The 576,716-nt window shown below is 40.4% G+C and overlaps 4 protein-coding genes across 8 annotated transcripts; 2 read left to right on the top strand and 2 right to left on the bottom strand.

The window, feature by feature from the left end:
- The first annotated feature begins 157,785 nt into the window (after nucleotides 1-157,785).
- Nucleotides 157,786-471,110, top strand: ADARB2 (adenosine deaminase RNA specific B2 (inactive)). Of its 2 annotated transcripts, XM_013185763.3 has the most exons (10): nucleotides 157,787-158,149; nucleotides 360,211-360,297; nucleotides 368,755-369,662; nucleotides 409,339-409,453; nucleotides 425,306-425,474; nucleotides 432,317-432,468; nucleotides 448,165-448,333; nucleotides 459,260-459,441; nucleotides 464,653-464,831; nucleotides 467,789-471,110. In XM_013185763.3, the coding sequence occupies exons 1-10, from the start codon at nucleotides 158,050-158,052 to the stop codon at nucleotides 467,963-467,965; spliced, it is 2,238 nt and encodes a 745-aa protein (XP_013041217.2). In that variant the 5' UTR covers nucleotides 157,787-158,049; the 3' UTR covers nucleotides 467,966-471,110. The 2 variants fall into 2 exon arrangements, with proteins under 2 accessions (XP_047903536.1, XP_013041217.2); XM_048047579.2 differs by lacking the exon at nucleotides 360,211-360,297 and having other exon boundaries at nucleotides 157,786-158,149.
- Nucleotides 471,111-496,696: 25,586 nt separating this feature from the next.
- On the bottom strand, nucleotides 496,697-540,367 carry WDR37 (WD repeat domain 37). Of its 3 annotated transcripts, XM_048047589.2 has the most exons (15): nucleotides 537,249-537,375; nucleotides 532,068-532,099; nucleotides 528,861-529,038; nucleotides 524,890-524,986; nucleotides 522,424-522,519; nucleotides 522,198-522,262; nucleotides 517,901-518,036; nucleotides 517,245-517,316; nucleotides 514,834-514,878; nucleotides 513,063-513,139; nucleotides 511,468-511,705; nucleotides 510,783-510,924; nucleotides 501,797-501,931; nucleotides 501,301-501,415; nucleotides 496,697-499,825 (listed from the first exon to the last, which is right to left on the bottom strand). In XM_048047589.2, exons 3-15 carry the CDS (start codon nucleotides 528,996-528,998, stop codon nucleotides 499,694-499,696), a joined length of 1,488 nt encoding a protein of 495 aa, XP_047903546.1. In that variant the 5' UTR covers nucleotides 528,999-529,038; nucleotides 532,068-532,099; nucleotides 537,249-537,375; the 3' UTR covers nucleotides 496,697-499,693. The 3 variants fall into 3 exon arrangements, with proteins under 3 accessions (XP_047903546.1, XP_013041209.1, XP_047903545.1); XM_013185755.3 differs by lacking the exons at nucleotides 532,068-532,099; nucleotides 537,249-537,375 and adding an exon at nucleotides 540,203-540,367; XM_048047588.2 differs by lacking the exon at nucleotides 532,068-532,099 and having other exon boundaries at nucleotides 537,249-537,385.
- Nucleotides 540,368-542,149: 1,782 nt separating this feature from the next.
- Nucleotides 542,150-547,965, top strand: IDI1 (isopentenyl-diphosphate delta isomerase 1). 2 transcript variants are annotated; one of them, XM_048047590.2, is made up of 5 exons: nucleotides 542,150-542,325; nucleotides 542,606-542,760; nucleotides 543,776-543,868; nucleotides 544,899-545,029; nucleotides 545,970-547,965. In XM_048047590.2, the coding sequence occupies exons 1-5, from the start codon at nucleotides 542,195-542,197 to the stop codon at nucleotides 546,285-546,287; spliced, it is 828 nt and encodes a 275-aa protein (XP_047903547.2). In that variant the 5' UTR covers nucleotides 542,150-542,194; the 3' UTR covers nucleotides 546,288-547,965. The 2 variants fall into 2 exon arrangements, with proteins under 2 accessions (XP_047903547.2, XP_047903548.1); XM_048047591.2 differs by having other exon boundaries at nucleotides 542,186-542,325; nucleotides 542,533-542,760.
- A 1,630-nt stretch (nucleotides 547,966-549,595) lies between these two features.
- Nucleotides 549,596-560,127, bottom strand: GTPBP4 (GTP binding protein 4). The gene is made up of 17 exons (XM_013185772.3): nucleotides 559,995-560,127; nucleotides 559,122-559,292; nucleotides 557,991-558,094; nucleotides 557,776-557,912; nucleotides 557,063-557,163; nucleotides 556,576-556,668; nucleotides 555,863-556,054; nucleotides 555,698-555,763; nucleotides 554,884-554,973; nucleotides 554,321-554,431; nucleotides 553,961-554,038; nucleotides 553,801-553,852; nucleotides 553,146-553,246; nucleotides 552,111-552,308; nucleotides 551,671-551,736; nucleotides 550,346-550,480; nucleotides 549,596-549,800 (listed from the first exon to the last, which is right to left on the bottom strand). The coding sequence occupies exons 1-17, from the start codon at nucleotides 560,040-560,042 to the stop codon at nucleotides 549,648-549,650; spliced, it is 1,896 nt and encodes a 631-aa protein (XP_013041226.1). The 5' UTR covers nucleotides 560,043-560,127; the 3' UTR covers nucleotides 549,596-549,647.
- Nucleotides 560,128-576,716: the final 16,589 nt, after the last annotated feature.

The raw sequence follows: 576,716 nt of genomic DNA, 5'->3' as shown, positions 1-576,716 counted from the left end.
AGTTTCCCTTATCTATTTTAGACATGTACTTCAGAATGGGATGAACTGAGCCCTAATTGGCCTGTTTCTCTCCATCAATAGTGAAGGGTATGCGGATGATTTACTCAGATGTCATCTAATAACATACCACCGTCCATTGTACTTAGTACTTCTATGGGTATAAGGTTATGTCTTTCTCAATACAGACAATACTATAGTTTCCGCAACTCTGTGGCAAAGAATTTCACAGTTTAATGAAAGACTATAATAAGTGACTTAATTTATCTTGTTTATCAGTTTACCTCAGGCAGAGGAACACAGGATGAAAATAAGATAATATTAACATGATAATGATTTCAGCATAATAATAATCAGTTCATCAAGGGTTGTAGTCATCCTAGAAAAAAAAAAAAAAAAAAACGAAAAAAAAAAAAAGAAATTTCTTGGAACAAGTCAATACCATACCAGCTGAAGAGCCATAAGAGAGATGAAAATGAAAGATAGATGTTAAATGGATGTCAATATCAATGCTAATATCACTAGTTATTATCATATGATTTTTTTTTCATTCCCATCTCAGCAGCAACATTACTTCATAAGGTTTGTCCTTAAATAGAAAATAATAATTTTAAAATAATTTTGTTAATTTCCTTCAATGGCTTTCTTGTTTCTTGTTCCTAGCCTATTTGTTTGGGGCACAAAAATAAATATTTTCTAATATCTTTACAGACTCATTATATATATATATACACACAGTGGACAAAACTTTAAAAAAAAAAAAAAAAAAGAGTAGCAGGGAAATAGGAAAAGTATTTTCGGTATGCTTCCAGGTCATCTTTATTACTGCAGGTAACCTGGTTGACTGGCTATAAAAAGAAGAAAAAGAAATGAGAAGAGTTTAATTATCGTGAATGAGTATGGGCAGCTTGTACTGTGGTGAGGGATTTGTTTAAAAGTTAGCATGTAAGGAGCTGAAATCATGATATAGAAGAATTAAAACCTTTGTGATTTTTTTTGTGTTTTTGTTGTTGTTGCTGTTGTTGTTGTCTTCCCACCTCTGGTTAGAAAAGGGTACTGTTGTTGTGCTGTTTTATTTATTTTCACATATCCTATTCCACATGATTTATTTAGTTCAAATGTTGTAGTTGTCATATTGACCTATACGGTTTCACAGTTGATTCAAACATGGCTGCTGTTTTTTGTGTTCATACTGATATAAATTTTGGTTTGTGACACGGCCAATTTGACAAAATAAATAAATAAATAAAATAATTTAGAATTCAACAAAGATTTGTTTTGTTCTATTTTGCACTGAAAACATTAATCAGTTTTCAGTATAGCTACATAGTTTTACCAATTTGGGTCATAATAAACTAATTTGTTTACTAGATAAACAAAATGTAGAGTGATAATAACACCCTTGCTTTGCAACACACCACCAAACCGGTCATATACGTTAAACACTACTTGCAAAAAGCCTATTTTCCTTGGCTGTTCAGAGTAGCTTTCACATCTCTTGTTTTAATGTGTATTTTTAACTAGCTTTCTGACCTATCACAAGTGTTCACCCACTTCATCATAGCACTAGACTCAGCAGGGATAAATAACAATTATTTGGGAACAATGGGAAATTTTGTATGGTTTGTGTATTGGTTTACTCTTTAATGTCTCTGTATCTGATAGTAAGCTCCTGGATCTGTTGCTAGTAAACCTGTAAGGAAATGCCTGCAAGCAAAGCCTGTCGTTGGAGGTGGTTGGTGTGACTCTGGATTACTGATTTCTGATTTTCTGTCTTAAATATGTGAAACCTCACCTTAAATCTGACTTTTGTTCCCAACATTCCAATGAGTTTTTTCCAAGCCCTCATTACTCAACAACAACAAAGCTTCTCATTTTCAGACTAAGAAAAACAGTTAATTAACACCCTTTTTTATTTTGGCTACATTCTCCGTTACTTTAAGTCTTCATATTTCCTTCTGGGAGAATTCTGATTGGTTTTGCTTTTTGTTCTCTTTTGCTGTGACATTAATGCCTTCTAATCAAGGGAAAGACTGTCCCTTATAATTACACAGAAAGCATTTCTGTGATCAAAAAACATATCTGAAAATCACTGAATGTACTGGACAGATGCTCCTGCAGTGGTGATGCACTGATAAACTGTGATGGGTCCCATTACTGACTAAAAGTGCAGACTCAGGTTGCAATTAAGACACAGATTTAACTGTGCAATGTCTCGATTCCTTGATTCGGTTGCTGACTAGACATAGATATTTACTGGCATCAGAGATGCCCTAGGGAGATGGGAGGTGCCATTACAAATCTCTCCAGTGTGACAGCTGATGAAATAGAGGATGGCGTCTCACATGGGACCAGGCAGTTCCAAGGTTCTAGTCAGTACAGAGCCTAGAGAGCTATCCATTAGAGCAGATAAAAACACATATACATATTAGGATGAGCTAATTGCTTTCTAAGCTCTAGGGTTTGATCCCCATATACAATTTACAGCCAGATGCTTAATCTTAAGCTTAGTCATATTTTCTTAAGAGCTCATCTATGCTGAATTTCAAAGAATCATAGAATGGTTTGGGTTGGAATGGACCTGCTTTGGGTTGGAAGGAATCATCCAGTTCCAACCCCCCTGCCATGGGCCACCTGGGACACCTCCCACCAGACCAGGTTCCTCAAAGCCACATCCAACCTGGCCTCAAACACTCCCAGGGATGGGGCATCCACAGCTTCTCTGGGCAACCTATTCCAGTGCCTCACCACCCTCACAGGAAAGAATTACCTCCTTATATCTAATCTGACCTTACCCTCTTTTAGTTTAAAGCCATCGCTCTGTTCCCTGTCACTACTCTCCCTGACAAAGAGTCCCTCCCCAGCTTTCCTGTAGGCCCCCTTTAGGTATTGGAAGGCCTCCATAAGATCTTCCTGGAGCCTTCTCTTCTCCAGGTTGAACAACCCCAACTCCCTCAGCCTGTCTTCATAGGAGAGGTACTGCAGTCCTCTGATCATCCTCGTGGCCCTTCTCTGAGCTCATTCTAATATGTCCATGTCCTTCTTGTGCTGGGGGCCCCAGAGCTGAATGCAGCACTCCAGGTGGGGTCTCATGAGGGCAGAGCAGAGGGGGAGAATCCCCTCCCTCACCCTGCTGGCCATGGTGCTTTTGGTACAGCCCAGGATCCAGCTGGCTATCTGGTCTGCAGTTGCACATTGCCAGCTCGTGTTGAGCTTCTCATCCACCAACACCCCTAGGTCCTTCTCCTCAGGGCTGCTCCCAATCCGTTCTCTACCCCAGCTTGTATTTGTTCTTGGGATTGTTCCAACCCAGATGCAGGACTTTGCAATTGGCCTTGTTGAACCTCATGAGGTTCACACAGGCCCATCTCTCAAGCCTGTCGAGGTCCCTCTGGATGGCATTCTTCCCCTCCAGATTGTCGACTGCACCACACAGCTTGGTGTCACCAGCAAACTTACTGAGGGTGCATTTGATGTCACTGTCCATGTCACTGTCAAAGATGTTAAACAGTGCTGGTCTCAATACTGACTCCTGAAGAGCACCACTCATTACTGATAGCCACCTGGATATTGAGCCATTGAGTGCAACTATTTGAGTGCAACCATCCAGCCAGTTCCATACCCACTGAGTGGTCCATCCAGTAAATCCATGTCGCTCCAATTTATAGACAAGAATGTCACTAGTTACGGATCAGTTTTATGATCATAAGCTTAATTGCACTGTCTTTTCAAGAGAGTACTTTCCCTGCTTGCAGGGCTTACCAAGGCAACAGTGGTATAAGTAAGCATCCTAAGGGAAGAAGACAAGGCAGGAAGTTTCACCCTTTCTACGGTATATTAACTCCAATCCAAGAATCCACGCACTTGTTTTCCTCTGCAGGTCCCAATTTCTGAACTTCTGGCATAGCATGAAAGGAAATAGATCAAGTGGTTCTGGAACCAAATAGGTTTAAATCATGCTTGTTGCCATGTGGGATGCAGAGCAAAAGCTGGGCAAGTAGGAGGAATACATCTGGGAAATACAGGGTAGGGGTTGAAAAGGATTCACTAAAAAGAGCTGGGGCAAGAAAGGTATCAACATACCATGGATAAATTGGGCATGTCATTTCAAAGATAACACTGTTTCAGCCTTTTTCCTATTCCATTTTCAGTAGCAACTTCAAGTCAAAATTAACCACCATCATCTGAGTTGCATAACTCAAGGTAAAACTCTAGAACAGAAATAGCACTTTTACGTTTTCACATGGCTTCACTGGCATGGTTAAGTTTATAAAGGTTTTAGCTAAACAACATTAAGAATATAGATTTATTTTGTTTGTTTCCTTAGTGGTTAAAGACTGAAAACTTCGTGCTTGTCTCCAAGTTATTGTAATGAACCAATATTGCTCCTTTATTTGGGGTACTACTGAGTGCTTCCTCATATTCTGCTACTCCCTCCTGCTCTGTGAAATGTTCTCTAACCAGCAGGAACATCTCTGTTCACACATGACCTTCCTGAACAGATAAATGTAATATCCAGAACTCATTTAGGTTTTGGTTAGTACCACGTAGAAGTTACTTAGACATCTAGCTTATGTCTAAATCAGCAGGCTATTCCAGATCTGATTACCAGACTCCACATTCTTCTCTCAACAGCTATTCATACTACATTTTCTAATGCATATAGTCATGTGACTCTGTAATAAACCCCAAGATGCTGCATATTTATTTCTATTTTTCATGGTTTATTATCCTGACATTTCAAATTGCTCTGCTTAAATGTTGATAAGTGTTGTATGATAGAGAAATCAAACTTTTATGCAAGAAATTGTTTCAATTAAATGTCAAAATAGGCATAAAAGTAATTTTAAAGCTGCATATGTTTCTTTCTAAATACTCTGTGCAAGGGCTGACTTAAGAAGGAAAACCTTGCTCAGCATTCCCTCTTTATGTTTGAACCTTAGTTTCTAACACTGGTCTTCAATTCAGTATTTAAGCATTTACTGTTTATTGAATGTGATTCCTAACACCCACAAATTATTATTACCTCTTTTGTCCAGTGTCAAAGTCTATTTAAATACATGATAAAGTGTGTAAAATCAAGTCTTGCAGAGTGCCATCTGTAAACATACACTCTTTACCTTTTATTTTTATAACTCCATTCTTTTTCCCTCACATTCACTGAGTTGTGCCCACATATTAACTGCCTGCCCCCCAGTAGAGCTATCCTGAATACTTATTACCTGTGATCCTTTTCAACTCTGCCTTTGTTTTAAACTGTGTATTTGAACTATTCATATAATGATTATTGCTATTACTATAAGTCTTCTTTGAACATATTTTTCTTTCCTATCAAGATCCTTTGATCTTCCTTCTTTTTTTACATCTTTTTTTCCAGAGCTTTCCTCCTTGGGCTAAAGGCATCTTCCCTTACAAGCAGTACTCTTTTGGATGATTTTTTCCCCTGCAGCTCGTTCCTAGGATTTTCCTCCCTTTCAAGCTTCTTTGTTCCTATTCCCCACTAATCCCCTGATCCCCTGCTTGCACTCAACACCACATATTCTTCAGTCCCTTGCTGTTTTACCATATCGCCTTCAGTAGACTGATAATGCAATTTTAAGTGAAACTAAGAAACTTTAATATTGCTCTGATCTTTCTTAGATTTAGGCTTGTGGATAGAGCTAGGAGCAGGATGGGAAGGGGAGGGAAGGGAGGGAACATAAAGGAAAGAAGGATGGGAGGGGGAACAGATGAGAAGAGACAGATATGCCAACTTGATAGCACTTTACAGTCTGTTTATTTCCCAAAGAGTGTCCGCTCAGCTGGGTAGCAGAGCAATGTGAGCCACCAGATGTGCGTCTGTAACACTGGTGTCAGCAAGAGCTGCTCATGCAGGTTTTGGCCAGCACACAATGTGGGATGTCGTTGCCTTTCTCTGCAGCCAGTATGCACCCCAGCACTTTAACAATGCAAGGACTTGGAAGACAGAGAAGGATAAGTAAAGAAATAGTAGAACTATCTTTTTATGAGGACAAAAGCATTGAGGAAAGCCCCATCAAAGTCAGTGTAAAAGTGACAGAAAGATTGTTGACTAGCTTGCTTAAGGGAAATCATGGATTTATTGATGAGTAAAGACAGGTCCATACCACAAAGAGCTGAGCTCTGCTTTCAGAGAGACCTTAACCAGAAAGCTCAGGTCTGCATGGCCCTAATTCTGCAGTGCCCTTACTGCACTCACAGCACTAAAGGAAAAAATAAATAAATAAATAAAATTAAAAAAAAAAAAACCAACTTTCTAGTCTTGGTTTTATCCTGAATGGAGTATCCCCTTAGGTAACCCTTAATCATGTTCTAAAACAAGCATGGCAGTGATTTGCAGATAGTACTTCTGTGTTTCTAGGTCTATGGGCATGTTCAAAAATCCATAAAATAAAAATTAGGTTTGTTGTTGTATAAAGTGTTATTCTGTACTGGTGGGAAAATCAGTCTTCGTGAAGATAAAATGCCTCATAAGAAAGGAAGGGTATGTCTCTCTTTCATTTATGCTAGTGAGCAACACAGATGAGAATATAGCCCAGAAAGTGGTTTAACCTAGTGGAAGCACTACGAAGATAAGGTATTGTATTTATTTAGCAACAGGAAAGTTATTCACCTGTTATCCTTTTCAAAAATTTGGCCTGCTGTGTTATATGTGACATAATTAACAAAACATTACAGTGTGTTTCAGTGGAGTCAGCTATGTGCGATTTTCTCCAAAGTGTGATTAAAGAAATGATCGGAGGGCAAATGGAACAGCTTTTACTGAGACAGCTAACAATGAGACACATTGGATTCTTATTATCTGCTATTAACTTTGGCTTTTAGGTAGGAGAAAAATACATTTTAGAAATCTTTCATTGTCCTATTTGAATAACTCCCAAAACATGCCAGTTACTGAGAAAGTTGATTGTTTTATTTTACGTAATATTTTCACCAAAAAAAAAAATAATATGGAACTCATGGAAAGCTACTCTAAAATATTTGTTTAAAAGGTCATCTGAGAAGAAACCTATGTGCATTGCATAAAGGAGAAGAGACATTAGCAATCCATGGAGATAGAACTAATGCTCCAAATTAGGACTGGTTTCTCTTTTTGACTTTAGACTGGGACACTTGTAAAACTTTTGGTGAGTCTCATACAGCTTTCAAAATCACTTACAGGTAAGTAACTGAATACTTAGTAGTTTGGGGCTTTTGTCTCCCTTTTTCCATCTTCCATTTTGAATGAAGTGTGAGTTTATCACTCTACTCAGACTGCTGGTGCCCCAACTAATATTGCCCAGTGTAGAATAGGTACCCTGGGGCTGGGATCCAGCCCAGCCTTCCCTATGGCAGTGTTTGCATTGTATTTTAAGATGACCAGCAAATAATTAGAATTTCTAAGTGGCATGTGAGGTTATCTTTTTCTCTCTTGAATAAGAATTTAACCTTGTTAGGATAAGCTTGTCAGGAGATGCTGCCTATCAAAGAGGCAATCCCTAACTTCTGCCAAGTTCAGACCTTTCGGGGGGGAACATCTGTCACCCTGGTCTTTCACAAGGACTTAGAACTGCCAGCTCCCATTTGGTCATCAAATACCAGAGATTTCCTGTTCCTGCTCTAGGTACTATCATAACACAAATAACGATAAATGCACCATGCAAACTGTGGTGTGATCCCTCCCTGGAGTGCTAAAAGCTTTTTGCTTCTCTCCATTATACTTGAAGGTGAGGATGCCCAAAGTACTCTTCTAGACAATTGACTCTCTATTGCACTCTTCTTTTGTGAGGACACTTACTTATTCCTTTCTGCTTTCAAATTTCAGCTTTCTATTTTTCCTTCCATTTACTGTCTGTACAGTACTTTCTGCTTAACTGAAAGCTTTTGTAGCTACCTGAGTAAAACTCTGTATCGATGATACGCCTGGAGGGTTAAGATCATTTTCCTTAGAGAAGAACTGAATATTATTTCCTACCACAAGAGCACTTGAAATTGCCTTTGGGAAATTAAAACAATTTAATATATGGCACTGCAAAATGTGTCATGTGAGGACAGACAAGAGCTACATGAAAGATCCACTTGCCTCTATCTAACATCTCAGCCCTTCTATTGAAAATGGACTTGATCCCCTCATTCTCCTGACCTGTTAAAGAGCCTAGCCTAATTCAGAACACTATATGCAGGATTAGGCCAAACATTGAGTTTTGGTCTCTGCTTCTGCTGAGCTCCTTCTTAGAAGATTTTTCAGCCACTGTTTGGTTTTCCAATATAGATTTAAGTATAATAAATTGTGCAAAGATTCTCCAAAGAAATCAGGAGTATTTTAATAAAGTATTGCTGTGAAAATGAGACGGGTATACGTGTGTTTACTTCTGTAGAGTGGTGTCAGCTTTCATTTGCTGAGTCCAACATCTACTGGTGATCACTAAGAACTTTCTTAGAAAGAAAGATGTGCAGCAGGTCACATGCAACCTCTGGGTGATAATAAGGAAGGAAGACTACTGGTGCATGAGCTTATGGGGAAGACAGGTGTTTTGGTTCACAGCAGCTAATTTCACCACTTCTAATTTTGGGCCAAGTTCACACCAATGTGCATCTTAGATTTTAATTTGATTCACATTATCCTCAGTATTTTCCCACAGTTGGAGGTCCCTAAGGAAAAAAGAAGAAAAAAAAAAAAAAGTAGGAAAAATGAAGCTTAAAAAACAACAATAACAACAAAAACAATGCTTCCATACAGGTCAAACTCATTACCCAGCTCCTGGGTTAGAAATCACATTTTCTGCATAGATGGTTCACTATGACTTATCCTGCCATTTTGAAGCCTACCAAACGTTTTTAAAACTGCCTAGTTTTTGTTGAAATAGCCAGCAATGGTAGAGCCACTGGGCTTTGATTCCCTCTTGCAGGGAAGGCTCAGGTCTCAGTTGCTACCTTTGATGTTTCCTGTACTACTAATGACTACCATGGAGCTCCTCTCTGTGGGAGCTATGACACAGAGAACCATTTCACTACTGCTGTGAGACACATTTAGTTGAGTTCCTTGAGTATATATATCACTAAAAGAGTAGGCTCAGCTAAAGCAAGACACGTAATTTTATCCAGATTTCAGAAAACATCTTCTACTGACCTGCATTAAAAATACATCTGAAAAAACAAACAAACAAACAACAACAACAAAAAAACAGGTTTAAGGAAGGAAAGCCAGAGGAACCACTTAATGTGGCAGCTTGTTACCAAAAGAGCTAGTAGGTGCTGCAGAACTATTCTCTTAGACTTAAACATAAATTAAAGCAAAGGAAGACATATTTCCAGATATTACTGCATCTGATCCAGAGTCACTTGCTAAACAATTTGTTGTCAAAACATTTCTGAAATGTTTCTTTTTTATGTTGGTAATCTCAATAGTTATCAGTCTTTTGCAATCTCCCATTGTTGAGAAAAGTTTACAAAAGTACTGTGAAAAACAGCCAGTGACTCCAGGCAACATTTTCTTATGAGTGACACAACCTTCACTATCACTTAAACTCTTTTGCAGTATCAAAATGGCACCAGAAGTGCTAAGTAGTCACGAATAAGCAAGAACAAGACATTTTTTCACAACCTCTTGGAACTGGATTTAGGTGCCCAACTGCAGGCACATGTGAAAACTTTAACCACCACTTGTTCACAGCAGTTATTATAGACCTATCATCTCTCTTGGATACTGTAGACCATGTGGTTCTGCTGACACATCTTGAGAATGTTCTTGCAATGGATAGATACACTCTTAAATCATTATTTTCCTTTCATTCCATATGGTCTAGGTGCCCTTGACATAATTTAAAAATACAGTGCAGCAGCACAGTTTAAGATAAACCACTACCAATAAGCCAAGCAATTTAAAATCTCATATCCCCTTCACCTTCGAACAAATCCCCCCAACTTGCAATTCTTGTCAACCTTCCTAGAGGAAAAAAATATATATATGAACTGAGCAATGTATGAACTGAGCAATGTGCCTTAAAAATAATTTGAATTTATACTGCCATTCAATAGCAAAATAGTTGGTTGAGCTATTTGATCTATAATATCACTGTACCATAGAAAACAAGTTGCATTGACCACAATCTTTCAACTGTAGACAATGAATTAAAGATATGATTTTGGATAAATATATGGTGATGCCTGTTGTTGTCTGTTCCATCTGCTTCTTTGTTAGCCCTTTAATATTTTTAATATTTTCTCTGCAGTCAACCTGTATATAGCACCTGTTATTTCCCAGAATCATCCCAATATGAGCGTCTCCAAAAGACTACCTTTTTCTTTTTTTTTTTTTTATCTACATTAATTGTGTCCTTATCAAAAGTCACTGGAGCAGTTAAAAGTCCGTTTACACATCAGGCTCAAATCAAGCCCTTCATGGAGAGTTACACTGCAGTGGCTCTGTATCCTTCCAAAAACAGCGTTACATCACTGTTTCAAATGATCCAGCCATAGCAGTCAATGTTTGCATTTTTCACTTAATTCTCCTAGGAATAAACGTTGAAGAACTGGGCTTTCCATCACTTTCAGTTTTTATAAGGTTTCAACAGACTGGGCAACATTTTGCCCCTTGTCTCACCCCTGAAACTACATCCCTGCCACAGGTTTGCAGCAGCCAAACTGAGCACAGCATCTGGCAGAAAGCCCAGACTTTGACCCAGCAGGTTTATGGCGTATGGAGATGATATTAACACACATCATGAGCCAAATCTGCACTCTGTCTGCTTAATAAAAATGCTGCCACCTCCATCGTTACATTTGACCTTTATATTAACAGTAAAGCAGGCCAAAACATTCACGAAGAACAATTTAGCCTGCAAAATTTACTATTTATTAGTTACAAATAATTTGCAATTTGTAACCTTTTTTTGACTACCATCTAATATTTGAGTAATGGGAACTGAACAGTAACAGGTGGATGGGCAGCATTTCAGTACATATTTATAGCAGTTTTTAAGGTTACCATGTCCTTTTAGATTTATTTGAAAAAAAATAATTTGTCCACAGAGTGAAAATTTCATTTTAAATTATTTCAACATATACTAAAGTATAGACATAATAGTAAACAACTGTTTTTCAGTGTCATGACTAACCCAAATTTTTTCCAGAGAAAACTTTGTGAACTGATCTTTTTTCTTCACTGACAGAATAAAATATAATAAAACAAAATAAAATAAAAATCAACTACGACATTCCATTTAGATTGAAAGAAAAAATTTTGCTTGAGACTTCTTAGCTTTTTCTGTCATTAAGTCTAAACATTTTAATAGCAAATGTCAAGATATTTTGGGATATGGAATGATTTCAGGCAATATGAAAGATGAAAAATATCACTCACTCAATGCATGTGGTCACCATGCAGTGGCAGAATGGTCACAATTCACTTTCTTGTCTGTGTTCAGCTAATTCTAACTACCCAGAAGTAAAATAACATGTTGAACTGAAACAAACAAGTCCAGTACATTAAATTGCTCCCTTGCTTTCAATATATTACCCTCCCAAGCCCCTTACCACTTTTGCTTCAGTCAGGTTATGGTTTTTGCCTAGCAGTTGAACATAACAGCACTAGTACTGGGCTGAATTAACATCAATTAGCATTTAAATTGCATGTTTAAATGAGTGCATTAATAGTTGCATGCAATTTATATCTCTCTCTCCTCCACTTTCAGCTTTATCTAGTGCTAAAGATTTGTCAGACAGACGGTATCAATCTGCCTAATCTCAGACTTAGGATGACTACTCGCCTGCATACATTTAGCTGGCACACACTGATTAAAGGAAAATTTTTATAGGTTGGCTTTAGATTTACAATGCAGTTTGACATACATTTTATCAAGTGCATCTGATTTTACAGCTATCTTTCAAGGGCCAAATATTACCTGATTTACAACCACTTCCTAGTGCCTTCAGATGTGTTGCACTTCACGCTAGGCTGGAGCAAATTTGGCCCCGTGTTTCAGTATCTATCTGTATGGACTGCAATAAATTATGGTCTGTGCCATGACATCCTCTGAGGTGAAGCTCTGAATATCAAACCATGGTTCTTGAAGGGTAGTAAGAGTAAAGCAAAAGTGAAAATTGTCTGTCACTAATTGCTGGTGCCGTGACTGAGTTCATTCTAATTCACATCCCAAAATTTTTACTGAGGGAGATTCCGGAGGTTTAACATATGCAGATTTGATATTCCCTGAAATGAATTTGTAATATCACTGTATTATATGAAATAGATAGCCCCATTCATGACATTTAATATTATCATCATCATCGTTGTTGTTGTTGTTGTTGTTATTCACAGAATCACAGAATCATCCAGGTTGGAAGAGACCTCCAAGATCACCGAGTCCAACCTCTGACCTAACACTAACAAGTCCTACACTAAACCATATCACTAAGCTCTACATCTAAACTTATCTTAAAGACATCCAGGGATGGTGACTCAACCACTTCCCTGGGCAGCCTATTCCAACGCGTAACAACCCTTTCAGTAAAGAAGTTCTTCCTAATATCCAACCTAAACCTCCCCTGGCATAACTTTAGCCTATTCTCCCTCATCCTGTCACCAGGCACGTGGGAGAATAGATCAACCCACACCAGGCACGTGGGAGAATAGATCAACCCCCACCTTGCTACAGCCTCCTTTAAGGTACCTGTGGAGTGCAATAAGGTTGCCCCTGAGCCTTCTCTTTTCCAGGCTGAACAATGCCAGCTCCCTCAGCCGCTCCTCGTAAGATTTGTTCTCCAGACCCCTCACCAGCCTCATTGCCCTTCTCTGGACTCACTTGAGCACCTCGATGTCCTTCTTGTAGCGAGGGGCCCAAAACTGAACACAGTACTCGAGGTGCGGCCTCACCAGAGCCAAGTTATTATTACTATTTATTGTATGGAAATAAGGCATCTGTACAACCTCAGTCTAATGAGGGAAAAAAGGTCCTGAACGTTACATAAAAATTATTTTAATAGCTTTTTCTGTCTGTTTTGCCAGTTCTAGTTTCAAAGAGAGATCAGTCTCATCACAAAGACACTGTGTTTGGAAGCCCATCTCGAGACCCACCCTCAGTATTCATGTGGCCCATAATCCCATGCATTGCTTAAGTAGCATGCTAAGCCCACTGTCCATGTGTTCAAGATTCCCATGGACAGATGAGAAGGTGTCTGTGGGATTGCTGCAAGGCAGTTTTGGGAACAGAAAGCTACATAGACATAAACAGGGCTACTTCCAAATTATGCCACTAATAGCAGACAGAAGGGTCAATTGCATAAAGACACAGATTCAACTCTGGACCATGCTGACACTAAAAATGACACCTATACAAATAACATATCAGAATAAAATTTCAAAAGCAACTTTAAATATCCACATAGAAATATAAAACACCAGAGACAGTAAAAGCCATTTCATGCAGCTTTGACAGGAATCATCTAAATTACAATTAGCTGAGAAGCAACACTCGTTAAAACAAAATTGCAATAGGCAGAGACTTGTGGTTGAAGTGCAGCTGCAGTTGTAATTTTGTGATAATTTCATTTTATTCTGATATCTGGCCTCAAAGATGTAATGCAGTTCTTTATATGTTCCATGTCCATGCACTGTCCTGAGATTTATTATTTATACACTAGATGAAAGTTCCTAAGCTTTTTCTTGAACAGCATACTACTATGGCAAACCGACTCATCAAGGTTAACCATTCCTCTTGCCTACTACTTTCAAAAATTACATCCTCAAGAGGAATTGCACAACTAAGTCAGATAGTGTGGGCAAATTTAATTAACTAAATGTCAGAGTCCACAGTTGTTACAGATGACATAACGAGAAAAAGAGATAGGGCATAACCTTGAGGTACTTGTTATTGCTGCCAAATGCTTTAAAGGATTGTTTACATGGATATGAAGCTTTCAGTCTGTATCACAATTAATATATTTGTGTACCATTACAAGTCCCTCAAAACAGTTTTGTTGTGATGTTTCTTATACTCATTGAAGAAAACCTGGTGTGCAGGGAAATAAACATATAGGGTTCCGCCAGCTCAGCTCTGGCATCTGTGTTATCATCCAACAGCAGAGATCTGGACCCAGTGCTGCTCTTTAATTGCAACCACGGCAGGGAAGCCCAAGCTTTGACCATCTCAGGTTCACAATGGCAAACTGCCAGTGACCTTGGGCAGCTACATGTTTGCATCAAATGGTGAATCTGCAGTTATCTTACTGCCTTACTGTAAGCAAGGCATCTAGGAGCACAGCACTGGGTAACTAGGACCTTCCTGCCACAGCTGAGAGGAGTTGCACAACAGGTCCTGGGTGTTGCCCTTCAGCTCTTATTTTTTCTATCACAGCAATATATTATCTTTCCAAAAAACAACAACGTGCTCTAAATGCTAAACAAGTCTGTCATTTCCTGTATACTATATTTTCCATGTATACTGGTTTTGGGGTAGAGAATACAGGTTTAGTCCAGATTTTTAACATAAATTTACAACAAATATTATAAATAAATAAAAAATATAAATTTAAATAATTAAATATATATATTACAATCAGACCCAACAGACTGATTAAAAACCTGCTACCAGCTGAGCTGTAATATTGTACTGTTCTTCTGGGCCAATGAAAGCCCAAGGCTTGAACATCAAGGCTGGCCCCTTGGTTTTCATTGTGATTTACTAATCTTAGGCTTTCCTAAATTCAGTGACAGGCGCCCATCCAAGTCGCCCCTCAAAGCCTTTGGTGCCCCTCCACTGCCATTCCAGGGAAAGGGATGGCATAAGTCACCCACTTTCCCTCAGCAATGCACACCCAGGGGATGTAAAGCCCACACAGGACCACCCTAGAAAAGAGTGAGGACCTACTGTCCATATGAGACCATAAAAAGGTATTTAGTTGGGGGAATAAATAAATAAATAAATTGGCATCATGAAGAGGAGTTTAAAAGAAACATTTATAAATTTCCTAATAAACATGTCACAGAGTACCTATGGTTATTTAAAACTAGCCTGGGAGTGATAGAAGGAAGTAGCAGTAGGATTAAAGAGTTAATTAAGTTGCAGAAGCAGAATGGGAAATAAATGAGAAGTGATGGAGAGAAATAAACCTTAAGCAGGACTTCTGAAAAGATCTGCAATAAACTAACCTGCTTACCATAAGCCCAAAAATTATATGAAGGGAGGAAGAGTGGAACTGAACATAGCAGCTTGTAGAACTAATTCCACCCTTGTAGAATTCTTTTTAATACTTATAAATGACACAAACACATCAATTCTCTAGTTTGAACTATCATAAATAAATAGAAAAACATCCTTCGGACTTAATTTTTCAATCTGCAACATAATTTTTTTAAGGGAATGCTGATAGCAGAAAATAATGATTGGTAGCAACAAGATAAAAATAATGAAGGTTTAGCACACAGTACTCTCTATCTGATGTTTCAGTAAGATGCAGTGAGGTGGGTTTTTATTTTTCATAATTTACTAAGAACATAGAGCTATCTCTAAGGATTTATGGGGTATATAGTTGTTATTCCTAAGCAGAAACAATCTTCAGAATTTTCCAGGAAGCCTCACAATGAGAGAAATTTTCCTATAATGTAAACACTGTTGGGAAATTGCCCTTTCTAGACATCCTTTCTTAGGATCTGGTCTGACAGCAATGAGCTAAAATAAAACCATAAGAAACAAATATGCACAAAGAGCATTTGCTGTTTGATTCACATTCCCTACAGAGTATTAATGGCACCACAGATGTGGATATACTGCACATGAACACCATGTAAAAGAAGAGATGAACTTTATTACAATTCAGAAATTATGAAATAACGTTTGACATGCAAGTGACACTGATTTACACCAGCTAAGGGTCTCTCTTTGCTGATGCTTTTGACACATATCTTGAAATACACACCTGTTACGCAATCTTTTATAATGATTGCTATGTACACATAAGGTGCTAAAAGTACTGAGTTTTCATTTTTTGACCCTTGGGTTATCTGAAAAACTTTTGCTTAAGGGCCATGTGGGCTATATATTAATGAGGGGGAATCAAGGAGAGAGGTTTGCTGCAGAGCTTGCTCTCCACTAATAGGCCCTGCTTCTGCTCCCTCCTCTTCCCAGCAGCCTCAGCTGTTTCCCTGGTCTCTGCTATTCTCTTCCCCTCTATTTCCTAAAGCTAGTTATAAAGAATTAGGAGACTGTGCCTTTTCCTGCTCAGAAATCCCATTGTGTGCTATCAAACTGAGGTCCCAATCACCATACAATGGTGTTGCAGTGATTATGAGCAGTACTCACAGACCAGCCCAAGCACACATCATGGGGGCTGAGCACTTGGAAGGGCACAGAGAAGCCCCATTTGTGTCAGGAGTGTCCCCAGCAACCCAAACAGCTCCCACAGAGTGTCCTGGTCCTTAATACTAAATACGGAGACCACACCCAGACTGCCCAGTACACATGGTCACCAGCCCACACCAGCTCCCAAAACTGACACAGAATTTGTTTGGGAGAGGTATTGTTAGCCTATACAAAAACCATTCCAGCACCATGCTAAAATTTTGTACAGACAATCAACTCCAGGTACACAGGAACAAAACCTGGCACATTTTCATCTACTACATCTCCAAGCCCTCTCTCCTGCTACCTGTTGTAATCATGTGTGGTACTGCAACATATATATAATACCATCATTTCACCTACATTTCATTCACATACTGCATCCAAGCATGCACATTTTGAAGAGTTTTACCTCATCAGTGTCCATCCAGAACTGCTCATGCATAGCGTGGGAAGGTTACCCTGTTCTCAGCTTGCCAGGAGCACAGGTGGGGAGATGGCACACTGGCGTGCAGGACACCCCCTCAGCCCAGGGTAAGCAAAGAGAAAAGTTAAGTCTGGCTGCGGACCTCACTCTGTAAATCCAGGCACAGCTGATGCTTAATAAATACTCCCAGTGAGGTACACAACAGTCCTCTCCACAAGTATAACAGAGGTGAAGAAGAATGAAGAAAATATGTATTCCCAACAGCCAGAAATCTTGATATTTACACTACCTGTAACTGTCCTACCCATCCTGGGTTAAGGGGTAAGCCAAGTGAATAATAGCATTGTAGATGGATTACATGTCTAATGCAGAAATACATATATATATATATAATAACATATCAAATCTGAAAGGGCTGAGCACTGAGGACCTTTATTACCTACAAGTTCATATAAAGCAGAACTGTTAACAAACCTGCAGTCATGGATAGGCTATGACATAGGCACTCTCACAAACACTGTTCATTCACTCTGAGGCAAAAATGCATAGTAAATCACTAAAACAAGATGTACATGTTGTATTCAACTTGGATATGGCAATCCCTTTTCCTACAATGGTCCTCTATATAAAGGAACAAAGGTAGGATCATTCATTACAGTATCATGTATCCCAGAAGTATAATATTCATAAGAAATACTCCTTACTACTGTATATTGGAAAATAGCAAATTCCTGATAGCTATCAACCAAATAAAGAAAAAGGAAAAAAAAAAAAAGTCTGAGAAAGGAAGATTATTTACTTATTTATTTATTTATTGGCAGCTAAAACACAATAAACTCTAATTAGAATTACTTTATTAATTCAGACAGACTTTCATTCCATTCATATTTTTCTACAAATTCAAGTACCTGAAAAAAAAAAAAATGATCTATTTATTTTTTGTTCATTTCTGCATCCAGAATTAACCCTTCAGGGAACAAAAAATCTGATGGAGATTCCTGCATGCACTCCAAATCAATTGTGCCACCTACTCCTTTAGATCAGCTTCAAATCAAATTGCAACAGGCAAGCAATTGCTCACTCTTAAGTGCTTATGTGGTTCTGTACTTGTTTAGATCTTGTGAGACTGCTAAAGCCGTCACTTCAGGATTGCTCATAAGAGCTATGTCAAATTATTTTGTAACATTTTTATTTCTTGTATATCTATTATTTACCACTTCAGTGATTTAAACACAGCAGATATTTCAGTGTTTTTGCTGCTGAACTAAGCAAGATTGGCTGGAGAAGGGGGGAGAAGGAACATTGTGAGCAAACAGTGCCATAATACTAGTTAAATGAGGCTGCTTGGTGTGTGCCATTTCAATTATTTTTGTCCTATTGACCTGTTTTCCATAACTACTTTTTTTTTTTTTTTTTAGTGCTCGCCTGTCCTGTAACGCTTTCCAAGGACAAGTAATGCTTTTACTAGTATGAAAACTTGAGCCATTTTCTGGTTTCCGTTTTTTTGAAAGGAAAGATCAAGAGATCTATAGATGTGCAAATCAGAGATGGAGTTAGACAATGGAGTTGTCTCAGCCCCTGCCCCATATAAGACTAGCCCAGTACATTTTTAGGAATTTCAAGAGACAGATCTTCCCTGCTTCAATTCTGCTATACTGTTATCCTATGTACGGAACAGATGTTGCCTAGAAAATATGATCAGACTGTTAACCTTTTATTGAAAATATCCACCTTTCCATTACAACTGTGCATAGCCTCAGGGTAGTGTTAGAGCAATCATTGACTATTACACATAGATGCTACTTTGTTAGGAGTGGTACATGTGCTGTTAAAGTACATAATTAGTGCCCTGCAATGTCTTTGCCTTGCACAGGGGTATATTCCTGGATATGCTCTAATAAGGCATTTCAGGATGCATTCATGCATTCATTCATCTAACTTCAGATGGCCTATTCACTCTATGGCAAAAGGTAGGCATATAACTCAGGTTCTTCCGATTGCTCTCTGGAAAAGCCTGCTTTGTTTTCATTAACTAGATAGGGTGTTTAGGGTCCTCAGTTTGGTACTTCAGTTAGATGCCTGAAGTTCAAAGATGTGAATACCCTACTTTGTAACTTTACTGTCTTAGATCTCCCCGGGCTGTGCTACCTATCATACTACCTGACAAATTTAGGCTTACAGGATGGTAATTATCAGTCTCTCTTCCTTTCTTTTCAGACTTGCTCACCTAAATTTTACTTTTATAGAGAAGATCTGGTTTATTTCTTGAGCCTATAGTAATTGTTTCTATTTTCACTCAGCCTGATGTTTGTACAATTTGCATAATAACTTTTCATCATTCCCAACCTGAAACCAACACAGTTATGAACAATGAGATTCAAGGAAAGTCAAAAAGACAAATATTTCTTCACCTGCCAAAATATCATTAGTTTGACTCGAAAAGAAAGTCACATATCATAAAATGTTTTTTCTTGGTTTTTTTTTTTTTTTCCTCTAGATCATGTAGTTGTCATAAGTAGGCAATATTCTATGCTTAAGTACATTTATCGCCTCTGTTACTTTTCCTTCACTATTAAATATTTTTATTACATTGGCTAACTAAAAACTTATGATTTGTTACAGATCTTCCAGAGCTGCTGACAGAGCTAATTGCTAAATTGCCACTGATCTGCACTCTGGGTAACTTTATTATCTGCCTTCATGTCACCTCCAATCCTTTTGCACAGAAGCTTTATAAGGCGTTAACATTCATTGAATTTGACCAAACAAATTGACCATCCTGTTACATGTGAGAACAAGATTTAGTAATTTGACTGTCTCTTTTACCTGAGAAATTCCAAGCCAGCACATCAATTTTCAAAGGTCACTCACTTGCTCTATTTCATTTCACTTTCCTTTCCCCAATCTGTTTGCTTTTCACTAAGTCATTCTTGTTGCTTTTTGGTCCATTCTGGGGTGACAGAGCTCATTACTTTTGCAGGACTCAGGAGAAGAATAAACTGTGCATGACTGATGTCATGTAGTGAGCCAGAATCACTGATGAAACTTACCTGCATTCGCACGTGGAAAAGGGGATCTGGACAAAACAGTCTGCACAAAACAAAGCTTTCCTGAAGGCTACCTACATTCTTTGCTGTTCCAATCATGTGGCCAGAAATAACACTTGGGATGCAGACAGATAGAAACCTGACAGAACAAAAGATGGGGGTCTAAACAACTAACCCAAGCCTCTCTCCATCATATTTGAAAAGTCCTGGCCATCAGATGAGGTCCCTGGTGAGTGGAAAAAGGGAAACAACACTCCCATTTTTAAAAAGGGTAGAAAGGAGGACCCAGGGAACTACAGACTGCTGAGCCTCACCTCTGTGCCTGGAAAGATTAAGGAACAAGTCCTCCTGGAAGCAATGTCGAGGCAAATGCAAGACCAGGAGGTGATCCAAGACAGCCAACATGGCTTCACCAAGGGCAAATTGTGCCTGACCAATCTGGTGGCCTTCTATGATGGAGTGGCAGCATCAATTGACAAAGGAAGACCAACCAATGTCATCTACCTGGACTTCTGTAAGGCCTTTGACACGGTCCCACATGACATCATGATATCTAAATTAGAAAGATACAGATTTGAATGGTGGATCATCTGGTGGATAAGGAATTGTCTCAGTGGCTGCATCCAGAGAGTGGTGGTCAATGGATCTATGTCCAGGTGGAGATCGGTGACAAGTGGTGTCCCTCAGGGGTCTGTTCTGGAACCAGCACTGTTTAATATCTTTATCGATGACAGTCAGCGGGATGAAGTGCACGCTCAGCAAGTTTCAGATGACACCAAACTGAGTGGTGTGGTTGATACAACAGAAGAAAGGGATGCCATCCAAAGAGGCCTGGAAAAGCTTGAGAAGTGGGCTCACATGAACCTAATGAGGTTCAATAAATCCAAGTGCAAGTTGCTGCACCTGGGTCGGGAAAATCCCAGACATGAGTACAGACTGGGTGAAGAACTCATTGTGAGCAGCTCTGCAGAGAAGGAGTTGGGGGTTCTGGTGGACAAGAGGTTCAACATGAACCAATAGTGTGTGCTTGCAGCCCAGAAGGCCAACTGCGTCCTGGGCTGCATCAAAAGAGGTGTGATCAGCAGGTTTGAGGGAGGTGATTGTCTCCCTCTGCTCTGCCCTCATGAGGCCCCACTTGCAGTCCTGCATCCAGGTTTGGGACCCCCAGCACAAGAAGGATGTGAACCTGTTAGAGCCAGTCCAGAGGAGGGCTACAAAGATGATCAGAGGGCTGGAGCACCTCTCCTATAAAGAAAGGCTGAGAAATCTGGGGATGTTCAGCCTGGAGAAGAGAAGGCTCCAGGGTGACCTCATTTTAGCTTTTCAGTATTTAAAGGGGACTTGTAAAAAAGATGGAGAGTGACTTTTTGCTCTGGCTGATAATGACTGGACAAGGGGGGATGGTTTTATACTAAAAGAGTGTAGATTTAGATTAGATGTTAGGAGGAAATTCTTCACTCAGAGGGAGGTGAGGCACTGGCACAGATTGCCCAGAGAAGCTGCGGATGCCCCATCCTTGGAGGTGTTCAAGGCCAGTTGGACAAGTCTCTGGGCAACCTACTCTAGTGGGTGGCATCACTGCCCATGGCAGGGATGTTGGGACTAAATAGTCTTTAATGTCCCTTCCAACACAAGCCATTCTATGATGATTCAATGAATTATCTACCTCCAGCTGAGAGAATAATATGAGAAATTATAAAGCAGCATATCTTAAAACAGTATATATTTTTTTAAGAGTAAGATACACAGTGGCTTCTCTTCTCAGTAAATTTACATTTGTCTGGCTTCTTCCCCCACCTTCTGTTTGTTTGTTGTTTTTTTTTTTTTTTCCTAAGCTCTTCAACTGATATTAAGTTTGTTATGTCAGCATGTTAGTCAATCCTATTGCAGCTTTTATCAAGCTGGCAGACTCTAGCTCTGTATTTTGTTTGTTTGTTTGTTTGTTTGTTTGTTTTATGACGTGGTTGCTCTGACAGATTGCTCCCACGTGACACTGGAAAATACAATGACTCAGAGAAGCAGATAGGAGAATACACTTTCAACCTACTGATTTGATGGATGAAGAAATCTCACAGAAACCTATTGCAGTGAGAGTTATAATGCTGTTTTCTAAACCTTGTCTTCCATCACACCTGTACTGAAACACTGTGCAAATTGTTGAAATACTAATTTCAGCATTCCTTTCTCTTTCTCTGTCTCATACATGCACATATAGAAAGCTTCTTGATCAGACCAGTAGTTCTTACAGTCCATTACCCTGTGTTCTTCTGATAGGAGCCACTGTTAGATGTTTCAGAAGACATGCACAAAACAGTCAGAAAATAATGGGTCTTTAAAGCCAACAGAGCAAGTTTGTTGCAGACCTCACTGTAAAAAAGTAGGTTTATGTCTTGAAGTATGTGGTATTGGAACTACTTCAAAAGTTTATTTAAGTTTACCATTCTTGTCATTATAGTCTTGGTCATTTTGCTGGCTATCAGTAAGTTATTTTTAAGAGTCCTTCTAAAATCTGAAGTGTCAGTAGTAGTGTATAGAAATCAGATCAATAGACATAGCTCCTTCTGTGGGAAAAAGAAAAAAGAAAAAAAAGGTTTTCAGGCAACCACTTTGAGTTTGCCAGTTTCTAATATCATAGTTGGCTTTTCTGTCCTTGGATTACTAGCTTGGATGAAAACAAACTCACAGTTTAACTCCTCTAAACTTCTTTTTATCATTATATACTTTTATTATGAAGTTTCTTATTTCCTTACCTCTAAATTAAATGTTCCCATTTTTTTCACTCTGTCTACATTGTTTCTTCTCTTGTTTCAACATTCCTTGCCAAAGATTGTTCAGCCTTTAGCTACAAATCATACTCGTATGCTCTGGTCATGATTATACATATATACATAACATTCATGACATATGTATAGTGTCCATCCTCATATAAGAACTATTTTCATAGATTTTTTTTTTAGAAAAGAATGTGGCTGTATATGCAGATACAGATAAGAGGCAGGGAATAAAGGCAAGTGAACTTCTGCAGTGATCAGAGAAAAAATGAGAAGTAGAGATGTTTTCAGATTTCTTATAGCCTGCAAGAAGCCAAGGTAGCTCTTTACAGGTTACAATTATCTTATTACCTATGCATTATTACCAGTCTCCAAAGGCCGTAACTGGTTTGCATTTCCTAAGTTCCATATCAATTCAATTTTGGTCTTAAATATGAAGGTAATTCTCAAAAATTAAAAGGCCCTACTGGGAATCCTGCATCCAGGTCTGGGGCCCCCAGCACAAGAAGGATGTGGATCAATTAGAGCGGGTCCTGAGGAGAGCCACAAGGATGATCAGAGGGCTGGAGCACCTCTCCTATGAAGAAAGGCTGAGAGAGCTGGGGCTGTTCAGCCTGGAGAAGAGAAGGCTCCAGGGAGACCTCATTGTAGCTTTTCAGTACTTAAAGTGGGCTTATAAAATAGATGGAGAGCGACTCTTTGCTCAACCAGATAATGACTGGACAAGGGGGAATGGTTTTGAACTAAATGAGGAGAGATTTAGATTAGATGTTAGGAGGAAATTCTTCACTCAGAGGGTCGTGAGACACTGGCACAGGTTGCCCAGAGAAGCTGTGGATGCCCCATCCCTGAAGATGTTCAAGACCAGGTTAGATGAAGTCCTGGGCAACCTGATCTAGTGGGTGGCATCCCTGTCCATGGCAGGGGCGTTGGAACTAGATGATCTTTGAGGTCTCTTCCAACAAGCTATTCTATGATTCTGTGATTCTATGATTGATTCTATGATTTCCAGACATTTGCACAAAGCACTGCATTGTACCTTCAAAAATAGAATGATGGTGACCACTCCAAAATATATAGACTTCTCTAATTTTAACCTGAAAATATGGTTTGGATTTGTTTGTTTGTATTGTTTTGTTTTGTTTTACTTCTCCTCCCTCCGTCTTTAATGTCTATCATGGCAAATGCTAGGGGAAAAAAAAAAAAAGAGAGAGAGAGAGAGAGAGAGAGAGAGAGAGAGAGATAAAAAGCAGGTTTCCCATTACAGGACTTATGGCTTTGGGACTGCAAGGTGCACCAAGAGATAAGAATTCAGAATTTAAAAAGAGCATGATAAGACTCTCTAAGACCATTTCACTCTCTGAAACTACCTGTTCTAGGAGGCCTTTTCTGGGTCTGTATTTCATTTATCAGAGAGCTGTGGTCAGTGAGACAGCAGCAATTGGCTAGTGCAGCTGGACTGGAACCAGCAAATAATACATCTGTGAAGAACTGGTCACCAGTCAGTCAAACTCTGGTGAAAAAACTGTTATAAGTACTCCTAAAATATGTCAGCTGTGAGAGGAAGGACAGAAGCAGAGTTTTTTAAATAGCAATGCTTTTTCAGATTTATAAATATGTTGTGAAAGTTTGTCTGTACACAAAATTACACATATGTTAAGTGCAAAGTAGTGTTACTACTATGCACCATTTTGTAAAATGTTTAAATATGGATCAGAATATGAATGTAAAAACCTTGCACAGTCTAGTCTGTTTCCCACACATATGCCAGAACAAATAATGATGTGATTTGAGAGGCATAATGACAATACTGTGCCTATAATGCATTTGCCCAAAGGTGCATTTGTACATATGTTTTCTATTCATTTTTGTTCTCTATTGCACATTTCTCTCAACTTAATTATTCCATTGATTGTAATTAAGTTCCCTCTAAGCCTGTGAGTGTGGAGTGCATTTTCAAAATAAATATGAGCAAGCTGACTTGTTTCTGAAGCTTTCCTAAACTCTCACAGCTCTATAAAATGCCTAACAGGCACTTTATTTGAGAACATAAATGCGCTTTATTTTAGAGACTTTATATGCCTACTCATTTTGAAAAGTGAGTTAAAATCTACTGAATTTCAAACTATGGAAATCAAACCTATGATATATATATATATTAATCCTTTATCCTTATTATTTGTATTACAATAGCACCTATTATGATGTGGGCAGCTCTACAAACATGAATATCACTTTATGGTAGGTGCTGAACAAACACATGCTAAAGAACAGGCCCTGCCCATAAACAAGGCTTATCCAAGTTCTTTGGATGGGGTAAAGAGAAGATCAGAAAACATGACAGTAACTACATAGTAACAGAACTAAGTGTATAACCACATATATTTTTTGCATAAAACTGTAGTCTCAGTTTGCCACCTGTCTAACCATCTCAACATTGCAACCTATTTTCATAACTTAAAGAAATTCTTTGGATATTCAAATGCTTATATTATATAGCATTGATCTGTCTCAGCTGCAATGTAACACCCCAAGGTTGGCTTTTTTTTTTTTTTCCTCTCTCTCTCCCTCTCGCACTTCCCCAAAACCACATGCTGTCCCATAAAAACGTATGGTGGTGCAGTAGCTTTGTAATATAAACAATAAGTGGTACTAGAATAAGTCATATGCCTATGCTTCTGAGGCGAAGGTGCTGTGAGAAACTTGCAAGCAGTCTATTTAAATCAGGTTTAATTAAAGACTGATGAGATTGCTTAATACCTCAGCATTACCATGTCTACCAACAGTGCACTAATATTATATGACTGTACTGTGTTTTAAACAGGATAATTTGAAATCTGTAGGTATCTAAAGATTTCTAGTGACTGTCTGATGACAGATTTGAAAGAAAACAAGCTGAACAATATTAATAAGGAATAGCTAGCAAAATCTCGCATATACTATAGGGTATAGGTTTATATCCAAGATATTGTCATATTAAACATAGCATACTAAGTATCAGATTGAAGCAAGATGAGCCCACTTCCCTACATTAAGCCCTATTATATCTTCTTAATACACCCAAAATAGAATAGTTACTTTAAAAACATTTTTTCAAATACCTGATATATGAAAACTCTTAATAGATACTCATTGAAACTGGTAAACACATTTTGACAATACAGCGTAGAATATTTTGACTATAACATACCAGATAAGATTGGTATGACTATGTCTGACCTAGTCACTCCAAGCTCCCTATGTAATGGGAAATATAGATTTTTTGATGGAAATGTAGACATCATGATCACTGAAGTTTGATAACTTCAGTGCTTAATTTCATAAAAAAAAATGTCTAGAATACATCAGATGAATTGCAGTTTCAGTGCCCATATTTTCCTCTCTTGACTATAAAGGGGGGTAGATCAACTGTAATACCCACAGGGTAGATGCCTAAATTAAGATAGTTCCCATCTTTTATGTCATTTGTCTTGATCTTTCCTGGCCAGTCAAGAAGATGACTATAAAGACTTAACACTGCACTTAGCAGATGGAGTAGTGAATGCTTAAAGAGGGAGTTGAAGTAAAACAGTAAGAAACAGAGACATAATCTTTCGCATTTTACTTATCTGCAGAAGTGTATGGAAGAATCAGAACATGCATTTCTGATATGCCACTGCATATCTCAGGTAAACCACATAAATTATTAGCTGCTTGTGGACCCCTTCATTGCTCTCAGCTGTTTCTAGTTTTGTCTTGTCTGAGTGGAGGATGACACAATTCAGTACCACAGTCCCTTTCACTACTTGCCTTACACATTGAAGTTAAAGTTTGCTCTTGAAGTGGTGAAATCTTTGCTGACTCTTGAGCTTTAATATTCCCATAAAAATATTCAACAGTTTCTCTTCCTACCATAACCAGCACGAGTAAAGTTTCACTGTTATCTGAAATGCCACCTTGCGCAAGTGGGGCCCTGTAGGAGGAAATCTAAAAGTAGCAGAAGGTCATGGACCTGTCGTGGGGAAGACATTTTGTCAAGATGGACCAATAACCAAATTGCCAACACTAAATGTTTATTATTTCTGTGGTTGCACAGGGAGCGAAACCAAATTTCTAATTGCTGATTTAGCACAGATGAATCTCTGTTTTAGTATAAACATATTTAGTATTTTGCAGAACATATAGTAAGTAATGTAACAGCTTATATGAGCTGATATTGATATATTGGGTCCACCATGTCTGTCTTACAGGTTTTAGTGCATTGGAAGAACTAGAAGACTTATTCATAACAATTGTATGTCACTGCACTTCAATGAACTAGTGAATAGCTATAGGGAATAAGGTGCTTAAGAGGTGCTTCTCTATACAGTGTTGTGTTTTGGATTTGCAGCTGAAGGAGTGTTGATGACACACCAATGTTTGGGCAATTGCTGAGCAATGCTTTCACAGTGCCAACACTTTTCCACTCTACCCCCCAGTGAGGAGGCCAGAAGGGGGAAAGGAGCTGACAGGGGCACAGCTGGGACAGCTGACCAGAACTGGACAGAGGAATATAATATAATGTCATGCTTAGCAATAAAAAACAAAGTACAGGAAAAAGAAAGAGGGTACTTTGGCTTCCAAGGTGGCCATTGCTTGGAGATTGGCTGGACATCTGTATGCTCCTAGGAGGGGTTGAAGAACTTCCTTTGTGATGCCTGCATTTTTCTTTCCTTCACCTATTGAACTGTCTTTATTTTGACCCATGAGTTTTATTACTTTTGTTCTTCCTGTTCTCTCCCACAGCTTCTTGCACTTGCTGTAGCATGTGACCATGTTTTCTAATTTTTATTTGGACAATTACTCCAAGAGTCTGAAGTGTCCCACCTTGGTAACTATCACATGGTATCCTGGTAGCCGGGAACAATTAGAATCTCTTTTGGGGCATTCACAGAAGTAGGGCTGGATACTGCTCTAAATGGCCTCAGTGGTGAAATTCCCATTTGTTTTAGTTCTCAGTGGGTTTCAGTTACAAAATAAAAGAGAATCTCATTCTGAACTCTGAGACTGAACAGAACCTGAAGTGAATAACAAAAAGGTATGTTAGCAAATCTGTGTATTTATACAAACTGTACTTGCAATCATTTTATAGTTTTACCTAGATAACCAATGAAATATTTAATATGATTCAACTGCAAACAAGATCCCTGAAGGCTTTTTACCAGAAACGATCACCTGACAGTGTTACAGTTACTCTGTCAGATCTATCAGTTTAACAGTTTTTAATCTATTCAGTGTGGGCTACACTGATTTTGTAGAGTACTCATTTTGTCCAATACTAATTTTCATCATGTTTAATTAAATCAAATGCTCTACAACATTATTATTTTTTTTAATGTTAATACAGCTACTTTCATAAACTGTACATATAATCTCATCAAAAGCAACATCAAATTTACTCAAAAAGACCTAATTTCATTAAAACAAGCTTCCCTAGTGTTAAATATATTAGCCTCCTTCAATTCTTTATTGATCATATCAATAAAAGCTCTTCTATGATTTTTCCAACAATAAATTAATTCTGACCATTTTAACATGTCCCAGGTAATCCCATTTTCTATATTTTTTTAAATTATTGTTGGGTAATTATTTGTGCCCTGGAATATTCTGTCTTCTAAGACTTGTCACAAGTCAATGTTAAGACTTAGAGAACTCCACTGAGTTTTAAAATTAAATTCATATGCAAGTGGTCTGGTCCTGAGAATATAATTTTAAATATGATAGTTGTGGCTTGATATTATTCTTAGGTATTAGCAGAATTAAAAAATGAAAGATTTCATTACTACCATTTTCAGATATAAACATGAGATAGATATGTCTGTTAAATATAAGACATATACAGACTATCAGAGTATTTCTGAGTTTTTCCAGTAGGTATGACACCCTGCTTCCTCAAAAAAAAAAGACTTTCAGACTTTCTTCTATCATGACACATAACTTAACACATATTTTATCCATAATTTTAACATCCGCGCAACCATATAAGAGGTTTCATGATGTCCTAATATATTTCAAAATTTCTTCTCACTGTATTTGTGAAGAAACCAGCGGGAAGGGTGCAAGGACAGGAAGTCCTCAGATATTTAAATGTAAAGGCCTTGAGACCAGCTGATGACATCTCTTAGTATGAGCCCTGTACATGCCACTGCCTCAGCTTCTTCATCAGATCAGACCCTTAGCCATTTGAAACATCATAAGGTTTTCATGTTGACCTTTTCTTATTCTCATCCATCTATTCCTACCTACAGATTTATTTCCATTGTCTTCATAGATTCTTGTTTTTAAAAATAATTCAATTATTTCTTTCACCTTTTTTCTTAAGCTTGATTATTTTTAGCCAAAGATAGCAGTTATGATTGCTGAATTGTGTTCTGAGGCAAACATTCATTATCTACTACTTCTGTATGCAATGCTCAGTTAACATTCACAAGTGCTTTTTAATATTTTTTTTCTTTCCCGATTTTGCTTATTCTTTTCCATTGGTAAAACTTATGATTCTACAGAAAAAAATACGAGTACTGCTGGCCAGAACTGATATTCTGTAAAATAGAATAGAATGTTCTATAACTATAACTATAACTATATATATATATAAAAGCCAGATCTCCAGATCTTGATTGTTCATATCTACTTCCTTATTTTAGTACAGGATCCTCTTCATAAATCTACTACAGAACTGTAAAATTACTCTGAGTTGGTTTCAACATTTTGTGTATCAAAAACTTATTGATTTTATTGCTTAGAAATTCTAATTGCTTTTAACAGCAAAATGAAACCTACAATAAAATTGTTCTGGATCAAATTCTGCTCTGCAATGATCAAGTAGCCTTTTCCTCACAGGTGTGATAGATAAATTATTTAAAATGTGTTTATTAATTATTAATATTAATTTATTCTCTAAAGCTAATTTTAATCAATATGCCCCTCTGTGATTTATCAGTCTGAGCACTAATCCATATGATTACTGTATCCTGTCCTTTTAAATTCTCAGTAGCTTAGATGTAGATAATATCTTTAATGTAGAGTTCTTCTGCTCACATTATCATTCTTTTCCAAGGTGTCACCAGAAATGCTAACATTCAAGCCACGTGAAACATCCTTCCACATTTCAATAATACACATATGACTGAATATAATTTCATAAATGAGTACTTCTAATTCCTCTTGTTTATCACTAGGGCATCTAACTAGCAGTAGACCACTAAAGAATATCTTCTTTATCCATCTTCAGACACCTAGGTTCTTTCTATCAACTTATTTTATAGACCTACAAGAAGAAATTTGTGTATTATTTCACAGTTCTTTGAATGTCACTGCAAGCTCACTTAAAATTACTTTCTACGTGATAGGAATTGTACTACATTAAATCCCTCAATATTGCCATATATTTAAAAAAAAAAAAAAAAAAAGAATTGAAAGCGACCAAATTAACTCATTTAACTCATAACAAAAGATGGTCATAATATTAATAATTTAAATGTCTATAGCGCATTACAGTTATAGCAATCAAATTGTCAGTCTGAAATAGCTATAACATTATTTTCAACATTCATGAACAATGATGTAGATGTTGGTTCCCTAATTATTAATTCTGAAGAAAGACTAACCCCTCTCGGGAATTTGAGATATTTCTTTCAGCTACAAACTAAGAGAGAAAATTATAGCAACAGTTGTTGCAACAACAGTTATTACAATACAGAATTTAAACACTTAAATACTCTAGCAAGAAGTTATCAAATCAAAATTTAAGTGATCACATTTCTGTGACAAATCTGCTATATCAGTACACATATTCCAGTGAATCACTTTTTCATCCTTTTCAACTGCATTGCTACGTTAAAAATAAATAAATAAATAAATAAAATATATAATTAAAAAAAAGGGGCTTTGAAGGTTTTCCATGGTAGACCTTCATATGATTGAAACTCTGAACAGGTCCAAGTACAGTTAATCTGTCTGAACAAAGGTCAATGGATTATTTAAAGTAATAGCTTTGATAGTATGTGTTCAAGTTGTGTACCTCCTCCTGAACTATAGGAATAAATTCTACAGTCTGACAGTGTCTTATTTTTAGAATTATTTTGTTTGTTTCAATCTTTTTACCTGTCAGTTTTCCCTGTTTATATACTGAGGCACATGGAAAACATTGACCTAAATGCTAAAATATATATATGTGGTGAATACATAGGGTAAGCCTTCCTTCCTTTACTTGAACCCTTGTTGTCTGTTAAATGTCATCATAAAAGACAGCCTAAAGTGTTTGTCAATGATGTATATTTCATAACAAAATAAAATTAAGAAGGAATTTAAAAGAACATACCCCATCCACCTGTATGATCAAATAAAATAAAAAGGAGATTCACCTGTACAACACTATGATCTGAAAATTAAATTCAGAATATTCAATTTGCTTCAAAAATCAATTATCTCTGACAGTGTCTAGATGATTATTAATAAGTACAGTTTTCTGAAAAGCAGAATGCTATGGCCTGCACTTTGCATTAAATTTCCAGAATATATTTGACTTATACTCACCCAGCTTGCAGCATAGCCAGAGAAGTTCATGTCTGTCTACATCTATTTGCACACACCTTTAGAGATGATAAGACAAATAGAACTCTCAGAGGCTATAAAGACTCAGAAACTGTAAACAGACAACAGCCCTGCTGTGGGAACACAGTCTTTGTCATTTCTCCTACATATCATCCTAAATAAATATTTTACTATGTTAACCAGGTATGAATGAACTCCAGTACGTCAAATTCAAAGGCTCTTTACAAAGGGAGCGTTACAAAAGAAGAAGGAGGTGGAGAGGAGAACCAGAAAAGAAAGAGCAGAGGTTCCTACTCCCTCTCCTTTTTTTCCTTTTACTGTTCACTCTTTAGTTCATGTCATTATTAATAATGAAGTTAAAAGCTATCCATGACCATATGCAGACATATTTATTTTCATCCTCCACGATATTAAACCTCCACAAACATTCATATATCCCTGAAGATGGATTTTCCTGTCATACAGATATTTTTATATGTGTGTAACCCAGCTGACTTCAGGGAAGTTATGACACCTTTATATATGTATAAATGAGATATAAATCAGGGCCATATTTTCCTAAAATGATGTGCAATACTCTATGTTTTTGAATGGGAGACTAAAAAAATCAGAGCAAACATTTTTCTTTTTAAAGTAAGCTGAATCATATGCCTCTTAGATGCTAAAGCATATTTACATGGGTAAATGTACATTCAGGTAACACACTGTACCAGTCAGAGTGTATCTGTAATAAATACAATCTTGTATTGAATTCTTTCTAATATATATATGCACAGGTCCTTTTAGTCATACTGGAAGAATTCTTGTTTTCTTTGTTTTTGGTTTTTGTTTTTTTGTTTGTTTGTTTGTTTTTTGCATAACCTTGCAAAAGTAGGGTTATATTTCTCTTATATCAGATGTGAGTTAAGATGAACATGAAACACACAGTTTTACAGGAAAAAAAAAAAAAAACCTATCGATATTCAATAGTTATAATTTCAAATTATTGACTCTAATGAGCTGGTTAATATCCAGGTCTGGGACCAGAGCAGGTTACATAAAAGTTTTCTTTTCTGTGCTTCTTTCTTAAATACAGATGACAAATAAATAAATAAATAAATAAATAAAATAAAAATAAACTTCAGCTTTCTGGAGAAGTTTTGTGGTTTAACAGATTTGGAGAAAAGAAGTGGGGACTTCACTCTTAGCACAGCTGCGATCCTCCCCTGTGAAAATGGGCATGTCAACTGCCTGCGTATTTTTCCAACTAAAAACCTTCACTGCCTTATCTTTATAGATTTTAAATTTTACATAGTAGGTCCTGTCCTTTGCTGGCCTGTCACTGACCTCAGCTCAACTGATGTAGTAACAGTAGTAACTGTAATAGCAACAGCAATCTTGTTACTCAGATATAATTCCCGTGTTGCAATCTACTTCAGTGCCGTCAACAAACATCATTTGTCCAAATAAATGAATCTTCAGGTTTGAAGCATTTCTCATTATTCATGCACTCTGCCATTAATTTGTTATGCGGGAGATTCAGAATGAGGGAATGAGCCGTGTTGCTGGCTTTTATATGATTTGTCTTTTATTACAGCAACAGTGACTGATAGAATTATTCCCTTATCTACAAAAACACAAGCAGACTTATGTAATTTTAATATCTACAGATAAATCCAGGCACATAGTTTGACAGAAGAGTTTGAACTTCTCATGCAGTTCTAGTTAAGCAGAGGTTTGGTACATCTCTTCACTGTCAATAACAACCATGATATTTAAGTACAAGCATTTACAGACAGGAAGCATTTACAGACATAAAGTATTCCATAAGATTTCCTAAGTTTTCTTTTTGACTTCTCATCTCTTCTTTGTTAGTGGTAGGCTAGTCTACAAATACATGTAGGGAAGGTGCAAAGATGACAGAGGCAGGCCAGTTTTTCAGTGGTGTCCAGTGATAGGACAGAGGCAATGGGCACAAACTGGAACACAAAAGGTTGCATCTGAACATCAGAAAACACTTCTTTACTGTGTGGGTGATGGAGTACTGGCACACGTTGCCCAGAGAGGTCATGGTTCTCCTTCCTTGGAGATCTTCAGAAGCCACCTGGACACGATTCTGGGAAACCTGCTCTGGGTGGCCCTGCTTGAGCAGTGGGTTGGACCAGATGTACCCAGAGGTCCCTTCCAACCTCAGACATTCTGTGACTCTGTAAATTTGTCTTTCTTTGACTCCTTCCTCTTGACATCCCATTGCTTCCCATTGTATACAGTTTTCTAACTGCTTGCATCATCTCTGCACTAGCTCCATTTATCCTTACTCACAGCTCCAGATAATACAAAGCACTTAGCAAAATTTATAGAATTGTAGCTTATGTACTAAGGAAACAAATGTTAAATGAAGTATGCTTTAAATGATTCTAGGGAAGGTTAATTGGATTAGGAAAAAAAAGTCAAAATTCACATTAGAAACTTGGATCACATGGAAAAGAGTATTTTATTATTAGTAGTAGTAGTTTTGGATGCAATGCTCAAGAATTCTATAAGTAATATAATATAACCTGTTTATCTACATGGCACCCTGCATATTCCCAATGTCCTCAGACAGTTTTTCCATCTGCAGCCTTCAGACTTTCCCTGTACTTCAGAAACAATTTTGCAGTATGATATCTAACTATGCACTATTGGACAGAATTTTTAAAAGGGTATTTTATCATATTTTTCCCATTTTTCAAAGCATAACTAAATATTTCTGGTATTATCTTAATAATTCATAACATATACTGTTGTTCTTTTGAACACTGATGTTGTCTTAAGCCTTTGTTGTGTTATATGTATGCAAATACATACGCAGATGTACAGTTCAGTCCATTAATATTTTTTTTCCCCCTAAGAACCCCATCAACTAAAAGCATTAGTTTCCACTTTGTATACCAAAGGGTGTGAGCTATCTTATCTCATTATAGATATCCACTGGGTAAATATCCAGTAGATATCCAGTAGCTGTCTAGAACAAACCTTGTTGTTTACTTCCCTCTGAAATCAATGGAGAGAGGTAGATACATTCACAATATTTTATTTTTTTAAGAAATTTGTACCATTATCAGTGCCTATTGTCAGTGTGACAGATAACTTTGGTGGAATATGCTCATATATGTCCTACCAACTGAAGTTTTTTCTTCTCCACCCTTTCACAGATGTATAAAGAGCTCTTTTTGTATTAAACTGAGTAATTAATATTTCATAATAAATTAGTATTTTCTTTCAGAGATCACTTCTTGGTGAATCTATACCTCTCTTTTCTTGATTTTTCTAGACAACAAGTCCTTTAATCTAGGTATAGTTGTTAAACATCAGTGCTTTCAATAATTTCACACATTTTGATAACCCACAAAGAATTACATACATTTTGATAACCAAATATTCTTTCAAGTCTTCTTTATTGCTCTTTATTGCTATTATCTCCATATATTCATAAATCATACATAGCCGTATATTAGTCAAAATTCAAATAAATAAATAGATAGATGGATAGATAATTACATTGTCAAATCATAAGTAATATAGTTTTCAATTCACTACCTTTCACACAATAGTGATCATTTTACAGAGTTTTATATCTTAAAATCATCTGTTACTTGAAATTGTCCAGAAGAGGGCAACAAAGCTGGTAAAAGGGCTGGAAGGCATGTCCTATGGTCAGAGGTTGAGGACACTTGTATTTTCTAGTCTAGAAACAAGAAGGCTAAGAGGTGACCTCATTGCTGTCTACAACTTTCTGAGGAGAGGAAGCAGAGAGATGCCAGTCTCTTCTCCCTGGTAACCAATGATAGGACCTGAGGGAATGGCACAAGGTGCATTAGGAAAATTTTTCTTTACCTCAAGGATGATCAAATGCTGGAACAGGTTTCCTAGCAAGGTGGTTTATGCCCCAAGCCTGTCTGTTTTCAAGAGGTACTTGGATAATGCCTTTCAAAACATGCTTTAACTTTTGGTTATCCTGAAGCGGTCAGACAATTGGACTGGAATATCTTTGAAGGTCTCTCTCAGTTGAACTATTCTATTCTATAAGATCATTAGCTAGCATATTCTTCAAGTATTCTTTAGCCTTTTCCTCAATGACTTTTATCTAGTCCTTTGCCAAAAAAAAAAAAAAAAAAAAAAAAAAAAGAGGCAGGCAGCTTTTTTAAAACTAGAGAAAAGGAAAATATTCCTTCAAAGTCATTGTGTCTTACTAGAGATATGTTGTATCATAAAGTAGATCTATGTTCTAAATTAAGGGAAAGTAATTTCTGACATAAAAAGTCACTGTTTAAAGACACATTTTTGTGTGACACAGTAAGTTATTTGAAGTTGAGAGAAATAACTTTCATTAGTCGTAGCAGCTTTAACTATTGTTCAGCGTTGACTTTGTCACTGAAAGATGTTTATTAAAAAAATAAATAAATAAATGTGAAGAGTATTTTGCATAATAGCTGCACCCACTAATGCAACTTCTGCTGTGACAGAGAGCATCTAGCCACTCTGCGCTCATAGGCTGTCAAAATGCACAGTAATGGCCTAGGTTTTCTCTCTTCATTTAGTAATTGACAACAATTACAATCTGCATTGTTGGGAACTTGAGGTGTTTTATTAAAGCTGAGTAAATCAATGCTCCCATTATCTTGGCATTCAACATCAAGACACTTCTATTTTAAAACAAAAAGTAGAAAAAGATTATACAACATTTTGGAAATAGAAAAAATATAAATTAAAATAAATTAAACTAACTTTCATTCTGTCTGTAGACAAGGAAGGTATCAGAAGGAATCTGAAAAGCAAGGAGAAGTTTAAAAAATACTGAAAGAAAACACATGAGATTCAGTGATATTCACACTTGCTCTTACATTTTATTATTTGGTCTTCCTAATATAGTGACACACTGGTAAATTGCACTCTTGGATGTCTCAGAGCATTGTGTCTATCAGCAGATACTGTCTTATGCAGAAAGGACAAAGCAGAGATACTTCTAGTCCAGAGAAGGGCAACGAAGCTGGTGAGGGGTCTGGAGAACAAGTCTTACGAGGAGCGGCTGAGGGAGCTGGGGTTGTTTAGCCTGGAGAAGAGGAGGCTCAGGGGAGACCTCATCGCTCTCTATAGGTACCTTAAAGTAGGCTGTAGAGAGGTGGGGGTTGGTCTATTCTCCCACGTGCCTGGTGACAGGACGAGGGGGAATGGGCTAAAGTTGCTCCAGGGGAGTTTTAGGTTGGATGTTAGGAAGAATTTCTTTACTGAAAGGGTTGTTAGGCACTGGAATGGACTGCCCAGGGAGGTGGTTGAGTCACCATCCCTGGAGGTCTTTAAAAGACGTTTAGATGTAGCCCTTAGTGATATGGTTTAGTGGAGGACTTGTTAGTGTTAGGGCAGAGGTTGGACTAGATGATCTTGGAGGTCTCTTCCAACCTAGACGATTCTGTGATTCTGTGATTCTGTGATTCTGTGATTCTGTGATTCTGTGTTGCCCCTGATGCAGATAGGAAAGCGGTCGTCTTTTTTTTTTTTCTTTTTTTTTTTTACAAAAAAAAAAAAGGCATGCTAATATCTGATATCATAACAAAATCCTACAAAATCCTGTCAACTGGAACAGGAACTTGTGAAGTATAATCTGCACATCCACTAACATCTTGTAAAATAAATGTTGGCTTCTGTTAGCAAGAAAAAGAAAGTGCTCAAATAAAAGGAAAAGAGTGAGGGACGGGGATCAGTGAAAATCAACTTCTCAGTTTTCTGACTGCTGTTGCTAATATTTATTCTTCTTCTAGGGGTAGAATCTAGGAACACTAATAAGAATTAGATCCTAATAAGGGCAAGTCACTGTCTAAATACTGAAATACAGCCCTGAGGTAAAGTCCTCATGTTATAAGTAGGAGAGAACAAAAAGGAGGGAGTCAGACAAATAATACAAGAAATAATGATATAAAAATGACCCTTGTGATATGCAATGAAGACTTCTTCTAGGTCATAATTGATGGCAATTGTGTTCTTACTGTGATCTAATTAAAGCAAGTGGAATTTTAGTCAGGAATGATTTTATCATCATGATTTATTCCTACATGTCCACTGTCCACTGTCTAGTCAGGAAAAAAAAAAAAAAGGGCTCATACTGCTAATTTTAAAAACAGTCATTCTAAAAACCTTCAAAGAATCTGGAGAAGTTCACAGAAGATACACCATCTTTTGGGGCTGAAATGACGTAAATATAACTTGTGGGAGGGTTGCTCCAGAAATGCAAAAGACTGCTCTATACATATCCAGTTTTTACACATTCTTTCCTGCACAAAGTCAATGCTGGTACACACACAGCAAACCACTGCTGGAGAAAGGATACTGACATTCAGTCTGACCTAAACTAGCTGTTCTCATCTTGTCACGTGATGTTCTTTACTAGAAAATGTGAATTATAATGCCTTCTCCAAAGAGCTCAGTGTTAAGGGACAGATAAATTTTCTAAAAGTGTATAAGTACACTTCAGTGGGTTCAAATATAAATGTATAGATCTGTTCACTTCCAGGGTATAATGTGCACAAAAAAATGATTCACCAGTATATTAATGGATCTTTCATCTGAATTAATCCTCACAGCTAGCCTGTCTGATTCTTAGATTTTGTCGCTCACATGAAAGCTTGAAACAGAAAATGTCTCATGAAGAGTTCTTGTTCAAAAAACATTTCCACCAAAATAGTTTGAATGTTGTTCTACACAGATTAAGCACAAACAGCTGTATTAAACTTATTCAAAATAAACTGTGAATACAAATGGTTTAGTAAGATCCTATATTCCTTATTTTAGTAACAAAATGTAAGGGGAAAATTGCAATGAAATTCTGGAGCTTGATTATGTGCAGTCGGTAGAAGTCTCAGTTTCACCCTTTGAAGTCATAGGGAATGTGACTTTGAAATAACCTAAGAAAGCATTCACAGAAATATGACTAAGAAGGATCTTCTCAAACATATTCTGAATGTGTGATGAAAGAGACACAACCGAAAAATGAAGTCACAGGAAACAAAGGAGAACATAATTTTAGACTAAGATCACAGTCAACTTTGTTGAACATAATTGATTTTTAAGGAACATGAGATTGGAGTAACAAAACTTTAAAAAGGTCTTCATTGCACAGAATGAAGCAGATCAAAACAGACTAACTCCTGAGAGAAATTCAATACAGCTAGTTGAACTACTTTCAGCAGTATAAAGTAAAAAGTGTGGATGAGACATCATCTGTTGCAGTGCACTGTAAACCATATAAACCAGTTCACTAAACTTAGCTATTTCAAAATTAATTACCAAGTCTAAGTTCAGCAGGCCAGTTCCAATGATGCCAAAAGATAAAAACTTTCAATCTTAGTTCAGTTTTATAATGAATTATTTGCCTTTCAGTTATCACCAATCCAATGAGCATTTTAATTATCCATATAGTAAAAAAGTTTGAATCAAATCATTGCTATATATCAGTTCACATAAAAGGCATTTCTTAATATGCACATTTACATCATAAAGTGACAGCACTCTAGCTGCAAGCTTTCATTAACTTCATGGTGTATTGCAGACATACTGCTTGTCAGGTCGGTATCCAGCTGCTTAGCAGTCACACCTTGAGCAATCCAGCACTCCATACTCCATTCACATACCGGAGGTAAGACAGTTTTCAGGTAAATGCAGTGCTGTTTCAGTAAATATTTAAAGCAAAGACATCAGAATGTATTATAGTATATGGTAAAAGAAAGAAGAAAAAGAAAAAAGATTTCACTATTCTTTCAGAGAATGGTAAAGATAAATCAATAAATCAAGTCAAAAGAATTCGAAATACAAAATATGAGATTTTGAGTCTGTACAGGTCATCACATGACTGTGAAGTCAATACATAGGAAAGGAAACTGTGAAACACAAGTGTCAAAATCACAGAAGGGGTAGACACAAAGAAAAGACTGCTGGAAAATTGGAACCATGACAGAAGGGAAGAGATGGGTCAAAGGCAGCATGTACAAATAAAAAGAAAGAAACAGAAAGAAGATAAAAGACAGTCTGATACAGATTAGGAAGACTTGATCCTGATATTCAATGTCAGTATATGATTGTATGTCTAAAAATTATTTTGAAGACCAATGAAAATACATACTTTTATGTTTGCTTCCAGGGCATTAAATTTAGCAGATAATTTACTAGAAGTTTGGAGAAGGACTATATTTGTTCTTTGATCTTTTTGTCATAAGTAGGTTATGTCATAACTATTAATATAGTTTTTCCTTTAAGTGGATCTCATATGGAAGTAATTTTAGTGGTGATACCTGTGCAGTTTGAGTACTTAAGTCAAAATAAAGCTTGTTCTAGCAAACAGATGAGTTAATTGTTTTTGCAGTATTGACAACTGACAAGGTCTCTGGGATTTCCTTCTCTAAATTAGAGAGAATCAATATAGTCTATTGGAAAATTTTCAGTGTAGAAAACATCTTTTCAGCAAAAGCTGAAGGATGGCAGTTGGTCTAACAATGTCAAGCAAAATAAATAAATAAATAAATAAAAATAGAGTGTATCATAAAGCTACCTGCTTTGTTCGTTCTTTGCACACCAAGTTACAACATTTCTAATTTCCAATATTACTAATATAAAAGAAGAACATTCTCTTGAAACACTTTACTACATTTTGATCAGCTCTACTGCAGCTAAAACAGCATTGGTGGGAGCAGCTGTGTCTGTCAAAGCTTATTTTAAACAAGGGACAAAGAAGTAATTGTTTGTTTTGGTCTGCTCACCTGGGTCTTTTCAACTGGAAAAGACTGAGGAAATTTTACAAGAAAGAAAGAAGAACTAGTATGTCTAATGCATGAAAAAAAAAAAAAAAGGAAATTTGTTATTGAGCTGCTATCATTTTCACCTCAATATGGTAGAGAAAAGAGAATTCAGGCTCGTTACGGAAGGATAGTAAAATGGTAAGATGGAGAAAAAGACTGCCCTTTTATGCAAAAAGATTTTTTTTTGACATCAGAAATAGTTTGCAAATTAGCTGCTCTCATTGTGTGTTTATATCATGATTTATTCTTTCAATGGAGTAGGATAACAGCTTCTACCTAGAAAGAACTAGGCCTATTTGCTTCAAAATATTAATGAAGGTGAGTGCTTTTTTTTTCAGAAATTTATGTTTCTATAATCATTTGGCAGGGTCTTAAGATGACTTATTTCTGAAAGTTATCAGAGATAAAAAGTGAAAAAATGCCCGTTATTTGAGAATCTAGGCAATAATTTTCTGAAGGGGCAATTTTAAATTATTGGTTCAGTGGAACCTAAACAATCCAAAGGAATGCTATTATTCTAGCAAAAAATCACACAGGAAAATGCAAACTATTTAAAACAACTGAGGCTGAATCATTAAATTTGAAGGATTTCATTTAAACTCTTATTTATTTATTTTTCCCTTTCTATCTTAGAAAAGAACTATAATAAAAGTATAAATCAAACCACTTCTATTTTATTAAAATAATTCTCTTATACTGACCCAGGATGAATTATCAGGTTTGTTTTTTTGTTTGTTTGTTTGTTTGTTTTTTCATGAGAAACTTCAAATATATTTTCTTTTTATAATGTAATGGTAAAAAATATCAAAATGAAGTAATTAGACATGGGATGCCAATTCAGTTACAGTTAGTTCTATTGCTTACCTTTCTCTTCTCTACCTAGCCATATCCTTGATTAGCCCCAAATGACAAGTATTTCCTAACTGCACTTTACTAGACTATCCTTATGATATTCCTGCTCTGGATGAAGGAATAATATTTTCTGGAAGCAGGTTATCAAGGTTGTCTTTTACAGTCCATGAACTACAATTTTTTTTTTTTCTGCCATGAGAGAGAAATATTTAGGGTTTACTTCACTTCTCTGAGAAAACAGTAATGGCAAGTAGTCCTTTCTGAATAAAATACTGATATCCAGGTGTGATATCCACCATTTGATACTGATATCCACCATTTCCTTTGTGGAAATTTGATTTCAGTCAGGATCCAGCCCCAAAGCACTTCCTGTGAAATGTCTGGTTCCATTAAATGAAATAGGAAATGAGTGATGTTCCCTCATATGTTTGAACTGGTGAGTGTCTGCATAAAGACTTAAAAGCAGAAAATAAATTTCTTGTTTTGGTCACCCTTTGTCCCTAAAGGTATTCATGACATGGATGCATTCAAAATTCCTTGAGGCCTAATGGTGGTAGATGGATGAAAGTTCGTGGCAGTTACCCTCTGGCACATTTGCAATGCATCATTGTTTTAGCAAACCTGTGTTGGTTCTATTTCGTAGATAATGTCTGAATAACCTGGATACCATAGTAAATAATGTAAGGTGATGCCCCCATTGTTTTGTATGTGTTGGGTTTGTTTGGGCACATGTTCTTAACTGAACTATTGTGCAGCTATCTGTTGTTTGGTTGATTAACCATGCTTATTATGCAAATGAGAAGCAAGGTTGAGAGAAGTCTGGAAAAACAGAACACAGCAATATATAAAATACCATTGAAAAAAACAACCACAACAACATAATAGCAAAGTGAGGCTTCAGAATCTGCCAATGTCAAACCAAGAGGCTGATTGTAAATGGGAGCTTAAGTACCAGGACCTGGCGGTCCTGGGAGTCCCAAAGTTGAACACGATCCAGCAACGTGCCCTCACTGCAAAGAAAGCTAAAGCTATCCTGGGCGGCATCTCCTCCTTTGACCTGAAAATTCCTTCTGCACCAATCATTTCACTTCTGAGCATGTCCTAGCCTGGGCTTCTCACAAAATACAATTATGGGGAGAAGAAGTAGAACATAACTTCTGTATAATTTCCCTTGCGCCTTATGTTATAAGTGAGAAGCTTGGGTTTCCACTCTGTATGCATTTTATGATAAAAACACTTTGGTCAAACTGAAAAAAAATGGCATTTAAAGTTCAAACTAGGGTGTCCGTAGCCAAGGATGTTGAAATTACATCTCACCCCATTTCTTTAGCCATGTATTCCTTCAACAGAGGGCTGAAGATCAATGATCTAAGTAAATCACTGAACCCAAGTCTCTGTCTTTTAACTAGTCTCTAAGCACTAAACCAATGTATAAACTGTGAGCACTGTCAGCTTTTTTCAAAACTAGTCCCTTGCTCAGTATTTCCTACTGACTCTCTTCTTGGTTGATATATCTATCATCAGAAACAAAATATCCATACATATTTCAAAGTGTTCTTTAATAACTTCTAGGTATTTTCATTAGAAGAAGTTATTTTAAAAAATGTTAAAAATACCCCTAACAAAGTTTTTCTGATTCTAATGTTTATTTTAATTATAGGACCTTCCAATCATTTGCAAGTGCAAGTTAATTCTGATGAATATTGTTTTTATTTTAATATAGGTTTATTGCTAAAAAGGGGCATGGAAACATTAGGGTTAATTTCCTAACATTTTGCTCTAAGGTAAATTTTAATATAGTGCCAGCACAACGATTCAACTAGTCATAAATATGAGCAATGCTGAATTTCTACAACCATGAGTCAGCAACTGAGTGGAGGCAGAACTGAGAACTTCTTTGTCCAAGACCCATGCTTTAATCATGGAACCAGATTCTTTCAAGAATGATCTGAAGAAAGAAAAAAGTCTCAGAAACTACTTGAACAGGACAAAAGTATTTAGGCAGATATTTATATTATAATTTACCATACATTTGATTATAAACTCAATTTACTCAGTGATGGAAAGTGAATCATTTCAAGGCTGCTGAAGGGAACCTCAAAACTCAAAAATTAGGAAAAGAATCAGTCAGAAGAAAGGCATGCCAAAATCTTTCTAGTGAAAAATATAATATTTGATCACAAAGCAACATTTTGCAAATCACCACAGATTAAAATTGGTTGCCTTCAAAGGAAATGTCAGGAAAAATAGCATTAAAATATCATCTTGTAACTTCAATTTTTATTTTTAAAATCTGAGCATTTTTATTTCATTTTTCATCTTTTAGTCATGGAATATGTAAAATAAATCACTCATCTATTTCCTCCCTATTCTTTTTCTATACTGTCTTCTACAGTAACTTCTCAACATTCTTCTACATTTTCTATAATTTGCCAAAATGAAAGGGGTAAAAATGAGCACAAAAAAAAAGCTCTACGTGTAAGAGATTCTATTAGATCTACTGATGATAAGGGGGGGGGGGGGGGGGGGAAAGCACTTTTGAAAGTGATCAAAATTAAGATTTTTATTGAAATCATAAAAATGTATTAGAAAATTATAAAAGAAAAAAAATAACCATTTTCAAAAAGAAATACTTTCCTTCCCTGCTTTTTCAGCCAACTGTTAATTATTCTTTGCAGCCTGGAAGTCACATATTTTTATGTGTTTAAGTGTGAAATGGTACAGATAAATCACTAGGTGCCTCTTTACATTTCTAATACTATAAATAGCTTTGGAAATCCAGCCATGTGTCTTAAGAACCTTCTCAATTTTGAACATTCAGAACAAATCAGTTTTGACATATGTTTGAAGGATGGGCAAATGTTAGGGCTTGTTCCTACTTCATGAGTTAGTTTGGCCATGATGGGTTGGAAGGAACTCATTCGTTCCCACGGCAATGCAGTGAATTCTGAAAAACTTTGTTTCTGTCATTGCAAATGAAGAAATTTTTTTTTGTGAAATATACCAGTTGAAGGAAAATATCAGGTAACAGACAAACCTAAGGTCCTTGAAGTTAATTAATTTCAAGGGGATTTGCAAGTAATTTATAAGCTCAAAATAGGTCAATAGAAATTTGAGAGCACTCAAATACAATAAAATGCAGAGGAACTCAAGGTAGGAATTCTTAATGAAATAAGAATTAGAAAAGTTCTCTTTTGGGGCATCTTCTACTGGGTATCATAATGGGTGCTTGATGCCAGTCTCGAATACCTAGTGAGGAAATACCCAACTTCTCTGCACCTCGTACTGCACAAGGGATGTGAAAATATTCCAGGAAGACTATGCCACTGTCAGTAGAGAGAGGACTGTGCATCCCTTTGGGAGGTGACATGTCTGGATCTGTCAGCAGGGAGCAAGGATCTTCTCAAGGAAAACAGGAATTGAAATTTTGGTAGGAGGCTCAGCCTCCTGTTCTGGCAGCACCAGAGTGCTTTGCTCAGGACTGTATGCCAGGAATAGGAATTAATGCAACACTAATCAAACCCAAAACAAAGCTGTTTTCAGAAGAGCACAGGCCATTCCTTACACTACTCCTTTTCATTTTAACTAGTTACTATAAACCTTCAAACCATTAGAAAGCTCATGAATCAAGTTCTCTGTTGTGACCTTACTCTTCTCCCACAGAAAGATAAATAAATAAAAGAAACAGAAAGAAAGAACAACAAAAAGACAAATTCTAAATTGTCAATAATTACATGAAACAAAAATGTCCAAAACTTAATGTGAAGATTATCAAATCTACTGGTTGTCACTACCATATAAGATATCAATTCACAGGAATAAACTTCATTTCCATGGTATAAATTTGTGGATTTGCTAGCATATTTTTTTCTTATTCTAAAAGAAGTAGAAATAATTGTATTAATTATAATAGAAGTCATCAAATATTTTTTCTTCCATTAAGATAACAGCATATTAACAGAAAAGGAAAACATGTAGAATTGTGTTTATATTGGAAATCTTTTGCCTAGCCCAATCATGAAATGAGCTTAATTTATTGCACTGAAAGGGATCTTGAGATGGAAGTCAATCCACTGCCTGCTTTGGTTGTTCCCTCAGTAAGTGAGTCACTATGGCTTCATCAGTGTCCTAAGAGCTAAACAGTGGTGTAATCAAAACAGTTATCATTTCTCTCCAATCATTCATTCTATCTGAATACATATATTTCAGTTGCTATTGCTTGATTTCTTTTTACTGCTTCAAGCATATGTGCAGTAATTACATTCAAGTTAGCCTCTCCAAAGTGAGCAGTCTATTTTTTTTTTTGATCTCTTTGTCTTTAATGGTCATGCTTAAAAGAAAACTTCTGCAATTTTCAATCCAAATTCATTGCTTTGAATTGTCCTGTGAAAATCTGGAAACAGCACCACTAAATATAAATTGCGATTGCTGTTGCCATTTTTTTGTTGTTCTATTTTGGATCTTAATTGAATCATCCATCTATTTTCAACTGTCATTAGTACTATTTATATGTTTTCTAGTCAGCCCTCAGGATCACCATTAGACAATCAAGATTTCGGTATGCTGAACAGATAGGCACATGATGGGAAGACAACCCTCAAGTCAAATAAATTACAGTCTGAATAATTCCTGCTATCAAAATCACACTCTGCTTTTAACTTAATGTTGAAAATGAAGAAAAAGTGGACAAACTTACTGATTTTACTTTGGGGTTGGGGTGTGAGACATAGGTGAGTTCTCTGCTGTTCAAATCAGAAGTGAGATAATCTAGTTGCCCTCTTGTATATTCTACAGTATACCTTCATCTGTATACCTGTTCATTCACAATATGCACAGATGTGATTAGGAAAAAATGATCCTTAACCACATGGGTAAGTTCCTTCTCCATCTATATAGCCAGTGGATCAATATGATGGGGAGGCTACTTAATATTAAAATACATTTTCTGTTTAAAATAACACAGGGAAAATCCACTTGCCGGTACTGTCCACTTAACTGTACTGTCATCATAGCCTTGGAGCTCTGCAAGAATATTTTTTTAAACTCTGTAAGGATTTTTTTATTTTATTTTATTTTATTTTTTAACACCGTAGGTGGAGATATATATATATTTATATAACAAACAGCTTTGAGGTTGCTGTGACTCAATTTCTAGATAACCATGCTGTCGTGATGGCCTTTCCAGCCCCAGGTCTCTCCTGCTGTCAAAGGTTGCTACACCTTTTGGAAGGCAGACAAAGGATTTTTTTTTTTCCTGTAGCTCATCTGCCTCAGCTCATTTTCTAGTGTATTAGATTCTACTAGTGAAGAAAATGGATTTGTCCTGCTGCCACAGACTGTGATCTCCGGTCAGTGCAGAGTCACAAATTTTCTTTGCTTCCCCTGTTTTGGGGGGTGTTGCTTTCAGCACAGCAGCAGTCACCTGTGAAACAGCAACAGTAGATGAGTTCTCCAAAACTGAGTTCTTTAATTTTTGAACAACTCTAACAAGTAACAGTCCCTTATGCCTGAAGTCTGAGAGTAAAACTGCCTCTGAGGAACCACAGCACAAAACCACAGACAAGCTCCAATTGATGGAAGCTTTGCTTACCAGTGTGTTGAGGTGGCATATCTCTGCAAGTACACTGTGATGCTGAATTGCAGTTTATTTCAATCTCAAATGAAAAGGTTCTAGATGGACCCTAGAAGCCATGGCCAAAAGATAACATTCCTTAGCAATGACAGAGGACAATCAACATTTATTTTCAGTAGGAAACAAGTGGCAACAAATTCTATATATGCTGTGTGTGCAGCTGGCATATTTCTAATTTTTTAAAAAATCTATTTTAACAATGTGTACATCCCACTATAACCCAGAGAAACCAAAAGCACTGGATATGTTAGGCATGCAGACATGGAGCAAAGGTGTGTAAGACATGCAGGAACTCCAGATTCTATGATTCATCAGAGAGACCCAGAGTCCTTTTATTTTTACTTTTAACCATGACCTCTGACACTGGCATTGACTCCAGAGGTAAAGGATATAAACCACAAAGACTGTATGTAACACTTGTTCAGAAGAAAAGAAAAAGTCATGTAAATTAGTGATTTATAAAACTTATATCTTTCTATCAATGGTTCATAGATATTGCCAGAAACAGCAATTCAGCTAACAACAGCCACTCAACCAGCAGGTTTTTTGGGATCTTTCCTGTGAAATTTAGAAGTGTAACCCCAAATATATACCCCAAAATGGATTCTCTTGTTTAACTCATTAATGACCACACACATCAGTCTTGTGACGGCTAACACCAGCACTAGAAACAGAGTGCTCAGATACACCATTATCATGAGTCCCCTGCAGCACCCTGTAGTGACACTGCAGCATGGCATTACTATAGGAGAGTGGGGGAACTGAGCTGGAAGTTGGACGAAGTCTTTATAACTGTAGGTAGAACAAGCACCTTTCATCACACTGTCCCATTTTTATCACTGCTCTGTTTCATTGCCTTTAACAGCTTTTCCTGTAAAGAACATGCATGTACTTATATGCTATGGCAAGTAGAGTAAATCAGCATTGTACCATCCAACTGTTAGGAGCTGGTTTAGTTATAGGAATGAAACAAGTCTTAACAAATAGCAATATCTGTTTGGGAGCAATGATATAGCTAAATACTTGTAAAAGTGAGCTTGGAAAGCTTTCTGGAAAAGAATTTTAAACAGTTATGCCAGTATAGCTTCTACCATGAGAAACTGCTTCATGCTTATTTTATATATGGCTCAAATTGTGGACTTTTGACATGACGGTAAGGTTTGTAGTATTTCTTTAAGCCATAGGTATGAAGAAAGAGTCAACACATTTCACAATGATTTTGTGAAGTTGATATTTAGTTTTAATTCAATTTGAAGCAAAAAATCTGCCAAAATTTATAATGAAAAGGAAAATCTGGCAGACCACAGATCTTGGCTGTCCCAGACCTTCAGGTTCAGAGAAAGCAACGCTTCTTCTGAACACCAAGCATGGAAATATGGAAGTGACTATGCCCATGATTTCTGACACAACATGCCCTGGCATTTTTTGTCAGGAACCGCAGAGGACATGATCCTGATGACTTGAGAACCATATCCTTGCTGTCCAACAGGAAGATTGCTAAGAATGAGTTATACGATTTTGCAGAAAAGAAACATTCTAAATGAATATCCATAACAGAAGTAGAGTTCAGCCAGAATGCTGACTATTGATGGGCAGAGCTTCAAATATATCAGAACATTGACATGTAATGTTTCATATGTCATGAATTAACATTCTTCAATGAAGACATTATGTCAGTGAATTCCTCAGTTGCTCTATTTCCAAGTCATTGATGCATTTGAAAATATATATATATAATAATAATAATAAAGGGAAAAAAAAAAGAAAAAAAAAAAGAAATAAAGAGAGTTTAGGAGCACTTATTGATTTCAAAGCAGATCTGCAGCAGAAGTAAAAACCTTCCAAAGTCATGTTGCTGGTTGGAAGGTAATGATTTATACTGCTGCTGTTATAGCCAGGGAAAAAGGAACCTATCTGGATATGAAACAGAAATAAAACCCATCAAGAGATACAGGCTGTACCAGTGATCTATTCAACTAGACTGAAGTTAAAAAGTTAGCAACATGGGAAATGAAAATCTGAGATTGTTAGATCTGTAGACTGATTTTGAAATCAAAGCATTTTGGCTTAAAGAAAAAAAAAAGGGGGGGGGGGGGGAAGAGTGAGACATTCTAGCTGAACATTCACATCCATCTGCATTTATCCAGATGGAACCTTAGCACCTTTTGAGGTCCATTAATTGTTACCCTAGCTGCTAAAGTTTCCCTGTGTCATCCAGTAGAGATTTTTAACCTTTAAAAGTATAGGATAATGAGTGCTTATATGACACAAAGGAACTACAGTGCACACAAAAAATAATGATTCTGTCAGTTACAAAAGAGGTATTTAGTACCATAGAGTGATTTTTCCAGTGTTGCAGTCGACTGCCTTCAATGTCTTGTCTCCAAGGCTGAGTGAATCACCTTTTAAATATATATAAAGATCTCCTGTGAAATCACTTTGTCAGTAGCTCAGCTGCACAAGGTAGAGATAATCTACATCAAAAATTCCTGACAGGGACTGTGCTTCCTTAGCAGATCTTTGAAACCTTCCTACTCAGTGACCTCAGGCTTCAATGAGTCACCATAAAAAAAAAAAAAAAAAGTCAAGCTGCTATATGTAGGTAATGAATGCACAGATTCATAGTGCCACTATTGCAGCTATGAAAAAAAAAAAATCAACACTTTCTGCAAAGGAAAATCTGTGCAGTTTATATTTGGGAAAAAAAAAAAAGGTAACAATCTTACTGATTTCATAGTGCACATCTATACTGTCAGAAGGGTTCGGTGCCTCTTTCACTCCATGACACATATCTCCAAGTCATTTGCACTGCATATATGTTGCAAACCAAGTTATATCTTTAGCAAAAAGAACCAGAATATAGGTTTGCTTAGGAGGTTGCACCATACAAGCAGTATAAATATGGCCAGTCTACTTCATAAAGCTCTAGACTTGAGATTAGAACTTGCTTGTTTGGAGCAACAAAGACATAGCAAATGTATTCATGCCAGAATGCAGTATTAAGGTGATTTTTTTTCTAAATTCTAATCATTTTTTATGGAATCCTTCTGTCAGGTCATATGTATAATGGCTCCTTCTACCAAGGCCTCTTATGCAGCTTTGCCAAGACACGGGGCAACCTGCTCTAGGTGACCTTGCTTGAGCAAGAGGGTTGGACCAGATGACTTCCAGAGGTCAATACTTCTGTGATTCTGTCACACGGTGAGACCTGCTAGAGGAAGGGAGAAAATGAGGTAGACCACTACTGCCTTCCTTTTTTCTTTTTCCAGTACAAAACACGATCAACTTAGACCATATTCTAAGTGTAGTCTTAGGTGCCAAAACACATCTAGCATATAATGCATATAAGAATATACAAAATCAGCTTGCTATAGCTGTTCTTTGTAAAAATCACCAGAACCAATAGAAAATTATGTTATAAATGAAGTCTTCACTCCATTGTTTTTCATAGACTTATATAAGGAGAAAAAATGGCAGAAGTATTTCTGAAAATTCACCCAGTGGGCAAATTCAGGACTGAATAAGGGAGATATGGACGAGTTCTCCTTTGACTAAACTCATTTAAGCCCATATTCATCTCACACGATATTATCTATCAAAAGGCTCTAAATCAGGAGCATGGTGTCCCTACATTTTCCCTGTAGCCAGTTTAGAAAAATTGACAGCTCTAGGGAGTGATTCATCCCCAAACTTGCATTTAACTGACCAGTTTGGGGTACCGGTGTCAGAATTCAGCAGCTGTGTACAAAGGACAAGGCCCATGAAGCAGCAACTTGGCAGCCTGAAGGTGGTGTCTCTAACTCACAAGTATTTTAGTCTGCTTCTTGTCCTCAGACCAGAGATGAGGACACATGTCTACCTGGCTCCCTCACGCTACTTCTGAGCAGATGCCCTCTTCCAGGCCTAGCTGTGTTGAAAGCCATTGCTGTTCCCCTTGTTTATCAGTGACTCCTGCAAATACACATCTCTCAGTGAGCTGTGCAAATTCACTCCAGAAGCAGGTGAAACAAAGGCAATGTTCCTTGTGTACCACTTGTTTTGTCTAATTAATACTCCACATGGTCTCCCAAGCAGGGAACAAGAATTATATTATGAAAGAGGTGTGGTTTTGTTTGTTTGTTTGTTTGTTTTAAATGCTTCATGAAACTTTGGAAATTACCCCATCTTTTAATATAAATATATGTATTTTAAAACAGTGTACATTTTAATAGGTACATACACACATATATAAATACATATCAGCAATCACACCTTGAAAATGCATGAATACATAACATTTCCAATTAATTACAGGTCCATCTGGTCTCTGTGGGTTGTTAGCAGGGTAGTTAGTTTTATAGTTGCAAACTCAGGAGCTCAAATTTAAATCCAGCTTGTAATCTGTGAATTGCACTCCAGTCTGCAGTCATTAACTGCTCTCAGCCTGAGGGCCATACTCTACCTCCAGGACTATTTTTGAAGCATAACACTCCAGTCTTGGGGTGCAAAGTTTTTATACATTTTATTTTCTCTGACGTGTGTAGGATTTATCATCTTTTCACATCTGTTTAATAGAAAAACACATACAACACATGAAGACATAGTTTATGTATTACAATATTTTATGACAGAATTTGTATTCAGTCAGCTGAAGTGAAGGATATGAAGAAGTTTATATTCTAAAGTACTGAATATATATAGGGCATATATGACACACATCATTATCAGAAGAACTAGTCAAGTAGGATATAAACTGTTTTTTCCATCTATAACTTTGACAGCCCAGGAATTTTTACTTAAAATGGATACTAACTATATGGATAACTTAAGACTTTTCCTAATAAAATGGACTGTGAATGTTTTGATATATGTTACCTTCTAACATAGTAGGACATGACTTGACAATAGTTGACAATCTTTGTGGTAAAATTCAGTGAAAACTGTTGTATGTTCCATCAGAAGACAAGGAAATTACTTTCTGTTGTCTGTGCTCCCTTAGCAATTGGTCTTCTGTGCAGTCTGGATGACATGGGCTCTAAAACATGAAAATTGTTTCAGAATAATTTCTAAAAGAGGCTTTACTGGTATTCCAAACATTACAAAACACAAGCATACACAAACAAACTAATCAACTTGCATGAAAGCATTCCTTTAAGATTCACTATTTCCTGGGAGTTTTAGGAGCTGGGAAGATGCTTGAGGGAAGAGGGATCCCTGGGAAGCTCCAGGGCAGGACACCTGGGCTGAAGCAAAAGGAAATACTCATTCTTTCTTTTCATTTATTCAATTTCTGATTTTTGTCCTTCCTCTTATTATGACAAACCCATTTACTCCACTGATTTCTATCATTACTTGTAATACTGTAGGCTTTTGCTGTTTTGCTGATATGCAGAAAACTCAGCAGGGAACAACCCATACTTCCCTCCTGCTGGTTTGTAAATCAACAGATCAGTGTGTGACCTAACTGCCTTTTAACAAAAAGTTGAAGTTATTTCAACGCTGTTCTGTACCATTCTCAAGGGTTCTGGATAGCAAAGACAAACGGTGAACTGTCTAAACCATAATTTCTTTGCATAGACTCATGTTCTTCATCCCCCTGACAGATACTACTAGGCCAGATTATCATGTCTGTTGAAGAACATCGATATGCGTAAATATGGCGGCTTAATTTCCAGGAAAACAGTCTTAGAAAAGTGAGAGTAATAGGCTACAGCTTGTTTGTTTGTTTATCTCTTGTGCAATGTAAACAATTCTGCTTGCTTTATTCTGGCCAGATAATTTCTTTCTTTCTTTTTTTTTTTTTTTTCTACCACTGTTTTATTGTTTGTTTGTTTGTTTCATTTGACCTATTGGTTGAGCCCTGTGTATTTCTCACCTGCACTGGATTTTCTTTTCCTAGAAGCATTATAAACACATTTTACAGTCTTTTATTTGCATAATTGTTTGGAATTAAATCTATTCCATGTAATTCCACTTCCAAAACTTAAAAGAAAGACTATGTCAAGTGCTCAGTCACCAGAGGTTCTCTTCAAAGTCAGAGAGGAGTGAGAAAGACAGACAAAGAAGAACCTCGTGGACTGATCTTACATGATTCTCTGCAGGCAATCCTCTTCCTCCACTGACTACAGAGGAAAACCCTTGGCAGAGATAAGGCATGTGGACTCCCCATATAGATGCTCTGATTATGTGTCTAAAATTGGATGAAGTAACCAAAGTCTGAATCACTACTAAACACTAAACTGCATTCATTTACCTTCATGTGTTCATGATTCCTTTTGGCACTGATTATTACTTTGTTTCCCTCATCACATTGTCTTGTACATCTGTGAATTTAAATATATACATTTTCCATATGATTTCAGATTTGCAGTTCATGTATCTCAATTTGTGGCACTGTTCATTTTTCATAGAAAGAGTTCCTCTGGACTGAAAATGATACCATTATCGTCCTTGTCTGAGCCATACTTCCTCAGTTGACATTGCAAACTGGAACATTCTGACATAATTCACCAAAGTATTTTTTGCAGTTTTCCATCTGTGAACCACCATTGTGCTTTTAATTGTGAACTGCTCCACATGTCTTTATGCCTTAGGTATCCATCCTTGCAGCATTTCAGATCTTTCATCAAATCCAACATGTGCAAACACTCACCAGGGCTCAAGGCTTTAGATGATGATTTTCTTGGACTGAAAAAAAATACTTTGTCACTGAAGAGTTCTAAATTTTTAGTAGTCTTTTTCAGAGTGTTTTACCCTAGATGCTCTCATTTAGACAGATGTTAAGAACTGACTTAACTCCAGAACTGAAAGATAGATTTGTGCAACTTAAAATTGTACAAATTCCTCCACAAATTCTCGCAAACCTTTGTTCTGAGTCTTTCTAAAAATCTTCCACGTTTCATTTTTATGTGAAGTATGAAGTACTTCTTGAATTTTGTACTGCACTTTCACAGTTAGTCTCCTCTGCTTGAGCTATTGAAAACCATTAAAACATCAAGTAGTTCAAAACCACCTACTGTCAGAAATAAGGCTGCCTTCTGTCTACCCTTTTTCTGGTGCCCATTGCTTGTAGTTCCTTTTAAACCTCCTTCAGTTGTCCTCCACATTTCCCAAGGGTTTAACTCTGCTGGGGCCTTGAACTACTCCTTTCTTCTGTGCAGGGTGAAGCTCAGTTGATTTTATTCCTAATCCAGAGTTTCACTCAGCAGCTGTACAAAGAACAGGGAAATGGCAGACATTGGCAGACTTGGTGAACGCATTCTTGAAGCACAGAAATACTGAAGTCATTCTTCCTTCACAATGTGTCACCTGCTTCCAATTATCCCAGGCAAAACCATCCCGAATGAGGAGTTTCCCATAAAGTGAGTGGTAGCAAGGGAGAAGACATAGAGAAGATGAGATAAGAATGTCCATGGAGAAACCAGAACTGTTTGTGGTCTACCTGGAAATGTAAGATATTGGCAAGAGAATCAGAAGTAGCAGCTAATGGGCCTCAATAACTAGCACAGTCTTTTTCCTTCTTGCAATCTTCCTCTTCATGCCTTCCTGGCTGCCTGTGCAATGAACAGCCATTGTGGCAGAAGAAAACAATTGCATCTCAAGGGAAACAACAATCTGAGCTGAAGCTGTTACTCTATTGCGGTTTGTTTGGCCATCCTATGAGACCAGCAGCAGAAGAAACAGGCATATCTCAGAAAGAAGAAATTGTAACACTTTTAGCAAAAGCACTCAAAAATCTTTGATGTTTTTCTCAGCATCACCTATTCAATCTTCTGAGTTTAGAAATGGCTCCATTATTTGTAGAAAAACAATTCCACTCAACTGAAACATTTTCTGTTGTTGACATTTGGTTTTGTAGAATATTGGTGTAGAATCAAAATATTTTGAATTTTTTTGGTGAGAAGAAAAGCAAGTCATAAAGAATTGGAAACAGAGTCAATGGTCTAGCTAACTAGGTCACTTAGAATATACATGAACCCTTCTCACAACTGTTTCTGCTTTTATAATCAATTAAAAATTCACTGCATTAGAAAGGTGGAGATGGGCTGTCTATGGGCTGATGATAAAGAGCCTTGCCTAGGCTGCAAGGCATGTATAGTGAAGTCCCTTTCCCTAATTAGTTTAGGCAGAGACTTGACCTGTCCAAAAGGCCCAAATGAATCTAAGTGAATCATGTAGATACCAGCATATGGTTGTCATATAATGAAGGTCTTCCTTTTTTGTTTTCCCAAATATCCTTTCCTGATGAAAAAAAAAAAAATATATATATATGCATCCTAGAAGATGCTACATTTTGAAAACACGTTTTTTTTTCCCCATAAAGTTTTAATGGCAGAAGTCTTTATTGAAAATTTTCTAAACTGTTATGGAAAAAGCTGGATTCTGTGTAAAGTTAACAGATGAAAATGGATGTTTCATAAGAGGAAAATGGATGTTTCATGAGAGAAACTTTTTTGCAATAAGTTTATTCTCTTCAAATATAAGAAAATTATTTACTTTTAACAACAGTAGCAACAACAGAACAAAGATATTCTAGTAAAATTGATTGCTTTTTTTTGGCATTGAGATTCTTGTCATGAAAAAAAAGTTTAATTTTTCTTTCAGAAATATTTATTTTATTTCCTTAATGAGTTTTAAGTCTAATATTTTATTTAGCATGTAACTAGTACAATTCTTCATTCAGGATTAAAAGGTTATTAGTTTTCCTCAGTGACAGGAGCAGTGTTTTTTCACCCCTACAGTATCTTAGTTCCGTGCTGTTGTGATAGGATGGAAATAACTCTTTTTATACGATGGTTAAAATGGCATTACACAGGGGTAATCAACTTTTCGTCTATGTAGAAAACTTGGTTTGCATACAAGACAGTTTTTAAAAGGCCTCACAAAAAAAAGGTTAGATTTGCTTGCAAGGAATTCATACATGAAATCACCACCAAGGATCTAGTGCTCTTCGTTACAACACAGGACTGAGCTCCTATGCAAACAACTGACACTTTGGATTCCAGGACATCAGGATACCCTGCTGTTGTTTTGATGGGAAAGAAGAAGTGATGAAACAAACTGGGCATTTCAGCTCTGCTCTACCTCAACTTAAAACACAAGATGCTGTGAGTGTTGTTCTGTTGTACACTGATCAATGTGATTGTAGCTTTGAAGCTGGCTGTACATCATGCAGCAAAGATATCTTTGATTAATCCCCTCCTGGTTAGTTTAAGTGATAGAAAGCCCCCTGAGGACTCAGGCTTGCTCTCCTTCTTTGCAGAGATCAGAGACAAATAGTTTCTTCCTGTGTTATTCTTGTCTTGTGTAAAGAGGATTTGTACAAGGAAGTCCCTGGTGTAAACAGTATTGAAAAATTGTTCTAAAGGATTAAAGCTTCTCTAATGATCTGACCCAGGGAGTGTGTCTTCTAGCAGCCCGCACTGATGTACTGAGGCTTTGGCTTCAAGTAAGGCAATGCACTAGACATAAAATTTTGAAGGGATGTGAAAAACAAAAGCAGAATACATGAGAATATTTATGAGAATAAATATGAGTGACAGTTCTTCCTGCTCAATGGGAGGTAATTTTGCCCAATAAATTATGCACACAAGAACACACTAGTGTAAGATCTACTTTTCCTTTTTTTTTTTTTTTTTTTTTTTTTGAGTGAGAGTGAGTGAGAATAAAAGGCAGTACTTGGAAAGCAGAATTAGGATGAAATGTTGGAGCCCCATTGAATTCTCAGACTGTTCCTGTACTGTTCCTTTAAGCCTGAAAGGAACAGGCTTTTTTCCTACATCAGAATGTTGTCCAATGTCACTTCTAATTCAATAAACAGAAATGCTCGTACGACTGTCAAAAAAAAATCTCTACAGCTCACTGACCTTTCAACAGCTTTATCCAATATGAATTTGTCTTCTTTTCAGACACTGCCAAAAAGTCTAACTTTGCACCTTAAGTGAAACTTCGGTGAGGAGTTCATGCTTACAGCATCTTTCAAATTCATTGCCTGTCTCTCACCAAATGTGCATTTATTAGGCTTTCTGTTAGCTGAGAGCCTAAGGAAAAGGTAGAACAATTCCATTTAATGGGCAGGATATCTGTACAAGAATTCTGCTTATTTATTTTTGGTAATGTAGAAGCCAATGGAGCCATTGAACTCTAAGGTCGCATTTGCTTAGAGCAAAATCTCTGTCAAGATTTCTTTCTGCATATAGTTCTTTTCTTGCAGCAGGAAAAGTGCACAGGAAAGAGAGAAGCAGACTGAACACCAAAAGATCTTGAAAGAATTCTTGTTCTTCCACAGAAGAATTCAGAAAGGAAACATAAAAGCAGAAGTAAAACAGTTGATGCTTTTCTGTAGAAATTGTGACTCTGTTTGGAAAAAAATACTTTTTGCATGCATATATACACTGAGAACAAATTAAAATGGCCTGGATGAATTCAATTCTTTTTTTTCTTTTTTTTTTTTTTCAGAGCTTCCCACATCTTTACTGATTAATTTGGATGTTATTTATTAGTGCTTATTTGTTGTGTGAATGGGAAGATACTTCTTACTTTCTGTGAAGTGACACAGAAAAAAATCTGTATGTGAAATATTGATAATGATATGGATCAAAAGTGATTTAGTTTTTTAAATTTACCACCCAACATATGCTATATAAGTCAGTGGAGGAACAGATAACATCAGTTATCATACTGGACTACCTGTTCGGTTTGGATTAGTCTGAGAGTTACAGCAAGAAATAGAGACTTGGGTACACATCTGCCCCAAATCCTGGGAGCGTGGCTGATGTGTCACAGACCACCTGCACCTCTCCTGGCATCAGCCCCTTCTCATCTCCACAACACTGGACCTGTGCTACCTGGCCCACTCCAACTTCCCTCTGCTCTTGCTTTGTTTCATTTCTTTGCTGGCCTCGTCCCAGTTTCATTGCTCAGTTCCACCAGCTCTCACCTGGACATCCAACCTGAACCCATGTCTGTAAACTGATGAACACTTAAAGCTGGCACTGACAGAAGTAATTCCACCTTTCTGCCCAGCCCACTTAGTTTATTCCAGTTTAATCTCTTGTCAGATAGCCTGAATCTGCCACAAAGCAGACTGCCCATGGATCCCTTGAGAGTCTCTAGCACTCTCACTCCTTGCCAGCAGTTGTGTACTGCTGCCTCACCAGTGTCCTTCCCACGGACCATCTGTTATTTCCAGACTCTTTTCCCCACCCATTCCCATCTCCTGTTGCCCCTGCTGACCATGTTGTCTCCATTTGCTTCCTCCGCCCTGCTTTCACTCTTGGCTATGTACAGAAGTAAAGGACTTGCTGCTGGCCTGCAGCTGAGGGGCTTTCACAGCAGTGTCTGCCGGGTTCCCACCCAGACACGAGCAGCAAGGTTAGCTCACCACACTGAATCAGATGTGACTGCAGCATAGTTACATTATTTTATATTTCCAAACTTCCCATTATTTTATATGAAATAAGAACAATGCCAACACAGTCCCATTTCATCAGGGCACTTAGCATATATTAATCATCTATATTTATTCAGCAAAGTACTCAGCAGATGTTTTACTTTAATTCTCACAGAGGTCAGCATATAAGAGAATATTTAAATGCTTACCATAATAGAATTAGGATGAAGCATCTGGGCCTAAGAAGAAAACCAGTCTGCTGTGCAAAAAGTAAAAGAAATATGAAGGGATAAAAATAACAAATTCATTCTTTTACACAACACCTCGTCACAGCTGAATACCAGAATACCAGAAGAAGAAGAAAAAAAAAATAATAATTTCAGTGTACTTTTGTAAATTTAGTGTATTCTGTAAATTTGTTTTATTAGATACATTTCTTGGTCAGCTGAAATGGTCCCTATAAAGATTTCAATTACCCTTCCCCATTTGTACTTTCCTTTTTTTTTTTCTTTTTTTTTTCCATATTTAATATATGATCAAGGAAGAAAAAAACAAGAATGCAGAAGCACTCAGGAAGACAATCACAGATTGTCCAGTTACTGCTGAAATAGCTCCCTGAAGATGAGGCATTATGTTTCCTTTCCATTTTTACTTGGCAATCCTCAAAAGCACGTCAGATGTGTGACCTCCCTTGTCCTATCCTTGTCCTCGAACATTAATTAGTTTATGCTTTGTGACTGACTCCTGCTGACTAGTATCTCTGAAGTTAATCATGTCACTTGGGACATATGTATAAGCTTAGGTTCTATGTAATAGCACTAATTATAAAATGAGATGTAAGGTTATTTGGCTACAGAAGTGTATTAGTTCACGAGGGTACAGAAAACTGAGGTAAGTCTTCAGATGTTTCTTGTGAGAAGGAAAAGTAAAGTATGAACGGGCCTCGTGCTGCTCACCTGTTCATTAACACCTTCATCTATCTTTCTTCACTCTTCCTTTCCCTCATCTATGGCACTGTCCCATGGCAATGGTATTTTACCATCTCAGTAGGGCAGCGAGGAATATAGGGTTTTAGTGTAAACTTCTGCACAAAAACTTAGTGTCAAAAAGAAGGAATGCAGGATACCCCGTTACTTGAGATTATTTTTACAGGAAGAGAGAATTATATATCCCTTTTCTGCATTTACCTTTTTGTAGTGTTGTCCTGAAAAGTCCTGAAGACAAATATTTGTATTTTTCTGTAGAACAGAAAAACTTGTCATTTAATACATACAAAGTGTCATAGTATCCATTGGTTTCCATTGTTCTGATCCTAAAAGGTAGTGCAAGGTGAACTTTTGGTTAAAAGCTACAGTTTTGGCCAATGAAACCAATGGGAGTTGCTATAAAGTTAGCACTGATCATTCCAGCAATAAACCATGCTGTTTGTTCCTGCTATGTGGCTCTGAAGTGATCTTCAGACAGGACAGTGATACAGATACAGAAGAACTAAGAAGCAGTTTGAAAATTTACGTGCAGCACTCATTTCATTCTTCTCATTTTGTATTTATACCAGGAATCTGAGAAACAAGATCACTCTAAAGCAGAAGTATTCACCACTAGTTCAAAAAAAAAGAGATGGCAGAAAATTTTACCAAGTGCCTAGTATTAGAACAGATGATCTTTCTGGTTAAGAAAAGAAGTAGGACTAACTAATTTAGAAGTTGAAATTATGTCTAAAATTAAACTATGGTTATCTTATATTTTGGATCGGATCGGATCGGATAGAATAGAATAGGATAGAATAGGATAGGATAGGATATCTATATCTTTTAAGTTATATGATATGCCACTAGAAGCACAAAAGTGCCAGAAAATATGCTTTGTCCATGAAAACGATTGCCAAGGACGATAAAAGTACATGCTGAAAACAGAATAATCCTGTCTCTCGTAGCACACCTGGTGTGGAACTTGTGGTTAACAGAACAGCTGTTTCAATAGCTAACATTCTCAGCACATGACAGCATAAAGACTGATGCCAATGTCAGTCATTTCTCCTGATGCTAAATCATTTCTCCTGAGGCTAGATCTTAAGCACACAAGTGATAAAACCAAACTGTCTTCATCTGCAAAATGCTGGTGGCTCAATCCGAGCCTGGCAGAGACCTGCTTGCAGTCCTGCAACCAGTGGCAGGCTGCAAGACTGAAATGTTCTCCAAAGTTTCAGTCACCTAAAGGGAGAAATGACAAGATTTCATCAGCATGGTCTCATTTCCCACATTTTAGAGACAGTTAAGGAGTTTAAATCGAGGACAGTACTGATCATGTAATTATACCTAAATATTTTTTCTGAATATATTCAGCGAAAATGTGATTTTAGTCTAGGAGACTGGTTGGCTTAGCACTTCCTCCTGCAAGGTTGTTTGAATTCAGAGCAGACTGAATTTCTTGGAAACTGTTGCGCTTCAATATGCTGTTATTTGTCAAAGTAAAATACATCATTACAGTGTGGTCTGAAGCTACCGCCATAATCAGTTGTGTATGCACTTTTTGGCAGTGTTACGGAGGAGAGAAACTCTCTCCCATCCCTCCTGTGCTAAAAAGGTCATGGAGACTATGTTCCTCAAGGAAGGGAAGTGCTTTGAGAAACCCATCACTGCCACTATTCTGCCATATGAATTTGATAGACAGATAGAAGATCCATCATATGACGGGAGCCGATCTGTTAGCTGCCATTAAAGAAATTATTTGGTTTTCTATTTTTAAAGTAACTTCTTTTAAATTAGCAATTTTGTCACTTTCTCTATAGAATCAAGCAAAATGATGATTTTGAGTCAACAGCTGAACTGTTACTACATGAGGACATTTTTCTTTGAATTATTTAAAAGTGCTATATACTCCATTCCAAGACCTAGATAAGTAGATAGCAAAATAAATTGTTCTAGTAGTAGTTGTAATATTTCATGCATCTGTTCCTAAATTTGATTTATAATGTTGTTGTTTTTGTTTGTTTGTTTTAGAAAATTGTTATTTTCTGGATTTGGCTTTCTCCTTGCTTTGCTTTGCTTGTTTATTTTTATTTTTATTTTTATTTCTGTTGTGGTTTTACGCAGCTGGGCAGCTGAACTCCATCACAGCTGCTCTGTCAATCTCTCTCATCAAAGGAAAGGGGGGTGAAAATAAGATGGAAAGGGCTCAATGGTTGAGATAAGGACAGGGAGAACACCCCCGTTATTGTCATGGGTAAAACAGACTCAGCATAGGGAGATTAGAGAAATTTATTACTTGTTACCAACAAGCTAGAGAAGTGAGAAAAAAAAAAAGAAAACAAACTAAAAACACCTTCCCCCCATCCACCTTCTTCCACCTCCTCCCCGAGTGGCACGAGGGAAGAGGGAATGGAGTCTGCCATCAGTCCTTGATGTTGTGTGTCTGTCGCTCCCTCACAGTCCCTCTCTGCCCCTGCTCCACGAGGGGTCCCTCCCACGGGATGCCGTCCTTCCCGAACTGAGCCTGCGGGGGCTGCCCACAGGCAGCAGCTCTTCAAGCACTGCTCCCACACGGCTCCGTACCACGGGGTCCATCCCCCAGGAGCAAACTGCTCCAGCACGGGTCCCCCACGGGCGGCAGCTCCCCCCAGACCCCCTGCTCCTGCGGGGGCTCCTCTCCACGGGCTGCAGCTCCGGCCCGGGGCCTGCTCCTGCGGGGGCTCTCCGTGGGCCGCAGCCTCCTCCAGGCCACATCCACCTGCTCCACCGGGGGCTCCTCCACGGGCTGCAGCGTGGAGATCTGCTCCGTGTGGGACCCATGGGCTGCAGGGGGACAGCCTGCTCCACCAGGGGCCTCTCCACAGGCCGCAGGGGAACTTGTGCTGCATGCCTGGAGCACCTCCTGCCCTCCTGCTGCACTGACCTGGGGGTCTGCAGGGCTGGGTCTCACTCCTCTCTCCCAGCTGCCATTGCGCAGCAGTACGTTTGTGTGTTTGTTTGTTTGTTTTGTTTTCCTCTTTCTTAAATCTGATCTCCCAGAGGCACAAGCAACACTGCTTATTGGCTCGGCTCTGGCCAGCAGCAGGTCCCTTGGGAGCCGTCTGAAACTGGCCCTTATCTAACATGGGGCGGCTGGTGGATTCTTCTCACAGAGGACACCGCTGCAGCCATTTGCTACCAAAACCTTACCACGTAAACCCAATACAATTTTGCTGTCAGTGGTGAAAGCCTATGCCTCCCACTTCTATTCTCTTTAGAGTGTATAATATCTAACATGCAGGCAACTGTAGAAGCCATCTGTTTGAAGGGAAATGGATGATGGTCAGAGATTAACAGGACAATACACTCCTTACTATACAGGTATATTTCTTTCACTGCAAAACGCTAGCTCTAAAAAGGTATGGAACAATATAGACTGCCTGGAACAATCAAGGATGATCTGGAACAGTAAGTAATGTACTTTAGATTTAAGAAATTAAACCAATAGAATACCTTGCTGAAATCCTGAAATTTCCTGAGGAAAACAACAAAAAAATCTAAGTTTCCTTCCCCCTGCCCTCCACCTTAATCTTAATTCTAGGTATTTTACTCATCTGGACAATTAAGCAATGTATCAGAAGAGATCTGTTTCATACAGCCATTTCTACATGAAGTATAATACCATGAGAATTGGTACAATAGTGAATTCAAAGCTCCATGTAGTCCTTTACACTACATTTACACTACAACATGTTGTTTCTACCATAAATAGCCAAGAATTCAGTTCCCAGGGTGTTTTTATATAGAAACAGATAGTCCTGGATCTTTCTAAAAGCACCTAAAACTAACTAACTAACTAACTAACTAACTAAATAAATAAATAAATAAATAAATAAATAAAAAGGTTTAGAAGAAATATACTCTGGGTTTGTGGCTTTGTGGTGGAATGATTGTTTTGTTGTTTTCCTTGGCGATTTTACATTTTAAAGTCCTATCTAGTAATCCATGCTAACTTCTATATCTTCCTGTTGTGTTATGTAGTCAATAAAACCCATACAAAGGAAATGTGAAGAATAACCTTGAAGTCTTGCATTCCACAGGGAAGGCAGCAAGGAATGAGGCCCAGAGCAATGGATGTTGTGTTAGTGAGAATAGCCTCATGAAACATAAAAATCAAACCTGTTCATATATCTTGTTTGATTTGGTCTTTGTTAATGCCAGTTGTGTATTCCTGGATATTTAATAATCACTCATTCAATTCAAGAGTGATAGCTGAAATTCTTATCCTAAGACATAGTCCTTGAACTAGATCTGCCAACAACCATTTTTTTTTCCAGCCCCAGGCAATGATGTTTAGTCAGTTAGATCAGGTATACTGGTAATAAGGATACATAAAGTGTTGCACAGGGTTGCAGAGTGCATATATAGATAAACAGGTCAGGTCTGCCTGGGCTTGTTAGACCACCCACAACAGTGTAAGAGGCTCTACTTGTTCCTCCCCAGGACAGCTGACTCAGGAAAAAAAGTGTAACATGGCTAGCCCTGGCCAAGCATTGGAAGTTGGGGCTTTTAATTCCTACTTTGTCGTTCTTCTTCTGTTTTCTATTAAAATTATATTCTGTTAAAAGTATACAGGGACTGCAAAACAATTGCATTATTCCCACTGTGGGTAATAACATATAGAAATGGTGCAAGGTCAAAACAAACTTTTAGCTAATTTTAAATATTTTTTTTAATGATCATTTGAAACTGAACAGGAACATAAGGTTTATGGTTGTGAACCCACCAACAGTTAAAGGAAATAAACATCAGATAGCTGAAATTATTTGACAAAATAAGTAGGAAACAAGTAGGAAATGCTTGGATTTTTTGTTTGTTTCAGCAGCACTATCCTGACATCGTCTTGCTACCTGTATCAAATGCTGTCACATCCTCACTTGACCTGGCCAAACCCATGTGCATACAACAGAATGAAGACGAGCTGTCGTAAATAACACCATATTTGATTGTCATACTTGATCCTTATGCTTGATTCTCAGAATCAATGTTCATGCTCCCAAGTTATGTCAGCTTCCTTCTATATGACAGAATACATGTTTCTAGTAATCGGTATGGTATTAGAAGGAGCACTGCACTTAAACCTAAGAGCTACACAAACTGCAGGAATATAAAAGACGAGACGTACAGGTGGAGCCTTCATACTGCAGTCCAGACAGGTTTTGCATATAGGTGTAAAATTTCAATGACTGAATCTATGTACATATCTATTAACATCATTGGTATCTATGGTAATATAAAACTTCCTAAGTCTACTCTGCTAAAGCTCACTGAAGGAATGGACTCAATTTTCTTATGAATCCACAAACTTGTTTTTGACATAGTTCATGGGATGTTGTTACATCCTCCACACAAATACTCTACCTGAGCAGTGTATTTATTTCTACCCCGTTTTTTTTTTTTCTCTCATTTCTCCACACTTGATCCTCTAAAACCCAACCTCAGTAACCTTCACCAAAACACGTGTGGGAAGAAAAAGTTAATGGTGGGAGGAAGAGGGAGGGGGGGGAGGTCTCTAATGTCTTGGAAATGGAAGGCAGTCAGTCAAATATAGGGTTTTGATGTGAGATTTATCATATTCATCTTTAGCTCAGTGAAGGCTAAACTTCTCCATTACCTGTGATGAAAATCGGCAATAGAGAACCATCTATAACAAATACCTCTGAAGCTTTCTGCTTCTCTCTATTGGCTATTGAGGAAGCCTGTTGACAGCCTTGGCCCAGGAACCTAACTTTCTGATGTCTGAAGTTTGGAGAAATTAATTCTATCCATGGTCATCATAATAAATATCACAATAATCGTTATTTATTACAATAAGTCCTTTGGCACAGGGAAGTTCATAGTGGATCAGTTTTTCCACATTTGGTTAATAGTTGTTCAGTGTTGTATCTAGACATATCTAGAGCACTAAGTAGTCTCTACAAGCACAAATCAATGAAAAACTATAAATGTATCTCCTTTTTAAAAGAAACTGTAGTATTTAAAATTCCTTATGCTTTACACAAGATAACTTACTCATCCCTTTGAAAATCAAATTGCTTCTGCAAGAGCATTATACTGATTCTAATAGAAATATGCAAGGAAAATAAAAAATGGCAGTAGGTAACTAAAAGGGTTAAGGAGAAAATGAGACTTAAAAAGTTCCTAGAGAGGACTAGAAACTAATAACAATTAATAACATGAATTCTCTATTTGCAAGCAAGCCTTACCTACAAACATATTTCATAGAACATTCATAATATTGTGATAGCAAATTAATTCCCACCTTAACTTGGGAGAGTAATACTCCCTAGGGGCATTAGGGATGTGTTTGCCTGCATTTTTTCTGGGTTCTGATTCTGAATGAAAAATTGCATTTATCCTTCCTTTCAGAATAAGGAAGGCAGGAAGAGTTTGACTCTTCTTGGATAAATACTTGCTCTTGATTAAAAAAATATATATATTTTTTTTAAATAAAATGCGTTCTAGGTCAAGAAACTTGAAGAATAACAATGTTGGCTACTCTAAATATTTGTTTTAGACCCATGAAATCCTGTAGAATAATTATTGTATAGAAGCCTATGGATTTGCCATAGAACTGTTTAGTTACCAGCAGCAACCTTTTTACAGCTCCCCCTGCATTTATTGCTATGTCAGAAAGGCAGAGGTCAGGAAAGACAATATGAATTATATTGCTAACAGCCTATTCTCTTAAGAAAACACTGATTCTTTGGAGGCCGTATCTTATTTCCCCCACAAATTGGTCCTGAATCAACAATGTATTTTAGCAAACTCCTAGTTTTAAGCACTGAATACGCCCTAGGATATATGCATCCCCAGACTGAGTCCTGAGATGAATGTCCTGTCATGACTGTATTGATGTACACAGTCTGACTATGTCCTCTAGTTTCCTTAAAAGACAGGGAGCCACAACACACAAACTCTGTAATTTAGATGATCAGAGGACCAGCACAGGGGAAAATATTGACCATACCTGTCACATGAGACACCCCGTTTGGGCTGGAAGACTACAAATGGCATTGCAGTTAGACATACACTAGAAAAACTTGCAAATTTGTGGCCACTCGATCCTGTCCCCCACAAAAAGCATCAGCTTCTGAGGGATTATACTTATGAACAAGCTGATGACACTCATGTTTTTTACATATAATATTGCTTAAACTAAATCAAAGAGATTCTAATGCATTTATTCTGTTTCCTACTGACTGTAGAATAATCTGCACATGTGTTATGACAGCACAAAAATTCTTTAAAAAGACAAGCACCTTGAGACAAATGCTGCTACTAAGCCTTCATATCCATTTACATTCTTTTTTTTTAAATAATGTAACAAGGAAATAATAGGAACCATCATTTTAGCAAGGTGACCTTCAGAAAGGATATTTCAAAAAAGAAACTGCAATTTTTTACACATAACACATAATCTGTACAGACCACAGCTATGTAGCTCTGAACAGACTGCACTTAGTGCTTTTAGAGTGTTGGTGAAAAGAGTGGGTTTGTTAATTGCATAATTGTAGCCTTATATAATGGTATTTGTGATAGGTGAATTTATAATTTACTATTACAGCACGTTGCAACGAATTACTATCCACTTATCAGTCTATGAACAGCCCTGTATCCATTACACTGAAACTCACTTAAAGGTAGAATAATCACACTAATAGAATAAATCTACTGGTCACAGGGTAGTCTTCTATTGAAAAGAACATGTGAGGGCTCAGCAAGGACAGAAAGACCTTGAAAGGGGCACCTGCTCAATATTAGGCTACAAGATGAAGGTTCTAGGCTTCTACTGAAAGTCAAATTTAGCATAACCTTCATAAATAAGGGGAAAAACAAACAGACAAACTAACAAAAAATGATAACCTGGGGTTATAACACCCCAGCTTAGTCCTTTGCATTGCTGACCATTGGGGTAACTCCTTGCAGTTTCACCATCCATCTGAATTGTAAATATAATGAATAGTCAATTGTTGATAAGGATACAGGGCACAATGTCTTTATACCGAGCCAATATATAAACCACTCTCTAGTGAATGCCTGAGAGGAATGCACTGAACTTAGTTAGCTTTTATATGGCTATGTTCAAAATGGAAGTTTTTAGAACCCTTCATCTAGATTATCTTTATTGGTGGCAAATTGTTATCAACACTTAACTCTCCTTCTAAAAGAGCTCAAAATGCAAACAATGCAGGAAGACTACTTAAGCAGGATACTAGGATGAAGTAGCCAAAATTTATTATCAAAAAGAGTAATAACCAGTGTATAGCCCTATTGGATTATTAATGGCTGCACCTCAAATTAGATTGCAGCTCTAGTAGAATTTTTCAACCAAAGAACTACTCACCATGTCACCCCAGAAAACATAGTGTCACGCCATAGATTGAGCCACCACTCTGTGCCAGTGGCACGGTGGTATGGGCACACAACCATGTTGGTATTGTGTAACGGAGGGATATATACACTTCAAAGATTTTTTCTGGTTAGGTTAGGAGAGACGAGTTCAGTACTTTATCCCAGCTGATAAAGCCACAACTTTGCCTCAGTCTGGCCTCTCCATATAGGCTCACAGCATTATGCAGACACCATGTGGGACTAAAGGTGAAGGTCTGTATCTGAGATAGTTGTCTTTTTCTGACATAGTGAATTGGCAGAAGTAATTACTGCTAGGGTGCAATTCATCTTATCCAAAAATAAATGTCTAAATTAGGTCACACTTACAACACCCCAGAAGTGCCTATTTATCTCCATTGACAATAAAGACAACATAAAGTTACATCTAGAATATACGTTACAGGCATATTTATTGAAATTAACTGGAACGTCATGGGGAGAAAGATTTCCAAACAGTGCTGATGTTTCATGTCCTGCTCTCTTGGGCTACATCTGCCTTTTTTTTTTTTTCCAGTCAAGACAGCAAAGAAATAGAACTCCACAGCCCAAGTGCTGTGAAACAGCTCACAGCTGTACTGTTGAAGTTCTAGGGGTCTAAGAAGCACAGATGGATCCCATAATGTGGATCAGGAAAGCATCAACTTTCTATCTAGGATCTAGAGGAAAGCATCAACTTTCTATCTAGGATCTAGCTCTCAGTCCAGCCCAGACTATTCTTTGGTCTATGTATGGGATTTAATACTGTGATGACTACTTGGTTTGCATCAGAGCAGAGCCCAGATGAGAACAACCATCTATGCAGGGCAGTGTATCTGTCTGTCTGTCTGTCTATCTATCTATCTATTTGCATATGTATATTGATTAATATGTGAATTAATTGCCCATTGATTCCATTGTATTATATTAATACATACATCATATATATATTAGAAAACAAGGCTTTGATCATACCTCAGTGAATATTAACAGCAAATATTAAGCAGTCTAAACAATAACACTGCCACTATCCAAAGGTTCCCTAAGCAAGTTTAATACTTGTCACTTACCAGTGGTGCTGCCTACTGACGTGACTTTTGCTTGCTGCAAGAGGTAAAATCTTATGTATCCAGCTGTGTAGAGATAGGGGTTTATTGATCGGTATATGTCTTTCTGTTTTATGAATATGTATTGCCCGAGATTGTGTGTGACAATCAGTTTTTCCTTATATATATATGTGAGACAAGTACCATCTATTGATTTTGATTACACAGGTAGGGTTTTATGAACATCCTTTCTTAGCAACAGCAGTAAGATAGAGACCAAAACTCCTATAAATCTGTACACATTAACTGAAACATTTCTTAATTTACTTTAGATTGTATTACTGTTCTAATGTGTATAAGCAGCACCAGATAAATATATCCCTATTCATATAAAACATCATATTCTGATATCTATAAGATCATGAATTTAAAACATGCCTGTTGTCCTCATGGTGCATCAAAACATCTTCACAGAACACATAAGTTTTTCAGCATAACTTGAATAGATCAGAAACTACACTTAGTCACACAAAGTTATTTGCACAACTAATTTCTGTTATTATGTAAAATTGCCAAAGCAGTTCAAAGTTCAGGTATATCTAGGTAGGAAAAAAATACTAATGAAAGGCAATACACTTTCAAAGTGCAGAAGACACAAAACATCGATCAAGAAAAGTGTGACTGAATGAGAGTTGTGCTAGCTGAAAGCCCTCTGTCAGAGTGCCTAACAGTAATTCATACAGGCAAATAAAATTCCTGTATATACATGAAAATGTCAAATGCAAATATAAATGTGAAGAAATTATTCAAACAGTGTAATGTGACCACAAGCAAAACAGTTCTGTATTTGGTCACTGTACTTTAAAAGTAAAATGACATAAATGAGGACTGAGAACAAAACAAACAGAACAAACACAGAGAATCAAAAATTCCCTTGACAACTCAAAAAAGGTTAGATAAATTACTAGATAGGCTCTTAAGAGAGGAAAAACTGCACTGACAGTAGAGTTAAAAAAAAAAAAAAAGCCTGCAAGAAATTAGAGTGTCTGCAGTCATGCCACCAAGAAATACAAAATCTACAGAACTAAGGTCTTTCCACAGCTGTCTCTTACTCCAGCTCCCGCACACAGAATTCTTCTTTTTAGCAAAAAAAAAAATATCCGGAGATTCAAGAAAAAATCAAAGTTTTTGTCCGTATTATTTAAAGTTGGGTTCATCTACAGAAGCTAAGCCTTTCCAATTTGCACGACCAGCAGGTCCAAAGAGAACACTAAACAGTATTTGAGTGCCCCAGGGTAGCATGGTCACAGTACATGTCCATAGCAGATGTGCTAATCATGAGACCTGCACCTTGGGTTGACAACAAAGTACTCTAAATACTCCACCAATGTATCCCTGAAGTGGGATATACCTGTACCAAAAGAACAAAGTGCATGAATACACATCTGTGACAGGTAGGCAATGCTTGGATGTGTGTCAAGGTCACTCAAGAAGCCAAGGCAGGAGTCTAAGTGAAGTTTGCTCATGAACTGAGATCAAATGACTTTTTATAGTGGTATTTAATATATATATTGTGTTTAAAAATGAGTTATTTTGTGGTCTTTCTCTCATTTTAGTCCTATGTCAGATGCATTTATTCTTTCTAAACCATCACATATCTGAACTAGGGGATGAGACATTAAATGGTAAGTGCTGCCTGCAAGCTATTACCAAGGAAAGTTAGGATTTACAATGTAGAAGTTACTTTGGTGGTGATGATAGGTTGATAACAGAAGACAATTTCAAGTTTTTTCTTTCAGTTCAAGGACTGAAAGATTAGGTAATTGCCTTTGGATAACTGGTGTTTAATTTGGATAATTTTGTAATTGCCTTGAAACTATAGAGTTTCTGAAGGCCCAAAGACTAGAAAGAACTAGAAATAAAAATAAAAATTAAAAATAAAAAGCTGTATTAAACACTGCTAACAGTTATTTCTTCAATGTCAAAGCATTGCAGTGTTTTCCTACATTAAGAATTGTTTGAAAAAAGTTATGTCCCTGTCCTGCATTTAAAGGCAAGTTTCAGAAGCTCATCTCACTGTGACATTATTGTATGGTCAAAATGAAATTTTCAAACATTCTCTGGAAAGCATAAATAGCCATTAATGATCAAGTATTCTAGAAAATTCATTCATTCACCTATATCCCAGGTGCATTTCTTTAATAGATGTAAAGAGAAGGCTGCATGCTAGTGTAGACCAGAATGTAGCTTGCCTTTGCTACTACTATGGCTGGCTTGTCTGAATTATTCTAGACAGGCAGATATCTCCAAAAGACTTCAGATAACCCAGCTGAAAATAGGAATGTAAGATTTGGGTGCTAAATTACTCTTACGGGCTAACTGGTAAATACTAAGTAAACACTAAACAGTGTTTGTGAAATAATAAAATGAACATCTGGGCAAGTAGCTTAGAAAAGTGTTTTTGTGCATTCTTTAGACTGCAATCCATACAGACATAACTGAACCAACTTTAGAAGAGATAATGTGGGACCCAGAGGGATTGTAGGAGAGGCAATATTATACCTAAACCTTCACATCGTACTGAAATCTGTAGTGTGTGCTGACACTCACCTTGCAGATCAGAAATCCAGCCAAATGAAGAGCAACTATTTTAATGTATTCCTTAAACTTGGGGTTATAATGCAAGAACACCCAGAACATATAAACAAATAAACTCAAAAATGAGGACACATTTCCTCTGGGTTTACCCGGCATTTAGTTATGTAGATCAGGAGGAAAAAATATAAGTGGAAGTGATGCAAGGAACATATTGTTTCTTTCAGATAAGAAATGTTTTATGAATTCCTATGAAGTGTAGGGAAATGCATAATGAAAAATTATGCCATCAATAATGCAAAATGGAAGGGGAGAACTGGAACAAGTTAGGCCTGCAGCATTTTATTTATGTAAAAGAGCTCTTCTATAACCTTGTCCTGATAAACAAGGAAAAAAATGTTTAAAACATTTTTTTAAATAAATCTTCATGGTTTCACTCTACTGGTGAAATAAGATAGCCTGTAATTAGTAAAATATACTGAGTATACCATTGTGTCTTTAAAAGCTGCATATATGAAAAGTTTACTTTGACAGTGTTTAAATCCAGGATCCAGAAAGGAAAAAAGAAAAAAATATATATATATATATAGTTTATTCCATTATAATGTTTTGTATCAGTAAAAACACAGTGGGAGACACCCTTACTTATTTCTGGAAATAACACTGCACTGGTGACATAATTATTTTTGTACTTAAAGTACGCTCGTCAGAAGTACAATTGTCTTAATAACATGTATGAACCTGCCTGTAAAAACTGGGCTTGGTAAATGTGCAGGAGAAAAGAAAGGGCTAGAGTAAAAATACTACACAGTCAAATTTTCCAGAAAGAATGTATTCTGTTGTAGTTATTAGGAAATTCACTTGCCCTGACAGTGTACGCCACATTCACCTATCAGACAGAAGGAAGTCCCCGTATGGTAAAGCTTTGTTCCCAAAGTGGGATCAGTTGAAAGGAAGGACATAACCTAATTCAATGTCATCAGCACAGAAAGGATGAGCACAGCTTTGACAGCTTTCATTAGCAGAGGATCAAATTAGAGGGAATCCCAATTATCTGCTGTGGCTCTATTTGTGCAATGGCAAGCTAGAATAAAATTTATACGAAGAAACAGAGGTAGCAGTGTTCAGAGGAGACAAGGGCTTTTACAAGGTAAAAAAAAAAAAAAGTGCTGATCTTTACCATTTTTAGGACTCCCCAGATTTAAGAAGTCTGTATGCTAAAGGACGCAATGGAGTTATTCATAATATAGTAAAACTAATGGTAAGTGTAGGATCTGGCAGCAAAGTCTGGATCTTTCTTGACTTTCCTTGAATTTAAGAGTCAAAAGAATATCAACACTACAGATCTCTGTAGTTATTTATATATTGCACTTTGAAAGTTACTTTCTGTCTGAAAGAGTAAGGAATGAGGCAGCCTGTGCTCTCGGCGGACCTCCAGAGATCAGTGGAAATGGCTGGAAGCTGTAGAAGTGTGTAAAATGCTTTTTTTTGTGTGTGTGCCTGTTTTTCTGCTTCCTGTATAACATGGGAGTGATCTCTGTGTGCTTAGGAAGATGTTTTGTGTACTTCAGCATCGCTAGGCAGAGGTTGGGGGCTGTGTCTAACGCTGCTAATGAGCTCTCTGCATTGAAGCCCGTTGTGGGGGATGAAAGCCATTTTTAAGTTCAGTGGAGCACCATTCTCTGAATGTAGACTCTGTAGAAATAAATAGACCAGATTTAAGGTATTGCCTAAAAAAAAAAAAATAATAAGATAGATGAATGGGAAAGTGCCTCTGTATTAACTGAATTGCTACGAGGTTAGATAAAGGAAGAAAACAGTATTGCTTGGAACTGCTATGGTGTTATTAAAAATGGTCAGTCTGGGTGCAATCTCCAGCTAAGTGCCTGAGGACAAAAAACTGTATCACGGTTCTGATTCTAGTGTTTAATGTGAAATTATATCTTTGGCTGGAAAAGAGCTCTTTGTCTGAGAGCAGGGAGCTTTTGTTTATGATGTTTATTAGGGCTTACCAGGAAAGGTGGCTAATGTAGGGTGATAAGAGCATTACTAATTTTCTTTGACAAATGGCTCTCAGATATTTTCCATTGTGAATTGTACATTAAACTGCAATTTCTTTCATGAATTTCCTTTTCTTACAGCTATGTGATACTGATTCCACACCCGTCATATGGCAATTCTAATGCTTACACACAATGAAGCAGTATAAAGGGTGCTAAGAAAACAAGATTATAATAAATAAACATCAGGCTAAATATTTTTGCAGTCATGCTTCTTCAAACAAGCCATAACAATACGCAGCCCAGAGTAATTCAAAAACACATACCTAATCCAGATACGCTAAAAGAAATTATTGACTTCTCCTACTATAATTTTTGGTTTGCCTTGATTCTAATTTCCATCAGTATTACAGATACTACTTTCAGCTAAGCTCTGAAAAAAAGCTGAAAGATCTTCTTTTTTGCAAAAGAATGAGTTGAGGGCATTATAGTCTTCTGTCCTGTTACTACTGTGAGCAATTTGCTGAGTAGTCTGAAGGAGGGACAAGCAAATATTGAGAGGAGACTTTGGCTGGAGAAATTATTCCCTGTCATTCTCATCAAGAATATCAGAAAGTGTTTAGTTTAAAATAACTATAGTAAAAGAACGATTTCATGAGCACTTTTTGCTGAGATAATTAGTTTAACAGGAAACCTCTAAAACCTGAAAAACCCTCCAGTTCTCAGCAATTAAAATGAAAACATTTCAGCTGAACACCGCTAAATCCTGGAACTCTTATAAACAAAATAAATGAGAATGAAAAGCCTTGGGGTAAAAGAGTGACAATTCTTTTCAATTTTCATCAGAAAAAATAAATGTTGAAATCAATATTTTTTTTTTCCACTGGGATGGATGAAAGGTGTGTGAACTTGGTCTGAGGGCTGGGGGAATTTTCACAATGATCACTTTCATCCAGTCAACCTCTTTCCAGTTTATACAATCTTGAGATCATATAACTTAATATGAAGTTCAATGTCTTTACCACATCTTCCTGAAGACCAACAGCTTTCCAAGGAAACTCCCATTTTTAGCTGCTGTTTTCATAACCTTGAGCAGGAAGGCCAGGTATAATGCAGTAGCACCATGTACCCTTAAGCACCCAGTCCTTATCACCAGACGATGCTCTCCATGACTAGGTTTTGAGCAATGGTACAAGTTCCTGGAGAAAAAGAAAGGTCTTTATCTTCATGTTCAGCGCTGCAGGATATTTTAAGACAAGCAAATCCGTTCAGCTCCTTATAAACCTGAATTAGGTAAGTAATGCTTAGTAGTAACTGCTGTAACTTTGTCCTGTAGCAGGAAGTATATTGTAAGACAAAAAAGAGTAGTCATTAAGACAGAAAATGTGCAGTGGACTCTGTATTCATTCCTGCCTAAGCATTTGTAATCTCTCACTGTCTGTGAGTCTGCTTTATTTTCCAGTGAACTAAGACATTTTTGTACAATTTGAGTGGATTTTTCACTTAAGGATTCAGTACCTTTTAGCAATCAATAGAGTTGCCCATATACTCTTGAGTGCTTAATTCCTGCATAGTCTTCATGCTCCCCATAACTTCTTTTTTGATTTTTCAGCACTACTTTCAGTACTTTTTTTCATTTCTACTGCAAGAGAGATGATTGTTTGCAGCTGAAACAGAATGTTTCAGTAGATGTCCATTCTGCTTTTCTAATATAAATGTGAAGGTTATCTTCACTCATGGCAGCTCATAATATTGCTCTCCTGTTTTTTGTTACCTAAATATGTTAACTGTATTGGGAGTATCAAAATATTGAGTGCAGAACAGTGAAGAATCATCCAATAAACAATTTTCAGGAATTTCCAAAGTTGGAGAGATTTGAATAAGCAGATGGTGGACAGCTCCACACATTATTATAGTCACCCTACCAGTCACTGATCCCACTGTATAAATAATTATAATGTAAAGCTGAAGGAGGGATGAGTGGAAACCAGGTTGCAATGGAAGAGCCAAAATGCAAAGAAAACAAAACTGGGAACATAAGATGATAAATAGAAAAGGAAGAAAAAAATAATATTTACTGAAAAGGAGTTAAAGGAAGGTCAGATTAACTTGGGGATTTATGAACACTAATATGAAAGAAGAAAAGATCATACACACATAGAGAAAAAAGAGGGTTATTAAAGTGCTTATGTACAAATGGAAAGAGCTTAGCAGCAGAGATAAGAGACCTGACAGCATACACACATTTGGAACTTGTGGTATTGTGGAAATAGTCCGATTGGGCTAGAAAACAAGAAGAATGAGGAGATTACTGTGAAAGGAGATTTGAGTTTTGAGGAGACAGGGAGGGAGGAAAAGAAAGGGGGATGTATGCAGACTGTTGAAATGGGAGAGTTTAACAGTATTGCAAAGGGTATTTCAGGTATGATATAGAGATGTTCGAAAGAAGACTGTTATTGTGGGCTTTTTTTCCACTATTCCTGAGCTCAGCAGATGAATGAACTTCAAAATCAGTGTGCAAACTGTACACAATCATAGAATCATAGAATCGTTTGGGTTGGAAGGGACCTTAAAGCCCATCCAGTTCCAACCCCCCTGCCATGGGCAGGGACACCTCCCACCAGACCAGGTTGCTGCAAGCCCCATCCAGCCTGGCCTTGAACACCTCCAGGGATGGGGCGTCCACAGATTCTCTGGGCAACCTGTGCCAGGGCCTCACCAACCTCTTAGTGAAGAATTTCTTCCATATATGTAATCTAAGCCTACCGTCTTTTAGTTTAAAGCTATTACTCCTTGTCCTACCACTATACTCCCTGATTAAGAGTCCCTCCCCAAAAAAGTGAGGTATAAACTTGGAAAGAGTAGTATATGTACAACCTAACTCTGTACATAAAATAAGGAGATGCCAAAAGACAATTTATGCATTTCTACTTGTTCTGAGAAGTATTATATGCAGAGTGATGGGCACAGTCAGATGTATGTCTGCAAGTGTTTTACTCCTTAAGGGTCTGAAATTGACATAATGCCTCAATTGCCATAGACCTCCATAGGAATGGAGGGCACTTAACACTTCAAAGGTCCTTCATTTGAAAATCAGTCAGTCACGTGGAAAAAAAAAAAAAGAAATATATATATATATATATAAGTGTGCACAGACAGGCAGCACAAGATTCCTTAACTTCAGGGAGAGGAGTCACTGTAAGAAAAGAAAGTTAAACTTCTTTGGAGGGTTTGGAGAGTTATACACGAGGAAAAATGATGTACAACAATGTGTAAAAGGATGTACTACTCAGAAGGAAAAAAATAAGCTTTCTTCAACTTGATTTACTTTTATGAAATATGAATATGCATTGCAGACATCTTTTAAAAAGGGCATGATGGAGAAAATGAGGGAGAAGAGCAGGAACAGAATTCAGGTGCTGCTGGCTAATCAAACACAGCACTGTGGGGCTCCTTTGCATGCCAGCCTACTCTTTCACATGCAAGAGTCATGCTTTGGAAGGATAATGTCATCTCTTGTCAAGCTTCATGGGGTAAGCAGCACATCACTTGTTCAAGCGCTTAAAATCAAGATTATATTGCTCCAATATGCAGCCTGAAGGAGATAACACTTTTTCACATGGCTATTGCACAGTTGATTTTTTATTTATGAGCTGCTATAGATCTGGGAAGGAGAACCTATAGAAAAGAGACAATGCCCTGACTTTAAATGTAAATATCTGCTGCAAATTACTTTACAAACTATACTATGATGACTGCTACTATAGAATTTTGACCACAATTGCACCAAAGCCCAGCTAGCCTTGAGTCGTGCTTCTAACAGCAGCTTGTTAGGGAAAGCAGAAAGAACTGGCAAGCGTGCAATGGATTTCCTGTAAGAAGACTTCGCAGTTCTAGAAAAGACCAGCTCACAAAGCCTTAATGAAAGCATTGGATTGTTGTTTAAAGTTTTTTTGTTTGTTTGTTTGTTTTTTCTTTCTTGATTTTGTCTCACTATTTCTTGAACCCAATTTTGTTTTTGGTGTTAAACATGTCCTATGGCAATGATTCCATGGTTTGATTATGTGCTTTGAGAAAGTACTTTGTCTGCTTTAAACTTGCTACCTGATCATTTCATTTGGAGGCCCTGTAAATCTTACACTGTGAGAAACAATGAATAAATGTTTCCTGTTCACCTACCATATGAATAATTTATGATTTTATAGATCTCTGTCTTAATCATCTTTTTTTTTTTCTTTAAAAAGAGCTCTAATCTATCAACAGAAGCTATTTCTTAGTTTTGATCTCACTAGTTGTCTTTTTTTTCTACTTTTTATAGTTTCCTACATGTTTTTAGTGATAAGAGACACCAGAACTGTACTCAGATGCTCAAAGAGTGGGCAAACTATTGAGCTGCAGTGTTGCATAACAGTGTTTTCTGCTTCATGTGGTGTTTATTTCTTAACGATTCCTAACATTTCATTTGCTCTTTTGACTGTTGTTGAATATGGAGCTGTTATTTTCATAAAACTGTCAGCTATAACTCTGACATCGTTTTTTTTTTTTCTGAGTGGCAATCTGTAGTACAGAGACTACTTGTGTTTATTTATGCTCTTTTCTCCCAAATGTACTACTTTGCACTAATGAACACAGAATTTCATCTGCCATTTTGTTACATTTTATGTATTTACTCAATAACACAAATTCCTTTCAACCAATCTGTTCTCATGAAAACACATTTTGATAACTTAAAAAATATATATGTATTATGATTACTGAATCTGTTTATGTTTATCTCTATACCCTCTATATGCTGTGAGTGAGATAATGTTTGAGAAGAATGTAGGAAAAAATATTGAGAGAAAAATATATATGCATAGGTTTGTTTCTCTTCATAGAAAATCTATTTGTACTTTCCAATTTGGTATAAAGATAGTCTGTCAGTCTCCCTAGTGACCATAATGCTGGAACTATTGAAAAGGACAGATTCCTTCTATTAGGACCACTCAATGTGATGTCTAACAGGTGTTGTTTTTTTTGTTTCTTTTTTTTTTTTGGGGGGGGGGGGGCGGTGATAGAATTTGATCTATGCTCCAAGTATGAGAAACCATATATATGTGTGTGTGTGTGTGTATATATATATATATTCTTAAGATTTTGGATGGCCTAATTTTGCAACAGATGTTATGTCATTAGCTTGAAGTCCTCTGAAACACAGATTTAATAGTCATATCATATATCTGTCACAAAATTACCCTAATGCTTATCAGCATAAGGAAATTCCTAGATAAAATAACATTTTGCATTTTGAGCAAAATTCCTCTTCTATTTTGAAATTTGTAACTCATGCTAAAAACTACATGATCTGGTTTAAAGCACTGTTGAAATGGATTAACCTAGTCCACCCAAAGGCATTCTCAGAGTGGGCTAAAACTGTAGAATTCCTCGTGTTTATTTTTGGAGATTTGCATTGGAAATTCTTACAAGCATATCACTCTCAAATGCTACAGTCAAAGATATACACATCTTTAAGGTGTGAATTATCTGACCCACTTTAGCAAAGAATGAATCTCACTTACCTTCCTTTAACTATATAGGCCGGAATTTCAGTGACCATAAGGGAATCTAGGGTGACTGGCTCTGCTGGAGCCCATCCCAGATTGAAAAGAAGCTAATACAGCAGCTGTTCTAGTCTGCAAGGCATGCTAAAGTGTATTCAAAAAGATCATGTTTTCCAATCAAATTAAATAAAAGACTGAAGAAAAAAGGTGATCATCACTGATGTAAGAGGTAAAGATGACAAAAAGTACTCTAAGAATAACACTCCTTTCTTTTTGCATATAACACTCGTTTCTTTTTGCATTCAGGCAGAAATCTGAAATACTGGTGATTATGGACTGCAGTTTAAGACATACTTGTTTCTTCATAGTTTTAACGTGCTTGTCTTCCTGCTCAGCAGGAAGCACATTAGTGAAAAAATATCAGACGTGGTCTTACTGGAGAATTAGTCAAATTAATTTATACAAAGATCCAGTAATTGTAAAGGAGTAACAGTATCAAAACCACTATTGGAATAAAATTCTCTTTGCTGGGTTAGGTAGATTAAAAGAGTGATCTTTGTTTCTGGTTCATAGATTCTAAATTTGATTTTGCCTTACAATTTTGTTTTTGCTTGGATTATATGTTAGCCTTCAAACTTAAAGAAAAGCTAGGTAGCAAACAGTCTATAAACCTGTTGATATCACTAAAATTTGGAATAATATTTTAGACTCAAGTCTATATTAATAAGAAAATAGTAGCTTTTCTTATTCCTTTCATTGATTTCCACTTTTCCAAAATATATACTCTGCCTCAGTACACAGACTTTAGTATGTAGTATGGTCAGTTCATCTGAAATAAGATCCGAACAGAATATTCATATCTAACACAAATTAAATGATCTCTGAAGTTAAAACAATTTTTCATAGTTGTAACATGTCAGCTTTCATTCTGTCTGTTTCTACTTGCACTTCTGGTTTGGAAGGAAAATGGAAAGAATTCAGGACGATATGCTTTCCCTTTCTGACATTTTAGTTCCCCCCCCCCCTTTTTTTTTCCACTTCCATTGACTTCCTTCACACCAAACAAAGCTCGTAAGCACGAGGATCCATTTCCATCCTGCCTTTGCAGATCAGAGATATAAGTAAAGATCTTATACAGTTCTAAGAAATATCCAATTGAACTACAATTTTATTACAGAAACAGGTCATTATTCTCTGTCTGCAGAGTGCTTTTGAATGTCAGCGAGCAGTTGTGCACCTGCACTGGAAAAAAAACTTTTTTAAGTGAAGGAAAAGTCAGTTACCTTAGTCAATAATATCTGCCAGAGAGGCCTTCTGGCATCTAGAAATTTTCTATAAAAATGTTCTCTCTGCAGCAATGGAATATCTTAAACTGGTACTTTCTTTAATTTAGAGTTACAGTGACTTTAAAATTTTTAAAATATTTTAAGAATTAATTCAGACATTCATGTTAACACTTTTTAATTTTCATTAAAACAAAGCTTCCACTCTCATTTCTAGATCAAGACAAATATATATATATATATATATTACTGGAAAGATCTTTTATAAATTTATTTCAAAATTATAAATTTCTTTCAAAACTTCGGGAAGAAGAAGACATCAGTGGATAGCTGAGAAAAAAATAGATATTCAAAACACTAAAGAGAACAGGCTGTTAAAATTCACGTACATTAAACAAACATAACATAGTGAATGAGAACAAATAAATTAAAGTTAAATAATAAGTTTCATAGTTACATGTAAAATGAATCACCGGAGTTAGGGGAGCTATTAAATGCTGTTATTGATGGGAGATGATGTAGTAATCTTGAAATGTAGTATGAATTTTTCTTTTTGCTATTTAAGAGAACTTGAGGGAAACCCTCTAGAAAATGAATTCTATTATTCTAGAGAAAATAACATTTTTGCTTTCACTAGTGAAAATGGAAAACAGATCATACTTATCCAGGATAACAGCAATTGATAGAAGAATCAACCTCAAATTCTGAACTTCTGACATCTAGAAAGATAACAATGAAGTGTTTCATTTTTTTTTGTTTGCAAATTTAGGGGAAATCAAGAAGCAATAAAAGTTAGAGGTGGCTGGTGGTACTCTTAACGGTGATGATAGACAGGGAACTGGACACTTGGCTAAAATTTCACAGTGCAAAATACTTTTACAGAGAAAACATTGCTGCCAGTATCTAAATCCTTTTGGAACTATCAAATGATGTGTAAGGTCCAGGCAGCACTTAGAAATGTGAAACTGGGCAATAATTGCCATGAATTCATGGAAAACAGATCACAGACAGCCAAGATTTTCAGATTATTAAGCAGTTTGACCCCTGGAAGGAGTGTTTGAGATATTTTGTCAAAATAAATTTTAAACATCAGAAAATATATCTAGGGAACTGTATCTGTCCTCTTGCTTAGCAGTATAACCCCCAAGAAGCATAATCTGGCTGTTCCCAGAGGCCTGTGTCTCTTTTCTCAGCTGATTCTTGGTGCAGAACTTGTTGACTCAAAATGATTGTATGGCATAGAATTGCCTCCTGATTTATTTCTTGGTTATGTGCCTCTACTCTGATGGAAGTATTTTTACTGGGAGCCTTTCAGTTTATGCATTTGATAGCTGGAGTAGATATGGAGAATTTTCTGTTTAGGTGGTTTGGGTTTTAGTCTGGTTTCTGGAGGAATCAAAGAGTGTATGATTATGCTGACAATTTGTCTGCTCTTTTCTCACATATCTTTAATATAACAATTGTGATTAATTAGAACAAAAATCACAGAGCAACTAAGATCTTAAAATCTGCCTGAAGACAAAGAAGAGAAGAAAGAGAGACCTTCAACACTTGAAAGCCTGCAGTGAAAATTTACCTCTTGTTAGATACCAGAGAATGAATGTGAAAAAGCAAGTCAGACAAAGTTTCATAAATCTTTTCATGTAACCACTCATATATTTTATTGAGTATATTGACTATATTTTTATATTAAAAAAATATAAAATGTATGTGGATCTTTTGTATCAAAAGTAGAAAAAATATATATATATATTTATGTATCGTGGGTGTTTTTTTATGTTATAACAAAATACCTGGTTTCTGCTTGGAACATTTTAGCAGAAAATAAATTGATGCAAATCCAGTCACAATGAAGGGAAAATGACACCGTATCTCCCACTTTACTGGGAAATAAATTATGCTCAAATGTGCATACAGCAAACAAACCTTCTGCCCATTCTAAATAGAGCAATACATACAGTATTTTTAATCTCCAAAAGTTGAAAATAATATGCTAGGAAAAAAAAAAAGAGCAATGAGAATTCCACAAATTCCTCCACAGTAAATTTGCTGGTTGTTTTAATTGTTTTGTTTTGCATATGCTGCTGATTAGTTGCCAAAAAGCAAAGTGACAGATTAAATTTCTCTGGAATTGCAAAAATCTTTTCTAACTCTTTGGATATGCTTCAGAGTCTCTTGTCAGATTAAAAATCTTATGTTCTTAAAGCATGAAAACCATGAAATAAAACTGAGTGATTCTGTCACCCTGAGGACTTACTACAGTCAGTAACAGCAGTCTTGATCTGACAGAAACTCAGACAAGCAAGGCCACTGAAATATTCCCAGATGTTAATTTTTAGTCATTAATAAAAAAAGGTTTAAATTTTTAATTTTCCTTTTTTGAGTATTACACAGCAAAGCTGATCCAGAAATATTAAGTCTCTTGAGTTCTAATATATATTTTGAGCAGTGAGACAGGCTACTCAAACTAGCATAAGACTTTCCCATAACAAAGAACATCCAGTCACATCCCCCAGTGCTTTGGGAAACGTGCAGGACTACTATATCAGTGAGTATGGTTATCACTGTGACTCAGAAGATCTGAACCTATCTTAACTACAGCACCATCCTCTAAAGAAAAGAGATTTGGGTGGATTAAGAAGTGAAAACAGAACTGAACTTTTATGAGAATGACTTCTTAATTGCAATTTTCCACTGCAGGTGTGTTCACAATATACCTGCAGGATAGTAAATCTGGTGGTAAGGGGCATAGAAATTAGAGTGTGACTTACTTACTTCTTTGTTAGTTATTGGAAATGAAAACTGAAGAGTGGTGAACCCTTCAGGTACCACCACATGGTCTCTGTATGATTTTGTTCCACTGAAATCTTCAGTGAAAGAATTTGAAAAATTGAAATGGTTTATGTACTTGTGTTTCTTCTTCTCTGCAGCTGAGTATAGCAACAAGAATTATAATCTGCAGTTCAATAGAGGTCAATGAAGTTGTTCTATTTACTTCATGGGGGATGGAGCACCTTTTACTGAATGAAGATCTAACCTTATGTTTAAACTGAAAAGAAATAGAGAATTCGAAGGCAATTGGGTCTGACACAAGCTCTGCAACTGCAGAAGATCTGTGCATCATGTATGCTTTATTATTCTATGAAGCTGACCCCACCAAGTGCTTCAGCACTAAGCAAGGCTTATATGCTTGCTTAGCTTTAAACTTGCTTTGCCCTTTAGCGTTTTACAAAATTTGGACCAGTGTTGATCCAAGGATCAATCGCAGGATCGATCCCTTTTTCTATTGAAAATGCAAAATTCATGTTAAGAACAAAATCAAACAGGTCATGGCAGCTGACAGAAAGGCAAAACCACAAGCTGTATAAAAATGACTGGCAGGATATTTCTGATGTTGTCACATCACCAAAAGCCGTATAAAGCTTTCAGGCTTTCATAGTGAGCAGCACCATCTGACGCCAGCTAGATCTCTGGGACTGCTCTTCCCCTTTTTTAGTGTAATTCAGAGGAAAGGTAGGCATTGTTCAAAAGACTCCAGTTTGCTCTTTTATTAATTGCCTTTTTCCAGACAACTTCAATTCACAGAAGACAAGGGCCTCTTTCTTAACAATGTTGCATATTTTATCCTCTCAAATTGTTTAGCAAATCCCTTATTCTGTCATAAGTTTTTCATTTCCCCCCTGACATTTCACCCACTATATTATGGGCATCATCTGAGGATTTAAATCCAAAAGCTGTTACTGTGTCTCCAAAGCCTCAAATCAAAATTGAAGGATGTAGTTCAGCTGTTCTTCTGTAAATATGCAGCAATTTTAAAGAAATAAGGGTCAAAACAGAATCCCAGAGAGCATTGCAATAACCTGCACTCACTATATTTAACTAGAAACATGAAAGCTACTTAGTTTCAAGGAAGCATTTAAGTATTACAAATGATGAATTTACAAATTCATGAATTATTGATGAAATAGAAACCTCTCTGGAATTTGAGTAACTTTTATTTGAACATAATTCCCCATATTTGTGTACAGGAATCTTAACAGCGTTTTTCAATTTCAGTTTGGGATTTTGGATACAGCAAGAATCTCGTTTTGCAAGCGTCTGGTGAATTTGCATTGCAAGTATGTTTGCGCAAGGGGTTGAGAGTTTATTGTCACCACTGTCAAAAATCTTCCAGCTCACAACCACATCCACTTTCCCTCTATTCATCCTGCTCTGCTCAAGGAGGTGGCATTTGGTGTACAGATGTGTCAAGGGGTGTGTTGGAATGTGGATCAAGCAGGTGGGACAAGCACTATTTGGCAAGAACTATGAGGCTTCCATGAAGCCTAGATTAATACAAAGGACCCACAGGAAGTTTGTAGTTCCCAGAAACTAGTCATGTTCAGGACCAACGCCTACTGATTGTGCTGGTCCCCAGTCATCCTTCCTTGCTGGGTATCTGTGAAAGATCTGTTTAGGGAAAACATTTGAATCCTTCTCCTAATGGGCAAAGTGACTAGTGAAAGAAAACTTGTACAACTAACCCTTGTTTGGACAAAAGAAAATGGAGCCATGATGGGAAAATAATTAATAGTAATCAAACGTTATGCAAGCAGGAAAGCCTTTCACTTTCTTCACTCATTTCAGAATTGTTTCTGAAAATGACAGACACCTATGACCTACACATTAGCTTCATTACTGTTACTATCAAAAGAAGCCCATCAGGATAACTCACACACAAACACAATATTGAGCCTTGCTTCATCCTCAACATGACAATTACTCTCCCAGTGACCTCAGATTTCATTCTCATAAAATATAATTTGTGGTTAAGTCAAAACTGTCTAGAGAAATCAGAAAAGTTGGAGATTGTTACCCTTATGGTATGTAAAGTAGTCATTGTTGCAACTACTTGAACTCAGAAGAACTACTCCAGTCTGATTTTCTACCCTCCCTCTTCATTCCAGATCATGTAGTAATGCTTATTTTTCCAAATTTCATTTGGAGCTTTAGCCTTTAAAGTGCAAGTCTTCATTGTCCAGTAACAGTTCGCACATCAGATAGATAGACCAGAGCTTCTCAGTTGTACTGTCAGGCCAAAGACAGACTGCTCTGCTAATCAGGAAGAACTTGACTGCCCAAAGTCACAAGGACATCTAAGACTACAGATGAGTTGTGCACACCACAGGATGAAACCATCCCATTCCCACTAGCAGAGACATTTTTACAAAAGAGGTACTTTGTTAGGTTGTAAATCCTAACTGTAACATGACTACCCAGCACAAAATGAAGGCTGCTTGCAACCTGCCTGCTCTTTGCAATCCTTTCCACCCTTCATAACAAAGCTCTCCTGAACTGGTAGCTATGGAGAACATCCTTTGCATCCAGAGAAAATCTGTACGGATGCAATCACAGTGACTTGTAACATAAAGACAAAAGAGAAGAAGCTGGTTTTTATTTTGTTTGTTTATTTGTTTGTTTTGTGGAGGGTTTCACATTATAGTTTTATCTTGAGACTTAGTAGGACTTTCAGTGAATGCTTATTGTAAAATATGAACAACTTCTATATTAAATCTGAAAGAACTCCCACCCTTGGGTCTTTTCATCCTCACTGGTGAATGGCCTGGTAAAATTTCCCAATTTTCTCTTGCATTACATGTTTCAGCTAGCATGTCATATATTTCTGTCCCAGTGGGGTAGCCTGGGAATTTGATGGCTTCCTAGGACGTGAAGGAAGACCAAAGTTTTCACCATTCCTTTTGCGGTCCCTCAGACCACCTTTGCCAGCCACTGAGAGGAAAAATGATACTGTCCTTTGGTGAATGGATAGATAAATAGAGTAATAAGGAATACGAAATAAAGAGAATAATGGGGAAACACCCATCAGAAGTCCTCTCAGAGCATAACAGCAGAACTAGTTTCCTTCACACAGCAAAATAAAGGAAAAAGGAGATAAGAGAGGAAGTCCTTGTAAGGACAAAAGCAAAACATTAATTTAAAGTCTCGTATCTGTGGTACAAGAACTAGAACAGATGTTTGCCATTTATATCCCATGGCTACCCAACCATCTACAGACCCTGGTGACCTCAAGACTGGCTCAAACCACTTGCAGAACCATGCCAGCCACTCTGTAACAATGACTGCAAGATGCAAAGCATACATAGGACAGCAGTGGCAGGCACAGTTACCAGCAGAAAACATTGCTTAAAAAACAAATCCCTTCAAATTTTTGGATTTCTTTTTACTGTTTTGAACAGCATAAGAACTAAATCGTACGGGATAATGACCTAGTTTCAAGTAGGTATGAATTAATGGAGGAAGGAAACAGGTAAAAACTGATTAGGTGGGGGTGTCTTTGGCACTGTCTGATATAATTAGCAGGTCCAGTATCCTATGAAGCAGTACAGAGATGCAACTTCCCAGGCCTTCCCTGTCCACAAATGCCAAGTCAGTAACACTGTTAGGGTGGGGGAGTGCAAGTAAGAGACATGTCATGTCTGAAGGTTTCTCAGAAGAGAATGTTTAAAGTTTGAGGTAGATCAGTAAGATAACCTTCAGCAACAGAATTTTTGAAATTTAAGATGTGTATATCTCTAGGGGTATACAAGATTTCTGAAAGCAGCATACAGACAAATATAATGCTGTTTTTATAGTCTACATGTTAGATTTTTATAGTTAATATATCCACATCTGTGCAAAACTTAGCAAAAATCAAAATCAGATATTGTTATGATTGCTGCCATACAACGTGACTCTCTATAGTGTGATGGTACATGAAAAATCTGTTTGCCATTATTAATCCTGCAGTTTTCATCCTAAAGAAAGAAAGGAAAGCCTAAGAATTTAGCAACAGTCAACAACTCCTCCACTTTTTCTGGGACCTCTCAGTTACAAATGAAAAACTCTGAGAAAAAAAAAATATATATATATATATAAAATATATATATATACATGATTAGCTACATACTATTTATTTAGAAAGCCTTCTGAACATTCCCACTCTTGAAAGCAAAAGAAAAAAGTTCTAAGCCATTAACATTATATTCACAGAATTACTATGCATGACTTTTCGAAAACATTTTCAATAGATATTTTATTTGTAACATTAAAAAAATAAAAAATAAATAATAAAGGAAAAGCTCCTCACATAGTAGTATGACATCCAAGCCCCTGAATAGATTTATTTGATTTTCTTTGTCTTTTTCAAGGTGGCATAGTGACTTGCTGGTTAAAGGCATTCCGCCATTTTACAGCAAAATAAAACTTAACAGGTCAGCTGTTGTCCAAGGTGGTTTTAGGCACTAACCTTTTGACTGATATACAAAGAAACAGCTCTGAATTACTGTAAAAAAATAAAAGTAAAAATGTTGGAGGGAGGAACATATTAACGAGTCAATTACGCTGTCAGAGACAAAGATGGAAAAACTGCAGATTGTGGCAATGTATTTTAAGGTTACCTCATCCATGTAAAGGCATTTTATAGAATATAATGTAGATCTTTCTGTAGCTTGAATATTAAATTTGACAGTAGTTTTCCATTAACTGCATATGATTCAATGGAGAAGCATAACTTCTTTGTTTCCATACAGTAGTTTTACAAACTACTAGTTTAAGACCAAGCCAAGCTACAGAGCAGACCAAAGGCACACTGGTCCAAGTTTAAGCTCATGACAGCTAACCTTTTTTTCCTTTTTTTTTTTTTTTCTTTTCAGATGATGCATAGATCAGGAATTAGCATGGGTTAGAAACCATTTCCCAGGGGAGTTTAGATGTTGCTACCTTGTTTTGGGGGTAGAGAGGATTTAATCAGTTGAATACAAAGCATACCATGGAGTGAATTGACACTGAGGTCAGAAAATGCTCCCATTTTATTTGGTAGAAGGGATATTGTATAATAGAACTACTCATTTGTAAATGTATGCAGATAATCAGAATAACTTTTACAGTGTGTTAGGGGTTAAGTCAGTATTGTGCATAATAATTTTGCTTGAGATTACTTCCCAAGCATAAATGTTTTGGCTGGTGGCTCCATTCATTCTTTGGCTGAACATTGTATAATTTATCCTTTTGTTCTTCACCTATTTGCAAGATTATTCCCATGCCATGTTTCTAGAGAGAAACAAAATTACACTGCGTCACTCAATCTAGAATGACAAATTTCCAGGCATTCAACTTTACAACCCTTCTTATTAAATGAGATTTTTTCACTGAGAAACTACTATTTATTCCATAATGTTTGCTTAATTTCGGTTTTTATCATATGAAGAGTAATTCTGTAGCTCTGTTTATGATATCAAATGCTCTGATTTTTCATAATTAAGAGCTTTGTTTGTCAAATTGTTGATGTTTGCACATCACAGCAATGGAGAGAACAGTGCTGTGTGTATGCATGGAAGACACAGAGAACACAACTGCAGGCTGTTGATGTTTGCACAAGCTGTAGCTCTCACAGCAGAATCTGGGGTTATATACTGGTACATCACTGTATAACTAATACTCATTCCAAACTTTATTTTCCTCTTGCATTAGGGAAACCTTTCATTTGAATAATGACCTCACAACTATAAATGCATTTTCTGCTTGATTTAATACTATGGTTTTGTTAATCTGGCACCTAGGATTATCCAATTAGCATGTGAAGCAGGAGTATTTTCATTCTGGGACCTGGATGAAAAGTTTGGCCCATTAAGTTAAAATGACCTTTCCACAAAAAGAAACAAATAAGAGAAGAAAATATTTTCAATGTGTTACATGTGTACAATCAGGAGTAGTACCTTCTACAATTCTTAGTTCTTTAAAAGAAAAGTAAAGCATAGCTGGTGCCTTTCTGCTCTCTGCTCTTAGAGGGAGAAGATGATCACACTGAAACTTTTGTTTTTGCTTGTTCAAGCAGCTCCTGAATTAACTTCATTCACCTACTGCCTTCCTACTGCAAATCTCTTGTTTGAACTATAATAACGCTGTGCACTTTCATTGGGATTTCATAAATTTATGTGTCAGACAGGGAAACTGATATAGTTTTAATTCCGAACGTTCACACTGATGATGCTGTGATAAGAGCCCTGAAGAGGTAATTAATAGCATGATGTGGTTTTATGACTTCCTGGTATGCATTTGAATAGGGTGCATTCACAAAACACATTGAAATGTTATTGTTTACAGACACTCTCCTCTCTTGCTACATACAGAAGTCTATATATAAAGATAGGTTGGTTGAAGTCAATGAACAGCATAGGACCTACCTGTCAATTTTCCTGAGATGTGGAAAAAGTCTGCCTAAAACTGTGTGTATTTAATTAATGGAAATTAATGTTCCCTCAAGCCCTTTCAGAAGAGACGTGCTGAAAAGTACAGTGGGTGACAGTCTCCCACGCACATGTAGCTGTCTTCAGAACTGTCCATAACAGAATTCTGACTTTTTGTAAAAGTTTCAAAGAATGTCTCAGTTCTTCTAGATTCTGCTCTGGCAACCACCCTTTCACTAAATTAATCAGCTTTGATCACTTCCTTTATTCTCTGACGTCTCTTCGTGATTCTTGTCAGTGCTTATTGTGAAGACTGAATTCTGAAATCCAAAGTCAATGCTGAACAATCTCATCTACCCCATATTTTTCATGCTTATATATATATATATATATATATATATTATCCTGCATATTCTTTCATATGGTTTTGAAATGTATTCACACACAGAGCTTTCATTTCTTATAGGAGATACCTCAATGGTCTAATAGACCTTAGTATTAAGCAATTTCTTAATGGCCAAAAATTTCCTTAATTTCTGTTTTTTGTAGTTAAGACAGAGTGAACAAGCATTAAACAATCATTCACTGGAGTATTAGAATTCTGAATATGTGCTTTGTCTGATGACAACGTAACATGGAATAAATTGAATTTGCTCTCATAAAAATAACTATAATAAGAATATAGTAGAATGAGTTAAGCCTATGCTTCCTATGTTTTTTCTAAAGTGGTCATGTGAGTGAAATGTCCTTCTTCTTTTGTGTTGTGTTTAATTTCTTACACTGTAAAATTTACATGTTTCAGAGTACTGATAAATACTGCTATTCAATTTTACACCTGAGGACTGAGAAGTCTGCAGCAGGGAGGGACATTACCTGTCCTTGAGAAGATAGATAAAGAGTTTTTGCAGAAGAGGAAATCAAAACTGTCTTTACGGAATCAAAATTAATATATAAATATAGAAGTATTTCTATTTGTAAATTCATTAAATATGATTATGTGAAACCATGGGTAGTACCTTGTTAGTGATTTTCATGGCAATGGTTATCTCTGTCCATGTGGTTATACATGGAAAATTGTGGAAGACATTCTGACAGTAGTATAGTTTGAGTAATTGGACAGAATATATGGTGGAAATATTGCCATGTCTGCTCAGGTCTCAGTCTTCAAAGAAAAGCTGGTGTATCTTTGATTGACTATGTCAAATGTTCATCCACATGAGTTCATTTGAGATACAATCATTCTATTCAAGCTTTAACTGATATACTGTAGCATTAAAGTAAATAATTTAATAGCAAAGTTCTAAAGAGAAGGTTGTACGGGAAAATTACAACAACATAGAACAAATTATATTTTTTCAAAAATAAATGTCATGTAGTTTTAGATCAGTGTAGGTCTCCAATTTTGAAGTAACAACTAGTATACACAGCATTTAAAATTTTCTTTTCTTAAAAAACATGTTTGAAATTCAGTTAACTGGAGCTTTATATTTCCAGCATCAACTTTTTAAAAATCATCAATAAACATTAGAGGTTGCTAGACTTTCTGTATAGATTCCTCAGTTTTACAAAATACTGCAAATCTCTTTTTGGAACTGTGTGCAATGTTAAAACCTGTGCACTTGCACTGAGATTTCATATATTTATGTGTCAGCCAGGGTAACTGATATACTTTAAATTCCAAACACTCATGCTAATGACTCTGTGATAGGAACACTGAAGAGTTAATTAATAGCATGTTGTGGTCTTATGAATTCTGATATGCATTTAAATAGACTGAAATGCACTCTAAATGTTGCAATAGGGAATTGCATTTTTTTTACCAATAAGACGTCAACACTAGTAGCTAATCTGTAGATTATGCTGACCTTTGTGGTCAAATTGAGTCAAAGTCACCTGCATTTTCATGATCAATATATGTCCCAATTCATCAAAAAAATTCAATTCCACTTCCTGAAACTTCCTGATATTTCCTGAAAGCATATGTACGTTGTCATATTTTTAAATTAAATGTACCTCAGCTAGAGTTAGACCATAGCACTAAAGATGGCAATGGAGATCTGATTCATTCTCACATTCTTCTATTTTCTCTTTTATTATCAGTATAAGCTGCAATTATTCTTCAATAATTGAAATTCTAGGTTTGGTTTGTTATCTTGACCTTTGGAGAGGATGATAGGTAGCCTAATAACTACTTTTTTGGCATTTTGGTGAATGTTTAATATTTCTTAAGATCTTGCAAGCAAAACGCTGTAGATACAGTAAATATTTTTTATTATGCTAAACTACTACAGAAGTTTTGTTTCTTGGAGACGTCATTCTGAACTGAAAGTGTGAGTAGGTGGTACAGAAGATATGTTTAATTTGCATTAAAGATTTTCTGGTACAATTATTCTGCTATATTGTTCATACCGTCATTTTTTGATAAAATACATTTTCATAGATAAATCTCAAAAAGTACCCTTCTTTCATTCTTTTTTCCTCATTTAACATTCTCCATTCTGCGTTAAACCTTGTGAGATAGTAGGATAATTTATATACTATAAATGTGAATCAGTTCTATAACGATAATATTAATATATATTTATTTTGCACAATTTTGCAACTATGTATTACATATTGATGTATTAAAAAAGTAAGTAAAGCAGTCCTGGAAAAGACTTTGACTTTTTCTTCTTCACTGGAGCTTCTATCTCTTTGTCTTCAGTTTCTGTAATCAGCTGTTAGAACAATACTTTAAAGAGCTGTTTTTTATCTTTGATGATCCATAAAGCATCACACTTCAGCAAATTATTGTTTAATAAGCTTGTCACAAGGACCTAAGTGCCAGGAAGTTTCATTAGTTGTTATATAACGGATTGATATTCACTGGTGCAGAAATCACAGTTCAAAATTTTACCTTCATATACCAGAATTTAAGGTTGATGGTTTTGAAAAATATGATACAGTGCTGTTCTGCTTTAAGTAGGAAATATAATTTTTATATGAAACTTTTTCATTAAATTTCTTTTTTGATAAAACAATACTTTACTTCACTCTTTTTTTTTTTTTTCGTTCTTTGTTACACAATTGAGTACTTGACTGAAACCTGAGTTATCTGAGCTACTTCTGAAGTGGTTGGCACAGTTGTCCTAATTTATACATCATGAATGATCAGCAACATTAACGGAGACTGGTTTATTCTGTCTCAGGGGAGGATTTTGCTTAGTAAATGCTGCTCCTCTGGGTGTATTACATGAAAGGCTGGCTTTCATGTTCCCATGTAAAGTGAAACCCAATAAATACAGCAATGAAAGACATGCTTCATCTTCTGAAACTAGCTTATTATGAAAAATGTAAATAAATCTTTGTCCAAGAAATATGTGCGTATGCTGCTTTGGTAGCACTTACTGCCTGATTGAATTGGCTTTATTTTATTTTTTACTATAAATACATAACATTTAATTTTTGTGCCTCTTCATTTTCACCATTCATATTGGTGTTTCATAGAAACCTGCCTTAAAATTAAACCTCAATTTTAGTACTTTTAATCATTTGGCATCTGTGTAGTACTTTCCAAAATAACTTCTTTCTTACTGGCCTGGAGTGGTCCTGCCATGAGCATGCAGCATCAGCATGGTGAGGAGCTGAGAGTTCTGAATTGATAGCCTCAGGTTAGACTGAAAGAGCAATTTATTCCTTCATTATTATACATAGATTAAGGCAGGTTTCTAATAGAAATCAAGTCTAGGAAGAAACATCAATACAAATCCTAACTTGTCCTTGGTGCCTCCAAACTCCCTGAGGATTTAGAATTCATGCCATAAGGAGATTGTGTGGTGATTTTGTTGTTTGTTTTTGTTGGTGGTGGTTTTTTTTGTTTGTTTGTTTTCCTGTAAAAGTCTGAGAACACATGTTATTTATCAGTGCAAGTCAGCGTAAATCATCCTTTGATCTTGCTGGACCCCCTTTCCACCCTTTGAAAGAAGTCCATCCTATTGCACAGCCATGTGGAAAACAAGTCATTAATGGAAGGCATGGGAACAGGTACATCTCTTCTTAAGAGAAGGGAAACAGGCGATGGAGAAAAAAAAATAAATGCAGGTGGGAGAAGTGAAGAGGAAGCACAAGAGAAAGCAGCCCCCAGTTCTATCATGAGCACTCGCCAAGGCTTTCCTCTCAAGCCCAGCCACTTCTCCTTTCCCCCCTCAAGGGTGGGAGCAGCTTTCATCTTTCTTTTTCCTTTTCCACCTGTTAGAGCTTGCTTGTCCCCAGAATATGAAGGAGTTCAATTCAGAGTGTTGCCAGTTAGATGCTGTATTATAGATCACTTTGATCTCCATTTAGCTGTACCTCATTAGAGGAACATGTTTTGTTTAAGTAGAGATGAGGTTATTCATAAGTAATTCAGTGCCACTGAGAGAAAAATCAATTGTAGGAACATTAAATTTTCATTAAACATGTTAAATGTAACCTGACAGTCAAATGGTCTCCAGTCACATGGGCTTTACTGCAATATTACTTTAAGTAACAGATGAAAGAAGGGTTAGGTGGTGAAGAATACTTTGCATGGCTTACAAGAAAGGATTAAAGTGGAGTATTTGTCCATTAGCATTCACTCAGCAGGAATCTTCAGTTACTTGTGGGGCCATCTGCACTTCTGTATATACTGTGCGTTCAGAGTGAGTAGTACATGCAAGACGAGAGCAGATTGGAGCTGTCTCAGCTAAGAAAAATCAGACTTTCATGTTTCTGTAGGATATGACACATTTTAAAGCTCTTGTAGGCCTGAGAAAATCATACACCACAACGCCTTGCACTCCATTCTTTCTAACCTGATTTTTCCACCTTTCTTTTAATCATTTTGACATGATTTCCATGTCTTCCTGTCCCATAACATTGCTCCCATCCCACTCAACACAAAAATTTCTAGATGTTGTCTTCCCCAGCTTTATTCTTATCTTTGCTCACCCAGCCACCTAGTTCATGGTCCATACTGCCTTCACAGCAGTTACGCAGTCCTCAGTCCCCTGAGAGTGCCGACATCATCCCCAATTAGTTGTACCCCGACCCTGCTCCTACAAGTCAGCAGTACCTCAGCTTGCCCACCTCCCAGCTGGTTCCTCCCTCCAATGCAGCTGCCTCTTCCTCCTCCCTCCTGCTGCTGCTCCTGACTCACATTAGCGCCCGTGCCTTAGGCAACTGCTCCTCTACTCCAGGAGGAACTGCTCCTGTTCTTATCTAAGGCTTTTATTTCTCCCACAGAGCAAGCTGCAGGTAATTTCTTTCTGTAGGAAGTTATGCTGCTGTCATGAGCTGTACATCCCTCGGCTGTAGCATGGCGTGGTAGAGCCTCTCCCCAGCCTGTGGCACCGGGTAGTATGGAAGGCTGTGACTGCCTTCCAAATTGAGCTTTTCCAACAGAGCACCACCATCATTAAGCTTGTCCTGACTGTGGTTTATGACATGCCCAGAATCTCCCAGCTGTCCTTCCCAAGTTTATCATGTACCAGTGGCATGGTGTGATCCTCTTAATTTGAGTGTTAGATTTCTTTCAGTCAGCTATTGCCTGTGATCTTTCATTTCTATTTATCTATCAGAACTAACTGGCTGCTTTTCAGAATGGGATGTATGTATGTGACACATCTTTCCTCAGTTCTTCTGATAAGTCAGTGTGTAGCAGTCAATCAGGCACAAGTATGAGAAGAATCTGAGCTTTATTTTACAGTTGCTGCCAGTCTCTTTTGTTCTGATACATCTGCTTAAGCATGGAAAATGATGTTGTAGAAGTACAGGAAATCTGATTAGATATATTACTGCTTTTCCTGCCTTCCCAGATAACTGCAGTCATGCAACTATATCATATGAGAGTAGTGTTATTTACCTGTTCTTGCTTTAGAAAGACATCAGCAACTGCTTTTCAGAACATGTTCATGCTGCAGTTTGCTCTTGAGTTCTGCAGGAGAGAAAAAAATGCACGTCCTGTCATTTTTACTCTCTTCTGCCTAGATAGTTTCTGGTAAAAATATTTGATTTTGATCTTGATTCACCAAAATTAAACAGAAAATGCAAGTGTATTACAAAAGACACCCATTTGCTTGTATAGAATGGGGCAGTGGTAAATGCACCTCTTTGCACCAGAAGTCTGTCTTTTTAATGCTACTACTCTCTCTTTAAAATAAAGATAGCAAAACAGGTTAGATTCACATGCAGACTATCTTGAGTGATAACTTGAAAATTTAAAAAGGTTCATTTCAAATACAACAACAGTGTTGTATAAAAGATGCCGGGCAGTTTCTATGTATTATCCAATGTTTCACCTCTAAAAATGCTGGAAGCAACTTTAAAAAAAAAAAAAAAAAAAAGATCTCTTCCACTCACAGAAAGCTTTTATGGAACCGAAATCTTTTATTTGCATGTATAAATCAGGCTTTGAGATAAACTGTCAGTTGACATCAAGTCAGGTGGCATAAAGAATTCAAACCAGACTGTTGTCCTTATCATTTACATGTATCTATCCAACTGCTCCTTTTTGAGAAATTCAGTGGCAAATGCTGTATATTTTCCCATGTGTTCCTAAGTATTAAGTGTTTCCAGTGAGCAGCAAACCCTTGAGTTTCACATGATCAGTAAGAGCTAACAGGCAGCTGAACCCCAAGTGTCACATATGGCACTCTTTGCGCCCTGACTGCCTGGTGAAGCAGTCTGAGGAAGACTGACAACTCATATCTTTTGCCCGCTAAACGCTTTCAAATGACCAACTGAATGACACTATTAATACACTGTTCCTACAAATAATTGCTTTTACACACTGAAAATAAGGATGTTATGCATACACTAGCTTGAACAGGTTTTTCAATTTAAGAATGTGCTACTTTTGCTCCTTCCAGCCTGTTTTAATGCTGACCTCCCCAGAGAGTTTCTAAATAGTTATATGATTGTCAGTTTGGGAAAGCAGCAGAATTTCTGGCACCCCAGAGGCAATGAAGATGTCACAGCAGGTTCGATCATTACTGCTTCAAAAAATGTTACAAACTTTTGATGGATGACATTTCAGAGACTGAAGTTATGTCACTTACTTAATTTGCTTTTAAGGACAAAAGAAGGTGGGTTTGTTTTTTTGTCCTTGTTTATTTTTTATTGTTATTTAACAAATAAGTTTCTTGACACATTCCAGTATATTTATCATTGCATTGTTTAAGTGATGAAGAGGTAAGAGAGAATCCCTTACAGGCTAATAGGAGTTTCTTTCTGTTTTGTATCCAGAAAAATGAATTAGTACATGCAGTCCTCAGCAGAGAAGAGTATCTCACAAGAGAGGAGAGGACTATCCAGCAGTGCTCTTCAGTGGCCTCCAATCAGCAGAGAATTTGTGAGGGGATCACTTTATATGCCACAGTTTATATTCATAAATTAGTTTTACATAAGCTAAAACTACTTGTTTCTATGTGAATGGAGGATAAGAACAGAAAGAAAGGTACATTGCATCCATCTTCTATAAGCATCATAGCACTGCTACTAGTCATCTTCCAAATATTTACTTTTTCATTGTGCTTGACAAATTCCTAGGTCACTGATTTTTTCAAAATTCTTATCTGAGAAATTCTTTTTTTTTTTTTTTTTTCCATTTCTATGGATAGTGAGTGAAAGCTGAATGAAATTTACCACGATCTGGACTACTGTGAACAACTCGCTATTCAACGTTCAAAGAAACGTTTAAACTTTGTGTTGGAATGATAGAGGTCATTTTGATAATGAGAATGTTGGTATTTTTATGTTAATCCTGGACAGACATGAAAGTATTTAAGCAGTTTGCCACATCAGTTGAAATATCTGCATTAGAGTCGAATGAGGTAAACAACAGAACAGCTGAATATAGGACATGACTTCAGAATATACATAATATGTTGGAGTAAATATGTTCTTTGTATGACAGAAATTTAAAAGAAAATAATGTTACTTTTGGTTTATTTATAAATTGAGTATATCTCAATCTATGAAATCACACATGACCGTACCTAGATCTTTTGAACTAAGGCTGTTGACAATAGCTCTTACTTAATTACAATTGGAATGTGATCTAATTCTTCTTGCTAAATGCTGAACCATTTCAATCGTTAAAGTGAGAAATACTTTCAAAGGAATATCTAGGATATAATCTGTATTATTACCTTTAGTTAGTATTTACTACATAATGCTTATGACAAACTCACAAATCCTTGGAAATGCACAGCAGTAGGAGCATGAGGTCAATCCTTCATGTTACAGAACGCTCTTACAGCAAGGAAGTTATTACCACCAGCCTCATATTTATACAGTGAAGCTGAGGATGCTCAGCAGCTTGTGAGCTGTGAAGCTGTTTGTAGGATACTGCTCCGAACTTAAACTGTGCAGGCACAATGGAGCCCCGTGTGAACATTATCACTAAGCAGCTCATGCTAGCAGAGGATTTGGATTTAGTCTATGACTTTGTATTTCCCTGCCTTATGGATTTGTGTTGCATTCTTACCATATGTTTCAGCCAAATTCATTGCAAACACTTAGCTTTAATTATTTATACTAAATTCTTATCAATTCCTATGGAACAAGAATAAACTAATCTTCAGAGAGGTGATTTGTATTTGAAATGTTCAAAAGTTCTTACAATAGCCATTTTAAAAAGCTGATATCCAAAGCTAAAAAATTTAATGCAGAGGTTAAAGTTAAGACTTGCTCTAATATGGGAAGTGGTATGCATGCCCTGTCCTGTCCCTTGTTATTCTATTTAGTTAGGAATAAATTTAGCATTTCAAATCTCACACTAGCACCACTTTGAATTTTGTAATACAGGTTTATAGTATTTTATATATATGATTGCTGTTATTCCAAACAAGGAAGGTTGAGGGCTGGGATCTGGACCCTAAGGGCTTTCTAATACTTGGCATTCACTGCCCAAGAAACTGCCTTAACCACTTTATCTGATCTGTCCTAGTGAAACCATGGTGCTGTGGGAAATTCAGGAAGGATCCTTAGGATGAAGAGAAATCTGTAACCCAGCAGATAATACAGCGTTGAGGGAGTTCTGAGCTCAATTTTCTGCTTCTGGCACTATTTGCATATTTTAAGTTCACACACTTGGTAAAAACCTCAGTGCATGAAGGAGATTGTGTACCTCAGTCTTTGGAGGCCTGCATATCTCCAGTCCTGCAGTGGAGACTATCTAGTAGGTCATTATTTGTGTCTTCTAGCTGTCTTTTCAAGAACAGTTATGAGGAGGTCTGACTTGACTAGTGTGTGCCAGACTGAGCCTGAAAGCATGCAATCCCCTTTACACTTACTTTCTGTGTCCCTTTTAGGGACATTGTTTAGCAGGTAATGTTGGTGGTAGGGGGACGGTTGGACCAGATGATCTTGGAGGTCTTTTCCAACCTTAATGATTCTATGACTCTAATGAAGTATTGAGGTACCCATAGTTTCTTGAGCTAGAATTTGTAGATCCCAAAGAAAAGATTCAGGCATTGAGATCAAGAGGGAAAACACCTACTGAATGCCATCTGGTCAGCCTTTTTATGTCACACTGCTCCTGAATCTTTTGGACATTTTAGAGATTAGTGTTTAGTTTTGGTGTTTAGTGACTGTTGTTTAGTTTTTTCCTGTGTGTCAGTTCCTGCTTAGTAGCTCAGACCAAAGCCAAAACTGATAATTGAGAAAAGAATATTTCTGAGAACTGAAATATTGTTAAAATAATCTTTTTTAACTCTATTAGAAGATTAAAAAGTTTTAATCTGGCAATTAATCTGGAATTGCTGGCAAATCCTCAGCTCACCTTGGTTCTCCATTCTTTTTCTTTGCCCTGAACAGAGCTGTTGTGTCATTACAGACTGGCTTCAATACACAAAATCTTTCTAATAAATTTCAGTCTTGTTTCAGATATTGCCACTGTGCTGGAACTGCTCTTGTGAGAATTTGTAATGAGGATCTGTTGCTCCAAGCTAACTGAGAAGTTCCTTCTTTCATTGTCTTGATTTATCAGCAGCCTTTGATACTGTTGACCATGGGGTCCTATTATATTGCCTTCAGCACCTCCTGGGTTTTTCAGGCTCCATGCTGGCCTGTTTCACATCTTATTTAATGGAGCACTGTCTCTACAGTTATATACTACAGTCCTCTCGTCATACTGATGCCTAAAGCTGTATTGTGCAATTGGATTTTGATGGTGCAATTTGCCATGACAACACTGCAGTATAGTAAAATTCTCACTTTTGTTTGTTAATTTTTTATATATAACATACACACTGGGTGTACAGAGGTGATAATCATCTGAGAAATTATGCAGCTGTTTGTTTATGGATCTGTATGATAATGTGGTTTCTAATAATACTTGGCACTTGCACGTAACTGACAGGTTCTAAGACCATATGGTGTTAAATTTGCAGGTTTTTTGTTAAGAAAAAGCTATTTTAGAACAATTGAAAAAGGTGAATTATATCTCTAAATGTATTCTTTCCTTTTCATTAGTACCTGTTAAAAGAAAGATGTTCTTCCTGGTAACAAGCAGTGTCTGTTACAGTGTCTGTTCTGGGCATCAGAAAGGTAAAAATGGAAAAATCCCAGGGTAAAAGGTTGTTCTCCATCTCTGCTTCTTATATCCACAAGTCAGAGACACTTTCTTTTTATTCTGGATGTTCTGCTGTTCATCCATCTCAGGACATCCTGTGTCATACAGATGTGCCTGTCCAGCTTTTACAGGTGTAGGGTCAGCATCCATCCAAACCTGACTGAAACTGGTCACCTGTGTGTGTGTATGGGAACTCCTTTAAAGTTATTTGAAAGTTATGGATCAGGTTTGATATTTTGCTGGGAAATTGCCTGAGCATCACTACCAAGAGAGAATTTTGACAGCTTTAATTATTTTACATCTCATGAGTTTCTGACGTATGCATTCCTATCTAGTAATTCTAGAGCTTAATAGAGGTGGGGATGTGAATCTGAGGTTTATGTCTACTGATTCAGAATGAAGTTAGTCCTCACCAGCTTAACTAGTACTTAAAGTAGAAATGAAATTTAACAGCTTTGTGTGTTTTTTATTTTGTTTTGGTTTGGTTTGGTTTTTGATCTGAACAAGGCCAATTAAAAGATTTCTGATGAAAAATCTACAGTCCATTTCTCGCTTGCAACTTAAGTCTTATGATACACAGAATGCTCTGGGGTTGTATTGAATTTACGTGGCAAGGTTTTGGTAGCATGGGGGCTGCAGGGGTGGCCTTTGTGAGCAGAGCCCAGCAGCTGCCCCATGTCAGATCAGAGCCAGCCACAGCTGGCTCCAAAAGGGACCCTCTGCTGACCAGAGTTGAGCCATGAGCAAGGCTGGTTGTGCCTCTGGGAGAGCAGAGTTAAGAACAGGGGAAAAAAACTGCTGTGCTACAGCAGCTGGGAGAGAGGAGTGAGAATCAACCCTGCAGTCCCCAAGGTCAGTGCAGCAGGAGGGCAGGAGGTGCTCCAGGCACGCAGCAGCAGTTCCCCTGCGGCCTGTGGAGAGGCCCCTGGTGGAGCAGGCTGTCCCCCTGCAGCCCATGGGTCCCACACGGAGCAGATCTCCACGCTGCAGCCCGTGGAGGAGCCCCCGGTGGAGCAGGTGGACGTGGCCTGGAGGAGGCTGCGGCCCATGGAGAGCCCCCGCAGGAGCAGGCCCCGGGCCGGAGCTGCAGCCCGTGGAGAGGAGCCCCCGCAGGAGCAGGGGGTCTGGGGGGAGCTGCCGCCCGTGGGGGACCCGTGCTGGAGCAGTTTGCTCCTGGGGGATGGACCCCGTGGTACGGAGCCGTGTGGGAGCAGTTCTTGAAGGATGGCGTCCCGTGGGAGGGACCCCCATGTGAACCAGGGGCAGAGTGACCGTGGAGGAGTGACAAGGACAAAGTGTCAGGGATTTACCACAGCCCCCATTCCCAGTTCCCTTGCACTGCTTGGGGGGAGGAGGGAGAAGAGGTTAGATGGGAGAGGAAAGGTATTTTTAGTTTGCTTTTATTTTCTCACTGTTCTAGTCTGTTAGTGACAGGCAATAAATTACATTAATCTCCCTATGCTGAGCCTGTTTTGCCCGTGATGATAATTGTTGAGTGATCTCCCTGTCCTTATCTCAACCCTTGAGCCCTTTCCATCTTATTTTCTCCCCCTTTTCCTTTGATGAGAGTGACAGAGTGGCTGTGATGGAGTTCAGCTGCCCAGATGTGTAAAACACTACACTAGTATAACAGAAGTTAAGAACTAATTATATGACTCCTTGCCTTGATTTTTTTTTCCTTGTTTGCTTGTTTGTTGGTTGATTTGCTGTCTTCATTTTCCTTTTCAGTTTATCATTTCTCTTGACAACCATGAAAATGCAATGATGCGAGTAAGAGAAATGGTGAGGTTGCCAGTCCTCCCTTTTGCAGTCACATCCACAAGACCTCCAGAGTGCTTTGACTCGCTGGCCCACAGTTGTTCTTACAATCAGCATTGTGGTAAGAACTGCAGTGTTGCATCGATTTATGCTATGTCCAGGTTCATGCAGATGATGTCTTGGGACTAAAATGCCACTTCCCTACTTCATGCTGAATATCTGGGATAAGTCTCACTTTCTTCCTCCTTATCTGTGTTCATGACCATGGAATATATGTGGTATCCTCCTCATGCTTGATATAGAAGTTTCTCCAGTGCACGAAGATTAGCCTTCATTTATAATGCCAGCTTCAGACCTTCTTTGTACACTCTACCTTCTTTTTTTCATGTAAACTCTGCTCTCTAACCTAATAGGGTATTATGTCCAGTACACAAGGAGTCTGTTTGTAATGGTAAGATAAAATTTTCTCCGGCATTTTTTCTGATGGATTCCTGCAACTTTTCTTTTGTAGTTTAAAACCCAATGTTTGTGATTGTGGAGGGCTGCCTTCTAAGTACCAATGACTATGCACTGCTAAATAAAAAGTGTCATGGTATAATCTTGAGCTCTGGAGCCCAGATCACTTACTGCTTGTGCTAGCACTTCTGAGTCAGAGATTGTTGGCCCTCACCTCTTCTTGGCAGTCAGGAGAATAGCATGCAGACAACACCAAGGGCTAGCCATTGCAGCACGCAGACCCATCCAGAGAATGGTTATCACTTATGTTTCATTCCTTTTAGACAAAGCTAGTGAATCTGCATCTTACAGGAAGAAAAGCCTGAGACAAGAGCTGGTAGCTATTAATAGAGGAAACCTTAGATAGTTTGGGGTTAAAAATGTGAAATTTGCTGGTACAGAGACATGTATGTCCCTGTATAAATATGTAAATAAATAAATAACAGATTAGAGAGTCATTCACAAAAGTACATCACAGCATGGAGAAAGGATTGTTGTTGCAATGTGTCTCTGTAGCAGTGGCCACTTGGTTTGGTTTTCTTTGAGATGACATTAAAAGCAAAAAAGGTGTAGAATAAATGACTTAGCAGCTTTCCCTGTAATGATTCCTGCATTACTGCAGGCAGAGCTTCCACCCCGGAGCAAAGCAAGTGGGGCCTCATCTTCAGCTGGGCTAATAGAGCAACTGCCATGTTAGCTCACTGCAGATTAGATGAGATATCTGATTTTCTAGAATCCTTCTGATTGCAGCCTGACCTTCAGCAAACTAGGACATTATCTGCACATTTTTATTCCATATTAGAGATAGGTTTACAGGATGAAATTCAGTGAGATTTGTTAAGGTATTTAGCTCCAGTGTTTTGGTTCAGCCTCATTTCTGCTGTATTATACTTTGCACTTTCCATTAGGTGAAGAGCAATTTGAAAATGTGGGAAGAAACCCCCTTTTGAAACCATTCGCTATCATCTTTGCATGGCCCTCACTTCCAAATGTAGCAAAGTAAAGCAATGTGGAATCCATTCATTAAATGACACATTAAGCAGCCAGTGCCTTTTTTCTATATTGCCTGCAATAAAATATATTCAAAGCACTTCATATTTCATTAAAATTATCAGTGAAATGATTTTCATCTAATGTTATTTCTGCTTTTAATAAAAAGGCCCTGCAAAATGAATAACTGAACATTTTTCCTTCCTTTCTTTCTTTTTTTACAATTATGATATTGAAAATATCCCACAAGTGAGGGAATGACTCATAAATTGAGTTATGAAGGTCATATTCTATGAAGAGCGGATATTTTCCATATATCTTTAAAGGCTTGATCAGTCCTACTGGGTATAAGTTATTTTACTTCATGGTGAATTTTAAAACTATGCTCTGAGCTTGATATAAGACTGTTTACAGTATCACAGTATCACAGATTTCTAGGTTGGAAGAGACCTCAAGATCATCGAGTCCAACCTCCAACCTAACACTAAGTACTCCACTAAACCATATCGCTAAGCTCTACATCTAAACGTCTTTTAAAGACCTCCAGGGATGGTGACTCCACCACCTCCCTGGGCAGCCCGTTCCAATGCTTAATAACCCTTTCGGTAAAGAAGTACTTCCTAACATCCAACCTAAAACTCCCCTGTCGCAACTTTCGCCCATTCCCCCTCGTCCTGTCACCAGGCACGTGGGAGAATAGACCAACCCCCACCTCTCTACAGCCTCCTTTAAGGTAACTGTAGAGAGCGATAAGGTCGCCCCTGAGCCTCCTCTTCTCCAGGCTGAACGGCTCCTCAGCCGCTCCTCGTAAGACTTGTTCTCCAGACCCCTCACCAGCTTGGTCGCCCTTCTCTGGAATCCCTCGAGCACGTCCATGTCCTTCCTGTAGCGAGGGGCCCAAAACTGAACACAGTACTCGAGGTGCGGCCTCACCAGAGCCGAGTACAGGGGCACAATCACTTCCCTAGACCTGCTGGCCACACTGCTTCTTATACAAGCCAGGATGCTGTTGGCCTTCTTGGCCACCTGGGCACACTGCTGGCTCATATTCAGCTGCCTATCAACCAATACTCCCAGGTCCCTCTCGGCCAGGCAGCTTTCCAGCCACTCATCTCCCAGCCTGTAGCTCTGCTTGGGGTTGTTGCGCCCCAGGTGCAGGACCCGGCACTTGGCCTTGTTGAACTTCATACAGTTGACCTCAGCCCATCGCTCCAGCCTATCCAGATCAATAGTAGTCCATATCGACTTTGAATCACATTTTAAATACCTACATGTATTTGATTGGTGTTCTTTTTGTAGGTACTGTGGCCATGTTAAACATGTAATAAAAGGTTTTGCATAAACTGTCAAGTTTAAAGTAGTTTTAACAGCTTTTTTTCAGATGTCAGAGCTGTAACAATTAGATTATTTCACTGTGATGTTGTTCATTGTTTGCTGATTACAGAAAGACTTTGAAACCGGGAAAAAAAATTACATTGGAAATGGTCATTTAGAAAAAAAAAAAAAAGAAGAAAAAAAAAAGACAGATTAATTTTGTTTCTTTTGATCTTAAGCTCGTTATAAACCTAGATAAATGTAAGCTTTGCTGCAGGTATCTCAGATAGGTGCCAGATACCCTGGAAAGCAGGAAAGCAGGAGTGCAGCTCACCCAGAATTTACAAAGATTAAATCCATGGGGTATGTGGAAATAATCTGTATTTGTAGAAATAAAGATATTCCATAGAACTGTGTTTAAAATAATTAGACGTTTATAAAAATAATGGTTTCAATCTGAACAGTTAAAAGATGTTTGTAAGGTGACAAAAGAGGTATACTAGAAGTTCTTCAGCTTTGATAAGGTAGTTGGTCAGGATTCACTATTAATTTTGAATGTTAATATAGTAGGAACAAGTCATATCATGGAAAGAAGTTATGAGAAACTGTTTGCCCTGAAGCAGAGCAATGGGGATTAATATAAAGTACGTAGGGTTTATCATATAATAATATGCTATTTCTTAACAGCTTTAATATGAGCTGTAATTATAAGTATCCCATTTGCAGAATTAGGAAAGAATACTGAGATAAAGTGAGAAAAAATATTTAATTTGGGTCAAGAAATTAAAAAAGAAGAAGTAGTGAACAGGCAATTATTTTCTGGCATTATGATTTGGAAAGTCGCATACTCCAATTCAGCATCCTGTGAAGACATAGAGAAAACAAAGTAAAAAAAAAATGAAGTAGCACAGAGCAATTCATGCACTGGAGGAAATCAGATAATCAGATAAATTATTTTGGTGGCTTTTAATGACCAGAAACTAAATGTTATGTCTTGGATGGTCTTTCTGAGCTAAAAGATGATTCTGTCTATGTGTTAGGATTTAGAGTAGAATGGCATTTCAGGGACTCTCAGAATGTTGAGCCCTACACTTTAGCTACCTAGTTTGTTCTGTTTGAATGTTGTTTATCAGATTTTTTACAGACCACCTTAATTCCTTTCTCTTAGATCAGCCTGCTTAGCTTCTGCACCTCACATGCTGCAGGTGTCCCCTTAGAGATACCAAGGCTCTGGCCTCATCAGTACCCTGCCGAGACCTTTATCAGTTGCAGACAGAGAGTTTTCTGATTGGATTAAAGATTGATTATACACTAATCACACCATCTAGACAGGCAGACAGGCAGCTTGTGGTCAATGGGATCTTGTAATCAGCACTGGGATAATAAGATGCATGCAGCTGGGATTGTTGAACAGCAGGTTTCGACGCACAACCTCCGTACTCTGAAAAAGACCATTTACATCTTAGACATCTTTGAGAAGAAATGGATAGTCAATTTGCCAGCGGGAACATTAGTTGAAAGTATTTCCCAAAGCATTAAGACTGCTATTCTAATGGTGGTAAGTGCCTTCATTTCTAAACGCTATCTGCAAAGGTCTTTAGAAAAGGTCCGCAAAAATAGCCACAGCCTACTGACTACACATTTGTAAAAGCCTTAGAGATATTCAAAATTTGCCAGTTTCCAACTATATCAGCCTACAACTACAGCAAATTCTTTCTTACCTTGTATCAAATCAATCTTCACTTTTGAAAACAACAAATCACCTTGAGGTGAATTTGTCCCTGAAGTTTCAGCTGGTTGAGGAATGTAGTCTTTATATAAAGTGTACAGGTAAAATAAACAGAACCATACGTTAACAACAATATGTTGTTGAACAATATGTTGTCTCTGCAGTTGATTTAAGTACACTTATGTTCATAGGCCTCCAATCAAGAAATCCACACACACACAAACATACCCAGCCAGAAAATACAGTTCTGTAGCTAAGAAAGTGTGTTAGCAGCTTACTGTTTGTGTATGTTTCTGTGGGGAACAATGATGGATGCGCAGCCTTTAGTTGTTACAACAATAAAATTAGAAATCTAAATGGGCTTTGATGTTACTGATAGCTGCTTTTTACATTATTCTGTTTTGGAGGATGAAGACTTCCATACTTTTTGAGAGGCAGGGAAGGAAGGAAACACCTCGTTTTCTCCCTGCTCCTGTCTTGATTTCTCACAGAACAGCTATTCAACACGTGTGAGAATCAGGTGCCACTTTTGGAGAACACTGCTTGGCTCATATATTGTTTTGCAAATACTCTGGTAAAAAATACATAGGGAAAACCTTCTTTTTTCTTATTTTGCTTTTCAAATGCTAGAAAAAATGTAGCTTCTTGTAGGATTCTGGCATCTCTAATCAATGTATAGTCTCAAGCACATAAGGGTTAAGATTTTTCAGTCAAGTAAACAGTTACAGCAGACATGCAGCTGGATGACATTTCTAGAGATTATTTTTTCTTTCAATTACTGTGTGTTAAACAGAACCGTGCTTCAGATTACATGTATTTGAAACCACCAACTAGAACTGTTAGGACTTTTCTCTGTTTCAAAGCTAAACACAACAGTGTGTAGAGCAAGCTATAACAATCTCTGGAACATTTTTTGTTATGTCTATGCTCAGAATTATCATCTGATTTTGAAGAAATTACACAAGAATAATTTTGGATAGGAATCCGTGCACCAACACCAAATAGCACTGCAGTACAGCGGGGTAAGAAATGTGTGAGAACATTCACCCTTTCAGTTTGGAACAATAAAATATATTTCAGCATTGCTTTTAACTTGTAAACATGTGCAGATAATGATTATCTTCTGCTTTCAGTTTGCAAGCTATAATTACAATACCTGCAGAAAGGCAACAGTGAATAGAATCCTAATCACGGAGGGTGGCAGCTACCTAGAAGAAATTTAAGCAATATTTATTTCATTTTTAAAACTGAGATTTTTTTAAAAACTTAAATTAAAGGTAAAATTCAAAGTTAAGTTATACTCTATTTTCAGTTTCTTAGTATGGAATAGAAAGCTTTTTTAATTTTGCCATAAAACTTTAACATTTTCAGACAATTTCAAAAACGCATTTAATTTTCTTGATTTTGTTCTTTCTAGCCTGTAAATCATGAAGATTTTACTAAAGTAGAAAAACAAACAAAAAAGAAAAATTGCTGGCTTAGGTGATTCTTCTGAGTAAAACCTGTAGACCTCAGGCTCTGACGATGGGTTTTGTCAGTCAGGTTTTATTTACCTCAGGAAGATTGTATACAGTTCTACCATAAGTGTTGTTTCATTTAAAGACTCAGAATTGAACATTTTTGAGGTAATAATGGGCTAATTACCCAAGGTTTGGAAATCTTAAAAAAAAAAAAAAAAAAAAAACTGCCTAAACTTTTAATACATACGTGTGAACAGGCTACAAATTTCCCATCTTCTCTACATTTTAAGCATCAATGCAATAGCATGTTTTAAATCACTGGGAGGGAACAATGTCCCTGTGAAACACAAAATTATTTTTGTTCAGCTGCTTGCAAGGGATGGACGAGGGCTCTGTAAGGGACAACCTAACTTCTGTTGGGAGCAAAGGCAGAGACACGTGAATGATATCTCCGCCTCCCAGATGGTCTCCCAAGTATACCTGTGAGGAGCATCCCCTCAACCAGGGCCATGGAGGTAGACAAAAGGAAATAAAATGAGGCAAGACCAGAGTGCCAAGAAGTTTCCTGAAGGGTGTAGCAGCAAAAAAATGGGAATTCAGCACATGGTTCTCCTTGAAAAATGATGGCATAATGGGAATAATGAGAATTGAGAATTATCAGTGACATTAAATTTGTGCTGAATTACCAGTGACATTAACTCTATGTTGAAGTACCTAATGGTTACACCCAGTTTCTACACAGAAGGGAATGCATCTAATAAGGACATCTGGAAAGACAAAAGCCTGTAATTTCATTTATTACTTTTATTTTTGCTTTTGGAAAGAAAGAGTTTCTTGGCAGTGCTTTTGATTCTTGAAGTAATCTCCAAAAAGAAAGGAGGTATGGGTTCTAAAAATGAAATCGTAAGATTTTATTTTTCATTTGGTACCTTGAAAAGTCTGCATAGGTTTTTACGTGTTCTGATTACCCTGTTTTACCACCTTCTGTCTCTTTTAAATGATCTTTTCCCTTTTTATATATTTCCAGTCTCTTAAAACCAAAACCCAGTCTTGAAACGAACTCAAAAATACCAATTCTCCCCATGATTCAAATAACATAAGTATAATTATTACAGAGTTTATTAAATGTAAGTGAAAATCAAACATGCTGTCCACCTCACCTTCTACCTGAAGGCGACAAATACAGATCTCCTTCCAAACTTTTCTAAATGGGGACAGCTTCACTTTAAATTATAGGGATAATAGGGAAATCAGGCTTGAGTCCTAGAGCCCCACTCTAAGTACATACGTGCTCTTACACACCAGTCCGAGCAAGTTTCTTATTTCTGTGCTGAGCAGTAGTGTTTGTGATTGGAACAGAATTTTCTTTCTTTAAAAAGAAAGCATACTTAAATTACGTGTATAACTGAAGAATCTGAAGGTGGAAACAATTCAGTCAGTGCAACAGGTTTAGAAACAACTGAGGCAGAGGAAAAGAAAAAAAAACACATTTGGATAGCTATCATAGGTCAATGTAGTTTTCAGTAAGTAAAACTGAAAAGGGAAAACTGTGAGACTTTCTGTTAAAATACAAGGTGCTCGTGTTTTCTTTTTTTTTTTCCTTCATTTTATTAATATTTCCATACGGAAAAGATATCAGGGATGCAAACATACATGCCCATGTTTGTCCATGTTTGCTCACATTGCACGTACCAATATTAAGTTCTAATACATCCCATTGGGCAATTTCAAAATGTATAATGAAAGCATATATAGAACATTTCCATTAAAATCTCATCTCCTGGAACAGAAAAATCTCTGATGGAAATCTATGAAATTCCTTTGCAGAGGCAAGGTACTGATTTAAAACATGAACTGTCTATTTACCCTCATTTAGTTACAGTGCACCATGAAGTAATTCATATTTAGCACTTTAACTCAAGCTAAGGGGAAAAGGGAAAGTTGAAAGTCAGCATAAGATATGAATATATGTGATAAAATTCTGTAGCGATGATCATTGCCTCCTAATAGAGTAGTTGAAGGTTAAGGTAAAGGTTGTCAAAAAAAGAAAAGTTCCCCATCATTTAATGTTCTGCTGATGAAATGACAAAGTAATAATTTCACTTGGGGTTGTGAAATTGGTACAAAGTTGGAGTATGACATGATATGAAAGAAGTTGTTGAAGAGAATAAAATACCTGAGACTTTTAGCTCAGTGGATGTGGGACTGAAGTAGGCTATAAGCATGAACCCAGCAAGGAATAAAAGATGAATCTAACGACCCTATATGCCAACAAATACTGAGAAATGATGTGAAATGCTTGAACTGAGCTCGGACAGGACAAGTGAATGAGTTTAACTGAATGTAAGTGTGAGAGGACTGGGTATGGAAAGGCAGTATTTACAAAAGGAAAATATGTAAGTTTCCAGGGTGAAGTAAATTTTGCTTCTACGGTGATAACCTGCAAAGCAAAGTCATATTATCTGCAGATTTGAATTTGAAGTGGACCAAGTAAATAAAACTGTGAGAGCAATTCTGTTAAAAATGTAGGCTGTACTTTGTGCTTAGGTTAATATCTCTATATAGCAGAGTATGCTTAGCAATATTAAAGCTCCTAAGTAAATACATGGGTAAATAATTTATAGTTCCATTTGCTTCTTTTATATCTTAACACAGTTTCCCTCAGCAAATCATCAATGGACATAGCTTGTTTAATCAAAGAAGGTTGTACATCTTGTGAGGAGTTTATAAACACTTTGTTTCCTCAGGGGAAAAAATGGCAAGTTACTGGGCTGTTGTACATCTTGTTTCAGACAGCAAATGTTGCTTAATTCCTCCCCACAGGCTTTACACCAGAAGAGAGTTTGCTCTGAGGGAGGCTAAGCCCAGCTGGGACAGGGTTCTTCTCTCACGCCCTCACTGCTGGAGAGAACTCTCATTGGAAACATTGCTTGTGGTAGCCAGTATAGAAGACAATTAACATGATGTTTTTTAAAAAACAAAATCAAAGCATATTCTAAAGCAGAGAAATTGTAATGCCATAGAGATTGTTTGCTTTGTAGAGCTGCTGGGGTTGTTGCAGCCAAGAGGATCTACGATATGAATTTGATGTTTTTATGGGTTTGGATGTTTGTTTGTTTGTTTTAAGCTGAAAAATCTATTTACATCCCTAAGTCCTCAAAGTAAACCTTTCTTCCTGGATTGTTTTGCAGAACACCAGACATTCAGTGCTATAGCATAGTATGGGGATTACAGAAGTCAAATAAATTTCTTTTCAGTCTCCAAACATAAATTACATTAACTTTCTGTGCATCCATTTTACTTCTCTTTTTTATTAAATATAGTGCTGTGATTCATTTAGCAATCCCAGCTGTTGTGTAAGGAAAGCATATGAGGTACTAGCTCTCTAGTGAGAGCGGTCTCAGTGGTGCTGAGCTGCTAGAATATGAAAGATTTTGCTTGGTTACAACACCAGACTGAACAGGTACTTGTTGGATAAAGTCCATTCCAACTCTAGATAAATGATTGTGAGGAAAAGGTAATTTATAGTTTAAAGATAAAAAGGAAACACAAATGCAACCAAAAGACTGTGTTTACTTCAGAAATGTTCAATACTATCACTTCCAATATTGTCATATTGTATCTGGAAATGGGAATAGGAGTTAAGCTAGATAATGAGGTTTTGTTTAAAAAGTAAGGTAGTTTCCTAATGCAGTCTGATGTGATTACAACAGGAGAATCGATAATGGCCACCAATAAAGATGTGGGATGACTATACGCAAGAGAAAAATTTCATTATAGAGACCCAGAACATGACATATATAGTGCTAGTGCTTATTGGTTTGGGACCATTATGCTCATACAGAAAATACAGCAGAGAAATTAATATAGGCTTTCCCTTTTTTCTATTCTTTTTCTTTTTATTTATTTATTTTTTAAAGCAGTTATGACACTTAATTATGCACTGTTTTCTCTCTTCACCACCATCATAAATATTGCTACTTGTCCTGCAGGATGACATGGTTGTGCGTTGCTAAGCAATTTCTTGACATTTATGGAAGGAAGCTAAATAAATACATAGGTTGCATGGAAGAACATGCATATGTAATCATGCAACCAATGACAATCCTTCTTAACAAAAATATCTTGAGACCATTGTTCTACACTTCAGTGCAGCAGTCATCGTCGGCTAATTTGGAGTCCCATTCTCCAGTTACTTATGTTTACTAGTGTGTTTTTGTACATAGGAAGCCCACTGAATTCAGAAGGGTATCCCTGAGTAAATGTTAAAGCACTGGGATCTTGCAGAACTATATCTGCTTCTGTGGAAAATTATACTTCAGTGCATGGAATCTAAGACCAAGACTTTCTGCAGAAGTGTCTGCTTGTGGACAAATGCCGAGGATGCTATTCATGTCTGTTGCTGTCTAACAGCTCAGATGGTGATATTCCTCTGTAATGCACAACAAGTTTTTCTCTGTTCAATCCGTGTTAAATTAAGGTGAGAGTTCAGTCCTCATCAGTTTCTGATGCACAAATCCTTTCCCTTCACGTGTCTTTTGAGTGCTCAGCAGCTAGGATGAGATGAAAACCTGACTCTTCTTCTGTGCGCAGGGCACATATAGGAGAGCCACAAGGCTCAAAGTAAGTAGCTGTATAAATTCCTGGGTCTCCTACTGGAATTCACCTTTCTGTTTCCATTAAGATATGGGCAACAGCCCAGCAGTAAATACTGCTGCACACACGACCTTAATCTAATCAAATGCTTGGAGAAGTAAGTGGCTTTCTGTGGACTTTGACTCAGGATAGTGCTTTTATTGCATATGAGCCATCTTGGGCACTGGAACTGGTTTTGCTTTAAAATCTTAATATAGCCTCTCAGCTAGCTCCTTCATCTCTGAGACAGGTTTGTAATGCTGAGGTATTAACTTGTAGAAAAGATGCAGTGACTGCTCTTCTCTCAGCCTGTTCCTTCAATGAAAGCTTTGCCTGTTGAAATGTAACTGGATATAACATGAGCTCATAAGTTATATCACATCACGGGATCTGGACCTGATGTCAGATGCTTTGTAGTTCCTCCTCTGTATTGAACCACTGCTGATACATTCTTTATATATCAGAAAACATACACTTTTGGAAATCGAAATACCTGACATGATAATCCTATCTCTAAATAGTGAGATGGCTACAGAATTCTTAAAACCACTCATTAAGAAGTCTTTAGAGTTGTGCAACCTTGAAAAAGACAGAAAACTCGTAAGAGGGGAAAAATAACAAAGAAAATTATTCCCTAACTTACAATATTTTTTGACCCACTGGTATTCATTCATCCTTTTCAACTGGGTGAATTTCTTCTCTAGTGGAAAATTCCATGGCCTGTGGGAACAAGAATGATTTCTACTCAAAATCTGGACATCTGTATGTCAGAACAAACACAAACCAGTCTGTAATCTTGAAGACTGGCAAGGTCAGTTAAATGCATTTAACTTGATTCCAGCTGTCTCAGAGTTTGATGAACTGTCCCCTAATAAGAATGGATTTTGTAAACAACCAAATGCATAGGGTGCATAACATTATCTTGAAAAGCAAGACAGTCTGCACCAACCCTGTATTAGACAAACTTTAATGTGTTTCTTTAAAATGAGAATCTGGCCTTTATCTTTCCTACCATAGCATATATTGTCCCTATTTATGGGACAACGTGTTGGAAAGACACATACATATATAAGTCTGTAAGCAACAGAGAAATTGAATTGGATTGGTTGCATTAACAAAAAATAGTTAAAAAAAAAAAACCTGTTCAATGTTATCATTATCAATTGAATATATGAATAGACATGTAACAAGATAGTCAGGTTTTATTAAAGAAAAAAACAATTTTGTAATACAGCTATCTAAATTCTGTTTCTGTGTGATGACTAGAAGTGAAGAATATATAATAATCATCAATAAAGATCCAGAAAAGTTGAAATGTAATGGTGGGTTTTCAGTGTAGGAGCACACTGTGTGACACCTGTAATCCTTACTGGTTTTGGACCATTGTGCAACACATCAAACAGTAAAAATTTGATTTCCTATGGATCTGTGAATTATGGTCACAAATATACTGTGCCATGTAATAAAGGGCTTATATTACTGCCTGTCTCTTGTAAGCCCATTAATAAGATCTTTGATCTGTAGTGGTCACCTTTTTCCATAAAGTATGTACATATACAATATCTAAAATTTCTGCCTATTAGCTTTGGCTGAAATTGGCCAAAGAATCCCAGAAGCTGTAAAGGTGACTGTTAGAGGAGTAAATATGTACATAATTCTTAGGAAACTGGATGGAAGAAATAGACTGCCCAAAATAGACTGGGTCATACAAGAATGAGATGAAGCTTGCGCCAGTGTCAATTACTACATAAATTTGCTGATATGATTCACACTGACACATTTTATATTTGTACTGGTGATTTTCACTGACATTTAACTTAAATGTGTAGCTCCGTAGAGGCAAAGAAAGCTTGTGTGTGAAGAATAGCAAAATCCTGATTATTTTTTAAATACTGGGTGATAAGTCTGAACTACTTATTTTACTGTAAAGGATTTGGCATAATCAAATTGTATGTGATAAATCTATCTCCCAGACAAAATCCATCACTGGGCCAAATTCCTCTTTACTTTGAACACATAGTTTTATTTATGACTATAATTTGATCAATGATTTGAATAGGAGGCTTTATACTTCTGTTATGCCAAAAAATAGAACACGATTTTCAGTGTGACGCATGTGAGGAACTAACATCAAATTCTGTCATTTACTACACAAATACAACCCTGCTCACTGAAATGGGTAAGTGTAAATTTAGTGTGCAGTTTCATTTTACATCTGGTGTACTGCTGCCAAAAGGGGCTGCTCTACTCTCTGCTAGGCATGCAGTCTTGCTTTGCATTCAGTAATTAGAAGACTGCAGGGTAGGACTGAAACATATTCTAGTTTTTTGGTCATGGATTACTTTGTCACATAAGCCAATCAACCTGTCCTACATAGTACTAAATGTTGCTTTCTGGCTGTCTGTCAATACTCCTGAATACTTAGATGAAAGCAACATGCAATTATCAGACAGAAATTAAGAAGTAATTCTTTCTGTTCCTGTTTTGGAAAGATAAAGAAAAGGGGATGATTGAATAGGACACCCATCTTTTTAAACTGCCCAAACCTAAGAAAATTACCTGCCAGAACTCAAAGGTATTTTCAGCTTGTCCTATCAGACATCTACGTCTTTGTGGAATATATTTTCCTGGTGGGGCTCTGTTGGTCTCTGCATCTGGAGATGTGGCTGGCTCTATATATAAGCAAAATGAGTCTGAGGCTGCAGACTGTTTGCTCAAAATGATAAACTGTAGCTTCAAAGAAGTTTCTAGAGACCTTTTTAATGAATTTTGATCTCCAGAAGTTTTAATGAGGTCATCAAACATAATCCAGAAAAATCACGTGTTGTTGAGTTTTAAAGAAATGTACCTGCATGGTGATACCTTGGAGAACATGAAATTCTCTACACAGGCTTGTTAACTCCTGGATTCAAAAGCAGTTTGTAGATTATTCACCTTTGTAACTGAGATGGAAGTGGAATGATGACATGCAATATTGGCTCAGAATCCATCTAAGATTCAGGGTTATAGGAGCAGGGCCAAGAAGGTGCTGCCATGTGTCTGTCCAGTTCTGATATTCTTCTTCTGAGCATCTTTATTGGAGAATATATAGAAAGAGTTGGAGGTAACCTATGCTGAATAACAAAGAGCCCTTGGAAAGGGGCTGGGGCTTGGAACTAAAGGTTGAGATGAATATGCACGCCAACAAATGAAGAAAGAGACAGAAGGGATGTTCAGAAGGAGGAAACAGCTGGGATATTGAGCAGAAAATCTCCAACTAGCACTCCCTGAGAGCATCAGAGGACCTGGGGGGGCACCCAACAGGGCTGTGCATAGATGTGCATAGCTGTTACTAATTAAACTGAAGCTTCTCCTTTAAGTTATAGCTACAGCCAGAAGGAGATAAAAGAGATAAGCCTTTTGGTTTTCTGGGGGAGTCTGTAAGCAGAAAGATGCAGGAAGAAGTTCAGCCAGAATATCAGGAGGAAGATCCAGAGGAGCTGCAGGCTGGCGCAGACATTACATAAATAAGAGGATTTTCCTCTTGCTATAATGGATCCAAAAAGTGTAATGAATTTTCACTGCTCCACGGGAAATATTTTCAGTGGAAGAATGTAGAAATGAAGTGGGATAAAGTCCACATAAGGAGGATTTTTTGAGCTTTCTTTGGTGATAAGATGCCTTGTTGTTTGGTGTTTATGTTGTTCACAAAGCTGTGGAAATCGGGAGTGTAGATGATGTATTCAAAATGCAGTCTGGAGGTATCTGGCTGGAAAATGTTTCTCTTTTTCCACTGGTATGCTGATGTGACCTTACAACATCACCTAAGTGAGCTCCATCAGACTAGGAACCAGGAGCAAGTGAGGGCTTGTCTTCCCCAGAAGGGAATCATCTGCCAGTCAGAAACAGGACATGGAAATGCACTTTGCAGGTGACATGCTATGACAGATCGTCTGTTAAGCAAGAGAAAAACTCAGAGTGTATGACCATTTGCCTGCTGGGCTATTCATATCACAGTACAAATCATGGAAGCATCCAAGAATGCATTACAGCTTTCTAAATACAGGTTAAATGAAACCGTCACAGCGGTGCTACATCTCCTGTTAAAAGCAAGCCTTGGGTTGAAACTATTGTTCCTGGCAAGTTCTCATTTTCTGACATTTGACAGAAAGTTCAGTATGTGATGATGCTTTTTTTTTTCTTTTTTCTTTTTTTTTTCTTGTTTTAAAACAACTCTCTTACAGAGAGTTGGGTGGTTGAAGCTGCAGATCCCTAAGGGAATAAGTCAGGAGAACGTCAAGTCAGCAGAGGCAAAGCCACATTTGAAGGATGCCATCGCTCAGGCTTCACTCACCAGTGAAACTTATCAGAAGTCAAAGTAACCTCTTTACAGTTATGCAGGTATTTAAGTCTCCCATAAAGCTCACGTACACTAGCTAGTAAAAGCATAGTTTTTCACTCTTTGAGACATTATATGAATGTACTAAATAACATTTTTTTATCTACAAATGAAACTATTTTATTAATAGACTGATGATTAAAAAAAATAACAACACTCTAATTGCTTTATGGTTAAAAAATTCATCATTGGTTTACTTCTTATTAATTTCCATAGATGTTTCTACGAGGGACTTGCTTGTTGAACCCTAGAGTAGATGATCTTGAAGTGCAAACTGTCCATAATGTCTCGTACCACTTTTTCTTTTTGCAATTCCAAACAGGGATCATAGAATCATAGAGTCATAGAATGGTTTGGGTTGGAAGGGACCTTAAAGATCATCTAATTCCAACCCCCTGCCATGGGCAGGGAAACTTCCCACCATCCAACCTGTCCTTGAACACTTCCAGGGAATAGGCATCCACAGCTTCTCTGTACAACATATTCCTGTGCCTCATCACCCTCATAGTAAAGAATTTCTTCTTTATATCTGATCTAAATCTCCCCTCGTTCAGTTTAAAGCCATTACTCCTTGTCCCATCACTACACTCCCTGACAAAGAGTCCCTCCCCAGCTTTCCTGTAGGCCCCCTTTAGGTACTAGATGGCTGCTATAAGGTCTCCCTGGAGCCTTCTCTTCTCCAGGCTGAACATCTCCAGCTCTCTCAGACTTTTTTCATAGGAGAGGTGCTCCAGCCCTTTTATCATCCTCATGGCCTTCCTCTGGTCTCATTCTAATAGGTTATGGTTTGAGAATGAAAACAAACTTATTTGAAATTCACTGATAATGCAACAATGAGGATCTGCATTCTTCATGATGCATGTAAAACGAAAAATGCTATTCAAGTTTTTGACCTCAGATTAAAAACAACTTTCTGTGTAAAGGTGCTTTCAGCAGCCTTTTTCATTTCTTTTCCTTTCCAAGATTTTACCTGTAATTTATAAAGAAGATGACTTGTAAAATGAATTTCTCTTAAATAAAGTAGTAATGCCTTCTGTTTGTGATGCAGTGCATTCTAAACACATGCACACTGCTAAGCATGCATTGTGACAAGAGCACTCTGCAGCGTACCCATTTCCTAGGTCTTGTGTCAGCCGTGCGATACGCTGTCACACTTTGGGAAAAACAGTTGTATAATTTTGTTCAGAAAAAGTCTTCAGGGATATTTCACATAAAGAGATTGTATTCACTGACTATGATATGAGTCAAAATCTCTTAGACTTGTTACCATAGCTATTCTTGACTGCTACTGCTGATATTTTCTATACATATAAAATGTGCTTTCCGTCAGAATTCAGGGATGAATTCCTGTAAAAAGCTTCAATAAATGATAGAAATACATTTCCTGCCTTTACATATAATTATGTAAAATAAGGATCTTCAATTTTAAACTAATCATGCTCTTCATTCTAGCAGAGAAAATATGCTCTAAGAAAGGGTAGATGATACCATCAGTTGGAGTACTGCTATATAACTAAGGATAAAAATTGGGGTTTCAGAAGATATCTATCACTTACTGAAAAAGCAGGGATGTACAGAGACTCAGTCTATTAAAAACTTCTGTAGATAGCATTATTCTACACTTGTAGCAAACTCAAGTTTTTGCTGCCACTCCCACACGCACAAACCACAAGCGGGCAGAGATATGGAGGGATTTCACTGATGGGCCGGCAAGAGGAGGAAGCACTGCCCAGAATTTGCAGCTTCCAAAGCGGTTTGCAGTGGAAGCTGCTCCATAAAGTCTTTGCATATCAAGAGCTTAAAATGAGTAGATATCAGGATAAAATATCTGCAATACGAAAGAGAAAAGTTGAGTATTGAAAAGGGAGCTTGAGTTTAATTTGTGCAAGAGTGAAAGTGGGTTAGAAAAGCATATACGTTAGAGCAAATGCAACAATCCGTTAAGTCAGTTAATATTGTCCCTAAGGTTCCCACTGCAGAGATTCAGTCTGAAAGGTTACTGTTCTTATTGTTCAACAAATCTCTGAACACGCTTCCCCAGGTACTTAGTATAAGCAAACATTGGTGCAAACGTATGTTTTAGAATGAGTGCTAATGTCTCTCTCCTGATCGCTGCCAATATCTTCACCGAAACGCAAGATGCAGCCATTATGTAAATGAGATACCCGAGAGTTACCTAAAGAGTTAGACAAGGAGCTTTGCTTTTCATTGAACATTATAGAAATGTTTCTGGTTGTTTAAATAATAGCAGTTCTCTCTATTTAAATAAAAGTGTGGAGAGGACAAAAGAAAACATCTGTGATGGAAAAAGTGCTGAAAAATGAAAGCAGGGCCAATTGTTTCAGGAAGCTTCAGGAAAAGCTGGTCCTGCAAAAGTAAAGGGGAAATTTTGTCTTTGGTGCAGCTTCTTTTCCTTTTCTGCCCGTTTAACAGAAAACTGTATGTGGTGTGAGCCTCTGGCTGCTGAGACTGTTGTAACTCACCCAGGTATGCCCCTTTCTGCATTGTTTTAAGCACTAAAGGGAGCCCTCCACCACTAAACCCTTTCCTCTACCCACTTACCTCTGTATTCTGACCCCATCCAATAATTTTTTAGCCCTCTGGCGAATTTTGACCAACTTGGAGATAGAGGTTGGAGAAAATTAAGCTCCCGAATGTACTGTGAAAAGCAATGACAATACGAGACTTTTGAAACTGCTGCCACACAGTTCTGAGAATATCCTGCTTTCTAGGAATCTTTATCTGATTTTTTACTAGACAAAATAAAATTAAAATTAAAATTAAAATTAAAATTAAAATTAAAATTAAAATTAAAATTAAAATTAAATTAAAAAAAAAAAAAGCTTGTTTCAGACTCTGATGTGTAATTTGCTGAAGAAGATATCGGTACACATCTCTGTACTGCTCTGCTGTCTGCTCCTCCTCATATTCTCATGTTAGAGATTGTAATCTCCTTGGCGGGAGAATTGCTGTTAACATAAACAGAACCAGGGCCTCAATTTGCTTTAATACAGAATGAAAAACTCCCTTACATGAAGGCAAGAAACAACTCCGAGCAAGCAGCATGGAGACAACGGGTCTCATGCCCAGCTTAAATAGCTCTTTAAAACAAAATATGATGAGCATCCAGCAGTCTGCTTGGTAATGCGACCATTTATTTCCAACTTCATAAAGCAAAAGAAAGGCTGTTAATATCAGCAGCTAATTACAGGGCCTCCTTCTCTCTCCAGGCACATAAAAGAAGCTGTGAAGTGCAGAAGGGAGAGACTGCAGCAGTGGCAGATTGAGGCTCTTCTTGTTAAATTAAATCTGGCTGAAGATTTAATGTGTTAGAGTGGACAGCAGTGATAATGGGTACTGTTTCTTTAGTGTGCCTTTGTATAAATTAACTACCTTTAAGTGCTATTTGGACAATAAAGCTTCAGCAGTTTTGCTTCTAGTTCCACATATGCTGCAGTAATTACAAGCGTAACTTTATTTACTTCTGGCAGTAAAAGTATGAATAAATGATGTCTCATTGCTTTGGTCATGTTCTCTCTTTGGTCTCCTCTCTCATTCTGCTGTATCTTGAGTCATGTCCTTTGCTCTGGTAGTGCTATGAAACACCAAGCTGGCAGATGTCTTGCTGCGTGACATATTTCCCTTTCACTCAGGTCTTTAAACATTCACTCTCCCTGGTTTCTGAAAGAAATGTGAAGATCTGATAGAAAAACAGAATGCCTGTAGGGCTTATGCAATGCAGGGGTGCTGTGTTATGTACTAAGTTATTTCTAGAAAATTTAAAACATTGATGACTATTACCTCTTTCTTACTTTATCAGGTCCTTTCAAATCACAGTACCTTGCCATCAGTATTGAAACTAATTCAGCTGTGGCCCTTAAGCTCAGTGACTACATTGATTTTTCTTTTCTTAATTCTTGTTTTCTCTTCCATTACAAAGTACCACCAGGATTCCCACATGGGTAATGCATCAGATTTTTTTAGACAACTGGGTTAAAAAAAAAATAATCCTGTATTCTCATGACTTGAAAAAAAAAAAAAAAAAGAAGTCTGAAAATAACAATATCAAACAGAAGAAAAAGTAACCTAGTCATAAAATAAGTATAAACTGTCTTAATTTTGCACAAAAATTTCAGAAAGCTGGTTGCATTTTTGTTTTATTCTTGGAATGCCTGGAATTATGTTTTCAGTTTGCTTGTAAGATTCTCATTTAAAAAGTACATTAGGCCAGTATTTGCAAATAAATGAATTTTGACTTGAATAGACACAATACGAGAAAAAAAGATACTGTAATGTCAGCAAAGTTGTAAAGCCATCTTTATCTGGAATATTCAGGTGATATAAAAATTAGATAAAGTCATTCCAATTACAGGCAGGGCTTGTGTTTATGTGTATGTTGCATTTGCTGCTTTTAATTCAGATTTCCTAAGCTCGGCATTTAAAGATAGATACTGAAATATTTTGGCAGCAGCAAAGGCTTGATTTTCAGACATCCTCCATATTCACAGCTTGCAGTAAATTTATTTTTCTCTAAAATCAAATTAAGGTTCCTAACTACGTGGTTTTTGCTCCTAATTGTATATGTCAAAGCAGTAGCTGATTGGAGCTTACTGTTGAATTTAAATTAAATTTAACAATATAGACTTGTTTGTGTGTTTTCCCCCTAGTGCACAAATACTCAAAAACTGATGAAAGTTTATGTTAAGATGCAAGAATGCTAGCATTTCAAGGAACAAATTCATGAACAACTCCCCACATCTTGTATTAAAACAATCTTTGGACACAATGGTACACTTTTATGAGAAGACTGTATTTTATAATGTTTTTCAAACATCTTCAGCTAGAGAAGCATGGCACATGAGCAGTGCTGTGGCCACAGCAGAGAGCTCTGGGAACCACACAGACCGTACAGAGAGGGAGGCCACGTGCTTTGCCACATGTCCTGCTCTCCAGTCAGGCATGCCGTGATAGTGTGGCATGTTATGTGTAGAAGATGTGCCCATTTCAGACTTAGCCAGTGAAAAATAGGCCTCTAAATGCAGAACTTCATTTTAGGCTGAGAGGCTGGGCTCTTTCCTTAACCCTGCTGCTGACCCATATGATTCTATAGCAGCCATTTCCCGTCTCTGTTGTTGCTTCCCTCCTGCCTTCTTAGCTGCCCTTATTTTGTTTTCTAGTTTGTTTGAATACACAACCACCTTTTCCTCTTTCTACAAAGTACCTCAACCAAACACCTCCCTTTCATTGATCTCCATGCTTCTCCAAAGACAAATAGGCAGTACTTTGTTGGTGTTGGCAGACAGGCTTCAAGAGGACTTGACTTTGGCTGGTAGGAGCTATGCAGATGTAGGAAGAAAACAGTCCTGCAGTGGGTTTTAGTTTCCAAGATTGAGATTCCCAAGATTTCCAAGATGAGAGAAGTGGAATATGCCAGAGCTTTCGTTTGGCACTATTAGTTCACTGCCAATGTGAGCTTCAGAGCTCCGACAAGCAACAGTTTAATGGGCACTTATTCTTATGAAGACAGTTTTTGCATTGTGCTACTTGAGAAAGCTGGTGCTTGAAAACAAATTAGTATATGATGCACTGTATTATTTGCAAAATGAACTTGCAGTGAATAGAGGTAATTAGCACAAGTACTAATGATCAGTGGACCTGGTAATCTTGCAGCACCCAATGTTAAATTACTTTCTTTTAGCTTGTTCCACCAAATGTTCAAAACTTCATAATTAGAGATGATGACACTTGAATCTGCACACCAAAGGTTGTCCAGGTCCAGGGTTTTGCTCAGATTTGTCAGGACAGAGCTGCCAATTGCATCCCTCTGCTGTGAGGCCAAACCCGAACCCCACAAGGAAAGAAATTTGATTCATATTTGCTTCAAATTTGTGATATCTAAGATTTCTAATACTTCATGTTTTTTATAGGTAAGTGCATTCGGGAATGTTTCCAAAAGAAAGACAGGTTTGGGATTTGTTCCAGGCAAAGTTTTATCAGAAGAAACCTATTTTTGAAATAAATGCAAAAGTCTTCATTTTTACTCTCCACTGGACATCTTGGTGGGGGATATGTTTTATCTTGCTTGACAGCAGCTCAGTCCATAAAGCCTCACATGATACCTCACTGCTTCTGATTGCAGGACCTCGTGACAGAAAGTGGCCTTGGATCCCATCCCGCACTGCCTCAGCTGTGTAGGAACCGTTTCCCACACAGATGAGCTCTGCTAAGTGATCAGGAGATGAATGTGAGACTCTTGATTTTTAACTCCCATCTTGAGGTCCCCTCAAGCAGCACTGTGCATCTCTCATGTGAGCAACAGAGTGATTTTGCCTCTTCTTCCCTGGTACGCTGGGGCAGCTAGCTGGCAGGTTCCTGACTAATGCTGGGACATGGGAGAGAAGAAAGTAACACTGCTGACCAGAGGCACTTGGACCTGCTGGAGGAATAGGCCAACAGGAGCCACACGAAATGCAGTCCTGCACTGGGGAAGGAGGAGCCCCCTAGCAATGACACAGGCTGGGGCCAGAGCAGCCCAGGTGCTGGGGATAGCACGTGGACACAAACATCACCTCCTGGGCAGATAACTGCCAATTTTCTACCCAGCACCCACCTGCCTCACCCTCTTTGGTCTATAAACGTTATGTTTCAGGTGCGTATGGACTTGGTTCAAGAAAGACTTGCTGTTGTGACTGCAGTCTAGAGACCTTCCTCCTTTCCAGGGAGGCTGAAGAAGCTGCTGAGCAAAGGACTTCATTTTTCCCTTGCCCTCTGTCCAGGAGGGATTATGAGCATAGGTACGCTCAAGCATTTTTATTTCAGTAGGAAGAATAGATTGAAGATACACTGGGACTTTGGGAAATATTTTTTGCTTTGAAAGAGGTGACACTGACTAAAGGTCATCTAGACCAAGAGGAGAACATCTTGTCAACCAACACAAAGCCAGAAAGAAAGGGTAGCCTGTCATTTCTTGGAGGTGTAAAAAGGGTCTACTTCTTCCATCCTGGCACAGCATAACATCATATCAGTGACAGTGACAGATATTTGGGCCTAAACCTCTTTGTATCTTAATTTCTTCCCAGTCAAAATAAGTTTCCTGCTAGTTTTATAGCACATTCTGTGGTTCTTTGATGAAAGAGATTTCACTAGTGCAAATTATTATTTTATTACTTTTGGCAGACAGAATGTTTAACAAGTCATTTGAAATGTATGCTTTTTCAAAACCCGCTAACTGTATTGGGAATCTTTACACAGAATCTTAATTTATCCCTTTATACTTCAGTTGTTTTTTGAATTCTTCTTTTGAACCACTGAGCGATTTTCAATCTGAAAGGAGAATCTGAGGAGCAATATGCAATTGTCACACACATCAGGCTCCAAAAAAATTGGTTTTATGCCTTTGATGTAGTCTAGACAAATGAACATATTTCAGAAACATCGCACATCTTAAGCTACTGTCTGACTGATGAAAGTACTGCCTAATTTTTAAATAATTAGCTCTTCTAGTTTTTGAGATATGAGCATCTGCAAGTGAGGACTTTACCCAGCAAGTAAAGTCAGCATCCATGTGCACCTTCAAAGCACACGAGCAGATGTTGCTCACCATCCCCTCCCCGCTCTGCAGTTGGCAACAGCTCAGCTAAGTGCTCAGCTCCGGCTCCATTCAATGATACAGGTGGGCAAAACAGGAGGAATGACAGAGTGAAATGAAATTCTGTATGAACAGGGCTCTCCATGCAAAAATCTCTCCTTAACAGCACAAATATACTCGTGTGTTTATAATATATATATTTGTACGAGTGCAAGTGCATTTTCTACTGCAATGATCTTTTGGCAGCTAGGGATTACTTTTTATCCTTTTCTGTATCATAAGGCTAATGAAACAGTCAATTAAATTAATCCTCTGCAAATTTAAAGTGGATGAGAAATGAGCACAGCTATAAGCTGTAGAATTCACAGCCAGCAGATATTGACAGGGAAACAGGTTAGTGCAGTCTGATAAAGAATGAAATCCTTAGCCCAAACTGTAGACACTCTGTGCATGGAGTTCCTCTTGATGCCAATGAGGACAGTAATGCTAATGGCTGCAATTCTTTACAAATCTTAATTTACTTGGCAAAATCTGCTGTTTATCTTTCTATTGATACTTCTTCTGCAGGAATGACTTTTTGCTTAAATCAAAGAAATTTATTTCTAGACTGGAAAAAAAATAAATGTAAGATTGTCCTTTCAATGTGCACACCTTTATGTTCCCAGCTTTTCTGAGTCTAATGTTATCCTTACCTCTAAGAGGTGTCTCCTTTTGGGAAGAAACCATTGAGCTGGAGCACAAATAAGCATAAGGAATTGCCAAAACAAATCTCATTAATCCTTTAACAGAACAACCTTCATGACTGGATTTTGAAATAGGAAATGCAATGTTGCTTCCGTTATTAATTAGTTGGTGGAATCAATTGACTGCTAACTACTAACTAAATAGCCAATCCTGCAAATCCGTAAGCATCTGTGCATCTTTAGACACAAGAGTAATCCTGATTACATTGATGGGAGAACTGTATGATTAAAATTAAAACAGACTGTAAGTGTTAGCGAAACAGAGGTCTTAATTACAATATTTCTCTATAGAAAGCCTGTGCTGCTTTCTAACTGGTAAAGCAGTCGTGTTTGTATTTACATGTGATTGTAGTGACCTGTCTTTAACTGAAGAAAGTCCTATTCAAAATAAGAAAGTACATGAGTCAAGACTGAAAAGTACAAGCATCTTCTATACTGGGTTTTCTCAGCAATTCAAAAATAATGGCCGGGGGGGGCAAAGTATGTATAGTTTTTTCATATGTTACTGTTCCACTCACGTTTCAAGCTCTTTGCTTTTTCCTAAGCTCTCCCTCCAGTTTCAGTTCTTAAAGCTGTCTATAGATGCAGGTAAGTGTCTACAACGGTCACTGCTCAGCCTCAGGACAGATGACTATCTTTATCATAACAGATCCAAAAATCTGGGCACTCTGTAGCTTTTCAGTGTGCTGACCATTGCCAGCAAGATGGTTAATATCACCTTACTGAGTATATTTACCTTTCAAATTATAGAAAGATTCCTGGTGCAGCTCCAGGTATGTCATGGTGAGTATTTGAGGCTTTGTACAACGAATCAACAGCAAACAATGACCCGCACCTACCTTGCTCAGATTATTTTATGCAAGTGGAGCAAATACAGAAGTGGCAACTGTACTCTGACACCACTCTATGGGAAAGAACTATGAGGATTTAATTCAGAAAAAAAGAAAGTAAATTACAGAAAGCCGCCTTTTTCTTACTGTTGGAATGTATTTGTAAAGGAGCAACCACCATGCTCCAGACTGTGGGGTAAATGGGAGAGATTTAAAGAGCACTTTCTGAGTTACACGTGGATATGAAGAATGGATTGCCGAAGTTTTTCGGTTTTGTGGTGTTTAGTGCGTTTTGCTTCTTTTTTTGTTGTTGTTTTGGTTTGTGTTTTTTGTTTGATTTGTTTTGTTTTGTTTGATTGATTGATTTCATTGTCTTTTCACATAACTGCCACAAGTTTTCACAAGTTTCTCACAGATTTAAGGTACTTTGATACTTCCACAACTCTTAGAAGGATATTCCTTAGAAGGAACTGCATGAAGCTGCATCAGGGGAGGGTCAGGCTGGTGTTAGGAAAAGGTTCTTCACCGAGAGGGCAGTCAGGCACTGAGACAGGCTTCCCAGGGCAGTTGTCACAGCGCTGAGCCTACATGAGTTCAAGAAGCATTTGGACAATGCTCTCAGACATAGGGGCTGACTTTTGGGTGGTCTTGTGCAGAGCCAGCAGTTGGACTCTATGATACTTGTGGGTCCCTTCCAACTCAGGATATCTGTGATTCTGTGATTCCTCAGCTTACTCTAAACTCAGTATACTTTAAGCCACAAAGTCATGGCTACTGTATGTAATGTATAACATGCCAAGACTGCTAGATGTTCCTGAGATGGGCTTGATTTTTTTTCATAGTATTCCAAGATTTTCTTTTAAAGAACTTGAAATGTTACAAGTTTTCTTATTTAATCAACTGAGATGTATCATTTTTCACTAGCACAAAATGTACAAGTCATGTCAATGTAGTAAGTTTGCTCTGTGCTTAATGAGAAGAGATAGTCTTGTGTAAGATGTCAGTTGGATGAAGAACATTTGGCATGAAAAGGCAAATGAGCAGACACTGCCAAAGTATCACTGCTGTGAACCAGTTGTTCAATGTTTGATGACAAACTTACTGAAGACACTTAATGTACATCAATTTTCTCTGAAAATGTGTCCATGATGCTGTAGAGTCAAAGACAGCAGTTGTGGTGACATAACACATTTCTTATATGCTGTACTAAGTTGCAAAAATATTTCATAGCCTAGAAAATTGTGCTTCAACAGTGTCCCCCGGATTTTTTGTGGAATCTATGATTTCCTTGTATAAGTCTGGGTACCCGTGGCCTGTCTTTCTTCATGCTCAGCCTTAACCTTGGAAAAATTTACTCCCTGTAACAGAAGTAGACGTGGTAGCTTAATGTGAAGAAGAATAAACTGTGCTGTTATTGGGATTTTGTTCGTTCTTTTTTTCAAATCTATCACAATGGACTGTAAGCCAGAATATGTAGAACATAATAAACAACACTGAAAGAGGCTACAAACTACATTTTGCAACTTTGAACTTAATATTCTTCTAATGCCCAAACAATGGTACATCTTAGGAACAAGATAAAAGCAGCAAAATTGTATCAAATTCCTGTGAGATGATTCCCCTACTTTGCATGGTATAACATCACCTATTGAGGAATGCATTTGTTTAAGATGCTTCTACATCTGATTATAAGATTAAATTTAAGAAGATAATATATACTTTACCACTTATTTAGTGCTGAAGTATAATCCTGCTCTATGTAAATGGCTAGAATACAAAATAGATCTGCCTTGACTTAATGAAGGGAACTTTCTCCTTTCAGTTTATATGCTTCTACAGATGTGTGCTTTTTTGAGTTATAAATGCCTCCTTTTAGAGTTCTTCCTCTTTGCACCCTGAAGGGGCAAAAAGTAGATAAGGATTTTTGGGTTTTGTTTGTTGTTTGAAAAAAAAGTTTTTCATGAATACCAAAGTAAGTACTGTAGCATGAAGAATAACTTAAATGGCTTTGTAGCATTGTACAAACAAACCATGAAAACTTGAGATAAATGAAAAATATTGAACTACGGAATTGAGACTCTGGATGAAATTAGTCACAGTATGAATTTAATATCCAGGACACATCATCTGTGTGGAATTACAAAGGTCTCCTATTAAAAAGTCAACATTTACCAATAGTTATATCCTGCTCTGTGTGCACATTTACGTGCATAGTTCACATATTAAGGAATTGTAACTGATAGAGAGATTATTATTTTTTTCTATGGTAAATAATTTGTATTTTGTGTTTTGTTTACAGATTTATAATATCATTGGATTTGGGAGGGAGCTGGCTACCTATTTAAGCACTGAAAACTCAGACTTCAAGGTTTAAAACGTATACTTTAATGAGGGAGCTGCTGGAGTTAGCAGTGCGGGATGGAAATACACATTGTGCTGATTCAGAACTTATTTCTGTTTTGTCTTGTTTTTTATTCTATCCGTATTTGAGTTCCCACAGACTGACTCTCCTTCAACCCTAATTTTCTCCTTTCCTTTCAGCTTGTTGTGCCCTCTCAAGGAAATAATATTCTTACAGGTACAGTATCCTAAAGCTGTGTAGCTATCCCCTGACAGGCACTTTACTTACGTCAAAAACTACTTACATCTCGAAGGTATAGAATAATAAAGAGTACTTTGTGAAGATGCTATATATATACACCCTGCTTTGCTCCTCTGGGCCAGCTCCCTCAGCCAAGATTTCCAAAAGCTCTGCTTTCTCCCGGGGAAGATGTCTGCTGGTTGTGGCAAAGCGTCTGACAGCTGGGAAACACAGAAGTATTTTTCCAGGCTGAAGCAATGGTAGGACGTTTTCCACCTGGGTCTGAAGGAGCATTATGGATGGATCTGTGTGAGAAATGATGCAGGCAGATCATATCCTCCTCCTCCTTGGCAAAAGGCTCCTCTTGAAGCTCTGTGCCATACAACAGCTCTGAATCTGCCCTGAGCTCTCTGCTGTCACATGTGCAAATTCAGTACTTGAACTACATTTCTAGGTAGGCTAGGTATGCTCTAAGATGATCTGCAGCAGTCAAATGCTGACTGTGTTGTAATTCCAAGTCCTGTAGCTGTGAACTTCTGTAATATGGCCTCCCTTCCTCTCATTTCCATGTGCTCAACCCGCAATTTGAAATCGTTCTCATAGGCTCACCCAACTTCAAGGAGAGCTAAGTTATGTCTTTCCTTAAGCGTCTTTATTAAAAGCAAGCGCTCCCATTTCTTTTGGTTGGCGTGTTTATGCCTGTTTATGCCTGTCTCAACTACAAAAGGACACTCAGCACTATTGCTGCCTTCAGCTGGCAGAGGGGAATCAAAGCCAGTGAGGTGATTTACCTGTGCAAGAGGATGCTTGATCCGTCTTTGCCATTTTTCCAGGGGGCTCGCCTTTCCAAGCAAGGTATATTTGACAAGGCGTATTGCAAAGTGAGTACCAGCTGCTAACAGACACAGACCAGTTTACCCTTGTTATGAGGTTGCATCCCAGAGTGATGTAATAGTGCCTTGGTTTGCCATTTGTACTGTTCAGGATCAACTGAAAAAACAAGTTTAACTGTGTGGATTGGTTGACTTGTTCGTGCTTCACATTTTGATAAGAAGCAAAGCTTTATGTATCATAATAGAAGTTCTTCATGTGACAGACTTTCTCCAAAATGCTATGCATAGGTAATCCATAATTTATTTTATTTTATTTTTCCCACAGAATGAGAAAATGCTAGAAACATATACATGGCAAGTACATTTACTGACCTTGCCTCATTTACTGACCTTGCTAGCACTCTGTTATCAACCACTTCTTTGAGCACAGCAGTGCTGAGTGGGGCATGTACTCCTGGCAGGAGAGGAAGAAGTTTTTGTTTCTTTAGTATAAGAATGTCAGCTTTAGTTTGTCCCTGTGTATGATAGTTTTATACTTCTGAGTAGTGAGTGATAATTGTAATACCAAGGAGCTGAACTTGTGCAAATCCTCGTGTTTCTGAAGTTAGGATCTGTGGTGAAATAAGAGTGGGTACAGAACAAGGAGAAAAGCTTGGCTGACTTACTAGTGTTTAGGACTTCTTTTCGTAAGACATTGTTAAAGGACTAACAAGTAGCTCTGGTCCTGCTGCTGATGTAACTGTATTCCAAATTAGATTTGTTAATAATTCTATCTTTGTTTTATTACTTCAATTCCTTTTCTGAAGAATGGTGAATTTTTCTCTTCCTGACTTTTCATGATAAGTTTATGTGCTAAAAAATACAATGAGACTATTGGTGCAATTTGCTGAGCAGATAATGTATGACATTGAGGTCAGTCTTTGCAATGAGGAAGGTAACCACCTTCCACATTTAAGCAGAAGATTACTCAAGTATTCTTGGTCAGTCATGAAATATAAAATTACGAATATAATGATAAATCCTATTTCATAATATATTTACTTTGCTGTTAATGAATTATAACCAAAAGTAAAGGTGTCTGGCAGATTTAAAATTATTGTTAGATATTTTTTTTCTTATTGATCATATGACCTTGCATGCTGGGGAAAAATATACACAAGATATCCATTTTTCTTGTTAGATTCTTGTTATATATAATGTCCATTTTTCTATGTTATATTCCCTTTTCTCCCCTAAGAACTTTGAGAAAATTTTTGGAAGTGCTTTATTTTGAGTGTACAGGAACTGTTTGGACATAGACCGTTTTACCTTTAAACATTTTTTCACTTCTGTTTCCATGTACATACAGCACACAAAAGGATGAAGGTCTTATATCGTTTGGCTTTTTCATAGCTAGCATGAAAGAAAACTATTTTGTTGAAAGCTTATGTCTAAAATTACCTTAACCTATCTGCAGTGGTTGTACCACTGCTTTAGAGGTTTTAGAAGGCTATTGCAGAAGCATCACTGCTTTCTTCCCCTCCAAGATAGAAAATAGCCACATACAATTGCAATGTGATTTTTCACCAAGATGACGAATTAGACCTGGACAAATCCTGTTTAAATTAAAATATTGGTATGAATGACACCCACTGTGGTTCAGTGATTTTTTGTGAAATATAAGAGACTAAAATGTTAAATCTGAGGTCCTGTTCCTCTAGAATATGCATCTCTGTCTCACTGGGCCATATTTCTTACAAGAAATTCCCTACAAGTTCATGTATATGATTTTAGGAAGCTCATTTCCAGGCCTTCAGGTTTCCTATGTATAGACTTAAAAAAGAGTCTGTGTCTGTGAAGTATGTTCTAAAATCTTAACTCTGAGAAGTGTTAAGCCTTATTAGAGTATAGAGCTGTTAGTGACAGGGATTGTCCAAAGTCAATGGGTCTTTCTTATAGTGACAAATTATAAAGAGGGGTGAGAAATTGATGTAGATTCTCCAAATTTTCAGCTTTTTAAATTATATCAGTAAGTAAGACTGAGAGTTAGTAATTTCTTTCCCAATAGTCAACTGTCCTTTCCTGTTCCCCAACTCTGGCCCTAAGGGTTGGCGCAGATTGATTAATGAGCTCTACATTCTCATAGTTGCAGTTTTATTATATTAGTGCTGTAGGGTTTGCGCACACACACCCCACAACAGGAGCATTATATATGACTGGTTATAGATTTTGCAAACAATCTTTTCCTGTTGCCAGAGTCCCCTCCATCATTTGTAGATTTCATTTTAACTAATTGTTCTTCAGCAAATTTACATGTAGAAAGAATTAATTTACCCACAGATGCTATTCTATACTGTGCCAATTCTTTCCTTAAAGAGTGAGATCTCAGTGTGTGAGATCTGAACTGTCTGAGTTCTGAAATGATAGCATGATAGCTCTCTCTGTATAAACATGGTATATGAATAAATTTCTGAGGGAAAAAAAAAAAAAAAGGAAAGAGAGAAATGAGGGAGAATTAACTAGTTCATTTATCCAAGCTTTGCTTCATCCTGAAAGTTGCTTTCAGGGATTCTCTTACCAAGGTCATTGATTTTGCAAACCTGGATGCCATTTCTCTATATTTTTAAAGGAACCTATTAAGACTTTCTTGAAAGACAGCATCTTACTTTTATATAATGCATTATTTTTTCATAAATACTATTGACTACTTAGGAAATATAGAGTTCTCTCTGGCCTCAGTTGCCTGCGTTGCAGTTCCATGTTTCAAGTTTTGTCGTGCCACTGAAGCAAGAGGAAAGAAATGAACTCTGCTAACCTATTCTCTTTCCCTGCAAGAATACTAAAACTGAGTTACACAGGATTATGTATTCCTAGCTGGGTTGTAATCACTTGCAGCATATTCTTTATATTTATGGCACACATCTAGGAAAAATAAGTAAAAAGAACACATAAGCTTTCAATGGTCTCAGAACAGTTTCCTTCTATTATTACAATAATATGGTAGACGCCTGTTGTTAAATGCTGTATAGATCCAAGGTATTTCTAAATTTAATTAATATTTAAGTTTAGTAATATAATGCACAAAATCACTTTTTTTTTTTTTTTACTTTAATGAAGCCTATTTTCTAGCACAATTTGAATAGGCAGCACTAAAATAGCACTAAAATACATTAACATTAGGTCATCTGCTTTGCATTTACAACAATAAGCTCACATTTTCAGAACGGATAATCTTAAACAACATTTTTGCAGTACCAACTGTATAGTTTTATCTTAAAATTCCAAATGTTTCAACAATAGAAAACGATTAAGAACTAGACAATTATTCTTCATCTCTCAATGATTTATGACACAGAGGGAGACCTTTTCTTGAGAGTTTGAGGTGCTAGGGAGGAGAGTATATTTAAGTTGGCAGCTTCCTGCCCTCTCTCTTGTTTACTAGGCACAGAAATTACTTCATTGTAGCCACCTTACTAGAAAATAAGGCTATTGACTTGATTACATGTTTGGCCCTAGGTATGGACATGTATAGAGAGATGGGTTCTTCAGTATTTATATAAGCACATGTAGAAAATGAAAATAAAGCACACACATTCCTCGAGCAGGTGAAATAGACAAAAAAAAAAAAAAGGACTCATCTTCCTATAATGGTCTTTAGTATTTTTTTGCAATAACCTACAGAATGTGTTACATGCTTTCCAGTTACTGAAAGAAGTATTTTGCTCGTTTCAAGGGTTCACTATTTAATCATGGAAAAATAATAGCCAGTATGGAAAAAGAAAAAAAAAAAAAAAGAAAAAAAAATATTTGAGAATGTTTACAAAAACATCTGCTCTTTTGTATGTGTGCATGTAATTTATAGTTCATTGTTCTTTAAATTTTGAGCATAGTTACAATAATCTGTACAGCCACTGGTTTTAGGGCTTTACTAAATCTGTGATCAGTATTAATAAAATAAGCGGTACATTTGTGTGCTACTGTTCTGTTCCTATTGAAATCAGTGAAAGTTCATCAGTTAAACAAAAAGGGGTAATACTTCACCTCAAAACTGTAATCGGGGAAAAAAAATCAAACAAAAAATTCACAGGAGTAAATAATCAACCCACTCTTAAATGACTACCAGCAAACTGAGAATATTTTAAAAATAGAATTAATATTCTGTGTCTTCCTCCACCTACTTTGTTTCCTCTTGTTTCTTTTCACATGTCATTACTAACTCAATAATTTCCCACAGTGATTGTCATACTGTGGAAAGTAGTTAACAATGACTGAAATCATGCCTGTAGCTCTTAAGTTACCTATTAATAAGATGATATATGAGCTGGGTACAATGCATGAGGCCAAAACATAACACCTGCATTGCTTTGAGTGATGCAAGACATCTCCATAGCACTCGTATGTGTACTGGCTGCTAAACAGGGGCACAAGACTGTTGCACTCAGGTTTATTCCAACTCAGTGCTACGTTATCACCTTGTTGTGTTGGAGTAGAACGCGCACACACTGGACTTTAAAATTCTTATTTATTCAACCCAGATGTTAAGGATAAAACTTAACATATCATTGCTGAGTTTGCAGTGGTGAGTGGCAAATTAAAAAGCAGTGAAAGAAATACTGTTGTGTATACTTTGTGGGGTTAGTTAGGAGAGAGTATTAGAGTAACTCCTCCCATTTTTCCTCTGTTATTTCCATCTGTAAGGAGACTGTGACTCTTTTATACATTTCTGTTAGTTCCTTTGCCTTCTTGCCATGAACGCAATGTTTTATTTACACATTCTTTGTTCTCTCTGTTCTGTCCTAAACCCACATCTACCCAGCTCCTAGGACTACATTACTGTAGTGATCAATAAATGATCATTCGTGTTTATACCATGAAGATCCGAGTTATCGTTCTGGCTTGTACACTCAAGCCCTCTATTTTCATCATATATTTTCCTTTTGGGGGCTGCACCTTTGCTACACACTTAGCTAACGTTTTTTTTTTTTCGATTTACCTGTATCTTATGATATTGAATACATAAGGACTACCACCTCGCACAAAGCTCCTGTGAATAGTTGTAGATGATACTGAAGAAGTAATCTCAGGGTGAAAGAGGCATGATCCATGATCATCAATTTATTGAGAATCTTTCCACTGACTGAGTTAGGTGGAAGAGCTTCGTGGTCCAGATTCTCTTGCTGCTAATATTCTCTGACAGATATAGCAAGTATTTCCATGTGTTTCATCTGGCAGTTTTGGTACATTGTTGTTTTTTGGGTGTTTTCTTTTTGGTTGGTTGGTTGGTTGGTTGGTTGGTTGGGTTGGGTTGGGTTGGGTGGGTTGGGTTATGTTTGTTTGTTTGGTTTTGTTTTATTTCTTCACATCTCATAAATGTGACTCACATTTGTTTGTCCAGTTCCAGCATCCTGAAAAGCTATAATGGTAGTTGATCTTTCTGAGAAAAGCTGTGATAAAAGAGCTGTTATTGCTTTTGTTTGGATTCTAGTTAAGAAAGCTTGAAGAGTACTAGAGGACATTTAGATGTGGTGCTTTTCCTGGCAACTCTGGTGACCTTCACAACTAAACCATCGTGCCGGTAAAGCTGAAACAGAGGCAGAAGCTGGCTGATTTCTGGTTCTCTAGTGTTCCTCTCACAAGAAAAAAAATATATATATATATATGTATATATGTATATATATATGTGTGTGTATATATTTTATGCTGTTTGGGAATCTGTAGCTTTATAAGATTTTCCACAGAATTTCCCCAGTCTATAGGAAGATTGTCAGACATACCTCCTTAGTGAGATACTAAAGTGGATTGTTATGGACATGTATTCCTAGGTGATTTGTAATCAGTATGTGTCTTGTATTTATAGCTGGCATCAAGGATAGAAGTACAAAAAGAATATAATTCTTAAATTGTATTAAATGGACTAAGAGTTATCGTTATTATTATTGCGAAAAAGATTTTGTACTTCTATTTTTAAACCCTGTGTAATTCTATGATGCTTCTCCATTTAATTAATGTGCCAGTACAATAAAATAACACACAAAATCATTATTTTGTGACATTAATGAAGTCTACTTTTCGAGCACAATTTGAATAGGCAATTGAACAACAGTGCACTAAAACACATTAAAACCAGGTCATCTGCTTTGCATTTCTAACAATAAGCCCACATTTCCATGAAGGGTAATCTTAAACCACATTTTTTTTCAGAGCAGCCAGTACATCTTTATCTTAAAATTCCAAATGTTTCAACAATAGAAGATTGTTAAGAAGTAGACAATTATTTTTCAGCACCCATTGATTAATGACTTAGTCTATGACACACAGAGAAAGTGTAGAACAAAGGAGTGCATTATAATAATGCACAGGCATTAAACCATCTTCATTAATAGGGTCTTTTTGGATTCCGCTTAGCATAAAACAAAATATGCCATAAAGAAAGTGAAGTATTAGCTTTAAATATCTCTTTAAACTCACCTGATAAAAAGAAAGCCTACTTTGTGCCCCTAGTCTTAAAAAATATTTTGTTTTCTGAGATTCACACATTCTCCAAACCAGAAGAAAGCTGCAGGCAGCTTTCTGAGCTATGATTTCAGCTCACATTCTTCATATTTAATTTTTTACATTAGGGCTTTGCATTGAAATGTGACTGTGTCATCCTTATTCCAATTCCCTGCAATAGCAGTGTTTAAGGTATTGCTCAGCACTACTAGCACTATCAAAATCTGAATATTTTAAAGTAGTTAACCTGTTGAGATTTAGTTATGCAAAAATATTAAATGAACTTGAAGAACATAAGAAAGAAGAAAGAACACAGTGAAAGTATGAACAGCTTTAATTATAAAAGATTCAACTGTGTTAATTTTTCAACCGTCACAACCCCACAAGTGCTTTCATGTTTCAATCCCTGAGAGATTTTTGGCTCCTCCTTTTATAAATATATTTTTAATTCTGGCACCATGCCTCTTTCCATTGATCTTACCAGGTTTGCTACTGATTAAGTACATGCCCACGTGTGCAAGACAGGACCTTAGATGTGTTGATTGTGTTTTCTACTTCATTACAGATATTTGTACTTTCTTTTTTTATAGCTATTATGTTAAGTTTAGATACAATAATTTATATTTTTTTTGCCCAATGTTGTCATGATTCTTTGCTCCATGTTTTATTCTGCTTCACACACACAAGTCAAAGAACTGCAATAAAAAGATTAAGTTCGAAGCTGCAATATGAACTAGGTATAGACCATGTTCATAGCACTTGGGATGGACAGAAGAAGATGGATTATAGAGAGGTTGTTGGAGTTAAGTGAATAATTCACAGTGAATAATTCATTTGACAAACTTAGCCTCTTTGTACGTACAGACCAGATAACAGTCTCTTCTAGTTCATCCATTATTCAGATTTATTCTGTAAGTATGTCTTGAAGAGGGCACAGCACAGAGTAGCTAAGGCATCGCATCACGGGTCCTAAAGCATGAACTAAAATATCTCCCTGGATTCATATTTCATTTAATTCCTCTGCAAATCAGGACCTCCTCATTTGGGTCAAGGAGACAGTGTCAGAGGTATTGCTGTGGTGTGGGCCAAAAGCCCATCTAGCCCAGTATGACACCTAGAAAGCTACATTTGTCTCCAAGCAGTAGTGGAACAGAAAAGACTTACATTTTCCACTTCCGTGAGAGAATTGTTGCGTAGGATGGGGCTGGCCTCTGTGGAGGATCGCCGTTCCCCCTGTCTGCCTGTTTTAAAGAGTGGCAGGCTGACAGGAGAAGGAAATGGATTGCTTCCAGTACTTCATTGGAGTAAGGTAAAAGTGACATTTTCCTTTTAAATTTGTAATGGATTGACAGGACAGGAGAATGAAGCCCATTCATGTGTGCAGCGTGCACTATCCTGGCTGTATTTTGCTGCACGTTTTCCCCAAACACCTAGAGCATAGTTAATTGGGTTGCTGGTTGACAGGAAAATCTGATCTTGGCTTAAGACTCCTGACATTTAATGGTAAGCAAAAGATACTAGGAATCACCAGCTGAGGTACCCAGATGTTTGGTGGTTGACAATAAACACCATAATTGTTACTGAATATATGGTTTTCAGTTTCATTCAGGAGCACACAATAAAGGGTTTCTACCCCAAAAGTTTATAGACAGACAAGATAAGAGATGTATAGGTAAAAAAAGTGAATGATGTAGCAGAAATTGTGCCAGACAGACTGGCTTTAATTTTATTCACTTGTATAAGAACCCTCCACACAGAATTTTATTGCTGATTTGAATTCCATTTGGTGTAATGTCATATACTGTATGCTATATCTAACAATGGTAATTACTGTTAGTGTTTTTTCTAGCCAGATGTAACAATGCTTTGATGAACTGTTCTTTACTTTAATTGCATTAATTTACATATGTGTATCTGATAATATATTTACTGACAGCTTATCTGGCAAGGACATCCATGGTTCAATAAACACGAATCACACTGTTGTTTGTACATATTTTATAACATTAATTTGTTGGTCAATGTTTAACAGCTTAATGCTAGAGCCACTTCATCAAGCATTCTATTAGTTTATCAATAAACACTCGTGTTATATCTTTTAAATGGTAAGCCATAAAAAGAAAAAAAGAATAATCCTCCCCATCTCTATTAGCATGTGACAGGTAAAGAATAAAATTAATGTTAATTAAAATGTATGATATCACAAAGCAATCACGATTTTCAACTTGTATATTAAAGAAAAAGTATTTATGTAAGTAATGTAAAAGTATTTATGGAAAAAAATATATACTATTAATTCAATCCATTTAGGGAGAAGTCCATTGTCATGGGTACTGCTTTTTCATCAACTATTTTGATGAAAAAGAAAGCTAGAAGCAATAATTTAGTTTTTTGGACTTCTGGGCTTCACTTTGACTTTTTTATTTTATATTATGTCAATGACAAACTCTTAAGCACTGCCACAACTTTGCTTTTCTGTGAGTCCCCTTCATGTCCCACATGATGTCTTACAGAAGCAAAATTACTGATAGCCTCTGGTCATCGAGGGCAGAACCTTACTGTGATCAGATAACAGAAGAAAGCTTTGGATATTTCTTTCAGGTCTCAAAACTGCTCAAAGCAAAATGGAGCTGGATGATTTTCAGGATTTTAAGTAGTCACTTTAAGTCATCACTAGAATTAGGGTTTTTCTCATCTGAATACTGTCTTTCAAACCTTGTCTTACCAGGTCCAGTGCATGCTAGAATCACACCCAAACTGGATCTTTAGAATCAAGGATTTGAAGGACATTTAGCTGGATGCTTTGTCAAGGCTGGTGTTTCTGTTTCTCTGCAGGATATCCCGAGTCTCATGGCAAGCAGGAGTTTGCCTGCACTGCAACACAGTGCTGTGACTATTTCAACAACCAGAGAATTATGCAATGTTACAAACTCCAGGCTCTCAAGTAACTTTGATGCTTGGTTTCTGGCATGCGTATGATTTCCATTGCTCTCACCACACACATTAGTTCTGTTGCTTAAGCTTTTTCTCATATATTTCTTCCTGGATCATCATCTAACTTGTGTTTATTTCTCCAGTGACTGTTGCTGGGAGCTTAGAGAGAATATTTTCCATAAGAGAAGATGGCTTTAGGAGTTGACCAAAGCTATTTAGCTTCCACACCACTAGTACCATAGTTTGCCCAGAAAGAGACCATTAGCAACCAGCCAAAACGTATGAATAGTCATGCCTTATCTAAATGTTCCTCAAGTTAGGCTTATTGTTTTTTTGGTGTTTTTTTTTTTTTGCTTCAGAAGAAAGTTGAAGCTTTGGTATATATGATAGACCAGGCTGATGGTTGGACTTGATGATCCTAACTGTCTTTTCCAACCTAAATGGTTCTATGATTTTACATTTTTTACAGTAGTTGAACTGTTTCGCTGTAATATTTCGATACCGTACGCACATTTCAGTGATCCGTTGGGACAGAAAATAAATGAGTGTGGTTTCTCACATAATCCTTGGGCAGGAGAAGTTTAGGTAGAAATGGCTTTGAAAGTGAGGCCAAAATTCCTGCATCTGTTTAGAGGATATTACCTGCAGCTTCAAATATAGAGCAGACTCTTGCCCATTGGTATCTTGGCTGTCCTACACTTTATTTTTTGTTTTATTTTAAAGGCATTTTTAAAAAGTTTGCATGAGCATAATATCCATGAAAAGTGACTGTGTGGCTGCTTTTAAGACTGAAACCCATTCTCACACTCTCCACAGGTTGAGTGCCTCCTGCACATAAGCAGCAGATGCTTTCAGGCAGCATTTTACTTTAACTTTGGGAGGATAGAGACAATCAGAATGATCCATAATCAGCATGCTCAACTTTTGCCATGCCTTCTTTCCATACTGTTCCCTGTTGGAGGAAAACAACACCTTTATCCTACACCATAACATTTGGTCGCTCTTTGTAACATTACCGTTTATACAAGATGGGTGATCAAATAATAAAAGAGATACCAAAACCTCATGCTGCAATTTTAAGTCCTGGGAATTTCATGAAAATTCATCCTGTTTTAATATTGGAGTTTGGGGTATATTTTTTCTTTCATTAAGCTATAAGGGTTGCTTCTCTTTTAAGCATTTGCAATCAAAATTCCTTTTAATCGATATGGCCTGTTCCTGAACAGACCCTTTCCATCCTTGGTCCATATATTTTCTGAATGTACTGTGCACAAAAACACATATGCTACCTGAGGAATTAACAGTGCTAAGCAGGTCAGAAAGATTGCTGTCTGAGCCCAGTAGATGGTAGTCCTGTTTAGATAGTTCAGTACAATATTTGCTGGTTTTGCAGCAGGGTGATATTGCTAACAAACACAGGCTGACTGAGGCAAAATACAGGAAATATACCCCAGGAAACAATCCTACAGTGGGTGAAAGAGATGACCTAGACAAACTCATTGATATTCTCCATATTTTGCTTCTGTATTATGTATTATTCTATATTCTGTATTGTTTCTAATCCTATTCACACTGAGGTTTTGCAATAAACCCCTATTGACTTTAACATAATGGGAATGGGTTTGTCATTTCTGTTGATTATGTACAAGCGTGTAGTTATACTTTTCTTTTTTATAGTGTATTTGAAATGAACCATAGATGCATCCATATAAGATGATAACAAGGTATCAAACTCGGTACTTCCAATGCCAAAAATATAAGTTTATGCTCTCTCAACTAAGCAGAATATTCTTAGTAGAAATTAGCAGTCTAAAGATGGCCATGCACCACAGGGAAGTGCAACCCACATCTTTGCAGACAGCGTATCTTGGGATACTTATTTTTTATAATGACCTTAAAAAGTAAGTACAAGAAGTCAGAATGTATTTTATGAATTTTTAAATCTTATTTCACTATTGTATATATGCTCTAATGGAATGAGAAAGGCTTTTGCTTTCTAATTTGACCTTCACCCCACCTTTCCACAAGGCTAGATAAAGCTTCAATGCAATCTGATTCTTTGAGATTAAAAGGATGATTTATCATTTTCTAACAAGAAGAATCTTGCTGTCATAGGAGGGTAGTGGGCTGATTTGGAATACCTGTCAACCAGAAAGGAAACCCCAGAAAACAAATAAAACAACCAAGAAAACTGCAAGCTTACTTACAAATTCCTTATCATTTTGCCCATATTCTAATGCAGTAAATATTTTTGACCCCAGTAGCTTTAACCAGCACAGGCAAACAAGCTTTGAATTATTGCTTTGCTGCAACGTAACAATTCCATTGCTCTGACCCTTGGTGTCTTGCAAAATACAGTAGAACAATAATTGTCAATCCTTCCTATACAATGTGTTATATTTGACAGAGGTCAGCATTAGCTACAAGACCTTTGGCTGGTGCTCAAAGAGGTAATATCTCTTCTCTACTTCAGTTGATAAAATGTTAAATACAATCAGTGTTGGCCATGCTTTTGCACAGACAGAGATAAAAACAGTTTTTACACTGTAACATGTTATTAATAGACAGAAAATAGATGACAGTATTTCGTGAAGTGCTTTGGTAAATATACTATTTAAATGTCAAAAGTTTTAATTTTTCTGAAGAGAAATGACATGATTCTTCTTTCCAATTTGCAGTATGATTAATTTAACAAGGCTTCACAGTGGGCAGAAAATAGAGGACTTTGTTATGGATCTTACGTGAGTAACGCATGAAGGAAAAAGACTGACTCATAGACATTTTGTGTCAGCGTGTGATTTGTATAAAGCAAGCACGTAATCAGACATGGAAATAAAATGCACAAGCATGGGGAAATGCTCCTCTTTGGCACTCTGCAGGAGCTAGTGGCAAGGTCAGCAGTTGCAGCTTCTGCGTTCCTCGTGTTGTAAGCAATTGGTAGTTAACATTTAGCTTCGGTCGTAGAGCACACATCTTCTGTCTGTTATCCCCGAACATTTTGATTGAAAAAAAAGACAGATATGGCATGAGTCATATCTAAGAAGAAATCAGACTTTTAGACCAGAAAGAAGAACTGACATGTGAGAGAAAAGCATTTATTTTTGTAACTCAGTTTAATAAAATTATTCCTACTGGTTTATTTATAGGCTGTGCACATAAAAATGTACAATGTTGAAATCAACATCAACAACAAAAGGCTCCTCACAATTGATTTAAGTGTATTCCCTGGTCTCTATCCATACAAACAAATTACATACCATACAAACCTTTGCTTCCCACCTCTGCTGAATGCTGCTGAATATGCTATTTTGAATATGTTGTCAGCTCAGGTTCCTGAAGACTGGGGTAAAGAGAAGCCATAATGTTGGTCAAGAAGCTGCCTGTAAAAACACTCATTTCAAAAGACAGTAATTCAGCATTGAGCTTGAGTGTCTGCTGTGATCTTCATGATAGATAAAATGAGGATATGTTTGAATCCCAGAAATCCAAACCTTTGAAAGATTTTCCTGCAGAGCATTTTGGAATTTTCTATATGCTGTGACACTGAAGGTCGCTCGAGCAGTTTGTCATTACACAGAGAAGGCTTGCACATCTTCAGGGCACTGAGTACAAGAACAAGGGGAACATGGTGGAAAACAATGGTCTTTGATGACCATTTGTGTTATGCTTACACGTACAGAAAAAATACCTCAGTTGGCAAGCTGTGCTACTGGTTGCATTGGGGATGTTGGTGGAGTAAAGCATTGTTTGTGCTGAGGCCATGTAGCAGGATTTAGGCATCTTTGCTCCTCCCATCTTACCCCATGCCTATCCCTGTCCCTGCTACCTTCATCTTCACTTTCAGTAAATCTGCCAGTGGCTGAGGCTCTGTCTCTGCTCATACAAAAGTCTGGTTCTACAGCAAGATAACAAAGGAGATAGTTACCTAAATGCAAAATGTGATGGAGACAAAAGAACCTGCCAGTGTTTACTGGAAAATAATTGTTGGAGTCAGCTGTCTGCATCCTTCACTCCTCCATCTCCTCCTCTTGCCCAAAGGTAGAGTTCACCTGGTTTACCTTGCAGTAAACCCCTAGTGCCTTCAGTATGTTGTTGGTGGTGTTTAATTATTTTTTTTAATGGGGGATAACTAAAACACTTTAATTATGAATTTCCCAGAAATTAAATGCTGACTTGTGGCTCATGGGCTGGAAGAGCAGTATTATATTACCCAGCCTCCATGTCCAAAGGGAAGGATCCGTGTTTCAGAGGTTCATGCTTCAAACAGCAACAATAGCCAGTGGATTTCTCACAAACAAGATGGGGTGCCAATAATGTAGTTGCTCCTCAGAAATTCAATCTCATTTGATAAAGGGGAGGACCAGGAACGTCTCCTTCAGCAGAGGCACATTATAAGCAGCCAGGAACAGTAAGTATGGGACAAAGCATCCAGAAAGGCAAGCAAAGGGAAAACTGAATGAACATTTTCCCTGAAAAAAAAAAAAAAGAAAGAAAGAAAGAAAGAAAAGAAAAAAGAAAAAAAGGAACAACAACAACAAAAAAAAGCCAGCCCCATGAATGTTTCTAAATACGTTGTGTGGAAAGAGGTAACTGTAAGCATGAACATTTCTTTTCAGACTGTAGAGGAGAGAGGTTTATGGAGCAGAGAAATCTGTTACGAGTCCTTTTTTTCTCCCTTCCAAATTTGAAAAGATCAGCCCAGTGCCAAAACAGCCATCCATCCTCCTCCCTCTCAAACAAGCACCTGGCAATTAGGGCTCTGCAAAGATGCTGCACTCCCTTTGCAGCTATATGAGAAAAAAAAAAAAAAAAGGAAAAAAAAGGAAAAAAAACCACACAAATACCCACTTTCATCTTTGCATCTAAGTGCATTTATACTACAGGCATATAGGGGATTTTTCTGCAAAGACAAGGAGGCAAGGACTGTTTTTTCATCGTGTGTTTAAAAGTGAATTCTCACAATGGGCTCAGAGCTTTGTGAGCATGTGAGCAGCTGCACCCCTGCTCTTGACTTCACAGTTTTGTTTCTGAAGAAGCCTAGCACACTGAGCAAAGATGCACAGTTTGGTACTAAGGCGACCAGAGTGTGTACACTGATGGTTGTATGCATATATTTGTGCATTTACCAACAATGTGGCTGGGAGGGAGGGCAAAGAAACACTGAAGAAAAAAAAAAAAAAGTCTATTACCAGGAAGGATAAAAATTTAGTGACACAATTTAGTAAACTGTATGAAGCGTAGCGTTCTGTGCTCAGGAAAACGCCCAGATATTCAGCTTCTTATCTAAAGCATGTCCAAACTATCTGCACTTCTCGAGTCTGCAAAGCTAAACTGGAAATTGGACAAGACAGGCTTTTCTGGTATTGCCTGTTTCTGGCTTAGACAGATAGAGGCTGATACCATCTTTCTTCACACACTTTCGCAACGCAGTTAGCCGGCCCAGGCCAGCCACAAAGTGCAGTGATGTGCAGGAGTGATAACGAAGCCCAAGATTAATTGCAGCAGACCTTCATTTTGTTCCCAGTGGAGGTCTGGTCCCATGTGCCCAGGGCAGGATCCTGCCCCTTGCTGTGAGGAGCGCAGCCAGCCCCAGCTCCTGAGATGTCAGTGAGATGCTGGGAGGCTGAAGGCTCCATGGATGGCTGCGTGGTCTTCATCAGTGTCTGCATCTGCAGAAGGTAGACAGCCCACCAAGTTGTTTCCCTGGGGACTTCTACATAACCAGGACAAAAAAAAAAAAAAAAAAAAGCAATGGATTTTACAGATACCAAATGTATCGTTACTTGTCCTCTTAATTCCTGGGGCACCATCTTGTGTCAGCAAATGCGGGCATCTGCCAAACACTGTTTTTGTGGTATACTGGAAGATACAAATCCTGCTGTGGACTCCTTTGAGCCTGGGAATTACACCCACCCTGATTCAGCTGTCCAACCTCAAGAAACCAGAAGAAAAAGAGGGAAGGATTTGCTCACTGTATTGAATAAATAAATAAATTAATTAATTAATTAAAATAGGACAAAACATAATAAAATAAAGAGTCTGAATTTGTTTGCCTTTAATTCATTTTCATTTGTAGGTAGACACATTTGTAAGAAATTAATTGTTTCTCATAACAGCAAAAGCAAGCAGCCACATTTAAATAACAGGAAACAAGGTTACAGAATAAATACCGATCTATGTTTACAGTGCATTAGTAAAGAAATAGAACAAGTGTTTTGTTTAACGTAGGTCTTACTTTAACCAGAAGACTGGATATTCTCATGGCTAAAGTGAAGAAAAACATAAATAAAATTGCCTGGCATCATGAAGAGGAGGAAAGGGATGTACGGAGTGATCATAAATAGCAGAAAGTATTGATCAGTGACGGTGAAATATCAGGGAACTCTGCAGAGCACTTTCAGTTACCTCCTTGTCTTTGATTAGGTTCAAATGTTAAATTTAATCTGTAAACCTTTAAATGGGAATCAGACCAAAGAGTCTGAGTCTTGAAGACCCGAGGTTCCAGAAAACAACCACTACATTTGATCCGAATGTCAGAACAAAATTGCAGAGAAGTACTTCATATCGCTGGACTTGGAAATTAAATTAAAAATCAATGAATAGTTTTTATCCATTCTTTCTCTCCTTGAATATTAAAGAGTGGGTAAGAGGCATTGTAGCAGCTGGAGAATTTGCTGTATTTAAACTGTGTGTAGTCAAAAGCTTCTGTTCTGAGTTTAAAACAAAAATATTTTAAACATCATAGATATTTCTTTAAACCTATCAAAAACAAATGCGTGTTTTTTTGACTTTCTTACACATGATCCTTTGCTTTCTGTAGGAAAAGCCGTGTTTCTTTGTGGGGAAAGCAGTTTTTATTAAAACAAAGCACAGAGGTTTCATCCTGTCCCCTACAGGACCAGCCCCGATGTTAACAGCCCTATTTTAATGACAGCCTTCCTAATTCCTCAGTGAATGGAGTTTTCACCGGTGTCTTGGTCCACTTGGGAGGTGGGCACTGACACTCCGGATCAGCTGCTGGCGGCGAGGGCTGCATTGTAATGCAGAACAAATGAGGGTTGGATACATGCCCTCATCGCATTCAGCCGCCACTGCTGCCACTTACAATTACAAAGGACAAGAGCAGGAGACACTTCAGCAGCGGGGAAGCATGACCCGCGAGCCGCAGCTCATTTTGCACTGCACTTATTCAATACAGCACTGCCCTATAATTTCCTATAGCATTGTTATCTGTTAGCCGTTTACACAGTCACACCTTCATTATGTCCCCGGTTGCCAGCGCTGGCTGCTTGTCACATCTATTGATTGCACTCAAGCTGCAATTTGCATGGATCACTCATGGCAGTCCTCAGACAGGCTGATGTCCCTTACAGGGGCTGAGAGACCTTGTAGGGGCTGATCCCCCTTGCAGGGGCTGATCTCTTTTGCAAGAACTGATACACCTGCTGGGGACTGAAACCCCTTACAGGGACTGATGTGCCTTATAGAGACAGATGCCCCTTCTGGGGACTGAAACCCCTTTTAGGAACTGACACCCCTACCAGGGACCAATACCCCTGCCAGGTACTCACATGTCTTGCAGGGACTGATAGCCCTGATGTGAACTGATGCCCCTTAGAGGGATTGATACCCTTATAGGGACAGATACTTCTTGTACGGTACTTCTTGTAGTCCCCCTTCTGGGGACTGAAACCTCTTCCAGGGAACAATGTCCCTTTGGAGAGTGCAGCAGCCAGCAGAATACAGAATACAGGCCAGGGAAAATCATGCCCCCAAGCACCCCATCGGCCCTGAACCATTGGAGAGACAAACAAAAAAACCTATTGCTCTCCTTCACTAAGTGGAGACTTTAATCACAGAATTAATGAAGGACAGAGCAGGTCACCAGAGCTAGGGGGGTTTTGGGGTCCGTCATCCCCTGACCTGCTGTAGCACCTCACTGTGATCAGGAAGAGAAGATGCTGGGGGCTCTGGGCTGCTCCCCTCAACAGCTGGCAGCCTGTGCAAGGATCCCAACACCCCCATCCATGAGGATCACAGATATTGCCCTTGCCCTGCAGCATACACAGTAATGGGTACATGCAAATCACTGTGATAGCCGCTAGGAGCTCAATGCTCAAATGCCTCTGTTGGTTATTTGGCATTACCTGCTACAGTTATTGGGTGAGTGTTTTAGTGCAGAGGCTTGAGGAAAGACTGAGACACAGGGAACAGGAAAGGAAAATTGGACGAGACATCTCAGCATTGTCTGTGCTGCAGTAGGCTTTCTCTTTTCCTGCCATAATGAAAGACAAACTAAGTTGGCCTGTGAGCCTGAGGGTGTCTCCCACAAATGCAAGCTGGTATCAGCAAACACCACTGCACATGCCAGGACAAGAATGTCCCACGGCTGGGGTGCAGTACGTCCTGAACCTGGGATACTGTGCTCTGAACATGAGTGTATGTGTGAACCCGGCTCTTGCGGGACTTTTGCTGGATCCAAAGAGATGTGATTCTCAATTCTGTCTGTGCTGAATTCAGTAGTAACCGGTCTGCTGCCTCTGGTTAAAGCAGGACTGGATGTGATAACAGAAGCAACTCAAGATCTCTGCCCAAAAATTGTTTAAGTGGGTACACAGGCAGAGGACAACAAGGTGATCAGGCGGGGCTGAGAGAAGCATTAATTGCTATGTTCCAGGAGGAATATCAATAGTCTCTTGAAAGGTTTGGTGATTCATTTGCCCTTTCCCTCCTATGCCTTTGTGTTTCAGCAAGAGGTTTTGTGAGATTTTGGCTGCAGAAGGAAAGAATCCAAGCTATCTGGACCAACTATGGTAGCTCAGCTGGATAACAAAACCCTCGCATTACTGCAGAGCAGTCAACTACGCAAACCTTTTCAAATCCTCTCCACAAGTAGAGTGCAGATAAAAGCAGGCAGCAAAATGTTTCTGAAATTATCTGTGATGGAGTAAAATCATGCATCATTTCATGAGGGATGCTGAATCAATGCTTATTACTAACAAGTAAGGTGTTTAAATCTTTCAACGGGTATGGGAAGAATAGAAAGAGAAGGAAGCAACTGAGATGAGCACAGTAAATTGTAACATGAAGTTAAAATAAATCTATCCTAATTATTAGTATTTTAAATTGTAACATATATATTCCTGATCACTCTCTAGCTCTTCCTTTTAGTTTATGACATTGGTTAACTTACTGATCTATTCACTTCATTTGTGTTTTGTCTTCCCCCTTTATCTCGTTGTCATACACAGTGTTTTAAAGAAATGACACTAGTGCATCTGGAAGCCAGAGCTTGTAGAAAAAAAAATAATAAAATCTAATCCTGTTAAAATGGTGGTAATTGAGAATTTTGTCACTGTCCTAAGGGGATGAAAGTCAGATAGCTAAACCTAAAAACAAGAAGTAGCATTTGAAAATTAATTCTGAAAAAAAGCCAAGTATGCCTCATTTTGGTGTTAATTATTTCATAATTTCAACATTAAATAATATGTAACGATTCTCATTTCAGAAATTTTCAGTATCTGCACTAATTTTCAGTATCTCCACTATTTCAGTACCTGCTCTAATCTGTGTTAGTGTAAAATATTATCATTTTATTTTTTATTGTATCGAAGTAGATGATATTAAACTACTGGCTTCCTACATACAGCTGAGCCTGCAGTTGTTTTGGTTGGTTTTCTTCTGTAAAGCACTACTACACCTCTATTCCCAGCCAGAAGGTCATGAAAGTTATAACACAACCCGGCCACTTACCCTTCACTCTTCCTGCAATACAGAGCAACATGGTGTTGCTTTAAAAATTTACACTAAGGTCACGGTCAGGGAACCAAATAATCCCTTGCAAGCAGTGGAGTGCAGGGGTCTGTGGTGACAGGTTATCCATACAGCAGTGGTACTGTGCAGTGCTGCCAACGGAGACAGGGCGGGCCATTTTGAGACCCCATAGCTAACGTACCACGTGGCTTCCGACCTCGGATAGTCACAGGTAATTAAATTTTTGAAAGGACTTTGAAACTAGCTAACTCAAAAGTAAGACACGATTGACAGGTGTGCTGGACTTGAGGAGAGGGGTGCTTCTCAGGCAAAGCTCATCCTGGTAGAAATCAGGCCGCAACATCGGTCTTTTTGGGTGAGCTGAGGCACCGAGGCAGATGAGGGGACAGAGAGGAAGAATCCTGCTAAAACTTCTTAAAGTCCTGACGGGCTCTAGGTCAGGCTATCAGCATGAAACATGTTTTCTATCCACATTGTCCTCTGAGCTCAAGGAAACTATATTCTCAGCCTTCTATCTCAGTATGATTAAGGAGGCATCCTGTACAATAAATGCCGCTCTAAATTATGATTTTTCAATATTTGTAGTTTTACCCGAAAGTTTTTATGTGAGTTGTTTAAATCCGAGAACAATGGTGAAGATAAAAGAGCAAGAAAGCTTTCTTGTGCTATTTCAGTATTTGCTGAAACTAATAATTCAGTGTCGTATGTGATGATGTAGTGAGTCAGCAAACGTGAAATATCTCAAGGGAGCTCTTTGTTCTGCTATTTTTTTTCCAGCCAGTGCTTCTGGTTGTCAACAGAAAAACATAAAATAAATTTTCAGATTCTAAATAAAGCATCTTATGTATGATCCTAATACTTCTTGCTGAAAAAGAAAAAAAAAAAAAAAGAAAAAAAAAGAAAATGAAGAAAACTAAGTCAAGCACTGATGTAGAATTTTCTTTAACTGCTTTCCCCTTTGTAAAAGATTTAATAGGAATCTTGAGCATTTGAAAAGAAGGATATTTATGAAACTGATTTTAAAAATGGGGGAAAAAAACCAACGAAGATAATATTTTATAACCCAGGATACTATTTTCTATTTTACATTGATGACACTTCAACTTTTCTCTCTTTTCTTTCTCTTTTATTTTCACACTGGATTTAGTTTCTAATAAATTCTAGGGAGAAATGAGCCACAGCCATCCAGTTTTTCCCATTTTTAAGACAAAGTCTACTATTACCAATTTTGACTACCTTTAGGGTTAAAAGTAACTCTGTTTATGTTGCCCACAATTCACTCAATATTCAACTTACCTGTGGAAAAAAAAAGAAAGGTATTTCTGAAATGCACTCATTTCTACCATCTGGAGGCCTGTCTTTTTCCAGCATGTGCAAAGAAGCACAGGGTGACAAGATTCTTCACTTAGGTCTCTTAAGAGTTCGCATCTGCCAATTTTATTCAGCAACTGCCCAGTAGTAAAGAGAAGTTCATTATTTTAAAATAAATCATGTCAGTTTGGCTAAGCTTTTATTTGATACAGCACTTGTGTTTTAAGGCTTCAGTGGCTGACTGTCATTGTCATCCTGATGTAAAGCTGATCTTTACTGGTATGACACATAGAAAGTAATGCCTGAATGCAGATTCAGTGAGAAAAACTCAGAGAAGGTCTTCAGTGGAGGGCATAGGCAAAAACTTCAGGCTGAAGGACTCCATAGCTACTATTAATTAGCACAGTAATTGGCAGAACCACTGTGTCCCTAGGGAACCATGTACGAAGTACAATGAGTTTACCTACTTCTTATATGAATGAAGGGTTCATCACTGAGATGGACATGTTGTGCTTCAATAGTTTTACCCGGTGTCTTAAAATAACTTCTCCCGCCTCCATCTGTTTGTTGAATTTGGACTGAGATTTGGGTCTGCTGAATCATCTAGAGAGATCAGGTTGTTTGCTGGGGCTTCTGGAGCAAGGGACACACACACACTAATTACTGTTATTGCTGCCTCTCTTGATGCCTCTGCTTCTCTTGATGCATATTTTGTATCTGTTGTTCATTTTTGCAACTGCTTGAGTTTCTGTGGCTTGTCTGTGGATCCTGGGTGGGGTAAACATCATTATCCTTCAGTGGTACAGTTTTTGAAAAGGCCTCCTTGCCAGCACTCTTAGGTATCTCTTTTTTTCTTCAGACATGCTTCAGCACCTCTACTTTCCAGGTGCCTACCTGAGATCAGGTTTGGATGAAGGAAAATCAGTTGTCGTGCAGGGAAATTAAGGGGAAGTTGATGTTAGAGGTATAGGATAAACCTGTAACATTATTGACTGCACTGGATTATACCTTCTCCTTACTGAAGATAATACGATGAGTTTATTTTTTGACTCAGAAGCTGCTACTGTTTTCTCAGTGGTGCTGGTGGATATTAGTTTAGGGCTGTGATTACAGTTATATCTCCTTGATATTTCTTTATTCACATTATAATATCATCTAGACATTTCAAGCAAGATTTGAGGTCCATACTTGTAAGAGCTGCACCTAGCCACAAGCAAAAGACAGCATTTATCTCAATAGTTTATAGACAAAACAACGGAACAAAAATTACAGGGAGCAATGTGGCTCGTTGTCATTTTGTAGAGCATAAATGACTTACCTCATCTGCAATGTCTTCTAGAGCTGAGACCTGACTTCAGACTGGGGATGTTTCGATCTTGCACCAGTTCCACAATGATACTGTAATACAGGATGGATATCTATGAGAGGAGCCTTCAGCGAAGTGATACCCACCTACATTTAGCAACATGTCATCATTTACAACAGTCATAGTGAAGAAAGGGACCCACAAGCTGATGAGGGTGCCAATAAAGAGAAATGTAACCAGAATTTCAAGCTGAATTTAAACTATTCTATCTATCATATTGAAAATAAAATGCACAATATTGTTTGGTAGTACTAGGAAGCCATTATGCTCTTCTTTTTTTTTTTTTTTTTTTTCTGTTGGCATTATGTATCCTCTTGGCTTCTGACTTCTGAATCACCATACTATGCAATACAGACAACCTTCCCCAGGCAAACCACTGCATCAGAAGGTTTATTAGGCAGATGTGCAGAGACAACGAATTCTTTTTAAGCTCTTCACTAGAGAGTTTCTAAGCTAACTCATTCAGAAAAACATAGATTTTTTTTTTTTCTGAATGGCCTCATTCTGTCTGTCTGCTGTAGGATGCTCAGTATAAGCTGTAGGGCTTTACAAATCTTAGAAAGTTGTGGTTGACTGGTACTGCTGACCAAGTATTAGAAAGCACGTGTAAATACAGAGGTGCTCTTTTATTTTCATGCATTTTTCTGCATTTACATCCTGAACCATTGCTTTTGGCTGTGCCATGATTATATGTCATCTTAATCAGAATGCCTTTTCAAAAAAATATGTTTAAAAGTAAAGTGACAAAACTGCAGTGAAATACCTTTTGTAAAGCAATAGGATATCACTGAAGCCTGATGAATCTGCTAGGGAATCTAACCAGAGGTTAATGCAATTTACCACACTACTCTTATACTAACTGTTATTGCACCTTAGCTTCAGCCGCTGTCGTTAACAAGGTCAATGACTGGTGCTGGAGGTCTAAAGGAACAGGCTACAAGACTAAACAAATGCATGCCTGAAAATGCAAACTTTAGTCAAATTATACTTCTGTAATAACTTCTTTAAACTCTAGCGCATTGAATTACAGAAATAATGCTGTACAATAACTGTGCTATAGTATTTTTCAGTACTGCCTTATTTCTCTACAATGCAGTTACTGCATGATTGCTCTATAAAGCATTTTTAGAGTCCCAGAGAAGTTGGTTATGGTTTCTCATGACATAAGCAAGCAGCATTCATTTTGGAAGATGGTTGAGTCTTTCATCAAAAACTTTGCAAGTCTTTGCAAGCCACCCGGCTGCTAGGAGGAGAATTTATTCATAACGTAATTTCTGCAAGATTTCCAAACTGGAAAGATTAGGGTGAAAAGTATATTGTATGCAAACAGCCCCTGGTCATTTCAGATTTCCTTAATCCCCTGCAGAAAGCATTTGCTTCCATACTTTACTGATGAAAAAGCTGCCAGCACAGAGGAATGAAGGTCTTCATTTTTAAGTCTGGCCACTGTTTTAGATGCTTCTTGAGAGCCACATTTCTCAGGCTGAGGCAACTGCACCAGGAGGCCGATGCCACAGTTCGATCCCTTGGGAATTCCTTGTAGCCAGCCACCCACAGAGGAGGTCTGGGGACCCACCAGTGACACTGGCACTGGACCCACTGGTCCTGTTCAAGGCTAATCCCGTGCCCCTCCGCTCTGCCCTCAGCCAGTGCTGGGATATGCACAGGGCAAACAAACAGGGCTGCAGTTCCTTGCTCTGGGCAGGCATGCTGCAGCACAGGGAGCATCCCCCTGGCAGATTCTGTGTTTCAGGTGGGTTATTCAAATGATGTAGAGAGACAAAAATGATTTTTTCAGGATTTCAATATCAGAGAACAAATACTGCATAATTAAAATATAATAATGCTTAGCTGTTGTAGCATTGATCCATTTGCAAGTGCTTAAAGAAAGAGTGTACCTACTTACCTTTCCGCATATTGGGAAAGTGGCATGGAAAGAAACCCGATCGATAGAGTCTTACAGAAATCCTGTGACCAAGTTAATGCCACACGAGCAAACCAACAATAATCAGGCTGAGCCAGGACTGCAACACCTGAAGACAAAATAAGGATTCAGACATCCCTGCTTTGGAAACACCTTCATTCCATGTTTTGGTTTAGTTTATTACAAACACAGAAAACATGATTAAAATCAAAAGCATTTCTGGTGATGAGGTGTATCTCTACTCCCCTCCAGAGTCAGAGCTGCTGAGTTATGTTTTAATATGCCAACACAAACATCTTTCAGAAAGTTTTGTTTCATCTCCAGAGACTGCTGCTGTTTTGCATGGCATATACAGACTTACTAATTACAATGATTTGCAGTCTTTGACATCCAGGTATTTTTCCCATTAAAGAGAGCATTGTCTGAGCAGCTTTGAAATGTTTACCTTATGCTTATCGGGGAGTTTGACACAGCTTGCTGCTGGCATGCTGCACAGCGTGGCGAACCCCTGTCAGGCTGGATGTGGGACCCACCAGAAACAAGGGGAAGAGGGGGACCTTCTCCTGTGGGAGCTGAGTCCCAGCTCCTGTGGCTTTTCCACAGCAGTGCATTGCAACCTGAATGCCTTGGTTCTTCTGCACTTTAATGAAGGGTCAAAAATCCTTTTACCGTTGTCTTAACCTCCTGATATCCAACACCACAGCATCAGCCAGTGTGGGCTATTTAACATACAGGAAGGTGCAATGCTGGCAGACAGGACCAGCCTGCAGTAAGGCGTTTGACTGGTAAACTTGATGCACTGAATATGGATCCATATCCTCATTGCTTCATCACCACCCTGCGATGTTTGGCCCCAAAGCGAAAGTGGCTTTTGCTGCAAATAGCCACTCCTCGTAAGTAGGGCAAGAGTGGATTAGTGCAGGCATTTTGCGGCAGAAGGCTCTGGAGTCTCACCTGCGCAGCCACACGACTGCGTTCACGTCCTGCTTTAATGCCCTTGAGCATGTTTTATCTTCCAAATTCTAAGGGACCTCACTTTTTTTCTCCACCTACACAGGCAGGAGGGAGCAAAAGCAAGCAGAAATGGGGTGGGGAGGACGGGAGAAAACTGGAGCATTGCTGCTACATCCCCTTCCCCCCCAAGGAGCCTGCAGGGCCTGTGTGCTCGCAGGCAGCATGTTACAAAGGTCTTCGTGATGGCCTGCTGTGCTCAGTGTCCCCAGATCCTCATGGAAGGGGTGGTGCAGCTGGAAACTGGGGAATACTGCAGCCAGGAGGCCTCTCCCGCAAGGATTTGTGCACATCCCTGGATGTGAACAGGCTGGAGCTTGCTTCTGCTGCTGGCTGTGCTGCTCTGGGAGGAGCACCCACTGCAAATACTGCAACCCTCCTGTGGAGCATCCCTGATGTGTCTTAGATGAACAACCCCATTTTTAAACATTTTCATTTCTGTAAGTTCAGTGCAGCTTTTTTCTTCTTCAAAAAAGTTTGTTTCACACACAGTTTTTGTAATATGTCTTTGAAAATTAAGTTACTCCAAATTTTAGAAAAAAAAAAAACACAGAAGGATAAAGAAATAATGGATTTCATATTTATTTTATCTGAATATTTTTATATAAAAAAGTTCTGCCCACCCATAATACTGATGAATTTAGTATTCAGATTTGGATAACTTTCCCAAAGCTGTGTTCTTGGAGTTGCTTATCTGAGCTATAAGTTGCTGAAATGGGGATGGGCTGTTTTTTATCTTCATACATTTTCTTTTTTCTCCATTTCTGTTATTTATTAACTCTACCGTGCATTTTTAGGTATGGCAATTTATGTGTCAACGTATAATTAAGGTGCGCATTCTGGCATCTGGTTTCATACTCTCTCCCCAACATATTCTCACAGTCCCAGTCAGTCTTCCAGTTAATAAACTTTTTGGCCTGTCCTTCAGCTCTTTAATTTTGAGAGAAGTTGAGTGAAGAAGTGAATTGTCACAAGGCTGGCAAAACCTGGACTCCTTGCTTGGGTATTTCCAGTGCTGAGAGACCTATGTTACAGAAACAGGAATATTGGTTTTGACATACGGGCTGGGGTGGGTTGCGGCGGGTCACAAGAGAAGTCACCACTCCTCAGACCAGACAGAAAACAGTCTTTTATGTCAGAAGTCATGTTGTTAGTCCCCCTGCCTCTCTGATTCACCTAAGTCCGCGCAGGTGGCTAAGCACTGGTGTAGTGTGACTCTGCAGGCTGTAATGCAAGGTGTGTAAAGTTACTACCTTTAGTAGCCTGAAACACTTCAGCTGGAAGTGATAAACATAATGACCTTCGCAGCCCGAGGAGATGGGTGAAGTTCTGCGCTGCTTTATTCTACAACAAGGAGCGTGTAATACCGCTGATGATCGTTACCAGGGCACGCAGGAATAGCCGTAATTTCTGTGGGGCACTGAGGCTATCGAGTGCATTGGCCACTAGTGGGCATGAGCACATAATGGAAAGAGAGGTGGTATTATTTTAGAACTCAGTTTTTTTTTTTCTGATTCACTGATACTGCTTTTGTATTTCTTGGGTTGGGCTTATGTCACTGCCTTTACCATAGTGCTTGAAATCATATACATGCTTGCCTGGGAGGAGAGACAGACCCAGCTGCACAGGACTGGTAACCTTGCACTGAAGATAAAAAAGGGTGTTGAAACAAGGGGTGTCGCTGAGTGGAGAAGGTGACTCCTTCCACTGTGGAGAACAAGAGGAATAAACAGCACATTTAAGGAATCCTGTTGACTTTGTTGTTGGATAGTACTGAAAGTGACTGCTCTTCACCTCAGCTCACGTCCGAGGGGAGACCTTCCCCCAGCATGACTTCAGCTGTCTTCATGCCTTCACCAGAATAGTGCCTAGAACTGAAAGTATTTCATGAAATTGTTAGCGCTGAGGGAGAGCTGCTGAGAACTGGTAAACTGTCACATTTTTCAGGTTGGCTTGGTAGCACGCCTTATCTAGGGACTGGCAACACTACCTAGACAGTCTATCTTCTTACACTTCGGATTTCCTGTTAGAGTCTTTTTGAGAGAATAATTAAATGGTATCAGAAAGAAAATCTTCAGAAACTTTAAAGAATGTGTTGAGCTTGAAGCAAGTCCTAAGAACGGGTAAATGTTCTAAGACGCTCATTTTGTTTCTAACTGGGCCTTCCTTCTCATTTAGATCCCTAATGGATAAAGCACAGATTGGTACTGAAGCACAGAAAGCACTGTTTTCTAAATTTGGCTTCTAAATCGAGTGAGTTAAGTTCCAGACTGAATGCGAGTTTGATATGCAGTTCAATGTGTGGCTGAGTTTTGCAGTAGCATTATTACTGCACATGCAATACAAGTTTTCATTATATTAATAGACAAGTCAGCTGTGGTGAGAACAACAAAAAACAGAAGGAAAAGGGGAGAAAGGCTAAAGGCTCAAGGCTCAAGCAAAAAAAAAAAAAAGGAAAAAATAGTGATTGTCTCTCTTGCTTCCCACAGACTTTTTTTTTGTTTTTTTGTTTTGTTGTTTTTTATTTTCTGAAATAAACAGAAGATTTTAAAGAGACATTTACTTAAGCTGTGGTTCAAAGATTTGACTCTTTTGGGTGATGCGTATGATGTTTTGGGTACGATGTTGCAAAAAAACAGCAGCCATTAACCCGTAAAAGCTGTGCATCTAAAAACCTGCTTCCATACAGGGCATCCCAAATTATATCTGATGCCCAAGCAACGCCGGTCAAAGTTCTCAGGCTCTTACCTTAGCTAGTAAGGTACAGGGGCCAGTTCTCTTCTGTGCTTTGTGCTGTGCCGCATAGCTAAAACTGGGGGTACACAGGGCATGCTTGCCACAAGCGGCAACGGTAGACCTGCTCCTCAGAGGATGGGGTCCAAGAGGTGACATCGTCTCGGTTCAAGACTGTCATCCGAATCCTGGCTTAACTGAGCACTTTTTGAGATTTTCATGGAAATGCTGTTAACCTGAAAAACCTGTGTTTCGCGTAGCTCTGCTTAATGCAAAACTGACAGAGGCCTAAAGCAGCCAAACGCAGAGGGTTTCTAATAGCTGGGAGAGTCGCAGTGGAAGTGCTGAGCAGCAGGCGCTGGGTAACCTACATTCCGACAGAGGAAGTTTTAGATTAAAGGAGTTCTGATAAACAGGGTTTTGCTGTGCTCCTCCAGCCGACTACAAATAGAGTCGGCACTAATGATGACATTAATTATTTAGCATATTTTTTTCTTGACATTCTTCTGTTTTCCATTCACTGCCTATGATTCCGAATGCATATTTTTAACTTAGATAATAACTAAGGAGGGAAGAGTATAGAAGCAGCAAGTCCCTTGTAACTTAAAGCAGTATCTTATCTGTGGCATACGCTGGCTTTTTGTAATGAACACGTAACGCTCTGTAGTCAAGCTTTTCAGAGGAATGCTGGTGTCATCTTCCTCTCGGTAAAAGCCCCTCTGCTCCCGACACGTTAATTGCACAGTTGCCTAAATGAGGCACTGCAGAGTGTTAATGTATCAGCCTGAGCGACAACACACTCCTCTTTTCACAGGGCTTTTGCCCTTGATCGTGAATTTAGCAAAGCGAGTACCTTAAAAATAAGCGGAGATTCAAGGGGAATCATTACACTTAGCCTCTTGCGTAAGGCTTGTGGGTACAGGGATCCTTCGATAGTAACTCATGCTCTTTCCCTGGAAACAATAAGCAATTGGTGAAGTAGTTGGCAAGTGCTGGGTTAGGGAAGGATGCAGCGGCTGTTCGTGTGTGTCTGGAAGCAGAGTATTCAGCGTCCACATGGTTTAAAGAGAAAGATAAATAGGAAAAAGAAAAAAACAAATAGAAAAATTAAAAAATAAATAAATAAAAGAAAAAAATAAATGAAAGAAAAAAGGGGAGGAAAGGGAAAAAAAGGAAAAAAGGAAAAAAAAAGGGGGAAAAAAGGAAAAAAATAAGAAAAAAAAAGGGGGGGGGTGGAGAAAAGGGCTCGGGATGCTGCCTGCAGGAGCCCCCTGGCCAGCCGCCCCGGGCAGGGTGCTTCTCCTGGCTTCGGGGCTTGCTCGGGCTCCGGCCCGGGGGGAGCGGGTTTCGGGGCGGCGGGCCGGCGGCGCTGATGTCAGCGCAGGGCGGCGGGAGCGATTGGGCTGCGGGAGACTTTGCAGCAGCAAATCCGCCCCCCTTCCCCCCCCCCACGCCTCCCCCAGACTCCTCACAGTCGGTTCCAAAGCTCGGCCGGCTGCGGGCAACTCGCAGAGGTGCCAAAAAAAAATTAGAAGAAAAAAAAAAAAAAAGTGGGCGAGGGGCCGGCCCGCTTGCCCCCCGCCCCCGGGCATCGCCCCGGCCCGTCGGGGCGGAGGAGCGACCCCTCGCCGCCACGCCGGGCAGCGCCGCCCTACACGGCGCCCTATAAAAGCCGCCTCCAGCGAGGGGGGAAGCTCGGCGTGAGGAGAAGGGAGCGGAGCGGGGCCGCTCCGGCCGGCTTCGGGCCATGACATCCGTCCTGGGCAGCGGCAGGGCGTCGGGGGGGCCGAGCGGCCAGCTGAAATGCAAGCCCAAGAGGAGGCGGAGGAGGAGATCCAAGAGGAAAGGTAAGGGAGATTTGTGGGTTTTTGCCTTGTTTGTTTGTTTGTTTGGGTGCTTGTTCTTGCCGCCCGCGCCCCGCGGACACGCTGGTCATTGTCTGGGGATGGAGCCCACCGGCCCCGACGGGGCTCTCCCCGGGGGGACCCGGCCAAAGGGGGGGGTCTCCGCATCCCCCTCGCTCCCCACTCTTTATTTGGGGCCGTGGGGGGCTCCCTCCGGTGCGTCAGCCCCGGTGTCCCGCTGTGGAGGGGCAGAAAGCGGCGCCGAGCCCCCCGGCTGCAGGCAGGTGATGAGCCCCACACCGCCCCTTTTTGGCTTTTTCCCCTTTTTTTTGTTATTAAGGTTCGCCAAGTTTTGCTATTCTGGGGGCCGTTCCGCTTCCCCAAGCAAACCTTTGTTAGGAAAGCACTAATTGTCATGAGCATGAAAAGTAAAGCTACAGGGTGTCACTGCAAACAGGGAATGTGCCCTAGATAAAAGCTCTTCTGAAGTCCTGTTTTCTCCTGTAGAGAGGATGACACACTACTGCCTGATTTCTGATGTTTTTTTGCCTGAAAAAGCCGAAGTTAACAGACTGAGCGCTTTAAAGTGAAACGATAGGGGAAGCGGGTCCGGAGATGGGCAGGTGCAGCGCATCCGCTTGCAGTGATACGAGCTCCAAGGGTGCCACTAACCAGAAAATGTCACCCAGCCCATCGCTGTCACCAGTACCTGGGACTAGCACAAGTTCCACCCAGCTGGCTTCTCAAGGCCAGCCGGCACTTGGATACATTAGGTCTGCTGATTTCAGGAGCCCTCCTTTGGAGACATTAGCTAGGAGTCTTTTAGTTATTGATTATGTCGAAGCCAATAAGCGTGTTTTTGGGGAACTTTTTAGAAGGGTGTCAAAGCAGGTTTTGTGTAGTAACAAGTGAAAACGGGTCAAATGCCGGATGCTGAAGTGTATCATACAATTGTCACTGTTTCAACTTTCATGCCTGAACTCTCAATATCCATAACTGTAGTAACAAACAGTGACCTGAGCACAAGAGGGAACAGCAGGCATGCAAATGTGCTCGTGCTTCCAGTAGGTGTGTATTCTTGTTTCGCTACTCGGCATCTTTAGCGTGCTGTAACAGCTGGTGATAAAGGCTGTGTTTTACACTATTGCCAAACAAATTTTGAAATATTAAGCGAAGGGAGAGCTGCCATTAAATCTGCTTCTATTTAAGTTGTGCTCTGCAGACTTATGTTGTATTTGGTCAAGCAAAACAACTTTTCCAGAGGTTTGCAAACTTCACCTAGCCTTAGCTACCCTGCGCTTGGCCAAGAGAAGAGTGGTCACTAATCCATGCAGTGGGGAAAAGGTGCTTTGTTATAAAGGTAAACTATAAGTGTTGTTTTTCTTTCTAAGAAACAGACAAAAGTGAGGGGCTTTCAGTAAGGCTTTTTTGCTGCTTTCTTTGTTGCCAAATGTTTTGCTAAAATAAGGTGGAAGTTGAATGCCTTAACAAAACACAAAAACTTGCTAAATAATAACTTGGTAAATGCAGTTATTAGCAGAATGCACAGCTGGAGGTTGATGGCATTCGAGAAAGTACTTGTCTGACCAGTATCAATGAGAGTGCATTTGAAGCATTCATTTTTTTTATTCCTTCAAACATGCTATCCTAACCACTTTCCAACCAGTTGGTTAGTATGCTAATTATAGGGAGCAATGCTTGTGTTTGTATGATTTTTGTTATCTTTTGTATATAACCACCCTATATATTCATTAACAATACACATTCCTGTGAATTTATGTTGGCAAAAATGGCTTTAACTTATGGTAAGCCAAGTATAAAACCTGTTAGATATGACTATTACTATAGTTTATTTATATATATAATTTGGTGGTAACTAATACAAAGGTGTTGCTTAACAAACTGGCTCTCTTGGAGACTTGTCAAGCCAGTGTTGATTAGGCTCACAAATTACTACATCTTCATGAGAATTAATGTGGGCTCCATTGTTTTGCAGATTTGATCTATTTAATAGCTTGTGTAAAATCTTTTTATGTAGTTACACCTAAGGCATCTCCTTTAAACAGCTCTCCAGCATGTATTTTGTTACTTATAGTAAAAACACTTTTAGAAGATGCTTTAAAGTATGTAACTACGTGCATATATTTACACATAGACACACAGAGATACCTATGGACACATGTACACAAAGAAATTCATTGTAGTCTTAAATTTAAATGGAATAGTAATCAGAGTAAGGAAATAATATTGCCTTTTGCATCCCCACTCTTCAGGGAGGTGGGCTCAACAGATTAATACGCTAATATATTAGAAGTGTTAAATGTGAACAGTGCTTAAAAACAGTTTGAAACGTTGCCTCATAGCACATCTAGGAATGCATAGCAGTAGAAGCAAATACTATTCTCTATTTAATAACATTATTTTTACCTCTTTGGATTTAAACTCTGTGGTTTTAGTCATGTCTTTGTCCTAGGTAGTGTGAATTACAAATTAATGTATCTGGGTATAGCATTTTACTCCATTCTTTCTAAACCAGAGCATCCAGTTATAGGAGTTTTGGGACAGTAAGCAAGTTCAAGCAAGGAGAGCAAACGTTTTTTAAATAGCTAAATTTCCATGTGTGTTTATGACAAAAACAACAAAAAAGCCACGTGCCGTGCTGCAAAAGACAGAATTTCCCTATATGCAAATAGAGCACTGAAGACCTCGAGCGTGATTCCAGTGTGCAAAGACATAGTCCTGTAATTAATTTGTGTGCACCTTATTTTAAGCATACGAAATCCAGAAAACTACTCAGTATAAATATTCTACCTTGATGAGTTAACATTAAATGTCTGTGCGCAGAATATCACATTGCAGGTGTATATTTGCCCAGTGATTTCATTCAGTTTTACACTACTTGCAGAAAGCGTGTTAAAAAAACTAAATTGGCTGGATATTTATAGCTTTTTGTTAAATTAGTATAGGTAGGAATCTTTTCATTGTCACTTAGAAAATCAGTATGTTAACTCCCAGGGGAGGTAATTTCTTAATTTCTCAGACCTAATGCGAAATAAATACAGATGGTTGCTAGAATACCTGAATACTAATTCCATGTGAAAGCAGAAATATATATTTTTTTTATTTGTGGTTATAAAATGACCAGAAGTTAGAAAACTCTGCCTAATGATTTAAAGAAATCATTTCTAAATTTTTAAATCCTTAAAGGAAATTGCTGGATTTCTGGGTTCTTGTTGTGTTTTCCCCAAGGCTTTGGAACATGGCAGAGTATTGGCAGAATTGAGCACAGTGGCTTCAGCATGTTTTATACAGACTTGCTAGCCTGCAGTACAGATTTCAGAAAGAAAGCTTGTGTTCTGAGATGAAGGATTAAGAGTAGACTGAACAAAAGCAGAGTTGCATTTACTGATAATACTAAAAAGGCCACACATGAGCAGCCTCCTGCAACTTCTTAGAAATCATCATAGAGAAACTGAACATGAAATGGGTGATGGGGGATATGCCACTTAGTTATTTTGCAGTGTAAGACTACAAGTAAGCCACCTTAGTTGCAATGCCTTTTTATAGAGCTGGCAATTAAAGTTAATCACAGGGAATGGGAGGGAATCAGGTATCCCTGATGTGGTGGAAGGCTGTGGCTGGGGTTGCTGCTGATACAATGGGACATGAAATAAAAGTGGACAGAATAAAGTAAATAAGGATGGCGAGAGGCAAAAATGATTGTGGAATGAAATTTCATGAAAAATTAATGGAATAGAGTGTGCTGAGGATGGAGGGAGGAAACCAGCTTGGTCCTTCATCATCCTGCAATGCCAAAGTAATAAATGAGCGCATTTCATCTTGGTGAGGTTCAGGGACGCAACTCCTTCCCCACAACAGCATTGTGCCGTGCTTCAAGATGTGTTCCGCTTATCTCGTCCCCTGGCAGCTCGAGGGGAAGGGACTGGATTTGGTGATAAAATTAAATTGATTAAACCTTTATCCATCATCTAATTTGGTACCTTGCTTTTTCTTTTCTTTTTTACTATTACCTCCAATTTCTAGTGATCCGTGTAATGACAGCAATTTGAGATAGCATCAAGGACATTAGCTACAATGACTGAACTTAAATTTAGAATAAAAATATGGGATTCATGAGTCCATAGCTAAATAGCAGACAATTAGGTTATAGCAGTTGTGTCTTCCTAGCAACAGCACATAAGTGTGAGAACAATAAAATGGTGCATTTCTCTTTGAGAGAGAATAAAATATTTCAACTTTACCTCAAAGTGTTAATCATTTAAGCAGAAAAAGCAGTAATGTAAATGTTGACCATATCTTAAATGAACAATTACAGATATAGCCTTTTTGAACACAGATGGTCAGATGTTTTGCTTTCTTCAGTAGTGATGCAAAGGCATTTAAAAGCAGTGACAAAATATCATAGTGTTGGAAATAGCTTCACACTGCTTAAAATTTTGCAGCTTCTCCTTTGTGATTTGGGTAGGGGAAATTCTCCCATAAGGTGATGTGTTACAGCTTTGCTTACAAATTCCAATTTAAGTGATATTAATGGAGTTTTTAAAATACTTAGTGGCAGCCCTTTCTGAAGTGATACCCTACAAATGGAAAACCCCGCACTAAAAATTAAAGGTCACATGAAATTGCCTTGTGAAATATCAAAGGTACTAAAGGTCTGTGCAAACGTTTTCTTAGGTTCTTTCAATGCCCTTTAGGTTAGCAAGTTGCATTAAAAGGCGAGAGTTAGAATATCTGTCTGATCTCCATTAATTGTACGACTTTTGAATTACCACTGTCCAATATTGCCTAGGTTTTGCAAGTAGTAATGAACCTAAATTGATCCCTGTGTTCACAGCTAACTATCTCTACAACCTTTCAGGCAGTTTACCGCTCTTTCCCATGTAAACTATTAGTTATCCAGACAAAAAAGCTGATACGCATCAGTAGATAGATCATTCTCGAGGCATCTGTGATGAACTTGACATTTTTTGTGTAAAACAGCTTGGTTTGCCTGCAGATCATGTAAGTTCCAATAGGAAAAGAAAGTGCTTACATTTCTTCTCTAGCTGACCTTTGTTTCCCGTTGTATGAATTTTAAACGAAGCAGCCAACCCAGAGGTGTTTTAACAGCATGTTGTGATATGTAATATATTACAAAGACTACTTTGTTAACTCATGGAAGCAGCTTGTCAGCCCATACTAATAGGCAGCCCTCCCTGAGTCATAAAATAACCAAATTTAATGCTTTAACAGAGAGCATTTAAATGGATGGTGTTATCATCATTGTTCAGTCGGTCTCAAATTTCTTGCTTCTTACGATGGGTTTGAAATATGAAGGCGTATTTTTGGGCCCTGAGTTAATAATGTCTGCTCTGGACTAAGGGCTGGGCATTGCTGTGGGTGGCTTAATGAAAATCCCCGCTAACCAAAGCGTGATAACAAGGGAAGCAGAGAGCAGGGCAGGGTGTGTAAAGAGCAGGATGCCCGATATTGAAGATATTATGGTGTCGTAGTGAACGAAAGGTATATTTTTGCGGGATGCTTTCTACTTCATTTTGGTTGTTCTGGCTCAAAAATGTATACTAGAAATAGTGAGGATTCAGAGACATATGGCAAAGGGATTAGAGATGTAAAATTTTAGTGGAAGAAAATTGATGAGATTTATATTGTTTACTTTGGAGATAAACATAAGAAGGAATAGAGGAAAACCATATTAATGAAGGAAAGATTACAAAGGAAGTAAATAGGCTACTCTGATTCATTCCTGATTTATTTACTTACAAAGACAGAGGCCTTTGAGGAAACTGGATTTCTTCACATTTTGAAGGAGTGAGAGGACTTTCTTTAGAGACAGTATGTAGCTGTCCTGTGGGATGCATTGCTTCCAGATATGGAAAATCAAAACTTAGATATGTGTAGGGAGAGGAGGTGCTTCATTAGCTCACCAGAGACTAAAGCTAAAAAGTTTGCTGCTTGCTTTGTTAGGATGTGTTCGGAAGGATTTTTATTTTTTTAATGAGATATGAGCCTTCTTTTTCAGGAAAGTGCCTGACTTGGATTTAGAGGAAAGGTGATTTGTAGACACTTTATTTGATCATGGTCACTGAGGCTGGCACTGCTTGGCTGCCCGTGTGCTTCCCAGTTTCAGGAGGCACAGCTGGAGGAAAGCAGGTGTATTTCCTTGGTTTTCTTGATGACTTTGTTTAGTCCTTATCCTCTGTTTCCACTCATCTCCCCATATGTAAAGTCAGGCTGAAATTGAGACTGATTCCCAATCTCCATGATGCTGTGGTGAGTTTAGAAGGATAACAAAAATGTGTTGTCCCCCCACTTTTCTTTTGGCAAAAGGAACAAAGTGGTGGGATATCATGGGGTGAAAATGAGCCATGTAAACATGATTTGTTAAGCAGAAGAAAGCCAGTTACTGACGTGACTGCTAACGCATACCATGAGATGAGTGGTGTGTAGTAGATGACTCCCACAGACCGTGGTCGCCTTGGTGCAGGTGATGGGAATTATTGCTAAAGCTGTACCAACCCTTGCACTGATTCTGGAGTCATACCACACAGGAGTGCTGTTTCGAAACCTGCTGTATGTGGCGATGGTGCTTCATGTGCAGTTCAGGAAGGAGGAGTGAGCGACTGTAGATCTCAGCAAAGTACTTCAGGAGAAAGTGTTTTTTCTCCATTCTTACATCATCTTTCTACGTTATGAGGTGCTCAAAATTATTAGCAGTCACCTCTCTGTCCCTGCTAATGAAACATCACCATGAGAAGTCAAGGCTGCTGGGAAGTGTGGGAAAGAAATAAGTAGGTTTTGACAGACGTTTTATCTCCCTCTCCATAGAAAGATTTATACACAACTAATTTTATGCAATTGCCTGCTTCTTACCAAGTGAAATGGCTACTTATTCCTTAAATAGAGGGGTTTAACAAATGTAAAATGATGGCTATCTAGCCAACTCTAATAATGTGTTACCTTTGTGTGAGACCTTATGCTGCTGCCCTTACTCACAGTAAAATTACAATTGAAAATTCTACTCAGCATGAGTCAGGGTGGCAGAGCTGTGCTGCTATGTACACGTGTATCTGTGCTTAAACATTTTTGTATGAAATAGGGATGTTTGATTTCTGTCTAGCTGTGTAAAAACGAAAAGGTAACTGAACAAACACCAAGTCCTATTAGACAGTAGGTCTTAATTTTTTTGAACTCTACAGGCTTTATTTTCATTAGTGATTCATCTTTGTACTAAGTTGAATAATTTTTTTTAGAGGCATAAAGATAAAATACATTTCCAGCATGTGTGTTTATACATGTGCATGCTGTGTGAATTTGTAATCTAAAATATGTAGGCATATATGTAAACATCCTTTATAAGATTTCTGTATGATCTCCCTCTATCTAATACGGTCTTACAGACAAATCACAAAGACATAACTACACAACAATTGTAAGATTATTATGTTTTAATTGAGAGATAAATTAAGGAAACTTACTATAATCCAGGTTTTGGGTATATTTCTGTTCTAATTTTGTACATATGTTTTCTGAGGAGCTAAGTAATTCAGAATGGCAAAGACAGATGCTTGTGCAGGAGCCTGTAATATTCCTGTCAGGGAACCCCAAACCTTCATCAAAAAGGCGGATTTGGTCTGAAGTTTGCGTTCTGATCTTTCTCCAGCAGAATCCTATGGAAAAACTGACATAACTGTGAAGAGGAGCAACCCTGAGCTTGTGGTCTGTTTCACATCCATGCCAGCAGACCTGCCAGACAATGCCAGGCAAAAATGCCTATGGATCCTTGAACAATATTTAATGAAAATTAACTTTCATTAGCTGATGTCCAGGTTGTAATTTCACCTCCCTCATGCCAATCACGAATTGCTATTTGTGTTCGCATGAACGGCAGTTTGGGGAGGCAAGGGGCAAAGCCGCAGTGGTCTGTGTTGGCTCCATTGTTGAGCAGTGCAGACAGTAATTAAATTGGAGCTCAGCTCTTGCTGCTTGTGGATTTAGGAGTTTAAAAGAAGCAGTACAAAAAGACTATTCTCTTAATATCACTGATAGCAGGTCTCCAGCTACAACTGCTGCAAAGATTATTGATCGATCAATGTTTACCATTTATTTATGCTAAAGCATCTGATGTGCGTTTGAAATCTGTTTCTAAAATCGAGACACTTGACTCATTTTCAGTTCACATTCATAATGACCAGTTTTTACAGATGTATGACAGAGGTTTGCTTTACCTTATGCTGTGCTCACATGGAGTACTTTTTGTGCTTTCAGCTAAAATTCATGAGCACAAGTCATTTGATTTTAAAAAAAAAAGTTTCACTGTGCAAAGCCTTCAGATTTTATACATGGGCAAGAAAAGGTATACAGTATTCAAGCATAAATGTGAAGCGTTTCCATTCTGCAGAATAAGTCAAAAGCAAGTCTTTCTAGGTTAACTTTTACTCTACCAATAATTCTTTTTAAATAAGATCTTAGCTCTGCATTTCTTCTTTTTTAAAGAGATGAAGCATTTCGGAGTCTCTGCATGTTACAGCACGAAGTGTAAATTGTAAGGTAAAAAACAGGCAGTGTGATGCTAAGTCTCAGTTCCCAGAAGATGCTTATTAGGTGTCAAAAACAAATGGGGGGGATCTTTAAAAATGTACACTGGTTTTGATTAATTAGAAATGAAACAGCCTTTTGCCGTTTAGCAGTGTGGCTTGTAGTACATGCAGTTTAACAGGACACTGCTTTCTAGATTAGTTACCGAGGAGGACTTGTAAGCATTTCAGCATTCTGAAATGGTACCAGGCTGGAAACCATTGGCAAAGAAGTTCTGGCAGGCTTTCCTGAAGGTTACCAGTGAACCCCTTATTAAATTTACACTTAGGATGCAAGACACATTGGACTGTTTTTTTGTCCTTCCCTTCAGATAATTCCAACTCATCCTAGCTAGCAAGGACTCTCGTTGCCCAAAAACATACCAGTATAATCGTGCTAGGTATGTGCCCAAAGTACTTATGAAAAGTTGCTGTTAAATCTCAGAGAGGCCACATTTTTCCCAGTTTAGAGAGGGAAACTGAGTCAGAGTAAAAGTCTGTTGAAGCACTCATTAGCAAGAGACGGGCATTCAGGAGTCCACAGGTGTAGCTTCAAGCAGCAGATGAATGCCTGTTTGTAGTTCATACATATTTTTCTTCTGTAGGTGCCTCACACCCGCAGTGGCAGTGCATTGCTTGGCTAGGCCGGAGCGAGACCGTGGTGTGCCATGGCCCAGCATGGCCACAGCTCCTGGCCCGGCTGCAGGCCGGAGCTCCGCGCTGGCAGCAGCAGGCCCTGCATGCTTGATTTATTTTATTTTTAAACAGATGCGTGGGAGTGGGTTCTTTGCAAATGTTACTTAAATTTTGTAACTTCTCCACTAAAAATCTTAGTAGTGGTGCTTACAGTGCTTTGGCCGTAGTTCATCAATTTTGTGTATGTGCGTGCTTCTTGGAAGACCAGGAGATTATTTCACTTTAGGTGAGACCAGTGTAAATTGATGGTACTATTTAACCATAAGATAATTCCTTGACTAAAATGTGGCAGACAATTCTAAGATGGGAAAAACAAATAAAGATAAAAAGCCCTGGTTTCCAAGTCTGGGAAGGAAATTCTGGAAGTTGAAAACTATTAACAAAAATCTGCTCCCTATATTAGTTTAATTTTGCCTCAAAAAACAAACAAAAAAAAACCCTCATCAAGAGTCTCTAAAATGAAATGAAAGCAAGAAGCAACAAATTACAAATTATTTTGGGTCTTCTAGAGTGCTTTTTCAAGGGTCTGTGGATTAAACACTGTAGAGGCCATGTCAGTCTATTACATTAATGACTAATAATTAATGACTAAACTACAAAGGCTGCAAAAAGCCACTCTTAGAGCAAAGCATAGTGTATGTAAACTCAAATCTGTGTGTTTATCACATATTTACACTTCTTAAATTTCATTATCTTTTTTACCCAAACACCTCCTGTTCTTGTCATTATCTCAGTCTCTTTGTGTCTATCCTCCCTAGCTGTTGTTTCTACAAATTATAACAGTGAAAGTATGTGAGATTGGTGACTGGATTAGACCGATATCTCATAAAAGGTCTTCAGGATAGTGTGGCCTTGATTCAGCCAACTCACTTCAGTCATTCCACCACTGCTCAGAAAAGCAGTATATGAGTAGCAAGATCTGCATACATATATGCAGGTGCTTAAATTGTCTGTGTAATCAGGAACTGTATAGGAAGCTATTATTCTTTTACTTTTTTTCTATATGTAAAGAAATTTCTAATGCAGTTAGGGCTCCAGTCTCATTCTGTTTTACCTAATCTAAACTGATCCTTAACACTTCCTCGTCTGAAGAAATGTTTCTGTGACACTGCTGTGTAAAGTTGTTTTCAATGCTGTTTAGACAGAAATGGGAGATGGCAAAAAAATCAAGGTAAGGGGCTAAGATTATCCTTCCAATAGCAATTAGAGCAGAAGCAGTGTGTGCATCGTATGTAGGCTGTAGGGTGGAAGCAGTACTTTGTTAATCTTGGTTCCAAATCATTTGATTTCTGTTGCTTTGTGCTGTTGTATATTGCTGCAAACCCTGGCATGGGGCACATACCTGCCTGTGGGTGCAGCCTGCATGGATGTCTCTGCAGCCAGTACATAGCACATTAAATTTCCATCTGGCATTTCCCTGTGCTCCGGCAGGTATCCGTGAGTTTGTGCATTGGAGAACAGATGAGGATGATTCACTGAAACCTGCATGGCAAAAAAAGACTTTTCAGTAATCACCATCACAGTCAGGGCATAGACATGATGCACAGGCAGCCAGCACAGTGAGATGGGTTGCTGTCAGCACATCTGTGACCAAAGGCATGGCATGAGGGTAACAATAATATGGCTCCTGATCGAATATAGGAACCTGGTGTCCGGCAGCCCCAACAGACAGCTTGTCTCTGCTGAATGGTGACAACGTATTACATAAATTTCCATGCAACAGCTTGTTTCACAAACTTTTCCCAGTAATGTAGATTAAGTCTGAATTTCGTGTTGACTGCTTTCATGCATATTCATTAGATAAAAGCCCAGACAATTACTGTGATAGTTTCACTAGCAGGTGGAGCATGTTTTAGGATTTGATAGGCATGGGATTTGTTGGAATAATCTCAGAGAAATTTGGGGAATTATTTTTATGATGGAGGTTTGTATGGAAAGTGAGAACATAAGCAGATTGAAAGGTGATTTCATTATGTTTTTACATTAGTTTGCTTTTACCATTTTAAATTTAGAATAAGTTCATACTTTGAACAAATGAATGTCTCTTAGGGCAAGCAGTGAACCACACAAATAAATGCTATCTAAATAATATAGTTTAAAACTGCATAAAGAGTATGCAGCGGTATTACTAAAGGGATATGATTTTGTGTTCATTTTCCAAAACAGTGAAAAGATCTAGGAAACGTTTTCTCTCTTCACTTGTGTAATGATCACTGTCATCCATTATGTACATTAAGGCTATAGCTTAATTTTTGTTGAGTAGGTAATATGCATGCATCAACATTGCTTGTTGTGAATTTGTGAACAAAAGCACTATTTCCTTTTTTGTTTCCACTAGAAAAGAAAGATTGAAAGCAGAGTCAAGATGAAGAGAATAGGAGCCTGATCCTGCACTGTCACGTGGGAATCTCTTTTTCAGAAGCACCGGGCACTACCGCTTATGGGGACCTTCATCCCATGGGTCATTCTCCCATGGGTGGTCATGTTGTCTGCTGTGCAGATTGACCTCAGTGGTAATCTCTATGCAGGTTACGGTCATGCTAACTGGCACTGTCAGTAATGCATCACTGCCAAATTAGAATTTCAAAAAGAAAGCAAGGAAGTTAAAACTGCACGCTCAGGAAAGCACTTTATTTCATTCCTACAGTACAGCATCAGAATTTTATGTTATAGGAGGTTTAAAAATACACTTGCATACCACAGAAGATATCAGTCTAGACTCCCCATCTGTTGAATGCCTTGTTAGTAAGTAGCAGTTCAGTATTTGACTTAAACAGAAATCATCATGTAAAAATGCTAATAATTTCTCTACGCTGTTTTGTTACTAATGAAACTTCAAAGCTATGAATGCATATGTTTATATTCAATTTCTATTTATATACTTAAACACAGACACTCTAGTACTATGAATATTAATGTGCCAATATGTGCTTCAGCAACGCGTACATTAACGTACATGCATATTCATATAAAGGGCTGAACTCATAGAAGTTTTGTCCCAGGTTTCATAAAGACTTTGAATCAAATCCTTATTTTTTAATAAACATTGGGCCATATTTCCAGGAATTGGTTTGGTTCATAACGTTGTCTTTTTGTTGTTCTAGTAGTATCTCTTTTGTTCCTAAGTGTGTTTTGCACGTGCTGCATCACTTGTACAAGCCTGTGTAGAGGTGACAGTGCTGCTTCCACACTCTTGTCCATCCTCCTTTGTCTCTGTTTTCAGTGCATTTTGACCACACACTGTAATCCCCTATGCCATAATTGATTAATTATCAGCCCCTCAGTTTCAAGTTCTGAATCTTTCTCTTAGGCTCAGACCATTTATAGGCTCAGCTGAAAGGAGAGCATTGAACGTCTGCCTCATAACTCATTCCTTTGCATCTTGTACCTATCCTAATTATTGTTTATTCTTTATTATGAGTGGTTCTTTAAGCGTGAAATGTTAACTGTGTTATCTGGGCTCTTAGCTGACAGAAATCCATGCAGGTGGGAAATAATGAAAAGTCAGGAAATCCACCACTCATATGCCTTTGTAGACTGTAGACTTTGGGACCTAAAAAATCCATTTATTTTTTTCAAAAATCAACTTAAAGAAACTGACTGGGAGAGGGTAATGACAAATTGTTTCTTTGCAGAGCTTTCATCAGATTATATTTTCAAACGTTCTTCACAAATATGTGGGATAGAAATACTCATATTTGTATATGCATGAAAAGTAAATACATCTAACACTTTCATCCAGCCATCCAACTTCTGAATGCCAAAATCTGTGGTTTTCAGAAAAATCACATGGCAGGGCCTGCAGCTGCACCAGCAATTTTGGCTGTAGCAGTTGCAGCCAAAAGCCCAGGTGAGGTGTTCCTGCCCCAGGAGGACAGGCTGGGCAGGGGCTGGCGACTCCTTGATACCCAAGGGGACGCTGGCTCTCAACTTCAAGGGGAGCACAGGCACCCTTTGGCCTCAGTTCTGCCACTCTGTGTCCCGTTGGGTGGTTGGTCCCAGCCTGGGTCAGGACAAATGCTGGATGTAAGTGCACGGCGTGGGTTTACCCTGGGCAATCTCAGGTCAGAGGGCAGTGGCAGTGAGGCCGAAACTTGGGTCCTGGGTGAAGGGATTGCAGGCTACAGAACTGCTGGTGGCAGTGAAAGGTTTGTTCCCTGTCAGAAGTTCACATCTAAGCTTCTCTCAACTGCTTGTCCAGATTTCTATGTGAAGACAGTTTGCTCAGAGCTTGCTTGGGAAGCATTTTCTCCACTACACCTGCCGTGCATATTTTTAGAAGCAGTTGGGATCAAGATTTCAAGGGATTGAAAGGGGATAAAGTACCCATTTGCCATTACCTGTTTCCAGTAGGAAACCATGGGATTCACAGCATGAAGGGATAGTAGAGGACAAATTTTACCAAGACACTGTGTTTGTCAGGACAGATAAAATCGTGACAAAATATTTCTTTACTCATCCCACCTACTGTCCTAGTTACCCTCTCAAGCACCAGCTAGCAGCACAAAGATTTATTTCTCCAAATGGAACTCGCTTATCTCAGAATGTCACACAATTTATACGGTGATTGCTTGTTTACTTTCTACTGCACTTAATGCCCACGTGGGGTTCTTTGTCCAAAGGACTCTGTTCTCTTCAGTCCGAACTGGGCCAAAGAGGGAATGTCACTGCTTACTGCTAGCTGCTGGGTCCCTGGCAGCTCTGTTACTTGCACAGTCTGAACCTCCCAGAATCTATTGCAGTGTTCTCCTTAGTGAGAGCTCCAAATGCTTCTCAATAGGGTTACTGCAGGTTTTGGATTAATACTGTAAAATACTATCATTATGGGTATTTTTATTATGTAAATTTAAGAGGAATGAAAAGAGCATCTGATTTTCTAAAATTTATTTTTTCTTTCACAACTCTTATGTGGTTACCCATAAGCTTTTTAGATACTATATTAAAAATTAATTTCAAATATGAATAAGAAATAGCAGGTGCAGAAAGCTTTGTCTCAGAATTGGAAATGTGAGGTGCCTTCCTGGAGCTTTGATTCCAGTTTGCTGGTTTCCCAAAGTGCACAGAACAAGTGTGTCTGTGACCAATGGAGCCCATGAAGCATTTTGAAATTGTCTCTAGTGCTCATTTCTTTCTCCAGGAAGAACTAATTTTAAATATTCCAGCAGGCCTTTCCAGAGATACGGTACCTTTTTCCCCTGACTGCATCTTTTTGCTGTTTGTTTTTTAAGAGATCTCGTCTCACAGATGTTTACTTACAGCCTCATATTGCCCAGATGCATCACTCTCTTCTCAGGCTCTCTTCTCTGTTGGTTGGTCCCCTCAGCTGCTGTCTTTGGACAACAGTGTATCAGGAAGGAGCCACTGATTAATGAAGCTTGGTTAGACTAAATTTGGGGGCAACAAAACATTTCTGTATAAGACAGTGTTGGTGGTGCTTGGGAGAAATGCAAGACTGTGCAAACAAATCTATACTCGAGAGGGAGAGCTGATGGTGAGACACACACGAGACACTCAGTAACCTTGTCTTCTGCACTTGCTTTTTACCATGCATGGCCAGAAAGTTTGTTTTATGAAGAAGTCCACGAACCCTGTTTGTCTATCCAGGTACAGGTCAATGACTTCAGTTCAGCGTGTGCTGCTGAAGTGCTGGGGTGGTCATGAGATGGTTCAAATAGCAGCGGGTCTCCTGGAGGTACTTGCGCATGAACTGCTGATGGATGTACTGCTGGGTCGGGAGTCCTGCAGCCACATTTGCCACATGTTTTTTGGTGATATGATGTGAGCACCGTGGCCTGGTGGTGCTCCCAGCCCCATCAGCAGGGAGGATGTGTCTGTTACTTGGTGTTCACCTGGGGCTCGGGGACAGTTCGCACACTTGCAAAATGGATTTCAAATAAAGGAAGCTCTATTTTAAAATTAGCAATGCTGAAACTTAAAATTATCTCTTCCTTTATTACTAGGACATATTTTTAGGACCTAATTCATGTCTCGTGTGAATGCAGTCCACCCACTGCTACGTTGGGAGTACTGAGCTGGAGTCTGAGGGCTGGGTGTTACATTTTCCAGAAATAGGTGCTACCCAAGAATTTGAATATTTACATTCTTTGCCTTTTAAAAAATGTATCCACTGACTTTAGGCAGTTTATAGTTTAAAAATTGTGAAAAATTAAAGTATTAACTGCTAGCCTTTGTTTTCCTATCACTTGATCCTCATTTTTATTTTGGTTGCTTAAGGGGGATCTTTGCTTAGTTAGTTTGCAACTAGGTGCTGCAAACTGGAAAAAAAAAATCTCAAACATAGCCACAGTTTCTGGAGGGAAAACAAAACAAAAAAGTATGTTTCCTGTTTTCTGCAGTCTTGTCTTGAGCTGCAGTACCACAGTGGTTGGCACCCATCAGTACCTGTTTATGCCCCACTGTCTTCAGCGGTCAGTGTGAGGCCAAAACTAATGACATACCTACATTACTTGCTTGCTGGAGCACCTGCAGCTGGTGTTCATGGTGGTAAGCTCAGCCAAAAATCTCCTCCTGGGAGCCAAGGGCAGTGTCTGGCCTTCGGGGGAGTCTCCAGTACCTGGATCAGTGGCGGTGGCTTTGAAGCATGGAGTTCAGTATGTCTCTACTAATTAAAGAGCCCTGCTGGTGCAACATTTAGCAAGCTTTCAAGCTAGATGATGAACTTCAAGAAGACAGGAGTTTACTTATGCCAGAAACAAGGCACCGTTCTCATTAGCGCTGTTGCTGCAGGCAGAAGCGGCCTGTGGATGCGTGCTGGACCTTGCCCTTCCTGACTTCAGCCATACCACTTGCAACTGTTTTCATCATCCCGTTTCAGATGTCACTGCCCCACACTGAATATTAATGGTGTTAATGATGTTACGAACAGAGAGTGTGACCCTGCAGCCCTTATTCCCAGGAGCTGTTCTGACACAGCAAGGTAGGATAACGACACAAGCCGGTGTGGCAGGAGCAGGCCTTTGCCTTCTTGTCATGGTGGCCAAAATTTCCTCACGCTCTGCTCCTGGACCCCATCTGAGACTATCACAGTCTCACCTGGAAAGACCCATTCTGAGGAGCAGGGCAACAAGATTTTGGCAACAAGTAGTGCAGCAGGAGGATTGTCTCAGTGCCTCTGTGTTTGAAAGGTAAGCCAGCCCAAGGAGGCTCTCAGTACTGCCACATCACAAATAAATCAGAAATGTAAAGGATGTAAAATGTGTATGTTTTGCCATAGAACAGGGATGGAATTATATATTAGAAAATAAATAAATAAATAAATGAAAACCACCTGCACCTCAAGTTGTTATTTTATTTAAAATAATAATAAAGCCTCTTATTTGGGCACTGTACTCAGCAGATTAATGTGATCAACCTAATAACCATGTTCTCGAAAATGTAAAAAAGCCACATATAGAACTTGGGAAAGCTGTTTCATACCTTTACATAAATAAGGCAAAAATAAATGAGAAATGTAGAAAATGCAAATCATATCTGTTCTCTGGTTTAATCTATCATTATGGGAGCTTGCAATAGGTAGGATTAGAAAATGATTACTGAGAAATATTATCGGTATACAGAACACTTCAAATCACTGAGGACTTTCATTTAAAATAAAACCATCAGCAAAAGGCTGTATCAATACATGAATGGAGAGGAATCAGATATTTCTGCCACTGCAAAAAAATTAATAACGCAAGTCATTAGCATTAGTGCAACTTGCTTCTCTTTCCAATTTACAGCCACATATCTAGATTAACTGTAAAATATTCCTAGGTTTAGGACACACTGTCCTCCATTGAATGCTTAGCAGGGAAAGGTTATTAACGTTGAATGGGGACTGTTCTCTCAGGAGAGCTGCAGATAAAATGACCAGGGAAAGAAATAGCACAACTTCTCAAATTAGCATAATTAGTAATTATCTCTTAATAGCCCCACTTGGCTTTGGAGACTTGGCACTTGAAATTCTGCTTAAAGTTCAGTGAGGAAAAACAAATTTCACGCTGAAATGTCTCAATAACACAGCTGAGCTGCTGAGGTAATCGTCTGGTTTAGGTAAAGGGAAGGAGATGAACATATGGATAGCAAAGATCTTTCCTGTAAGCACTGTGTTTGTGTTTGCATATGCAAAGCACACGAGGCTTAATGGTACAATTGCGACTTTCTCTGGGGGTGAGGGGAGGGCAGGAGGATGAGAGAGACTTTTCTCCTTTAATGGAGAGAAATAGATGAAGATAATAAACTAAAACGAGGAAATCCCATCCATTTTGCACTAGAATGGCGTGCTTTCTTTTGCAAGTCTAGCTGAAATAAAAACCCCTGAGACAAACAAGCCTCAGGGTGGATAGAAACAGCAGCTTTTGTTGTAGCCAGTGGCAGAACTGAAACCTTTGCCCAAATGGGTACTGTTCTCCAACATTTCACTCAAGGCAAAATCAGATGAATGAGCAAAGCGCCTGGTAACCCTAATTTTTTTTCTTTATGTGGCAAGAAAACAGATGGTTCTCTTTAAATGCTTTTGGCTGGGAAAGAACAAAAGAGGGAGAGATATATTTACATTTTTTACATACCTAAACCCCAGTTCTCTTTATCCTTAAGCAGAAAGCAATTTTATGAGCCCATCCTGATTGGAACAAGCCTTTTGTTATTGAGAAGGCACTTTTTGATTTACATGGTGCACAGCTGGTTGGAAGCTTTCCACTAGGAAACACATACGCAATTGATAAACCTTCCTGAATTAGTTTGAAAGAGCAAAAAAGGTTTTTTCACCCTATCCCCTTTAACAGGCAGGTAATTCATGCTGGGGGCCAACACAACCAAAATGGATTTATTGAAGTGACTCTGTAGAGGGCTTTTTGTTGTGGGTGGGGTTTTTTGTTTGTTTGTTTTTGTGTGTGTGTGTTTTGTTTTGTTTTGATAGGATTGTGGGTTTTCTTTTAATTGCTGAATCTGAAGGTGTAGGGAGTCAGGCATGCAGTGGATGATGCCACTGATGGCTTCTCTTGGGGTAGGATCAGGTCCCATAGAGAAGAGGCACTTTCTGCTCTGCCTGCAGAGCGGAGAGCCCCTTTGCTGCTGGGAAGTAACTCTCCTTTGGTGCCTTGTCAACACACAAAATAGGAAAGATGAAGATAAACTAGTCCAAGGAGGTTGGCAGCTGTTATAAAACTGATAGGCTGACACCCTCATGGCCAGAGGAGCGAAAGGTTTGGCTTAGAAATTCTAATTAAGGCTGGCCAAGGTCCATTAGCTCGTCTTCACGAGTAGCTTTGCAGCCTCACACCCTATGTATCACCCTTATTATACAGGTTCTAGGTGAGAAATGTGATTAAGCAATCTGCTATCCTGTGTTTCCAAGGCCCAGCCTCTGAAAGCATTTCAAATGCCTCTATCAACCAATAAAATCCATTTCAAAACTCAAAAAGAGCATGAAGGCAAAGAGGGAAAAGGGAGAAAAGAAATGGAAGCAGATCAAAAGAGGTGAAATGACATTTGAAAAGTATGGAAATGAGGAGAATATTGAGACGGAATTAATTACAAAAAATCCTAAAAGATGAAAAAATCCAGCAGGTCTGATGTAAATATTTGCAAGCTGACAGAAAGCAGGGAGATGGGGTAGTATCACGACGAAATGCACACGTTTCTCCCTGTTCTCCCCCACTGCCCTACTCCCGAATGAGCACTTGACAAATAAATTAAGCTCAAGCACTAACAGTGAAGAGAACACAGAAAAATACTCTGACGGACACCTGAGATATCTCCCGATAGGCTGTACGTGGGCAGCTGCTGAGAAGAAAATGCTACAAAAGAAAAATGCCCACTCCTTGACAAGCCTCTTTGTTGAGTGATTGATATGTTTCTGCCTTCCTCCTTCCCTATAATATTGGGAATGGAACTGCTGCTTCAAGGCCAGAACTATTAAAAAATAATAATCTGTGAATACTAGCTTGATTCTTTATTATTTTTTTAGAGCATATAGCTGGAAGTGGTGAGCGTTGATTTTCTTTGGTACCCCAAACTATTTTTTAAGGCAGATTTTTCAGAACAGGTCTTTGTCATTTTGCTGTAAAATTTCATATGGGGAAATATAGGAGTTCCAGTTGAGTAGTTGCGTGTTTGTTTTAACTTGCTTGTACAATTCATTAGAAAGATGATCTTGTTAAATTCAAGAACCCTGAATTTGATTTTTTGGCTCTGCTGCTGTCGTCTTTGCGACTCTGACAATCTGCTTGCCTCCTCTCTGCATGGAGTCCATGGGGACAGAACGAATACCTTCATCATTACTATTTATAATCTCTGCACGCTGTGAGCCCTTTAGAGACCACTAAATTATGTCTGAAATGACATGGTCCTGATCTGATTTTGGACCTCCTGGTTACTATTGTAAAAGTAATAGCAACTTTACTAAATGGCATTAAGTTTCATTTCTAGGCATTGAGGGAGCTGAGTGTGTAACCTGCAGGTGAACTTTCAAAGGCTACTTCTTTGACTTTTGATCTTGTCTGACAGTGACTAATTACTTGACCTAATTCTGCAATGCTTGACAAACCTTAGTGAGGTGTAAAGAGCATTTCTGTTCTGCTAAAACCAATGATAGAGTGCTCAGCAGTTCCGTCAGGATTGGACCTTTAAAATTGGACCAAGCAAGGAAGAGGAAAAACGTCCAAAATAGCCTGAGCAGAAAAATGCCTGAGGATAATTCTTTCTCTTTAAAAATGCCATTGGGTCATACTGGCTTCATAGGTAGCAGTTAATTGTGTTAAGATGATAATCTGTCACCTTGTTCCATTTTTTCATTCCTTTTTCCAATCTTTGGAACCATCAATTTTAGCTATTCTTGAATTGCTAGTAATTCAGAACAGGGGGTGAATAAGAACATACTGTGTATTACATTTGTGTTGCTTTCAAACAGAGTTAAACATAGCCTGTATATACAGATCATGGTAAGGAAATATCAGTAATTTTAAGTGAAAGAGTAAATTGGTCAACCTAGCAGACCAATAGGGCCTGGCCTATTCCTTCATTTAATAAACTATGTCAATATTTTATGCTGTTCACATTAATGTCATTCATTTTAGCTTTACTAATAAAAGATAATGGCTGGTTAAGCAATAGTGGAACAGGATATCAGGAAAGATATTAGAAAAAGAGAAGTGGGTAAAAAATAAAATTAAGCCCTATGTCACTAGAACGTACCCATAAAATTTGGCAAGTAACATCAACTGACACCCTAGTTTTGATTTCTTTTGTTCATCAAGACTAAAGTACAAATGAAATGGCACATGAAAAAAAAAAAATATATATATATATAGTGTACTTCTTTAGCTTCAGATCAACTATTAAACACTCAGGAGGTGCTAATGATGGGCTTTATACAATCCTGTCATAATTTCCACTTAACTCTCCCAGTGGTTATTAACTACTAGAGACTACTGTGATCTGGCTCCATCCTGGGTGGTTCTGCTGTTTAGCTCCTTTTTGTTTTACTAGCTAGGTGCCTACCTCAGGGGATGTTTAGAGGCACAAGGGATGCTAGGTGATCATTATAAAATAAAGTTCAGGAGAATGTTAGTCTATGTGGTATTATTAGCATGAGGCCATTTATTGACACAAATCAGAGTATATAAACTTATATACATGAAATCCCACTGGATTTTTTTATTTACATTCTAAGTTTTTTATTCACAGTGAAATTACTGTCACAGTTAAGAAACTCTTAGTGTAGTATTTCTCATGCAGAAACTTGGAAAGCCATGAATGAGAGAAGAAGGAACTGGGATTCTTTTTGTTTGCTTTTTAGCTTTTGGTTGAGACATAGGCTATGCACTCATACCTTTTCTGAAAGAGTAAAAAGCTTTCAAAAATCTTTGGAAAGAGTGAAAAACTTGTTCAGTTTCACACAAAAAAAGTAGACAGATTTCTTTCATATCCTGCACTTTAAACCACTGTCTTTTTCTCAGGCTCTTCTTAATACATGTAAGAGACCAATTTAACATATGTACCTCAAACCAGTTCATGTTAAAATGCATTTCATGCACTGGATTCATTGCTACAGCATTTTGGAACCATTTGTATTTAGAGTCTTGGACTCTTCCCATGGTCTTGGGTGCAGCCCTCCTGTCACACCACACTCTCTGTACAGGCTGTGCCTTGTCCCGTCTCGTAGCCTGGAATGCCTGTGGAAATGGGAATCCTTTCTGCTCTTGGTGTCTCCTTCATCCCTTTCTTCCCTCCCCTTTCATAAGCCACCCCAACCTCAACAATAATAACAACAACCATGTACATCTGCAGTAATAAAATCCACTAACAGGTAAAGGGCAAGAAGAGCTTTTAGCTGTTTTACATTCTCAACCTCTAAAAACTGTGTCAGGGCATGCCTTAGATTCTGAACCCATATGAACATGGAATACTTTCAGTACAGCATACCTAAGGCTTTGCTAAATTGTTTCCTAAACCAGGAAAAAATATTCCCATTCTTTTACATTTGCCAAAGTCAAACAAATTCGCCATTGCATGCTGAGCTAAGGATATCTCTTTGTCCCCGAGCAAAATACTGTAGTAGCCACTGGAAGCCTTATAATTAACAGAAACTAGGAGAGATGAGTTATTTCAGTAGGTCATAATTTAATAAGTGGAACATACCCAAGAACTGTGCCACTGACGAACATTGAAACAATGAGCAGGTAGAACATGCTGTAAAAATTGAAGTGGCTCTGGTGAACTTGGAGAGAAAATGTAAAGGTGACCTATTTGTAGCGCGCGCACACTATTTTCTATTTTGTTTTACTTACTTTCTTCTCAGAGAATTCAGTTGAACCCCAAACGCTTTTTCTTAATCTGGTCTCAGCATGGTGAGTAAGCCATTCCCCCCTAGAAAACAAGATATGGATGTCATTTCGTTCCACAGAAGTGCCAGTCAGGGTACAACTTACATCTTCTGGTCTTGGAGGATACACAAAGTTGTATAGTAACATTGCAATTTACTCCAGGAAAGCAGATCACAGATGAATTCCCAGTAGTCTGATGTGCCATGTACAGCTTCATTTTCAGCACCACTCTCTGAACCATCTGTGGCATGTACACGTGCCTTTGCAGCATAAATACTAGGCTGCAAATACCAGAGTTTATCCAAAGCGTGTATCGGTAATGTTGGTAAAGGATCTGTTCATTTACCAGTCAGTCCTTTGCTTCTCTGTTTCCTTCTCCCAGATATCCATGGTTCCACAAAGAATCTGGTGTCATGATAGAGATGAATTGTCATTGCATATTTAATTTTTAAATATAGTGTTTATCTTTACCTCCCAGTGACCTTGGATGGGTTCAAAAGAGACCGTATGCATTCACAGCTTCTAGACTTTCCACCTACTCAGAAGTGGTGAGGCTATACCTGGAATACTCTGTCCAGTTGTGGGCTCACCAGTACAAGAGAGACACAGACATACTGGAAAGAGTCCAACAAAGGGCCATCAGGGTGACTGAAGGACTGGAGCACCTCTCCTGCGAGAAGAGGCTGAGAGAGCTGGGACTGTTCAGCCTGGAGAAGAGGATGCTCAGGGGGATCTTATCAATGTCTATAAATACCTGAAGGGAGGGTGCAAAGAGGATGGAGCCAGGCTCTCCTTAGTGGTGCCCAGTGCCAGGACAAGAGGCAGTGGGCACAAACTGGATCACAGGAGGTTCCATCCGAGCATCAGGCAGCACTTCTTTACTGTACGGGTGACTGAGCACTGGCACAGGTTGCCCAGAGAGGTGGTGGAGTCTCCTCCTTGGAGATCTTCAAAAGTTGCCTGGACGGGGTCCTGGGCAACCTGCTCTGGTGGCCCTGCATGAGCAGGGGGCTGGACTAGATGACCTCCAGAGGTCCCTTCCAACCTCAGACATTCTGTGATTCTGTATAATTGTATATTCTCCCTTAAAGAGCAGGCAACCATAAAGCCTCTATTTTGGAAATAATAATAAAAAATGGGAGAGAAAATCAAAACCGAAAAGATCTCAGTCCAGATAATTATATTGAGGTTTAATAACCAACAAGTTGCTGCAGCCACAATGAAATGAATCAGAAAAAAACAGTAGTTCAGCTTGCAGCGGCATGAGCTGCCAGTTTTCCGTCTGTCTTCCGATGCAGAAAGAGCTGAGATCTGCTTTAAATTCTGACATCTGGTAAAGCGTAGTGATGTATTTTTCGGCACACAGGCTAGTACATCGCACAACAAAGTATGCCATTTATGAGGCTCTCTAAATATAGGAAAGCAGTTTTTTTAAGTAATGCAGTAAATAACAGAGTGGATATTTTAGTTCAAGGGAATGCATAAACCTTGAGGCTGAATTCAAGGAAGAACGTTTTTATGTGGATACAGATCTTGGATTATCAGAACCATATGCCTACCTGTCTCTAGTTTCTGTATTACCCAGTGATCATTACTGCTTGACATCTTGCAATAAATATTCATAATTGACTAGAGGTGGTGATATGAGAAACAAATTGATCTCATAGAACATGGCCAAGAAAATCTGAGCTGTCAATTTCAAAACTTCCTTACATGTAATTATGGGTCTGCATTGTTCAGATTGGCATGGACTGGAAATTAGAAGTCTCAGCATCGCCAAATGCCTTTAACTGTGGAATCTCAAAGAAAATGATTTCTTTGCACATTTCTTGGCTGAAAGGAAAATTTTGCCGTTGATTTCCAGTGGAGCTGGAGTGGAGCTTCAGATCCTGCAGCCTGCAGGACTAGCTCAGAGCTGGCCAGCCTTCTGCCTCTGGCAGTAATCAACCGCGGATGCTTAGGAAGGGGACTAAGCACAGGACAAGCTACGTAGGAAATCTTCCTATATTTAAAGCAAGGAAGTTGTGGGAGTACCAGGGCCAGAACTTAAACCTGAACGGGTAATGAAGATGGCTGCCGCTGCCATGTTGTTCTTTGGAGCTGCGAAGTTTTAAGTGCGGGACAGATGGGACAGAGGAAAGTCAGCGATGTCCTCCTTTGCTGAAACTCCAGTGGAGTCAGTGGATTGCATTGACTTACATCAGTGCTGCACTTATCTGTAATTTTCAAAATGATGCTCTGACTCTCTGACTCTGGTTTTGCTATTAAGAGATTTAAACTTTAAAAAACAAACAAACCTGTTTTATCATATTTTATGACTAATTACTATTATTTTACCGTGTACTAGGTTTGTGTATACTCACATGTAAAATCCTATTTATTTCCAAATTTTCTGCTCTAATGATTCCTGTTATTTGTTTAGTAGCACAACATAGTGTGAGAAGAAAAATAATACATCTGTTTTCCTTCTATATCAACTCCAGAGCTTTACAATCCATCCAGCCCACAGAAGTCACTTTCCCATGGAGCAAGAGCAGCTCTGAATCCTCAGCTTGCAGTGCCAGGGGACTGGTTCCTTTGTACATGGCCCTGTTATGCTTGCAACCTGGCTGCACTGCATGTTTCCATTGGCGATTACAGGTCCCCCTTACCTTGACAGTATTTTCAAAAATCTGTTGGACTCAAAAAGCTTAGATCAGGCACAGACAGTTGACTATGAACAACAGATAGCCAGCATACAAGCATAGGTAGGTGTCATAATATGCTTTATTCTCATCTAACCACATGCACGTCCCATTAAAATAAATGTGGCTTTATTGATTTAAAATATATACATTTCTAACAAGCTGTGCTGGAGGTTATGGACACAGCAATTTTTCGCTCAAGTGCATAGAGCCCATGTGCATCTAATTAAATATTTCCTAAATTTTTCTATTGACTACTATTTTCCATGCTGATCAGTCATAGACAGTGATTATTTTTAGGCCATTTATGGTTTCAAATTTTGGGGGATATGTGTTTTCTTGACAAAGAACACATGACATTTATGTTCAACGGGAGATCCAGAAAAAATGTGTTTCTCAAGAAATAGAAGTATTGTTACTGGCTGAAACAAAGCATGACATGGAGAATAAAATATTTAGTTGCCATTTGTAAAACTGGTGCATAATTTAAAAAGTTTTAAACTGAACACCTACTGATACTGCCATGTTGGTAAAAGGAGTGGCTGTTGTTAAATCTGTATGTTTTCAGCTGAGAAAACATGCTCTTTATTGTACTCCTCCAAGATGAGGTTATGTCTGCCTCTTTGTTTCCCACGGCACCTGCAGATTATACAGATATATCGAAGAGAAGTTGTTTGGGTTTTTTTGAGTATTCCTTGCTCCGTTAATACATTGTTCTGACACAGGTGTGTTGCCAAGGATGGAAAGCGAGTAGGACTGGGCGGATTTGACATAATGTTTTAGTCCCACCTTCTCTTGCTCTTTTCAAATAAAAAATAGCATTGGAAGCCATAGGAAGGGCACAAGGTTAGGGAAAGAAAATGTGGTTATTGAGTTTTCCATTACTCTGCCGGTGGCTTTTCCTGGCCACATACTGATATGCCAAACCCATCACTAATAGCTTTGAGAAATTCCTGCATGTAGTGCTCATGCACACTTCTGTTATAATCCAAACAACATTAAACTTGCTTCCAGTTTCATACAAATTAGCTGCTCATCAACTCTGTTATTACACAAACGCGTAGCAGCTGCACTGCAGAAACTCATTACTGTGAAACTCCTTCAGTTCCAGCTCTCTTCTGCAACCTTCCTGTCATTTTACTCAATTGATTAACTCAATCCAATTTTACTATTAATTTAATTTCACTGTTGTCAAAGGCCTCATATAATTTTTCATATGTTTGTATCTTTTGGGCCCATCTGTGTCTAATACACCCTTAAATCAATTATTTAACAAACACTGTTAGGCCTTAATAATTTAAAGTATCATCACCAGGAAACAAGTATCCATTAAAAAGAAATATTTTAATAGGTATATAAACTGCAAAATCTAATGGTGTTGAAACAACATGGGTTATTTCGCTGATTCAAAGTTATATTGTTTATTGCATCTTGCCATATTCGATAAAAACTTAAGCTAGCTTCTGTGAAAAAATCAGCAGTTAAAGAAAAAAAAATAAGGCTTAAAGATCTTAGAGCTGATATCTGTGACTACAAAAATTGTTAATTATTGTCTGGCTTTTGTCTTAGATCTGATGCATTCTGGATGTGTGCACTCAGCTGATGATAAAACTGCTGTAGGTTTCATTTGGAAATGAAATGAAATGTAAGTTCTCTGCACAGTTCACTTTGTATTTTCTCCTGCAAAAAGAAAAAAAATATAAAGCAAAACAAAACCAAGAACACCTTACTATGAATAATCAACAAGCCTATTTTTGTTCCTTGAGTTTAAAATGATCCTCCTCTCAGCTGTACTAAGCTTACTTCCATTAAGTTTGCATTAGTATTACAGTGTAAAACATCACTGAGTCCAGATATGAACATGAGTGAAATAATGATCTGAACCCAATAGCTTTGCAGGCTTCATGTGGTTGAGATTACTATTTTTAAAATTGCAGTGTCAAAATATATTTTTTCTTGTTGCAGATGGCAGTCAGGCTTTTGTATGCCTATTGGTGTTTCTCTGCCAGAGTTTGGATCCCCTGGTGATTAAAGTTACCATCACCTCTTCTGAATTTCAGCATTGATCTCTGACACGTGGCTTACAAAGCCCATCTAGGTGGTCAAGACCAACAAGCTGATGAATTTTCTTCTTTCCTGCTTGCTTTTTCTGCTCCTGTAGCCCATCAGCCACCCAACCAGTATAACGTATCACCATGTCATCTGCAACAGGCCTTGGCCAGATTAACCAGGTTGTGTGTTACAGCTCCGTCATCCATGAACCTCCTGGTAGCAGGTTACTGGCTCATGAGCAAATGATTTTTTTTTTTCTATATATCTAATCCAACCACCAAAAATGGGGCTCGGAGCAAATTTGCCACCAACAATATCTATTACTGTTATTAAGTAGTGATACAGTAAGGGAAGGTCACAGGAGGCCCTTCAAAGCAGTGGAGATGCTGAATGATGGAGGATAACTGTTGGTGGAAAGGGTATGGAAGTAAGGGCAGCAGCTGTACACAGGTGAATGTAGTTGTACTGATTTCTGTGGGTGATTGTTGGGAAAGGACAAACGAAGGAAGAGCTGGGCAGATGTGGCTAGTGGGCTTCTATGGGGAGCTGTGGAGAGCATTAAGGTGCTCATGTGAGACACCGAGAAGGAGTCACTGCCAGTCGGCAGAGCCCTCTGCACACTGAAGGGGTTGGGTTGCACGTGGTGGACAATGGGAATGGGAGAGATATTCGGGGGTGTTGAGCAGTCCGAAACTGATTTGTTCCTAAGTGAGTTAGAGCTCCACTTACAGAATTACACAGAGCCCTGTATGCCTAAAGCAAACACTCGGTCTCTTCTCTGAGCCCACTGGAATTCATAACTGGACAGTAGTGGTGTAACAGCCCATGCTGAGTGATTGTGCCAACACCCATTTGATGTCTCCATCTATAATAGTCATATAGTATAGGGCTAATGAAAAGAACACGCAGCTAAATGTTCAGTGTCTTCACCTTTGAAGTCAATGTCTTTGTTTCACCTTTGCCTTTTCTGTTACAGCAGGAGATCTGTACTTGGTTGCAACAGTTCATTACTTTGATCTTATCCCATTAAGTGGCCCGTCATTAAACAATGTGAAGAAAGTTTTCCAATAAAATCTATCTCAGCAGTGGTGACCAGATAAGTTATAAAGTGGGAGATTTTTCCTGGTCTATTTTTTTCTGGCAAGATATACAGCAAAATTGTCCAGCATTTAAAAATTAAGCTTGTTCCCCTACCCCTCTCCACTTCTGCAGTGAAATGAAAGCTTCTTGAGGTGTGAGTGTCCAACTTCTCTAACAAATCTGTGAGCACAATAGCCATGGTCTGACTGCACAAGACCTCACAGGCATGGTATGTTTTTCCTCTTGTGTTATTTAATACCTAGCATTACAGGGTTTCTGCATTATGCTGCAATATAAATAATAATAATAATGTAAGAAGATCATTTCCTAAGTAAATCACCAAGCAGTCAGTTCTAATACTGTACTGCTATTTGTTTTACTTGGTCTGTGTAGATAAAACCACAGGTGTTCTTTTTCCATATGAAAGGTGACTTGTCTGTAAAGCAAATAAGATGGGCGCCAGCTGCCCAAATTGCTCTGTAATGCTGTTTAAACAGTGTGCTTTGTTATTTCCAGGAGAAAATCTCTTCTTTTTTAAGTCTGTATATGGCAGTGTAAGTTCACTTACACGTACAACAAATGTTCTGCTTAAAGAAATGTCATCGTTCAAGTGACTGAATGGAATAAACCAAATCTTCTTCAGCAAGCACCAGCAACATAGGTGTTGCCTGTAGGAAGGTGCTCGTTTGGGGTTTTATGTCACGAATTTGTAGGTAAAACAGGAGACACTGCAGGAGCCCAAATTGTATTTGAGTATCACTTAAAACATTCTGTATGAGACATAAGCCCCTGTTGTCCTCAGTTCTTATTTTGTGGCCAGTATAACAATTTTGGAAAGCCCTTACCCAATAGCTAACAAAATGTTGAGACCCTTTTTACATATGCAGGGCTATCTTAGGGAGTTAACCCTCAGTCTTTCTATTGTGCTGCTTTAACCTACAGGCTATACAGATAGATAAAAAAAAAAAAAAGGTTTTAGTTTTCGTACTTCAAAAAAAACCTTCTTTTTCTTTCCAGACTACTGAATCAGGTCCCTGCTTGTTCTTTTTTGCTCTTCCTTGCCCCCTTCCCAAGCCACGCAATAGCAGCAAATGAAATGCTGACAGCATGTCCACTGCTGAGGGCAATTTCCACTGATGGATGACATGTCCATAACAGGTGAATCATCATTCTCATTTCTGTCTTTGAAATACATTAGTAACTATTAGTCGGTGTTATCACTGGACTTGCCTTCGCAGCAGCTGCACTGCTCTGACTGCTCTACTTTGTCACTGTCTGTGCCCCTTTGCTTGCCCAGCATTTGACATTATGGACATTGACCTGCCGTGGCCTCCCTCTTATTGATATAAATTTCACTATTCTAATCCTTTGGCTTGTTTTCTCACTTTTACCACTTTAGTGCTTATTTATTTTAACAGGTCCCTGTTACCCAGGCATGAGTGAGATCTTACCCTCTTTGGGTAGCCCAAATCCACTATACATGTGTTAGATGCATCCAGGCCTTGGAGGAGTTGTAACCCAAATTCTGAATCTTCTGATGACTATTCAGGAACTTGCTTTGTCTTCTGATGGCTTTGTGTGAGGTGCTGAGTATCTTTTTATAGCCCTTGATGTTGTTGTCTGTTTATTCTTAGAAGGACATTCTGTATGAAATCGTAATCAGTAAGGAAGGGAATGAAAGACTTAAACAAAAGTGGCAGTAAAAATGGTCACTCAAATAGCTGAAATGAAAACATTCAATATCATCAGTTTTTTGTTTTTTTTTTTTAATCAGGGTTTTGATAAAGTGTAAAATGGGAATGACTGGCATCAGGTCTTTAGTAATCCCAGGTTTACTGTGTTTTAGTACTTAGAATAAACCTGAAAAGCTTTTTTCCACCTCAGCCAATAAGGAGGATATGATTAGCATACAAAGAAAATTGGAAATAGAATTAAATCACGTTTCAAACAGACTTGAGGGGTGAAGATTTAAAAAAAAAAAAATGCCTCTTAGTAGGCTCAGGAAATAAAATACAAGAGGAATCGCGATTTTCTTCTTCACTCCCTGTCCTTGAGGGTTTTGTGTTCCAGGCACTGTGGAATATAAGGTGACAGAAGCCTTACCAAAAGGATGCAACACACTTGAAGCTCTTTCTCTCCCCGATGGGCTCATCTGTCACCTGCATTTCTACGTAAATAGCCAGGTCACAAAGAATTAATCTTGCAGAGGTCAAAAGTGCCATAGCATTTGCCAAGCAACCTTTCAGTTCAGAGCACAGATTAAGCAACCACAATAGAGAGGGAGCCTGATGAATCGATCATTCAGCTTGGGAGAAATCATAATCAGCTTCCCTGTAAAACAACGCCACAGGAACGTTGCCTCAGAGGCTCCCCAGGACTGTGGCAGACCCCTGGGTTTGTTACCCCTTTAGGGATTCAGCTCTTGTCTCCTGCACTGCGTGCATGAGATGTGCAAGTCCTTCTTCTCCCCAGGGTGCTGACAGGCAGGGTTGGAAGGGTCACGTTCTTCCATAGACACTGCTCAAAGACTTGGTCCAGTTTCCTTCTCCTAGCTCTAACCCAGCATTATGCAAAGAACTAGGCAGGGAAACGGCATGGGAACAAAAGAGGCCCCTTCTAGCACTTTCCCAAATCTTTGTTAGCTGTTCTCCTGCTACATTATTCCTGAGCACGCATTTGTTACTGTACTAGAATACAGCAAGAAAATATATTAGTGCTCAGTGCAATACGTGGCTGGCTCTCAGTCCTGCACCTGCAACAGTTTCTCTTCAGCCCTGCTGGAATAAAAATAATTTCTTGCAAAGTCGCTTACACTTGCTTCTAACTTTATTGTAATAGACACTGACCTTTTAAACCACTGAGCCTATAGGGGGCTAAATTATAGAGTTTACCTCCCTAGATGCTCCTTAGCTGTCATAATGAAGGAAGTTTACAGTGGGAAAGTGAATGAAGCAAGCATGTTTTTAACCATATGGTAATTATCTGCTATCTGTGCAAAAGACATAAAGTGTTGTTTACCAGTTGTGAAAAGAGCATCTGAGAAGGGATTCCCTGGAGAGGGAGTAAGGGAGATTTGGCACAGTGGCTGCTTTTCAGATGGCTTGTAATAGACCCTATAAATTTGGAATATGCAGTTGTTAATCAGTGAAGATTGGAGATGGTTGGCACATAATGTTTTAGTTTTAAGGGGCAGGTGATTGTCTTGCCAAGCAGACATACATATATATATGTGTATATATATATATTTAAAACTCTAATTGAATTATGCAAATGCATGATTGTTGCTTGAGCTTTAAAAGTAAGAACAAAGAAAAACATGTAAAATGACGTCCTTAACTCTTTGATATCTGATACATTAAATAAGAAGGAAAAGTTAATCGGGTAGTAGAGTTATTTTAAGACTAATAAGCTATTAGCAGTGTTCATACTCTTAAAAAAGTATAATGTAGTTTGAAGTCTCTTTTCTTCCTTTCAGTACTGAAGTAATAAATTCTTTGCTTCTTAAAAAAGGAGGGTGGAGAGAACGAAAGGAGAATGCGTCATAGTTATAATTGTAACCGCGCAAGATTGCAAATCATTTAATTTTCAGTACATTAAATTATTTAGAATAATTACCATGGTTCATTTGCACAAATCTACTTAAACTGCTTTAGCATTTCAATAGCAAGAAAATTAGTTGTGAAAATCCAGCCAAATCATTTGCACTATACTGCCTGAACCTAATGCACACTTATGATCCCTTAAAATCGCTCAGTAATGCATAGACAGATTCAGCCTCAGGCATGCAAAAAACAGTTTGGGGTGAAAACTGATGTGCTAAGTGTCGACTAAAGAGCACTCATTACCTTATTTTATTTTTTTAAATTGAGTATTTTCAGCTTTAGTCATAAAAACAGCAGTTTTTCTGTACTGAATGCTGAAAACATTTGCTATCTAGTTAATGCTTATTTTTTACAAAATGCTCTTTGAAGTGGTGGGCATCCATGCTCTAGTAAAAACGCTGTATTTTGAAATGAGAATGTGTCTGATCAGTCCCTAAATCAATTTTTCATTTGTGTATTTTAAAAAAAAAAAAAAAAAAAAACATATTTTCTGAAGAAGGAAAAAGGTACATTAGTCACTTTTATTTGCACCTTCAGGTGGAGATTTCAGGGAGGTAAAATGAGAAGCTGTGTTGTATAGGTGAAAGGTGCTCATGAATAAGAATATAGGAGATACGAAGAGACAGGCTAAACCATGACAAGATATAAGGAAAATAGAAACAGGATCCCAAGACAGAGCATGATCCTGAAAGGAGACACAAATGAGCCAACTGAAAAGGGTTTAAGAGAGCAAAGTTGCGAAAGCTGTGGGAAGGCAGGATGACGGACATTCAAAGTCAGCAACAAGCAGAAACAGCTAAAAGCCTTAAGACTGGGACAAAAAGAACCCCTTTTCCTCACTACTACATTCTGTCTCCTCAGCAGCTCCTAAAGCTGTAGGAGCTGAGCCATAAAGTCCTTACTCGTGTGCGCAGTCCTTTGATATCTGCCAGACTTTCAGCCAGGTTACTCACTGGAGTAGATGTTTCAAGAAGTCTGTAGGGTGTAAATTTTCCCTAGCAGGGTTGGACTTGATGATCCTTATGGGTCCCTTCCAACTAGGGATATTCTATGATTCTGTGATTCTATGGTTATTATCTTTCAGACCAGGCTCTAAAGCCCAGTGCACATTTATGGTGCCATTTAAATGAAAAACAATAATATATGATATAGTCTGAATATTATACTTAATGAGCTATATTTTCTTTTAAAATAAGATTACAGTGTATAGCCAGAACATTATGCTGCCATAAATTTCATGAGACTTTTTTCCAAACACCTCAGTCTATAAAAGTCAATGACTCACAAAGTCGACATAATCTACGGGAAACTTTGACCTTTTGTGTAATAACAGCCTTACAGCCTGTCTTGTCAATGCTCTGCTTCTTCTGAGTGTTCTCTGAAGGCCTTAGCAAAGTAACCATTATGACAATTTCCATCTGGAACTTGCATTTTAATAATTCCATAATTATTAATAATTATATTTAAGGAGTCTCCTTTATGCGGTGCCTTTTTTGCATTGTTACTCAGTGGCCCACACAATCATTCACCTCTTAAATCAGAGCCATCCTCCTTGTAGGACTCAAGGAAGCAGGCTGCAAGAGGTGTGATGGAGATGTTGTTTCTCAATGACTGTCAGAGCAAGTTGGATGTTTTTACTTAAACATGATAAAATGTTTATCATGTTTATGTCTATTTCACTCATATCTGATTGTAGGTTATTTAAGCCTAACAGCATACAAAGCCTTCTGGTTCTCACAGTACATCAACCCTTTTTCTGTCTCACAGAGCTGCTATTCACGGCATTTTCAGTCAGGGGCACAGAGGCTGAGCTCAGATGGCATTTGTTTTTATTGCAGAGGAGAACTGAGATGTGTTTGTGCCTATGAATTATCCCTCCTCACTTTTCTCGTGTCTGAATTTTCCTTGATAGATGCAAGAACATGATAGCTATCCTTATTTTCCTTGGCTCGAGTTGCTAATTTTTATTTTCCTATGTTTCCCGTACTGTAGAGCTTGTTCTTCTGATCTCAGGTCAAAACAATGTCTGTGGACTTCAGGGCTCCTCAGAAACAGCTGTTGGGTATTTGATTTCTGCAGATACGTTTATGTGTTGGAAACAGCAACCCTTGGTTACACTGGAAGTAACTGCGGCAGAGGATCTGTGGTGAGCCATTGTCATAAGCCATTACTCCCCAATAGGGTATATGCAGTAGACAGATAAAATTGACTTTCATTTACTATGATGACATTCAACAGAAGATGAAAATGAATTTTTCTGATTATTTGTATTGAAGTTCTTGGGTTTCTTGAAAGTGCTTTGTGTGAGACCAGGCTTGAATGGTTTTCTAGAAGGTCAGGCAACCAGAATGCTGCATCCTTCATGTTGGAGAGCATCCTACGCTGGTAAACAGTTACCTCATTCTTATCAGGGATCTGTGAATGCATCTGCTCAAAAAGTAAATAAATAGCTAACTCAGGCACAAATGTAGGTTGAGTCCTCCAAAAGTACTTCCCAATCTATGCTAATTGCATGAGTTAGGGGAAAACAAAAAGTAAAGGAGGAGGTTAGAAGGGGAAATAAAGTAATTTTAAAATAGTTAAATGAAATATTTTGCATTATTGCTCTCCCCGCAAAAATTAATAAATAAATAAATAAATAAATAAAGACATATTCTTCTTTGGCTGTGTTTTCTTGTTTTCATATATAAATTGTACTAAACTTTTCTTTCTATACTGGCTTACATATTTTACTTTATTGATAGTTTATTTTTGTGTCATTTCTTCAGCAAATTTAATAATACCAATAAAGTTATTCTTTGCTGCACAGGAGGGACACACACACTTACTCACACACACACATGCACACAAAAAAAAAAGGCATTGTGGTTATTTTTTCTTCTGATTTGTCTTCTAAACCAGCCCTTGAGCAGTTCTGCAAATGAACTTGTGGGCTCCAGTATATCGTCTCCATTGGGGTGGAAGAAGACATGAACTAATGAATGGTTCCTGAATGCAGAAAGCTCTATGAGGAAGGAATAAAGATGTCAGGTAGCCTTGTTACCTGTTACATACTCAAATATCTATATTTACTTCACTGTAGATAAGCTGAGAACTCCAACAAACAAATATCTGGTAAGCCATATCAGCATTCATGGTCTTGACAGTACTTATAGTGACTTGAGACTGGATCTGTACTGGTGACCAGTGCTTGTTTGAGGTTGATAGACTAAGGTGGACAACCGAGAAAAACATTTTATTACCTATCCTAATTTTAAGAGATTTAGTCTGAAACACAGGAAGAGCTCTAAGTCAGCTGTAGTCTGGAACAGTATGTGATTTTTTATGCTGTATAAAGTTGATGGTGTGATCTGGAACAGGACATACAGACTGCCCGTCTTTCACATATCTAAGTAAGAAATGCATCAGCTGTAATTCACTGAAACTTCCTTTATCTGTATTCTGCTTGTTACTTTCTTGGATCTTTTATTCTTGCTTTCTGATGTATTTGATGTTTGATGTTGACTGACCCCCTGCTACTTCACTGGAAGCTTTTTTATTAGTTTGGATCTTAATCTAGTACTTGATTCTTATCCTAAGTCCAAAATTCAAGATAACGTTTGTCCTTGAATCTATAAAATCAAATACAAGTACTTATGTTGGCAATTCCTGTAAGTTCATTCGCTTTAATTTCAATGAAATGCTTAAAGTTATGCATGCACTTGTTTGCAAAAAGAGGAAATTTAGAAGGTGCGACAATGCAGTTAGGTAACAATTACTGTAATGTCTGATGTTTTTATTCATAATCTTCTTCTCATACAAAATACTTTTTTTCTCCTATCATGTAAGGAACTAATAACAGAATGATTTTGTCTTTTCCCATATGCACCTTATTTTCTGCTTTTCTCAACAATCTTGAACAGTATTTTGACCTCTAAATGCTAATAGACACAGGTTAGTAACATATATCTTGTGAAGCTCTAACCTTCAGGTAGCCCATTGAGGAAGAATGCAAGAATACATGCAAAATATTTAATTCTGCTTTGCAATGCAGAGGATTCAGGAAATTGGCAAAAATAATCGCGGGAGGTTTTATTTTATGCTTCAAGTGAATAAGCCTGACTTTGGGATGTTGTACTCTTTTTTTCCCTGTAGAAAGACCAAGTGGCTGAGAATACTGGATGGAAATGATGGGATTTAGTTTTGCAGTAGTATGAGTTCGGTGTGTTTTTTGAATGTGAATGTAGTCTCATTGGCAGGGTTTGCAAACAGATGTGTGGCATTAACATAGTGGATAATTGGATACTGCAAATGAATTATCCAAATGTGGTGACTAACAGGATAATGTCCCAAGCTGATGTATTCAACTCTCCTTTAACGTTAAGAAGAGGGAAAAAAATAGTTATAAGAATAAATATACCTCTTTACATTTGGATTATTTAAAATCAATAATAGTCTAAGTTATCATTATGCAATTCAATATATTCATATATACATATACATTCTTAGACATTGAATATATCTACACAGTAATATATATATATACACGTAAAGAGTTATGCTAATAGTATATATACCATGTTTTAGGAGATACATGATGTGCAGTAAAATAACATATTCTACCAGAGGGCCTTGCAACACTAAGAAAAGGTTGATTTTTCAGCACAATGCCAGAGTAACTCCCGTTATATCTGTAAGGGTAATGATGATAAAGTTTACATAAGTAAATCAGAAAGACAAAATGGTGGAAAATTGGGAGATCCAGCTATCAGGGACCTTACATGTTATCACATACATTGATCAATAAGGGCAGAGGCACTGATTTTACCAGTCTAAAATCAAAAGGTGATCTTTTTCCTCCACTTCTTTTGTCTTTAATTGCCTTTTGTTGTACATTCATAGTATGTGGTCATTTGTCTTGGTCAGTTCTGTCCCTTTTTTCACATAAAACTTTACCATAGGAAGAAACAATTTGAAATTTTCCAATACAATGCTGTCATCAGCTGCATTTGGTATGGAAATTTTTCTAAGCCTTATTTTCCTTCCAGTTAAAATGAAAAGAAAATATCATGGTGAGTTATACATTCAGGTCCCACTGAAAACTGAATTGCCCTCCTGTCTGCATTTTCATTTTCAGAGTCTTATGCATTTCTTTTTCTACATTAGCCAAGGTTTCCAAAAATCATCCTTATCATCTGCAGACATGGTTAAAATACAGTGCAGTATCTGGGTTCATATAGTGTGACCAGCATCCTATTTCTTAATTGGTTAATGTGCCTGCAGTGAATATTTTTGGTTATTGTTTTGAGGGATGTAGCAGGGGTCAGACATGCAGCAATTCTAGGATATTTTGCTTTGAATTTTTAACTCCGGAAACTATTTGCAGTTTATCATTACGGGTACAAAAATTGCCTGTTCTGCATTGTCTAAATATAAAATAACTTTTCATATCACATATCAGTAGAATTAACTTGCTTCCTAAGGTATTTGACTGCCCTGCTGATACTTTAAAATCTGTAGGCAGCCTGGGTAAAATATAAGATATATTCTCTTATAATAATTTTAATAAAAACAGCTACACAACACATTCAGAGATTTCATTTCAGGCATCATAGTTTGGTTTATTTACCCAGAAAACAAATTAGATATTACCTTTGTCTTTATTGATTGCAGCATTTAATCTAATGTTTATTTGGCTATTTAATGTGGAATTTTCGATAAAAACAATATCATCTGTGATATCAGATTAAATTCTCCTACAATTTAGTAGAGAGTGTTAAAGGATTAAAATATTCTTTTACCAAAAAAAAAATCAAGTTTCCTTGCTGGCCTATGTTTCAAAAATAAATTCAGAAAACAGATAAATTGCATTTCTATAATCTAGAAGATTGTATGCAATATTGGGCATAAAGCTCACAACATTGTTAACTATTTGAATTCATAAGATGTACAAGGCAGACTAAATCTATCAAAGGACTTGCTTCTGGCTAACTTATGTACACCAGATGGATGTACATGCTGTTACATTAATTTTAATGTGTTTGCCTTAAAAGGTGTGTACATAGGTGTGCCAAAGACATAGCATTCATGTGCAGTAGGAAAAGCATAATGTTTTATTTCTGGAGTTCAGAGGGGAAGAAGGCAATAGTAATGAAAAGCTATTAGGCACAAGGGCTGTTAAAGGCATGTGGGGCTGTAAAAATTCATGTGTTATTATGAAAACCATATTCTGGAAAAAGCAAAGCCTTCCAAAACAACTTTCCATAGAGACTTGTAAAACTAAGTCAATAATTGTATAATAGCTGGAAACATCCTTATTTTTGGCTTAAGAAAACAGACGCATCTCTGTGTGTTAATAAAGGAAGTTTCTGTGAGTAAATGTACATGGTTTAAAATAGAAATTTAAAACATGACATAAAATAATTGCTTTGTTTATTCCAGACTGCATTATTTATTGCTTTGTGTTTTGTTATATCGCTTACAAGCTGTTCAAAATCACTACTGCTGATTCCATAAAGAATCGAATTTTGTAGTTGTCTTTGTCAACATGAGGAAACTATAACATAAATTATAGATGAAATCTAACCCAAAACCATGGAATGCAGACTGCTACTCTGTCCTTAGTTACAAGTGGTTTACAGATACAGCACACTGAATCTTTAAAGCAGTGTCTGGACACCTTTCCCCAGCCTGCCATTCCCTTCTACAAGTTGTGTGTGTGTGCAAGAGCAACAGAAGCAGCAGTTTCTGTGGGCATCCCACTTCTCCTGTACCACCTCTACCCCTCTCCAGCGTAAAGCCCTTGATTTCACGTTTGATTTTGAGCAGGAGTCTCTTTTTGAAAAAAAAAAAAGAACATAGGAAAAGACCGAGTTTTTCCAGAACCATGATAGTCATGAAAATATGCTAAATTTTGAGATGGACAGCATCATCTGATGTTAGAGTTAGGACTTACACTCATTTCTGGCTTGGATGCAGTGTTTGGTTATGAACCTTTTTGTTTCTTTTGCCCCTCTCACCTTGTCTCTGCCCTGATTTCACTGTTACCTGCTGGGGTCAAGCACTAACCTTTTTTTTATCTTTTTACTGGTCCTAATGCAGTTTGAAACTTTTAAATGAAACCATATCATAGCATAATAAAAGATAGTATAAAACTTCATGGGAAATGAAAATATTTTAATCCTGGGGAGGGGGAAGGGGCAAGAGTTATAGGAATCAAAGACCAAAACACGATCAGAAGGATCTTAAGCCATACTTTACCCTATCATCATGACCGGCAATTTAAAAACAGTCTTAGGTATTAAATTTACTGTGACTTGATAATGTGCTATGAAAGCTTTGCCGTCTCAAAAATGCATGAGATCTATTGATGAATTTTATCATATAATACAGAAGCTGCCTAATCCCTCACAATGTGCTTAAATGTGAAGTAGAAGCAGTGTTGCATGCTGGAAATGTCACAATGAAATGAGAACCATTAACACAGCATCATGAGATGCATCTCAGGGAGAGATGGCAACTGCCACCGCGCTGCCAAGGACATCATTTAACAGGTAACACAGAGTTCAAGAAAGACATGTAGGTTCAAGGCATGTCTATGTCAAAATGAACAGGAAAGAGTTTGATATTGGTTTGTCAAGAGGCATCAATTCGTGTTGCTGCCATCAGGCATTAGGGAACAACAGCATCATCCTCAAAAAAAAAGATATTTCTTAAACTTTTTAAAATCTAAGTCCTTTCCTGAGACGTCTGTCTTCCCTGGTTGAGAGAAACTTTATCAGAGAGGAAATGACAACCAGTTACTTAAATACACCCTCTTGCCCCCCAAATGCTAAACTGTTGTTAGCCATTAGAAGCAGTTTGCAGTGCCCTGAAAAAATACAGATCTACCAATAAATATAATCTTTAACCCCATCTGCTTTTGAGGAACTGAGCAGTGATTGTCTAAAACTTTGCATTTCTCTCAACTGAATGGTGTTGTGGAAGACGGCAGTCTGAAAACTCTGCTGCTAGTAATATTCACTGTCCTGTAAGCTACTGAAGATCGTCATCTGTCTGATCAAAGTAAATATTTAAGGAAAAACATACAAAAACAAAGTACTGACTTCAAGCAATATAGCTCTTATTTAAAGCACGAAAGTCTGTACATGAGAATGATATGACTTGGGCACTTAATTTTTTTTCTAGTTCCTAAGTGCATTTAAGTCTATCTAAAACAGAGGAACTGTAGAAGGATGAGGCAGATTTCTTCTTTATGGCATGAGAAAATCCAGGAAATTTTTTTACAAAAAATATATGCAAAAACTATTCATTTTTATCACCATAAAGAAAGGAGGAGATATTATATATATTTTAACACCGTGCAATCAATTTGTGGTCTGATGTTGGTAGGTAAAGGCAGGATTTTAAGTGTGATTGGCAGAAGAAACCCTAGGGCTAGCCACTAAAGATGGCCATTATCATTTATTAAGCAGGTGTTGAAATGAATTGGTCTTTTATCGTAATGCAGATTTACAGTGCATTAGGCAATCCATTTTTCAATTTAGTGTACTGCCTCTGATAAATTAACAGATGTCGATTGATTTTTTTTCCTTCAGTCCCCCTGTTTACACCTGACAGCCAGTGCTTTATAGCTGAGCAGTTATTTGAAGTTATAAACATTATAATTAGCAATTTTTTAATTAGGCTGACAATTAACAGGAGATTTGCAAAGCTGCTAATTTGACATGTCATACTCTCCACAGTGTTTATGTTAACCACTACTTGAGTGAATTCAATTGAATTGAACTATGGTGTCTGCAAAATCAATCTCAGAAGAACCCTTCTCCCCACTTGGCTAGCATTATGGCACTTCAGGCAGAGAAGTGGGACTTCAATGAAATTTTACAATATGACAATTCCAACAATTGAAGTTTAAGCAATGTGCCTGTGTTAGCTCAAAGCTGCAATTAAGCATGATGTGCCAAACACAGGCATGTTCTGGGCTTTTTTTGTCATGTTAGGCTTCAATTTTTTTCATTTTTGAGGACTAAGACGAAAACAAACAAAACAACCCCACCAATCTTAGCTCTGAAGATAACCTCAGTTCTTTGTGTTAAGACAAGGAAAGAGAAAATACATAATCTGGTGTCACTGTGGTCATTGATGAAACCCGTGTGACTTTCCCAGCAGAATTCTGCATATTTTAGTACAAACTGGGATGTTGTGAATAGAAGTGTTACAGCAGCCTTGCTGCAGCAGGTGGGAATTTCCTGGCTCTTTCCATTAATCTGACCTTCCACTCAAGTGATACAAAATGCCCTTCTTTCTGATTGAATTTTCTCTGGGATCATTATCCACTGAATGCTATTGGCAATACTGACATAGAGAAGGCTGGGTGGACACAAGGCAGTAAGGGTGTTAGAGTGCTCAGCAAGAGAGAGGAGCTTGTGTACGGAAAGAGACAACTGATAAAAAGTGGCCTGCTATTATCAGGGTTAAGATAAATTGGTGGGGCAGCCTGGGAAAACACGTTTCTGGTTGGCTGCAGTTGAAAGGTCCAGAAGTAATGTGTTCTTAGGTCATTTCTGCAAATTAAGATACTTAATCACGTCCACTTTGTAAGGGAAACAAGGTTATCTTTTAAATGCAAATAGACTTGATTTTGACTAAGAAAGCCCTCTTCCTTGAAGAACATGGGTATTTCCTTCCCCTTTTATAGGCAATTTCTTAACTTTATTTCACTTTTCTTTTTTTTTTTTAATCAAGTCATGTGCTTTCATCAGGCATCTGTTTCTTTGGTATTCTGTTTCTGAATTGGCTCGCTCTTTCCATTTGATGGCTCATCTTGTGGAAACACCATCAGCCCTCAAACTAGATCACGATAACAGTAAAAAGAAAGAGAGGGGAAAAAAAAAAAAGCAGCCTATTGCACATCTTTTTAAAATCCTAGTTCTTTAATCCTCTGCAGCCACCAAAATATGTCCACGCCCCTTCCCATTTTACCCTTTCTTCTCTGAGGTCTTCACTTCTGTTGGAAGTAAGACACATCCCTAACTTCACTTGTGGTGAAGTACCAGGAGGAATCGGGATGTGCAGAAAGTGCCTCTCTCCATAATACTCCCTATCTGCAGTCTCCCCACCAGAGTTAAAAAGAAAATCTAGACACAGTTATCAAAACCTTTTATTCTACTGATATTACTATCTCCATGTATAAGTGATCTTAGTCACTTTCTGAACTCACCTGCTTCCTTGATGCTGCTTGAGAATGAACAAAATGAGGCATTTGGATTTCATCCCAGTCCAATAGGAAGATGAAGGGCTTGTTTAAAGGGGGAGTTCAATAAGGATCTCAGGAGTTGATTCAAAATGGCAAAATGCTTTCTATGTGTTCCACTTCAAATGCAGGATTTAACAGACAAAAAGTACCCTACTTAAATAAAAATATGGCCCCTGATGGTGATATTGAATTAATTTTGTTTTAATGGAGAAGGTTTTTACTACTTGCAAATCGTACATGAAGTCACTGAGGGACAGATCCTTGGCTGGTACAAATTGTCACAGGATATGCCTCTGAAGTATCCCGTTTTCTAACACAGAGTTAATGATTTAATTGTCTGTTTCTTTTCAGTGACTAAATAGAAACAATTTGGGGTTCATGGCCCAATATGTTTTATAACATACAAAACTAAATGCCAATTTATTTCTGGAGCAGTTAGATAAAGAGCATCTTAATGGCTCTATCAGAGCAAATGGGGAATCAATATCAAATGAGTTATAATTAAATACGTGGAGCTGTGGTGCCAGCATCTTACTATTTTTGAGCTCAAATGGTTCTAATTAGTTACACAGATAATACCATGTTTGACATGAGGTATACTGAGGAATCCATCTACTATTTGTTTTATGTAAAATCCTAGTTGCTCATTTCAAACAGTGAGTCAAACACTGCTGCCAAGGAGTGCTATTAATGGGTGAAGTATCCAATTTTTTTCCTGTGGGACCAACACCCACCCCAGAAGCAGCAATTCTCCTCTGAGAATGAGTCAGAAAAAAGTAATTGATCACGACTAGCATTCACTGCAGAGCTCATCATCCTTACATTGATTGGGCACAAAAGATAGAAAGTTCTGGATTATGAAAACGTCCTTGAGAAACTAAGAGCCAAGGGTAACTCAAGAAATGAGTAGGAGGAACCTTTCAGAGGGAAATTTTTGAAAAGGGAGAAGAGAGGGGAAGGAGTTGTTTAAGAGCTTGAGTTCAAACTGGATTTTCTTCATCAGAAAGCTGAGGCACACGAAAGACTGTGTTAGATGAACATATTTCACAATGAGATATGTACAGGTCACAACTGAATTACAGAATCACAGAATCACAGAATCGTCTAGGTTGGAAGAGACCTCCAAGATCATCTAGTCCAACCTCTGCCCTAACACTAACAAGTCCTCCACTAAACCATATCACTAAGGGCTACATCTAAACGTCTTTTAAAGACCTCCAGGGATGGCGACTCAGCCACCTCCCTGGGCAGCCCATTCCAATGCCTAACAACCCTTTCGGTAAAGAGGAGAGAATTAGGGAGAAAAAGTTCATCTAGGTGAAGAGGGAGGACTAATTGTGGACCATGAGAGTATTTAAGGTGGGAGAAGTTAGTTCTAGAGACTAATTAGAAAAAGAAGGGAGGATCCTTCCTTGCCAGCAGAAGACATGGTATCATGGTTTGAGGAGAGGCAGCATAGACTACAGTGGTGTTACGTGTGGCATTGACAGGCTTCAGCCCATCAGGGTAGCAAACCCCACAGCCAGAACAAAAGTGCATGTCATAAGGGAAAAATCTTTGTTATAAAGCCCAAGAAAATGGATATTTTGGGGAGGTGAGGGAGAGAGTTTTGCTCAGCAAAGCAAATTGGTTAATGCTGTTACAGCCTTTTGCAACTCTTGCATAAGGTCAAGAGGGCCCTGTCCCATCAGGGTAAAGGAGACAAAGGAGACACTCTGCTAATAAATATCCCAGAACAGGACGTGAACAACACTCTAATTGAGAAAACTATTTATTTTGAGCTGTTTATTTAAGCACAGGAGGATTCCTAATGGAGCCATCAGACCTCACTCATTGGCTAATAGTTTAATTAGGCCCATCTGGTGGAGGCTGTGGAGAGAACTGTCCCAGCTCTCATATTGGCAGAGAGGTAATTTGTCATCCTGTGGCCCAGTGACTGGCACGCGAACATCTCTAAAGCCAAACAGAAGCTCAGCAATCTGTCTCACATGAGAATAGCTGAGAGCTATTGGAGGCATTTGCGTGGTTCACCTTGGCACACCGAGGAGAAATGACACTATTCCACAGTATCCTTGAGATAACCTCAGCATAGAAATTCAGGCAGAGTCCCTGAAAGTCAAGTCAATCTTGCCTTTGTCAGCCAAACCAAATACAGGGAAAAGCTTTTTCCTCCCTTTTTCCCAGCATCCCCTCTTCCATGCTGTCCTGATAAGACAGTATGGTAAAGATGTTTTCTATTAGTTTCTGTTCAAGGGCATCTTTACTTCAGATACCAATTTAATTGCTACAAAATCTTGAAACAAAAGAATTTCCCTTTTGGGTGGAAGAACATGCTCTTTTAAATTAATCCTATTTCTATAAAACTACAGCAAGTGATGCAAATAGAGAACAGCAGTGCAAGACTTCACTCAACTATAACCAGTCTGTAAACTGAGTAAATAGATAAAACTATGGGTTAATTTAACTGAAGAAGGAAAAAAACTTCAAAACTGGAACAGCAGCTGCCTTAAAAGCTGAAATCAATATTTGCTTCTCAGTCTGGTGTTACTATCAGTATTGGTGTTAGAAGATGTTAAAACCACTGTGGCCTCTGCAGGGGTAATATTGAGAAAGCATGGGAGACACCAAAGAAAGTTGTATCTCACATTTGTTTACCCCCCTAGTATTGATGTGGCACTTTTTCTCATTATTCATTGTAGTATAACCCTCTGCCTTTTCCAAAACTTCTAAAGCACTTAATATGTCAAATATCAGCTTTTTAATTTTTTTTTCTGTCTTGTAATGTCAGTGCTGACTAAACTAAAAGAAGCGAAAAGCTCATCCAATGCAAACATAGCACTTTCCACTGTAAACGACACTTGGAGAGTCTGAGTAGCCTCAGAGGAGGCATCATAGCTTGAAAAAAAACTGTAGGTCAGTAAATCACTCAGTTTTATAGATCTCAGGTACCTATCTGTACCTTAAGAAACAAAAGATGAAGACGATACAGAGAGTAAAAAAAAAATTAAAAAAAAATTGATTCTTAAGAGATGAAAGCATCTGAAGCGAATGTTTCAATTAATCTCATGGGCAAACAGTCCATTGTGATCTCTTGACCAAAAACTATTAGGATCCTTAAATTATTTTTCCGTGCTTGACAACATTCACCATATTTTTATGGGTGTAGGTTAGTACTCTTTTATGACTGTAGGATTTTTTTTTCATGAGCTAGACATTGCAGAACCAAAGTAATGCATTTGAATGCCATAAATTGGATTCTGAATTCAGCTGCTCTTCTTACCTCGCCTGGTTGTGCATGCTGTGGCAGGCACACAGTCATGCACTCATACCTGATAGATGCTAATTTCTGCCTATAGTTTCTACAATGGATAGACACGTGTTTTAGAATTAACACAAGTGAGTTCAGAGAGTTTCAATCTGCAGCTTCAAACCTATGGAAATAACGCAGTTTATCAAAATTTTGCCAGTCTAGTTCCCCATTAATTAATTTTGTTTCATATGCAAGTACAAGCATCATTAGTTTGTATCATTTTTAGCAACATCATGAAAGAATCAGCAAGTCGTTTTTGTGCTCAGCCTGATAAACTGTCAAGACAATTTTGCCAGCAAAGATAACTCACGCAGTGCAAATATTTACCAAGAGATTATCTATTCTTAAAACAAAGTCACTAATCCAGGTTGTCTCTTCCAGACATAACTCTAAACATGTATATTGAGCGAGCTAAAAACATAGCAACAAAAATGTTTTGCAATGTAAGAGCCTCGTGATCATCTGCTGCCTTCAGCCAAATCTGTTTTGAAAGCTCGTTGTTGTGTGTTTTGCTGCGCTTTGAATTCTGGTTGCTTACAAGAGTGTAGGAGACAGCTGATAAAGTGGAGATATTTTCCTGTTTATATGTGCACTTGAGTGGTATTAGCTGGTAATTTTGATTCCTACTGATCAGTTTTCTCTCCATTCACCTGTCTCACTTGTCAACACCAGTGGGACAGGCTTCTTCTTGTTCCTTGTTGTCTGACTGGAATCTGGTATGTCTTATGTCTGTAGTGTCTGGTTTTGTTTTTGCCTTGGGACTTCCATGATGCAAATAACTCATAACAAATGAAATGCTACCAAAACTACTAGGCAGTATGCCTACTTACTGCTGGAAAGGAGCAATAGTGCCTCTTGTGGTTTGCAGAACTTGGAACGGAGTTGATGTGCCATCATCTTTAGGCCAGAAGAGGTGGCTCACGGGAGTGAGGCCCTGGAGATGAGAGCAGCATGAAGCTACAGTTCAGAGAGACGTGGACCACAGCAGCCACATCCCTACCAGCTTGGATGGTGCAAGACTGGCTTTCCAAAGAGGCAGTTTCCACTGGAACAGCATCCTGGAGTCCTGGTGCCTCAAGGAGATGCAAATAGGACAGGTGCCCAAAACTAGGGCATGCAGCAGACACAGGGCTGCCCAGCTGCCCACCTGTGGGAAAACAGAGCTGCAGCCCAGTGCATGCAATTAAGGGTGCAAATAGTACTGGGATAATAGATTACTTTACTGTGACCCAGAGTAAAGTGCTGGATTACTTCAGGGACCTCAGAGAACCCTGAAGTAGATGAAAGGGATATTTTTCCTGTGAAGAATGAGGAAAAGAAAAGATATCAAACGTTCGTTCACTCTTACATGTTAGAAAAATGCAATCCAACAGGAAAAGGCTCAAGCTATCAATTTGTCTTTGTGGAAGACTGTATGGTTATTTATCTTTTTTAATTATGCTTCAACGGGAACATAGTGCTGCAATAAATAACATTAGGCAACAATGAAGGGAACAGCATAGAGAACGGACTGTAACTTGTTCTCCTCACCCTCTTCACTTTAACCTCCATAAAAGTGTGGGGTTTTCCTTGTTGTTTTTTGTTGTTTGTTTGTTTTTTTGAGATATTCAGGACTGTGTCATTTCTGGAAGCAAGTGAAACACAGATGCTTACTGATTAAGGGGATACAGGAGATGGCAGGATTACATTAGTATGATGCATGTGCTGCTACTCAGGGACCAGCAAGTTCCGAAATTTAGTGCCAGATACACACACATGGTCACACCTGAGCACATCAAAAAATGTGGCACTTCCACCAAAGCCTGAGCAGAGTTTATTATCACGTATGCTAGAGAAAAGACATAAAATTTCCTGACTAGGATTAGGAAGGCAACAATACCTCTTGTAAGAGTTCCTGTAACTTTGAAGGATGTTTTTCACTTCAGCTCCAAAGATGCCAGCAACAAAGGCATCATTTTGCAGAGGGGTTGTGTCTGGGCAGCTCCTCTGCATGGTGTAAGCATTTTCAGAAGTAATTAATTTTGCAGGGCTTCATTTGAGAGGTTTTAGCTTAGGGCACTCATGAAGGGGGTTGATTTCCCGAAGGCTGAGTGAATGGCCTCTCTCTGAAGTTTGCATTTTTCTGAAAGTTTGTTACAGCTTGGCCAGTTAGACTCACTGCTCTTTCTTGGAAATCTTGATACTTAGTATTTGGGAGCAAATTAAGGAGAATTAGTTAAGACTTTTGCTGGTATAACTGTGGCCCTAAAGCTTTTTTATAATCATGCTGGCGGTAATGTAACAATTTATCTTGCAGACAAGTCTAACAACAATGTCATAATTTCAAAAGCTAAGCAGTCTTTCATATTCCTTTCAGCTGTAGAGAACTGTTGGGATTTTCATGTATGTTTTGCCTTTGTAAAAATAGAAGTTGGAGTGTGGAATCATAGATCATCCTTCATACTCATTAGCATTTTAATGGCTTCTCAATTGTTAACAGATTTGATGTAGCTACTGGAAAGATAAGACTGAGTTGTGATTTACATCTACACATTGCAGTCCTGTAGTAGTCAGTCATATTTCGTTTTACCAAGTATAACGTCAGGTCTCTGAAATAAATTTTCAAACCTATGAAAAAAATAATACAGACAATGATAAAGGAAAATGCCAGTATGTCCTCTCCAGTTGCTTTCCAAAGTGATAATTCTGATTTGATATTTTTGCGGAGCTCAGAGAACATTCTCCCCATCAGAAACAGTAATCAATGATATAACTTGAAAGTTGAATGTATTCTGCACAACTTAACCATATAGTGTAATAACATAAAGCAAAATGAATATTCACAGCAGGATGATTTGCGGAATTTTTAATATAGAGAAGTTATCTGAAGATTCATATTTCACTGTATTTTTAGTATATGACTACGTTTTTATTAGGAACAGATTATATGAGTTGTCTTAGTGAATAGCAAACAACTTTCTTAACATGCACAAACCAGCTAGGCTGTAAATATTATACTCTGCCTACTTTTACCTTCTCGGAAGCTACCAGCTTCAAAAAGAGATGTCAAAGCCAAAAGCACCATGGCATTGTATTGGAAATATTCATAGTGTCAGGAATGACCAGAACTATTCAAATTAAGCTACCAAGTGTGTATCAGCTGGTTAGCTGACTATCATCATACTAGTGGGGGCTGCTCTAGCCGCATGTGCCATTCATGACACGTGCCTCTTCCTTCCCTCTCTCAAAGACAGGGCTGAACCAAAACCTGAATGTAATACAGGTGTTTTGAATTTAAACACTGACAATACGTATTTGACATGCATCTCTGATTTGACTTCTTTGTAGTCCTGCACTCATTGCCCACGAGTAACTTTACGTCCTGTAGCATTGGAGCGGGCCAGAATCCAGAACACCACCAGGATCACCAGAAGATCCACCAGAAGGTGTTTTGTTGGCAGGAGTGTTGTTACTGACTTAGCTGAAACAGAGTCAGGACTTCTGAATAAGAGAAAGATTCCTCTGTTCAGAGAAGTCCTTAGGTCACTCTAGTACGGCAAACAATATTTTGTTGCTTTTTGGTTTTGTTTTATTTCGTGTTGTGTTTGTTGTTGTTGTTTGGTTTTGGTTGTTTGTTTTTGTTTTTCAATTCTGATTTTTTTTTTAATCCCCCATCTCCTCCTAGGCCACTGGACACATTGGGGAACCAGACAGCACTGCTGCTTTGTCATAAGGTATTAGGGTACTATCCTAATGCTAGCTGCATTATGGTCTAGAAAGTCTTCAAAAGAAGCTGAACAAAATGCCTACCTTTTATTTATGCCATTTATTTCAGCAGAGGGGCTTTAATATAATATATAGAAAGTTTCAGTATTATTGTCTGTTCTGTACCTACCATATGGAGGCAGAGGATTTGAATTTCCAGCAGTGCTGATTCAGTGCTTCCTGATTTTTGGTGGACTTGAGGGAAAGCTGCAAGTTTTGTTTGCTATTCTTTTAGAGAAATAAAATGATCTGAAAAATTCCCTTGCACGGCTTGTCCAATAGGTCAGATTTTTAGATAAATCTAATAGCTCTTTTAGATCTAAAGATCTGATAATCTTTCTCAAACTAAGAGCATGGCTTGAATGCGTTGAATTAGATCACAGAATCATAGGATCACATACTGACTGCACCATCTGAGGACGGCCTTTATGTCCTGCTGTGATTAGCCCTTTCTTTTAACTGGAGAATCAAAACCTTCTGGACTTGAAGATCATCTTTGTGTTACTGTATTTCCTGTATTATAGGGGGGAACATGCAATGTGTTGGACAGCTTTTCTCAGAGAGAGCACAGCTAGAGGTGATATTTGCACAATGCTGTTAGAAAGTGCCTCGTATGCACTTTTCATCACTTGGCAAATTAGATCTCATCCTGTCAGAAAGTTAGACTCTAAAAATGTAAAATGCCTGTAGTAGAGATTTCCATCCACCGACAAAAAGCTCACTTTCATCAGGAAAACAATTCAAAATGCTTCTGAGTCATTGTGAAAAATACGGGCCATGACTGTGTCTTCAAAACCCCATTGAGCTGAGGCACCGAAGACAAGAAAAATTGCATTCATACCACTGTGATCATCATCTGTCCACTCAGCGCGGCACTCTCCAGGAAAAGACAAAGCTGGAGTGACAGCTCAAGGAGCAGCCTGCAAATTTCTGTGTCACCGCTCGTGAGAACCTGTGGCACTGTGCAGGAGCAGGTGCGTAGGGGGCTGCGAGGAAGCAAACCCTCTGCACAGGCTTCTTTTTCATCCTCTCTTTTCTTCATCCCTGAAGTCTTGATATAAACTTGCTGTGATAGATGCAGGTGGCTAAAAATAGTGTGTTTTGTGTGTACCATACAAGCAAGTGAATAATTTTCTGCTGTAAGCAGGATGCCAAGGGACAGCGAAAACCTGAAGGTAATGGCAGGTAAGGCACAATGATGGAGTGTGGCTTCCAGCCCACTAAATCAGTGGCAGAGCACTTGGCACACTTGCCAATGCTGCTGCAGCCAAAGAAAAGCCCTGGAGAAATGCTCCCTGCATTTAAAAATTATGCTTGAGATATACATGTTCTATGCTGGGAGTTTGATAATTTATCCTTGCAGCATAGGAACCCTGTAGTAATGAGTGATAGTTCTTGTTATATTACTTGTTGCAGCTTCTGCCTCCTGGATTTTCAGATTCTCTGCTTCTGGCCAAGAGGACACCATATATATTTCCCTACAGTTGTAATTGTCTTAAAGCATGAAAGTTGAATAATTACAGTGAATGCTGGACAGAATCTAGGAAGAACGCATCATGATGAGTTCACATTTTCCTGGTTGTACCTGTCATATCATCAGTACTGCATCTGGAATTTATTTCATATAAATTATAGCAGCTGAAACAGTTTTCAAGTATAGAATTATACTCTGACTTTTGGACAAGTAGGGAATCTGCTATGGAGGCTTCATTTTGACACTTTAGTGAATATAAATTCCATTATTATTTAGTGCCCTGATGCCATGCTGACTGTTGCTAGCAGTGGTTTCCATCATCTGGAATGAAGTCCTGATCCTTTTGAAGTCAAACAGCAAAATTCCCATTGACTGCAGCAGGACAGATTTAACTCCCAGAATTGTGCAAGATCGTAAGTCACCTGCAGGTAGCCAGATCCCTCAGCAATGAATATTTTTATCAAGTCGACCTCATTTATGGAGTTGCCTCAGAAAGTCTGCTTAGGCTCAGAGAAGATACAACTGGAATAAAAGAGGTGCCTTCCTAATTGGAAAGTGGGGGAGGCTGAGTTTTACAAGAGGTACTTAGTGATAAATAAGGAATAGAATAGTTTCCCTGGGGAGCTCGAAATCCTTTTAAAACTTTTATAGCTTCCTGTTTCTTTGCCTCTGGTTCCCACTGCCAGATGGAGGTTTCCATGCCCCAGAAGGATACACTTCTGTATCCTAACCATGCTTGCTGCACAAGGGACGATGGAGGGAAGAGCTGGGAAGTGATCCTGCTATGTGGGGTGCGGTGGCAGCGAACCTGCTTATGGGATGCAAACAAGGTCTCTGCCCTTTCCATGCTCAGTATTGTTAGTTGTTTGGTGAAGGATGTCTGAATTCCTGAGCTGAGTGGTGGATTGTGAATTGCATTCCCACTGCAGCAGTATAACCTAAGAGGAGTGCATTTTCTACTCAGCATGTTTGTTTCTCCCATTTCAAGAAAACTAAAACTGGGAGGAGGGTTAAGTCCTTTTCTCTGGGTGATGAATGCAGGCTGCAGCCACGCTCTCCTTCGTTATGCAAATAGCTCAAGCATATCTTCCTTCCCACCACGTTCTTATTTAAATGTACTCTAGTGAACAAAAGACCCAGTGCTGTTACAAGGACTAGTATTAGATTGTTCACATCATTAGTTTAAATGAGACTATGATTATACCATCTGCATTCAGTTGTGCTCCATTCAAATCCGGTCATTGCCTTTGCCAAACTTAACATCTTTTGGGGTGTTTCTTTGAACACCATTTGTCAGTGTTTCCAGCCTATTCAAAGACACCTCACTGCCTGCTATAGCTACATTTAAATTTCTTTACTTAAACATTGCTGTTTTGCTGGGTCTTTATGTCAGATTTCCCGTGCCACATTACTAGTATTGAAACTTGCACCTTTTTGAAATCAGATGCCAAATTAACCTCGCATTGCTCTTTTCCTATGCATTCCTCACTTGCTAGAGTACCGTGGAAGTTAGCTCATTTTCTCTCCCGTCTGACATTGGCAGCCAGCTCTGAAAGCCACCTTCCCCAACTGGCAGAGTTCACCATCCAGCTGCTGGCCCTGCTGAGCACACAGAGGTGTCTAAGGTGCTCCTCAGTTCTTAACAGCAAAGTCATAGATCACAGAATCATTTAGGTTGGAAAAGACCTTCAACATCAAGTCCAACCATCAGCCTACCTCCTGAGTCCCATCACTAAACCATGTCCCTTAGCGCCACATCCACACATCTCTTAAATACCTCCAGGGATGGGGACTCCACCACTTCCCTGGGCAGCCTGTTCCAGTGCTTGACCCCCTTCCCCATGAAGAAATTTTTCCTAATGTCCAGTTTTAGCCCCCTGGCATAAGTTCCCCACTGCCGTGTCCCTTCCTCAAATCCCTCCTCAAGGCAGGTGAAGGCTGCCAAGCATCATGCTCCGGCAGCCACTCCTGCTCTGCATCTCGTCTCAGTTCCCACTTCTCTGACTGGGTGGCGGAGAGCTCACGGGTGTTCGTCCTTCAGCTGCCACAGGCAGCTCTGGTGCCTGGCCGTTCCACAGACAGGCTTTTCTCTCACCCCTGCTCTTCTCCCTCTTGTCTCAAATCCTCATGTGGACAAGTATGAGGCTCGAGGTGAGCATGTGATGCAGCTGTAGGAAAGAAGAGGCACTGACCTAGCCCCTTCCATTCTATTTAAACCAGCTGCAACCCCGTGAGCTATCTGCCGGCTGTCCTTGCATCTTCCAGAAGGACTTCACAGGGCAGCCTATGACATATTCTGCATTATTTCTGTCGCCAGAACTTTGGATCGCAGAAGACTGAATCCAGGATAAGGTTACGGCCATGGCAGATTATTTATAACATGTAACACTGGTCGTTAAATTTGCATAAAATTGCAGAGGGAGGACAGCATAGTTTGGCTGCTCTGAGCAAGATACATTTAGAGAGAACAAAAGTTGTCCCATTTACGTGAGAACACGCAGAGTTATTTCTTTCTCTGCTTTTCCAAGGCTTTCTTTTGTTTCCTTATTAGAAGACTTCCTATTCAGTGTAAGAGCTCAAACTATGTGTATTTTATGGCTCTGTGTTTTGTGGAGGCCTAAGGAATAGCAATATCCATACAACACAAAATTACAACACATCATGTGTACAGTGTGCAGCACAAATATTTTATTAAAGGGAGATGAAAGATGGCCAGAGTTAAGTTACTGACCCTGGGTCTCAGGAGAGCTGAAAAATTCCTGAGGTGTGTGTCATTCCTCCGCGGCATTTTCAGTTTCCCATATATAAAACAGAAATATTAATTTCTTGCTTAGTACCTTAAATATTTAAACTCTAAGCTTTGCAGGACGTGCACTCTCTTATGGCATGTATATGCTCAGTACTTAGTTCATCTGGCTGAAGTCTTTTACAGGGCCCCTAGTTGCTACTAAAGTTTAAACTACGAATCAGCAACTTTGCCATATTTTCTGCCACATTCACTGAAGCTACTGAGGTTTGCGATGGAATGTGTTCATTCAAAAAGATTTTAAATGTCTGCTTAAAGTGTCATAGACAAAACCCACCAACACAGGGCTTAATAAAATGCGTACCAAATAAAAGGAAAAAAAAATAGTCTGCATCTGCTTCCATTCGGATTTTAAATATAAAGAGCATTTGGAAGATGACTGCAGGAGGCTGAGCTGTAGTTTGTTCCAGCTTTTGTGCAGACAACTATTAAAATTGGATTGTTAATTCAAATATATCTAAACAGTATTTCTGTTTTTAAATAAACATTTTGCCTACTTGCATACCTAGAAAGTTGCATTATTTTTCAAAATGTTGGACTTTTTGTTATTTTTAAGGGTGAAATCTGTATTTTGAGCTGCTTTTCTGTGTTGCAATGTAGTTTCTGCAGCACTCTTGTTTTTATAAATTATTAGAAATCTGTTCATTTCTTAACATAGTCCTTTGAGAACAATAATGGCAGCTATTGAGATTTGTGAAGAGTCTTCTGCTGTTTCAAAGTGCCATATAGCAAGGAGTAGAAAGCTCAGATTCCCTTACCCTGGTTATGACCTGACTCCAGATGATGCATACTGCTGGAGAAAAGGTAATTTAATGCCCATTATTATCATACAATCCTGCACCTCCTTTGAAGCTGTCAGCTTCAAAATCAGCTCCAATCATGTATGTTCATTTGAAACCTTTGCTGAGCTTTTTATCAAAGCATGACACAGAGCTGCTTCCTAAACACCTTCCCTTTCTTGCACACCCAAATTTACCACTTTCCCCTCATTTAACCAAAGGAAAAAGTACTTTGAGGTCCAGGCATATACAGTAACTGTTGAAACATGGCATAAAAAGAAGGAACATGCTAATTAGATTACTGATGCACTTTAAAAAGATTTGCTTCCCTTGTAGAGTGTGCAACATGGCTGGCATGTTAATTCAGTTGTAAAGTAAATTATTTAAAATAGTAAATCATTAACTTGACATTTCAGCGAAGTATTTCATTAAGCTGCAGAAACATGGAGATGTGATGCATTTATAAAAGTACAAAACAATGCTCGTGTTGTTTGTGAGGGGGCAGGTTTGGCTCCTCCTGTGCCTGAAGTCAGAGGAGCAGATTCCCAGGTGTGGGGTCCATATGATCTACAAGTGTCCTCCAGTCCAGTTCCTTCATCTGCTGACCTTGGTACCTGATATATGGGCACATCACTCAGTGCTTGGCTGCAGAGAAGCTGGAGTACTTGTAAAGGTTTTACAAGCTGTTAGGGAATTTGGTATAGGAAATAATTTCTTTGTGGAAGGACACTGGGGAACATTTTATGACCCTTCACATTTTTTTTTCATTTTTTTTTTAATAAACTGAGCCTTCCCTGCTTCTCAGCTATGATAACACACTGTTAACTCTCTCTGTGTGGTGCTATTTCTGTTGAATATCATTCTCTGCTCTGCAGCAGTCCCTTCTTCTTTGGGCCAGCAATGGTCAAGTACACCTAGAGCATGGTCCTTAATGGCTTGTTATCAGGGAATACAAAGATTTTCCATCAGTAGGTGACAAAAAACTCAGGACAGACAGAATGGTAGGGAAGGGATCCTCACAGGCCACTCCCCTTCTATTAGGGTTTCTCCCCCACCCTAATAAAGGCCACATATAGAAGCCACCTTCTAGGTAATGCAGTAATATCAGTACATACCTTTGCCTAGTGTCTTGGTGGCTTCAGAGAGTAAATAAGTAGTCTCCAGAGGCCAGGGAACTTTCCCATGATAGTGGGAGTCAGAGGAACATGACATCTCTAAGGATTTGGCCTTCTAATTGCAAATTGACTTGAACATTATCAAAGCTTGGATTCATGCAGCAATTTTCCATAGTTTGTATACAGGCTGTAGAAATGCTGGCAGCTGAAACAAAAACCAAGAATGTTATCTCTACTGGATGTGTTCTTTGTTTATCAGATCAGTCTACTATTAATTACAGCTGTAGATACACTTCGAGGAAGATTGTCTCTTCATATGAACTCCTGAAAGATACTGGGCTGACTTTGCCAAAGAGAAGGAGGAGGTCACCTATTGTTAATATGTTAATTAGTCCCCAGTACCACCAGCAGCAAAAACTTGTAATTGATGCATAGAAATGAGGTGAATTCTGGAACCCTTCATAACGAGTTTCAAATACTTGACAGTAGGTTTCTTTAATGCATATATTCCTGCTGTGCAAAAAGATAACGAGACATCACAGGACAGTTACTTTTGTCATGTGCTTGGGGTTGGTGCGCAACTATTGGTAATAAAGTAGTGTTAAAAAACAGTAAGAGATGTAAGATAAAGCCAGAATGTACTTAGGATGCTTTGAAAAGCAGCTGTGATATCCGGGAAAAGTGTGTATCCTACTCTGACTATACAGGTCGGCGCAGCACTGCATGCCATAAGTAGATGTTGCCTTGAATCCAAGCTTCCAAGACAGCCTCGTGACTTTCTGTTTTAAAAAGTAGGACTTCTTACCTAAGCACTGCATCTGAGTATTCCTGTAGGAGCACAGCACGTATTTTGATCTGTGCCAACCTGTGACTTCCTAGAAACCTTGCTCCATTCCTGACTTGAGTCCTGAATTCTCAAAGTTGCTGTCCTGTTGACACTATAAATCAAGGATTACTGGATGTGTTAAGTAAACTCCATGTTTCTGAAAAGAGTTGCTGCCTACGTGTGGATCATCACTGAGGATCATTTAAGGGAAGCCATAGTGGAGATGCCTAGATCTACAGAGTCCAGTAGTATCACAGAAAAAGAAAGAACCAGCTTTGTGAAAATGTGATGAACTGTATCTTAACATACGTGAAGGTTTAAGTTAAAATAGAAAATTTAAGCTAATCTGTCATGTTTACAAATTTGATCTGCCTAAATTACTGTGGGGAAGAGGAAAACAAAAATACCATTAAAATAAAATCTGTTAGTATTATCAATAGCAAGACTACTGCATTTCAGAAACATGTTAGTTGCAGTTAATGTGCAGTGGGTGCTAAAGAAATATTTAAACTATCTTTCAAGGATTTAAATGAAAATTGGTTTCTGTAAATACCAATTGGTTTACTTAAATGCATCCAACTGTGACAAAGAAGTGGTAGGAGGAGAAATAAATCAGAAGGAATTAAAATGCATTTGTTTTGAGAAGTGACTACTGATTTCAGTGAAAGGCTGTACTGGGGTGAATGAAAGTGGTGAATATTTGCTCATTTATTTAAACTGTTTTCTTTCAATATATCAGTATCAGTTCCACTTTTAATGAAATGAATTCAATTAAGTGGGTTCAGAAAAACCATATCAATTAGAAAAATTAAACTGGCAACAGTAGTATCACACCTAAGTCTTTGGTGCAAAAAGAATAATCCCATTGAAAATGATAAAATAAGCACAGAATAAATTCCAGGTACTGGAATGAATATAAATGAATTGAGAAGTTATCCTGGATGTACAGTTTCTGCATTTTTATACTGTATAGTATAAAATTTTGAGCAGTAATTAATCATGGTACTTGAGCATGGCTGTAACAGTTAATATATATGTAGCTGTTCTTTGACAAATCCAGCTGGGAAATGCAGGAGGTTGGGAGGTTGGGTTCCCATGCACTGGAAAAGAAAAGTGGAAAATCAAGGCATTCAGAGAAGGTCAGACTTAATACAGCAAGGCATGTTGACGTAATGTTTGCCATATTATTATCCTGTTTCTTTTACATAGTTTTAAATTTGTCCATAGCTTTTAGTGCATTAGGCAGTGTGTCTTCGTGTGACTTAACAGAGACATAACTGAAGTATATTAATGAGCTAAAGATTGAATAGAGAAGGGAGCCGATGCTCTCTGTGATCTTCCTGCCCTTTGTCATCTTCCAGGCTGGAGAAACCACAGCAGTGATTTAGGCAAGGCCACACTGAGGAGTGCTCTGTGCAAGCAGGAACCATCCTGTTACTGCCCAAGCATGATGTGTTCTTATCATGTCTCCTCTGTGCACAGCAAGGAACTCACAGTAAAGTTCAGGGTGCACAGAAGCCTGTGGGAATGGTACTGTAGTATTCGGGAAACCTAAATTCATCCATACAATGTAGGTAGCCCAAAGAGCTGATGGGGAGTGTGATTAAATAAGTCTCTTCCCATTCTCCAAGCTTAGCTTTGTAGCTCTGGAGGTGCATCCCCTCCCTGTCGGAAGCTTCAGACCCCTGTTCTCACTTCGGTGGGATTGTGGGTGGCACGGGAAAACAACAAAAATGAAGCATTTTTCTCATGCTAGGGAACTCTCCAGTTTTGTTTTGGATTCCATATGAGGTGCATAAAGACGGAGCCATAAGAACTCTTTTTTAGGATCAAGGTATGCTGATTTCAAAGTGAGAGGTCTTTGTCATGTCTCAGCAGAGTTCTAAAGTACAGTTTTTATGTAGGAGTCCATTTTTTTCAAAAAAAAAAAAAGTTGTTTTTTAACATACTTTCTATGCTGGGGTTTTACCCAGTGAAACCAGTAGATCCTGTCTTCAAGAGATTAATCTGTCAGAGATACAGAGGTATTCATGGGCAATAGTTTCATCTAGTGCACCAGTACGGTACCAGTAAGCCTATAATTTTATCCCAGGCAAGGAGCAGATCACAGAGGTTTTTTTGTAATAAATATTTCCTGCTACCGCATCCCTTCTCCTTAGCTCATCATCTCTTTTCTTCCACAGTAATAAAATAGCTGAGCAGCTATTAGTAAAATACAAGAATATATATTAGAACCAGGGTCCCCTCACATACTGAGAAGAGATGTTGATCTGTTCCGTAACATCTTCTTTTCCAGATGGCTACGCAGAATGTGCTGCTGGTTTGGTTTAGTAATGATTTTATAATGTATTTTAATCTGACACCACAATTGCCTAGATCATTCTTACAGATATATTTCTTAAAAGCCAAATAAATATATCTAGTAGTACCACATCATCTGAATGTAATTGGAGGAAGCCACAGGCTTCCTACCTGCATTAATCAACTGTAGATGAGCTTAATTAATCTCTCAGATGTAAATGGAGGAAGAGAAATGAGAGCTATTTTCTTGAAAGCCAGTATAGCAGGCTTTGAAAACATAAAAGCTGTCCTGTTTACAGGTAGGGCTGTGTAATGGTCGGAATCTTACTTAAAAACCGTTCATCTCTGTGAAGGAAACACGGAGAAACACCTGGGTTTTGGTTTTATTCCAAAACCTAATTTCTCTACCAAGGCAGAACTTGCCTAAAGCTCCGCTGTGTATGTGTCGTCGATCACAAATGCCTCACAGGACTTAGCTTCTTCACTAACTGTTCATTGCTCATTTCCAAGGTGAATAAAAGTGAATGTGTCATTTTTATCAATATTTTATCATTTTATAGGGGCTAAAAGAAGGATAATAATAACAGGCTACCCACCTACAGTCTCCTTTTAGGTGGCTCCATTTTGTGATAGCCCTATTGCACTTTGAGTGGCTGAGGTGATGCTTAAGCAGAAACATAGCTGAAGTTCAGATGCAAATATCATAAATCTGTTGGTAACAGGATTTTATGCTTTAAGCATAATATAACAAGTTCCCCTTCTCATAACATTTTACAATTCTTTCACGTGCTGTTTGTAACAGTGTTATGCGGGTGGCAATCTCAAATTCAGGAAAGGGACTTTCTGTCTTCCTTGCCTTCTTCTCAGCCAAGTTAGTAGCTTCCTGATGGTAGCAGATTCATGAAAACTAAATCAGGGGGATCATTACTTTGTCCAGTCTGACCAGTCTATTATGAGTCATTAGATTGCACTGCCTCTGCTGAGGTCTGTCACTTGTGCTTAGCTGAAGCATGCTTTCCAGCAAGTCGTCTACTGCCGCTTCGAAGAGATAGAAAGACAGAAAACCTACCACTCCCTTTAATATTTTATTCAGTGGTTAGTCACCCTCGCTGTTGCAATCTTATGCTTTATTCCTAATTAGAAGTTGTCTGGCATCAATTTCCAGCCATTGGTGTCACAGGGTTCAGAGGTGGATGCCTCCTACATCCTCACTTTTCCTGTGACATAATTGATTTTTCATAAACAGCACAAAGTAAGGCTTAAATTTACCCAGCAAAACAATAGGAGCCATATTGGAAAGCCTTTCTGAAAGATATGAGGGTAATTTTTTATCCTATTTATTCTAATATTTTATTGAGCTTTGCATCAGGTTAGTGGATACTCTTTAACCATGACTTCCTCTGAGGCAGCACATTGTTGATGCTAATACCGAGAAAATTAATCATTTGGCCTCTGGCACACTCTGCTCTCCTTTTCTCCTTAGCACAGTCTCCCATTTCGCAACAGGATGGTAATCGACGTGCAATTTTGCTGTCTCGCCGATGGTTCAGACACATATAATCCAGATCTCTGTTCCACAAATGTGGCCCTGTAGAACCGGTCCCTCTGGATTGCTTTAGGCTCCTCTGCATGTAGGTACACAGCCAGTGTATATGTAATGCCATTGTATAGGCTTAGGGATGCGTATGCAGATGCTCTCAGGCACTACATCTCGTTTAGATAATAGCATTAGCTGATAGCAGAATTGATTTACGGAGTGTCTTGATGTTTTCATTAAATGGATCATTTATGCACTTTATTTCTTATTAAATATTTGCTGTTTTGGTCTAGTTGTAGCTCTTCCCATATGGAACTATAGAGTTTTACAGACCAAAATCCAAGAAATAAAAATGAAATACTTACAAGTTCCACCAGTTTTGACGTCACTTGGAAAAAGAAATTCTAGCTCTAATTTGGGAACAGTATCCAGTGCATTCTCATACACCAAAGAAATCCAAACCGACTGAAAGTCTCTAAGCATTTTCCTGGATAGAGGCCATTGGCTCTGTAAACTTGATCGTGACAGATTCTTTGATCCAGGGTGAGATTCTTTGATCCAGGGTGAGATTTGTGGTCAGAATGATCTAGTGACAGCATCCCAGAATGGGCAAGTGCCAGTACGTCAGACTTGTGCATCCCACATATTCTGCTCTTAGTTCTTCCTGCTTTCCCACACCCAAACTATGTACTTCAGCAAACTAAATGCAGAGTCTATTTTTCCCAGCTACTAGATCAGTTCCACTTAGTACAAATAATGTTCCTAACTCTAGAAATGTTGGCATGTCAAAAACTGGTTTAATTCTGATGAAAGTATATTTCAACATTTCTTGCAGATTAGAATGAAAGGAAAATCATGTTTTGCAAAACTTAACATGAAATACATTTCAAAGGGCTTTTGTGTATTTTTCTCATTTTCAGATTCTTTCCATTATTAGGATCATTACCTAAATTTAATCTTTCTTTTATTACCAGAGGTAATTGCTGTTGCAGATTTAATACAGGGCATAGCAGCCCATTACTAGCATTGCACATTGCACAGGTCTTGCATGACTTTCACATCGTTGCATCATGAATAAAACTTTTAAGGCTGACCATTATAAACAGATGGACATCAGCAGAAAAGAATCAGTTGCATCTATTTTGGTGAAGGTAGTGTTAACTTTCAAATACTGGCACAATATAGAGTGAGTGGCAAGCCTTGTATCAGCAGGCAGCTCCTTGTTTTCTAGTTTGGTAGCAGTATTTTCTGTTCTAGGAAAAGACCATTAGTACCTTGTCCGTCTTTGTAATAATAGTAATAACAAAATTACCATTTTTTTGTTTGTTTGTTTTTTCCAAGTAATGAGGGATGTGCTTACAAAAATATGATTAAAATATCCATTCCAAAATACCTTAGAATCTGAACACAACACTTCTAATCTTCCCACTTGCCTTGTGTACCAGAGGGTACTGCTCTATGTGTGGGTGGATGAGAAAAAAAAAAGAGTTTCAGAGAAGTCTATGTTAAATGTCAGTGCTGTCTTGGAAGCACCTTTATTATCAGTGATAGCTTGTCGGGTCTCAGATAAAGCAAAATTATTCAAAACATCTTAATAAAAGTATCTGTTTGTCTTTCCTCTGCTAAATGGCAGCTTATTGATTTCTTTACTGCACTATTACAGTAGCAGAATTTGAAATGTTTTGAAAACATCCCTTAGAGCCACACAACAATAATTAACAGCATAGCAAGTGCTGAGCAGCGAGTAGCTGATAATGACAGAGTCTAATGTCGACTGAATGCAATTAATCATGGATACTACCCATAGAGCTTAGGATTTATACTTGGTTATTATAAAGCACTGATGAGGTCCCCTCTCGATCTTTCACAATGTATGTATTAAGAGTATCTCTTCTGTATAAGCAGAAGAAAGCAGAAGGAATGCTTTGAGACTTGTATTTCTTAATATGTTTACTATCACTCCATTATGCAGTTAGCGGCTGATATTCTCCTAGGAAAGCAGTATCACAGAGAAGCAGCAGCAGTTCATGCCTCTAATCTTTCCAGCAGAAATGACAACAGGCAGTATATATGCACAATCCCAAAGTGGTATATAAGTGCCAGCACTGTGGGATACCTTTATCCTACCTAAAAACAACTTTTCATTGCCCAGCTTTGCTTAGGGTAAGTAACCATGATTAGTGCCGTGTGCCTACTGGCGGCTTCATAATTCATATAAAATGGCATTCATTCTTTTCCTTCTCTGTTGTTCCTGCCATCATGTTCCACTTGATCAATCCACTCTAATAGCTGTTTGGCACTTGACGGGTGACTAGACTCTTAACCCTGAAGTGAGTTCAGAGCACGTAAAAGGGCGCAGGAGTTTGTCATGTTGCAGCACACTTTCAGTCAAACCTGAAGCTCTTTATAGATGAGTGAAGAGGATCTCAACATACAGAATTCTCTTCCTCTAAACTTGAATCAAACACAGCTCCCAGTCTCACCTAATTCCCAAGAAAGAAAACAGCAGGGAACAGTGATTTCTAAATTGTAGGATGTTGCATATACATTCAAGGAGCTCACAGTGGAAGGACCACTTTTATCTTCTCGGTGTTCAGAAAGAAGAGTGTTTACCTGTCTGTGTTGTGTTCAACTTAAAAATTGAATGCGAAGGAATATCCACTGGTAGGCAAGTCATCCAGCTGATAAAAGATGTGGTCATTGGCAGGCTGATCAAAAGTTTTGTACACTATAAACTCTTAAACTGAATATGGGAAGTGAAATATACGGTTTGAATCTTAATGCTCCTTGTTGGTCACCAACCAATTCAGGAGTGAACGTCTGCTGGTGAAAGCAAGGTGTCTTCAAGGACCTGCAAGAGAAAACAAGACAACAAAAGTCTTTTTAGAAAATACTGGGGCCAAAAGATTGAGTAACGACTGCTGATATGGGTTGAAGGGCTCTTCGGGACTGACTCATAAGTCAGGCTCTTGAAAATCCATTGATGCCGATGGGCATTCAGCACACAACTACGGAGTCAGAATACCTCTTTCTTGTTGCTGCCATCCACTCCTTTTTATATTTCACAATAAGGCTGTGGAGTATATGGACATGAAAAGTTACCTAAGATGAAGGCTTAATTGAATTCCATAACTGAGGAGATACTTTAGACAATAAGCAAAAACTCCACTAAAGTGATGTGTTTTTTATTACTTTTGGAAGATATAAAATGAATGGAAGAGGGCTACGTTTCTGGGTTTTAGGCAAAAAACAATATTAAATTGAGGGAATGGGAACGAAAATCCCCATGTGTCCAGACTGCTCCATAGCTACGCAGCTGAATTTCCTCAGAACTGGAGCGTACAATATGGATGATTGCTTTCACTAGGATATTATATGATATGTAACTTTTGTCTAACTTTCTGGGGCAACTCCTATGTCCTGAAGGAATTTCATAAGAAAAGTCAAAAAAAAAAAAAAAAAGCAAGAAATGCGTTGGACAGTACAGGTTTGGTTTTTTTTTCCACTTTTGCAGAATAATAAATGGACATTGCTCTCCTAATACAGTGCTTTAGGTGAAGTGTGATTGCCTTGTTCTTGGTTTCTACAGCTAAACAGAAGAACGCAGCCCACTGGAAATCCAGTTTTCAGACAAGACATAAAACTTAGTATCTTGCGTGTTCATTAAAAACTCTACACAACTTTGCACAGAAGTAGAAGGTAGTTATTCTGATATCTTAATCAGTTTATACGCATGACTTTACAATGCTCCCACAAATTCCAGTGGATTTCTTTTAATAATTTCTTTCTGATTAGAATTCTCTTCTTGAAAACATGAAAAAATGAAACAGCACATGGGAAAAGTTCCGTATTATAAAGAAAAAAATTAAAAAAAAAAAAAAAGAAAGAAACAAAAAAATACCTAAGCAGTGGGGAAGACTGAAATGATGCTTCCATGGCTGAGTGCCTGGACTTGTCTCCAGAAGTTCATTTTTTGCCTGTAAGTGAAATGGACAGGAGTGTTTTAGTTAGCAAGCTGGGAAACCAAAAACTGCTATTTTGCTTTCCCAGAAAAATTGAAGTTTTGAAAAACCCTTCATGCCCCCTATTTATTATTAATAATAAATATTATTTATTTATAAATAAATAATAAGGAAAAAAAAAGAAACAATAGAAGTGAGCAAAATACTTAATCACTGTGTTTTGACTAAAGGGAAATTTTTCATTGTGCAGGATTTTATTTTAAATTTTGTCAAGGATCCTATTTGTCATGTGTCATTCAAGTCTAATTAAATCCAAAGGTACCTGGAAGATGAAATGATAATTTTCTTTCCTATTACCTACCATTTCCTGTCCTCTTGTTTTGTTTTGTTTTGTTTTGTTTTTTTCCAAACCTAGAAACCAGTGCAATGCTGCTGAAAGCAGGAGAACTATCCAGGCATTTTTCTTTCATGCGTATCCATTTGATTGTACTCCTAAGTGTAACGAGAACTGTTAGTTTTGCCATTGGTATTAATGGAAGCACTAATGAGAGGTTTTAGCAGATCAGATGTCTATCTAACATCAAAGTACTACTCATATTTTTCCCTTGTTTGCATATCAAAAAGTATGAAAAGAAAACTGTTCAAGGCAAGGAGTTAGGAGGTATCAGTGCCATACTGTAGTTATAAAATTTGTTTATTTTCTGCCTTACCACTTGTTATCAGTGCATACGTAGCTTCTCCCCATGACAGAGGAAATGCCAGGCAAGCACTAGAATTTTTCATTTTCTGCTACACGTAGAAACATTGTCCCTTTACTCCTATGGCAGTGGCTGCAGTGAGTCTGAATTAATGACTCTGTATGTGTGTTATGTTCATGATGGACATTAAGTCTTCCAGATACAATTTTCTGTAAAGAAAAGTCATTTTATTTTCAGCTGAATAAGCACTCAATCATATTACCCAAGTCAAACAAAGTTATTATTTGGCTTTTTGCCAAGTTGTACAGTATAGAAAGGTCAAATTTTTAATAGCTTTGTACTCCATGGTAATCAAATTTGTAAGCCTGGAGAAATAAACTACTTGACTATATCAGTGTTGTCTGCATGTTTAACCGCTGCTGCTCTATTCATATGGTAGCTGCAACAGCAGAGCAGTCTGGGTTTTATCTTGGTCATTAGTTTTGTGTTTTAAGGTATAATGTGCTAATCATATAAGATCAGGGCTAGCTAATTTGAGCTATTTACTAAACTCCAGTTTTGGGGAGTAAACCAAAAGACAGTGTTCCTGATTAGACGTCTGCTGGTAAACCAAACAAGGTTACAATATAGTAAACCTGGATACACATAAGTGTTAATAACTTTCCCGAATCGACCATAATTAGAAAGAACACCTGCTTTTTTTAAAAGTCATTTTTCTTCTGGTTGACTGGGCATTGCATTTTGCAGGAAATGGATGCTGATTACATGCAAATGAAATTTCTAAGGTTTTCTTGTGTTTCATTTTAAAAAATAATCATGCCCTGTTGTGCACCAGAAGCAATCCAGCCTGGCTGTTGTTCAACAGCACCCGTATGTCAAAAAGGAGCTATGAAACCTTGAGAAGTCTGGAGGAAAGGAGAAAATCTTGCATCATCATTTCAGCTATCTATCTTCTTAAACATCAGATTAACCTGAGGTTTTTGTGATTTTATAGTAGCAGTTGTTATGAATTGGCTTAGAGTCAAGGTACAATCTGACTGGTGAGAGGAGATGAATTATTAAGCTGTAACACAACGGCTGGGATTTGGGCCTGCCAGACAGGATGGTTAGTGCGATGGTTGTCGATGGCTTCTTGATGATGAACTTTTTGTCTGTCTCAGAATAGATGAGGACAGTTGCAATAGCCATGGTGATGTGGTAGTAATGTCTCTCTTGGTCATTAATTTCACTGACCTTTCCTTTTCTTTTTTCCTCAAATTTTACCTTGCCTGCAATTTGGTGGTCAGAGTGTGAAGTTATTGCCTACACTTATGAACCTCTAGAATAAGGAGACACTCAAATCTTAACAATTATTTTAAATAGACTTTCTTACTTTTAATAGCTACCAAATGATAAGTAGTACCATCAGAAAACCTAAGCAATATTGTCATGGAGACAGAAATCTTCCTCACCTGCTAGAGATTTACTTGCTGCTGTGCACTGCTAGAACTGTGCTTTACATTTCGCCTATACAACATATGCTGCAGAATTCAAATCCAAACTACATAAAGATGTTAATTTAAACTGGATTGTTAAATCATATGATGTAAATCCCTTATTCAAAATTAAAGTGGTCTTCATTGGATTTAGCTTAATTCACTTTGGAAGTGTCCATATAGAATTGTAATGCAGTTTAATTAATCAATTTAAAAACCTTATTCAATGTAATTTACTAGAGCATTGCTTGCATAAGAGTACTGTCCTCTGTCTATAGCACATTCTCTGATTAAAAAAAAACATATTGGCAAAGTGGTGCTTTTCATAAATCTTAAAGGAGAAGCTCCATGTTTTAGTTTCGTTGAACACCACTTGCTTCATGAATGGGTTCCACAGTAAAATACTGACTGTAACACCCAGGACTCACCCCTGAAAGGCACGCATTGCTGCCTGCTGCAGTGTGTATGATGTGGGTTACTCTCCTGTAGCTGCTGCCACACAGTGGGAAACCCCAGCCCAGCAGAGCACTGCTCCATCTAAGCACAAACCCGTCAGCTCACAAGTGCAAGTGGGTGGGGGTCCTGCTTTACATTTTAAATAAGTCACAGAAGCAAGGGCTCATGTGAAGTGAGCCTGAATAACTTAGAAAATTATCATTTCTAGAGAATTAAAGAGGTGTTTCCATATGTTTGACACAGGTTCTTCAGAAGTAGACTCTTTGGGTGTGCACTGAGAAATGAGGAAACTCCACTGTGTTTTGGTTATTATTCATTTTTTTCTTAGATCTCAAGTTTGTAACCATCTTTTCTTCCAATCACTTTTTTCTTTTTTTTTCTTGCCTACTGAAACTGCTTAAATACTGCCCAAAAAGTAGTGCTTTTGGTTCTGAGGCATTTTTTTCCCCCATCTTTAGAAAGAAGGAACTGGTTCCTGTGCCAACTTGTTCTAAGGTAAGTTTCAGTTTCAGCTAATTATGAACAACTAGCTTGTGTCATCACAGAGAAAATAGGATGTAACTAAACAGAAATATCAAGAGATTCTTTACGTTTGAAATCAGGTATCACAAAATTTTAACACATGAAATGGGAAGTGTCATGAACACAATTACATTTGAAGTTCCATGACTTCGTGTTTATCATGTTCATAGTAATGTCACCATCATCCTGGTGACGAGCAGGCACAGAAGCATCAAAAACCATTCTCTTGAGACCCAGTTACAAACATTTGCAAGACAAGAATTTTCTGCTTAAAGATAAATTTTAACTTGCACAGCTTTGCTCCAACAAGAAGTACTTGAGGACTGGACTGAAAGCTTTGAGGTTATAAGAAATTTTTTCATTAAGAAAGGGAGAAGTCACGTAGTGCCTTCAACAGAAGGAATTAGATCACTGAGTGAAGACTTGAATTGACAATTCCAGCTCCATGCTGGATGAGGTGACTGATTGCAGCCCACTTGCAGGGGGATACTGTGGATGGACTTCGTGTGTGGCTGCAGTGAAGCCAAAAAAAAAAAAAAAAAAAAAAAGTAGCTTCAGATTTTTCCTCTTTTATTAAGTGTAGACTCTGTCTCACTTGCTAGACTCTGACTGTGTGATCGACATTTGAAAATGGGATACGCCAATCTTTGGGAGCAAATCTTGTGATGGTTATCTTACATGTTCATACGTTTTGGTGTTTCTCTCCAAAGTTGTCTGAAAATCTGTTCCTTATTGACCCAACATCCATATCCAAAATCTTAAGTGATTTCTTTGCCTTTTACTCCTTATTTAGTACCTGCTTTTTCTCCTCTTGTTCTGGTGCTACAGGACAGGAATGGCACATAAGCAGCAAGGAGGTGTTTTGCACGCTGGTGGTGTTACAGTCCCAGTACAACCAGTCAAGCGATTGGATGGAATTGGCAATGTCATGATGGACACAATTCTAGTGCTTCCCAGAAAAGACCTCCAGTGTCTTTTGGATGCGAGTCTCAGAAAAATAGACATTACAAAATAAAGCAGAAATGAGGGCATTCTCTGAAATATTCATCCAGAAAAATCTCATTAGGAGTAAACAGAGATCTTTGCCTGCTTACGAGTACAGAAAACAATGGATTTAATTTATTCTGTGCAGTTGTTGTCCCCACATGGCAACTGCAACAGTTGGACAACTGCAGGCTGCTCTCCCACCTTGTGGCCTGGGACTCCTTTCTTCCCACCTTGTGGCCTGGGACTCCATGCTTTTGGCCTCTAAGTCACAAAGGCGCTATTCCGACATAGTGATGTGAAGATCTGGAAACCAGAGATTTATTTTGGTTGCTAGAAATGTTTTGTTTTTGTTTTTTTTTTAGTTTAGGAAATGTCAAGCTCAGTCAAGAACAAACTGTAATTTGTAAGCAGTGTGCTGTCTGCACTGTGGTAATGGTAAAAGTGGTCAAAAGATTGTCTGGAAGTCAGGGAGGGAAAGGACAGGAAAAGAAAAGGGACGGTAATGAAGTTAATTCAGTAAAGAATAAAGGAGGGCCACACGAATGTCAAAGTCTATGCGGCAACTTATGCTTTTTTATATTCTCTAAAGTTAAGCAAGGGCTGTATCATTGGAAAGGCAGGTTGACTGCGTGTGAAAACATCAGTTAAGCTTGAAAGGAAATCTTCAATGAGCATAAAATTCACAAATGCATAAATTCGTAACTTTCTGTGATATGAAAAGGATTCTAGCATTGTTTTTCTCTGCCTCTTACAAATCCTGTCTCATTAAAGGAAGTTCTCAGGAACGGATTCGGGAGGACTGTGAAACAATAGGTTTGAGTACAGCAGGAGGTTTGATGTAAGTGCAGGGACAAATAAGCAGGGATACCTGCTGAAAGTCCCAGAAAGAGGGAAGAATTGGTAGAACTGTGTTCATTATGTGATGAGTGTCTGTGGTGTGGGCAGGGACTTGGTGGAAAAAAGGGAAGAAACCTAAAACTTGAGATTTCCAAAGCCACTGGAGGGAATGAACATGTGCTCAAGTCTCTAAAACTGTAGCACAATCTCTCATCTTAACAGCATGACATTTTCTAGTTTAATACCTGTAATACAGTCTGCAGTCACTGTGCCTGAAGCAGCCAGCGGGGGTGTGAAAGGACAGAGCCCAAAGTCAGCCTCCCATCTACCCTTCCTTCTCCTTACCTTTCCCCTGGAGCAGGTGGAAAAGGACAAAGCCACAACCTTCACTTATGCTGAATACCTGGCACAGACGGCTTTCCAATATTTCAGACATATTTCAGGGTTGTTTGCTGTGCCTAGTGCAGAGGGCATCTTCAAGCAGCCTGTGCTGCTGTGCGTGGCTCTCTCCAGGGGTACCTGACCAAAAGCAATGATGTGTTACAGCAAGGTAGAGGAAAAGCGGTGCAGGATACGGATCTGTGTTGAAAGGCAGGTATGCAGCTTATTTTCCATGGTGCCAAATCCATAGTCCCATGCATATGAAAGGCAGAGATCAAATCCATTTCTAATGCGTTTTACACGACCACATTAAAAGACTCTGACAACCTCCCTCTGCCTCCCTCAAGCACTGCGAAGGGCAGCGTTTACACCGCTGAGCAGCTATGCAGCTAATTGCTTGCCTGTAAAAGGCTGATAGATTGCATAACAGTGCAAGGGATGTGTATTTAAACCAACAGAGAAATCACCTAGTGATTCCTTTACTACATTCATTTGTACAGCTAAAGAAATAAGTTGTTCTCTTAAGATTTCAGGCAGCATTGTGTAACACTAGGCATCCCCTGTATGCATTCAATAAGGGCACAGATTTCAGCCCAGCAGAAAAAGGAGTCTGAGGTCTGGGTGGGAAATGAGATACTCTGAAGTAAAACATTTCTGCAAAGGAAGGAAAATAGGAGCCAAACTCAAATGCTGTGAATATGCTTCTAATTGTTTGGATCACACAGGGTATTACTGATACTAGAGTTATTTGGGGAAGAAGCATTCATGTTTACAAACATCTAAGAAATACGCAGTCACAAAATGGGAAGGGTAAAACAAACAAAGGGTTGGGGTGGCAGGGCAAGGTTTCTTGTGCTTGGTTTCTCTTCTTCTACTTAAATATTTGTATTGCAACACTGAGACAGCAAATGGTTAACAGGCAAAGACAAAACCCACTGTGACCGTCAGGTCTCTGTGCAATCATCAGCAGAACTAGCTATTCTAGCCAATTTAATAGCTTGAAAATGAACTCATTAGTGGTCTTTTATCAGTGGAAAAAAGTCTATTAAATCCGGATGTGTGAAGAAGCAGTACGGAGGCTCATTTCCATCCCACTTGTGACCTGAACAAATCAGAGAAATGCTTTTCAAGGAACGGGGTCAGGCTTGACTGCAATAAGATATTTTCTATACACAGCATCCAACTTGTATCTTTCCTTCAAGTTTCTGATGCAGTTAATTTTAATTTACAGTCTATTTGTCACTCCCCACATCTCTCCCTCTAGCCCCCTCCCCAGTACCGCTGTCATCCATAAACATGTGGGCTGTTTATAAAGAGAAAATGTACTACAGTCTGTTGGATTTCTGGATATACCTGCCTAGTGACATCCCTCTGACAGGTCTGGACTCTACTGCTCGCAGACCAAGGTGGTAAGAAAAGATTCAGGTCCTCACCTGGAAAGTAATGATGCTGATTTATAGCAGCCTGGGAGCCAGCCAGAGCTATGGGCAGGGGCAAAACATGCTCCAGCCTTGTGTCTGTCCCGTTGGTGAACATGTGAAATGTTTGAGATGTATATCCCCAGAAGGAGGCAAAAGTATTTTATACACAAGGATGTTGGCATTGCTCTGGGATTATGTCTCAAAATTACCTATACACAGTTGTTTCTATATTTTTTGCTTCTGATGTGACGCACCATGCTGAGTGAGCTAACACACGTGAGACTGAAATACGCATTTTCCTCTGAAGGTGGTATGTCTGTGGGATAGTGCCATCAGACAGCTTTCAGTCTTTCAGCAATAGTCCACAGTGAATTTTAAATCTTTAGCCTCTTGAGGATAAGCACATAAGGACTGTTGTTGACAGAAATATTCAAAAACTGTCTCATGTCTTGGTATGAACGAGTTAAATATCTCTATAGGACTACCTCTAACAACAGCTTCAGGCACTTCTGGAATTTCTATGGCTGATCCTTAGTTCCTGTACAACTGTATGCAGTCACTACATAGTGAAATATCACTGTCTTCAACACTGTAAGGGAAAGACTGTTTCCCTTTTTCCTTGCAACTATTTGGTCAAAAGTTAAACTCGTAATGGAATTAGATTTTTTTTTAAATTTAATTCCAGACATTTTATGCACATGTATTTAAACTTACATTACTTAATAATATACTAGGATTACTTAATGGCCTCTCATCCTGCCCTGAAACATAACCCTATTATTCCAGCCTTAGCTCTCTTATGAATTGAAAATCCCAGCTATGGTAAATTCCTTTGAAATGATGCTGGGATTTTACACTGAGTCTGTGGGCTAGTTTGAGACCACCAAACTCATTTACTGTTGTCTGTTAAGCCAGGCATGAATCACAGATCTCTGGGGTGAAAACTCACTTTATTAACCCCCTGGGTCACCCAGCTACCAAGGCAACGGGTTTCTTCAATGAGTAACTCCATAACTAAAGCATCAGCTACACGAAACCCAAATCCCTTGATTAGAAGAGGGGCTGGCAAACCTCAAACCAGGCACATAAATACTTCCCAGAAGTTTGTTTAGCACTTAGCAGAAGCTGTTCTCCTTCACTTGCTTTGAAAGGAGCAAAACTGAAAATTGTTCCCCAGTCCTCCTTGCCAGCCCGGAGCCAGCCTGATAACTTGATTTGTGTGGTCTCAGCCTCGCAGCATGCCACAGCACTTCTCCTCTCATTGCCTTGCGTGCTCCTTCTAGCATGCCTGTGTCCTGGGGTACACCTGGAAGTCCAGGAGACCTGGTCATGTTATTAGCTTGTCTTACAGATGCTGCAAGGTTTGCTGCGAGTCTCTCATGTACTGCATTGTGCATCAGAAAAGGAGACACTGGGGGTGCTTTATCCCATGCAGTCCAAAAAAACATAAATTTGGAGTTAAGACTGGGTATTTATTTGATACTTTAAGGTAAACAGAAATCTCATTTACCTAGGAGAAAGGTTCTGCCCTCTTATGCCTTCTGAAGTCTGGTTTAATTTTTGCATCTCTCTCAAAGACATGAAAAAGGCTGCAGAATTATAAGAATGCGGCATGTGAGTGTAACAGGAGAATTTTATTGAACAAATCAAATAAGGGTCTGTCTTATTTAAGGTGTTAAGATTGCCCTGTGCAGCAGTAGATGTCCCATAGCACAGCTGGGCTGTTGTGGAGCACTCTCAGGCATGTACCATTATTACAGAGCATCACTCAATCTGCTTTCTTGTTGAAGCTTTTGACACACTGTGAATTTGTTTGTAAAATTCCAACGTGCTTTGCTTAGCATGTCTATAGACCAGCAGATGCATGCATTTGTTGCTGCGAAGTAATTTTATGTTATCTGAAGTCCTATTTTTATGTTTCAAAGTCTTTCTCCACACATCACTGGGAATGTTAAACTCTCACAAAGCAAGGGGAGAGAGCCATTTAAATTACAGGCATACAGATAACATTCTGCCTTTTATTCTTTGTTCTCACAAAGTATGTACTGTACAAGAAAAGAACGTGGTCACCTATCCCCTTGCTAGAGAAACTGTCATTCCTAATTCATTTATACAGGGTGCTTAAGATGCCTTAAGCAAACTGAAATAGCTTTAAAGGAAAATTAATCTAGTTTGACTGGAGCAAACTAGTTTTTTTTCTAGAAGTGTAACACATTTGTTAAAGAAAGAGGTCACGCTGCTTTTGTAGGGCCATTCACGGGGACTGTTAATAAAATACTCTGCCATGCTTTCACCTCTCCCCAGTGGGAGGATGGCAGCACAGCCAGTCTCCGAGCACCCATCCAAGTCAAAGTGGTGGGGTGGCTGCTCCCCTCATCTCTGCTTTGGACATCTCCTAATAAAGTGATGGTGAAATGAAGGAGCAAGTCCTCAGGGCCTGCGAGGGAGGACCAGGCTGGTGGTATTATGACTGCTGAGAGGTTGCAGTAGATGTTCCCATACAGGGGGTGATCTGTAAGACCTCTCTAACTAGGAACGTAGATACGATAACTAGACACCTTCAAGGGCAGCATTCAACCTCTTCTCCACAAAATGTTATTGAAGAAGTGTGTATTAGCTGAGGACATCTTAGCCATGTCTTCTCATCCATGTCTTCATTTATTCTAATGTCTCAGAGAGCCCTATTCCTGTGGCTTTTGAAGGATTTCTACCTTGTTGTTCTGTTAATAGAGATTGAAGCAGTAATATTGACATGAATTTTCTAGGAACATCAGAAAATAACACAGCTTCTTTGCATTAAATTCATCAGCTTGTTCTTTTTGGGAGAAAGGTGGGAAGGAACATAGCACTGCCGTGTGTGATGGTTCTTTGGTTCTTATAATGTATTTGCTCTCTTGTCAGCTTGGTGGCAATGTCAATGCACTATTCCTCAGAATAGCAATCAAGATTAATTAATGGGTAATGTGTCAAAAGAGCAACCCTTCTCTGTGTGACTGGATAACTTCAAGAATACTACAAAAATCTTTCTAATTGTTGTACAGCAGTATTTAACAGTGCTGTTGTATAATATATATAATATATAATAATAATGTAACTAAATAAAATATATAATAATATATAATCACTACCGGATTTTGTAGAGTTTATGCCTACTTCTTTCAAAATCACACAGATAACTTCAGGGCTAATTTCTATCATCTGTATTCATGGAAAACATTTGGAATTTTGTCCTGAAAATGTCTTTTAGAAAAATTAAGACCCATAGCCAATTTTGAAATTGCAAATATAGGTAAAGAAACAAAATCCCAAGTTAGATGTTTCTGATTGCTTATATTAAAGTTGTATGTGTCTATGAGGGAAGTATATATATATATATATATGCATATATATATAATAAAACAGAATTGCCAGGCCATGTGTTTTTCGTGTGAAAAAAATCTTCTATTTTAGATATGATACTGGTTACAAATGAAGCTGTTTAGAAAGAAGGTGAACAGACTGCAGTGTTTATTTAAGAGTAAAATGATTCCAAAATTATGTCCTCACATCAGTGAAGAAAACTTTTTTTGAAAAATATTGAGATAAAAGTTCTTTAGAAAAATAGTTGTGTCCAAATACACATTTTAAACAAAATCTAAACTATATACATGTAGCAACTCCTTTTTTTTTTTTATGGATTTATAAGTGGTACTGCCATGGAACATCACATGGATATTTAGAGCTAGATATTGCATCATAGTTAAGATATTTGTTTTGCTAGCTCACCCCAAAACTACATTTAGCATGTCTAACCTGAAGTTCAGTCCAGTACTTATCCCTGTAATGTTTTCTGGTTTGTAGATGCAAGTGTTCTGTATATACCAACGTAGCTTCCTGTTACACAGGTCGCACAGGTTGTGCAACACCTGTTGTGCAGGTCAGGTTAATACGTGTTAGGTAGTGTTTCGACTATTTAACATATTTTTTTAGATGAAAGTCTTTCTGTGTTCTGGTTTGATTCCTGTAAGATAGCCATGCTTAAACGTCATAGCATTAACAGCATGATACTCTTAACGAAAACCCATCATACATAGGCTGAAATGGTTATCCACAAGGTCAAATCTTAACATTTAGTAATTACTGATTTTGGATACAAGCTAGGGTTATTTTAGAGTGGTTATAATTATGGAAGTGTGTTTATAATCTATTGTAGTATTAGAATCTCATTATTATAGTAATGCCAAGTGCATTGGTTTCAAATACGTTTTCTCTTTTTCATGTTCTACCAACTGATTGCTCCCTGTGCAGTCCAGGACATGCTTAAGAAAATGTACCTTTTGTTCTGCTTTGATGGAGAGTGAGCACAAAGCATTAGTCTGTCTGATGAAATGGGTTTGAACTGTTGCATAAATCCCCAAACAATGGTAAATTCCACCTCACTGGAAAAATAAATAAATAAAAAAGCATCTCATTAGTTCTCTGCTGTCATTTCCTGCCAGGTTATCAGCTCTAGAGCACTCCTTTGATGTGTCATATAGCTGTTTTTAAAATAGGAAGAAATGATCTTGGAACTTTGGAAGAATGCTGGCATTTTTCCTTTAACAAATTAGAAGCTGAAGGAAGGCATTAGGAAAAAAAAGAGTGTCTCGTCTCGCCTCCCCGCTCCATCAAAACGCTGTCCTTTAGGCAAGATCTTTCAGGGATATACTGTCTCCTGACTGTCATCTTTTATACCATAGAGAAGCAACTATGAAAAGCTGAGACAAACATTGTTTCACCAGTCTACAGACTACTGTAAGTATTAATATGGTCATGTAAAGATTCCTAAAATATTGCAATAATACTAACAAGATGATAGTAGCATCTGGTAGTGACTTACGTCTCTGAACCACCAATGTCAAAATTTTCTTGTTTAGACAGATGGATTTCATAAAACTGTTATAGTCAGACACAGAAAATATAGTAGCTACGATTCTTGTGTTGCTCCTGTCTAATAAGTCTGAGCTTTGAAGAAGTCATTGCATGATTATTTTGATTTAAAGGAAAGAGAGGTCATATTTTCCTGTATAGAATTGTGTCTATAGAGGGATATATTATTTAATGCTGACTGTATTTAGGAGCCAAAACAGTTTTAAGATAGTATTGATTTAATTTGTCGAGTATGGTTTCAGTTGCAGTCCTTTATTAATCAGAGTGGTCACTAGGGCACTGACTGTTCTCATTCCTGAAAACGATTTTGGCATAATTGGTTCACTCTGACTTCAGCCTACCTTTTTATACCCATGTGTGAGTCCTGGGTAAAATAATCTGAAAGGCAAGATACCCAGCTCACAAGCATTCATTGTTTTACCTAAGGAATGTACAAATCACAAACAGTAAAGCCTGTATGTGTATGGCAGTAAACTACCCAAGCGTCATTCAAGATGTGTCTTTTAGCATCACTGTCAGGCTGGATAAAAAATTAAAAAAAAAAAAAAAAAAAAGCACATCTGGGAATACCCATCTCTGAGATGCTGCTGTGGCTGATGGCCACAAATGGGCTGGTGGATGAGGAAGCCAAATGTGCCACAGGCCAGACAGCTGGGGCATGGGGAAGGCTGCAGGAGTGGGGATGCTGGAAAGGACAAATGGACTCGTGGGCATACTGGGATGGACAAATGAGCAGGGGGAAAGCCCAGCACAGCTCTGAGTGAACTCAGCACCTCCTAAGTAAGCCTCCTGACACAGGTTTAATGGTTGCTTGTTCCAGGATTGTTTTCCCCGTAGCAAAGTGAGATAATAAGGAACCAGCTTTCAGCTGACTAAAACCCAGTCAGGTGTCTCTCCTGTTCATTCCCATTGTGCCTTGCATTCCTCTTCTGTATTCCCCAGCAGAAGATGTAAGAGACACTGTGTAGAGGCATAACATACATAACATTGCACCTGTGGTCAGAAGCCCAGCACCAATTTGTAAGAGGCATGAACCGCTGCGGTGTGATTCACTTTCTACCAAGCTTTTGTTCCATTTATTCTGTTCGTTTTGCTGTGCAGTTAACTTTTAATAAGAGTGAACTCTTTTGAACAAACCTCTTGTTCATACATTTTAGTACCTTCATTTATCTCCTCATGCCTGCTGTGAATAGGAAGCCTTAAGATATTTCATTAATGAGCCGTGTGAAAATGAACCAAGTGGACAAAGCAAGCTATTAATTGATTTTCATGTTTGTTGGTTATCAGCTGTGTGCAAAATTGCTCAGACAGATTAAGAACACATTTTAACCTTATCCCAAGCTCTAACTGCCTGATACTGGAAGAAAAGGTATTTAGCAGCTTCTGTAGCACGCACTGCTCAGCAGTCGGCGGTGGGTCAAGAACAGTACAAGAATCGAGGGCTTTTGGCTCTCCAAGCACAAGCCACTAACGCTCAGCCGAATGGGGAATTCTCACTTGCAAGAGCAGAAGGAGTGTTTTTAATCTCAGGCATGCAACTATTAGTAAGTAGCTTTTCATAGTAACATTTGAACAGACCTTTCAATGTACAGAGGACAGAGGAAAACTACAGCAATACTCCTGTGCGGGTTAAAAGGGGACATACACACATCATTAACATTGGTCTTGTGAATGAAGAGACCCAGAGACTTGTGAATACCAATTTTATCACAAGAACCTAGGAGGGCTGGCAGCAGCGGTACATGGAGCTCAGCCCTGTGTCTGACTGCAGCCCGTGGTGGATATGCGGGCAAAGCAAATGATGCTCTGAATAGGCTCTCACCCCCCACTGACCAGCAGCTAAAGCACTGCCTGAGTTACACATTGTGTTTTGCACCACTGCGGGCATAACATTAAAAAATTGTGTTGTTTAAATGACCTGAGAAGTGCATATAGATTGTCCATCTGAAGACTAATTCGTAAGATTGCATAAAATCACAGAATTCATTCATTTCAGAGCTCTTTTGAATTTCCTGTTTATGAGCTATTCTGTCTGGACCAGCCTTGGTGCAAGTTGTCCCAAGTTTCACTGATTTATGGGCCTATTCCCGAGACTGCCAAATGCCCTTCACTCCTAGCTAGTTCAATGCAAGTCAAAGTCACAAACCGCCAGCAGAATTCAGCTGCTAATCCCAGTCCCTGTGATCATTTGTTTTCTTATTCACTGTATGATTCACTCCCTTGCCTGGATTTCAGAAAACTGCTTCTGCTCTTCATAGTATTCTATCTCCTGAATGACAGACACAAAGTGTCTCAGCAGCTCATTTCTCCCCTTTGCACACTACTTTTAGAGTACTGATCAGACCTGCAGATCTTTCGCTACCTAGAAAGCTGTTCCTATTTCAAATCTGTTTGGATACTGTTTTCAACCTCTTGAACATATGTAATATTACATTTTTAGTTGGCATCTGCTAGTGTATTTTATTTGCCTTGAACAAATGCTCCAGTACAGGTCCCTATTCCCCTCTTACTCTAGGTTACAATTTAATGAACTTTAATAAGCTTAGATGCTGAGATAGATAGATAGGTTCTGCTTTCTACATTTAATATAATGCGTTGCCATGGAGATAAGTTCTTCTGTATATGACAAGTGACAAAGAAGCCAACGAAGGTATTGCCAAAATAGTTCAAAGATTGGAAATGTGACATTAAAAAATCTTTTCGCCAGTGAACTAAATTATTTATTTTGCTTCTCTTCTTGTTGATGTGTTTTATCTCTTCTTCCCTTTGGGACCATACTCTAACATCTCTACTCCTGCTCACAGGGTAGGCAGACATGTCTCTTTGGAGCCCATCCCAGTTCTGCTCTGTGAACTGGATTACGCTACTTAGAGATGTAACTAGCATTTGAGCAGTCCTCATCAGCAAAGTCTGAAAGGTTTTTCTTCATCACAGACCCATCACTTGGGTTTTTCCTGATCCCCCACCCAGAAGTTCACTGTGCAGCACTGCAGGGATTGTACCAGTTGGGATAACTCATGAGCTCATCTTCTGGGGTTTGCAGTCGTTATTTTAGCTTGTCCTTGGTACTTCTCTGAAGCTCTTCACCATTGTGTGAGAAACTTTATTGGACTAGAAATCTGGGGCTTTATTATTGGGGTTTTCTAGTTTAATCAGTTAAATGGATTGAATAATTCATTTAAAATATACAAATGTCAAGGCAGGACAAGATGATCAACACTATACATGTGTTCAGACCTACAGCAAAGCACTGGAGTTAGTCTGGTTCTCTCTTGCCTCATTAAAGCACTTGGGAGCACTGCCACTGATTTAATCCCTCGCATAGAGTAAGAGCTGTGTGCTCAGAAAGCACAAGATAAGTTAGTATTGTCAGAAGTGGAGATGGTATGAAATAGTATGATGTTCCTACAAGGGCTGTGGGTTTTTGCACCAATCATTACCTCAGCTTGCATCTTACATCTTTAGTGCATCCATACCTGCACCATTTATTTGGTTCCACATAAGGATGGAGTGAAATTCATGTCTGTTGCATAAATACCAACATTCTTAAGGAAAGTTCTGGCTGACAGTCAGACAAGTGGTAGAGTTTTAGAGAAAAGGACAATGAACCATTAGACCAGGAAGCCTAAAATCCCCTCCTGCCCTGGAGGAAAGCTTACTGCTCTCTTTATTGAACATTAATTCACAAAAGATGTTTGATTTTAAATATCAAAGACAAACATGTTTGGGTTGCAGTGAAGTGCTCCTGTAACTACATAAGGCATATCTTTCAAATTTTCAGGATTTTTGTGCTAACAGTGATTCAATTTATAGATAGTTTACAAAGTCTGTTTTGTTTGTTTACCTGAATATTGGGTACTTCACATTCAGTATTCTTCTAATCAGCAGAGTAATTTGTTACCTACCTCAAGAAATGTTACACTCCTCCCTAGCTTGATGATCTAAGTCATATGGGAAATTCATATCCAACTTAGTTGCTCAATTACTCTGGCCTCCAAAAAGAATTTAATTTGGATAATTAGTTTGGCTAATATAAACATATGATTTTATTATTTATTATTTTTATTTATTTCAAAGTCCTGTTTTAAAATTTTTATCAACTTTTTAAATCTAAATGTATATTAGAAAATCCAAATTCAGAGTAGGGAAAATGAAGCAAAGTAGTCAATGAAGTTCTTAATTTCATGTGTCAAAAAAAACACTACTCTTTGGTGTTTTCCATAAAAAATAAATGAGAGAGATGAATACTCAGGAGTCAGGAGGCAAGGACAATAGGATGGGGCTGTATCGTAAGAAGGAAAGCAGAACATTTCTGATCTTTGCATTTAATAGTTAATGAATATTTTTTGCTTAAAATTAATTAGTCCCACGAAAACTTAGTTGTCCCCATTAGCAGCTACTCTGCCTAGCTTTCTTCCAGTTGTATATGTTCACATTTTTGAATTTGTTTTGATTTTTCAAGTTTGAATGTATCAGTTCAAACTACTTAGTTTCACTTGGCTTCACACTAGAGCTATTAAAATTCCTGTCATTATTTCTTTGCCATAAATTGGAAGAGACATGGAAAATGCTCAGTGAAACTGTACTGAACTTTTAAAAAGAATTTGCTTATTTCAGAATTTCTTGTGAACATTTGACATATATATATATATTTAAATGGTATAAAAATGTGGAGAAAAATATTCTGAAAACTGCACTGAGCACTGTCGATGTGCCAGAGTAAATCATGTTTGACCATTCCATAATCAACCACCTTAATAACGAAGCTGCATCCGACTATGACAGTGCCATGTATTGAGAGGGTTCTCATTTCAGAGTTCTTTTGTACTCATTTTGGCTTATAAGACAAGGTGTATGTTATAAAACCATCAAAATGCCAAAATGGTGGTTGGAACAAATTTCATGAGGTCTCTAGTCCAATCTTCCAGTTGAAGTGGGCCTGTGGCCAACACTGGATTAGGTCAATAGAGATGACCTACTAGTCAACGATGGAGCCTCCACAACCTTGTTCTGCCACCTTTTCCTACCAGAGAGATTTTCACTCTGTCACCTTTGCAAGTACCCTTTAGGTAGTCATAGGCTGCTACTAGATTACCCCTTAACCTTCCCTGCCCCAACTAACAACCCCAGATGTCTAGGATACTGTGCCCTAGACCCTGGACCATCTGAACAGCCTTGAGCTGAACTCTCCCGTTTCTCATGATAATGCTTAAATATAAAATAAAACAGTGTTCCATATCTAGATTCACCAGTACCCAGTGGAGGTGGGTAGTAACTATCCTGACCTGCTAGCTGCATCGGTTTTGGTTTATTTGCAATTAGCACACACTGTTGGCTCATGTTCAGCTCAATGTTTATCACTACCCCAGGTCCTGTATAGCAGGGCTGTTGCTCAGCCACTCACTTCCCAGTGGTAGTCCTGCCCAGCACCGAACAGTTCATATCTCATTGAATCCGAAGAGATTCTGCAGGTTTTCCAGCCACTGGTTTCTCCAACCCTTACCTGTTGGAGGATAAGCCACTATCCCTATTTTGGGATCATTTATAAGGATACAATTGTGTCTCATCATCCTGGTAGAGGAAGATATCAAACAACATAAGCCCTGCAGAAGTCCTTGGGATATTTTCTCCAAAGAACTTAATGTCTTGTAGTCCTCATGATGTAGCACATAGCTTTATTTCACTTTGCAGAAAGAGTATTTAAAAAAAAAATCATGTAAATGAAAGATTCCTAATACCCTTTTACATTAGGGTAGAATCGTTCTTCATATAAATCTTCTGAATTTAGAAATTATTTTTCTCCTTATTTGCATGAGTAGATAATCTGTTCTTTCACAGTTTAACAATAGTAATCAATATTATTAGAAAGGTTTCACTTTCTTATTGAGAAGTCATAACTTTGAGAGAACAGAATTGATTTTTTTAGAGCCTTGCTAACTAATAAGCACCATAATTTTCTTGTCATTTAAAGAAACTCCTGTTCTTGCAGATGTCCATCTAGGTACAGAAAAGCTTCTGTGAAATGTTATTAGTGTTTAAGAAGAAGCACTGGGTATTCGTCAAGAGCTTTACTGCTAGCAAACTACAGGTGTTCACTTCAAATCTGGGCACACCGGGTATTTTAGTATTCATCCTGTACTAAGAAAATGAGCTGACAACTAATTATCTGCACAACTTCACAAAAGTGACTTATGCCAACTCCAGATCAACACCATTGAAGTGAATATTCATTATATCTATTCTGGAGTACCATTTTTCAGAAAGAGACATAAACAGTTCAGACTGGAGCAAATGCAAGTCTGAATGAAGCCAGAAATTGCAGCACGCACTTTCCCTTGTGCTTACAGAGTCAGCAGACTTCCTGCATGGCAAGGTTGAAGCTCACATTTTCTTTATTTTTGATAAAGAGAGGACTTACATAATCAAAGCCTATTGGTAAAAATGTCTCTTTCCACATATCAAAAAATGAGGAAAACTTTTCTTCTCAGAAATGCAGGTGGAGTTCAGCTTCACTTCAGGTCATGGACATGCAGACCCAGACCTACTCCTTAGACAGAAGTGTCTAGGAAATTTGGCCAAGTCTCCAACATTACTTGCAGGAGAACTCAGACTTCCTTGCTGCCTCTGTGATTATAATTTTGCCAATAATATCCCTCCTTTGCTCCCAGGGGAGGATGAATCGCCCCCAGTTGAGTACAAACAAAGTTGTCTACTCTTCTTCAGATTTCTCTGTTTCTCACTCTCTTGTCTCTCTGTTTCTCACACATCCTCATCACTTTCTAGGAGCAGGCATATTCTTGACATTTCACTAGTAGCAAACAGGGCAAGAATCACCTTTGTCTAAAACTGTCTTTTAGATAGGTAACTAATGTGAAGTGTTGACTGCTTATATGTCAGATGAATGTGTTTTCCTAAGGGTCTTGGAGAAAGAGAACACAAACCTGAAGGGCCTGTACAATCCTGTAACATTTTTTCATTTGTTTTTCATTTGTTTCTTACTGTTTGCCGATGACAGCAAAAAGAGACTGACTTGATGCTTTAACCAATACAGTAGCCATGAGACAGTTTTACTTCTAGTTTATTAAATCTTCTGGCAGGTTGCATATGTGGAGGGAGTCTCTCGGAGAGCGAGCAGGTGGACTTATCCATCGTTGTTTGGAGTTGGCTCAAGTCCTTTTGCAGAACCATTGCTATGGTTGTTATCCTGAGTAAGTTGGTAGCTTGAGGGCTGGACAGTCAATCTATATGATATCTCCCAGGATTCACTTTTGGTCTCTTTGCTGTTTTATATCCACCTGCTTCCTTTTGGAAATGTGGTTAGGCTGTAGGACCAGAGCTGTCACTGTTCTGTCAGTGATAAATAACCAATGTGCTTGTCATTCTCCCCAGTCGTGCCATGAATGCTTCATGTTGCCCTTAGCAGCTGTTCTTTGACAGAAAACTTGCAAACAAACTCGTTAGAATAAAAATCTCATCAGAGGAGGTTTAGTAAGTATCTCCAGTCCCATTCTCAGGATTCAGTCCAAGCACAGATCCATTGGTTTTAGCAAACACCATGAGAAAGCCTGGAACACTTCCCTTCCACTAAGTCTAAATGTCTTCATTAAATATCAAAATATAAAGACTGCCAACTTCACCCTAAAAGATTAAGTGTGTGTTTGAGGCATCCATCGCGTGCAGTCCCATCTCAGTCTGCTGCTCAACCAAACCGGCTGGAGCCAAACGCTGTGGGAGGCCAGCCTGTGGGACTGGGGCTGCAGTCTCTTGGGGAGGATGGCATGCTGTCCTGGGCTGGTAGCCATCAGCAGAAATGCCTGTCCCCAGACTGCCCAGAGCAATGCCGAGCTATCGAGCAAGCTGCCAAAGGCTTTGGGATCATTCCTCAGCTTTGTTTCTTGTACACCTGAGTGGCTGGCGCTATTTTAGGATTTCATAAAATTATTATAGAATTTTCCAGTGCTAGAAGTGGAGGCTTTCTTACATTTTCATTTGTTTGTTTGTTTGTTTACCTGTATTCTGAAAGTAGTTGTTACTACCAAGAAAAGAGTTTTTGTCCAGGAGAGGTGGAAAGAAAAGCTACATTACTGGCAAGACCAAGTAAATCTGGAAGAATACAGCACAATGATTTTGATATACATCCTGCCCCACACATACATGTCTTTCATGCTCTTATAAACTATTTTCTCCAAATACCACATTTGGCCGGTGCCTGCTGGATAAGTAGAATTTTCTGTAGTTTTCCAAACAGCAATAAATTATTACTTATCCTTCACCATATCTTTGAAACAGCTTCCTTCATAAGCATCAAAGCAAACTGTTCATGCATTTGGATCACAACAAAAGACTTATGAGCCATCTTTCCTTCCATTTATAGGTTTTACTTTAATATCTAGAGAGTTACCCCTATTTACAGAGTAGTAATCAAAAGGATTAATCTTCTGCCTAATTTTGCTGTTCCTCTTTTACCTGGTAATGTTTTCTCATTTCCCTCTGTTTAAAAATAATGGTTCTAAGCCTTTACTCCGTGGAGTAGCACCTGTAAAAAAAGTATTGCTTAGTTTTTCATACAGATGTCATCCTCCTGATTAAGTCTGACAAGGCAATTGCAATTACTGGAATAGAAATGTTTCAGGAATTGTATTTGTTTGGCAAACATCTTAAAAGAAATTAGTGAATGTTAGGTCTGATAAAAGGAGCTATGAACAGTACCAGGAAATGAACTCTTGTTATTTATCTACCAGGCAGCTACAGACTGATACGTCTCCATGCTGACCTGCAGGGATTGCTCCTGTGGGTGATCTCCACAGACTGTCTCCTCACCATGTTTCTCATGGTTTCTGTAATCCAACTGCCAGCTTATATTGGTTTTAGCACTATTTCGTTAAGATACACTTTAAAAAGGTGATGAGTTGAGCTGGGAATGGGCTCCTGAACTTTCAGGGGAATTGGATATCCCGAAAGTGTAGCTCCGTTGGAAGCTATCAGGCTTTTCTTGATGTGCATGAGGAGGAAGACGACTGAGATTATTGGTATTCTCCCTGCCATCAGTAACCATCCCTGCTGTGACTTTTAGTTAAATTCCTAGTCACCAGGAGGTAACTAAGTCTGATCTCACTCACAATGCTTTTACATTAATGTAGCTCTGTTGAATTTTCTTTCACATGAGTGTGAGAGAAAAAAAAAAAAAAAAAAAAAAAGATGTATCAAGGAAACATTTTACTCTCTCTAATCACAGAAAGGTTAATTTTTTATGTAATAATGACAGGCAAAAACAAGGAGGAGTAGTGTAGCTGAAAGCAAGACTTGAACATTCAGTAGAAAAATGAAGCTTGGGATGCATAAAATTTCTTTTAGGCAAGTTCAGGCTAATTTTATGAACCATTCACCCAGCTCAACTTTCTTTTTCTGTCTCATTTTCCTTACCAGCTAAAAACAAATATAGCAAACATCAGTAGACCTTGAAAAACATATTAAAATTTTGCACAAGGTTCCTCCTTTCTTTCAATATATCTCAGCTAAATTGAAACACCGCTATATTTTTAAGATGACAGCTTTCAAGAAAATATGATATCAAGTTTAACTTTAAAAAAAAGACTATATTTCAGTTCAGTCTAAGAAACATATGCAATGATATACTCCAGAATACATTGTAAAGAACTATTAGAAGACACCTTCGAAAACAAAATACAGTATACCGAGTCATTTCAAGCTCTGCATTTGTGTTGTTTGTCTTTACAGGTTGTTAATTAATAAAGCTATAAAACACAAAGAACCTACAGATAAAGGCATTCATAATGGAATGTATACTATTGCATTTGTGTGTACTCATTTCTTCTTTTTATTACCGCTTTCTGGATATGAGCTGGCATTTCCATCCCCAGGAACAGAGTTTCAAAATAATTCCATAGACCACAGCAACAGGCAGGCAACTCCAGTGACTTCTCAGTGCCAGTACCATTAGACATGACATGGGCTTTTGTGTGGGGTGGACCTGAGTTAGAAGAGTAGATGCTATTACTTTTTCCCAAAATTCACTGGTGTGTGCAGCTGGGAGTTTGACCAGGCTTTCTAGCTTTCAAATGCTCTTCAAAATATACATCTGTGCACTGATCCACTGGATAGTTTTGTTGTTGTACCTTGGTCCCCTCCAAGAACAGGGAAAGAAACTGCCTGTCTTAACCAAGTAAGCAAACAGCATGTCCATCAGAGAGAGCAATGTGCAGGAGCTGTTTGAAGTCATTATGGAACAGTTGGTGGAGCAGGCTCAAAGCAACCCCATTCTGGTGTCATTATCAAGACACGGGGGTTGTTTCCCCAAGACTTGTTGATAGTCTTCAGTGTTGTGAGTCACTGTGTGTTTTGAAGGAGAGGTACAAGGACATAGGAATTTCACAGGTCAATACTCTGCCTTGAAACATGGATTAGCTACAGGAAAAACAGGCCATAAGCACTACCTCTCACACCTTGAGAAAGGAGGCCTCAGGTGTTTTGTAGAAGGCTGCAAGTTCTGTGTAGGGACTCAGACTCTGCTGGACTTTGAGTGCTTTGCTGATGTCCTCTTTAGTATTTCACATTTGGATTCACCTCTCATGGCCAGAAGATCATGAGGGATGTAACAGGAATGAGACATGCACCCACCTGGTGCCACCAACTGGTATAAGTACATGAAAGCTCATAGAAGTGGTTTGATTTACATTGTTTAGAGATTTTGCTCTAAAAACAACAACCTTATTAAAATTAGGACAGATGATACCTGCTGAGCTTCATCACAGCTGTTGTTGTGCTGCTTATATACGAAGACAAACTTCATTTCCTTAAATGAGAAAAATGAACCCTCCCCTGGGGCTACCCAGCTCCTTGGCAGGATCCAAATCTCTGCCTGTCCTGCCTGAAGCTCAAGGCAGCCTGTCTTTATGGGCTGTCAGTGCAAAATTGTAATCTTCACGTTTTCTCTGTCCCTGCTTCTCCCATCTGCAGAACATACCAAAAAAAAAAAAAAAAAAAAAAAAAAAAAACACGGTTTGCCAAGACTCACCTTCTCACCTTGTGCAAGGTTTCCATTTTGTTCTGATTTTGGCATAAAGAAGATCTATTTTTCTAAACTTCTTAAAAATTGAAGACCTTCCAAGAAAGGATGAAATCCAGCCCTTCTGTCTGAATGAAGGTGTAAGCCATTCGCTCTAACTGAAAACTATTCACTAGCTACTGTGTTAACAGCTAGAAACATAAGTTTGGGGTATTAATTCCTGCAGATGGTTGCTAAAAGTTACTTGTATTTGCTCTTCCTAGAGCTATTCAGTGAAAAACATGACAATATCATAAGCACTGAAACACAAAGATTTGATAATTCAAGATGCAAGGTGTTTCTGCTAAAATTTACTAAAATATGGCTTTGATTGATATCATGACTGAAAACCACTATGACTGATAGCATTTGGATGGTGTCTGTGAAGTGGAAGGACTAAAGCTTCATATCATCCATCATATGGAGATATTTACTTTACTTCAAGGGTTTTCATTCCTATGAAATAGAATCATAGAATCATAGAATATCACAAGTTGGAAGGGACCCATAAGGATCATCGAGTCTAACTCCTGGCACCACACCGGTCTACCCAAAATTTTAGACCATGTGACTAAGTGCACAGTCCAAACTCTTCTTAAATTCCAACAGGCTTGGTGCAGTGACTACTTCCCTGGGGAGCCTGTTCCAGTGTGAGACAGCCCTCCCAGTGAAGAACCTCTTCCTGATGTCTAGCCTAAACCTCCCCTGCCTCAGCTTGACACCATTCCCACGGGTCCTATCACTGGTGACTAAAGAGAATAGATCGGTGCCTTCTCCTCCACTGCCCCTCATGAGGAAGCTGTAGACCGCAACAAGGTCTCCCCTCTGCCTCCTCTTTTCCAGGCTGAACAGGCCAAGTGACCTCAGCCGCTCCTCATACATCTTCCCCTCTTGGCCCTTCACCATCTTCGTAGCCCTCTTCTGGACACTCTCCAACAGTTTTACATCCTTTTTGTACTGTGGTGCCCAGAACTGCACACAGTACTCGAGGTGAGGCCGCACCAGCACAGAGTAGAGTGGGACAATCACTTCCCTCAACCAACTAGCGATGCCGTGCTTGATGCACCCCAGGATACAGTTGACCATATCCTGGAAATAGTTTGCCTGTTGTGTTTTTTGTTGTTGTTGTTGTTTTTTCCAGTATCCTATTTTATAGCCCTTTTTTTCCCCCAATATCCTATTGAAAATAGTTTGCCTGGGTGGATTTTTGTTGGAGTACCAGCATTCTCCACGTCATTCCAACTTGGAGAAACTCAGCACTGCCCAGGTCTGATCCCTTACACAAGTTCAAAGCTTATTTTAGGGCATTTAATGAGAAATAAAAGTCTGATACATAGGTGGTGCAAGCAAATCCCCTCCACGTCTTCTCAAATATCTGTATGGAAAGAGATGTGGGGAAATCACTTTGGCAGTTATGTTTTTCACTTAGTTTGGGCTTATTGATATTAGTGATGGTTGTGGACTGGAAAAAAATAAGTAAGAAGTTTCTTTTCTGCAGTCAGAGTTCACCTCTAATGAGAGTATTTGGTTACTGAAGAATAAGATGCTGTTAATGAAACCTCACTGATGATCCACTAAGGACTTTGCCATTCGTGTTGATGTTTATGTAAAGGCTTAGATGACTACACTGATAGGCCCAAGATAAGCACGAAATGTGAGAGTGCAAAGATAAGATAATACACTTTCCTTGTTCTTCTGCTATACTCTATCTCTAATAAGTTGTGCAGTGCTATTTATTTCATTTGTGCCTATTATACACAAGATTGTGATAGATTACTGATGTCTCTTATAACTAGTACACAGACAGGGCCAGCCTTAGACACAAATGCAAGGGATTATTTGAGACCATGCAGGCCTGTCTAATCTGTCCAGGCCAGTTCCCTGACCACCAGATTTTTGCATGGTACCATACCAAGTACCTGGCTTACCTAGTAATGTCTCTGGGGTTGGTGATGAACTCTCTCCTGGAGATATAAGGGTGCTGCAGAACTGACTGGAATCGTGCTCCTGCACCTCTGTTGCTCTGAGCAGAAACTAAGACAAGAGCTGTGCTCCTAGTTTGGGAAATGTGTTATCAGCCATGAGAGGCCGCAGCCTGGGGATGGGTGAGATGAGGGTTTGGTGAACCATGGGAGCAGGGGGCAAGTCATGGCTTGAAGACTCAAGGTGCAGTCAAGAACGGAGCAGGTTTGGGTGGAGGAGAGCTCACACTGTGAAAGGGGAAGACAAATTTGCATTTTTAGGACACACCTCGGTCCTAAATTTTGTTGGAATCCAACATGTCTAAGGCCTATCCTGAAAGTAATTTTCAAGCATCACTGTGTTTGCTTATTTCAATAAGACTGCATGTGATACCACAGTTCAGTAATACTAGATATTCAGATGGGGCAAAGTTAATACCACATGTTCAATTTTCTTGCAAAATGTTATTCAAGACGTTTTTTTTTTACCAACAGCATTTACCAACAGCAACAGGACTCCGGTTGTCCAGTGGATAAAGGCACATCAGGTTCATTCTTTCTTCTAACACAGACTAGCCAGTAGTTGCCAGTGCTTGCTCTTTTAAATATGTATGTACTTATGAAAAAAATATTATGTCTACACATTGTTTAAAAGCTTGTTTTTCCCTAATAGATCATATTATTTTGCATAATTCCAATTCTAATTAAAAATGCAGCGATTTATATATTGGTGCTGTCTGACAGTGCTTCATATCACTTTTATTGCTCATTAAAATGTAAATGGTAGCAATCGAGGAATTGTTCAATTTATATCTTTACTTTACACATGTAACAAAACTGAATAGTGACATGGCATATCTTCTCCTTCTCTGCTATTATTATTTAGGCAGGTTCTTAAATTTAGTTGAATGTTTCGAATGAGAAAAAAAAAAAATCAACACCTCCTTCTGTCCAAAGGTAGCTCGGTGGTTAATCAGTGCAGCCAACCATAAGAGAGAAGAAGCTTTCCAAACCTAGGAATGAATAGTTTCTTTCTGAATCTCTGAATGCCCAGAATGCTATCCTTCATACATCCCACTGTTGCTAAAAGACACATGAAGTAAATCAGTGCTGTGTAAGCTCATATAGCACCTGAGCTCACCTGATCAGGACCTACTTTTGCTGCAAGCCCTCAAAGAAAACACCTTATCAGGGTTCACCTCTCCTATACGAGAGACTGCAACCTAAATAGGATAGTTTCAGGAGCCTAAGACACCTTTAATAAACTATTAAGAGAAAAATGCCTACGCTCCAACTTGGAAATGTAGATATGCCCAAGGTGTATAGGATCTTATCTCCCCGTGGTCCTCCCTCCGCCCACCTCAAGTCACACCTTTGCAATCTTCACAGGACATGCTGTCCCTTGCACAGCTCAGTTTCATGCCACTAGACACGTAGGCCTATGGCATGTATTGCCTTTGCTAGCAAGAGGCCATAGGCTCTGTACTGAGTTCGCAAGGCCTCAGGACTGACACTTGCTGGGTGTGCTCTGGCTCCACTTCTCCTGACCTGCCTGCAGCTTTGTTTTCCCTGGTTTAGCTGTGACAGCAATTTCTGTTACCTACAGCTAAGCTGTTTTACTTCTGTTTATATTTGTGTGGTACAACCATAGCTTTATACAGAAAGCAAGAACAAGAAGTTTTGCTGTGCAGAATAAGACATTCGTGGCTCTAACACAGTGATGTCATGCAGAGAAATTCAGGCCTGGTATGATAACAAAGGCCTTGAGAGATGGAAACATGGGATAGGCACAGACGAGTGCAGGCATGTGGTGATAAAAGGTGGGACAGACTGACACTGGAGACCCCATCAGCTAAAGAAATGCAGACCTGGAGCTGGGCTAAGATGGTTTTAGGAATAACTCAGAGAACACAGAAATAGTACCTAGCACATGTAAAAGGCATCATGGAATGAAATTTGGATATAACGTAGATCTGCAGACCAGGGAAGAAAGAGCAACAGTGTAAATGCTTGTTATCAAACATAGAAAAATGACTCAAGTGGATCCTGGAGTGAAGAATAACCTTATGGACATCGTTCTCCTTCTGGTGAAGATCTCCATCTGCTGTGACTCACTGTAGCACCCTCCCACCACCACGAGAGCACTCACCTCGGGCACAGAGGAGGCTCTGGGGAACACTGAACATAGCACCAAGACAAGGGGTAGAAACTCAGTGTGTGTATAACATTTTTAACTGCATCTTTTTATTTATTTATTTTATGAATAATTAGATCTGGACTAGTAATGATTATACTCTTAAGATTTCAATTATACTAGCTCTTATACTAGCTCTTAAACTCTTGGTTTTATATATACATATATATTTCTAATAGGTGTTTTCCCATGAGTTTGAGCATAACAGTTCTTTGGAAAATGAGATTTCAGAGTTGCCATCACTGTTTCATTGTGTCCTAAAGTATCTTCATAATCAATAATCCAAATTAATGAGAAATGGTGAGATTTCAGATCATTTCAATGTTGTGCACTTTGTTGCTTCGGTTATAGAGTACAAATGTGTCATTACTGGCAAATTCTGGTCTTAAAGAATATTGTATATTTTCAGTGAAATAGTTGTTCATGAGTTTTTTCACAGCTTTGCTATCTAGATCAAGAATTAATAGGTGTTCTCAGACTATTTCTTGTGAATTCTGGTATTTTAAGAAAATTGAATAAGTATCTGCATACTTTCTTTTGGTATGACTTGACCACTTCTGCATAGAAAATATAACGGGGAGAACAGATAAGTTGGATTTCCTGCAGAGATGTGATGTGCAGAAGAAAAACAGAAACAAATATATACAGAAAAACTGGGGTATAGGGTTTTTTAAGCAGCTGATTTACAGAGGGTCCTTCTGGAAGATGTGTGGAACAGAAGAATAAACATACACAAATGCAATGACATAGGATGAAGGAAAAGATTATTTTAAAGTAAATTGTTAAATTAAAGTAGGTTTGCAGTGTTTTCCAAGTTTAGCAGCATTTTAGATGTCCAGTTGTGTTGAGAGGGGATGACAGTGTGCAAGGGTATGGTACAGGACAATGAAGAGGTATTAATGAACAATAATGTTCCCTATCTTGGCACAAGAGAAATAAAACCTGAATAGAAAATAGTTGCATGTTTTCTTTCTAGAGTACCATCATGTATGGACCACAGCTTTAAATTCCAGTGTTAGTCTTCATTATGTCTGAAATGGGACAGTTCTGTCGGTATAAATCCGTAAAGGACCATGAATGTGGAATTTGGCTTAATTGAGTTGCTTTAAGTCAGAGCAGTATTTCTAGCATCAAAGTTGAGTTAGTCGTTGTATCCCAGAGTCTGAAAGAGCAGAAGAGCCTTTTACTTCTTCGGGGTATTAAACTGGTACAGATGTGAGAGACTCCCAGTGTAGTTCAGTGTCTGCTGTGTCTCTGGCATGTCTCTCAAATCCTCCCCACGTGGGGCTGCATACAGCTGGACAGGCAATGTATCTTCAGCTGAACTGTACACAAATCAGGCTTTCAAATGAAGATGGAGCATAATTAACGTCAGTGTAGAACTACCCAGAAGGCACTAACACATTTTAACAGGCTGTATGTAGCTCTTTGACATTTATATCATAAAAAAAGTATGTTTTCTCCTTAGGGGTGCAAACACAGAAGGTGTTTGATCTGACCTAGCCGAGGAGGCTCATGACCTCCAAAAAGATGTGTTATGCCTTGCAGAACTCAGCTATAGGGCATGAAAACATGTTTGTGTTTCTTTCCACTTCTCTGCCACAGACCCCAGCCTGGCTTGCGGCCTCGATTTGCGCACAGAGAACAACAGAAAATAATAATTCTGTTCTGCAGAGGCAGCAGTGCGATGATCTCGCTTTGAATGTCACCTCGCATATCAACTACTTTTTTGCCTCTCATGCATGGAAGAACTTACACTCCCCAGAGCAGCAGAAATATTTTTGTCAGCTCTCATGGACTTGTCTGTTTAAGCTGAATGAGCTTTCAGGTGGCAAGAAAGTTTGAATGAAATAACTTTCATTCTAGTTAAGGGCAACGTTCCTTTCCCCTGTGAATGCTTAGCAATGGGATTCCTGCTTTCCCGTAGGAAAAAAAAAAGGCTGGTTTGGGGTCAGCAGTAACAGTGGTGTATATGAGACAATGCAGATGTTTCAGAGGGGTACTTCATGTTCTTCTCTCCCACCAGGGCTGTGTGGCCACAGTGACCAAGAAAGCAAAAGAAAAAAAAGAAAAAAAAAGAGTCAATTTATAATGGCAACTAAGGCAGGAGTTACATTCTGTGTGTATAACTTTATTCATGATTACTTCTCCTAAAAGAGACTTTTATGGTGGATCTGGACAAATATTTATGGGAAGATAGAAGCAGGGGTCTTGCACTTAAACAAATTTATACCATCAGTCTGTCCAGTTTGGCATGTAGGTGGGACTTCATGAGTAAAGACCCCCAGGAGAGATGCTCATTCATTCTGCCAAGATCTGTGAACTTCGATGAGGTAGAAACCATGAACAAGTTGGCAGCGTGCTTTAACATCTATCCCCTCCACAGACGGCAGAGGCACTGGGGCAGTTCCCTTGTGCCTAAAGGGTTCAGGGTGCAGTGGGGCTCCACCATTCTCTATCTGTCCCAAAGTGATCAGCCACTACATTTTGCCTTATCATCATCATGTAAATGGCATGCTGCACATTTCTGCAAGAGGTTGTTAGGCTGTAAAGCAAGTATCTTCAACTTGACTAGATTAAGTATGCATACATGGACTTTAGATTCCAAACATTTTATTTACAGCCAATATATACATATGTATATAGTAAAATTTAAAAATAAAAAAAAAAAAAGGACCATAATCAGCAATAAACAAAAGCCTCTAAGAATATAAAGCAGCATTCTCACTAGGGTTGATATAATAAGGTCAATAACTTTGGAATAATGCCGCTGTATCGGTATTTCTATATACCTTTCAAGGGCTCATAAACCTCTGATAAAAGAAATAAAAGCCCAGTAGGCAAATTTCATGTAAAATTGGGTAACATTGGTTTTAATTTGAAATATTTTTTGGTGTCTTCCACTGCTGGTTTGCTCATTGTCGACAAAAAATGACAAATAGTTACTTTTATAAAACAATCCTGAGGAGGTAAAAAGCTCTCATTTGAACTCAGCTGTTCACATTTAGACTCCTCTGAGCTGTGCATTTTCCTTCCCACTGTCATGCTGGGAGGCAGCAGGAGAGACAGCTTGGCAGGAAAGATCGTCTTCACTGCCTTGACTGCTTGCCTCCATGCATGCGGGTCAGGGCCCTTCGTTTGCACCTGACCGCCAAGCGTGTTGTTTCTGCTGAACAAATCTGCCCAAAACATCTGTGCGCCTGCTAATGGGCATATGTAAAACTGGCTGTGTCTGGGTAACAGCATGCTGTTTCAGAGCCAATATGAGGTACGGCCCTCTGGGTGGGCTTTACGCTGCCTGTTTTGCTGGTAGGCCATGTCTGGGCAGATGTGGCCACCCCTACAAGGCCTCACAGAAGACCGTCACGGGTTGTGTCTACATCTAACAGTTGTGGAAGCAAAGGGAGGGGAAAAAAGGATGGAAACGGTGCATTAGGTATGCCTATTCAAAGCGTAATGTTTTTAAAGGTGTATAGGTGGTAAGGATACATATGGCCTACAGGCATTTTCAAGACTGCATGCTCAACACGCCTTGAGCTAAATAGGCATAACTGAAAATGACATAGCTCGACGATCTTTAGACACCAAAAGGTCTTTTAAAATTTGGCTTTAAGAATGTCATCATCTAATTTATAAAACTTAGACACCTCTAAATTTTTAAGGACTACTTACAAAGCCTTGGTATTCTTTGTCTACTTAACTGTTTCTGGATATTTTATCACTGGTGACATTAAACTACAAGAAATTGGCAGGTAACTCTCTAATTAGAATTTTGTAATTTTATATTTTATAAAATACTTTGTAAGACTTACAAAATTGGTCTGGACTTCATGATCTCTAGTTCATCAAGAGCATTGAAATAAAAGGTAATGTTAATTAATTCAATCAAATGCTTATAAGCATGTTTTGCAGGTAGAGTAATTCCAGAGGTTTTGACTTTTCTTTATTAAAATAAAAATGGATGTATTTTTATTGTGACATGAGAAGTTGCAATAAATTAATGGTTATGTTTCTCAGCTCATTAAAATGTAGCAGCCTGATATTGCATTGTTACTGCTGATTATTTCTACAGCGAGAAAATGTATGGCTATTCCTTGCAGGCAACAATGATAGATAATAATTGGTTTTAAGGATGCCACCAGAAAACCGTAGCAAATGGAGGAAGTGAAATGGTACCAGTATGACCAAATGAAATAAAATATACTATGTATTGCTATGTATTATAAAACTACTTCTTGCTCAATAATACAAAAAAATGCTTATAAAGTTTTTCAGTACTTAGCCAGAAGTCAGCACATGTTTTCATCTGATGTATAATTACATATGACAGTAATGTACAGAAAAGTGAACCAGTTTCTGGCAGTTCTGTTCAATTGGCACAGATACTATATATGGACACTGTGGAAAAAAATCTATTATTATCCTAAAAGCATATTTAGAACTCAGGTAAAAACAAGATTCAATGGAACATTTGCAGTATCCCAAAAGAACAGTGAATAATTCTGCAGAAATGAGGAGAAATACCTCCAGAAAGAGAACTGCTACTTCAGGTCTAGCTATATTTGCTTGCCTTCCCTGTGATCATGTTGAATCTAATATAAGGAAGGTATTATATTTGCTAAGGTGTCTTTGGAAAATTACTATTCTATTTCTTATGGAAAACAAGGTTTGTCTCACAGTGAACTGTACCCGGATATTGCTTTATTAACTGAATTTTACTTTCTGCACTGTATTAATTCCATTCATTCATCACTCTTTCTTGCATTTCTGTCGTGCCTCTGGTGTTGCTGTGGGAGCTTCAAGAAAATGCAGTGAGAAGTAATGTGGCTGGTTGTCATGTGGGGCTATGGTGGAACCAAAGGTGTTTGGCTTTATAAAGAAAATAATTCCACAAATTCTTGTAGAATAGGTCAGAGTTCATACCTCATAAGCTAAATAAAATAAAAGTAACCAGACAAAGCAATTATATTGTGGAATAAGAGATCCCCAAGGGGTGTTACAGAGGTTTAACTACCATGTCTGTAATTATATCACTAAAATGCCCTGCCAGATTAGTCTGAACAACTATTCCAAACCTAAAGACTTGCAGACGCTATTTCAGGATGCCTAGGGTGTTGCTGTGAAAATGGAAGGATGGAATTTGAAAACTGTAGGCCAGATCCTGTGAGAGAAAAAAGTAGGCTTTTAAAGCTCTGAATAGATATACCCCTTCAGGGTGAGAGAGGAGAATGCATCACTCCCTGACTACTGTGTGAAATGTTTCCTTTGCAAAGCCATACCCTCAGGTAACAGAAAATACTACTGTGTTATTCTAAGGACTAGCTCTGCATAGTCTTGTTTTCATGGAGGGTCTTACTTTGGGTTGAAAAGAAGGGTTTCGGGCCTTTATGGCTTGGTTACGGAGTTGGCCATGTCTGTCCCTTAACCACTGCAGTCATAGGCTGGTCACCCAGCAGATATCCCTTTTTCTTGGCTGAGCTAAAGCACAACCTTGTGTTTTGGGATGATGAAGATTCTGGCACCCTCTCTTGCAAAACGATGGAAAGCTCCAGTTGAGGTCAGGGCTGAAAAGTGTTCTTAAATTACAGCTAAATCAGCTAAAAATTCCCTGACATGCACTGTACATTCACTGACAATTCACTGCACATGGCAGTGGCAGTGATTGGATTAAATACCTAAAGGCACCTCCACATGCAGATCCATTTTTGATCTAGCCTTCAAGAAAATGTCCTTTGCTGTGTCAATTCCCAAACTTGTTTATTATTAAATTCCATATTAACACCAAGATTTTCAAATTCTTCTACCATATTTTTTGATCCTCGATTCTGAATTAGGTTTCTAAAGTGAGGGGTTTCAGATGTCTTCTGAATACTACCATTTTTCTCTAAATTAGACAGAGCCTAAGTCACTTATTTTGAAGGCAGAGTTTAAATTTATGTGTCAGGATGTTGTATCTAGAATGTTTTCAAAATAACTTCTGGATAAATCATGTTGGCTTCACCTCCTTTCTGCTTTTCCCCTTCAAGAAAAGTTGATGGGAAATTTAATTTGTCATGATTACAGAAAGTAGAGCAAAATCCTGCGTGCTCTGTCTTGGGAAACCTTGACACTACCAATGATCAAAATGAAGTTGGCTGGGAATATAATGGTCATCTAAAAAGCTTGATAACCTAGGAAATGTTAAACAGCCATTCATTTCTTCCTGCTTTTACCACAGATCAACAACGAAATGCTTAACTCCAAATCACTGTCAATTCAGTGTTTATACAGAGCATTGTGTGATGGGTCTTTCACACATAAGTTAGCCAAAAGTATCTTGAGATCTAGGTGCAACAGCTAAACTATCTAACATAAACTTTTTTAGAACTAGTGTATAGAAACTCCATTAAGACCTTCATCCTTCATACATATTTTTTTCTGTGCAGTACATGTTGTCAATACGATTTTTAAAAAGCTTTTGCTTCACGAGGAAAAAAAAAAAACAACTCAAAGCCCACAAAATTTTACTGATACACAACAAATTATCTTTGTTGTAGACTAATATAATTACATCTAAAGTGATAACTGTCACAGCTTGCCATTACTTTTCTCAACCATCTTTACCAGTTATAGTACAATAGTGAGCATAATCCCAGCAATTTAAAGCAAGGAGAATTTTTGCTGAAATCGTAGTTTTCACTGCATAATTGCAATCTCTAATTGCATAAATGCAGCCTATTTGTTTGCACCGTTCACTTAGGCAAGTATACAAACTAGGGCATTTGACTCCTAGTCATACAGTAGAAATTTTAATTTTTTAGTGAAGACATTTTTAGTGAAAGTTTCTCTTTCCACTCTAAATGGAAAACAAAATGGTATCTTGATCAAAGTTTGTGTTTCCAGCTACTGTTGTAATGCTGAGAGTAATAATGACTTCACCTGCAACAGGGAAGAAATGAAAACTAATCAGGTAAAATATATTAATGGTGAAGAAGATTGAAGCTAGTTGGAGAGTCATTTTTTTTGGAGGGATACTTTTTTCTCTTCTTTCCTCATTGCGAATGTCTCAATTTTGCCTGTACTGTATGTACCATCTCACGTGACTTGGTGCTTTTCCTTTTAAAATCAATAGTCATTCAAATTATGTGGCATTTATCCCTAATCTAATGCATTTTTTTTCTGCACAGAACTAATAAATCTTATTCAAAACAAACTCTCCTTTTTCCTCATCATACTTTTTATATAAAATTATTCATAAATATGCATTTCTGTTCATGAGGAAACAAATATATTTACATGTTCTTGAGCGTTTTTACTGCATAAGATAGATTGGCATATATACACAAAAGAATGAAAATTAAAGATTAGCTTTGAATTGCGCAAAAGACCAAGCATTCTGTAATGACTGCTCGTTGGAAATGGGAGTTGTCAAACTCATTGTCATGATAATTACTCTAATGTTCAGTCTTCTAACTAATGTAAGTTAGAAATCGTGACAGTCAAGAGGATTGCTTATGATGATAAACAAAGTCTGTGTCTAGTGACCAATATTTCCATGCTCCAGCACTTCCAATTTAAGTTCTTCAAATAGAGAAAAAACATAATATTTTTTAAAGGAAAAGAAATAAAAAACCTCAAGTTGTTAACCTGTTCTGTCTGCAGAGGTCTCTTGCTGGGTTCCTGTTTTGAAACATAGCATATTACAGCACTCAGTCACAGCTTTCAGTTTCTGCAACATCTTCCTTGAGGAGGTTTTAGAGTACTTTGCAAATGTAAGGAAAGCTCCCCTTGTTAGCAAAGGCAGACAAGTGTCAAATCTATTGTACTAATTATGAAATCAAAGTTTCATTTATATTTTTAGTCCCTTTAGAAAGCAGAGTTGAAAGACACTTTCAGGCATTACACCTGCCTCTTGGTGACACTGACAAATAGTAATATTTTACAGTTGAATCATAATCTTTAAAAATGTTTTTCCATCTTCATTGTTCCTCAGGGAAGAGCTTACGTGAATAAGAGAAATGCTAATACCAGGAGAGAGCAAGGTAATACTGGCTATACATAAACTGCTGTCTAATGCACCATTAAATAAACTGAAAAGATAGGGGAAGAAACTATTTTCTCTAAATTCTTTTAGTTACATGGTTTAAGAGATGTTTTAATAGAGACAGATAAATTTCTCATTCAAAGTAAAGTGATGATTTCATTTATTTATTTATTTATTTTTCACTCTGAACGACCTCTTGGGCTGTTTGACAGGTATTTCCATGTGGTCCAGGGCAGTATCCAAACCTGTGGCTGGTCAGAATATGGCCTGAAGCTGTCCTTCCATAGGGCTATGAGCTGTCCTTTCATAGGGCTGGAGCTGTCCTTCATAGGGCTATGAGGAGGTAAAAGAACAGCACTGTAGGATCTCCCTGGAAAGCCATGCATGTCCTTTGGAGCCACGTACTTAGCCTTATTTGAAGCTGGTCTCTCGCAGCTGAAGTGGTGCAGGCACCGCTGCGCGCCAGCACGGTGTCCTTAATGGATGCGCCACAGAAGGAGAGCGACTCCATCAAACCGAAGTACAGCCTTTTAATTCCCTTTGGTCCTGAGCACTCACTTATCACTACCTCACAGCATCCTACATCCAAATCAAACCTGCCAGCTGCTTAGAGCTCTAGTTGTATTTAATTTAGTTAGTTAAAGCAGCACCTCGACTTTTCCCTCCCAGCTGCAGACAGGTTTCTTTCAAGCTATGCTGAGTGGGCGTTTTCTCTCTTGGCATGAAAGGGCAGCCAATTTGTAAGGGGAAAAATTAAATTTAGGACACTTAGTTCATAGGAGAGGAAGAAAAATAGGCTGAGGGATGTGACAGGGGTATAACATTTATAATGTACATTCAACACCCATGCATACACATTAATAGATACCTACTTGCAGAAACAGTAAAGGTATTAGGCCACAAAACAACTAATAATTTTTGAACAATTGGTAATACTGTGAATCTTTCCGCAATAGGAAATTCTGTGTCTATCGCTAAGACTTCATGAGTTTTATCATTTTGGTTTTTTTTCCCCAGGGAGAAAGAAAAATCAGATTTTCTTCTACCCCTGTAAATCCAGTAATGCCCTAAACCCAAATATTTTACCAAGAACATGAGTGATCTGAATTCAAATTTTTATGTGCTCGAGATTTACTTTATGATTTTGAGCCAGTCACTTAGCAGTTAGCATTTAACTGTGCTCCAGTCCTCCATCTGTGAAATAGGACTAGATCGTAGTTTTTTTAGGTCTCCATTTATTGTAGTTCACTCAGAAACCCTCTGAAGCAAGAACTGGCCATGGATATATGCAGTACCTACCAAAATGAACTCTGAGGTCTATTTTGCTTTCAGTCTGCCTGCTTGAATCCCCTTAATACCAGTCCCTACAGAGCTGTGACCCTGAGGCAGGGGATTATAAAAGAGTATTTAAATGTAGGAAAGAATAAGAGTGGATATGTAAATATTAGAAGATATTGAGTGATTGTTCAGCAGGAGGGCAGGAGTGTGCTGGATGCCTTTTTTTGTAACTTACCAGTTAAGGTCCTATAAAACTTTTGGTTTTCTTGTAGGAAAGACAGCCAAGATTCCCACTGAAGTTTTACCTTCTAGGATCTTTCCTGGAGAATGACATAAATGCAAAGAATAGATGTAGGTAGCTTGTATTTACTCAGTAGAACAAACCCATTTTTGCATACAAACTTTCTGAACAATGGAAAGACCACAGTTGTGGAGGCTTTGTGCTACCAACTCTTCTGGAAGCCCTGAAGTAAAATACAATAATTCACATTTACATGTATACTCTCTGTATTGGTGTTCCTCACAAATGTGTTTCTTGGCGAATTTAGACTCGGGACTTTTTTATCTCAGGACTTTTTATCTTTTTGAAGATAACAAGTTTACATATCCTCTCCCCTTCCCGTGCCTTCTTGACCTGGAGCAGCAGCCTGCTCCAACAGCAAGAAAGCAACAGATTCATTCTGGACAACCAGTCCTTCCCTGTTAACCAACACTGACAATAAGGGAAAAAAATGTCTTTTCCAAAGGAAAAAAACAGACCTTACTGTCTATGCAAACCAAGTGGACTAGGTGAATGGACAGTGAAGCCAGAGAAAGGAATAAAATTATCAAGACATAAAAAATCCATGATGGAGTCTAGATCTGAGCCCAAGGTTCTGGTTTCCCAAACCAACAAGCTTCAGATCCCTACTGTTAGAGGGCAGACAAGCAGATTTTGGAATTTGTCCTAAGTTAGGTGTGTTCTCTCCATTCCTACAACTGTGTCCTGAGTTTAACTGATTGGGTTAGAGGTTCCCCATGAGATTTTGGAATAGACAGCTTTGTATGACTTAAAGTTCACAGGATTCAATGTGCTGTTTTGATATATGGGGTCAGAAAATATTAAAAATATTATAAACACCAATATAGTGATTGATACAAAGGGTTGTTCCTTTCCCCACAACTGGTTTGTCCTGGTGTCTTGTTATTTATGCATGCAATGGAACTGTGAGGGATGATGTAAATTATATTGTTTTTCCCTTTTGACTTAAATAATAATTGCTGTTATCTTAGTACAGTATGAAAATATGGGGATAAGACTTGGCAAAATGTTGCAAAGTTTCCTTTTTTTTTTTTTTTCTGTTTAAAGAGGAGAGCAATTATCAGCATGAGTTCATTACACAGAAAGGATGCATTTCTTAAAGAGAGTGAAAATGTCACGGTTTAAGAACACCACCTGAATGCTGAGAGGCAATGCTGTCAGAGGCACCTCGAAATAAAAGATGGTCAAATGGAGATGTCAGGTTTTTTGAGCCAGTGGTCTTTTTACAATTTTTAACTCATTGCAACAGATGCAACATTAATAGGTTCTGAATATGAAAATATAGGTTCTGGCATAAAAGTATGCAGTTTGTAAACCTGCCTCTTATGCATCTCCCTAGGGATGGAAGCTTGGAAATATAAATTGGAACTGAAAAATGGAAAGTAAAGCAGACTGAGACTACTTATCTGGACCTTGTGGTATTGAATCCATCCCCAGTAACAATCACTGCCTTTTTAGTAAACTAACACTTGTCTTCATCATTGTTTTGTTTTTAAAGAATTGCTTTCTGATCTACCAACTGCCCATAAAGTTCACCAGAAATATCTCAGGAGTCTACATTTGGGCAGAAGTGTCTCATCCAGACCTTGCCTTCTATCAGGGATGAGCAGACTTACTGACTCTGTGAGCTGTGGCCATGTAGCTTTTTACTGTTGAGTCTCACTGCTCCTCTACCAACGAGGTGGGTCACTGGAATTCATAGAATCATAGAATCATCAAGGCTGGAAGAGACCTCAAAGATCATCTGGTCCAACCATCCCCCTACCACCAATGTCACCCACTAAACCATGTCCCTAAGCGCCACATCCAACCTTTCTTTAAACACCCCCAGGGATGTCATGGCAGAGGCTCCCCAGATGGCTACATACTGGGAGGACATGAGACTGGGTGGGTGTCCATGGGTGTGGAGCAGGCAGTGGGGGTCTCAGCAATGCCTGGTTGCCACCAGCAGCCGTGGACTTGGGTCACCCAGCACAGCTTTGCTGCCAGTTGTGTTAGGTGGCCCTGACACATGAGCCTAACATGTACCATGGATGCACTGATATATCTGGACAGGTTTATTTCTGATCAAAATAGGACTAAAACAAGGAAGCAGAGGGCTCTGAGGTGACTTGTGCCACCACAGTGGTGACTTGCCAGTCTGAACGCTTGCCTCCTGATGCCCAGTGACCCAAGCTGCCTGCAGAAATCACACTGCCAGTTTTCATTCCTTCTTGTAGTGCAGAACTTGAGTCTTCCCAAAGAACCAGCAGAAGACTGTGAGGGAGCTCATCTTCCTTTCCCTACTTTAGACCTACCTCATCCACTGGAAAATATCTACTAACAGGCTACTCATTTGCTTTCAAGTTTTAACCTACTTGCAGAATCATGCATCATAAAACATGAGACTAACAAGTTCATGAAAGCCTCATCCTTAATGCTCCCTTTTTGAGTTACGTATCATAGAGAGGCGCCTGCATAGGATGATACAGTGGCTGTGTTCCTGTTCACACAGACTCGCAAGACAGGAAAAGGCTCATGGTGAGAAGACGTTTTTGGTGAATGTGCCATCCCAAAGCCCATTCCCACATCTTCTCTTTTCTGCTGTGACTGCCAGGTAATACCGGGAGAGGAAGGACCTTTTACTGCCCTGTGACTTTGTTGTTGTGGCCTCTTGATGAAAGGGGCTAGTGCTAGGTCACCGCAAGAAATAAATTTCTCTGTTGGGATATTGTGTTCAGAGTGAGGGCTTGCAAGGATTATAGACTGACCAAGAGTGTGGAATTCAAATAGTCTCTTTTTCCTGGCTGAGGCAATGCTTCAAGTACACAAAAGACAGCCGAGTGTCTATATCAGAAACTGCCAGCAGTACAAAGCGTATTGTTCCTGCTGTTTCCCACGGAACAAAAGCACACATAGAGAAGTCACAGGATGTGATAAAAAAAAAAAAAAAAAAAAAGAGAGAGATAGCCAAGAGCTAACGGGAAGTGGCAAAACTGTTCATATACTCTTTCTTCGTGTAATATCAAAACTCATCATTTTGAATACATAACACGCTCTTTTGGCCAAGCAAAGGATCAGATCTGATTCAAGTATGGAAAATAAAAAATCACGTTTGATGTCTAGTTCCTCTGTGTCGCAGAAACTTGGGACTTTCAAATAGAAATCCACCAGAAATAGGTGAACTAGTATTGCATTAGAAAGTGTGTAACCACAAATTATTCTGGTAAATCTGTTCTTACACTACTTGTGCAGATAAATGTGCTTTTACATTAATCAGCATATCCCATGGATTTCTGTATTACCTGGAAAGGACTCGGGCTGATTAGGACGAAGTTTAATTTGGTCCTTAATCAGCTCCAGGCAAGCGGACCGCGAAATTAGCTTGACACATTAATTTTGTGTTTTATAGTAGGTAGCCCTGCCCAATTTGCCCAACTGTGCTAGACTGATTTTAGGAGTATATCTATATATGCATGAAAACATACATATATATATATATTCCTACTAAATTATATAGAAAATATTTCAGTTGTCTCAAACACAGGTCCCATGATGTAACATCTTCCACTTTTCCTCTAGACTACAGGCAATCCCTCTTGGGCCTCACATTTAAAGCATCACACTTTCTTTTAGTTCCAGTCTGCTGATGGTGCTAATGTTTAGTGACAGTTACTCAGTACTAATGATCACCTTTGGGGATTTTCGGAGTGCTTGCCTCTTGCTGGTCATTGGTGAAATGTAATCAATAAATCTGCCAGCCAGGCTTTTTCTCTTGCCTTCCTTATTGGAATTAAATGAACATCACTGTAACTGATTTGTGATGGAGTCCCCTTACCATCCAGGGCTACCCAGCATGTGAATAAGGCCTGTTTAAACTGATCTGTGAAGAATACTGTAAAATTGTAAGTAAATGGAAGAAAGCAAAAATACTTACATTAGGATTATTCTTAGGTATAATTCTTGTCTGAAAAAAAAAAAGAGGAAATATATAAATTGCTTAAAAATATGTTCCATTTGGTTCTCACTTTTTTCCCAATTAATTGCTAATATCAGCTTTTCGCTCTCTAACTCTGGTGTGGATTGGCATGATGGACCATTCCTTATTGTTCCTTTCTGATGAGTTGTTCCAACCAATTTTTTTCTTCCCAAATAGAAATGGTGTGTTACTCACTTTTTTTTTTTTTTTCATTCAGCAACTGCCTTTAAATTTGTTTTGTGTTGTTGCTCCTAAACAAAATCTAGTTGTGTTTTCTCTCTAGGGAACAGAAGATGTCATTATGATGTAATTTATCAGTATTATCAACTAAATTAATAATCTGTCAGCTGAAAAACTACATTATTTATTTTTAAACCACTGTCCTTAGTACAGTGACATTATTTTCTATTTATGATTGTAAGAGTAATTCCTTTAGTCTTTCCATCTGTCTGATAGAAAATAACAAGCAATATTCAGATAGATGCTAAATGTTTTCCATGGAGATGAGAAGATTGTGCCTTTGACCAGATGCAGAGCATGATCATGCAAAGCGCTATGAGAAATTTCCATGGAATATTAATGCTAAACTCAACTGTTCAAGCGAGTTTAAGGAAAGCTACTTCTGGAAGACAGGGGTCTGTCTTCACGTGCTAAGTAGTGCAATTCCAGAGCCTTTTGTGTTTGTATGGCTGAAAATATCTTGTGTGATAGAAAGTGAGATGCTGCCTCTGAACGCTTGTAACATGGCTACAGAGTGAAAGCTTCCAGGCCTTTCAAAAACAACACTACCTTTCACGTGGTAATGGAAGAGAAAAGTCAGAATAGCAACACATTGATTTGTCTGCTTCCTGCTTCTTAACTTCACAGGTGGCAAAGCCTAGAGTTGATGCCCTTCTGTAACTCGTTAAGCTTTTCTGAGGGCTGACAACTTAAATGCTGAATTCTGTGACTAAATTGTTGAAATAATTATAGTCTAAATGTGGTCAACACCTGAGGAAGTTGAGTATTAAGAAAAAAAACAAGTCTTCTCATGGCAGTCACCTCCTTATCTCAGCCGATTGCCTCCCATTTCCTTGGTCCTTGCTGTCAATAACTTCTCTGACCTAAGTCCCTTGAACACCTTTTCCTCTGGGAGCAGCAGCAGAGGAGTGCTGGAGCCGCTGCCCTGGCTGAGCATCACGGGTTGCCCAAAGGGCTTGGGTTGAGCTGGGCAGGACCAGCTGGGTGCAGGTCTGTGGCCAGGGGCTTCTCTTTGGCTACCAAGCAAGTGCTGCTGTTTTTTCCTGCTTCAGGAGCCAACGCTCACTGTGACTGTGTGTGTATGGTACACGTGTTTGAGGCACGGTGTCAGAACAGAGGCAGGAGAGTAGGAGGCACGGGCTAATAAGTTGAATTTCCCTGAGATTGCTATCAATATCTTTGGAGTTTCACAAACTCTGAGTTACATCATTTAAATGACTCATGCTCTGCCTTAGTCGTTGTAGGATGAGGGTCAGCTTTTGGGCCAATTAAGAAAAATGTTATCAACTTGCAGACAAAGCACAGTTTCCTGAATTTCATGAATTGTTCTAAGTGAGGAAAGGAAAGGAAATGAAAGGGAGACAAAAGCTGAGTTCGTGCTATTTCATGGTGTTCTAGTTTGGTTTGGTCCCAACTTCTACAAAGTCAAATTGAATCAGCCTGAAGTCTTAGGCATATTTTCACATAATTTACTTATAAAAACAACCATACCAATTCTTCCAGTAGAAGTGGTTTAGACCCCACACCTTTTTGAACATGTTATTCATTTATTTCATGCATTTTTCTTAAGCCAAATGTAAGCAAATACCGAACCTGAAAATGACATATGTGTAGTGAAGAATTTCAGAAGCAGAGCTCAGGAATAGGCTATGAACATATGCACATACGAAATGTGCAACACCTACGTTTGTGTTACGCATCATTCCTCATATATGAGTTCTGTCACACACATGTGAATAAGTAGCATATGGTCTTCAAAAAATACTGTTGTGGATACTCTTAAAATATATCTTACAAGAAGTGATTCCCTTCTTCTGAGGAAAACTGCGATAGTTTTTCTGCCCGTGTGCACTGACATTTGAATCGTTTTACATCAGCGTGTTGTTGACCAATCTGGCTGCTGTGCAGAGGCTGCTCAGCTCACTACACAGTGTGGAGAAAGGTTCCCCCGATCCCTGCTCCAAGTGTTGTCATTGTGGGAAGGAACTGCTGTCACCACCAGGGGCAAAAGGACCCTGGGGGATCTAAGCACCAAGATCAGTGGGGTTACATCTCCTCCTGTGTGACATGGAAGAATTTTCCTGCTCCACAAGGATGGATGAGCTTATAAAACCCCTATAAGTGAAACATTTCTCAGGTTACTCCTATACCTGTCACATCCTACTGTGAAGTGAGGTTTTTAAGGAAACCATGACAGTATTACTGTGGGATGCCCATGCACAGTGGTCCTCGCCTGCTCTTTTCTGCTCCCACCTCAGCTTTCACTGCCCACGGAGTTGTGCCAGCCACCTGGCAGAGGGGCTGTCCTGTAAGCTGAATGGTCCAGTACAAAACAGAGCTCTGAGGACTTGGCGCTGTGATTAGAGCACAGCCTGCCACGGTGATGGCAGTGCAAGGTGGGGAGAATGAGCTGTGTTGCAGGGAGAGGTGAGGATGGGAGAGCATCTGTGGGAAGGGCTTCTGATGGGCTTCTCCCTGGGCCTCTCACCCACTGAAATGTCAGCAAGAGAAACTGCAGTTTCGACTTTGATACAAAAATGTTTGTTTTTAATGATAATGTTAAACTACTTTTATATTTTGTTATATTATTGTATTATTTTATTTTATTATACGCATATAATGTTATAAAAAGTCAGCATTCCAGACCTAAATCCTGTGAGCAATGCAGCATCAGGGAAGAGCTTTAGGTAGGACAGTGCAGTCCCACTGCCCCATGAGCATCACCATCCATGGCAGGCACACCAGCTCAGCAGGAAACATGCCCTGACTTTCTACCCCTCCAGGTAGACAAGTGCTCGTGGTCCTCCTGGCATAGCCGTTAGGAAAGCAAGCGCTCATGTCTTGGTATGTTTCTGAGCAATGAGGTGTAACTGCATGAGGCCTCAGCTGCAGATGTGTGATAGACAGGTCCATTAGGGCTGCTCTTTTCTGTTTTGTCATATTTTGTTTTCGCTGTGCGCCGAGAGTAGTGTTGCCAGCACTTATAACAGAGCATAACGAGACCAAAGTCAGTAAGACTGCTCGCAGAAATAAACGGCATGTCCAATAGAAAATGCTGACGGGATCAGGCTCTGGGACTAAAAAATTCTCATTAAAAGGTTTTCATTTTTTATCACTTCCATTCAGCCCTGTCACCCCTGTTCAATAACTAACACTATTGACTTCAGCTGAGTAAAGATTACATGTGAACGCAATGACTGATGGATTAGGCCATGACTTGTGAGATGTATTTTCTTTTTCCAGAGCACTTTGCTTTGGTCTTTTGACAGATGACAATTATAGCATTTGTGCAGGCTGATAACACTACAGTGCTGCAAATAACAAATTAAATATTTGCTCTGTTTTTTTTCCCCGTTTTCAGAAATTGCATGCATGCCAACATATTTTGAATCCCGTCCAGCTTTTCTGCACCATATAACTTTCAGAAATGTAGCAATTATAAGCCATTAAAATGAACCAATTTATGAAATACAGATGCCAATTTATAGCAAAAATCAGTGCTTGTGTTGTACTGCTGAATTTACATTTATTATGTAATTAATGATTAGAACAGGCATTCCTTCAAGGCACCCACAATTACATAGGGCTAAATGATATCTCTAAGGGGTAACTGTAAGTTAATAAACTACATGTTGGGGGAGCCATGGGGAAGTTGGGAATTTCAGATTGGGTTTCCCTTACAGAGATGGCACAGACCTTCTGCAGAAAACGAAGCCTGTCCACTGTTGAAGGAAGGGTGTGAACTGGGCCAGAGCATATTTCTGCACAACCAACCCCAAATGCACATAGGTGTCGACTTATCCCTGTGGATATTTGTCTAGGGGCAAGATGCCGCTTGGACTACATTGTATAAGAAATATGCAGAAGAAAATAATTTGCTGTGGGCTTATTTCTGTTTTAACATGAGTGCTGCATATTTCCATGTTAACATAAGAGGAGGCATTTCCATTTGTTCCACAATTTATTCACAGTTAACCCTCCTGAGGCCATCTGCCCCGACCTTAAAGGAGAAGGAAGCAAAGAAAGATTTGGCCAGTTCTGAGGGTGTCTCTGTACAGGAGCTCACTTCATATGTACATGCCTCTGCTGATAACAGAAAAGGCACTTTCCCTGTAATCTGACAGCCACTGAGAGAGAGACCATTATATCCTGATCCTGGGAGGGCTGATTCCGCCAATCTTCATGGCATCTAAAAATCTGTACTGAGGGATAAGGAAAGAAATTAGCACACTTAAAAAAATAATAATAATAAAATTGTGAGTTACTAGCATGTAAATCAGCTTTCATAAATATGAACCGCATTCTACTGTGACATAAACCTAGAGCCACCCCATTTTCTTTGTCTGAACAAATCACTTTGGGTTCAATCTGACATGGAAAAGGCAAGATTTCTACATGCAGCTTCCTTTTTTTCCTTATTTCTGGTTTTATTTTTTGTTATACTTTTTTTTTTTTTCATATACAAACTGACATTGGGCTGGAAATGTAGGCCTGTAACAATTCTACTGTGAATGAAATGAGCATCTAACTTTTTTCATGCCATAAAGTAAACCCAGAAGAAACAAAACTGCAAAAACATGCTGTTAAAGTAACAGTGTTTGAATGAAAGCAAGAAAATTCAGTTAAGTGCCTGGTGTCCTTTAACTCAACGGCATTGCGTCTAGAAAGACAGCACTTTGCAGCATTTCACTGTGTGATCATTTCCATTCCTGCAATCCCAAACACAATGGGGTGAATTAAGACTGGAGGGGAAACATTAACTCTTTGTTGCTGACAGACAATCTGGCAGTTTATGTAATAACTTGCTGAGAAACAAGATTCAGATTGCCAAGAACAGTCAGGGTTTGGTAGTCCTCTGTCAGTCTGGTGCACTGCTTAAGACCAAAAAATTAACAGAATACACCAATCAAAATACTACAGCGTAGCCTTTTTTAATTTTTTTTATTTTTCGCTTGAATTGCATCTCTCATATTGTGAGCCTTCAGGCAATAGATGTGTGAAGTGAATATTTCATACATATCCTTATACACAAAAATTTACATACATAATGCATTATAGATCCTTTTACTTCCATACATAATATCCCACGTGGTGATTTCTTTACCAGAAAAGGATTTGTGAGAAAATGGCAAGTCTATTCTGAGTTGTAACTGTAGGCAAAATGTTACTAAGCCTCTTGCCACCACAAATTGAATGTAAAAGAAACTGTGCACCAGTTCAGCATAATAAAATGTGTTGTTGGTTTTGGGGTTTCTAAATAACTCTCGTGTGTAACATGTTATTTCTGGAGTTGTTGACTGCAGTTGCTGCAGCTACAAAGGCCCCACAATCAATTCTGGGCTGCTGACATAAGGAAAACAGCATTTGATGTTGCTCATCAGAGATCCCGGTTGTCTATTGCTCTGTAAACACAGGTATTTCCACTCGACAACGTGTGAAGAGCATTTGCCTGGTTAGATATTCCTGCAGGCTTCAAATGGGCTGGGAATAGCACTGGGATCTCTGAAGAGCTCAGCCAAGAGCTTCCTCTCCCAAAAGGATGGATATCATCAAAGTGGACACAGAGATTTGCAGTGGAGGTGAAAGTGGCCACGTGAACTCTAACAGAGATGTGGTAAGCAAATCACGGCCACATGTAGCCCTCTCTAAACAACTAGTAAAAGACAGACCAAAATGCACCCTGTAGGTTAGTTGTTGGGGCACTCTACTGGAGGTTTAGCACAACGCCTTGATGTAGCCATTCCCAAAGTCAGCCTCCTGAACGTTCATGTACAGCCTGAAGTCACGGCCTGATTTTCAGCAATTCCACTCACCTATACCTCTTGCCACAAATGCGAAGTCTCAGAAAATCAAGCTGCAGGTTTGATGCCTGATTTATTTTTTTTTTTTGCATGAGGCATAATTTAACTTGAGTCCCCTCTTTAGCTTTGCAACTTAGTTGTGTGACTTTGAATACTGAGGCATGGGGAGATTAAGTGACTTTGTCAGTGACTTTCATTACTCGGGTAGGTCTTTCATTACTTTCATTACTGTGGTAGGTCTAGGAATTAGACCTTGATGTTAGGCATTCAGAGGACTACTTTCCTTCCCTAATAACTGAGTCGTAATACACTGCATTCTTATTTGGAAGATTCACATTTGATTTTCAATTCTTTCATCTCCAGAGAAAGGAGTGCTCTGGAGTCGGAGCACTCTGCCTCTGTGAGTATGCAAGCCAGTATTTCTGTCAATTAATGGACTGCAGAGGAATGGAGAATGTCCACTCTGGCATACTCCTTTAAAGAACGAGGTGAAATAGTAGGGAATATTGCAAGCTAATTGTTCCCATCTGAACTATTTTTCCCAATGACTTTTTTTCTTGTGCTTCTATTACAGGTTGAATTCAACTACTCTTTAAGCACACGTCCTATATAAAGGGCATAATGGCTGAGCTGAGAATAAACATAAAAAATGTGAATAATTTTAAAATAAGCAGCCAGCCATCATTAATTCGCTTGGTACTCATTACAGTAATATTAATAATGACTTATGCGTTGGGTATTAATACAGTCTCCCACTGAAAAGCTGGTTTGCTTCTAATTTTATTTCAAGAAAAATAATTGATACTTAAAACTTCACTTATTCTGCCTTGTTCCCAAATCTTTTTAAAGTTAAGGTCAGGAAAATAAATAATCTGTAAGGTGACTAGCAGTGAGGTATGGAGGTGTTTATCCAAATTGGATTGGTGACCTCCCTCCAGTCGCTGCAGAGCAGGTGTCTCCAGTGGTTTCTTTGGGGTGTTTGTTGCAGAAGGGCTGGTGGAACTGGGAGTAGAAGTTGGTGACAGTGAGAAGCAGTCTACATAGGAGGCAGCCCACATAGCTGCTGCCCAGTGCGTGTGTGTTTTATAACTCATTGTGGGAATAAGAGTTTCATTTCCATGGCTGTCAATCTAGTGCATTTCCTGAGCAATATTGCTTTCTAGATGCAAGGGTCAGTTTTACTAAAATTCATGGTGACACTGGTGTGACAAAATAAAAGCAGAATCCATTGCCTTGATTTGTTCTGCGGTGTTATTTTTTTGGTGGTGGTGGTGCTTTATTTGATTTTGATATTTTTTTTGTTGTGGTGGTGGTGTTTTTGTTGTTGTTGTTGTGGGTTTGTGGTTTTTTGTTTGTTTATTTGTTTGTTTGTTTTTCGGGTGCTGCCTTCCATCACAAGAGAGACCAGAAATGTTGACATTGTTTTGCTGTTTGAGCCAATAAGTTGAACGGCAATCTCTCTCCTAGTATGCTCATACCAAACGCAAGCTTTCAGTTACTGGAAAAGACGTGAAGTTTTTCTTTTCTCGTTTTTGGGTTGAACACCAAACTCTTTTGGATATGGTCCATGTTCCACAAATTGGCCTTCATCTGGTATTTTTGTATGGAAATTTATCTGTCTGCTGGTGCTATAGAAATTGAACTTATTCAGAACACTTTTATTCAATGTGAATTCTTTGGAGAACAAACATGTTTAACAATGGGTACTATCATCTGTAGACTGCTGAAGTTCTTAATTGGCCTCCAATTAAGCCTAAGATTATTGCGGATGCTTTAATTGATCTCGCTTTCAGATGCAATAAGCTATTAAAAACCAAACGCAAAACCAGAATTCTGCTTTTGGACGTCATATAAAAACAATGGAGAATTGTTTGGAAGGGAGGCCTGCTTAGCCCTCACTCTTCATCTAGCCTGACTACCCCTCCAGGAAGTCTCTGTGTTTTTATAGAACTGGTTTATATACTCATTAGTGTTTAATAGTCAATATTTTTCAGTGATGGTTTTATTTTATTGTTAATATCAGTAAGTTGCTAACTCCTTAAAATTCAGCCATGAAGCTGGCACAAGTAAAACCTGCTGTTACAAAAAGGCTTGTTGGACTGAAAGAGCGACTATTCTTTTTGGAAGAGGAGAATATGAAATACCTGGGGTATGGTCCTGCTCCTTTTGACCTGAAAGAAGTATTTTCATTTCTGGCCCAGGAAGATGGAGAAGGCTCTGGTCAGTAACCCCTTCCTTTAACCTAGAAAGATGTGGCTGGGCATGTCTGCCAATTTCCTACCGTAGTTATTTGTTTCCTCATGTTTTCTTACTTTTTTTCTCACATGCACATTCTCCTGACATTGTCCCCTAGTGCATAATCATTCACCGTGTTTGCACTCCAGGGACCCACTGTCAGACATGAGCCAGAAAGAATAAATAACTTTTTTTTCATTTTTATTGGCAAATGGGGGGGTGAGGGTGGGGGGGAGGGAGATGAACCTTTATTTCGCCCCTAAACAACAACAAGAAAAAATCAAAAGGAGTATCTGCCACTGCTCAGATTAAATCCAAACTGTCTGTTAAACCTCTAATTATCAGCTTGCCTTGTGGGTAAAATGGTACCATTCAATTATTGTTTTTTGTTCGCTTGTCAGCTGCAAAAAACATTATCACTGCTTTTCAAACCAGCAAAAGAGCAGAAATTCTGCAAATTGCTTTCTAAACGTAGTTACTTTAAACGTAATACCTCTCTGCAGCATGTCAGCAATTGTATAATGTGATATTGCATGCAAATTGTATTTAATGTAGGTATACCAATTATTTGTTTTACATTATGTAATTTTATTGAAATCATTTTCTTTGTTGCCATGTTACATGTGGTTCGGTTTGACACATCCAACTTAGTATGTTAAAAATAAACACACAGACACACACATATACACACTTGCCTGCACACATTTCATCAAGCTACTGTAAATACAAGCAAAAATTGTCAAATGATGGTTAGTTCTCTGCAACCATAGTGAGGGAAGAAATAAAACCATCTTTTCAGGAGTAATTTCAGGACTGATTGTATTTGACAGTCTTCCTATTTATTTATTTACTTACTTACTTAATCTTGGAGGGTACACATGTCTAGCATATCCTTGATCAATTTATTTCCTCTTTGCCTGTGTGTGGCACTGGCAGGAGCTGCCAGTGAGCACTACAGCCCCCACTCTCCAAGCCACTGCAGGTAGCATCACGGCTCTGCTCTACAGCTGGAGGGACTGAAGCTCCACTACTCCCGTGATAAAATACATGACATATTTACATCAGGCCTGGCTGGCGGATTTTGGATGTTACACTTCCTTAGCTTTCCATTTTTCTGTTTACATCATGTGAAATCTATTTTCAAAGCAGAGGGAGCTCAGCAAAGAGATTTCCTACGGAGACTGTTAAAACCCTTCTTCCCCTCTCTGACTTCTCCCTCTGCACAGCACTGTAAGTGATCTCTGCCATAAGCAGGGATCTGTAACGCCATCACTGGTGGCAAATAAATATACTTTTTGCTGAGCTCCTAATTTGCAAGCAATACATCTTAGCGAGGCAGGCTGAGAGGTGGCTCTGCTTCAGCCTTATTGCATCATATATTGCTTCTGCCACTCTGTAGGACTCTGCAGGGAAGGATTCCTAGGGATTGCTTTCTTTAGCCAAAATGGTGATTTTCAAAATATTGCAGTATTTGTTAAGGCACCAAAAGGTAGGAACCTACTTTTCATAAGGTTCAGCGTCCTCCCACTTCCAGGGGAAAACTTGTGGGGATTTATTTGCAAAAGTAAAGCTACATGTAACGTACACTATTTGAACCACATCTTACTCCCCTTTCCCAATGTTAGAATAAACAAAATATTTATTTGTTTTGGGATGAAGCCATAATTCTCGTGTAATTCTGCTTTAAAAGGCTACCAGGAAAATTTGTCAGTTTAGGAATGTTATCTATTATTCATCTTTTGCTTTCTAACACTTTGCTGAGAAAAAGCTCAATGCTTGACTTGCCAATTAGGAAATCTACTTGCTGTAGGCAAGTGGTGAGGATAATATTACGACGATGGTTTAACCCCTGATGTTTTGTTTTGTTGTTGTTTGGTTGTGTTTTTGTTTTTGTGGACAAAGCACAACAAAGCAGAAGTATATGTGGACTGAGTTTCCCCAAAGTTCCCATCTCTGACCATTGCCTGTCCTTACCCAAAGACAAATGATGCTTTGACTTCTATTGACTGAGAAGAGACCACTAGGGGTCACAGGCAAGGAGATTCAGTGAGGCCAGGCAGCCAGGAGGGCCAGGTTACACCTCATTAGTAGGCATGCAGGTAGGAGAGCTTTAGATTTGTTTCAGGCCCCTTACAAAAGTTCCTTGACAGCTTGAGTTATGCTGACAGCCTCCCCTCAAAGGGAAAGAGAGTGTCAGGCAAGAGAGATGAAACATGTTTCACTGTCACCCTCCACACAGCGTAAATGGATGGCCCAGCACCTTGCCATCAGCGACATTCCCATCTGGGGAAAAAATGGAAGAGTTGAGTTTGATGTTATAAATCACCATAATTTGTTACAATTTTCAAAGACAAATATGACAGGGTGGAATTACTTTGCGGTGCTGAGACAGTCATTTGCAGAAGCCATAAAGTGCCAGTATAAATCTAAGGATGAGATATATTTAATCTGAAGAAACAGAGCAGAATATAACCTCAGTATATTGTGTTTACCAAGAACTTAGCTGCAGTGATGCTATGGTATTGCTGGTTGTTCGTTTCATTTTACACTTTGAAATCAAACTGACTCTTTTATAAAAAATTCTAATGAGGTAACAAGATTCTTCTGTACATTTTGTATTTCACCACTGAAAGGTGGTTTGAATTGAATATTTATTATTCTCAGTTTTGACAAAAGAAATATTTTGGGGGTTTATATGTGAGATTCCAGGGAGAGCTGGCACACCGTTACACATTCAGGGCTGTCTCTTTACAGCCATTCCCGTTTAGCAGCTGTTAAAATAACAAACCCGCTGACATACTATTCCTTTTGGAATTGTGCAGGTCACAAGCATTACTCCCAAAAGCTGTATCTTGAAACATTTATTTTTCTTTTTTTTCTCTTTCATTGACAATAGCAGAGTCCAAAAAGACACGTTGGAAAAATCAGTAGCGAATTGTAGGTGTTACCCTGTGACATTTCTGTGGTCACGGTATAGATCATCGATTTTGTCTGCTCTATAACAGATGCCATTTGAGGTACCTCTTTCTGGCACACAGAAAGGAGTGTGAGTGTTCAAAGTGTAGCTGAAGCCAAAATTGCTAATCATTGCCTGTGTGCTCGTGGGTAGGCTGCTTAGTGTGTCTGCACCTTCATTTACCCACACATAAAATGAGCACATACTAGCCATCCTTACCCTTCCTGTGAAACGATTTGAGTGGCCCAGAAGTAAAAAGATTTCCAAAGAAAAGTGCAAAGTCCTTTTTAATAGTTTTCGATTTAATAGCAATCTTTTTATTTCCCAGGTGAAAGAATGATGGCACATTACACACCAGTTTTTTTAAAGGCTAGAAAAATAGAGAAAAAATTCTAGTGCTGATTTGGCACTTAGATAAGCCTTCCTCATGCCCTGGCTTTTTACTTCCATAAATTCCAACGTTGTGATGTCAGTGAGTAGATGATGATATGCTCACCCATTCCACACTTGGGTGTTATCAGGAGAGCGATGAAACACATTTCTGTTTTGCAGTCGCTACTGAATAAATCAAACCCCAGTGATGCAGTGTGATGGTATGAAAATCTTGCAGCCTGCGAAGTCAGTCGCTCATATGTGATGGAACTGGATCACCCTCCTTAAAACACTCTCTTAGCCAGAGCTCTCAGTATGTCAGCTCACTACTCTGGAAGAAACTGGCAGGTGCTTTGAGCTTATAGAAATGACAGCAACTTCAGCAAATGTTAAGAAAGGTTTTGCTGCTGCCTTTCCCTCTTCCTACTGTCCTACAGATGGAGTTCGGCTTGTTTCAGCCCTTCAAGATGCCATTCATGAAGTCTAACAACTGCATGCGGGCAGCCCACAGTAATTGCCTTTACAATTTGTGCCTTTGTTGCTTTCTGATTTCCTGAGCTCTGCACTTGTCAGTGTATCCAATACATAATGATAATAATGAGGCATTTGTTTTCATGCTTGTGTTATTGTTGTGTTTTCATTTTGTTTCTTAAAAGAGGAGCTACTGTGAGTGGCTACTACCCATGAAAAGTGAGGTATGTTTCTAAAAGACTTGTCTTTCAGGCAAGTGCCAACTGGCACGTCTTTGCCGATGCTAGGGGACCTGCAGTGGTTTTGTAATCCTGCTTTAGATGGAATGAAAATCATGTGAGCAGAGGGGGAGAGTCTCCTTTTCCGTGCCTAAATGATGTAGGAATAGTGTCTGGAAGCTTTTTGGGTCTGACCTCACAGGTGGCTTCTGGCTACTGCAGAGAATGTTCTCGCAGGTTTCCCACACCTCTCCTAAAGATGTGCTGCCTCTATTTGGGGGCGGGGGGGGGGGGGGGGGGGGGGGGCGGAATTTAAAAACCACTGCAGAAAAATAAACCAATTTACTGCTTTAAAAGTGTAGCACTGGAAGGAAAGTTAAGGCGGCACTCACACACTTTATACACACTGTGAGCGTGGAAGCACCTGCTAAACTAACCGCTGGGAGCGGGGTGGGCAGGGTTGCACCTTGCTCCCTGCAGCCCTGCTGGGACTGCCTGAGCATTCGGAGCTGCTCTGCTCTGAGAGCAGCGGGAGTGGGACGGGAGCAGTGAAGGGTCTGCACGTCTGCAGAAAAGGTTGGCAGCTCCTGCGCAGCTGGAATTTGCACAGTGGGCATCTCCTTTCAGCTGCAAGCTGGGTCTGAGCAGAGGGGATGGCACGGCTGGAGCCTGACTGGGCCTGGGCCTGTGGAGCTGGAGGTGTGGGACGGATGCTGAGGGAAAACACGAAGTTTTGTGCCTTTGTGCTTTGAAATGTCCTCACTTTCTCACCTCCAAGCTGACCTTCATGTCGTAGGGAAGCACTCTGAGAGCGCGTTTCCACCCATTTTGCTGTGAGTGCTCCCGGAGGGAAGCGGCGGTGGGAGGAGATGTCCTCACCTGGCTGGGCCCCCTGCGGCGCGGCGCGGCCGCTAATGGAAAGCAGTAAGGGCAGCAGGGCCTTTCTCCAGCACAAAACACAGCTTTCCCTAAGTGCCCCCAGCCCGCACACCGCTGTGCCAGCCTCTCCCCTGCCATTCCCACCTCTCTGCCCCCGCGGGGCTCAGCCAACCTCTAAATCCGAGGCCGTGCGGGTTTCGTTCCTGCTCCTGACGCCTTCAGCATTTCAGCAGCAGCGACGTCCTCGCGGTGGTATCGCTTCGTGCAGGCTGTTGCCAGACCTCGTAAAGCTGCTGCCAGCGTGGGGATGGTTTGCGGGCAATGTCAACAAGAGGAAGAGGGAGCTGTAGGAGAGAGCGGGAGAAGTCTGTGAGATGCTGCAGGCGCTCTCCAGAGCAGACGGAGTGAGAAAGAGTTGTGAAGTGCTGCTGGCTGGTGTCTGATGCTTCACGAGCCTGGGCCCGGCCTGCTGGCAGGGGGATCAAATCAGCTATTCAGCTGCTGCTTAGGAACCTCCTCCACCTTTAAATATGCAGCTTTCTTCTCCTATATTTGTACTTGCCTTTATCATTTTATATTTTACTTCTGTTACCGATTCTCACTGCAGAGAGCTCTAAGATAACCCAGGTTTAGCTAAGCCAAAGGCAGTGCACAATGTTATTTCTTAGACATTATTAATCTTACAACATTTGCTTTAGTTCTGGAATGGACATGATTTCCAACATTAAGCAAAAGTCTAGAAGTGCAGCTGTTGGGTTTTTTTTTCCTCTTTTTTTGTGACAGCGTATGAACATGGATAAGTGCCTAGCCGCTCTGTCTGTGTTCAGATCTCCTGTGGTAAGACATTGTCACTATGTCTTCATTGTCATGGTCTGGCAGCTCTCAACAGTAGACAGTCTGAATTATTTTTTCATCCCCTTGACCTTAAAAACAAGAGTAGTCATGATTTCTCAGTTTGGCACACAGCTGACAATGTGAACGTAGCCCAGAGAGGACCTGAAGCTGTTCAAGTTCACAGCGACCTGATACAGACCCCAGTGCCTGGGATCAGAGCAGTAAGAGTTATCCACCACCCTTCGATTTATGCAGAGACTGGTTGAAACGTGTGTCAGCACAATAGAAGACGAGACAATAAGCAACCAGAGGGCACCTGAGAAGCACTGTGTGCATGCAGACTTCTTGTGGGTATCCTACTAGATGCACAAGATACATCCCAGCTGTCTCAGTTCCTGCTCCCTTAGGGTAGGCATGCATCATGCCTGTTACAGGGGGCTGGGGGGTGGGAACATTGGTGCGTCTTCTCTACTTAGTGCACTGGGAATCAGATTCACAAAGCAATCAAAGGTTTACCCTTTGGGGTAAAGAAGAGAGATTTTAAGGGAATTGATTACAGCCCCTTTACTTAGAACAACTCACCCCAGTGAAAATTAGTGCAAGTGACAGATATGTCAGCAAACACAGATGAAAAAGTTGTCTTGTGCTTATATACTCACTGCACCTCTTCTTTCTCATCACCTGCTGCACAGCTGAGCATTGTCCTCTTTCTCCTTACACCCTTCTGTCAACAGTATTGTTGGACAGAAAATGAATTCTCTGTAAGCCAGTTCTGGGCCAATTCTAGCCTTTGTGGAACACGGTAAATAGAGCAGAGTGGAGATCCCAGCCTTCCAGCTGACTTTTCTTGGTTCAGAGACAAAACTTGGAGAGCCTGTCATCTGGGAGAGCACTCTCATCAGTAGAAAGCCACTGTGCTCCAGGATAGGGACAGCTGCCCAGTCTTCGAAAGAGAGAGGAGGAGGAGAAGCATTATGCTATGGTTCTCAGACCTGGTGGTGGACATCCCATTGCTCTCCTGGGCACACAGATTTCCATCGGTCCCAGCTGGGCAAAAGGCAAAAGGTGAAAGGGTGTACTGCTAAGCTTTCCTATGCTCCAGGGTTAAACTCAATTTCACAGTAATTTAATTTAATGCTAATTCAGTACCTAGCAATTGTACAGCGACTCTGAATGTGCCCTCAAATCAGTCTGATAATAAAGAGCATATACTGCTCTAAAAATTACTGGAAATGTGAACTTCATTAGTGTTCATTTTCTTTGGGGAATCCTCTGTTTCTCTCTGTCCGTAGTCTGGCCACAGGAGTTCTGTAAAAGAACAGTTTATTAGAGCAGAATAACTGTGTCTGAACTACAAGAAGTGTATTTTGAGACTGAGAAATCTGATTACAGAAACACAGTCATTCAGAATTTCAGAGGACTGTTCTAGTGTACCCTTGTCTTTTCACTTGGTCTTATTGGCACAACATGTATTGTAAAAAATGCATACCATACAAGTGAATAAACTCTTGCAGGTTACTGTATCTGTTTCTCCTCCAATATGTAGGTTTATTGCTTGCTGTTTAGTCTTGTACTTTTAGTGTCCCCAAAGGAAAGTCAGACTTCAAACCTTCCGCAGGCAGATCCTCCTGCAATACAGCAGATCTTCCAATTAGCAAAATATTCCGTATACACAGCTAATAAAGCATGGATTTACTCCTTCACTTTCACTGCTACTTCTCTGGACGCTCTGTGTAATAAGATATTGCATCTCAGAATAATTCATAGACTCTTTGCCTGAACACTGGATCTTTCAATAATCAATCTAAATTACAAAATACCTTAAGCAGCAGCATTGTTTGCCTGGCACTATTTAAAAATCATGGAAGCAGAGGTATGAAGGATGAGGGAGTAGATCCATTCTCTACTCAATATAGTACCATCCTTGAGAAGAGGACATTGCAAAGACATTGATATATAAATGGATGACAAAAAATTGGACTTTTATATATCTGGGAGGTGAGGCTGAGGTATTTATCATGAACAGTGGCACAGCTGTATAACAAAAAAGCAGTGTATACTCTAGAGGAACACGTCTGTATTTCTAAAGTTAATTTAGTGTCCTCAAACATGCCAGACTGAATGTAATCTGTGCATCCATAGAACCAGGGTTTGGGCAACTGCCAAGAAAACTACATGTATTGATATGAAGAAATGTTCTGGACAAAATAATAAATGTTACCCTTCTCTAATTTTTCTGTCTTTATGGTGTCTGGAACCTTTCTGGGGCACATGAGTCACTGTAGAAACAGAATAAAAGTAGGGCTTCGTTGGAGAGTCAGTCTCAAGCCCAGTGAAATGGGGTTGTTTCTCCCCAGCACAGGTGGTGGCAAATGCAAAGAAATGCAGCCTCAGCATGGTGAAGTGTGGTCTCAACACACTGCCGACCACATTGTTTCTAAGAGGTGTCACAGCAAAGTGTGATCACCAATTTTTCATCCATTTCCTTCTGGTTTCTGTTTTACCAGAAATCTTGTTTGCATTAAGGTGTAAACACACCTTAAATATAAAAACACAAATGTATTGTTACTGTAACTGAGTATTAATAGTCTAACAAAAGAATCACTATTGGTCCAAATCTCATTATTACAGAAAGCAGAAGAATGCATCTCTGGAGAATAAGTTTCAATAATAATAATGTCAAAATTGTTATACACTCACTTCATCATTTCTACCCCTTTTGCAAGCATTATGCTTACCCTTCCCCAGATCCTCCAGATCGCTCTGGTGGTAGAGTTGGTGCTACAGTAGATTGTCAGTCAGCATCTGGACTCCGTCAATGGAAGGAGTATGATGTTCATGTTGATGGTTTGGTCTTCCTGAATCCAGGATCCACTCCACGTCATTTTTACACGGCTGATATCATGCTTTTACATCTTACGCTTCCTTCATTTGTCTGCAGCTTCAAATTACATCCAAATTTCTATATATGTTGTCTTTTGCATAGATTAGACACAACTTCTTTGTTTTCTTTGCTACCCTTAAAAGCAGCTTTGTTCAGCTCCCAGTCAGCATTTCTTTCAGTGCCCATAGATGAATTGTTTGTAGCCTAGGGGTTCCCAGTGTCAGCCTGTGCCCTGTCTCTTATCACCCCGTGCCTGCACTCCTACATGCCCTGTTCTGTGTCTCCACCACTGAAGACCTCTGCTTGTACCTCGTACTGAGTCTGTACTTCAGCAGAGTACATCATTGTATTAGAGTCATAAAAATCCCATTCTACACAGGAAGATTGCTTATTTCTCTTAGCTATGTAGAGCTATTGCTGTACAATGCAAAGATTAAAAAAAGTCAAACAATTTAGCCATAGCCACCTGGTCAATTAGAAAAAAAATTGCTGTCACAGCTAAACCAGGGAAAACAAAGCTGCAGTCAGGTCATGAGAAGTGCAGCCAGAACAAAACCAGCAAGTGTCAGTCCTGAGGCCTTGCAAACTCAGTACAGAGCCTATGGCCTGTTGCTAGTAATAGAAATACCTGTTACAGGGCTTGGAGCAGTGTTACAGACATTGGTGGTGATGTTAAGGGGATGTTTGGGGTAGATCAGCCTTTGCATTCCTCCTACAAATGGATGCTTCCAGTCATTGTGGGAAGCATATAAACTCCAAAAACTGTCTTAACCTTTATATTTGAGAGAAAGTACGGTGCATGTGGATTATTCCTGGTGTAGAAATAGGATCTAGCCTGATCCACCTTGCTACCTACCTTCCTCTCAAAGTAATTATCTTAGTCCTGAGAAATGAGGTGTTCCTAAGAATTTACAAATGATGGGATTTATTTCATCTAATATTAGAAATCTCTGCATCTGCCTTTCAGCTAGTCACCATAGTCTCTCTTTCTAGGCTGCAGAAGAAACACTTCCTTTGCTGCACATTTGATCTCTAGATTCTTTGGAAATGACAAAAGCAAATAGGAGAACTTCATTCTCTGTACTGCTTACAAGGGAAGGTAACTATCTCAGATGAAGACTGCAGAGGTCTAATTTGGGGTGAGATAAATCATTTGCAAAGTATTCACTTTAAATATATTCCACAATTCCTTGGGATGCTGCTATCAAATGCATGCTTGGGAACTTGACATTGTTTTCAGCTTTCTAGTGAGGAATTAAAAAAACAAAGACACATCTATGCAATTAGAAGATGGCAAAAGAAAATTTCAGTAGTCACAGGTCTCCATTATTGTCCTGGTAAGTCAAAGAAAACTTATTGTGTATATTTTTGCTTCTTCCTTGTGTCAGAGGCATAGATGTATTACCAATGGTGTGTATGGATTAAAATTACAGTATCTACCTAAGCAAAAAAAAAAAAAATGTTTCTCAAATGGAATAATGGAGTAGGATAAATAATTGCACGATACTTCTGAGTTCTGGAGGACTAAGCCTACTCTAGTAAAAGATTTATGGAGACAAAATGATTTAGCCCAGTCATATACAATAAAATGATTTAGCACAGTTATATGCAAAGAGTCAACATCCCAAGAACAATAATCAAAGCAAAGGATAGCTGAAATCTTAGAGGGTTCACAGATGCAACTCAGCAAGCCCAGCAGCTGGCTTAATACAGATGCTGTATATCAGTAAAAGAAGGCCAGTAGGACAATGTGTCCTGGCAGTGACAGCTCTTTGTGAGAAACTTACGGCAACGTCTCACTTGCCATAGATTTATAAAGCTCAGGCCAGAAAAGATCATCTAGTCTGATATCCTATATATCTCAGGACATTAAATTTCTTCCAGTTAGCTCTGAGTTGAGACCAATAACTTAGGTCAGCCAAATGCATTTAAGTCTTCAGAATGTTAAATGATTGTGTGCCAACAAAAGATATTTGGTAGCTTGCTGATACTTAGTAATATTTAATAATGAATTGTGAATTAACCAGCACTGTAGATGACTGTAACTGCTTTTGCAGATCTATGAGTCTTGCTTTTATGGTCTTGACAGAAGTTTATCTATATAGCTGTATTTCAAGGTTTAAATAGCACAGTTTCACCATACGCAGATACCTATCTCCGTCTCAGGCAATGCATCTCCCCAGACTCCATCAAAATCAGAAAGTCTGCCCTGAGATCCTTGGGATAGATTTGCCTGGGATGTCTGCTCCTGCACAGAAACCCTGCATAGAACACACAACTTTCAGGGCAGCTTGTTTTCATGCTTCTTTTTCATCTTTGTCTTCTTGTGACAATGTCATTTGTGCCCTTCTGTCCTCCCAAAGCAGGAAAAAGAAGCAGGCTATGCTGATTTGTGGCTATCTCCCTGTATTCTTGCAGCATTTCACATTTTGATCCAGTCAGGAATGAAATGCTGATTTTACAGCCTTTGAGTCATTTATTCTTCCAGGTATCCTCAGTCCACAAACAACTATTGGATTTTATTAGATTAGTCAAATTTTTATCCAAACTCCAGCTATTAACAAGGGTATCAGGAATCTCCTACAATCTTCTTTAGATGAAAAAGGCATGGCACAACGTTTTTGGTGTAACAATATAAACTTCTTACCATGTCATAGTGATCTTTAATGATTGTACGCAAGTATAGGATTAGGTGGTGCAAGAACTGATTTTAGTGGGGTGCTGAATGCAGGAGCTATTTGCAAGGAAGAAAGCAGTGGAGTGTGGTTTTCAATAATGTAGAGGAAAGGTAGTGGAAGGAAAACTTCTGTCCTTACATTCAGTGCCCATGCAGTTGGAACAGCACGCAAGGACTGCATGCACCAGAGCTGGCTGGAAGAATAAGTATCATTTACCTAGGCTCATCAACACAACTTTTACTTTTCTGGATGATGATGATGATGATAATGATTAGGTGGTTGCTATCCACCTCATTTGTAGATCTGACTTATGCCCAACTTTCACTAGTTTGATGAAACAGCTAAATAAGAGCCCATATTCCCTATATATGCCATACAGATAATGAAGTGCCTCTGGAGGCCTCCAGAAGATCCTGCCTGCCTCACTGAAGTACCTAAACACAGACAGACAGTCTGTACTTAGATCCCTTAGATCCTGCAGAAGGTGATCACAATAATCTGACTCTCTTCATTGACTATATTACGAACTCACCTTATGTAGGCCGCTTCATTAAGTGCTAAATGTAATGAAGCCTGGATGTTTAAGTTAGGTGGATAGGCTCCTATAATCACTACCTTCTTACCTTACGCTAATTACCTTGTATCATCTAATTGCTGATAAGAGCGTACTTATAATGAGCCAGCACCGTGTCCACTGGTGCTTGGAAGGCAACTGTAAGGAATGTTTGTTTTGTTGCTGTTGTTTGTTTGTTTGTTTCTGTTGTGTGTATCTTTTTTCCCCATGAAAATGGACCCATTGCAGCAGAGAGCTGCTGGGCTTCATAGCTTCGTATCTTTCTATTCTGAAGCACGTAGTTATCTTGGGAGTGTAGCGCTTCTCTGAAATAAAAGAGAGCAATGACTCCTTTTAAATTTGACTCAGTAGTGTTCACATAACCCAGTAGAGAAATGCTAATTAGTAGGTAAATTAGAAGCCTCTATCTGCATTTGTCCTTGGAGAGATGGTAGATATAATTTTATAGCAATGTTGTTAGCCTCTTCTCATTCAGTGGGCTGGATTAAAAATCAGTGCGAATAACCCAATGGGTGTATCATATAACACAATATCTGTTATGAGTAAAACTCTGCTTAACAGCCAACCAGTGCAGACAATGATGCTTTACCCTCTTTAATATAACCACTTAGCTACCTTGTGCTGCAGAGTAACAGAGGATGAGTAGACACTGGAGACCATTCAGTAGTTTCTCATTTCCTCACAGCTTCCTGACAGCTAAACAATATAATCTACTTTGCAGTATATTGCCATAGTGTGAGAAACATATCTCAGTGTATTGCAATAAAAAAAAAAAACCTGTATGTTCTACATCTCCATTGCACATACCTGTCAAGTTTCAGATGGCCATTTAGATGATGCTATTGCAGTGGAAGCATTAATAGAAGCCACTTACACCTTTGTTTTTCAATCCAGCACTGCATCTCAGAGCATTCAGAGGCTGGAGATAGTATCTTTGGACTTTGTATGCAGACTTTTTACTATAATACTATGAGGGTGGTTTAGGCTGGCATGTTTTCCTTCACACTTGGAGTTGTCTTGGTGCCTACCCCAGTCAGTCACGACAGCTTAGTTTATTCACAACTTTGAACAGTGTTTACTTGATCATATGCAAGCAGCTGGGCATAACTACAATAATAACTATCTTCTAAAAGGTGACCTAGTTTTAGGGAACGCAAATAAGAAAAGTACTTCCAAGCCACATCACTGTCACAGCTTTATGGCATGCTCTGCCTTGTCACTGTGCTAAAGAGGCTTCTCCGTTTCTGGCAAATGAGAAACCGTTCTGGGAATCTGAATCCCATTGATCTGGTGACAAAGCAATGATTTTTAGGTCCACTAAGTAAGCTGCAGAAAGTTTAACAGGATTTGGAGAGGACCGTAAAAGTAAAGGAAAAGCAAGTGATTGCAATGGCAGGCTGAGTTGGAGATGATGGCAGGAAAGGGATAGGCAGAACACCAAAAAAATGATTTTGTTTTGAAATGCAGAGGTGGTCTGACTAAAGCACACGGAAAAGGTTCACTTAAAGGGAAGTTACAGTCCTGATGAGGATGCGGATGTTCATCAAGGACCTTCTAAGTGACCTTAGGCAAATCAGTGTCTCTCAGTTCCTCATTTGACAAATGAGTATAATAATATTTCTCTGCAGTACAGGAAAGTTTGTGAGGAAGATACACTAAACATACAAGGGGCTTGGTGCTTTACTATATAAGTACCTAAGATACAGTGAAGAAATCTCCCAGAAGGCATTGATCCCACTGTTTTTTAAGGTCAAAATCTCTTAAGAATTAATAATCTAATGTTATGTTCACTGTTGTAGACGGTGTGACATTGCAAGATGCTAATGCAATATCAAGCCTAAACCTCCAGCGCGTGATAACTAAATGCTTGCCTGAAGCAAGATCAGTTGGAAACGAATTGTTTCTATACATTTTATAATGTTTGTAAGTGTGTTTTTAGTAAGGAATAGGGCTTCCTCCGTGGAAGAAATTAGAAGTATGTTGGGTTTTGTTTTGTTTTTGTCTATCCGTGTCAATTCCTTATAACTGGTTAGAAGAGGTAGTTTAAAACATTGTGGTTTGTTTTTGTTTTTGTTTTTTGTTTTAAATAAAGTTTTAGAATTACATTTGCAAAGCATCCAACTCATCTGCCAAATGTCTTGCACTCCTGAGTCACTTAGGCACTCATAACAATGTAATTCTTTGGCTACTTTTCATTTTAATTCTAGTCCACCCAATCTCATAATACAAAAACAAGGTATGTTTCATGAGACAAAAGCTTTTAAAAATATAAGAAGTGCTTCCTTTTAGCTGGGACAGTTTGGTCTGTAAGGCTCATTGTCATGGTATCTTGAGGCCAAGAACATACCAGGATTTTAAAAGCATTTGCTATTAATACACACAAAATACATATTTGGCAATATTAGGATTTTAAAAGATTTTAGAAGTAATACAAATCTCCATGCTTCAAGGCATAAGCCAATCTCTAATTAATCAAGGTTAGAAGGAAATCTTTTGGAAAAACTGCTCTATTGTAGGATTTCTACAGCTTGTTTTTAGCTTGTTACTCTCAAGTACTCAATGTCGAAACATGTGCAGACTAGAAAGATGAGTGATCAGACTCCATGTGGGATTTGCTGTTTCTTTTCCTCATTATGTATTTATCACACAGACATTTATAAGTCCCTCACACAGTACCTCTGTGCTGTTGCACTTTTGCTGGTGTCACGGTCCATTCAAACTCTGATCGACCAGGATATTCTCTGCTCTCTCAGGAACACAGCAGTATTCCTTCTTAACTACACGACCCAGCTGTCTTCATTACGTCTGATCAAAAAATATCAAAAAAAATAAAGTAGACAAATGAAAAGCACTCACTAAACAAGGCTTTTTTTTTTTTTCCCAAGAAAGCCTTGATTTCAAATATTAATAAATATTTATATTGAATTCATTATTTCCATTGACTTCGGAAGAAAGGAGAATTTGCAATTACTGTGCACTGTGCTTCCGGCAACCCATGCAAATGACTTCCTTGTTTCTAAAATCCTACAGTTAAGTTGCCCTGCACAAGAAATAATGTCCCACCCACTGATATGTGTAATGAGAGTCCTCCGTGCTGCCAGCTGAGCTGGTTGAAAGGACTGTCCTGTCACTCCCAGGTCCCAAATCACAGGTCAAGAACAGACAACCATATGCATTTCAAAACAGCCCCTTCTTGCCTCCTTGCACTGCCGTTGCACACCACAGTCTAGCAGCCAGCACTCCAAGTATTTTAACTAAATGATTTCCTGTTTAGCACCTTCTCAATTCCAGAGAATGCTTTTTCAGGAAAAAGAAGTTATACAACATTAATCTGATGATGAGAGCTTCAACCAGAGTACTGGAGATGTGTATTTAGCTGCTTGCTTTGCCTGATTTAGATCAGGGACATGACCCTGGTTCCCCCACATTTTAGATGAGTGACCAAATCACTGAGCTATCAAGACAATCACTTTTGCTCTCTGTCCCTATTAATATCTCATTAGTGAATCAAACTGAGCAGCTGAACCAGGGTCTCCCACTCCCCTGCGTGTGCCAGGCTGCCTGATACTCGCAGCAGGGATTTCTGGCTTCTCTGAAACACCTCCAGGGGATCTTGGCTTCATCCCACTGGCAAAGAGTAGGATTTCTGAAATCTCAGGGGGTACGATGGGTTTAAGGAAACTCCTTCTCACTCAGATTCAACCTCAAGTATTTCATAGGCTTGCATTCATGTAGCAAGGTCTGCGGAAACCTATATTTCTCTCATCTTGTAAGCTATTTTTTTGCAGATTTGGAAGAAATGCTACCTCTTCGATTTAAATTAATGGATGGGGATGCAAAGAGATGGGAGCTATAGGGTCTGTAACCACTACTGAGTCAAACCAGTAGCATGCCAGTCCAATATGAGAATGGTCACCCAAGCTCACACAGCCACAGAGAATATTTGCAAATTCGAATTCACAAATTTGACTACACACATAAAAGACTTAACATCCACCAAAACTGCAACCTACTTTGGCCTCCCATTTGGGGCCAGAAAAGAATGGCGTGAGGTGAATGTCAAGGATGCAGTCAGAAATGTGCCAAGTTACAGGGTTTCAGGGAAGTATGCATGCGTGTGTGTTGAGATGTCCTCTCTTCAAAGAGAGAAGAGGATGAAGGAATAGAGAAGCGTTTTTTTAACCCCTCTCTGCATTAAGGATACATAATAACTTTGTGGAATTGCTGAAGCAAGTTGCAAATGATGTATGAAATGGAAAATCCTTGCCCACTGCACAAAGTATATGACAGCACTGTGCATTCACCACTATACTGTGCTATTTGCTGTGCTAATCAATTCAGACAGAGCTACAAAACCCCACCAAGCTCAGAAGTTTTGGATAAAAGAAACTAAAAAGGCAGAACACAAGTATTCTATTTTGTGGGATGATTTAGTGGTTTAAGCATCTAATCTGAAACACCTAGGCTCCATGAAACTACAGGTTTAAATCCCAGCTGGGTTCATTTCATCCTTTTATCTCTCAGAACGAGATAAATTGAGTACTCTGCAGTTTTACTCTGAAGGGTTCCCACAGATGAAATCCTTAAAAAAAAAAAAAAAAAAAGCAAAATCAAATTCTTAATATTTTGGAAATTTTGGATTCCCTAATTTAAAAACAACAATAACAACAACAAAAACAGTGTTCCTCTTGATGGCAAAAAGTACATTTTTTTAATCTACAGAATTCAATATAATATCAGGGGATTTTTTACCCATACTGGTTGTGGCATGTACCTCTCTGGCAATTAACATGGTAAAGACACCCCAGGTGGCATATCACTGTATTTCTTGAGCCCTCAGTGGGGATCAAAGACTGACAATGAATTCCACAGCACTGAACAGCCTGGGTATTTCCACTGAACCCTGCTGGGCTCTTCAAGAAATCAGGAGCGCTACTGAGTGAGTATGTGCACCAGAACCTGGTACTAAAATACTGAGAAAATTATCCCACCAAAGGTGAAAAAATAAAGAAGTTTACATAAAAACATTTGCCACAACTTTTTAAGTTTGATAAAAATGATTTTATCAAACACTGACATTCTGGAAGATCAACCAACCATCTCCAAGCACACCATCCCAGGAAAACTAAGACACAGTAAGATTCAACACTGGAGAAAACCATGTAACTCAGTGCCCTCCTCTGTTAAGTGTCAGTCAGATGAGTCAGTCAATGACATTTTACATATAAGTTGTCATAACCACATCCTGTACCTGCTCCCTTCCTTTGCTCTCACCTTGCCTTCCCCTCCACACTTCCTTCTTGTTAAAAATCCTTTCTTTTCATGGCAGCCTCATGGTCGCATTTCCTGCCTATTTCATGGGCAGAGATTGTACTGGAGAGGTAAACGTGCGCTTGTAAGTTCCTATCTCCCTTTGGAATCACAGCGAAATGCAGGCTGGAAGGGACCTCCAGAGCCCAGCCCCAGCTGGAAGCAGGGCTGCCTTCACAGGGGGACCTGGCTGCTCAGGGACACATCCTGATGAGGACAAAAACCTCTGAGGATGGAGATCCACAAGCTGTCAGCAAGTTGAGGCTCTTATGCTTTGTCATTCTCGTTACAAGCATTTCCTCCTTACAGCTTGCCTGAATTTCCCCTGATACATTTTTTGTTCCTATTATATTTCCTATTACAATTTACCCTATTGACAGAATAGAAAATGTGTCTGTTTTTATGAACGTGTTCACCTGGCAGTTTTTCTCTCTGATAAGAGAGGTGACTTTTAGAGCTGTCGCCCATCTCTGCAGCGAGGGAACTCTCCTGAACAAGGTATGTGTACACCAGGGTTCGGTCTGGCAGTACTGTGCTCCCCAGGATGCAAGGAAAGCATGTCAGTGCAGTGCAAGTCAAATGCAGAGCACAGTTACTCTTGGTTCTGTGTTTATTACATAGATATTTCCCTTTCCCTCATTTTCCACCCAACACAAGCAACTGGGTTTTGTTTGTGTGAATTAAACAAAATGTCATTCCCTAACTGAAAACAATTTCGTCCTCTATTCGAGCTGACGGCAATTCTTTGAAAATGGCAATAGTCACTCTGTCATTTCATGTTAAGCCTAGGTCAGAGCCAAGTGTGAAATCTTAGCTCATTTCCCACTCAAATTACTACTCGCTCACCAAATGACTCAGTGCTCCATTGCAGGGCTCTGCAAAAGGGGGCTGGGCACCCCCAGGTGGGAGGAAGCCATACCACCCCATTTTCTCAGCGCTGCTTGAAGCCCAGGTGAGTTACTGCTAGCTTCCCAGAAGCAGGTCAAGAAGAGAGCACAGCAGACCCCAAGAGAGCTCTTCACTTCTTGGTTTTACTCCAGCCAGGGTTGACGTTGCTGTTAGCTGGGACCAGATCCTGCCATCAGGGCTCAGGGCACAAACTCAGTGAGGCCACGATGTCATTAGCTACCTCCAGGCCCAGCCCCACATCTGACCAGCTCTGGGCCTGACCCACCTTAAAGGTCTCTGCCCCGTTTCACCATTTTTGCTGTTACAGCTTGACTCCTTTTCTAAATGACTACCAAGGCAGAGTGCCAAGGATGCTAATAGCAAATGAAGCTGGACATGTGAAGACCCAGTATTGCAGCATCTGAGGCCTTCATGCAGAAGAGAAAAGCTACCTGCACCAAGGATGAAATGAAAAGTACATCCTTGTGTTTAGCACTTCAGAAGATTTCCTTGGGTGGAACAGCCTTTGTCTCAGGCAGCAGCAGTGTCATCCCCTAGGAAACAGTCATCCTCTTAGAAATAAAGACATTTAGATTACAGAAGCTCCCAATAAAAAAAGAAAAAAAAATCACAATATAAAGCATTAAGGTTAAAATGTGATGTCTGCTTTGACAAAAAAAAAAAAAAAAAAAAAAAAAGATCAAATACTTACCAGGGCTAAGAGTGTTCTGTCTGAAAGAAATGTCTTTATGAAAGATATAAAAGTAATAAAAATAGCCAGTACTCACAAGAAACAGTAAAAAATTAGTCTCTTTCTTGGAGAAGATCTACCTGTACATTACATTAAAAGAAAATAGAGCAATCAAAGAGGATTTTTCCATCTAGTGTGTATTTTCTTAGCAGTTGTGCTCACTTGTGGATAGTGTTAAAGCACTTTAGTTTTCATTGTAGAAAACAGAGTCAGAGAAAGCAGAAGTGGAAGGGACCTCAAAGGTTAACTAGTCCATCTTGATGCCCGCAGGCACAGTCAGCTATGCCAACACCGTCTGGACAGATGCTTTGCTTCTTAAACAGGCATTTCATGCATCCATAAGGACTGGTTCAAAATTAAACCACATTTAACCACGTTAGAGATAATATATAGCTACACTGTCCTAGAAGCACCTGAGAGAAAGTAGGTTCAGATTTCAGTTTCTTCTCTAATTTGCTGCTTTGCTTTCTGTAAACAGATGCTAATTCGTTGTTAGTAGCAGGAGAGACAGTGGCAGGGATGAGGGGAGCATCACTGTTCACCCTGGCAGCAAAGTTAGGTAGAGCAACCAAGGGGTCTCCACTGGGACAGCCTCCACTGTCTGCAATGAGAGCATGTTGATGGCCATGCATCAACAGTTCCAAAATTTAGCATCATGAACCCAAGTCATGAAGCCACAAGGAATTCAGTTTGAGAATAGGAGGTGACCACTAAACCACTAGACATCGTAAGGCCAGAAGTGAAACAGAAATGAAGCTGCTGGCACGTCTGGGAATGAGAATTTCAAGTGGTACTGAGAGTAAGCAGAAAGCTAAGCAAATGCACTGTAGTGTTATTGACTCATGGATAGTTACAATTTATTCAAATAACGTTTTTGCTGACTTTAATTGAATTTTGCACCTTATTCAAATATGTACCTTATTTGTCCTTTAAATATTACACTTTCTGTTCCTCTTCACCAGGTTTGTGGAATAATTTGCTGAAATCAGATGCAAGCATAGATGTTTTGTAAAAAGAAAACAATTAGATATGCAAGTGCCAGAAAAGCGTTACAATCATTCTTTTCATCCAGGTCCGTTTTCATAAGTGAAGTTATTTAATTTTGGTAACACATCTGCTTTCTACTTTTAAAGTTATCCTGCTGTTTATTGCATTTACTTGTTTAGGCCTAAGTTGTGAGTGAGAGGGCCTCGCATGCACTCTTTGCAACTGCAAAGATTCAAACTTTAAGTCTGAAGTTTACATTTTGTTCTTGATTTAAAAAAATAAAGTTTTGAATTTAAACTTTGAAGACAGAAAATCTTGCTTGATTGCTTATTTTACAAACATTTTAAGTAAGTACTGACTGTCTAAAACCTTAGAAGATGTTTAGATGGACACCTAAAAATGTATCTTATAGCAGATTCTTGAAATAGGATATTTAACTTCAACAGAATCAGATGTGAATGTATAACAGCAGTTCATGTCATGGACATACGAGTTGTCAGGCAGTTACATGTAGTTCTACATGCATGACTGACAGAAGAGTAGGGCTGTGGAAAAGTGTAATTCATTGCAGTATTGTGGAGTATGGTCTTCCTGTTTCAGGAGATGATTTCCAAATAAATTCATGCATTTGTCACTTGAAGATCAAGCCCCTTTAAAGCGTTTTGCCTTGACTGTGAACAACATAAATTACACAAGTATCAAGCAAATATATAATGGCAGTTTTCAGCTGGTCACAAGTCAGTCAGCCATGCACTTTTTTCACCAAATTTCCATTTCTTCGCTGAGGACATTTTTTCCAGACCAAATATCCACCCTCGGGTATTTTCTCTATACACATTGTAACTTTCTATAATAAAGGAAATATTTTTACCTTGTGTTTGGGCATGTCACAGCCACAGTAGATAAAACTTCTTGCACTGCTATCAGCCTAAGATTTAATTCAGACCTCCTTTCAGCTCCAATTTGTACGTCTGTCTCTTAAAGTCTGTTCTGATGAGAATGGGGCCCTTAGGATGATGTTTCCCATCTGTAGCAAAGATAAAACTCTATCTCTGAGACACATTTGTTGCTGCTATTGTTTTTTGCTAGGACATAACCTGAGTCCTTTAAAGTCATTGTGAAGATTTCAGTTCCTCCCTGGAGATCAGGATCCACCATGAAGAAAATGCCTTAGGTTAATTTTATTGTATTTCATTTTGATGAGACTCATCCTTTCTAGAGTTATCATCATTCGGAGAATCTCCACACATTTTCCTCCTTTACTTTCAAGACCTTTATACTGTGTGAATCATGATCTTTCTAGTATTTCCTTTCAGTAAAAAAGCCCATTCTCAATATGCTTCTCTGCCAACATCAGCTTTTCAAGGGCAGTTTTGAATATTTATTTGTACCGCTAGAGTATTATGGTGCTTTTTGTGGCACCACAGTACTTCGAGTAACAAAACCTGTGCTTAGGAAAGAAAGTATCAGAAGAGAGGGTTTCCAGTACATACTCCAGAGGTGGGAAGTTTGGTGTTCTCTCAGGAGATTGTCAGTCTACATTACCGCTGTCAATAGGAGCTAACTGAAGCATGATGTATATGAAAATGACTTTTTCTGGTACTAGATATAGGGAAAAATAGACTAAGTGACATACCATCAGTGAAAGCATTATTGCACTGCTCTTTAGGTTCTACATAAAGACTAGAGTAGATTGAAAATCGGGTGGTGATATGCAGAGTTGCCCAGATTCAATAAGTTACTTAACCCACCGTACTGAGGTTACAGTTTTGTCATTACTGGATATTAATGAATGATTTCAACATGTAGTCCCAGGACTTTTCCAGTAACTTGCACATTTTCTGGTGAGAGGAGAATCCCTAAAGATTAACAGGCTCATCTCTTTCACTCAAAAGCTTATCAGTGCCTTTTGTATCTGCTGAGCTGCTCAGAAAAAGCACTTCAAGACAATTTCTGAAGTACAATTTCTGATTGAGTTAGAAAAGCTAACAGACTGGCAGTTGTTATAGTATTTATCTGTTTTTTGTGTACTTCCTTCCAGGTCATCTGGACTCAGGAAATACAATCCTAACCAAACCCAGCCTAAAAACTTTTTGACCAGCCTGAATTTTGTGCACGTTTCTATGTTACATGTTTCAGCTCATCCCCCTCCATGTGTGCATGACAGAAACTTCAAATCCTGCACACATTACTGAAACTCCATTTGTAAGTGCAATGTAATCTCATGGTCCTCACAAGGTCTATAAGCCACTTGCATCCTATGTTAGCTTCCTGTTTCACAGCAGTGATTTTGAGTGTACTCTATAGTCTTTAAACCTGGAAGGATTTATGAACGTGAACTATGAATAGGCCTATAAAAAGTAGGACTGTCCACAATGCATGAAATTAAACATCTCATAGGATCAAGGCCCAAGATCTCTCCAAGCATCAATTTTCAGGCTTTCTTTTTTTTTAAAAAAAAAAAAAAAAGATAAACATTAATCCCTCTGTCACTGCAGCACAGTGCTACTTAATTGACTTTGATCTTCCCTCAGGTAACTAGAGATCTCTGTTGTGAGGGAATTTTCCAGGACCAAGGTGAAGGATCCTGGAGAGAGGGAGGAAGATGAGGATCAAAGCTAGGGAGAGCCACACTGGGAGCCAAAGCAGTGGGGACATCAGATCTGAGCCCAAGCTAACAGAGGAGGGAGAAAGAGGAGAAGAGACCATAAATATTCAGTCCAAGACTCCCCAGAGGGGCCATGGAGTCTACTGGCAAGTGTTTTAATGACTGATTGGAGAGCTGTCTGTGATTTATGAGGTGGCTCTACCAGCTAACACCAAACCATACAGCCCATAAACTGTATTTACAGGACAGCCCTGTCTTCTTGGGTTGAATGGGAATAGAATCACAGATGTATTTTTATTTCCTTATAGAATATTTAACTTTACAGAAGTTTTCATTAAACAGTACTTCAAGAAAGAAACTGTTTTTTGGCTTTTCTTTTTCCTTTTCTTCCTGAGGTTTTAGAACTGATTTGAATCTCAGATGATCATATTTTCTACTGATGCAAACAGAGGTCCATTATACCTAAACAGATTTATGACAGCTGAGAATCTGTCCATAAAGCCAAATCAACCTTTAAATTAGGCTCAAAAGAAATACTACCAATTAAATTTACTCTGTGACCTCTAACATAGGTTTAACAAGCTCAACACATTACAGATTGCAGTAGGGGAAAAAATCAATTAAACTTTAAAAAAAAATCAAATCCCCAAAGTATAAACCTTGACAAAAGTAGTTCACAGATCCTGTAGCATCCAGCTGTTTCCATGGTATCACATCCTGTGTGCCAGTTTTAGGGTGCTATATGGGATGTAAAAGCAGCCTAAGAGGAAAAAAAAAAAAGAGAGAAAAAAAAAAAAACCACTCCACCAGAAGAACCTTTATTTCTGTTCCCTTTTGCTTTTTTACCAACTGCTATCATTGCGTTTTTTTGTTTTGTTTTGTTCTGTTTTTTGTTCTGGTTCCTGTTCTTTTCATTTTTTCTGTTTTTTTTTTGTTGTTGTTGTTTGTTTGTTTGTTTGTTTGTTTTCCTGAAAAAGCCCTGTATTTTAATTTGGATTTGAACATTTCAAAGTCTTCAGAGATCATGGGACTATTCCCACTGTGGGCAATAGCAAACTCCTTGCCCTCAGTGGGAGCTGGATTGGGCACCAAGAAAAAAACGAGGGAAAAGAAGCATCATCTTTTCCCAAATTCCCTTTCCCCCAGAAATAAGCTAACATAACCACCCTGATGCAACAAATTTATTAAAAGCAAATAGTCATCTTGTACTACAAATCCTTCGGAATACAATGTTTTTACTAAATGACATTTAGCAGTGTTGTAGCTTTAATGGTAAAGAAAACACTAGCAGCTCAGTACTTAAACCTCTGTCCCACAGTGAATATCATTTTCAATATCCTGTAAAAATTCTTTGAAGTGTTTGTATCCAGGCTGCCCCAACGGATTTACTCAGAATTAGTTAATAGTGAGAAAGCATTGAACTAAATTTATCGGTTACGGTCTCTCATGATCACATAAAAAATAAAATTAAAAGGAACCCTCTATAGAATACTCTATCAGGCTTGGTAATGGCATCATCTCTGACAGTGAGGCAATAAAAGCATATTAGTGACCCCCTGATGAAACATGTTTACAGGCAAAGTCAAAGAGATTGATCATTCTATCTGGAAAGTGGCATTTTCCTTCTATGCACTGTTACTGTTAGTCACAGAAGCATACTGATCGGCTAATGCATGGCAAGAAGCAAATGTGTGAAATGGGATGTAATTATCAAGACTTGCTCAGCTTTTCAAGGAAACTTGGGAATGTTTTCTGCTCCCAGCTTGAACTCCCTTATTGTACCAGTAATGTCACTAGTGTTGGGAAAGAGAGCCAAAAAGTGTTAGCCAAGACTACAGGCGTTATTGTGCTGGGCTTCATACAGGTATCATTTCCCCTGAAGTGTTTGCAGTATAAATAGGTGAGACAGAGAAGAAGAATGAGAAAAAAATAATAATAAAAGGAAAACAGTTAAGGAAAATGTCGTAACAAAGCCTGGAAAGAACTCCCTTCTACTGCCGTGAGAAAATGGTGGCCAACGATTCCTTAGCAGTTACTGTTGGGATTTTCAAATGTGGTCTTTGGGATATTTTCTACATCTTCATACTCTCATGCAGTTTATTACATATCCAAAATCCTAAGCCCTAGTGACACACCAATTGTTTCCTGCAGTTACATCAGCTTATAGACTCTTTCTGTTCTGTCACAGTTTTTCCCGTTTCAAATCTTCTTTAGTCTGTCACTCCTTGTCTTGTATTTCTTCTTCTTTCTCCAGTTGCCTCATTTATTGTTTGGGAAAAAAAAAAATGGCAATTTTTGTATTGCATACATGATAGTGAAAATTGCATTCTTTCTATTTTAACTGCTCACTTCTCTCAAAAGATGGGCCAGTGCCATATTAGGGATGGATTGGTCTTGTTCAAAAATCACCCTGCTTTCATCCACTCACATTTATATTTTCTGTAAAATGGACCAAAAGCAAATCTATGCATTTCTGAACCATTGTTATCTCTTAGCTCACCTCCCATCCAAAAGTGTCAATCAGATATCACCTGGCATTTTACAGAGCCCCTGTGTGCAAACCAGAACCTCATGTTTTCCCACCCCATTTCTCACCTTCTCTATTGTTACACAGTCAACGTGTCAGGCATGGCCACAAGGGAGGATTCTAAATGTAAGACTATTTTTCTGCTGTAGTTTTCAAAGATAATAATTGGTTAATGATTAGCCAGGTCAATTGGAACTTAATACTGTAAAGCTGTAATGCTCTGTTCCTCGATTACCTTGAGTCCTCCTCTCTCTTCATTGAGACACCTTCAGCATCCACATGGACGTGTGCTGCGGGGCAGCCCGGGCTGTGTGTAGGACAAGGGGAAAGGATGGGCTCCAGGGGACTGTTTTTGGAGCAGGACGGTATGTGGCTCATCAGTGGGAACAAGACATGCCTGGCAGAGCTTGGCAGGACAGGACAGGGGTCAGGAGCCAAGGACAGTAGCTTTGGGAGGTGGTGTGCGTTGAGGAAAAGCTTCAAAACGTTGAACATTTTTAAAATCTCCTCTTTCTGTCAGCTTACTGATTTTGTTAAAAGTTAAAATGATCAGAATTATTAGCCAGTCACTCACTTCTATCATCATCCCTATTTCTGTGTTACGGTCCAGATGCACCATTGCCTGACTGAAACAAATAAGACATTAAACGTAAACCACGTAGGTGAAGGTGGGAAGAAGAACAAAACTTTAGAAGTGATTAAGACAAAAGTTTTCCTTGGTGGGGGGGTATCCATTAAGGTTTTGAAGTCTCCGATGGGTTCCATGTTATTTGATGCTCCTGACTGCACAAGAGGTGTCTTGTGTTAGAATTGTCTTGCTCTAGCTAATCAAGAGGCTGCATCTCTTTCTGCAATGTGGTAAAAAGACCAACCAGCCTTGTGTTTGTCACCTTTGTATTAAATTCTGAGCATTACTGTATGAGGGTTTGATGGAGAATATGATGAAGAGGATCCAGATGGTTCAACACATGGTGACTTGTCACATGAGCAACACAGATTGATAAGAGTTGATCATTTCTGTTCAATACAGACCACCCTTGGCTCCTTGTTCAGTACAGACTTTTATTTTTAAGTCCTTTATTTTCACATCTTTCAGCTGTCTAGATCTTGATTCTTTGCTTGACCCCATTTCTCGCTGTGCTCATCACCTATAGCAATAATCACCTACGGCAATAATCACCTATGGCAAGAAGTTCTCTGGAACAAGAGCTGACACAGAATAACACTTCAACAAAGATGGCACGACCTTTTAAACAGACCTTGAAACAGAGTCAAGGCTAAGCATCAAATCAGCCATGCTCTGGCAACATCCAGAATGAGGTATAGAACCATGTAAAATGCTCATCCTGTGATGTGATTTCCAAGAGTGACAATCTGGAGGCAAATGAAAGAAGAATATTAGTAAGAAAAGCAAGTACAGGGAAAGAAGAAAAATTCAAGTTCTGCCTGAAAAAAAAAATTGTTTAGAGGGACATAGGAGAATCTGCTACATTCTAATATTTGCAGGCTTGAAGTTCAAGAGATGAAACAGTCACCCTTTGTGTCGGTGTCTGGATAGGGGACAATATACGTCTTAATAAAGAGAATTGGGAAATAAAGAAAACATAACACTTAAAAGTATTTTTAAATAGAAGTTTCCCAAAGACTGTCATGAGGCTTTTGCTTTAACACTCTTTTACTGCAGGATAGTATTGTACTGTGAAAAGCATTTCATCATCTGCAAGGAAAGAGGTTGTTGGCTCAGACAAGTGTCATTATCAAAGACAATTTTCACAATGCATTCAAAAGCTTCATTAAGTGCCTGCCTGACAATAACATTGGCCCTGCTATGTTCAGGCATTGGAATACAGGTCCATATCTGACTACTGTTTCAGGCTTATGAGGTGAATATCCATCTTTAACCTGCAGATTTATCTGAACCCATCATGTTGCCTAAAAGACACAGGTCAATGTGAGTAGGTCTGTGTGGCAAGAAGCTTCTTGTAGTGAATGGGTTTCAGTTTAAAAAAAAAAAAAAAAAAAAAAAAAGATATCAAAACTGGAAAGTAAATTAATCATTTTGTTAGCACTTCTTCAATCAGAAGAGAGCAACAGGAGACAGATAAGGGCAAAACTGTTGAAGGTCTAAGGTAACTCAATAAATCAGATCTTAAATCCCTTCCTCACCCTAGGCCTCAGCAAAAAAAGATTACCAGAAATCACAGAAAGAGATTTCCTCTGTTTAACTGAAAGTGGGTAGTGCTTTCTCACACATTTGAAATCCATTTTTCCCCATCATTACAGGTTTCTAACTGGATTATCAATATCGATGTTTGTTTTAATGGACTGGGAGCAAAAAACTCTTTCTATCCTTGTCTCAAGTCTGGGATGCCAGAATCTATCCCTTTATTTCCATTTGTTCTTATATTGGCTGTGAAACAAGGTGAGGGAAATTACTGAGAGAGATAAGTTGTATCTATATGAAGTTATGAAGTCTTCATCAAAATATGCAGAAGTGTTCCAGCCTAGTTTCTATGTCCATACCACAAATGTCTACTAGAAGAATAGTGATGTTGGAAGAGCTGTCCTTTCAACAAGTTCTTAAGTTCTACACAAAATGAGATATTCTCACCCATGTTCAGCAGATAAATCCACGTTCTGATAACAGGCTGCTTTATTACAGCTCATCTCATGGTGGAAAGGTCTGGATTCAGTCTTCAAGGGGCTTTCTTCTTCCAGCCCGAAGACCATTTATGTTGTGGATTACGTGTTTTGCTGAAAAGCAAACTCCAATTATTTTTGATTTATTATAACACAATAAAAATACGCAAAGGGACCATATCCCTTTCTTATACGTAATTCCTCTGCATTGTGTCAGGTTATAGAAATAACAGTTTCTAGTCAGTCCTCATATGCCAGGGTACTAAAAGATAGATAAAAATGACTCTTTTTTTTCTGGTACTAGAAGATTCAAATTACATTGGGAATTTCAGTCAGATTTTTAGTTCTTCTGAGCACCTGAATCTCCTATGCAAGTCATTCACATCTTTTGGCAATTGATGCATAAGTCCCATGCCCAGGGTAGCACAATGAATATCCAGAAGGAGACAGGGCCAAGCCTAGAAAATACTGGTCATATGTGCTGTAGCAATTGGTTCATATTCTCCTACCTAGAAAGTATCAAGCAGGTCATCATCAGTCCTCCTTCTAGAGGTTTCAAGAAAGATAAATTACTCTATTCTTGTATTTAAATATCAACATATACAGATTCCACTTGGTCTCGATGCAAATAAATATATTTAAGAAAAAATTTTCAAATGACTAACAGCATAGATATCACAAAAAAAAAAAAAAAAAAAAACTAAGCATTATCTGCTGAATTTACCAAAAGATTGCCCCTTCTTTATTATTTTAATACCAGCATTTTCCCCCTTTATTTTCCAGATCCACTCTGACTGAGCATGTGTTGGCTTGACTACACCTTTAATTGTAATGTCTGCAACTTTTGCAATGTAATGGGGATGGAGAATGGCAGTGGCAAAGTTGATGACACAGGCGGAAAGCTGTGGCAGGTGATGTGACAGTACTAATCCACTAAAATGACACCAATTTATTGCCCTGTTTTTCACAGAGTATTACCAGAATAGCTTTGTTACTGTTTGTGAGTAAAAAAAAGCCCTGCTCAAAAAATCTACAGAAACAGTATGTTCATGGCCTTTGCAAATCTTTATAAGCCTGGCTTTGTTTTCGTGGGCTCAAGGAGTAAACCTACTAGAGCTTTAGTCAGCTAAAGGTCATCTGTCAGCTAAAGGTGCTGGACCTTAACTCTGCTGTCACATTGTCAGAAGTTAGCATTGGGGAGAGTTGTGGTTGCACCGAAGTACAGTATTTCAGCATTTTATCTCTTAGTCTGGTTGAGATGCTGTTATATTTCTTCCCAGCTTAGACTTTTTCATGGGATGCTTGAACAAGTGTCACCTGTACTAAACCCAGTGCTGGAAGCCCTCGGGGACAGGCTTCAGAGATGCTTGTTCTGGTCCCAGTTAATGAAGGTAAGTCCCAGTAGTCACTCCCAGATTCTTCAAGCTAAAATTGGTTCAAAATCATTTGGGCACCCACAAGAAAACGGAGTTGGTATCCACGTGTTGTTGCACAGCATGAAACCTCAGTGTTTTAAACATCCACAGAGGGAATGTCCAGGTCCAAGCTAGTCATAATCAGTTCCCTCTGTGGCCAATGAAGAGCAATAGGCACTTTTTATGTGGGATTCGTCTTACCTATTTTAGTTGTCTTCCTTTCATAGAATCATAGAACAGCTTGAGTTGGAAGGGACTTTAAAGATCACTTAGTCCCAACACCGCTGACATGGGCAGGGATGCCACCCATGAGATCAGGTTGCCCAAGGCCTCGTCCAACTGTGCCTTGAACAATTCCAAAGAAGGGGCATCCACAGCTTCTCTGGGCAACCTGTTCTGGTGCCTCACCACTCTCTGAGTGAGGACACAAATCATTTCCAACTCTTTTGAGTATATTAACTCTCTGGTGAGTTGAGCCAATTGGACCTCCATCTGTATGGGACTAAGCTGGCGGTGAGACCAGAAGCACTTGCAGGGCCCACAACACTGGACACCTAAATCTAGGACAATACATCCCACCCAGTCTCACCTCCATTGTTTGCTGACTGCGTGATAGCATCACTCTTTATCAGGACTTACTACATGAAAACACTATCACAGGCATTTTGTGTCAGCCTCCTACGAGCAGCCAAGTAGCAGCCACACTGGGTCAAATCAACCATTCCTCAGTAAATCATCTCTAGTGATAACCCCATTGGATGTCTAGGAAAGAGTGTAAGAATAGGGAATGTATATAGCAGTACTTTCCTGTTGTAGTCTCAGTGTCCTGTGATCTACAGGATCATGATTATCTGTGTGACCTTGGTAGCTCTTGTTAGAGTTTTCTTCCAGAAATTCATCTAATTGTTTTTGGAAACCATTTACTGCTCACAGCATCCTATAGCAAGAATTCCCAAAGCTTAACTATACATGTGCCAAAAGGCATCTCCTTGCCTTGTATAGTGGCTGTCCTTAGACAAACAGTTTTAAGTAGCTAATTTTTTTTCCCAAAGACTGAGTACTGGATCCTAAGGGACTGCACCTACCTCTAGGAGCAAGAACTGTTCTCCTGGTTGTGCAGCTAAGCAGAGATCTGCTCTGCTCATACAGTAATGAACAGGAGAGTGTGGGTGCTCTCTGGTGTCATAGTGATGACTCTGATGTTCTTGAAGATCATAGATTCCCAACAAATGACTTTTTATAGCTTCTCTAGGATAATACTGCTATCAGGACCTAGTAACTGTACCTCCATTTGTTTAAGAGGGGACTTGGAATCACCCATTCAACTACACATAATACAGAATATATAAGGAATACAAAAATATCTAGCTATACACACAAATTTGTGCCTGTAGTTTTCTATCTCTGGTAAGTAAATGCTCACTTAAAAAAAAAAAAAAAGGAAATGTGAAAAGGGTTGGAAGGCAAACAATGAATCGTGGATGCGAGGGAGCCCAGCATGCAGAGGTAGTGCTAGATTCAGGGTAACCAGCTTGCATCTCTCAAGCATATGTTGCTGTAACAATGGCTATAGTACAGAAAGTTTGCTCAGAGGCACTGTGGAGTGGCAACCTGTGGGGCTGCCATCTGTCCTATCTCAAGAAAGGAAAGCTTATCCTTTCACAGGAATGGAATCTGCAAACTGATCACAATCATGTGGGGTTGGGATTTCCTATGTTTTTAAGAATGTCTGGCTAAAAAACTGACTGTTTAGGATCAAATTATAAATGTTCACAGTTTGACTACAGTATTCACATATCAGCATCACACAGGTACCAAAGTCCTGGTAGTTTGCTTAAAAAAAATAGAATCTATGACAGTAGGAGAAAATTCTACACTGCTGAACTGCACTGGCTTTTTGGATCAGTCTTTTAAAAATAATTTAAGAAAAAATAATTTCTTCTTCTGGGATAGTAAATGGCAGAGAAATGCACTAAGCGACCTCCCGAGGTCCATCTCTCCAGCTCTGTGGTTGTACAATAGCTAGAGTTCAAGCTTAGGGCTCCTTCAGCTTTCCCCAGAAAATCTTCCTGAGGCTCTGAATAAAAAATGATGGTGAATCAGAAAAGAAAAAATAACTTTCAGAATACAGCTGATACATCTTATGTTCCTGTACCAGTACCCAGGTCACTGCTTACGATGAACCTTTGCATGTTTATCCTGCCTTCCTTGCAGGAATCGTGGCGTGTTCAGCAATCATCAGTAGCTTCCCAGCACCCTTGTGGTTATAAACCCAGGATGCTGGTATCACAAAGTACAAAAGAACCAGAGGAAGATTAAATACTGTATCTTCAATTTACTCCTGAAGTAACAGGAACACACTTAGAATAGGATTCATTTTCAGAGTTGTGATATTATTGCTTTAACTGCAAACACTGTCTCCCTAACCAGGTCATCTGAGTACACAGAAACATGCTCTCTGCCTTATGGGATACAAGCAAATGGGTGAAATTAAGGCACAAAGATAACAGTGCACATCAGGGGAAGAGAACTAAGCTTTTGCTTCAAAAACATTCTTCACAGAAGGATCTAGTGGGATTTGAAGTTTTCTTCTGAAAGTAGGTAAAAGTTAGAGCTTTCATTTGAGTTTCACTTTATGTTTCATGCTCATTTCAACACACAGCTCAAAGTGAAACTCTGGGATTTGGAAAAATGAACAAAAAGCTGGAAATGCGCGTTAAAATGTCATGTGCAGAAATATTTCAATTGGGCACTTAAGGCACCATCTCTGTTAAAACCGCACTGGAGTTTCTGTATTTGACCTGAAAAGACGACTTTGAAATTCCAGCTTTAAGCATCCTGTCCAGCATAGGGCAGCTGCTGAGGGTGCAGGACTGTCTCCTCCCTCTTCTTCCACAAACAAATCTCAAGCATATTGGTGTTGGAGCAGAAAGTGCAATAAATGCTAAAACACCTGTCATCTCCTCAAAACTGGTTTGCAGTAGCCATACATATGATATACAGATAAGAAGGCCTTTTGATTTTTTTCTTTAGTGTATCGTGATGTATAGGTTATAGTAAAAACATATTTGAGAGTGACATCCAACTACATGGTAAAAATCATATTGCATTGGATAAGGATGAGGAGATAAAGGGAAGGGAGAACAAAGTCTGTGGGGGAGTATCACAGCTCAGCAGCAAGCATGGAAAAATGCAAAGAGACTTGGAGAATATATGTTTCAGCTGTATTTTGTTAAGGAACATAATGACCTTGTTCTAAAACCAAAAAATCCTTTTCCAGCTCTGGAGCTGGATACATCTCTGGCCATCCAGGAACCACCTGGAATGGAGGAGCTATGGGTTGGGTTGTTGCTGAGGGAGACAGAGTGGTTTAGAGGCTCTTAGAGGCTGGTCCTCCTCCCATGTCTCAATCTTTTCAATGCAGCAGACTTGCCTGGATAAACAGGAGTTTCTTAGTCTTGGGCAAATTCCTGTCTTTTGAAACATGCAGGTGTGTGGGAGGCCTTTGTGCTTTTAGCAAGCTGCAGTTCAAGTACAGAAGTGCTACTTATTACAGCATAACATTTCATGAGCCCTTATCGTCCCTCCAGTGAGAGGATGATAGGGTTTTGTATTTGAAAAGGTTGAAAGTTAGATGATAATTTCCAATTTAAAATTTTAAAGAAATGCCCATAAAGAAATGTCCATAAACACACAGATAACCAGACAATTCAGAAGGTGGTAAGAGCTGGGATAATTTTTATTTATGTTCACTCCCACTAGCTTAATTCAGATATGGTTAGGATTTGCTCCACAGACTTATTTTCACTCAAAAAGGCTGACTGGGAGTTCAAGGTTGCAGTTTCAACTGAGCTTTCTTCAGGAAGAGTTTCGGAGTTCAGAGTGCCCCAGTGCCTGTTGTGCTATTGTTGAAAAATATCTATTTTGTCGCATGTCTGAATAGAAGTAATCTATCCCGAGAAAGCAAATGTTTCCAGCAGGGCAGTATCTGTCCACCTGTGCCTTTGCCCTTCTTCCTCCACTTTAGTGCTCTACTGGTACTAAAGCTTTTCCCATTTTTCCCTTAGACCTGTTTTTCCCTCTCTTCCCCATCTGTTTCTTTCTACAAAGCCCTCCCACAGTATCAGAAACTTGGTGCAGTTTACCGGTTCCCCTAGTCCTTCTTTTTCTTTTTTACCTCTGTTCTCCTGTTCCAATGGATAAAGCAATCCCATGTCAGCAGAGGTTCAGAAAAGCAGACTGGCACACCAAGGGTGGCCTCAGGCTGTTATTCCCTCTGATGACCCCTTCAGCAGTCATCCCACTGGAAACTTTCATCAGAATTATTCAATGAATAAATATGAATTGTTTCCTTGCTAATCCGAATATAGCGTTATAAAAAGGGGGTGGAGTCAAAAGAGGAGGTTCAACACTGCCAGACAGAAAGAGAATATCAACAGGGTTGGTGCACAAGAGGGAAAATCTGCAAATTAGACCATTAGACCATTACGACCTCTTCCAGAAGCCTCCGTGCCTTTGGTGGAGCACAGTCCTTTTCACCTGTGAGAGCAGTACTGCTCAGTTTATAAACCGAAAGCCTCTTGATTGTACAGTTACTTAATCACTGTAAAACTGCACATTACTGTTGTCACATGGCTATAGTAAAAGGAATATTTAAAAGGAAACAGAGCTTAAGGGTAAGCTAGGGTTTGGTGATCTGCCAAGCTGAAAATAGCATTTAACAGGCTTTTAATCTATTTCATAGGTTATTGTCCCCATGAGTGCTGTTATAGTCTACAGATAAGAAAAATGAGAACAAAGGGTTATTTTCACTTACAATTCAGCAGCTGCTGGTATTATTACTGTGTCATTGGTAATCAAACAGAGGTACACTAATAATTGTATCCTTTAAAATGCAGTGTGCAGTAAATATTTGTTAATTTAAAAATAAGTAGGCTGTAGAAATTAGACAGCTCTTTCTGTCAAAGTTAGCAGATTAAATGCTCACAGAGCCAAGCACCATCAAGAGAGAAATGCCTGGCATTTGTGGAAGATTTTGTTGATCTCTGCAAGATTGCTCGGGTCTGTTTGCACAGGGAGAAAAATAGACATTTGAAATAAAAATGCAATTAAAATCAAAATTAAGCACATGTTTTTGCTTTGATCCTAATTTGTAGGTAGTATGTGATACAGTGTTTTATACCTTAGAGATAGGCAATTACCAAAATAACCGACTACTTGCATCCATTTGACTCACTCTAATTACCAGAATACACAAGGCACAAGAAGAGAAACTTTTACATCTTCCTGCTCATCAGCTCTGCTCAGGGGATGGAGAGTGAGGCTTTTCTTGTGCTCAGCGGAGGACAGGCAGGTGTTTTCTCTGCACGTAACATGGGGGAAAAGCTGGAGGTTTCATTTTGCCTTGTAAAGGCAAGAGAATGGAAAAGAGAATTCCTAGAGCTTGGCAAGTTCCTTTGCTTGCAATTTCGCGTGTTCTGTTGAAAAATGATAGGGTGCAGGCTGGGGTGGTAAAACCTCTTGTCCTCCTCTGTGTCTGAGCATTGTCTTACTCACGCTGCTTTTGAGTGTTGCATCCTGGAAAACCCAGAGCAAGACTGTGCTCATGGCACAAACTTATAGGGCTGGACAGGCAGAGAAGTGATGCTGAGGTGGGATGTGCTGCTATCGTCATTGCACAGCAGGACTCCAGGTGCATGAATGCATTTCGCCTACTGTTGGGAACTTCTAGTGCAACTTCCCTGCTAGAGCTTGATGCAAAGAAGGATCTTAAGGAAGACAGATCAGTTGTGTTATACCCATGCCCTGTTTTGAGTCTCATAACTGTAAAGGAAATACAGGGTAACTAGCTCAGATGTGTTAATTCATTCTGGAAGTGCAAAAATGGTGTAGGAAACTTACTTCTCATTTTCAGAAATGACTTAAGCACACCTAAGCCTATATGTCATTAGCAGCTAGTAAGACTTAGGCTTTGAAAATATCATTTTGAGATTTGAAAGTGCTGTAAGCTTATGAAAATGTTACCTATGGTGACTTACCAGGTCACACGTAAAAACAGGCATAGCTCTGAGCCACAACACGCACTTTAACAGCCAGCCTGGCTCTGCACTCCATGGGGTACCAAACTGCCCATTGCTTTAATAGCAAAAAGCCCGTGATGTGGTTTCCTTTAAACAACTTGAAGTATTTTTGAGTCTTTGAGATTTTATCTGATAGATGGCTCTAAATATTAATAATAATAATAAAACAGCAGCAGGCTCCACACAGTGCTCCTGCTGTGCTCCAAGCAACATGTGAGAGCTACTGCAGCTTTCAGGATCCAGGGATTTCCTTCCTTATTCACCCTTTGGTTTCGTAAGTAAGGAAGGCTCAGACAGTAATAAACTGAATCTGAGCTACACATCTGCTTTTTCAAGTACTGTTTGGTGCAGGGGCAACACTGACAGATTTCATTACAGCAGCCTTTGCAGGCGTTGATGTATTAACACTGTCATCTCGCATGCAGTTTGGATGAGAGAGCCCCTGAATGAAGCTGAGAGCTTCTGATACCGATGTGGCAAATGATTCAGCACAGATCATTATACGCATTGGCCTGTTATCTCCTCCACGACGTGTGAGGCTGAGAGCGAGCTGTCTCTTTGGTTCATTATTTATTTTTCCTTCACTCAGGGTTCTGCCAGCCAAGCAGCCTGGAACAGAGACGGAGAAGTAGTTCGGGATCCGGCACAGCATGCTGAGGAGGTGACATGAGATCACGGCCCTCACAGCACCCCACCAGGACTGGAGGGCTAACCCTGCACCTCAGCAGCAGCGGGAGGGCAGGGACCTCGCAGGAGGTTTTCTGATGAGGTTTTCAGTCAGGTTTTGTGGGACAGTGCTTCAGAGCGAAAGTCTGCTGCTGTCAGACTTTGTATCCACATCATCTTTCATCTGAGCACCTTTAAGCTCTTTGGGAAGCATTAGGCCTTCCCCTGCCCCACTCAGATAAGCAAAATTAGATACATTTTGTGGGCTGGGAACACGTAACGGTGAGATGAGGTCATTCTCTTCAGGTCATGTTAGAAGTAAAACTGTGAATAAAACGAGAAACTCTCCCAGCTGGCACAGTGTCCCAGCCCTCACAGGAATGAACCCACCATGCTGCAGAGTCTGTGACAAGCAGGTGAATTTATTTACACAAAAGTGCGGTGATGAGGTCTAGGAGCATGGGGCATTTCTTGCAGGCATTGAGGCCCACCATTGTTGTGCACATGTTAATGGGCACCTGGAGGCTGGTCTGATGGTGCCCAGAGTGGCTCCAGGGGGCTCAACTTCCTCCATGGGCAGGGCCCTCATCTCCTGGGCCCTGGCCCACCTGAGAGAGATCAGGGTGTCCTCTGTGGTACAGCCGGTCCCTCGGCACATGTACACTGATAGCGCAGTCATATCTCAGTGGAAATAGGCCGGGTGAGTCTAACCCAGAGCCTGGTTTGTGCCCCTCACAATAGGCTTTAGCTTGAAAAAGCTGGGGGTTTTCTGCTTGTCAAAAAAGCAGACAAAAGCTCTGTCTTTGACAAGAGCTCTCTATAAGCTCCAGCAGCTATTTCATTTCATCTTTGCCCATGAAGAAAGCTGTATTATAGAGTGAGGTGGGGAGAACTCGTGTCAAAAGCTTTTTTAAAGTTACTTTGAAAGTATATTTCATCTTCAAAATTTAAGTGGCTTATCCAACCTGTGGCAACTGAAATCGGCTTTCCTTATCTCAGTGTATGGTGTCCCTCAGCCAGTTGCCAAAATCTCTTCAGCTGAGGCAGCAGTTTGGGGGGACATCAGAAAAGCCAGCCTTGTGCCACCGCGGCTGAGAACATGAGTGTTGTGACATGCCACAGCCCTGTGGAGGGAGCCGGGGTGCAGGCACTGCATGTTCTCTCCTGTCATCCCTGGACATCAAACCTCACTTGGGATCTGCGGTGGGAAGTGAAGCTGGTGGCCTTATCTCAGCCCCTGTGTGACCCCAGCACAAAGCTGCCAGTTTCTTCAGGTGGAAGAAACACTAAAAGTGTGCATCACGAAGATGCTTTAGCTCAGGATTCATAGCAAAACAGCCTGGAGATACTTGTACACATCCCGCCAGCGCCCTGCATGGCTGTAGCTGCTGTTACGAATTCGTTATTGTGAATAGGTTTAATTTGCTTCCAAGCACTGTCTACAATCCCCTTCTTGCTCAGCCAAACCCACCCAGGTGCCACTGTGTGCTGGGTACTGGGGATATTGATGAAAGCTGAGCAAGACACCACATGTGGCGAGCTAATTAGAGGCATCCCAAAACAATGAATATCCATGAGCATGGTAAAATATGAATGAATAGAGCACAGGGGAGTATATTCTCAAGTTAAATGTGCAACTTACGTAGGAAGTGGAGGAGAAGCTATGTAACTGAGCTGCACATTGGGTTGAAATCTCTTTCTGCATGCATTAAAGCTGATTGTTTGCTGAAAGCACCTCACAACTCATTCAATAAGAGCAGCAAATAATTGTTTGTGTAGAGAGGAAGCAGAAATGTACATTTAACAGTCTCCCACAACTCCCTAATGCTGTTAGGGCATTTGTCTATCTTTACACCAATTCAAAAATGCAGTCCCTGAAGGTCACTCTTTAGGAAAGGCCTTAATTAAGATTTCTGCCTGCAGCAAATCTTATGAAGTATAATACATCACGCTGTAGCAAGCCAGATACAGATCATTGGCTACCTTGATCCAGTCATGTGGTATGAGCAAATATTACCATTTTCTTATCGCCAAGGATCATTTTACAATGTGAATAAAAAAATAGCAGCATCTAGATTTTCTTAAAATGCTCATGAAAAGACAGAAAAATGTCTGCCATTCAGGCTAAATAAAGCGTTGACTTAGGGAGTGAAGGTCAAATGGAGATATATACTTTACTGACAGAAAAATGCAAATCTTCTTTGCATCATAAATATTAAAAACAATACAGTTTAAAAGGTCTAATTTATTTTTATTGAATTAATTTCCTTCCATCTGTTTTTCTGCTCTTTCCCTCTGGAGCTCCAAGGGCTAGTCTTCCCAAATCAAGGACAAATCCTCTCTGCCTGCCAAGCCTGAAAGTTCAGTTTAACACATCCAGAACTCTTAAGCCCTTTTTTTTTCAAAGCACCCAAAGCTCCAGCTATGCACAAAGGCAAAAGAACCTATGCAGTACTGCACTGCTTCGTCCATCTCTTTAACCCCTTCCACTCTTACCTCCAAACCTTCCCCTGCAGGTCTTTACGGGAGAGCCCTTGTGCATTTGTGAGGTTGCACATATGCACAAAATCCACTCCTTCAGAGGCAGTTACAAGGTCAGTGCCAGAATAAATGACCCCTTTCAGGTTTTCTGATTTACTTTTCTTTAGTCAACAGCAAATCTATTTTTGCTTGGGATATTTCAGCCCACACACCACCAGCAAAACAGATATTTTAGTTCATATTCTAATGAAATTATTCCCATCATGAAAAGGAGCTTATTTTGGGTGGGTGTTACTCACCAAGACAAATGTTTTCTTATCAGACATACTCAGGAATACTAGTTGTTAGGAAACAAAAGCATTCACCTGTTGGTGGTGGTGCCTGTGAAATTGCAGTCATATTGCAAGGACCAGGGAAGACAAGGATGCTTATTAGTAGGATGAATGAGTGGTTGAATTAAATGTGAACTAAATCCAGCCATAACACTGAAGTGTGAACTGGTTAACTTATGGGCTGACCTTGAACCATGGGCAGGGGATTAGAAAAATTGCCACAACTACTGATCCTCTTTCCCCCCAACAAATGACAAGGTACAGTCAAGCCAAGCCCCTGTAGCAGGCTGATTGTGGAATTTGTTTTCAGCTGGAACTAGCTATTGGCAAGACAGGAGGATCTCAGTCTCCTCACTTCGAAACCAGACAGCTTGCTACTCGGAAGGAGGAGTGAAATCCAAGCCCCCTGTAATCTGTTCCCCTCCTCATGTCAGTCAGCACTGTTGATGTTCAGGTCCACCCCTTCCAAAGCAGGAAGGACTAAGAACTAAACAGGAAAACTTTTCTTTCAGATTTTCATTCCTATCCAGAAATTTCCCTGAAGAATCTTTTTTCTTTGAGAAGTTCCAATCAAGTATTCCCTTGTTACACCAGTAAAACTTTCACCCAAAATTAGTATTTACCAACTATCTGTTCTTCCTTTTTCTTCTGCTACATGGCTATGTGTTTCCCTCTGTGTTTCCACTATAGCAAATGCAATTAAAGGGAAATGCAGCTTGCAAGAAGATTCATGTGGCACTTCTTCAGACTGCCATTAGAAAACACATGGGCAGATATCTGCTAGATGCAGGGATATGCAGACATCCCTCACAGCTCCCACCTTTCCCTAGGAAGATTAGTGATCTGACCTGCTCGATTTCACCTGGTATAGATCAGAAAAACATTGTTCTGGAAGATCAGCAAAATCTGAATTAGTTGGTAGCTCACCAGCAGGTCTTCTAAAATATCTTGTTGAAATGCCTGGGAAAGGCAAGGAGGAACGTGCTTAACTTCGACTCAGAATGACATCTATATGGGCCTCTATCCCAAGTCCAAGCTCTGTCCTTTCTCTGAGCTGTAGAGACATTACTCTTTGCTTTGCATAATGTGAGAACTTTGCAAAAAAGAGAAGAGAAGAGAAGAGAAGAGAAGAGAAGAGAAGAGAAGAGAAGAGAAGAGAAGAGAAGAGAAGAGAAGAGAAGAGAAGAGAAGAGAAGAGAAGAGAAGAGAAGAGAAGAGAAGAGAAGAGAAGAGAAGAGAAGAGAAGAGAAGAGAAGAGAAGAGAAGAGAAGAGAAGAGAGAAGAGAAGAGAAGAGAAGAGAAGAGAAGAGAAGAGAAGAGAAGAGAAGAGAAGAGAAGAGAAGAGATAAAAAGAAAAGAAAAGAAAAGAAAAGAAAAGAAAAGAAAAGAAAAGAAAAGAAAAGAAAAGAAAAGAAAAGAAAAGAAAAGAAAAGAAAAGAAAAGAAAAGAAAAGAAAAGAAAAGAAAAGAAAAGAAAAGAAAAGAAAAGAAAAGAAAAGAAAAGAAAAGAAAAGAAAAGAAAAGAAAAGAAAAGAAAAGAAAAGAAAAGAAAAGAAAAGAAAAGAAAAGAAAAGAAAAGAAAAGAAAAGAAAAAAAAAGAAAAGAAAAGAAAAGAAAGAAAAAAAGAAAAGAATCTTTGTCTTTAAAGCTAGAACTTACTCTAAGATAGTTTTCCTTTTTATTTATTTTGGAGAAAAGCATTTATCATCACCAGCTGACAAGACAGTGAAAAACAAGTTAGTGTTTTAGCCTTGGGGGTCATAAGAGGCCAGTAATCAACCACCCCTCAAGTCCTGGTAACATTTAATATTGCATCTTTATAAGGCATGGCTGCATATACAGCCTTGAAAATCTGAGGGTGAATAACAGCAGTGGGTATTTAAAAGATGCCTGTCTTTAAGCACAGAGCAGACAGTATTTTTTCTTTCCTGATATGCAAAATGCTCTTGTGATACAAAGCAGTTAGAAACAGATGACAGTAACGTTTCAAAGCAATCAGCAGTGCAGAAGCCTAACTACCTTCCTGCTTTTCTTTCATTATTTAACTTCAGTGTCATGTTCAGGGAGGAGTTTAGTATAATGGTGTGCTGTGAGACAGATGGATGATATATAGATGGATAGATAGATAAATAGATAGGAAAGTCTTCACATGAGCGAGAGGCAGTTTGCCTATGACTTTCTTGCGTGTCACTTTTCAAACAGATTTTCAAGGATTTTTTCTCCCCTTTGCAGCCGAATGAGAGAAATATAGCCTGCACATGAGAGATAATATTGTCCTGGGAAATATCCAGTGGATTAATGTATTTCTACTGAAGCTAGCAGGAAATTGTGTTTCAGTTTGTGCTTATGGGCTTATTGTGAATACGTCATATTGAGAACAATTTGTTAAACAAGAAACATAGGGTGTTAAAAAAATCGAAAGGGAAAATAAACCAGGAATGTCAGGCTCTATAATAGGCTTGATGTGTATCTGTATTGTCAACAACCCAGATGCCAAGATGCCCAGATGCTTTGTTTCATAATGAAACAAAGAAGGCTGTGGCTTTATGAGTTTTTACGGTCTGTGCCTAAGCTTCTCTCTGTAAATCATTCCACTGATGGACTCTAGCAAACAACCTTTTGATGACATCATTACAGACAATTAGTTCTATACCTTAATTAAGAAAGCTTTATCTGTAATGCAGTTATTCTTGGGCAAAATTTGCCTTTAGGATGGGAAACCTCTGACCATGAATGGGAGCCGTGAGAGTCAGGTCTGAGGCAGGGATGTACGGCACAGCAGATGGATGGCCCGAGTGAGCGAGAACCCAGGGATCAATAAGGAGCTGAAGTAAATGATGTGGCCAGGGTCAGCCACTTGTATGTGGCCAGGGTTTAATGGAAAATGGTGCCTTTTGCTTTTTCTTTTTGGTTTTCGATGAAGCCATGTCAGCATTCATTTCCTGCTTGCAGGATGTACTATAAATGGGAGCCCAGACTTAGTCACAGCGGCAGCTGAGTGCGATGTTTCCATAGACACCTCCAGCCTCATATGTTCTCCGTGCAGGAGCCTTCTTAGGATTTTGTCAGCTTGTCCAACAGGAAAAGGGCTTTGCAGCAGACGTTTAAAGCCCCTCCTATTTACAAAAACAGACTTTGCCCTTTCTGTGTACATTTGTTACATACTTCTGATGTAAAGAAGCCAGAGCAACCCAAAGTAACTAATGATGCTGGGCACATCCCTTTTTGCCTGCCTAGCAGGAGTTATGTCTAAGAGGCTTAATTTACAGAGGGCAGAGGGTCTGGTCCTCCTGTTCTGCCTTTGAAAGCTTCATATTTTGCTTCAAACCACTGCATTTGTGCTTCGTGCTCTCTGAGTGTTTGTGCTGGGGTGTGTGTCTGTGCCGGGTACCAGTTCCTCTCTGTGGGTGACACCTTTAAGCGAGAGTTCTTCCTGCTACTGACGTTTCTGATCCTGTTTCCATGGAAACCAAGGTCAGACAACAAAAGAAAAGGTTAGGGGATATTTTTCTCTTAATTATTATAAAATCTTTATCTTATTTTCCCTTTTCTGCAGTCCATTTTCATAGTAGGGCAAGCAAATACATCCTATTTCTATGTATTATTTATGTAGCGCCCTGTATGTGTGGATGTACACACATAGACACCCATACACGTGCACACAATGCAATATAACGAGGCACATGTATTTGTATATAATGAGAGATTTAATGAGATAATTTACGTGGCATTTAACAGAAAGAACCTTAACTCAACTTCTGATGGGTTTTTTTCTAGTTTGCACATCTCTCTTCAGCTTCAGAAGCACAACGAGAAATAAAGTACGATTCCATATGAGTAACACCAGCCTCTCCAAGTTCTAATGGTGGTTGTGTAGTTTTGACTGATCAGCAGTTGAAACAAATGATTTTGACGTTGGAAGTTTTGACGTTGGATGACTGCAGGCCAGGGTGGTTGTGCCATGTAGGGCTATTATAGGGACCGCTTCTTGGCCTCGTCATCAGTCAGGTTCAATCTGGGGTCTTTCTTCCCTTCCAGGGAAAATGGCATATTTCTAAGGGGTCCAAGAGGTGACTAAGAAAAACAAATACTATCTGCTACTCAACAATTTGAGGATACGGCATTGAAAAAGCAGCCCATGTTGCTGCTGGGAATTCTGCATGGGACCACAAATTGAAACAGGCTGAAAACTGCTGAGTGATTTAAAGCTAAGCAGAGGCCTCCAATCTCCAGGCTTGTGAAAAACTGGCAACTGTTTTTGCAGTTAAAAGAAATAGTTAACGTACATGACACAGAATGGGTAACTGTGCACTGACCTGGCAACAAACTCTTCCTTTTTCTTTGTTTGGTCTACCTTATATTTCCCCCATACTGTTAGTCCTGGCTCTCTTTTTTTGTGTGTCAGGACCAGAGAGAACCAGTGTTTGTGCTTTCTGAAGAAGAGGTAGGAGTACAGCACAAGGAAGAGATCTATCTCTATAGGTAGTAGTGCATGATATTTGAGGTGTTTGTGATGGGCTTTGTCTCAGCTAACTTAAGGTGTGGGGCCCAAATAACTTCTTTCTGCAGTAAAATAATGGGAGACAGAAACTTCCAGAGGGAGTCTTACCTGTCCTAAGCCAGAGGTATTCATGGCAATTAGCTCGGGCATCAACTTGTCAGAGTGGGTGAAGACAGAGAAAATAGTAGCATAGGGTTTCAGATATGGATACTGAATGATACATAAAAGAAACAGATAGGGATGGCACATACATTGGAATTTCCTCCTTACAAATATCTCTTCATTGGGCCCAGTGTTAAATACCAGAGATTAGCTTCACAAATGTAATGTCTCACATTAGCTGCATTTACTCTTCTCATATCCTTTTGTAGCAAAAAATATTTTTCTGTATCTGTCCATACAGAATATTTCCCTTTTCTAAATAACATAGCGAAATGCTTTTGACAAAAATCAACAAGGAAAGGAAAGGAAAGGAAAGGAAAGGAAAGGAAAGGAAAGGAAAGGAAAGGAAAGGAAAGGAAAGGAAAGGAAAGGAAAGGAAAGGAAAGGAAAGGAAAAGGAAAGGAAAGGAAAGGAAAGGAAAGGAAAGGAAAGGAAAGGAAAGGAAAGGAAAGGAAAGGAAAGGAAAGGAAAGGAAAGGAAAGGAAAGGAAAGGAAAGGAAAGGAAAGGAAAGGAAAGGAAAGGAAAGGAAAGGAAAGGAAAGGAAAGGAAAGGAAAGGAAAGGAAAGGAAAGGAAAGGAAAGGAAAGGAAAGGAAAGGAAAGGAAAGGAAAGGAAAGGAAAGGAAAGGAAAGGAAAGGAAAGGAAAGGAAAGGAAAGGAAAGGAAAGGAAAGGAAAGGAAAGGAAAGGAAAGGAAAGGAAAGGAAAGGAAAGAAGGAAAGGAAAGGAAAGGAAATATTAGGTTTTGTCTCTGCTTTCATGCTTGCTGGCAAGAATTTTTATACATTGCCTTTTTATTTTATCCTGGAGCTCATATTGCTATCAAGGGCACACTCTACACTGCAATCAATGCATATATATATATATATATATATATGCATATATATATATATATACATAAAAACCAATTAAATTCCTCCAGGGTGTCAAAAGTAACCTGTCTGTTAGCACTGGATGTGCAGACAATTCCTGTCAGTCAGTAATACCAGAGATCTGACCAAGTGAACAAGGTAATAGCAATGAATATAAGGGGCTGCTGCTTAACTCCTGCACGTTCCTTAAGTCTGCAACCAGCCAAGAAGATGGACGTTTTGCACATAAGGTTTGAGTGATAGCAACTGCGGATATTCTCATGTGCCAGGGATCTAGGTGGTGCCAAGGGAGAAAAGAAGTCCCTGGCCCACCTCTTGTGCCAGGTAAATAGTTCACTTCCATGGGGCAGCGTGGCAGGTGGCTTCCCTATGCCTTGTCCGGGTTCAGTCCTTTGCAGGTCTAGGAATAAACGGAGACAGCCACAGAAAACAGGGTCAAAGCCTATAAGTGCCTGTTAGCTGAGTGCAGACAAGAATAAACCATTCTCGGCGTTTCTGGGTGAGCATGATGGACTGTAGGGACGCGTTGTCAGTCAGCCCCAGAGAACCTTCTCCATGTTGCAGCTTTCTGCCTGAAAATGCTCAGCTGAGTCAATCTCTGATACAAGGAAACTAGTTAAGAGGAGTGTCGTCAGATCGCTGAACTGGAACGGAGCAGAAAACCCCATTGCCTGCTGAATGAGCGTTAGGCTCAGCCAGAGCCAGAGCAAGGGAGCAGTGCAGAGAGCTTCTGATGAAAACTGCATCGCTCAAAGTTTGATCTCGTGCATTAATTAATTGGCTGTGCGAGTCAGTATTTTCCAGACACTAAATCAACTTCATAACAGGTTATTCGTGAATAATTCCAACCTGTTTTTTCCATTATTAACAATTATTTGTACAACAATATGACTTCAAAAGCCCTAATAAATGCAAGGCTTCATTGTCCTGGACACTCTACAAACAAAATCATAAGGGGCAGCCTGATAAGTCTTATTAGCGGGCTGAAAGAATTGATCAGCATTATCTGGAAAGACTCCTGTACCATAAAAAGACTTAATTGTGAAAAAATGTTTCTTATTTCTCACAGAATTGTCTGAGAGTGCAAAAGTGCCTTGGCCCAACTTCCTGAGGAACCGCAGGGCTCTTCAACTGCACAGAAATCCAAAAAATGACTAGGCTAGCATCTCACCTGGGACGTGAGCTATTCATGTACCCCCAGTGCTTGAAAATCCTGGTTTGCTCTGAGCACATCTTTCTGTCTGAATACTTTCTGGTGGGACTTCTCCATTTTGTCTAAAACAACATTTAGCCAAACAGAGGGAAAGAAACTGGATACTTAGGGTGAATTCACGGGGGGGATGATAAGAGAGCCACAGGGGGAAGAACCGCCAGCTTGGATGTGTTCCCTCTAAGCCTGGTGGAGAACTGCCCTGTGCAGATATTACCACAGCAGAAACTGATACACCCTGAACTCGCAGGGCTGAGCCCACACCGATCAGCTGCACAGCACGCAAACAGTAGCTCCTGTTCATCCTGTTCATCCCAAATGCATCGCACCCTGGATAATGAATGTGCGGGGGGCGTTTTTCCTGAATACAAGGAGTACAGTGAGGAAAAAAGGCAGTTTTTGGTAAATCTGGAAATATGGGACACCTAAGCACTCAGGCACGGCTTCAGGCCTCAATGCAAATCAGGAAGGTCAAAGACTAAAACAAAAAGGGGTTCTTTTGTTTCTTTTGTGAGAAGGACATTACCATAACTAGTGGTACCTTGCTTTTCTTCCATAGGAATTTTTTTCTCTTTGGCCGTAAATTCTACACTGGAATTCAAGAAAACTTTCCTGGTGGTAGTATTTCCTAACCCCCTATATTGCCACTAAAAAAGCTTTGGGTTTATGCAGTTGATGTTTTCAAACTTTAAAAACTAATATACATGACTTTCTCTGGAGCTAACTGCATAACATATGTCATTTGTAACAAATATTTCAGCTGCTGATAGGGAAGACTGGGTAGCTCACAGGCGGTCAGATCAGAAAAAGCAACAAACTCATCCTGAGATTCATTATTAGACAATTACTGTACAACTGTAGCAAAAATATTTTGTTTGAAGAAGTGAGTTCAAACAGCAGTTTTAATGAGGTGACAGGACTCTCTGAGTGGTCTGAAGGGCTTTAGCTTAGTAGACTGATCTTGGACTCAAACCTACCGCCTTAACCCTGTCACACGTCATGGTGGCTTCTTTGCTTGTTTTTAAGATGCATATGTCTTATTCTGAAGTTCCTTGTACCCTATTACAAAGGAAGGACCAAAACTAATCCTTTCTAATCCCAATAAATTTCATAAGATCTTTTCTTTCTTTTAAAAATACTATAATACTGTAAGCTTAAAAATTCATTTGCATTTTTCAGCCATGAAACATTTAAGGATCCTAAAAAAAAAATTAAAATAAAATAAAATAAAATAAAATAAAATAAAATAAAATAAAATAAAATAAAATAAAATAAAATAAAATAAAATAAAATAAAATAAAATAAAAGATTGTTTCTGACAACCATACCATACTAACATATTAAAAACATATTGCCTGAAAAGTGATGATTATAAATAGCTGGCATTGTAGCTCAATACATTAGTGTGCTGGTCTTTGATTCCTCTATAATTATAGAATGAAAGCTTCAATCTCTGCATTGGGTGAGCACTTAAAATTACAGCTGAGGTAGTAAATTACTGGTCCTCAGTGTCCTAGTCAGACAGATTGCTTTCAGTTCATAAAGAGAAATTCAGTGTTGTGTCAGAGGCAGATTCCCCAGTGAGCTTAATGTCTTCTATTTAAAAGTAGCAGGTGAACTAAAGGAAATACTAGAATATTTTACAATATACCGACATAAACAACAATTCTTGCTTTCAAAAACAAGTAGCACCAGTGTTGCCTCAAAATGTTCACATTGTTCATATTGATTTTCGTTTTACACATCCCCAGGAACAAAATGTACCAGCTAATAGCTTGTTTTTATTAGTTGCACTGGATGCTGTATCAATAATGGGTTTAACTCTTGCATGAAGGAACATGCTGGGCTTTTTGAACCCGTTGATGGACATTTGATTCAAAGTGTCATTCTGTCAGTAGAAATCCTAATAAGCACATACACACCAAAAAAAATATACAGGAAACACTGCAGTGCATTCTAACAGGTTTAGTTTTCTGACACATTATTATCTTCTAAGTATTGTTTCTGAAATATAGAACAAAAATAAGTATCAGTTCTAGAGGTTAATTTCACCTTTTTAAAGCACTGTGAAATACTCTGAATGAAATCCTTTTGTTGTAGTCTAGGGCAAAGTCTGAAAATCATGTAAGTAACTACAGATTGAGAAATGTCATATGCACTCTGCCCGCTTATGCAAAACAGATTTGTGTGTTGAGCAGAAAGTGCATTCTCTTAAACCCATATTTAGGTGTATAAGTAGCTACCTAAAACAAAACTGAGTACATTCAATGGGCAACTTCCCACTGAACATCCTGGCTGACAGTATAAAGTGGTTCTGATTTTTCACATCAGCGTAAGCTTGAGATCAGCACCACTTCAAAAACCAGAGGATGTGGGTAACGTGAGCCTGACTTCCATCATCGAGGCTGGACGCTCACAGCTGGAGCTCTTGGACTGGTGATGGCTGCGTGGCCAGCACAAGTCTCTGCTCCTTTGCCTTGAGGGCACACAGGCTTGGAATGACCATGGTGCTCTGGATATGTTTGCTGAAAAAAATTATTTCCACCTTGCTCATGATTCAGACTCAGCAGAAAGGTCAAGAATTAAATGGGCAATGAGATGAAATTACTTTCAGAAACAACTACGTTGCTGCTGAAACATATTTGTGCAGTGCTATGAGGTAACATTCAAAATTCTTAAGGGAAATAGGAAAACCCTAAGTGCAAATGAAGTGTGCTTATGAAAGTTAGAAGTTGCTTGAAAATTTTTTGGAAAATATACCAGTACTGCAGTAGTCAGACCTCTACCTTCTGAAAAAATCTATCAGATTAGGTTAAATGGAAGCTCAACTAAGGACACATACTTGTCAGAACATCCGATATTTTTTCAATGTCTTTTTACCACGAACGAGAAAGAAACTTTTTCAAACAGAAAAACCTGAAGATCAAAATCGCCTAACAGTCATAAGATCATTTCATTCATAAATAAGCGAGGCATTAATTCAAATACTAATGAAGAATAACGTTGCAATGTATGCCTGTGCATTCTTCACTGGTAGCCTCCTCCCTAGGAGAGAGGAGACATGCAGCTGTGTCAAAAATATCCATGTAAATGTACACGGAAGCCTGCCTCTTTCACCTTCATGTTCAGATGCCTTCATGTTCAAATGCCACACCGAGATGATGATCAGCATATCTGTGACCAAGGTGTGAGTTTGCACAGTCATAGTTGGTGAAAGCAGGGCTTGGTGAGTTATTTTTTCATGAATTGAGAAGAGAGAAGGTTGCATGCTTTGCAAAAAGAAAGTACAGTAACAGTACTAGCTGAAGGACTAATTCAAGGTTTTTTTTGCTCTTGGTTCTCTTTATCAAAGTTTTGGTATATATAAATGAAAAAAATATTGTTTGTCTGGACGATCTTTCACATGAAAGGTCTCTGGATAGTTACCTGTTAAAGGACTGGAGCATAATTCTAGATGAAAGCGACTACTTACAGTTTGAAATACCTTTGTTTAACTACACAAAACTAAATATAAAATAGGACTGGAAAAAAATAGTCCTTTTAAAATGCAGGTCCATTGCTTCTCAATGCATTAAAATAGACTTTGGAGGTAATCTCTTTTACTATTAGATTGACTCTTTTTGGCAGCGTGCTCCTAACCTCATTCTTTGCTTAAGCAGCCTTCTTGGAAGCCTACATTTAGCAGCAACAGAGAGAAAGCAGTTGCCCTCTTACAGAGCAAAACTGAATTTGCAGTTAGAAAACATTGCTTCCTTTCTTAGGTCAGCAGGATGCATGTGAACGTGCTAAAGGAAGACACAGGAAACCTATAATGTTTTCATAACATTTGGAAACCATAAACAGATATCTGATGAAATTCCAGGCTGTTGGGATTTCTTTACACAGACATTCTCAAGTCAGAGGAACATTCTTACTGCGCAGATAAATGGAGTAATCATGCTTCTGAAGTCGCTGTTTTGGGGGTTGTTTTGGATTTGTAAGCAAGAGCTTTTAAGAGAAAAAAGGGAAGCAGACCAGTATTCTATTTTATTATTATTACGGGCAGAAAAAAACACTTTACTGCAACATGTTTTATGAAGTAAGTGAGTGAAATGAAAAGGATGACATCTGCCCATGAGATGAATGATTTCCTGAATGAAAATACATACTTTTGATGATAAAAAGCATAAGTTAATCATTTCTTATGGCTAAGCTCAAGTTTCTATTTACAACACATTCCCAAAATTAATCGTCTCAGCACAAAATAACTTAGGTTGGAACAGATTTCTGGAGGTCATCTGGTCCAATGCCTTTGCTTGCCAAAGTTAGATCGTGTTGCTCAGGACACTGTCCTGACAGGTTTTGAAAATCTACAAAGACAGCATTTCCACAACAACCCTGGGCTACCCAATCCAAAAGTTTCCACCCTGGTTTTGATTTTTTTCTTCTTTGTATGCAGTCAGAATTTCTCTTGTAATCTTCAGTCTTTTCTGTGCATGCATCCACTGCACACCTCCCAGCATTCCTTAAACAATCCATAATATATCACTATTTCTAGGCTCAGAATATTTTTCATAATTCTCTGAACCTTGCTTAAGTTATCAGCTCTGTAGACAGAAGAACTGTCAAACTCATCAGCTCAAACTGATGGCTTACTCCAAATGTTTTTTGTGGGTCTGCATTTCTTGGGTTACAATCCCCCATATCTTTTTAGCAGAGCACGCCTTTCTTGTCTCTCTATGTTGCATTTGAACAGCTTCGTCAGAACACATGTAGATATCTACAAATGGCCTAAACTTCATTGGTGGAGAGAAACTGGTAATTCTGGGGTGTTGTTCATCTTTTTCTAAAGCAGACATCTTAACTGGCTGATTGAATCACATGCTAATAGTTCCTATGTCTCCCCATTGTGTCTTCAGACTGTTAATGCACTCTTACCCCTGAGGAGAACAGGAATCTGTTCCATCCGTAGAATTTTTATGTCCTTTAAATATAAATGTGTGTGTTTGTGTGCAGGTAGATAGGTGCACACCTTTGTATGCCTGTACAGGCAGCTTTCCAAGCATGTATGGGACTGAAAAGTGTTGTTATGTCATATTCCTGAATGTAAAGACAGAGTTGTTGTGCTGGAGACCTTCTGTACAGCCTCCCTGCATGCACCAGCAGTATGAATCAGATGAGAGAGATAGTTGAGAGATAGTTATCAGTCTCGTACCAACGCTTATTGTCTTGTGAGCAGCTTTGGCTGATAAATCTATATGCTGAGACAACTGATCCAAAAATATACCGTAATTTTTCTTTACTCTCTCTCTCTCTCTCTTTCTTTTTTTTTTTTTTTAATAACTTTTAGCTAACCCGGTAGGTTAGGTATTTCGTACATTTTTCAACTTTAAGTAAAAAAAAAAAAAAAGGGCAGAAAAATAACATGACTTTTCATTCAGCTTTTCAAGTTTTGGATAAATGTAGTTAATCTTTTATTAGCATTCTTCAGATCTTCACTTCTTTTCCAGCTTACTTAATTAGATCTCTCTGTAATTAAGCATCATATACAATGAGCATCTGAGTATTCGAATGAACATATAGAAGGAAAATGCCTTTTCCTGGTTTAATTTTTTCAGAAGCCAGCAAAGTTTCTCTTGTACTTTTTTGGTTCCAGGTACTTAAAAGGAATACCTTCTTGCAATTAATGTACAGTATAGCCAACCTCATTTATTATTCCTTATGAAGACTAATAGGCCTTTCTGACTTTAGGCCTGTCAGTTTGACCTCAGTGCCGGGGAAGCTCATGGAGCAGATTATCTTGAGGGTCATCACGCGGCACTTGCAGGGCAAGCAGGCGATCAGGCCCAGTCAGCATGGGTTTATGAAAGGCAGGTCCTGCTTGACGAACCTGATCTCCTTCTATGACCAAGTGACGCGCTTGGTGGATGAGGGAAAGGCTGTGGACGTGGTCTACCTTGACCTCAGTAAGGCTTTTGACACCGTTCCCCACAACATTCTCCTCAAGAAACTGGCTGCTCGGGGCTTGGACTGGCGTACGCTTCGCTGGGTTAGAAACTGGCTGGATGGCCGGGCCCAGAGAGTTGTGGTGAATGGAGTCAAATCTGGTTGGAGGCCGGTCACTAGTGGAGTCCCCCAAGGCTCGGTACTGGGGCCGGTCCTCTTTAATATCTTTATTGATGATCTGGATGAGGGCGTCCAGTGCACCCTCAGTAAGTTTGCAGATGACACCAAGCTAAGTGCGTGTGTCGATCTGCTCGAGGGCAGGAAGGCTCTGCAGGAGGATCTGGATAGGCTGGAGCGATGGGCTGAGGCCAACTGCATGAAGTTCAACAAGGCCAAGTGCCGGGTCCTGCACCTGGGCTGCAACAACCCCAAGCAGAGCTACAGGCTGGGAGATGAGTGGCTGGAAAGCTGCCTGGCCGAGAAGGACCTGGGAGTATTGGTGGATAGTCGGCTGAATATGAGCCAGCAGTGTGATCAGGTGGCCAAGAAGGCCAACGGCATCCTGGCCTGTATAAGAAGCAGTGTGGCCAGCAGGTCGAGGGAAGTGATTGTGCCCCTGTACTCGGCTCTGGTGAGGCCGCACCTCGAGTACTGTGTTCAGTTTTGGGCCCCTCGCTACAGGAAGGACATGGACGTGCTCGAGCGAGTCCAGAGAAGGGCGACCAAGCTGGTGAGGGGTCTGGAGAACAAGTCTTACGAGGAGCGGCTGAGGGAGCTGGGCTTGTTCAGCCTGGAGAAGAGGAGGCTCAGGGGCGACCTTATCGCTCTCTACAGTTACCTGAAAGGAGGCTGTAGAGAGGTGGGGGTTGGTCTATTCTCCCACGTGCCTAGTGACAGGACGAGGGGGAATGGGCTAAAGTTGCGACAGGGGAGTTTTAGGTTGGATGTTAGGAAGTACTTCTTTACCGAAAGGGTTATTAAGCATTGGAACGGGCTGCCCAGGGAGGTGGTGGAGTCACCATCCCTGGAGGTCTTTAAAAGACGTTTAGATGTAGAGCTTAGGGATATGGTTTAGTGGAGTACTTAGTGTTAGGTCGGAGGTTGGACTCGATGATCTTGAGGTCTCTTCCAACCTAGAGAAATCTGTGAATCTGTGAATCTGTAATCCTGCTTTTCCTATAGATTTGTTCTTACTAGTGATTTTAGTGGTAGCAGAGTATACCCCCGTAAATATAAAGAAGCTATGATTATACAGGATGCTTTAATAAACATATATATGAGAAAAAATATATATAAAAATAAAAATAAATGCATCTATATGATTAGACTTTAAGAAGACAATGCTATTTTTTCATTCCTTAACCACATAGTTTTTACCAATCTGAAATATATTGGTGCAGCTTACAGAAAATACCTGAACACAGGGGAAAAAAAAAAAGAAAAAAAAAAAAAAAAACCCTACTCTCTCTCTTGAAAAAGTAGGAAATTAAAGAAAAGGAGACAGATGAAACTATGTGAAGCGATCTACTCCAGTGGAATTTTTCACTTACATCCTTAACATTTTATTGCTGCTGGAAGGTTTGTGTCTAGCGGGGGGTTAGTACAAAGTGCTTGCTTTGCACATGGGATTTATTTGCAGGAAATCTTGAGTGTAAGGTGCACTCTGCTCTTGTGAAGAATTGAGAAAAGCCATAGATATCTATTAAGGACATAACAGGGAATCTCAAAAGGCAGTGATATGTTACTTTGTCTTTCATCCTAAGGCCAGCTGAGGTATTTTGTAATGGTAGCATATGAACAAAAGAAAAGAGAAAAAGAAAACTGAACTTAAAAAAACCAACGTCATTAAGCTGTGCATGTTCCTGGCTGCCACGTTAGAAATGTTCTGGGTTCAGCCTTGCCTTTACAAGCATTTATGTCAGCAGTTTCCCAAATGTGCTGCCTCACAGACCACAGTTGCAAGCGAATGTAGCCATCCAGCAGCATGAGACTTTGTGCTTCCCTTTAACCTCAGGTTTCAACCCTTATTGTCTTCTGCCAACAGTCAGCCTTGTATGGGCTCAGAGACAGCATCCTGACAGCATCAGCATCCTGGATGAGAGCTGGGAATCACTGACAGGCTGGAGAGGACCCGAGGCTTCGCAGCTCCTCTCCTCTGACCCTGTTGGCATTGGCCAGCCTCCATACAGCCATGCAGTGCACAGTCACGTCCTCCTCTTTGGACTGAGCCTACACCCATGGCCTTTCTGGGTTTTACAGCCTCAGCTTCCCTCAAGCAAAATACCTGAACTTTGTTAGACACCTTAGCCTGACTTCTGTTGATGTAAGATTTTTTTTTTTTTAATATATCAGGACTACAGCAAATTTGAAAGGAAAATTCCAGTGGGTGAGACATGATTTCCAGTAAAAGATCATGTCTGGAAATCTAACAGATTTTTTACTTTTACTGTGCCCTTGATGCCTTGATGCCTTTTACTGTGTCCCATGCTCCTGAAACCTGCAAGAGGTGGTGCCTTATCCTCTTTGTGATGGAACTGGGAAGATCCCATTTTCCTTTGCAGTAAGGAAGATTTAACAGGGAAAGACTTTGTGTTTCTAGAAAACCTCAGGCAGAGCTTTCCTTTTCACTTTCCCTCAAGTTTTTTTCCCCTGACTTTACACTGTATCCAGGTGCCTGCTTGCTTTGCCATGATGCCAGGGCACTTCCAAAGCCACAGCTCTCAGACTTAAAGGAGGTGTTGCTTCACCTCCAGGGGTCGGATTAAAGAGGAAAGAGAGGGGACCTTTGTATCTAAAACTTCTCAGGCTGAGGCCCTGGAGCTACACTGCTACTGTAAAGATTTGATAACAGAAAGTCTGCTCCTGCAGAGCATATATGACATGGTTAGAAAATAAATGGACATGAAAGTATCTGTGGAGTATCAATTAGATAAAGAGAAGGTCAAAAACAAAGACAACTTCCTCTTCTTTTGTAATGAACTTTCATTTCATAAAATACTAAGTCAATAAATTAGATTGAAACTCTTTGGTCTTCTTGTAATTATATATTACAGATTTTCCCATCTATTAATTATCCAAGAAAAGATCCAGTAATATAATAACCAGAACTGAGTTATGCTCTTTGGGAGCTGAATCCCTGCCTTATAAATGAACTCTCTTCCTGGAAATTCTAGTTTTTCACTTTGGATGATATATGGATTCAGATCAGTCCTCTGCAGTCCTGTGGGAGAGACAATCATTATATTTTTAAGATGCAATGGAAAAGAAAACTTACACAATTAATAATGTTCATTTATTCCAATTATAATACCTTTATTTAAAAAAAAATCAAACAAAAGACCTGTGTTTAGTACTTCATTGGGCTTTTTCAAATGTACACGTTGTATTTCATTTAAACAGAAATTTTCTATTTTGGATAGTTCTCTATGATTGGGCTTTATAACTTGGATGAAATTTACTTATGCCTAGAGATTTGCAAATTCACTCATACAATACCTCCTTCTTTAGTTATAATAAACTGAGGAAAGGACAAGTAGCCTCATTAAACATACAACCTCAGGAAGGTAAAATGAAGGCATTGTGAACAATTCCCTTGCAAGATCTTCAAATTGTCACATTACAGTGAGGTAAAACGTTAATACGAAGAATGCAGGCGCTTTCTCCAGCTATTAACAGGAGCTTAACTTTCCATCAAGAGCCTAAGTTCAGCTGAATCTCCATGACCTAGAATCTACTATTTATTTTATTTACTAATAAATACAGGAAGGGATTGTTGTTATTTTATAGCTTCAGAATGACAATGGCTGTTTCATTTGCAACCCCCAAAAAAAAAGTAATCAAATATTATAGCCAGTAGCAAAACCAGTCACAGCAAATTAGCATTGTATTTCCTCATCAATTACCTACTCCTTCAAACATTCCAAATTAACATTTTAAATTCATCACATTGCTGTTTTTTAAAGTAATATCTAATGAATAAATTCCTGCCAGGTGGTGTCTGATATGCAGCTGGCAAAAAAAATATTGAGGCAGCTGCACTTTAACAAGTAGCCGTCTTTTCACCTGCTAACAAGCATCTGTCAGCTGGCTGTATGGATAAGCAGGACGTGGATTTTGCTTGTAAATAAATTGTACCTGTGAAAATCATGTGGTGCAGCTCTCCCCTCTACAGAGTATGAAAGAAGGGAGGGGGAGGACTCTTTCAGGAGACTTTCAGGCAGTGTTTTAACCTTGGTGTAAGCTAAAGTCCTGCTAACCCAGATCTTCTGCAGCCCCTCTAATAAATGGATGCCTTTTATGTCAAAACCTTTAAAGGACAGAGGGCATTGGAGAACTTTGAAAAGGGGAAAAGAGGGAAAACAAAGATATCTCAGGGTGTTTTTGAGGGGAGGTAAGGCAAAAGGTGCAGATGGGGAAAGGGAAATGCTTCATTGCAAAAGGAAAGACCTTGTGTAGAAGAAAATGGCTTTGAACCTTCATGGCAACCATCTCAAAGCTTATTCCAGCCAACACATTTTAAGATCTGTTTGCTGGCTTTCAAATGAAATCAAAGTTTTCCAGAAATGATTAACAGGCTCCCTGTTTAAACACTAGGTCCTGTCAGAGGGTCACTGTAGCCCAAATGAAGATCATCTACAGCTGGTGCCACTAAAGTCTCCCAGCTTCTCCTCTCTGTGCATTGGCAGCTCCCAATAAGATGCAGCCTGCAGTGCTCTTTGCCTTCCGAAATTGCTACTAGATTAGTAGCAAAATAACAAACACTGCACAGAACAGGCCTTGCTGTGGCTGCAGAGTACCCAGGTCATATCCAACTGGTGCTCCAGGGACAAATGTCATATTTTTTCAGAGATGCCAGCAGTCTCAGGGCTGTCACAACTCTCTCAGTATGTCCTTGAGCAGAGGACATAGGACAAAGCTGTTCAACTAGCAAAACCTATGCCATGGAGAAGCAAATCCTCAAATAACCCAGTTTGAACAGGCATAAAACAACAACAAAATAGAGGACAAAAGGCAACTGGACCACAGAGCAGATTCCCAATTTTCAAGTATGATAAAGAAGGTCAGGAAAAATTTGGCTGAGCTCACCATACTGCTAGTGTCTCTGCTCAGCACCCTCACCCTCCACCTCCTTCACCCATTCCCACTGAGCTCATTGCATTTTCGTGCCTTCACTCCATGCACCCCCAAAAAAAATCATACTTAAAAAACAGGAGAAAATGTTACCAGCACCCAGTGGTGCTCCAGTGGGAAGCTTTCTGCATAAGCATAGGGCACTTCCATTGGTACTTAGGTAAATATGAACCCATCATCACTGCCATAGCAATCCCTGTGGGCCACTGCTGCATGGTATCATCGCTAATTGCAAAGATCATTGCAACAGCTCGTAGCTGGCTGAGGGAAAGACAGTCACATTCACTTGTTGTATTTAAGGAGCTTTTCTTTTGGCAGATAGTGTTCAGCTTAACAAAGATAAAATGCTGTCAGTGTTATTGACAAAAGACAGATTTGAGGTCAGAAATCCAGTGTAAGCTTTCTTGTCTTTTTGCATAATAAAATACCCTGTGTGCTTCTTCCTTCATGGCAAGCTGCTAGTCAACAAAGCAGACAATAATAAAAATATTTACACTAATAAATAGGAAAAAAACAGCTAAATGTCCCTGTATTCTCTTGCAACTTTCTTTCCCATGATAAATTATATTCAAGCAAAAGTAAATATCAGGTCTTGAAGGTTACTCTAAATAAATAGGTAATTTAAATGCAACAGTAACTTCTTCATTGTTTGGTGTTTATTTTTAAAAAGACCGCTTATCAGAAGTATGAAATCTCCTCTGTCAGAGCATCTGGAGGCACATATCAAGGTCACTAACTTTTAACCATGTAATTTGAAGTCTCTCCATCCTTTTTAAAATCAAATCAAAGAGTTCCTAAAAATTTTTTGTTTGTTTGAAATTTGGAGAGAAAATTAGTTGAGTTTGAGAAGCTGGAAAGTGTAGATTTCTGTTTGCAGGATATAAACTTTTCTAGCCTGCATCCACGGATGACAGGATGAATATCCAACTACATGTAAAGAATGAGGGAAAATTTGGAAAGGTTTTGATAGTGTGATGACCCTTGCTCAGGCTCCATCAACCTGAAAAATATAATTTCTCAAGTTCAATCTCTTTTCTGCCAAAAGTGGGATGGGCAACCTTCAACAAGCTATCTAATTTCTTTTGGGCTTACTTGGACTATAAATAGTATGGGTTTAATCCTATTTATTTGCCCAGGACGTGACACTTACATTCAAAAATATTATAAATAAATCATAGAATAGATACAGATATAGATTGATAAATAAATACACACAGCACGGTGTATATAACTCCACAGAAGTCCAGGCAGTTTTGCCATGGGCTCAGTAGCATGAGGTTTTCACTCATCATGTTTTGAAACCCCTCATTGGAACTGTTGTGAAAATGAAGTAGTAAAAGTATTTGTAGATGTGGAGGTTGCTGCCGTGTGGATTTGGTCTAAGTCTGGGCTCCCCAGCCAGGAGAAACCTGTTTGTCTTATCCAAGCCCTCTTTCAGCTTTGTTTTCCATTAACAACAGACCTGTGTTTAGTGGTACAATATAGTTTCTACTAAGATTTTAATCCATAACTACTTCTCAGTTCAATACACTCAGCTACAGGCACAGTTTACCTGAAGCTTATTAGTGAACCATAAGTGCAGTGCTGATGCCCAGATAAGGCCTCCACAGGATTTTTAAGCTCTCCCAGGAGTGCTTGTCTCAGAGTATCCAAGTCATCAGCCACGTACAAGGAGGGAAGGGTAGGAGATCCTTCCTCAGCTTGGAAAATATTGTCACTTGCTTTGGAGGTTTGCACTGTCCCCTGGGACAGGTGGAAATGTCAGTTCAAAGTCGCATGAGTTAAGGGTGGTATTCGCAGCCTCGGTGTTGCACCACCATGGTTTTCCCACCAGCATTTTCATGTTAGGGAACAAGCCAGGTGATGGATCACCCTTCCAGGTGGCGGAAGCCCTCAGAGACCAGCTGGTATTTGCAGCACACATTCTTTTGACCCAGCAACATCAGCTTACAGGAGAACATCAGGTCATGCCTGGCCTTTTCTTATGTTTAGTGCTTCAGAAGTACGATTAAATTTTTATCAAACCACTCTGCGGAGGTGCCATTTGTACCTTAGCTAGTATGAATTAACATATCCATAACAGGTTAGAGTTTTGGGGGTCAAATGCAAAGGTGAATGGTAATGTCTGTCCATTTTATTCTGCATCTTGTTTGCAATTACTAGTGTGCTTTGCTTTCTGTTTTACCAAATATTCCAGGATTTAGAGGCTTCCCTAGGCTGATTTGTTTAGAGATGGTATTATTGATGGCTCATGGCTTGCACCACTTGCCTGTTTACTTTCCTTTCGGTTGTTGGAGATTACCATTCCCCAAAGAGCTGAAAACAGCAGCTTTATCTGAGGCTGTGCCCTCTCCACTTTGTCCTTCCTCTTTTTAAGCTCTTGTTCAGTAAAAGCTGAGTTTAAACTCTACAGTTTAAACATTACTTTTGTTGCCAACAGAGATTTCATTATTATTTATGAACTTATAGCTATACAACTTCACCTCAGATAATAATTCAACATCTTAGGTTTTCTAATGCTGTTTTTGTATAATTTATTGCAGTCTTGATATTATTTTACCATTAAAATATAATATTACTCCCTACTTTGATTATAATGATTTATATTTCTGTTTTTAAAGCTGCCTGCCTGGGCAAGACTTCGAAAGACACGAGCAGAGGAACAAAATGTTTTATAACTTCTTATGATTATCAGGAGTTTATCCCTTGGAAATTCAGTAGTCCTTAAAGGAAATTGTCCTGTTTATGATTTACAGGACTGCTGTTGACGTAGTCAATATTTATTCCCCCAATGTTCAAGAAGATGACACAGGAATCAGTACGTGTCATTTTAGCTCTTCCAGAGGAATTCATTACCCCTTCAAGCTCTCAGATGCTACAGATTACTTGTTTGCCCATTTGGGAGATTACCAGCTGCCCAGCTTCATGCCATGACAGTTTTATTGCTGCAGGTAGCATATGTAGCTGCTATGGCCCTCCATCCCCAGGCTGGCTCTGGATTTGGGCAAGGCTGGTGAGGATGTGTCCTGTGTACTCCACTGGTCCCACTGCGGCCTGGGCAGGGAGCACTGCTTTAGCTAAAGTCCTCTGAGCATTTTCATTATAAAACCTACTCAGAGGTTAATGAGCTTGCGGTATCTGTGTTTTGCAGCATCATGGATGTCAATAGCTGAGTGGGGTCGGTCCATCTCTGGGCAGTTGTTTTGCCCAATCTTTTACTATGAGAATTTAGACTCCTACCAAACCCCATCTGTCCCTTATGTAGTTGTATTTAGTATTAGGTTCTTCCTTCTGTCTGCATTTAAGGTTTTACAGCAGCTGCTGGAAAGCTAGTGTTTCATCACCAGCATTTTTTTACAACCTGTACAGCAGTGCATCTCCAGTCTGTCGGGAAATGTGCGTTTATGGTCAGAAAAGTGCACCCACCGTTCCTAGCTCTTTACAACGTGTGTAGTCATGCTAGGAAGACTTTAGGAGGATCCTCGCATCTACTGGGTCAGTTGAGCTGCTTCACTTTCTGTTGAGGTTCTAGTGATTATGCAATAAATATCAAGGCCCAGGCAGGACAGAAAGCTGTGGATGGAAGAGGCCTATAAAATCACCAGGACCATCACTTCATCTGAGCACAGCTTGTGTTGGTGCTGTGTCCAAAGGAGTTGCTGTTGTACATCGGGAGAATATGATCCAGTATTTCTTCTGGAAGCAAAGCAGAGAGAATGATGCCCTGCACAAAAAGAACTATTCTACTATTAAGTCAGGCCACTGAGCAATTTCAGTATTTTTTGTGTCTTTAAAGTATGGAAGGAAATGGCCACAGAAATCAAGTGAAACAGAAGGAAGTTGCAGGATGTAGTGAGCAGGGCTCTGAGGGGCTTCTGTCAGTGCTCTGTGTGATAAGGCCACGTAAGATAAGGTTAGAGGTAAATATTCAGCTAATTAATAACCTGACCAGCTTCTTAATCAAACAAAATTATTTCAGAAACAAGTTCTTCCTGCTGCATGTGGAAGGCAAATTAAATTTTCACCATCTGCCTCTCTGTGGTCCAGATCCTCCACAATATGTAACGCATGTTTGTTTTCGGAATTTTATAGTGTTTCTAAAAACAAGCCCAATCACTGTGTGCAATCTGGAGCACCTGGAAGTCTTCCTGTTGGTGTTTCTGCTCCAGGTTTTCCCAGAGTGCATCAAAATGTCCTGAAGGTGACCCAGCTAACTTCTGACCCGTAACGCGACGAATGCCTCCCGCTGCTCGGCCTGCTTAGCGATGGGAAGGGTGGCGAGGCACTTTCCTCAGCCACGACAAAATTACATTGAGCAGACAAGAGGACAAGAGGTGTAACACAGAGGTCTGGCACAGACGCTCCTCATCATTTCTACTGCTGTTGAGATTAAGATGCTTCTTCAAATCCAGAGCCAGAAGATATGAATGCAAATGAGGATTTACTATCTGAGATGTCTTCTAAAAATAAGATTTGTACAATAACAATAAATTACAAGCAGCAGCCTCTTCTAAAATTACCCATCTCGTTTTACAAAAGCGCCAACTTGCTTTGCATGTGCCCTTTTAACTAAAAAAAATACCACCCATTAAACTAGTTTATTGTAAGGGAAATAATAGGATCCATACTATGAGAAGCAAATAACATAAACCGGATACAAAAGGAGAGGAGTGTGATTCTACATTCTTCTGAAATTCTATAAATGCAGGGATTCCCTCCACTACCCATTTGGAAAAAAGTGGTGTATGGGATTGATATTATTAACTAGTCTATAACAAATGAAACCAGGTAACAACTATACAGTTTTGCACTTGTCGGCTAGACTTGACAGTTCGTACTTAGCAGTGATTCAGCTGACACTACCAAGTGAGCTTAAAAACCAGGCTGTCACGCCGTGTGGGGAAAAGTTTTAATCATTAAAGGTCTGTATAGAAGGAGCATTTGTAACCAGTCTGCCCTATTCAACATGTTTGACTGGCAGCATTTGGCTTGTTTCACAGCAATAAAAAACCTTTTTATTTCAGTGCATCATGTTTTATTGACTCTCCATATAAAGTATTTCCAGTGTTTACCCTAAAATACTACGATTCAACATACACAGTGCTGGAATACATTTTATTGCAGAAATATTATATTGTAGACGTGTTTTTTTTGGAATCTGTATCTCATTTATCTTCTGTAAATTACGTTTTTTTCTTTTCTTTTTTTTTTTCCTTTTTTTTTTTTCATCACTGGGGCAATAAAAGTAGGAGAAAATTGCATCTTAAATATACTGATATAACAATCCTTCATCTTAGAATTGGTCTGGCCATATTCCTATGACACACTTTCACAGGGAGATTTTATGATTTTAAATTCAGGTCTCCAGGTGAAAGTAGTGAAAAAAATGACTGATTAATTTAGTGAGATAGTTAATTTCAAATGGCTGCTTAATATGTTGTTTGAAGAGCAGGTAGGAATTTAGAGTGTGTTTAAGTTTTGTTTCTTTCCCATAATTCTGCTGCTTCTAGGCCATTTTTTAATATGTTGCTGTGAACAGGGAATATTATGAATGCACTTTGTGGATATTGATCCCACAATAACAATTAGTAAATCCCAGACCATCACATTATGTAGACATATGCAAAACCTGACTGAGGCCTAGCACCTATAAAGCACTGAAAAAGTCTTGCTATTTATTTAAAGTAAGATTTTTCCCTAAGGTCACTGTTGGAAGTGGACTGTGCAGTGGTAAGGATGGCTCCCTGCTTTTGCTAGTCTGATAATATTATTGATGGCCCCTTTCACCTCTTCATATTAGATATGAGCATGAGCTTCATGATTTTCAGATTTCCATGTTGGAGACAGACACCAGGTCATCTGTTTAATTGCATGAAATCTCCTCCCAGGGGACAATGGGATCCAGCAATAAATTGCATGCACACCCAGTGTGAGAAATTGCTTGCTGACTGCCATTCATCAGCCATCCCACCCCATTCCTTACATCAGTGGAAGTGTTTGCATCAAACCCATAGACAAGGAAAGAAGTTCCATCCAAGAAGGACGAGTGGATTTGCCTTCTAACTAGACCTCCTTTTCCTGCTTCTCACCAGTACTGAGTCACAAGGGTGGCCTCCTTCACAGAGCAGCAATCAGATGGTTAGTACACCAGCCCATACCTTGATCTTGGGTAGTGCAGTCTATTGAGGAAACACTATTAGTCATTACGGCTATTAACATTGTAAAGTTTCAGATATTTGTTTAGATGCCTATTGCTCTCAACAACACAACTCTAACTCACCCTCAAAACCCTTCGAGGGTTCATGGTCCTTCCCAAACCATGTAGAAGTTTATGAGTCTGTGCAACCTTTGCTTCAGCATAGATGGATTTTTTGGGCAGAATAAACTTATGATTTAAAATCAAAAAGCATCAGCTTCGTTTCCATCATTAGCAACATTGAATGGGGAATTATGTGGTCTTAGAAAACTTCCTACATCTCACTTCTTTTCAGAGAGACATACTCCATTGCCATCCATCCATTTCCAATTTTTTATTAAAGTTCAGTTCAGTAAGACTTTGCCCATTAGTAACACCAGAACTGGTAGGACAGACACTTTCCTAACAATTAATGTAAGCTACAGCTATGGCACTTACACTTGTTCCAGTACAAAGGTAGGTCTTCCCAGGTGTGCAAGCACTTGGAATTTACAATGTGCAGTTTATGCATGATCTGAACCTGTGTTCAAGTTCATGAAAAGCTATGCTAACCAGCCTCAGGAGAGTTCATCTAATTTTACTGCATAATAATCCTTTTTAAGTCATGTTCATACAAAGGTATATAACATTACAGCTTTCATTTTTAAGCTAAAAGAAGTTTAAGTTTAAAGTTTATGAAAAACTGCAACTGGAAGGGTTTGGGTTTTTTTTTCATCGTTTGAAAAGAAAATGTAAAAACTCTTAACAAGAAGATTAGTTTTTTCCCTAAGAATTCTGTTCCTTTTTTTTTTGTTAAAAAAAAAAAAAAGCTACATCTTAAGCCCAGTTTTACTGTCAGTAAGAAACAACTTCAGAAAAGTCAAAGTGGAAACCTGAAAATCTTTTCACTTCTGAATTTATGAGGAAAAGATGCTTTTGAGATAGATAACTTTTCTAAGCATCTCTAAGAGCTGACAGCAGAGTAGTTTATTCATGTGAACATAAAGCATTAAATCCTGCAAATGTATTTATCCAAATATGTAATTACCTGATTTTCCATTTCTTCCTCCCAAATTTCATGGATACAGATATGGTGAGATTAATATAAAGTGCTATGTAGCAAGAAATATGGAGCTGGGTGTAGAATGTCTTCTTAAGGAATCTTCTCCTTGAACGAGTATATAGTCAGTAATAAATCAACATGCTGCAGGGTTACTTGAAGCAGCTGCATTTCCATCCTAGAAAATAGAACCTTTTTATTTAAATGAAATAGCTGATTTAAAGGAAGAATGTAAAACTTGAAATGACAGTTAAGTCATCCCATCCCCAGGGGAAATTTAGATGTACCTGGATACATTAAGAGTTCCAGCACTGATTTTTCCCCCCTCAAAGCCATTGCAATTTAAGATACTCTTGGAGACCTAAATGAAGTGTTACTTCCCACCAGCGTATTTGTCTTGAGAAGTGGTGAAAGCCTGTCCTTGCTGATGTCAATAACAAATTTTCTGTCAGCTTCAGTATGGCTAAGGTTCCACTGTGGCTGCTCACCTAAGAACCTTAAGACTTAACAATTTAACCATTTCCATAAAGATTCTAGCAAAATTGTAGGGACAGGGATGTGGCAGTCCTGAAGACGTACATGAAAGTCACAGGAACAGAGGAAGTTTAAGAAGTGCCCGTATATTACATTCCACATAAGGACTTCACAAAATCAGTCCTCAGTATTAAAGTTGCCACTCCGGAAGTGCAATATCACTAAGTACCTTCTGAAGACTGGCCTCTATGTAAGACTGATTAATTTTAGCAGCCCAGTATCACTTGCTGTTGCTTATTCGTCTTCTGTCTTTACCAAACGATGAATGGCATTTCACATACCAGCCCTACATAGCTTTTAGGTGATCACCAGAGCAGGAATAAAAACTTTAAACTACAGAAAGGTGTAAAGCATCTTCCAAAATAGGTCTTGTGCTAGTCTCAAGAATAGTGATCACTGCTGCAAAAACTGCTAGTGGCTTATTGTTGTGTCCTGGTGCTGAAAACCTTCAGGAAATTTATGGACAGTTCATAAATGTAAGTGACTACAGAAGAACAGCTCATACTTGCACAAAAGTATTCATTCTGTTCATAAAAGATGCTGAGAGTTTTTTAAAAATTTATATCTACCATAAACTGACATTACATTAAAAGAGATTCTGATTGGTGCGGTGAACCTAAAATACCTTCTTGCCTTTCCATGGTTAATAAATCATTTCAGCCAATTCAGCTGACGTTTACTTGGCTAATAGGGTACATGCACCCAAACAAGAAAGGAGACTCAGCAGCAGAGGGAAAACATGTTAACCACCATCGAGCCTTTCTGGATGGCCTCACCAGTACAGTCAGCAGGGCCAACCTCTTTGTCCCTCCTTGTTGATAGCAAGGGATACCTCTTGCAATGTGTGATCAAATGCCACCTTGGGGTACAGCTGGGAGTGAACTTTGGGGATATAATCCCTTCATAGGTCAGACTCAAGAGTTACAGAATGATTCTTTCTATGTTACACTCTCCATTCATCTCCCAGGTCTCTCCTCTTTTTTGCTTGGCCTAAAAGAATGAAGGTGATAGAGAAGCAGGAAACTGTAGAAATTATTTTTTTATCTATTTTTTTTTTAAAGAGAAAAAATTCCTACCATGAGTTCTCCCGTGATGCACCAGTTTCAGCCTGTGGTACTTTTGTCTTTCTGTATTCACTGAAAACTGACAGCAAGTACAGAAGCAAACAGCATGATCATTTCCATAGGTGCTATAGTCTTTTTTCACAGCCAACAGAGACTATAAAAAACCTTAACACAGAGAGTCCCAGCAGAAGTAATCCCTGCAGGAAGAAAAGGTTTTCAGAAATCTCTGTCACATCAATTTTGCACTAAGGCAAACACAAGCAGACAAGTAAGGAATTTTTAAATAAAGTTTTATTTGTTTGACCCTGATGGAATCAGTGTACGACACTGGGAAAAAAATGTGCCCAGACTTGCAATGTCCTATGAAGTTTAAATCAAATCATGCTAAAATTGGGTTGCTTCTCAGGTCCCTGGCTTGTGCCATTTAGCTTTGAGTTTGATTGTAAGCAATATCAATCAAATTCTCTCTAAATTGAATCTGATTTTCTTTTTCCACTGAATGCAAAATATACAGGAAGTCTCATGGTAAAAGCCCTTCTCATCAGATTTCCTCCAACACTTTGTAGTCCTACAAGGAATGGGATGTATAATAAAAAGACCTACATGATAAGCGGAGAGGAAGGAAAGTGAAGTCTCTGAGCTGCTGGAGTCCTACCTCCTCTACTGGTTTTCTCTGACAATATAAGGATACTACTAGTGTATGTGTATCTGCCTGCTGAAAACCTGGGAAAAGATTATCTTATTACATGAAGATTTCTTTTAAGTTAGTGGATAGGAATAGGAGAACCAAGGCAAAGCACTTTGGCACACACTTCCAACATCAGATGCCTTTTTACACCTCTGCCTTGATTTTTTCCTGGGCACTCTCAACAAGCCACGGCTTGAACCAGCTCTAGCTGTGGAGTCTCCATCCATGGTGTGGTGGTTTTACCCTGCTGGGCAGCCAAGTTTCACCACAACTGTTCTCTCACTCCACCCCCACACCGCACCCCCAAAGAAATAGGGGACTAAATGTGATGTAAAGGGCTCAAGGGTTGAGATAAGGGGTGGCATCACCAGCCCGGGGCCTGCTCCTGCGGGGGCTCTCCATGGGCCGCAGCCTCCTCCAGGCCACATCCACCTGCTCCACCGGGGGCTCCTCCACGGGCTGCAGCGTGGAGATCTGCTCCGTGTGGGACCCATGGGCTGCAGGGGGACAGCCTGCTCCACCCGGGGCCTCTCCACAGGCCTCAGGGGAACTTGTGCTGTGTGCCTGGAGGACCTCCTGCCCTCCTGCTGCACTCGCCTTGGGGGCTGCAGGGCTGGGTCTCACTCCTCTCTCCCAGCGCTGTTGTGCAGCAGGTTTTACAGTCATACTGCTGCTCTGCACAACAGCTACCTGCTCATTGCAATCATTTTAGAACATAGTATCTCTTAGCATATATTACACCTCTGTGTTTAGCAGCCGTCTGGAAAGCCTAAATTGTGTGAGAACAGTTCATTATCAAATTAGACTTTCTGTGAAACTAACTACATTATGGGCTGTTTAATCCTCAAATTATTCAGCTCAAAGTGTGCTTTGCAGCCATGGAAGGCTGTCTTAATTTTTAAGGATTCCCTCTGCATCTCCATTCCTGGTTTACTAGGCTGCTTGATTTATTTTTCTTTCCAAAGCAAACTGAAAGTCTGTCATACACAACTTTAGCAAGGTTTACCCCACTGAAGACATAAAATGGATTTAAGAGAACAAGACACACTGGCAGCACTCATACACTGTAATTTCGGTATTGGCAGAAATGAGAAACATTCTTCCATCACATCCGATTGCCAGTTCTGGGCCTGATTCTGCAGTGTTCATTCACAGGGAAAGCCCTTCCTGCAATAACCCTGGTCAGGATCATGCTGCATCTTGGGTCCTGTTGGCTGTCACTCAATACCCTCATGCGACATCTGTCTGAGGGTGAATCTGACACTGAGCCAACTTCAGTTTTGCTTTTTCTTCTCAGGCTTACTAGTATTGCAGTAGTTAATCTGAGCTGAATTTTGCTTTCAACAAAATTAGTTGCTAATTTATCTTACCTCTGTAAATTACATATTCACAAACCAGAGACAACCTAAAAATTCCAGTCTTAAATAACCACTGCTCCAAGTGTTTTAAATTGGTGCTGCTTAGAGAGTGTGTTTGGATAAGAGGAGCATTGTCATCTACTGGTAAGGGGACAACTCACGTGAGACAAGCGAACCTAAGGAAGCCAGTTGTTTGTATGACGCTAACTGGCATATGTTGGCTCAGGCCATCTGAAAAACGTGGCCCAAAATGGCAGTAAACTTCACGGATTCACAAACAATAAGAAAGATCTGCTCACATTTTGGTCAGAGCCCTAGACTATTCAATAGCTGCATATATCATAGAGCAAGACAACTACTTGACAGTGTTCAAATTGCTATGTTGGTTTTGTTTTCAGTCTTTTATATACAATTATTAGTAGAAAGGAAGTATGAGCACCTTTCTTTCTCTTCACACTTATGGAGTGTTTTGGACAGGTTTTTTTAACCTACTGTTAATTTTAGGCAGAACTCATATGGAACTCACATTCAGAGCTTAGGAGCACAACCCAGACATTTGGAATAATCTTGTGAAAAAAATGGTAAACATTCACTACATTGCTATTGTTCCAGTACAGATAAGGTACTGGTTCTTCCTACATTAATGCTAGAAAAACAAGGTATCATCTGTTACTCCTATCAGTAGTTTCAAAGGATCATATGCTATTAAGTATAAAAGTCTTTTCTTTGTTTTTAAATGCCTGGCATTAAGGTGTACTGCTGATCATTCAGATTAATAATAAAAATGTATGAGTATATAATTAACCATTAACAGTTCAAAACAGTATTTTTGGAAGTTATGTGCCCTTTAAACATGGATGCTTCTACTGTGTTTCATAGATTTTCTCACATTTCTGAAAGCTATTTATGTATATATTGCCCAGACATTAATAGAACCTGAAATTCACACCTCCAGTCAGACCTGCGTACTCATGCCGGAATAGCTCTTGACTGAAGAGAAATGACTTAAATTAGTCACACAATCAGAATTAAAAACATTTTAAAAACATAAAGCATTTGTAATAAGAAAATAAAATAAGATAAAAAAATCAGACTGGAAAAGAAATGACATCAAACACTTTGATTCATTGGTAAGGAGATTAGTTAAAATAAACAGAACAAATCATAACTCACAGAGCTGTCTTTCAGGAAGATGATCAGCATGAAGAGTTATGGGAGAAAACATTCTCAAGACTATATTGATCAACCCATATAAACACTGAGGTCTTTTAGGATCTTTACTCCTCCTTGACAAGCCAATCTATTAATGGTCAGGTTCGTGGTGTAAAAGACCTAGAGTACAAAGGCGAGTATTAAGATCACCACACGCACATCAACAAGTGCATTTTCTGCCCCCATATCACTCCTGTGCAGTCAAAGAATACTCACCTGGTTGTAGAAACAGAGGGAAATGTGCACACAGACAGCAAGAACAAACAGACTGTCTCTTACTCAAGTGATTTGGTTTCTTCTTTCAAATACAAAATGCCTGAGAAGAGATTACACTGAAATTCCCGTTTAGAGAAAATACAAAAAGAAACAAATCCGCCACTGATGATACTTGGAACAGCTGGTGGTTCCTACCAGCTAGTCCCAAGTGGCCAGCAGTCACAATTTGTGGCTAGTCTTGTCTTCAGACATCTCAGGGCAACTAAAATACGACAGGATGACAGATAGTCCTTTCAATAGATACTGACAAACAAATTAGTGCAAAGATGCTTTTCATAGCATACCAGATGTGTTGAGTTCTATCATATGGAACAAGGAATGAAAAACTGTCTACATCCCATCTGTGCTTTTTCAGTAATCACTGATGCACTAGTTGTGAAGTATAAGGTGCAGTAAACATTTGGACTGGGTTTTACATGTGAAATAAATGGAAAACCCCAGGTATTGGCCTCATCATCAGTGTCTAAAGCTTTTATATTAACAAGAATACCTTAAATACCTGGGAGAGGGACGTTCAGGAGTTTGTGCATTGTCCTGGTGATTAATTGAAAAATTATGCAAATGCCAAAGAAAGGTTTATGCAAATCAGAATAGACTGCAAAAATGCACTTTGCTTCCGATTGCATGCAGGGCTTCAAGCCTGTCATAGAAAAGCACTAGGTTAAAGAATTGCTATTTGGATTTACATCATTTCCTCTCTTGGGGCTTATCTGTCCTCAGACTGTTAACCCAGATTTAATTCAAAGAGGCTACAACTGCAGCTGCAAGAACAGCACTGAAATGGAAACAATGAGCAGCGAGTGCTCTCAGCAGGTGATTGAAAGGCCCAGGGCGCTGCAGCACATGCATTTCTAGCCCACTGTAAATGAAACCAGTGTCTCCCAGGAAAAGACCCTTTGTGAGGGTTGTCCTTCCATTCGGAACAGAAGGCTGCTGGGCTGTAGAGGGAGCAGGGTGGAGTTAGAGGTAAAATAACGTATGACAAATAGGAGGGACGTAGTGTGTGGAAGACCTGGTCCAGACCCTCCATAAAGGGGTGAGCTTTGACTGCTTTTAACTGTTTTAACTTAGGCTGATATGTTACATGTTGTCCCTGCTGCTTCTAAGAAAATTGTTTGCTAACATCTTGCTACTTGGAGACCCCCTTTTACATTCATACATCGCATAGCCCCTCCAACCCGTGTCCCATCCCCGCTGAGCCCTGGCTGCAGGATCTGCTCTCAGCACGGGGGGCTGCACTGCAGCATCCTCTTCTCTTGCCCCTCCTCTGTGTGCCCAGGGCACCCCAGGAGGCAGCTGTGCCAAGAAGATGTGCAACCATGTCTGGTGCCTCATTGGCATCTTTGTGGTGAGTCCAGGACACCAAAGGACCTTTTTTCTCCCTGGGCACATTTGCCCATGGCTGCTGATAGCTGCTCACCCTTTTTTCTAGAGCCTCTCAGAGCCCCACAGCCGCCCAAGCTCTTGCCTCTCTCCCACCATCAGAGTTGGTCTCCTTTTATTCTCACTGTCCCTTTCCTCTCTCCTCTGCTCTCTTGCACAAACCCCCTATTATTGCATGGGAAGTAATCTGTTTCTTTGAAAAGATCCATTTTGCTTTCTCTTTCCCTTTTGGTTGGTTAGACAATTATTAATCCACCTCCTCTTCATAAAATAGCCACAGTCATAATAATAAAGTCGAAATATGATTTCCCCCATAATATGGCATAATCTCTCCCTTTTCTTTATTCCCTGCAGATGGTACACCTCTTAGCATAAACAGCATGTTAGCGTACTGATTCCAGATGCATAAAATATGTACAAATCTTCACATTTTCTCTCTCTATCTCCCTGAACGAGTGTGTGTGTATATTATCCTTGCCATTTAATTTTCCCTGCTTTTCATTTTGATTTCTCTTTTAGGACGACATGGACTTGTCATAATCCATCTGGGATTTTATTCTTCATCATATAAAAATGGCTTGAAGGCCAGTTTTTACTTGGCATTAAGAGACTGAAGATCAGCCTAAATCAGAGTTTTATAAACCTCTTATAACAAAATCCCCTCAGTTGTGAATGTGTTGTCTCAATAATTAGATAAATACACCAGACCACTTGTTACCAGACTAGCACAGGAACTAATTGCATTATTTCCTGTGGTTGCATGCGATGCACCAATTCACTGTCAAATAACAGGCTTCAGTATCTGCCTGTCTTCTTCTGACATTGTTGTAAACAGCTGTGGCTCTAAAAAGGGGTTATAGCAAAGGCTCTATTAGAAGAGAAAGGCATTTAAACAAAGAAATGTAGGAAGATGCTGTGTGGACTAAAGGATAAACTGAATGTATTTTACATTGGTAGGTAAGGGGGTTTAAAATTCTCGTTTGATCATTTACAAAAAGCTTCTGACTTGATTGTGAAATGTTTTCTCTTGTGCTTAAATTTCATGCCACAGATTATTAAAAATTGACTTTGCAGTATTTATTTTACTTATCTACCACAGCCAGGCTGTGCTTAACCATAGATTTTGTGAATTATTAAATTTTAAAAGCAATTTGTGTTGGATTTTATACTCCAGTTCTGTCTGTAGGGATGTGCACCTCCAGTCCTATCCCTGAAGCTGGAGTGCTTTGATTCATCTTTAATCTGAACAGTTTTAAAAGTGCGTGTTCCAGAATGTAAGACATGACGGTAGTCTCCAGTGTAACGCTTAACTAACTCCTTGTTAGTTTTAACATTTAGCATATGATGAAAAATAACTAGTTTCAATAGGTTATCTGAGCCATAACAATGCTCAACATAATTCATTCAGTCAGATAACAAGAACTACTTTCGAACATAATGAGAAGCTAATAAAGGTCACTGTGCCTACAAACATATATACATCACTATTAATTTAACAGTACCAATTCCAAATGCACGCATTTCAAGTACAAATCTCTTTAAGTGAAACCTCTCGATGTTAGATGAATGAAGGCAAGTGAATAAATCTTCTGTATTTAAATTAAAGCTAGGCCCAACTTAACAAAACTTAAATCTAAATCAGGAATGAGAGTAGTACACATTTTGAGTAAGAAGCCTGAATTACCTAAGTAAGTTTAAGGGCTAAATCTTAAAATAAAAGCTGCATTTCCCTAAGGATTGAAGATAAGATCCATCTTCTCTGTTAAAATTAAGGACAAAAATGAGTTTTTTACGTGTGATTTTCAGTGCCTCCTTTTTGGCTTACGCAAATTGATTTCCAGAAAAATACCAACAATTATTTAGGGTGTTATTAAACTTCTTATTTAAACTGAACCCCTCTGTGAAGGTGGGAAATCCAAAATGCTAATGTTGAAAATTGAGAACTCTTTATAAACTGTTGGCCTATTGCTATGCGGAGAACAGCAGCAGCAGATCTCTTGAACGTTGTATACATTAAATGCAAACACTGATGTGGGATTTACTTGGTTTTGCCTGCACGTTGGTGTCCATGACTTTGTGAAGAATTTTGCTGCCCAGTGAGATGCATCGTGGCATTTCCCAGTCATACAGGTGTAGCAAGAGCAAGAAGCAACATCTAACATACGGCAAATAGACTGTGAAAAAGAATGCCAAGTAGATCAAAAATAAAAAGAAAGCAACAGAAAATTATGTACAAACCTCTGTTCTAACTATGTCCATAAACACAAACTGAAATGCTAAGGCTTGGAGTTGCTCCATATTATAATTAATGCTGGATCCCAAGGTGAAATTGTTTTAATTATACACAGCATTGGCAAGATTACTGCAGTGGGTGTTGACCTCGTTTTGTTGTTTGTTTGTTTGTTTCTGGTTGATTGCAAAATTGATGCAATCATTTATGTGAGGACTTTTTATTTTAATGCCTTTTTTGTGCTGTGGAACAAGTAGTAAATCCCTGTCATCCTGCTGAACAGCCTGTCATGACTGGGCAGCATGTAAGAAAGAGGAAAGAATGGAGGGAAACCTTCCTTTTTGTGGTTCTAAATTGTTTTGGAGAAGCTACTTTTTGTGTGTGTGTGTGTTTTCAATAATACTTTAGAGACTAATTTCAAATAGAAAATTATCATTTGGAGCCAGGAAATCTTATTCTTCTGATGGGCTTGTAAGCAAAATCGAGGATCAAATCAAAATGGGATGTCTTTCTAAATATGTATTCTGTGCTGTTCCTTATAATGCCACCATTCATATAGATCTGCCTCTGTTCAGATCTCTGTATGGCCCTGTTTCCTCTTCTACAAGCATGTTTATATTGGCTTTAGAAACCACGTGTGCTGAGGCTTACTCTTTGGAGCAAGCATGAAGGTTTTCTCTTGGACATGGGGAACCCCATTTCAAATATGAGTACCTGAGATGGATACCAAAAACTCTGAGGTGTAGATGGCCCCTATATGTGTTTGGGTGTTTTGAAGCCATAACGTACAAACAAGAATCCTGTATTTAGAAAATCACAAGGGTTCCTGTAAGTACGTATGTGTACGCATGTGAAGGTGATGTGCACGTACACTCTCACGGCCATCATCCTTAAGAGAGCTCAAAAGCTGTCCACAAGAGTTGACAGATAATCATTGTGGCCATATGATCAAATCCCTTTCTATGACCTTGGCTCTTGTTTGCAGACTGGAGGCAATTTATGGAAGAGATTTTTCAAACTGTTGTGGATTGCATGCATATAAGACCCCTTAAAACTGAAGATAAGCAGCGTAGCTTTGAAAATCTCAGAGCAGCCTTTTGCCAACTTTCCCTGAGTCACACCTTGAAACCAGCTTACAGTACCTTTTCATTGACAACAGTGCACATTGAAAGGACGAATCTGCACAAAGGGCTATAGATAGTAGCATTGAAATTAGAATGTTACAGAAAAGCCTCTGTCAGCAGAGTCCTCAAAATAACAGTGCTGAATGACCTTCCTCTGTGCTTAAAAATACATGCTGCCTATTTTAGGTCAGATATCTTTATTTTCTTCTAATTATGTCACATGTAATGATGTTGATGAGTTTTTCAACAAGAAGTCATAACAAGGTATTTGGGGTTATGCACACTGTGTCAGGGGTTGTCATTTACAAGAGCCTGGAAGTTTCTAGGTGCGATCTCAGTCTAGACATTAAAAAAATGAAAAATATTCTGATACATAGCATATGTTTCTAACAAGGTTGTCAGAAATAAACATGGCCCCAAGAGGTGCCTGGGACTTCACTGAGATAACACATTGAGCTATGGCGAATGACGCACATTCAGGAGCTCTTTTCTCTTGCACTCTGAACGCTGTTGCACCTTTGCCCGCAGATTTGTCATTAGCAGTCACATTTCTTCTACAAACTCATTCCTAAAAGCCTAACTAACCATAAAAACAGCATCTGGGTTCCATGGGGGACTCTGCAGATGAATGCAGTGTTCCTTCTGTACTATTCCACTGGTCTTCTTTGAACAACCTGGCACTGGAAGTTGTTACAAGTCAGGTCAGTCAGGGCAAGGTTTATCTCACCTAGCCTCAGCCTTTGCTGTGCTAAGCATCAATCTGGCCAGAAGAAAGACTCTGGGGCAGTCAAAAGATTTGTTACAGTTTGGTCTTTAGAGGCCATCTGTTTTTATTCACTAAGAAAGGAGGTCCAATGTCATTCAACAGGAGCAGAAATCTCATCTCTTTTTCCATGGTAAAAAACATAGAGTACTGACATAAGTAACTATGTACTTATGAATCCATTACTATGGATAATTCATCCATTATCCTTACTGAATCCCTTACCAATGGATTCAAACTGGGGATGTAGTTGTGTGGTCCAGGCCTTCAGATCTCTTCATCAGCAGCCTGATCAGAGATAGGTGATGCCAAGCAAAGATAGTTAAAAATAGTGCATTTGTATTAGAAAAGAAGCTTTACTGTACTTATTTTCTACAAAGAATTCTGCAAGCTAGTATTTGTATTTTTATTAGATTTTACAGAGATTTTTGGAAATGGGTTTTACATTTTAAATGTTTGGATTAAAAATAATCATGAAAATATTCCTTTTACAACTTATTTTGTGCATGTGCAAATGCACTCCATTGTTATTTTTCATTTCTGTCAAGACACTAAGCATATCTGTTAGAGTCAACAGATAGTGACCCCTGCTATGTGACTGAGAAATAGCTTTTGGTAACTTTATTGGGTGACTGGAGACAGATTACAGTGGAGATTTGCAAAACAGTCCAAGGGACTTCAGGGATCAGTCATCTGCGAAAGCACTGGAAAGCTGCAGTTTGCCTTAGGTGGCTGGTTACACAGCATGAGTAGTGAACAGTCAAAACAAATAGTTTGCATAGGCTGAAATATGTTTACAAAGTGCATTTGAACAAATGCTACAGACAAATATATCTGGAAATATCAAAGTCTGATGCAAACAGGAAAAAAGCTTAAAACCACTGAGCAAATTACTGTGTACAAATCACTCTCTCAGCAGTAGACACGAGCTAGACAGATCTCAAGCTCTACACGTATCAATGGCACTGACTTCAGTCTACAACCTGAATCACCTTACAGTGTCAGGGCCACATGGAGCATGACTTTATGTTCTTGTCCCTTTGGGGGGAAGATATAGCTTTGTTGTTCTCTATTTCCTTTTGAACTGAACAAGTTCATTTTTTGTTAGCAAGTCGTTTGTGGAAGTGGCAGAGGTCACATTACGGCTCAAAAATTTTGTCACTCAGAGCTGAGGAAATGAATAATGGAATTGTTTGCATATAAATCATCAGCATTAGACAATTGCATTTATCGTGAAAACCATCTATAAAGTCTGGAAGCAGAATAGCTGAAAACAGCTTGATGGACTTTCTTTCCTAAAACTCTGTTCACTGGAGATTTACTGTGTGGCTACTTCTGGAGACAAATTGCTACCTTCTCCTTCTCCCTCTCCCTCTCATTCTCTCTTTTGTTAACAAATATGAAGCAAATCCATCCCCTGAAGCTCAGCCAAGGCCAAGGTGTTTCAATTTTCTTAGCACAAATGATTCTGGATGCCATGAATGGTCCTGGGCAATCAAATGGCTTGGAAAAGTTAATAAATATAGTTCCAATGTCTTGGTCTTTAGCCATGGCACTAGAGATGTGACCCTCATAACTCTAAATACATTGCCATGACCAGCATTCAAGATATGATCAAGAATACTTCAAAACTGAACAAATCAGTGCATAGCCTGATTCTTGCAGTGAAGAACTGAGGGTTTAAAAAATTATTTTGCTGTATTACCTAGCATTCGGTGGCATGACAAAGAAGCCACCTGCACACAGCGAAGTGACCAGCAGGGACTATTTCAGAGACTCTTGGTGCAGGATGTCAGGCTGCAGGGTACCATTGTCATCCATCAGCAGTGGGGCTGTGCTTGACGCTGATGAGGGGTACACACACTCTGGTGCAAGGAGGAGGAAACTCAGCATGGGAAAAGTCACGCGATGATGGTTCACAGTGTCTTTGCTGTGTATAAGAACCTGGCGTATTTTAATCAACACGCCTGGAAGCCAAGCAAGGCCACGGCAAGCATGGTCATTAAGCATATGATTACCACAAGGACTGGTATTTTAGATGGATTAGAGCCTGCCATAATTGGCAGCATGGAAGAGCAGGATTACTCTTTGTTAAGTGTTCATTATTATTTTACCTGCATTGAAAACTCACTGGTCTAATTTAAAGGTTAAAATATAGAGAGAAGGGCATTAAATTATACACAGAAGAGTAGATGTCTGTGCAGGCAGACAGACTGTGTTAAAAGTCTGCTGATTGTCAGGACTGAGGGCACCGAGGGGCCTCCCTGGCCCTGCCCAGCCCCTATTTCAGCCCCCTCCAGGCAGGCAGGCCCTGCCCTAGAAGTGCTGGTCTCCAGCCCCACCACAGCCCTGTCCTCATTAAATGCACACTGGTTAAATGTCACAATGGTAAAAGTCTCTCCCTTTGTTTTCATCCCTCAAGTACCCCATCTTTTAACAGGCATGATCCCTGCTCCTGTTTTCTCCTGTTTTGAAAGACAGGGCCTGGACATCAGCGCCCAGGAGGAAATCCCAAACAGAAGAGCTCCCTCCTAGTAACTCTAAGTGAACTCCACAAGCCCCAAAGAGGGAAAGGATTTAGGTCATGCTCTAATATTCAGTGTTCATTACTGTTTACTTTGATCAAATCCTTGTTAAGAAGTCCGTCTCCTGTGTGTCCCTTTCTGAGGTGTCTGATGCTCTCAAAGCTAAGTGTGTCTCCTAGGCTCTGATGCAGGGTCACACGTTCCACTTTGGAAGCCAGAACCTCGTGCCTAGATTTCCTACACTGCCTGTTTACAGGCATAAACCTCAGTTATCTTTTGACACCATGCTGTACCTATATTCTAGTGCTAGTACTCTTCCTTCCTCTGTCACATTGTGCCTGAGTTTCCACAGGACTAGAAGACCTAGATGTAGGCCAAGGAGAACTTTTCATGGAAGTAAGTGTGAAGAGATCTGCAGATGAGCAAGCACATAGAGTTGGTTTTATCTGACTAAATGTATACCTCTGTATCTGAGCCAGTCACACAAGTTTCCCTTTGTTATCAATGAAGTTTAAAGCATGATACATCTTATCATAAAATTCATGTCCTGGTTATTAAAGTTTGCCACCAGTGGCAGAGAAAAAATGTACAGGACCAAAAGAGTAAGGTGCTGCTGACTGTGAGTATACCCACTTCTGTGGCAGATTAATGTCTGTAGAGGTAGCTTTTATTTTCTGGTGGTTTAGGAGAGGGCTGTAGCCATCATGTTCCCCTATCCCTAGTTTGTAAGGAGCTCATTAGCTACGTCAGGTACTCTGGTCTTTTGAATCACTTCAGTTCAAAAAACTCCTGCTTTACCAGAAAAGAGGATTTTCTTTGTTGTTATGGAAAGAGGGAAGATGGCTTGTAAGAGGGAAAAAAAGGATACTGAATTCACATGACTAATGGAGTTAGATACATTTGAAGAGTGTGAGCTATACATTTTCTAGCAAAGGGGACCTCTCCTCGCCAGGATTTCCTGTGCCAGAGGGAAGAAGGTTTCAGATTGCTTTTGCATTTTAAAATGAAAGAACAGAGCATGGGAGCTGTTTTATAATCTCTTGCTGAGATCAAAGGAGAAGGGGAGGTAAATGTGTCTGTACTTCGTTCTCTCTGGTGCTGCACTAGCTATTTAGTAGAACTAATGGAGGCTCCAGTGTAGAAGAGTCAGGGATTAGCCTCTTCATCTCTGTTAACTGTAAGGAGTCCGAAAGGATTAATATTATTAAGAGGGAATTTCAGCTAAAAGTAGGAAGGAAATTCTCTGTCCCCTCTTCATCTTTGTTTCTAGAAATAACTCTGAACCATGGTTTTCAGCCTCCCACCCACTCCTATTTTTTCTTCTTATTTCTCAGCAAAGACAGACTTGGAAATATCAAAAACCCCTGAGAAGCTTTGACATCATGGCATTTTTTGATCAGGTTGCATCAGAATTGTGAAGAATTATCAAGACTGAATTGTCCTGATAAATTTATGGGATTGGATCCTTAACTGGTTTGAGTCAGTGGTATTCTACTTACCTCAGCTGATATGGCTCCGTGTATGCTTGTGGACTTCAATAAAGCCACACAGATTCACTCCAGCTGAGGATCTGACCCGTGAAATTATGGAGTCTTATCCAAAGCAAACTGAACTTCTGTCGTGAATTGGTCTTCAAGGGAAAATAATTGCTAATTCAATGACTCCCACTGTTTTTACTGCAGCTGCTAGTCATTCTGTGCAGCAGAAAACCTTTACTTTTAACTGGTGAATCAAGAGCTTCCCCAGCAGCTTCAATACACAGAAGATCAGAGGTGCAGAAGTGTATACATAGGCCTCCAAATGTTGTGTATTAGAAGGCAAGCCCTAGGGTCAGTCCACCAAGCAAAAGTGACATACTCAGGAGAAATCTTCCCAGCTAGACATTATGCCTCAGTGTCCTATTAGCTTTCCAAGTAAATGGTGGAAAAAAAGAAACCTAAAATCCTGGTTTAGACAAGACTTTTTTGTCACATACAGGGTTGTCATAGTCAGGGTTAATTTTGTGTTGAAACAGCCCGAAAGAGCTCACTGGGACCCGTTTTCAGCTTATCAAAGCAGTAACCCTGGCATATTGTATTGATGCTGCAGCGCTATCCAGACAAATTTGTCCTCAGAACTGCAGAATTTGGAGCTGAAGAAAGTAAGCAACCTGATCAGGAGGTTACAGCTCTGCTGTTCCTCCTGGCAGTCACTGAAGGGAGATGAGCAGAGGAGAAACGCGATAAAAAGTAAATGGCACTTTCCTGCTAAGCTAATCAGTTCTGTTTGAGAACGAAGGGCCGTGCCAACTGCAAATCAATGCACTAAATCACTTTCGTTCGTGTGCGAGTCCCGCCACCATGGCAGCTGCTAACAAGGGAATAAAGAAAACTATTATTGGATATTTAGTAGACTTTCTAAGTGCTTGTGTAAAATAACATATTTAACTTAATGCAAAGTTATAAATGTAATTGGAGTTTATGGACATTACAGCAGGGAAGAGAAGAATAAGCTGCTTCTTCTTTCTGCACAAAGAGCTGTTTTATGCTCCCAGACCATCCTTATGAAACTCTGTCTGCACTGTTAAAGAGCAGTTTTCTTACGGGGTTTTACCACTTCACCAGTTTATTAAGGAGTAAATGTTGGGATAATCATAACTCTAATATTTCACATGGTTTTTAACATGTTCAAGTCACAGAACATACTTTAGGATGAAATTAATGTACTTTAATGTCATAGGCTATATTAACTAAGTCTTCATTGACTATAAATAAAGCCTACTGCTCCAGATGTTGATATATACAAATGTATGAGGAGATTTAATTGGATAATCCCACTAAAGACAACAAGAACTCAATACAATGCAACCAATAGATTTATTAAATGATGTAATATTGTAGACTGTTTTTTCCCTTTTCCTTTCCAAGTAATTCCCAAATAACAATCTTTCTTGTCCCTAGCTGTGACTGGGATTAGTCCCTTTCTATGACTAAATTCTGGGACATTTTCAGTGACGATATTAAATTGCTTATGAGAAGGCTGCAGTTTTCCTAGAAAGCCCCTTTTCTGCAGCATTCTCAGAATTCTCTTAGTTTAAGACACAAGCCTCTCACATCCCTGAACTCCTGGCTCAAATCGCTGTTGTACATACAGAGCCGTCCAACTTTGTCATCATTTAAATCATCAATCGTAGCTGTGCAGTGAAACGCTTGATATAAAACACCCACAGGCAAACAGTAGACTGCCTTCTCTTTAATTACATCAATCCTCAACCACCCCAAAGCAATGCCATCCTTGGAAGTACTAACTCTGACAGGTAGTACTTCTGGGAATGCCATAAAAATGCCAACAAAGCAGCAATGGCAGAGAAAATAAGCTGCCTCATCTTTGGAGAATTATTGGACTGTACTAACATTCAAGGGTACAATGTCAGCACAATGCAGAAAGAGTTAGATGCATAGCCCCCATTATTATTGTTGATGGGAGTCAGGTGTCAAGTTTCCTTTGCATCAGTCTGAGAACTTAGCCTTCTTTGTAAGGCTTTAGCCAACTTTTCCTTTGTTGCTGCTTTTAATTGAAGGGCAGATTTGAAGCCACCCGAGCTATGATTGAATAAACACTAAAAACAGTAAAAAGAAAATACTAACCAAGTAGCAATGATGAACCTGAAACTTTCAGACTCTGTGCAAGCTGTGATGGAAAGTTTAATGAATATTAAAGGCTCACGCCTTAAAAGGTGAAAACGGAGCAGCTGTGTTGTAGCAAATGGCACTGTAATACCAGCAACACCAGGGACAGCCCCAAGGCAGCCCCTAACTCCTTCTAGCTGTCTCAGCTCCCACAGAATCAAATGTGAATTTAAGTGCCTAAATGCTTAAATAACTGACTCAATTAGCAGATATGACTTCTGTCTGTAATATCTTGTCTGAGGAAACTCTTTAAAGCTCAGCCCTTTTGTAGCACCTGGAGTGAATTGTTTGCTCTCAATATGTGCACATTTCTCAGTAAATGCATTCCTAAATTATAACAGTAGTACCTTTAACATTCTGCCCACCAGCAGAACGATTAGCAGAGGACTGCTTCATGTTAGGATAAATCAGGGCAGGATTCAGGTTAAATATGTGTTATTACAGATGTACAAGAGACAAAGGCCACAGCTGGCTGTCTTACAATAGATGAAGAGAGCAGGTTAAACAAAGTCTTTAATCACTAATTGCTGAGTGGAACTTTCTGATGCTGGTCATTCATTTCTTGATGTTTAAGCAGGTATTGAGCTCGGAAGGAGTGTGGTACAGCTTGAGGAGGAGTGCTGACAGCCTCACTGGCAGTGTCCACATTTGGCTGGGGCCATGGCCAGTTTGTCCCTTCGTGGGTTATGGAAGGGAGACAAACAGCTATATCTAGCTGTATGTGCATTTGTAGGCATCACTACGCACTGCAGATTAATAGTTTAAAGGAACTGGTAGAGCAGTTTTTGTTGAGGTAAGGCACATCACGATGCCAAGGTTGGGCGATCCACACACAACACAGTGAAACAATCATCCTGTAAAGGGTAAAAGAAATACTTGGCTGTTCATCTACACTGCACCTATATAAACATTTTCTTATTGTTTGATTTGGTCTGATTTTTGGGTGGTGCTGTGTGGAGTCAGGAGTTGGACTCCATGATCCTTGTGTGTCCCTTTCAACTCATGAGATTCTGTGATTCTGTGATTTTTATCCCACGTAAGATAACTCCTAACATTTGTCATTCTTTGAGTGCCCTCAGCATGAGCCCTGTGAGCATAAAGGACTATTGATCTTTCATTCAGTAACATGTGACCCAGGTTGGTTGCCCAAACCAATGTGAAGATCAAGGAAAAAGTATCAAGAAAACTTGCCAGCAACACAACCTTCTTGCTGGGGCTGAGCTGCTGGGGGAACTGGGACATCTCCCTCTGCACCTTGTGGTGCAGACACAGGCCGTGGTAACACCCACCACAAGATAGATCAAGAGTTCCTGGCAAGGTAGATGACCAAGGAAGGGTAGAAATCATCTCTCCAATTTTGGACATCTACAAGTTAGTCTTTTATTCAAAATCCAGTTTTCTAGTAAAATCAATACACACATTCTGAGAGGGTTTTATTGTACCTATCTCAGCAGGCATTTATGCATACAAGTTAATGCTGATGTTTCCTCTCAGAAGGTAAAGTGAGGTCACTTCTTCCTACAGTTTTAAGCCACTCTTACAGGAGGTGATGGCTGAACCTGGAGACTTAGAGTTTGGAGAACTGAAGTTTGGCTTTAACAGCTCAACTCCACCTAAGACTTTGGGCACCCAAATGAACTGCTGGGTTCAGAAGATGGCAAAACCTTTCAAAATCAGGTAGTGCAGCTCTGCACTTTGCACCCCCATGCTGTTCTGCAGGCACAGTCCCAAGGCACGCTCTGGAGCAATGCCTCCACGGGCAGCTGCTTCGCCTCCCCACATCAAAGCCCCACCAAGCACACCCACATACAGAGCAGCATCACTTTCACCCACTGCTTCCCAGTATCTTTTTAAACACCTCTGCTAACTTTGGTGCTCTTACTTTGGCATAGACAGCCCTGTTTCCCATGGTCATAATTCAGTTAATATATAAATTAATGGTGGGTAACTGAGCTTCATACAGTTTCCTGTCCAAGTTTAGCTCAGGATCCTTAGGTAATGCAAACTTGTATGTAGACACAGGCTAATGACAAATTAGCTCATTCACCTTAATTCTAGCCAAACTAGTTTCCCACATGACTGAGGAAGCCCTTCAGTTTGCTTCAAATGTGTAGACAGATGCCCTTTGATAATATGGTTTGATATGCAGTTGGCATGCAATCCGATAGTCGTGGGTAGTGTCAATTATGCAGATTTATGAGATGCCTGATAAATCCACCAGTGATTGTTATGCTCTCCATTGCAAGACTTCAGCAGAGAGCTGAGCACTAGTAACTTTACACAATCATCCTCTCTTGTACTTCTGTTTTCTAAAGTGATGACATCCAAAAAAACAAGAGATTTGGTTTATAGAATACAAAATAAAAATATTTCCAAAATGAATGTTCAAATAGCATAAGAAGCTTGTGAAGATGTGACTTTTAAACTGCTATTTCCAAGCTAGAGCCAGATCACTTAGAAAATACATAATATAGTACACTCCACAGGCAGATGGAGATGCACATAAACTGATAATAACTCAAGAGGTTTTATCTCTGTGTATCCTCAAGCAAAGCATCAGGAGAGAAAAACACTCTTGAAACAAAATTAAACAGTTTTAGATCTAATTTTACTAGGCTGAACTAGATTTCAGATTGATTTCTGTGGAATCTAATAGAGAACAACACACATACGTATTGCCTTTCTTATATAAAATCCATCAACCACCTTGTGTTTTTACTTACTATGCTCTTTACTGGAAGTAATAAGAAACTAATATTTCACAGCATAACGTGCTTCATTCTGTAAATGGTCTTCCATTGCAAAGGAGCTGGGAGGGGGCTTTTACAGAGCTCTAAAGTACAGCCAGAGATTTGTCTACTCAAATGCCTATTTACATTCATATGGTGAAATTGAGCTAAAGCCTACCACCTTCATCCCAGGAAAGCAGGATAGGAGAGCCGCAGGGCAGCCTACTGTGCAAAGAAATAATGCCCTAAATGCTGCAAGTATTGGCTAAGGTCCATGATGTGATCAATTAAATACATCCCAGAGCGTATGTCCTCTACCTCAAGCTGTATTCTATAAGTTTGTACAACTCACGTGCATGGCTTTGTGGATGGTTCTTTCTGCTTCCTAAGTGATAAACTGGAAGTTATTTTGTCTGTAGAGGAAATGAGCATGGGCATGTGTGGAGGCATATTAGTCCTGTTACCAGCCCCCTGAGCTCACTGGTGCTTCACACTCAATGGTCTCTGCAGTATCACAATGCCATAAACTGCTCCTGTTATTTAATATACTGGCATTTCAGAGCTCTTGTCTTGGACGAGGGCCCCATTTCGAGCAGTGATAGAGCAGCGACATATTCCCTGCCCAAAGAACCAGATAAACAAAGGATAAAGGGTGCAAGTAGATCCATTTAGAGCAGGCTCCTTCTCTTGGTGGGGTCTTCCAGGTGAGGCAGGTGTTTTTCTGTGTGGTTCCTGCATTATGTTGGACAGCTCGTTGCCTTGTTTCAGAGGAAGCATCCCTCTCTCTGGGTTTGTACCTCCGGCTTCTGACTCAAACCTCAGCCTGCCTCATGCAGCCAAATGCCTTCCACTGAAGCACTGACTATCCCAGTGTTCCCTGGTTTTCCCTTCCCCTTGACTTTAGAAAAAAACGTGTTCTGATGTTTCACATCTTCATTTCAGGTCCCTGCTGAAGCAGATAACAAAACGTAATGCTGAATACTTTTTTTTTTTTATTAATTTCTTTCTTTTAAAAACCTAGATTCCTTAATCTGAATATTCCCTTTCTCCCTACTTTTAAGAAAAAATGTTCTAGGCAAAAATCTTATTCAACCAGAAGATTTTTCTCTCAACATATTCCTCTGCTACCTCCAAGAAAAGCTTTCCTTTCTGTTCCCATGTGGGCCAGTGTGGGATATCATCAAAAATGCCTTGGATTGAAAACCAATTATAGAAAGCAGATCGTTAGTAACTGTCCACCTCAGAGGCTACACTCACAGGGATGTCAAGCACCATTTCTGCAGATAGGAACAGTCCCACACTTTTTAACCCTTTTCTATCCTCCAGAACATAGTTTTATTTTTATGTTCGTTTGGTTTGTTTGGTTTGTTTGTTTAACCCTTGGGCTGCTCAGTTGGATGTGCTGCTCCAACTGCGTTAACTGATGGCTCTCAAGGGCACAAGATGCCAGACAGGCCTCACCTTCAGACCTCCCTGTGTAGGACAGAGAGAACAGAAAGCAAACCAAAGAGGAGTTGTCATGTGTTACTAGCCCCTTGCAAATATGCAGGCTTGAATTCTTCCAGTGTAAGGTACTAAACTGGAACTCCTGCACCAGGAACGTGGCCATGCCAGTGTTGACACAGACAGGCCAAGGTTGCTGCCATGGCTGTACAGAAACATGAACCATCTGGAAGTGTTCAGAGCATCCACACTTAAAACTTCACCACTTCAGCTAGAGGGGATGGATTGAGATGATCTTCCCAGCCACACTGGCATCACTGTGGTCATTCACATCACACAGAGGCTTCCCACTTGTCTGTGCAGCCAAAAGCACTTGGGCAATGCTGCTACAGCTCTGTACGCTCAGGAACTCATGACTCAATGCCTGTTACTCAAATTCAGCTGTACACACTGATTCTAAACCAAGCAAGTAAATCCCTATCTGGAAACTGGCTGCTTAAACTAAATGATGCAGCATAGTGGCTGTACAGGCCATCGTTTAGGAGGCTGTGAGCCTCTCTCAGGAAGTGCTGTGGTTTAAAGACATCGCTATTTTCCCTGTAAATTTGCCTAATTTTTCTTTTGTGTAAGGAATCCCCTCTTCCTGTCAATCACTGTCAGCCCAAGCCTGAACTGACTAGGATATCAGAAGGAAGGTAGAAAATCGTCTCCTGATGTGCAAGCTCTCTTCCCTCCCCATGTCCCTCCCTTTCAAAATAAAGCCAGGCTAACGTGGCTTTAAAAATGCAACTATTTGAACACTTGCAAATACTGCTTCAGAGAAATCAAATTAGTTTTTTTCAATAGGTTTTGTATTATTGCATCAGAGCTGACCTGTCCTGAGCAATTTCACACTCCGTGCAAACCAAGTGAATTATTTAAGACTGGTTCATAATATCTGCACTTTGTTTTTAAAATAATTCTGTTAAAGAAACCTCTGACAAGTAAAGTAGCTTATGGTAATCAATTAAAATATGAGAATGAAACTAATTTAGTAAAACATTGCTAACGCTGATCTGGCAAACCACTGGTAGCCATCTGTCTAATCCTTCTTGTGTTCAGAAGTTGCATTTTTAAAAAAAAGTTTATTAATAGTGCTCATTAGCTGCCAAGCAAAAGAGCATGCCGCACACTTCTGCTCAGAGATTAGCTAATATTAACAAATACTACTCACTTTGCCAAGTTTGGGCTAAAGCTTGCTGTGTGATATCAAAGCCAGGACAAGTCTTTCGACTGGGGACTAGAGGGATAGGAGAGACTGTAACGATTACAGCCAAAGAAAGGTAAAACACCCAGTAGATGCCAACCATCTTCCTACAACCCTTCTGCAATAACAGCTCCTCAGCCTCCCCACTAGACTATCTATTCCAGTGCTGCACTATCCTTACTGTTAGGAAGGTTTTTTTAATGTTTAAAGTGAATTTTCCATGGTGCAATTTAAGTCCATTACTTCTAGTTGTGTTAATGCACATGGAATACTGTTTGCTCCTTTCTTCTGTACAGCAGCTTTTTATGTCTTGGGAGACTGTTGTTATGACCCCACTCAGTCTGCTCTTCTTAAAGCTAAACAAGTTGTCCAACACGTATAAGGACTGATTTTTAAAAGTGTTGAACTCCTGCCATTCCCATTGCTTTTATTCAGGTGATTGAGAGTGAAAGAACCTCAGTTCGTGTGATGATCAAGCTGTATTGTCTGATGCCCTTTAAATACTGATAGATATGAAGGCCACAAAAGCTATTTATAGCTGTATATGTGTATTCTTGTCTCCACAATAAAAGTGTATTTACAAGACCTGTGACCTGCCTGCATCCACGGAGCAAGAACAACTTTACAAAAAGAGTAGATTTTAGGGGAAACTTGGCTGCTTGATATGCTAAGCTTTGCTGAAATATTTGGACTAAATTATTTTCTGATTTTCATACACAAAAATATCTTGGCCAATGTCTTTTTTTTAATTTGTTTACGTGATTTATATGGCTACTGTCAACACAATGCTCACGGTTATTTTTAACTATTTGCTGTTGTTGGAAAATATATACTTAAGAAGCTTGAATTCAAATATTTTTCTGTCCCAAAACAGAGATGAGCAATGTTTCTTCCTATAATGTTTTTCTCATGTGTAGAAGTGGTGATTTTTGTGTTTAAGGTACTGGAGTAGAGTTTCAGGTGTCATCACTTGGAAGGATGTTTTTATAGTGAATATGCTACAAAATACGATGTTATCCTCCTGTGTTAGCATTCCACTGTAACTAGAAATAAATCCCACTACCACCTGCTCTTTGTCTCTCAATTTCCATTGTAAATACAACTTCCTTTGTGCCCATGTAGGCCTTCATGAAATAGCTCCTTCTTGTCATTGGAGGCTTTTGGTACAACTGTAATAGAAGCAATAATATCTCCTCATATAGGTTCTCATAAATGTAGGGTTATATATTCTGCCTTTCTGGAGAAAAGAGTTTTTGAAATGTCTTGTTTTCTTCTCCTAGACCCTCTCTCCTAGCCTTGAAAAACAACTTCCTTAAACAAATACAGAGAACATTTACAACTGTAAAGAAAAAACAGCAGCTCTAATTTGGGGCCTCCTGTTTTTGCTTCTTTTTGGAAAAAAAAATGGGAAGGGAAGAGAGTAAGAAAAAGAAGAAGAAAAAAAAAAAAAAGAAAAGGAGACTTTAAAAGTGTTTCTCTGAGAAATTGTGTGGCTTTTTCATATCCAGACACATCCCTTATTTTCATTCATAAGATTTCATCAAACTGGCAGAGACAAGACTAATTGTGCAAAATATACAGGGACTGTAAAGGGTGAATGCAGAATTTACCTAATCGTTTTCCAAAATGGTAAACAAAAATAACACTGAATTTCACCATTGACAATAAAGCTGAAGTAGTGTCCTATGGTGCCTATATGCTAATAGGCAATAACGTGCAAGAGATGGAAGTGCACAGTCGTAGCTGAAGATATATATCCAGCCAGATTACTTCACTGTAAACACCTACATTTAATTATCCTGCCATCTATCTTCCCCTCCTCCATAGGCTCCATATTTCACCTCTGCTACATGCATACTGCAGTTCTTCTTTTCTTGCATCACACACTCAAAAAAATGCCCTCCTCCTCCTTCTAGACATACACTAAATCTTCCGTTGTTCCACCAATGAATTGAAATATTAAATTCTGATTTTTATTGTCTGTATTGATTGCGGGATATCCTGTTGCTAGGGCCTGTGTGAGCTGTGACATGAACGCGTCTATTGCTGCTCTAAGAGTGCAGTAAATTTTACAGGCCATTGTGGTTCTCTGCCACACAAAGTGAAAGCACGAGCAAGGTCTTCGGGTACAGGTGGGAAACAATAACAACAAAAGCTTAAGGTGGCTAAAGGACCACCCAAGGCAAAAGGGATAAGGTTCAAAGTCATATTGTAAATCCGGCCTATTGCATGCACAGAATGTGTTGGGGTGAAAGACAACTCATAGAATATTCCTCTAACCGGTAATAATATGGAATAAAACTATACAGTTTTGGTTTGCAGATGGTGACTGGGGTAGGTATTAGCAACCTCAAAGCACCATTGCTGGTGCTGAAGACAAGGACCGCTCTGGTCCTAAGTCTAGCTGAAGCATTCCCTTTACCCAATGTAGCCTTTGGATTAGGTCCCAAAAGTCTCTGTTCTTCTCACTTTCATGAAAGAAACTAGCTGAGAAAGTCTGGAGAAAATAACAGCCTTTATCCTGATCACAGCCCAACAGTCTCCCATACACTGAGACGGCATCTCACGGAGATGCTGCATTTCTCAGGGAGCTATGCCTTAGCAAGAAGTGTCAAAGTATTCACTTAGGAAAATCTTTTAGCTAAAGCATTCACAAATAGCTTCATTCTTTTGGTTTGTGACATCACTACAATCCCTTAATGAAACTGCAATTCAGGGAGGCTAATTTGTGCTCTAATTATATATTAGTCTGGGCTGAAAGGTTTCTGGACAGAAAAAGGTTTTCTTCAGGCAGTCTTTTATTCTTCTTATTGTATTTACTTAACAAAGAACAGTCAGCTTTTACTGTGCTTCTTCGTAATAGAGTTGAGCTGTAATGTTACCTAGCTAAAGGCAAACATCTGCAGTCATTTTTTGATGGATTCTGATAACAGTCTTTAACAAGAGCAAGGATTAATTGCAAATGTAGGAATAACCAAGCTGAAAAGCTAACAGATGTGCTGCTGAAATAGAAAAAGATTAAGAGCTCTTCAGACAGAATGCCTTCCAGACCAGTGGCTACCTGAGAAAAGTACATTTATTAGCCAGGTAATTCAAGGAAATTCAAAGTACTTTCTCACCAATAAAGAGAGTCCCCACACAAATCGTTTGTCCTGTGCTACCTGAAAGAAGACATGCCTAGATTGTTTTTTATGGTTTTGCCACAAGATGAAAGCCCAGCACTGTTCACAATGTGCATGATTCAGAGCCATTCCACCTCACTAAGGCTTTCTAAGCAGATAGGTATTTTAGGAAAGCAAATAAGTCCTTCAGATCTATGAATCACCTTTATAAAGTGTGTTTCTCTTGCCTCCGCTCCCTAAAGTAGCCACTATGTTCATGTAGGTCCCCAGCAAAGCATCTGTAGCTTTCCAGAAGGAATTCAGACTCAACAAACTAAACAACAAACTAAACCAACTAGCTAACAAACTAAATAAAATATGTATCATCGATATTTCTGTTTCTAGTGTTTGAAAAAAAAAAAGGCTAAATTTTGAGCTAGTATCAATCAGTATCAGTTCTCATTTGGCCTTCACAGCAGGTCCAGGCTGGAGGAAGGCAGTGCTTGGGCACCACCTCTGTGATACACAGCCAGAAGCACTGCTTAGACACAGAAAGCAGTAGGGACATGCATTTGGGGTTTGCACGTGCCAGCTGTAACAAATGCGTTTCAATTCTGTGGATTTTGGTGGAGATGTGGACCTGGGAAAAACAAAAAGGAAAAGGACTTGCCAAGATGTTTTCACCTGAGAAGTGTAGAGTAGATCTGTATTTTGTCAGGGTGCACTGACAAAATACTGATTTTATATGTGTCTTTTATTCTGTTTTCTTCTAGAAAAAGTAAGCATACTGTCAACCTTTATAGCACCCTTCAAGTATCTGAGTCCTGGCGCAAGCACCATGGAGGACGAAGACAATTTAAGTAAGCAGTCTCTTTTCTTTACAAACAGATGAATAACAAAGTTCAAAAATACAAGCTCTGTAGTGTAGGGGCAATTGTGAAAAGGAGGTGGGCTTGCAAACACTGGCAGGCCCCAGGCCCAGTCCTCATGCAGAATGCAAAGTTCCCAGATGCTAAGTTTAAACATATTCTCTGATATCCAGGAAAGGAGGGGTTAACCTCAGCTCACCTTCCCACTTTTCCCTGTGCAGGCCTGGAAAATGGGGTTTATAAGCATTGTGTCACAAATACAAAGGGAAAAGTTATTACAGAAGGAATGTTTCTGTTCCGGGTCACAGTACTGTGAAGCTCCTTTTCCTTTCCTGCTTGTTACCTTATTTTGTTTGCTTGCTTTTCTCACAGTCTCTAAGAGTCAGAACTGTTTTGGTACTGTGTCTTCCCCCCAGTTTATACCTCCTAAATTACAAAGTACTTTTAAAAAATTAAAGACTGCAGAATTTGCAAGATTGTTTTCTCCATCAGTTTGGTGATATGACCTGGGGAACAAAAAGAAAAAAAAAGAAAAGAAGAAAAAAAAAATACAGTTGAGAAGGTGAGAAGGGATTTAACCAGGCTTAAACAAACTAGATGTAACCCCAAAATTAGCACAAGATTCTCTTGGGCACTTGCACTACAAGAAAGGCACTGATACCCCTGGTGCTGTGGCTGTGGAGCTGGATGGGAGCGCTGCTTGGTTGGAAGGAGATACGAAGTCTTTGAAACAACCACCAGCCTAGGAGTGTGTCCCTAGGATTGAACAGCCCTCAGCAAGCCCTCCCACTTACCACCCAGAAGCAACTGGCATGTGTTACCCAGCCCTGCTTACTGTAACATATCTTGAATCATTAAAAAAAAAAAAAAAAGAAAAAGAAAGGTGGGAAGTTTTCTAAACCAAATGAACAACTCTTTGAGTTTTAGTATCACCTACCAGATGGGCTTCTTTCCCAGCCAGACACACACTGATATGTTGCCCTATTAGAGGCAGTGGGTGGGAGGAATGTTTTTTCCCCCGTTGTTGTTGCTAATCTGCTGTGGTTTGATCATGATGCAGCACAAGGGTAATAGCTTTTGAGCACAGCCCTCTACTTTCTGCTGCTGAGGATCAAATGGACACCACAATGTACTGCTGCAGGGGGACTGGCAGGTTTTTACATATCTCAGCAAAGGTGAAAAAATCCTGAAAATCCTTCAGATTGGTCCCAGGGAGGCTACATTTTCAGGAAGAGATACGAGGAGTACACACAGGAAACATATTATGCACATGATGAGCTTGTGCAGGCACCTCCTGCGTAATGCTTCCCAAAAGTGCCACTTAGTTATTTTTAGGTAATGTAGGAAGTTTGTACAAGCCAAACACTGTAACACCATTTTCTTATTGCTGCTGTAAAGCTAAGCCTGTGCTGTCTTTAAAATAGCTCACATGGACGGGGTAAGCTACATTTTCTGAAAAAAAAAAATAGCAAATTTCACTGTTTTCAGGAACACTGTGCCTAATCCTCTCTTGGGTCAAACACTCACTCCAGTGATAACGACAGCAGCTTCTTTCTTTGCGTATACAACACATTTTAAGTGTTACTATTAGGAAACATAAAAAAAAAAAAAAAAGACAAAGATGAACTACTTTACAGTCATCCATACTTCACTGTTCACTTCTAGTATAATGGCACAGACCCCACTAATTTCTATAGCACACAGGTACCTGTGTACTAATTAGGCATTGTAAAGAGCTTCAGTGATTTGCTCTGAGTAGGCAGAACCATCTATTGTGTTAACAATTTAACAGACACCTAGGAGAATGCTAGGAAGGTAGAGCAGTGGTTGGGTTATCCCTGCTAACTGAGCATCCTCTGAGAGCACCCTGCCCAGACCATGCTGTATTAGTAGGCAGAGTCCCACCAGCTGAAATTGATTCAAATCCTCTTCCACATTCCTTTAGGCTTTCTTTAGCCATGGCAGGTTAACTGCAAGTGCATTTTAAACTGGTGGTTATTAACATATAGACAGTACTAATGTGGTTTATGATCCATAAACTAATGCTGAAAAAATGTACTGACGGCCCTAGGTACCTTTGGAATGGCATTTTGGGTAGGCTAATAGTCACTCTACAGTGAAGACTTTACCCTGACCATGAGAGAAAAGGATCGCCCTATTCATTCCCAGAGGTCAGATGTACCTAAAAGTGTAAGAACTGTCATATGGGATTAGAAATAGGATGTTTAGCTCTGTATGCTGTCTTCAACATTTGCTGTTAGTGATGCACTGAGAAAAAGGACATTTAAAGGGTGATCCTTCCCTCAGTATATCTTTCTAGCACCCAGCAAGGAATTTACTCAGCTGGAGTTTGCACCTGACTCATCATATTTCTTATACGCCAACAGACCTGTCTAGTCCTCTCCAGAGCCCACTGATGCTTTTGATCTCAACAACAGTAAGGAGCAGGAGTTCAGCAATTTTGTGTTGTCAAGAAGTTCACCCTTTTGTTGTTTCAAGTCTGCTGTCTCTAGGGCTTGGATTGTACAAAACAGTGAATAATCATTCCCCATTCACTGCCTGCTTGCCTTTCATGATGCTACAGACCTCTGCCCGTCCCTGATCTTTAATCATTCCATCCACACTATGCTACAACATCAAGGCAGACCATCACTAGACACAAACACTCATACATCTGGGGTCTACAGGAGCATATGATTCCTGTGGCTGTCATTGTTCAATGGTGCCAAATGCATAGATGTGGTGCAGCTCCCTTCTGGTGCATATAACCCTTCTCAGTGCCAGCAGGGAGATCTGAAGGTGATGGTTCCCAACGTAAGGATCTCAGACACAGCAAAAGTCATGTGGGATGAGTCCCAGCCCACGATTCAGCGTTTAGAAGCATGTTCGGTTATGAGCCTTTTGGTCAAACCCCTTTTCAGATTGCACAGTTGAGATATAGCAAGGATCATGCTTCCCAGAACGCAGGGAACACCCTCCTCCAGCAAGAAAAGCCCCAAGCCATCTCACACCAGCAGACAAAGGAGAACCAACCCCCTGGTCTTGTTCTGAAAACTGTATCCATTGCCCCCTTTCAGATCTCTCCCGTGCTTAAAGCTAAGCTCTAGTCTGGTCCAGATTCATGCATGTACTTAAATCCATTTCTGCTCGGGGCTGCCCATGTTTTTTGCTTCACATGCTCATTTGCTACCTTGGACATAGGGCATCAGAGTGTGAGCATCATCAAAGTCAGGTTATTTGAATAATTTCCCTAATTGGTGAGAGTTGTACCAGAGATGCATGGATTTCACAGTTATTTCAGACAGTAACGTGAGAAAAGTAGAGTATCTTCATTTTATTTATTCAAAAATGACCTCTCCCTTTTCCCTTCATGCTCCCCTTATCTTACATATTACCAGTAGCATGGATGGTGTGGAAAATAGGATATATATCCCAGCTTTGAGATGGCATATAAATCAGAGGCCAAGGATGGGCATTGTTTCTAAATGCTGGCATCTAGACAAACGTAGTTGTCTGTGCACCCTCGGTAGCTCATCTTCAGTTTCTGACTGTGGTGGACAAACTGCCAACTTGTGGCTGGAACAGCCACAGGCAATGGCAAACACCTTTCAAAAATGTTCAGTCTCCAGTTCAACTCAGCAAAATCCCGTACTTTTTGTGCATAGGCAATGTTTTCCTCAGAGTGGTGTTACACACCAGTAAATCCTAGCAATATTGTTTTAAGCAGCCTGAGCCCTGTGAGCTGGTGAGGAGGGCTACAGCTGCAACAGAGAGATCAGAGCTGGTTTCCCTTAAGTAGACTTACCATAATGACTTCTTTCATGAAGATTTTAAAATAGATGTCTGTGTGCTCGCAGCTAAGAGAGGAAGGAGTGATTTCTGTTGTTATCTACAAGTTTATTATTCTAAAGTCAATAGTATAAACCTAGAAATCCCCAGCAGAAGAGTTCCCAAACCTCTGTCATGGATTCAATATGTGTATGAAAATGTCATCTCGCCTGCAAGAGGAAAACTGCCCTACATCACTTTTGATGTAGTAGCTGACCTTGGACAAAGGTATCGTGGCTCTGTCTCCCAGGTTCATACCTACTGCTTCTGATTTAAAATTTTTCACTTTCAAGTATGCCAGGAATTATGGAGGTCAGTTCTTTTAACCTCTGCAGTTAATGTAATGTAGATGAACAGCAAAAGCATACTCTAGGTAAGCAGGTCAAACAGGGGCTAGACATTAAAATGCAGAACACAGGGAAGTCCTACCTGTATTGTGGAACATGCATTGGTGGCAATCTCGTGTTTGCTAAACATTTCTAACAGCAGTAACTTCCTGTTTCAGACAAATCGGTTGAATCAGAATTTTGCTACGCTACAGAGACTGCAATTTTTTTCTTTCAATATCAGAGCCTATCAATAATGTGCTGCCCCTTGTGATTCAGTATTAAAGATGCCAGCCAGAGTGAAGATGCCACCTACTACCTCTGCTTTCCCAACCGCCCTGAAAGTTGGCTTGGCAGCAGAATAACCTTCAACAGGAACAATATTATCTCTTCAAATGTAGCGTGGAGTATCGGATGGCTAGTTCTGCAGAGCCCTTATGACCCAGAGACATAGGCAGTGTCATTATTAGTGATGCATTATAGTTCTGAAAAGCTCTTGATGATGCAGACTCTCTAGGTTAACTCTACTGTGCATAATGACCAAAAGGAGAAAAACATGAAAGAGCAGACAGAAGATTGAGGAATAGTGCATAAATAAATACATTTCACTAACTGCTTTCTTCTCTCCTATTCAATTACTGAAGAAAATACAAGACTGCAATGTCTCCTCTTGCTTATAAAACTGAAAAAATCAATGAATAAACTTATCTGAGGACATATTACAGTGCAGAATTATTTTTTGAGATCTTACACAATAGGTTAGAATCTATTGCCAAAAAAAAATTTGTAATATTTTTCTTTCTCCTTTTTTTAACTCTGTCCCCTTACAATTTTATTTTTCTCCAACCTTTCATCATTGGAGAACCATATTTTATTATAATTACTTCCAAATGTGTAGAGAATGTGTTTGGGGAACTCAAGAGCAAAGACATTACAAGAGATAACAGGGCTGAAAATGATCCACAGTTTTGCATTTTCCCCGTGTGTATCCTCCGACTTACCCCTTTCCTTTTAGTGCTCTTCATTTCTAAAATTGCTTGTGATTGTTCTATTACAGCTGCTTACTGTATTTATCTTATGTAGTTTGGTGTCATTTGCCTGCTTTGTCTGATTTTCACAATAGAAGTACATGTGCCACCATTAGAGAGGTAATCTCATGTCTGCTATACAGAGGTCTCATAAAAGGCACATTTCAAAGACCTCCTATTTCAAAGATACCTGAAAGTATAAAGTAATTTCACGTTGTCCGGCTGCTGCCAGATATCACACAAGTCCATCAGGCTTGCAGGCTTTCTGAGGCACTCACAGAGTTTCGGCTGCTTCTGTTTTACATGATGCGACGACTTTTGGCCTGTTGCAGCTCCCACTGAGGTCTATGAAGAACTGAGCTGTGTCCTGGTGTTTCAGGATGAGGTCCTTCAGAAATCTGGTTGTCTGTAGGGACACTTGCATGGATTTCCTTCACTGTGATGAGGCCAAGACACACCATGCATCACCTTCACACACGCCTAGCCCTGTCCACGTATCTGCTGTGCCTAATCTCTAGAAGTTTTGTGTTTACATCACTGCATTTTTTCACTGCTTCAGTGCAAACACTCTGTTGGCCAAAAGCTGGGCTAAAGAATTTCACAGACTGAGTTTAAGACAAACAAGTAATGTTTACTTTATGTTGCCATATTTTTGTAATTAAGGTATGATGCTAAGGTCACACATTCTTGTTCACAAATTTATGGTGCTCTGACTATGAAAGAAAAAAAAAATCTGGAAAAAATACAGTAAGAATTACAAACACAAATAACCCCTGAGTTTTCTTATTCAGTGGTGCGTAATCAATACAAATTCTTTTCAATCCCGAATACAGTGTGAAGCACAAGCTATCTTTCTTGTCATGCTTCCTGACTACAATATCATTATGTACCATAACTGGGTCTGTAAAAACCTGCTAGGTAAGAGGATAGAGGAGTTGTGAAACATTGAATAAAACTCACTTTGTTCAGAAAAGTGTCTGCTTGAAATATTTCACCTTATTTTTTTTCTAAAACAAAAAAGCAAGCAAGCAAAGAGGTGTATTTAGTATGGGTGGAAACATGAGAAACAGTCACAGTGGAAAATAAATGGCTGGCCGAAGTCACTGCCAAGGCAAATAGAGCAAAGTTAAAGCTGGCGTCTCCTTCCCCCTCAGATCAGAACTTCCATAAATAGTGTTGTGAACTCAACGAGAAAAGACCACATTATCCTTGTGTCTTACTTAACCTGACCTTTTAAATGTCTTATTTCCAGTTAGGCTGGTTTAAAGATGTCACATTTTATACGGCTGAATGCCAAGTGATGAAACTTTTCTTTTTCTATTATGTATTTCTTTTTCTTTCCTTCCTCACCTGTCTTCATTCTCTCCCCTTAGCTTCAGAATATAAAAATTAACTAGTCACTAAGACCTTAATTTTTCAGTCCGTGTTCTGCCTCAGCAAGGCACTTCGGCACACATATGGAGCTCAGCAAGTAACGTTGGTGAGACACAGACACAGGCTGGAAGTTCAGTGAGCACCCAAGGGTGTTCAGAAAAGGGAGCCGAAAGCCTCAGCCCTGCAAATGGGCTCTCACACATGCAGTCATGCCAGGATTTTTATTCAGGTCCAAGCAGTGAGCTGCTCTCTGTGGAACAATTTGCATGAGTGCAGCCTTATCACTCTGATGAGAAAAAGTCTTTTGATAAAAGTGCAACTCATCAGGACACAAAGGAGGTTTTTAATTATGGTGGTTGGTTCCACATAATTCTCTGCGGGCCCCTGTGCATCTGTCAGCACAGCCTAAGACTGGGCTGCAGCAAAGACACGCTGCTCCAGCAGAAGCTCCTTGAGGCGTAGACGGATGCTCACCTCTTGTATCCTTGCAGCCAGCTTGTACATCAGGGCAGAGAGGAAGCCGAACATGGCCATGGCCTTGCAGAAAGGGGAAAGATGATTCTCTGTCCTCTATGGACCTCCCCCGTGCCTGGGACTCACACATCCTGCACAGGTGGCATGCTCGTGTCTGACAACAAAACATGGAAAAGGCTCCGCGAGCAATGTTGGTTGGAATGCAGCAGGCAGCCAGGCAGTGCTCTGAAAGGGATCAGGTGCATCGCTCCAGGGATGGGTTGCTTCACGGGTTGATTAAATTCATGTTTACTTCCCCAACTTGGTCTCTGCCCCAGGCAAGGCACAGGAGGGCTGGGGGATGCATCAGAGATGCAATACGTTTAAACAAAATCATCAGAAATGACAGAAATGTCCTATGACGCTTATTTAGATATAAGCACATTTTCTGTCTCATTCAGGACATCAGTGAGACGAATCTCCATTCTCAGTCATATATCTGCTGTAGCAAAGAGCACCACAAGCACTGCAAAAGAGTAGTTTAGAGCAGTGTGATTCATTGGCACAACAGCAGCAGAGTGCTCCCCCCACCGCTCCCCATTGTCATTTCATCCCCTTCCCCCATCCCGTAGTGCTTCCTAGCAGTCTCTCTCTCCCACTGCTTTCTTTGACATAGATCATCCTTTACAACAGTAATCACTCCCGTCATGATGCTCTGGCTTCTCCTTCTCTGATTTAGATTTACCTAGAATTTTTGCAATATTATTTGTTGCTGATGCAGGAGCTAAGAGTATCTGCAATTGAACTTGACAGAAAGACTCTCATTTATTAAACTGGAATCTGAGGCCAGACCAAATTATTGTTTCAAATGCTAGGAATGTCTTTCTGATCATTTTTTAAGCTGGATTTGTGATGTTAGCAACAAAAGAACCTATGGTGTGAGTAGAACTGGTCAATGTATTCATAGCAAATAAATTATTCAATGCATTTGCCCATTTTTCTATTTGTGATTCATTTGTGAATCACTTGTGATTTCTAATAATGTGTTCATAAGTATTCGCACACATGGATTATAGAAAAAAAAAAAAAAAAGCCTTAGGAAGCTTTGCAAACTATTCACTTTTCACTATAATTATCCAGTGTGAATAGAGTATTTTATTTAAATCACATGGCATCAGTTATACTTTATCTTTGAGTGATGTAATCTTTTTTAAAACAGGAGGCTATTGACTAACAGAAGTAGGACCTTAGGAACAAATAATCATTCAGGACATGCAGAGAATCTGTGCTATGACAAGGAAACCAGCCAAAAAGAGGACAAGCAAGGATATCTATCATTAACTTTTTTTTTTTTTTTGGCTATTTTTCCAGCCCCAGGCATGATGTCAGCTGCTCTGATGACAACTGTAATGTGAGGTTTTTTCTTTCTTTACTGACAGGTACCAGCAGTGCAGAAGTAAAGGAAAATCGAAACATTGGCAACCTGGAGGATCATCCAATACCCTCTAATGAGAGGGCAAGAGGGGGAACACCTAGCAGTAAGAGAAAAAGACCCTTAGAGGATGGCAATAATGGCCATTTCTGCAAACTCCAACTCATCTGGAAGAAAGTCTCATGGTCAGTGACACCAAAGAATGCTCTGGTCCAGCTACATGAACTTAAACCAGGTTTACAATACAAAATGGTTTCCCAGACAGGTCCAGTACACGCTCCAGTCTTTGCTGTTGCTGTGGAAGTAAATGGACTTACGTTTGAAGGCACAGGGCCCACGAAAAAGAAAGCCAAAATGCGTGCTGCGGAGCTAGCTCTGAAGTCATTTGTCCAGTTCCCCAACGCCTGCCAAGCTCACTTTGCCATGGGGAACTGCATCAACCCATCCACGGACTTTACTTCTGATCAGGCAGACTTCCCAGATACTCTGTTCAAGGAGTTCGAACCATCCACACACAGCGAGGACTTTTCAGTCTATAACCCGGTTAATAACGAATTGCTTTCCACCGCTTATCGCCACGGGCGCTTACTCTGCCATACGTTGGACCTAATGGGCCATGGTAAGCAAAACAGGCACAAGATGGCCTCCAAAGCGGAGAGCGAGAAGAACCCGGTGGTGCTGCTAAATGAGCTGCGGTCAGGCCTGCGGTATGTCTGCCTGTCAGAGACCGTGGAGAAGCAGCACATCAAGAGCTTTGTGATGGCGGTGCGAGTGGACGGGCGAACATTTGAAGGCTCAGGACGTAGCAAGAAGCTGGCCAAGGGCCAAGCAGCGCAGGCCGCGCTGCAGGCCCTCTTTAACATTCGGCTGCCCAGCCACATTCCCAGCAGGAGTAAATGTCACCATTTGCCACAGGTGAGAGCTCCTGGGTAGCCACCACCACGTTGGAGGAACTCTTTCAGTTAGTGCGATCGGTGTTGCTGTTACTGCTGTTGTGCTATCAGATGGCTCCTCTGATATTACAGCAAGAGCCGTGCCACAAAATAGCTCCCTTTTCATAGAAAAAAAGCATGTATCACAGGCAAAAGCTTAAAAATCATATCCAAAATCTTTGGGCACAATTTGCCATCCCTTTCTATATGAGGCATAGATGAGAGGCAGAAGGTAGGGCAAAATGTCAACGTTTCAATTTGGTAGAGAAAATGGTAACATTGACACATGCAGAAAAAGCAGGTCATTTTGTAATGCTGCCTCTTTCTTGCTGTGGGTCCATAAACAAAGGGATGTCCCATATTCTCCTTTTAGAGTTATTTTTTGCTGAGGACAGCACTATCCAGAGGAGATAGCAATGACATGGAATGTGTCTTTGTTAGAGCAAACTCTTCTGACAATTCTGTCACTAGAAAATATAGGAATTTTTGGTTTTTATAGTCTTACATTTTTTTGTTTTGCCTCCTTTTTTTTTTCTTTTTTTTTTTCCAAATATGCCTCTAACAGGGAATGGTGAAAGCTCTGAAATTTTCCTGGAATAAATGTAGATATTACTGCTGTATTCATACACAAAATACAGATCTGAGGTACACGCTTAGGACATCAAAATTTCATAGTTGGTTATATGCCAAAGGCTATCTTAGCATTACTCAGACTTGTGTCAATTTTCTAGGTTCAAAGGAAGCCAGGATTTGCAGACACTGAGAAGCATTACATGGGCTCAAGTGATTTCTTGGTTTGTTTCCACTATCATAAAAGGTTTGATCCACCAGCACCAGGAGGTGATCTACCACCACAAAGCTCCCTTTCTGAAGGGAGTTGTTAATGTCCAGGATTTATTGCAAAGCACTGGGAGCTCTAAGAATTATTCTGCTGCTGGCTTGCTGTGAGACCCTAGGCAAGTCATTTAAATCCAATATTCCTGTAATAAAAAATGGGCATATTATATGAAAGAACACTTTAAGATCCTTAAGTAGTGTGTAAATGCAAATTGTTAGTAGCAATTTCCATTAACGTTAGTAAAGATGTTCATTAGCAAGACCGAGTTTGATAGGAGATGAATTCTTTATGTGACACGATTGCCTACAGAACCCAGGAATTTTATCTAGTGACCTGGAATTTTCTTTCCTCTGTTTCCAAAAAGGAAACATGAGAAATGTGAGAAATTCTAAAATACATCATAATCCTCCACCTCCTTCCCTTTAATTCTGGTTTATAAACTCCTTGTACAAGTGGGATACTAGCATAATTTAAGAACAGAAGTGATCTTCACAGACTGCTTTGCAGGCATTTTGGAGGCTTTGACCAACCTGGCAGTTCTATCCTCTCAGTACTCCTCTGAAGTATGGATGAGATTTAATTGAGAACTCCATGCTGTCTCCTGTCTTAATTAGTTCTGGTTAAAAAAAAAAAAAAAAAGTTTGTTTTGAGGAACATGCCTGTCCTTCCCCATGGAAACCCAGCAATTGGATATAAAGAGGAATTTCTATTCGTGTCCTACTGGCTGCTTTACTGCCCTCAGTGAACTTCGCTGGGTGGATCAGCAGGTAAATACCATGCATTCATCAACAGATAACTTGGTATCTCATATTCTGAAACTGCAGGACAAGTACCACTGCTTTGATTCCTGGATCTCTCAAATATTTCCTGGTTACTTGGCTTCTTGATATCCTCCATCCAAATACCACATCTTACCTGGATCCCAGATTGTTCACTGTAAAACACATTCTTCATCGTGTATTCTCTTTCTCTCTCTCTCTCTTTTTTAAGGCTTTTTCTGACCTCCTTACCTTCGTTTTCTCACTGTTCTGGAAGTATAAATGTCAGTGAAAAGGAGTCATCAAACTTCGTCTGTCAGTATTTTTAAATGGTTACGTTTTGTCCAACTAAAAGATTAGTCAGGCACTTTTAATGCCAGCACTCAGCACATTAATTGAGAGAGAAGCCTTAACATTGATTTCTTCTGACTTCCTTACTAACTTTTTTCATCAACAGACATAGCGACCATGACACAAAACCTGAGTTTGTGATAGTCGGTTATGTTGTAAGCCAACTTCCACTGACACCAGCAAATGTATTTCCACCGACTTCCTTGGGCACTAAATACAGAAGCATCTCTACTTGTTCCGGCTGCGTTATGCAGCATCTCATCAAGTGGCTCTTTGCTCACTGCTTCAGTCAGTCCATCTGGCTGTTTTGTCAGTCGAAGCAGTGGTAACTGTACTGGAAAGAGTGTTGTTCTCATTGAGCTGTGGTCAGAACCAGCTGCCTTGAAAGTTGTTTCAGCTCCTTCCTATCTCTCTGATCTTCTGTGAAACATATTTTCAAGGACACATTTCAAGCCACATTTTCAAAGCTATGCCTACTTTTCATTTAGTAAGTTCAGCTTGTTTTGTGTCTAAATCTATTTAAAAGCATGAAAGCACTCTGAAACTCAGACAGCTTAGGGACAGAATTTGAAATATCAGGGGGTTTTAATTTCTTCACAGAACAAGGAGTAACTGTTCTTCTATGCGGCCACCACTCTTTTTTTTTGTGTGTGTGTGTGTGTGCGCGCGCCATCTTATTTTTTAGGATATCAGATAACTAACTCATGGATAGTAAGGACAGGCAAACTAGATCAGTTTCACCCATATTTTGAATATTTTGTAGAATACAGGCGTATGTTTATCTCTGTGGTTGTCCTTCCCAAAGAATATTATGCCTTTGTGTGTCTCTGCTCCTGTTCCCATTGCTGTTATCAGTGGCTATATATAGGAGGCCAGAATTTGGCCTTTCCTGATTACAGCCTGACTGGAAACAGGAAAAGCCAAAAACCTCGTAACACTGGTAGCCCAGCTGTGCTGAACTTATGGATTTGACTTTGTCTAAGGAAGTGTCAAAAATTTTACATGTTCTTATCAGCTGGAACTCCAACCATTGACATTTGTGCCTGGCTTATCAAGGCTCCCAGGGACTTGGTGTTCCTCAGCCTGGCCCTCAGGCATGCTCTCAGCCTGACAGCCACTTTCCCTGCTGACCAAGGGAGATTCAAGGCAAAATGTCAAAAAACGCACTGTTTTCTCCAGTCTGTCCTAATAGGTGCTGCCTACACAGGAGGCTTCTCGAACCGCCAGGAAATGTAGAGCATAGATGTAAAGTCCTGCCATATTGATCTCTTCTGATTCAGGCAAAACAAAGAAATGCAAGAACAGCAAAACCAGAAATAGATGAATTCCCTGGGGCAACTGAGTCAAACTTGGTTCTTCAGCTGTCTCCCCTGCCCCTCTCCTGCCAATGCTAAAAACCCACCATGAAATTTCGAGCGCTTTAAATTGCCGGTGTTTTTGTAAAAGAATATCACTCTGCCTCTGATTTTCTTCTCTGTGATTGTTCCACTATGTGTTTGGCATGACTGCAAAATTATACCCCAAAATAAACAACACCTCACGCTTTACACCAGGAGAAAAATATATTAACTCAAAATTTAAAGATAACATAATCCAAATTGTGGCTTCTCTGCGGTCCTCAACAGTGTTTTGATCCAATTCTGTGATTCACGTACATGTACAACAATGGCTGGGGTTCCGAGCTCCTGAACGTGTATAAGGTGAATAGGAGGTAGCTGAGATTATCAAAGGACGATCTGAAATGATCACAAGATTTGCCCATCAATCTGCCAGCAACTGTTCTTCCTCAAACCAGATGTCTTATCTGTGCTAGGCCACCAAAGCATGAGATAAGTACTATTGATGGTCTGGGACTGGGCATACCATGTTGATCAGAGTAGCCAAGGAGGAGCCTGGAGAGCTGCTAAACTAATGAAGAACTGCAGAGAGAAAGTGAGTCATGAGAATGGAAAGTACAGTGCACCACTGTGTGCCTTTTCTAAGTCACTAAATAATTGCTCCTTGTTTCCTAGCATACTTGGTCTGAACTCAAACTGTCTATCAAATGGTATGTACTTTCTTCAATTATCAGCTTTTATGGAAGTCTGACAATTATTTCTCCCCACATTGTTAGATAATATTCTTGTAATCCAGAATGGGAGATGGCAACGAGGAGAGCTGACCCAGCCAGCCCTAATGAGTCTGCACTGTAGATATCTGCGCTCACACTCCCAGACTTTCTGAGTGCCGTGCACTCATTTCAGGAGATCAAGGTGACCCCCAACTGCATCTGACCAGTTTACAGATTGTTTTTCTAATCTTACAGTCCGTCTAATCTATCTCACTCAGTCTAAACAGCATTCTTACTGCTGTAGAGCAAAACCATTAATTAATAATAGAGGGGTGCTTGGATTTCAAATGGACCTAAATTAAAAACGAATAGGTGTGAAAATCACATTCACTCTGCTTTGAAATTGCTTAACACTGCTGTTGCTGGTTCACATCCAGAGCCTCCAAAGCAGTCCTTGCAAATTTATTTATTTAAATGAAGTCTCGTTGTGACTTGCATTTGTGTCATCAGAGAGATGCAAAGTTTTTTCTCCTTCTGCAAGTAAGGTTAACCATTTAAATCCAGTTAAATCCATTTTTCACAAGTGCCATTTGCAGACCAGAGCAATCTAGTATTCACATTGCACTGATTCTTTACCCTGTGCAGATTGAAGCTTCCTGCCAGCTAACCACAGTATCACCTCCGTGAACAACGTCATGGAAAGAGCAAGCACCACGTCAGGGAAAGCCTTGTACCCCATGCCTCTTATCTGCTTCCCTCCAAAAGCTTGTTTCTCTGGCTTGTAAAACACTTCATTTCCATTCAGTATCAATTGTTCCTGCCTCCTTCACTTTATTTCTCTAACTATCCTAATTTGCCAACTTCCTTGCTACCATGCCCTCTCACCTGTGTTGCAATTAAGCCAGTGCTGAGGATGGCAATGATAGATTTGACTCTGGTGTGAAGAGGGACAGCACAGAACTAACAGTGACTTTTGATACGCTGTTCCAGTGTGTTTATGTGCAGAGCTTTGTCTCATTGAGTGACCAAGTACATTTTTTATAGCTGTTTCTGTCTCCTACCATGCAAAGAGAAGCAGCTGATAGGTATGTGTGTAGCCCCTGACAGTGAGATGCGAGAAAGGGAAATGGTGGGGACCAAAGAAATGCCTCTGCAATACAAATATTGTTTGATTTTCAACCATCTGTTTCTGACTCTGCAGGTGGGGGAAGCTGTTTTTTATAATCAGAGCAACAGGCAGTCAAGACACTTATAGGATTACAGTTTCTTAAGGAAAACAAGAGCAAATATATATATATATATATTTACAGGCACAGCATTAGTGCACTGGATACTGTTATTATTCTCCTGGCTGCTAATAAGATTGCAGTCGCTTCTAGGCTCACAGTTGAGGAACTAGGACCACCTCTGCACCCCTCATATAAGTCTAACATAAAAGATGATGATTGCCCCATAGACATTACAGTGAGAGTCTCAAATGAAGAAATTACCAAGTTTTAATGTATATTAAAAAGATCAAAGATCAAAGGGAGATGCTGAAGGGCCACCTACACAGAATCAGAAGAAACAAATTAATAGGGTAGCAAGGGCTTCAATCTCTTGCTCTTACAGAAGCAACACATAAGTGCAGCCACTTTAAGGGGTCTGCACATGAGGTACAGTCATCACTGCAAAACAGCACATTACTTTGCATCAACAATTGTCTGGCTAGGTGCTGCAGGAACAAGCACCGGAGACAGCGTATACATCTCCACCCAAACACCACCAAAAGAAGCAGGAGCCCGTCTGTGCCATGGGATGCATTTTGGGAGGCTTCCCATCTACACCTCTCTCTTTTGCTCCTCAGTGGCGGTACCCTGTAACCCTGCTCCCTCCTGCCCATAGATAATTCCAGCATCACCCCAAAAGGACTCCTCTGCACTCATCTTTAAGTTCTACGTGACGCAGAGCGTGCTCGGGGCTTTCAGAGTACCTGAGTTCTGCTAAGCTTCTGACAGAGAGGTCAAAGTATACTGCTTACCTAACTAATAATAGTTAGAGCCATAATAATGCTGATAATTAGTTAATGAATGGCTGATTCTCCATTCACAGAAGTGAAAAACTAATTTTTATATCTTCAAGAAAAAAAATCTTCAAGGCATAAAGACATTTTTCTCAAGTGTATATTTATATAAATTTAAGTTTATAAACAACCTAAATCCTTTCTTCCTCTGAAAAAGGGAAAAATAAAAACATCCAATTTTCCTTTACAAGGAACCTGAAGAGTCCACTGTGATTAAAGTGCATTTAGAGTAGGGTGAATCTGATTTAGCCATCTGACTTGGCTGCTGACTGCTCTTTTATTGTAACTGCAAATACTTCGTGCCATCGATACTGCCACAGAACCAGTGTTTCGTTTCTTCCCTTCACAGCCTAGATTGCTTATTAAATATGGCTAATGATAGGCAGAAAGGACCCTGCTGGCTTCTGCTATTTACCACGATGAACCAGCCTTGTCTATCCTGGGAGCCGATGGCATGGATCTGATTTGTGAAGAATTATTATTTGTGCGACATGTTATGGGGAGAGAGTTTATGCAGGGCTCCGGCAACGAGCAGAGCTAGTTAGTACATGAAAGCTGAATCCCAGCGTGGTGTCATCCGCACATAAAACTTCCTCCTAAACCAGATACTCTCACAGCTGGCAGAGTCACCTTTGTTGCTTTCTGGCTTTGTAACTGAACTAGAGACACTTCAAAAAGCTCCCGGCAAGCTGGACCTCATTAAAGCTCCTGCTTCGTCCTGGACTCGCATCCTGACATTGTTTATGATGCTTCATTATTATCTACTTAATACGAGCCATGGTTGTTCTGCTCCGCTAAATGGAGCTGTAATACAAGTGCCCGGAGTGAATTTTTCTTTGGTCGAGTTCCATGAAAAGCCTTCTCTGCCCGAGCTGGAGCATTACGCTCATGCCAAAACCGCATTGTTTCTCTATTTTTATCTGTAGTCACATCTAGGAAGCCTTAATTATTCAAACAGGTTTCGCGCTCCACGCGCGGAGGATCAGAAGCCAGCCGCTGCCATCCATTTTACGATGACTACCTCCCTCTTGTGGTGCCAGCTGTGTGGCAGGCAGCGCTGCCAGGTGCCAGGAGAAGGCCAAGGGACTGGGGTGCCTGGGCACCTGTGGAGAGCCTGTGGTCCCTGGTGATGCTGCTGGGAAGCAAAAAAGAAGCTCTCAAAGAAAATGGGGAGAAAATACGACAGAAAGGGCTCAACGGTTGAGATAAGGACAGGGAGATCACTCAACAATTATTGTCACAGGGAAAACAGACCCAACATAGGGAGATTAATATCATGTATTGCCTATCACTAACAGACTAGAACAGTGAGAATAAAAGCAAACCAGAAACACCTTCCCCACTATCCACTTTCTTCTCCCTCCTTCCCCTGAGCAGTGCACGGGAACGGGGGCTGCGGTCAGTCCCTGAGGCTTTGTCCCCGCTGCTCCTTCTCGGTCCCTCTCTGCCCCTGCTCCACGCGGGTCCCTCCCACGGGATGCCGTCCTTCCCGAACTGAGCCTGCGGGGGCTGCCCACAGGCAGCAGCTCTTCAACAACTGCTCCCACACGGCTCCGTACCACAGGGTCCATCCCCCAGGAGCAAACTGCTCCAGCACGGGTCCCCCACGGGCGGCAGCTCCCCCCAGACCCCCTGCTCCTGCGGGGGCTCCTCTCCACGGGCTGCAGCTCCGGCCCGGGGCCTGCTCCTGCGGGGGCTCTCCATGGGCCGCAGCCTCCTCCAGGCCACAGCCACCTGCTCCACCGGGGGCTCCTCCACGGGCTGCAGCATGGAGATCTGCTCCGTGTGGGACCCATGGGCTGCAGGGGGACAGCCTGCTCCACCAGGGGCCTCTCCACAGGCCGCAGGGGAACTTGTGCTGCGTGCCTGGAGCACCTCCTGCCCTCCTGCTGCACTCACCTTGGGGGCTGCAGGGCTGGGTCTCACCCCTCACTCCCAGCTGCTGTAGCACAGTAGGTTTTTTTCCCCCTTCCTTAATTCTGCTCTCCCAGAGGCCCAACCAGCAACATTCATGGCCCAGCTCTGGCCAGCGGTGGGTCCCTTTTGGAGCCGGCTGGAGTTGGCTCCGATGTGACATGGGGCAGCTGCTGGGCTCTGCTCGCAGAGGCCACCCCTGCAGCCCCCCTGCTACCAAAACCTTGCCATGTAAATGCAGTACAACATTGTATTTGTATAGTAGTTTTGGAGAAAAACAATGTTTCTCTTGCCATTTATCTCAGCTAAACTTTTCATACAGAGTGCTATTGCACACATGCAAACACACCAAATAATAGGCATACCATAAAACTCAATATGGAATATAATTAGAACTTAATTTTAGGATTGGTGAGAACAGACACAACAGACTTCAGACTTGTTATAGTGGATACAAAATTATATGTGCTTTATATGTTCAGCTATTTATATAACCAAACAAAGCTAGAGAATTGGCTGAAGTTCTTCTAGAAAGAAATACCATTTGATGTTCGTTTAGTGCTTTCTTTATATGAACTCCTCACAAGTGTTTGCTGCTCAGATGGGAGCAAAATTTGTGAGAGCAAGGTGTTTGTTTTTTTCTCTTTTTTTCACATGCAGCATGCATGATGTGAACTTTTTTTAAGATAAAATATTTTTGTGAACTCCTGAGAAATAGAAATGAGAGTAGTAGGTACTCTAGTAGTAGGTACTTTTTATCATAAAGTATACTTTTTATCATAAAGTTTTTTTCAATGAAAACCATCAATATTCTCTATATCTCATGATACCCATCAGCTTCTTAGGCTGAATTCTAAGAAACATAAAATAATGTGTCTGTGAACCTTTCCTCCTCCACCTTAAATACATCAATATTGCCTTTAGACAAATCATGTTGCTTTTTCATCCTTTCTGGTTTTCTAATTGATAAATCGGTGTTTACTTTCAAGCAAGCTAAGCATTGTTTCCTATTCACCTTCTGAGCTGGAGAAGACATTTGATATGAAATCACCTAGCCATGATTGCTCTTAACCTACTTGTCATCACATCTACTGCAGGCACGAGTCACGTAATCAGACCTGAATTCAGACAATGGTACCTTAAAATCAGTGCCATGCTGAGATGTCACCCAAATGAACCTATGCTACTGAAGCCACACTGATTTGCTGTATAAATTCCTTGTGTGCTGTTTTTATCCTTTATGTACTTCACCTCTAAAAACTAAAGGTCGAAGGAGGGTATTCCTTTAAACAAACAAACTCAAATGAACAAAATGAATGTGTTTCAGTTTCTTCAGAGAAGTAGCCTAGAAGTCCCATGGTTTCTAGGTTTTTCTGTTCATGTCATTTCATTGCTGAGTTCCTATTTTTAGACCATCTTCTCTGAACTGGACATTACTACTCACAGAAATAATTACAATCCACTCCCTTCCCTCCTATGTGGGTCATTGCTTTATTAGGTTAAACACAATGAATAACGTGAGTCTCCAGGGTCTTGCAGGGAGGCTGAAGTCAGAAGCATTGGCTTCATTTCTTGTTTCATAATTAGTTTTTATCCAAACCAACTCTGCCCTATACTTTTAAGGAATAATCCTCTCAGGGATATCAGAGAATAAACTCATTACTCCTGAATCAGCCCCCTCCTTTCTTCCAGTCTCCTTGATACACATAGACAAGTCATTCTAACCCTCTGTGCCTAATGACCCATGTACACTCATAATATGGAACAATAGTTCATAATAGTACCACGATTAAACTGTTAGGGCTTGGTTGTCCTGGTCATTGCAGAGAAACAGTGTCCAAGAGAGATGCAGGAATTGAATGTTCATGTTTAAACTTGATCAAGCTACCCAGAAACCCTCTACAAACCAAGTCAGTGGCCATCAACATGCAGCAGCAAAAAAAAAAAAAAAAAAAAAAAAGCTAGAAAATAAGGGAGCAGTGGCTGACAACACAGCAGGCATAAAGTCAAGTTCCTTGCAGCCTCATAGTCATGGCAGCAATAAGGGGGCAGATGAGCTGACTGATACACCCCAGAAGACACAAATCAGAGCCACACTGAAGCTTGTGTGCCTGTGTATGAACAATCCATATTAAAAGGGAAATGGCTGTCCTGTGAGCCAAAAGTGAGCTGCTGTACCACTTGGAATAGCAGCATGATTCACTGAAGATATTTTCCTATAATAATGCTAATAGTGGCTCATAACATGATACCGTGAAGAGAAGAGGAATGTCGCATAAGCGTCACAGTTCTGGAAAACACTTTCACAGATGCTAAAGACAGTTATCAGCTCCCACCCAAAAAAAAGAAAAAAGAAAAAAAAAAGCCCTGGCACGCACATACCTATGGATCATATGGATCATTGAGCTTGCAGCTCAGCCCAAGAGTTTTGCTATTCCCAGCCAGGACTGGCAAAACATTACAACATTGTCAAATTTTGCTGCGTTTTGGATGGATGTTTTCCCTCAGCATAGGGCAACTCAGCATCTTTTCCTTAAATCCACAGAGGGAGCTAACATTGTATTAGTGTAGCCTGATTGTCATGACTTTCCAATATTGACTTCTGGTAATAGCCCTGCTCTCCTGGAGTCCATCTTTAGTGCTGGATTACTTGGGGGTTCGCTGGAAAGTTCATTTTAGCATATCGTAATATATCTATATCGTAATATGGAGTTACGTGGACATTAGCAGAATAGCAGACATGAGTTCTTAACACAGGTATCTTTGTCCATTTTGTGCTCATCTTAAAAAATACACCTTCTTCAATACCACAGCACGTTTTCTCTGACTATAATTCATGCACATTTTTCTGAGTTGCTATATGGTCTTAACCAGCAATCTTTATTCTGACAAGTATCTTGGCATGGCTAAAGAAATCTGTGGATTCTATTTGTCCTTTCTCTAGGCTCTGGCTCCAAAGCAGAGAAGACAGCAAGACCTCTTAAAAAATTCTTTATTTCTAAAATAAGCCAATTATTTTACCCATAAATTCACAAAAAAAAAAAAAAAAGTTTTGAAAGACATTTCACATTGCCATACAAAGCCTCAAGTAGAAAGAATTTTCTTTTGTGTGTGTGTGTGTGTGTGTGTGTAAGTGTAATATTTTGGTCACAATCATAATAACAGGCGATGCCCTTTGCTTTCCCAGGGCAAGAACCTTCAGCTGTGTGTTTTACAGTTTGTCTTTGAGGGTAATTAAAGTAAAAGAGGGATGAGGCTGCTGCTGTCACCAAGTTCTGGAGAACACTGGCAGGAGTAAACGAACAGAACAGCATTCCCCAAAACAGTGGCAAGCTACGGTGCATAAATTTTCCTTTTAAATCCTGTATTCATCAAAAAGAAAATAATCTGACTTTCAGATTTGCTAGTCTTTGATATTTTGAAACCTTTGTCTCTATGAATAGGCAGGAACCTAAAATGAGTTTAGTTTTTCCAAAACTTACATCTTTGCCTGCAGCTTCTCGGACATTTGTGAACTTGGAGAGATCTTCAGCTCTCCCTCAAAAAAGAGAGAGAGAGAGAGAGAGGGAAGAACATAAAAGAAGTTCATTGTCCTTTATGTTTCAAAAATCAAGCCAACAAGCCAAACTACAAAGCAAGAGTCCTTGCAGGCAGAGTAGCAGCCTTGTCATGTAAATGAGCTGAAATCAAGCAGATATCTGAGCAAAGCTTCCCTGTGGCAGAACAGGACTTGTGCAAATCAGAGGGATCTGTTGGGGAGCCCTCGATATCCACAGGTCGCCAGCTGAACGCCAGTGAGGCTGAACTGATCAGCAGCAGTGAAAGAAACATTGCAAAGACAAGCAGGGAAGGAAAAAAAAAAAAAAAAAAGGAAAAAAAAAATAAAAAGGCTTCCAGGCTGCCTTTGACAGAAATTGATCCGAGCAAATTAAACACTCATACTGGTGAGGTTAGCAGCCTTTTTTTTTTCCAGCCTTTCAAAATGTAAGCTGTCAGCGGGGAGATGAGAGCAGCTGTTTTGCCTGTTCCCAGCTTCAGACGCGAGGGGAACTCGGTGGGGTCAGGAATAAAAGTTCAAAATGTAGAAATGGCTCCGTCAAGGACCTGGGAGCTGGGTTTGGGGGTGAGGGGCAAAACTTTCACCTTTGGTGGAAAATCAGGAAGAAAAAGAAAAAAAAAATAAGTCTGGGAGGGAAACTTCATGTTATTGCACAGCCCTGAAGTGACATCCTACTGACGGGCTGCGGGGTACATACTGGAACATGTTTGCTGGGAGCTGGGAGCTGTGTTTTGCTGCCCATGCTACCTTTTGTATTCTGGGAGCTTATTTCTTTGCATCTACACTCGCTAACGTTAGAAATATTAAAAGTCCTTTATGTGGTTGTGAAATTAATTTGATTAACTGAGCCAACATAAACTAAATTTGCTCTGATATATATGGGCACAGGCCCACAAAGCGACGTGGAAAGCTAGTGCTGTTATACCACATTTCCACAGGCATAAACCAGAGCAGAATATGAACCTGTGGATTCATAGTGAATGAAATATCAAACTTACCCCAAAATATGTTGCAGCTGTTTCTCATTCCACCATGCAGCTGATAAATGGCTAATCTCCAGCTCAGGCCTCTCTATTTAAATAGGCACAGTAAAAAGTTTAGCTATCTCTGACTGAACTACTTCAGCTGAATATTCTTAGCTCACTGCTTCTGGCCCCTATTAAATGCAATTCAGATAAAGTCTGTTTTCTGCTACTGTTTGTTTTTCTCTTGACATTGTTGGTATCTACTGAAAAATATATTATTTAACCAGCATAACTAAGCATTGCTAATCCTAGGAGGACAGAGAACTTGCTCTTTGTTAGCCATTAACAAATACATTGTTCTCTACAGGCAGTGTTAGAATTCATCATTTTGCAAAGCTGGGACACAAAAAAAAGGGGGACCACTACATCTTTACCTGTAGCATAGCAGACAAGCAAGAACAGTCAGACACTCTGTTGTTGTCAGCCTGTAACCACTCAGTTTGCTGCATTTTCTGCTTACTTCACTCATCTGCTTCACAAGCTGCCCTGACAGCGTCACACGCAGCTTTCCAAAATCCCCAGCCTTAATTCCCTGGTGCTGATTTCCAGTCTCCTTTCTCACACTCCCATTACAGGGAATGGTCTCCTCATCCAGGCTGGGGCTGGAAATAAGAAAGCAGCTGTGAGAACAATTCCGTAACGTTTGAGGTCAGATGTTAGGTGCCCTGTCCTTGTGATAATTGTTTGCATTAGAGCACATTAACACAACTGCACGTGCAGTAAATTAGCAATGATCTGTGCTGAGGCACAAAATCAAGTGCAATAATACTTCAACTGCATATGAAAAACAGCCGTGATCACTATCTAATTAATTAATAACTAGTTACTGATTAAGAGGGGAACATCTGAAGCTAAATGCGTCCTTGACAACACCAACAGGATTGTTTAAGCACCGATCGCATTTTACCGTAAGATATATAAGTACAAATAATTGCTTCCACTATATCATGGCATTAGTTCCATGACAGTTCAGCTGATTACTTCAGGGTTTTATCTGTGCTTTGTAGCTGCTGGAGCCGTTACCGTTTTGCACCTTGCTAGCCGGGAGTGAAACACCGCTGTCTGTTTACATGTATTGCATGTAATGTAGCAGGAGAAACAGAATCAATACCATAGATATATACAGTACCTGCATCACAAAGGTTACTGCGCTCAGAAAATAGCTGATGAAGACTTGAGGTAATGAGCTGAAACATCCTGAAAGTAATTCCTAGCAGCACTAAAGACAATAATATAGCTTCCCATGACATGGGTAATCCTCCGCAGACTGAGGGAAGAGTAATATTATTTTTTTTCTGGAAGGGGGTTTTGTGGTCAGCTGAGAGTTTGAGTGAGATATGGGTTATACCTTAGGAGTGAAGAGTGGCTCATAACTCAGGAGAGGTGGAAACTAAATGAAGTCCCAGAGGTCATTCTCATTTTATCACCGGGGGAAGTAAGCCCTGTGTATCATTCAGCCTTTTTGTACATTTAGTTACAGGGGTAATTCTGGGTTTAAATAATTGTTTGTGGGTTTTGTTGTTGTTGTTTTTCACTGTGGGTTTCATGGAAAAAAAAAAGCCTTTAAAACAAGTCTCATTACAGATATGTTTAATGACATATATAGTAACATAGACATTTTTCGCTGCTGCAGTGCAGGGGCTAGGAGGGCCAGCGAAGCAGTCAAAGAGGTTTGCCATCTTTTTATCTCCCTTCATGGTAGCAGCTGTTTGTGTGATGTGAATATTTCTGCAGAAGAGATTTCCCTGCATGTTTTCAGACTGCTTTCCTAGCAAAATTAGCTTTCTGTGATCATGCTTTCTGCTGCTCCTCATAACCTTTGAGACTGTTCAACTATATGTGATAGCAGCAGATATCTCGAGACACTCAGTCTCTATCTATACAATATGAAAATGAAGGCTTTGTAGAAGTGAGTGAAACCCAAGCTAGTGCAGGACAGGGAACAAGGCAGCTATCCCCAAGGGAGCATCCAGAAGCAAAGTAGAATGACAGCACAGTTAGGCTTTGGGACACAGCCCTCCTGAACCAGGGAAAGTGCACTCTAACGTCTTCCCTACAAACGGAGAGGCCGAACCCACATCTCAGGCTGGGACGAGACTGGAAAGTGAAAATATGAGTTGAGCTATCTCAGTGCTTGAATGGTGGGGCCAGGGGACCAGGTGTGTTTTACAGCCACCAATGGTGGTAACCCCAAAATTGATTGTCTGAGTTTAAGTGCATTCCTGTAACAGCTGTGAACAATGTCGCTGTTTTCCAATGTAGTGTGGTGCCAGTTTAAGGGACTATTAGCAATTGTAACAAAACTATTCCTCCTTCTCTCAATTAGCAGGATAAATTCAGACATGGAATTACTAAACTCTCCCTTTTTTCTAATGCATCTGGTCCTAATTTCTGGGGGTGTTAACTGGCAAAAAGCAAGAGGTTGAGAAATGGTTGATTACAGTTTCAGCTGGAAATGTCTGTTCATGAGTCCAATTTGGTACGTTTGTTATGGAAGAGGTGTGGCAGGTGCTAAAACCCTTACTTTAGCAAAACTGAAGAAAACTGATGTTGACACTGGATTAAACAGGGACTTTTGTTTTTCTAGGGGGGTGAGGTATGTTAGAGGACAGGGATAACGTGCAATGCATCTGAGAGCTTTGTGGGTGATATTCCAGGAGATGACTCTGAGCCAGTATTGAGTGGAAACAGTGGGTAACATGGGAACAAGCCTGTGGGAAACATATAAAATCACCATTTGTGAATCTACATTGACATATTGGTTTCCACTGAAGCCAGTGGCAAAATTTTGTTGGCTCCAGGTTTCCATTTTAGAGGACCACATTTAGGGAGTATTTGGAAAGGAAAAGACTGAGATACTGCAATTTAAAAACCACATTGATGGCTGTTCTCAAATAGCTGCCTGGTTTCCATTCATACCCTGAGGGTCTAATCAATAAAGCATAATTATCTCCTCTGTTTATAGGGTGATGCTTGTTCGAAGTTTGAATCGAGAACTATTGAAAGGCCATGAGGAGGACCTGAACATATGCAGGATCAATTCAGAGTTTAAATTGCTTATAATGGCTTTTTAATGCCAATGCAGATATCTCAGAGTGGCCTAAAGAGAAGGTGACAAAAAAAAAAAAAAAAAAAAGGAACTGGTTGTGTCACCAGCTAGTTTTGCTTTTGTCGTTTAAGGGGATATTGTCAACTTGAAACTTTTGCAAAAAAACAAAAGTAGTGCTAAATGCAGCACTTTGCATCTTGCTGCCACAGCTTGTGATTACTTTATTTGTTTAGCTTTCTTTTCTCCTTGACTTCTGTTGAAAGATCTAAATCTCCCTCTTGCACTGGGGAGAACAGCACAGGACCCAGCACTCCAGGTGTGGCCCCAGCGGTGCTGAGCAGAGGGGAAGGATCACCTCCTTCAACCTGCTGCCAACTGTTCCTAATGCAGCCAAGGAAGCTCTTGGCCTTTTTTGCCATGAGGTCACACTGCTGGATCACGGTCAGCAGTGAGATTTCTAAATATATTTTTTGATTTCTAAACCTGAACCTGAACCTAGGTGCAGCTGAATCCACCGTGGCTGAATTATATCCTTTATGCTACTTAGCTAAGTTTATAAAGCGTGATCACAAAGCACCACTACGGCACATTACCATGCTTACCAACTATCAGTAGCGATAAGGTCCTCCCAATCTGCACAAGTAACCTCAGGAAGCATCGCTGCCCAAGAGTGAGTCCTGGTATGAAGTCCACTGTTGTGTCAGGAGAGCTCAAAGGTCTCTAGGGCTGCTCACTATTTATGGGGTAAGATGGTGGATTTCTGGTCATACTTGCATATTGATATTAGTTTCTTCCAAATTTGGCTTTAGTTGGACTTTCTTTTAAATTTGGCTCAAAATTGCTCAAATTAGCCCTGGGTTGTCTTCAGTCTCCCCTGAATCCCAGCCACAGCCATCACAGCAGGACACATCCACCACAGCTGCCACTGACGGCTCTCTGCTCGGACCAGGAGCTGTGGTGGGAGTGGGGGCACACCGTCACAACCGCTCACCACCCTCCAGGCTGGGTTGGTCAGTCAGTTTTCGATCCACCTCACTGCCACTTATCTAACCCATACGTTGTCAGCTTGTCTATGGTAACGTTATGGGAGACTGTGCCAAAGGGTTTATTAAAGTCGAAGTAAAGAACATTCACTTCTCTCTCCTCCACCCAGTCACCTCATTGTAGATGTTCATCACATTGGTCAAACATGATTTCCCCTTCATAAATCAGGGTGGACTGCTGTTAATCACCTGCTTGTACCTCCTGTACTTGGAAATGCTTTCCAGGAGGATTTAGTCTGTCACCTTTTGGGTACAGAGGTGGGGCTGACAGGCCTTAAGTTCCCGAGATCTTCCTGCATGTCTTTCTTGAAGGTAGGATTGGTATTTGTTCTCTTCCAGTCTTCAGCAACCTCTGCCAGTCACCACGAGCAGGAACAGGATACAGAATAATATTCTCCATCCAGTTTTACTACGAGCTGCAAGTTAACTGAGCTAATTTCAGGAAAACCTATTGCAACACTTCATGGTCAGCTGGATTATGGACAATAATAATAATAATAATAATAAAGATCAAAATGGCCCCTTCTGGCTTTAAAGTCTTTTAAATTATTTATAGTTCTGTCAGGTCAAATGCAACCAATACAAATGCAATATCTTTTTAAGTTGATCGTGTCCCTTTGTCAGGATTACTTAATAGTCCTAAACACTCTTGTTAATAACGTGTGACAGGCGAGTGTGGTGGGAACGCTCCGTGATTGCTCCTTATGCAATATCACGCTGGGATTGCAGACCTATGCTCCACTGTTTATGTTATCTCTACTTCACTTCAGACATGTTTTATTATGGTACTTTAAAAAGGAGAATGGAACATTTTATCATATTTTCCTGCCAACCCCCTTGTGTCTATTTTTTTCCTTAAAGAATTTTTTTTATCATCTATCTTTTACTGTGTATCACAGCGTTATCTCCACCTGTTAGGGGAAAAAATGAATGGACTTACAGTGTACAACAGACTGACAGCAAATCATAGCATGGATGTTCCCTTCAGAATGACAGTTATACCCTAGACAGCATAGTGACTAAATAACTCATTGTGAGAAATTCCTTTTCACAGACAGTTGTTAAATTGAAGGTATTACCAAAACAGAACCTAAGAATTATTGCTTGCTCCGTGGTCATTTTTCTCTGGGTAAGGATATCCGCCTCTTTTTTTGCCTTCTGGAAGGAACAAACTGAAAGAAACAGTCCAGTCCTCAGCAGCACTACAGCACCATTATGGTTTATGCTGACTTAGTATTTTCATTGTAAACCCCATTTTCCACATGAGGCTTGAGACCAGGGTTCTTTTGCAGTCCAGGCTTGTTTGGGGAAAAATGTTTTTTAAAGGACTTTGAGGACTGAGCCCAGCCCTTTTAAAATTTGCAGTAGAGTGACATAAAAATAAAAAATTAATGATTTCAGATGCTTTCTAATATTGCTCCTTCAATTTTTGTAGTAAAGAAGCTAGACCTCAGTTGGAAGCTGAGGTTTTACTGGCATTTAATGGTAAATTACTACAACTCTACTCAGATTAGAATCAACACATTTAGCTAAATGGCTTTATTTACTTTAAAAAGTGCCTACATTTTCAAGTGCCTACATTTTCATTCTAGAAACTGTACTGTACAAATTCAATATAGGAACTGAGACATCTCCTGTAATCTGAAGACTGCAAGGTGTTTTGTTTTATTAGAAGGTCATCAGCAGATCAGTAGTCCTAATGAACAGATCTACCTGTTCTGAGTACTGATGTAATAATAGATCAACGCAACCGTACCCATTCAGAAAAAAAATAAAAGAGAGAAAAAGGAGGGAGGGAAGGAAGGGAGGGAGGAAGGGAGGGAGGGAGGAAGGAAGGAAGGAAGGAAGGAAGGAAGGAAGGAAGGAAGGAAGGAAGGAAGGAAGGAAGGGGTCCCTGTGAAGACAGCATTCACAGTTGTGATACCCTTTGATACTACTTTGTGTCAGCTAAGACTGTTTTTATCCAGTGCATCCATGGCCTGTGCAATGCCCGTATTTTTGCTATACCTTTTTTTACCTTCCCAACAACCATGTCCTCCTGTAGCCTTTCCTTTCAGAAAATTTTGAGTGCTCCCTGAACTCTCCAAGGCACTTAACTCTGTCCCAGCAATCTCAGGTGTCCGCCCAGTGAATATCTTACTGTGACATCCAGAAACAGCCTCAGGATCTGTGATCTTATATTCCACCACTCTTCAGCATTTCAGGCAAAGAAAGAGGCAGCAGGTCTTCAAGGGGCTGGAGGACAGGGTCTGTAGCAGCTCTGCCTCTGCTGAAGGCACTCAAGCCCTCCCAGGTGTTTGCAGTGGCTCCTGCACTGAAGCTGCTTGCTCCATTGCCTGGCTGCTGAAACACATGACACAAATGTGCTGCAGTCCACTGGAGATGGAGGCGGTTAGATTATTCGACACCCACAGCAAAGACTGATGGAAGCCTTTGCTTTGGAGCAGGGACTGGATCCCTGCTGCCAGCAGAGCTGGGACGTGCTGAGGGACTGCTGGGGATGGCAGTGTCTCCAGCCAGCATCGCCGGGTCGGGAGGACAAGGCCTGACTGCAGCTCCAGCTCCCATTAAGGCCCACACAGTGTGACTCAAAACAGGAAAAATGCTCTTTCAAGCATATCCCCAACGCAGAGTCCACCACATGCTCAGGCAGTTGGTTGGCATCACGCACAGCTGACTGGGGGCACTCGGTTCAGAGTTTCCCCATGCCCAGGAGGTGCTCGCTGTGTGCCACCCCAGTGGGCTGCACGTAGAGGCCCTGGCTGCATCCTTTTCTCCTGGCTCAGTCACAGCAGCTGTCAGCTCTGCAGCAGAAAAGGGCTCCTACCTACAGCATCCACCAACACCAGATAAATTAGGCTCCAGCTCAGTCCTCTACCTGCCAGGACGGTGCTACATATTGAACAGGGTCTGCCAGGTCCCTCACTGACACCTGTTTTTTACCGAATGGAAGACCCTAGCTAAGCCACCCAGATTTAGTTTGGGTCCATTCCTACCACCTATAATGTTTTTGTTTAGCAAGGTCAGTACGCAGGGACAGTTTGCCAGTATCTGGGCTCTTGAGCTTGGAGAGCATCCCCTCCCTGAGCTAGGATAGCTCACGCTGAGCAAAAGACTTTGCCTCAGCAATCGAATTAGTGCTCAAACACACAGAAAGCTGTCCAGCAGGATAATTGGGGTGGTCCTCTGGGATAACCAAGCCTTGTCAGCCCAATTCCTGCTTTCCAGAGCCTGGAGGTGAAATTAAGATTGACTTTTGCTTAAAAATGAAACAAGGAAGGAAGGGAAAATCTTTGATTCCTGTCTCCCTGCCATCTTCTAAGTACATGAAAATAACACAGCCACACATGGGTTCATACTGGTTTAGCTTCGCCCAGAGTTTAAAAGCTGATTTAAATTCAGCAAGTGTAAGTTTTCTGTATGGACAAGACTCAAGACTATTGGAAATCAATGGGCTTAGCCATTTCTGAAATTTTCCCCTGTGCAAGGCAGTATGAAATCCTGTAACACTGGGGTAAGTGACTACACAAGGTGCAGGTCAATGCCGAGTCAGGCCAGTGGACTGGTTTTGGATAAAATCTGTTTTCTGCCTCCCTCTTAACATCCCCCCCTCATTTACTTTTTCAGATACCAGCGTTAAAATGACATCAGGATCCTAGTTTCATCTGGCAAAGATTAGGAGAAGAGAGAGATTGGGAGGGTTGTTTGCAAAATTGTCAAGAACATGGAGCAGTCCATGTGTAAAATCTATTCACCTTTACTTTTTGCTGCTGATCGGTATAATAAGAAAATATTTTTCATTCATCCATCAAAAAAGTTAGAGCTATTTACACATATATATGCAGAATGCATGATGTGATTTGGCATAAATGCTTTAATAGCGTGCATTTCAGATGTAACCTACTTGTAGCTCCACAACTGGGAATGTCAGGCATCTATCTCAAGTGCAGGCTGATAATAAGCATCATGAATCTTCCCTCTCTATCCTGCAGCACTTCCCCGCTGAGGGGCTTGCTTGTGCCTGGGCTTTCATGCACGGCTTTCACTGAAGGCAAAAGCAATTCCATGTGCAAAGGAGCCACTGCACCACACAAAGACAACCAGCCACTTCTGGGGGATGAAGCACTGTCCCTGGAGCCACTGCCTTGTCATCAAGAGAATTTTCTTCCCACCCACCCCCCAAAAAAAAAACAAAAAAAAAAACCTTGAGCCAGGAGAACTAAAACACACGCAGAAAATGTCACAACATCATTTCTGTCCAAGCAATGAGAGGGGACACGTTCTGTGAGACTCCTTGTAAAACTGGTGTGCCTTTACAGTGCTTTTAAAGGGAAGAAAAGGGAAAAAAAAAAAAAAAAAGCACATGGGGAGTAATAGAAATGCATAGGTGTGGGGACAAGGCAAAAAGTCAATAAAATAAGAAGCAGTGCCCAGCTGTATATGGGAGATCATTTTATTTCCTTATAATTATACTTATAAAAATAGTTTCTTTCCTGTCTCAGCACTGACAGCACAGGGAGAAATAGCTTCCGTATTATATTGTAGTGTTAGCTAGAAGAAATACAGCTTTGGTGTAATTAATTTTACTAATTTTCATTTGTACACACACACATAATTGCAGAGGAATATAATGGGCAATTCCACAAGGTCATTTGGACCAGCTCACTCGCTAAAGTAAATTGTTAAAAATAGCATTTTTCATAAAATCTCAGATAGGAAAAACATTTTTTAAAGGCATCTAGAAATTAAATTTTGAATCTTAAATACTTTCCAGATATTTGCAAAATTATCAGAAATTCTCCATAAGTCTGATCAGAAACTAATTAGTGGGATTTTTTTTTTATTACCACCACTGGAATTTGATCTGGCCAAGTTTACACAGATCATATCTGAAAAGGAAAATACTTTTTTTTTTTTTTTTAATTGTCCTAGCTTTACAGACATTTATGGAGAAGGATTTTTTGCTTAAAAATTGTAAATATAAAATTCAGTGTATTTATATTTTTTGAATGAAGCCTCGTTGAATTAAATGTAAAGTTCATATACAGTGAAAACCTTTAGCATTAATTACTCCTGAATGTTTGTGAGTACCCAAAATCCTGATATAAAAGCTGTAATTTCTATGCAAAGCAGATAGGATGATTGAGTTATAATTAAAATGGTAATTATACCCTTAATGCTCTGTATTTGACTTTTCAAAAAATGTTATGCTCCAAGAAAAGCTATTTAAAGATCAGAGAAAAATGTTTGAAAAATGAATGTATTCAAGACATTCTAGATCTTTTAAAATCCCGTTATTGATTTTTACATGCTTTCATGTGTAGTCTGAAACATTTTCTTCATTTATTTCGGTCGATGGAAATAATAAAAAATCATTGGAACGTGAAAAGCTTAAACGAAGGCAATATTCTCCCAGTTGATATTTAACACAATAAATATTTGAGGTGTCGGAGGGGAGGCGGCAGCGTTCGCTTGCTGGCTGCAAGCCTGGCCTTCCTCCTCCTGACCAGGTAGGGCCAGCGGGACCAAGCACCCCGCGGTCCCCCCCTCGCCACCTTGGCATTTCCTCCGATCCCTCACCGGCTCCTCCAAATTAAACAGAGAGCACCTAGAGCTATACATCAAATGTCAGGCGTGGCAGCCTGCTGGAGCCATGTCAATGTTTGATGATGTATGGCTTGCTGCGGGAAACGCCGGCCGTGGCGGCGGTGACGCCCGGTGTGCTTTGCGCTCGCTCAACTGTGCTGCGTGCCCGGAGCTGCTGCGGGGCACGGGTGGGAGAAGCGAGGCGTGCATGCAGGAGCCAGTGTTCACCTCTTCCCAAACCTCTGCCACGCTTGTTTTATCCGGGGCTTGTGCACCTCTGTGCAATAGTGAAACCAAAATGGGATTAGGAGTGCCTTTATTCGCCCTGGTACGGGAACCCCTTCTGCTGCTCATTTCATCTGAGGAAAGCAAAAGGAGAGCTCTCGTTAGCTAAAAGTAAAATCAGTACAATTCTGCAGTCGTAGATTTCATTTATTTATTTATTTATGCATTGCTTACAATGAAATCCATATCTTCCATTCATCTATTCATCTTGTGTATCCATTGCTCACCCCTGACTTCATAACTTTTCACTCTAGTTAATCTTCGCTAAAATTGGAACTTTTTTCCTTATGTGACTTGACTTGGAGCTTTTAGATCAGAATGCTGAAATTGTGTGGTTTCTGTAAAATACGCAGCAGCGATTTCCTAGTTTCTAGCTAGCTTTCCTAGCATGGAAAGGGAAAAGAGCCAGGGACTTCACTCTTTCTGGTCTATTTTCTGCTCCCTTTTTCCACCCATGGGTGGTGGGAAGAACCTCTTGGCAGGTTCTAAAAAGAGGGTAAAGCTAAGCCATCACTGCAAGACATGAGCTATATATTTGTTACAAGCAGCCCTTCCTCTTCCAGTACCTGATCCAAAGCCAGGGCACGCATCCATCTCACTAGCAGTTCTGCTAACTCCTGATACTCATCCATTTCCATAAGGTCTTCTGGTTGATGGTAGGGGTGATCACACCTTCCAGAGCAGGCACCGAATGGCATCCTTGGCTTGCTGTGTGGCAGGTCGTGTCTCTGCCCTCTGCTAAGTACCACCTGAGCCCATCATGACGTATCTTTCCTTCTCGTGCCCTTATGCCTTGTGCAGGTAACGCTGAGGATACCCTCTTCTCCAAGGGGACTAGAAATGGCAGCAGGGGAAAAATAAACGTCTAAAAAGTGGAGGTTCAGAAGAAACAGTGAAAAGCCAAAGGGTGAAAAAAATTGAAAGAAGACAGTAGTACAAGAGTAGAGAAATCTGGAAGGAAAAGGACAAGGACTATTGCCTGTTGTCTTCTCTTGCTTTTTTTGCAAGAAACATCTGTAAACTTTTTTTCCTGTTTAGATCAGAGGCTATTTCAATATCCCATCCCTTGTTTCACGCGGTGGTTTGTGGTCTGTCTGCCTTCCATAATTGAGAGCTGCTATTTGCAAACCCCTGCAGTAAGTTCTGAGTGACTGATTTTTAGTCATTGAGATCTTTTGAAACAGTACTAGTTAGCAAAAGACATGCTAGGGGTGTATATCAGTGCCAGTTGGCCCAACAAAATGGGCTGTTAGGCATCACTGATAGCCATTAGCTATTCCAAATTTCTACAGATGTAGTCTGAAATTAAATGCACAAGCAAATTTTTTTAAAAGCTTTGCATAAAAAGCTGAACTTACAGAATAGCAAATATCTTCCACTTTTAAAGACTCAGGCAGTCCAAAACAAAGCCTGCTTCAGTAACAGTAAATGTTTCTATGGATTTCTCCAAGGTTTGGCTCAGGTTCTAAATTTCTTCCATATGCCACATAACTATAGTCTGGCAGGGAGGTTTTGTGTGGGAAAAAAAAAAAAGCAAGAGCAAAAGCATTTTAAAATGTGGTGGATTTGGAAATTGTTTTTGAAGTGTTTTAACATTAGAAAGAAAGCATGTTGGACAGCCAAGTCCATTTGGTCTTGCCACATTGAAATGGATGTAGTTCACCCTGTTCTTACCAACGGAGGGTCTCAGCAGCTGTGGTTCCTTTACCAAAGCTGGAGTGGAAATTTTCCAGTCATTCACAATTATTTCTTTCCTCTTCTTTGTTTTGTGCTAGTCCATGTCTTTTGGGCTGAGCTTTACATTTGGAGCTTTCTAATCTAAAATTCTCAAAGTAGGTCTCTTTGTGCTCCCTTTAAGGGACTCTGCTAATCTCTTTAGGGATGTGTAGAGATATTTGTGGTATGAATGCTCCTGGGTCTTCAGCCTTCCTGGGCAAGAATAACAGCACCAGCAAGGGGGGCCTCCCTCTCCCCTAGCCTGCATTTTGTAGTATAGTTATACCTGTAAAACTGGTGCAAGCTACCAAAGCATTTCACTGCTGCCAAGTACTGAACCAGAAACAGAACCAGCCCATGGCCTCCCGTAGCCCACATAAGCCATTTTCTCCTTAAAACAAGCAGTCCCTAACAGCACTGGCATTGCTGGCTGTGTTGGAGGCTTGTTCCCAGACACCATTTCCCAGGGGCAGCCTCCCTTGGTGATGTCCAAATCGATACCTGCTGTATCTTTCTGGGCAGACAGCTGTGTTCCTCCTCGCAGAGCTCCCGGCTGTTGACTTGCTACCAGTCCGCATGCAAAGGAAAGAGCTGCTGATAGATCCCTGTGCGAGAAGGTGGCTCTCCAACCTCCTACAATGTGTGGCAGCCCACGCACCGCACCACCATCATGGCAAGGCAATCGAGGAGGCAAAGGCAACACACAGGCCCATTTAACTTAAATACAGAGGCACACGGATGGAAGGGTGGTTATGGGGTGCCACCTCCCATTGGGGTTGAATGGCTGGTGACAAAACCAAGCGTTACTAAGAGCTGCATTTCACCCATGAGGGAAATAAGCATTCATTTTGTGTCTTTGATGTGGACCGCAATGTGCTACCCCATGCCGCTGATGTGATGACATCGTGGCAGCAGTGTTTTGCTTTTCCGTAGGGATTTCTGTACTGAGGCCATTTGCAAACAAGGACCAACATCCTTGACATCACATAGCTTTAAAAGATAGATGTACAACTAGTTTCAGTATGCAATGAGGCTGAGCTCTTCAAAGACCCCCAATGATCCAGCTATGCAAGTTTAGTGCTTACATACCTCAGGGGAGCTCGCTTTTTATCCTTTCCTGTGCTACTACAATGCATTTTGCAATGTCAGTAAGCTCCCTGAAGAGTCTCCCAGTTTTGTACCCTGAGAGATTTCCCATCATCTTTACCTTGAAAGACACCTTTATATCCTTTCTGGTGAGAGTTTGTTCTGTGGTGGACTTTTTTTAGTTTAATTAGACAAAAATATTAAGGACAAAATAAAAGGAGTAAAGCCTGTCATATTAAAGCTTGGATAGACAAAAATGGGATGACACTACCGCATCACTGCTAGAAGCAGATGAGTGTTAATCTTTCAACAGTTAAAACCTCTATGTGCTGAAGAAACCATCAAATATGTGATACATGACATACATTTTAGCAAAACAGTTGTTGAGATGTGTTGGAAATGTCAGCTAAAAAAAGTCTACTTAACCACCTTAATGTATAAAAAATGGCAATCTACAACTTGGCATGACATATGCATATATATATATACCAAGTACGTGACAAAATGCAGCTGAACCACATCATTTTAGCCTGCAAGGGTAAGACTTTCTTATTCTGTTTGTTTCCCGAGTCTCAGGGTCTGTGATAATTTCATTAGTTACTGAAACATATTGTTACTGCATTCCAAGGACAACGTTAAGTGCATGGTGCTCCTGTTACTGGCAGGGAAAATTAATATCTAGGACATTTCAATAGGATCTGAATATTTCACTACAAAAGCATGGCAATATAATGAATGTAGAGCTAAATGGGATTTAGGAGAGGGGATTTTATTTATTCCATTTTCTGGCGTAAGGAGATCACTTTATTCTGATCACCTACTACTGGTACCTATTCATTACTACGGCATTGAAACTGAAGAGAGAGATAAATGATTTTAATCTGCTCTTGCATGCGAGTAGATCTGGGCTCCCCACTTGGTCAGGGGAGAGAAACAGTCCCTGATGGGAAGAGGTGGCCAGGATATGGCCATCACTTGGGTATTGCTTGACGCACAGGCTCCCCATTGGAAATGAGGATAACTGCTGAAATGCTCACCTAGAAATAACAAGCCAAAACGCTCAAGAAAATGTGGAGGGTGCTCAGTTCCCTAAATCCACCTCCCTAACTCAGCCTCTCCTGGCACAGCTGACTGCGTAGGGACCATTGCACTGCTTTTCATCAAGGCATCCCGCCCCAGGATCCAAAGCTTGTTATCCTCCACAGGGGCAGGTTACAGCTCAAAGTACCTTTTAGCATTATTATTCAAGGAGACGAAAATATGTCATAACATGCATCCTTTCACAGCACAGTCTGAAATGAGCCATCGCTTGATGTCCCATGGAAACAGAGGGATGGGGTCTCCTGGGACACATAATACAGACTAATGCGCAGACTGGGTTTTAAAAACAGACTGGGTTGTAAGAAGAAGGAAAGAAGAAGAAATATAAGGGAGAAGCAATAAAGAAAACCTCATGGTAGTGTTGGCTGTCGAGAGCAGAGACCCCGAGGTAAAACCGTGTTGTCCAGCCATGTATTACCCAGCCGTTCAGTGAGGTAGATACCTCTGGGCACCGGAGGGAAGTGGCAAGAAACCATCAGTCAGAAGAAAGTGACTCCATGAAGCTCAGGGACAGCTCGAAGGCGTACAGTTTCGGTGAAAGGGTATTTTGGCACTCTGACATGAGAACCATAGAGTCGCGTTTCCCAGCTCAGTGACCTCGCAGAGTGCTGTCTACACTGTGAAATAGAAAATGTGCTCATTTCAGCTGTCACTGCTGTATGGGCAGAATATTATTATTATTATTGCTGCATTATTTCATGGCTAACCAAATGTTAAAATGCAGTACATCACCCACCACTTCCACGCCAGGGGATATGATGGCTTTTCTTTCTTTCTCTCTCCCCTTCTCTTTTTTTTTTCTTTATTTTTTTTTCTCTTTTTAGTCAATTTCAGTTTTAAATAGATGCAGAAGTCGTTGTGGTAGTCAGACTAGCAGTGCTCAACCTTGGCAAGTGAACTCAGTGGTTTTAAATGTTTTGTCAGTTGCAGTCAATGAGAGCAGGTCTGATGCTTTTCAGCTCCTAGCAGAGGTTTCCTTCCATTCACCCTCCAAAGAGCAGCATCTGTTGGCAGGGTGTAATGGCCACTACAGTTCTTCTGTGATGAGGAAAGGACAAATGGGCAACCAGGCTGGAAACGCATTGTGCACACACGTTGACACGCAGAAATGCTTTCATACACTCTTTACCCATGCTGCTCTGAAGAGAAACAGAAAAACCCACAAACCACTGCTAGAGGAGACTTTGCCAACCTGCTACTCACCTGTGAAAATGAACTACCTAGATTAATTACCTGACAAAGGCTGGACCACAGCTGTCAGCTCAAAATGAAAGAGTAGCGTGTCAACAGAAACAAAGCAGGCGCCATGCTGGAAGGAATTTTCTCTGGGGCCTCGAGTGCACTAGGCTTTTCTCGTTTTCTCTTCTCTTTTCCTTTCCTTTCTTTCTTCTTTCCTTTCCTTTCCTTTCCTTTCCTTTCCTTTCCTTTCCTTTCCTTTCCTTTCCTTTCCTTTCCTTTCCTTTCCTTTCCTTTCCTTTCCTTTCCTTTCCTTTCCTTTCCTTTCCTTTCCTTTCCTTTCCTTTCCTTTCCTTTCCTTTCCTTTCCTTTCCTTTCCTTTCCTTTCCTTTCCTTTCCTTCCCTTCCCTTCCCTTCCCTTCCCTTCCCTTCCCTTCCCTTCCCTTCCCTTCCCTTCCCTTCCCTTCCCTTCCCTTCCCTTCCCTTCCCTTCCCTTCCCTTCCCTTCCCTTCCCTTCCCTGCCCTTCCCTGCCCTTCCCTGCCCTTCCCTGCCCTTCCCTGCCCTTCCCTGCCCTTCCCTTCCCTTCCCTTCCCTTCCCTTCCCTTCCCTTCCCTTCCCTTCCCTTCCCTTCCCTTCCCTTCCCTTCCCTTCCCTTCCCTTCCCTTCCCTTCCCTTCCCTTCCCTTCCCTTCCCTTCCCTTCCCTTCCCTTCCCTTCCCTTCCCTTCCCTTCCCTTTCCTTTCCTTTCCTTTACTTCTTCACCAGAAATGTTCTCATTTTGTCAACTGGAAACTGAGGTGCAGGGTGAGAGCAGGCTTGGCGTTGGTATGAGAGCACAGGGGCAGAAACTCAGCTCATATCCCTGAGGCTCAGCCCACCGCTGTCTGCCTGCCCATCACACATTTAAAGACTCGCAAGTCTTTTGGGGCTGATTTGATCATACCACAGATAATACTGGAAGCTGCTGTAGCTCGAAGCTTACATACAGGCTTGGGAGTGGTCCCGATCCTGCAGATGAAATATTTGCGATGCAGGCAAGGGTGACCCGGAGTCAGCAGCGACTGCGTAAATCGCTGCTCGCCCCGCGGCTGCCTGAGCCCCCACCCCAGCCATCACACCTCCAGCTGTTTGCAAAGCCTTTCTCCACCCAGGGGGAATTTTCAGTCCGATGCACATAGAAATACTCAGATTAATTTGATTTTTTTTTGGGAGAGGCAAGGAGATTTAAGTGAGGTTTTGGGTTGTGGATTTTTTTTTGTTTGTTTGTGTTTATTTCTCCCCTCCGAGCTGCCTTTCATTGCGCATTTACTAGTTCTGGAAGACAACACCCTGCTGACACTTAGAGAAGCATCAGTGAATAAAGTCTGTTGTACAGGCTGCAAAGCCATCTGGACTTTCTACTGAAAAGGTTGGACATGGTTTTAGGCAAGATTTTATCACATCTGAAAAAAAACTTCTTCTCACAGTACCTCTTCCAAGGTTGATGTCAGATTTTTTTTTTCTTTTGTAGGTTGCAAAACAAAAAATTGACAAACAGTTGGAAGGCAGTAAGGATGGAGATATAAATCTCTAGAGGAAGCTTTGTCAAAGGTAGCAGAGTATAAACAAAAAATAAATTAGTTTTGGTGTTATCAGAAACTGGACAGACTTCGATTTGTATAATAGTTTGTCTGGGTTTCCAGACCACCTAGGCAATGCCTCTGTGAGGCTAAGCACAGATTCACTCAGCAAAAGAGTGGATTTTTTTTTCCCTCTCAAAAAGAGAAAAATAGTTAAACATATAATCATAGGGGCAGAAGGGATGAAGAAAGACAAGAAGACAAAGGTGCAATGGCAGATGGACCTAAATTCTCTGTCTTTTTGCCTTAATTATTTCCAGGGGCTCTGAGCAGAATATTTTGATTTGCTTTCCATACTAGCTCTTGAGCCCAAGAAGCTACATGTAGCTACAGCCTTTGGTGCTACAGTCCCCCCAGGACAGTTTTGTGGACCAGAGAGGGCAGAACAAGGCTGTGCATCAGCTCTTTCTTGTCGAGGAGCCCCGTGAGCAGTGCAGGAGAGAGCAACTGGCTGGATGTCACTTATTAGGGTGCCCTTTAGGGTACGTGCATCCTAGTAAGTGAGCCAACATCCAGCAATTACCTTAATACACACACTGGTGACACAATTTTATAGATAATGAGAGCTGGGTGTGAAGGTGGTAAACTGTGGGTTGTTCCACATTTCTCTCTGGAGTTGTCTGAATTTTGGGACGTTCTTGTGTTATCCCATGGCTGTACACGGGAGCCCAGACATGTATCCCCTGACACCTCAGAGACCTGTAGAGGTATCCTTCCAGAGGAGTGGTGTGCTGGTAGAAGAAATTTATTCTTATTCGTATTATACATTTTTTTCTTTTTTCTTTTTCTCTTTTTTTCTTTTTTTTTTTTTTAAAGGAAGAATTGCATATTCTATTTTTTGTCTTTGACACTGACTTAGCTGAGCACAATATTAAAGCTGGTTACCTCTCAATTTAATCATCAGTTATATAGGAGTAAATATGCTTACCTATCTGACAAATCTTACAGCGTTTGGACAATTTGTAGGTAAACTGCTCTGAGATATTTTTTCTAAGCAGTTAAATAAATATAAATTATTTCTTTTGAATTTAATTACTAGGTTTATCCAAGTATTCTTTGTTTTGTTTTTCCCAGGAAGCTCTTCTTTTGTTGGCCACAGTGAATAACTCACTTTCTCATGATGAGGAAATTTTCTTAAAGATTTGATTTGCAGTAAGAAATCCGAGCTGTAATTGAAAACTGTAGCACTTCAACCATCTGGGGGCAGATCGTCATGGGCTAAAACTAATGCTGAATTTTTAGCTTCCAGTGCAGGTTCTCAGCCAACATGCAACAGTAAAATCCTTTATTAATTTCAGCAATGTCATGTTAATGACCTGTGTTTGTCCAGTGAAGAAGAGTAAGTGAGGAAGGGACTGGTTTTAGCCCTGGCGCCACACACGCCCCAACTACAACAGATGAGGAAAATTATCCTTGCTAATTACACGTTTGAGGAGAAGCCCAGAGAAGTGTGAGGTAACATAAAATGTAGTTTGCCTTAATACCCCTCCCAGCCAAGGGAAAGGTGGCTAGCAAGGTTACAGCTGGATTTCGAGAATCATTACAGCAAATGACAGCGAGATCTTTAACAAGAAAGGAAAAATTCCAATGTCTGTATCGTAATTGCCAAGTAGTGTATTATACAAGTCTGCAGTGATTCAGAAAGTTGAATTGTGCAGTGCCTTGCTGGGATCAGCAGTTCAGAATAGATTCAATTTGTTTTGGACACTGCCTGCACCCCACTTTATCTAACAAAGCATATGTGTAATGGGGAAGGCTCTTAATGGTGCAGCTCCTTAATGAGAACCATAAACACACAGGCGTAGATTTTCCAAGTGGTGCTCAAGGGATTTGAGCAAGCACGGCTCTCTCCCTGCTTTCAATATGTACCCAAGAGCTGCTGACTGGTTAGGCTGTAGGAAGAGAGTGGACCTCAAACAGCCAAGAGTATTGTATGTGATGAGGGGTTTGCTCCTGTTAGTTTCCAAAGGATATACAATTTAATGCACCTAAGATAAAGCAAGGAAACAGAAAACTGAAAGGACATTTCTCAGATAAAGCATTGATTTTATTAAAGAGATACGGCTCATAATATGAATCTAAAATCTAGTTTTTTATAGGGAACATAAAAGCCTTTTTACAGAGTTAGCCATTCCCAGGCGCTGGTGGCTTTACAGAGCTTTTATCTAGTTAAAGAAAACCCATTTGTGCTAATTTAATATCTGTGGTGTACAACAGCTTGACACCTGAGGCTTGTCCTAAAGCAGGCACAAGGCTGCAAAGTGAACACTACTTCATTGTTTTGAATTATTCAGCACTCGCAGCCAACCTTATGTGTGTCTCTGTAGGAAGAAGGCTTTTGGGTTAAGGATCAGCAAAAGGAAAAAAAAAAAAAAAAAAGCAAACTAGCCCTCCTTTCCGGCATTTGTTAGCAGGTGCGGTATTGACTTCAAGAATGATTCTGCAAAATTGGTGTGGACATCCTTCATTACCAGAGCGATAAATGCAGGGCTGTACTCAGAAACAGCAGAAGCTGGAAGCTGAGTATGGCTTCCTTTAGGGAACAACTGTTCGTGTCGGTGGAAAAGCTTGTTTCCTCTAAATTCATTGAAATGGTACTGGTTGGTAGCATCTTTTTAGAGCAAGATGAATGCAGACAGTAATGAATCAACCTCAAATAGAGGGGCTCATCTGTTAGCATCCTAACATTAACACACTAATGTGAATTTAAAGATTCTAATTAAACCTACATACGAAATGTTTTGCTACTAAATAGAAAACCGTACATTTTGGAGGAGCTGGGGCATTTGGATTTTACATTATTTCCTTTTTCTATAGTATGCTTATTTTATGTATTCTATTTTCTTACAGCCACTCCAGGGGGTTCTGAAACAAATAAAAAGATACATTATATTAAGTTTGATTGATATCCTGTAGTCGAAGGATATATTGAGAAAACAGACCAATTTTTTCACTGAGCTCTTAGAATAAATTCCTGTTTGATCTTCATTACTCCCCACCGTGGCTACAAATTTCTCTTTAGATATTTAGCATTGATTAATCTCATTTACAAGATCACATAGTTGTACTTATGGACAAATTTAGGAGTTGATTCAATATAGCAGAACTCACATCATAGCTGTCTCTTTCCAAATTTGTCCATCTGTCTCCAAATGTTCCAATGAACGTTTCTTTTTTCCCCATTTCAGACTTGGTATTTGTGAAAATAAATAAATAAATAAATAAACATTAAAAAAAAAAAAAGTGGCATTTGTTCAGTACCTCTTTGCCATTCATAACAAGCACTTAAAAGAAGGACTTAAGGACTTAAAGAAGGACTTTAACTAACCCTCCCATTCATCCTTTGTCCCATCTTAATTTCTCTGTGCATGCTATATCCTCCCAACTCTAGTCAGGGAAGTGCCTACCATTTTCATAAAGCCACTGGGTTACTGATATACCCGAAAACCTTTGGGTGGAGAAGACTTTTCTATCCCAGCTCCCATTCTAGGGTCTTTCAATGCATTTTTGTCACTCTTTCATCTGCTGCACAGTGTCAGTCTTTATACTCTGCTTCATACAGCAGCCAGCACAGCGTTGAAATTTAGTAAATGATCACTAATGATATAAATAATGGTGTGGAGGCAAATATGTTCTATGGGGCCTGGGAAATTAGCAGAGCAATCAGCCTCCAGCCGAGGTGAGAGGAGGAGAGGCAAGCAGCCAGCAAATGATGGCTCTGAGCCCACGAGCCCCTTGCACAGTCCAGACAAGATGTCCAAGTCAGCCGAGGTCAGCCGAGCCTTCACAAATGCAGAGCGAATTCAGAGCATTTGGTGATTGCAGAAATGAGGAATTTATTAGGGTAACACAGCATCACATGTAGCTAAAACTTTTGTAATAGGACCGTGAACAGTTGAGGGGGTTGGTGAGAGCGATTCTTTTGACTGAATCGATAGGAGCAGTTGATCTTCCCCATCAATCTTGATAAGAAAACCATGAGGATATTCAGTGTCAGAAATGTGTTATTGTTATTGGAGTTTTCATTAGAAGCTCCGTGTCAGGACGCGTACCCAGCTGCTGCCTGTGCAGCACGAGCACGGTCCCCTCTGAGGAGCGCGAATGAGGAGACCTCTCTGAGTCAGGATGTACACAGGATATATGAGCACGTCCAGCTGAAATGAAAACATACAGCCAGACAAAATAAAAGCACGTCCGTCTAAGATAAAACAAAGCCCATATATGCTGGCCCTGAGGGATAAGCCAGAACCAGACATAATGATCAATACTGTAGGAGTTAAGATCGGAGAGAAATAATTACTGCACATCTCAAGGAAAGGACCACAATGAATTCCTTGGCAATGCCTTGTTCTTTGAGTAATACTCCGTAAATGCCTGTGCATGCTGAAGGACGGCTGAGTTATGAGGGCTGTGAGTGCCTGCAGCCTCCAGAAGTACCTGCATGACCCTGCTAGGAGGTTCTCGCTGCTGTTAATGCCATTTGCCTCCCTTGTGAGGAGGGTAAAAATCATCCCCTTTTACCTCTAGAGAAGCGGTACTCGTGGTAAAGCAAGGAGTTTGCACCGAGGCTGCGGGAAGGAGTGAACCCAGCCTCCGACCTGCCGCCCTCCCTCCTTCCATGGAGGCACTTCCCCTGCCTGCTCCTTCCTCTCCGTCCTGGTTCAGCCCTTCCCAATGGACACGGGGAGCTCCTGGCTACACGAAATTGATGCCAGCAGACAAACGGGGGAGGGCAGCCCACGACCCTCTGCCATTTCTCTTCTCAAGGCTGCGTCTTGAAGATGATGTAGTGCCTGGGAAGAGCCTGACTAATTCATTGGCTCTAGGGTGCAATCTCTTAGTGATGAATCTCCAACTGGCTACAGCAAACTTATTTACAAGCCTGGGAAAAAGTGTGTTGTGTAGCAGCAATTTGCTGCGCGCCCTGACCAGGACCAGCACTCCAGGACTGATATTCGCTGTGCTGTTTTCCTCCCTTCCCATTTAGGCAGCGAGAGTACTCCACAGGAAAAAAATACAAACTCCCACTGTCAAAGAGCGCCAGTTTCCCCCTTGGCCAGTAAACAGAAGTAGGTGTGCATCTCCTTTTATCAGTGAAGGAAGCTGTGAACTTAATTCAACCCGATCCCCATTCATCGTGTTCAACATTTACCCCCAAATGTCAGTAATTTTCTGGAAAATAAAGTACTTGGGAGACAGGAGAAACAGAGCCCTTGGTGATATCTGTATAGTAGAGTATTTCTTTCCATCCATATGCAAATCTAACCTTTTTGATATTTCAACCCCGTAAACCCTAAGACAGGATTTCAATAGAAAATGTTTACTAAAGGCTTTCTCCTTTATAATCTATTGATTTTAATATCCTTACTACTCCTGTTGAATGTCAGTTTTACCCTGAAGACTGCCATTGCAAACTTGAGCACATTTAATTATTTATGCCATTTGAAATATTAGTGCTGAGAAATGACTAAAAGTTTTTGATTCTGTAATGGTATGATCTAAAGTTTAATTTTCCTGTGTGAATAACACTGGTAATTTGATATGGTAATCAAGGACAGATGAATTCCTCAGACAACACAGTGCAGTTTTAGTAGTAATGACGTCTATTTTTCATTTTTCCAGCCTACTTTTATGTGATAAAATATAGCTCATTAGGTATTGTGGTGTCTCACACTGTTTTCTCACATCAGAAATTTTAGTATTGTCTGTTTTCTTTCTTCTGCAAGGCACTTGAACAGGTACCTGTTGATTCCACCACTGACAGTGGGCGTTTAGGCAATGTTCATGACCTAAGTGCAAGTAAAAGCAGGTTTGGGCTTCAGTATGGGTCAAGCAGCCTTCTTTGCCTTGCTGCTGTCACCTACTCTATTAGTAAGAATGAGCAAAGTTTTGATCTCAAAGACATTGCCTCTGAGACAAATATTGTTTGTACAGAAACATATAAGTAAGGGCCTATAAAAGCCAAGATTTTGAATGCAGACAAACCAAAGCAGGCCATCTGAAAGAAACACATCAGCTGGAAGGTCAGTCCTCCTGGACAGACGTGGTTTTTCCTCTCGACATGCTGGGTGCCCATGCACAGCGCCAAAAGCTGGCGTGGCCAAGCTTGCCCTGCCTGGCCACTTGAATTCCCCTCCTTGCAGGCTGAGCCTCATCTGGAGCATCTCTGAGTCAGGCACACTTCCACTGGCTTCAGTGGAGTTTTGGATCAGACCCCGGTTTTCCAAGGAGAAACACTTAAAATTTTCCCCAGGGCCAAGCATTCAGGTGGTGTTCGAGCATCGGGATGAATCTGCAGAGTTCTGACTGTCCACATTTCTTTTATTTTCTTCTCCCCTGCCCCCAGCTACTATTTCTCTGCTATTACATGTTTCTTTTTCACAAGGAATGTTTCTAGTCTTTTCTTTCTTTTTTTTTTTCCATCTTCTAAAATCTTCCCTTTTTCTGCTACCAACCTGATAGCTGTTCAGAAGCTGCCAAGATGTATTTGGCTCTTGTATTTACTCCAGATGGAGACTCTTATTCTCACTCATATCTGGCAGTAAGAACTGTGGTATCACCAAATGCAACTTTTCTACGAGATTAACTTTTTTTTTTTTTGAAGAGTAACAAAAGACTGGTTTCTTTTGTGCATGGTTTGTAAGTTAGTCCTTACGGCAGATAATGTAGGCTAACCTGTATACCAAAGTTCAACCAGGCTCACAATGGTCATCAATAGTGGGATTTTTCTGGTTTGTACCCCATCAAGAATGATCACTTGGATATGTATCTTGCAGTAATCTAGGATTATTGATCAACAGTAAAGCAAGAAAATCTCTAAAATGAAATCTCAGGTTATAAACTCAACAGGGGTAAATGTAGGAACACTTACCCACCATATCTTTCCTGTATGCATTCGATAGATTTGTAACCATTTTTGTTTCTGTACAAACACTGAAGGCCGGTTTAAAGGCTCTAAATAGGCAGAAATGCTTCTGCTGATTTCTGTGGGTGCGACTGGCTCAAGACATAGCTTCTCTGGTGTGCGTTAGAGGGGAAGGCAGCACGCTACACATCTTGTAACTTACGGGCATCAGGAGACCAAACCTACACCCAGCCCTGCCACAGGGCCGGCTTTCGGGGCTGCATTATTCAAGACCCTGTGATTACACTGCACTACACACGCCTAAATCCTCAGGGTATCAAACCCCTCACAGGGCTGTCTTGACTTCTTATTTTTCTCCACCTAGAAGAACAGACTGCTCCTTTTCCTCTCCTCTGTACTCTGCAATACCCAAAGTTAGGGCTGTATGATTGCCCTTAAGTGACCTCTTGGATTAGACATTATGGTTCTGGTTGTTTTTCCTGCATCCTCCATTTATTCATGTATTCCATTGCTCCTACTGATTTCTCTGGCATCCTTTTAGGCAACGAATTCAAGACAAAAAATATTCGCCTGACTTATTCTAGCTAAGAGGCTTCACGTCTAATGGATTTGCTATTCTTTAATGTCCCAGGTCACTCCTTGAGATCAGTGAATGCTGAATTTCTTATCGTCCCTAAATGTTATCTGAAGTCATGTCGTTATTTTGCCTTTAGTGAGTCTCTTTGCATTCTGGCTTTGGAACCTACTGCCAAATGAAGTAAGGAAAGCTCTGACTGTAGGGATTTCTAAATCCAAAGTTAAAAGTTATTTGTTCTATTTAGCATTTTTAAAATGATTCTTTTAGGAATTGTATGTGCCTCTAAGCTAATTAACTCTTAATGAGTGCAAAATGCCCTGGGATGCAGATTTGGAGGGTACTCTAGAAGTGCAGGCATGGATTGAACTGTAATATTGCAGGAGATGAAATGTATGATTTGATTCTTTTTTTTTAAATGATGTGCAGATAGTTTTATTGATATACTCTTTATTTTTTCCCCTTTTTTTCAAGTCTAAATAAAGCTGATCAGATTTCAGACCACCACATGGGACCCAGTTACATCAGTCCTGCAAACACAGTTTAGTTTTCTGCTATGGATGAAGTCACCCTCCAGTAGGGAAAACAAGTTTGGAAACAAACTTTCGTGTTATGAAAGACAGGCAGAGTTCCAGCGCTGAGCACGTAGCCAGAACATCAGGAAATCAGAACACCTGGCTCTGCCCGGCTCTGTGCTATTCCCTTGGACCAGTCCCTCACCCTTTTAGTGCCTGCATTCATTCATCTGTAAAACAGCTATAATTGCATTTATATCACAGGGGTGCCTTGATGCTTGACAAATGAGAATTGACCCAAAATTCATCCTTCAGAAGCACTGTATTAGCAATACCTTGCTCACATGGTGGTTGTGGACAATTAGATTAGAAGAGGTGTAAATGCAGTCAAAGTGAAATTCCATTTAGGAACTGTCAAACTGTTCTTGATAATTTTTCTTAGTTTTCATCTAATTCTTTTGTAGAATTTTGTGAGCGTCTCACAGATGAGTTTAAATGCCTCTTTCCTTTATTTGCACCAAGCCAGAGCATTTTGTTCCATGTTATACTAAACTGCCTTCCTTATTATGGGCAAATGGTTGGTTCCCAGAGCAACACCTTGGAAAAATGCACTTAGCAAAACAACAAAAAATTATCATGTTGAAGAAATCCTATTCTTTATGAGCAAATCGAGATCACTTGCAAGGACCGTCTGTTGAAAAAATATTCAAGGTTTTACGAAAAGAGGGTTGCCTAATTGTTTTTATATTTTATTTAATTAGATATTATACATATATTTTCTATAATAATGTTTAAAAATTAAGCTGATTTTCAGCAACAAACTGTAGAAACATATGGCATACAGCCTGCAGAGGTGCTCAGTGGCAGTAGTATTACTGACAATATTAGTGAATTAGAATCTGCTTTTCTCTGAAAAATAGCTGTGCGTTCTCCCAGTCTAAGATACCGTGTTTTTGCCAACATGTTTTTATAGCCATTGACAGTTTAGGGAGGAAAAAAAAAATAAAATAAAAACATATGATCTTCCTAAGGACATTTTCTTACTTCTGCATGACCATAGACCTCTCAGGGTGAGGGAGGGAGAATATCAGCCTCAGCCTCTCAACCAGGGGTGCTCAAGAGGTCCTGTTATACCATGTGAGTTTAGTCCAACACCAGAAGAACAGGAACTGTTGCTTGGCCGAGCCACTAACAAAGACACAGTCACTTGGGACTAGCTAGATTACAGAAGGTCTCAAACCAGCACCCCAGAGTAAGCTCTGGCCTCCAGGGCTGGCTCCCAGAAGGATTTGTAGGCACAGCTTGGTTTCACATGAGAAATCAGAGGGCTCAAATAAGAAAAAAAAAAAAATCCTTTGGATCTTTCTTTTTATGCTCAGACTTGCAAAGCATTTGAAGAACAACTCATGCTCACAAACAGCATTCCTCTGACTTATCTCTAACGTATGCTTGAAAGGCTCTGTGCCAACCAAAGTGCTGAGATTAAGTAAATTAAAAGATACTAACTTTTGTAATGGGGAAACAGTCCAACCAGAGGTGTTCTCAGGAGCCTCACAGATGTTTTAGGTTCACACTCATCCACACGCAGTCTTCAGAATTCACCTTTTAGACTTTTTGCCCTGCTTGGCTTCAATACCCACTTTCCCGAAGGTGTCCCAGCAGACTGAGCTCACTCACACCTAAGGGTTCAGAGCACACAGTCTGCAGAGCCCAGTCCACAGGAAAATCTGACCTTTCAACAGGGGGGGCCGTGCTGGCCCCGCTCGGTAAGAAGTGCAAGCAGAGGTTCCCCTCCCCTTCTTCCTGACGGCAGTCAAGGCAGAAACAAGACAGACCACGGTGCTCCTCTGTCAGCATTAAACACAGATTGTTTTACTCCAGTAGCAGTGCATCATTAAAAACTCACCTTAACTGCAGAAATAAGTCACCTTAACTATAAGTCACCTTAAGTGTAAGTCACCTTAACTATAACCCAGGCCTCACCTCAGCTTTTAGGTTTCAGTGAGGTAATGGAAATTTTCCTTCCTTAGCATTCCTTAACAACAAAAATCCTGAAAATTACTAAACCTTGACGCTGGAGGTACCTAATCCACATCTAAGTGGTTTTATGGAACACGTGTTCATCTCTTCAGCTCACTACAACAAAATTATTGAAGGTCTAACACAATTTCTGTGAACTGATCCCGCAGCAATGACTAGGAGGCTAAAGAAAAGTCAACCTTGAAATCTTTTCCCTTTACCACTAATCCCAGTCAATACAGGCCTTCGCTTTAATTCGGTTAATTTGGATTTAGAACCTAACACCAGCCATTTCTGAGGGGGGTGCGGGTAGTCGACAGAGATGCTCCCTTCATCTCTGCTCAGGTAGGTGGCGTCTAATTCTAAAAGGGACTGCTCAGCAGCTGACAGCAGGTGATTAATCTGCAGAAACGCCCAGGTGCTTCAATCAAAGAAAGTGAAAGAATTCTTTCTGACTGTGTCTTTCAGGACTTTGCAGACTCCGTGTACCAAATGGTTACACAGAAGTTCCAGGAGCTGACAGACAATTTCACTTCCATGCATGCACGCCACAAAACTCTTGCAGGAATTGTGATGACCAAAGGTAAGATATCCTCTCATTTATTTTCCTCTGGCATTTTTCATGACTAAGTAATACATTATTTACCTAGTCCGCAGTATTGAAGGATGCCTTTGCTCCCACACAGAAAAAATAAATAGTAATGCAGAGAAAAGACACATTAAATATTTACACCTCAAGTAAGTTCGCACAAAAAATATTGGCAACAGAGGTAAAGATTTATTCATAAATATGTCCCTACATTGCTGTGTTTACAGGACAAAATGCAGACCTGTCTTATTTTGCATTTCCTAGTAGATGTTTTTTGTGGTTTGTTTGTGGTGTGGTTTTTTTTTTCTTTTTTTTTCTTTTTAGTTAACAATAAAAAGCTGTATTATTTGTTAATTGCTTTTTTTAGATCTGGAAATACTGAGTTCTCTTTGTACAAGACCACTATAAACCTTATTTTGGACCAACAGTAAAAGCAAATCTCACCCCATTTCCTTCCCAAAGAAAGGAAACCCAGAGCATGCGTAGCTTTAATTCTGCTCTGCTCTAACCATGGAAAGTACTTACCAACAGGGCCACCATTTGACATTCACTCCAATTAAGATTTACCCGAAGGGCACATACCATACAGAAGTCTTTATCCGTTTAGTGAAACTGTTGCATAAATGGCCTTGCCTTCCTTGTGAGCACACCTCAGTTCAGGCACCTCCATATTTATGAAGATGTCAGCAGTGGAGATGCTGCCATAAAATCCCTTCTCACTCAGGTGTGTGGAGCAGTGGATTGAGCTTAGAAATGAGAGGATAAGTTCACGGGAGAAGGGTATGTATAATTCATCCATGCTTGTCTTACCGGTTCCTTTCAACAATTACATTAGCTGAATTCAGTAGGAACAATTGTGAATATTGTGAGGCAACAGGATGGAGACAGGATTATCTGCTGTATCTTTTCCAACCACAGAGCCCAGGTACTGTTCTGTGCAGAATAAATTCTTCTCTCTGATGTGGAAAGAGTGAGCAATCAGATCCAAAAGTCAGAAGTAGAAAAACTGACCTAAAAATATTTTCCACCTCTGGTTGAAAATGAACTGTTCTCAGGATAAATATTATGCCATTACAGATCATCCGTTTCCATTGATTGTTTTATGCATTACTTCAGGACTTGCAATAATGGAGGAGACTTCCATTTCTGATGTATTGTAAAAAGAACATAGTTCAATTTTTAGGTACTCCTTTGTGGAGCCAAGAGTTGGTGTCAATGATCCTTGTGATTCCCTTCCAGCTCTGGAAATTCTGTGATTCTATAATTCTATGTTTGTGCAAACACACAACACGGTCTATGAGCCCCAAGGGCCACAGGAGACATATTTAGTACCAAGAAAGAAAAGGGAAAGTCCCATTGACTGTGGGATGTGAAAGATGTACACTAGGCTCAGCCTACTAACTACCTTGTCACAGCCAGATTTCTTGACCATGGCACTCATCAGATCTAAACAGTGTTGTAATTTATTTAGAGAAGCTCTTTTCAAGCAGGAGAACCACAACAACAACAAAAAAAAGAAGTGTAAGCATGTCTTTTAGAAGAGGCTAAGTTACAAGACGCAAGAACTGTTGCTTTAATCAGTTTCTGAGGGGGGTCCTCAGCGTCCCTGTTCATTTTTTTTATACTCAGCATGTACTTGTCTGTAAGCATTTCACCTCATTCCGAAGTTGCCAAGGTACTGCACCAGCATCCTTTAGACCCAGGTGTAAAAACAAACTTGTTTGAGCCAATGCGGTCTCACTTCTCTCTCACTGAAGAAGCAGACACAGGAAGGAGAGTGTAAAGCCCCACATCCTAGGGAAAGAGGAGTCATCCAAAGGGGTCATAACTTTCAAAACTGCAGCTGTTGAGAGGATGCAGTGCTAGGGGGAGGAAGGAGCATATCCAGACCCCTGCCAGTCCTTCTGGCCAGCTGGGGCTATCTGTGCCTTGTCTTTGGGGAAAAACTGAAAGAGTCCTCCCACTGTTTTTTTAATGAGCCACATGCCTTTAGTGGGATTTTGCACATTTTTATTTCATATTTATTCTTAGTCAGCATTAAAGCAAAGCATAATTGTTCTTACGTTCATAACCCATTTTCCTCAAGGCTTTTGTTTTAACTCTGAATTCCCTTTTACGAATTTCCCCAATCTGTCAGCCATCCAATTTGTCAATATCTTCCTGGTCTTGTGGAGCCTAAAAAAGAAACTCACAGCTATAATGTGATTCATAGAAGATGCAAAGCTAGAAACAGCCTTTTCTTCGTGCATTTTCCAGGAAGATCTGAGTTCCTTCCAGCGTGAGAATGTCTGCCAGCCATGGCAAGACGAATCATTTGCCATTTGTGTCATTTTCTGTACTAAAGTTGTAGCAGTGTGGTCTGTTCCCCACTGTCATCCCCAGAGGGAGCAAGGATCTTGACGTGCTCTGTTCAAAGATGGCACAGACAGGTTTTCCACATCAAGCACTCTTATTTGAGTACAGATTTCCCGTGTTTTTAACATAGAACTTGGCAGAAAACCCTTAGATCTCTGCAAACAATATACTAATGGCATCAATAAAAACAAATCTGGTAATGTCTTGTTGTGTTTGGTATCATGCACAACTACTACAGTAAAAAAATTGATTTGTTTTTGCCTTCATTTCAATTTAATGTCATCGTGACTAGAAACAGATTTATCTGTGCTTGTAGAGTTTTCAGACAAAGCTGGTAAAAAGCACATTGTGATTCTGTGATAACTGCTGTTGAGATAATACAGAAATCTCTACAGAGAAAACAGAAGTGTGCTAGATTGGTTTTCTTTTCCTGAACTCTGACATTTTTTCTGCCATTTCAGTTTCCCAGGGAAACCAAAGAGAGCTACATTTGGGCACTGTAATTGACTTATGCTGTAGCACCCAGGGCATATTCCAAAGCAGGAAAAAGAAAAAAACTTTAGAAAATTATGTTATTGACTGACTGTGAATGTTCTCGAGTAATAAATTGCCAGTCAGAAAAGCATGGCAGTTCAATGTATTTACATATGCTTTGCTCTGAATTTTTATGAAATTTTAAATCTCAATATATTTTTGTGAAAGCAAGTTTTCAAAACATTTGGTTAGTAGATATCAAGATAATCTTTGAAAACCTCTGCCTAGAATTAATGCCTAAGAGCAAATTATCACATCGGATACTAGTTGATGCAATGTTATCTGATGTAATATAGCAATTGAAACATAATAATAAATCAACAACAAACATAACAGATCTGAACTAAATGTTTCAAAACAACAAGACAGAAAGGTTTAAGTAAATTATTTAACAGTACTCCGACTGTAATATATTTAGTACCTGCCAGCCCTCTAACAGATTCTTCTATCAAAAAATATTTGATTTACTCTAGGAAAAAAATGTTTGAAAAGTAAGACACTGCATTCAAATCTTCCCTGTATAGCAAGCCATATTCCCACATATCCAAGCAGAATAATATCTTGGAATAAGTGGAATATCTCCAAGTAGAACAGTAAGTCTTCTTGCTGTTGTAACATAATATTAATACAAGGACCTACATTTTATTGTGTACGGACTATCCACAGTAGTTCTGACTTCTCTGAAGATATAATGGGTTTACATCTGGTAAACTATGGTCATTGGTTCACCTGTGGGAAAGACAGTCCAGACCACACCTCAACAGCCACAAACCATCATCAGCTCAGAGCACGCATATCCATGCATCTGTACTTGTTGCAGTCAAAAGGGACTTAAATGTATTTCCCATTTATTTGTCCCCTACGTTCACTAGAAACTCTTTCAAGACAGGAAGAAGCAGATTTCATTCCGTCAAAGGGTTAAATTCTGGATTCCAAAACTGGAGCCACAGCTTTGAAACAAAATCTTAAGATAAGACAATGTAGACATATATATACGTTGTTTGTGATGTTATTGAGGTTTTCTCTAAAATTTCAGCTGTGAGAGTCAAACATGTAACTGAGAAAAATATTGTGCATGAGACTAGATCCTCAGACTTTGGCTTTCTGTTTCATATTCAGATTTTCTTGTTGCTGCTAGGCAGGCATATCTTTTAAAAAAAAAATCTCAAAAATTCCCTAATTCTTCTACTTTTTATATGTCTTGTTTATAGCCTAAGGACCATAGGAGCATAGGGTCCTTCAGCTCAGATGGGACCTAACGCTCTCAGGACAGTATCTGTGATCCAAGTGTTTATACCAGCTTTTTTCCAGTACACCCAGGGACTGCATTTTATATTTTGAAGCTGGCAATCCTACAGGACAGAAAGACGAAGACAGTAGGCACAGTAGTGGGAGGAAAGGGCACTGGGAAATGCTGATGACAGGCCACCGAAGGGGACATATTTCATTTCAGAGTGTGTAGCAATAACGGCTGGACATAGCATTTCTTGCTGTCACAGATTAAGGTAACCTACCAGTTCCCTCTTCTCCTATGTGACTCTGCCTCTCAGGCACAAGTTAGACATCTTATTTTGATCCATAGGCCTGCTTTACCATTTTCCTAGTGAAGTTTGCGGGGAGAAATAAATTTATTATTATTATTATTAGGACAGTTATAACAGTTGGAAAAAATAGAGGGCAAACAAGCTAATATTTTCTAACACAAGCCAGCAAACGTACCACAGCGCTCTCATGTACCATCATCCCCAATGCATGAAGTCAGGTTATCAGATGGAAGGAGGACAAGGAGCTGCTGGCCAGAAGCAGCTCTTCCAGGGCTCAGTGAAGTGCATGGCCCCACCATGGCTCTGGCCCAGCCAGGTCGGAAGGATTTACCAGCACACGGGTAAATCCTCGAGGAGAGAGGGCGGACAGTGCTGCCCATCGGAGCTGGGAGGTTGGAAGCCCCAGTCCAGGGCAACAGGGGGTGGGAGTTAGAAGTGGAGCTGCACACAAAGTGCTGTGATTTAAAGGCCGGCGACATTCACAGTGTTTATTTATACCCTAACAGAGTTTGGCTTTGCCAGTTCTGAACAGATACGGGCACACATTTGTGCTCTACATGAAATCACCGGACATGGTGAAGAAAAACTGCCACTCGTTGCAAGGATGATGATTGCTGAGGTTCTTTTTGCTCAAAAACCCTCCCATAATCAGTGTGGACAAAATGAGGCTGCTATTTAAACACTATTTTCCCATTTGTGTTTGACAAATCTTAGCAGTTTAAATACTGATAGGAACTTTCTGTCATGCTTTCTGTTAAAAATGAAGCACTAAGAAAGTTCATTCCTTTTCACAGGAGCATGGCATTCATAGAAAAAGGTTATAAGTTGATTTTTCACTTCAATTTTCTCTTTTCTATCCTTTTTTTTTTCAGGCTGACAATCATTTTGATATTAAAAGCAAACTAGGAGGTCTTTTCAGTTATCTTGTATGAAATAAAGATGAACTGGACAAAAGAGCCCTAAATAGCTATTTCACGCTGTGATAAAAGATGGCAAATTATCATCTATACCTCATGGAACAGATCTTCATAATTGCTAAGTGGAATAACAGAAAAAAGTAAAGTTGACAATATGTCTCCATGGATCTTTACAGTCATATTAAGATTCATAAAGCCTGACACCTAAGTACAATCAAGAATATTGATGGGCAATTGATTTCTGCTCCTTAGCTTAAATAGGAAGTTGGAAACTGGTAAAATACAGGAGAAAATTCAGGCCCTATGTAGAGTATCAATCTGCTCCATCCCCAATTGAATTCAAGTAGCCAAAAAACATTTAGAGCAACTGTGACTAAGAATCAGATTAGAAGGGCAGGTGCCTTCAAGGAGAGAGTCACGGGAAGAACTTAGGGTCTCCAGTCCCATTTGCACAGTTAGATGGATGCTAGGAGCCCGTGTCCCACTGAGACTCGGGGTTTCAGTAAGGTTTAGATTCCTGACATGAAAAACGGGTGCCCAAACTGCTGACTTGCTTTTAAAATTCTCGTGAGGTCCCTTCAGTTTCTGTTGTCTGATGTTCTTAAGGAGGTAGCTCAAACTCATTCGACATTCTTGGGAACATTACCTGCTGCGTACAGGTGCCCAAGTGACACATCACTACCAGTTTTCTTGAACCATTTTAAAATAAGTAAATACTTGCCTAGTTAGAAACCACGTATGTCGCTCTGTTTCTCTGAAATCGTTTTTTCTCTGGTTAGAAGCCTTAAGCCAATGATCTTCTGATTCTCCGTAGGTAACTTTGAACTCCATAAGAGCATCCTTGTTCCACAGTTGCAACTCTATTCCTAAATTGTGTGATGTGGACCCACAATGGGTAGACTGGGATCTCTGTGGCCCAATGGATTTGGGTTTCCAAATTCCAGCAGGTCCAAAGAACGGTCTGAGGCTTTGCAGTTAAAACTGCAGCTCCAGCAGTTTCACCACTTCTTTCAAAATGTGGGTTGTTTTGAAAGGGAAAACACTGAAAACACTGCAGTCACTCCCCTGACAAGAGTGACGCTGGGTGTCTCTCCTTCTTGTCTGTTAAATTGGTGCTAAGGAGCAGAAATAGCTCAAGACATACTGACTTAGAGACAGAAAATATAAGATGGGTCACAGATGCGTAGCCTGCTGTACTTCCCCAAAGTAGGAAAAAATGGGTGGAAGGTCATCTCAGACATATAATCAGGCCTGATTATATATTTTACATTAAACAGAAATTAGAAATATATACGCACCAGCTGGAAGTACAGAACCAGGGCTTCCCTTTTCAAGGTGAGCGCCCTGATCAGTACATCGCCCAGCCCCTCCTCGCTGCTGTGCCCTAACCTGCCTCTGTCCTCTTATCCGTTCGGTAGCACAGATCCAACAAGAACAGGAGAAAATGCCCACAGCTTTGAGAAGGGAATCGAACCCCCACTGTCCACCTGCTGCACAGGCTGTGGGTGCCTTCAGCTCTTCCTTCTGGGCAGCTCCAGTGGCAAACATCTTCCTCTGCACCGTGCCCACTGGTTGCTCTGGTTCCCATTGCAGAGCAGCTAGTTATTTGCAGACCCTCAGCCGTTTATCCCAAATCATTAACAGTCTCTGGACCTTTAGGTTCTTGTTGCTTAAGGGATTTTTCTGACTGAAGTACTAATGGTACCTCTCAAAGCCTGGAGGCAGGCGAGGCCCTGGTTGTGTGTCACATATTGTTGCATCAGCCTCTAGGTGATAATATTTAATATAAAACATGGAAAAGAGAAATAGACACTTCTGGTCCATTCCTGCACGTGTGAGGCAAGGAGTTGGAATGTGCAGATTTTTATGCTGCTCTATGAAAAGCCAAATTGGAAACTGTCCCAGTCCCATTACAAACAGTGCATCTGATCCCAAAACCAGGGAGGTTTCTCGGGTGAATAAAGGCTTAGTGACATCAGCCATTGCTTTCACTTTGTGACCCAGTAAAACAGATAGGAAGACTGAAATGCAGGTATACTTAATAAAAAAAGAGATTTGAGAATAAGTTCCTCCTGTACAAAATCCACATTCAGGAGTTCATCATTTCTCATTCTAATTAAGGATCTCACTAGCACATAAGACTGTCGATTTATTTAATGCTTAAATATTAGTGGCTCAGAATTTATTAGAGAAACACAGATATCAGTCAGCACTGAGGACTTAGCAAGAAAAGTGCAATTCAGTCCTGTTTTAAAATTAGGAATTATCTGTAAGCATCTACATAGCTCTGTTCCCGAGCAGAAAACTGGAGCTCATACTCACATGAAAGGATTGCCAGATACCATTGATTCTGCTGCGATTAATTTAAGTTAGACGAAAATCTTGTGGACTTGATATGGGGATGAAGCAGGCAGAGGCTTGGGCTGTCTGACCCTCCTCTCCCTCCATATTTCCAAACCCCAAAGGGGGAAGGGAAGGGAAGGGAAGGGAAGGGAAGGGAAGGGAAGGGAAGGGAAGGGAAGGGAAGGGAAGGGAAGGGAAGGGAAGGGAAGGGAAGGGAAGGGAAGGGAAGGGAAGGGAAGGGAAGGGAAGGGAAGGGAAGGGAAGGGAAGGGAAGGGAAGGGAAGGGAAGGGAAGGGAAGGGAAGGGAAGGGAAGGGAAGGGAAGGGAAGGGAAGGGAAGGGAAGGGAAGGGAAGGGAAGGGAAGGGAAGGGAAGGGAAGGGAAGGGAAGGGAAGGGAAGGGAAGGGAAGGGAAGGGAAGGGAAGGGAAGGGAAGGGAAGGGAAGGGAAGGGAAGGGAAGGGAAGGGGGAAGGGAAGGGAAGGGAAGGGAAGGGAAGGGAAGGGAAGGGAAGGGAAGGGAAGGGAAGGGAAGGGAAGGGAAGGGAAGGGAAGGGAAGGGAAGGGAAGGGAAGGGAAGGGAAGGGAAGGGAAGGGAAGGGAAGGGAAGGGAAGGGAAGGGAAGGGAAGGGAAGGGAAGGGAAGGGAAGGGAAGGGAAGGGAAGGGAAGGGAAGGGAAAAGACTTGCAAGCACAGCAGTGTCTCCTTCCAGGTTCCTCAGAAGCAAAGCTGATGGGGTTTATCCTTTCTGTCTGCTAAGGGGAGGAGAGAAATGGACCATGGAAATGAGAACTGGAAGAGACCACTAAGTCATCCAGTCCATTTCCCTGCAAGTACAAGATGGCTCCCCGTGGTGCATTCCTGAGTGCATTTTCTGTTCTAGATTTAAATGAATCAATTAGCAATGGAGATTTCAACACTACCTTGGGAAACCATTCTAGTCTAATAGATCTCATTGTTAATCATTCTCACCAGTTATTCAGGCTGTCTTTTATTTTCTGCAGTTTCATCGCAGGTCTTCAGTCTTACTGCCCTAAATTGTCCATTTGGTACCCACCTCTCTCTGATACCCACCTCTCTTTGGTACCCACCTCTTAGCACCCTTTAGATACATGCAGACACTGATACTACTTTCACAGGCATCACTTAGCAAAGGTTTGTGCATTTAATTTTTGCACTCTTTCCAGCTGGGTCACTCTCTTCAGCAGTTTTACCCCTGTTTTCTGATTCATCTCCACTTGGGCAACCTCCTCCCCATTCTTTTCTGGGCTGGGAAATCTTCTCTGTGAAGGAGACTTACTGTAAAGACCTGCATAGGCGTGTCTTGCAAAATGGATTAAGTCCTTTTTCAGGCACCTGAAGATCTGACGGAGCAGTTCAAAACTGCCTTGTGTCAGAAAGGAATTTTACATTTACTTTTACATATCCTGAAGTATTGATGACAGGAAAAGAAATCCCTGCACAACTCCAGCATTTCAAAATCTATATTCCATTTACACCCCTAAATATCTTTAACCTCGCTGCTAGCACGTGCTGTACTGCTAATATTAGCTAGCTGCGTAATCGTCTTTGTTCGGACTTCAACTGTTGCGGTCTTTGTGGCTGGCAGATAAATGCATACTGCCAACAGCTAAATGCATGTTGTTTATCGTGCCTGCCCCTGCAGGGCTCATGGACCTGCCTTGGGGTGGTCGTGCACCCATGGCACATCCCCAGGGACAGCTTTTCCAGCGCCACTGCACTTTCATAGTCTTGACTATCTCCTATTACAAAGCTAAAGCCATTCAAAGGATGTAGTGGAGCTGCCAGAGAAGGAGACAACAGAAAATAATACGGGACTTGTCAGTGCTATGTAGCATCAAAAAATTTTCCTTCCCTAAACAAACCTGAAATGGAAACCTGAACTTATTCAGCTACGAGTAGAGAGTATTAAAAAAAAAAAAAAAAAAAACCTCCTCTGTGATCAGAGCTCTATTAAGCTGCCTCAAACATTATTCCAAATACACTTTTTTTGCAGATAACAATAGACAATCCTTTTGACTGATTTGTTAAAAAAGGTAAAGATAGAACATAAAATTATTGCTTATCAAAGAGAGAAGCAGCACCATTTAAAATAATATGAAATTGTACCCCATGAATTATTCACAAGGGCTGATGTTACACTATCATTATTTCTGGATTTCCTTTTCACTGCACAGTATTTCGTGTCAGTTGTTTCCAACCCAATAAAAGAGGTGGAGTTTTTTTAATTAATCACACCTGATTTTTCTGATTATTTTTCCTAATTTAAAATGAATATATTCCAGGCAGCAAGTTGTCTTCACGGTGTCAAGTTGAAAAGAAGATAGATTTCATTATCCCTAACAGGGTCTAAAACATGCAGTAAAATAGATACATGCACAGTGACTGGTGTTTCTCTCCGTGTTATGCCAGCTGCTGAGAAATCAAAGTGTGATCCCAGTCGTACGCTGGCATTAGCAGTTGCAAGCTCCATCCTGTTCAATGTGAATTAAGCCCACTGAGCTCCACAGAAGTTCTCCAACATACAGCAGGTGCGATTCAGATTTCATACCACTGAACACCGTCTTCTGATTGCACATAACAGTCAACACCTCTTGCAATTACCCGGTGATTTTGATTTTCCTTTTCCAACACATAACTATGCAGGGCTACAACTTCTTTTTTATGGAAGACCTTAATGATTGTAGCACGCTAGAAGTGAGAGTAACTCTATTAAAGTCAGCTGAAACACCAATTAGGCCAGCCAAAACTCTGCCTCTCTGTTTTTATTGGTAGAGCTGTGTCACAAAACAGATGGGTGTAGACAGTTTGCATTTATGGCCACGGCTGAGCTCATCACTGTAGTCCAGAAGATGTTAGCCAGTTCTCCATATCCAACTTATTTGCTGAGCAAACCTACATTATTTTTTTTTTTCTTGTTTACTGCTTCTTCTGTCAGCATCTTTCGGAACCATTTACGTTGCAAGCTCTGTGGCTGCAAGACTGATGTTATGGGAGATCATGTAGGGAAGACAGCATTATTTGCTTTATTTTTGTAGTAGTCCAACTCAGACAATAAGACAATCTATGAATATATTAACATTAACAGAAAAAAATTATCCTTAACTATTAAGGGGGGAAAAAAATAAAAAACTACCTCAGAAAGTTCAAACATCAGAAAACAAAATCTTAAAAGGCACCAGATTTCTTTTGCTTGCCCTCTCATGATTTGGGAAGTCTTGATTCATGCATGAATGCATGTAATAAGAGAAATCTTACCGCAAGCAGCTGTCTGCTATACAGAAAACTACACTGCTGCTGGCTGTCTACAGGTCTTCAGAGCTCATGACGAGAAAGTGTCAGTACTGAGGTGTAATTCAGACTATCCAAATGCAAATATCTAAAATAGGCCAGATGAATCACCTCCCAGGAAAGTTTCTCTCCCTTGACTGTAAAGAGAGTCTGCAGCAATTAGCCCAGCCACAGACATCTAAACTCTAGTTATCTGGAATAGATGAAATGAATCCCACCGCTGGTGTCAGCAAACTGAAAATGGCCTGTAATGAAACCAATTTGTTTTTTAACTGCTCAGCTATGATCTGAAAGTCTGGAGCGTCACTGACGCCAAAAAATTTAGTATTAGCAGGGTCGAGGTGGCCCCCAACCATGAGAGGGGACCCAGCCTTCCTGGCCTTCAGGGGGCTCGAGGGGGGCTCAGGCCTCCAGCAGAGCACCAGACGGACTCGTTACCTCCCCACACCATGAGACTGGACCTGTCAGCCGAGTGGGTGAGGCATTTATGACTGTATTTTTGTTCTATAATGCAACTAATTAATTGGCATCGTTTGGGGGAATAAAAGGGGGAATAAAAATTCCTTTGCTGCTCTCCCAGCTGTCCCTGTGAACACGGCGTTAGCTGGTCCCCAGCCTGCACACTGACACAGCTCCCCAGTTCCCTTCCTCTGCTCCATTTCCTTTTCAAATTGAAAACTATTAGGAGGCTTTAGGCAAATAATAGAAACCTAATGCAGGTGCCTGTTATAAATCGTTCACTAGTTACTTTTAACCTAATGTCTTCTCAAACATTACTTCTCGCAAGGCAGCGAGGGAAAAAAATGCTTCAAGAACTCTGACAATCAATGGGTCAGGAGTTAAGGTCACAATAATGTAGCCCATTTCTTCTTGTTTGTCAAATGACTTGAACACAGTGAGAACCCTGGGTCTTTAATCTGAGGTTGGCTTCCCTCAGTGAGAATGTGGATCTTGGCAAGAATAATCCTCCTCTAGGATCATATCCTGATGCACTCCCTGAAGCAGGGATTGTAGCACAGGGCCGATGGTGACAGGATTAGGTGACAGTGCTAGGATTTTGCCACACCCAACGCTTTCTTAGGCATAACTTGAAGATGTGCTCTGTCTAGGTCTGCCACGCGTTAGAGGTTAAATTAATCAGTGTTTAGGAGGCAGCTTGACTCTCGTAAACAGAAATCCCCTAAGAAATCTGAAGTATTCTGAAAGCAAAATAAAATACGAAGTAAATATTAACAACAAGTTAGTAATGACATTTTTATGTAACATAGAGAAATGCATAGAAGTGCCTATTAATTCTGAATCACTGCAGAAAGTATGTAGGCTCAAGAGCTGGAAATGATGCCTACAATGCCAATGTGTTCAGTTTGTGTTAAAAATTTGGCTGCATCAGCTGGGCATCATATACCTTATTCTCACAGACAAATTCCCCCTATGTTCATTGGAAGTAATAGCAAGCATTTGACAGGGGATAAACCTCCAACTCTATGTACACACTTGAGATAAGGGATGCAAGAGGACAATCTGTTAGCATATATGCCCACGAACACGTCAGGCTGTTGGACATATTTCTCATCATGCAGGGTACCCTCACATGCAGTGCTGAATGGTGGTATATTGGTCACAGATCACTTTCCCCATTTGGCTCCCCAGTGAGGTGTAAATATTTCAGAGCTAGTGCATAAGTCATTTACCCCTGTGTTTTGGAGAGCCTTAGTAGTGAGACGTAACTCTTGGGTATTTCTGAGCACGGAGGAACACAGATAATATTCTCTGTCATTGTAAATGGAAAATACATGGAGACTTTTAGTGTTTAATGCTCAGACCAGTTCTGCAAATTCTTGGAAACTGCTGCCTACAGCCCCAGGCACCATCAAAGTGATGCTGAGCAAACGTGCACCTTGCCAGGACTGGCTGACACCCCAGGCTGTGCCCACACACAGCTACCTGCTGGGCCCTGTGTCACTGAAAGCCAACATATGGAGCTAATGTCACCCTAAAACAAACATCCCAAGCAAACTTTGCTATCACGGTGTGTGTGGGCATTGTAATAGCAAACAACATCAGAGGCATTCATACCACAGCTGCATCAACAAGTACCGGGTGACTCCGTAAGGCTGTTTCATTTGTGAATAAATCTAAACCTCGCAGAAAACACTGAGCACGCTAATCACCTTGCACTCATGCTAGACGAGATAACTTATGGAAAAACAAATGTTTGAAATAATGAAAGTCATCCCACAGAGCACTGGACTGATGGGGGAGGTGGGGGGTAGGTGAGTAAAGTACCCCCCCAGATGGTGCAGAGCCCGGTGCATTGACTGCGAGGTGAAGGGGGAGAAGGGGAGGCACGTTAGGGGCATACTTCAGAAGGCGAAAGAAGCAGAAAGTCAGGATAAAAAGAGAAAGAAGCAGCTGGTGTCAGTGCCCTGAGGAGTATTGATTTGGTCTCCTCAGGTGCGGGATAGCAGAGGGAGGGCTCATGGGTTTCTGAATCAGGGAACTGCCTCTTGCTGGTTTACTTCTACTGTATGGGGGAAAATAAGATTCTATGGACATTTCTGAGTAAATAAAATAGCACCAAAAAATAGCCGAGTCTTGTCACGAACCCTCCAACCAAGGAAACCACTATGTATTGTTCAGAAAAGTGTAAGCCAGTCCTTGAGATGCAGAGCAGGACTCAGACACCTTTGTTGCAGGCAGTGCCTCATGAAATGCTTGGTATTAACCCATGCAAAGGACACAGCTAACTAGACTGACATCAATCTGATCTAAACCCATTATTTTTCTCATGAAGGCAGTGCCCCTAAAGCACCAAAGCAATTCTTATATACGAGAGTATAAATACCTTTCTTTGTATGGACGGAGCCATTTGTCCACCTCACCTTTTTATCAAGTAATAAAAGCAGGATTCTCTGGGTTTTCTAGACTGTGAGCTCTTCTAATAACGAGAGATGAAACTACAGACACAGGTATACCAGGACGTGCACTTTGTCACTAAGACCTAAAACAACTTCTGTCTGAGACTGCCATGACCAAGGCATCAGGTGTGATTAGCTGAATTTTTTCACACCACGTACACCTCACCCACAAATGTCACAATGCTGCCATGCCATGATACTACTGAACCTTTTGGACTACAATGTAGCTCTCATATTGGTATAGGCATGAGATAATTTTGGAGTCATCTCCTATTATATACATTAAGCATGGTAACCACTAGTACCAGTGCTGTGTTGAGATTGAGATGTATCATTAGTTCTATTTACAAACTGGGACATTATCAGCAACACCAGGCCTTTAAGTTTAAAATATTCGTTTCTTTGTTCTGCTGTTTTCTCAGATCAAACCTATGGGTCTTATGAGAGAACATGGCCCCAAGCATGGTGCTTCCTATGCAGAAAAGTCTCTGCTTTTTTTTTCTGCCACTCAATAGACTTCATCATTAGAAAAATAAAGATTGCTGACTCTATAAAATTATTCCTAAAGCTTTTTTACAGCTAAAATAAGATCACAGAAATAAGAACAAAGCAAGAGCGTGTATGGATTCAGTATTCATTCTCCAGTAAAATGTGTTGAAGTCAGAAGCATTTAGCCCGTGGTGCGATTTTTTTTTTACTCACTCTATGGTGAAAACTTTGAGGGCTTCATTTGTTTGCCTAAAGGCAGGCATCTGTTTCCACTGAGTCACTTCATGGATTTCCACATGAGACAACTGTGGAGGGCGCAAAACCGCCTGGACACCCCCTCCTCCCTGGAGCAGCAGCCAAAGATTAAGCAGGACACCAAGGGCATCTCAAGCGACTCTACATGGGTGCGCCCAACCTCCAGCAGCCGGATTTCCTCTTCTGTAAATGTGTTTGCCTACTCACAGTACTTATGTACAGTTGTCAAACACAGTCCGATGCTCTTAGACTGCTTTGTCGTGCCTAGAGGAAGCACCCATCTGCCAGAAAAATCCTTTTTTTTTTTTTTTCCAAGAGCTGCTCCTCTGTTCTTTCTTTTTCAGAGAGATGCATTCTGAAATGTGCTGTTCAGTAGGTAATTTTAGTTTGGGCTCAGTTCATTCTTAGCTATTCTTTCAAATTGTCTGCAGGGCTGAATGAGCTACGTTTCCAGTGAAACCCAGGTCCTGTTGAAGTCTGTGAGCACTTTGCCACTGACTCCAGAGAAATGAGGACTTAATCCTAGAAAGTGTCTATCTGAACCAAGAAAGGCATGTTTTTCAATTGCTATCACTGTTATCTGGAAAGCCAGTGGACAAATAAAGCTGGTCTCAGAGAGGAATGCTCCACCCCTGGGGCCACAGCAGAAGAGGCACTGAGGTAACTGCTCTTGGAGAAACAAGAAGGAGACTCTACTGAAAATCATATCTGTTTGTTCTCTGACATTTTAAAGAGCAGCTCCAGAAGTGTTACTTGCATTTTATTTAGCACTTCTAGTGCAACAGCAATGAAAACTAACATTACAGGGAGTGTGTGTTCCCACCAGAAAATGTCTTCAACAGCTCATAAAAACCTGGCCATTTATCAGCACTGCAGGAGATATTTATTACCTCTCTACAGCATATGCACTGCTATGATGTAGTTATTGATTTAACAAGTAAACATTGTGGCAAGGTTTTATTTTGGAATTAGCAGCAAGACTGAAATAGAGCCCTTATTATTCTAATAACACTGAGATGTGAGATTCCTGCATATTCCAAAGGCCATATCAGCACCTCCACAAGCATCCTGTTACGGCCATCTCAGCTGCCACACCAAAGTGTGGGCTTTGCGAACTTTAAAAATTATGATATCATACTCACCCCCAGGCAGTTTCACAACACTTTTGTTTTTCTTTCTGCAGGTTTGGACATCAGGCAAGCTCAGGTTATTGTGCTGTCATCGGGTACCAAATGTATAAATGGGGAATACATTAATGACAAAGGGCTTGCGGTCAACGACTGCCATGCAGAAATTGTTGCAAGAAGGGCATTTATTCACTTCCTTTACTCACAGCTGGAGCTACACTTAAGGTAAATGAATTTTGTTGATGCTTAGTGAATGTTATATGGCCTTCAGTGGAACAGATCCATCCTCCAGACATTGGAACTATTTGTTTCTTGATGGTGTTGTTTCTGAGTCTTTGGCTGATGAAGGACCAATATACTGTACAGTACAAAATGAGTGTTAGGTAGTCTGGAGTGTTGGGTCATGAGCTCCTTTACTTCAGCTGATTTTCTTTCAGTAGCTATTAGACATGACTCATAAAGTTTGGTTTTATGAAGCCTGATGATTTTGTACAAATCTTTACGTGCAGGCTTATTAACATCATTCACTAACCATAGACTGGAAGGGGGTCATTCTGCTCTCTGCAGACATTTTTCTGTCTTCCTTGCTGCTGCTGAAATACCTCAAGGAGGTGATTTACTGATCATTAATGCCTTCATTGACTCACTAGAGAACCAGTGAGTGTTAACAGTACAGTAAACTTGGTGCCAAAGTGCAAGATGCTATCACTCATTCCTTCTTTATGATGTTCTAAAATGTTATAGCATGTAGAGTTACTATGGAGGAATTATTGTTCCTGTCTTCAGTCAAACCCACCTTGTTACCATTTAAATGATTAATGGGTCATATACTGCCTGGAAGCTGGTAACCAGCAGGATACCACCAGGGTCTGTCCTGGTACCTCGCTAAAAATTTCCATCAGCAATCTGGAAAAGGCTATGGAGTGCTTGCTCATAAGCTTTGCAAATGACACCAGACTGTGGTGAGACCAGTTGACAAACTTGAGGGGCTGGTCTGCCATTCAGACAGGCTGGGGGAATGGGCCAGCAGGAACTTCAACATGAAATTCAATAAGGATAAACAAGAAGTTCTGCACTGAGAAGGAAAGAATGACCTGCAACAGCACAGTTTGGGGCAACTCTGCTGAACAGAGACGAGGGGCTGGCAGCCACCTGCACATCAGCCAGCAGCATGCCAGGCAGCAAAGAGAGTCAACAGCATGACAGGCTGTATGAAAGCTGAGGGATGTGATTACTCCTCTCCACTCAGCACTCATTAGACCACATCTACAACCAAGGTCAGTTTGGGGTCCCCCAGTACAGGAAAGGCATCTACCATCTGAAACAGGTTCAGCAGAGGCCACCTGCTGAAGGACACGAGCACTTGGCCTGTGTGGAGAGGCTGAGGGAACTGGGCCTGGTCAATGTGGAAACAAGATGGCTGACCCAGCAGAACCTATGGGAGGTCAGCAAAAAGGGGGAAAGGAGGTCTTGACTGTGGTGAAGATGACAAACAACAGGCATGCGATGGAACAAGAGAAGCTCAGGCTGGATATATAAGGACAAACTGTCCACAGGGGAATAGGCACACAGTAGAACAGGGCACCCAGCAGGGTTGTGCAGTCCCATCTTGGAGGTTTTCAGGACGCAACTGGATAAAGCTTTGTGCTACCTAGCTAGAGAGCTGAGACCTCTTTCAGTCTGAATCCTATAAATCCTATGATCCTATGAAATCCAAGCAGAAGTGAAGCTGAGGTGGCATTTATTTTTACAGAAGGAACCAAGGAAGCAAGGAAGGAAAGAAATCAAAAGCCCTTAGCTACAGACCGTTCTTCTGCCTTCCATTCTTCTTGGCATTTTCATGAAATTTTGTCTGAAGGCCATTAACCGTGGTGAAAAAACTCCCTTTGTCTTCAGAAGGTTTGCATCAGGTCACAGACACAAAGACTGTGTTCTTGTGAGCACCTATGATATTTTTGGCTCCAAAGCAATGCTAATAGAAATAGTGGTTATTTTCACTTCAGGCTGGGGTTGAAGACACGAGAGTATATTGAGTAGATGAGCTTGGCTGACAAAGGAGGACAAGAGCCTTGAAGGGTTTAATAAAAAACAATATTCTCTCTATTTCAATCTGAATTGCTTTCAAGTTTACATTAAATTATTATGTTTTCAGCAGTGTAGCAACCCTAGTACTTGCTTTGTGCTACAGTCTCTTGGGAAACAAGTGTTACCACTGTATCTTAAACTATTGTATTGATTCACTTCCCTAACATGTTCAGTCATATTATTATTTTATTTGGATCAATGTTAACAGTCTTTTGTTAAGAGAATCCTCAGCGCAGCACAAGCTTTGTTCACAATAACTTCAAATCACTCCCTGTTCAGCCAAGAGCAGACACCACTGCTTCCCTGACCAGCACATATAATAAAAATCTCAACCAAAAATTGTCAAGTCTAAGCACCTTTGAAAGACAGGGCTGAAGATACTGTCAAATCAGGTTTTGCTTTCTTAAAATCCATGTGGAAGCAAAACTGCGTGTTGTAATATATTTTCCAATTACATTACAGTATCTATTGCTGCATTCAGTTTTAGGCCATCGTCAGGAGCTTTGTCATGAAAGAGAATGGGGGTGTTTAAAATGAAATGAAAAATGCATTTACTGAATATTAAAGTCACATTTCCCCTTTTTTCTCTATAAAAGGAGAGAACTCCCACTGGCAGAGAAGCCACATTGTGCTGCTGCATAGCTAAAGATGAGTTTTTCAGGACATAGAAAGACAGCTTTTTTAGGACAGATATGTTAACTCAGCTCCACTGGGACTCCCTGTATACTAACTCCTCAGGCTTGGGGGAAACACAGACAGGATTTCTGTGTTGTTATGCACTTGCATTAACCTAACCCAAATTCAAGTCCTCTCCTGGAATCTGTTGTACAAAGTGGTATACAAACTGAGACCAGAAAGACAGTTCCCTAACCAAAACCATAATGAAAGCAAAGTACATGTCTCAGCTTAGATTTTCCATCCCTCCCTATGGAACAGAAAAGGTGGCTCTGTGGGACATAGTAAATAGTATTCCCTATTTTGTCATACGTCTTCCCACTGAGCCTATGTGCTCGAATTGATCTCCACAGCTGGATTTAAAACTTCAGGAATTTCCAGTAAAAGACTTATTTTTCAAAGTGATGTTCTCCTTGTAAAGGAACCACTTCTCCAGCATTTACAAATAGTGCCACTAACTTCAGAGAAAACAAAACTTCTGCTTCTCTTAATATAGCCTGGAAGCTTCAAAGAGCAGGGACAAGGAGGCTAGAGAGAGCGAGGGCCAGGATAGAGAATGAATGTCCAGGAGAGATGGATTCACTGAGCTGATTTTAGTTCTTGACACCTTGCTTGAGATGTCTACAAGTTAGTCAACTGTGAACTAGATACCCCAAGGCTCCTCTTATCATCAGTGAAGAGAGATGGGCCTCTCTGGAGTGTGATTCAGCAGACCTATTTAAAGTATCTATTGTAGGCGAGGTGAATTGCCATGTACTGGGGTAATTTTTTTCTACTGCTGTAAAGATAGTACAGGGTGACTGCTTCAGATATTTAAAATGTAGAATAATCCCATCCACAAGACAAAGTTGCAGCAATATGTAAATTACATTTTTTCCTTCTCTTCATATTGCTAAGTGGTAAAGGTGCAGCTTTCCTGAATTTTCTTGTGGAAGATAGCTCCAGAAGGGGAACTTTATCCTCTCTAAGAAGCAAGAGTGACAAACACTTCAAAGGGAAACTCTCTTTCAACAATTCGTTGTCAAGAGCTTGAGTTAAATAAAAGCTAAAAGCACAACTAAAACCTGACAGTTTCTAACCAGTCTGATTAAAACCCCTGCCCCTCCCAGATTTCATTTTTATGACAACCATAATCCTCAAGTTCTCAGGACTTTTACAAAAAAGATGAAAAGTAAGACGCAAGTTTTCTGATGTACAAAAGAAGGATGAGAAAGAACTTTTGAGAAGCTTTTTCTAAAATTCACCATCAAAAAGTACACAAATATCTTAGTCTGATTATCTTGCAATGATGGCAGTAAAATTCATGTTGACTTCAGTGGGATTATTTACATCAACAGGCGAATAGGGAAGAAAAAATAAATCCAAGTCTTCTTTTTTAAAGAAAACTAAAACTAATGGGCTATTCTTCAAATGAATCAGCACTGTAACAGTCTTACCACTGTAGTAGCCCTACTGGTACCAGAGGGTTGATTTTACCAGTAGTTCTTCAAGAGGTTTATATGAAAACCACTCTTGATTTTATACGTAAAAAGTAAGGAACAGTCTTCATCCAGTACAGTCAATTTTTTTTTTCTAGGAAATGCCAGCTATTTGTTGTACATCTACTATTTCTTATTTTTGTCCTACTAGCCTCTCAATGGACACAGCCTTTTTAAGCCTGCTCTTAATTTCTCTAGGATGCTGTGCTCTATGCCAGGCAATGCACATAGCACTAGAAACTCCCCGTACCAACATTTATATACTAAAAATAGCTCCTCTGCTCCTCTTTTAGAGAGTAAGGCCTTGCTTCAGCAAAACACTTCACATAGATTAAACCGTTAGTACATGCTGAAATCTTCTTGAAGTCAGCTCAAAACATATGCATGAATATTAAATAATGAACTTAAGCGCAAGATTAAAATTAGCACTTTCTTAAGCATTTCTCTTGAATGAGCCTCAAATTCTGACTCTGCTGCAGTAATTCACAACAGGCAAAGATTTAGGGACAAATTCTGCTCTTTTAGCCACTGTCCACATGTGGAAGTGACACACTAATGCCACTCACAGAATGAATGACATTGTGGGCTCACTATGGGCTTCTGTCTTCATTGCTTCATGCAGGTGTGCATGGCCGTACAGCGTGGCTTGGCAACGTCCTTCCACCTCAGACTCATTTCCCCGCTCACAAGGGTGAGAAGTGACGTTGCAGAAGTGCCTCTAGTGCTCCACACAGCCCACTTTTACCAGGTCCCCGCATCCCCTGGGGTCTGAAGCCTTGTGGGGTCCCCAAGTCTCCCACAGACAAGAATCCCTGCAAAGCCACTGTAGTAATTACATGCAAAACTCATTTATAACAATATCCTCAGAGTTTTGTTACTAAACCCATTCAGCCACTGCGCAGGGATGAATCTCTCCTTTCAGCTCAACCGTTCAACCCCCAGAAAACCACCCCAGCGGCAGGTCAAGAGCGTATGTGGTACGGAGGAGCTCATCCCCCCTGGAGGAAGAGCCAAGCTGCCTTGCCCTCCAGCTGCCTGTGTTTAGAGCAGCTGTCCATTGCCCAACCCATCAGCCACACTGGCCACAGACCCTTCGAGGTAGGAGGGAGAGAGCAAGGTTAAAAAACAGCCACAGGATGGGTGCCGATTGCTGTGAACTCCTGTAACCCAGCCCAAAACATGACTGCTCCATCCCTACATAGCAACTGTTTCCAAGTCGTAGAAGCTGCCCCCCACACTAATACGGTTTAACATACTAATAGCAGGTGCCAGGACTGCACAGCTTTGTATTCTCCCATCTGATTTTGCAGTGAATTATTTAAAACCAACTGCACTCGCTCTGAAGTCCAAGCAGCAGGACTTACGGGTATTTTATTATTTCAGAGGCTTGCATCAGGGCGATAATATAATTAGTGTGGTTGGGAAATTCCACCGCAGCCTGCAGAAGAAGGAAGGAGCCGGCACGGCTCCGTGCCCCTGGCAGGCAAGGTAATGTGCCTGTAAATTCCTCCTGACAGCAAACGCATCCCGGCATCAAAAAATGACAAAACACCCAAAGCACGGAAGAGTGACAGCCAAACAGCTTCAATAGCACAGAGGCTGCTCTGGGAGAAAACAGGCAGAGGCAGCTTGGATGAAATCCAAGGACTTGCTCTGAGGCTGGGTAAAAAGCACCCCTGTTTGCTCTAACGGGAGGCAGAGAGACCAGCAGAAATTGCATCGGTTAATGGTCTGTCCTAGGGTGAATTAAATGGGTAGGACTCTGGCTTTATTAGGAGCCTCTTAGGGAAACCATCACCTGCAAACGCAGTTCTGCTCAGAGACATTCCTACAAAAAGACCCTCGAGTTTTTGAGGGAAGGACCAGGGCATCCGAGGGAAAGAAGTCTTTCATTAGAATTTCACTGATCACATTTTCACCTTCAAAGTGATAATCGTTGCCCAAATGTACATGTCAGAGGCAGCTGTCTGTCAGAGAAATCACCCATGTCTTCACAAATGTAAATCATCTGAGAAACCGCCACAGCATAGCCCTAATGTGAGCTATTGCTGCAAACTGCAGGACGGGGAGGGTTTGGCCTCCCGGGCAGCTGTTGCTAATGGAATATGAGCTCTGTGTCCCCATCTAGCTGCTGAACCACTTCGCAGATAAAAGCTTCATCTTAATAAGTATCTTTTTCATCTCAGCTGAGAAAAGCCTGCAGAAGTCCTGTCTGCGCTTTTCAGGACGGCTTCCGATTTCCAGAAACACCAAGAGACCATGGAGATGCTACTGGCTTAGATGGGGTGCTCATGGGTGGCTCTGGTTGAAAGGGGAGGAAAAGCAGTGCCCAGGGATTGGGAGGGTTGGCAGGGATCAGAAACTCTGGGTGCTTCGTTAGAGAGCTTTTCCAGTGGAGCATAGAAACACACATCTCAGTTATGGTCATGTTAACGGGATTTAAACACATGGCTAGGCACACTGATAAGCAGGTCTGATTTGCCTAAGAAAACTTTACCTTTCTTTATGTGCCAGAACCTCTTTAAAATCAATGTGTTTATGTATCCGTGCTTGTGAGGAAGAGAGCTACCCTTCAAAAATCCACATGCTTTGTCATTAGAATATATTCCAGGTAAGCAAGCCAAAAGCATGTTGACAGTTTTGACCCCCTTCAAACATTTCTTCACTTGGAGAAGCTTATTGCTTTTCTCTTCTTGTCACCAGGCAAAATATATGATGCCAGGTGCTAATAAAAACAAACAAACAGAGGGAGAAAAGCACAGAGAGAGAGCAGAAATGTTTCTGATTTGGCGTGTAACAAATGACCTGGAACCTCTTTTGTGATCATAGCAAACGGCGAGAAGACTGGGAGCGATCAATCTTTGTGCGATTAAAAGAGGGAGGCTACAGGCTGCAGGAGAACATCCTGTTCCATCTGTACGTGAGCACTTCGCCCTGCGGGGACGCACGCCTCAACTCCCCCTATGAAATCACAACCGACTGTAAGAAAAAAATTCTCTCTCATTTTTCCCCTTTGTGTGTTTTTTTGTTTGTTTGTTTGTTTGTTTTAAGACCAAACCTTTCTTTGTTCGTTTGCTTGCAGAAAATGTGTTTTGGTCGACAGCAGGGCTGTGTGGCATGTGTGTGGCGGTGGGGCTGGTGCTCCGTCCTGCATGTTGGGAGGGAAGGTGTAGGGGGAAAATCAGAGCTGGGCAGAACTGGAACTGCTCTGCCTACCTGAGGCTCCATGGCTCTGCTGGGCAATACCCTGGAGCCTGCACTTCATGCTGGGAAATGCAACCCCAGCGTTAAAAAATGCCTTGGGAAGGGTCCTCACGATCAAACAGATTCTTGGCTGGACTAGAGGATCAGGTATCCAGCTGGGGCTGCATGCACTTTTATCAAGGCTTAGGCAGTGTGGATGGGTTGAGGGGCTGTGTTTATGCCAGACCTGAGCTGTCCAAGCTGCAGTGGCTGGAGTGTGAGGTAGATCAATTATATGAGATAAGGCACCTGTAGTGCTGGTCGAAGGTCAGGTTCATTCCAAACACCACCTGCTCTTGCAGCAAACACTGTCAAGACCCTTCTGGGAAGAATCCTTCACAGACCATCCTGCCTGGGTCAGACCAGCTACGTGGTCATTGCGTGGCAGAGGAACTAGATAGAGACCAGCAGGCCAGCCTTGGAGACCCTGGGCCCATATCTGTGATACTTAAACAGGCACATGACATTACAAGGAGCTGTCCTCTAGAGGTGATCCCGCAACTGAGGTAAACAAATCAGACCTTGAGGTAATGTGGATGCCACCAAGAGACCTGCAGAGCTTGTTGGCCGTGAAGGGACAACCGATCTTCTCCACACGTCCCAGTGATCTCATGATGTCAGCCCCCCACAGACGTGCACATCGCTGTCATTGCCCCACCAGCGAGGAGGCATGTCCCTGCTGCAAACCCACGGCACCACCTTTACCTCTGCCTGGCCTCAGGGCCTGGTCCCACCAAGGGACAGTGGACTCATGAGATCTGTGTCTTGTTATCACAAGTCTCTGTCACTCCATGATCTAGTGCATGCTGCACGAGGTGCACACTTATTGCTGTCCCTAGGCACTGTTTCCAATACTTGCATTTTACAGTGGCATAATGCTCATAGTCCTCATTGCTAAATGTACATATAATGAGAAACAGTCCTTGCCCTGACTACCTTGAATGTGAAGCAGGCAAGACAGAAGAACGGATGGAGGGGAAAGCGTAGACACAGGAATGTAAAATTAATCATCCAAGGTCACACAATGACCTAACTTCCTCACAGGCAAATTCATCAGATGGTGGTTTCGTTCCCGGTTCTTATTTGTATGAGTTATTTATTAACGATTAAGTATTATTCTCCTCAGACTGGAATCTTTTTGTCATGTGTGAAACGGCAGCTTGCTGGGGCGAGAAAAGAGAATGCACCTATTCAGAAAGAAAATACTCTTCCTTTCCAGACATGATTTCTACATTCTATCAGCAGGGCATATAAAATAAAGAAAAGCAAGGAAATTTTTAAAAGGCAAGCAGCAAATAGACAAATTCATGGTGAGGTAGCAAAATGAGGATACACAGGCACCACCTTATAAATAAAACTGAAAACAAAAGCAAGTACCTATGAATACCAAAAATGAGAGGCGATTTTGGCCTCGCACTTTTTGTGCATATTAAAAGATATCAGAAAAGATTTATTTTTGGTTAAATGCCCTCATGTTTTCCAGAAGGCAGGCTTCCTGGGGCTCTCCATTCTCAACACCAGAATCGGAAGCACCGAAATTAGTTATTATTTTTAAAATGAGGTCCATTCTCGAGAACGATCGCAGACTATCCGGGACTGGATGCAGCTCTCGCATGCACAAGGAAGCAGGCACTTCAGGCCCCGCTTGGCTCATGGACTGCCTCAACAAACATATAAATCTGCCAGCTAATGAGGGAATGCTTCTTTAGATAACGGCGTGCAGGAAGCTGCATTAGAGATATAGTTTCATGCAACACCTGGCATTCACAGGGTGAGCTTGTAGGGGCCACAAAAATACTTTTCATGATGGTTATTATACCAGTTGTTGCCCTGATGCAGAAGCTGAGGCACAAAGGGCTGTGTGGCTTACCAAAGGTTACAGAGTGATTCAATAACAGGACTTGAAGGGGCACCACATCTGGTTTGTATTTCACTGCTATAAGCAGCTCCCTCTACCTTTGTCCCATGCTCTTAAGAGAATTTAGCTCTGTATAAAAAGCAATGTTGCCAAAAGCTGTCCTTCAGTGAGATAAGCATTTCCTTTTAGCTCACATTATCCCAGAGACATCTGGAAAGATAAGTATTTTATAATGTTTATCATTCAGATCTTCTCTCTCTCTCCCTCTCTCCGTCTCTTTTTTAACTACAGAAATAACCTTTCTTTCATCCAGTAATGACAAGGAACTCCAGATGAATGCTGTTTCGTTTCTTAAACAACAAAGAGGCTTCTCCTAGAGCTAGCACAAGCCATCAAACGTTACTGATTATTCTCTAAAGATGCATTAACATTTAAAAACAGTGTCTCGCCATGTGGTTTCTGTTTTTGCAAAGGAGTATGATAAGCCTTTATCAATATAGGGAGTGAGTAAAATCCACTTCTCAAATCTCCTTCCAAAAATTTCCTATTATCCACCGTGTCTTCCCAGCACCCTCAGGGAGGCCTCACATTTTCTTCTTATGCGCTTTGTTCTGGTAAGGGAGGAGATAAGCTAACATGCACTTGAAACCTAGTTTATTTCTTGCTGGATAGTGCTGGGTACCAAGTCAGTGGCATGTGTGAAAATCTGACCTTACCATGGTTCCTGGGAATGGCTGCAATGCAGAGCAGGAGAGGTCAGGGAGTCCACACCCATGCTAGCTTCACTCAGAAAAATAAGAGATTAGGGCCAAAGAGAGCAAATCGTGCATTGATTTGCAATGATGCCCTTCATGGGTCTGAGGGGAGCCAACTTGTTTGTTGATGTATCCCAAGCCAGCTCTAACAGAGGCAAAATCCAGCTGGTACAGGGCTGCTGTGAGCATGGAGTGAAGTTTTCTAACTCTTTTTGCTGGCTGTAGGTCACGCAGCTGGAAGAGTTTCTGAGGGGATTCAAGAAAATTTGAAGCTTTGGAAGAGGCTGGTACAATCCAAGAGTAGGGGAGGAGGCTCAGAGGAGAGGTGCAGGGGCGGGAGAGAGCAGGGGGAGAGACCAGCCAGGTTCGATGGTATCGCAGGAATAGAGAGGCTGGGAAATACCAGAGGGGTTTCAGGCTGTTGTGAGAGTTTGTATGGATTTATCCTGGCTCCTTCTCCTCAGCCAGTCTCCATCCCAAGACTCTCTTCCCTTCCTCATTTTCCAACCACAAGGCTGTAGCCCAGCTATATCATGAAGCAGCAAGTTCTCAGTGCCCTCACCGCTCTCTAATTACTCCTTCACACACATCTGCCCTGCTTCAGTTCGGTGCTCTAGGTCAGCTCGTCTCCTTCTCCAGTACTTTTTTCTTTTGTGTACATCTGAGCAAGGTATGCCTGTATTTCTGCCTTCTGCCAGCAGTACCGCAGCACAAAGTTAACATTGATTTCCTGGAGGTTTGAAGGAGGCTGGTATTTCCCATTACATATCACACACTCCATCTCCTGAGCTGGAGCTGCAGCCATGGGGACAGCTAGCCCTACAGTAACTGTTGCATATTTTACACCTTTTCCTGAATCTAGGGCAAACCATAGAACAATCAAGCCCTTGATTTGCTGAAGTACCTTTCCAGCTAATTTAGGGCTTCTTGACTCGCTGGCTTCTTTTTTTTATTATTTAAGAACCTCTTGAAAAGCAAAATGAATTGCTTAAAAATTGAGCTAATAAATCCTCCACTTCCCCACTACTCCTTCCCTGGCAGGATTTTACCTCTTTGTCCATCTTTCTCCTCGAGATGCACTCTCTTTTTTTTTCACTACATGGACTGCGAAAGAGACAAACAGAATCTGCCCCAGGGCTTGTCTCCATTCTTGTCCCCTGGGCTGCTTTTCTATCTCTTGCTAACATGCTGTATTGCCTTGTACCATTGACTCCTTGATAGCCCAGCTCCCACTTTATCCCACGCTCCCTTTAGGTCTGAAACACACCATTGCGTCTGCTCCACATGGGGTCTTCCTCCTGCTTGTCTATTAACCTACAGCTGTGCTGAAGCTCTCATGCACACACATTCAGCAGCGCTCTCATCTAAACAGGATCCACTTGCGACCACGTGAGCTGGATCATTGCCTTAGTAGGTGATGTGTTGGGGAGAAGATGTGCACTGGAGTTTTCCCAGAAGCTGGGGAGCTGAGGAGTACCCTGAAAGACAAGTTTGCCCTCTCTAATTCAAGCATGCTTTCCCTGTACAAACCTGTGCTTTCCGTGCTTGTGGCTCTGGCTTCTGGATTTTACATCCCATGCTCAGACAAGATGGTCTCTGTTAACCCCTAGAGATGGGGTTGCCTTGAAGGGTTGCTCTGCTCACACCAGAGAATCAGCCCTGTGTTCAGATGGGGCTGACCCAGACTGCAGCAGCATAAGATACCCAAACCAGATTATCTGAAAGTCCTGTCCTGGGCAAAGTGGCTGAAGAGGGCCAGATTCAAACAGAAGCTAAGGAACCTGTCCATCTGCAAGAGAGGGACATAAATGACCTGCAGCTGTCAGGAGACTCTCAGCCCCATAGCTCTGCATTCAGGGTCCTGCAGGCAGGTAGCAGGGTGCAAATACAGTGAAGATGTTTATGACAGACACCTCCTGGGCTAGAATCACACCCAACTGCATTGGTTTGGGGGGACGTTACTGAAAGTGCAAGGGGAGAAATCTCTGCCTTCCTTCTGCCAGTCCCACATTTTGTTTAAATGGAAAAAAATCTGTTCTTGTGAGTAGATACTGAGGAGGAAAAGGCATTTCAAGAACCATCTAAACAACTCAGTGACCTGAACAGAAATCAAGTATCTGTAGCTATCACAGGTTCTAACAGATTGATATATACCCCTGTTAGGAAAATCAGGAGTAGCTATCTGTCATCACTGGGGCCTGGACACTATTTATTTCCATTGTACAAGTTCTCCCAGGTATCATTTTGTTCCATTGTGACTGCTGGCCTGCTGCAGCTTGGGAATCTACTGTGGAAATTCGTAGTTATTCAGTGCGTGAAGCAGCTTCCTCCTAGGTTGTAAAGTTGATTTTACGCTGATGAATGACCTGTCTGTGGAACTGGGATGAAGGTGCATTATTTTCCTATTTTTCATATGACTGAGCAGAATAATACCTTGGGGGACCTCAGGAAAAAAAAAATTATCATAGAGAACCATGCCCAGAAGTAACATGAATGAAAAAAAAAAAAATTGCACACAGCACTGTAGGCTGTAACACTGAACACTGCCTCAAGAGAAATAATCCCAGCACTGGATGAATTTTTGTAGTCAGCCCAGATTGCTTTGTCATTTACAGGATACTGCAGAAATGGCAGACACAGCATGAGGCTGTTGAATTGTTTCAGGGGCTCGGGAACTGGTTAGTAAAGAAGTTGAGGTGAAATTCTCCTTTCGCTTCATTAGGGCTAGATTGGGATGGTCCAAACAGTTTGGGTTTGGGGTCTGAGCACAGCACCATTTGTCAGCCTCCTATGAGATCAAGTCCTATTGAAGCAATGGCCCCTTCCTGCACACCACCAGCACAGCCTCAATTTGCCAAAATAAGCACAGAGGAAATGCAAAGACTTTCTACAGGTAGCTAGAAGCTGGCCTGCTGAGGAACTTATGTCCCTGCTCAGGTCTGGGAGCAACCCATCAGCTTTAAATGCGATTGCCCTTTTCTCTAACTCGGTCCTCCCACACTGTTGAAATGCTGTTCCAGAGCGTGGCTGTTTTCATTCAGGTTAACTACATATGGAGAGTGTAGACTCAGCACACTCACCTCTGGCTAGTGCTCTCCAGCACGTGCACGTCACTCGTGGTGTGGAGGTGGTGCTGCTTGGAGCCAGCTCAAGGATTTCTCCCCGACATCCAGCATAAGTTTGTTCTGGGACCGTGAGGAAAACTTCTGGAAAAGGTGGGCAAAGGGATTTGAGGAGAAGGCAGCGTGGTGGCGAGGGAGCAGTGGGACCCTGGACAGGAGGGCCATGGTGAGGATGGGAAGCCTGAGGGGGTTGGTAATGGCCAGCTTTGCTGGCTGGTGGGTGACAGACAGCAAGATCAGGCCTGCGAGGAGTGGGGAGGGCTCTACAGAGCTTTGGGATGAGCTGAGCTCCTCTTCCTCTTCCAACACATGCCACCCACCCCACACGAGGCCTGCGGGCAGTGCTGTGATTCACCTCCAGTGCTGCAAGAAGCTCTTCCTCCCCCAGCATCTGACTGCTGAAAATCCCATCGGTTTTGGTAATCCGAAGGACATGTCTGTTGTCCTAAAGAGCCTGCCGTACTGGTTGTTTTGCCAGTGCCTAAATTCGTCTCTAATCCCTGAACCTAGCAGGGAAACAAGTGATCCCGTGGCTTAGAAAGGCTGAGGACAGAGTGAGGTGAGGCTGTGAAAGCACAGGTGGGTTTGGTGTTGGTGTTATCATGCCCAGAATGGGCCTTTGAAAGAGGTTTTGCTACACTGGAAAAAGATTTTGGTACCAATTAATCATCTTTTCAAAGTTTGCTGTTGCTTCGTATTTTATTATTAATCTCTGTCAGGCCAGGTAGTTAGGCATTTTAGTGATGTTTTGCTAAAGCTGACAGGAGAATAACGACTATGTGGACAACTTTCAGGTCTCAAAGTACTGACTGGCTGGAGACGAATCAAAACCTTCTGGGCAAATTTTTGAAGTAAAGTAACTGTGTGAAAATGGGATCTCATCCCTTATTTTTCATGTCTCCTGGTTATCAGCAGACTAGCCAGAGGTAGGAAAAAAAAAAAAAAAAAAAACCACCACTTTCTTCCATGCCTAGTTCAGGGTGGGTTTTTCATTCAAGAGCACTTAGGCTCAAAGAGAAACTTGAAGCTGTATCTCCCAAGTCCTAGATCAGGGCTCCAGTAAAATGACACTCAGCTGAGCTAGCAGGTCTCCTCTTTTCAGTTTCTGTTATAAAACTTTGTCAAAACTGATACATTATGAGAAAACTCTTTGGCTTTGACAATGCATTGAAAATATCCCAATTTACTCTCCTTGTAATATTCTTGGCTGCTTTGGCTTATTTGGGTTCTGTTGTTTCAGGGGGAGTTTTAAAGTAGAAAAAAAGATTTTGTAGAAGGATATGTCTGTGTAGTGTGTGTCTATCTTGGAAAAGAGAAAGAAGAGGCTGGAAACTATGGAGAGCTCAAAGCCAGCATTGGGCACAGCATTGAAAAGCTTTCATGTAAAGCAAAATGTGTTTGTTAGGATTCGGGAAAACAGGTTTCCACAGCTATAATCAGATCCTAATTTTAACAGAATGTTTGAATCACCAAAGAGAATTGCACTGTATTTATTGATTTTTCTTTTGTTGTTGGGTTTTGCTGCTGTGTAAAACATTGCATTCGGACGCAATGTTCAGATGTCATAAAAAGGCTACGTTACTCAGCAAAAGGTCATGGCTGAGAGGCTTTCAGAATAACAGTAGAAATTTTCACCCAGACAAGCTGCTTATCCCAGAATTTGTCCATGGTTCCAAGGTTCTCTGAGATTTCTGCAGAATGGCCCAAAAGACCACATGTTCCAGGACACTGCTGCTCCAGTTCCACCCCCAACATCCAACAGCCCGCTGGAGTTTGGAGACTGAGATACACATCTAACCGTGGCATGTATTTTGGGTAGAAAAGATCAAACTGTAACTGGAAGAAATTCCTGTGGTAAAAAGTGCACCCACTCAGATCTAATTCGGTCCAATTTACTCTTCCACTGAGAAGGAGCCACAGGTAAAGTTCATGAGCTGAGTTTTATAAAGCTTGTCAGGCACCTCCAGGTCCAGCTGAGATCTGTAGGGCTTTTCAAAGTCCTTAGACTCCTGGGGAGTTTCCTGGAGTCTTCTGAAGAGAGAAATCTGGAGACAGCTATGTAAGAGTGACAAACACAACTAAATCTTAACTATGACACTGCTGCTACTTCTCCAGCTAGCCTTGAGCTCACTTTACTCTGGCTATTTCTATTTCCATACCCGTAAAATGGCAATAAAAGGTATCCAGCTGTCACAGCTTTGAGGAAGGGTAATTAATGCACAGATTAGGTATTAAAGTGGAAAGCACTATATATTTTAAAGACTATTATATTCAGAATATTCATTATTCAGGATAATTTAGCAATTGCAATTCATAGATTTTTAAGACCATCTTCTGATGATCTAGCCTGGATTAGTCCACCCAGAGACCATAGGACTTCACTCAGTAATTGTCATCTGCAGCTCCAGAAGCTGAAGCTGAGCTGAGTAAGTCCAGTGATGCAGCAGGAACCACAGCCTCTCTAGGCTCATACCAACCTCGGAGGGGCTGAAGCTGATCTTAACGCAGAAATATTATTGACAGATTTCTGTTGTTTCTGTCTCCTGGGCTTCATTTTCTATTTTCATATTTTGCTGGCTTCTTTCATAACATTTTTTTTCCCAAATCACTCTTGAAGATTCCAATTTCCAAACAACAACAAAAACCCCAAACTCACATGAATAACAGCATGTTTCTTTGATAAAGAAAAGAGGGTTATGATGAGTAGTACGTTGCCTCTGTTTGTGTAAACTTTTTGATTAAAACATGGCAGGGGAGAAAATTGTCACCAAATGGGCAATTCCAGGAATGTTGACAATTTTTCACAGAAAGCACATTTAAAAGATAAAGCCCAGCTTTAAGAGAAAACCTTTTTTCATTTTCTTTGAAAACAGGCAGAAGATATGATGATGCATAGCTGATGACATAGGTAACCCATTGGTCTCCAGCTGATGGCACACCACCAAGTCTCTTGCTGTCCCCATGCATCTCGCACTGCTGCCCTGGCTTTGCTCAGATGCTAACCTATGCACCAGCAGTCCATACTACCAAAGATTCAGCTGATCATTGCTGAGTCCAGCTAATTTGCCTCTGTGGCTGGAGATGAGGCTAAAGAAGTTTTCAGAGGCAGAAGTTTTCTCCATCATGGAGTTTCACAAAGCCGACACAGCCTTTTGCCAGGTCTCCAAACTTTTCTCTTCAGGGGCCTCTATACTTCCAAAGCAACGACACTGCACATCTAATTTTAGATGAGAGGAGCAATTAGTAATTAAAAATAATAATCCTGAAGTGTTTGAGTTGTACTTTCCTTGATTGCCACATGCACAGAATCTTAATTCCACTTACAGATCCTGTGCTTTTGTCTTTAACATACTAATGCATTTCTCCTCCAGAGCAGGCTGGAGTCTCCAGCCTGGATTTGTGTGTGGCGTGAAGGATCTCCCTGACCCAGGACTGCTCATTCCTCCTTGCCTGTAAAAGTTATTTATAGCTTTCAGAGAAAAGTGGGCATGATTTTGTTGTCAACAAATTGTTTTAAAGAGAATTTTAATTAGTTACTCATATTTTGATCCCAGGGGTTCCTCAAAGACATTATGGAGAACTTGTTTGCAAGGTACATACTTTGATGTATTTCTGTGGTTCGTTGGTTTGTTAGGTTTTTTTGTCCCAAGGGGTTAAAGCTTGATGAGGAACCAGGGCTCACTTAGAAGTTAGTCCAACACCAAAACAGGTTTCTTGTGTTAGAGTGCTGTTTCCCGTGCTAGCAGTTAGTTTCATAAAGGTAGCCAACACTTCCCCCTAGGATGAGCATGCAACGCATTTCATATTGTTCTACAAAAATAATAAAAAGTCTTTATAAAAGTTCTATGTCACCTGAAGAGGTGAAATTTTACCCTTCATTGATCATATATGGAGGCGTTTTGATGGTCTAAAATGAAGAATTTTCATTAAAACACAGTGGTGAGCTTTGCTATGATGGGGTAGCATTCTTACACCCTTCCTTCATTTACCAACTCTAACACCACTGCTTAAACCTAAAATACTAATTTAATTGACATGTACTTAAACCAGAAAAGGACAAATAATGCAGTCATTTCCTTTCTATTCAACTGAAAAACTTCACATTTTTCTCATCATCAATGAGATGGATTAAATGCCACATATTGGTGCATTATGAATGGGCAGATTCCCTTCGCTTTCTTATCTGTACGTTATCTGTACGTCACTTGAAACTATTGACAGATGAGAAATTATGGAAGAAGTAGAAATATTCATGAATGTTATCTGAGGATTAATGATGAGGAGAAAGAATAACATCCTAAAGGCAGCACCTTTCATCAGGCCATGGGGTACCTGACTGCTTTTCAAAGCCAGGACTTCAGCAAGAAAAGACTCATAGAGGAGGGAAAGGGTAAAGAAGTTCAATTTCAACTTTTAATTTCAGTTCCACAGATCACAGGTGTTCTTGGATAAACTATGTGTTCAGCACTTACACTTGCGTATCTGGCTTAATGACATGGTCCAAAACCAAGATGTGAACTGAGCTCTGGCACATGGTAGGCGCTGCATGGCTCTGGCAGTGGGCAGAAGAGCTCCCTGGAGATGTAAGAGGCCTCCTGGCCTGCATTTAAAAAGCATGTCTGGACTTTAAGGGATTCACCTCCACATACATTTGACTGGTGTAAGCCAGGTGCGTGTTCCCAGGTGGAAGGATGCATCACTGCACTTGGCACGGAGGGAACTCTGCAGACCCTCAGACGAGACCTTTGCCTTTACCTGCCTGGCTATGGGTGCGATGAATCCCACAACTCAACACAGCCCTTTGTGAGGGGCCCCGTTCTTTTTTCCTAAACTCAGTCTCCTTTCAGAATATCCCTAAAGTTTCTTGCTTCCAAAAGCTGGGCCATCTCACCTTAGCCTTGCTCTCTGTCGGTTGCTAAAGCACAACGCGGCAGAGATTTATCTGGGCAGCCGCCTACCAGCAAAGCAGACGTGTCCAAGGCTCTCAGAATGCTGCGATGCTCACTGCAACACTTCCAGAGACTGCAATGGTGTTCATTTATCCAGCAACTGCTTGAGGAATGGGCATCTCTAACAACCATCAAAGTACAAAGGCAGTCAGATGTTAACACCTCTTTTTCCACCCCTTTGTTTCAAACCACTTTAAGGAAGCTTTATAAACTATGCTGATGAATGGAAGGTCCGGCACTGAGCGAAAAAAAATGCAAGATATGCTGCTTTATTTCTTCCTTCATGAGGAGAGAACAGCCTCCACTGAAGCAGGGAAATAGAAAATGAACCTCGGAGGCAGTCAAGCAAAATTTCAGACAGAGCCTTACTCATGTGATTCTGTTTAATCACCGTCCATTTCCTCTTCACTCTTCAACTAAATAATAAATAGAGAGTGGCTTTTTCATTACCATTTAAGCCAGAACTGGTCCTGGAGAAAATGTGAAAATAAGGGTCGAGCCTTGAAATCAGTGGATTTCAAGATGCTATTTTGAATACAAGCCACCTGTGTAAATTTATAATCCAATAATTAATAATCCAGCACCTTTTTATCTTAGAAACTCTCAGGAGTAATTTCCACATCTGAGCACAGCACACATCATAAATCCACTCCAAATGATTTTTAAATTTGTCCTTTCCAATTCCGGTTTGAATTGACATTTTGTTCTGGTTGAAGTGGCATCCTCAGACGCCTTCTCCCCTGCAATTAGCTGAGATTAAGCAGTTGGAGGAGCAGCACAGCAAAGATCAGAAATGCTCGTAGTCACTGACGCTTTGATCATGCTGAACAGCAGAACAGCAGTAGGCTGTAGTTTGTGACTTTGTTACATAAATAAATATATTTCTGAGGCTGCTTTAAAATGGTCCGTAGCAGACTGTGCCAGCAAGCAGACTGCATTTCTTACTGCCAGCAAGCAGCTCGTGTGCTGGAGTCTGTCTGCAGCTCCAGTGCAAAACACGAGACATCTTTTTCTTTCTTCAATATTTGTATCTTCCTGCACTATTTGATGACATTAAAAAGGAACTAGGTGTGTTGCAAATGCAGATCTGGATTTATTTAATCATTGCCAAGCTGAAAGCATTCAGAGGTCTGGGTTATTAGTATTTTCTGTACATACTACGGCTCTTTTTGGAGCATGGGTGCCGGCTATCCCAGTAATGTGAGCAGCCTGAGACAGGCAGCACAGCAGAGGGTTTTAGTCACACCCTATTCATTGAATTTAATAGCAGTTGAGCAGCTAAAACCCCTTATCGGTGCTGTGGAAGTGCATCCCAGGGTGAGCGTATGCTGGCCTCAGCAGCCTGAATCCTATCAGCTAATGCTGCCTGCTTGGCTGCACCCTGGGCAGGGCAAAGTTTGATACATGGGCTGAGTTAATGTGAGCATTCGGAAAGTGAGATGATCTGTGTAGTCTCACACACACTTCTTAATGCTTTAAAAAAACTTTATTTTCAGTTCCCGGTACTTGCAGGCCGGGTCTGAGATGCTACAGGAGCAACCAGACCTGGAGTACTTTGGCCTTTGTACATCCAGACAAACAAAAATTAGACAAGTATTCCCCTCGAAACTCACAGAAATGTTTAAGATCTTCTGCATTCAGCTTGTTGGCCTATGCTTTAGATTCCTCAAATGCTCAACAGCTGTTTGCAGGGCTTCTGATATTTTTATCCCTGAACTGGCTCTCTCCCTATCTCTGTCAGCACATTGGGGGATGCTTTGCCACACCCTAGATAATATAATATATATATATATAGTGAAATCAAAGTCACATACATAATGGGCTGCTCATCTTGTCATGTGGTCAATAAAATTCCCTAGCAGCTGCATGGCCCCTTGCACGTACGCAAAGCATATGGGGAACCAGTTGAAACAGAGTGGTCAAGGAGACCAGTGCTTGTACAGGACAGGTTCAGAGCAGGAGCTGAAAAAGTGAGGGGAACGTAGAAAGAGGTCAGAAATGGGGAGAGAGACCCAGCTAGAGAAAATATTCTTAAAAAAAAAAAAAAAAAGATGGGGAAAGAAACACTAACAAATCATTTTGTCCTAGGGGATTTCCTGCAGGTGGACTCCTGTGGTAGATCTTTATTGAAAGAATAACATCTGGCTTTCATAAATAGCTTTTGAGCAGTACCTTTAAATGAATTTGCAGAACAAGGAGGCATCATTATCTTCATTTTACCTGCGGGAAAGCTTAGGAAAAGAGAACCAATTTACTTAAAGTAAAACTTTCTTCCAGCCGGAACAGCAATAGCCTCTTGAGTCACTCTTCACTGCTCCCTTGGCAGAGGTCTGGCTCTGCCATACCTCCAGATCTCGGTGTGATCAGACTGAGGCATAGTGGCTTTGCTGTACATTTCCTCTGTTGCACAGCTAGACACATTTGTTAGGCAGAAGTGATCACTTTCTCCTTTTGTTGTCCAAATTTCATGCTTCCTTCCCCATCCCTCTGTTGTTTAATAATAAAACATGCTGCTCATCACTGCTCAGAAGCATTTAAAAAAGTTTCCTGCAGAGACGCCAGAAGAATATGGACCGGTTCCCAGACAGCTAATCCCATACACAGAGCATCCTCTGAACAACGCTGCAGGAGGGACCCCAGGCAGGAGAGCTGTACCTATGGGCAGCGCACACAGCCATGGGGATGGTTTCCCTACAGAGCTGGCACAACCCAACTTGAGGGCAGAGGGATCTGAGACGTCTCCGAGAGGCTGAGATTTTTCTTTTTCTTTTTTTTTTTTTGACCAAAGTTTGACAGTGCCCACTGTGTCTCCCACCAGCGACACAGCAGGTAGTGGGGATGGAAGTGCAACAGCCAGTCTCCCCCAAAATCAGCTCCCGAAGCAGCAGTTTGCAGCATCTGCAAACTTTTAAGGTATGATGGAGCCTGGTTTTGGGTGGGAATCAGTTTTGGCTGTGGCCACTCAATCCAATCAATACCTGGTCCAGCCAACTGCCCACACGCACATTCCCCACATTGAATTTTAAAAAAGCAGGAAGGGATCCAAGAGGAAATGATCTGCGGGGGCTCAGCCACCGCGTCGGCTGGCAGGTCACAGCTGACTCTGCTGTTCTACATGTGTTTGCTGCTTCCGCTAATCCCAGTGGGCTGAAGTGATTTGTTTTCCCATTCTCTTTTTGTAAGCCATCCATTGGCAGCAGCCAAAGTCAATCAATTGCTTCAACCAGAGCTCGCAGTGCAGGCAGCAGTCCTGCAAGGCAAAGATGAGAAGTGGCAGGAGGGAGAGAGCGGGTGGCTGGGGAGCATCCACGGACCCAACCACTCATGGCCAGAGGTTTGAGCAGTCAACCTGGGACACCCCAGTGTTACTCTATGTGAAGAATGAGGCCAGGCAACCCCATAGCACACTGAGGGCTGAGGAGCATCACTTCCACCAGCAGGAACCTCCTGGTTCAGCTAAGGAGCTGGCCATGGAAAAATACACAGGAGACTTGCAAATATGGTCAAAATCCTCATGCCTGTAGAAGCAGTACTGCTTTCCTGCAAAGCGAAGGCCACCTTGTACCGTCTCTCCTTTTCCTTTGGGCTAAAATGTAAAAGGTCTGTTGCATGGAGAAGGTATTCTTCAGGTGTTCTCCAGCAAAACCCTCTGAGGTAAGACAGTGAGCAGACCCAGAGGATTTCCTTGCTTCTACATTGCTATTCTTTTACAACCAAAACACTCAGGAACAAAGAAGCATGATAAGACACTGAGAGTAATTTCAGTAATAACCTTTTATAAAAAGTAAAAAATTATGGCAAAGTACTTCAGAACTGTCACTATATTTTGCGCTCACTGTATATCTGTGAGACAAGCTCACCGCGGCACAGGACACATGTATTAGCTGCTTGCCCTTCACCACCCCAACAGCAGTCACCTTGTCCTCAAATATGTGATATCGCTGAAGTGACGGATGGCAAAGGCAGAGACCAGTATGGCACAAGGCAGTAGTGTAACTCCCTTTAGGGGAAAAAATCCCTACAGAGGGAATTTAAGCAAACAGTAGTTACCGAGTTCTAATTTTCTTTAGGCCCAGAAGTTAAAACTTCGACTTTTGAGAATTTTCAGTGAAATTTCTTGGTAACAAACCACACCTCAGTTCTGAACTCATTTAGAAAATACCACTGAATGTCACAGCAAGCTATTGGACTGGCCTGGATCAGACATCTGAGCCTCTGGTCACCAAACCAAGACCCTCCAGCCACTGGGAATTCCAAACATTTCCAAACAGCTCAATCCTATAAGATTGAAAGAAAAAGAAAAGAGAAAATAAAAAAAAGAATTGCGTTGTTTCTTTAAAAAGAAAATCATCTCTGTTCTTTTCAAATATGGAAGAGAACATCAGTGTGACCTCAATTTGTGTAATGTCAGTATATATGAAGGGGCTGGAACACAAGTCATGTGAGGAGCGGCTGAGGGACCTGGTGGTAGGGTGATGGTTGAACCAGATGATCTTGGAGGTCTTTTCCAACCTTACTGATTCTATGATTCTATGATATAAAACTTTTGATTTATGTGAAAAGCAAATCATGCTTTTCTCCATTGTACCCCTTTCTTGAGCTATACTTTCACCTAATTTTGCACCCAACTTCAAGGCACTCCACAGGCGATTGCAAATGCAAGCCATGGTATCACCACAGCCTCTTGGTTTCTTTCAAAAGGCATCTAAAAGCATCTAATTATTGCCATTCTTGCCTTTATTTTGTGCAGTGAACAGCAGCAAGCACATAGTGAGAAAATACCGAGGGCACCTCCGAACAAAGATCGAGTCTGGAGAAGGAACCATACCCGTCCGGTGCCACAACGCGGCACAGACGTGGGACGGCGTGCTGCTGGGAGAGCAGCTCATCACCATGTCCTGCACGGACAAAATCGCCAGGTACCGTACCACCAGATGTGCGTGCATCACAAAGCTGTTTGCATGTGGAAATGAAGTTTGATGCCACAAAAAAAACGATGGCTACTGATGGGGGAATAACTCACAGGTGCTGACAAAGCCTGCAGAAACAAAGACTGCCTTTGTATGCAAAGATAGACCCTATAAATAGGATGGAATGTAAATAGGACGTTTTCCCAAATTCTCCATGGGTTGTTAGTTGCTCTTTACAGTGTGACAAAAATATAAACCCTCTTTTCAGCGTTTTCTGCCAGTAGAATTTCAGTGTGCAAATAAAATACATCTTATTGCTCTTACTGGATCATTTACTGCAAAACTTGCAAACCAACCATCATGCAGATAAGCTTACCTCATCTGCACCAATAAAGTGCCCTAAATACTGTTAAGAATATTGCTAATATTTTGAATGTCATTGCTGAGCTCTCTTGTCACAGCCACCTCTGTGGCTTTCCACTCTGTCTTGTAAATATGACATATCTTTATGTAGAATAATTGCCATTTACAAATATTTCATAATTACTCCATGGTGGCACATAAAAATGTCATCGTACATGCCTTTCTCTGTTTAGAGCATTAACTGATAACAAATGATGGTTATCACAAACTGAAAACAAAGCGTGTGCAGTTGGATGCACACTTATACAATCGGTATATACCTCTACATGCGTGTATACTTATGCTCATAATTATGTATATAATGTGTATAGATGCAGCTCTCCATGTAAAATACACTACATTATAGCTATAAAAATGTAAATGTTATGATCAAATTCTCTGCTGGAATATCATTCCTAAGAACTCAGCTAAATTACAGCAGTTGAGAATTTGGCCCAATTATTAAAAGCCAATATAAGCAAAATCTTTTTAAAAAGTGTAAAGCTTTTGTTTAATGTAAATGTATAAATTATTAACTTAGCTTTAACCAGATGACCTGCTAAAGTTCAGTTGGTCTCTAGGCTTAGCAAAGCCTCGCATTTTGGCAGAAAAATGTATGACTGAACCAGCAAATGTAAATACTAACGGGCTCAAAAGACCGAACACAAAATCCACAGTCTGCTAAGTGTAATCGTCACAAATGTCGTGCTTGTATGACAGATAAAGAGCATCTCCTGCTATAATATTTTCATTTATTCATAAAGAGATAACAGAAAACCCAAACTGTTTTCAGTGGATCTCCAGCACTGTTCTTAGATGCAGCTGGGTTTTCCAAATTCAGAATCAAAAAAAAAAAAGTTTGAGAATTGTGAGGACTGAAATATTGCACTCTGTGGTTTTGAATGTCATTAGCCAGTAAATTAAATATCAGCTTTGCAAACAGTATTACATTTGCTGTTGATGTGGGTGCTGACTGTAATACACACTCGCAGAAGCTAGTTTTTCTCCAAGCACATCTGCTAAGCATGTTCAGTGAATCCTTTCCTTGTTGCCACATGTCTAAACAGCATTAATGTCTGTGAAGAAAAAAGAATCTACCACAATGTTTTTCCAGGATAAAAAAAAAATCTTGCAGGTCTCATCTTTGATATTATTATTCCAATATTATATGAATTATTGCAATGTTTATTTTGCACTGTAATTCAACTAGGCGTGGGATTTTCCTAGACAAAAGAAAAAAAAATAGCAATTGTTAATCCCTGTTATGAACAGCAAATATTTACTCTCACCAGGGACAGTTAAAAGCTGTGAGAAAGGAGAGGGAAAAGTAACGTTTGTAGGAACGGTGGTAGTGTTGTGGTGCGACCAGTGCTTCAGAAGTTCTTTTCATGTTGCACCGTGCAAGGAGCTCCAGTAACTAGAAATGGTGGAAACCAGGGAAGAGGGGCCCAAAGGAGGATTTTGAGGAGAAAAATTCAGTTAATACAGTAGAAAGCATGGAGATGACTGGAAAAAAAAAGAAGAAAAAAAAAAACTTTCTAAAAGCTTCTTGAGCAAATGCCCAAGGCTTTCTAGAGATGTCCCCAACCCCAGCTACACTTGCAATTCACAGTTTTCCTTCCTTTTTCCTCTTCTGGTCGCATCGTGAGACTTGGTTCTGTGATTCTATTTCCACCAGCCTCCAAACTTCATATCTTTGTATCGTAACTTCAGTTGGGTTCACAAGTTCTAGTTTGGGAATCACTGTGGTAGTGAAAGCAAAGCACCAATACAGGAAATGTTCACAAAAACATGTCTAGCATGGTAGAAAATAAGCAGTCCCTGCAGGGCAAGCCGCTGGTATGTTGCCAGTGATTTTTGGCTGCTAGAAATTTTATGTAGGGCTTAGCAAAACAAAGACTGGTGAGAAAAGGTTTGGATATGACATATTCAATAAACTTCATCCCAAATTTCAGTTTACCATATTAAATACGATCTATGATCAATCTTTGTCCTTCTTATCCTCCTCACCCGTACAGGGAAGAAGTCAAAGGTTTCACCTCACCTTTGTGTCACCACATATAGAGTATTTTTTTGCCTTCATCTCTGGACATAGAAAGTACAGACGGGAGTGGAGTTTGGTGAACAATGATATTGCTGTGCGAGGGCCCTTTCCCCCCCTCTCTGCCCCAGTGGAGAAATCAGAAGGTGGTTTCCATGCTATTCTTCAGATTCCAAATATTTGCTCTAACACAATGACAGTTGACTCTTCAAAGGTCTGCAGGATGCAGGAATCTAGTTTCACATCATCTGGACTTGTCTAGCAATGAGAAAAAAAAATCTCCAGAGCTGAAATTCATGTTTGTATAACCAAGATTTGACAAAAATCTGACTTGTATACTTTGGATTTTATTGCTTGTAAAAGCCCCTCAGGAGCACTGGGCTATTAGAGAATGTTTCCTCTTGAGAACCTAACCAGCTGCTAAAATATACATCATTTTGCATTATTTGCAAAGGACATTGCTATCAGAATATCAAAGATCTAAGAATAGAGAGAGTTACCCGGAAAAGTGAATAATATTCTATAAATCTTGTATCTAACAATTTATGTTCTTTCCTGCTCAGAGGATAGCCACAAGCAGAGAGTGATTTAATCAGATTTATTTGTTTTTCAAAGGCATTTAGCAATTTTTATTACTATCACCACAAATTTGAGAGAATTTGATGCTTGGTATGCATTATTTGGGTACTGTGGCTGTGTTGAGATTGCAGGATAAACAGCCTGGTATTATACCTATTCCCTTACTGAATTAAAGCACAGACACTTCTAGCATGAATACTCATGTTATTTGGCTCAGGCAGAGAATTACGAGGTGAAATTCTGCAACTGCATTATAGAGGAGGTCAGACTAGATCTTGGTGGTTCCTTCTGGCTTTAAAATCCTATGCATTTATATGTGCAAATTTAAAGTTTGGGCTCTGTGAATCCCCAGATAACCCACCCTGAATGACAGAGTGTTAGCTTTTACACTCAGAACTTTTGTGAGTCTCACAGTGCAGCTAAAGTCAGTTCAGCCTTTTTGTGCCACAGATTTTAGGATTAAACCATGTTCTTTAGACCCGAAATTCATTAGTTACACTAACACCTAGGATTTTGACTTTCTTTTCTCTCTAATGTAATGTACACTGTGAAAAAGAGCAGTATCATGAGCTAAATAATTCTGAAAAAGATCGACTGTTTGGGGAAAAATGTGAGTAATTTAACATTTTCTTGATGGTAATCAGAAGTTATATTATGGATTTTATATCAGCAAAGACATCGTAGGTCAACATCACAGCCCTAAAAAAGCTTAGTTTTTCTTTTTTCATGGAACCAAACCATTCATACAATGGACTAGACTAAAATTCTGTTCCTCTTGCTTTCTCACACCAAGGCTGGACATGGAATCAGCTCGTATTAGAAGGTCAGTGCAAAGTTAATGCTTCTGCTGGTGGAAGTCTCCACATTTGCTGTCCAGGAACAGACAGATGTTTGATGGAAAACTTACAAGCACACACACTAAAGCACATGCAGTTAGATAAAGGATGTGTCTAGAGTTTCGCTCCTCTTCAAAGATTCAGGTGCAGTGATCAATCTTTAGGAAAGCCCAGCACTAAATTCTCACCTTGGACCCTCGTAAATGTTCAGAACAGCAAGGTCTGAAAGGCACTCAGGCTCCTACTGGCCATGGGGGTGAGCTTTGCAGCATTCCCTTGGTGCCCTGGGGCTTGGGGACGAAGGCTGTCTGTGTCCCTTTCGGTGACACAGTCCCCAGCTGCACAAAGACATCCCAGAGCCTCCACTCTCCCCTGCACAACTCTGCTGGCTTCCCACGACACACCAAGCATATACATGCACTCCAGATTTGCAGGTGATAATTCGCACAAGCAAATACATACATATATAAAACAAGAAGTTCCAAATGTCTCTACTTCTTTTTCTTAAAGTAGAAGAAATATACTGAAAAAAAATATTAAAGAATGGTATATTTCTTTTACTGAAGTCCATCATCCTGTGGTTAGATTTATAGAGGAAAGACAGAGTCTGCCACAGAGTCCAGAAACTTCCTTCCTTTCCATGAGCTTTGTCTTCTGACTCATGGAAACTCTGTCTGAGCTTCAGGCCAAGCTCCTTCCACCATGACTCAAGCCCTAGTCCCACCATGCCCCTGGTTTGCCAACACGTACTGTCTGTCCTTCCTCCTGTATGGTTTCTTGCTCTGCACTCTGAGCTCATCAGACTTACACATCTCATCACTAGCACCTGGCTCCTTCATCTTCCATGCAGATAAAGTGAAGAAATTATTTCTCCCATCATCAGCCAACCCATAATAGCAGGGCATTCCTCCCTGAATAGCTGCACAGAAAGGTTTAATGATGACCATTGCCCATGGTTTGGTAGAGAAGTACAATAGCTCCGGGAGTGCAAGGAGGAGGCCACCATGACACAGCAGCCTCATAGCATAAACCAGTGTTCCCAGGTCATTCATCATTACCATACAAATGTGTGCAAATTTGAGGATCTAAATCCAACTGGTCAGTGCTAAGGTTAACTTAAAAAATTGGTTCTCGTCTGGGTGTCCCTTTGGAGGCTGAGTTGTGCAGTGCACTGCTCTTCCCCAAGAACCTCTTCCTTGATACACCTCAGCAACTGGACTGGAGATCTTAAGCTGACCTAGGTGATGTATTTACTCTGGAGAGGTGCCAGCTCTCCGTGCATCCAACTTGCATCTAATAGTGTATGAACATGCCAGTAAATGCAAGAGACGAGGCGCTTGTCCTCTTCCAGAAGTTGGCCTCTGCCAACTGCCAATCCGCAGCTGCCCTTGCAGGGTGCAGGCTTGAAGAACGTGTTTACACAGGATTTGAGGGAAACAGTCCTCACAAACATTGTCTTTATACAGCAAATAAAAGCCAGAATTTGGCGTGTATCTTGTAAGCTCTGGCCTTAAAATTGTTTTCTTACTACAGCTTCTTAAAAGGTCACCTTTAAAAGACTGTGTATTTTCTTGCTACCAGGTTAATGGTCATCAGCTTCCTTGTACTTCACAGAAACAGTGGCATTAAGCCTGGAGGTTAAATAAGACCTAGAACATCTAAATTATGCCTCCCCTATAAAATGTCACAAACAGTAACAAAGGACCTCCAAACTTGGCATTACGGCCCTGACAGTCTATTCCTGTCCCATGGATAAGGTTTGTAGTTTACATTGTAAGCTAGAGGAATCTTTTTTGAGAATATCTTCGGAGTATTGCAAGGTAATGCGGTCTTAAAGCACTGTTTCAGGATTTAGCAGTGGGAATCTGAAGAGCACTTTACAAGATGATTTGGGCACATTAAACTATATTTAAATGTAGCGTATAAAAATGCAAGACTAAAAGTCAGTGTTAGAAACTGGCATTCTTAGATCTATTTTAGCGTTAGCCCGTCGACCAGAGCCATTGTTAACAGAAGGCTGAGCCTGACAAGGTAACTGTTAAGAAAAGCTACTTCAAAGGCTGCATATTAATGTAAATGAAAATCAATTAGCACAGCGAGATCTTCAATTAGAGATGATTTGTGCACATGATTTGTAATTCTCCCTCTTAACCCCTTTCTGTGTGACTGAGATTTCAATTTCAATCTTTCACCACGAGGTATATTCCAGAAAACATATATAAACCACCCACTGTTAAAATACAGATCAAAAACTAATGCACTAGTTCCAGTTTCCAAACCAATAATAGCTAAATGGTCATATAAATAGGAACACCACAGGTGTTCTGCTGAGCACAGGCCACCGTGAATAACAATTTATATTGTGTGAAGCATAGCTGGAAATATCGGTAATAGAAACTGTGGTACAGGAGGTTAACAACACGCCAAGTGGGTAAGACTTAAAGCTCTTAATAACGACACAAATAGTGTGTCTTTTATTAAAAGCCTTAACAAAATAAGCTTTGAAATTCATCAGCAGTGCGTTTTAACAGACGAGGTTTCCAAAGGTCCCGAGGAGACACTTCAGCCTCAGCTTCGACGGCAGGTGGACACTGCTCCCCAACACATTGTGAAGCATCGATGCCAATTTCTCCACATCTTAGTTTTGAAGCGATTTGAGGGCAGGCAGGCACCAAAGTTTCTCTTTGAATGATGCCACGTGCTAACCAAGGCTGAAAATATCTTGGGGGCGGCTTGGGGATGTATTTCCCCGAACGCCTCGCCGGTGGTGTTGGTTGGCGAGGAGCGCAGGAGCCGGCTGGGGCTCGGTGGGGCCGGGAGAGCACGGCGTCTCATTAAAGAAAGGCTGCCTTGGTCTGGGATGCCTCCCAGCTCGCCGCTGGCATTTCCATGATTGACAAACAGGCAAAAATATATTGATTTAAGGATTATCTATATTGAAAACCAGACGCTGGATTTTGTCTTTGTAAACAGTGCAGTAATATCTGCTGTTTGAACAAAAGGAAGGGTATTCTTTCCTTCCATTTAAGCACCGAAAGCTCCCATATTTAGGTGAAAAGGGGAGACATTTGTTTTTGTTGATCCTGCTTGCTGAAGATTTTGTTGTGCTTTTTTTTTTTTTCAATGATCTGTGACTAAGGGAGCAGTGGGTTGATTTTCTCTTTAGTGTAAGGGTTATTAAGGAGCACACAGCATATAAGTTATTAGAGAGATGCCTGGCCTTGAAAACAGCCCTTAAAATCTTGCTCAATTAGGAAAATTCAGAATGATACAGCATATTTCTTCATAGTGAGAAAAGTCACTTTGATATATTGAGGACCCAAAATGTAACACTGCATTGCTCTGAATAATAATTTTATTTTGAAAAGCTGCATTTGAAGTGAGCACTTTGTTACAGATGGGAACACAGCTACTTTCATGCACCTAAATTAGGCTATAGAGAAATTGCTCCTTCAGAAATGAACACCCGTATTGATAGCTTCACTGTTGCTCAGAGAACTTTCCTTGTCATCCACCTTAAAAAAAAAAAAAGTTAGGTGCTCAGTTATCAAAGGACCAAGTTTTGTTGTTACAATTCAGTGCAGTATTCGTGTTTGTTGGTCAAGGGATGAACACCACACAGAACAAGAGACCTTCCCCCCAGTATTTGTCAGTTAAGTCTATTCCTTTTGCAAAATGCTGAACTGGCAGCCCGTTAAGGTAGGTCTGTTTATCCACAGACCAGAAACGGAGTAAGTGAACACTTCCCCCATCAGTAACATGCTTTTCCTGTGCTCTGAAGGGCAGGAGCGGCAGTGCAAGGGTCTCGTTTTGCTTGGTCAGCTCAGCACAGGGCACCTCTTTTCCTAGGGCTTGTGCTGGCATGGTGGGACTCGTGCACATGCTCAGGGCTGCTTTCCAGAATGAAGCAACCAGCCAAACACTGAACCTGGGCCAGACTTGCAAGCAAAGCTCCTTCTTTTTTTTCTTTTTTTTTTTTTTTTCTTTTTCTTTCTCCCTCTTCCCTGCATGGTTGCAGCCAAACTAAGGCCATGCCAAACCAGAAAGCCACCAGCCCCACGTCACTTGCCCTCGGTAGCAGTGCCGGTGCCACCCTCATCCTGTTTCCCCCCTGCCATGAAGGTGGACACCAGCCTTGGTGTTGCTCAAGGAAATCCATCAAGACATCCAAGCTGCTTTCCCCTCTGAATCTTGTCTTGTCGATGTTGGCACCTTTTCTGCTTTTTTTTCCCCTTTCTACCGCAGGATGGTATCTGTTTCTAGGACAGCATGGTTTTTACACCACCTTCTCCCCACCAGGCACGACTTGCTCTCGTGCCATGTATGTCCCCTGTTTTATTCAGTCTCACCCCTCCACCCAATCTTATAGCCACTTTTACCTACCACTGCTGATATAGGAGTTTTGTGCCCCCACCCACCCCACCAAACCTTTCTGGGTCTTCTTTCGGGATGGGAATAATGCCACAGACATCAGCAAATCGTGCTGCCTTTCCGCCTTGATTTCCCAGTGTGTATAAAAACGGGGTTTTACCTCCCTTAAGCATTGTGAGAATTAATTAATGTTTATGAAATGCTTTTGACACATAGGGGCTGACCTGATCTTGCTTATACTATGATTTACAATAATGTAATTCCATTGACATCCCAATCCCTTTATATGCTAGGGTGAACATGTTCAGAATTAGGCAGAGAAATATCTCTAAAGAAAAGGCAGGTTCCATGCAAAGAATTTAAATGAAATAATCACTATTACCTTGTAATTTATGATCTGAACACTATTTCCTATTTTGGTAAATAAAGCTCAGATGATTTCTTGTGATGTGCATATCATTAAAATTCCAATATTGTTGAACATATGTTGTTTTTCTGTTTAGCTGTTTTTATTCTCTCCTTCAATCATACTTTTTTTTTTTTTTTAAGGAAATGTCAAATATTAAAAACAACACCAAAATCTCACAAGCTTCCAACTGGACAGAGATATCACTGTCTAATTTATTTACTGTCCTCAGAAGCTCATTTGAGGCATAGTGCTGTTATCTGAACTCAACTCAATTTCTTAAGCTTGCATTATTAATTTTGCATCATGGTAAGATATTTATTCAAAGAGGCAGCTAGTTCTTTCCTTTAAAAGTGATGTTATTTGCAGGAATGACCACACTTTTTTTCTGAAATGAAGTTATGCAAATCTGATCAACTAAAGTAAATGTTTCATAAAATCAATGACTGTTTAAATTGTGGGACTAAATTGTTTGTATATAAATATTACCTTTTATATTCCATTTGAGTTTTATGTAGATGAACACATTACTTTAATGACCTGCATTTACAGAGGGAGACAGGGAGAGTCTGACTCTGAAATCCTCGGCAGCCAGATGGCTGCCTTTTCTTGCATGAGATTAAAAGATGTTTCTCATTCACAGCCCTGCTTCGGAGGCAAATTAATATAGCCAGCTAAATTGCTTGTGTTTTTGGAATAAAATTTAAAGAGAACTTTTTAAAGCAATTGGTGTCACAGGTTCCTAGAGCAGATTGCTCTCCAGGTACAGCATGCTGGTTTTAAACATTCAGTAATTAATGGAAAGTATTCCGTGTTAATTGACTGCTTCAGGAAAGGGAAATATAATGACTCCTTATTAATCATGAAAAGAGACATACAGCACTGAGGCACTGCAATAATTGCACTAACGGTTGAGAAATGTTAATTAATGAAAAGAACAATGATGTAAGAAATTAGCTACATAATGCTTGCTGCTGATGGAGATTGTGCTTTAAACACATTATTTAGCATGGCAGCCACTGGTTGTTGCCTTAAATAGCAGGCACCTCTCACCCTCTACTTCAGTCAGCCACAGAGTTCCAAATGTTGCCGGTGTTTTGGTTTTTAATGAGCCAAAATACACTCTGCAAAACTACATTTTCCGAGGAGTTTTCAGTTTGAACTCCTGAACTCAAAACTATTCAAACAGATTGACAGCATTCAGCTTACATAAAAATATTGTCCAAGGGTAAGAGAGCACATTAGTGTTTGTGTGGTGGGGAACAACTCCTTGTTAGATGGGCTGAGCTGAGCAGGTTTGCTACAGAAGATAACTGCATCACACAACATCTCGTCCTCTTTTTTGTTTTTCTTTTTTTTTTTTTCCAATTTTTAACCAGTCACCTGTCCCCTGAAGAACTCAGAACCCATTCATATATGTGCCTAGCATGATGTAAAAACGTGTAGGAAATTAAAATAAATGACGGTTCTGGCAACTAATCCACTAGTAAGGAACTCAGTCATAAACAGACTGAAGGCCCCAAGGTTTTCACCATCATTTTGTTGCCCCTTTGAGACAGCAGCAAGGTGAGACAGGTTCGTCTCTGGGAACACTTTAGAATGAGTCAAACTGTTGGTTACAAATAAATTGCCTATCAGGAACAGGATTTGTTTTGTATAGAGGTCTTCATATCTGCATGTCCATTTGTGCAAGGAAATGTCAGCCTATGAGGTTCTCAAAAATTATTCAGAAGACCTTTGTGATAATTTTGGCAACCTAAGTCACGTGGCATCTTGCCTGTATGAATAGGGATGGTAGTAATGTAGGACAAAGGGTAGGTAAAGGTAGAATAACAGAAGCACTCATTATAGCTCTACCCTTGCAACTGAAAAAGGGTATGTGCAGAAAATAAATAAATAGATAGATAGATAGATAGATAGGTAGGTAGATAGATAGGTAGATAGATAGGTAGATACATGGATTCTGCTAAAGACATGCCAAATTAACTTTAATCAAACCAAAATGCTTGTATAAAGAATAGTTCTTACCAGGAAGCCTCTGCAATAACAGAAGACAGAAATACGTCCCTTGAGTCAGTGGCATCACAGTAATCTAAAAACATTGTGTGGGGAGAATCAGTCCTACGGGAGTATAATAAACCGTCAGTGCAGTGCTTCATGCGTGATAGGACAAGGACAGGAATGGTTTCACCCTTCATCCCTCCAACCCATGTGTTGGCCTTTGCTGATTTTCCCAGGGCTGCTCTCTTGTGGCCATTCCTCCACCCGTGTGTTTTCTCTCTCCCGAATTTCTTTTCCAGATGGAACATCCTTGGGCTCCAAGGTGCGCTCCTCAGCTCCTTCATCGAACCCATGTACTTGCACAGCATCATTGTGGGAAGCCTCTGTCACACTGGTCACCTTTCCCGGGTAATGAGCCATAGAATAGAAGACATTGGTCAGCTGCCAGCTTCGTACCGGCGCAATCAGCTGCTTCTCAGTGGTAAGCGAACACCTGCCTGCGAGACAAACGAGCCCCTCTCCCACTGCTAATTGCGCAGGTCACTGACAGGAAACTTTACATGTTTGTGAGTAAACGATTAGCCCGTGCCTTCTTTTTTCCTGCTGAGTATGATTGTGTAGAATGAAGAAACATGCTTTTAAATTCAGTGACCATGAAAAAGATCAGTAGTGGATATAAGCTAACTAGGAAACCCGTCAATATACTAAGTGGGAAAAAGGTATTCGTAATAAAAAATAAATAAAAAATAATAAAAAAGAGGAAACGTTCAGTACATTTTAGTTTAAATCTTTCATCCTGCTCTCCCTCACCCAGAGAGGGTACAAAGGTGCAGAGCCAGGAGCTGTCCTCACATCTCTGGACCCATGCATGCAACCCCCCAGCAGTGCCCCTTAGTTGGAGCCCTGCTCCTTCACCAGTCGTACTCAGGGCAAATGGCCATCAGATGGCTGGGGGTTCATGCAGGAGGCCCTGCCTCCTCAGGACACCTCCTGGAGGCATTGCTGCTCCCTGCTGAGCCTGCTGCCGGTTTTGTGAGCAGCTTGGTGGTTCCCAGCTATTTTTTGGGCTTCTTCCATTGCCACCACTTCTTTCCAGCCCTTCTCCCTACCCCAGGTCTCTGGTCCTTTCTTCTTCATCTCTCCCCATCTCCACCCCAGCTTCCTTAACCCCCAGCCAGGCAGCAGCTGCCCAGCCTCATCCCAGCAAAATCCCACAGTCTTGAATGCCTTTCAGATCCCCATGAGGCATGTGAGTGTAAGGACACCAGCTCTGCACAGAATCAGACCCTTATTTTGCTCTTAGACACAGATAACTGTTTTCCAGGAGGATTCACTGAGACACCGGTACGATGTCAGGAGTACAGAGATGGGAGGTTGGGATGCTTTAGTGGGGTGTAACATTGCCTTTCATAGCCCTCTAGGTCCCTAAGTCAGGCAAGTGTTGTTTTATCCTTTATCTATTTCTTGTTTTTTTGTGGTTTTTTTTTCTGTTTATGTGTCCTTGTGACAGAATTAGTTTAGCTGAGGCAGAAGTGATAGTTTAGCCACTGGGGAAATTCTCAGGTTCTGTGTGGTTTAGTACATCTGGTAAGTGTAATATGCATGTACGTGTTATAAGGTGAATAGGTCAAAAGGCTTATCTTGTTTGAACAGCTTATCTCAATTTTTAACTCTTCAGTGCAGCTAGCCAAAGCCTGTGTAATGCAAGTATGCAGGAAACTGTGCTCCACACTGCTCGCCCTCCTCCGTGTCCCTCCTGCCCTGGTCCAGCCTGGGCACCACTCAGCCCCCTCTTCCTTCCCACACCACACCATGGGAGGGAGGAAGGAAAAACCTCCCCACTTCCCAAACCTGGTTGTTATTTTGCTAACACACCCCTGCTTGCAGGAGGCATCTGCATCTCCCGCCGGGGAAGCTGTTCGCATCCCGTGCCTCTTCTGCCAGCCCTAGGTCGTTGCAAGCCCACCCATACATTAAGATCAAAATCACACCCAGCCTGACCCGCTGGAGGACTGAAAATGCAACAAGGGATTTAACCACAGAATAGCCATTGTTTGGCTGGGTTGGACTTGCAGAGAAGACGTAATGGCTCAAGTGTGTATTTATATCCATGAGTAATTGCCAGAGATTTCAGGGCAGTTAGAAGTGCATCAAAGGGGCACTGGTGGCACTCTAAGTAGCTGCATGCTTCGTGGCTGGCTTCCTCCTTCCCTGAGACTTCTGTTTGAAAAAGCTTTCGCTTTGCTTTCAGAAGTGTTTGTGGGTTTTCTTCAGCCTAGGAGAAGCAGTGGGAGGAATCTGTCTCTCTCTGTCTACATTGTTTTTGTCTCTAAAGCCATTATTTGTAATCGTCCCTCCCCCACAAGTCCTAGGGAGCCCACACTGCAGCCCTGCTTAAAACTTACATCACCGAGGCTTGTGCTGCATTTCTCTTAGCTGGAAAACTGTGCCGACAACATATTCAGTGACTGTGGGAATGACCACCTACCAAAAGCTGTACCGAATTCATTAAAGACCAAACCACAGCAACCTCGACCAGGGCATTCCACCTCCCACTCCCCTCGCAGGGATCAGACCAGCTGGGGATTTTAAATTGCAGGAGACCTCCAATTATAAGGAGACTGATTATTTTGGCACTTCGTCATAATGCTACGAGCATTTCAGTGGAGAGAAGAGTCATGCTGTGTGATGAGATATCGTGAAATATCTCCTTGGCCCCACAGATAAATAATCAGTGAGCTTTTCTACTCATAGTAGTCCCAGCCAGATGGAAATCCTTTCATTCACTGGAATTACTCTTGGGTGTGTGTTTTAAAAGAAAGAAAAACACTGTTTAATTTTTATTTCTCTTAAGACTGAGGCCATTCTAAAGGGTATAGTGAAGAGGCGAGAGGCTTTGCTAGGAGGGAGAGGAGAATGAGAACAGATTTCATTTCATATCCCACAATGCTCAAGTTCATATTGCTTGTACAAAGCCTTTTCTTTTCCTTCAAGTTCCTACAGTCTCCTATTGTACTCTTTGTTGTGTTGGTTTTAAGGAGGATGTTTTACATAAAGGAGAGAAAATGATCTAGATTATTTGGGAGTTACCTTTCAAACAAAGTCAGAACAATTACTTGTCAAAAGGAAAACTTGAAGAAAAATGTTACGAAAAGGATCAAAAACAACAATCACAGAACATATCCAGGTCTGCCATCCCATTTGCGTCTGGCATGAGTCTCATGGTGTTTGCTTTGAAGCCTCTTCTCTTGCATTCAGACAACGATGTGAAAATATCTTCCACTTACCTAAATATGCATACTGACATATGATAGCTGGGAAGAAAAAGTGTGAAAGCAGAACTGGCACAGAGCATTTTCCAGGCACAATGCAAGCCCCCTGCTCTCAAAGACACCCACCAAGAGCAGAGGGAGGTCTGGGGCTGGGTATGGGACGGGGTGTACAGCCCACACCTCCGCACTGGTGGGCACCCACAGCCTGCTCTGGCCCCAGTGCAGCTTTTCTGTTTCCTCTGCGCGGTGGAAACGCGGCCTTCTTACTGATTTTGTCATCCGTGGCAGCTTCTCACAGGAGGGTGTTTGCTATCGCATTTTTTGGCACTCATTCTTTTTGGGTGCTATCTTGACAGAGCCGATGTGTAGTGTCAAACAGCAGATTTTGATCTGTTTGCATCTTGTTCTGTACAGAGGCGTTTCAATAGCTCCGGGAGCTATCTGATTTTCAGGCTTTCAGTTTATAGTCTGTTGCCTAGGTGAACTGGAATCTTAGATGCAGACTGATCTGCTATATCAGGTGGAAAAAAAAAATTGAACGAGGTATTAATACGCCATGAATGTGTTTACAAATCCTGGGTGAGGTTATGATTTAGCTGTAATTCTCTTCTACACGGTAGTGAGTTCGGTCCCAGTGACTGAGCTGATTTCTGCAGTTCCAGCTTTGCCACCAGTACAAAGTGGATGTGCCATGTATTCTTTTCCCTTCAGTGGCCACACTTCTCTCAGTGTGTGTGCTCAGTCCTGCCAGGCTCTTGCAGCTCCCTCCCGGGGCAGAAGGGACCATGCTGGAAGGCACAGAAGGGAAGCATGTCCCTCGCTGACGTTGCTGAGGGGCCGCAGGCAGGAGCTGCCATGAAGGCAGCGTCCCCACCACCACCAGCCCTGCACAGCCCTCCTCCTCCATCACGGTCCCTCTCAGGGGCTTATCCAGCTCACCATGTTTAAAGGCAGTGGCAGATGCCTCATTTCTACCAGTTCCCACCTCCTTCCACATCATCCAGTGCCCACGTTGTCCAACATACTTGGACCGCTTCAGATTGCTCTGTCTTTTCCAGCTTGGGAAGCTCCAGATGTTAGCTGTCTGCTCCCAGAAGCACTAATGAGCAGGGCGAAGCAGAGCTCACTCCTGTACTGGAAAATAAAATACACACTTTATTCCTCTTATCTCCTCACAAAGACTAATCTTTTCCTGGTTTCAGGCACGAGAAGAGGGAAAGAGGTAGACATCATGAAAAGGACGATGCTCAGTAAATGATTAAGAAGGGTCAGGAATACACCTGATTAGCAATAACTCTGGCACACAGACATCCACAGCTGACCTCGCAGCCTACCCTCCATTAGAGCCAAGGGAGATCTCACCCACGTAGGCTCCATAGTGGACTGCAGATTGTTATTCAGATGTCCAAAATTGGCCATGTGAATGACACAGAGGTCATTCAGTCACCACAGGCAACTGAAAACATCACTGCTGTAACTGTCTAAAAGTAAAGATATATCACACTTAAGCATGTCCGAAATACTGCCATGGTGAATTTAACTAGATCTTGAAGAGATTATCACTTCCATAGAGGGTAGACATCTTGTGGGCAGACGCAATGCGAGGAGTGATTTTATGTGTTGGTCTGTGGTGTCTACAGGATCTTCATTAACTTGGATATAATACTCTCTCTGTGGTGCTCGAATGCATCTTTCATATTTTCTTATCCCATGTTTATATCACCTATGATCAAGAGTATCCATCACAGAGAAGGTCCCCACAACTGATAGCAGATAAATACACCAGACCAGGAAAAGCTCACTTGAAGGAACTCCTGGCAAAAGCAATTTGTTTAGTTCCTTTAAAAACTGGTCATTCCATTAAAGCCTTTCTGGAAGATTTCATTCAACAACCATGACACTGCTGTCAACACCATACATTACAAACTGAGAGAGTGAGAGTTGGGGTTGTTCAGCCTGGAGAAGAGAAGGCTTTAGGGAGACCTTACAGCGGCCTGCCAGGGCCTAAAGGGGGCTGCAGGAGAGCTGGGGAGGGACTCTTGGTCAGGGGTGTAGTGATAGGACAGGGGGGAATGGCTTTAAACTGAAACAGGTTAGATTTAGGTTAGATAAAAGGAAGAAATTGTTTACTATGAGGGTGGTGAGGCACTGGAACAGGTTGCCCAGAGGAGCTGTGGCTGCCCCATCCCTGGCAGTGCCCAAGACAGTGCTGAGTGTCCACACAAGCAGAACTGGGGGAATTGCACGTTATCTCTCTAAGGTGCTCAGACCAGTCACATTTAACCAGCAGTGACAGGAGCAAGAGCACCTGCAGTGCATTCACCCAGGGACATTGCATGTGCCGCAATGAACGACCACATGTTCTCAGCCTCTGAAGGTTTGGTGCTCTGGGTGTTACTGGTGTCCTTCTCTCCTGCCAGGGGTTAGTCATGCTGATGCTCGTCAGCCTGGAAAATCTCCTGGCTTCAGCGTGAACTGGATTGTGGGGAACGCCGACCTGGAGGTTATCAATGCCACAACGGGGAAGAGGAACTGCGGGAGCCCCTCACGGCTCTGCAAGCACATGTTCTTCGCTCGATGGGCAAAGCTTCATGGCAAGGTAAACCTGACACAGTGACGGAACATTGCTGCCTGCCCGTGGTGGTCTAGTCCTTACCCAGGAATCAACCCTGTCTTGGCAATCTCATGGTAAGAGACCCTGTGGGGTCAGCTGCAGTAGCTGAGAGCACAGAGAAAGCCAGCAGCAGAAACCCAGGGAGGTTTGGAGGGGAGATGGGTGTTCTGGCTCTCCATGGCACTGAAGCCAAGCTCAAATGAGCAGTGAAAAGCCAAGACAGTGCTAAGTGTCCACACAAGCAGAACTGGGGAATCTTTCATGTCTCACCCCAAGTATCTCTTTGTCTCCAAGGGGAGTGTTCAACTCACCAAGTCTCAGAGGCCTGAGGGAAGTATTTGTCATTGCCCTGGAGGCATCTACATCACTTCATTGCCTACACAGGGGTTTAGACTCCCAACTTAAACTGCTCCCAGTCTCACCCAAGTTAACTGACAGAAGGAGGTGCTATGGATTACCCATTCCCCTCTTCTTCCCCACTCCCCCAGATGAGTTATTTATTACTGATAAATCTATACAATGACACAGCTGTTTGCCACAAGGTGAGTGACCAGGTGCTGAAGGCTCTCTGATTTCATTACCCTCAGCAGCAGTACAATCTCACGGCATTAAAACTACAGGCTGTATTAGTTAAAATAGCCACCAGTCCTCAACAGCCCCACTTTCTCTAGGAAAGATGGCCATGAACTCCCCGTATTTGAAATGGCACCGTGGTCAGCCTGCCTTCACGCTTCACTTTACTTCCCACAGACAGGAGTCAGTGGCAGGTCAGATGGATGGTTGAGAACTAGAAGGTGGAGCTTAGGGATGTAGGAAATGTAGGAAGAAGCTTGATGTGGAATAAAGAAATTAAAGCAAAAAGAGTTCAGGCAAGAAAGGAGAGCGAGAGGGAGTGGGGAGCAGGGAGCAACCACCTCCTGCCAGGGCCAGGTGGGTGCCTCAGCACCTTGCTCTTGCTGACAGGTGGGAAACGAAGCTGAGGAGATCTGGGTACGAGCATTTTGAAACAGAAATGGGCCTAACAAAATGAGAACATTTTCTGCATTCAGGCTCCAAGCCAACCCAGGGAAAAGGGGTGTTTTTTAAAGTAATTTCAAGCCAATGTTGTTGTTTTACATGAATAGGATTTGGCAATTTATCAGGGAGCACATTGTCTCCTGAATGCTTGTATGAGGCATTTTTCTGTCATTATTCCTGGTTCTGATGTCACTGTTTCTCCTCTTGCCTAACCTTTCAAGGAGGTGCTGGTGGAGGCAGGGACCAAGGCAGCAAACCTGACCCTGCCACCTCCAGGAGGAGCAGCAGGGAAAAAGCAATGCGTCTCCAGCCCTCCTCCTTTCACTGCTGTAGTGTTATTTTGCCATAATGAGGCTTGTCCAGAATCATTCTGTAGTCCATGTAGGGTGAGAAAAAATGAGGACAAGACAAAAATGATTTTATTAAGTGCCCAAACCTTTTTCCAACGGGGAAATGAATGGGAAAGAACAAGGCAGAATGATGGCAGGGAAGGCTGCAGCCGCTTCCACTGCCAAGGTCATCCAGGAAGGCATGAGGACAGGCATGGTGGGGAGGTGTGAGGATGAGCTCAAAGGGCTTGTTCTGCTCTGCAGGACACCCCAGGAAAGGAGTCTGATGGGACTCACCCATACCGAGCAGTAGCAGGGACCTGGAGGCTGGGGACAGCAGAAGGGACCAGCCTGGGCTTCGTGCCCTGTGCTCTGTCACAGTGTGGTGACACAGGTCCCGACCTGCCATGGGACGGGAGGTGAAGCACACTCCTGCCGCTACCCAAAATGGAGGGATCCTCACAGGAACAAATCCCGGGACAAGCCTATGGCAGGGCTGTAGGCGGTTTGCGGCCCATGTACCCCCAGCTGGAGCGTCGCTCTCCCTCGCTGGCTGGGCCTACAGACCCCGGGGCCGAGCAGGCCCGTGCTGTGTGCCCAGATGGCACCAAGCGAAGCAGAGCAGCTCATTTCAGGCTGCGTGTTCCTGTGGACTTTTTCCTGCAGTCCCTCTTTCAGCATTTCGGCTTTTAACAGAGAAGGAAAGCAGTGTTGATCACTCGCCAAGGCTGTGCTTTGACAGTGTTTTTTCCTACAGGGTGCTATTTCCCTGGCTTGTAAGCGCTGGACTTTCACCTGCCTGCTTGCTTTAAGGCATTTTCCAGATTTCAGTTTCTTTCGTATAATGTCAAAGACTCACCACTGCTTTGGCGCTGTTAAGGCTTTGGCAGGTCAGGGAAAGTTGTCTGCTTGGTCCTTGTGAAAACAGAGGGTGCGTACTGCTGCGTGCGTGCTCGGGGCCGTGGGGGCTGCAGGCGGCTGTCTGTCTGGCAGCTCGGCGCTTGCTCCGCTTTCCTGCACCGGCCTCCTTCCCTCCAGCACCGGTACAAATCCTGACACTGATTTCTGCCCTGTCCTGGGCAGGTTTCACAGCATTTCTGACAATAACAGATTGAAGAAGGGAAAGGGAGGGTGCAGCAGGAGACTTTCCTCCTGCAGCCTCATAGTGTTGCTTTGAAGCCCTGAGCTACTCAGCTAACTTGTGCACATTCTTTAAAGATTCCAAGACAAGATTTTTCCCTTTCATTTCTAAAAATCATTTTAACTGAGAGGCAGATGTTTGCCATTGCAAAGCACACTAAGATTTGCTGCTGCTGATGCCCACTCCAAGGCAAAGCTGTTTACCTCATTCTTCTTTGCAACGGTTCGAAACAGTGTCGTGGGCATTCATTGCTTTCCTGTTGTTTTGGTTTTTTTTGCTGTTGTTGTTGTTAAACCAAAAGCAAACACAAAAAGCACAGTGATAGTTTGTTTGTTGCTTATGAAATGTAGACAGGAAGATTATACGGCTACTGAAGCCTCCTGTTTCTTTTGGCTCATGGGTTGATTTTTTTATTATTATTCCATTTTTCCTCTTCTCTGACTCTTGTTCTGCAGCTGAGCACACGAACACCAAGCCATGGAGACATGCCATCGGTGTACAGCGAGGCGAAGCTGGTGGCTCAGACGTACCAGTCTGTCAAGCAGCAGCTGTTTAAAGCATTTCAGAAAGCCGGTCTGGGCACCTGGGTGAAGAAACCCCCAGAGCAAGATCAGTTCCTACTAACTGTGTAAATCACTCGAGACCTTTGCTATGTGGCCAGATCAAATCAGCTGGAGAGGAGGCTAGGCAGGATGCGTGAGCCGAGAGAATTGAAACAGTTTGGCATTTAATAGCAAACTCCATGGGAATATTTTCTTTTGATTCTGTATTGGAAATACGTAAATATAAATGTGTCTGATGCACTGAAGTCGACTTTAGAAAACCGCTTTTTCACGACCCCTTCCCAAGAATGTACCTGCCCAAATAATAATGCCAATCCCACAAAGATTCTGCTTTTCATAGTTTATCGCTGTTGGTATTAACAATTTGAGGCATTAGCAGGCCACCTGGCTGATCCCAAATAGAGTTTGTTTTCCCTCACACAATCAGTGAAAGAGTTGTCACCAAATAACAGAAAATAGTACGCAGAGATGGAAGTACCCCAGGCACACAGCAGGTCTCTGAGCATCCATAATCATCCACAAAAAAAAAAAAAAAGGTATCTAACCTCTATGCAAAAATCATCCAGCTCGCTGCCTAAATCTGTGAGAAAGAATTTGGGCCTTGAAGATATGCAGCATTTTTAAACTGATTCCCACTGCTGTCTCTGAGCACAAAGCCGGGCACCGGCTTTCCCTTGGTGTTTACACTTATTCCCTCTGGCGCCACGGCCAAACTACTTCCCACCAAATTTTCAAATCTGGCCATGAGTTTTGCACACTGCAAATTTTAATTACCTGAGCCCAGTTCATCCCACATGACCTGTAGGCATCAACAGGGAGCAGGGCCACCCGGCTGTCCCTCAGCCTGCGCCGCAGGGGCAGATGCTCTCCTCTGTCCACCTCTACACTGCCCTGCCAGGGCTGGGGGTGAGGACCACTCTGCTCCAAATCAGTCAGGCTGGAGCCTCAGACCACAAAGATCCCAAGGGTCCAGCGCTCTGAACTGAGTCAGTGTGAGCTCAGGATGCTCCCTACAGCTGAAAAATCGCTGGGTTGGGTAGCCACAACTGAGACATCCCAAACTAGACAGCACGTTTGATACTTGTCTCTTTCCTGCCTCAGTTTCTCCATCTGTTAAATGGGGATAATAATACTTACCTGCTTCGTGTCTGAAGAACTTGGCAGGAGCAAAGTTCTCTGGTCAGACACCACAACAGTGTACGGTGCAGTCACTCTTACTGTGAGTTCAACATCGGCACACAGTCCAGTTGATATAAGTGCAGTAGATACAACTACGGGCTTGGGTAAGATCTTACTCCATGTAAGTTTCCAGATTCTAGCTCTGTATAAATGGCAAGTATTATTATTATTCATATTCGTTTGCAGTCTGAAAACCAGGTGTTTTTTTTCAGTTAGGAGATGAGTAACACCTAACAACTAAACATCTTCATAACTGTGGCTGGGTTTAATATAATCTCAGCTTCAAACCATCCCAAACTTAATCAGAAGGCAGAAGATACCGTCATGGGAGATCTGAGCTTTGATAGTCCCACTGCAGAACCAACCTTCAAATGCCCTGTATATTTCTTTAAATGTTTTGTTTTCTTTTCTTTTCTTTTCTTTTTAAATGACAGAATTTGCGGGTATATAACTACTTTTTTTCTTTTTATTCCTGTGATTCTCTTTAAATCTGTATATAACATGCTGCTACTGATTTGTGATAATTGTCTTGGTATTTTCTCAGAACTGTCAAGCTGAGTTACTTTTCAAACAACATAAGGCTCATATTTTTCCATGTAATTTCCTTTACACGGGAAACTGTTCCTATCAATAAAGATAGATGCTCTTTGTATAGGGTTTATCACGTTTGGAGAGCCATATACAGTAAATACATTGTTTATTGACGCCCACAATAGAATAGCTACAGTATTTTGATGAGATTTTATTTTTAGATTATAAACTACAAGATGTATCTATAGTGTCTTGTATAAAAACAATTGTGATAAACTAGAATTTTTAAATTAGATAAAAGAAAGCTGTCCCCTCCCAGAAACCTTTTCAACAAAATAATACATTCCATATTAACTACCAAAAATATAAAAAAAAAAACTTAGAGTAGAAATAGTTAAGAAAAAAAAAAAAAAGAAAAAAAAAGAGAGAGACATGTCAGTAATGGAAGCATTTTGTAGTAACCACTTGGTCAATGCTTTGACCACTTTGTCAGGAATTCTGATTAGAACTCAGAATATTTCTAACATCTCCTGAAGCTTCCCGCTACCTTCACGTGGTCCTTTCCTCCACCGCAGCCATCGCTGCTGCAGCCGCCCTGCAAATCCTGGGCAGCAAAGGCACCTGGGGGCGGCGGGAGGGCTTGTGGTCAGTCCCAGGACTGGTGGGGCAGGAGATGCCGCTCGTGGTGCCAGCAGTGGTGGTCCCAGGGGCTTCATCTGCTCCCACCAAGGGAGAGGAGCCACCAGGCAACCACAGAGGAGGACCAGGGCTCTAGCAGAGACCCGTCGGACATGGGGAAGCATGTCTTCTACTTTTCCTCTTCAAGTTAGTCTTCACCTAGCACACAAGAGACCTCAAAGGCTCCTCCTTACATCTCCCTGCCCTCATCCACCCTCCTCCAGCCCTGGCATGACATCAGCTCGCTAAGGTGACAGCAAAACGGCACGCCTGGTTATTCTTAAGGACAAAAAGAGAAGTGTGGTGAGATTGAATTATCCTTTGTTGCAAGAAATACCTAAACCTAATCTTGGCTTCAGCTGCCAGAACGAATCTAGGGGTGGGGATCTAACTGAGCCCCTGCTGCAGGCAGGCACCAGCCGATCCCTTTGAAGGCAGTGGAGTTGCACCTGCTTGCACTAGGGTTGAATGTGACCTTAGATGTCTACTTCTCGTTACGTGCAGCGACAGAGTGTGGTGGGACCACCTCCCAGAAGCACGCATGACCTACAATGCAGCATTTCCTGAAGCAAAGGAAAACTCGCTCAGTAGTAACTCTTTAGCGAAGATTTCTGTACATAACACGCATGAGTGAATGGCAATACTGTACTAATGGCTGTACATTTGTAATATTTGTAAAAAAGAAAAAGAAACAAAAAAGACAACAAGAGAAAATAAATCTGAATTTACATATGTGAATTTGCTGCTAAGTTCTGTAAATGCACTTCAGTGATACCTGATAAGTGAATGTTTCTGTTAAGTGAATAAAATGCCAAGTAAAATTGTTCTTTCGCTGTTCGTTGACCATTTTTCACAGTGGCTTAGACATCAGTTTGCGTTTGCTCGAGATGCACAAACCGATTTTTATCCATAGGTGCCACGGATCTGCAGACAGTATGTTCTCATTCAGATTTAACTGAGCTGGGTCCGCCTCTAACATCATCTTTTTGGGTTTCTCTCACAGCCCTTTCTTGGGTCACGAGTAGCATTGGCTTCCCCCACAGAGGGGCTTCAGAGGGGACGTGCTCCAGCTTCAGCCCTGCTCCAGATGTGGGGGCTGAGCACAGCATGGGCCAGGAAAGGCAAAAGGGGGCACGGAGGTGGCAGCCCCGCACGTGCCCCTCGTCCCCATCACCTGGAGGTCCCTGCCAGGGCTTCCCGGCGTGCTGGGAGCCCCCAGCCCACACCTGGGGACTTTGGCCGTGGCTGAGTTCACTGCAGGTGGCTCTCAGCCTATTTTCTCCTCCAAAAGTAGCTGCTGGTGCCCGACCATGGCAGACACTCTAACGCAATTTGGCTGACGAAAACAACTACAAAGCAGTCATTAGGGTAAATTATATGGATGGATTCTGTGTTTAATCTCATTAAGTTTAAAGGCTAAATACCAGAACTGCGTTTAAAACTTTACAGGCATACATCCCGGCCTCGTCAGGCACAGTTATTTCTTTTCCAACTGTATATTGGAAAAACAACAACATAAAACATGAACAAGCTGATATATCGACTAATAGAGGGCTTCGGAGAAGTGCCTGTTTCTCAAATAAAATAAATAAGTCCTTCTGCTGCAGTTAAACCTTGATAGCCATGCTTGTGTGTTGAAGAATGAAATAGCAATTTAAGAGCTTTTTAAGCCTTTTGATTCATTACTGTTGTGCCTACTTTCCAGCCTTTAGACCTGATTACTTTGGTTAGTTTCAGCTTGATCATGTGGATACACCAGTTTAGCTGGAAATCTGTGTGAAGTCACAGAAAATCTGAGACTTTTTAAAGCGTAGTGAGCGTCTGGATGCAAAGACACACACACACACACAAAAGACATGCGAGCACATCCACACACACAGGCACGTGTTAATTCCTGGCAGTCCGAGGCCTCCTGAATAAATAATTTGGGCTTGGAGAAAGGGGATTAATAATTGTTGCCTCTTCAGCGATGAAATAGTTCTGCTCAACTGCTTCATTCAGTCTGGCTTTTCTGGTAATTAAATCCTCCATTAGAGAAGTTTATGTTCTATTTTATCAACTTCCTTTGCGATACAGAATTACTTCCACTAGACCATTAACGCCTTGTTCTGCCCGGGAGAGGAAAAGGTCCTGTTCATTCTCCTTTGGCCCTGAACAGATGCCTTCACAGCAGCGATCACTGAGGAGCCACGGAAAGGAAGAGGCAGCTCCTTCCTTTACACCCAACAGGACCAAAACAACCTCCTCTAAAGGCAAATAAAGATACGAAGAGTGGTGTTAGTTGTTGGGTCTGACCAGTCCCTCTGACAGAGCACTTGGTGCCCACCTCTCCTTCTTTGGGGTCCTAAAAGTCGCGCTCAGGCACAGGCTGCACTTCACATACCCACCAAGGACAGTGTTTACCTCTGGTGCCCGTCCCCATCAGCACCACCAGCCTCAATACACCCGTCCCTGCCTTCCACAGCATATCCTTTGCCACAGATTGCTTTTGTTTCACTTGATTTTAACAAGCTCTTTAAGCTGTTTGCTCACTAATCTAGTGTTTAACTCCAATATAGAATAAGATAGATTTTTACTGTGTATTCTGAAGTAAACAGTTTTTTCTAAGTCAGGCTTGTTCGCATCCTGGTCTCAGTGGTGAAATGAAGCGTTTTTAGAAGTAACAACCTGATTTACATCACAGCATATCCTTGACACCACCGGCTCCTAAAATCCTGACCATTACCCAGAATAGTGAGACTCCATCTCAGATTTCAGTGGGAGACACGGTAACATTCAAAAGGGTCTTGTTACTCTGCCTGTCGTTGTCAACACCTAAATCCCACATTGTCGGGTACCAGCCCCCAGCTAAGCCTCTGGCATTAAATATCCTTTATATGCCTTCTGGACAAGCCTTGTCTTTGCTGCCTGCTGTGGGCCCGGTGCTGATCCCCACCGTGCTTGGGGACCTGTCTGGATTCATGAAACACACCTACACTTCCCAGCTGTGGTCCTCTCAAAGCCTTTACAGGATCATGCCCAAGAGAAAAAGGACGGCCCCTCATCATTAAGCAGCCAAATTGGTGAATGATTGATGCTGCTGTCTAAAGGGACAAGGAAGCATTGTAGTCACCAGAAAGGCAGGCACTCTGAAAGAAAGGTATTGAAAGGATGTGCCTCACGTTTATATTGTTTTATGCTACCTGGAAGAAGTTAAATTACTTGTTATTATAATTTAATAACATTTTGGCATGAGAGAAAAAAAAATATGATAAGATCGGTGGTTTTAGGATACTTACCTGGGAAAGGGGCAGCCTTGAGTTCTTGTCCATGTTCTGTCTCTTGAGTGAGGCAGAAGCAAGTAAGCAAAGACCTGAGACCCAAACTGAGCTCAGGGTAGGGGAGCTCCTGCCCTTCAAGCGACTAGTTCGTAACACATGGAAGAACAGTCTACGAACAAAATGGCAAGGCTCATCATCCCCTAAACCACTTTACCCACCCAAGGCTAGGTGTCTGGTTTGAACCCATTTTCCAAACTTCATGGATAGGGAAAAGCAGCTCCGTAAGGCGGTTACCCGACTCAACCCAGTGTCTCAGAGACATGGAGAACTTGTCCTCTCAAGGGTCCGGCCTCTCCCGGCTGACAGGAGAGGGTGCCTGGCCTCCTGGTCTCACAGGAGGACACGTGGGGAGGTGACTCCCAGCCAGGGAGGCTGCACACCACAGGGCCTCCTGTTCCTCTGTTTTAAAAAGCAGTGACTCCTCTTGTCATAGTGAGCTCTCTTCTGAGTATTAATTAATGCCACGAGGCTGTAATCAAAGACTATTAAAGAGGTTTCTCAATTTTCTTGTGTATACTGTACGTGAGGTAGATTGGTCTGCTTTTAAAGTGTGGCCTTCTTCATGGAAGAAGGCATTCCAACTCTAAGTTTCGATTGCTGACTGAATTTACATAGCTGTACATATTTAGAGGTTTAGAAGGGGGTTTATTCTTACATGACTTTGCTGCCATTGAAATCACGGAAAGGGTCCCTGCTGGCAGCAAGTAGTGGTAGGACTGGGCTGATACTAAATGCGTGTTTCAGCTTCAGAGCTAAGAGAACTGCTTCCTATTATTTTTATGCCAAAACTTGGTTCCTAGCCCTGATGCACCTGTACTCACCGGAAAACGAAAACCATCCATCACTGCCATCCGAGCCTTTGTGTTAGAATATCCTTGTGGTGGCTCAGCGTTTCCCAGCTCTGTTTTCATATCTGACCCAGTAACTCTTTGACCCTCAGACAGGTGGGAATACATTTGAAGAACCTTCCTCGTTATTTGAAACATTTGTTGTACAAGTTTAGCTCTGTTTTCTGTGTGCGTGGTTGTCCTAAAATATCCTTTTATCTTTTGGGGGGATTACTCAAGTAGTGATGCAGAGATGAGAAGTAACTAAACTGTTCGTCTATTTGTCTCATTGCTGACCTGTTTCTCTTGAAGCATTGTGGCAAAAGCAAAGACTGACTAACTCTGGAAAAAAAAAGACCTTTTTTCACTCAAGAGGTGATGCAGAGATCACTCTATCCCAGAACAGTTGGTGAGCTGTACAAAAATAATAATGTTGGCCCACAATGCTATGGGATTGTCCAACCAAGGTAAAACTCTGTTGCTTTAATGCAACCCCATTGACTTCAGAGGACTCAGACTACTGTAACTGAGCAGAATTCACTTTATGAAGGGGGTCAGAGGGTTAAGGTCACATAAAAAAAGGTAGGTGAAAGCACTTAATCATTCCCTCTCCTTGTATTTTCCCCGTGCAATTCAATGATTTGCACCACTGAGCACCGAAGCAGCCTGCTAGTGTCTCTGGACAAGGCTGGCTAAGGATTACCCTGTGAAATGACATTAAACTGGTGAAGAATTTTAGTGCTTATAGGTTTGGCCAAGGAGTGCCATACTTTACTCCTGCTTCTAATTTCTCACTTCTTTTGTTGTCTTTCCTCCAGTTTTCATGGGGAAAAAGCACTATGCAGCCATTGCAGGGAAGATTAGACCCTCATGAGAAGGTGGGAGGGAGAGTTTAGTGTGATCCCACACGTCACAGCAGTTCAGCACCTCTGTCCTGGGAGCAGGTCCATAACATTATTTTTATTTGTTGCTGGTTTTTTGGTTTTTGTTTTGTTTTGTTTTTTAATAAATATGCTCTGTTTCTGCTGCTGCTTCTTTCTCCTTGTTGTCTCTTGCTCCAGATATCCCTGACAGAAGGATCCCTGATCATGCCCCAAGCCAACCGGTTTTGTTGTCCTACTCACGTGGAGGTCGGGTGTTTTTGGAGTCCCCTGCTAGCTAACAGAGATAAATGTAAAACAACTCATGAAAAAAGCAGCAAAACAAGCTAAAAATACACCCTAACTGAAGCAGCTCTCCATCTTTTACAGAGAGGTTTACAATAGCTTCTGACATCATTGTTACTGTCATCACTGGCCAACCAGTTTGATAGCCCTCCATCCTCCAAGGTATCTTTGTTACCTCTAGAGGAGTCCCAAGCCACGTGGGGATGAGCCAACGCAGAGATGCTGGGTGTTAAAATTACTTGGGGTCCCCCATGCAGGTAGATCTGTGCCTGCAGCAGCCGGAGAGTGTGCGGCCCTTTGCCCTTACCCAGCCCTTCGTGCCTGTTCCCCACCTGTAGCAGGGCTGTAGGAGCCACCATCAGAGCTGATTAATGTCTTCTTGCCACCAGCGATAAGACAGAGCACGCTCATGAGTCATACTGGCCTTTAATATCTGCAAGCCAGAGAAAAGAAAACTGCATTAATTTATATTCATTAAAATAAATTAACTAACTGGAGCCCTTCAGTCCTTCGCATCCCTCTCCCTGAGCACTGGCAGCAGCAGCCGGTGCCAGAGAAAAGGCAGGGGCTGCCCAGAAAAAGACAGCAAACGAACCAGGTGCCTCCGGCTCCTCTTTCAAATGGAAAAACCCTCAGTGTGTCCACGGGGCTGCTGTAGTTCACAAGCTGGTAGCTTTGGTATGTGTATATCTCTCTGGGAGTGTGTGTGTGTATATATACACCTATATTTTATCTGTTAAAGGGCCCCTTCCCGCGTGCTGTGTCAGGACACTGGTACTTAATGGCCCGTCAGCCGGTCGGTGCCTCCACTGCCAGAAAACCAGGGGTAAGGTGCTGCATGTCCTGCTGTTTAAGAAGTAGTTTTGCTTGCATTTAAGCCAGGACAGCCTCCGAAAACAGCATTGCTCCCTGCGCCATCCCTTCCATTTCCTTATTCCTGCACTACACTGGCACTGGAGTCCAAGTGATGCAGAGCAGGAAACCTGATACAGCCGAAAGCCTTTTATTTTTCTTTTTTTTTTTTTTTTTTTGCCTGTTATATTATTTCAGAGAAGGTCCAAGCGCTTGGCCTGGTTCACTGCAGCGGCAAACACGTGGTCTTCACATGTGAGGTCGCTGTGTCTTAGAGCTCCCCACTGGAGAAACCACTGCTTTCTTTGCATTGTCATTTCCCTTCTTTAGAAATAAATAAATAAATAAAACTAAATAAATCTCTGTATATGTCTAAATACTTTGTGCAATCAGAGCATCGTTTGCAGAATAAGAGGTGCTAACGTATAGGGAGAAGCTGGAAATCTGCACATCACAGCCCTTCAGCAGCCTGTAAAGGTTTCAGCGCAGGAGCTTGCCTTGTTCATGTTGGTGGGTAAACGGAGGTTGCTTTCTGCCTACTCTCACCAGCACGTAATGGAGCGGTTCCTCAGACAGTCACCGTGATATAAGCACCTGCACTTAATATACTTCTGTCGGTTGTAGAATTGCATTTATTCATGGACGTTTCCACCTGGTGTGTTTTGGTTCTTTTTGGTATTTCCCACCTTGCTCACTGCCTGCCCCCCTCCTGCTGCCTTCCACAAGGCCGGAGCAGGCGCGTGCCGCCAGCACGGGCAGGGAGCTGTAACCGAGCACAGGGCAGCAGGGGCTGGCCCCACGTGCTCCTTTCCGAGCTTCAGCAAAGTCACTTGAACCACTCTTTTCCTCCACAGGCACACCCCAGTTGTCGAAGTCTCTTTATAAATGCACTGTAAGGGGACAGATAACTTTGTGTTATTCCACACCGAAGCATCAGCACAACAAAGCCCTGCGAGATTTCCCGCCACCATGGCATGGAGCTGGGGGAAAGGACTCAGTGAGACAGGGATGGTGTGTCATGCTGTGGCTGAGGATTCAGCTGGGCAGTGGGGTGTCTTCCAGACATCGGTTAACATATCGATCGAGCAGCCCGGAATGTTTGGGGCTGCGTAATTGAGCAGCTGGTGTCCTCTGAACAATCGAAGCTTTTGAACTGGTACCCTAAGCCCCTTGAGCTAAAGCACCAGAGTGTTTCCTTTACGCATAAATCCATCTGTTAAATAAATAAAATAAAATAAAATAAAATAAAATAAAATAAAATAAAATAAAATAAAATAAAATATAAAATAAAATAAAATAAAATAAAATAAAATAAAATAAAATAAAATAAAATAAAATAAAATAAAATAAAATAAAATAAAATAATGAAATAAAGCAGCAAGTCAGCCTGAAACAGGTTTAAATAAATCACATTAAAATACAAAATGGAATTTTTAAATGTAACATCTATTACTATGTCACATCACATTACTGTGTGTAATTGCATGTTAGTAACGTATGCTAGCAACATGTATGCACACACATTTTAAAATATGCACAAATATGAGTAATGTGATGCTTTACCTGATGTAACCTATATTCTTGTCACATTAAAAACTAGCACTAAAACCTCTAAAAAAAAAATTCGCCTGAGCACTACACCAATATATGCTTTTTTTTTTATTTTTTTTTTTTCAATCCTTCACCCAGGGAAGCACCCAAGACTTGGCTCTCGGGGTTGCCTCGACCCTGCTGTGCTCCAGGCTGGCCTGCAATGAAGCAGCCAGGTGAGTGCCTCTCCCTGCCTGCCAACAACAATCCGAAATCTCCTGTATTTCTCTGCTGGAGTATTTAGGTGCAACATGCATTTTTTCAGGTCCTCCTATCCATCACCTGCAACGTATAGCGGAAGTGTTTGGCTCCAGTACATTTACGTGGCCATCAAATCATTAGCCTGGGGGAGGCATAACACATTAATGACTTCAGAAATGTTGGTTAAACTCCAGCCCTGATCAGAGACCAAAATTTATTGTCATTCCTCTAATAGCCATGTGGTAACCAAAATGAAATCAATTTGATGAAGATAATTAGCTTCCCATCTCCATCACCACACGCTTAGAACAATTAGGTGGAATGAGCTTCCCCTGCTAGCAGTATGATACTGTGAGCGCAGACTAAAATACTTCAACAGCAGCAGCCAGGAAACGTTTACTGAGACAACTGTTTCTTAAATTAGAAATTGCTGATTCACCAGAATCTGGACACTCCCGGGAGTTTTGGTACCACACGCACGGGGCCTGGGCAGACACGAGGAGAGTGGCATCACCCCAGGACCTTGCCTGCTGGATATGCATGGTCAGGTCTTGGATCTTGGATCTCCCTCTTCCCGTTCCCGAGGGGCGGTGGGGATGGTGCCCACCCCTGGAGCCGTATCCCTCCATGCTGAGCCGTGGCCATCCCATCGATCAGGGTCGGGGGCTTTTTGGTGCACCTGTTCACGGTGTCCGAGCCGGGTGTGGGAGGATGTCGAGGTGATGCTCAGCAAGGTGGCTGGGGAGCCAGAGGTTCTCCAGCCTCTCCCACCAGCTGGGACACCTTCAGGCTCTGCACCCGCCTCTCCCATCTGCCAAGACCCCAGCACAATTATCTTCCTCACGGAGAAGCCTTAGTATCAGCTTGCAGCTGAGCAGGAAAAGCAAATTAAACCTTCGCAGAATAAGGAAACCTTCTTCCATCTCTGAACCCACTGGAGCCAGAATTTCTCCTTGCCTTAGCTTCATAGGCACAATATATTAGTGCCCACACTAATCAAATAATGGGAAACCTGATTTGTTCGTATACTCATTAACAAGCAGTCAAACTGCTTTTCCAGTTTTCTAAAAAATAAAATATTCCATTTGTGAACATTCAGCTGATACTCATTTAATTTATTCTGAATGTTTGAAAACTTCTATAATTGCATAGATTTTAGCAAAAATGACCCATATCTTTTCAACACAGACTTTCAGCTTCACAATAACTGTTGCCAGCAATTTGAAACAGAGGTAAAAAATAAGTAACTTAGGAATGCAAGACTGATTTTTGGTCAAAGCTTTTGAGAAATGCCCCCAAGTTTTCATTCTCCACCTTTTAAAAATAAGATATTTTGTCCCTGAGATTATCGCACCACTTGGGAATGAAGGTATTTGTATTTCCTCAGGTTTTAAAATCTTACACAGTGCCCATACCTTAAAAGCCAACTTTCCAACAGAAAATGATTTATTATGTCGTTTCTATGCAATTTCTCTCCTCACATTTTTTAAAAGTCCCGTTACAGTGTCTTTGTGTTGTGTGGTGTCGCACACAAATCGGTATGACATTTGAGGCAGGTTTTTCAACAACACCCCCAGATATCACAGTGAGAAGGGTCTTATAGATGCAGGAAACAGAGGCCCAGAGAAGCTATGTGCCAGAATTAAAGCTATTTTTTGCCCTTTCATCTTCCAGGTGCGTCCCCCTTTGCTGCCCTCAGAGTCCTCCCTAGGCACATTTTGGACACGTGCAACCTGTGAATCCATGTCTGACATGCCCAACAGAGCATGCCTGGCTTCTGCAGAGAGATTTTGGAGATGACTCAGAGGAAACTGGTAGAAGAAGAAGAAGACTGTAGGGATGGTAGGCAGAAGATCATATTGCTCTTTGGAAAACTGGGCTTCCTAGCTCCCTCTCTTGTCCTGGCAAAGGGCTATGGATTACGCCTCTCATGATACGTATAATGAACAAATTTGTATAAGAGAAATCTGTCTAAAGCTATGAAATATGAAGATACCATATCTGAGTCAGGAAGATCCTGCTCCTGAAGTCTGGGACAGTATTCCTGAGAAATATCACAGCCTGCTTGTCCTCTTCTTATGCTCTTCTCTAAGGGCATCAGTTATCTGTTGTTGAAATGAAATAGTGGGGCGGGTAATTAGAGGTTTGCTTGGGCCAATAAAGCCATTCTGTAATGTTTTTACTTAATAATGTTTTTTAATTAATAACTGGATCAAGACCAAAGCAGGTATCCTCTTGGGCTTATTATGCCTTGTCTTAGGGTCTTTATAATATTTCATTAGACCTTGTTAGACCTTGAGGCTGTTGCTTTAATTATTTTATTTTTTTCAGTTGGATCCACTAGTCTGTGGCAGAAGAAGACAATAACCTCAACCAGAAGCTGAAAAGCACAGTTTATGTGCAAGGCACTGTGCATATTTATCATAAGTACATCAGGAATGAAGGCTGTAAAATAATTAGACCCCAAAAAAAAAAAAAAAAAGGTGATAGAAACCTCAATGAAGAAACTACATGAATTATTCCTGTGCTTAATCACAGTCTCTGGTATTCTCAGTGGAAACACTATGATGAATAAGCAGATCAAATGATCAAAATTCTTGTGTAATGAGCCCTACGTTAATTGCCCCACTGTCCATTGAAATACAAACGATACTAATGAAGCACACAATCTCATCATCTTCAGACTGACTTTCGTTAGGCCTCTGCTGTAAGTTATGCAACCAAAAGAAACCGTGGAATATGGTGAACTCAGTACAGGGCCTCAACTTCTACCTGGGGGTGAAACATCCTTCAGTGAGACTCTCAGTGGCAGAAATACGAAATAATTCCTAATTATTTCCCACATTACAAGGCAGCACGTAGTGACCCCAGTCCCTGCCCAGCCATCACCCCCTTACCACATTGTACATCACAGACATTCAAGCCTTTACAGCAGCGGGGCAGATAAAGGCTGCCTTTTTTCTCTGTTTCAGTGGGACACATTGCTGTCACTGGAGTTCTGGAAAAGCTTTTGCTGGCTGTCGGACTGTGGGATTTAGGAAATGGTACCCATCCTGCTGAGAAAATGAGCTGTGAGCTGTACTTCAGACACCCCGCCCACACACACGAAGCTCACCAGAGTTGCCACAGCCAAAGAGCAAGGTGGGCAAGGAACACATTCAGAGCAGAGACTGGGAAACAGAGTGTTTCGGGCATTGATGAGTGTTTTTTTGTGTATTTACCATGCAGGGAGGGGAAGGAGAGCATCTGGATTTCCTCTGGACCTACATGAAGGTTACTTTGATCATGTGAATTCAAGCTTACTCTGAGATTTCCTTAATAAACAAGTCGTTATTTCATACATCACCTCTGGCTCTCCAGCCAAATGCCCTGAAACGCCAACAAAACCTTTGTCCTTCTCCCACACCGCAGGTTCAAGCAGAGAGAGCTCCGCTGGGGAGGTGCGTGTGGCAGGGAGATGCGAGATGTGGCCATCCCGTGCAACCCATGCTCCAGGTCATGGGGCGATGTAGCAGACTGGTCCCCTCCACCCACCCAGCACTGGGATTGGATTTAAAGGTGTCTGGAAAGGCTTGGCCACCTGCTGTTAGCTGGCAACAGGCAATAGCAACAGTTTTCCTTCCCCCTTCCTCCAAAACACTTTGAGATCCCCAGATGAAAAGATAGTTCAAGTGCAAAGTATTTTTGCTTATAAAGTATTTAAGGAACATCAGTCTGACTCACAGAACTCATTTCAGACAAATGAACAACCTTTGAAAACATTTTATGGACATTATTTCCTCTCCAGCTGAACTTCATCTCTTGAATTTAGTCTTGTGTTATGGTCTGATTATTCTCAGAAAGAATTAAATTGGAGCAGGGAAGAAATGAAGGTATTCCCTGGAAATCCTTTCATTTTATTAAAGTCTCTGTTATTGCTTGTGTTGTGTTTGTCCAAACCACTTGTCAAGATTTCATTACCCCAATTTAAAACAGCAGCACTATGTCTAAATGTGGTTATGACTGAAAAAGAAGGTACTCTGCAATATTCCCAGGGAGAGCAGAGCATGCTGCTTTCCTGGGCTGAGCTTAGAGAAAATAGGCTACAGATAATGTACACGTTCATCCATCAAATATCACGCTATGAAGCAACGCTAATGTGCTAAAAGAGAATTTACAGCCCCAAAACATTAGTGAGTCAGACACGTTACCCTTCTTAAGACAGGAATGACCAACACTAATCACTACAGAAGTGATCAAACGTTATTGCTCATTAAGTGCCATGGGTGAGCCTAGCCCTCTGCAAGATTAATTAGCAGCAGCAGCTTCCCCAAAAGAGCTTGTAGAGATGCTCAGTAAGAAATCAACCCCAAAATTCTCTGAAATGAGAAGTCCCAGTACCTGCCTGTTGACATTTGTGGGCACAGACCGGTCAGGAAAATGAGGCTTGGGCTTCAAGGTCTTGAGAAAGAAGGGTACAGCCCAGCGTACTGCAGGGCAGGAGCAGGGCATGCACTGAAAATGAAACATCTCAGGATAGAGAAAAAGGTGTCTGCACGAAGATGGCTTTCAGGAGCAGTGGTCTGCCCCTTTGCCCTGTGTGACAATGTGCTTGAGATCTGTAACAGCGAGGCTTGAGCGAAGCCTGACGTCTTGGGGTGATGATCAGTCATCAGCTTTAGGAGAAGGCAAGCCATGCTCTGGGTTTTGTTGGCCGTATCGGCAGAGCTCCGAGGGAAAACACAGTGTGAAGTATTTCAGAAGTGTTCGCAAACAACCACCCCAGGGCTCCCTGCTCCCTTCCGCAGCTGCCAGCAGCCAAAGCTGGCTGCCATAGCTAGGCTGTGGTTGGCGTCACCTAGAGCTTCTTGCTTGGCTTTGGTGCCCTCTTGGTCCGCAGCTGTTACTGACACCTGTCTTTTAGGAATTAAGCAACTCCTGTACCATGCCAACTTCACAGATTTTGAAATATGCTAGAGAAAAAACCTGTGGGCAAATCACATGGAAATGCTACAGTGTGAACTTTGTCATGGTCCAGCTCCGTGCTCTTAGGTAGGCTCTAAATGTCATCAATGTTTTAATTGTATGAGATGCTGCACGAGAAGTTATGATAAATGAAAACTGAACAGAATGTTTCAAAGAAATGTTTTGAAAAGCCCCATTAATTTACCTACGGCTGGTGTCCAGTCTGAAATAAAAATATTGCTGCACATTTTTCAAAATGTGCTAGATATTCACGTTTGATCTTTGTAGCCAAAGGTTTGCATTTCTGTAATAATCATGCGCTTCAAAACAAACATTTAACTGAGACTTGACACACATGTACACCGAGTTAAACTGCTGCTTGGGATGATGTATTTTTCAGTGTTACTATTCATCTCTAACAGCTGTGTGTTCTTGGTATCAATCAAAAGAAAAATTCATGACTGCAATTCTACTGTGCCCAGGAAGTTAGTCAGGTTTAATTCCCTTTCCCCATAATTACCAAACTTGCTATCATTCTTTCTCTGTAGGAACATATAATTTGTATTAACCCCTTACTAGAAGTGTATATATAATTTTTCCTGTTGTTTGAAAATGTGTGCCAGCACAAAGGTAATTTCTCTGAAATTCTGAACAATAGATGATATCTGTAGCAGAGCCAGGTGTTTTGTTCCCACCTAGTGACTTATATAAGTCTGACTTTTTTATATAGTTTTTATTGAAATTAGCTGGACTCTGGTGTTGATTTCAATAGAAAATGTTCAAATCCCAAATCGTCTTAACTTGGCACTGTTGTCCTACAAAGGTGCTTTTGGCCCCAAATCAGAAAGCCAACCCTGCTTAATATGCAGCTAAATTCATGCTTGAATGCTGGTCAATGAAAACAAAAATTTTGTGGATCCCAGAAAAAAAAAGGGATTGAGCAGCTCCCATGACGGCACCAAGGACAGCAATTGCTGGGCAAGTCTGCGGGGACGAGTCCATGGTCAAATCAGGAGGACAAGTCATGGGTTGCTCACACCTGTCTCCTTTCTGGTCCAGGGCAAGATCTTCTCTGGAACAAAGCCCTGATTTGCCCCATTCACTGCTGTCCCCTTCAATGACACAGGGAACCGCGGTGGCCGTCGGTGTCCACACACGGGAGACACTCAAAAGGCGTCTGACCGGGAGCACACGCCTACCACACAGCCACCGGGCTGGGCTCAGATCCGCTGTGGCTGCGCCTCTGCCTGTGAACACAGCTGAGGCAGGAAGGGCTACACCCAGCCCTTTGTTTTATTCACACCCTCGGTGCAAGGTGTTACCCTTCCTCTCTTCTCCACCTGCAATGACGCGGTCCTGCCAGGCATTTCCAGCACAGACCAGCTGTTCCCATCTAAACCTCGTCCGCTCCATGTCCAGCACGGGCAGGGGCAGGAGCTCCAGCCTGGGAGGGGAAGGATTCACAGATCCCCTCTCGGATCCAGCCACAGCCCCGTCTATTAGGATATAAAAGCCTAACTTTGTAAGGGCTGGAAAGCTGTTTACAAGAAATGACTGCTTATGATCTATTAGCTTACATTTTTCTCTTTCTAGGAGGCTTGCATGATTTGCCAGTTAGAGGAGCACAAAATCAGCCTAATGACTGCATTCCAAGTTTTCTAAGGCATTTCTAAGGCCTGTAATCTATAAAGAATATATGATAGCTTAGGTTAATAACGTAGAGTGGCTGCCACTTAGCCTGGCACTAAGTTGTGATAAACACAGACCCAGTGCACAGAGAAGAAAATAAATATATGAGGGATGGAAAAAAGGAGATAATTATAGGCAGATATTTTACTTTTTTTAACTGCTTCTCTTATGCTAGGAAGACCATGATAGCTTCCTGTACTTCAGAACTGCCATTTTACTGAATATATATTTTGCCATGATGGAAAGAGATGTAAAAATACAAGCGGCTTGGATTTAAATTTGTGGTTTTGGAGATGTTTCATAAAGACCTGCCAGTTACTCCTCACTTATTGGGAATAACCTGGCTACTTGAAACTTTGTATACAACCCCACAGAGCGCGTATGGGAGTGCATCTCCTATGACGTTTGCCGTTCACAAGCCACACACTTGGTGTAAGCTGGGCGTGCAGGGGCTTCTATCGATGCTGGGGAGGCACTTCCCAGAGGAGGATTATCCCACCTGCCCTGGGGAGGTATTTCAGGAAGGAAAATTCACCCTCTGGAGATACCTGTCCTTGCCTTGACCACACCAGGAGCACAGATATCTATCCCCATCATGACCCCCCGTTTTGGAGGGGGCCGTGGGGAGGTGGGATGACCTCTGGCTGCTCACACATCACCAGCACGCGCTGCCAGCCCGGCTGAGGCCCCCAGTCCCCAGAGCCAAACCAGGGGTGTCCCGGTGCTAGGGACGGTCTGGGGCACGCAGCAAACAGCAGCAGAGAGGCGGGCTATTTCCCGGGCTGCTCCATTGATTATAATGATTGTTGAAGGCAGGGATGGAAGTGAGCTCCAGGCACGGCGTGAGCACGGCGGTGGGACTGCTGGTTACGCTCAGCTGCTGCTCCTCTGGCTGCCGGCTGAATGTTTAGGAGCTTATCCTGTTTGGGGAATTACCGAGCAAGAGCTTGGCAGAGCAGACAGCATGAGACGAAATTGGTCCATAAGTTTACAGGGCAAGGTTTAATGAACTCTTAGAGTCCACGGAGGGTACCAGTGCCTTAGGTGTTAAACATGTTTGTTTATTGCTCCACCAGTTCTCTGTTAGTTAGAGTTTATACATCTTTTGGCCAAACAAAACAAGTTTGGGGGGGATTTTTCCTTGTTGTTCTGATTCAGGAGAAGATATTTTATTGGGAAATTGATTGTGTACCAAAGGCGGTATTGGAAATATGCCTGTATCTGTATAAAAGAAATCTTCTCATAAAGTGTGTGATGTTTTCCACCTACACATTGCTTTTACAAGCGTAGTTGGGACCACCTGAATATATCTAAGTGTTGGGTTATTTCCTTTCTGAAGGGAAAAATAAGAGATTCTCTGTTGGATTGAGAAAGATGTTTCAGTTGATTGCAAACTCCTAATTTAATTTGGGGATCGTTTTAACTGCTTAGCTAAAAGAAACAAATACTGCTTAGTTACTTTGAAAAATACATTCCTTCAAAGCAACACTAATATTCAGGGGTAGAAATAGTTGGTGTGTTTGAAAACCTTGTTGGTCAACCACAAAGTATTGTGGCAAACTAAAGAAATATTGCTTTAAAAGACAGCAAGGAGAAAGATTTTGTGCTATCCTTGAAATAAATACTAAATGAGTAAGAAGGAAGGAAGGAAGGAAGGAAGGAAGGAAGGAAGGAAGGAAGGAAGGAAGGAAGGAAGGAAGGAAGGAAGGAAGGAAGGAAGGAAGGAAGGAAGGAAGGAAGGAAGGAAGGAAGGAATCTAAGCAGTCACAGCGAGAGCCGCTGGAGGTGCTGGGGTTACCACCTCCTGTGGGGCTGTCCCCAGGTGTCCCCAGGTGTCCATCTGAGTGCACAGGACTTTCCTTGCTGAGGGATCTTATCTCACCCCCCCTAAAAACTTGTGCGGACAACATTCCTTTAAATGAAACTCCTCCCATGTAAACCAGGAGGGCTTTGGCCAGCTGTTTTTTGCCTCGATCCCAAAAGGCAGAGGTACACGGGGGCGGGAGAGCCACCAGGGCTGTGACCCCACACCGGTGAGCAGCAGCTGAGCCGGGGGCTCCGGGTCTGCCCCTGCCCGCAGGTGTGCAGCGTGACCCTGAGCACGGCGCTGCCAGCCCCGGAACGATGTTAGCTCTGTGCGAGGAAGGTCCGAGCCCCCCATACCCACCTGCCGAAAGAAAATCTCATTTTAGTGACTCCGAGGTGAGAACTGTGTTTCTGATCTATGAGAAACTAAACAGCACGGGAGAGTTTGATTAAGCACTTTGCCTGATTAGCTAAAACACTTTTCCTGTCTTTAAACACTTAGAAATCAAGCTGCGATTTTTCTTTTTTTTTTTTTTTTTTAAGTGGTGCAGGTTTTCCACTCCTGCAGCGAGCATCAGCCCCCATGCACCTGGGTTGGCCCGGGCCACAGGGTCACCTTAGCACCTGGTCCCTTCAGCCGCTGGTCCCACCACCAATTTGTTCCACCAGCCCCTTGCACCGTCACAACGTGGTCCCATCAGACCCTCAGCCCACCAGCAGCAGTGGAGGCACAGGACAAGGTGAGCCCCAGCCTGGAGCCCCTGCCCCGTGGACACGGAGGACAGGGGACACCCTGGGCTTGATGGTTCTGCATGGGGTCCTCTGGGCAGGTCCATTCATTCAATGATTTATAACAACAGCCAGTGAATCACTGAACGTCCTTAATATCTCTGCTAGGATGCAGTTGTGTATTGGCGCTAGCTGGCTGCTTGCATCTCCTGCCAGCGGGATGGCCGGGGGAGGTTTTATTCCCCTTAAAGGTTCACATTTGTGTGGTCGATCAGTAAGATGTTCAATCCCACCTTGACCAGCACACTGCACTGGAAAACACCTAACGCCATAAACCTACATACTGCAAATTTAGCCCTGAAGAGCAACAGAATTAACACGGTATAAAAAATAGGGATGCAATTATTAAAACAAAAACAAAAAGCTTCTGTGCTTTTACAACAGCAAATCTCGGCTGTTAGTTCTGCCTTTTGCTAATTATTGTGAAGGAAAAGCTAATGGGAAAAGACCAGGTAAGTCAGGGGAGGGAGGGAGGCACTTTTCATCAGCACATCTAAAATTAGGCTGCTTCTGTGGTTGTTTTAAGATATTTTGTTGATAGCATTTTTCAAAGCAAAATACCACCACTTCCCTGACAGACCAATTATATTCCTTTACAATGTCCTACAGGCACATGAATTATGAACCAACAGAGTTTCGCCTAACTCCTCAGACAAACTGCACATACGTAATTTCTGTTTTTTCCCATCCGCGGATCTCGGCGTGCCCTCTGGTGGCACATCGCTGCCGGCTCAAAGCCCCCTTGCCGGGAACACCCGGGGCCAGCAGCTCTGCTCGGTGTTTTTGGCAAATGCACGTGATGAGAAACTTCTGGAAATAGGAGAAAATTAAGGCAAGTGCATCCTTCGTCGCCTCAGTGGCGAGAGAGGCACCGACAGACGCTGTCTTCTGGCAGGGACCACGCACGCAGCCGCCGTCCTGCAACTGCCAGAGCATTTCTTTACTCCTTCCCTAAAGGTCTGATGTAGCTTGGTGCTGACTTACCCCTGGAAAACCAGCTCACTTGGAAAAATGGAAATATAAATCCCCCAAAAGAAGAATTCAACCCCGCGTATTCTTGATCAGGTTATGCAGCTCTGGGGGCAGTCTGAGAGATCTCCTCGTTTAATGCCTTTTAAGTGCCTATATATTCCTGAAGGGTTGTTTGTTTTTAAAACAATCAGAACTTTCTGTCAAAAAGGACCAGGGAGCATATGGGCAGGAAACTGCAGTCGTCTCCCTGCAGAGCCTTTCCTAATGAAGAAGAAAAGACTTGTTTTCTTCCCAAATAAAAAAAGGATCTGGCTCTGCTCTCAGATATCCCATGGAAAGACGATGGTGCTAATGGAGCTGCACCGCTATAAAATCAACGTCATGGAGGAGTGATGGGTTCTCTTATGGGGAAAAATAATGCACCCCTAAGGCAGTGCTTTTAGCAGACCCCAGGGTGAGGAGCTTCCTTCCACAGCACTCGGATGTGAAAAACAGAAGAAAAAATATATGTTCTCACCCATTTTCTAACTGCCTCCCCCCCCCCCCCCCCCCAGGTCCTCAGAGGAGGATCCCAACCTTGTCTTCATGCCCCTTCACCACCAGTCCCAGCTCCCCAAACCAGGGCTGTCCCACATTTCCACTCCCTGCTGAAGATGACCCCAGGACTGCCCCTTCCCTTTGCTGTGCCATGGGAAATGGCAGACACCAGAGCCCTGCTCCCCCCAGAGACGTAGGATCCATGTGTGGAGGCTCCAGCTCACCAGTCACTAATTAAACATGCAGTAAGCTGTCCACGAGCTTACAGTATTCAAAAAAAGGAAAAGTAAAGATATGAGGGAATAGAGGCAGGAGGCAACCACAGTCAGCAGGAGCATCTTTGCTACCTTCGGGGCTGAGCTCTAAACTATGCTGGGGGAACAACCTTCACACTGTACTTGCAGAGACACCCTTCCATGACACTCAGCAAATATTTTGCATAAATCACTCAGTTTATGGGCAGCTTCCCCCAGTCAGAGACTTCACATTTGGTGCATCTGCAGCCCTGGGCTCCAGGACCGAAAACTTCTGCCTTAACAGGGCTCCACAGTACCCAGCTGGACCCATACAATGGTTTGACTTGTGGGATCGAGGCCAGTGTTTGTGTTTTGACATTGTTTATTTCCAGCAGGAGCTCTGGAACTTGTTGGCAAGACCGACTGTGTTTAGAGGTCATTCCTTCCGTTGCATCTGGAGAAGAGGAGATAACTTTAAATACTTGTAATCAGCTTATTAACAAAGTGGATCAGAAGCTAGATACCATTTCTCCTATGATTTTATATTTGTAAACTTCAGGAAAACAGGTCAGAGGAAAAATCAAAAGGATATTTAATAAGAATCAAGATCAAATTAAGCCGGATTAAAACAGCTCTACATGTTATTGAGCACAACACAAGGCTTTGTTGCAAGGTGGAGTGGACGTCTAGATAAATTAATCTTTGGCCTTCAGTATGGGAAAATAAATACAAAGGAGGCTGTTCGCAGAGTAGATTGGTTGGGGCAAAAAGGAAGTCTGTTACGGACTTGTTCTAGTGCTTGCTTTTACCCTTCTCCCCCCTCTCAAGTCACTCTGAGGCAGGAAGACACCAAAGGGGGAAAAATCATTTTTTCGGTGGAGGAAAGGAGACTGGAAGGGGGCATCTCAGTAGCTGTGGCTTTCAAGTGAGAGAACAGAAATATGTTATATTTCAGGGACACTCCTAGGTGGTTCAAAGTGAGAACTCAAGTGAGCAGCTGAGACTCTTGCAAACACTCAGTTGCTGAAGGCCTGTTGAGGCCAACAGCACTGCATGGAGGCACAGGGTTTGGAAGAGGTGAAGCACATCTGGATAGTTAAGACCCCCCCCAGAATAGTGTACTTGTATCTATGTAACATTAAACAGCATTCCTAGAGCACTCGAGGCGATGCACAGCAGCAGTACAAATACAAGTAATATCTTGTTGGGTCAGGACCTTACCCTCAAGGAGATTACTAGAACAGATGCTCATCCTTTAGGCAAGGATTCTTACAATCAATAACAGAAAGTGCTGTCTCTTTGCTAAGGAGAATATTATTCCAATCTTCCTTAAATTTCAGTTACAGAGCCAGCATTCTAGGAGAAGGGGGGGAGGGCTTTTTCTTTGCTTGTTTTCATTTTTAAAGTCTCAAATTAGCCTGATTTCTCAGCCTGTGAAGACACCAGTCAGGATCTACCTGACCTGAGACTCGTGCCTCAGTGGGTTCCTCCTGAAATGCTTCTGCATCCCATGCCCCTCCGGGTATCCCTGCGCTGAGTCACTCCAGCTTCCTGCAACAGAAAACTGGCAACAACACGACGTCACCTCCCCTTTTCCACAGCCCCCTCCTCCTCCTCTTTCACAGACGCTGACTTTTTTGTGTTTTTTCTTCATCTTCTAACTCCTTCACTTGCCTTAGTGACTCAAGCCCATCGCCTTAACACCCACACACACTCTCATCCTCTTCTGAGCTTTTTGTGTCCTTTATTCTTCTTCTTTCTTTTTTTTTTTTAATTTTATTTTTCTGCTGACATCAAAGTTTTCATTGGTCTTATATCCTGAACAACCCAGCCCCACAGGCTCTGCCCTGGCCTTCCTCCCCCCTCACCTTCCTCGCTGAGCCCCTGGCTGCAGGCCCCATTACCCCCCTGCACCCTCTGCCACCACCACTAATGCTGTCCCTCATTAAGTCCCCAAGGCAGCGAGCCATCCACCTCCTGTCACACCTCGCAGCCCAAGCTGAAGTGCCCTTTGCCAGGTCATCATCCTGTGGGGCCAGCCACTGCCACCAGTCCTAACCCTGCTGCTCCTGCAGAGCTTCTGGGAGACATCAGACCCTGTCCCTGTGGCACCACAGGGCCCTGTTGCTGGTTTCCTTCTGGGCAGCCTTGTTTTCCCCATGAAGCCCACTAAAATCCACCCAATGTTTCCTCATGCTCCCTGGCCGTACCCGTGTCCCCCTGGTCCCAATGTGTCCCCAGTGAGGAACCCCACAGGGCCGATGGGTGGCTGTGCCCAGCGTGGCAGTATCCCAAGGCCAGAGTCGTGCTCCCTTACTGGCTGCATCCATGGTTAAGGCTTCTATAGGTTATGGTAACAATGATATTGGGCTAAATAACACTAATTTTTTGCACATTGTTCCCCAGAAGTACCTCAACCTACTTGTGTCTATTCCCAGCAGAGGACAACTCAACGATTTTGGGTCATCTTCTCTTGTGATATTCATATTTTTCTCATGAGCGCTTGAGTTACGTGGGCCACAGCTAATATCTGCAGGGATGTGGCTCTATCTAGCGTTTGCTCTTAAACTTTTCTTCAATGCACTGTTGATCTGTTTATAGCTGCCTCTTTTAAGAACTTGTCAATGCTTTTTTTTCAAAAGACAATACTAGTCTGACAAAAATTGATTTACTGAAAATACTGTCACAAGCACATACTTGCATGAACGTGAGGGAGACACACTGCAGCCCAGCAGGTAAAGGATGAGAAAAGTGCAGTGTTAACAGGCAGCTGCTGAGGCCCCTTGCAGCCTGGTTATTCCCTCACCACAACACCAGACTTTGCTGCAAGCGCTGCAGAGGAGCGCTAAGCACACAGCAGCAAGGTCGGAATGTGGACAAACTAACGGCCGAGTACCAAGTGGGAAAGGGGCTGCGTGAAGCCGTGAATGCCTTCTTAAAAACGCCTCTCTCCAGCTGCGGGGCCCTCGGCCCACAGGAGGCCTGGGGAGAGATGGCGGGCCCTCAGCGCTGCAGGCGGCCCCCTCGTGGTTCGGGCTCTTTCTTCCTGGCTAGGCCTGAGCTGCTGCTGGGGGCAAAGCCCCTGACATTGCCCCCACCTTGCTCCATCTCTCACTGGCACAAAAGTTAAGACCAAGTTTCATTTTATGCCATTTCAAATACGGTGATTGACATTCATCGCCAAGACCCTTTGCCTGCACCAATGCAAATAAACTCCGCTCACTTCAAGGAGGTATTTTCCGGTGAAACATTTGGACACACCTCCACTCTGTCACTGCCTGTTTTTACCTCAGTACTTTGTCACAGAAAGTGCCCCTCAGTAGCTCGCCTGCTGACGGGCATCCAGTGCTGCCCTCAAGGTAGGCATGGAAGAGACCGAACTGCAACCCAAGGTATTGCACGGGCAGTTTCTCCGAAATAAGGCATCGGTTTGAAAGGTCCGGTCCCCATAAATATATGCATTTGGATTTGATTTCCTCCATTTTGTACATAATGGAAGAATGATGGAGGATTCTATATTTTTATATATACATGTATATATATATATATATATGGATGTGTACAACTTCAGTCACCCAACTCAGGTAACAGGCTTGCTGAGGCTCTGTAACAAAGCAGCACACATAGCCACCAATGTAATATTTATAGTGTTCAACTTTTCTTAAATGTGTCTGTAGCTAAACCTTTGGTTTCCTTCACTGTGGAAAACATATGCTATGACTTCCACGCTGGGGAGAAGATTTTCATTTGAAAGAGGAGCAATGAGTTTCCCAAGGAAGGTATTTATTCCCTGATCAGTGAATAGTTGTATCTGGAGCTGACACAATGTCGCTTCAGTTTTTCAGCAGCAAACTCCAGGAAGCCTTATATAACTCCAAAGGGAAAATAATCTCTCTACTTTTCTTACATTTCATTGAACTATGCGTTTGTGTCCAAGAACTTTTCAAGTACATTAATTCAGCAACAACATAAAACGTATACGAAATTAGGGTATGGTTTTCAAAAGCAGGAACCTAAAATGAAGTTTCTAATTCCACATTTAGGCACATGAATCTGATTTTCCAAACTACTAACCACCCACCAGCCTGCACAGAAGGCTGACGGGAGCTCGTCATTTCTGGAAGTTGCACCACTGAACTGCAGCATCTGACTTTTTGACAGCCTTCTGGCGAGCAGTTTGCACAAGCCTCATAAAACATCAAAGGCCAAAACAACACGTCCTGCAATTACCCACCGAAAAACAATCTTAATTAATAACGATATCATCACTACTCCCTCTACCCTTTAACTGCTGCTGAAAAGTTTTGCTTTTCCTTCATCTCTGTCCCTGCTCCTTAATGCTTTAATCCTGCCCTTCAAGTTTTTATCGTACTATCAACCTGATTTCGGTGCTGTTTATTGCTCACTGTGTCAGATTTTTCTCTCTTGTTTTTTGGATCAGTCTGCTTGCTATATACTCAGCAACTACAGCCTCAGAGGACATGGATTACTCCATCAAAATACTCTAAGTTCAGTTTTACATGTGTACGAGGCTGATCTTAGTGACATCATAAAAATTTAGATAAGGTTGAAAAAACTAACAGGAAAATAAGAATTTGGATTTCTGGCTTTATCCACATTAAGCACTTGGGAAAAAATAGTAATTAAAAATATTAAGTACTGAAAGCACATAAGTTTAGAACATTAACCTCATGGAGTTGACCAGTTATTTGTTCTCCTTTCCATCAGCTAATGATTTTGATGTAGACACAGAATGTCACGTTTGCATAAGACTCATAGTGTCTGTATCCTTAGGTGTGTATTTTGACCAAAAGTCATTGAGGTAAACTGGAATCAGAAATTTGACCACTGAAGCCAAGAGTAATATTTTTACTCACTTGGGTTTGTGATGAAGAACGTCAAATTCTGTCATCTCAAAGTGAAAATTGGAAGGAAGGGCTGGTTTTGTCTTTCCCAGGACTAAGAGAATTATTGGAAGTACAGCCATATCTCCCCAATGCGATCTGTACATTCAAATGCCTCTATTTTGGCTTGGCTGGGAAGCATCCCCAGTCAATTCAAATTAAATTGAAATAAACAGAATTAAGGCAAGTATTTAGAGCATTTTGGCCTGAAGTCATGCTGAAATTTAAAATGCTGAAACTTTCTTTGTAGACTAGCCACATGTACCCAAAGGGACCTTGTAAAACATCATGACCTTCTTGCAAATTAATTGTTCATTCAAAAAAGGAAGAGACTTCCAGTCTAAGAGTGATTCCTAATAAGCCACATGTCATGCTGTCATACCTTGAGTTTGTGGGATGGAGCTTGTTTGCCTGTACCGTTTGTAATCCTCTACTGGAACAGCCCCATCCCAGGAGTGCTTCCATCAACTACTCCAGTAATCACAGCACCATTGCAACAGTTGAAGTAGAAAATTGAACATATATCATTAAAATTGTGTTTATATAACTGAGGTTTTCCCCAGACCAAGGATATTGAAAACAACTACCTATTCTTATTAAAAATGCGAATATCTTTAATGTCCAGCAGTTTCCACACCGGGCTCTGAGTACCAGCACATCCCGATGTCCACGTTTCCCAGCAGCTCAGGAACTGCTGCTTCTCCCTGCCCTGCTCCCATCTGTTCTTCCTCTTCTCCTCGTCTAGTCAGGGGCACACACTAGGCTCTACTCTCCCAGCACCATTTGTCTCCAGCTGACCACCAGGAGGGTCACAGTTTCACCTTTTGGGCACACACACACCTCCTCCTCATCACTTTGTTCTCTCGTCGTACCTGTCTTCCTAAGCTGGTTTTATTTCAGCTTTGCATTTCCCTTCATTTTCCGTGTTCCTCAACTGCAGTCCAAACACTTTCATCGCAAATTTGCCCAAGTTCTCATACAGTCTTGCTTCCTTCTCAAATCAGCTCTCAGATGCTGGGTCGACATCCCTGCTTACACCACAGACTCTTCATGCTCAGTTTGGGTCCTTTCTCCTCACCACTGGAAGCAGGTGGGACTGTGTGGTTAGCAGCAGCTGGAAATGGGGCCTCAGAGTGAACCACCCTTGCGAAACCTCCAAAAGTTTTATGAAGACCCTAAGGTGCTAATTCAGGCACTTGGGCGAGATCCTAGTAACGCTCACCAGCCTCAGCTCTTCACTGCTGAGAAATGCCGTGTCCTGGTAGGAAGAAATATTCTCTGTAGGACACTGATGAGCTGCATCCATGGCTTGCACAAACGCCCTTCTCCAGCATGGTGCCTCTCCCAGTCAATGGTAACTTCTGACCAGGATTTACAGTCAGAATTAAATGGGATTTTCTGTGTAAGGTCCTGCGAATTACTTATGTTCTGAAAATTATGAGCTGTGGGAATTAGAAAAGGTAACAACACTACTTATAAAATATCACAAGGCTGAGTAATTTTTCAGTGACATACTTTAGCCTCCATGGAGCATTAAATAAAAATTCCGTGCCAGTCAAAGAAGCAGTGTGACACACAAGAGTGGTTCTCCTGCAGGTCTTCAAGTTAGAGCACAGACATCCTACTGAAACCACTCGTTTGTGCATGCGATTTACTCACAGGTTTAAAAAAAGGCGTCAGAATACTCATCCTCAACCCCCCCTCGACCCAAAGTATGAGCAGGAATAGCCTTTGTAAACGTATATAACTTGGGAGATTTAAGGTTGTAAGTACTGCAAGTTTAAAATCAGTTGCAGTAAGTCCTGATCTAAATTCCTCAACTGAGATTGACTAAAAGTATAAATAAATAAACCAAAGAGTTGCATTCTATCCGAAACCAGCCCCCAGGTCTGTTGTGTCATCCTGTAACTTTGGTCTTTTATTTCTGATCCATATCACCAGTGACATGAATAGCAATTTTCCAGAGCACTAGACTTTGAGGATTTGAATTAGCAATACAGGATCCCGAAGAACACTGAAGGGAACTGCAGTATCCTACAGCTGTGCTCTGCTCTCAGGTGCTGGCTGGCACTCGGCTGAGGCACCTGAAACCAGATGGCATGGCCTGCTCTGACACGAAGCTTCTTAGGATTGATTTCAACACTGCAAAGCTCTGTTTCAAATGATACGGGTGCAACGAGCAAACCATCGTTAACCTAAAGCAATAATGACGGCAGGTTTTAGATTGCATTAAAAATATCAACCTATAGAGTACTGTGAAAAATCACATGGAGACTTCTGTTTAATCTGCATAACAAAATGTAATTACAAAGTGTCTCATACAAAACTGAAGACGAGAGCACAAATGCCATGTCTGAGCACCTTTCAGCCCATATACTTATCTGCCAGCATAACCAACTGCACTCCAGAAGTCCTACCTCAGGGGCAGACTTGGCCTTCTTCCCAAAGAACTGTGCCCATCATTGCACTGGAAGTGAATTTTTTGGGTGGAAGAGGGGAAAATGGATAGGAAGATCATTGGACTATTAACAAGATGAAATGTTAATAGCAATTTTAATGAAAAACAGAAGAACAGCAGGTTGCAAAAAAAAAAGTTGAATGTTTTAATGCATTTTGAATCATAATGAAGAATAACATATTACATCTAAAAACAAATTAGCAGAATAATAAAAAGTGGTTCCACATAACTTATAAATTCTTTTTTTCCAAAAAGATGGTTTTCACAGATTTAGGCAACAAATAAGATGTTTCACTCCACATCTGATTGCAAAGTATACACACAACTTGTGAAAACTGATGTGCATTGCTTAAAAGACATAAAAGCTTGATTTTGCCCAGTGATCAATTTCCTGTGAAATTCTGCACAATACTGAAACTGCAACTTTCCTCCATTTTATGAAATGTTGGACATTGTTCAACGCTGAAAAACTCTCTCTGGAACATTCAAAGCCATGAAATGTTTTCCACATGTTTAGTCAAGGCAGTAGCATTCGCTACTACTGCTCAGGGGTGATTTGCTTCAAGGGGAACAGCAGCCTGGAGTTAATCTTCAGTACAGTATATAAAATTAAGCTAAGGGACAGTTCGGTATTTAGCTGATTGAGTATTAGCCTGCTCATAAGAACATGGCTCTAGCACCTTGTCTGGTTGATTTTTTTTTCAAAAGTAAAAGTGTGTAATCATCCCGTTCCTGGTGCCAGAGGTGTGTCCCTCTGGTGATATAAAAAGCTTGCAGCAATGATTAAACTGCATAGAATCCAGTGGTCCTGTGTTACATATGTATATTAGAGAAGCTTACGCTGTCAATTTAGTTCAGCAGGACCAAAACAGTGACCTTCTCCCCCACCTCATGTAATTAAAAGGTTAGTCATTGCTCAAGATGCTACACAGGCCATGCTGGAGAAACCGCTTCTACTGGCTGGAAAGAAGTTTCTCTCTTTGTTAAGCAGCATCAACCTGCCTAAAACTCTCTCCATTACCAACTGAAAGAAAAAGTGAGCCTTTTTTCTTACAGAATAAAACCTGCAATCCAATATCAGATGGCCTTACCCAAGAATTAAAAACCCAGAAAAAAAAAAGTGAAAACAAACTCTGACACCATCCTTTAACCCTTGTTATCAGAAGGCTTAAAACTCTGCAGCTGCTTTCCTCGACCTCACTAGTTTTGGTACTTTAAGACTGCTTCAGTATAATTCTGCATTTATCTTGTACCTCATAAAAAAAAAGCTACGACGACCCGTACTATAAAGATACTGGACTACTCCATTAAATACCTTGAGCTTCCTCAATGTTGTGCACTCAAAAACCATTTCTAGGACCCCAGCTTCCCTGTAACTCCTCAACGATGCATTCACCATCCCCTTCCATTGCACTCTAATGCCTTTACGTGTTAGTTAACAGGCAAACCAGCAAACACATCGGCCTTAATGCCATTATGAACAGTGCTGTACAGGACATGAGCACAGCTACAGCTTCATGTAATCCTAACAACGCGATAGAAAGTTTTGACTACTTTACTTACGGCAACCCAATATACTCTCTGATTCCCACTGTTAAGAGTGCTTTCCCTCACCCTCCATCTTATAGCGTGATATGTCACACAGATAGGGGCAGTATCTCGCTCCAGCTAAGAAGTGTCTGTCTGAAGCAGCCTTCCTGTTCTTTTGCAGATGTCAGCTGCCACTTGCATTTACTTACATAATCAGCAGCTGTGGTGTAACACCACATTGCCAGTGCAAAAGAGGCTGAGCACAGCGAGGAGCAAAACCAGAGTAAGATCATTTGGGAGAAAGACGGGAGACCTGTGTTAATTATCCCCCTTGGAACACGATAGGGACTGCAGCAGCCCTTGCCACAGCTGAGAACACAAAGGTGACAGATGATGTTTACTTACCATATTGCTCCATTAGCCTTAAGTGTTAATTATCTTAAGGATCACATTTAGTATGATTGTCTTTCCTCTCATGTCAGAGATAGTTCTTCAGCCAGAGACCAAAAGTGCTTTTTTCTGGGCTACAGAGAGATTCAATGCATCTTGACCAACATTCACTTTTGAGGTAGTACTAATTTATTTTGTATTGCTGGCTCAAAAAAAAAAAATACGGGCAGTGAGCACATTTAAAAGCATGCTCACTGTAGGTATAAGAGAAAAAAAAAAGAAAAAGAAAAAACCTATTTCCTTTCTGGGCAGATCACCAAAAAGAAGCAATCCTTCTTACAAAGGTCAGCTCACATTCACTGGTAAAGTCAAACTTTCATACATGGTTTATAACAATAGCTATAAACTAAAGTGCTTCAAAATTTGCTTGACTAGATTTCAGTGATTAGAATCATAATATTCTGGATTTTTGCTAGTGTGAAATGCCATGAGTTTTTTAGAATCACTTTATATAAGAAGGGCAGAATGAACGTTTTTCTTTTTCAAAAGAAAAAGTACAAAAAGCATTCAGAATAAACCTTGCAGCCTATACTCACTACAAGTAGTTTATATTTTCCTTCTCAAATCTACTATTTCTCCAGTAACTGGACTAAAAATGGAGTTGAAGTTGCACTATACTGCAGCACTAAAAAAAAAGTATTCCGATCAGATGCAAACAGGAAAACGTTTACAATCATATACCTAGTGAAATTCACACTTCATTTCAAACTTTTAGCCCTGCAGATTCTTTTTAACACAAGGCAGATATGTAGAGTCATGGAAAAACGTAACAGACTGCTATACATTCTCTACACCTACTACATAAATTTCACATTTATGTCACAAATGTAATGCCCTACTGTTTATCTATCAAACGCTAAATAACTTATGAACATTTATGTGCTCTATGCAACAGTGAACATATTGACCAGTGGATGCCAAAATATAAAAGTTCATACACGAGACGAACTAATTTTAAAAAAATCACATTTTCTGTACAATTCATGCAAACTGTGCACAACGTGGTAACAAGAACAACATTTGCTGAAGTCTCCATTTAAGGAAGAGCTTTTGGAGCAATAGCAGACCAATATCCGGAGAAGTCTGCGGGAGTGTGTAAGTCCATGGCAACATAAAATGCAAAAATTCTTCCAGCATTTCATTTTTCTTGTAACAAAGCGGGGATGTTGATGTTCCAGCCAATAGCCTGACGATCAAATCCACATGTGAAGAGGTTACAGATTGGGTGGTCCTCACTCCATGCCGAGCAGCACACCATCCTTCTGTGGCCCTACGACAGTTCGAGACACATCAAGTACTGCTTACAACAATTTTGAAAGCTTCTGTGTCAACAACTTAAAGTCAGAATAGAAACTTGCTCATTCTCTCACTACTTTTTTTGGAATTTGAGGTTCCTAAAGATTACAGACACTTTCATCTGCAAGGTAAAATCTTTATGACATTGAGACTGCTTAATACCAGCACTGGGTCCATAAAGACAGAAGCATACAAACAGGTGAATCAAAACTTTTGAGGTTTTCACAGTATGTCTGCTATCTAATTGCCACTTTATTTACAAAAACAAACTGAATTTTGATTTTAAAACTTTTACTTATAAAAGCAATCTTAAAATAAGGAACTACTTGCTGGCAACTGCTTTCTTATGAACCTGCAAGGTTTGCTGTTGAGTTTTTTTTGTCTGTCATGTTTATAATTCAGAAAGGATAACAGTACAGCAAGAGGAATGTCATACTGAGGAAAAGCAATGCCTTATCTATTGTTCAAGTCCAATAGTAAGAAAAATACCTCAAGGAGGATTCTGACAAACATTCAAGTAAAAAAAAAAAAATCTCCGTGATTTCTGTAGTGTTGACCTGAATGTAAACACTAAAGAAAAATAAAGGAAAGAAAAAAATTCACAATATCAAGACTTAAAAATAGGTAAGCACTAAACAGCTCTTAAAACCCTTTCCTAAACTCTGTCAACAGCTGCTGCATCCACATACGTGCTTGGTTTCCACAAAGCTGTGAGTGATGATACAGGACAGTCAGAAACCCTGCCTTTCAGATGGTTAAACATACTACTGCTTATGAAATATTTGAAATGTGCTGGAAAACTGATGTCTTCAAAAACGTATTGTAAAAGGTCCCTTTGAGTGACATAATCCAATTAATTTCACTTAGACTAACTTGCTACATTAGCAGTGCCATGCCAAATAGCACCACAAATGAACAAACTTGGTGGCTACAGAAAGGATGGTTGAGTAGCTGGTATCAAATATCAAGAATTTATTTGTATAAGCATGGGAGAAAAAAAGATTATCACCAAATCATACAAAGTGAGCTTTTCAAACTGCATCCCATTTTTTCCTTTTATGTTTCTTTACAAAACAAATTCACCACATGGTAATGAAAAAAGTCTGAAACCTCAAAATGAGTCACTTTTCTGACAAGATTCATGTCAAGATGTTTAAAACACATTTAAAATGCCCTTAAACATTTTTATCCATTTCATAGAGAAGGCAGACATTAGGATCTCTTTCACAAGAAGAAAAATTATGATGAAATCCGGTTGAAACATTTCCAATTCCAAAATATGATTTTACTTATTTGTACATTGGTCATTTCCAACAAAAGTGTATTTGTATAGACAAGTGTCTTTCAGCATTTCTTCAGCTTTTACACTACAGATATCAAACCCTATTTTTAACCTTGTATGATAGAGAAGAACAGACATACTTTAAGGCTATAAAAAAATTCAGTTACCTGTCTATTACTGCGAGGGAGGCGTGCTAATCGCACTCCTGACATGTCAAATAACCTAACCTGTCGGTTGTCATGTGGAAGCGCAATGATTCTTTGGCCAACACATACATTAATCCTGCACGTAAGAGACAAAAGTAGGTTATGCACAAAACAGTCAGCCTGGCAAACAGAACTTGATATAAATTTAAGCTCACGAGAAGTGATATAGCTGATTTTTTCCTGGTTAGCATTCAAAAGTGGAAAAAATAAAGTATTAAATCATTAAGGTGACTTTTATTGTACCAGATGCTCTAACAGGTTTAACTTCTGCATCCCATATAAAAATCTCAGAAAATCAATACAATATATTTATTGAAAATGAATGTTGACTAAATCTGTATTTTGGAAAACCACTTTCAAAAACTCATAAATGTCTCTGCACAAGTTTAATTATAGTGACTAAAACTAAATTTCTGTTCAGTGAATTAAGAAAATAGTAACTTGAATATCTGCTTACCTATTGACTGCTGAATCTGTACGGATGGTTGCAATAGGAGACCTCATGTTTTTCAAATCCCAAACTTTTACAGTACGGTCATCGCTGCCAGAAACAACATTGTCTCCCACGGTGAAAACTGCAGATGTCACAGTGCTGAACAAACAGGAGTAAAAATGAAAAAAGGCCAAGCTCCGAAGTTTGTATTTAAACTAGCTGCTGATTTAGAGTTCTACTTCCTGTTCCTACGTTTCCGTTAGGATATATACCTTGCCTTTCCCCCAGCTTGATGTGGGTATCTTAGAATAAAGTAATCTTATGAGAAGTTGTTTCACTTAAGGTCTAAGCGGCTTGACTGGCCAACATGCTAAGAAAAGAAGCCCAACGGTGCCGAGTCCATTTGGAGGCACCTCTCACATTCCATTTATCCTAATAGGACTGGGCACTTTTACCTCATGAAGCCTTAATTCACTTTGCAGTTCCTATGTCAACGTTCACTATGCTATCAGACACCCAAAACTGAATCAGTAGTATACAATCAAATTCTTCCTCTCAAGTGCCTTGAGACCACTAGCTCAAGTTATTTTATTTTCCATTCAAAATTTTCTGTAGAACTACCGCAGGCATTTGTTATTCACGCTGCAGACACAAAAGAGATCCACAATACCTGACCTGAGATGTAACTAATAATACTTTGTACATACACCTAAACACGTTACACAAAGAGCTTCCAGAACAACTCTGCTAGCAGCAACTACATCAATCTAACAATTTCCAATTCTGATTTCAATTCCTATTCAACAATAGCTGAAGTCTGATAGTCAGGTAAGAAAAATGGCAAGTAGTAACATCAAGAAGCATGACCAGCCAGTTCTTCAAATTCAACCTATTGTGGCTTCAAATGCACAAGTTCAACCAGCGAATGACTCTCAAGAATATTTATACCAACTGGAAGCACAAAATATTACTTTCAGAAAATGTTTTTATTTTATATATATTTAGGTATATATTAAATATATATTTATATTATTAAATATTAGCCACAATTTTATTTTAGAATTTTCTCTTATTTACATCTTTTACCTATTATTTCATATTGTACTGTACCAGTAGTACTCAGTATTTAAACGAAAATAGTAGTACAATGTGAATTCTCAACTCAAAAATAGTTATTTTTTGCTCACAGAGTGTACTAAGAAAGCATATAATCTCTCCCTAAAATCATTAGGAAAGGCTTCTCAACTCTGTTTCTGCAGATTTGATTTAATGACCTATCTTGTAACTTGGGTCATGCACATCAATTTCTTAGAATTTAGTAATTTTAATTTAAGTTGTCAGTTGTTACTGTCACTTTGGTTGTTCTGCAGAAATTTGAATTCATGTCCTACCCAAGCTGCTGATTGAGATTAGCACTAGCCAGGTCACAACGGACCAGTTTATGCAAGCCTCTTAATTTAAATTGACACCAAATTAAGTTTTAATTAGGATGAAGGTCCACTTTATTCATGACACCAAGTTTCCTAATGCATTATCAGAGTGCAGCTAAGCTATCAGGGAGATGATTATAATAACAGGCCTTTGCCTCATCTTCTGGACTCATGAACCAAAAGTCAAGAAGTTAAAAGATACATGAAGGCTACAACCGAGGAGTCTTTTGAAAAGCACCTTCGCATTTGGGAAGAAAATTCATCCACACGATCAAGTTACTGCAGACTAGAGTTGGTACGGTCTTGGCACAGAACCTGCCTTCCACCTGCCTGACCTCCCCACGACTTAGTAATTTCTGCATTTCCTTCCCCAAGTTCTAGAACACAAGCTGCAAAATACGTCACAGGAAAACTTTTCAGACTTCCACTGAACTCCATATCAGTGTAACACATTTGAAATAATGTTTAGCAGTTTAAAGTTGACTATTAAATCTGTACACTTTGCGCACATTGCGAGACCACCTTGTACATGACAGCATGAGGAATTCAAGTCGTAGAAAGACTCCAGGTGAGTGAAAAGGCAGCATTTTAGTATTCTGCTACAACACACAGATATGATCTGTTTTCCCATCATATATTTTGTTCCAATTATGGTCGTAACACGTTCCCAAACTGTCTTTAAATAAACCTCCAATTTTGGATGCTTTTTTCCACAACTTTAAACAGTTTTCCGGCTTCTTTGATCTCGTATTGGTTCTCCTTTATCACTTATCACTGTCAAACACAGTTAAGTACAGTTAAGTCTTTTTGACCACAGAAGGTCTCTCTTTCTTAGATTTATCATCTTTCAAATGAAAACATTCAAAGCCTTTGCCATGCAAACAGAACGCCAGCTCTAGGTTTGCTCAGCTCTTTCTGCTCCTCTCAAAAGGAAAAGATTTCCAAAATAAACTAAAATCCTTTTCTGTAGTACTTTCAGTTTAACTACTCATTCAGATATTACTGGGCACATCAGGAAGAAGTTTGTAAAACAGAAGTGCAGTGAAGTTCTCCTGTAGCTCTCTGTGATGACTGGGAAAAGGGTAGAAAGGCAAAAGGAAAGCTGCCATGCTGTTTTCCGTGATGTCCTTAAAGGCATTTAGTAGTCTTCATCCTCTGGCTCCCATCCCAAAACTCCACTGGAAGGCACTGCAGACTGAGATATGCACTATTTACAAGCACGTGACTACAATAGCCTTTTTCATAAGGAGCTCTGAATTCAAAGGCTAGATATAAAAGCACTTTCTATTGCAAAAAGGCAACATTGAGAAAACCCACTTCCTGAGAAGCAAGCAAAGCAAAGTCTGTGTGGGAAGAAAGAAGTTGGCAGAGCAGCCAGCATCCCAATAACCTTTCAGAAGTATTGCCTCCCTAATCCCGCCCACATCGCAAAATTAAAAGGCTGCTTTCTGCATTTTCATGGGGCTGCTTTTACTTTCCATCGATACTAGTCTTCAATTTGTTCTAACCCAACTTAAATTGCGGTTAACGTCCCCTTGGCAAAATTAATAAAAAGTGTCAACAAAAGATCATCAGACCCCCGTGTTAATGGAATGCTAGAAGACATTAGGTTTTTAATAACTCAAAAAAGATGACAGGTATTATAGGACGTTAAAAAAAAAATGGCAAAGAAGCAGCAGTCTTATGACACTTCAAACCACGGGTCCCACAGGGAGTTTGGTGTGCTACGACCATTCTCCAGAAAAGCTTCAGCCTCCGCCAAACCCCAGCAAAACTCATTTATCTTGTCGTAGGGAGCAGCCGAGCGTGTACTTCCAGCTGACAGCGTGGCACTTCCTCACCACACACCGCTGCCTGGCCTCGAACATTCTGCTCCCTCCGTGGGTCTCAATCAACAGAAATACTGTAGTGCTAGCACTCCTCATTAGGCCGAACAGCTGTCTCCCCAGTCACACTGAGACACGGAACTGTTTTGCATAACAATCTGCTGAAATTTCACACACAGGGAAAAAAAAATGATGTGGAAAATGTTGGACCATGAAATGCTGATGCAGAACACTTACTGGCAACGCACCAAAAAAGAAAGTTAACACTGCTGTTTCCATTTTGATTTGCAACCTATGCTGGGATTTGCTGTTGACTACTCGGAGAGGACGTGTTTTCCTGGCAGTGGGAAGGCAGCTACTAAAAAGCACTAACCCGCATGTGGGCCGAGGTTCTGGAGAAAATGAACTAAAAGAGAGTTTTCAGATAAACACACTCGATGTACACCAAATCATAGTTAAGCAACAAAATCGGAGTGTTCCAACTCGTGTTTCGTATTCCAAGCGGTAAAATTTAGGAATGAAACCTAAAGAAAGAGGTATTTGGGGCAGCCTTTCCTGTACACAGGAGTTTACCTTCTGTTAGGGGAACTAAGCATATCCTCACACAGAGCACCCCGCAGTCTGTGGGGAAGCCTGGACCTGGATTTAAAGCCTCCAGACAAGGACAACAGACTGCCCTGGCCACAGGAGTACCACGTAAGGAGCACACCAACACCTCCACATCTGATCGTGCACTCAGGTTTCAGAAGTGCTAAGGAACTTAATTCCAAGAGCAGCTACACACACAACTCCCAAAGTCTGTTTCTGGGTTTATCTCCGAATATCAGCAGAGCTTCTTCCTCCCACTTGAGAAGCACTAAAAACAAACCACGGAAGAATTAACACAAAAACGGTGGGAATTCAGAGACAGCTTCACGCTGAAAAGTCATCTCTAGCGTTTAAATCAACAATGCCTATTTCAAAGATATGCGTTTCATGACATTCAGAGAAAACAACCTGTGTCTCTTTTTCTCTGTCTTAACAAAACGATACAGGATTGAAAACCAATTGCTAGCTTTTATGAGAATCACTCAATGGCAAGTTAGCAAATTAGTTAAGGTGCAGATGTCTTTAAAATCAATTCCATTACCTTTATGATGGGATAAAAAAGGTTCATTTATCCCTGCAGTCTTGCTGCATGTGTTAGGTAAGCTTTAAAACAACAAAACACTATGAAGTGTTTTCCATTGAACAGGATATAAAGAAAAGGCCTTTGGCTATGCTTTTTTGTGGGTCATTTGAAAAAAAATCATAGTACTTTTAGAGCATGCATTCACAAATGGAATTAAGATTCTCTCCACCTACTGTAGTAAAGCTTAAAGCATTCACAAACAACTAAATAGATTTATTGCCCACATCTCTTTTTTGAAGTGACTGACAAAAACTCCAATGGCTAACATCGAGTACAGTGAAACTCTGTGTTATATACCCCATTCCCCCAAATAAACGCATGGTGGATCTTATTATTATTATTTAAAAAATTACTAGCTACAGGGGGTTTAATTGTAAACAGTTACTCTTCCAGATAAAAAAAAGATGTTCACTTTTTTATATTTTTTTTAAGTAAAAGCAATTTTCTCTACAAGAAAATTAGTCAATGACAAATTAAAAAGCAAAAAAAAATATAAAATTATCAAAGAATATTATCTTTTAAACAGCTTTTTCATCAATTCAGCAACTCCATGACGGTGCAGTAACTCTCTTTATTTGTCCAAATATTCAAATACTGACAAACATACAACTAGCTTTTATGGAATGACTCATTTTCCAGGATTTCAAAAGTGATTGCAGTACGTCTCTCTATTTCTGAGTGCATACTACTGGTTATATAGCAGAGAACTTGCTAAGATAAGATCAGTTACTTGGAACTCTAAGCAGTATGCCCTACAGCAAGTTTCCTTGCTGTACAACCCTACAGGAGGTTTCTTTTCAACTAATTTTCTCTATAACGCTACGTACATTCCTTTTATAGGAAGAAAGGATTAAGCTTCATCAAGTTTTGATTATTCCTCTCAAAATAAAGATGGCAAAAACATTTCAAGAACAGAGACAGTCTAAGTGTCATTTTAAAGTGTTTAGAATCTCTCTGATATCAACTCCACAGCATCACATTCTAATGCCTTCCCTCTTGTCTGATGATATAATGTTTACAAGAAAAAAAGCTAAGTTGCATACTACTGATTATTGGCGCTTACAAACCCAGTTATGTTACCATTTTACACACGTGGTACTGACACCCTAACAAAACTCCTAATTTTGTGGAGGAGACGGAACAAGATAGATACAGTAAGAGAAGAATCATCGAGTTAATCAGTAAGGCTTGGGCAGAAAAACAACAGATTTCACAGACAAATTTTGCACTTCCTACAGAAGCTGAGTTGAGAGACCCACACACGGGGAATGCCAAAGGCATTCCTTGATTAGGAACAGCAGAAAAATAGTAGACACAGTAAAGCATCGCTGATGGCATTAATAGCTGAGAAAGACCAGGAATATCTCAAGACGACCCAGTGCTTGAAACTGGTTGAATTTCACTGACAGCATCCAACAAGGTATTCTCCCTTCGCCCACATCACCTTGGCTTTCAAAGGTGAGCAAGACACACAGCAGGGTAAGAGAATTAAACCTTGCAGAACAAAGGATCTGGGAAAGCCTGCTGACCTTGGCAAACTTGAGTGTCCATGAAACTAAAACAATCATTAGTCTCTTAATACAGGATGCCATTTTGACATTAATTCCACACTCATTAAATGTCAGAATTCAACCCAGCATCCTAATCAGCTACTAATCAAGTATTTTTACATTTTTTAATTCAGATTTTACAGCAGAAATAGGAGTTAGAAGATGAAAAGTTGAAAAAGTGAGACATTATTTGCACTTCCCTCGTTTCACAATTCTCACAACAAAGCACAACTCACCATCAGCCGTATATTCAGAGATATATGGCTAGCAGAGGTACTGGAGCCTTCCGCACATCTCCTGTAGCCACACATTTGGAATGAAAGTCGAAGGCATATGCAGTAGTCTGGAAATGCTACAGGCCACCCCATTCTGCTCTTCATCAGCAGTAACACGAGATCCACTTTGAGCAATTTTTCTCTGAGTTTGCCCACAAAGACGTAAGATCCAACAACTAACACATTCATCTTGATGCACTGGCTCAAACTAGCAACAAAGATTTGAGCCTGAGAACTCAAATTATGAATTTTTTTCAGCCTAGGTCAAAAGCACCTGCTCAGATGATGTTTCTGAAGCCAGAAACATGCTTATTGCCATGACAAGTTGGTGCCTAACAAGGCACTGAACAATCAAGAAGCATTAACAAAGGGCATTCAACTAAGAGCTACCCAAAGCTGCTTTTGAAGACAGTATTTTACACCTTGAAGGTGTAAATCTAGAAAGATCTCAGCACATGTAGAATACCTGAAAAGACAGAAAAACACTGACATTCTCTAGCTCTTTCAGATTATTGCATATTCCTTCTCCTTTCACTGTGTGGCTGCAGATGACAGCAGTGGAAAGCTCCAGTTCACCTGCTGTATGCAGCCTCTGAACCTCCCAGGCTGAACCTCTGCTGCTGATGGGAAGTAGTCAGTGAATTCCTTGCTTTGCTTTGCCTGTGGGTGCAGCTTTTGCTTTACCTGTTAAGCTGTCCTTATCTCAACCCAGGAGTTTTCTCACTTCTACCCTTCCCGTTCTCTCCCCTATCCCAGTGCAGGGGAGTGAGCAAGGAGCTCTGTGGTGCTCAGCTGCCTGCTGGGGCTAAAACCACTTAAGTGCAAAACAGAGAGGCTTGAACTCAGGAAATCAGCTCAATTAACTTGCAACAGGTCAATGTCTGGATGATATTGTATCCTTTTCCCAGGGCTCTGTTAAACATCTCATAGAAGGATGTGATTGGAAATTAACAGTACTAGGAATATAAATTCCTTGTGGTGCAAGCAGAAAAATCAGACAGGGAATAGTAGTAAGTGATACGACAGGGAATAGTAGTAAGTGATACAAACTGGAGGTATACCAGGTATAATAAAAAGGCAAGATAAAATCCTGTTGCCAGAAATTAAAGCTAGACAAAGTCACACTACAAAAGCACAAAAAGTTTAACAAGGAGGTTAAATGCTGGAACAAACAACTTACAGGATGTACCAAGGGCTAAGTTAAAACCTTTGTTACTGAAGAACCTAACATAAAATTGGACAATTCTTCTAAATTTACCTCTTAATTAAAAATAGGCATCAATGTAAGAAGCCCAAGACAGATGTGATGATCACAACAGGTTCCATCTGGCCTTACTGGACAATGTTTAATTTTCTTGGACTATAGCAGAACTGTGATAGAAGTAAACTACAAGAAATACCCCACTTCTAATAAAGCAAACAGTTATATGCTCAGGACGCCAAAATAACAGGTGATTTCTTAGTCCATTTACTTAAAATACAAATAGACTCTCATCTCTGGTATACATACACCTGTTCTGACAGAATATCACTTGATCACACAAGGCAACACACAGTAATTGCTTTTTGTTTTTGGAAGTCAACTTATAAAATCATATTCTGTATGTAACAGTCTCAGTCTGTTACATTGCAGTTTATTTTTAAAAGATAAAGTGCCATTTTGACTAAATCTTAAATCATTACAGCTAATAAGAAAGGAATTTGAAATTACACTATCCACCTACGTCTTTAGTAGGCAAACAGACACAAAGCATAATATGGCACTGAACAGAAAATGTAGTTTCTGAGCAGGTTTAAAGTTTTGACTTTCTCCCTCACATTCCCAAAACTAAAAATTGCTTTTGGAACCAGGAATCACATGTCTGATGGCAAAGTTTTAAGAGGCAGAAGTGGTATGCCACCCTCTGAGTTCAGAGGCTGGCACCTAAGAGCCTCTTTTACGTGTGAGTTTTTTTTCTTTGACAGCTCTGAGCTGGGGCTGCAGGCACCCAGGCTGGCGGCCACCAGCAGAGCTGTGGTGCCATCTGCTGGGCGCTCTGGTGCCTGTGCTCCTGGCTCTGCCGCCCCAAGGCTGTGCCACCAAGCAGTGAACCATTTAGGAAATACTGCTCTTACTCTCCCACCAGAAGCTTTACTGCTTTCAAGAGAGAAGCAAGTGCTACGAAGTATCAAATATGGCAGAAAGGAACCAAACTTCAATTCCGAACCATATATTACTAGGGTTTGATGATGGTTTGGATCTCAGATGAGAACAAAAAGGCAGTAACAATACTGACTGTAGGTGAAAATAAAAACAATTTTCACAGAAACTCTTATCTGTTCTCCTTCAAATGTCACACAGTAGTACTCAGTTTCCAAAACAACAGCCAGAGCTCATGATATATTAAACGTATACGGTAAAACTAAGTAAAACTTACAATTAAAGGTGATTTTAAGTATGAAAATTGACTTTTCACAGACCAGATAACCTCCAGAGGTCCCTTCTAACCTTAACTATTCTGTAATTTGGTGATTTATTTCACACTGAGTATCACGACAAGCAGAGATGACCTGTTTGATCAACTGCAGCAATACCCCTAAACTACACTGTAACTGATGCAAAAAAAAAAAAATAGTCTTATAAAACAGGGAAATTAACTTAGTACCTCAAGGAGCACATGAACGTCTTTGCTTGGATAAGCAACTGACGACATTCATACTTTAAGAACTTGTAAAAAAAATTTTTATTATTATTAATCATGAATTACATGTCACTTACTCTGTGTGGCCCTGAAAGACATTCACAGAATGGATAGAAGGATCTCTGAAATCCCACAGACGGAAAGTTGTATCGCGGGATGATGTCACCACAAGACGCTGGGTGGGATGTGTACAACAATGCGTTAGCTCTTGGTCGTGCCCTAGAAGCACAGATGAGAACATGTAAGGTAATGAAAATAAGACTTTTCATTTCCACATATGCTTGGAATGAAGTGCTGGTGATTTTAAACAAACAGTAAAACAATAATAAGCATCATTCCAAACTTTCATTTTACTATTGCTGTAAAAGTTTAGAACTGTATTTAGAAGCAAAAAAAAAAACATGAAAAATTACCACTCATTTCACATGATTATTAAGTAGCCATAGATTATTGCTACTTAATATGCCATAAAGACAACAAAAACACTTCGCAAGAACTGAAATTTGGCTGCATTCACTTTACAAACAACTGCTTCATAGGCCACATATCACATGCTTGAAACAACACAAATTCATGCTCACAGGATTTGCCAGGTTGGAATTTTAGAAGCCACTGCAGCACTGAGCAGCAGCGTAAGTCCTGCACATGCTCACACCACACTCCAGCAAAGCAACTTAACTTTCCCAATGTTTCTGTATCTAAAAGTAATCCCACGTATAACACTAAACCACCGATTTTATCTTTATGTGAGTGAAGAAATACCTGTAAGAGAATGGACTAGTTCGGAAGTCTCTACATCATACAGATTTGCTGTCCTATCCCACGAAGCTGTCACAGCTTGCTTTCCCCCCACAAGCCAGTCGGCTGCTATGACCACTCCTTGATGGCTTTTGAGCGAAGTTAACGGGGCTCTGATAGTGGGACAGTCACTAGAACCATCTCCGTCTCCATCAGGTTCATCCTTATCTGAGAACTCAAATTCATCTTCTCCGGACACTTGCTATAAAATGCAATAGGAAAAAGAATAAAAATAAATGGGAAGGAATGTCTCAAAGTTACATTTTACAGTGTAAATGCAACCAAACCCTTTTAATGTGAACATGGGTAGCTTAATTCTCTAGAACCTAGCCTACTCAGGTATCTACTATGAAAATCTTAATTGAAGGCATAAGACAGGTGAGTTAAGTGCATTTTTAATAGCTTCTTCATTTTCAAATCTCTCCTGGACTGTTTAGCTCTGAATATCTGTCCACCTTACTGTCTGGCAAATCTTTTCCGTAAATCCTCTCGCTCTATTACCCTGAGTTTCATTCCCATGCATGTATCACAGGAGTTTCTTACCTTTAATTTTTTTTAAAAAAATCAGAAGCATCTAGCAGGACGCTATTTTTTAATCTTTGGGAAGAGAATCATTTACAGTAATATTTTTATCCATTAGAATTAAAATCCTGACATCAGGATTTGTCTGTTGGTCTTTACATCAGAACTGCATGCTGACAGAAACCGGATACAAAATAAACTCTTATGCTAAGGTAAAATCATCCATCTCTGAATCCTACCAAAATACACCCCTCCTTCACCATATTCAGATGTGAAAAAGTAATATTTGTACTGCTCTTTCAAAATAGAAATTCCAAATCAACTCAATTGAATCAAACATTTGCCATTTAGAAATCTACCTACATATCTCTTATCATACAGTCATCTCCTGCCCCTACGCAGCTTACTGAGAAGCTCTCACTATGAGCTACATTTGTCTTCACAATTTAGTAAGGGTGACTTGAAGTCAAATACAGCACTTGACAGCCTACAGTAAATGGTGTTCCCAGGCTTTTATTCAGTCAGCAAATGTCAGTTAGTATGACGAATACTAGCAAGGGTCAAACAGAAATCAGATTTAGAGATACAATTAAATAAATGCCAAAAACATGAACCTGTACCACCAGTTCTCATCACAGCAACTACAGCTAATACAGGTACCTCGGTAAGGTAAGGTACAAGAACTTAACTAGTTTAACTTAATTTCATTATTATTTATGATTGTGCTAGTTACAAAAAAACATACGTGCCACCTCATTTACTTATATGCTTATCACCTTCAGAAAAAAGTCAGTGCTTGCAGTTTCATAGCCTATTCTGCACTTCTATTCTGATCTTCAAAAACATGAATCTTTTTTTTTTTTTGAAGGATGCTGAAATATACCCGTTCAACTAAAACCTTAAACCCCACCTTTTCCAATCCTGCAATCATGCAATTTTTTAATTACATATAAATTTAATGTTCAGTATTATCACAACACCCATATCTGATGAAATTGCTGTGCAATTAGTTGAGTTGCAGTAAGTTGATTGCTTACACTGCAGTCTGCAGTTGGCTGAGGTGCAGGCAACTGTACTATGTATCTCCAGATATGAGCTGTCTGGTCTCCAGATGCTGCAGAGGGGAAAAAGAAAGCACAAAGAAATGGAGGGGGAGGCAGAGAGGGAGAGACTGACTAAATAAGAGCATTTCCATGAGAAATAAAAACAAGCTTTAATGTTACATATTTGGCAATAACATCTGTGTGGCATCTAACAGACACAATTGTTACTTTTTTGGCAAGCAAGTTTCAATGAAATGGCCCCTGGCTTCAATACAGATCAGAACATAATTCATTCTGCAAAATGTAAGTATCTACCAAATTAATCCTTCTTACAGTGAAAATATCTACTTAAATACTACAAATCAAAACTCTAATATCACTGCTGTTCTAGTATGGAACATTTGAAGAAAGTATTTAATGCAAGAGCCATCTTTCATTTGCTATTTCCCAAAATGCTAGGGTTCTTCTTCATTCAATGATTTCTTCTGTTACATGTTTCTAGCACATTTTTAAAGAGAAAACCAAAACAGCAAGACTGAAGCTATTTTGCCTCTGCCTTAAGCAACTCAGCTTAACTAGCACCAGTTCACAGCTCAGCAGGTATCATTTGATTTTAGACTTCACCCGTTTTTCAAAGAAACTTACCCATTACTAAACAAGATTCTCTTTGTTATGGACAAAACAAACATGCTCCTAATACTTAGGGGGTACAGTGTTGAGAGTGCTACATTGAGAAGAAAAACAGTCTGCTATGTGTGTGCACAGACTTCGAAAGTAAAATGTATGTGAAAACGTTTGGAGAAATGTCTTTTTAATAGAACAAGTAAGACAGGTAAAAGGAAGTTCATCAGCCTTATATGCTTTTGGGTGTCAGTATTCTGGATCAGGGAAGGAGGTGTTTTTCTCACTTGTACCCCCCCCTTTTTTTTTTTTCATTTAAAGTAGTCATGTCAATCAAGTGACACAGATTGTCAACGGAAATATTTTGCAGAAACACCTCTCAGAAAACCAGAAGTCTCACTATGGCTAGTTTTTTGCTTTGTTTTTCATTTTTGGTTTATTTGTTTTTGTAAGTCAGTTTACATAACAATATTATTTATGGCACTGCAACACTAACTGCAGTTAGCATATGAAAACAGGAAAATCCAATTAGCCGAACTTAAATCACCGTTAGCCTAGCTAGAAATCATACCTACCTTCTTTTAAGGTAGCCACTGCTGAAGCAGAAAGCAGCAGCATTTTAATTTCTAACCTCAATAGCAATTATCTTCATTTTACAGTGAGTTACCCAAAAGCCGCAAATTGAATCCAGATCTCTTTAATGCCGAGGGTAGTACCCTAATTGCTGGACCATAAAAAACACAGCACTAACCACATCAGACAGTTTTCAAACCCAAAGCTTAATGACAATATTCTCAGTCCTGAAAACATCGTTACACTACTATCCATATTTTCTTTCCTTTTTTTTTTTTTCCCTGCACATTCAGTATCAACCTTCTCATTCACTTCTGGAAACATAATTTAACCCAAAAGGGCTAAGATCTATGATTCCAGAGGTCTGTTTTGGAGCAGGTAAGCACAAGTGACAATATGATATGATAAACTGATGGAAAGATCTAGCTCTGATTTCTTACACGTTCGAATATTAAGATCATTGTATCAGCAACGATACTGACGAAGTGGTGAGAGGGGAGACAGTAGCAAACAATGTACTTACTTTTCCAACACGATTAAAATACTCAGCAGATGAAAACAATGTACGTACCTGTAAGAGCCACTTGCTCAGTTGGATGAAACTTTATGGAATTTACTGTGTAAAACAAAGTAAAGCTTTAAGCTAGCATACTAAAAGAATTATTTCACAATGCTTTATCATAAAAAGTATTGAGACATCAAGAAGTCTTCAGTTTTAAATAACTTCTTGTCAGATAGCAATCTCTTAGGTGAGAGAAACCACAATGATATTTGAGTACATAAACCTATGCAGTATCAAAGAAAGCAGTCACTGTCAATCACAGATACCACGGTACACATTTTCTAGCAAGTTATTTCCTAAACCTAGTGCAAGTGTTTCGTGTTAAAAAGGACAAACAAACTATATTCATGTAATCATGTGCAAGATGGCTGGAGATAAATTCACTTTGGGGAAATTTAGAGCAGTAAGTAATCATAATTATTTATAACATAATGAAAACTTCCTATATAGGACCATCAACTTCCTGATTAATGCTACAGATTACAGGAACAAATGCCTAAAGATCCAATGGAAAGAACATAAATTAGACTTCAGTCCTGCAAAACTACATGTAATTGAAGCATGATTGTTTTAAAATACAGTTCTGCAAGAATTCTATCAGCCTACAAAGCTGTTCTTAGTTCAATGTATACGATTCAATTGCTTACACTACTAAGCACTTTCATTTTCAAAATCCTTAAGCTTCTCTTCAATAGTTCTTCAGGAAAGAACTTAAAAATCATTTCTATCATACAAGTAAAAGAGATGTCCATGATCTGAAGAGAGTGCTAGAATTTAGTAGCAAGTTGAAAAAGTTACTCATTATTCATGCTGAACTACCTCAAGTCTACTAACTGCTGTCATCCAACATCCCTGCTCTATTTCCAATCAACTGTCAAACATAAGTAAACAAAGTTTAACTAAATACAAGCTATATGAACTCAAATTTAACTGTAATTATTTTCTTTTAAAACTTAGTTTACAAACTGTTTAAATATAGTTTGGAGTCTTTTATTATTTTCATGATTACCCAAAAAGCAATTTAAAAACAAACTAACAAACAAAAAAATCTTCACGTCAACACAGGCGCTGGGTGCATGCTAGCTAAGTTTGTGGTTGATGCTAAATTAGGGGAAAACGCTGATTCCCTTGAGGGTAGAGAGGCCTTACAAGGCTATCTTGATAGATGCAAGTGCTGGTCAACCACCAATCGTATGAAATTTAACAAGAACAAATGCCAGATTCTGCATCTGGGACAGCATAATCCTGGATGTACATGCAGGCTGGCGGACAAGAGGCTGGCATGCAACCCTGCAGAGAGGAGTCCGGAGGGTTTTGGTTGATGGTAAGATCAGTATGAGCCAAAGACATGTCCTGGTGGCCAAAAGGGCACCATTCGTACCCTCACCACACTGCAAGCAACCTGAGAGACCTGTACGAGTTAAGTGTTACCTGTTGTCTCTACGCATCTATCTATTGGGCTTTAGAATCCTTAAGCTACAGGAGCTAGAAGTCGTAGCAGCAAACAAAACTCCTGGCTGAAAGCAGCTGTCCTTACTGCACAGAACTTAATCCTATTTGTGTCCTTGCCGCAAAGCTCACGTGATGTCCCAGCTGCATTACCTAATCAAACATACCAGGTTAATAATGGTGTTCCTCATCTTCTGGCTGCATGACTCGATGCTCCATATGAAATATGAGAGCTCAACTCTCATCAGCAAGTTAAAGCTATGGAAAACATCACCACCTTTGGTCTATAAAACCCAATATTCTTACCCATTACGAGGTAGAAGGGAGCTAAACAGGTGCTTGTTGTCAAACTGGACACCAAAAATGAAGATTAACATCAAAACACTTACTGCACTGCATCTTTCCACCCAAAGAGCAGTACAAAAACACTAAGGTCACATTTCTGAAATGTTCATGCTGGTATACAGGAAGACAAATAGGGAATTAACTGTCTTCAAAATAAGACTTTAATACCATGCAGTAAATTATATATCGAATCACACATTGAACAAGAAGTGAAGATTGATGGTCACCCAGCACCTGTATCTTGTATCCCAAATAAAACACAGCCTCTACAAAATAACCAATTTCTGATTATGTAAGCTTCTCTTTGTTCTGCATACGCATGAAGGCCTTAATGAATTCTGATATTTAACTTCTAAGTGTTTTAACCGTGTCTGTTAAATTTCTTTATATGGAGTTGTTTATTCATTCAGCATTTGCAGAACTGTCTTAATATTCCTCTCTAAAAAAGAATCGCATTAGAAAACATTCACTGTATGAAAACTAATGGAAATTTACAGTTAACTTGCTAACAGTGTTGGCAAACCTGACAGTAAAACCACAATAAACATTTTTGCAGTTGTCCAAAACACACTTCCCCCTCCCAAACGCATTCTGCTTCCAGTTTACACAACACGCCCTTATCTTACCTGATCCAACGTGCCCTGCATACTTGACAAGGGACTTCCCCGTTTCTATGCTCCAGAGCAAAGCAGTATGATCTACAAGATTAAAAAACAGCTGTAAATATTGTTACAAGTGTATACTTTTAACTCTGATTCAACAAGCTAGTTATCTTGGGCTGTACAGCACACCATACAAAACGGACTTCAAAACCAGGTAATGCCAACTCCTCTTGACCATTAGCTTACACATAAAATAGAAAAGCTTCCAATCATTACAACTTAACGCAACTCTCAAAACAAGTAAAAGGAATTACCCCAATCAGATTAATCTGCAGTAGATATCAAAAGGCCAATTCTACTTGCGGTATTTTTCCTACCTTGAAAACTTGATTTTTGGATCAGAACAGGTACCTTGAGTAAGTCAGTGACCCACAGGGAAGTTAACTGACACACACTTCAGAAACATCAACAAGGATGCCTGAATTTTCTGAAGGTTAAATGCATTTCAAGGAAAATCCAACTTAAGAATTTTCGAGATACTGAATTTCTTTATATCGACTTTTTCAGAGCTGTGCTCATTGGTGGAGTGAAGTATTCAGGAATGCTTTTGATCTACATTTGCTATTGTTTAAGAGACTACACCACAATTTTCAGAAGATTCAAGCAACGCAAAATGTTACCAGCAGATGCAGTTCCCAAAACCACGGGCTGAGTTTTCGCAACACTGACATCCCAAATACCGTCCCTGTGGCCAACATATTCCTTTACCAGTTGACAGATTGCCCTTGATGTTGTAGTCTTAAAACTGGAGACAATCTGAAAAGGCAGAAAGACCAAAATCTTTTTTTCCACACCAACACAAGATTAAGTAATTATTTCACAACTACAAATAGATAGCATTTTTTTCATGCCAATTCTTTAGTTTTCAACAGTTCACTGTTGTCAAGAATTTGACACTTGATAGCAGGAAAGTGAGTTTGGATGCAAACATACCACATGATTTCTTATAATATGTCCCTTTTTACAGAAGGCTAAACAACTTTGTACTACAGTAATACAACCTCTTTGAAGTAAAACACTGTACAAATGCAGTGCACACTTCCCATCAGTGTGGGTAAGAGATTGCCAGCAACAACGACAACACACCTTCCTATTCCCTAACGATTCCAATTCCTTAACAATTCCAATTGTCTATTCCCAAACAATTATAACTGACAACTTAAAGACAATGTAATCTTTGAGAAAAATCTATTAAATAATTCTAATAAAAAAACAAACATTTTTTCACCTTTTTAAGTTGCAAAAAGCTAATCAAATCAAGCTTTAATCCGAGAGCATCTGACAGTTTATTTGCACAACAACGCATTTTTCAAGATATGTCAAACTCATCTAAGCATCTGATAAATACATTCCCTCAATGTTGTTAAGGGAAAACAGAGAAGACTCAGTAAATCCAAATTAGTATGTGCATAAATAATAATAAATCAAAGGAAGAAAAAATCTAGCAAAAGTGTGAAAACTACAAGACATTATAGTACAAGAAAATAAAAGCCACTCAGTATCTATAGAAAAGTAACCCACTTGCAGAAATTTTGTATTTTCAGATGACAGGGGACTTTAATACTTTTAAAGAAAAAAAATGTTTCTCTCTGTAACACTTCCAGAGACAACTGAAAACAAGAGTGGTGAAAGATTAATTCAGTGAGAGCAAAGTCTCATTTAAAACTACCCTCTTATTATCCCACAAATCTCTTATCCTGCATGCAATTATGGGAAGGTATCTGTCCAGCTGATTCAAAACCTTTAAAGCTTCAACACAAATCACATTAAGACATCTACAACGTAGCAGAAGTTAGAAAATTAAGCCTACATTTCAGATACAGTAAACTAAGGTTAAAATCTCGTTAGTTTGTGGCATCAAAAAAGAAGGTCCAAAGCACATCATTAAAGCAAATGATTTTTAAGAAATGTTCTTAAAGGGCATCTTCCAGTCTTAAAACTAGGGTACATTCCAAATCCTGAGCACGTCAACTTTCCAGTGGCAAAATGATAATGCCCTACATGAATTCCAAATTAACCGTTAATATGCATTTCTGTTTCATGGCAGCAGAAGCAATGATTATTAAGGCTGCATTGAAAAGAGAATGGGCTAATGGTAAAGTTATTAGTTCAGCCATACTACAGAGTTTTATAGGTGATGAATACAATCCTGTGGGTGCAGCCTTAACACTGAATATTGTCCTTGAACTAAACAGAATCTATCTACGAGAAACAGAACAGCAGAATTCAGTAAGGAACTAAGTAACAGTTACGGACTAATACAGCACTCAGCTGAAATTCCAACCTTGAAGTTTTTCAACTCTCAGACCCACGCTCAAACTACTTTTACACTCTGTTTTTCTAATTTTGAGTCGAATCCTCATGCAAAAGTTGTATGGGAAACCTAACTCCTATTCATCAACAAGCACTGATGTTTCCAAAACTGCTGGGCAGTACTTTCACTAATTCTTTAATAGAAAGGCCATAATACTCCTCCTGGAGTATCAGCAGTTTTGAATGAACATGGGGGATAAAAGCTCAAGAATATTACATGTTTATAGATAGATACAGATATTTATTTATTGACTCTTTCTCTACACACAAAATCTTTTAAAATATATATATATATATATATATGCGCACACACACACACACACACGTATACACTCCTCTTTTGCTGTCTCTCACTTCACATACCAGTAATTGGATTAACTGGATCTTCCCTGGGTCACTTTCTGGTTCCTTACACATTCACAAACATTTTCCCGGGAAAGGAAAGGAAGTATTTCAATACCATGCAACTTTCTAGATGGCTCTGCACTGCACAAAGCTTTTAAATTATTTGAGCAGACCTCAGATTATCATATGCAAGTGCAAATAACTGAACAATATCTTGACAGTGTTCCAGCTTGTCCTATTTGTTAAATCAATACAGTTTCCTGTACTTCCTTCTGTACAGAGATTTGCTAGTGAGAAAGCAATTGTTTGCACGTAGTGTCAAAACACTGTTTAAAGATGTCTCTGAAATGGACAGGATACATTAGAAGTAAGAATGAAAACTTGGCCAAGTCAGGATCAGCAACACTGCACTGTGACTGACTAATGGAATTTACGGTCGAACAACATTAAGCACTGAGGTTAAACACTACCTCTACCAAAACGTTTTATTCCCTTCAACTGCTCAATGGACAGGTGAAGAAATACCTTCCTTTAAGAGTCCTTTTCCTGGTCCAAAAGAATCAGAGATCCTGGAAGATAGTTCATGATGAAGCAAGTTATGCAATTTCAGTTTATTTTAGGATTCTGCATAAACTGTTAATGTGCTCCTGACATCTTATAAACTATTACAGCTGGGGGTTGTTAACATCAGCAATAAAGTTGCCATCAATGCATGAATTTCATAGAGTAATTCTTGCATTTGCAGAACATTTAATTTAACGTTAAATAACAGCATCTTGTCCATTAACATACACAAAAATGACTTTTAGAGTACCAAGCACTAAATCTACTCTCTCTCCAGGATTTGAGCACCAGTGGGTTATCCCAGGTGCCAAAAGTATCCTTATTCTCTGATACGAGTTTTGCCAACTTGAACGTTCTCACCTCTCCTCTTTACATCCCAGTAAATTCTGATTTAAAGTTGCAGAAAGAAATACGCCACCACATTCAACCATGTTAGTTATCAACTGATGTAATCAATACGATACTTATCGTAAATTAAATTCTTGTTTCACTACTCAGGACTACTTCGATGTGCATGCATATCGGAACACCGGGAAACAAAGCACGTGCTCAGGATTCTCCCAGTTTCCCATGCTGAAGTTATGAGGTTCACCTGTCTTGCCCAGGAAAGAATGAGCACTACATTGCTAGCAAGTAAAAGAAGGCAAGCATTTAACAGCAGCCTTAAAAAAAAGATAAAAAATAAAGCAGAAAGTATTAATTGATAACTCCATAGTATTGTACTATTAATACTATGTTATCCCTACATAAGTGGCCTCAATAAAGGATTTATGAGTCATTAGCTATTTAAAAAAAAACACACAACAAAGTATTATCTCTGGTCACCAGCTTGGCAAAAATAAAAAAGAAAGTTTGAGAAACAACAGGAAAAAAGGGGAGACCAAGTAAAACATGAACTCAGATGTATTTCACCACACTATTCTTATTCTCTCACTTTCAAACTACTTAATAGATTGTACTTCCAAGACACCTGCAGTCATTCTATTGCGTGCAACAATAGTCTCCACAGAGCTTCTCATAATTAGGTTCACAACCAGATCTCACTGTTTTTTCCTCTGAGACACCACATTTTATTTACTCTTAACATATCACAAAATTACCCTGAGACAGGGCAGAAAGAGCAGCAGCTAAAACTTAAAAATGCAAACAAGAAAAACAAAAGTACTGAACATACATAGCTGTACAAAAAGAAAACCATCAGAAAGGGTAGTTGTGCTAAGAGACCCGACAAAAAGTTAGCTAGCTACTAATTTGCAAGGCTTGTGACATAAAGAAAATGAACTCATAGTTAAAAAAAAATAAACCTACACTACAATGCCTATTTGTATCTTAGGTTCCAATTTCAACTGCAATATCCAAATCTATATTCAAAAAAAAAGTCATCTAATTTCTGTTTCCTTCATCAAAACGTTAGCTATCTCTACAGAAGAGCAATCTCACACAAACATGCACATGCTCTCCCCTCCAACATTCGCTCTTTAAAAATGCGAACAGTTACTGTAAAAAGGTGGTGGTAGCGTGGCTGAAGCAATGAGTAATAGATGAATCCAAGATAAAGATACTGTTCCTCATTAGGCGGGTTCACATAAAGCACAGCACTACTCAGCTTAAAGAAACCATAATTTACAACTTCAGGACAGCCACGTTAGTCTTATGAGTACACAGTGATGAGTAGAGGTTTAATTGGTCTCATACCTTGCTAGTAGATGCCTTGTAAGTTGTCTTTAATTTCTGAGAAAGCTGACTGGTACTATGACTGGCTGTTGAGACAAATAAATTTAAAGGAAGATATTTCAAATACAGCATTAGCTTATTTGTGATAGGTAACTGGCATTAATTCCCTTTAATAAATTCTAGCCAGCCAAGTACAAAAAAAAGTACATTCAAAAGGAGTATATAGAATTATTTGTAGTTCTCTTACCTTTTGTTTTCAGTTGTCCTTTGCTCAGTTCAGCTCCATCAATTGTCTGTCCTTCAGCTGCTAAACGCTCATTAAGTGTATCAATCTCTCTACGTACTGATGAGAGCAAAAATTCACATTAATACAGAAAAACTAAGTATCATTAACAACGTCATTAACATACGATTTAAGAATTGTTATGTAACGTATGCACACAATGTATTTTGCACTAAGGACAGGAAAACAGATCAACTGTGATTTTATAGAAACGGTTCTCACCAAGACATAAACCAAGGCTCATGCTGAATGTTCCGGAGATCAACCTTGACCCAGATTCCAAGGAAAGCATTACTGGCTTCTAATTACTGTTGCTTTTACTATCAAACGTGACTAAAGATTAACAAAGCAACTTCTGTGAAATAAATGACCCACCTTTACTGACTGAAATCCTAGAGAAGGCAGTAAACTTACATCATCAGAAATATTTTAGCCACACAACTAATATGTCATTTCTTGGCAAAGATTTTACTCATCATGAAATAGTATTTTCCCCCGAATGCTTGTCTACTGCTAGTTTCAGGGAAAAAAAAGGAAAACAAACATGCATTTTACACTCTGAAATACAGTAAAAGTGCTGAAGAATGACGTTTACATTTGCATTTAAGTGTTTTAGAAATATCAACTCCAATCAAAATGTTTTTTCATGTTACACAGAGCATGTATTTGCAAGAAGAATCTGCTTTTCTGTCAATTATTGATGACTCTTGCTAATGCCATTTGAACACCAGAGTGATGGCATAGCTAAAACAAATCAGGTACTTGGAAGTGATTTCCAGTTGCTGGGCTGGTTTAAAGTGCCCCAGCTTCATTTTATAAAGATAAAGATGGCTTAGAGTTTTTCCTCAAAATCTGGGCTGATATTTTTCAAGCATCTTCCTTAGGTGAAACATGATTGAGAGGCTTTAGCTAAGCAGTTTTTAACTGTTCTTAAGTCTAGGTCTGTCTTTTCCACAAATTCCTAGGACTACTATTTTAAAAATAAATAAATAAATAAACACTCATTCCCAGACTTTGGAATAAAGCTTTCAGATCCGGGAGAACGTAATCCATCAGGAGAGCGGTTTTTGACATTTCTGAGAAATTCACAGAAGTCTCAGTCATAAGCACTAGAAGGCAGTTTGCAACTGTGTATCAAATTCAAGTGCCTGCAATGAGCAAAGCAAGGTTCTCTTTCCTGTGTTCCAGGTCACATGCACCTAAACTTATTAAACACAGACTGAAAGAAAAGTAAACAAAGAGACAAGCTTGTCCTAACAGATGACTGAAACAGACAAGCCTGGCAGACTAAAAGAAATGGCTGCAAAAAAAATAAAAAAAAAAAAGACTGCAGCCTGGAAGGAATCAGAAAAGGAAGAAACTAGAAATTAGCTGCAATAAGGAAAAGTGGATATATGAACAGCCAGGAAAGAAAAACTGAGATTCTCCACATAAAATAACTGCAACACTAACATAGGAGTTAGATCATAAGGCACAATAACAGACTCAGCATCAAAAGAGAAAAATTTGGAAGTTGTCAGGGAGGCAGAAAGAGATCACAAATGCCGGGAGCAAAATATAACTACCAGGTAAAAAAGAAAGATGCAGAAGTAACAGAAATGGGATGGAAGGAAAATAACCATGCTCTGGAGGGTACAGGCAAATTCGCCACTTGTTTTCTGACAAACATTTGTGAATTTCTGTAAAATTTGGGGGGAGAAGGGTGACATATAATACTTTTTTCTTACTTCCAGCCAACTTCACAGCAGGAGGCTGCAAACTGAGGTGTGCAAATTGTCACTACTGCACGAAGTGTGTAGTGTTGCTGACGGCCTTTAACCACCACTACCTCCGGTTTTTAAAATAAGAAAAAGGCAGCACATTTTCCAAAAGCATGCTAGAATGTTTTTGTAACATGAGTGTTTGCTTTAACTGTGATAACAGATTAGGTTTGGAAAAAAGTTTAACTGGGAGCCAAGACAGACAGATTCCACAATTCAGAAGCCAAGCCATACAACACAGCTTCCAGAACCCAACAAGGAAAATTTAACAGGGTCTTCACAATATGGTTGCTTGTGTTACTTACTTTGGATCCTCTTACATCACTTTAGATCATTTATATTACAATACAGTCATTACACATAGAACATTTTTTCCAGGTAACACCTGGAACGTACAGCGACAAGGAGACAGCCACTTGCCTTTTTTTGCCAAGAGCCAAGGAGGGTATCACACATTAGTCTCGCTACTTGCGTCAAAGAGCTAAGAAAGTTATTTTTCTGAAAGGGGACAAACGCTGTCTTTCACTACAAGTTCAAAACAATTCTTGAATTCCTCACAAAAATAAATTAATTAATTAAATTACAGTATCCAGCGTAAGCTCTTTCAACTAGAGCTGCTATATCCTAAGTCCAAACAGTTCGTAAGTTGCTTAAAGAAAGATATACTCACATTCCAAATTTTCAATATACAGATTTTCAAACTCCCGCTCTATTTGTCCAAAAAGTTCAAGGAGTGTGTTCCGAACAGAAGATGGTAGCTTAGAATCCTAGGAGGCAAAACACAGTTTTATATTTTTTTTTTATCATCTATATAACAATAATAATAATATGTATTTTTATATATATATATACATATGCATACATAGAAAATTTTACTCTGAGCTGCAGCTGCCTTTCAATCTTATGCCAATTTTAGAAGTTTTCTACCTCTCAGCAAAGAGGGAAATTAAAGCTTCTTCTAGCACAGAACACAAAACAAAAAGCTTTGGGGACATTTCTGTCCAAATAATTCATTTTACATACGCTTTCTCTTTCAAGGGACAGAATTCAAGTGACCAATTTTTTCTGTTGTTTTTACTAGAGAACAATTATAAAAATGTAACACAATAAAGGCAAAAAAAGGTGAAAAAATGTATTGTAATGTCAAGATTTTTCTAGTTCAAGAAGAAGAATACCTCTGGTTGACAAAGCAATTTACAAGTTGACTATGCACTACTTAAGAAACTGCTTTGTGATGATACCTTACTATCAAACCTTAAGACAATCTAAGCTTTTAAACGGTCACCTACTTTTGTCACTAGCCATAACTAAGTGTGAAAGAAACAGCAATGTCTAATCCTTCCCTCCCCCATGTTATTCAAGACTCTCCTCCTCGCAGAAAATATTTTGAGATAAGTTTACAGAGAAGGGATGAATTTTTCTTCAGCATAATCAGCATCGCAGTTCTGAGGCATAAAAACAAATACAAGATAAAGCCACTAACACAGGATTTAAAGGGCCCAACTTCAATATGCAGTTCAACCACAAGTTTCTGAAGGCAAACTACTTAAATTTTATTCATCTGCCTCTGAAATACCACATTGCCTCTAAAGAAACACATACCAACCTACGGAGTACTGATTTCTGCTGGGATGCAAGGCTCCCACTCTATCAGTTACTGAAGACCTTTGAGAAGACAGCAAGTACAGGAAAAGGCAAATGACTGCAGCACACTGATAAATTTGCGACCCAGTACTAACAAATATGTTATAAAATTTAAAGCACGGTATGCTACTAAGAAGTGGTACATTAGAAAGGAAAAAATACTGTCACAAGGATGATAACTAGAGTAAATTAATCCACTAGCTGGCCTAATCTACAGTGACAAGCTGTCCCTGTACATCATGCAAATAAATTATACTAAAACTGTTCTTTCCTTCTGCTGCTGATAGACCACAATCTGTAGTTGGCTTACTGCAGGCATCATTTACCTACTTAGCCAGTTGTTTTAAGAAGAGTTTCCACTTAGTGAGCCCTACCCTAACGCTGAAAAAGCTCAACTGTTCCTTTGTAGCATATCTAACCTGTCATCTTGGAATTCATCTAGCAAAAATACAGGGAATATGCCAATTAGCAACTTTTTTTAAAAAATTTAAAAGTATATACCTTAAAGTCTTGAAACCATAAGCTCTGAACAAAAAAAGAAATTGAGTCAGCTCCTGCCACAGCACAAACCACCACTATTTCAGGTCTTGGAAGTACAGGAAAACCATTACTGAGTGGAACATTAATACAGAAAACCACCCAAATTAGAGTGAACGTCATTATTTCAATGTAAGTTTAAGAATGATTATGGCTTGTTTTGTTCTTACGTGTTCCAGCAAACCCAAACCAAAAGAAATTGTTTCCATTCCTATAAACGGACTGAAATATGAAGAAGCATGTGCACACTAGCCATTAGAGGGCAGCATGCATCTTTGATCAAGTCAGCATCTAAGCGACCAGAATTTAGCCTAACATTCTGGTTCATACATTCAGGATGACTTAAAAAAAAAAAAAGAAAAGCCTATCATAATCCTCACTTTGTATTAGCTAACAGGTTGTCTCTGGACATCAAGCTTAAAGAGAGGAGCAAGAGCAACCAACAGCCACAACCCAGAGCACGCCCACTTTGTGCACAGCTCTGTCTTACACCTGTTTCATGGCTACCTTCAACATGGAGAAGCAGGCACAGTGCTGAAAGAAGCGGCCCTACACTCCTCATGTCTCCCCATTACTCTGTTCTCCATCGTCATCTGCCTCCCCCCGGAGAGGGTACTTTTGTTCATGCATTCAGAGAACCAGAACATCAAACAGATCCAGATTAAAACCAGCCTGGGATAAAATTGATTCAACAAGAACACTACACAAATTAAACACTACTAAAAGAAATACTGAAATTCGAAGAATTATTTCTGATTCAACTACCCACTAATTCCACACAGCAAGGTTATAAAAGACACTAAGCTAGCTTACTGAAACTCTAGAAACAGGGAAGGAAAAGTAGGAAAAAGTTTTTAATTTACTTCTCAGAGCCTGATAGCGTTAGAAAATCTAAACCTGTCCTAAAGTAACCAACACGGTAAAACACACCCACTTCCTTTACTAACTTGAAAGTTGGCATTGCTTAAGTTAGCTTATTAAAATACCATGTAAAAAGTATTTTCACAGATAGGCAGACAGCATTATCTAGGTTTCATGCGGCTTGCAGCTCTGCTGTGAAGTAGCTCTATGCTCTCTAGACATTAGAGCTGGCCACTGGCTGTTCAAGGTTAAATTAGATCAACAGAATTAACTAAGACGACACAAAATATTTAAAACATCTACATATTACAGTGCAGTACACCTGTGGAGTCTGATAAGAAATACTAAAATAAGTTAATGTGTTTTTTTTGTTTGTTGGTGGTGGTTTTGTTTTTTTTGTTTTGTTTTGTTTTTGTTTTTTTTTTTGTTTTTTTTTTTTTTACTACACTGAAGCAACAGCATGACCTCTCAGCTGCCCTTCCCTCCTGAAGTAAGGCTCTAGCAGCCCAAACATGAGCAGTTTTCTGTCCGAGGAAGTATTTCCATCCAACTTCCAGATGACGAGCAGCAACAACTTAGGCTCTGTCAGTTCTCAGAAAACTAACAGTGTCATTAAGTGAACAATAGATTCAGCACAAAAGCCTGTCACACCAGAGAAAACACAAGCTGTTCACTTCAGAGTATCTGCAGACCAGAAGAGAAAGTGAGGTTTCTCATAGCTAAACGCCGTTACTATTTCAAGCCAACTCTCTGATAAACATCAAGTTTTGCATCATCTTTGCCAGGCCCACACTAATATTGCACATTCAACTTGAAAGCAGATAGTTTTCAAACTGCTACTTGCTTATCTTTGCTAGTACTGCTATAAGCACCTCCTACAGGGGTCTTACCTACAGTTAATTTCAATATTTAAGGTGAAGCATTCCAAGTGACTCCAAACTGCACCCACTATAGAAACTGACATGATTTTAAAAGTTACAGAAGCTTGTGGCTGTTGTTCTTTCCCTTAAATTAACTGCACAGAAAATCCCACCTGTATCTGAGCCAAGTTCAAAAAAAAAAAAACACACCACAAACAAAAATCTAAGTTAGCTCAAGCCTGTCAAGTGGGCAATATTTATTTACTTTATGGAAAGGAATGCAGAAGAGTGTTCTCACTAATACCTTCCCTATCAGAGTTGTAATAAACAAGTATTTCAGTTTATCGTACTCCTAAGTTACTTCTATTCCAATTTCAAACTTACGAAATCAAGAACCAGTCTTCACCTTAAAGGTACGAGGAGACGGCAGGGGGACGTGCAGCAATCTGAACAGGCTGTTTCTTTGTATTTGTTAATGGTTTCATCATTCATGTAAGAATATGTAAAAGCTAATAAAAAGCTTCCCAAGTCTGAAAACAACCTGAAACGCTCAACACCTGCGTCAATGGTCTTCAAAGACAGTCAGCACTTGAAAGCAAACATGTCTGCAGTTTCTCCAACTTCACTGGATGTATTTCATCACTTACGTTTACTTAGCTTCTTCACATAGGAAACTCTTCATTTAAAAACAAAAAAAAAAAGCTAAGGAAGTTACCCAAGCAGTAGCGTACTACCTTACCTGCCCTTCCAGCATGTCTCTCTGCAGCGCGGCCCGTTCTTGCTCGGAACTGTTGGTTCTTCGGATGGAAAGGCTGTGCGATTTACGTTTCTGCTTTGCTTGGCGAGCAGATGCACAACTTCCACTTTCTATTGGCATTACTTCAAAAAAACAGCTTCACAGAGGCTCCTATGATAAACTAAGGACAAGCATTAAATGTCACAATTTGCTTTCCCAAACGAATTGGAGGTTTTTGGTTTTTTCCTCAAAATAAAATTCTACTCAATTTTGGAGTTCTTTGGGGTGTCATTAAAACAGAGAGATCCTATTACTCATAAGTTCTAAATCATATGTATAAATGCAAATAAAGAATGGAATCATTTCCGCATTACCGTTTCATTAGCTTACAAACCTCCGCAAAAGGAAAACAAATTCCACTACCTTGCTCATTTTGGTGAATACCAGCAGCAATAGCCCCAAAATGCTTCCAGGAAACAATTATTATGCGTACTATAGTTCACTGAAATGCATGCAAAAATTAAAACCCAGCTGGAAAATGAAAGCAAACAGACATGATAATTTAAGGACACTGTCAGGTTCAAATTGTATAAGGCAACTTTAAGCACTAGCATATGAATTTCAGTACATGTGCTTGTTTACATACAGCAGATTTTAATTTTAATGACATTCTGAAAACTACTTTTTAACATTTTTGACAGCTCATGGTTTCACTTTCTTGGATAGTAAAAGTGCACTTGCCTTAACGTGACCACTGAAAGCAGGCCTGACTTACCAAGTCGTTGCTGTTAATTTTCAAACTTTGTCAACATTTTAAAGGCAATTATGCGTTCTGAAATCCTTAAAAAACCTGACAGTATCACCAGATAGCATTACCATGTATGATCTACTGCTTTCCCCTGTGTAAGAAAAATCAAATCATATTTGATTTCTTGCATAAATACATGGAGACTATGTTCTTTACCATCAATTTTTTATTATTTTTAAACAAACATTTAATTTCTGGATTTTTTTTTTTATTATTACACCTGATATTCAACACCAATTATTTTAGCTTTATGAGGTGTACCAGCTGTTAAACATTTTGAATGTTTCAGGATTAGTTATTCAAAATTTTTTGATCGTGAACATTGAGAACAAAATAAAAATTCATTCTCCAGCATAAAAGATTTCTGAAACAACAATTACAACTTAAAATAGCTGCAACAGTCTGCAGAGAAATAGGAGAGCAGAGTTGGCAAAGCTAACAAGGCAACTGAGCTTCCTTTCAGACAAGATGATCAAAGAAAAATTTAAAGCAAACCCAGGGCCACTTCCAATTTAAGATCCGCCAACACACTAGATCTCAAGCTAGGAATGAGCACCATAACTACGAACAAGATTAGGCATTAACCACTTCGGTGTTTTGGACATTGTTTTTCCAACTTTTTAACATATCATAAAGCCAAGGAAAAGCAGAGCTTACTAAAAACACAGTATACCATGAATAAAAACAGCTTCAAATTTGCCTTGTTTTTTATACATCTTTTTACATCTTCATTTTGTTGTATAAATGAGCCTAGATTTAATTAAGGTTTTGATGCCCATAATCCTCAAACCTTCTAAAAAATATAATTGGTATTTCAATTAGTTGCTGGAACACCTGAGCTCCAGTAACCTGACACCAATCCCCGAGTGGATCTAGAATAAAATTCAGGTTGCACCACCAGTAGCTTGTCCTTCACTGAAATGATTTCATTCATTTCCACCGGACTCTGCAGTCCTCCCCTGCACCTAATCCCACTGGAGCTCTTCGTGTGATTAAGCAGTAGTAATTACCTATATTCAAAAACCAAAGGAGAAAGAAGAGAAAGAACTATCATTTAGTAGTTTCTTATTTCACTAGGTTTCTTTTTTCCCCTGTGGCTGGATCCCTCTATCATAGAAAGACAGGGCTGAAATTACAAAAAAGCCAACCCCATAATCGAGTTATTGCCAATGTTCTGGGCTTTGCTGAGTATTTTCCTGTTCTTGAACACATGGTCAACAATTAGGAACAGGCTTTCAGCACTCCTCACATTTGTGTTTCTTTCTAAAGGCACCAAGCACTGCTGGAGATTCTCCTCTTTCTTATCTCACCTGGGAACCCATCTTTTGGTGGTTTTCAGTTTACCAGTTTCTGCGGTGTTCGTGATTAATTTTTGAGGCCCATTGCAACAAACTGTGCACACAGGCATAGATGTGTTGAACGGTTTTATCCCTACACATACACACAGTTGCATATAATCATATAAATCAGTTTATACCATTTCGCTTCCACTCTGCAAAGAGAAATTTGATTTCTAATTCCTGCCAGACACCAGCTGCTAAGCTGTAGGTACCGACAGAGATGTTAACAGCATTTATATTTACTCCTTACCAGGCATTGTTCTAACTGTGTTAGCTTCCACCTGCCCTTCGCTGCCAAGCTCCTTCATTTTAGAGGATGTCACCAAGCTACACTCTTTTCTGGACTGCTCCACGACATACAGATTTGGCAGCTCTACATCAGTACGTTCCACCACGTAGAATTTAAAGGGACACAGTCAGGCAAGATTGTACTTTTACACAGTGAAATGCTCCCATTAACTGCACGAGAGTTCCTATTTTCAACGCCGCTAAGCAAACAGAAAAGGTAAGAGACACTTCCATATTGTACGCACTTCACCAGCAGCCAGTGTCACTGCCAGGAGCCGCGCTCTCCTCATGCACCAGCAGGACCACGTCGCTCATGCACTGCTCTGGAGACAGCAAAGCATGCACGCTCCTCCCCAGGCCCGGCACCAGGGCACAGCCAGAGCAAAGCTGCAGCCAGAGAGGCAACAAGCAGGCACGTGTATACAGAGGACAGGAAGGAGACAGGGGACTAGCTCAACTCTCTGGAATATTAGTCATAATTCCACCCAACGGCCTCGAACTTTCAGGAAGGGAGCAGTAATTCAGAGCTTATAAAAGCAAGGCGTAAATTCGGGTGGAAAAAGGAATGACAGTGTCCCTTTAAATATTGACTTCTCCTTGACAATTTCAGAAGTGTTTGGAGGCCACGGGGAGAAGCTAGGGATTTTCCAAGAGCAGATTTCACAGAACAAATCCTTGGCAATACGATACTAAAATATAAATAAATAAGGTGCTCATTTCTAGCAGTTACCTGATTCCCCTCATTACGTAAGGTTTTCAAGCAGTGAAAATTACCTGTCCAGAATATCAGTGTCATGTTACATATCCTATGAAAACCATATTAAATATTGATTAGTGAAACAGTCAGCAGTATGCAAACCAAAGTTTTTCACATTTCTGAAACGTTTGTAGTTAGAACACAGAAGACTACGGGAAAGGGGGGAAGGGAATATATCAATACAAGTTAGGGCTAAGCACCAAATCTGAGTCAAACAAAGTAAGAAAAAAAGACATCAAAATGACCCATTATATATTGTTAGTCAGACGTAGTTAATCAGAGCTTTGGAATGCTATAAACGGGTTGTGGGAAGACGCATTCATTTCCCTTTGCCTAGCAATACTACCAGGAGGAACAAAAAGTCACCAAGAAGCATGGGACTAGTTTCCTGAACCAAATGAGGCTGAATTCACAACAGCTAAAAATTAGCATAGAGTAAATAAAGCTGAACAAAAGTACTTCCCAAGGAAAAAAACAACAACAGAAAAGGGGGAAGGCTGTTGTATTACTAAACTACACTCAATAAAGGCACACCAGTAAACCAGCACTGTACTGTTAAAAAGTGAGCTTGTACGACACGTCGAGCACTTCTGCACGATTGTTTGGGAAAAGGCTGCTTGCATAGGGTTCTTCACACAATGATCTGTCAGAGCCTCAGGAGTGCTACCAAATGAATTTCCAACAAAGTCAGTCAGCAGAAGTAGGGGAAAAAAATGTGTCCTAGAAAACAGTCTAGACCATAGGTGATTACCGCTTTCTGAATGCAAAGCTACTCTGGCATTTCAATTATGCTGTTTAATTAAACTATCATATTTTATAGCATGTTAAATTAAAGTTCTGCCACCTACCTTTCTGTAACAGATGTTACCATGTATTCAGTCACAGGAAATATTTCATCAGAGTTAACAGCAAACCAGTTACTGTTTTATTCAGCTACAGTAAAGAAAGGGCACTGAACAGACGTGCACACACAGGTCTTACTAGACTTAAAAATTAATTCACTGCAGCCATCAACTGATTCTCCTTGCACGCTTCTGCTCTCGAGCATGGAACAAGAGCAGCAGACTGCTGAAAGGAAAGAATTCCTGGGGTATGCATGCTGCTGAAGCCAAGGAGAAAATCTGTTTTAAGAAGTGTCAGAGCGCAGACAGAATGGCTACAGTACTGCATTTCCTTTTTTGTTCATTCAAGACAACACACAAGGCTGGAAAGGGAAAGCATCAGGAAATTTCAGCAACATCTCTTACCCAAGATCTCCCTGCTCCATTTTGTTTAAAGTTTAGCAATGCTAACACTTACTATTTAAAGGATCGTCAGAAACAAAACAAAACAATTTTACTGGGTTTGTGTGCGCTCTTAAATCTCTTGAACAGTTTCAGGTCCCTCTGTTTCAAATATGTTTTAGAACAAAATTTCAGCATATACTATATAAGAAATGGAGGCTTATTGCAACAGCAATTATTGTCCTGTGCAACAATAAAACCTTAAGATACAAAGATGCAAATTAACGTGTCTTTTCATAAAATGGGGAAGGAAAGGGGAAAGAGGAGAACGACTGCAGTTATGAAGTTCTCAATTACATGTAACTGAGTTTGACAGCATTACTCATGAGTTAAGGGAATTTAAAAATCAACCTACACCACTACAACGTTTATTAACATGCAAAGGAATCAAATTTAGAAGAGTTTTGAGGTTTTCACCAAACAATTAGTTTCGAGGATGCTATACATTCAAGTGCAGTTAATTCAATGCAAATGCCAAGAACACAGCACACCTGAGAAGGATCAGGCTAAGCAGACTTCTTTGCAAGGCTCAATGTTTTTCTAAAGATAAATATTTAGGAAACAAAACCATTCCGGATCATCCTAGATGATGCTAGAACCACTGAGAAGTGTGCTCAAACCTAACAAAATCCACTCGAGCATTACAACGTGATTTTTCTTTCCCCTAAATTTAGAACAGCACGCTCTCAAACAAAACTGGATGTTACTTGAAACGTAAGAGGGGAGAGCAGCCCCCAGTGAAAAGGTGACAACCTCCCTTTGACAGCAAGCACGGTAAAGGAACCGCACCGATGAATTTTAAGTATGTTATACAGCTGGGAAGCGATGATAAAAACTTCAATGCATTAGCAGGAACCTACCCCGAGCAAGCTTCTAACACCAACATTGAAGAGTAAAGCAGGGCAGTTTTGCTGCTAGCAAGCTTTGATCTTGCTAATTCAACTCTGTCAGCAAATGTTGCGATCAAAACGCAACACAGACCTAGCCTGCCGACTGTTAGTCTACCAAAGCAAAAAATTATACCCCTAGCCATACATACTTGTTTTAGCTGATATTAAACAATAATTATTAAAAGTAGATGGCTTTTTATTTAGAATATGGAAGAAACCTGCCCGAGTCCACTAATAATCACCAGACCAAGACCTCTGAAGTGAAATTGCTGATGTCGTGAAGGTGCACAACGCTCCTGTGAGAGCTCTGCTACCTACACTCACGAAATGGGCTCACTGTTTCTGCTAATTTAAACAGCACAGTGTACAACATAAGCTTACATTTAACACTAGTTACTTACCTCTGCAGTATACACTGCGCTTTATTTTATTAACAAGTATTGATTAGCTGACTTTTCTTGAAGAGCTCAATAAACAGCATCAAGTCCTGCTAAACTACTTTCTGCTGGTTAAATCCCAAAGAGCAGCCTTCAAACATACTTTATTTCCTTAGCTGTGTCACAGAGCCTTTAGCTCTCGTTCCTGTATCAGCATATCCCTAATAGCTTGGAAGTAGTCTAGATGCGTGCACAGGTATGCAAATACAAGACCTGAGGGTGAGGAATCCCAAGGAAGCTCAAGCACAAAGGTGGTTTAGCCAGGTATTTGTTTAAGGAAGCCCTGCATCTAATTAAGAGGTCAGATTCTTGCTCTGCTATTCTCCAAACAATACACAGGTGCTTATTACCAATGTACCAGATAAATTGCCATCACATGTGGATGCAAGCAAAGTGACCTCAGGTATCACTGCCTTTCATTTGGGAATATATCAGTTGCTAATAAATTATTTTACTGCTGAGACATCAGCAGAAGCAAGCAACTTGGATGCTCATTGTAACACACCTAGCAAGCCTTTCTGAAGCACCAAGAAGCAACCCTCAGACAGCACACCCCTGAAGCACTTCCTCCTGTGGCCGAGCAGGGAGAGCTACCAAATCTTCCGACAGCACACACAGCAGCCCTGCGAGTACCCAGTCCCACCATTTTGAAACACCAGGTCTCAGAACAGTCGGCAGGGGTTATTCGTTGGGGAGAAAACAAGAAACCCCTCTGGCTTAGGAGACTGTCCTGGTCCCTCACTGCTCGCATGCAGAGCACTAGCAAACTCATCCCATAGAGGTTTGAAGTGGTGGCATCTGGAACAAGCCCCACACCCAGGCCTACACCTCACAGGCTACAAGCCTTAGTTAGCTCCTAGACTGAAAAATTGCACAGCGTAACCCCTACCTCACCTCAAACATACAAAATACAACGCAGCTTCCCTTCTTGCTGTGTGACACGCAGTAATTCTGGTTTGCAATTTCTGGATCGTGTAACAGCAAGCTACTCTTTTAACACATGTTCACCCCACTCACAAGACTTCTCCCCTGACTATACCAACGCTCCCAGGCACTTCAGCCCGTACCTGTGGCTCTGCATCCACTAAACAAGTCCTAAATTTAAAAGAAACATGATGTTATGAGCATGTCTACATTAGAGAGAGACGGTCTCATCTCAGAGTTACCTTTAAATTCAACATACTAAACCTAGTTTAGGGACACGTGTACACATAAACAAGCGGCATTAAAAAAATTTACACTGGCCTTTGCCTTAAATTCTAACACTTTGTGCATGCTCTTCTCAAAAAACCTGCCCAAGTACACAACACATACAGCTACATTTAAAGTTACTACAGAAAGACAGGGTAGGGCTGACGCATGCACAGATCTTATCTAATATAAACTACCCATAAGAAAATGCACCACAGGATTCTTGAGGTTGCCAGATCTCTTTTAAAAATCTGATGTTAGAAAAAACGACAACAGCAGGCTTGCTTGGAAAACAGTCTCAGAACTTTGTTTAGGCAGAAGAATATCGCTCTGATGTTTCAAACCCAGTGCCTGAACAATAGAGATTTGTATAATTTCAAGGTGTACTCAATGACACTGAATCACCTCAAAGAAGCTGTTCCACCAGTTCTTTAGGTAAATCCTCCATGAATTACTGTTACAGACAGCGTGCTTGAAAGTGCTGTAACAAAACAAACTTCCACAAGCTGGAAGGGACAAAGAGTAATAAAAACACATGTCGAAGTTTCCCTTTTCTCACAAGACATCATTGAGCAACATCTCAGGGCTTAGCTTGACAAAGTTTCCCTCACCTCCACATAAGCACCATTTTTTTCATTTCCTAAAACTGGAAACAAATCTACTCAACATTTCAACACGTGAAGCATATTAATTCCTCCCTGAAATTTGTTTCCACAGTTTTTAGCTCAAGGAAGGATAAAGACAAACTGCAAGCAAACCTTTACAGGCCTGAATTCCATGCATTTGGGCCAGTTCTGAGACACCCTCTCACTGCCGGAGGCTAGGTCTACCCGATGCCTCCCCAGCCAGCATCCCCCGTGCTTGCCCAGCCGTGCCCCGCTGCAGGGGATGTAAAACGGGGCCTTTTGGGGTTTTAACCCCATTTCTGCGTGATGAGAGGGTCTGAACCGAGCCGTGAGCCGCGGCGCTTGGCTTGTCCTCAGGACACACAGCAGGAGGTAAACAAAGTTCGCCAGCAGCCTCCTGAGGAAGCGCTCCCATTCCCACCGCCTGCAGGACTGGACCATCCCTACGCCCTCCGGCTCGATTAAAGAATAAAACTAAATATATATATATATATAAAATAGCTGGCAAAGGAAAGCGGGCAGGCTCGCTCTGGGCGATTTTCGTTTTTAGGGAGGGATGCGCCAGGAGCTGCCGGCGGGAGCCCCGCTTCCCTCAGCGGGCCCTGAGGCGCAGGGAGCCCACAGCCCGGGTCCCCCCCGCTCCCCACAGGTCCCCCCCGGTGCCCCCCGGGTCCCCCCGGTCCCGTCCCCTCGGGGCAGCCGCTGCCGGCGGCGGGCGGGAAGATGGCGGAGGCGTGCTGAGGGGAGCGGGCGCGGCGGCCCCGCACTCACCTGTCAGCACCGGGCGGGCGGCGGGGGGGCAGCGGCGGCAGCGGCAGGAGGAGGAGGAGAAGAAGGAGGAGGAGGAGGAGGAAGAGGAGGAGGAGGAAGGCGGGCGGGGCAGCGAGCAGCCCGGCAGCGACCCGTCGCGGTGCTGAGCAGCCCCGGCGGCGACATCCGGCAGCGGGCGGAAGCGCAGCGCGGCCCCCGCTCCGCCGCCATGGAGACGGGGCCGGGACGGGACCGGGCGGGAGCGCGGCGCTGTGGGGTCCCTGCCCGCTGAGGGGTCCCTCTGTAGCGGGCTGCCCTCACCGCACCCCGTCCTGCCCCAAACCCCGGCCGTGGGCGTGTGGTGTGGGGCGAAACCCGCCGCGGAGTTACAGCGGGTCTGGGGGGGCTTGGGGAGCCCCCAGCGGGGAGGCACCTGTGTGGGGAGCAAGGCAGGGAGGCAGCCCAGGTGTCCCCCTAAGCATTCTCCTCAGCATCCCGCAAAGTGTCCCCTTAAGTGCCCTCCTCGGCATCCCCCTCAGTGTCCCCCCCACAAGCATCCCCCTCAGCTTCCTCCCAGGTGTCTCTTTAGGGGTCCTCCTCAGCATCCCCCTCAGTGTCCCCCTAAGCATCGCCCTGTGTCCCCCTCAGCATCACAACTGTCCCCCAAGTGTCTCCCCAGGTGTCCCCCTAAATGTCACTCTCAGCATCCCGAGTGTCCCCCCAAGTGTCCCCCTTCAGCATTCCCCTGAATATCCCCCTAAGTGTCCCCCTAAATGTCCCCCTCAGCGTCCCCCTCAGCATTCCTCCAAGTGTCTCCCCAAGTGTCCCCCCAAGGACCCCCCTCACCGTCCCCCTCAGCCTTCACTTAATGCTGACATTTAAAAAACCCGGCCTGCTTTTCCTTACTGCACCCTCACCCCTGGCTGAGGAGGGAGATGAAACTTCACTAAATCACAGACAGAATTCCCTGCTTTTCTATAGGAAAGGCAGAGAAATGCCGAGTCTCGGTGCTGTGCCAAGCGGGACCGCCGACACCGTGACAGAAACAGAGAATCAAAGGTAGCCGCCGCGGTCTGCTAGCAGGCTGTTCGCTTTGGGGCTTACAACGCGTAATTGAAATGGGATTAATTCCTGTGCTGATTAACGCTTAGAAGAAGCCCCGATGTAAAATTCATTGTGGCAGATTATGAAAGTCAGAAGAGGCCTTTGCCTAATTATTTGCTCTCTTTCTTCAGATTATCTAGCGGCCTCTGAAGAGGTCTGTAAAAAGGCCAGAAGAATATGGGCCTCGTTGTGAGGGCTAAAAATGTTATCACATTTTCTTTTCATGTGCTTCCCAGCTACAACTATGCCTTCCGATCTCTTTTGTCTTTTATTCCTTTCTACCTCCTTTTGTGCAGTCATGTCTAAATTGCAACCGTACTAACAGGAAAAAAAAAAAAAAGTGTGTGTTTTTTTTATTTACTAGCATCTTTTTCTTCATTGGAGGTTATTCCAGAAGATAACCAGCCTAATTAGGCTGTTGAGAGCTTCTCGTAGCTTTCACCTATTCCCTTTTTCAACGCCCCCAAAAGGAGAAAGGAAGGGAGCAAAAAGAGTAGCTAAGTGGCTTTTACGAGAGGAAAAGGGGGAGAGAGCACAGGCAAACGAGGATGGACAAGGAGTAGAACAGAGTTGCCTGGGAGGAAGCTTGAGCACAACCTGAGCAAATGGCACTGTTTGATGCTTTGAATTCTCCTTATAGTTACTGCAGGTGCAGTTACCTCAGCCGCGTTATCTAAGGCACCGCTGGAGCCACCACTATTCAGTTCCTAAGTAAAAAGTTGTTTAAGCCTCATTATTCCTACCGAAATTACTTCATCCTAACATAATTGTTAATGTAATGTAATGGAAAAAATGTCCAGAAAGCACAGGAGAATCCACATTTGAGATTTCCCTGAAAAAAAAATGCTTGGCAACTGTCTTCTCTGGAACAGCTCACTCTCTAACAGCAGGGGGCAATAAAGATAACACCATTTTTTATGCTGTAGAAGCGATGCAAAACAGTGCAGTAAGGAAAGACAGGGGTTTAAACAACTCCTTCCTTGACACGGGGTGACTAACCGTAAAATCAACAGGGCTTGTATGGATGCAGTTGCCTTTTCACGAGAAATGCGTGACAAGGAGCACTGTTGTCACCCTAGCCCTGGGCCTGGTTTTGTTTTGCTGTTGCATTACAAGGGTAGCAAGGCACCGTTTAACAAACAGTAACGCATACAGGACAAACTGCTTTTCACAAACTGCTTGTTTTAAAAAAGACACTTGCACAGGTACCAGTACAGGAGCCTAGGGAAACATGGGGCAGGATTAGTTAGCATGAGTCTTTTTTTTTTTTTTTTTAAGTGCTACAGTAAATGTAGTGGCAAACATTGGGTTGTCCTTGACACCGCCTTCCAGACCGTCTGCAGCTGCACTTCTGCACCCGTGGCTGGACTTGAGAAAACAAGATACGAGGCTTGGGAAACCAGCAATGGAACAGAATAATAATTGAATCCACTACATAAAAATTTTCCAGGCCTGCAAATGTAGCAGGAAAAGGCAGAACTTCCTGCCCAGTGCTCAAACCAAAAGAAAGAAAATACATAAATAAATAAATAAATAAAAGAAAACCAGATCTAGGGGATAAAAGCACTCCAGGGTTATTTTTTCCTTCTTATAGGAAACCTCTTAATAATTCCTGGCTAAAAGAGCTGTTTCCTATATTATTCATCGTCACCTTATGCTGTACATGCAACTTTCCATCATAAGTCTTTCCATCACACTCGAGATAGCAAACTGCAAATACAACATCCTACTTATATATTTAGCATACATGTGTTACATTTTCACTACAAAGCCATCTGTCCTCTCTGAAGCAGGCTAAAACCAACCCACTTCCCTGCAGTTGGTCTTTTAAGAAAGCAAACAGCAGAGTATTTAGGACAGGGAGTTATTACCTGCCAATACAGATAAATTCCAGGCTGGCGTTAGCTCTGCACGTAAGTGTAGCCTTCAGACGGGTATTTTCTGAAGAGCCATGACTCAGGGCAGAAGCTGACTTCTGACAAGCATGCTGCAGGGAGATCAGCAGCTAGGTCTACAGCTGAGAAGGCTGAACTGGAAGTCTTAAGCTTTAAAACAAGTGAACAGGAAGCTTAAAAAAAGGCAGATTGGATGTGAAGGGTGGAGAGAAATGAAAACTTGTTTTCTTTGGCAAGTTGAGAACTGAGGAGAGGCTTATTCCTCAAGTCTGTGTGTTCTGAGGTCAAATCCCGTGGCATTCTGCATTTATTTATCCTGCAGTTTACTGCCTTCTAGTTTAACTTCCTGGGTAATTATGATGTTTTGCTCCAGTTTGGTGTATTTGCATTTCCTTTCAACTCAGTAGACAGCAAAATTCTGTCAGTAATTTGCAGCTGGGTGGATTTTCAGGTGAAATGAGAGACTTCCCAGTGGTGACAAGTGTTTTCCTTGTTGGCAGAGTATCGGAAAACAGCCAGCAGACTTCAAGAGATGAATAAATTAAATCAAGTCTTAAAGCTATATATATGTCACTTCATGCACGCTTCTTTTCAAGCAGGGCAGAGCAAAACTTCGGAGGTTTCAGTGTAATGCATACCATTACCAAAACTAGAATCTTTTATTTTCAACACAAATAGTTTGTTAGCAGGTATAAGGCAAAGCAGGAGGGGTGTGAGTGAGACGAAAGATGATACAAATGACATAAAGCACTTGGTCCTGAAAGAATCCTTAGTGAAATGCTTGGGACGTCTCTCACTTGTCTGTTTTGTGATAAGAGTTTATTGTCGTTCTCACATCCTTTTTGGCTCTCATCAGCCACTGGGACTTGTTGCTCACAAACACCACTCCAAGTGAAATACTTCGCTTCTCTGCCTAGGACAGAAGCTGTAGTTTTTTTTTCTGACAGTCAGGTTCTAAAACACCTTCACAGAAGTTCTCAATAGCTATTACTGGGAATAAGATCTTTCTTTTCCCCGTAACCTACACGGACACTTGGTATGTCTCCACCGTGCAGCCTGCACATCGCCGTGCACGCCCGCTGGTTGTCTCTCCTGCATGCCATACTTCAGCTTTGTCCTGCTTACAGAAGCAGCTCTGGGTTTAGGGCAGAAGCTTCTACACCAACAGAGCTTCCCTCTTGGAAGGCCGATCGTTAACTGCGTTGTCTCCACACATGCTGCTGGTTGGTGTGTCCATCTCGGTAGTTAGAGTGGTTTTGGTAGATCTGCATAGCTTATATTTGGTCACGTTAGGATAATGAAAGAAAAGTTACTATTTTATTTTATTTTAACTTTTTTTTTTTTTCACAGGGAGCAATGAACCTAGCGAGTGTTTGATCTGGCAAAGGACATCAGGCATCACCACAAGGCCCAACGTCCAGTTGCTCGGGACAAAACGCTTCAGTGAGTGTGGGCGACACAAAAACCTTTCAGTGACCGGGCAGGCTGTGGGTGCTTGAGCCCTCTGTGAGGGCACCTGTGGGTGTTTCTCCTGCGCTTTCTACAGCTAAGGGGCTGTGCAGCGGATGGTATTTTTATATATATATATTTATTATTATTATTTCTTGTGGTGCTGCCTGGTTTCACGTTGCCCCCCCCCCCCCCCAAATTCCTGTCCCTGTGAGGGGCTCTGCCCCTGTGAAGCCCCCTGCCAGGCACCAACGTCGCCCGCCTCAAGCAGCTCCCGCCCTTCCCACCCTGATTGGCTAACTCGCCACTCCCCCCTCTCCTCACTGGCCCGCGCCACCGCCTCGCTATGCGCCGATTGGCTGCGCTTCACGCCCGTCCCCCCGCTCCCTCCCCCCTCCCCCCCTCCAATCAGGCCAGGCCCCGCCTCCCGGGCCGCCCGCGCCGCTGTGGGGCGATCGGGCGATGCGCTGACGTCGGCGTGCCACCGCCCGCCCATTGGTGGCGGCGGGCTGACGGGCGATGTGGCGCGTGCTGCGCGTCCTGGGCAGCCGCGGGGCCCCGCGGTGCGTCAGGGGCGTCGCTGCACCCGCTGCTGCTGCTGCTCCCGCTGCTGCTGCTGCCTTGCGCGGGAACTGGGCCCGGGCCCTCAGGTGAGGGCGGAGGGGCTGCGGGGAGGGGGGCGCGGCGGCGGCGGCGGGGCCCCAACGGCCACTAACGGTCCCTTAGCGGTCCCCAACCGGCCCCAACGGTCCCCAACCGACCCCAACGGTCCCCAGCGGCCATCAGCAGGATTCCTGAGGGAGAGGGCGGTGGGTGCGGGTTCGGGGAGCGCCCCCTCAGGGCAGCCGGTCCCTCAGGAGCAGCCCGGCCGAGGGGCCGTGGGGGGGCCCCGGCCGTGTGACCGCCCCGTCGCGGCCCGTCGTCCCGCAGCACGGTCACCGCCATGCCCGAGGTGAACACGGACAGCCTGGACGAGCAGCAGGTGCGGCTGCTGGCGGAGATGTGCATCCTCATCGATGAGAACGACAACAGGGTGGGAGCGGACACCAAGAAGAACTGTCACCTGAACGAAAACATCGATAAAGGTACGGCCGGTCGCCTGCGCCTCGAGCCACAGAATCACAGAACGGCTCAGGTTGGAAGGGACCTCAGAGCCCACCCAGTGCCACCCCTGCCATGGGCAGGGCCCCCTCCCAGCAGCCCAGGCTGCCCCCAGCCCCATCCAGCCTGGCCTTGGGCACTGCCAGGGATGGGGCAGCCACAGCTCCTCTGGGCAGCCTGGGCCGGGGCCTCACTGCCCTCTGAGTTAGACTGAAGGTTTTTACAAGTATCCGAGTGATACAAGTGTGGCTGAATGAAAGGCTCCTTCTCAGGTGGGTGCTGAGCCTCCCTGCCTTGTATATAGCGTCTGTGTTGCAGTAGGGAGGAACAAGCAGTTGGAGGCAGCAGCAAAGCAGAGAAATGTGTGATCATGGACATAAGCTCTATGCCATGATAAATATTTCTGAATTGCATTGTGTTGATAAAATGGTATTATTTTCCTGTTATAGATACTTGATTTTATGTAGTTTTTTCTAAGCAGTGCCACTTGCTTCTTTGCCGGGTTCTCCTCATGTAGAGGAGGCTTTGATGTCCGTCTTTAACTAGCTAACATGGAGTTCTGCTTCAGCTGATTCTAGTGGGAAAGGGTTTTTGGTTGTCATTTTAATTGGTGATGGGCTTTATTTTAGGCTAGTCATGTTTGTGAATCTCTTAGCAGTTTGTGACTTTCTTTTTTCTAGTTATGGGAAGCATTTTCCTGAAGAGCGAGGAATAATAAGCTCAGAATTGTTTAAAAAAAAGCAATTATGCTGTGCTTGAGGGAGTTCATTTTCTGTTGTAATTTTTGCATCGTTGTTCATAGTACTTTGTTAATTTCATAATGTTTAGCATATATTGACACAAAAACCTAAACAATAACTCTTTTTCGTCAAATCCTTGATTTTTAACACTTGAAAAATTTTGAGTTTATCAACAAATGAGGCCGTTCTAAGCCCTGAAATTTTGTCTTCATGTGATTCTTCTCCTTTGTAAAATAACTTTCTGTGTTTTTGTTTTTAGGGTTATTACACCGAGCATTCAGTGTTTTCTTATTTAATACAGAAAACAAGCTGTTACTGCAGCAGAGGTCAAATGCTAAAATTACATTTCCAGGTTAGTTCTGAAACACACTGCACATAAATGTTACGTTTAAATCTATATTTAAAAATATGTCAGTCTAATTTTGCAGAGTAACTCCTTCTGAGGCTTTAGAATTTTCTCTCTTTGGAGAGGAGATCCTTGTAAATACTTTTGAGATGCACTTCTCTTGTGGATGAAGCAACATAGTGGGAACGTGAATTTATTGGTAGGCATGTTGGGAAATGATTGCTACCTGACTTGTTTGATCCTGTTTATGGCGGAGTATATGTTGTTTACCTTATCTGTTGCAAGACGTACTGTATGGCACTGGAGAAATTGCTCTGGCAGCTGTGGAGAATGCTTTAATTCCTCTGGGAAGGACATACGTTTAATTTATCATGGAACTGTTTCTAACTTGAGAAAGGAAGACCTTTCCTTCCTTCCAAGCAAATTTTTATTCTACAGACTGATTTTTTTTTTCCTTGACTGTTAATTAATCAAAATGCCTGAATGTAGCTTGTACGGAATCATCAGATTCCGTTTTAGATGCTTTTTGAGCTAGGCTGTTAAAGGTGAAAGGTTGGCTGATCGGTTGCTCCACGTTACTGATAAATAATTTTTAATATACTTGGAGTATGGAGAGTACGTTCTTACAACTTTTTACAAGCATAAATTGCCTGTTTACTTACTGTCAGCTGGTCTTGCAAGCGCTGGAGGTATTGTCAATATTCTTTTGCATATCAACTCAAAAGTTGCTTTAACCAGCATCTGCAAGGTCTCTTCAAACTGGCTTTTGAAGTAGATGCTGTGCAGTCAGAGAACGCGTGTGTTCGTGTCTGTCAGCCACTAACCTGCAAAGCAGCACACGACAGGCAAATCCAGGTACATAAATGGAAAGAAAAATAAGGGGATGCAAAACTTCCTTCCTCTCTGAACCTTTTCTCCAAATGAGAACAAAAATGTAGTATGGTGATTAGCTGGTCTACGTCTCAGGCTTTGTTTTTTGTGTTTTCTTTTAACGATTTATACATGTTAAAAGTGTGCTAACTGAAACTTCTTGCAGATTGTTTTACCAACACTTGCTGTAGCCACCCACTGAGCCACCCGCTGGAACTGGAAGAAAATGATGCCATTGGTGTTCGAAGAGCGGCACAAAGACGAATGAAAGCAGAGTTAGGAATCCCCATGGAGCAGGTAAAGGAGAGAGGGCAGTTCTTAACAGCGTGTGCTGACTCACAGAGTAACTGCAGCTAGCAGATGGGGGCAGCATGAAATCTGAAAATGAATTTAATTTTGGAGATGCAGAGGGCTTAATGCATTTGAGGCCTCAGCAGTAACGCAGGAGTGTATTGCTTCAGCTCTAACTATGGGTGCCTACATTTTCTCCTGAGCAGGCTATCCTGCTTGCCCAAGAGAACTTGCACCATCTGTGTACGAGTCCCTTTGTGATTCCAGGTTTCTTGTGGGCAAAAGGGTGCCCTGGGCACCTGGTTTTCCTTCCAAAACAACTGCACTCCCTGCTTCTGGCTGCCTTCTGGTACGGTGGCAATTTGGGAGTGCACAGAGAGCAGGGTAAAGCTGGCTGGATTATGCTGGTGATCAAAATCTCCTTCCACGCTTTGCAGCTAGGTACGTTTGTGTCGTGGGACACAGAAGCTGCGGGCTATTGGGGAACACGATGGTTGGGTGATCCCCTGAACTAATGCCCTGCTCTGCTGTTTGCACGGATCCCTGTTGGGTCAGCGTTACACGTGCTCTGTCAGCAAGCGCTTCTGGCCTGGGTGTCAAAGAGCTGTTGGGCCCTTGGGTTGAGAGAGAAGGGGCAGGTACAAGTGGCCGTCCGTCAGTGCTTCCAGAAGCGTGCTGTAGGCTCTGGGAAATGTTATTTGAAACTGAAGTGTACAGAAGAAATCCTGTCAAAATATTATCGGTGAGTCTGCCTAGAGAGATGCTGTGCAATTTGTCTGATCAAAGTGCAACAAAAATTATTTTTTCCTAGCAATTATTTATGAAGGAAGTGCAGTGCAGCTGAATACTTGAGGGGAGGAATAATTTATGCGGCAGGATGGTAATAGCTGGTAACTCTCTGTAACGCCCAGCAGTTGAATTGTTCTGACGTGTGTTTTGGTTGTAGGTAACTCCAGAGGAAATTGTCTATCTGACCCGAATTCACTACAAGGCCAAGTCTGATGGGATCTGGGGTGAACACGAAATAGACTATATCCTGTTCGTGCAGAAGGATGTAACGCTGAACCCCGATCCGAACGAGATCCAGAGCTACCGTTACGTGACGCAGAAAGAACTGAAGCAGCTCTTAGACAAAGCCTCCAGGAACGAAGTCAAGATTACTCCGTGGTTTAAACTGATAGCAGAGACCTTTCTTTTTAAGTGGTGGGATAACTTACCTAACTTGGGCAAATTCGTTGATCATGAAAAAATACACAGAATGTGAATGGCTGCAGTGAAAGATGCTGAAGGCTAGTAATGATGCGCTAAGCGTGGGAACTCACGACTCAGGTGCAGAAAAGTGGCCCGCATGGAGCACGTTTAACAAATAATGTTATACAGAGGTGTTTAGAGCCTTATTTTTCCTGCTTCTTCACCCCTTCTCCCAGCCCTGTTCCCCTTGAGTGAATTAAGCTTGATGTCATTTAAAATGAGCAACAGTCATACAAGAATCCCCCTTGGGTTCATCTTTCTCCGTTGCCTCCGGTGATATCAAAGAACCCCCGGCCCGCATGTGCCCGGCTGGCCCTTCCTTGCAGAAGTGCGTGCCCTGGGGAGGGCGCTGGGCTGCCTGCTGCCCGGCTCGTCCCCTCGAGGTGACTACGTCTTGTGAAATAGCGATTACGAAGGAATTTGGGTTCTGCGTTGATGTTGGGAAAAGTAATCTCCGAAGGAGAAGTGATTAGTTCAAAGTGGTTAGGGTGATTTTAATTGCAGAGCGCATCGCTTCAACTACTGTACTGTGTAATTAACCAAGCACATAAAGGTTAAGTAATTGGATTGTGTGGACTGAGTTTCCACACAGACTGCAAGTGCTGTGTGGTGTGCTTTAGATCAAACACTGATTTCTCCCTGTCCCCCACCTGTTTAGCTGACAACCAAATACTGGCCATCGGTATGATTAACCATTAATTTTTAGGTATGGATGGTAGGTACCTAACGTAGGTAGTAGCCTGTCCTTGCAGGAGGGATGTGCACTAGGTAGCTCTTCCTCATCTTCCAGAAAACAAAGGCCTCCTGCTGCAAGTTCTTTTTTTGTGCAACATCTGCTGTGATAATCTTCCCAAGGTCCTGGAGAATGCAAACCTCAATACCGAAATTCAGGATTGAGAATTTGGGGGTTTATACCATGTCTTAATTTCAGTTAATCAGAAGGTCCAACAGAGCATAAGAGCCAATCCATTGTGATCGTGCCTTTTCTTCCCAGCCCCAAAAAAACTTAAATTGATTTCTTCTCTTAGCAGACCACTCAATCCAGGTACCTTCGGGTCATTTCTTGGTGAAATAGGGTATTGTTCCTACTGGCTCTCCGTGTCTGTGAGCTGTGGTTGTAACTAGTCTGTGCCTGGTGGCAAGGTAAAACCCAGTTTTTCAAATGCTTTGTGTTTTTCTCATCCCACTTGTGCCAGCAGCTCTACGCTTACGGTTTTAGGGGCAAGCTGTTGTATGTTGACCTGAGCGGATTTATTGTCATGAAGCAAATAATGGGGGGGGGAATAGTAATGCAGTGTAACAGCTCTCGAATTCAGTTCAATCAGCCACGTTACCCAAGTAATGTCTTTGTAGTCCTTTTGAAATACCTGGAATACTTTTTAAAGGTTGTCTTAAATATAAGATTAATTAAATTAAAACTCCTGACCTAAAAACGTGGACTGTGCTTTTCTTTGCAGACGTAATTGCCCCATGAACAGACTGCCCGTTAGGCGTCACTGAAGCAATATGGCTGGGAGCAAGAGGGCACACACTTAGAACAAAGGTCTCTATTTCACATAGCCACCTGGGGCATGAGCTGACAAAGCGTATCCTGAATAATGGACGTGAAGCTGAAAGCAAAGTTTTGCTAAACAGTTCTGTAAAGTTCTCTAACTGTTTTGATATTAAAGGTTTTCTTGATGTTGAACTTATTTGCAGCATTAAAGATAATTTTAATGCTGAATTTATTACATGAAGGAGACAAGTGAAGGAATACGAGTGTAAATCCACAACTACAACTCCACTATGTGAAAACTGACACCTGAGCACTCCCGTTCCCCCTTGCGTTGGGCCTGGTTGGGAAAGTTTTTGTCATAGTTGCTCACAGGGTGCTGTGTTCTGGATTTGTGATGGAAAACACAGCGTGGCTCACACAGTGAGGTTTACGCCCTGCTGAACGGCGCTTACGGAGTCGAGGCCTTGTGCTGCTCACACCGCCCTGCCAGCCAGCAGGCTGCAGGTGCACCAGGAGCCGGGGGGCACAGCCAGGATGACACGGGGACGTTCCCTACCGTGGGGCTTTGGGCCAGCAATAAAAGCTGGGGGCAAAGAAGGGCGGGGAGACAGCGGGAGTTACAGCACTTGTCTTTTGTTAAGCGTGCTGGCTCCTTCTTTGCTAAACAGCTGCCTGACGGTGGGAAACGGTGACTGAAGTCTTATTTTGCTTTGCTCATCTTATCTCAATCGTCTCAGTCTCAACACAGGAGTTTCTCGCTATTGCCCTTCTGGTTCCTTCCCCCGTCTCCCTGGGGAAAGTGCGCGAGCAGCTGTGCGGTGTGTAGCTGCCTGCTGGGGTTTAACCACAACACCCTCTGCTATTGAAAAATAGTTCCAAGTAAAAACAAGATCAAGGATTCTCCTCCTTACCTCTTCATATATTTTTACATGTCTTACTGGGCTCCAGTATAAACTCTTAAAACTGTGCTTCGTGTTTTGTCCATGTAACACATTTATAATGCACGCTTTTACGAACTTACAGATATTTTCTACCTTGTTTTTGACCAACTAGGGACAAAAAGGGAATATTTAAAGTTTGACAATGCATTTTGCCTTGCACGTATACATTTTTTGTTTTCAGCTTCTGAAGAGAAAAAGTCTTGACATGAACTCAAAACATTTTAGTCTGATCCTTATTTTTAAATACTAATTAATATTAATCTGAAATATGAGTAATCTAGGTTGTAATCTTCCCTGCCCATGCTTTTACAGATCGTTAGGCTGCAGGGCAGCACTAAAACTACGACTATTGCTCCAGCTGCAGTCACCGTTCAGCTTAGTTAACTGGCAAGTGTTTTAATTCACTCAAACCGCTTTCAGTGCCCAACCCCTAACTGGATGCAGTGCCTGCCCGTCTCCCGTCCCTTCCCACCAGTTCCAGCCTTACCTGCAACATGAACCCATCGCCTACATCTGGGAATTAACAGGCACGTAGAAAACCAAGCTTCGTTGATTCAGTTCCTCATGAAGCTGTGTGTTTTTAATTCTGGTGCCAGCTTTATTAACAAATACTTTTTTGGTATATTTTAACCTCATTTTAAACCTAGCTTTACATAAAATAGGAAATGCTTTATTGCTCCAGGAAAGTCAGCAGTGTCATTTTTCATGTCTATTTAGAAATGGCTTCTGCCACTGGTACTGACAAATTTCCCGTGCTATTACTACCCCACTTAGAGCTGCAACATCAACGTATCAGAACTTTTGGAGCTTCAAATACTTTACCCCTAAGTCAAGCATGTGCTTTTTTTGCTATTCTCTGTTACAAAAAAGGAAAACAGGACCAAAACAGGACCAACAGTGAGTTTTAATAAAATTATGTTTTAATTCAGAAGACCGCTCATCTTCTCTGTGTTTTACCCGATTTTCTCTTTCCGGCCAGCAGATGTTTTGGCTTGGTGTCAAATATGTGTCTGTCTGCCTCTCCTTTCCTGCCCATGCGATTCATTTTCGTCTGAGCTTTCTTTGCCATGGTCTTGACCTTCTTCACCATCTATTTAAAAACAAGCATACAAACGTGCTGAGTGACTTCCTCGGCAAGTCAGGTAACTAGCTTTACCTTTAAAAAACCACAAAGCTAGAGGATTTTAACGGGGCATTAAATACCGCCCAACACAAACCACCATTTGCTACTCTAGCATATTATAAGTTTAAGTAACACTAAACTTCCTTACAAAAAACACTTTTTTTTCCCCCCAATACACTAAAAATACGATCACGATACCCCTAGAACTCACTAAAGGTGGAACTCCACTATTAGATTATAGAGTATATACAGATTTTAGAACTCTTCTGGAATAACTGCATTTCAAAAAAAAAAAAAAGTACTTTCTTAGTCTGTATTATTACATCTTATTTCTAAGAATGAACTAGGAGTTCTTAAAGTACAGAGAGTTCAAACAGATGATGAAACTGCAAAGGGAAGAGAGAGGAACTCTCAACGAGCACAACCAACCAGTATTGCAAGTTTCCCAGAAGCCGGTTTAAGTAGAGTGGTGCTGTTCCACCCGCTGTAAAGGGCAGGTGACTTTAACAAACCTTTTCATCACGGAGCCCAGAGACATCCCGTGGCGGGCGAGAGGAGCTGCGACTGCGTGCCACAGACGTAGGGGTTTCGGACTCGTCACGTTTACGTTTCCTTGTGACACTGCGGGACCTTCTGGCGTAATGTGCCTGAAATTCAAAGCAGCACTTTGGTTATTGAAAACGGAAACAAGCAGCTCGGACATAGCCCCATTTCTAATTAGGCTAACATGAAAACACAGGAAGTAAACTGCTCTGATTCACCGTCATAATGCAAACAGCTACTTCGGATACCAGAAGACAAAATGATACCTGAAGCATTTTGGTTACTCCACAATAACAAAAGACCTTGTCATCTGGTGGTCACTGTCTTTCTGTCCCAGAGTAATGTTCAAATTTCGGTGAATATTAGCATATTCTTTTCAAAATTATGAATTCCATTCTTATAATCTTTTTTTTTCACTAAGTTCATAAGTAATGGATAAAAAGACACAGACAAACTAAGGGATAGCAATGCTGAAGCTAATTTGCAACAGCAAAAAAGCAGTGCAGCAATCTCCCCTGATTAGCGCCTGTTTACAGGACAAAGCCCTAGGGAACCATCATCCCACAGCCTGAGTATGAAACTCCTCCTCGCTGAGATAGCTCTTAAGTCAACATGGCATATCAGCCCCGAGAAGCGTGAATGCTTCCTTCAGATGGGCACTGTTGACACTCCTTGTTTCCTAACCCCTTGTTCAGTTACAGAATTCAAGGTCTCAAGATCTACATATCCATAATACTGCGGGATTTGCTGTACAAAAATATATTTTTTTTTTAACTTACGATAAAAGAAAATGGCTCCCTAAGGCAAATCTAGGTTTGAAGTACTTTGACTTACATCTAAAAATGCCAGTCACAGTATCAAAAATTCAAGTACAGATCACAGCATTAATGAACTGTAAAAAGATGAGCCTGATCCAGTATCACTTTCTGAAATATCACTACTTCTGACATAGTCGTGTCTCATCCAACACAGCAGTCCTGAAAATTAAACCCAGTTCTTGAATCCTCTACAATTCCAAAAGACTTCTAATAGAAAGCATTGCATATATACATCTGTGATTCTACAGAAACATACATTAGTACATGTTTTCAGCCAACCCAACAGGTTATTCTCACATCACTCAAAAATTCCAGCATCAACCGCCTCATTTAGGTTTCCTGTTTCCTCCTTAATAGATTCCACCTCTCTCTTCTGTCAGCTGTGACACGCAATTCACATGTGCACAAAGAAATTTAGCATATAACGGAATTGATCTCTCTTAGATGAGCACAGTGTTAAATTAGCAGAAACTTACATCATCTTTGTTAGTCATGTCAAGTCCAAGATCACTCATTTCTTTCTCTAGCACCTTCCGCTGGACCTGTAAAAAGACAGTTAGGAAATCATGTTTCTTTTAAAAAATTGTATTTATATCTTAATTTTGTCTTAATATGCGAAAAAAAGAAAGATGCAGCAACCCAACTAAACAAGCTGAATTATACTCTTAGAAACTTTTCCTACAATATGTATGGAATCCTATAAAAGACTCACTTGTGTTACAGAAAAAGAAAAAAAAGAAAGGTTTGGCCTCCATAACTAAGTAGTTATCAGAACTCCTAGGAGCACAGAAGGAAGAAAGCAGCAAGGGAGAGGGTCAAACATGAGAAAAATCGATCAGTGCCCAAAATTATTACGTGGTTTTATAAGTTATTACACATCAACAAAGTCTTACTACAGAATGTGTCCTATACTTGCCTTCTTAGCCGTTCGAGGCATCCTCGGCCCTCGAGTATCTTTTTCCTTTGACTGCAGGATTTTCAGTTTCTTTTTTTCTCGGATCTGTTTTGCCAGCTGTCGGATTTCCATCATTTCTTCATCTTCGCTTTCTGGTTCACTGTCATATTCTCCAGCAGCTTCTCTCAGCTCTTCTTCTTTCTCTAATTCTTCCAGTTTCTTAGACGAGATTAAATGAAAATCAAGATGCTCATCAAATCCTTGACTTACAATCCTCAACATCACATTTTTGTATGGCGCAGAGCCTTTTCAAGACAGCTTGCAGACACTTCAAAGACGGAACTGTGTTATTTTAGGGCCCCTCCAGCCATGCGTAGTGCAGTTAGTGATACAGATTACTGAGCAAGAATCCAAGGGGATTCAAGTCCTATGAAGACCTACTTGATCACATCACATCACGCTGTCGTTTGGCTGTATTTGTACGGCTGCCCTGAAGTTGCCCACTGTGTGAGTTCGCATATACTGTACTGTGACCTGTACTAGCTGTGCTCTTTGTGGTAACACACTCTCAAAAAACCTCCTATTTCTAATTTACCATGATTCTGGAGCACTAGCAATTCAGATGAACCCAACTGCACAACCAGCAGGCTCCGCTGTCTGCACTCAGAACTTCTGAAGAACCACCAGGAAATAAGGATGGATTTTGTTATTAAATAAAAATGCTATAAATTGAGAATTCAGTCTATTTTGTTTGATAACTACATTCCTTCTGGCTACAGTCATAGAGTAAGGAAACACAACTTCCCCTGCAACACTCATATCTTAAGATTCAAAAGATAAGATCACCATTAGGTCTGAAAGGGTAATTTTCCATTCTTCTGAAACTGTGTCCTTGATCGTTCAGAAAACAGTATCTTTTCCCATGGCAAGCGCAGACAGTGTAGAAGAATTTGTTTTCATAACATATTGTTTTTATCCAGGAATACAGCAATCTACGCTAAACAAATAAAGGGACGAAGAGGCAAGAATGTGTAAAAAGTACAAAGGAAAACTCACTTTCATTATATCTGGATCAATGTAGTCGAGGATATTGTGACCTTGCCATATCTCTGGTATCTTGTCATACTTTTCAGATGCATTCATTAAGTCCCAGTATTCTTAAATAAAAGCAAACACACAAAACCAGACGTTAATAAAAAGACAAAAACAATTTCAAAGAACATTCAATGACAGAAAACAAGGCTCATCGCAATAAAAAAAATAAATTCAGATCCCTCTGTGGCAAAAACATGACAGCATCTCTGACGTATTCATAAATACCTCTGATTCCCTGCCTACTGCCAAATATTGTTCGGTAATGACAAGTCCACTGCAAGCTATAATAAGCAACAGATAGCCAGTTCTCATATTGATGCTTTCTTAACAAAGTCAGCATCAACAATTAATGAGACACCACAATATAAAGTGAAAGGGAATCACAAGACCAGTCACTCTGTCTGCAACTCTAAAATGGGAAACCACTAAGAGACATTACAAACCAAGGAAGAATCAATGAAGATCACCAGTTTTGGAACAGGAGAAAAGGATTGCAAGAAATAAAAAGGTGGCACTGTTACTCAGTTGAACGGAGTCCAGGTTAAGCGTTCTCCAGTAAGACTGAAATAGCTAAACTTTATTGATCAATAATAACACTGAGACATATAATACTTACTCTGAAGATCCAAAACATAATCATCTCCCATTTCAAGTTCAAGATCTCTCTCCTGCAAAGACATACGCAGCTTTATATATCTCATAGCTGTAAATCTATGTGCTATTATTAAGCATTTAAAAACCATCCGCTGATTTCCTAATTAAGAGATGCCACTTACTGTTTTCCTCCTGGGTGTGTCTACTTCCATGCGCTTCTTCCGTGCTACTGCTCCCTCGGGTATAAAAGGCAGCCGCTCCTGAAATTAATGCAACAATTCATCCCAATAAAAAAATAGGAAGAAGTCTTGAAGTCTTGAATCCATTTTTTTATAAAGCTATAAATCACCGTTTTAAAATAACGGATTTTGAAAGAAAGCAAAGGCCCAGGCTGACTCACCCACCAGCAACGGCAGTTATAGATTCAAAAAAATAAGCAAATCTCATCATACAAACTGTTCACGTGTTAAGCAAAGAGAGAATTCTTTTCCTTCTTAAAGAGTACTGGAAAATATACTAAAAAGTGTAAATATGTAACATACCTTGTCATCTCTTTTGGCTGGCATGGCCAAGTGTAATCTATTCAACACTTCATTCACTTTATTTCCTTTCATTTTAGTATCAACACGATGGGCTAACAGTCTGTCACAGGCCTGAAAGCGCACATGGCAACAGAAGGTAAGGAATGAAGTCATCCTGACCCAACAAATGACACCGCAAGCTTTCAATCCCAAATATCTAGCTTTGTATTTTATCTTCTGTCTTACCTCTCTAGCTCTCAAGAAAGTATCAAAGTATTTTATATAAAAAAGGAGCATGGGAAGATGCATATGATACTGGTCTGTTGGTATAACCCATCTTTTATAACAGGCTGACTATAAGAACAAGCAACAAGACCCTGACAAAATATCACCGTAATTTTTGAACGGTATTAGATGTAAGTTTCCATTTGCCCCCAAGTCCACAGAGGCTCAAACGGACATTAAGGATAGCATGCTTAAAGCTTGTCACTATAACGCACAGTTTAACTGAGATTAAATTCATTCAAATGAGGCAAAAACATCCGCTGTTCCTTTTGAATGAAACTGAGAGAAAAGAGACGTACCTCTGTTTTAACTTGGATTACACCTTCTTCTGTTAGAGTACTTGTCTCTATGACAGAAAATCCTTCTGCTTCAAAAGTTTCAAATATTTTCTGAAATAGAAACATTTTGCCAAATAATTACATTCTGCCCATTTCTTAATGTATCATTACATTAAAAACTGAAATTTTAATCTAACATCAATATACAGAACTCATTACTGAGTATTTCATTAAAATGTGTTTCTAAAAACATGAGAGGAATTTAAAACTACAGTTCTATCTTTTTTTTTTTTTAAGTAAATAGCCACTTTCTATATGGTGACTGTAAATGACACATGCATAAAAAAAAAAAAGAGTGAGAAAGAAATACCAATTCAATGTGTCCTTGAAGTCACAGATACAAAAGAACTAGCCCTGCACATATGCAAACTGCTGCCCAACGGGAGCTCCTGCTGCAACTGGCAGCAACTATCAGTTCAGCCTGAACTCTTAGTGAAATGGCATTTTTGATCAAGGCCATTCAGTCTTCCAACTACTGTAGTAATTAACAGTAGTTCTCACAGCGTGTCCAAGATTTCTGAAACCACTAGGGAGCTGCTTTCTGTTTGGCATTTACAATAGGCAGGCAAGTACATACATTAGACAATGCAAGTACATACATTAGACATATGGATCAAGACCCAGAAAACTATTTTCCATTACACTATTAGACAATGAAATTTAGAAATGATCATGTAAAATTTTTTGCCCGATATAAATTATGCAAACCCATGAATCTTGCATAGTATTTCTGTAAATTTCAGAAGAAAAAGAGAGGTGGGAGTAGTCGTCTCACCTGACTCTCTTCAGGAAGTTCCGCAATTCTCTTCACATCACATTTGTTTGCAACAATTATAAGTGGCTAATAAAAAGAAAAAAAAAAAAAAAGAATCATAATCCAAGCTATTGCATTACAAAAAAAAAAAAAAAGGATTTTATTAATAATGTAAAGCAAACCTACCTTGTTGGCAAATAATGGCTTAATGTTTCTGAAGAGTTCTACTTGCTCCTCCAGGCTATGCCCACACTGTTCAGAGACATCCATCACATAGAGCACAGCAGCACGAAGATGTGCGAGTGCAGTTATAGCCTGCATCTCAATGGTGTTCCTGTCCTCCAAAGGATGATCCAAAATACCAGGAGTATCTACTACCTAAAATGAACAGAATTAGCTCAGGCCCCATTACAAGGTAATTGATACTCTGTAAGATGTACGCAATTTCTGGTCGATATTATCCTTTTTAGACAGCAGTATTCCTTCCTTTCATTCATAAATAAGACTGTAAACTCAGCCAAGTTGAGAATGGGAAAATGGAACAAAGGGAGAAGAATGAGGTTTCAGAATAACCAATACTCCAAGTAGTGAGCAAGTACAGAAAGCCCTGCCCCAACCTGGCCCAGGATTTGATGGTGGTAAGAAATGAGCTGTCCTTAGTCAGACGTTCCAGTTCCAATTCTTCCCTCCAACTAAAACCACATACATACATACACGTTTTTGAAATAGATTTGGACTGCTGCCTTCATTTGGCACACTGTATTAGAAGATGTTGCAGAGAAGCTCTCAGACAGTGTTTCTTATCAAGACACAAAAATGCAACTCACATTCCAAAATGGCAAATCAGATTACAACCAGTTAATTCCTGTAAGAAAATGCAGAATAGTGACGGTTCTTACCTGCCAACGCAGATACTTGTAATCCATATGTCCCACAAAGAGAGATTTGGTGGTAAAGGCGTAAGGCTGCACTTCTACATCTGCTCTTGTAACCTTAAAACAAGTTATTCACACACATTTATTGATCATTTCCTAAACTTGCAAGGAAGATATCCTAATTGTAACACACTTCCTTTGCTACAGAAAAGCTAAAAACTAGTTATTCTGGTTGTTTCTCTGCAAGACTTTATCTATTCGAAAATATGTTAATCATATACATGCTATTTTGGAAAAGATAATGATTTTGAGTGCAATCTGTTGCAAGTTTCCATATAACCCTCCAGAAATTTCACTCAGTCTCTATCCACACATTTAAGTTTCCCACCCTTCATATCAGACAGTGCTATAATGAAATCAAATTGCTTAAATGTTACTTCATCTTAATTAAATGGTATCTCAGTATAATTAAAACAAAACAAAACAAACAAACAAAAACATTCGCACACACCTTATTTATAAAGCTAGATTTTCCAACATTTGGATAGCCACACAACAGAAGAGTTCTTGTATTGGGATCGATGGTTGGCAAACGAGACAAATGCTGTCGCACTGAAATGTTGAAAAAAAGTCCTAAGTATTTGGGATAATTTCAGTTTGGATGGGAGAAAAATTCATATTCTGAAGTATTTACTCGCGACTTAATAATATTTTTGGACATCATAAATTTATTGAGTGATTATTTATGAAAATATATAGTTGCTTGTTAACTACAGAAGTATCTACACACAACAACAACAAAAAAAGAAATTTATCAAGTATTTTAAAAATAAAGACCACTGTCTCTTAGCTAGAATGAGCCAATCAACACAGCCTGAAGGAATAATGAGCCTGAAGTAAGAAGTAATGTTTGGAAAATGTTTAGTACTAATCTTTCAAAATATGTAAATGAAAATGATAAATAAAAGCATGGCTGTGATCTTTAAGCGAGGAAAAACATTTTATAACCATTAGTAACAAAATAAAGTTTTAAATTTAAAAGGAGAGAACCACTCAGTTGAAAAATAAGTTCTATGTATTTGGGGGTTTTGGAACTATTTCTAAGTTCCCATTATCTCCATTCCATATTAAACACATTTTTCTCTTTTTAACTGTTATTCTCTGTACAAATAAATTTTATATTCTCTTTATGCTCCTTTGTTTTAGCCTATTTATTACACAGACCTTGCTCCAAGTATTCCAAGCTTTGTTTCTGTCTTTTGATAATCGTGCACATTCGTCCCAGAGCAGCACGTTTCAGTTGCTTGCAGCGGTACAGAGAATCGCCGTACTTCATCAGGCGCACGTAGTCTTTAGCAACACTGCAGAGACAATGAAATAAGAAGTTAGCTAGCAACCTACCACACAGGTAGAAAATCAAAGAAATGAATGTCCCTTACTTGTCAATCAGATTCTTGGCAATATTGATCTGCCCCAACGCCAGCTTGTAGTGGTCTTTGTCATAGAGAACGTTCATCAAATCTGCATAAAAAGGATGGATGTCCTAAAAAAAAAGCATAAAGTAAAATTAAGGTTCATATTTTCTTAAAGATGACTATGTCTTGGCAACTATGTAAGTTCATCTTTTTCTCTAATATAGCAACACAAGTGACTATACAACCTAGGCTGTTTTCATTATCATCTTACCTAAGGAAAACAATATCCTTGGTCATTACATGCATAATTCTTAACACATCGAATTTCTTCTGCAAGCATATCCTGGAGGCATTCATATAGTTTCCATTTCTTCTTTTGCACTATAAAATACTTTCCAACTTCATCTTAGAAGGCTATTTTAGTTACTTATGTATTTATTTGCAGAAACTTCATCAAGAGATTATAAAATGCAGAAGACATTTGTGGAAATACTTCAGTAATGATCACTGGATACAAAAACAGCAGGAAGGTATAGGGCTGCATGAGGTACAGCTGTCCATAAAGAAGTCCCACTGGACACCTGGATGCAGCTGTAGCTGCTGGGAAGTTAAGACTACACGTGTCTTGTCGAAATGCACTTCCAACAATATCCTCTGTGTGGCCAAGAATAAGGTTTTTGTTGTCAAATTAACACTTCTGAAGAACTGAAGATGGGAGGCAATGTGACATGCTTGGGTATTGCTAACTTCCAGTAGGTGTTTTGTAGGAAAGACTGACCACAGGAACATAATGAGTTACATGTACATATATAAAGAAGAAACACACAAACACAACATACTTAAGAAACTTTCTTTCTCATCATTTAACAGCAGTTTCTGGCCAACACTAGCTCATCAGCTAAAACCTTGAAAATGCATCCTTTGGCAATCACCCAGGGGCACAATTCAGGCTTTTCTTAGTAAGAATAAAGTATTTTTGTAGAACAAGTTTGCCTAAATTTACTCTCAAAAAATCTGCTGAGAGTTATTCTAAATCTTCCACGCAGGGAATCAGCAGTGTGCTGCTCAGGCCAAAATAAACTCTAATAAAACCACTGTTGCAGAATAATTTCTGATTCATGAAGTTCCTTTATGATCAAACGAACAAATACTTACATCTAATTTGGGGAAGTCTGTTAAGATCTGAGTGAGTCTATCATGGTAATTCTGTTGAGTATATTTGACTTTTCGCATGTAAAACTGTCGAATCCGATGGATTTGGTAATGTTTATGAATGACGGTTGGAGTCTTTCGCTGAGTCTTTGACAATGTCAAATCTATGAAGTCCTGCAATCAAAGAAATGTTATTAATGACGCAAGTTGTCAAGTTTTAATACAGCGATAAAGCAGTAATTGTATTTTGGTGGAGGAGCAGGCAGAGCAGTTAGGCCCATTAAGTGGTGTGGCCCACAGCACTGCTCTGCAATGGATGAACTGAGCATGTTTTAGGGTAAAACACCCGAACCACAGACTTTTATCTCCAAGCAGTAACAGAAAGTTTGTGCATTCTGAGTGGGGTTTTCCTGCCAATTATTTGAGGTCTGACCTCCTTTCCCCAGCAGAGCTCGGGAAATGGCCCCACTAATGCCCAGGCTCGGTTGTCACCACCACAGCCCCAGCATGGCTAACACCCCACTGCTACGGAACAAAACTCCTTCTTTAAACCAGGAAATAACTTTATTTTCGATAAATGCATGGCGCGGAGCGGGGGAGGGGGGGGAACAGACGGGATTCCTGTCAGGGCCAGCCCCGCCAGGGCAGCAGAGCCGCAGGACCCCACCTCAGGCGGCACCCCCGCGCCCTGCATGGTACAGCCCGCCGGGCCGCCCCGCACTGCCCTAGGGCGAGCCCATAAGCCCGGGGGGGGGGGGGGCGAAGGCCGAGGCCACGCCGGGCAGCGCGGGCGGCGCTTCCCTGAGGCGCGGCGGGAGCAGGGGCTGCCCGCGCTGAGGGACGGGGACGGGGGGGACACAGAGAAGGGCACCGTACCTTGGCGGACGGCACCACCATGATCTTCTTGAAGTTGTAGAGCGCCATGCCGGCCGGCTGCCCGAGCCCCACGCTGCCGGAAAGGGGGAAGAGAGGCCGTGCCTCTCGCGAGAGCCCCGAGCTTCCGTGCCGGGGAGGCGGGCAGAGAGGGAGGGATGGGGGCCGGCCGTTACGTGAGGGGTTTGTGGAGGCTCCTGGGGGAAGACCCGAGCATGAACAGGCGCTCAGGCTTGCTGGGGTGCTTTACAGCAGGGCTGTGCTGCGCCTTGTCGCACCGTGACGACGACATGTAGCCTCATGTGTGTACCCTCATGTGTACCCTCATGTGTTCGGCCCGGGCTCGCTGCCTGCAGCCGTGAGGGGCTCCTGGGGCACGGGGAGGAATCGTGGAATATCCCAGTTGGAAGGGACCCCAGAGTGTCCTGGGATTGTATGGGGCTTATGGGGTGTTTAGGGAAAGGATCAGAGCAAAGGAGGAATCAAGGTTCCACGTGTTGGGGCAGAACAGGTGTTAGAAAATAGAAAGGGGGATAAAAGAAGCCAGTAACACATCAACAGGCTGGTCAGTGTGCTCACCCGACCGTGGGCTTTGTGCCAGTCACTACAGTCTGTCCTTCTGTCTTATTAAACTCAATTTCTAACTGTTCACCTTGTTGAGAGACATTTTCATTCCACGTTCATTCCACATTTTTCATTCGACGTGTGTGTACAGATCCAAGTACCAGGGAACAGGCAGTGGTTCAGAGGGGCCACACGCCGGGCACCAGGAACAGCAGCACAAACACTGCGTGGCTGTGTATATCGCTGTGTGTATGCATGTAACTGGGAGACCTGGGGATCCAAGGGCCAGCTACCGGATGGTTCCTGTGTCTGGGGCTCGTTATGTGGAGGGGTGCATAGGGCAAGGCTGTGTGAAAGAGTTCTGAACACCAGCAGCTGGAGCAGGGCTGTGGGCTTATGAGGTTCACACAAGAAAGTGCCAGAAACTGGAGACCAGGAGATACTGGGCCCAGCTACTTGGTCTGAGTGCCCAAGACCGGCTACTTAGACTGATAGAATCATTAGAGTTGGAAAAAGTCTCCAAGATCATCTGGTCCAACCGTCCCCCTACCACCAATATCCCCCACTAAACCATCTCCGTAAGCACCACATCCAACCTTTCCACTCCTGCGTGTGCTGGCACTTCCTGGCACAGGCTGGGACAGTGCCATTGTGGACACACATGCTAGCGCGGGAGGGACACCAGTCTTTGGGTGAGGGAATTTAGTGCACCCTCAGTAAGTTTGCAGATGACACCAAGTTGGGGGGAAGTGTTGATCTGCCAGAGGGCAGGAAGGCCCTGCAGAGGGACCTGGACGAGATGGGTTGATGGGCAGATGCCAATGGGCTGAGGTTCAACATGGCTAAGTGCCGGGTTCTGCACTTTAGCCACAACAACCCCATGAAGCGCTACAGGCTTGGGGCAGAGTGGCTGGAGAGCTGTGCAGAGGGAAAGGATCTGGGGGTGCTGACTGATGCTCGCCTGAACATGAGCCAGCAGTGTGCCCAGGTGGCCAAGAAGGCCAACGGCATCCTGGCTGGTATCAGGAACAGTGTGGCCAGCAGGACCAGGGAGGTGATCGTCCCCCTGTACTCTGCTCTGTCTGGTGAGGCCGCACCTCGAGTGCTGTGTTCAGTATTGGGCCCCTCACTACAAGAAGGACATCGAGGCCCTGGAGCGTGTCCAGAGAAGGGCTACGAAGCTGGTGAAGGGCCTGGAGCACAAGTCCTGTGAGGAGCAGCTGAGGGAACTGGGGTTGTTTAGGCTGGGGAAGAGGAGGCTCAGGGGAGACCTCATTGCTCTCTACAGCTACCTGAAAGGAAGGTGTGGGGAGCTGGGGGTCGGCCTCTTCTCACAGATAACCAGTGATAGGACTAGAGGGAAGGGCCTCAAGTTGCGCCAGGGGAGGTTCAGGTTGGAAATGAGGAGACATTTCTTCTCAGAAAGAGCAGTCAGGCATTGGGACGGGTTGCCCAAGGAGGTGGTAGAGTCCATATATTTTGTACATTTTCTGCTAGCAGGTTATGCTGATCAGGTAGAAAGGGGAAGAGGACCAGGACATTCCATCTGTTGTGTGCGTGTATATGCTTATCATGGGTACACACCCAAACATCCCCAAACACACATCCTCTCACTTCTCTTTTTTTTTCTTTAATAATAACTTTTGGTGGCTTGTCTCACACAAAACTGTAAAACCTTTAAGATAAAGGCATCGCTTGAGTGAATTCTGGAGCAGTTTGTGATCTTGACTACACCTTGTGCTCTGTTCTTCGTTGCTTATCTCTAGCAAACATGAGACCCAAACATAGACCAAGGACATAAACTTGAAATGCACCTAAATGCAGGCCTGTAATGCAATGTGCTTGTCCGTTCCTGTTTTCTACTTGGCACTAACACTAAGCTGGCATGCACCGAAATACATCTGTTTTAGATAAATTACATTTTATGTGATACACTTCGGAAAATAAGTTAGATTAAAAATTGAAAATTCTTTGGCTTCCACACTTATTTTCCTCTCTCCACACAAAGCATGACATTTTCCACTTGAGAGAATCTAGTCAAGTATTACTCTGTCACTGCACATTTTTCTACAGTACTAGAAATTCAAATGCACAATTTCTTCCACATTTCCTTTATTTCATCATGTTACTAATTTTGCTGACACGCTCCAATGCAGTGGAAATTTTTAAGGTATTAGAAAATTAAGAGTCCCTATAATCAGTCAAGCCAGTAGCTAATCCTTTCCAGAAATTAATTTCCGTAATGACTGTATGAACATCATTTGATCATAAACACGCTGTTAGAACCATCCCTGTTGCTATAGCCTCTCAACGGTGCTGCAGCTGCCCCATTATGATGAGCGTGCTGCTTCATAAATATTTTGATAATAATACTTCAGTCTGCTTTCCTGATGCATTCTTGAAGCAGTGAGGTTTGACTTCACATTTTATGTGTGCACATTTTATATGCAATTTGCCTCCAAAAACATGGGTTTATAGAGCAGAAGGAGCTCTTCTCTAGCATATCCCCAGGTCTCCCCAGTTTCTGGCACTTCTACATGTGGACTCTGATCCCCACAGCCCTGCTCCACTTGCTGGTACTCAAAACAGTGACACACAGATGTGCTTTATGCACCCCTCCACAAAACTGACCCCAGACGCTGGGATCATCCAGTAGCTGCCCCCTGCATCCCCCGTTCTCACACAACGTGTACGTTGCTACTCTCCTGAGCAGTTTTGAAGAGAACTAGTTCCTTCCAAGACAAAATGTGGGTACCGTTCTGGATATTCTGTCCTCTGGAGACTTATTCCAGGAGCCAAGAGAGATGAGACCTTATCAGGCTGTTTTTCTTTCAGTCCACATGGTTCTTTACCCGAGCTGGCCTTCTGCACTCCGATGTCCTTGTTCATGTTCATGCCAAACTCGAGGCATAGTTTCATGTTTTAAAAACATTGCTCCAGTAGACTGTAATTCATACCACTTTGAAATTAAAAACAAAATTGTTGTTGTGCCTTGTACAAGAGCAGCTAATAGCAGCCAGCAAGACCCAAACCATGCTCAGAGAGGCGCTCAGGAAAATCAGCATGAGAATGGGCATCCTGAGGGAGCCAAGGAAACACTCTTCTGTAACAAATGCTCCTGCAGGACATGTGTGACATTGTGCTGTGCCTAGCTATGGCATTAGCTTGATATCCATAGTTTCTCTGAAGTGTCAGCTGACAATTCCAAACGTAGCCTCAGATTTGAGGGGTTGGGTCTGAATTTGATTTGTGCAAGGGTTTGTTGTGTTGGATATACTTAAAAAATTGGAGTGTTTCGATTAGATAGACCAAATCTTTGCTTTCTTGTCCCGCAAAATGAGAAGACGAGTTCACAGTGTCAGAGAATCACAGAAGGGCTGAGGTGGGAACAGACCTCTGGGTCCCTCTGGTCCAAACCCAGCTCAAGCAGGGCCACCCAGAGCAGGGTGCTCAGGACCACATCTAGGCAGGTTTTGAAGATCTCTGGGAAGGGAGACTACAATCTCTCTGGGCAACCTGTGCCAGCACTCAGTCACCCTCCCAGTAAAGCAGTATTTCATGATGTTGAGACAAAATCTCCTGTGTTTCAGTTTGGGCTCAATCCTTCCTGGCCTGCCACTGGGCACCACTAAAAAGGGCCTGGCTCTGTCCTCTTTGCACCTTCCTTTCAGATAATCCTATACATTAATAAGATCCCATGCTCATACAGGTCTCTTCCATCTGTAAGTACATTCATTCTGTAGAATCTCACCCAAATTAAGTTAAAGTTTAAACCATTTCAACAATTTGATGTTGCAAAGCTATTTCCAGCATCAGCTCTTATGTATGTATGCGTTCAAGTTTTAAAGCTCATTTCTCAGGCAAACCCTGCACGCACTGAACCTCGCCCAAGTGAAAAGCTTAGCCTCTTGTTTCCTTACCAAAAAATATTTTTGAGTGGGATTTATTAGATAACCTGCTGGTCTGGCAGCAATATCCAGTCCCCCTCACCTTTGATATCAATACCTTAAGTCAAGCTGGTCAAAACCTTAACAAGCTGGGCAGCAATATATTAATTCTGAAGGCAATTTTACTTAAGTGGGGTGCTTGGATTTTGATGGGAGCAGCCCGGGCAGAAGATGCCTGTCAGCCTGAGAGCCGCCAGCCTGGGAACCAGGCCTGTGAGCCAGAAGCATCCTTGAGAGGCACCGCTGGCACCTCTGAAGTGCAGCTGAGCACGTGGGAACCGGAGGCATCCTGCAGATACCACGGATAAGGGCAAAAGCGAGGATCCGTAACAGCAACTTATCGTCTGACAAAGAGAAAACAGTCTGGAAGAAAGGGGAAAACATCCTGAGAAAGTGGGAACCAGCACTGCTGTTGTCTGTGTTAGCTGGAAGAAAGGAAAACAGTCTGGGGAAAGGGCAGCTCTGCCTGAGGGACTTGGAAACACCCTCGGCCATTGGTTGTCCCAGGTGAGAACCGGCAACCAGCCGCGTCCATTGGGTGCTCCGAGAGGTGGTGCCCTACGCCCCCCTGGGTCTCCAGGGTATATCAGGGCCCTGGTCTCCGTCCAGAATGGAACCTCTCTCTGGGAGCACGTCCCGTGCCGCACGGACTTCTCCTTGCCCTCCAGGATTCCCGACACAAACCGACCCTTGGCTGGGGACGCCTGGCTGCTTCCAGACGCTGTGACGCGGATCCCCCTCGCAGTGAGACTTTGTTCCTTACTTGTTTGGGCCCACCGCTGGGGTCGGCCTTTGCCGGCCCATTTCTGAGGTGGCTTTGAGTCCCCTTCTGGGATGGGCTTGATAGTGCTTGGTACCGGTGTCAGTTTGTATAGATAGAAGCATATCCCTGAGCATATTAGCAATCAGTCATAACTAGGTTTGCTGCTTTCCTGGTGATGGGTTTGTTGTAACCTGTAGTATTAATATATATATATATACTTGCTGCTATATTATTGACTGCTACTACTATAGATTGCTGCTGGTATTGATTGCTGCTACTATTAATAACAATATATCTATATACTTGCTTTCCTGGTAATAGAACATAATAGTTGATATATACGTGCTGTTTTAGTCATAGGTGTACTTGATAGTGGTGATTTGTAGTAACCTGTAATAGCGTAGAGAAACTTAGGAAATAAAGCCTCGGTGTCCTCGTGTATTAGAGAATCCTGTGAACCCACTGTTGTGATCTCTATAAAGCTGCAGGCTCGGTGACCCTTTAGGTTTTGATATTAATTGGTGTAAGAGGTCAGCTTCTGTAAAATATACAAATCATGGATGCTTGGGAAGAGGCAGTAGAAGAGCAGCGAAAATGGCAACAGGATAAGGGATGGAAAACCCCTAGGTGGGACAGGAATTGGGTAGCCGAGAATTGTTTCAACTGGGAAGCCTTGCGAGCAGAGTTTCAGAGGTGGCAGGAGAGTCATAAAAGTAAAGGCAAGGAAGGGAAAGGGTCCTTCATTGGGCTCCTCACAGAGGCATTAGCAGCCGCAGGCACTTTGTTTAAAACTACACGGCAGAAACTAGAAACTGCCTCACAGGATGCCTTGCAGCGAGCTAAAGACGCCGAAGCACAAGCGAAAGATGCAGAAGCACGAGCTAAGGATGCCGAAGCACGAGCAGCTGCCTACGAATCTCACAGCCTTATTAAGAACCGCTTGCTGCAACAATTAGAGACTAACCTCAGACCCCTGGCTTTAAGCCAGCTGGAGCAAGAGCATACGCGCCCGATCTCTGAGAGTGAGATCATTGGCGAAATGCACACACTGAAAACCGATAATGAGGATTCCGATTTTAGCAACGGGCTGTCTACGCCCACCTCGTTGCCTGAATCTAACCCAGACGAGACAGCCGCTCTGTACCCCATCACACAGCTCCCGGCTCCTGGCGGAGATGAAGGCTCTCCCCTCCCTCCTCAGGTGACGCTGGCCACTTTAAATTTTAATTCAGGACAGCTCTGGCAGAAGTTCGTGCAGTTCAGCAAGAAATCGAGCGAGGACTGGCTAGGGTGGGTGGCGCGATGCTATCAGATGGGAGCAGGAACACTTATTCTTAATCAGAGCGAGGCTAAACAAATATTCCTGGGAGGGGGGATAATTCTTCACAACCCCGATGAGGGGGCCGAACAGAACACCTTTTCTCTACTCTCTTCAATAATACATGCTGTCAGACAAATGCAGGTGCGATGGGGATACAGCCCCCCTCCTCCCTGGAATACCCGCGATGGGTTTGCCAAGTGGACGATGAGACTGGCTGCCTGGGATGCCCTTAAGGCCCAGGGGGCCATACCAGAGGACATGATGTCTATGATGGCTACAGAAGCAGGGAAATCGAGGCTACTGGAAAACGCAGCGTACGGGGGAGCGAAGGGTTTAGCCTTAATGCTGTACAGTAGGACTTACGATTGGAACACTATAATGGTTCAAGGGCTGCAGTATTGGGTAGCCTTTATGAAAAGCACCCCCAAATCAACAGCTCGCCAAAGGGAAGGGTGGGTCAGGGTCACCCAAACACCAAGAGGAAGTCACAAAAAGGGGCAAAATGTTCGTAAGTTCCCCGTTGAAATGAATCGGTCTGATACAAGAAGATCCCCTGACAAACAGGAGCGAGACCTGGAACGGAGACGCTTATGGGGTCTCCTGCGAGGGATAGGATTCACGCCAGGACAATTAGACAAGATGCCCACATTCCTCTTACAGAGACTGTGGGATAATCGCAAAAGGGATTGCTCCTGCACCCCCAGCGTGAGTGATGAGAAGCTGACAGACAGCGTTGATCCACCTGCTCCTCTGATCCCGACCCCAGATAACCCATCCCCTCCCCCAGTCTCTGATTCAGGAAACTGATGGGGGAACCCCCAGCTTCCAGCCCAGGGAGTTCTGACGACCTGTCCCAAGAGGCTGAAACTTTTAGAATTAGTATTAGCAAAAGTCTTTCTATGCCATTAATAGTAAACGGTAAATATTTTGTTGTTGTTGTTGTTGTTTTCTCATGGATATGGGAGCCCCAATATCAATGAGCAAAGCGGAGCATGCCCCTGGATTAATTAAAAAAAAAAAAAAAAAAAAAGAAACAACAAAACTTTAAAAGGCTTTCTGTGACAGGAATTGCTGGAAAAAGACAAGAGGTTCCTGTAGCCAAGATAAATCTGACTGTGCCCAATGGAAGAACGCTGAGAGCTGTAGTGGCAGTAGGACCCTCAGGTATATTAGGTGTGGATATATTAAAATCTCAGACTTTGAAGGTTCCTTTAGGCACTTGAGTGCCAAACCATCAAACACAGAACTCTAATTTCTGTAGATGAAATACCAGCTGAAGGGTCTACTGCTTTTCTATTACAGGCTGCTCCTAAATTACCTAGAAGTACCTTAACTCATGCACAAAATATCGTATTGGCCCTGAAGCTTTGCAAGGTGTAACTGCTGTCGGTCAGGATTTAGAACAATGGGGTGTTAGTCAGAAAACTCTGTCCCCATATAACTCCCCTGGGTGGCCTGTCCATAAGCCTAACGGCACCTGGCATTTGTCAGTAGATTAGCAAAAATTGTGTGAAAATAGTGGAAATAGCAGACCCTTACATACAGCTGTTCTCTCTGTTACAAATCTTATTTTTGCTGTACAGCAAGCACCCGGTCCTTGGATGTCTCCCCTGGACAAGGCAGAAGTATTTTTCATGGTCTCATTGCAAGCTGAGGATCAAGAGAGCTTTGCTTTTACCTCAGTAGAATCCAGTACGCTTTCGCCTGATTGCCCCAAGAATTCAAATATAGCCCTATGTTGTCACATCAGGCTTTGGCTAAGGAATTAGAACACGTTTGACAGGAACCAGGGGTGAAAGTGTAATATTAATATATAGAAAGTGTAATATTAATATATAGATGACATTTTAATCAGAGGAGATTCCCCCAGTAAGGCCCAAATAGTAGGTGATCATACAAAGCTCAGTGACGAAGTCCTAGCCAGATGGTTCAATTTTTAGGCATAACTTGGCAAGGTGGCAGAGGGTTTATTCCCTAAGTTAGACTCACCCTCCAATAAAAAGGAGCTCTGACAAACCTTAGGAACATTAGGATTGTGGAAATCCCACGCTCGACGGTTTAGCATAGTTGCTCGACCCCTGTGCAATCTGTTAAAGCAGCGTGCTACCTGGGAATGGAGGGTTACTCCTGAGGAAGCATTGCATTCGTTTATTATGCCATGTTTCAGTACACCAGGCTATGGCTCCGGTAACACCAGCCCCCATTTAGCCTACACGTAGGACTGACAGAAAGAGGTTATCAGTGAGAAATATGGCAACGAGTTCCCAATAAAGTCCGATGAACTCCTGTATGATTTCGATCAAACAGGTGGCAGGGTTCCCAGGTATGATATTTGCCTTGGGAAAAATCGTTACTGGCTACTTACCCAGTCCTCTGCAATACTGAGCCCATCACATCAGATGCACCCTTAGAAATCCAAACCCTGTTCCCTATTCTTTAAAGAATTAGGGAGTCTACTCCAATTCCGCAGGCAATTTGCATGCTCAGTCCAATTCAGAGAAGGGGGACGTACCTTGCGCATTGCACCTGGATCGAGGGGAAGCCCAGGCTTACAGGGAGCTGAACGGAGCTTTTGGTCTTCAAGAAACGTGTAGACGTAAAGTTTAGTAGCATGGTTTGGTGGTGGACTTGTCAGTACTAGGTTAAAGGTTTGACTAGCTGATCTTAGAGGTCTTTTCCAACCTGAATGATTCTATGATTCTGTAATATCCAAAGACCACCCCTGGAAATTCCATCCACCCTCACTCGGTCAGGATGTCCGGTTTACACAGAGATGCCGAGGCTTGGTCTGACATCTGGTTCACAGCTGGACCAGCTCAGAGGGCTGGAGGGGAAGGGAAGGGCAAGGCTGCTCTCTGGCGACCTGAGGACGGAACAGCTCAAGCACAGGAGCTGGATGGGGCGGCTGAAGTGGCCGAGCTCCTGGCCACGGTGCTGGCCCGGGGCAGGAAACACCGAGTCCTGTGCAGCAAGGGCTCAGTGGCTCCAGTACTGGAAAGCTTCTGGTAGCATCCCCACTTCATGTAACTTCAACTTCAGATGTAAATGATCATCATCAATTATATATTGGACAAACTGTCCTGTTAAATCATCCGCAAAGGGAAGTTTTCCTTGCATATTGAACTCTCCTTCAAACTGCTACATGGAAGGTGCTCAGTCGGCAGGGTAATGAGCACCTTACTTCTGAACAATGAACGTCCCAAATACCTAGTATCCAAAAGGAATGAAGCGATTTTGTTTTTCTTTCAGGTTATCCGAGCTGCAACATCAGCAACTGGGAACTCGGACCATTTTCCTGGGATCCTGGTTCTACCTTATTCAGCGAGCTGACTGACCGGCAGCTTGCCATGGAAGGAAACAACGTCAAGAGCAATTTGCTTCCCTTCTTATAATTGTTATTTAATATATGCAATGATTGGCTTATACCTAATAATCATAATCACACTCATTCACTTACCCCTGGGATGGAATAGCAATCACATTGGTTAATTTATGAATACAATTTCTTGAGTGGGCAATGAATCAAGCAGTTGGTGTTGCTTATACCACCCACGAACACCGATTGCTAAATTTTGGTGCTTAGCAGAACCCATCCCTGAGGCATCTTGGTCTCAAAATAATTTGGCATACTAACTCCCCAGTACTCCAAGTTATTGAGGACTGGGGCAATGCAAGACATGAGCACAGACTGGGAGAAGAACATGTTGAGAGCAGCCCTACAGAGAAAGACTTGGGAATTCTGGTGGACAAAAAGCTTGACGTGAGCCAGCAGTGTGCGCTTGCAGCTCAGAAGGCCAACTGCACCCTGGGCTGCATCAACAGAGGGGTGTCCAGCAGGGGAGGGAGGGGATTGTCCCCCTCTGCTCTGCCCTTGTGAGGCCCCACTTGGAGTCCTGCGTCCAGGTGTGGGGCCCCCAGCACAAGAAGGATGTGGGGCTGTTAGAGCGGGTCCAGAGGAGGGCCACAAAGATCATCAGAGGACTGGAGCACCTCTGCTGTGAAGAAAGGCTGAGAGAGCTGGGGCTGTTCAGCCTGCAGAAGAGAAAGCTCCAGGGAGACCTCATTGCGGCTTTTCAGTACTTAAAGGGGACTTATAAAAAAGATGGAGAGCGACTCTTTGCTCAATCAGATAATGACTGGACAAGGGGGAATGGTTTAAAACTATAAGAGTGTATATTTAGATTAGGTGTTAGGAGGAAATTCTTCACTCAGAGGGTGGTGAGGCACTGGCACAGGCTGCCCAGAGAGGTTGTGGATGCCCCATCCCTGGAGGTGTTCAAGGCCAGGCTGGATGGGGCCTTGGGCAACCTGGTCTAGTGGGAGGTGTCTCTGCCCATGGCAGGGGGTTGGAGTTAAATGGTCTTTAAGGCCGGTTCAGACCTGAGCCATTCTGTGATTCTGTGATTGACAACAAACCTTCTGAAGCACATTCATATGATAAGGCCCCATGGAGCAATAAAATGCCCCAGGGTACAAGTTCAACTTCAGTGGGAAAGATGAGCAGTGGTAATTACACGTGACATTACAATCACAACCAAGTGCAGTTTCAATTTAAATGTGACAAAATACGAACTTAAATTGATTCTGAACTGAAATCCTCATGGACCTGTGATAACGAGTCTATACTTACAAACAAAGGTGTTTTTAGGGGATGAAATTCTGGACTCTCACATCAAATGTTAATCATATGAACTGTCAAAGACACTATAATTTCACCAGTCCTCATTCTACACACTATAGTCCGTGCAGTAACGGCTGGCTGAGTACTGACCGTAGTTGGGATACATGCAGCACAAACAACGGGTCTGGCTGTGTGGATTGTAACCCCTTTTGGACAAGCCAATCAAGCCAAAGACGCTTAATGAAATGTAATTGTTCTTCTAATCCGTGGTGTTCACTATGCAAACATTGCAATAACTCTGTACAGAGCTGGTAACTTTTCTTTTTTTTTTTTTTTAGTACCTGGATGGTTCTGGCTTTGTGGCACTAATACCTGTAGGAGTCTACCACCACAGTGGGCAGTACTTGCACCATAGCCCATCTCGGCCCCCATGCTTTTTGTTCTAAAGATTTAACGTGAAACTTTCAACACAACTGTAAGTAATAAGCGCAGAGTATCTAAGCCCTTAGTGACAAGACCAATTAAATTTCAGAAACGTGTACATGCACTGTGCCCAAACTTGGGTATGCTGAATTGGAACGAGCTATCGTTAACATTTCTGCTACCCTTTGTTGCAGAATATCAGGACTCTGAGCATGTAACAACACAAGCAATTTGAGATAAGCCAGACAGAGGCTTTATTAACTACAATCATAGCGAGAGAGCACCAGGGCAGCATCTGTCCCTGTGCCCCCGTGTTCTCCACCCAGTGGCTGCAGAGACCCGCCTCATTTACTGTTTCAAAGAAATGAAAGAAGTAAGGAAAAGCATTCTAATGTTAACAAAGCCAGGTGTGCATTGTCAGGAAGAATGGACTGCAGCCAAAAATATATATGTTAACGAGGCCAAGTACCCATTGCTTCATGGATGGGCTCCTTGAATGTCTTGTTAACTGCCAAGACTGACACTGTGGTGGGGCTTGTACAAGGGACACGGAAGTGGGAGTTGGAAAGGATCAGACTGCTAGCTTTTGGTCAAAAGGCATGTGCCTTTTGTTAGGATAAACTTCCTAGTGAGACCTCTCGAATCTTAAATATTAATAGTTTTTGTATCACACCTTGAAATCACACAAAATGCTACTGTCGGTGCTCTAAAGACTCTACAAACTGAGATAAGTTCATTCTTACAGTTGGCTATCCGTAATTATTGGGCCTTGGACCCTCTTTTAGCCTCACAAGGAGGTGTTTGTATGTTCATAAACACTGCCTGTTGCTTTTATGCTAACAAATCCAAACGAATTGAATGCAATGTTAACATTATTCAGCAGCGTCTGTACCTTTCACTGAAAAAAAACAACAACAAGCCCTGCTTGGAAGCCTGTCAGCAGAGTGGTCAGGGTCTTGGTTGTCAGACCTCGGACCATGGGCATAGCACATTTAACGGTATTAGCTCTCAATCTAGCTGTAGGATTTGTGCTTTTCTGTATTGTATCAAATCACTGTATCACTTTTATGTAATCCGGTACTTGCTTGTGTCTCAACTAACAAACCATCCCAGGAGGCAAAACAACACTGGACATAAACGGACATAAGTCTCCTCCGCCTCATGCACTAGGAGGCAAGAGAGACGCACCAAGCACGGTGTAGTCTCACTCCTAGTGACCCACAGGTGGCCCTAGGCCAAAAGGTGGAGTGATGGGGGCAGCCGTAAGGTGACCTGGCTATAACAGGAGACAAACTGACAGAAAGTGACTGCTGGAACCCAGGCAGAAGATGCCTGCCAGCCTGGGAACCAGGCCTGTGAGCCAGAAGCATCCTTGAGAGGCACCGTTGGCACCTCTGAAGTGCAGCTGAGCACGTGGGAACCGGAGGCATCCTGCAGATACCACGGATAAGGGCAAAAGCGAGGATCTGTAACAGCAACTTATCGTCTGACAAAGAGAAAACAGTCTGGAAGAAAGGGGAAAACATCCTGAGAAAGTGGGAACCAGCACTGCTGTTGTCTGTGTTAGCTGGAAGAAAGGAAAACAGTCTGGGGAAAGGGCAGCTCTGCCTAAGGGACTTGGAAACACCCTCGGCCATTGGTTGTCCCAGGTGAGAACCGGCAACCAGCCGCGTCCATTGGGTGCTCCGAGAGGTGGTGCCCTACGCCCCCCTGGGTCTCCAGGGTATATCAGGGCCCTGGTCTCCGTCCAGAATGGAGCCTCTCTCTGGGAGCACGTCCCGTGCCGCACGGACTTCTCCTTGCCCTCCAGGATTCCCGACACAAACTGACCCTTGGCTGGGGACGCCTGGCTGCTTCCAGACGCCGTGACGCGGATCCCCCTCGCAGTGAGACTTTGTTCCTTACTTGTTTGGGCCCACCGCTGGGGTCGGCCTTTGCCGGCCCATTTCTGAGGTGGCTTTGAGTCCCCTTCTGGGATGGGCTTGATAGTGCTTGGTACCGGTGTCATTTTGTATAGATAGAAGCATATCCCTGAGCATATTAGTAATCAGTCATAACTAGGTTTGCTGCTTTCCTGGTGATGGGTTTGTTGTAACCTGTGGTATCAATGCATATATATACTTGTTCTGGTGTAACCCTGGTAGGCAGCTGAGCACCACACAGAGAATCAGAAATGTAAAAGTGAGAAAACTCATGGGTTGAGATAAAGACATTTTAACGGGTAAAATGAAAGGTGCACCCACAAGCAAAGCAAAACAAGGAATTCATTGACTGCTTCCCATCAGCAGCAGAGGTTCAGCCATTTCCTGGGTAGCTGAGTCCATCACATGTAATGGTTGCTTGGGAAGACAAACACCATAATTCCGAGCATTCCCCCCCTCCTCCTTCTTTCTCCCCAGCTTTCATTGCTGTTCACAACATCCCATGTTATGCAATGTCTCTTTGGTTATTTGGGGCCAGCTGTCCTGGCTGTGTCCCCTCCCAGCTCCTCATGCACCCCCAGCCTCCTCGCCGGCAGGGCAGCACGAGAAGCTGAAAAGCCCTTGGCTCTGTGTGAGCGCTGCTCTGCAACAACTAAACATACCAGTGTGTTATCACCACTGTTTTCATGACAAATCCAAAACATAGCACCATAGAAGCCTCTATAAAGAGAATTAACTCTATCCCAACCAAAAAGCAGCACGTTGCTGACATATTATTGACTACTGCTACTCTTGATTTCTGCTACGATTGATATATATATACACTTGCTTTCCTGGTAACAGTTATAATAGCTTGATATACGCTTGCTGTATTAATCACAGTTATACTTGATAGTGGCGATTTGTAGTAACCTATAATAAAGTAGAAAAACTTCGGAAATAAAGCCTCCACGTCCTTGTGTATTACAGAAGCCTGTGAACCCACTCTTGTAATCTCTGGAACTCTTAAGATCATGACAGATTTTAAAGCTGCATCGTATCAGTTGTCAGTCTGCAGAAAAACAGCCAGTCCCATTCTGGCCATCGCAATGAAGAGACGCAGGCCTGGACGGAGCTGGCAACTTCCCCGACTTCTTGCTCTGTAAGTTGGATGCAAAGGTCAAGGCCAAGGAATCCTGGCAGAAGGCGGTAACAGAAACTACTGCTTCTTCTCTCACCACTACTCAGGCCTTGATCAGAGAACATCAGACTCTAAACTGCCAACCCAGTAGCACTGCATTAAGTACAGAGAATAGAGCTATGAACAGGCAATCGTGCTTGCACATATCTGCAGTACCTGAAATAGCGAGAGCATGATTTTATTTTGAAACAGTGTCAATTGGTATCAGCACACAAAAGGCAGGTAAGGGGAAGTCTCAAGATTGAATTAATAAGTATCAGACTCTTTTTACTAAATTATCATTACAAAGGGCATGCATAGTAATAGATCAAAGAGCTCTGGAGAGCAGCATGCTGCTGCAGATGAGTAATGCCTTCTGATCTGTCTTGGTAACATGCCTGAGACACTCTTAGGAACACTCTCAGGAATGCAATATATGCATGTTAATGGTTGTAGCTGCCCTGTAATCCTGGGTAAACTTTCAAGTTGTTAATGGAAGCATAATGAGGACATACTGTGTTATCTTCCCCAGCTCCTCCTCTTCAGAGTTGTTTGAGGAAAAAGTTAGCTTAACCGAAAGGGAGCTGCGGGAGCCTTGTGGAAGTAGCCCCTCATCCTCAGCGTCTGGATGCACAGGGGCTGCATCCATGCTGCCAGAGCTGGCGCACAACTGTACATCCAGGGAAAGGCTCATGAAGGGCTGCCTTCTGTGCTTGATTCCGTGCAGGCATCTGACCAAGCATACAGGCTGGGACAATCCTCAAAAGCCTTCAAGAGCCCCAAGGGGAGCTTCTGAAATATCCTGTCTCACCCAGCTTCCCCGAGGCGTCAACAGCCAAACCGAAGTAAACAGAGCCCCTCAGTAGATCAGTTACTGATACTTAATTCCTGATATTGTGAAAATATCCTCAGGACCAATCCAATCTGCTGATTATTATGGTTAGGAAAGAGTTGCTTTGCTAATCTTTCTGAATATGGATGCTCAGCCTCAGGGCTGGCGGAGTTCCATAAAGCTTTAAGGAACAGGTAATTCCTCTGCAAAAAGAGGTGCCTTTTGTCAGTTCTGTCAACGCTCTGGCCCAGACAGAGTGGCATCCACGGGTTATGTTCTCAGAAGGAGTTGCACCCAGCCTTTGTTTGCTGGAAGAAGCAGCTCACAAAGTGAGTGCAGCCCTGTGTGCCCTGGGCACCTCTCTGAGGCACCTGAAGGGCATGGTGACCTATTGCCCACCTTTTAGGTCCAAAATAAGTGTTGTTTTTTGTTTGTCTGTTTTTTGTTTTATGCTCCACTAGTTTGCTTTCTAATATTGAATGACCACCCTAATTTTAAATTACTGCAAATCCTAAGTTGCTGACCCGTCTGTGACTCCCTGTAGCTCCATGGAAAATGAAGTGCTGGCAGGGTCTGTGCTGGCACTGCCTGCGACCAGACGCTTTTTCCAGAGCAGCCCAAGGTGTGGAATTCCTGGCACTAAGGATAAAACTGCACTCACAAAGGGCTAATCACTTTTGCAAACCTGCCCTAAATGGCAATAGGAGGAATTAGCCTAGGAAAAATTTTCCGTGTGAGAAAGGAAAAGGCAAGAAAAGGAAAGGAAATAAAAAAGAACAAACAGTAACAGCAGCATTGGAAAGTAAGGCATAGGAGGGCAGTATTAATATTTTATCTCATCATTATTTTATTTGGCCTTAATTAAGACTTAAGAACCTTTAAGATCCAGAAGTGTAAATATCAGAACGAATCAGGATTACTGAATGGATATCCCTTACAGTGCAGAAGCAGGATGTGCTTTGTGCTCAGATACTCACATCTACTTCTTTCACATTTCGTATTTTTGGAGATGATTTCTAGCATTCTCAGATTTTTGCACTTGAGAACATCTGCAGGTGTCATTTTGCTGGCACATGTAATTGCAGGCACATCTCATTGTACTTACATGTCTATTTTGTTTTGGCTGGAAACCAAGTGATTTGACATCTAAGTGCCCCTGCAATCAGCTGTGAC

The sequence above is a fragment of the Anser cygnoides genome, chromosome 2 (genome assembly GCF_040182565.1).
Source record: "Anser cygnoides isolate HZ-2024a breed goose chromosome 2, Taihu_goose_T2T_genome, whole genome shotgun sequence".
Taxonomy (NCBI): domain Eukaryota; kingdom Metazoa; phylum Chordata; class Aves; order Anseriformes; family Anatidae; genus Anser; species Anser cygnoides.
Note: the sequence above shows the minus strand (reverse complement) of the source record. Positions and strands in the feature narration are given on the sequence as shown.

Bases quoted from the DNA above. Each gene is read 5' to 3' on its own strand.
- IDI1 (XM_048047590.2), top strand. From the start codon at position 542,195: ATGTGGCGCGTGCTGCGCGTCCTGGGCAGCCGCGGGGCCCCGCGGTGC. The intron at 542,326-542,605 runs GTGAGGGCGGAG...GTCGTCCCGCAG, and splicing joins AACTGGGCCCGGGCCCTCAG to CACGGTCACCGCCATGCCCG. The intron at 543,869-544,898 runs GTTAGTTCTGAA...AACTTCTTGCAG, and splicing joins TGCTAAAATTACATTTCCAG to ATTGTTTTACCAACACTTGC.
- GTPBP4 (XM_013185772.3), bottom strand. From the start codon at position 560,042: ATGGCGCTCTACAACTTCAAGAAGATCATGGTGGTGCCGTCCGCCAAG. The intron at 556,669-557,062 runs GTGTGTGCGAAT...ACTTGTTTTAAG, and splicing joins AATCTAGCTTTATAAATAAG to GTTACAAGAGCAGATGTAGA. The intron at 556,055-556,575 runs GTAAGAACCGTC...TGTTCATTTTAG, and splicing joins ACAAGTATCTGCGTTGGCAG to GTAGTAGATACTCCTGGTAT.
- ADARB2 (XM_013185763.3), top strand. From the start codon at position 158,050: ATGACATCCGTCCTGGGCAGCGGCAGGGCGTCGGGGGGGCCGAGCGGC. The intron at 158,150-360,210 runs GTAAGGGAGATT...GTTTTCTTCTAG, and splicing joins GAGGAGATCCAAGAGGAAAG to AAAAAGTAAGCATACTGTCA. The intron at 464,832-467,788 runs GTAAACCTGACA...CTTGTTCTGCAG, and splicing joins GGGCAAAGCTTCATGGCAAG to CTGAGCACACGAACACCAAG.
- WDR37 (XM_013185755.3), bottom strand. From the start codon at position 528,998: ATGCCAATAGAAAGTGGAAGTTGTGCATCTGCTCGCCAAGCAAAGCAG. The intron at 517,317-517,900 runs GTAACATTTTGC...TTAATCTTGTAG, and splicing joins TTTGGGAACTGCATCTGCTG to ATCATACTGCTTTGCTCTGG. The intron at 514,879-517,244 runs GTAAGATAAGGG...TGTTTTACACAG, and splicing joins TGCAGGGCACGTTGGATCAG to TAAATTCCATAAAGTTTCAT.